The sequence below is a fragment of the Aythya ferina genome (assembly GCF_964211825.1).
Source record: "Aythya ferina genome assembly, chromosome: 1".
NCBI classification, from domain to species: domain Eukaryota; kingdom Metazoa; phylum Chordata; class Aves; order Anseriformes; family Anatidae; genus Aythya; species Aythya ferina.
Window position 1 is genome coordinate 168,691,978 of NC_140296.1, and position 567,713 is coordinate 169,259,690.

The 567,713-nt window shown below is 41.1% G+C and overlaps 6 protein-coding genes and 4 long non-coding RNA genes across 22 annotated transcripts; 4 read left to right on the plus strand and 6 right to left on the minus strand.

Annotated features, from left to right (window-relative positions):
- Window positions 1–813: 813 nt before the first annotated feature.
- On the minus strand, window positions 814–13,866 carry LOC311420818. Its single transcript, XR_014684558.1, has 6 exons — window positions 13,807–13,866; window positions 13,470–13,615; window positions 11,051–11,470; window positions 10,431–10,656; window positions 6,781–6,834; window positions 814–1,220 (listed from the first exon to the last, which is right to left on the minus strand). It is a non-coding gene; the product is annotated as an uncharacterized lncRNA (long non-coding RNA).
- Window positions 13,867–13,882: 16 nt separating this feature from the next.
- On the plus strand, window positions 13,883–30,051 carry TSPAN8 (tetraspanin 8). Its single transcript, XM_084492049.1, has 8 exons — window positions 13,883–14,282; window positions 18,134–18,196; window positions 20,869–20,997; window positions 21,628–21,702; window positions 21,788–21,895; window positions 25,059–25,208; window positions 27,095–27,178; window positions 29,761–30,051. Exons 1-8 carry the CDS (start codon window positions 14,223–14,225, stop codon window positions 29,812–29,814), a joined length of 723 nt encoding a protein of 240 aa, XP_084348175.1. The 5' UTR covers window positions 13,883–14,222; the 3' UTR covers window positions 29,815–30,051.
- A 29,947-nt stretch (window positions 30,052–59,998) lies between these two features.
- Window positions 59,999–61,394, minus strand: LOC311430304. The gene is made up of 3 exons (XR_014688684.1): window positions 61,342–61,394; window positions 60,226–60,316; window positions 59,999–60,092 (listed from the first exon to the last, which is right to left on the minus strand). It is a non-coding gene; the product is annotated as an uncharacterized lncRNA (long non-coding RNA).
- A 2,763-nt stretch (window positions 61,395–64,157) lies between these two features.
- LOC311436298 lies at window positions 64,158–69,867 on the plus strand. Of its 2 annotated transcripts, XR_014692730.1 has the most exons (5): window positions 64,158–64,292; window positions 64,843–65,600; window positions 65,697–66,074; window positions 66,529–66,635; window positions 68,693–69,867. It is a non-coding gene; the product is annotated as an uncharacterized lncRNA (long non-coding RNA). The 2 variants fall into 2 exon arrangements; XR_014692731.1 differs by lacking the exon at window positions 64,158–64,292 and having other exon boundaries at window positions 64,700–65,600.
- Window positions 69,868–108,746: 38,879 nt separating this feature from the next.
- On the plus strand, window positions 108,747–250,809 carry PTPRR (protein tyrosine phosphatase receptor type R; the record flags this gene model as incomplete). 3 transcript variants are annotated; one of them, XM_084491958.1, is made up of 14 exons in its annotated part: window positions 108,747–108,909; window positions 118,722–119,026; window positions 179,567–179,680; window positions 182,849–183,004; window positions 189,205–189,315; window positions 195,639–195,901; window positions 216,800–216,986; window positions 222,425–222,509; window positions 229,412–229,491; window positions 231,605–231,742; window positions 238,114–238,224; window positions 239,435–239,592; window positions 243,498–243,611; window positions 249,593–250,809. In XM_084491958.1, the coding sequence occupies 14 exons, from the start codon at window positions 108,747–108,749 to the stop codon at window positions 249,684–249,686; spliced, it is 2,079 nt and encodes a 692-aa protein (XP_084348084.1). In that variant the 3' UTR covers window positions 249,687–250,809. The 3 variants fall into 3 exon arrangements, with proteins under 3 accessions (XP_084348084.1, XP_084348085.1, XP_084348086.1); XM_084491959.1 differs by lacking the exons at window positions 108,747–108,909; window positions 118,722–119,026 and adding an exon at window positions 131,748–131,972; XM_084491960.1 differs by lacking the exons at window positions 108,747–108,909; window positions 118,722–119,026; window positions 179,567–179,680; window positions 182,849–183,004 and adding an exon at window positions 188,690–189,047.
- LOC311420815 lies at window positions 192,674–195,713 on the minus strand. The gene is made up of 3 exons (XR_014684557.1): window positions 195,591–195,713; window positions 193,560–193,697; window positions 192,674–193,463 (listed from the first exon to the last, which is right to left on the minus strand). It is a non-coding gene; the product is annotated as an uncharacterized lncRNA (long non-coding RNA).
- A 663-nt stretch (window positions 250,810–251,472) lies between the features above and the next one.
- PTPRB (protein tyrosine phosphatase receptor type B) lies at window positions 251,473–313,057 on the plus strand. 3 transcript variants are annotated; one of them, XM_084491924.1, is made up of 34 exons: window positions 251,473–251,586; window positions 252,897–253,289; window positions 261,735–261,973; window positions 266,794–267,070; window positions 275,225–275,503; window positions 275,881–276,138; window positions 277,658–277,921; window positions 279,658–279,927; window positions 281,660–281,920; window positions 283,981–284,247; window positions 285,526–285,789; window positions 286,817–287,080; window positions 287,590–287,853; window positions 288,589–288,852; window positions 289,747–290,016; window positions 290,662–290,925; window positions 291,791–292,054; window positions 292,530–292,811; window positions 294,047–294,325; window positions 296,260–296,409; window positions 297,324–297,567; window positions 298,729–298,835; window positions 299,380–299,479; window positions 300,391–300,474; window positions 300,588–300,605; window positions 300,708–300,789; window positions 301,278–301,368; window positions 302,213–302,289; window positions 303,103–303,237; window positions 305,703–305,825; window positions 306,054–306,217; window positions 306,697–306,832; window positions 308,395–308,515; window positions 309,315–313,057. In XM_084491924.1, exons 1-34 carry the CDS (start codon window positions 251,532–251,534, stop codon window positions 309,335–309,337), a joined length of 6,633 nt encoding a protein of 2,210 aa, XP_084348050.1. In that variant the 5' UTR covers window positions 251,473–251,531; the 3' UTR covers window positions 309,338–313,057. The 3 variants fall into 3 exon arrangements, with proteins under 3 accessions (XP_084348050.1, XP_084348049.1, XP_084348051.1); XM_084491923.1 differs by lacking the exon at window positions 309,315–313,057 and having other exon boundaries at window positions 308,395–308,556; XM_084491925.1 differs by lacking the exons at window positions 251,473–251,586; window positions 252,897–253,289; window positions 261,735–261,973; window positions 309,315–313,057 and adding an exon at window positions 266,418–266,668 and having other exon boundaries at window positions 308,395–308,556.
- Window positions 313,058–325,583: 12,526 nt separating this feature from the next.
- On the minus strand, window positions 325,584–337,249 carry KCNMB4 (potassium calcium-activated channel subfamily M regulatory beta subunit 4). Its single transcript, XM_084492060.1, has 3 exons — window positions 336,830–337,249; window positions 331,893–332,020; window positions 325,584–326,176 (listed from the first exon to the last, which is right to left on the minus strand). Exons 1-3 carry the CDS (start codon window positions 337,169–337,171, stop codon window positions 326,008–326,010), a joined length of 639 nt encoding a protein of 212 aa, XP_084348186.1. The 5' UTR covers window positions 337,172–337,249; the 3' UTR covers window positions 325,584–326,007.
- A 6,892-nt stretch (window positions 337,250–344,141) lies between these two features.
- On the minus strand, window positions 344,142–429,669 carry CNOT2 (CCR4-NOT transcription complex subunit 2). Of its 7 annotated transcripts, none has more exons than XM_084491987.1 (17): window positions 429,465–429,585; window positions 400,426–400,498; window positions 380,333–380,455; window positions 379,764–379,811; window positions 370,229–370,295; window positions 366,946–367,093; window positions 366,151–366,333; window positions 363,262–363,341; window positions 361,891–362,016; window positions 359,252–359,376; window positions 357,549–357,669; window positions 357,281–357,437; window positions 354,258–354,319; window positions 354,112–354,161; window positions 353,169–353,269; window positions 352,480–352,624; window positions 344,142–345,306 (listed from the first exon to the last, which is right to left on the minus strand). In XM_084491987.1, exons 3-17 carry the CDS (start codon window positions 380,441–380,443, stop codon window positions 345,220–345,222), a joined length of 1,611 nt encoding a protein of 536 aa, XP_084348113.1. In that variant the 5' UTR covers window positions 380,444–380,455; window positions 400,426–400,498; window positions 429,465–429,585; the 3' UTR covers window positions 344,142–345,219. The 7 variants fall into 7 exon arrangements, with proteins under 7 accessions (XP_084348113.1, XP_084348114.1, XP_084348119.1 ...); XM_084491988.1 differs by lacking the exons at window positions 400,426–400,498; window positions 429,465–429,585 and adding exons at window positions 391,808–391,973; window positions 392,217–392,506; XM_084491993.1 differs by lacking the exon at window positions 400,426–400,498 and having other exon boundaries at window positions 429,465–429,669.
- A 91,364-nt stretch (window positions 429,670–521,033) lies between these two features.
- MYRFL (myelin regulatory factor like) lies at window positions 521,034–565,065 on the minus strand. 2 transcript variants are annotated; one of them, XM_084526155.1, is made up of 25 exons: window positions 564,745–565,065; window positions 558,193–558,283; window positions 554,343–554,410; window positions 553,990–554,248; window positions 552,664–552,755; window positions 550,592–550,739; window positions 548,037–548,232; window positions 546,876–546,952; window positions 545,460–545,570; window positions 544,777–544,867; window positions 540,912–541,112; window positions 540,396–540,504; window positions 539,813–539,922; window positions 535,822–535,985; window positions 535,146–535,206; window positions 533,904–533,989; window positions 533,047–533,118; window positions 532,895–532,941; window positions 532,603–532,764; window positions 528,532–528,606; window positions 525,660–525,744; window positions 525,362–525,436; window positions 524,038–524,146; window positions 521,412–521,486; window positions 521,034–521,316 (listed from the first exon to the last, which is right to left on the minus strand). In XM_084526155.1, exons 1-25 carry the CDS (start codon window positions 564,788–564,790, stop codon window positions 521,230–521,232), a joined length of 2,697 nt encoding a protein of 898 aa, XP_084382281.1. In that variant the 5' UTR covers window positions 564,791–565,065; the 3' UTR covers window positions 521,034–521,229. The 2 variants fall into 2 exon arrangements, with proteins under 2 accessions (XP_084382281.1, XP_084382280.1); XM_084526154.1 differs by having other exon boundaries at window positions 535,146–535,209.
- Between the last annotated feature and the right edge of the window lie 2,648 nt (window positions 565,066–567,713).

Below are 567,713 nucleotides of genomic sequence, written 5' to 3' on the forward strand. Positions count from 1 at the left end.
GGGGAGCGGCTGACCGCAGTTTCAAAGGAGGGTTTCCACTGCTGAACCTTTGTTACATGACTCACAAGCTGAGGGGTCTAAATGTTTATCTAAGGGTGTGCTTTGTTGCCTCAGCTATGAGGTTGTTCAGAAGCGTTTTAATTCACCTTGCTCTGGTCTCTGTTACTGACAGTTTCCTCAGCAGAACTGCCCATGTTTAGCCCCTGTCCTCCTTGATCTCTCTTGCCTTAAGCAGCTCGCATTATTCTTCCTTCCCGTGGTGTCCCTGGTAGTTTCTTAGTCATCAATTCTCTGCCTTGTTTCTGTTTTCCTATTCTCTTCCCCACTCCGGACACTGGAGCAGAGCATCTGGCTTGGAGCGGTGTCAGGGCTGCAAACACCAGCGTGGAGCACTGCAGTGTTCCTGCAGCCAGGGTTGCTCTTGCTTGGCCATGCCCCAAAAGGCTTTCTATAACCCAAGCTGGTGCCAGAGTAGTTATGCCACTTTGGTGAAAGAAGAGGATTCCTCTGTGCACAGAGGACACCCTTTTTGCTATTTAGCTACTTTTAAGTTTTCTCCTGAATGCTGCAATAGTGCCCAAGCAAGCCTAATGTGGTTAAGTATTCAGCCCAATGATCTCACATCCTCCACAGCAGTTGAAGACTCATAAACACATTTTATGTCTGTATTGGTATGTTGTCATAATTTGGGAGACACATTGCCTGGGAACACAATTGTTGGATATGAAAGCCTAGTTAGATGCTGAGAGATCTCAGCCAGATGTAACATTCCAGTAATCAAAATTAAGTTATTGCAGGAACAAACAGAAAGTAGTGAAAGGTTAACTTTATATAGCTGTTGTTGTTTCTTTTTCTTAAAACCATAATTCATTTTTGTCTTCAAAAGCATGGACTAGGAGAAGACAATGATGTCTGTTGTGGCAGAAGAAGAAATCCAAGGAATTGTAGAGTCAGTAGAGCTAGCTGGGGAAGAAATTTCATACAAAGCATTACATTATAAAGCATATCTGATGAGAGCTGTACATGTTTAAAGCATGACCTTCCAGAGCTCCAAGAAAAGTGGATAACCAAATTGTAGAATCAATTGGTGGAGAAGTACACAGATGGATGTAGATGGTATGGTGGAGAGCAGGCTTCACAGAAAACTCAGAATTTGCAGATGCCTACTGCATAAGATGATTTCAAGGCTGTTCTAGATAAGTTGACCTAGGGAAGTATATCTATAAGAAAAAAAATAAAGGAACAGAGAGTCAACTGAAAGACATGAGGAATTAAGGGTTGAGTTTGTGCTGTGACATGAAAAACAGGAATGGAAAGAAGGTGGGAAAGAAGGAATTTGGTGAAGAATAGCCAGCTTCAAAAAAGACAGGAGGAAGAACAGGGTTGCAACCACTGACTGGGGAAGAAGAGAAAAAAATACACATGGAAAAAAAAGTAGTCAGGATAATATGGATATTAAAGAGTGAAGTTCAAAACCAGCATCTGGAAGTGACTAATCTATATATCCAGGACTTCTGTTTAAGAAGGTCTGTTGTTTTGAATGGCTCTATAGTAGTGAAATATTTGCTGTCTGACTGAAAAAAGGGTGTGAGTGGAGGACTCAGTGGGGTCAAATAATCTTGGCAGGCGTAAAGGAGATCCACCCACCTCTCTGAAGAGTAAGATCCTAGCTGGAACAAATTGAAAATCAGTTTGCTGGGCAAAGGTAAATACTTAATGGTGAAAACTCAGGGATCTTCTGTTTCTGTCACATATTCTACAACCAGTTTAAACCAACATGCATAAACACTTGGGGCAGTTGAGTCGGTAGTGTATTGTAGTGAGCAATCTAATACAGAGCTAGTCTTATTTTCCTAATAGCCATCTGGATCCTGCTTTCTTATCTCTTCAAGGGCCTAGCTTCAAGATGAATGGTTAATGTTTGCACACCCTACCTTCCTTCATACGTTCCCTGTCCACTGATGGTGGGGATTTTTCCATCCATTCAAGGCTGAGATGTGATTAGACAGTAGGTCTTCTACTTCTCAGAAAATTACTTTAGCTAATAGGTAGAAAATTACCATCATTGGCCTTGTCCTGAAAGAAGTGAAATATGCTTGATAAAACAACCACTTCTGTAGACTGTGGAAATGCAGTAGCTCTTCTCTATCATATCTCTGTAAAGCATGTAACAGGATGCCACATAGAGTGTTATCAGTTGAACCAGTGAAAATGGAGATCCATGAAAGTGGTCTATGTTGGGCAAGGAGCTGCTTTCAATAAAGATGTTATCAGGTAGTGGTGTAGAGGAGCAGAGCAGGAGCACCAAAGGAGCAGAATTGAGACATGTTTCACTTGTGGAAGGAAAAACTGGGGACAGCACTGGTGACACAAAGGTTTGAGAGATGATCAAGGTATGAATAATCAAGATACAGAGAAAGACTGAATGGCCTGGGACTAGAGGGATAGATTTCTGCAAAACAAAATGTCATGTATTTAACTTGGACAAGGACAACAAAAAGGCTTCTGTAATAAACCAGAAACCAATAACCTTCAATTAAAATCAACAGAGGATAGGAACTTGGGCATATTATTTACCAGGATAAGTACGTACTACCAGTGTGGTGTGATGCAGCCAAGAAAGAGAAATATGGGCAGGAGGGCAATTATCTGTAGAAAGAAGAGTGACTATTTTTCAAACACCATCTGGAACTCCATGTCCTACATGGGGCTCCAATATTCAAGAAGGGTGAATTCAAACAGGTGCGTAGAAACACTGTAGGTTCAGCAGGGCAAAGGCAAGCATCTTGTCTCGAGAAACTAGAAGAATATGGTGTCTTTTTAGCAAAGCAGTCCTTCATTTTGTAAAGATGTTACAGAAAGAAAATAACTATTTAAGCCAAAAGACAGGGTTGTTAGAAAAGACAGAAATAAACTGCATAAATGTAAACTGCCCATGTGCAAATTCAGACTGGAAGTTTGAAGAACTTTTCTAACCAGTATTGCAAGAGGAGCAGAGGAAGTAAAAACCCAAACTGCTAAAATGGAAGTTGATAAAAAAGGATATAATGTGATGTCTGCAATAACAAGAGACTAGTTCCTATGACTCAGGAGGACTTGTTGAACTCAAAGGCCAGTTTCTTAAATTAGATACATTTTTATAGTTCAGCATAATCAGCATATCTATGGCAGTGAATTACTATCTAAATGAGACTGGATTCATGTGTTCAGGTGAGGAAAGAGCATTCAGATCATCAGTTCTGAATTCTAATGCAATGCAGCCCATAGAAACCCACTCACTCATTTTTGCTTCAGGCCCAAGCTTCTCTTTGATCTCTACCACATCTTTTCGGAAAGGTATCCAGACTTAATTTAAAAGCTTGAAGTGAAGTAGAATCCACCACACTGAACTGCAACATCTATTGAAACTGCAGTGCAGATGGGGTTTGAGAGAATAGCTTTTGACCTCTGTGATTTTTTATTTTTTTTCCCCATTGTTGACAGGCTTTATGAGGAAATACATCAGACAGATCATTGTGGAAGATATTAAACTTCCTACATCTATTCTGATCTGATGAATTCCTTTTCAATAGCCTCAGGAGGGTTTAGTAGCCCATGGTATGTTTTTTCTGCTGTTGAGTCCAACTTTGAAATCAGTGAAGTGATTTCACTTTACACCAGGAGAGAATCTGATCCTTTATGCGTATGATTAACAGACTTTCTGGGATGAGCAAATATTTTCTAAGTAATCCAACAGGTTGGAAAACAGCTATATATCTAACCTCTGGGTAAAACCAGCAGACTTTATCTTATGGCATACTGCTAGGGTAGTATTTCCTTTAATATTAGCTTCCTAAATCTGGTTTATACTCTAAGCTAATGCTTTAAGTTCTGTCTGTGCTCAGAAAAGAGAGATAAAACCTTGCCAATGATAAGTCACCTCACCTGTTTTATATACTTGGGATGGATCTCCTTCCGGTTAGAAAAATAAATCAAATTACAGACCTATCTTTCAGGTGGCTGAAATTAAGTGAAAGGAATCCAATATATCAAGTCTGGAAAAGAAATATCCTCTTTATCCTCCTAAGAGGCTTTCATGGAATAAATTTGGAGTAGTGAACTAATAAGACAAGATAAAACAAAATTGCAGTACTTATGCAAACATGGATCTGATTTCTGTGTGATGGGGAACAAGGACAGGAGAGGAAACCATTCAGATCTGGGAATAAATTTAAGATTCCTTATAAAGAGCTATGAACCTTGAAAATCTAGTATGGACATGAACATAAGCATAACTAGATAGTTATTAGATTCATTCTTCTCTTGTAACATTTCTGTTTGGCTGCAGTATTTCATTGACATTCTTTCCAGAGACCACAGTCACCCTGAAGCACAGTCCCATGCAACCAGCAGTGTGCATCCAGGAGGATGCTCCCATTACGTATGACATCTTTTGACAAGGAGCTTACTGCTTGCAGCACTGTGGTTGTTTCTTATTTCCAGTACCCAGAGACTCTTTAAAGTGCAATGGTGCCAGACTTTGAACTAAATCTCTGACTAATTAAAATCCTTGTCCAAGGGACTCCTTTTATGCATAGACAGCAAACACCTTTTAAAAAGATAGCTTGAACATGTTTAATCTGTAGCGTGGCACATGAGAATAAAGACGGTGTGTCCAAACTCTGCTTGTAAGCTTCAGCAATCACCACAGCCATCTGGAGGTCAAGTATTTTTAGTGGTCTGACTTGGATTAGAGTATGAACCTCATGCGCATGAATCATCACAAGGATTAATGAAGTGTATAAAGTGTGTGTGCTTGCTAATCTCATCTATGGATACGACAAAGGAAGAAATATGTCATTTTGAGATGGCAAATGGTTTAACAAAGAAAAGACACAAAGCCTAACCATATGCTGATGAGGATCCTACAGCTTATGCCTTTTATTATCTTAACAATTAAGAACTACAGCAATTGTGCTCAAAGGAGGCATGGCATGAAAATGATCATGTTTCACTTTTATCTGTGAAGTTTTTGCTCTTCTTCCTTTTGGCATTCTGTTTTAATCAATTAGTCTGTTTTAATCAATTATATAGAGTCTATTTTAAATTAAAACTAGAGATTTATCATTTGCATTGATTTTAATTCACACTTCCTGTAAGTTCTTGTGGCTCATGCAATGGATATAAACATGGTTGCTCAAGACTTGGCTTTGGCTTGACCAAATACTTCCTCAGGAGCAAGTGTTTGTTATAGCAATTCTGATAACAAAATAAGAAGTTTCCTAACTTAAATTTGGCCTAAGTTGCTACATCATTTTTTTTTAACTAGAAGGTTAACAGGGACCTCTGCCATTCTAGTTATCCATGCAGGGCAGATACTCTGAGGCACAGTAGTTCTATAAATATTATCTTCCTTGGCCCAGCAGAGCAGATTTTCAGTTTCAGAGTCAGCTCTAAGAACAACTGTGTGCAGAGCTTTGGATTCCTTCATGGACAGAAGCAATCAGAGACTTCCTCAGAAGCTCATGCCTTCTGGTCTTGCACTGTTTGACACAGAATGAGCCAAGGGGATCAGTGAGCAAGTGAGAAAGCACATCAAGGTCTCAGAGAGGCTGGGGTGGTCTCTCAGATCTGCAGATACAAAAGTCCCTGGTTTGTTCCAGTATGTGTCTTCTTTCTTTCTGTCTCAGTAAAGGACTGTTTTGGACACTTCTTGTAGCATTAAATAAGAGAATAATCTTTTTGCAACAGCCAACAGTTATCTATTGCTGTGATATTGTAACTTCATGTGCTTGTCTGTTCGGAGGGAGATAATCCCAGCTGAAAAAAGGGAACTATTTTTACAGTAGTGGTTAACATTTGGAGTTTAGTGCTGGATGGTACCGAGATTCCTCTGAAAGCAGCTCAGCACTCTCAGCTCTGATTACAGTCTTGGGAGGCCAGCAGTCCCTCAGCATGGGCTTCTTGGCTTTTCTGAGGACTGGGCTCTTTACAGCATCTTTCTTCAATGGCTTCAGTAGGAAATTAGTTTTTGGTACAAATGTGAATTGCACATGTGCGAATTACAAATCTGGATTGTTGCCAGTAGGTAAAGTCACTAACTCTGCTATTTGGTAGTTACTATAGAGTTTTCAGTAATACTCTTCAGTTCTCTTCCTGTCCTTTCAGCTACAGAAAAAATAAAAATAAATAAAAAAATTGAAAGAAAAGAGCCTTTTATGTATATAGGGGATAAATGAAGAGCACTTGCAGGACAAAGATGAGTGGGAATGAAAATATGACGGTTTTCTTTGCAAATGTTTATAGTCTGCAAATGATGGATGGAATTTTCATATTCAAGCTTTGTAAAAAACAGCACTCAGGGGCAGAAATGAAAGGATTGTGTATGGGGGGATTAAACTAAAAAAGCAATGCAACAATCTGAATCAGAAGAGACTCCAGTGTCCACAGAGCACTGCAGACCAGCAGAGTTTAATGTCAGTAGGATTGTGAAGGTCAATGAGCAGATGAGGCTTGATGGAAATGCCTCTCCAGACTGTAAAGACTACACACATCTGGTAGAATAGTCCCAGAGGGTCTCTGAGTCTCAGTGGGATGTGAAGCCTGTAGCTCACTTGTTGTGTAGTGTTATTTTGATAGTATTACTCTGTCTACAGCAACCATAGAAAAATAAAGAAGCTCCCAGTCAACTTTCAGAGCATGGATGTTTTACCCAAAATGAGACTTAAGGAATTAATAATGTTGAAAGCTAACACTTGCTTACTTACGTTTGTTTTTTAATTTTTGTATGTGTTTACTTACTTTGCCAAACAGAGGTATGCCTCAGTGAAAGTGGGGATTGAGTGTCATATTATCCTGGAATAGAGGAAATACACTTGTCAAAATAAAATATCAAATCTGCATTTTTGGAGCAAAATTTCATGACAGATGTTATGTACTTCCTATGTACTAATTCTAAACATAACTGGTGACCACATGGTCTGCCTGCCCATATTATGTAGAGTCTTCATGTAAGACATTTAGAAACTTCAAAATGATTTTAAGCATATTTACAGTTGTAACACTTGCAGGACAAAGATGATTGTATAGTATTGTTGTAGCATTTATATGGTATCACTATATTTGCATAACTAATGTCTATAAGATAACAAGAGAATAAGGTAGTTTTTATTTTCTAACCTATCAGTATCTGGTTTTTGGATCACAAAACAGCTGTATACTTGTCTGGCCCTCATATCATTTGGGACTATGACTCTTCCTATCCACGGCAGCAGGGAAAATTCAGAGAGGCAGTGTCACATTTTTCTGGCAGGTTTATTCCTTTTCCCTTGTAAAGATCAGGGCAGGGGGAAAGGTTAGACATATAGTTTCTAATCTGCACTGACAGTGACTTGCCTTATAAACAACTTCTGATTTACATGAGCATAAACAAAATCAGAATCAAGTTCCTGGTGTTTAGACCTGAATATAAAATATGCATGTCCTTTTCCAGGAGAAACACTCAAGGATAAGCTCCCCGACCCTGCTAGAAAAATAAGGTGATACCCTAAAGATACATTGGAAGCCTTTTGATTCTTCTTTAGCAAAGGGTGTTCTCTCTATTTTTAAGGCATCTTTCTTCACAGTGTTCAGTACTTTATCGCACTGGTAGTTTCAAGATATACTAAAAATGCCAGTGGTCAAAAATACCACTTCTTGCGTTAGTGACAGCTGCCATATGTTGGGACCTGCCTATATAATACAAACATTCAAAAATCATATTCAGTATAGGTTCCTTAGCGAGGATTTCTTTAACAAATTAAGTTTGATAATACACTTGCAGGCTAGATAGTGAAACCCTTACTGACACTGATTAGCATGTTAATCCATGATGAACTCATTTTGAAGCCAAAAAAATATTTAAAACCCAGTGACATTTAGCTGAAATAAATTCTGACCAGGCCCTGGGAAATAGGAAATCTCTGGCATGAGCCTTACATAAAAGAGCAGCTTAGTTCATGAAGTATGTAAATGAGCAAAAAGGATGTAAAACAGACAAGAAGGCTAATGGTGAATGAAAAGGTCTGGGGAGGGGGTGAGGTGGAAAGAGAAATGTGTGGGTTAGATAAGTGAGGGGTTTTTTTTGTACTTGCAGTCTTCTCTTACTTTAATATGAGCCAAATATCAATGAAAGCTTAAAAATATGCATTTCAGAGAGTTTTCAGATGAAAGACTTAGGAGAAAACTGGCAGCATAAGGGAAGAGGAGGCTACATCCTTTGGGAGGAGAGCGGATCAGAGGCAGACCTGCTGCACAGGGTTTGTTTTCTGGTGGAAGAGCTGTTGCTTTAGGGGAAGTGAGAGTGTTCAAGATACTAGATCCTGCTAAAGCAGGAACATATGAGTGATGCTGGCACCAGGCCACAGAGCGCCTGCATAGGAGTCCAGCACTGGAGCTGGCTGGGGATTTTCTGATGAAACTGCTTTGTCAGAACAGAAACCTTTTTGTGGAGACATATCCCCATTTAAACTCCCTCTCCTCACCAAGGACATTTCCAATGCTAACATGAAAAGTCTGGTCAGAGGGAGGGAGTGATGCACCCTTGACCCCTTGGCCAACACACTCACATAGAGTCCTGGTCCAGAGAGCACCTTCTGGGGTGAGGGATATTTTATCTCCATGCCACCTTTCACCAGGCCACACGCGGAAGTGAGATCATCAGGTTAACCCAGCTACATGTTTTCTAGCCCAGAGCTGTGATCGGCATGGACCACAGCAGGATTTCTTTGCTCCTGAGTGTACAGACATGGGTTGGACATCCAGATTTGCTTTGATGGTCAGCCTATTGCTTCTTCTGAGCTGTACTGCTCAGCAACTCATGTTGGGATGTATCATTTATATAAACTCTTTACAGTGTTATTGTCTGGGGTGTGGAGGAACATAGTCATCATGAAAAAAGAGGTTATGCTGTTAGTGACTATGAGCACTAACCACTTAAAGGTGAAAGGCAGAGCTCTAACAGGTGAGAAACCATTTCCTACTGTGTCACTAACAGCAGCCCAGTTCACTCATATAGAGCCTTGGAAACCAAGGAGCTTCAGATCCTGCTCTGGGCAGCAACTTGTTTATTCCCACAGCAGCTCAGGGTGCAGTAGTAGGAGGAGAAGAGTGGGGAGAAGAAAGCAGCAGTGTTTGGTATTGAAGGATCACAGAGGACTGCTTTCCAGGTAGGCTGTAGCTCGCTCTAAACTGGAACTGGGGTAGTTGTGGGTATGTTCTGCTGAGCTGTTGTGGGTCTGGCCTGTTTTCATGCCCATTTTAGGATAATATAAATAATTCCCTAGCAGTTCCTAGTCATCTGCAGAAGCTGTGAAGACACCCTCAACAGCTGACTCAACCAGCTACATACACGCCTAACACCGGTTGAAAATATCCTCATATCTTTCCCTTTATCATGTGGTCAGCTGTAGGATCAGTTGTGGTCTCAACCATAGTTATCTAACACATCACAGACAAAAAAAAAAGTTGCAAAAAATGTATCTGCGTACAGTTTTGTCCATCACAAGTCAGTTACTGAAAATCATGAGAACAGTGTATTCATATAATCATATGAATTCTCATGAATCTCATGAGTATTCATATAATCATATTCTCATTCTCATGAGAATTCAAATTCATATGATTCATGAGAATTCATATGATTAAGCACAATACCATTGTCATGTTTCTTCTAATTTTTCTTCAGCCTTTGGACTTCCCAGGCATATTTCTGTTTGTCTTTCCACCCTTACCCTTCATCTCAAGGCTGTTTTAAAATGAGGGCCAGGATTTGTAATATTTTGACTCTGTGAGCTGAGTATATACTCACTGTCCAAGTCATCAGTACATATATTCCAACATAAAATAATTCTCCATAAATATGACATGTTAAGGCACTGTAGCATTTTGCTAAGAGTCAGACATAAGACTATACTTCAGTTTTATAACTGTGGTGTTACTGGCTGTTAAGGTATTGCAGTAAGATCTCTTATTTTCTACAGCCGAACTCAAGATGTGAGGCATAGAAGGCTGACTGCAACCTCAGTCAGACCCAGTGTTACAAATGCCTCCAAGGACAAAAGCAGAAGCTCCAATTTCCCATTGTTTTGAATGTGTTTGCCCTACAATTTGGACTGTAAAATTCTTCTTTAGGCAGTGTTCCCCAATTAGAAATGGTGTCAAGACTGATGACGTGCAGTGCTGTTTTACTTGGCGTGGGTGAGCAACGTATTGTGAAGGAACTTTGCATCTCAGGGCAGCAGGCAAGGCTGGAGAAGATAAGTTATCCCTTCTGCTGAAGGACAAGTGCTGCAACAGCCTGAGATCATACTCTGCACAGTCTCCATTGACTGTCCCTGCTGATTCAGGGGATCCAGATATCAGCTGATCTATTTCAGGCTACAAGCTCCACATTGCAACCAGTTCTCACCCACCTTTCCTGATCTCTTCTGTCACCATGATGAACAGGAATTCCAGCAGCAGACACACTTTTATCATTCACCGCCCACATCCCACTGTTCAAAGAGCTTGCTACTATCTCATATAAACTGTTTCTTCATCTGGACCTTACGGGATAACTGGCTGCATGCAGAATCACCTGATACAGGCTTTGGTCACCTCGCCTGATCATGGAGGGGCACCTCACAAGGGAAGTGAAGGCTGTAGAAAAAGAAGAAAAGGGCAGAGTTTTTTAGGTTGTAGAGAAGAAGGAAAGATACACGGCAGAATGAGATGTTCTCATCTGCATATGCTTTTGCCTATTATTTTTGAGAAGAAAACAGGCTTTCATGTGTAAACCCAGAGAGCTGTGAGGATGGTATTGCAGGAAAATAAATGTGCAGAAGAGAGCTTGGAAAGGTGTGTGAGGTCCTGGAAAGCTGTTTTGGGGGTTCTATGCCCAGGAAGAATGGCTCGAAGTGAGGAAGAGCTCAGAGAAGAAGGAGGATGAAAGCATTATAAAACAAGCCGTAGCTGCTTGGGAAGTCTCAAAGGGGAGGTGCCTTACTCAGCGTCTGTGACAGGTATACTGTCATTTTTTTCCGCCACAATATACCTGTCTCTGCCTGCTCCCTTGTGTGACGTAGGGGGCAAAGTCTGCACGTTGTCACAGCTCCCCCGTGGTGCCGAGGAGCTCCGGGCCCTGCGTCAGAGGCTCCCACCCGGTGCTGCACCCAGGCCGTGCACCGATAGTGCCGTGAGGAGGGGCAGAAGGGATGGGGGCTCGCAGCTGTTTCACCCGGCATATCTGATCTTCTGAACAGCAGAGAGGTAGCGGGGGCAGTTTTGCAGTCAAATAGTGGTAAAGATTTACAGACAACATTTCTCCTGCCTTGTCGTCATTCATCAGTCTCTGCAATCACCTGCACTACCTTGCAGGACAGGAAACTTGTCTTGTAGGCACAACTGCAAACATGAACCATGCCATAGTCTCCCTTCTTCCCTTCTTCTCCAAGATGTATAGAAAAGCACCGTGCTGCCAGGAAATAAGAAACAGTCACTTGTGGAGAACATTTAACTTGAAAACTTGTCACTTGATGGGAACTGGTTGTATGATTTTAATCTTAGATGACATTTTAACTTCAAATACTATTAAATATAGATATGAAACGTGTAGGAACTGTGGTAATTTCAGATACTGAATTTCTATTTGGCAGCCACACTGGGAACCCACTAGGATATTTAATTTTGATATTATTTCCTATTTCCCATCTTAGGAAAGGAGCAACTACCAGGTCCTAAGAAGGTCTAGTTTTGCTTTTTCCAAAGAGATCAGTAAATATGTAAAATGTAGATATTTTCTTCATAGTTTAGGAGGCACTGTGATCTTACCAAATCTTTCTTGTGATTAACGTTCAGTAAAAAGAATTTAAAAAAAGAAAAAAAAGAAAAAAAAAAAAAGAAAAAATATCCTAGCAGTTCTAGGAAATTACTTCAGCATCTACAGCCATATGTATAAATTGTAATGAAAACAGGTTTCAGACCTGAATCGTGCCTATCCTCCACTGTTCAAACTTCCTAGACTGAACCAGATTCTCTGCTGTGCTGGTCCTGCACCTCCTGATGGAGGCTGGGGAGAGGTGATGTGGAGACCCTGCCCCAGGCAGCCTGGGTCCTCCAGCACCCCACTGGGGGCCCCTCTGTGGAGGTGCTGGTGCTGGCCCCTGCCCTGCCCAAAATCCAGAAGTGCTGTGAAGTGATGCAGGGAGGCAGACAGCTAATGGGCCACTTGCAGACACCAAGTCTTTGAAGACTGGCATTTTATACAGGGCCAGTCTGTGGATGCTCGTGCTTGCCTCCTATAGCATTGCAACCCTCACACCATTTATCTCCAAAATCTCTCACTGAATGATTGGGTCAAGTATTTCATGCTGCAACTCAAGACTTCTTTAATGAGCACCTACCGTGCATGATGACTTAGAGCTGTGTAGTTTTGGGTACAAAATGTTGTTCCTGACTTCTGCCTACAAAAACCTTGGTTTACTACAACTGCATGGTCTGGCTGCAAACTTATCTGTTCAAGTCCTGTGTCATCTGTGATTCTCTTATTACCTTTCATGGCCCTTTGCATACAATTTTATATGGTCCTTTAAACTCGTGATTCATTTGTGGCTATGGCATCTCTCCATAAAGACACCCACGTTTCTCAACTTACTTATTTGTTGAGTGCTTTAGATCTAAACCATACCACACAGTTGTTTCTCCCAATCCTTACAAAATCTGTATTTCATGAGAGCAATTATTTTTAGGAACATTCTCAAATTCAGAGTGGATGTGGATATTGCGAAATAAACTAGTCAGACAGCCGATCTCCTAGGGTTAGAAAAAAAGATTACTCAAAAAGGAGCCCAAAAGTTGAAGGCAGGTATAAAGTCAGCTCTTAAAAGTGGGAAAGGTTGCATCTGTTTTAATAGAATTAGAGAAAGCAACTGGAGGGATTCCAACATCACACCTTCACTAAAAGTCGGGTTAGAGAGCAACCAAAGGAAACAGCTCTTAGTGTAGATTTTTTTTTTTTTTTTCCCCCTGTGGATCCTATAAAACCCAGGATCTAAGTGACATCTTTTTGTCACCATCTACAGGTGTGTTATATGCTAACGTTTTCCTTTATACTTTTTTCAAATACAGATTGCAGCATTGAAGAATGAGAACCAACAGTAAAAGGCTAAAAACTGGGCTTGAGCCAAGGGGTTTAATAAATCACATCCGTCCAGCAAGTCCTTAATCTCTCCTGTTTAAATCCTTTGTGCTCACCTGCAAAATAAAGCTCCTTTTTTATGATGAACCCAGGGGAACCTGTGTCTGACCCTCATCCCTCCAAGAACTAGTCTATCAGGCTTCTCCAGAAAACAGGCTGATAGAAAAGACAGAGCAATTATACCTTTATATTCCCCTCATGATTTCTAGTTTGAGGAGCAAAAAAGAAAACAAACAAGACATAAAGCAAAATTAATGAAACAGGTTTATTGCCTTGCCTTCTGGGACAAATGGAGCTCCCGTTGCCAGGAGGCATCCTGAATCTCACGCCAGAGCTGCGGTTGCTGTGCTGGGGCTCAAAGCACTTTAGGAAACTTGCATGGCAGCGTGTTTTGTGCACCACGGTGCTCAGGTTCCTGGAGTGCTGGTTTAGTGAGGAAGAGGTAAAGTAGACAGCAAGAGGGAGAAAATGGCTGCAGGTTCCTTACCCTTCTTCTGTGGGGATAAAACAAACTTATTCCTTTTTTTCAGTCCGAATGTCTGCAGTGGGACTGCAAACATCACCGAGTGAATTTTGGTAACGATCTGTGGACAATGAAAGAGTAAATCCTGTACCTTAAAAGCATTAAAAAAGGCATTCATTTCCATGTCATAAAGGAAGCACATCTGTAAAACTTCCCTCCCCCTTGAAACTATTGCTCTTTTTGCACCATCTATTTACTCACAGGGTGTAGGACGAGACTAACAGCACCATTAAAAAGCACACCTCACAACGACACAAGGAGAGTCTGGAGACTCAGTGATAATATCTGGTATTACTTCCCCAGTGCTCTGGTTAATATTTACCTGTGCTAAACTGTTTAAATAACTGTAGATGCTTGGGTCACAATTTTTGCTTTTAGTAGCAGAGCGCAGTGTATTTGATGCAGTCTGAGACATTTCCTGAAGAAACAGCAACAGTCACTCTATTGAGGTCAAACCCTTAAGAAAGGTTCTTCTGCAATTTTCATTTTTGTCTCAGCTTCTTGAAAATGGCGGGTGTAAGCAGCTGCATGAAGTACTCCATGTTCATCTTCAACTTCTTATTTTGGGTAAGTTGGTGTTTAAATTGTTATTAGTGACGCGTGAAATGTGTTCAACATTATCCAAATGCTGTAGTTGAAGAAATTGTAAATAAAATAGAGCATAAATAGAACCAGAGTATGGTTCTAAATCAGGGAGAGGAGAATGTTTAATTTTTGCCCTTCCTTTGTATTTTTCTTACAAAAAAGTCTTCCCTCCACATTGAAAAGTAGAACAGATGGGTCTCCATCTTCCTGCCTGCAATGTGCCCCTTATGTCAAAGGAAATCACTCATCTCAGTCAAAAGATAACAGACTCTACATTATCTTAATGGGAATTGTTCTTTTGTATTTTTTTTTGTATCCTGTTTGCATCCAAACTGCATAATCCTGAAAGTGTAATTGCAACAGAAGATAGGAAAATGCACTTGTATTTTTAGCCTTCTAATTGATAAATCATTTTCATATACTTCTTTGTGGTTCCTAGCTTTATGCTCAGTGTCATAATTAGTTTCTGATGGTTGACCATACATTTTTGGAAAATGGTATGGGCTGGCAGTGTTGTCAAGAGCTGTACTGAAATGATCAGCTTTCTTCAGCACACATAGGAAGGTGGTTCCTGCCCTATGCCCAGCACAGGACAGCAGGCAGCTTTCTGAGAGTAACTTGAACCCTATTTGTCTTTGTCATATCTCGGCTAGTTTGCAAGAGTTTCAGGTCCTGGAAGCTCTGAAAAGTTTTGAGTTAAAGATAATTTCTGCAATGGTTCAGCCTCAGTGTCAGCTTTCCTACCATAATTTTGCCAAGTTCACCAGAGGTTTGCTGAAACTGGATGCAAAACTACTGACCCCAGTATGTTTGTTGCCTCAAGGGACATATTCTGAGTGAAAAGGTGATAGAATTCAAATAGGATCACAAACAGTTGCCGTATAAATTTTGTTGCTAGCCAAAATGAGAAGAATCAGCAAAATTCTTTGATCTCTTGTGGACCTCACGAAGAAACTCCTAAGAGACCAGTAGCAGTCAGGACTGGCCCCCACTTTTCTTCCTCCACCTCTACCAAGGCAGATTGAAAATATATGGCAGCCTAAGCCTCCAGGAACTGCATGGGTTTCTGGAAAGAAGATCCAGGATGTGATCCTGGAGGAGTCCTGAAAGTTCAGGAAAAAAAGCAGCATGGAACAAACTTCCCAAGACCTTGTTTATGCCAAAGTCAGGAAAATCTGCACCCTGTTCTGGGGAAGAAAATGCTGAGAGCATTTGCTGTGCGTATGACAGCCTGGCTGAGACAGAGGAGGACACAAATGCAGTTATACTGACTTATTTTAAAGAAAGGGGCTTAGTACTATGGAGATAGGGAAGAGGTGTGGTGCAAGCAGCAATACACACAGGTGGAGCACAATGAATCTGAATTCTTTGAATAACACTCCCGTCTCTAATCCCTGGAAATCATTAAATTGCTGTGGTAAAGGACAGGGAGCAGTGATGTCTTCACAGCTGCTGCTTCCACTCCCTGGTGCACAGCGCAGTTGGGCAGGTAGAAAGTTAAACTGATAGTGGGGAATAAAGGTGACTTTCATCTCAACTAGATAACAGCAACGGCAGCGTGTTTATCTGGTATCCTTTTTTTTAACCCCTTTGCAATCTCTCTGGATTGCCCCCTTCTGAGGGCCTCAGGAACAGGCTTTTTAGTCTTCTTATGCCCTTTTCTTAGCAGCTCTTACAGCATATCCTTGAATGTCTAAATCCTGAAATAGGCTAAGCCAGATCTGCAAAGTCTCTTTTGCTTCTCTCTCCTTGGCCCCATGTGTTGTGTGCCCCCAGGAATTCACAGCCCTGGCATTGGGCTCTGGAGCACCCACAGAGCTTTGCATCTTCCAGTCTGGTGAAAGAAAGCTAAATTTTATTTTAAGGAAAACTAATAATTAGGATGGAGTACTGCAACAAGCATGCAGTGTTCTATTTTGACTCAGGGAACGGAACTTTTGATTTGTAATTTCAATTATTTTATTTGTGTTTTCTTGTTCACTTTGTATATGATGAAAATAAACAGAAACAAAACATTAAAATTTCACTGAAATTAAGTGTTTTTATGAGTCTAAAACAATTTTATTTTCTATATTTAAAATATATACACCATACTGGAAACTTCATTTTAAAATAATATTCTTTGGTTTTTTGAATGGAGGAAATAGATATTGTAGCATCCCCATCTGATTGGTAAGTTTCTGTACATTCAGATTTACTTACTTCTACTACTGTGCTATATTTTTGGGGGAGGTTCTCTATAACGAATAAGGCAGTGGGCCAAATTCTCTTTAGATTTGCAGCAATAGCTGCTTCAGTGGAACTTTTCACATTAGCAAGCCCACGTTGTCTGGTGTGTAGCCACATGGTTCGCACAGTGCTGCTGAACAAGACCCAAATACAGAGTCATATGATACCATCAGTTTCTAGGCAGATTCAGTGGGATTCAGATGATTTCAGTGGGGAGTTCTAGTTAAATTTGATAACATGATATAGCTGTCATCGATTGTACAACTTTCTTTTTCATGTGTAAAGCGTACTTATAGGAGCTTTACTTAGAACAGAAAAATGTGTGGTACTCATGTCTGAGGGCTGGCTGTGTTCCATATTAAATAATCTGCTAAAGTCGTTACGGTCTTTGATGATGAATATTATATGAAACCTTTTTGTAGGAAAGTATTTTTGAGGGAAAAAAAATCTTAAACATGTAAAAATAGCTCTTTTAATTTTAAAAGGTCCCAGTTTTCATGGGAAGATCATAACCACATTTTAGAGCCATTTCTGACCTGACCATTAAAGACATACAGGAAGATAATTCTGAATCTTACTAGACTTTGGTCCTCAGTGATTTCTCTTTCCTACCAGTCCTCTCAAGTGGCTCACATAATTACATATTTTTAGCCTCTAAAACTACCTGTCTCCCATACCTGGTAAAAAAGAGAAATTATGTGTGAGAATTTCACAATCACAATCATCACAAACAAAGTAAGGAACACAGTGGCTGGAGCATAGTGGAACCGTACCTCAAAGATCAATGAAACTGGAGAACAACTGGTGATTAAGGAATATGTCTGGATCTGGGATTCATCCACCCTGACTTCAACATCTCAAAGCAAATCATTCTGGGCTTCTTTTTAAGTTGGTAATATCAATGGGTCATTTAACTCATCTGAGAATATGTGTCCCTGACAGGTCAGAGGAGATAGACTTAGATGTTTATCTTTCATGTGCACAAGATGGACTAAAGTTGTCTTCTTTAAAAATATAATGGAAATAATAACTACCACAATGTGCTCTTTACAAGAAGAATATTCTAATAGCTCGAGATAGACAAATATTGTTGCAACAAAGAAAGCAGGAAGACTTTATTTAGAACTTTTCCTAATAGTTTTACCATAGAGAATATTTCTAAAGATATATGTCCTGAAAAACTCTAGAAATAACAGTTGTACCGACATCCCTTATCAAATCTTTCATTTCCATTATACAGGAAACATTGTTCTTTATAGTCATGTTATATACATACTATAGCAATTTATAGTTGTCTCTCATCTGACAGAATTTCTGTGTCCTTACAACCACATGTATAAATCATCAAGGAAATGATGATTCCTCTGGGATAGAAACATCAGGGCTTTGGTGCATAACTGAAGGTTTAACTACCCTTATGAAGTTTCCTGGATATGAATCAATATTCTGTGCTCTAGCAATTCATGTTGCTTTCATTTTGCCAAAGAAATTATTTCAGAATTTTGGCCAGCATCTGGTGCTATCTGGATGCTCAACTTTAATCTGAAATTGTTGATCTTTCTAAATATTCTTTTTTTTTTTTTTTTTTTTTTTTTTCCCCACAGGTGTGTGGTTCAGTTATTTTGGGCATCTCTGTATGGATACGTGTTAGCAAAGATGCTCAGAAGGTAAATGCATACAATAATATCAGTTCCATGTAAAATGCAGAAGCTATTATATAGATTTTACTTTCCCAACTTAATTTCTGCAAATGTGTTCTGCTTTCACTGGGGTGTTTTGTGTGGGTAAAAATGAATGTGTTTTATGATGTTTAAGATTAAAGAAGATGGTGTGGGTAGTCAGATAAAGTGATCAATGTATGCACAGATGTGTAATGACAAGTGTCTTCCAGTGTTACTAATCTAAGCTCTTGCAGATGCACAGTGATTTCTCTTTAAAATGTGGGTCTCTTTTTCCTCTAATGAAAACTAATGATGGTTTTCTTATTGATTTCAGTGCTAGAAAGAATAATGAGGAGCCATGAGCCTCTTAGTCTTTTCCGTCCTTCCCCATTAGAATAGTATAGTCATATATATTTATAGAGTTACTTCTATGTATTTTTAGGAAATATTTTTTACTTTTCTTACTGTCTTCAATAATATTATTTATTATTACTTATTTTCTCAGTAATTGTAACTTTGAAAGGGTGCAAGATTTTTTCTCTTCTATTTTCAATGGCTTCCTAATAATGTCTAACCCTTTTTCACTCATGGAATTATTTTTAAAGAACAACAGATCTTTACTCAGGATTTAAATGTAATGTAAATAGCCTTCATGGAGGGGAGAAGAAAAATCCCTGAGTTCCCCTCCTGGATTTTATCTGGGTTATTAAATTTCTTCAGATTTTATGACTTTCCTTTTCTGCAAAGTTACAGAAAATACAATCTTGATGAGCCCTTGATCTTGCATAAATGCACCAGCGGATTGTCCTGTTGGTGCAAAGGTTCTTTGGCCTTGTGGGCCTTGCCAGCATTTTGCCATCTGTGCTCCCAGTGGCACTGATATCTTAATTACAGCATGTTTTCCATTCACATAAAGAAGTGAAGTTGATTCTACCATTCCTCTGGAAGGTGCTGTGCAATCTTTGCATGTTGATGCTTTGTTATGCTAACAGGAAGAACAATCTGACTCTGAGGTTTAGGCAGTGCATTTCTTTGGCTGAATTTGAACCACATAAATGTAAATGAATTTGAAAATTTTATTTGTATACTTTAGTTTTCAAAATGGATTTCTGGCTGTAGAAGTGAAAAAACGATCAAGTGTTACTTTGAAGGATTTCTTTTCCAACTCTCACATTGAGCCTTTAGGTCAGATTAAGCTGCAAAACTTCTGATCGCTCCTCTGCTTCTCTACCAGAATCCATCAGTAAAGAAAAATACTTTTTAATTCAGTATATCCGGAACTAAAAGGATGTTGGAAATAAGAAGATGGCTTTATATATTTCTTCTATTTGGCTGATGATGTTGTTGTCCTTAGCCAGTCCCAGATGTCTCATATTTGGCAGTGGATGGATGTAAGAGAACTCAGATCACAGTGACGTTGTGATGTGGAGTAAATTAGGTCATTATGGAGAGTTTTGCAATGTCCTGCTGTGGAAGAAGAAGAATGATGTGTTTCACTCCTCAGTCAACATTTTACAGAAGCTAAAGTTGCCACGCTTGCTAGATGACCATCTCTAGTATCATGGCTCAGATAGTGCAATGGAGCTTGGAAAACCATAACCATTGTTATTCTTATTTTTGGAAAGCTTTCCTATTCAGAAAAGCACACTTAAGTGTGTCCCAAGCTGGCTTCCTGAAGTGACTCTTGTTACTCCACAAAAACTGTGAATTAAGAATTAGGACCAAAATTGAAAGTATTTTCTTACTATTTTTGCCTCTATGCAAAGATCCCATTCAAATCCAATATATGTTTTGCCTGATTAGTAATTGAAGAGACCAGAAAGATTTGTCTATAGATGAACAAAGCTTTCTAAGAATAAATAACAGGAGTTTCAGTCCTACTTCGAAGGGGAAAGAACAATACATTCTTAAAATTATACTTGTCTATATACCTTTGTAATTTCCATCAGAAGATAAATATGACAACTTCCAGACGTTTTTGCTAATCTTGGCACAAGCCACATTGGAAAATATTCTTTGAACATTTCTCTCTGTTTTGGCCCTTGGCCTTAGTCCTTCTGTGGGAACTGAATAATTTGATATTTAATAATAATGAGGTATATGAACTGTTTAGTTGAATGTCCAACACATCAAAATACAGTCCTCATCTGTGATGGCATTATTAGAAATCATACCCAAAAACAAAGAAAAAGAAAGCTGCTTTGGAAAATATATCTTTCTCCACTATATCCAGCATCACTCAGAAACATGTTCTCTTAGGAACAGCCACAGAGTACGTTCTTGGATTTCTAATGACAGACAGAGTTTTTGTTTCTTTAACATTTGGTTAATGTAAGAGAGATTTTGAAATAATTTTGCTACTTCCAACAAAAAGCAAATATTTGTCAACTGAAAATGAACTGAAAGCTATTTTAAAGATGAGATTTTTATTTACTATGTTAAGTTGACTTTCATCCTGTGCAGAAACAGAGATTGTGAAGAGACAGGTTCCACCAGGCCGTCCAACAAAAGGTTTAGGAAGGATGTTAGTGGTTTATTGATTCAAGGAATAGAATTTCTCTATGGTTGCACATCAGTATATTTATCAGTTATTAAATATTTTCTTGTTTGGGGAGATACATATATTTTTCAGGGGAGTTTCTTGCAGCTGAAAGATTTTTTTTTTCCTCTCTTTTCAGGAGTTGAGCGTAGACAGCAGCCTGTTTGCAGGGGTTGATCTGCTGATAGCTGTGGGCTCCATCATTATGGTCCTTGGGTTTCTGGGGTGCTGTGGTGCCATCAAGGAAAGTCGGTGCATGCTGCTCTTGGTAGGAAAAAAAAGAACATTTGTCTGCCTTTAACAGACTACAGATACAATTGATGTATAAAGTCACTGGTAGTACCAGATGACAATACTGTTTTTATTTCATCGAATGTTTACTTATGAGCATGTATTGTCATTGCCTACCCCACACTTGAGCCCTTCCTGAATTGAAGTGCAAAAGAAATGATGGGTGGTCTCATCAAAGAGAAAACAGGGCCAAGAGAGCCCTGACCATGTCACTAACTTTTCCCCCACACAACTAAAACTGACATTCACTCCACCAGTCACCCCCCTCTATGTATGTCATAAATGTTTTAATGTCATAAATTCCCAGTTGCTCCCTCTGCTAGTCTTCCCAGAATGTCCTCCTTGTCCTCCTACCCAACATCTCTCACCTACACACTGCACATCATGCCACCTCTCCAAAGTGTCTTGTTTTGGTGACTAGATGATACTAAGGCACACACTCTGTCTTGAGCATCCCTTTTCTCATCCCCAAAGAAGGAAAAACTGGAACTGACTGGAACTTCAGTTCATTCTATGAAGCACGTGAAAGATTAATATTCACTTTAAAGAGATGATAGCAACTTGGTAAAAAAAGATATAATTTTCTCTACCTTTTGTTTCTTCCTAGTTTTTTATTGGACTGCTGCTGATCTTGATCCTTCAGGTTACAGGAGGTATCTTAGGAGCAGTATACAGATCTCAGGTACAGTATTATTCTGTATTGTCATTCAAGTCTTCCCAAAGATTTGTTTCTCCACTGAAAACTAATAAAATATTTGCACTTGCAGATTGAAACATCCCTTAACACGACTTTAAAGAACAATGTTGATTTATTGCAAGGCACTACAGCAGAAGCAAAGCAATTTCAAGAGACCTTCCAGAAGTTTCAGACAGAGGTAATTAAGATGTAACAAAGGGTGGGGGTTGTTGCTATCTGTTCTATCTCTAGCATTTGTCTATGCTTCATTTTATGGCTACTCTGTCATAGATTTGAATTTCACACCCTGGGGATGGGAGAGGGTCTGACTTAAACACAAGTTAAAATGCTGCAAAGGGGTTTCTGCTCCCTTGATGCAGCTTGGGCTTTCCATAATGATTTCTTTGTGCAAAAGAGAAGATTCTCTTCCTGAGAGAAATGGAGCAAAGGCACACAACATGCAAGATGATCCACATTTAACTGTCTGAAAACGTCCCTTTCTCTATACAGAGGAAGACATTCTCAATGGCCCTAAATAGGATTTTGTGAAAGTTTCTTTCTAGAATAAATAGATTGGTAGCTGTCTAGATATGTAAGTCTTAAACTCCATAAGTTTGCATCAGTGATTACAAATTCTTCAGTGTGCTTGCAGAAATTAAAAATGTCTTATAAGAACCAACACAACCAAAACAAAGGTTCCCTCATTCTTTGATATGACTGCAAGAGATTATCAGTTCTTTCTTCGAGGCCATATGCTCATTACACTGGCAAGTAATACTGCAGAGCTCACAGGGTGTGCAGAGCATGCCTACAGGATTTAAAAGCCCTGTAATTGGTATTGGGCCTTTAAAAACTCTGCATGTCTTTGTATTTGCTCTTCATGGTTTTTATATGTGCTTATTTTGTCATTCTAGAAGACTGAGCAGACTAGAGACATTTGTGCATATGTCTGAGGAAGTATACTTCAAAGACTTGTAATTCTCTGTGGGGTGTGGTAGGATTTATGGATTCAAGTAGCTCTTAGGACCCAAGAAGTCAGGTTTGCATCTTGGTCATAAATCGATTGCCATGAGACTGTTGTTTGATGCTTGGGTTATCAGTCTTCCACAGCTTTGGTTATGCTAGTGCAAGTTATGCATTTTATAAAGTATATGTTTTGTTCTAGCCATGGTTACCTAAAAGGTGCAATTTGCCTCATCTATTTGGAGCAAGGTATTGTTGCCTGGGTAGGTTGGAGTGCTGGTTTTATTCCCCTATTCCAGACTCTTTTTGGACCCCCTCAGAGCTTCAGCCACATGAACTTATTTAAGAAGTATTTAAAGATTTAAAGGTTTCTGTCTCAAGTTGGGAATAAAATATAAAACAACGCTCTTTTTCTTGAAAGCAGTGAAAACTTTCTCAGTCTCCAAAGCCCAGATCATCTTCATTTACAGAAAGTGGCCTCTGCTTGAGTTTGGATTGGTGATGGCCAGTTCTTCTACTGCCTGAAATGCCTATCAGTATTTCATGACCTCCAGAAAATCTTCCTTCCTCACTCAAGCTACCATGTTTCTATTTCTTCTCAGTAGGATACAGAAGATGGAGTTACTTGTCACCTCCAGAAATTAGCCTTTTTTTTAAATAAATGAAATAGGGAATGCTTAGGTGTTGACACAATGCCAGACTTTTTTTACAAGACTTTTATTGAAGATATTACTAAACAAAGGGTGATATCAAAATCTGAAAACTCTGATAATCCCCACCATCCCTTTCTCTCCTCATCTGAGGTCATCCCTTCACAGGTCCTCACTGAATTATTATCTCAGAGCTGAATGGCTCCTGCTCCATAGGAGGGCCCTAGTCCCCTTCCAGGTCTTTGCATTTGGCTGGACACCTGGGGCCTAGGAGCCTGCCCCATCACTGTGGGGATGAAAAGGCCTGGCTTCCCTTTACAAATGTCCCCCAAAATTGAGATTGACTGTTACATAAATGCTTTGATGAGAAGGCTTCCTTCTCCTTCGTTGCAGCTTTCCCTTTTGAAGGGAAGGTGCTCCTTCAGTGTGTCCCAGCTGAGAATTGTCCAGTACCCTTTAGGCAAGAAGATTGGATAAGGAAAGCTTCAGTAGTTATTTCATTTAGAATATCATGTTAGTATGAAATCATTAAACGTGTATTTTCCTGTGTAAGAGTGGGGAAAGATGCGCAATAAAAAAGAGTTTTGTTTTCCCTGTACTTACATCTATTCTGATTTCTCCCACCTGCAAAGTGCCAGAAGGTAGACACTTAGTACTACCCTGATTCTGGACATCACACAGAGAACAAATTTCACCATTTCTGGTGTGTGTCCCTGCCATACTCCCAGTAGTACCTGTGCCTATACATTGGCACAGAGTGTCTGCTGCTGTTTTTAGGGTAGGCTTAAAGAATTCTTATATCTTTAAAGGCTGACAGTGTGAAAGGAAAGGAAGTGAGAAGCAATATTTAGGTAGCTTATATTACTTCCACTTTTACTTCTCCATTCTGCCTCCGGCTTTGTCCTGTGCTTCTGAGTCAACTTAACTCTCCTGATATAATAAGCAGCTCCCTGGAGGGATGATTGAAAGGTGAGCAAAATGAAAACAACAACAGCAACAACAACAAAAAAAAGCATAATTACTCTATTAATTTTTAAATAGACCAGGATTGTTTTATTATGTCCCACAGCCTTTGCTTTTATACAAAATAACATGAACACTTCCAGCTGCTTTTTAAAAGGGGGAAGATGTAAACCCAAGTCTGCACCCCTGAGCTTTAGTGGCTTGAACAAAGTGGAACCTGAAGTGAAACTGCACCTGGCTTAGGCTTCACAAACCCCAAATGGAGCCCTGGCCTCCTCAGTCCATTTCTAATTTAAAGGGCTAATCATCATTCAAGGTGGCTGTTTTTCTAGATTTCATAGTTTTTTGTGCCTGAATTTTACTTTTTCAGCCTGGCTTTTCAATATATGATTTGCTGTAGATGTTACTTACCACATGCAGGTGTAAGTCACAGAAAGAAGACTTGATTTTGAAAACACACAATACCCAGCATTGCTCCATGCTGTATTCTGGCACTGACAATCACTAGCTTTACAGTATATTAATGGTTTTTGAGTGCTGAATGTTGAAAATTGTCTCTTTTATTTATTTATTTTTATATTTATTTTTTTTTTACCTTGTGCACTCACGGTCTTATAACTTGTATTGAAATGTAAAGGGTATTTGAGACAGGTATCAATCTGGGAAAAATTCCACATTGGATAGGATGAAAGGAAATTGTTGTTCCTCTTGGCTTGCCCTCATTCACTCCCCTAACGGCAATTCATTGTTTTTTTCTTCATCTTCCTGTTTCCTCTTTTCTTGCAGAACAAGTGCTGTGGTTTGTTGAATGGGGCTGCAGATTGGGGAAACAATTTTAATACAGATATTGATGGCAGTCAAATCTGTGGATGTGACCCAAATGGCGAAGAAGCAAACCTCTGCGTCTCTTATAACAGGAGATATGTTTATAAAACGGTAAGAAAAATACAATGTCCTGCTCTTCTTTCCAAACACAGGTTTTAACATAGAGCTGTCTTTAGTTGCTGGCATAGTCAGCAGTTCTGTCTCTTTCCAAAAAGACAAAGTTTTGCCTTCTCTTCATTAGCCAGCTTTGCCTCCACACCAGCTGTGGTGAAATTGCTGTGCATACATAAAATATGTGTCTGCTTTCTCCTCCTGGGGATGTCTCTGTTGTATCTGTACACTCCATTATCTCCCAGTCTGCATGGTAACTACAGGTGAAAACTGCTGTTACGGCTTTGGGGTCAGAGTATGCCTCTGGGTCAGAGCAGCACGCCAGCTACTCTTTGGATCTCCTGTGGAAGATGAAGCTCCCGCCAGAGCTCATTTTGGTGGTAGACATGTTGACTCAGAGGCTAAGAGATAATGAAAAGCAATTTCATTAAATACAAGATCCTTGAGTTTTTATAGTCATTTACTAGAAGAAAAACACGCTCATTTTACAGAATCTACTGGTAAGGCACCTCATATGTGGTAGGCTTCCTAGAAGCATACTTAAAGTGTAATTTGCAACTCAGGCCTTTTGAAAAGCTTGTGGTAATTAATATAGTAGTAAGGCAAAAGTGCCTGGTGAATGGTTACAAAAAAGCATACTCAAAAAATGGTGGATGGGCAGCAGAAATCTCGTTTATTTCACAATTTATCTGTTTTCTTATACTGAAATTTAACTCCATACATACCAAGAAAAATATGGAAAAAGTAGTGGAAAACTCAGAGAAAACACCTACATTTTTAGAATGCTAGTAGTATGATGTTTCCAATCTGCATCTAGTACACAGCAGATTTTAGCAAATATCCCAAATTGATTGTATACTTTCCTAAATGCACAGCTTCTTAGCCAGGTCCTTTCTGAACACAAATTTCCTCCCTGCGTAGTCCCACAGAAGCAAATACAGTTTTAAAGCAAGGGAACAGTCTGGTTAAGTAGAGAATGCCAGAACCCAATCTGGAAATAAGATGTATGCAGAGGCTTTTTTGGCCACATTTTTATGTCTTTTTGGCCGCAGGCAAACCCTCAAAGGACATATGAGAAACCATCAGTGAAATTACTGCAGGTGCAAGATATCGCTCACATGAATGCACAGATTTCATGGTGGTGTTAGATGCTAGTAAAGACATTCGACTCTTGTGATCCAGGAAAAATGGTTTGAAATTTAGTGCAGTTCTGAGTCAGCTTAAATGAGAGGTTTTTAGAAGAACTGGAAGGAGAAGACGCATGTGTTTACTGTGAGAGAGGAAATATGGTGAAGGCATATAACTATGCATTATATTTGGGGGGAATGAAGTTGTAGTGTTGGAACAGTATTGTGGTTTTGATGGATTTAAGCTGTACTTGGCTTTCCCTACAGTTTGCAAAAGGAATATTGTCAATGCCTGGAGAAGATGTAGGCGTTATAAGAACAGATGTATGCACTTATTAAAAAGGAGAGTAGCTCTGCATAGAACTTCAGATGTGATCACTCACTTCCTCCCAGTCCCAGGCCAAGACCACCAATCATTTGTCAAAATTAATACTTAAGTTTGGTTTTATATCTAAATATTTTTAGTTGAGACTGATTCTAATAATAGGCTTTGAGGTCTCAAACCCAACGATCACATTAGTGGGAAAATGAAGTTAAATTCATCTTCATTTTTGTGAAGGCAAAGGCTAGATATCTGTCTCAGGGCCCAAGATACATATAAATGTGTTCTTTGTGTCTGTTAGCAACAAACCAGTGTAAATTCAAATAGCGTTTCTTTTACATGGAGAGCAAGAGAGAAAATATTTTAGAGGATGTGTTTCTAATAAACTTAGGTTAATCTTGCTTACCTATAATTATTCATTTTGTCTTGTTTTCCAGGTTTGTAGAGAAGTGATCATCAAATATGTTCAAGACCATATGCTCATAATTATGGGGATCGCATTTGGACTGGCAGTTATTGAGGTACCAGTATACACCATTAAAATATTTAGTGGCTGACAAGCCATGCCTTCTACTTAAAAATACACTGGGAGTGGAATTAAAACACCTGGCTTGCACAATTAATAGACAAGGGAGAACCACCTCTAACCTTAGCTGAAATCTCACTGTTATTTCCTATCAACGGCATACAGCTGCCAAGCTGAGGAATTCAGGTGGGACCAGACCACCCTGTTGCCTGTATAAGCATATCACATGGCACTTTTTCTGCAAAGATTTAACAGGTTTGGGGCCAGGCTGGGACTTGACAGTGAGCCCAGTGGATGGAAGGGTGTGCAGACTCCCAGACCCAGACAAATAAGAGGCAGAGTAGCTGTTCTTCTCTTCTTAGCTGGAGGAAAAAATCATATCATTAAACTTTGTAGTCCCTAAATTGCATATTCTTATTGTGGAGAAATTATGATTCAAAATCATTATTCAGAGGGAGTAATTTAACCATCAAGATGGTGTCTGAATGTGCCTGAGTGCACACCTGTGCTCCTCCATATACTCTGGTGTGTGAAAAAAGCAGAGCATGTGAGCTCTTCATTTTAATTGTTTCATCATACACTGAAGACTATCACACAAAATTTTCTCCAAAGAGAGGAGAAAAAACAGTGAGGTGATCCAGTCACCTACTTGATGAATGATAGGCTTTGATTAGGAGAAAATGACAAAGAAGCAGGGGATTTCATCATGTTGCTTTCTTTGGTCATTTTCATTCTTTTTACTATTCCTGTGCGGTTTTCCTCCTCCCCTGCCCCCCCCCAGATGAATGTTTGAGGGAAAAGCAGAATGACGAAGATTGCTGTGCAGAGTTCAGCCTGTTATTCCTAACGAAAACTTCTTAACATCCTTGGCAGAGGACTGTTCCTCGTGGTATAAGAGTGGGCTAGAGCCCCAGCTCAGAAGTACTCTTCCAGGAAAATAATTGTAAGCAGGGAACAGTTAGGCAGCTGCAGCACTGTGAGATGACAGGCCACTTCTTACTCGGCATAGGCTTCACATTACATAAGGTGCTATACATGGGAGGTCAGGTCTCTTGCCTATATGTAGAGTTCATGGGGAAAATCAATGAAATATATCAATAAATAAAGAAAGGCCTTTACAAATATAATGAAGTGTAAAATTTCATATCTATCCAGAAAGTAAGTTGTAAGTCACTTTGCTCTAGTTATTGTAGTTGTGTTCATTGTAGCCTTTAGTTCATTGGCCATCATTCTTACCTTTTCTCCAGCTGGCATTTTCTGTGGCGGTTGCCTCTCTCAATCATAAAAATATTTGAAAACAAAGTGAGTAAACAATATGAGGATAACAGCCTCAGCTGGTACAAATTGTCAGCTGGCAATTTACACTTGCTAAAGATTTAGCCTTTCCAAAGATATTAACATATTGTGACATCTCAAGTAACTGCAAATCAAAAGCCACATGCTTAACTCTCTCTCTCTCCTGGAAAACAGCAGATAAAAAGGCCGGGAAAAGGAAAAGTATTCTTTTGTAGCTGCCCCCCTCTGCCTGCTCCATCATGCCACTTGTGGGCTGTAAATGGTTTCAGCTCACTTTGTTAGTGGAAATGATACTGAGAAAAGAAGGGCCCAGTTTCACTTGGGCACAGGTGAAAATGTGGGCATGGTACATCAGGGAAGCCAAGTCAGCTTCTTCCAGCTGTGAGGCCATCCCCTTGCCTTACCTGTACCCACATGTTCTGTACACTCCACAACATCTCTTCCTTAAATAAATGAATTCATGGCTTCATAAATGTCCTTTGAATACTTTACACTTTTGGATAACACCTTCACAGACTGGTTAATTTTAAATCCAGAAGGAAGCTTACTGACCTTCTGATCTTGTCAGCTGTCTGTCACAGGTCATGGAATTTCACCCACTAATTCCTGCCACAGGAGGTGATCCTACCAAATTTTATATCTCAAACAACTTCTTTTGTGGACTCAGAGTTTCTATCTCAATCCTATTACTGACGAATGTAAAACTTTTATTGTATGATCATTTGCTCATCAAAAAGGCAGGATATGTACATGTGTGTAAATGTACATCTGTATACATATACACATACGAATATATGGATATATTTAAAGATGATAAAGTGGTAGTCAAGAAGAAGAGAGATATCAAAGAGAAACAACCCTTAGAATATGAAATAGATTCAGAAAGTTCCTCTAAATTTCTTAGAAAATAAAAGATTGAATTTTTGTCCGACTTTCTTGAACTTTTGCTTCACTTGCTGCTTCATTGCAGCTAAGAACTGCATTTTAAAATCCTAGAGTTACAGTGTTCCCGATCCACACAGGCAATTCATCTTTTAAACAAATGAAAGTTTTCCATCGTATTTGCAATCTTACCTGTGGTACATGCCGATTTCATTAAAATGGCAATATACTAAAGTCATGTTCTTTAAAGAATTACATTGGAAAAGATCTTCTGCATAACAGATTTAGCCTGCTTGTAAGTCCAAGACATTTGCAAACAAAATGTTCCCACTGTGTATCAGTTGTATCTTGGGATTTCCAGGACTGCCAAGTAATACCAGAAATGTTTTTGTTTTCCAGATTCTTGGTTTGGGGTTTTCTATGAGCCTCTACTGCCAGATCCAGAGAAAATGAAACTGTGGAAGTGTCAGAACAATGTCAACGGCCAAATCAAAACCTTTGTAGATAGATGGATATTTGGTTTGGCACCTTCAGATAAATATACGCATGTCCCAGGCAGCTGTTCTGATGAAAACAGCACCTCCTGTGCACACAGATACTTCACAATTTGCAAAAAGACCTCCTTATACTTTGTAGGATTTAATGATGTGAATGTGAATTTTATTTGCAATAAACGTCTTTGTTTGTGTTTCTGATGAGTTTATTTTGTCTGAAGATAACATTTAAGTAACATTTAAGCCATGCTGAGGTTTGAGCTCCCCCCACAGAGTGTCCACATGGCTGTCATGCCACTCGAAGCAGAGTCATCACAAACAGTCGCGTATGGTCTTGTGTGGGCTGGCTGCTCTGGGGAATCACACGCCTCAGGCAGTTTCGCTTGTGGGGCAGGGTTTTTTCATTACTAGTGGCACGGGTGAGTTTGACACTGGGTTTGATATATATGGTAAGGTCTCTGTTACTTGTGAAAGGCGTGGGGACTAGATTTCATCCAACTAGAAAACCCTGCTTGGGGGTTCCCTTTAGGAAGACTTATTCTGCCTGCTGAAATAGTTACTGATAGGTCCGAATGATGTTTAGATTGTATATAGGTGTTGGATTCAGTGGCATGTATTCTGCAAATATGCATCAAGGATGAATATCAGGTGTTCAAGGTCAGGTTGGATGAGGCCTTGGACAACCTGACCTAGTGGGTGGCATCCCTACCTATGGCAGGAGGGTTGGAATTAGGTGACATTTAAGGTCTCTTCCAACCCAAGCCATTCTATGATTTTATGAAATCCAAAGCCATGTGAGACAGGACTAGCACAGAAATCGTGCCCATGGGATTTACCCTGGGTGGCCAAGGCAAGCAGCAGGATGGCATCAGAAGGCATGGCTGGTCATGTTATGACAGAAATATAAAACATGCCTGCCTTTAGATTCACTGGTGCTTGTAAGCATCAGGGCTCTGAGGCACCCCCAGCCCAGGGCCCAAGACTCCATGTCACCCCTGGGGCTGTCAGACCCTGCCCCAGCAAGGCTGCAGCAGGGCCTGACTCCAGCTCTCCCCAGCGCAGCCCAGTCATTGGCACCATGAAGCTGGGCCTACCTATGGGTTTACATCCTATGTAAAGATGAGATTTTAAATGATTTCTTTGAGTGTAGACCTTTACCCCTGCCTGATACTGTCCAGAATGGGTTCAAATACAACTCACCTGCAGCATGTTTCTGTCCCATCACAACCAACTTTCCCTCTATCACTCAGGCTAAGATGTGAGTGCTGTTTTCAGACATTTATGCCCCCCCAGGAAGCCATCTATCTACCAGGCAGTTCTGGCACTTGCTGCTGAACCTCAGAAACTGTGCCAGAAGATTTCAAACTTTGTTGGATCAGAGAAAAAACATGACTCTATAACCCAGCCATACTCTTCTGGAAAGAAAAATTTTGGCTTCTGCTTCCTCCTTCTCCCCAGACTATTTTTTTTTCTGTGCATGTCTTACCCGTAATGTGAAATCCTGGGAACTGAGCCTGAATCATACAGATCATGGGATGGTAGCTTGGATTAGTACTACTGAAAAATTTTGGAGTAGATGGACAAAACAAAGAAAGAAATAATTAATCTTCCTTATCCCCCTCCTTCCTATGAGAAGGAATGCTCTCCTCTTTGAACACAAGACCATAATGCCTTCCACAGAGGGGGTCTCAGATCTGTGGATGCCTAATGGGTGGACATGAAGGGGAAATTACAGCTCACATTTGTTCCCAGAAGTAGCTAGTTTCATTCTGCTGTAAACTGAGTGCTACTGCTATGGGTTTGTGATAGGTATCACCACAAAGTTGGTACAACTGATTCAAGCCAGTGTGTACTGGCTTGAACAACAATCTTGTCCCATATGCTACTTTGGGGAAAACATGTATAAAAGTAAGGTATTAAGACATCTAAGTTTTTATTGTCTACAGCCCTTTTTGGATACAGTCCATTAAATATCCTCTTGCATCAAAATAGAGGTATGTTAGACTCTTTCTGGTTGAAACTATGGTGCCATTAAAATCAACAGCAAAAAAGTTAATTGCCTTCAGTCATGAAGTTTGACACAACAGTTTCACTTAGAGCTAAAGTGAATAGCTCTCAGCCTCTGTTTATTTAGGCAACTTACTGAGGCAATTGTCTTTATTTCCTAATGCTCCGAGGAATAAAACTGAAGTAAAATGATTATATGATACCATGACTGTTTAAATGGGATTGAATTGATGAAGTCATTCAGGATATTACCAACTTGTTGATAAAGTGAGTTTGCCTCTAAAATGTGCCAAGTGCCTTTGATGTTACAGAACTGCTTTTCTTGTAATGTTCTGTATTCTCCTGAAGTTTTCTCCAACTTTTTTTTTTCAATGGAAACAGCGAAATATAAGCATAAAACAAAGAGGAATCTGTCAGGATGGGATTCATCTGGTCCTATGCAGAACTATACAGAGCAGAAATTCATGTCTGAACTACCTGTTTGACTTCTCTTTAATCTTCTTTGATTACAATCAAAGAAGAAAAATAAACAAATCCAGGATTTGAGACATCTCATTCTCAAGTAGATGTTCAAAGAGGTTAGATGAGTCACTTGCATTGCAGATGTGTAACATTGGTGTGAATGAATCCCACCCAACAAGATTGAACTCATTAAAAATAATAGAAGCAGTCACTGGTCAGTCAGGAAAGTGTATTAATATAATATTCCATGAGGGTGTAATGACTATTCATTGATTCACTGACCTTTTTGCTCAGTCATAATCCAGCCTCTGGGAAATTAATCCTGTTTACTCTCTGGGCTGGTAGGATGAGATTCATCTTCTGTGCTGGAATGTCCTTCTCAGAGCCACAAGTCTATAGCAGAGATCCCAGCACCACTCCTTCATGGAGTCCTCTTGGTTTTCTTATCAGAGAACATATTGTGTTAGCAATTGACTCTAAGTAACAATGGGATGTTTTTCTAAACCCACAATCACTTTTTAATGATGTAGTCTGGAATCACTAAAATGGATTTTGACAATGAAACATGGAACAATAAAATCATTAGGGTTTTCATATTTTTGGGGATATAAGATGGGATATTCTTTTTCTTTTCCTTTTTCTTTTTCTTTTCCTTTTTCTTTTTCTTTTTCTTTTCCTTTTTCTTTTCCTTTTTCTTTTTCTTTTCCTTTTTCTTTTTCTTTTCCTTTTTCTTTTTCTTTTCCTTTTTCTTTTTCTTTTTCTTTTTCTTTTTCTTTTTCTTTTTCTTTTTCTTTTTCTTTTTCTTTTTCTTTTTCTTTTTCTTTTTCTTTTTCTTTTTCTTTTTCTTTTTCTTTTCCTTTTCCTTTTCCTTTTTCTCTTTCCTCTTTATCTTTTTCTTTCTGTCTTTTATCCAAGGTTATGTTCCTCTCAATGTTACTCAATAAAATCAGGCATACAGGGGAAAGACACATGGCCAAGACTTCAGCATTTTGGAATAGCAAGGGAAAAAAAACAAACAATATATTATAATCTTAAATAATATAAGAAAAGAATGGTAGGCAGAAAGACAATGCAACCCTTAACCTTTTTTTTTTTTTTTTTTTTAAGGAAGCTGGATCCCAAATGAGAATGTTTAACACAAAATGGGGATTCAACATGTGAAGGCCAAACAACTATTTAATGGCAAAGGATAAGACATCACACCTGGGTCAAACTATCTCCAAGTAATTATTTGTTACATAATTTAAGGGATTTTAGGGGAATGTGTTGTTCTCAGAAGGGATTGCAATTAGGGAAAAAATACAGCATGAATAGAAAAAAGAAGTTATAGTTCATGGTAAAATGTAAGTCATTAAAGCAATGTCAGGAATGCTCTAAACAATGAAGGGAGTGTTAGTGAGTCCATTTCTGGAAACATAAAATGGAGAAAAAGAGGCAGATTAACAAAATAAATCTGATTTTGAAAAAGGATAGAAGAAGGAAGCAAAAACAGGGAAGGTTCACTTGAAATAAAGAACAATAAAGATATTAAGTTTATCAAGATCCAACGGTTTGTTGCACTTAACTCAGTGTTGGGGGAATTTGGCCCTGATCCATCTCTGTATCCTGGCTGTCACATTGAAAGCCAATTCAACCTGTTCTTCATGCAACATGAAATATTCCCCAAATTTGTCTGGCTGCCATAGCCCCTAAGAAGCTGATGTCACCAGAGCATAACTGGTGGTCAAAGGGTGATGCAAGAAACAGCTGCATGACCCCCAGGGATAACTGGACAATTAGCCCAAGGAGCAGAAACCATGACATGATGGCACAGGAGATCTGGTCCAAGTAGGTTTAGAAACATAACTAAATGAGGCAGCAGTATTTTTTTTTCCCTTTTTTTTTTTTTTTTTCTTCTTAACTTAGATGGGGAATTATCAGTTTAAATTCTGAAATAAGATAGAAACCACAGAACTAAAAGCCAGTTCTTCAGCACTGCTCTAAGATCTATCCTAACTGCTTAGCCAAAGGTTTTTTGAGATGGGGGAAAATCCAGCCTATCTAGGCTCATTTAGACTGGATTCAGCCTTCCCCAGTTTATAAGATATTTGACTTTGAGCTGTTTAGCTGGCCAGTTATAAAACAAATCCTTAATCCTTCTTTGGGGCCAGAACCAAAACCTACCCCTGTAGGCATTCAGGCTGTGGAAGCCACCTGAACTCCACACCTCCAGAAGGGAACAGAGCTGTATGATCTGGGAAGTGTTACACTAGGACATTATTCAGGGACTAAACAGAGGCTTGGATATCTTCTGGCTTTAACCATGGCAATTTGATTATTCTTGATAATTATACATCAAGAGAACTGGCAGGTTTTCTCCCTGCCCCTGTCAATAGCAATACTCTCATCCTTTCACTGAAGGACTCTCTTTTTGTGCAGTGGTTTGGATTAAATTGCTTTTTGTTCTGTTCAAGTCTTTCTTTTTTGAACTGAAAGCTGACCCTTGGTGTATTTTGCAAAATGCTGAGCCTGCTCAGGTTTCTTGGGGAAGCAGAGGAGTGATGTCATTCACCACTTGATAGGATTGAATCCTGTATCTATCTGAACTTGGACACTGGGGAGGAATGGGAAAATCATGCCTATCCCTTTCTTTCTCAAATCCACTTACAAATTCTTTCTCCTTGTAGAGAATAACAAGTCTCCACAGCAATATCTCCTTACCACTAGATTTTATAAATTGTGCTGAAGCAGTCCAGAATTCTTTAGAAGACAGGAACAAGGAAAGTGGAAAAAGGATGAAAGAATAAAAAGCAAGAGAGCTCCTTGGGCAGTAAGAGAGGCGAGAGATACCTAATAATCTTCCATCTCGGTCTGTAAGGAGATCAAATTTAGCGAGTATAATTCATCAGAGTATATTCAGTTACTTCTTCTACATTAACCTGTGCAATTTTTGAAAAGACATTTAGGCCCATTTCTTTCATGAATATCAAACTAAGCTGTGGTAATGAATTTGCACACACAAGGCCATGGATTAAACTGGTGAGAAAAGCAAGCACCGAATACAGACAAACCAAAGTGCTCTCTCAGACAGCTTCATAAAGCAGTCTCAAGGCATTTTAGCATACCAGTTGCACACTGAAAAGTCTGTGATCTTGCTAATGTAAAGGGGTTAATTAGTAGAGTGGATTCCAGGGATTGTATTAAAAGGCCCAAAGTGTCAGTAGTTTCACATCTGGTATTAAATGAATGTAATGTGTTTCTAAGCTGTTTCAAACTGTGCTTTTGTGGTGCTTGGTATCTAAAAGATTTGTCAGATCAGCCAAACCGAAGTTGATATATGAATACTGACTATTTTGTTGCTATATTGCATTTCCTTGATAAAGTTTCCATTGAACATATTACTTAACCGTAATACAAATGTTTCCTAAACTCCATTTCATTATGTTCATGAATTAAAGCAGCAGCTGCATTCTGAACCATTAAATCTATCATTACTCAATGTGACATTAATTTCTTTATTATTACAGTTAATTCAGACCAGGAATGATCTTCTCTAGATTTGATTCTGCTTGGGATGAGAAAAGAATTAACTGCACTTACCATTGTCTCCATAAAAAATTAAATTAAATTAAAATAAAATAAAATCTTTTTGAATGTCTTGTTTTTAATTCAAAAATGTTTGTCAAGCTTATTTTTAACTAAGTCTTAGTATCTGTATCATTGATTAGTAGCATATTAAGGGTAACAAATACTAGGAAGTGGAGCCATGGAAATGACTGTTCATCAGGATGTTCATTACTTATTTCTGTTCCCTGATTGGACTAGTGTCTATTACTGTGAATACTGTTGAGATCCTCTGGCGTAGGATTAAAATAGACTCTTTAAGGAAAAATTAATCGCTAAGGAACATGATTAATGAAGAGAATGAATATAGTAATGATGTGAATGGGGATGGGAATTAATATACCAAATAAATATACTGGCATGACATTACAGCAAAGAAAGTGAATTACAACCACTTCTCCCATTGCAGTAGCAAAGAAATTGGGATATCACTACCTTGGTACCTAGGCTATTGCAGTTACATGTATATCTGAAGACAAGGAATCAGAGGGGGTGGCCAGTAAGGATCATGTGGTAACAAGGCTCAGAACATCAGAAAAGAGAATGAATGAGAATGACATACACAATTGCAACTGGGAGAGGAATTTAGGGAGACAGAAAATGAACTGCATGAATTGGTATGCAATCAGAGCAACAAGACTATGTTTACAACCCAGCTTGATGGGGAGCATGATGGACCACTGGAGCCTCTTGCAAACATCAAGACTGGACTGTTTGTCAGCACAAGTGAGAAATTACAGAATGCTGAACACAACAGAGTATGCTGTACAGAGGAGGAAACGGGGGCATGTTTTATAGTGGTTAGATTCCAAAAATGTCCTCTGCTCTAAGAGACATTCCAGATTCTGAAGGAGTTTGTCACATTAAGTACAGGAAATTGTCTGTCAGATACGGTTTTAGGTACTGTGATCGTGGTACAAAGGATCCAGATGTGCTATCTCTGACACACTTAATACCATGACATAAATGATTACGATGAATTACCTTCTCCCCGTGATTTAACGTTCTGCTCTCATTCTACACATGGACTCCTATGGTTACCTGGAGGACTTTTGGCTATCACCTCCTATTGTATTACTATCTTCCAGTCTTTCAGTCAGTGGAAAAAATGTTTTGAATTAACAGAATAAAGAAGCCATTCTGGAATACCTGGAATACAACACATTTAAGTTGTTTAGACATAATTTTTTAAATATATAGAGAAAGAAATATACAAACCTTTCTGAGAAAAAAAGAAGTGCTATGCATGCAGAAAATTGTGGACAAAGACTTCAAGAGCAGTTTTTCAGAGCTGAAATTGGTTCTTTTTCAAATATTCTCAAAAGACTATTTAAAAAAAAATATTTTTCTTTTTGTATGGCAACAGCCATAAGTTCATGTTAATAATGCCAGTTGATTTTAATAATGCCTAGCGGTAACTGCAAAACTGCAATAACCACAATAATGCTATGTAAAAGGAACAACTGCCATGGATTTCATGCTGGTGTGGAGAATTTTGTGAGCAGGTGGAGTAGGTTTTATATCTTCCAAGGGGGACACTTGATGTATTTCTCGTCATATGGCAGCCATTCCTAAAGTGTGCAGCTATAGGTGGAATAGGCGGTATAAACATTCTGTGCTCACAAACCCACGGTTCGAATTTATGCATACTGTCTGATGGCTGTCACTTTCAGTTTTACCAGAATAGAAATTTATTAGAGAGACTGGTACTATGCAGTCCTAAAAATAAGGACAAAGAGATGAAACCAGAAATGAATACTGACACTAATTCAAGAATTGCAACTGACCAGACTGAATAGAGAATATTTCACAGAGGAACACAGTTTATGTAAAACTACATATTGTGCACTGTTACATCACAGACATGCTTATGTATCCAAATACAGAAAATACAGAAGCTCCCTGGTCTGTTTTGGACTTCAGTATATTTATTTATCAAATTAAGATTGTATAAATTAGGTGGGATTCAGTCTCTTAATTTAGCATTTAGTGCTTTTTGGACTGATAAAGTATTCTGCTTGCGTTCCAGCAGCTGCATGATGAGGTTATGTGTCTTCCTGGGGTCCTCTGTGTGTCCTGCACAGATTTCTTCCTCACCTTAACTGAGCTGAAATAAGACAGCTTACTTTTAGGCATCTGATTCACTCCTTTGGTCCCTAGACCAAGAATTTGAGTTTGTCATCTTTTGACTACAGGTTACCTGGGTTATTGAAACAGACTTCTTGGAAAAAATAAAAGTTTAAAACAGTTTGTTTTGTGCTGACAGCACATTGATTATGTCAAAACTCTATTATGAGCTAGATATCCACATAATGTGCTGCTAGAAATGCTAATGGGGCTGTGCTGTCTTCATGCTATAATGGAAATAAGAGCCCAGTATATAGTCTATGGTCTGTAACCATTAACCCAGCTGTGAGACTGAGAAATAGACACAAATGCTCTTGTGGATCTTGTGGACACAGCAACTTCTTCAAATGAAGATGTGCAGGGATATCAGCAAAGCCATAGGTATTGTGCCTAAATTAATTTGTTAGGAAGCAGAGTGAGAGAAGGCTGCGAGGAAGGGAAAACTAAAATATTTTAAGGCTGTAAAAGTGCAGTTCAAGTACTTTTTCTATGTTGGGGCTTTGTCATACACCTGGGAGCAAAATTATGTTGGCATCGGAAATGACGGAGAATCTGAAACTCACATAATAGTATAAAGTAAGGCAGCACAGGATGCCTTATGGCTGAACCCATGTTGATGGGCTCATAGGTTGTCTTAAGCCTTGCCCAAATGCCCAGAAAAGTTCTCTCCAGACTTAGGACCTGTGGAAATTTGTAACCCCAGATTTTTACTTTTCATTGGCTCTCCAGGGTATGTGTCTTGCATATATGTCATATGTGGTATGTGTCTCATTACTCTAATCGGTGTGATGGTGTTGCTACACACTTTGCAGAGCTCAGGAGGTTACAGTGGCCTCCATGCCAGCAGCCTGCTGTCAAGCACAAGCTAAAGCACAGCACTTGAGGCATACTTCAACATTCAGCATCTGCCTGCAGCCAAATGTCCACCCCACTAGAGCATGGATTAACATGTAGATTTTGGTGAATCTTAGAGAGCAGAACTAAGAGTCAAGGACTTTTTTTTTTTTTTTTTTTTTTTTTTCCCTAATAAAATTCTTCAGGGAATAGTATTGTTAACTGTATTTGTTAACTGTATTTGTATTGTTAACTGTAACCACTTAAACTGCTAATACTGCAGGTGTTGGTTTCTTAGGAATGTATGTATTTTTCTAACAAAAAATGAAGTCTGGTGGCTAGACAACACTCAGGTAGGAGTCCATGCTCAAGCAGGTACAGTGAATTCATGCAAGCTCAGAGTATCAACAAATAGCGCCACATAACGGTCTTAGGAAATGGAAAATATTTTTGTCCTATTTACCCTGATTTAGATTAAGGAATCTTTGGAAATCAACAGTTAAAAAAAAAAAAAAAAAAAAAAAAAAAGTGCATCAGTGATGTGCCATTTGCGGAATAATAATGTTCTCTTTAGCACAGAAAATCTTACTTACCCAGGGGACAAAATGGGGCCAAATCCTCATCTGATGTCAATCAGCATGATTCCTTTGCCATTAGCACGGCTCCAGTGTGTTCAGTGGAGCAATACCAATTTACTTCTGCTGAGGGCTTTGGCCTTCTGTCTCAGCTCAAAGAAATTAAGCTGTCGTCCAAGTCTTCTGACTGAAGCTGTGTGCAGTTTAAATCTTGTTGCAAAAAGCCTGGTCAGATATGTTTTTCCTTTCTGTTTCACATGATTTTGCACATTCATCACAAGAGTTTAATGGAATATGTCTAATTTTCATCAAACCATGGAAAACCAAAAAATGTTCACAGGTTTACGCCAATATCCCATTTTGCTGAAAAAATGCTAATGAACTTAGGCTTAAATTTACTTTGCAGAAATGTTTTCTCTTTATTTTTATTTTTTAATTTGTAATGGAATGTAAAGAACTTTAATGTCTGAGCTATTTTACACCTTATTATTTACACCTCTGCTTTGAAGGTCTTTTCAAAATAACAATGAAAATTCAAGAAAATTACAACAATATTATTTTAGGTTAGAAAGACACATTTTTTTCCTCTTTTCTTTCTCCTTATGGAGGTCATACTTAAAGTGACGCATTATAACTCTAGAAAACCCTATAAATTCAGTTATAATTAAGATAAGATATTTAAGATATCTTTCTGTCCTTATTTTCTTTAACAGTTTCTGATATTACTTTATTCTAAGTCTATCTATCTGCTTCACATGATTTTGCACATTCATGAGTTCAATGGAATGCGTCTAATTTTCATCAAAATATGGAAACCATGGAAAGCTCACTTTCTCAGGTGACAGTGAGTCACATAGCCAATATATAACAAAACAGGTAAACTGTGATGCTCCTACAAAGCAATGCAGAAGAATTGTAGGAATTACCATTTCCCATATTACATAGTGAGAACATTCTACAAAGATATTATTAGTAGCTGAGATAAGGACTTTTATATGCTTCTTCCAAATGTGATTAGGTTTTGAGATTAATTTGCATACCTTTGCCATCACTAGCACTAACTTTTTTATTCAAGGAAGTAGTAGGTACGTTTATGCATTCAATGCATTTTATATTTGTTATGGCAGAACAAAAAAAATCTTGCAGTCTTTCACGTGTATGGGTCTCACTTGCAACTGTCTGCTCCCTACCTGGTGAATTTTAAGACTGAGTAGCAAGATCTTCAGGAACCTTATCAGAGACCCTGGGAGAAAGAAAGGATCTATGAGGGGCTGGACAGCACCTATGCTGGGGTGGACATGCCCAGGAAGAGGCTGAAGGTCCCTGCAATAAGATCCTTTGAGGGGGTTAAATCAGGTCCCTGCTGGTAATGCTGAACAGGGACTGTGCTTGGACACCAAAGATCTCCCAAAAAGAGAAGAAACAAGATATTGTGCCTGTAGTTTGGAGACACCAACAGCTCATGGAATAGTGTGCTGATTTATTTGAGAGAGGGGAACTTGAAGGAGGACCAAACATCTTTGAGATGGTCTACACAAATTTTCCTCTTACTTTCAAATTTCTCTACAACATCCTCTCCTCTCCTCTCCTCTCCTCTCCTCTCCTCTCCTCTCCTCTCCTCTCCTCTCCTCTCCTCTCCTCTCCTCTCCTCTCCTCTCCTCTCCTCTCCTCTCCTCTCCTCTCCTCTCCTCTCCTCTCCTCTCCTCTCCTCTCCTCTCCTCTCCTCTCCTCTCCTCTCCTCTCCTCTCCTCTCCTCTCCTCTCCTCTCCTCTCCTCTCCTCTCCTCTCCTCTCCTCTCCTCTCCTCTCCTCTCCTCTCCTCTCCTCTCCTCTCCTCTCTTTCCTACTTCCCACAGTCTGACACTGTCTATGGAACCATGGCCATGGAAGAAAACCTCCTTGTAACTTGGGTTCAGCATGGCCCTGTCATCAGAAGACATGTCCCTGTGTGCTCCATCATGTCACCAGTGACTGCCACCATGAATGTGAAGAGGGGAGAAGTCACGGTGGGTGAGGACATGGTGAACTGTGGCCTTGGCAGGTCTGGGAAGGACGTGACAGCATGTCTAGGGGAACAAGTCTCCATAAGGAGAAAAAGAGGCAGTGTTCCCCAGAGGAGGTACACAAGAGGTCCAAAGGAAGCTGTTTCCTAGCACATCCCAGCAATGCCAGGGCTTTGCTAGCCGGACTACGTCCATGGTCTGGAAACTCCTAATTGAATCAAGCGGCCAAACTTCAGTGCAGATCAAGCCTCTGAAACGGCCAGGACACTCTGATGCATTATTTCCAGTGCGGGTCCTGTTAGATTAGGACGTGTTTTCCATTTGAAGTTGAGCTACGCTAACCCAATTCCCACCAAACAAACAAACAAGCGAAGGAACAAGTGGAGCGCCCCGCGGGAGGGACGTGTGCTGTGGGGTGGGGACCGCCTGGCTCTGAGCGCCGGCGCTGGGGTTGTTCTACCCCGTGACTTTCATCCTGTTTGTCCCTGATGCAAGGGGTTTACAAACTCAAAGCAAACATCTGGTCTGGTTTAGTGCCAATGAGAAAGAAAACTGGATATTAATTTTGATATGACAGTAAAGCAGTTTGATAGCGCTCACCCGGACAGAGCTGCCACACCATTTACAATCTCTAAAACTAAATTGATTTTCATAAAAGCCTTGCAAGATCCTATTAGGGCTGACAATTAAGGTTATAATGCAGCCTAGCCTGCTAAGGAGCAGTAAATTTTGCTGGAATTTGGTCAGTTGGTTACGCTGATTTTATATTGTTAGAGAAAATTTTGGTCATGTGAAGGCAAAAGCAGTTTAAATCTGTTTCATACACTGCAGCATGGTCTCACTGATTAAAAATACCTGGGCCTCTTCCAAGCTTGTCGTCATATTGGCTACATGACTGTTACAAGCAAACCCCTGCAAACAGAAAGATCTGAAAGTTCAAAGCTTATTTAACTGGAGAGTGCTTGTAAAAGGGGAAAAATGCCATTTCTGCATGGAATAATGGCTTGTAACTTTTCCAGCATTATTTTTTCATTAATATCACCTGAATCTGATATGTATGTTTCACAGCAGACTCTAAATAAGAAATCTGGTACCTTTTGGCCTGTTATTCCTGTACCATCTGGCTAACAGGTACTGTACTGTTCTTGCAGTGTGACGCACCAAATAAAAAAGTCAGATCTTTTTAAAGCCACAATAAATTTCCCAAATGAGTTTGTGTGAAATGTTAAAAAGCAGAAGATAGAGGTTTTGGGTTACATTGCCTCTAATTTGAAAGAGGGATAAGTGGAGCCAGGTGGGCTACTTAGCCCATACCTGCCTGTTCCAGCTTTTTGAATCTGTGAACATTACACCCGGATACAGATGGAAATTGGAAACAATAAATGATTATTACAGAGACTTTATCATCCTGTAACTCGTGCACAAAAGATGAGCCACTCTCAAGGACACTTTGAAAGTGCACTGCTTATGTACATATCCAGACAGATGTACAAGAGTAGGAACATGCCATATATCAAGTGAGAGGAGTAAGATTTCTTAATTCCACTGTGACAAGCACAAGTATCTTCTTAAAAATGAATCTCCTCTTCTCACCATTATTACAGTCTCCTTCTGATGTCTCTGTTTTGGTCAAGATGAGCATCCACCCATTCCTAGCTATCTGCTAGTTCACAGCTGGAAATGGGGAATGGTCTAAGCAGACAGATAAGAAAAGGGGCTGGTGATATCTTATTTGAGTTACAAGTATGAGAAATAAAGGTAAGCTCAAACAGTTAAGGCCCTCTCTCCCACCTTCCACTTCTGACTCATAAGTCTATATTCTGATCACTGTACAAAAAGCAGGACAACAACTGCAAATAAAGCCAGAGCAGCAATTACTCAATGGCATGTTTCTTTATTGACTAGTCACAGTTAAAACTTTCCACATGAATGGCCTTGCTTTGCTGGGGGGTGGATGGTAAACAGGAAAGTTTCCATCACAAAATGTCTAGCTTTCTTCCAACTTGTCCAGCAGAGGCAAAGTACCCTGTGCTCTGGGGTCCCCCTTCCCCATTCCCTCCGATCTGTCAAGAACAGAGGCTGAAGGAAAACTGGGGCTCTGGGAGCCTTGGCAGCAGCTCGGTCAGGATCCATCTGATGGATGAGGAAGGGGAGCCAGGTTGCTGTGGGGTTCAGGACTTTCCTTAGGATGTGAGTTTTGAGTTGGTAACAAAGCAAAAGCTGAGACATGAAAAGCCTCATCAGAATGGGGTGAGCTTCTCTGCACAGCTCTATAGGCAACTCACAGCCTCTTCCTTTGGGATGGGAGACCATTGTGGCCAGCACAAGTCATGATGAAGCATGCAAGTACCTGCCAGGTCTTCATGTGTTTGCCTCTGAATCTCTGTTGTGTGAAGAGCCTTTCTATTTCCATTTGATTTAAGACAAGCATACCAAGGGAATTAGCATCATGATGCTCAGCACTGCCAAGCTAGGGGCTGAGGTGAAGAGGAATTCATAAACCTGAGATAGGGATGCAAGTTGGCTGTCCTCCAAGAGAAACAGGGGAGTCCTGAGGGCATGGATGGCCACAGTCGATCCACCTTGTCCTCCATGGAGCTCCTGCCTACATGGCTGGGATTCAAAGCATGCATTCTGTCTTCAGGAGCCTAAGTCAACCCAGCTGTTATAAGGGACAGATTTCAGTCTTTTACAGTACTGAAAAACTTTCTTAAGCAAAGTGCATACAGTTTGGGTTAGATAGGAAAGGGGAGAGGACTCACTGTGATGGACTTTGGTGATTAAATTTGTTCATGTCTTTTTTTCTGCCTCTCACATCTTAACACTTTGCCTCTCTTCTGTTGTCAGCCTCTTTTCCTTCACAGTGGTCAGCTCACTTTACTCCTTAAGTGTCACCCACCTTTGCAACACAATAATGAATTAAAAGGGCAGAAAATAGGAATTGGAATACTGCAACTCTTACCAATTTTCTAGTTGTTTTTCTTTTCTCTTAGGGAAAACAAACCGTGAGCTGGAACAGCAGGGCTGCATTTAAAACAAAAACAAAACCCTCTTCCAAAATACCTCCATGTATAAGAGTGGGAAACTATCCCTTGCAAATCAGGGTATTCTACAAGATGTGAGATGGCTCAGGGGGCACTGCTGGAACAAAGTGCAGTGGAAAGCTTAACACCTTCTCTATTTAAAAGGAAAATAAGAAACTTTATGGCTTTGATCTTCATTGTCTGAGAAATAAGATAATATTTTCAACATTTATATTCATTCTGAATTAATGGAAATACCACAATGATGATAATTTTTTGGCCTAGCGCAGAAAATGCCAGTTTCATAACAGCTGTACATGTTAACATACTTGTTGTCTTTGGGGTATTTGTATGTCTTACCAGCTTAAATAGCTCCTCTAGTTATAAACTAGTACACAAATGTCTAACAGATGTACAAGTTGACATGAGAAGGAAAAAAAATGCACAAACCCCATCACTCTTTCACAACTAATCTGCTTTAATGTAGGATACACAGCCCACTTGCACTTCCTTCCCTGCAAATGCTTTCTTATTGTGAGATCCCTGAATCCCAGCCTGCTCTTTGTTCTCTCATATTTGAAATATCTGCTGGCCTTTTATAAATGCTCCATCAGTCTTTTTTAATTGTCTCATGAGACCCAGTACTCCGAACAAGCATAAATAAATGCCTTCAGAAGGTCTGAGACTGGCTCACTGGGAGGAGTGAGGTGGGTACGTTCCTACTTATGTAAGAGCAGAGCTGCTGTGGCCATGAGCGGTCCATTCCTTCTCTTATCCACAACCTTGTAGCATTCACCTCTGAACCCTTTGGCTTTCATTTACTTAGCCCACCAATCTGCATCTATATAGTTTTGAGCTCCTGGTTCTTCTTGGTTCTGCCTCTCCTTTTGTGACTTTGGGCCAGAGCTGTGTGGAGTTGATGCTTCTTCTTTCTCTCAGCTCCTGTTTGCTGTGTCCTTTCTTCAAGGAAGGAACTGGTCTCACATGTGTGTTTAGGATATGTCTATGTCCCCCAGTGTGGTCCTGCACAGAGGTGGCCTGAGTAAGCTGTATGTGAACAATCACAGCTTGTAGTGACAGAGCACAGAGATCTTTATGAAATAAATCAGCTTGCAATTTTACGTGATGATAAATTTATCCTCAGAATTACAATGAAATAATCTCCCTTGTTAGACAACGGGGCTTTACTGCTTTACTGATCCCTCACTCAAGTGAGTTTCTCCCTCTAACTATTGCACAAAGCATATGCTCTTGTATGTTGTATAACACTGAAACAGCTCTTGCATTATTCAGCACGATGTATTTCCCGAAGGAAAATACTTCTGGACAAATTATTCGTCCATTCTTTCAGGAGGGTAAATGAGGAATATGCTCCTGTCACTTCAGGAGAGACCTCAATTCTCTGATGAGCACCCATTACGTAGACCATTGTCAACTTTAACTAGATGTCAGCTGAAAGATTGCAAATGCTGTAACCTTAACAGTGCCATGGATCTTCTTGGTTTACTGGCACCAGTGCGACCTACTTAGACTAGGATTTCCCCCCCACATTCTTTGCTGTAGATTCTATCTATGGCTTTTGGGTTAGCCTGTTCTCCTTCATCAAGAGAAGCAGTAAACAAGCTGGTAAATCTGTCCTCCGCATTGTTGAAGTGTAAAGTTACACCGCATCTGTACTTTCTTCTTCATTTTGTTTTTTAATAATCTATTGGGTTTGTTTGTTCAAGTTAATGAAAATAGTATGTTATTGTTATGTAGTTATGCCAAAACACTTCACCAGAAATTTCATAAATGTTTTCTGGTGCGTTGCCCGGTTTCATGTGGTTTCACTTTTTCCCTTCATATAGAAGAAAAGCACATGGAAGATAAAGATCTTAGGGTTAATACAACAAGAAAAAGCCCTGGGAAGATTCCCTTAAACAGCAAAAAAGGAGTTAATGAAAAATCAAGCACAAATGAATAACTGTCTGTCTGGCTAACAGTAAAGCTTTAAGGTCTCAATCACAGCTTTTATTTGCAATGGTAAGCATTTATTCTCAGCAAGAGTCCAGCCAAATTTTTTGGGGACCTTTTGTGTGAGAAAGTACAAATCACCACAGGGAAAGGTCCCACCACCTCACACTTGCAGCTTCACAAAGTGTCAGGATTGTCCTTAGCTCCTATTAGTATGCCTCTAAGGTTAAGGGGTTTCCATACAATTAAAAGGAGAGGGTCTCTACCTACAGGGAGATCACAGCTGAAGGTCAAAAAACCCATGGGGCATCAACAGAGGTTTTTTTGTGCAAATCAGCAGGATGCTACAAACAGCATAGCACTAACCTATCTTTTAGGATGCCTCTGACTTGTTCTGTTAGTACAAAGAGGCTGTTTTCCCAGAGTGCCTGAATGATCTGTGCAATAACAGTGCTTCTGGATGTGGCACCTGAGAAGTTCTGGAGCTATGAAAAAACAGATTATTAGAAGATAAACTATAGGAGACCATAATTTGCGCTTATACATAGCACAGAACTTGAGTAGAGGAGACTTGCAAGAAGGTATACGCGTGTAAGCGTAGAATTCATCCCTTTGATGGTAAATATGCCTGATAACTTAAATTTAAAGCCTGAATTCTGGTAAAGCAGCCTTATATCCCATCTCTGTGTCCTGGAGGTATATATCTCCTGAAGTTCAGGGCCATGGAACTTCCTGGATATTTTGAAGCAATAAAATACTCCTCATTTCTGATTTCTGTGCTGTTCATGTTAAAGTTACTGGAAAGCTCTCTTTGATTTTATTCAAGTGGGATTGAGTTTTCAAACATAATTTAAGGCTTCATCCATTTCCCATTGCAGCAACTATGTCCAAAAGCTAACAGTTAGTTGCACATACTGATTGCCAAATGGAAGGAAAACAGGCTGAAAGAAGCATAAATATAAGGTGTACTGAAAATAAATTTATTGCAAATGAATACTGAATCTGAACAAAAATCTGAACTACTTCCAAATCAGTTTCAAAGAACTGATACAGCAGAAAGAAAAGCCTTCTTGGCCAGCATTATGTCCCTTACCTTAGATAAACTAACCTGTCAATGATGTATAGTGGAGTCACATATTTTTCTATGATGCATCTGCCAAATATCTATATATGCAAGTGAATTCACAGAGTCTGGATTGCTTTCAAAGGCAGGGATGTGGACATCTAAGCTCTCAAGCCAGAGTAACGTGACTCTTCATAGCTGGATACTTTTTTTTTTCTCTCGTTGCATGTACACTAATGCATATGTCCCAAAGACCAGCTGCAGCTGCAAGGATTCATGAGATGATGCACGTCTGCTTTGCTTTGACAAGTCGCGTGGTAGGGGACACAGTGCCAGCCTCAGCACAGTTTCTGAATATAGGGACTAGGTTTCAGTATTGGGCCACAGCTTATCCCCTACTCCAGACCACCTTGGGTCTGATAATGTAATGTTTAATTACAAGAAAATTAAACACAGTAAAAGGAACAAAGAGCCTCATGTGATGAGTTCATGGGTAGGGGTGAATCGTGCCATGTAACCTCACAGTCCAGCAGACCCTGTACCCTTCTCACCCAGCTGTTGACCTTCCCAACCCTATTCTTCCCATACTTTTCCATCAGCAAATCTCCAAAATACTTCTTGCGCCAACCTCCTTCACACCTCCCCATCTCCAGATCCATACTGCCAGCCCTCCTTGTGCTCTGTTTCTCACTGCCCTTATGTGCTCCCCAGCTAAAGCTCAGCCTGTTTTCAGGATGCCACTGCCGACATCCCATCCTCCCCCCCAGGCTTGTTCCATCGCCACTACTGCACACATCCGTCACTGCCCTCATGCCCCAGCCATGCCAGCTCCCTGCCCTGGAGAAAAATCAAGGTTTTGAGAACTTGAGCAGAGGCTGCAACTGTGAAAGCTTTCCAGGGCTGCACTTTGAGGGGTCAAAGTGTGGGAAAGAGAGATAGCTTTGCCTGCGCTCACAGACTGGGAAGACACCATGGTGTTGTTCTTCCAGTATGCAAGGTACCAGTTTCACAGGGGAAGAACACAAGGTAGGAGCCAGTTGCAAGAGAGTTCAGTACTTGAGACTTGACCGACCCACTATCAGAAAGCAAGTAGTTTACCAAACTGACAATAAAAATAATAAGGTCTAGGACACTTGGTGTTGGGAGAACCAAATACGGAACTATAAGTCCTTCGGGAGGCTGCAGAATAAATCCAATTCTGTGAATTTCCTCTCACATGCAGAGACACATTATTTAAATGAACACGTGTCTGTCTTATCCTCTTCCTCCCACATTTTCCCCTTCTCCCTTCACCACTATAGGCGCAACAATAAAACAGATTTGTTTCTTTGCTTTCGGAAAGCTGGACTGCACATTAGTAACTTCCCTTTTGAAATCTAAACGGGAAAGTTATGTGCACAAGCAGGCCATATTGTGCTTTTATTCCTGAAGCCAAGCTCCCCTTGGGTACCTATATATCTCGAAACAGCAGCGACAGGATATACAGCTGGACAGAGTATTTCCAGTGAGCCACTTTCCACTGGACAGTGACATTTTGGTGGAATGTGTTGATTCTGTCAGAAATTGTGCTGGGAGCCAGTCTGGTAAGCAGGTGGGTGGCCAGAACCACAAAAAGCAATTTTTTACCAAAATTCCATTATAAATTTCTTTTGTCCTTCTGACTTTTCCTTCCAATTTGAAATAAAAAATAAATAAATCTGGAAACGGTAATTTTTCTGGGGAGCAGGAATTCCTACAGCCCTAACCAAAAAAGAAACTATTTGTTTGTTTTTCCATTTGGCTCTTTTTCTCTGTTTCTCTGGCTTCTTTCACTCAGCTACCCTTCCCACTCCCCCTTTCTGTTCCTTCTGCTCATTTTTCCCCTTTCACCTCTTCATTTCTCAGCTGAATTGTTTTCTCACTCCTGGCTTTGTAATCTATTTCACAGCTGATCCTTTGCCGAGCATGAACTCAATAACACTGGAGGTGAACTTTCACGCTCATGTTGATTCACAGGATTAGGATAGACAGGTTTGCCCCTCTCTCTGCAGTACGTAAGGTTAATGTATAAACTTCCTCTCCCTCTGCTTTATATTCTGCTCATTTTTATTATCTTAACTTACTGTTTTGTTTCAAAACCCTGATCCATATCTAAACATAACCTCATGTGAACTGCCTGGCCACCACCACCACCACCACTTCACCCAGCTTTCTCTTTGAGTAGTGGAGTTGACCATGACCATGTTCAAGACCATGAGCTGGAAATGACTGGTGTTCAGTGCACTGCCACCAGTAATGTAGTTCGGTAATGGACTTCCTGCTATATGCACCTTTTTTCTTTCAGCCTGAGAAAAGTTTTACCTCCCTTATTAGTTTCACTAGCAGTAGCACAGGTTGTTTTAATATTCTGTGCTGCCTGTAACATATTGCAGATGTACCTGTGTGAAATGGTCTCTCGTTATTGGAATGCAATAAAAAGAAAACAAGCTTCTCAAGAGGAAAGAGGGTAAAAGAAAAAAGTTAACCCAGTTTGGGCTTGAAATTCCCCAGATTTTTATACTAACATTAACATTTTATAATACAGCTATTAAATTACCCATAGCAGTGCATATAAAAGGGCTCTGGGCCAAATTCCATAATCTTTCCTTTGCTCAGGCCCTATATCAGTTTCTGAGGCAGTAATAGAGACTGCCTGGTTAAGTCTGAAGAATAACATTTACAAAAACACCAATGTGACTCTAGGACATCTTCCCTGAAATGTTGAAGCCTAAGGATAACACTTCAGTGAGAATGACGAAGGGGTACCTGATGTAGCAGGCACAATGCTATTACCAGCAGTGAGAGGAGTTGGTGCACCTTTCCCGTGCTGTACCCCAGCTCGGGGCAGAGCACATCAGCTCAGCTGCATCTTGCTGACCTGGCTGCAGTGCTGAGGTCTGCCCTGGTATTCACACACGTTTCTGAACTGTAGCTTGGGTGAGCTCGTTTTGTCATCTCTGCACCGCATTTCCTTGCATGATGTAGTTCTGCTGTGCATCATTTTTAAATGAGACTTAGGCTCCTCAGTTAACTGGAGACTTGCAAAATGTCCAAAGAAAACATGAGGGCCAAACGCTTTCCCCTGAAGGAATGTCCTCATCTGGTATAGATCTGACACACCATGCTTCTTCTCATTAAGCATGCAGTGTGTTAGGATACTTCAAATGGGGCAAGATATATCCATGTGTTGGCTGTCCCTAAAGGGAAAGGGCCAAGTTATCCAACAGAGCAGCATTCATGTCGTTCTGAAGTTGTTAGACACAGCACAGAACTGGTAACAAGATCAAATGATTCATCTGTGCACTTGTTCTGTGCATTCATTGCCATTTCTGAAAAGTTTTTGGTCCAACTGAACTGGCAGGTTAACTCATCCTCAAAATCTGAAGGCACCTCTAGATTGCTTGCATCCATGTGTAGGGGTGTCCAGCTTGTAACCTGAAGCCAGGAAAACCTTTTAATTTGTTTTAATCTTTCCCCTTTGTGAAACAAGACCAAGACAGATTGTCTCTCTCTCCCATAGAAGAGTACAGGACTGTGCCAGTGTATTTCTCATGTCACGCTGCATTATTTCACACTAATTTACTCCAAGTTCTGCAACAGTTTCTTGCAACCCCCCAACCATTTTTTTTTTCCTTTTTTTTTTTTTTTCATCAGGTTTCCAAGTGTGTACACTACACTTGAAAACACTATAGTGTATATAGCTCATCTCTTCCAGCTTGAGTGCTTTATTGCCCATTGACTGTGGAACTAGAAATAAGAATACTTCCTTAGCATAAGAATATAATCCATGATCTGAATGGATACAGAGTACAGGTTGAATGTGAAGGTTGCTGTAATGCTGGGGTTGAAAACAAATCGGTGGTTGTTGGCCCCACACCAAAACAGACTTCACTAAAAATGAAGTCCAGGTCAGCCCAGCCTGAGATTGTCTTGTGTTTGTGTAAATCCATAAGCCTGGTGATCTAAACATAGGCAAAAACAAAACAAAACAAACAAACAAACAACAACAACAAAAGCCTGCCTTTGGCCCTCTGCACCTTGAGAGAGGGAGCACAGTAAGAAAGAAACTAAGTTACAGTGGAAAGGAAAAAAAGCCATTGTGAAGCAGTTGTTTGTAATGGGCTAGATCATCAATTGTAATTTTGGTGCAATTTGGCAAAGCTCAGCTGCCTTCAGTGAAGCTGCCCCTGTTTATACCAGCTGAAGACCTGGCTTGCTGTAATTTATCATTACTGTCAGCAGTCCTTGTAATTTTAATCTTACAGCATCTATGAAGACCAGTACATTAGAGACAGCTTCTCTTCTGGGCCAGAGGGAATCATAAGCCTTCTGGTAATCTTGGATAATCCCTGAAGCTATGAGTCACTAGAAGCAGAGGCCCTTCATGCATCATTTGAACCCCTAATTATCCAACATGTGTGGGTGAAAAGTGAGAGGCAACAGCAGGGCCAGCAGCAGGCAGAAAACACTGGATGAGCGGTTTTGAAGGGATCTTTCTGTTAATGTAAACAGCTTCTTTCCTTCCTAATAATGCACCTGTTAGCAAATATGTTCCTGGAGAGCAACTCTCATGCATCTGCTTACGACTTTGCAGAGGAAGTAGCTAATTGACATAAGGGGACTTAGAAGTGTTTCCTGGCTATAAATGTGCAGTATTTAACACTGCTTTATAGAGCACAATGCTCAAAACATTGCCAAAAACTCCAGAGCTCTGCTAGAATTGTGGAAGAAGCAAAAGGCTTCCATGTCCAGAACAGTGACCCAGAATTTAATATATTTCTAGGTAGAATTAACAGCACTCTGGCATGCAGCCCAGTCTCTTCCACCACACAGTGTGTGTCCTGATGAGAGCTTTTTTCCTCTCTCGGGGACTAATCGCATCCCTTTGAAAAGAGATGTAGTTCCCTTGATCATCCTCTCTTCTGCAGGGTGGCAAAATCAGAGCTATTGAAGAGAAATCTGAGAAACTGCAGGAGCATTTTAGAGGCTGGGTACAGGCAGCAACAAGAGCAGAAGCAGCAGCAGTGGCAGATCTCCCTTTGTGCCAGGCTCAACACATGCTGTGCAGAAGGAAGGAGGCATTCAGCCCCTTGGTGGCCTTCTGATTTGAAATAGCTTGCTGTCTTTGCTACACAGGTGGGGTTCACGCTCTGAACTGTGGCCTAATGATAACTCAAATGAGCTTAGGGTGTCATTTGGACTGCAAGCTCTTCTTTGGGCATTATCGTTCTCAATGCAGCAAAAAGGAAACATTTTTAAACAAGTTTCTTGAAGGAACAAGGCTAATAAGCTTGCTCATTGAACATTGTTCCCTATCTGTTGAACTTTTTGGTTGATTCCAATGATAGTCAGATCCTACATATTCTGGAAAATTCACCAAAGAGAGCGACAGGGGTTTATGACTGCCCCAAGGATGTGAAATGTGGTTGTAGAACTCAAGCCTTCGTATATGGAGAAGTTGACTGGTCCAAAGGCACAATCAGAAGGAGACATTTAATTTTATACTGCTTTATGTCTTTTAATTTAAATACTACTTCTGCTGCATGTCCAGTCAGCCACATGACAGAACTGAGGGAATTTTTCATGGGACATGTGGGGCCTTTAAAGGTAGTGATGGCTAGGGCCTTTTTTGGTCAGTGGTGTTATTTCTAGTCATTGCTCAAGGCTAAACTGGGTGTTTATGTTTTGAGTATAGACTTTAAGAGGGGAACAGGCTGGTCAAAGTTCAGCCAGAAAGAAGGTGGAGAGCACTGAGACTCTGTACTCATATGTTATGAAATTGTTGCTGGTTTTAAGGAGTATCTAAATTGGGTTTGTCTATCTGGTGTCTCAGATTAGCTGGAACTATTTGGGCATTGCACTGTCAGAGTATGCTTCTGGGGGAAATGTGGGATACAAGAACTGCTCCACCTCTCAAAGGTATTTCCAGGTTTACCCCAATGGCTGCAGAGTGCATTTGGTTTGTGAAAATCCTGTGGATTTGGCTGCTGCCTTCTTACAGAAATTAATGCAGCAGAGCACTCCCAGAAAACAATCTGCTATATCTCCAGGAACACTTTTTCTCACTATAGATGGAGCTTTTGCTCTTTTTTGCTTTTAGCTTAGCCTGCATAATCGGTTCCCCTCTTTCTTTTTTCTTTTAGGGAACTCATTTGTGAGCAACTTCAAAAATGGAAAATATTTTAAAAACTATAAACAATTTCTTTTGTTTTCTTGTGGGGGTCCGTTAGCTGGCACTGGTCAAAAGAAGAAATCCCATTGCTCTTAGAGGCAACTTGTTTTGATTTTCCCCTTTGGTTTATTTTATAGTTACACAGGCAGGATGGGTGGAGATCAGATCAGTATCATTGTGATCCCTGTTATATCTGTCATCTCACAAGTTTGTTTGCTTTCCAGAAATGATTGGTGTTGATTTCAGCAGTTCTATCAGTTTGTAAATTGTGCTAGTCAGTGTTTCTCTCGCCAAAGCACACCTACTTTTTCCATATGCAGGAAGAAGGTTACTTATCCACAGCTTGTGTGTACATCCAGAAAGCTCTAGCATATCTGTGAATATTGTGAAATAGCCTCTCCTTTGCTGTGCATAAATTTTCCATTTACTAAACAGCTCTGACTTCTTTCTCACCTGCTGGTATGATTTTGTGCAGAAGCAGCCTCCAAAATTCTACTAATTTTTTAAAAAATCTTCCAAACCCCATTTTATTTTTTTTTCTTTTAAAGACATTGGAAGCAATCCTGGGCTGATGGAAATCAGCCTCAATGTTGACATATATTTCACAGGGTCTAAACTTTCTTTCAGTAATATTATACCAAAGTGTAGATCTTCAAAGAATTTCTCATTAGAGAATTTCTCAACTTCTACTTTCTTACACAGAGCCAGTCTGGGAACAGATGCTTCCCTGTTAATTTAAATGGTGCTTCTCTAGATGCCATATCCTTATTAAGACAATATTACTCTTTCAACTGGATGATTTTGCATATGTGTCCTCTTTGTAAAGCCCCAGAAGATGCAGACACTGGCACCATATGAAAAATAGGTAACAGAAGAAATTAAGATGTTTTATGTGTCTTGCAGCTGAGAAACCAGACCAGCTGCCTTGATCTCTGTCAAGTGGGAAAAGGCATTAATCAAAATGAAAGAGAAAGAAACCTCAGTCATCTTCATTTGACCATTCTACTACTCGGATCTTAAGCAGAGGTAGGTAAAACACTTCTGGGCATATTTAAACTGTTCTGGTTTTCCATGACTTAATTTATACCCAGATTTCTTGAGAGAGAACTTGAAGACATCAGCGATATGGAACAGGTCAGGACAGGGAGAAAAAAAATACGTGTAATGGGAATCTGCAGTAGGGCAAAGATGGTGCTCAAGACTAAGATAGCTGGTGGTCAGCCCACAGAAGAATCAGGGCCAAATTTAATGTTAATTTAAATAGTACATCAATTCCAGGCAGGTATGAATCAGAAATTCTGCAGAATAGGATACTGCAGGGAAAAAAAAAAAAAAAAAAAAAAAAAAAAGTATAGTTTTGGTCTTCAGGAACTGTGAATAAAAACAAACAAACAAACAACATCAACAAACCAGAAGAGAATAGCAGAAAGGGGGCTGTAGCAACAAGATGATAAAAAATAGCATTAGCAAGAAATATCACCAAAGATATCTATAGCATAGCAGGTACATCCCAGCACGTGCTGTGACACATCTGAGACTGGCATTTGAGAGCAAGACACGAGTCTTATAGAGGAGTAAGGCTGGAGTTTGAGTTCACTTGCCTATGAGTATGTCTTTGGCAGAAGCTGAATTCATCATGTACTGTATTCAGGACTGTTGGTTGCATCAAAGCTGTAGATATAAAAACAAAGTTGCTTTTCACCTAGCTGGTTGGTTTAGTATTTGACTAGAGGAAATAAAGTTGTTGATCTTCTGTTATTTTTCAGTGGCACTGCATTAAAGTGTGTTCAGAAGGCTCGATAAAGTATTTTTCATAGAACCATTATTGTGTGGCTGATTTATGTGACTACTTTGATGGTAAGGAAGTTTAATTAGTAATAGCTGCAGTTCTTGAGGAGAATTTTAACAAGGTGCCTCGCATATGAAAAGCACAGAAGTGCCTTTGTTCTGAACAACCTCTAACAGGGTGTAAAGGAGACTTTTGCCCACTCTGCTCATTCTGATAAATTAGCAGGTCTCTTTGAGCAAGTAAGCGGAACAAGATCACAAATACCACTGAGCATCAAGCCTTGGCCCACTGACGGAGCATTTGGACCATTGCTAAGTTGCTGCAGAAAATGTATCCAGTCACAACATCAGTGATGGGGTATCCTTTCTTCCTTCACAGACGTGGAATTTCCAACTCCTTTTCTAGCTGTCTCTAGCTAGGTGTCTAACATCTATGCTACATCTAAGCTGCCTAACATCTTAGCTATTCCCCTGTGAATGGAGAGAAATTGGTACAGCTACAGTGAGTCACCTCAGCCAAACACAGGGTTTTAGGATAAGCCAATTAAATTACTGTAATGAAATCAGCTGAAAACAACCTTTTATGCTTTCTGTTACGAGAAACATAGGTGGGGCTGGTGTTGCAAGGTCCCACTAATTCAGGCTGCATACCCATTTGGAGCACATAATGTATTCTCATCTTTCCGGCTATTAGGCTTTGGAAAGAAAATGGATAAACAAGTTGTTTGAAACCATAAATCTGATATAACTTTTAATAAATATTTTGCTGTTGTCTGAAAAGTGGTGCCCATGCCACTAACTAGAACAGTCCAAGGGCTCATTCTCCACGCTACGGGCCAGCTGACGTGGCACTGGTCCTGTCTGCAGCCCAGAACTCACTGCCCTCTCAACAAGGGGATGTCAGGCTGCCTGGTGGGAATGGTCTCTGGCAGGGGACGGGCTGCAAGAGCATGAATATGCACTAGCCAGGACTGGGCAAGAGCGCACTATGTGCTTCATAGTCACCTTTAACCAGATCATGATCTCTGCCCTGCCTGTTTCCTATTTACTGGCATAGACACAGGCAAGAGGCTTTATCCTGCAAAAACATTCTTACCACTGAAAACACTTTTTTTTTTTTTTTTTTTTCTTAAAGCAGCAAAAGACCAGAGACTCAAATGGGATAGTGTGTGCTCTGGCAGAACTAAGATGTGTTTGAGGCTGGGAGGGCTTCCCAGGTAGTTGGGTATAATTTCAAATGTTCTTTAAGAAAGACCTCCGAAGGGAAAGCTACATTTTCTGTATGGTCTCTAAGTGAATCCTGATCAAACTACTTTTGATTATTTCAACAACGGCAGATAGAGTACTTGGTAATGTCTCGAATCCTTTTCTAGGTGTAGAGACAGCAGGTCTCATACATTTTGGAAATACTTAGAGAGCTTACAATAGTCTGAAAAGAGAGCAGTGGAATGGAACAATCATTTATTTCTGGCATCTTAGATGTATGGCACATAAAAGAAAAAGAAGTAGGCTAAGCATTTATCAGACATGAGGATTTATAAGACTGGGAGAGGTCAAGAATACTGTCTTCAATTCTTTCTTTTTGATAAAGTGCTCTAAAATTTTAAGGTCTAAGGCAGGTCTGAAGTCCTCAGTTTAGAGGTAATAAGGAACTCGAGTGAAAAAGACCTCTTTCTGAAACATTGTTAATGAAGTACCTCTCCAGGTTTGGGAAACCTGAGGATAACTATACCAGGGAATTAATGCGGTCTCACAAGAATTGAAAAGGAGATGGATGGTCACAAGAGAGGCACTAAGACCAGAAACTGTAAATCACTTCCAGTATCTAGAGCTAAAGTGAATTTCCAAAAGCTAGTGGGATGGTTTAGAAGTTAGCTACAGTGAATAATGTCTCCCACTTGCCATAGAGATCCACTTTGAAGCTTGTGTGCATAGAATTGGGAAGTTATTTTGTAGTATTTAGTATTCATCTTAAATCTCCAGAACATGAAATCTCGTGACTCCATACAACTCTCACATCTGAATCAAAGAAACAAATTATTAATAATAAGGATGATTGTCAACAACGGGGAAAAATGGTTGAGTTCCTAGGTTTACTTACATTAGATACAGCCATAAACAACCAAATATGCAACAGCTGCAAATGGTTTCAGAAATTCATAAAAGGATTGATTGTGGAAGAAGACCCATTTCTAATTATGCAGACCTAATGGCTATAGAAGCACAAGCTTTAAGGAAAAGAGGTATGGATTTCTGTAAGCTCTGATGGGCTTACACTCTGGGAAAAAAAAAAAAATAATAGCATAGACTCAAGCAGAAGTTTTTGGTCTTGGGTATATAGATCTCACTGTGAAGGCTGTGGGATTCAGATGTTCCATTAAAACAAACAAACAAACAAATAAACAAACAAACAAAAATACCATGTATTTATTAGGTCAAATGAGGTAAATAGCTGTATACAGTCCCTTGTATTTGCTGAGTAAGGAAGCTTGCAGTGCCTCTTATTCCTTGGCCACAGTGTCACAATATCACTACAGATGCCCATGGTGATAAAGGTTTCTTATAACGCAACTGTTATCAGCACTTCCAGTAGGAAAAGCTGTGCCAGATTCCAGATTGTGCCAGATTGGCACCCTGTGGGCACTCTGTGCTAGACCAGCTCATGTGCTGTTACCTCTGCCATGGAGAAGGAGGTTTGCACATGGGGCCAAACTGGATCCATACTGGGGAGCTGCAAGCAGTTCTGTTCTACCTAAATTCATCAGAAAGCTGAAGAATGTCACCAGCAAAGAAGGAAGAATTAAAAATAAATAAGTGGAATACGTAGGATACTCTCCATTGCATGAGCTGGTTTGGAGGGACAGCACTTTGGCATGGGTCCGTAATACACGATCCGGACCTCTTGTGGTTGTCAAACCTCAGGATGTTCTTACTAGTCAGTTGGTGTGCATTTCATGAAAAATATCTGGCATACTACAGTTAGAATTGTATTTATAAGTTGAAAATTCTTTGCAGCTTGTTGGTCTTTCTCAAATATCTCTGTGTTTTTTTAAAATAGTCTCATGCACACACTTTTATTTACTTGATTTATAAACCCTGTAATTTGTGGCTTCCTGCAAATTTTTCCTTGAAAACGTAACAAATTAATCAGAGACATGAAAATCTATTAACTACAGGTCTTTGTAGTGCATTTCCTGTCATTCATACTGTGAAGGATCCCAGGGAAATCCGCTAATTGAGAGAAATCAAGAGCAATCAGAACAGATACAAGACAAACTGGGAAAATCAACAGTAATTATGTACTGAGAACAAATTAATGAATACATTAAACAGAATTCTTTTCTTTTGCAAGAAAGAGTAGACATAATTAAGAGTAGGAACCAATTAGCATCCTTCTGTGTGACAAGGAGAAATGTTAAGGTAAATGGCAGATGGAACAATTAAATTATGCAGGTGAATCAATCTGGGAGGCAGCAAAAGCAAATGATTAACTGGATGTCCTAATCTAACCTACAAGATGACTATAGCATGAGAATTAGACAGCAATATGTGCATAGTTTTATATATATATATTACAACCTACAGTTGTGCAAGGAGTCTTGCAAACTTGGCCTCATCTCAAACAACGGTTGCTTTGGGCCATAACAGCATGTTATCAGCAAGTATTCTGTTAGTTTATTTATTAAAGCTTCTCCAGTAAAGGCCTTCCATGGGCTCCCGCACTTCACATCTTGGTGATACCTTCAGAGCCTTCCCAGTGCATTCAGTCTGGACACTGCAGTTTGTACTGCGCATCCCACAGCAGACACAATACTCCAAAATGGCCCTTTTAGTGCTTTCCTTGCCTATTTGAAACTCCTGCCTATACTGTTTCCTAGCATTGCCCAGAAGCTAGACATTTCTCCTGAACAGCCTCCCCCAAGCACCTCCAGGGTCCTCCTAGACCTGTCAACCCCTATTATATTGCTACAGGTAGCTCTCCACTGTTCATTGCACACAGTTTTTCCTTAACGAGGCTCTGGTGTGAGGCTCTTTTGTGAGACAGGTGTACCTGGACAGTGTAATGAAGCACACCAGAGGCTGAGGTATTAAGTATTTTCCCTACCAGCAATCCTATGGGGTGCTCTTATTGCTAACTCCCCTGGGGATTGTTCAAGACTAAAACATTTTCCCTCAAAGTCTTTGGGGTGACAGGGGTGTGTGGGCACTACCCGATACCTCTAGAGCATGACATATTTTTTTTTTATATCTATTTTTTTTCTCTCTCTCTTTTTTTTTTTTTTTTCCTCTGAATGATACACTCTGGGAGGGAGTATACCACACTCCCACAGATTTGCATCTGCAGGCCTGGACACCCTGCCTTCTGCAGTTTTGAGCAATTACACCAAAACCAGATGTTCAACAAACTCACTGGAGCCCGAATTAGCACTTACAAGCTTTTTTTCTATAATGCTAATGACTTTTGGCAAAATTAAATACAACCATTTCATACAGTACAGGCCATCAAAGTACATCAAGAAAGTAAATTTTTAACTGGTGACTGGTAGATGAATTCTATATTTTCTGCTGCTGATATTTGGAGCTTTCTAGTGTCCCCAGGATGGTCTTCACTAAGGAATAGATAGTGACAGTCTTAACTAAGGTACAGATTGAAGACAGTGACAAAGACAGAAGTTTTAGGCATACAAAATTTGTTACATTTTGGGTCTTCTTTTCTTTTTTCTTTCACACTTACTGTTTTACCTGTTTTTCACCACTTTTGTCAAGGGTTATTCAGCTTTTGATTGCTGAGAACTCACAACTGGTTGGTTTTATGATAAGTAATCAACAGCTTCTGCAGGGGAAAATGAACATTTCTAAGTTATCTTTCTTTGATAAGAACATGACTCTCTTAGGATCAGATAGGGTCACCAAATTCTTAGACTACTGTTGATGATATTATTCCCGCTGCTCCAAATTTCATACTGACTTTCCCTTTATTTCAGTTTGCATACTGCATCCAGAACAATGAGAAAGTACTTAGATGGCTCATGTGTGTCCATTTTCTCTAACCTCAGGCAATGTGATCAAGTCTGACAATCCAAATCTGGGTTTAAATTACAATATAATACTGCTTTTAAAGGCAGGCATGTTTTTACATGTCCTGGAAAACAGTTGTACACATTCTTTGATATCTTCTTTCTGAGAGAAAACAATGGTGTCTGCAGCCCAGACATTACTTTTGAACAACCATAACAAAAAAGGAAAAATATATGCATGTGGAAGGAAAGGAAACTGCACAAAAGAAAATCCTTTACAGAGAAATGGTAGAGTCTGCATGATATTCAAGTTTTTCCTAATAAAGAGACTACAATAAGGTTAAGTTACATCTTCTAGGAAGATCATATCTGTAGGGTAAGGTAAGTACACTGCTCTTTTTGAGCTGAACTCAGAATATAAACTGCACTACTGCACTGGGTGATCTGCATGCCTGTAATTATTCTAACTCTCCACTGGATGTCAATACTGCTTAATACAAATGTTGGCTCAGAGTTCGCTGCTTACAGCAGAGCAAGCTCTGCTATTAGAGATGATGACTGTTTAGAGTGTAACTAGGTAAGGGATGTAACTAGGAGGGCAGGTGGAACCTTTTTGGAGGCAGGCAGAGGACAGCTGTTAATAGCAAAGGTACTTCTTCCTTCCTTCCCTAAGAAGTCAGGGTTGGAATTGAGTTTCTGTTATATAGCTGATGTTCTGTACCTCTGCAAAACCTCTGCCCTGAACAGGTTGGAAGAAATGGGAACCTGGTGTCTAAGATTTCCCCCAAAGATAGATGTGGTATCCTAGAATATAGACAGCCCAAAGCCATTGCAAGGCTACCTTCCATTTTATACAGCAAGGCGACTGTCTCACAGAGCTCAGGCACTTGACACCTGTTGCATAAAAGACACAGAGTAAGTTTTCATTAAAAAATTTGTTAAGACCACATGGCTATTATTACAGCCAAGATTACTGATTGTCTTGAACAAGCCTTGTTTAAGCTCTGAACTTCCAGGAACTCCCACCCCTTTTGCTCCTACCTCACACTGCTTGCCTGGTGCATATGATGCTCTTGCCACTCTGTGTTCCTCAGCAGAGCACAGGTGTGGTGGAGATGATGAAGGGAGAGCCAGTAGCACCAAGACTGCAGAAGCAGAAAAGTTGAAAGTAAGGAGAGAGGAAGAAGAAAATTTCGCTGTCCCACAGATACAGGGATTTGGAAGATACCCTGTGTTTCCTCTGAAATCCCAGTGAACTCTTCCTTGCAAGACTTCCATTAAATAATTCTGTGGTGGTCATGCAAAAGAATTTAGTGATTCTCTGTTATCCTCCTGTTGCTGTCAGCACAGGTGAGAATGTGTTGCCTTTTGAAGAGGAGAGGGAAATTGTGCAGATCAAAAATCTGCAGATCAGAAATTGTGCAGACAAAATCTGAGTTATCAGAGTCTAATTTTTAAATTAATATATATATAATATATATAAAAAATATATGTATATTTTTTTCAAGAGACTCCAAAAGACAACCAGCTTAGAAAGATACTTTTGGCAGAACAGGGTTTTTGTTTTTTTTTTTTTTTTTTTCATGTTTTCTTCTCCCCACTACCATATGTAGCAAATAAGATGAAATAAAATGAACAGAAATGGTGTTTCAGTGATTGAGCTCCCAAAGCTGAGCTGATGCCAGTGGCACCCCATGCTTCTGTGAGTTCGCCTAACGATGCCTGTGGTATTTAACTTTCATAAGGATTTAATATTTGACACTGTGACAAGATTTTTTTCCAGGCATGCATGGACTGTTTTTTATACTCTTATTTGGCATATTTATTCAAAATGTACTATATTTAAGATTGCTGTAATCACATACATACATTGGCTACTGGCCACAATGTTCTAGCTATTAATCATACCCCGGAATCCATGGCAGATGTAAAAATTAAGTTTTATTTATCAAACTTACTCATTGGAAATGGCAGCCCAAGAAATTTACTCCTTAGGATTTTGACTTTTCTTGCATACTTCTGGCAATGGGTTCAAGGCTTTAGAAAGGTGTAAATCATTTTTTTTTTTTTGCTCAGTCCAGACAGTGTTGGCACAAAACTAAAATTATTTTTCCAGAAATGCAAACCCTTTTGTTTGGATGGCCTTTATATTACTGCCAAATTATACCACCAGTGCTATTTCTTTAACCTAACACTATTTTCCATTATAATCCCATCTTTCAAGAAACAAACCAAAGTTTTCTACTCTTGCAGAAGTTTCAGACCCACAGATATGACTACCTTTCAGCTGAGTTGGGAAAGTAGTCTCCACTGACAGGCCTGGAGAATTGTGGTTGCTTTTTCCATAAATAAGTAGATGAAAAGGCAACAACCTGATACAGAAAAGCGGGTTCATAAGGAAGATTGTTTCTGTGCTATGACCCACAAAATATCCACCTTTGAGAACCTTGGTATATGGGTTTGCTTACTAAAAACATTGTCTCTGAAAATAACTTGCATGAATATTGTTTAAGTTGAAGGGTCCCCAGATGATTGTGATGCTGGTTCTATTTGCCAGTATAGGAAGAGCTCCTACAGCCCAAACTTGCTCAAGTTTTCTATTAAAAAGAACAAATTAGGTACAGTAGTGCAGAAAGAAAAGAAAAAGAAAAACTCAGCAAGGCTAGCATTATGGGACAAAAATACATCCACCATATGAGTGTTCTGAGTGCTGCAGATTTGTTCCTGGTTTAGTTTGTTGGTGTTTTTTTTTTGCTTGCAAATTGTTTTTGATTTACATGCATTCCTTTTGTATACATATATGGTATATTAAAGTATAAGAACTAAATTAATTCCAATTGTCTTATGCTTGGGCTAAATATATGTAAACCTTATAATGTCTGGGCTTTATTTTATTTGCATTCCAAATGTTGTCATAATACATCTTTCTGTTCTTTGAATGATTATAGAGCACTGCTGGTCTGTAGAGCATGTGATTGTTCAGAAATCAGTTGCTTTGCTAAGCAACTTGTAAACTAGCTCAAACGAAGAACCTATCTGAACAACAGGATGTAAGGGAGAACCCAGTGTGGACACCATGGGAGAGCATGTCACAGTGTAACAGAGACTCCTCCACTAAGATGCAGCATGGGAAGCGTTTGGGCTGTGCTCACCCAGTCCTGCCAGCTGCTTAGCTGGTGCTTCCCCATCATGCTGGTGTTTCCTCACAGACCATGGAGAGAGCAGGACTTGGGGACCAGGAGGGCTGACCTGGTGCCTGATACTAGAAGGGGTGAATGCTCTGCACCCAGGGAAGAGAAGACTGTCCCATGAACAGTAACTTGGAAAAGTTGCCCCAGTTTGCAGCAAATGTTGTTTAGAAAAATGTACTGGTTGTTTAATCCATGCAGTTCAGGCTGGTGCACCCAGTGCTTCCCAGGCAGGCAGATATTTCCATCACACAAAACTGGCTTTTCCCCCTTGCTGGTGAGATGTGGGCTTATAGGGAAGAGATGGGATGAGGAGGGGAGAAGTCAAGCAGGAGACTCAAGTCTGCATTGTATGTCCCATGGGATGGAGATGTCCTCCACCTGCCTGCCCAGGGCTGCCTTCAGTCAGGGCATGCTGGCCAGGTGGCTGCATTAAGGGACGGGTTGGTCCCAAGGGTGGTGTGGAAGCTGATAACACCCTGTGCTGTCACATCCTGTAGTCTAACTGCCTGACCATGTGTCTGTAGGAAAGGAGCCTCTGGCAGAGGATGGAACAGAAGCTGAATTTTTCTCTGTACCGCAGGGGGTCCCAATGTGTGCTGTGGTAGGTGGAAAGATGGAGGTTCATTTTTTTGTTGTTCATTTTATTTGCCTGTAAAAAAGAACTTTTCCAGTTTCTCACTTCGGTGAGAAAAGCAAGTACAAAGAAAATCTAAATTCAGTTAGCCTGAACCAAACTGGTGTATAATTTGGCCTCCCAGCTGAAATATCGACTATCTGCAAAGCCCTAAAGGAAACCATCGTGTTGATTTGAGGTAGGCTGGTATAAAGCCAACAGTTTCAGTTGACTCCTCCAGACACTAGTGTTAATATCTGTGCAGCTGTTATGAGGGGAAAGATGAGTAGTATCTACCAGGTTCTGTCCCTGACTTGAAAAGTGGTCATACAAATTAATTAGCCGTGGCACTGCTAAGCACACTCATTATTTATTTGTTCCTAAATAGTCCTCTCAGGTTTTGTTTTGTAAGTTTTCCTACATTCCTCCTGCTTCAATGTCATGTTTTTTTGCCAGCATCCTACTTGTGCTCAAAATGGCTAAGATTTGTTTTCCGAAATGTCAGCATTTCCAGGTGTCAATTTTCCTCCCTTTTCAGATGTAGAAGTGCCAGCGGAAGGTTGGCTCTCTTTTTCCGGCTCTGCTGTGAATTAAGTTCAACCTTTCCTTAAGAAGGTTTGTGTTTCAGAACAGCACATTAAGAAAAAACTTGACCCAAGCCCCCAAACAAGATAGTTGATGGAAGAAGAAAGCTGTCTGCTTAGGTCTGAAAGTTCTTCAAGAGGAGGAATGCAAAGGGACTGAAGAACTCAAGCAGTTCTCATCCGTGCCCTTTCTCCATGCCAACATATTTCTTTCTTCCAACTTCTGATCACAAATTAGTAGTTTAGTAACTGACCTTGTAGAGTTTTGGACTATTATTCTATTTGGGTCTGCTTTCACCTAAATAACAACCATCTGGTGGTGTCTCAAATCAGATACGTGTGATGGACTGTGTATAATAACCAGTTCAAGGATTGTCAGGGGAAGGGTTAACATTCTTGCCCTGAGCAGAAGGACCACAGCTGCATGCCGTAAACTTAGCACAGAGATTGTCAGGGTAGAAGGCCTGGGTCAGCTGTAAAGAATTAAGCAAATCCCCCTACTACAAGAAGAGGGAAGAAGAAGAGTGGAATTAAGAAGTCCCTTTCTGTCTTTGTGTTTGGTTCATGGTGAAACAGATATCTGAGAACGTTTGAGGCATACCTCAACCCTTAGCCTCTATACAATTTTTCCTCATGGAAGGTCTTGCACCTTGATCTCACAGAACCTGAGCAATCCATCTTCTGTTCCAGCAATGTGTGAAGTTTGCACAAGGTGTGTGGAAAAGATGTCATGTCAATCTTCAAATTCTCTTGCTATTTTTCTGGAAATCTCTATCCCCACTTTGAATCTAATGTTGTGTTCCTACAGGAAAGGTGGAAGTTTTACTCTATGTTGAAATGTTTCCAGTGCAAAACTTTCTTCAAGAGCAAGATTGAAGCATTTTCTCCTAGATGTTGTATGCTTCTTCAGAACAAATAATTTCTAAATGTAGAGTTCCGTGAAAGGTTTATCATAGGGATGTGAGGAAATGGCACATCTTCCTCTTACAAATCATGGGACAGCTGGAAACAAAAGTATGTGTCACAGGATATTAGTGATGGAAAAAAAGTATTAAGGGCTGGTTGACTTCGTATATCCAAAGTCTCTTTTGTGGAGAGTAGGAATGTGAAATACTGGAGCGTCTTGAAGAAAGGAGGCTTCCACAAAAAGACAAGGCTGAGGATGCTGTTACAGCCTGGGACCATGGTAAGCGTATAGTCTGGACTCCTTGTGATGGGTGGGGAAGGCCACATTCTGCTTTCTTGTTTCTGTCTGCTTTCTCAGGTTCTTTGAATTTATTGAGGTGCCAAGGGTTGTTTATTGAGCTTTGGGCTTTTTCTTTGTTCCTTTTTAGCTGAGGGTTGGAAAGCAATTTTTCTCTATGTATATGTGCTAATGCATGGTATGTGTGTATACATACAACAAATATGCATAGATATAAATATATGTATGTGTATACACACAAAAACTTTTTTAAGACTATAAATCTTTATATACTGAATTATGCTAAAGCAGACCCATATGCTTATCTTTGTAACCATAAAGAATCCCACTGAAATCAGTAAGATTTCTTCCAGCAATAGAGGATGCGTGGGGTTTTGACTCTGTTTTGACAGCTCAGAGTAAAGGCTGGCTTTTTTTGTTCTGAACCCAAATCCAGGCACTTGTTGTTTGTCAGAAGGCTGCTGCTCCTCTTGTGTCTTTGGAAGAACTGCCTGAGGGAGCAGCCACCTACCTGAACCTTTGCTCCTGCCTTTCCTGACTTGTGTGAGTCAACGCTTTATGAACTTACTTGTTTTCTCCATAACTGTTGCTGCACTGCATAGCTCTGAAGCTGCTGTCCATCTGTAAGATTTAAAGCGAGACTCTTGACTTTATCTGCTGTTGACAATGGAAAAAGCAGATTTGTTCTGGCTTTCTATTTTTTGTAGGGGTAGGACTATATTTGATATATGAAAACATTTTTCAAAATGATTAGATCAATCCCTCTGTAATTTGATTTGTTGGGTGGGAGGAGGGGAGATGGAGGGGAAAAAAAAGTATTGTAGAATGTTTCTCAATAAAACTGCAACAACTAAGACTCCAGACCAACAAACACTTACACATGTGCTTAGCTTCAAGTCTGAGTTAGACCCAAGGGGTCTATATTTGTATTTGATTAATGACAATTATTTGAAGAGAGATGGACTGGGTGGAATCAACTGGAAAAAATATGTAGCTATAAAAATGTATGCTTACTGTAACGTATTTTTATACTGTTTCAGTTCTGTTATATTCTTTTATCTTGCATATTTGGCACACAGCTGTAGAGTCCTGACTTAAGGAAAAAGTTGCACTGTCAAATTTTGTTCAGTTTTAATCAGAAGTGTGTAACTATGTCCCCGTTTGCTAACATGAACCCACGCAAAAACCCTGGTAACGCTAGGGAACCTGCAGGCAGGACTGGGACCTTAATTTGAATGAGCTTCAGGGGCTGATCTCCCTTCCTTCCTTCCTTCCTCTGGTAGCTCTGGTGAGTTCAGTAGCTCTGACTGTATGGTTAAAAGATTGACCTTAAAGCACGAGAGCAGGGTCGCTTAGTTAGAAATCCCCTTAACCCTTGTACGTGTTCCATCTTGTCTGCACACAAACCTGGCTGTTTGCAGCTAGGTGTTTGAGAGCAAAGGCAGGCAGACCCTGTACCTTGCAAATAAGAGCTTATGTGTATGTGGGAGGAACAGAGCACCTAGAAGTGGCATGAGACCTGCTCAGTCTGATTTGTGGCTTAGAAAAGACACTACTTTGAGCTCTAGATACTACTTTGAGAGCACAACTCAGGTGAAGAAAGCATGAACATGTCCACTCCTCAACTGTTGATGCTCCCTTTGTAACAAGTGGTGAGAAACAGCACGTGATTCATCTTGGCCCTTAAGGTAAGGGTAGGATTTGGGTCTAGACTGGAGGCTGAATCCAGGATTTAAGCCTGTTCTTTAAGTGTCTAGTGCGTCAGTGGAGATGGTCTTTGCAGTGAATGGTAGTTGTGCCTTGTAAAGTGAACTGAATCATTCTCTGGTGTCCAGTGACTGAGTTGAACAGATCTCCATGACTGTTCTGAGAGCTTGGACATATTGCTCTCTCCTAGGTGCTCTTTTCCAGTATGTTCTTCTCAAAACTCGGGTGTCTGAGCTGATCACGAGAATCAAGTCCTGGAAGTACCTATTTATTGCCAGTGTTTTTAAAGGATGGCTGCTAGGAGACACAAACCATCAGGCACCATTTCTGCTCTGGAAGGAGAAACAGCAGTGACAGCTCCCTGGGAAAGGTCCTGCTGAGGCTGAGGGTGCCAGATGTGTTTGGGTTAGGAGAAGAGCAGGCTTCGCTGGACTGTTCCTGGCTCAGGTTTATAGCTCCTTCTGGAAGTACTTTTTTAAGTGTATGGGGTTTTCTTATGCAAAATGGAAAGTCGAACTGGCTTAGTTCACTGTAAAATCCCTTCTAGAGTTAGATCCCTAACTCACCCAAGAACTCAGAGAGAAATGCAGATGGACTTGACTAGCCTAATCCAAAATTACAATTCTGCACGTGTTCAGAAGTGCCTAAGCTCTTAACATAGCCATTACCAGAGCCCAAGGTAATGCCTAACCCTGCTGTGTTACAAACTGCTGACTGATAAGTTTTCTTTGGCACCTTAGCTGCAGGAGATGGGTTAAGGCCACTGATACTGAATGAAGGTAGGCATTGCCCTCAGCACAGCATGCATGCTCTCTAATTTCCAGTGCACTGAACATCTGTTTTTGATAACACAGATTAGCAGAACTGAAGACATCTTTCTGTTTATTTTCTAGGTTAAACATTTGAAGTAGAAAGCCATTTTACCATGTGAAATCTGCTCCAAGGAGCCTACATCTCTCTCCTTAGTCATCTGTAAGGAGGTTGCTACCTGACTGTGTTTCAGAGCTAGGACACAGGTCAAGTGAGATGATAAATGTGCCAGCAGGTAAGATCCTTTGTGAAGCTGGCACTTGGCTATGTGTCTAGCTAAACACTCACAAGGGTTAATGCAGCTTGGGCTTGAGCTGCTGCTCCAACCTCAGCCTCAAAATGTCTTCTCCTGTGAACTGCTGGGTACCACTGTGTGCTGTTTGGACAGCTGCAGATCCCCGCTCCTGAGGGACCTGCAGGCTTGCACTGGGTGAAGTCTTGTATACACAACCACGGTTTTGTGTACTCCTTTGGAATCCATCTGCACAAAAGGCACTGTATAAACAGAAGATCACCAGGGCTGTACAACCAGGATTACATGTCTAAGCTCCGTTAACACTATGGTTGCAATAGATTTTACCTTTTTTGTAGTCCTGCATAAATGAAAACCACTGAGACCAAGATAAATATCTACACAAGGCTTGGCCCTTTAGACAGCCCTCCTCTGGCCAAAGGTTTGGATTCTGCCATATGTTCTGCTGAACTAAGAGAGTTGGTCAAACTTATATCGTGTTGGGTAAGGCCTACTGGCAAGCACCAGTTTACAGAAATGATGCTGTATCTCTCTCTAGAGCACGAGGTTGTTAGCCGCATAAGAAAATTGATCCACAACTCAATATTATAAATTCAGTGGATGTAACAACAGACACGGTAGAAATCATGCTTGCAGTATAACACCTTTGCAGGATACCCTTTGAGGCTTAGGCGAAGAATTTCTCAGCTTCTTCCTTCTGATCCCATTGAGGTATAATTCCTGCCACAAGAGTACAGGGCTACAGCTGGGATAGCTCAGTAGGAGAGTTTTGCCTTCCCAGACCCTGTTGTGCTGTGCCAAAATCGTACGCAAATGTCTTGTAGAGACTATTCGATGAACTGTCTGGGAGAGCACAGGAGCCATGGATAAATCATTTAGCAGAGATTGCTACGTTTGACTTGTCAGGGAGATTACTGAATTATAATGGAGGGGGAGAGAGGTTTCAGATTTTATTTTCTATCAAAATGTTTTTTGTATCTCAATAAAGACTCTACAGTAAACTAACTGAATGGTGTTAGAGTAGCCTAATGTAGTTGGTTTTATATCAATTATTTAGAAACATTCTTGTCTTTAACAACAAATTCCAGAGCCAGGCAGAGAAGCCTGTTCTAGCACTGTGGCATGCATATATAATGTTAATATATAAACTACTAATGCAGCACTAGCAAGTGTACTAAAAAACTGCATTCCACATATGTTATAAAGTGAGAGTAATTATTGGGCCCTATTGAGTGCAAACTTGTGTAGTTGCCTATGATGACAACCTATCAAAAATGAAAGGTTTGGCTTCCATTTCATCATTTTCCAGCTATTGGTCTTGTGAGTTTCTGTGCTTGGAGAGTGGAATCTGTGCTGGGGTAAGGATTTGAGCCCCAGACCTCCCTTGTTTTGGGTGCCATTTGAGGGCCTGTGTTTTTGGATATTTGGTGGTGGTCCACTGTCTGCAGTTTTGAGCAGAAATTCCATTCTCCAGCAGAGAACTCTTGCCCAATCGGTGTTTCACTGAAGCTGGCACACGCTATGAAAAGCTTTATTTTCAATGAGCCAGCATTTTCCAAACAAAATCCATTTTGTCTGGAAATTGCCTACTAGCCTTCACCCTGTGCTAGCTGCACATAATCCCTTGTAAAGCATGATCCCAGCCAACAAAGAGGTTCCAGCTGAGGTAGGTATGGGCTGGTAGGTGAGATAACCGACCCGCACTCCCTCCCATGGTTGCAATGGACTGAACACTTCTGGCTTTCCTTTGCTTTTACGGCCTGCTTCACGTGGGTGTGTGTGAGGAAGGAGGCCTCCACTAGTACCAATGCTTCATTAAAGGCATGGCCTCATGCTTCATGAGGGTGAAGCAGGGAAGAATCCTGCAGGACAAATTACACATGAACTTAATGTAAGATGCGTGCTGCTGTCAAAGCAGTAATTTCTATATGGTAATTAATTTCGTAAGTAAGATCAAGGTCTTACCAATCTTTAATGTATAGCCTCTGCTCCAGCATAGGGATTCAATTTTTAAGCTTTTATGCAAAAATAAATGTTTGGATGTACATATATATATATATATATATATATATATATATATCAATAAAAATGGAAACAAAACTGAATGCAAAGAATTTATTAAAAGAACAATTGTATGTGAACAACTGAGACAGGTTAATACACTTTAATATAAGCAGCTTGGGAAAATCATTTTTGAAAGGAAGAGGGAGGAAACATTTAAACAAGTGAATACTAAAGTAATGTTATCAGAAAGGAGTAACTGCTTAAGCAGCCTGGGAGCACAGGAATAAACAGGTGGAAGATCTGCAAGCTAGAGAAGGGAAAATTCCCATATGGAAATATCATTGGAAACAAATGGAACTGAACAACTTGCATCATACATGCATTAAACAGGCAAAATGAGATTAGACAAAATTCAAAAAGGGTAGTTTTTTGCTTATTTTGTTTCCTTTGAAGGTGATGACAAATCTCCTGGTGGTTTCAGTAGCTGGCTTGTGCTGACCCACAGCTGAGCTCTAAAGGTGGAAGGTCTCCTGGCATTGGTACTGAAGGAACAGGATGAGAGGAGATAGGGTTAATAGGCAAAGCCTGACTGGCAGAAACAGGGGCCACATCGTTGTCCCTGTTCCTCCTTTCCACTTCTTCCAAAAGGAGGATTTAACACCAAAACAGTGCTACAATCTTCTTAAAGGCTGTTTGTACACAACCTGAAGGCCGGGTTGCATTAAGCTGCAATCCAGAAGCTATCTCAGTCTTACTGTGAGTGGTATGAAACAAAAGGAGCAGGAGCTGGTATGTGCAACCTTATAACCTTATATTTTTCTGATCAAGAGCAGCCTGATAGCAATGCATGCATATTCATTTCTTCTAATCTCTCTTGAAGGCCATTTACATAACCAGCTAGCTGGGAAATGAAATGTCATCATGTTATCCTACTGCCTTCGTTCATAAGTATTTTGCCTTAATCGGGTTGGAAAGTTTGTAGCACTGCATGCAGCTGACACCACATTCCAGCAGTGGTGGATTCACACTTTTTCCTCATCACAGGAGGCCCCACACCTCAATGTTATCTTCACCTAAAGAGTCTGCAGTCTGGAAACACTGCAGGCAGAAGCTGCACTAAGCGATGCTCTGCATGGTGAGATTTTTGTCACCCCCAAGAAAAAAAACTCACTTTCCTTTCACAATGTGTATGGCTGCATATCAGACCAGCACCTGACATGGGCATCTAATGTTAAATAAGCCTTGGTCAGCATGTATCTGATGGGAGTTAAAACTATTTTAATGCCTCAGTTAAAATAATGGTGTTAGAGATGTCAGGTTGCACTTATAATGTTTGTGTACTTGGCACTATGTAGTGCTAATCACATCGGCATTCCTTATATGTGGCACTAGTTTCTCCAGTTTATGGGATACAAAAGCTTGTATCTTGAATATTGCATAGTTCTACTTAAATATATTTCCTAAGTCCAGTTTTGGATTGTACTGGGTCTGGCTGGAATGTTAACTTTCCCGGCAGCAGCCCATTCAGTGCCGTACTCTGTACTTGTAGCTGGAACAGCAGTGTTATCACACCAGTGTTGTGTCTACTGCTGAGCAGCAGTGGCACAGCATTGGGCCTTTCTCTAACCCTCCTAGGGGGTGGGCAAAAAGTGAGGAGAGAAACATCACTAGAGCAGCTGACCTAAACCAATCAAAGGGATATTCCATACCATGTGGTGTCACACTCAGCAATAAAAGGTGGAAACAGGAAGAAGAGGGGAGGGGTGGGCTCTCGTTGAGAAGACGTCGGTCCTCCTCTCGAACACCGGCTGCGTGCGTTGAGGCCTTGCTTCAAGGACGTGGTCAATCATCGCTCATTTGTGGGAAGTAGAGAGTAATTTCTTTCCTCTGCACTTCCATATAGCTTTCATTTATTTTGTTTGTTTGTTTTCCTCCCTTTTTCCCCTTTCCCTTTTATTTTCCCCTTAGTTAAATTGTTTAGTTCATGGTAGTCTTTATTTAATTATTATAATTATTTCCCTTTAATTAAATTATCCTTATCTCAACCCGTGAGTTGTTCTTTGCTTTACTTCTCCCCCTCCTTATCTAAAGGAGGGGGAGTGAGAGAGCGGTTGTGGGGTTTAGCTGCCCAGCACGGTAAAACCACCACATGGATAGAAAATACTTAAACCTTTTTTTTAAAAAAAAAAAAAAAAGAAAGAAAGAAAGAAAAGAAAAAAAAAGTTGATAAACTGGGTTTTGAGCTGGAAGTGAGAGAAACATTTATGTTGCAGATAAGTTTGAGTTTTCTTGGAATCTCATGGCAGGAATATTTCATTGGAATGCCTCTGCTCTGCATATTCAGGGAACATATAATGGGATATAAACGAGTGGAAAAAAGTCATCATGGCACTTTGAGAAGGAAATAATTGCATTTTATTACCCATTTGGGCATCATGAAGCAACTTTACTTCTAGTTTGACCCTTTAGTGTTGCTAACAAGTGTCATCTAGTTTAATAAAAATATCATTATCTTTTACTTAAACTGCAACTCTAAGTCTTTATTTGAGCTGGGCAGAAGAAGGAAATTCCATTTCATATAGTACTTGCCATTTCAAATTAGACTTTACTCTGGCTTGGAAATAAAAATAAAATAAATGTGCACATCCTCCAGGAGAAGGAATTGAGGGTTGGCCAGAACATTGTGGGACCCACCTGGTTGGAGGTTGAAGAGCCAAAGCAAAAGTGGTAGGAAGCCATGCAGCTTTTTCCCTGCAACCATTTTTATTTTGCAAACCTGTGTTTAGGTTTCTTTATGCATTTAAGTACCACCAACTTTCCAGGGATTAAATTCATATTTAAGTTTGAATGGGGATAAATCCAAGAGAGTTCATAAATCATCTCTTTTGAATGAGGAGGCTGATGGCTGGAAGCCATCACAGCTATACTGGTGGTGCTCCCCAGGTATGCATAAGGACATGCGAGGTCTGCCAACCAAGGAAAACACGGGCTCCTTCTACGTGAAAAGGGTTGACTGGAGTTTGGAAGCTACCTCATCAAGTACACTTCTACAAAATAGAACTGATGCAGGAATACCATATGCTAGGCAAGGAAGCTAATCGTAAACGCAGGAGGAGGTTTGCACACAGAGAATGAATCTTGTTTAGGATGGAGTCAATGTACTCTCTGTATTTTAAGATCTACAGGTCGCGTATGAAATTCTAATAAAAAAACAAAGAAAAAAAAAACACTAAATAGTATCTTAGTGTGACCATTATCCGTCTTTCATTAACACTGAGCAAGGTACCTCTTTAATCTGTTTAGTCTGTGCTGGCTGGAAGCCTGGGAACCAAAACCTTTACATGCTGGCAGCTCAACAGTCACTACTTCACTACCATCTTGGCTGAGTCAAATTCATTTTTATTAGCAATTAATTTATTGTGTAATATAGGCAGCAGGAGGACATTTCAAAAACAATAAAAGTCTTCAAAGATATATACCCTACTAAAGACATCAAAATATGTTTCATACCTAAGGTATGGATACAAAGAGATTAGAATTGCCTTGACACTGAAGCATAAAATAGTTGGTCGTTCATAACAGCTATTTCTTTATCTGAGTCTGCTAAGGTGACCAGGAAGAAACTGGGGTTTTATTTACATATTATTAAAATCAAACTCACAATATGCGTCATGTCATGAAAATTCTGTGATAATAGTGCTTACAGATATATATAGTCAAGAATTTCTTTTGATTTCATTGATTTCATGATTTCATGATACACTTTAAAACCTATTAAAAGAATGTTATTACATCAAGGTAAGGACAATGAAAGGCTGAATAAAATACTTTGAATGTGAAGAAAATTTTTTCTGTCTTTGTGCATATGCAATTTCCAAAGCCTTATGAACTAAAACACAGAAAAACATTTCCTACCCTTATTTATATAAAAAAAATAAAAGGTATTCAACAGACCAATTAAAAGTACAGTTTGAAGTTAATTAAATCTATTCACAGATTTCTACTGACAAATATTGCTACTTGAAACCACAGATAAAGAAAACAGAATATTTTTAAAAGATGGTATGCTTCATTTTCTACTTCTTGTACTAGATTTCTGTGTTGTTATTTTTATTACTGTTCATGTTTCAAAAAATTATTCCTGAAAATCTTGAAACATAATTTTTACTTCATTTCAGTGAGTAAACTAAGGGACCTCATTTACACAACAACTTGTAGGTTCAGTGCTTGGATTGTTTTACATAAAAAGCTGGACTTTTTGTTTAATGATATTCTTCCTGAACAGTGCGAGGGAAAAATGTGAACTTTTCCTTGATAAAGCATGTCCAAGTTGAGCAGTTTGTGGAGTGTTGATCAAAACCAGAACACTTCAGTTAAAATAAACTAAGACAGTGGATTAGGAAAGAAGTAGTGTGAATACCCCCTATTTCTCCTCCCCACAGCTGCCTTCCCCAGCTGAGCTATGTTCTTGCCTTGCACTGCAGCCAGGAGGATTTTCAAAACACAGCTCAACTGGGTGATGGTGGGACCATCCTCCTTCCTGGGAGCAACAGTCTCAGTCTCATGGTGGAGGTGAAATCACACAGCTGTTGGGATATTCTAGGGAAAACAAAAAACAAACAAACAAACAAAAGAATACAAGAAATGGGCTATCTTCTCACCAGCTAAAGAGGACCAACAATCTGGCATAATTATCTGCACTTCAACTGAGTAGTGTGTATTTACTATGTATTGTTCCTGTATCAGTGAAATGTTTGGAGCTTTTATTGCTTTTAGAAATAGACTTGTAAATTGGGAAATTAGATCAAATACAAAGGTCTTGCTACCATTTGCAACCCTCATGCACATTTTGATAGTATCGAATGTCATTGCTAAAAAATATGTACTTAACCAAAGATTAGAGACTGTCCATAAATTTTCAGAGCAGAACCTTATTTGTCTACCCTCTTTATTTAATCTGTTTCTCCCCCACCCCCCCAAAAAAATAATAATAAAAAAAATCTATACAGTTCTGTAAGGACCAGAATTATGCAAACCTAGTTTCCAATCGCTCTATTTTTATGATTGACTAACTTTTTTAATGAGTTTTATGAAGACACAAGCTTCCACTTTATTATACATCTGGGAATCCACACAGCAATCACAAGGATCTTTTCCCTATATCTGGCAGAGAATTCTCATGATTTTGTTTGAAAGCTTTACCTTAATATCAGATTAGGTCCAAACACTGAGAAAGGAAACAAAGATAACTGACTGAGAACAGGAGCCTTGTTTCCTTCCAAAATCAGTTTAAAATGGCTCCACATCCTTATCAAAGGAATAGGTGAATTAGATATGTAGATTAGAATGTTTTATAAAGCTTTTTTTGGTGGTTTAATTTAATTCTCATGTCCTCATAATTTATTTCACCTTGAGAAATATTCAACCGTCATCCCATTTTACTGGAACTTTTTGAAAGGAAGAAAAGGAGATACGCAATATTAAAATACCAAGTCTGCCTTTGTCAAAAGTGCCAGTGATTTGTAGTGCTGGGAAGTCTTGTGCGGCTGAGGTCTAGAGTGAATTAAACTCTGGAAGTTTGACTGTATTTTAGTGCTGAGCCATCAGGTGTGAATATTTGCCTGGCTGAAAGAGCCCTCATTTGTTACTACTGGCTAGACATGCCGACCATAAATCTGAAGTAAGGAAAGGCACCGGGCTGAACTGGCATCCCAAAATATTCAGGCTTGTAAAACCCCCAAGTATTCTGTTATGTGCACCCTGAAATGTTGACGCCTGTCTGACTGAAAACAATAACCATGAATGGCTGTTTTTTGACACAGGCAATAGTATGTGGAATAGGAGGCCAAACATCCAAGGGGCAGTTCATTCTGCACTCCCTAGCTATGGTTGCTTCAAAGTTTGAATTAGCTCTTTTCTTCCATGACAGCTATTTCGTTAAAACCAAAAACAAAACATACCAGTTTCTCTGAAAACATGATTAATGAGGTTCTCAGGTTCAGGAGTGTATCACAGAGAGAAAAGCATTTACCTAGAAGGATGGAAACCCAAATTCAACTCCACTCAACTGAGTGGTTCCCTGAGGGGAGCTGAGGTTAGCTCTCTTTTTGCCCAAGGTGAGTAACTAATCAGTAGGTTACAGATAATATTGCAGCTGATCTCCTGGAATAGGTTTGTTTTCTTGATCCACATATAACAGGAGATATTGGTTTTGTTCATGTTGGAACAGGCTCTGAAACCTCAGTATATTTCATGAGTTGGAATTACTGCCTTTCAGCCAGCCCTAATGTGACCCTTGCTTTTACTGTACCCAAGGGTAGTTATTGTGATACTGTGTGATGGGTTTCTCGTAAGTCCACATGAAGATCCAGTGGGGAGGAGATAAAAAGTAGCCACAGAGATAGTAATGCTTTCCTTGTTCTAATATCTTGCTCAGAGCTAGAAGATACAGACCTCAGTTATGATGCTTATTCTGACCATAGGATATATAGTTTGGTTAATACATAACCAAACTAAGAAAACCAAAAATATTTACTTACCTAATTAAAAAAAAACAAACAAACAAACAAAAAAAAAAACGTAGAGAGAGAGAGAGATAATAATATTTAGAAGTTTTTGTATGTCTGTGGGTGGTCATCAGGGCTGGCTGGTAAATCTTCAGTTCTGCTATATATGCCAAATAAATTGAAGAGGTCTAAAACAAAGGTGAAGAGTTCACTGAAGACATGACTGAACCAAGAGCTCAGCATCAACTTGCCAAACCCCAGTGACTTGGATACAACTGCTGTGTGCTCAGCTGCTTACGGAGAGACTCAAGGCAGTTGACATCTGTCTACAAAGTAGTTTTGCTTATACCACAGTTCTTTCTGCACTCTGTGGTCAGTGGCAGAGCCTGCCAAAAAAATATATAGGAGACTACTCACCACAAATAAGCATCCAAAACCCTAGCCATTTAAACTGACTGCATGGAATAATGTTTTACCCTGTTGCTTGTTCTGTTGAGTAACAGATGGTTTGTGATAGAGATGCCATTTCATGCCCTGTTTCCATCAACAAGCATTAATATGTCTGTTAAGTCACCCAGGCTACAAGCTGCCAGACAAAGCCTGGGTTTGCTCTGGGTTATGTTCACCTGTGGATCTTTATAGATCTCAATAGTTCCCTCTATATATATTATAGAGATCTATAAAATCTCTGGATCTCTCTTTATATATTTTAGGGATCTATAAAGAACTCTATTGTTCTCTCTCTATGTATTAGAGAGATCTGTGAAAACCTATAGACATCATATGTAGATGATCTAGAGTCAATCTATAGTTCATCTATAGATCTCATTTATAGTTCATTTCTACATTAAAGTAATACTCATCTGTATGAGCTACAGAAATTAATGCACATTTAACAGAAGAAATTTTTAAGAATTTCAAACTTTTTAAAGATGCTTGACCTAGGCATCTCCCTGTTACATGATAAAACATCTGGCATCAAAGGAAAGGAACAGAAAATGGGTCTTCAGCTGCGAAAGATACAACTTTTGTGGTCTTCCTCTTTGAAAAAGAATTATCAGTTAGACACTGTGCAGTGTGTCTAGGCTGCAACAGAGGTGCCACAGCTGTGTTGCTGTTGCTTGTTTTACCAGCATCTGTTTTTAAGCTATTGTAAATCTCTATTACTCTCTCTCATGCACTCTCTTTCTCTTTCTCTCTCTTTTCTCCTTGAATTCATGAACTGGTCCTGTTTTGTTTAAAATAAAAGGAGATATTTACATTATCTTTTCTAAATGAGACAAAGGCTGTAAATAGCAGTGTCAGTGTTCTGCCACGGGGCAGTGCAGATAAATAGGAAGGTAACTTGTCCATGAAAAAAAAAAAAAAAGCCATAGATTAACTTTTAGCTTAGTGACCCTTTTGAAAAATCTTCCCTAGTTGTATTAAATATTTTTTCATTAACTATATCATTCCCAGCTGAGTGACTAAAGCTACTTGAAAAACAATGGGTTCATCTTATTGGATCATTAAATGTTATTGTGCTAAACTGTGTTTTATTCTAGACATAACTGTGGATCTCAGCATGCACTGCTTATGTTTCTTCCCATACTGGATTCTTTTTGTTGTGAAGTCTATTCACACTGAGATGTAATTCCTTAAGAAATTTGTGCAGCTCCCTAAATAGTTACAGAAATGTTGTTTATGCCTTTGGTATTTTTCCTGCAAATGGAAAAAGTAGAAAATATGAATTAAGCCTTGAGGCATTTCTCTTTATTATCAACTCCCCTGTGATCTCTTTAAAGGGAGATTTCTGGAAAATTGAGGACTGAGCAGTATTTCAGTACAAGACTTCTTTCTGCTGATGCATTGTTAAAACGCTATAATTTTTTAATGATAGGATAACTAGGTTTTGTAACGTTTGTTGGATATACATTTATATATGTGGATTGGAAGTTACTATTCCTAACCTTCTGACTGTCATAATATCTTTCTGAATATATGATCAAAACCACCTAAATTTCTGAAATCTAAAATATAGACCTATAGCACAAATTGTTCATTTACTCTTGCACCATAGCTGATAAAAGGAGTGTATCTCCTGAGGGCAATTCATTTATCCTTATATTAGGATGAGATTAATTACACTTTGGAAATATCTCTCCACTGATCAAGGAAGGAGCCTGTGTGATGATCTTAGATTCAACACTCACATTTTCCAATATCTTAAATCTAGAGAGCTAAGTCTCACCGCAGACAACATGCTACTTGAATAACTGGGACTGGCTTTATTGCTTCAACCGTCCACATCTGATGTGGTCACTGTAGGCTGCCCAAGCTGAGGCACTGCTCCTTCATTCTGCAGCAGCCATATAAAACAAGTTAGAGGCTCTATCTAATTCCACACCTACCTAATGGTTTCTTGAATTGTTTGGGTGCATTTTATTTTTTACAATAAATTAAGTATTTTAGGTTCTTACAAAGTACAGAAACATATCAGATAAACTAAATCTTTGTTCATCTCCAAAACTTTTCACAGTAAGTAAAACACTGTGTGTGATCTTACTGAACAGGAACAAGGGCTTGAGGTGTGTTCATGGGTAATGAAAGCATTCAAAAGATGAGAGAGAGAGAGAAAAAATTTTTTAAGCAATAGAATGGCATTAAACCTTGAACTGCAGAGAAGGAGAGTAGCAATGACAGGGAAGACTGATTTGGATTACTGCAAGCAATGTTCTTATTATTTTTGGAGCATTACACATTAGCTGTCTAACAGAAATATCAGCATTGATTCTTCAAAGATCAATTCTCGATCAATTGAGTTTCAGTACATATAATTTCTGGAAAAAAAAAGGTGTTTTGTTTTGTTCTTGTTTTTAATTTGTGGGTTTAGCCTTTCTGTTATCTTTTGTTCCAACTCTTTTCCTGCACTGATGGCTTAAACTTTATTTTAGGGACTTGTGTTGCCAGCCACCATGTTATCTGAACACTTTCCAGGTAAGTTAGAGGGCAGCAGTGTACTTCCTGATAGACTGGCTCTTCTGGCTCTTCTCCTTTTTCAGTTCTAGAAAACTCTGTTTGCCATGGGATGTTCTTTGGGGAAAAGAATGAGAAATGTTCTGGTTATGATAAAATGTACTCTATCGAATAAAAAGGGCTGGCAAAGCTTCTGAACTGTGGTCAGGCCCTGGATTCATTTAATCTCCTCTGGAAGTTCATTCCATATTTTCTTTCTGCAGTTGCACATGAAGGACAAGATCCCCAGCTGGTTTAAGTCAATATGGCATCACTGACATCAGCTGTCTGTTACCCAGGATAATCTGGGTGTTACAGCTCTCTGGCCCACAGAAACCTAGGCAGTACGATGGCTTCCAGCCCTGAACTAGCTCACACAGAACCAATGTGAGCATCCCTGCACTGGGCCCCCCTGGTATCACCTCAGGTGCTGAACCATGTGAACATGAGACTTGAGAGCTGAAGCAGGCTGGTCACTGCTGTGCCTAAGTTACTGAAGTTTTCCAGCTAGAGAGAGCAGAGGCTGAGTAGCAACTGAGTGGAGTTCAGCAAGGCCAGACCTACGCTGGAGACATGAGGGGGGTGAGCTAGTTTTCCAGAGGTGTGGAGTCTCTAGGGGCGTTGGATCAGTGCTCAACACTCAGATGCATTCCTCAGCTGCCAAAACCACGTCAGGCACTAGATTGCTTCTGTGGAATCAGTTCAAAAGTATCCTTCTGTAAGGACACAGTATATCTATCCCAAAGCACATCTACCTGTCTAGCCTACATACATGACCTATTCATATATAATGGAGATACATCTGTTTGTTGGTTTGCAAGAGCTAGAAATCCTGTCCAAAGTCTTTGGATAAAGTTATATTCACCTTCTTCTCTGGTATTTGAATTAATGTCATTTTTCATTTCATAGGTATAAGTCGGCTATTTAACATCCTTGAAAAAATACTCTCCAAAGTCCTTACTGAAAGCTTCACAGAAGGGGGGAGAACAAACATTTAAAGGATCGGTTGCCTGAACACATCTCGTGCCAGAATCTCTGAGGACATCCTAGTTTAGTCTGCAGCTGAATATGGATCTTCTGTAGGTACTGAGTGCTGCAGGTGATTGTGCTACAGCAGTCCAGAAGGCACTATGGTTTTGTTGTTGTTTTGGTTTGGTTTTTGAGTCAATTGATTTAAGTGCTAAGACTGCTTTCTGAATCTGCATTTGAGTTGCTGGGCTAGATCTTATGCAAGCAGTGGTCAAAGAAGGCAGCCCACCAGAGAGTGTTGTGATTCCTTCATAGATCTGAGAACCACATCATGTTAGCTATGTCTTGAGAAGTCCAAGTGAAGGAAGAAGCTAATCTGCCAGACTTTGATTACTGAACAACATGGACAAACTGAAGAATTAGAACAAGGCTTATGTTGCCTCTTAAGCAGGATGTAGGGAAGAAACAACAGGCAATCTGTTCATGGAGCTAAGGGTAGATCTTGATTAGGGTGGCAGGAATAAAGAGAAATTCTTTGTCACAGAAGAAAACTTGAATTTTTTAATTTTTTTTTTCTCTGAAGCCTGCCTACTAGTGAGTCAAGGAAGGGACAAAGCTGAGTGTTTGTCCTCATCTTTCTAAAACATTGATATGCAAAGTCTCTTAGAAGAGAAATGGAAAGAGAGAAGAGATCTTTACCTGTCTCTTGCTGCAGTCCTGCAGACTGACCGTTTCTAGTGACAGTTGTAGGCAAAAAGGGGACAAAGATCTGATTTTTTAGGAAGAACTGAGTTGCACATGCCATCCTCATCTGGACCTACCAAAACTCTACTGCCTTACAGAAAGAAATATAAGAGTTTGTAGTGTTGAGTGTTAATCACTCATTAATTACATCTCTGGCCTTTTTTCTTCTTTTTTAGCTTCTTGAATTTTTCTAGAAAGCGTATTAATCTATCCTAGCATGCAATCCTTCAACTTTCTGGAAGTCTCCTTCTCATACTACTTTATAAACATAGCCACTATGCATCAAACACTTTGTGGCTCACTGCTTCATAGGTGGGACACAGCCTCTTATTACTCCCTTTTCAGAGACTCTAAAAGGGATTGTGTAGCTCCAAAAGGAGCTATAACTAACACTCAGAAAATGCAAATATTTATTGTCTTTCATTTGAGAGAAAATCATATTAGTTTCCAAGTTTAGACTATTTTTGACATGCTAGCAAGTACTTGAATAAATTTAGCACTTTACATATAAAAATTTCAAACCAAAGGGAGGCAGCAATAATTTAGCTCAGAAAATCCATAGAGCTGTCTATTTCCCATTGAGTTGGCAGAGAAGTCCTCCCATATCCTCAGAAGAAATGAAAACAGATGAAGTCCCGTACAGTCCTTTCTCTAGTAGGAAGCAGATCATATTTCTCACATCTGTTACCAACATGGCAGATCAGCTTTGTTCCCATCAGGATGGTCAGGATATCCATGATTTGAGGTTTTGCCTTTTTAGGAGATAAATTTCTCATCTTGTTATGGCTTTTGTTAATTTTGAAACAGTTTGATGTTGTGAAAGAGCTCCTCCTTTTCTGTCAATAATACAAGGTCACTCTATCACAGTAACATAATATGTCACCAGCTTTACATGCTTCAGGCATTTGAATAGATTAATTTTGTTCTGGTAAAATTTAGTAATGTATCTTCCTGCTTTTCTGTAGATAGTTAGACCAATGTTAATGTCAAAAGTAGCCTCATATTTTGGTGATATGTGAGGCTTAAAAAAAAAAAAAAAAAAAAAAAAAAAAGTAAAGATCCAAAAGTAAAATGTCATATTTTATTTCTAGGAAAGTTTGTTTTTTTTTTTTTTTTTTTTTTTTTTTTTTAATTTATGAACTATAAATAAGTTGAATGATGGAAACCACCTAAACTGTTTATCCATTTGCCAATTTTCCAATATGCAGCAAGGAGAGAAATAAACAGGTTGAAGGGTCTTCATGTACAAATGCCATAACGAAAGAAATTCAAGGCTGAAACCAAAGGACCACAGCTGACTGTAGCTCTACAAATAATAATAAACTGTAGAAACTGCAGTCTGAAGCACTTCAGAAATTAAAAAGTCTTTGTCAAATCCAAAGATCTATCCATTTCTATTGGATAGATCTTCTTTTGGAAGTATTAAGTATAGTAGGCGTTGCAGATTTCAGAGATAGAAATTGCCAGAATAAGCCCTCATGACCTATGTTCTTGTGAATATTGTATTCTAATAAAATCTATTGGCTTCTACTTCGACCAATGGTTTAGAGCACTGAATAATATTTAATCATAATGTGTAAGACAGTGACAAAAAAGACCCTGAAAGTCTTGTATTATAAATTAAGCAGTTAAGACTGATAGATTACTTCAGAAGAGAGAGATTGCATGAATTAGATGCAAGAAAACTGGGAGATCACTAAAAGGTAGCTACAACTGTAATTTTTGTTCTCTGTGTGTTACTTGCTACATGGGTGAAGACCCTAGAGAGTACCAATGGAGAAACATGGAGAAGTAATGAACAAGCTGGAATGCTAAGCATAAGCCAACAGTTAAGGAAAAACTGAAACAAGTAGAGTGCACATATTAAAACAAGAATACATGGTGGTGAAAAGTCAAGAATACACCTAATGGTTTTACATTCCCCTGAGAAATGCTGAACAATAAGATGGATCAAACTCACAAGAGCTTGAAGGGTGAAAGTCTGCCATTTTCTGCTCTACAGAAATACTTCCTAAATATTCCAGGATGAATTGAATTTGATGTAGTATATCTTGGAGACCAAAGACTGGAAAGTATGTTTCTGGTGAATCACCTGAAAAATTCAGTCTCTGAGAACAACAGAAAAACAGAAATAGGTGTCATAGAAATACACTTAGTATACAAAGAAATAGCAATTTAGGCAATTGGAAAGAAAACTTCACCTTATTTGTGGAAGCTACAGAACTGCCACTGCAACTGCCACTGTGCAATTAGTTTTGTGTAATTTATTAGGTTAATGTATAGGGCTTGTTTCTGTCTCCATTGGGGAAAAAAAAAAAAAAAAGTGTCCAGTTCAAGGTAAAGAATCATCAGGGTTTTTGGTTCTGAATCAGGACGTCACTTAAGGGATAAGACTCTTTATTCTTTCATGTGATTCAAAAAGGAAAAAAAAAAAAAAAAGAGATCCTTGCTTTGTATCTTAGCTTCTTAGCTTGTGGATGTCAAATGCATTTTTAATTATGATGTTCTTTCTACTATGATTAGCATTGTTAGCAGATGTTTTTGTTCAAGAATCAAGTCTATTGGAAACCAATATGTTTCTTAAACTAGCTATGTTTTTGCTCAAAGAGAATTCTGATCTAATTGGCATGTGTATTAAAGGGATTTCCTGTTCTAAATATACTGATTTCCTCAACTGTTGTGACTATATGTAACATATGTCTCCAAAAGCAGAGTATCCTCAATTACCAATGCTCCAGAGTTTATGCTGTGAAAGCTCAAAGATCTCATACAGTTTTTAAATTTCATTCTTAACTTCTGAGTTCAGTGGGATTTAAGGGCATTTATGACCTTTCATGACATGCTCGATATGTTGCAGGATCAGGCCCTTAACTATTGCCACAAGAAAGTATTCAGAATATCACTTTCTGGATTTTGTCATTCAGAATGTCATAGAATTGGCTCAACAATCGAAAGAAATTCCAAAACATCTGGAAAGCATCACGTTTCATTCTGATGGTACCTACTAGATTTAGGTAGAAAAGCTCCAGACAGTGTATTTATTTATTTATTAATTTATTTATTTGATGCTAGCCCTGTTGTAAAGATGTTGATACACACATAGCTAAGTTCTTAAAAATGTAGCAAATCCAACCAGATCTGAATACAGGTTTAACAGAAGGATTTAGAAGAGACTATTATGATAGCCTTGGGCATGTCATAAGTGGGTCAGATTGGATATAGCAGGGTAGATAGAAGGTGAAAGAACCAAGATTTGCAGGAAAACTGGAGTTTTAACAAGAAGTATTAAGGGGAATATGAAATATTACATCCATATGCTAGAGAAACCACATGTCGAACAGAAGGAATGGTAGACTATCAAAGCAGTGACTTAAAATTTGTTGGGTTTGGCAAAGCAAGTCATAATCAGTACAATAAACAGAACACTCGAATGCTTAAATAACCTTGAAGAAATGTTGTAACTGCAAACAATATTTTCCTCTTGATTAAAAAAAAAAAAAAAAAAAAAAAAAAAAAAAGTGGGACAAATTCTGTTAGGCAGTATTAGGGTTTAGGAGTTTGTTTTGTTTTTTTTTTTTTAAACTGAGGGTACCCAGCATCACTACATTTTGTTTATATAGAAAATACTATAGTCTTGTGAGAATACTACCACTTGTTAAATATTGCATTAAAAATATCTGAACTTTGTGGTCTACAAGTAAAAACAAGTACAACATATGCAGCAGCAAATAGTTGATGAATGGCAGTGCTATGTGTGTTACCTTACAGTATTATTTCATATGAAAATCTCATGCATTATTTACAGAATTGCCTCATTCTATGCAATGCTAGAAGTGTCATACACTCTTTTAGAACTTCCAGGGGCACCATATCACCTTCTAAAATTTTTTTTTTTCAGATATTACAGTAAGTGACACTAACCAATATGCTACCCTGAGTCATAATTTTTAACCGATTCTTTTGCTTTCATGTAAACTGAAGCAAACATCATTCATGGATTTCAGACAGATGTTACAAAAAAACAGAGGTTACTTAAATAGCTTCCACACTGTCTTGTCATTTACACTAACATTATATGACGCTGCAAATTATTACTTGTATTTACAAGCAGATATTACCTCTGAGCCATAGGAGGGTACTCCTGTAAGCTGCAGCATATAGGACGTATTACACATCTTTAAATCTAACAGCTTCTTGAGAAAACATCTACTGGAGATGCTCTTTGGCTCATGAGAAATCTAGTGCTCAGGCTGCAGCAATTTACAGCTGCTGAACTTTACAAGTGTTTTAGCTACCTGTCTGTGCGTTAAAATAACGAATCACATATGAGTCAGTCAACAAGAAGTCATCTATAAACAAATAATGTCCAGCAAACATATATATTTTTTCCCCAGTAAATCACAGTGACAATCTGAAAAAAAAAGATGTAGATGAAATTGCAACATTTCTTCTAGTTTCACAGGGATGAGACAGCACTGGGACTCAACTCCAAAGGTCCGCAGCATCTCCGTTGTACCACATCAGATGACAAGATGCCCAAACAGGAAGGTGTTGGTTGTGATCCAGTCTTCATTTTTGGCTGGAATGGAAAAAGACACACGTTGGGAATGATTTGATTTTGAAGTCTCAGGATACGGGAACTTTCTCACTCCCACTGAAGGGGTATGTCCCACATGCACTCTCTCCTGAAAGATCTTCCTGAGAAGTCTAATTAATCTATGAACCTTAAAGTTCACAGTAGCCTGAAAAGATGATGTGCCTGAAAGTGTGTTTTAGAAGGAACTTGGCCATGAAAAAGTATTGCTTCTGTTTATCAGACAATGTTTCAAGGCATCTTAATATGAAGTAGTCCTGTAACTCCACTTGCACCTCCTCCTGGCTTAACCAGTGACTGTCCATAACCCCAGTGTCTTTTGTGACAGTTGCCCCAGTCACCCATGCTGTGCAATCGAAGAATGACAGCTCACTCCTGCCTCCTGGTTCCTTGTGGAATGGCCCATTTCTGGGACCCAAAGGAGTAACTGGTTTATTTGAGCAACCTGCACTGGTGGGAGGTGTCCCTGCCCATGGCAGAGCGGTTGGAACTGAATGATCTTTAAGGTCTCTTCTAACCCAAACCACTCTGTGATTCTCTAATTCCACGGCATTTTAAAGCATTTTTCTCTATCTAGTTTAGCTAGATATGCAGTCCTTTCAACAGACTTAGATGTTTTAGTGTTCCCTTTTCTCTACTGAAACCACAGTGACGCCCTCTGTTAGGGCTTCATCTGTATTTCCAGCCCAGACAGATGCATGCCTCCCCCCAGGGCAGAGGGCCTCCTTGCTCACTCCCAAAGAAAATGCAGAAAAAGAGGGAGAGAAGAGCGGGCTGCATTAGGATTAGGGGAGTGAGAAGGAAGTCAAGACGCAGAAGAGTTTTCATCTCTAAGCCTAAAGCCTTTCAAATGAGATTAAGGTTTCAGTTCAATAACTGGAGCACAGATTTTTCTTCCCAAATTAAAATTGGCAAGTGTGTAATGAAAACTAATTGCATATTTTGCATATTAAAAATATTCTGTTTTATTTACACTGTATAATCAAGATTTTTGGAGGCAGATACTTAATGCTGATGCCTGCTTAATAAGGGTGATTTTTAATGGGTGCACCGTGCAAATCAGAGAAGGCAGAGACTTTTCCTCAGCCCTTTTGTTCATTGTCTTTCTTCTTTGCAACATGGAAATAATCTTGGTTTGCTCCAGACATTATTAATGGTAGTACCATTACTAGCAGAGGATGATTAACAACTCCTAAATCTTAAAAGAAAGAAAACTCCTGCAGTCCCATTACTTACTATAATTTACACTACCAGACACTTTAAGCTTGTAAAAGTACTTTAAAGTATATGAAGTTTGTCTGGGGGCTTTTGCATCCCAAAAGTTGGATGCTTTTTCAGCCAGACTGCCCTGGAAACCATATCTATTTCTTGATCCCTAGACCAAAGGCCAAATCACAGCACAACTTGGAGCAGGCTGTGAAGACACAAGCTTAATCCTGCCTCCTTCTTGCTTCATTGTGGAATGGCCCATTTCTTGAACCCAGAGAAATAACTGGTATAGATGGTATAGGTATAAACAAGTCAATGTTGTGGTATCTAGTTTCATGCCCACTCATGCTGGGAAATTGCCAGCTTTCCATCACCTTATCACTATCAATGCAAAGAAGACTGTATCCAAAGCCAGAATCAAGCTTGAAATGTCTGCCTAATTTTTTTCTGTGCTTTGAGTAAAGACCCACAAAATTCATCTGGAAATTCATCTTGAGCCAGTGAGTGAAGCCAGAGACGAAAGGAACATTCAGCATGGTGAATTGCTCAGGGTGTTCAAAGGGAAGCTCTTCTTCAGCTTATCCATGCTGGGGTCACTTGTGTTTTCTGTAGGGTTTTTAAATACTTGTCTGTTGCTGGCTTTTAGCCAGGCCTAACGCTGGCGCCAGGGAGACTCATCATTTTATCAGGCTTGCCTCTGTTACATGAACATTTAATTGTTTGTGGGATATTCTTAGAACACAGAAATGATAGATCTTTCTGGCATTCAAATGAATTCATTCATTTGATTTATTTGTTTTCCCTAATAGTACAAGAGATTTCAGCTGAATATTTATTTGGAAGAGCTTGGTATATAGAGAAATGTGAAGAAAAACAAATGTTTTTGTTCCATTCAGATTAGCTGGCTGGAGTGTGCATGGAGAATTCACAGCCCATGTAGATGCAGAAGAAAAGCCAGTATAAATGTTTGCTTTACAATATTCAATAAGAACTGCTAGGGGCATAACTTGTTCCTGGGGAAAACTGCCTGAGCTCTGTTTCATGTGTTTGCCACATAGCTTTCTGTTTTTCTAACTGGGTGTCTTCCTTCAACTTGAATATTCAGAGGCCCTGATTGATAGCAGAGTACCACTTGAATGCATGCAGAATATAGAGTAATTGTACTGATGGATGTTCAGTCCTAAGAAAGGAAAGGAGATCCATTTCAATTGATGACCCACCTGCCTGATTTATGGACTTCAGTACCACAGCATTTGTATTAAAGAGGGCAATGACTAACTCAAACTTTCTACCCTCCTGAGCGTCACATTTGGATCCTCGAGCAGGAGGAAGGAGAGATATGGGAAAGAAATACCACAGCAAAATAGTCTAGGCTCCTATAATTCCTGTAATTAATTCCTGTAATTCAGTCCACTCAGTTTAGTTTCTGGGATTTCTCTCCTTCAGGTACATAGGAAGCACTGGTTGACAGCCTTTGGGAGAAGGCAGTTTCAAACACGTGCTGCTGTTTTGAAAGTTGATGTCATCGTGGCATTGGTGACAATTAAAGGATGGCCTGTAATGATTGAGAGGCAGTGTAGCAAATTGCCCACTGTCAAGAAGTCAAGCCTGTGACCTGAGAGAAAATTGTCCTGTGACTTCCTAAACCTGGCTGTAGAGTTGTCACAAAGAGAAGCAACACAGATCTAAATGATGGGCATTGCACAGCCTATGGGCATGTGCTGTGATTTGAGAGACTGGGACACATTTCTCGTGTAAAAGATGGAGGCAGGGAAGAAAAGAGGATGACGTATCCATTTTCTCCATTGTATATCTGCACCTGACCATATGGTAATATTTCTCCCAGCATAATGTTGAAATGCAGCAATGGACCACATGAAGGCTCAACAGCAGTACAGATTTCTTCAGTATGTAGGAACCTCTTGGCTTAGCTCTTGATTTATGTTTTAAGGAGTTCAGATACAGAATATTGTCACACAAGCAAAAATGTCAGTTCAACTTTTAAAAATCAACATCTTAGTCTCAGAGAGGAAGATATTTACCAGTATGGCTCGCACCTGGAAAATATAGCACCATTACAGATAAATTATTTTTAATCACAGAAAGCCATTTCAACCTTATTGATATTGATTTCCATATTGATAAAGTTGTAAAAGTTCATTTGGACTTCATATTAATGGTATTTCATTATCAGAATGAAATATGTCTGTGCTTTCATACCTAATTCTTTTTTAGAAATTATGTTCCACAACATTTTTAACAATTTAATGGTTTTGCCTGTTGAAGACAGAAATTCCATTCTGTGACTAGCTCTTGTTGTTGAAGAAAGCCGGAAAAAAATGATCATGGAAGGCTCAAAAACCAGAAGACCAATAAAATGCAGTATTTCTTAATATTTGGATTTTATACCAGTGCCATGAATGTTGGTGGCCTAATGCTGTGGTTTGGCAGTCCTGCTTTCATTCAAATTCTAAATATTTTTCAGTTCAGTTGTGCTCTCAGCCATTTGTGCATACAAACAATTTGCATATGAGCAAGGCATCTGTGCACAGATGAGCCCATTTTTTCTTAGCCATAGTTATTCGTTATTATTTATTATTCAGTCACTTATGAGCATAACATTTCTGTTGCTGTTTAATCACAGGACTTGAAGAAAATCTGGTTACAGAAATGGGGAACTGAGACATGGAGAACTGAAGTGGCTCATTTAAGATGTTGCAGTAGGTTAGTGATGGACTCCTGTATTCTTTCCATTAGGCACTTCAGCCTTTCTTGACTTCTGAAGATGCTCTATTCTTGTGACAGTGTTAATGTACTGAAATGCTTTAATGACTTTTTTTTTTTTTTTTTTTTGATGAATTGTTCTGTGTGTGCTTGTCCAAAATGGGTAACTGTTGACTTATACTGCTGCACTCATATGGGATAGATTAATTTATACGCTGCAATTTTTCACAACCGGAACGTTCTTTGAGTAGTAGAGGAGTAGAAGTAGCTGTTAGTACAGTGCATATGCTAAGGAGAAAAGATGAATTTATCTAAGACTTTCTTGCAGTATATACAGAATTCTTCTGGCCTACTTACTGACATTTATTACTGTTTCCCTATTTTGACTCATGTAATTTCTGACTCCTTTTCTCTGTACTGTTCTGGTCAATGCTAACATTCAAGTGACACCAAACTTTACCAAACTCTAATCTAGAATTAGACATTGTCTCCCTATGGAGTAATCATAAAAGAAAAAAAAATCTTACTACCTATAGCCTACAATTATACATATATGTAATGAAGCTAGAAAATATATGCTCCATCTGTGACTTTTAATGTTTTCTCCATATACACTGCTAACTCCTAAGACATTACAGCCAAGACATACCAAATAATGTGTAAGGAACTGTTATAATAGGTTTTCAGAAATATTTGTTGTAAAAGCTTATATAATTTTTTAGGCAAGTGTTGGAATAAAGCAATGCAAAATTAAGTCTAAATTTTACTGACCTTAACCTGAATAAGAACTGAAATTACCCCTTCACATCAGACCTGCTACGTCAATGCACTTTTGATGAGATGACAGCTGAAAGAGATTTGAGAAGGGTTCTGCATGCTGTCACTTAGACATTAGGGCTAATCTTTTCAGACTATTGGCAAAATGAGTTGGCTGCAATCAGGCTGAGGTTTAAAATTTACATAATTCATTATACAGTTGTCTTATGGTTTGGATTTGGTTAAGAAGAGCAAGTAGGCACCATTGAAAAAAATGGATATTTTTCATTCCAGTCTGCCAGGAGACCCTTAAGATCAAAATCTGGCTTTTCAAGTGATAGAATTCATATGGAATCTGGTGAGGGTTTACAATTTTCACATCAGCAATAGTCAGTTTGTTTCCATCAGAGAGGTTAGAAGCTGTCATTTTAATTTTTTTTTCTGCCTGCTGGTATGCTACAGCATTCACACCTGCCAGAAAATGTCAGAATGTTTATTCCAAGAATAAAAATGTGGGCACATGTCCGCTTCCCAAAATAAATAGTACAGCAGATATATTTTGTAGCACCTCCAATACTCACAGGTTGGAGTTAGTCATTCTTCCTGTAAGAGGGTGGCCATCAATCACTGTCAAAAGGAGCCTTGAGTTTGGAGTCAAGAATGGGGGAACTTGGATCATTGGACAAGGAGCTGTAGGGAGGATATGCCTCTTCACATGTGTAAGTGGCAGCACTGTAAAGCCCCAAAAGCATCTGGGGTTGAGAAAAGAAAAATTGCAGTATGGAGAGTTTGTTGGTTTGCCAAACAAATTATCTGTCAGTCACAACCTTCTCTTCCCACAAGACCAAAGGGTGAATATTTTAATAATAAAAATAAATAAAAAAAAAATCATTATATTTTTGTTCCTGCCTGTGGAACATATTCAGAAATCGTCTGCATTGATTTACTGGAAAAATGGAAACTTTTGTTCTATTGTGCAGTGGTACCACAATTTTAAGATGGCAAATGCAAAAGAAACACCAAAAGTGATATTCAGGGACTAATTTAGTCTGTCAAACTTGCTCTTTTCAAATAAGTTCTAATAAACTGGCCTACTTTCAAAACCTTCTGTTTAAGTGATCTGAAAGTAACACAGAACAAGTCATGAAAGCTTTACAGGGAATGGTAATTCTACCTTGCATTTAGAGCACTGGAATAGGAATTGGCTGAATTTCTGGCTCTGTCACAAACTCCTTGGGTGACCCTGGCAAGTCATCTAATTTGTCTTTGCCTCAGTATTTACAGAGAAGAAAATACTGACTTTGAACTTGTTGCTTTACAAGGCCAGTATTTTGGGACAGGTATTGTGAATTGAATTCATCTGACTGAGAGAAGCCAACACAGCTTTGGGAGTGAGGAACATGCTGGTTTGGGGCTCGGTCTCTGCTCACAGCAGGTGAATAAGAATCTCCTTCAACAGTTAATGCTGTCTGGCTATGATCTGAAGGGCCCTTTCACGGTATCTCTTTTTATGCATTCACACCAGAAGAAACACAGGGTGACCACAGTCTTCATTTGGCATTTGATTTAGCTGCTTGGCTAAAAAGGGATTCCCCGCCCCCCCTCCCCCCCCCCACCCCTTATTCTGGTATCTACTGCAGAAGAGTTGTCAACTTTGTTTTTCTTTGTGTTTCATGGTTAAGCTCAGCTTCCCAAGAACCACTACAAGACAAAACTCCTCTCTTGCATGATCTCTTGTAAATACAAGACAATGATACCTTGCCTGTGGCCTTGGGATCCCCACGGTTGGTTATTGAGGAATGTCTAAAAACATCTGAGCACTTGATGAAATCAGGTAGACTGACTCTCCACGTCAGCTCTTCCCATGGCCTTGAAACTCCTTCATTGTCCTTTCAGGTAACTGAAATCAGAATGGAAACAACAGATTTTCCTCTACCAGCCATCTGAAGGCTTTTCCATGTGTATAATTGTTACAAATTCAGTGTTTTCATCTTTGTTTTCCTCTGAAATCTATTTTACAAGATGTTTGAAGTAATCCTTTGGTCAAAGTACTGTCATTATCAATCTCTCAACTTTCTGAAGTGGTGTTTTGTGCTTTCTTTTTTTTCACCTCAAGATGATGAGCTGAAAATAAACAGGAACCCTTTGGCTTCTAAACAGCTATTTATTAATGCAGCATCTAAGTACTCAGTTTTTCACCAAAAAAAAAAAAAAAAAAGTTTTGAAACAACAAGGCTTACAGAGAGCAGAGATATTGTGACCAAAGCATAATGATAATCCAATAACAGATGGAAAGCTGAGGAAGAAAATGTAATTGCAATATTCACACTATTTATATATTTTACATTGAATTAAAGAGAATGAAAAAAAAAAAAAAAAAAAACCAACAAAACAACCTACGTTTTTTCTCTGCTCATAAATGAAGGCTCAGGGCATCTGTTTTTCCTCTCCAGTCCATTGAACCTTGGTGAATCTTGACACAAATTTGCATTTCTATCAATTTCCTGTGCCTTCTACATCCCCTAGAAATCCCACAAATATGAGAAATTACCAAGTTCTTTAAGAACAAATAAAGGAAGGATGACAAAGTAGGAAAATTATTAAGTTCAAGAGATTGTCCATTTCCCTGCAATGTGAAACAAAGTCAGGCAAAATGTATTGTCTCCCATTCTTCCCCAGCCATAGGTTTATTGAGCATCTTCCATTTTATTAGGTATATTTTTATAAAGATACAATGATATCTGAGCAAGGAATGCAGAAATAGCTTGCCTAGAAAAGCAAACAAACAAACAAAAACACTATAGCATTTATTTGCTTTTTAGCTTTCTAAAGTGCAGGTGAGGATAAAAAACTGCATCACAAACCACAGAGTTTTGTAAGTTTCTGGCAAATGCTTTCTGGCCTTCAAAATCTCTGGATTTAACATTTATTTCTCAGCATGTATTGTAACCAAGGAGACACACATTCCCAGACAGATTATCTTAAAGTAGCATAGACTCCAAGACATGGATAGGAGAAGTGCAGATTTGCTTACTTTGCTTACCTATGAATTAATGTTATGGTGAATATATGTTCCTAGAAAATAAACATCCTGCAGAAAAAGACCAGAGGTGGTTGGCCAAGGCAACCATCAGTCCAAATGTGACAACAAATTCATTAAATATTTAAAGACAGTCTTCACCCTAAGAAAATTCTATGAAATCTTTGAATTTCTTTGAGAAATTCCACATGAAAGGAATTTCAATCCACATAAGACTTTTGATGCTATGGGCTAGTTAAAAGGTTTGATTTTTGTCTTTCTCCTAGTTGCTTCTAGCAAAATCAATCTCCCACAGCACTTGGCACTTTGTAATGCAAAATCCATGAAATGTTCTGATATGTTGTCAAGAATGATGTGAAGTTTCTGAACAAAATGAGAGCAGATGATGAGTTGAGATAAGTAGTAATGACTCCTGAGTTTGGCTGATACACACATGTGGCAGTCAAATGTTGGTTTGAAGTTTTTGCCTTTAATTTGTTTTTATTGTTGTTTACTTCAGTCATCTTACAGGGAAGCAGATTTATCCTTTAAATTAAATTAGACAAGCTGTTAATGAAGACTAATTGTTTTGCCTAACTTAAAATATGTAGAGAGAGCTCCCTTGATCTGTGCAATCTGTACTTGCTTTAGCATCAGAGTTGAAAAAAGATTTCTCCAAGTCATTCTCCATCCTCATAATCTGTAACCAAACTGAGAACCAAGATGCCCCTCAGAAAGTTGTAGCAACCCAGGAATATGCATCATTGCTCTTTTACTCTGCTCTGCTCTATATCTCAGCTGTGCCTTTATATTTTACTCACGAGGGAACGTGGCTGTCCTCTCCACCCAGTGCCAGGGCAGGCTTCTCTTTGCCCTGACAGCTACCCTTCTCCTGCTGTGCTGGAGAAAATCTTCTTACCTCATGGCAGCCAGGAGTCAGCCCCTTCCTTGTGAGTTTTACACTTCAATAGGTGTGTTTAGGGAACAGGGCCAGAGGCTGCAGGGAGGGGAGAGCTCACGTTGCCCTTCCTGGGCTACATTGGGCAGCTATGTAAACCCCTGGCAACATTAGCAAACTTCAGTCAGGGTGGCCCGGGTCTTGCCTTCCATCACCTTGGTGGTGCATTCCCATGTTCCCTACAAACTTTGAGTCTTTTCAGGGAGCTTATCCAAAATAGAAAATGAATGTTTGTTTTTGGTTTATTTTTCTCTTCCCTTCTGGGTTAGTTTTTGGCCAAACCTGCTCACCACCTACCAGACATGAGGGAGAAAGAGCAGGAATGTACAGCTGGAGGTGGAGGTGGGACTTGCCACACCACTGACTTAGATCAGCTTAAAATGCTGTTGAACTGCACACTTGAGGGTGATTCACAGCCTAGTTTCTCTATGTAAAAGTAAAGGAGTCACCAGAGAGCAGTAGATTCTGCACAAGGCGAGTCAGAGCACCTAAGCTGACTGCCTCAAGTCAGCAGCGTGACCCCCCATGTAGAAACATGCTGTTATGCACTAATGATGCTCTGGACACACTTGGGTGACGTGGGTTGGATTTTTTCCCCGATGTTTATTGATTTAGCAAATATGAGGAAAACAGTGCCAAATCTGGCAGTTATTAGTGAGTCCATGCTGTAGCCTGCTTGTGAACACTGGGAGTTCCAAAACATTATAAACATTCTCAAAAGAGCCCTTTTTTTTTTTTTTTTTTTTTTTTTTTTTTTTTTCTTTTTCTTTTTCTTTTTTTTTACAGCCTAGTTTAATTCAGTTATCCTCTTTACAGATGATTACCTCACTAGCAACATCTCTGCCTCTTCTTCCAGTCTGTCTTCTTACTAGTAGCATCCTTTCTGTATTGCAATGCCTGGATACAACCTGAGTCCAGTGTCTCTGGGAGTGCTCACACTTGTCAGTTTTAATCACGTAATTTTATGTGCTCAGGTAAGAAAAGTTCATCTCTTCCTGAGTGGCTGATGTACTCACTGGAAAAAAGAGAAGCTCTTCCAGCAGCACATCACTTGCGCTTCCAATCTGAGTCACTGAGGAAGACGCAGTTGCTCCCCAGTGATCATATAGTGACACTAAGGAAAATATTAATTTAGACATACAAAGTTAAATGCATAAAACTTGCATTTGGGCAAAAGCAGCATCAAAATATTTTCTTTATTTTCTTTATTTTTTTAATTTTCTTTATCTGCAGGGTGAACAACCATTGTGTACATACACAGCCAGGCAGCATAAAGCACTCCGTTGTTCATTTTGAGATCCCCCTGTCTCTAAAGCATGTATCTTAAGACAGTATAGACAGGTAAAAGATTGAAAAATGACTGTATTCCTCTCTGGCCATCAGCCAGAAGTGCTATTCAGTCTGAGTGAATTTACTCTTGGTTTACACTGAGCTAAATGAGAGGAAAATCAGACGGTGCAAGCAGAGTAGACATTTGGAGAAATGTTTTGCTGAACTACGAAAATTTTGTAGATGAGCTCCGTTTCTGAACGTACGAGTTGCTGCACGATTTTGTAAACGATGCACTAGATTCACAGCCACAAAACAGTGCTCACACATTTATTTCTGGAGAACAGTGACATCTAGTGAGCGTCCTGACCCGTACTGAGTATTTCCTGGGGTCCTCTTTGAGGCAGAGCCTGCTACTTGGGTGCAGTTTGGTTTTCTGCTATTGGTACTTTGCAGCTCCTTGAATCTCAGTTGCGTGTGCTGCTAGTCTCTGACAGGGTTTAATGAGTATTAATGGAAGCTACGTAAGGTAAGGAATGGTAAGGGAGTGGGATAACTCCGAAGCGAGGACTTAAGCATGGAGAGTAACATGTAAGGAAGTGCCCTGCACAGACTTGCTCCAGGACCTGTGCAATGGGTAACAGAGGAGCTCAGCCCTGGACTAAGAATGTGTTGACATATCTGTGTAAGAGAAAAGATGTTACGGCTTTAAAACTAAGTGTTTCTGGAACTGAAAATACTATTCAATTTATATTGGAGCTCTGTGGCCAAGTGGCAACTGGGACAAATCCTCCAAGGACCCTTGGGCAGGGGGTGGGAGAGTCAAAAACAACTGGAAATGTTTCTGTGAGGGAACAATTCTCAAAGACCACATCCTATAATTAACTTAGGGATTACAAATGATTCTGAGGTACACAGACAGCAAGGTGGAAGTCTTCAGCACCCCATCAGCATCCACAGCTGGACACCTCATTAGCACTTGGTCTTTAAAAAACCAGAGAGGTGATCTTTCAGCTGGGTCATAAATGGCCATTATATATAATCCCATCTGCCCAGGTTGCAATCATGTGTTTTATTATATAAAATACATATAGTTTATTGGTATTCTGAGAGGTATTGGACTGGATCCGGTAGTGTTTTTTAAAGAAATTTAAGTCTAAGGAAACAGTTTTTCTACATCTACACCAGTTAAAAAGATTATATAGATTATCTTGATTACCAGCTTTATCTGCCAGAATTTGAAGAAACTCAGCAACAATGATGAAAAACTCTGAACTGCTGGAAAACTAAATGTAATTAAATCTTTATATTATGCACTATGTAACTCTTAAAACTGGACGATGAGAAGTTTATTGCACATAAGTGCCTCAGCATAAGCTACTTGAATGGATGAAATCCCCACTGTATGTGAATTTTTGATTTTTTCTTGTGCTGTGGCATTTACGTTTTTTTTTTCTTTTCTCTTTTTCCTTTTCCTCACTGCAAATGCTGAAAATGTGCACACATTTGAGGAAAACTTGAGCAAATATCTCAAATGTCAGTACTGGAATGTGAAGACCACCCCACTGTATCAAGCCTCTTTGTGTTTTATCTCAGGGAAAAGTGTGGTGTGTGGTCATGGAAGCTGCACCTTAATGGGTAGGCACAACAGGAACAAAGTTTTCTGACAAACTTAATTTCGATGTTTCCCAGCTTTTGTGCATTTGATTTTGCTACTGCACCATTTCTGCAACTCCATGACAGTCAAACATGTCTTTAGAAAATTCTCTATTTTTTACAAGGCAGATACAATGAAATTTGTAGAAGATAGTTGTTGAGCCTGGGAATGAGCTGGACTTCGAAGAGCACTGCTCACTGTCCTAACCGTGCTGACACGAAAGCAGGCACTGTCCCTCAAGTAGTCTGACCCCTCTTGGCATTTCTGCAGAGATGTACTGACGAGTTGGCTGTAATGAGGGAAAGAGCTGCAATGTTTGAGAGGACATGTGGCACAAGAGACAGACTCCATGACAGTGAGGTTGTGGGGACCAGCCACAGCCAGTGATAGAAGGCGCTTGATATCAGGCGTGGGAAAAAAATGTGAGGTCTTTGAAAACATGAGTGCTTTAAGAATAAAGCTACAATAGTTAAGAAATGGTGTTAATAAGCATGTGTTTTGCTGTTTCCTTCCTTGCTCCTACTAGCTCCTTGGACACCATATTTTAGCTGAAGCAATGAACTGAACTTTTTTTAATGTTAATGTTAAATATCCAAGAGAGGGTTACAAAGTCAGATGAGAGGTCTGGCCTGGAATTGTATTGAAAACAGACAGAGCTAGAACAGTGAGGCTGTATTTCACCATTCTCAGCTGGTTTAAAAGTATGTAAGACTTAGCAATGGGCTATAAACAATGAGGTATTTGACTTGGCTGTGTAAGCATAAACATAATGTTTCAATTGAAACCTTCCATATCGGATTATTTTTCTCTTCAATTTGCATTTTATAAATAACTAGGAATAGCACGGATTCCCGGGAGTCATCAACAAGTTGAAATCTTTATGCTGACAATGTCCTCCGTGACCTGAGCCACTTCGAGCATTAGAGGCTATTTTCCCTCTCAGGGTATCAGCTGCTGGAGGATGAGTGATGCACTTTGCCTGTGGCTTAATAGCTGTATTCTGGTAGCAAAGTGCAGGGAAAAACAACAATATTGATTCAAAAATGGTTGTTAGTAAAATTCTAATGTTAAATCATTGCTATCTTGTCAGAGTTTTTCTCGGTTTGAAAACTTACCTGTGATTATTTTTATACCAATGATGGCTGGAAAGTGCAGAAAGTTGTATTTATGGGTTAAGTTTGGGGGCATTTATTTTCCACTAGGAAATGCTCTGGATAAATATAGAAATTCTTCATCCTTTCTTAGTTAAGGATCAGTTTCAAGTGTTAGAAGGTAAAATACATTAGCCACAAAGCATTAAACTTTTTTTTTAAAGACTCAAACTCCAAATTCACAGTTCTTCAGCTTTACATACTACTTGCCTTTATGCTACAAGGTGGGCAGTGTATAAAAATCTTTGTGCTTTCTATACAGTATTTTGTCATGAATCTTTTATTATGTTTTGGAAGCGCTTTACATACCATTAAAGCATAAAAGCAACTGTACAGTGAGAAAATAAGAGTTAAACCACAAATGCATGTCACTGGAAAGAGCAAGGTCTGTCTCAGAAGGCTCCTGTTAGGTAATGGCATGATCTTTATTTCAAGAAAATAAACCTTACACCACAGCTGAGTGTCAGAAAGACTAGACTTTAAAAGAAGATTATTCTCTCTAGAAACGAAAGAAAAGGTAGGGATATATTAAGAGAAAAGGTGGACCCAGCTCTGGTTTAGTGCCACATGATGGAAATATGTCAAGAGTGTACTAGGGTGTGGAGCCACATAGTGAGTCTGTAGACAGTAAGAAGCCAACAATTCTGGCCTGATAAATATACAAGTTCCTCCTTTTCTGAAGTTATTAAAAAATGAGATTAGAAAGCAAGTAGGAGAAGAAAGCTTTTGTTTCTGCTCTCAAGTTTATTGTAATTTTCATTGTTTGTCCATTGGCTTCTACAAATAAATAATAACTAGATACATGAAAAAAAAAAAAAAAAAACTGGCAAAGCAAAGAAGCTGCAACACTCCACTTGGGAATAGTGATTTTCTTCTCATTAATGTTTCTGTAATATGATGACAAGACCACATTTCCAAAGACAAAGTGTTAAAGCATTGCCAAGACATTTGATTGATACATCTATTTTGAAGATTCTACCAGGATATTGATTTACTATTTGAATTAAAATACTATGGGGAAAAGAGAACAGCAGAAAGACTATTTTATAAGACTACTGATACCCATTTATATGATTACTTTTGACAGCTCCCTAAATGACTTATTTTCACAGAACCACTTTCCAGATATTATAAGTTTTAACATTTCTCTCCACTGATCATCTATAATTCTACAAGTTAGGTTATCTGCAATACTTTACATAGGTCTGATCAGTCCTCAGATGGAATTGCTGATAGCTTTCTAGACTACTTTCATTACCTATGCTACATTGAGACTTGCTGCTACTTGGAAGAAGTAAATATTCTGGACTCCGTATGGTTGGACCACACTCAGTGATGTAGCCTTTGTTAAGGCCTTTCCACAAAAAAAAAAAAAAAAAAAAAAAAAAAAAAAAAAAGGATAAATAAATAGAATAGGAAGAATGAAAACTGAATAAACATTGATTTTGTTTGTGCTGTTTTTAATTTTTTTCTTTTCATTTTTTATCAATTAAAGAATCATGGTTAATAACCAGAATCATTTTCCTTGTCTTTAATCACTGTGTCCCCTAGGAGTTGGTGAGGGAGCCCATGTAACTAGAAAAGCCGGACTGGACTCCCTAAACTGACATTAAGAGAAGCAATTACTAAATGTTGGCCTCTAAATTTTTTATTTCTCCAGACTATAAATTGCAGAGATGATCTTTGTTTATTTTTTTGTTTGGATAAAATTACTCACTGCTCAGCAAATTGAAACATTTTTTTCAGACCACAAAGAATCTGGCATTCCTATCCAAATTATGATGTGTACTTTACTGACCACAGACCCTCATGCTTCTATTGCCATCTCCTCCTGTTTTCCTGACCACTGTTTGTCTCTTCTTGTGTGCTCCCCCATCCACTCCTGTAGTTCAATTTTTCCTTTTGTAAACAGACTATATCACCATATCACCTTGCTAATACCTTGCTCTCCACTCATACCTCTTTTGATATTTCCACTGGGGCTTCTCCCTTCCACTGCTAGCAGCAGGTATAGAAAGAAGTTCTGTGCTTTCCATTCTGCTGCTTGGGACTCCTCGCTGCTACAAGCAGTAGTTACAAGGGATTCCTGCTTACCTTTGCAGTGACACACATGCTGTTGCTGGATGCCTGCTAGAACTGAAGCATATTCAGGGCAGATGAGATTTTGAGAGAAAACTCCAGATGAAACCTCCAGCTGAAAACAAAGAGCAGTCAATACCTCCAAAAATCCTCAATAGAGTTCTTACAACTTTGATGAATTTGGGACAGCTTTTTGCAATAACAACAATATGTGTAGCCTGACAACAGAATGGCTCTATCAAAAATTTGGTGATATTAGATATAATGCCTTTCTAATGGCTACATCTTGGCATTAACAGGTAGACTGAAATTTGTTGCAATAAGATTAAGTAAAATCTCTTTTAAAAATAAATAAGTAAATACATAGATAAAAAATCATAGGCTCTAGAAGCAACTGAAATGGGAAATAACTTCTGCTATAGGATGCAAGGAAACCTTAATTAGAGAATTTAAAATTGCTGATGTTTTTAAATTTTTATTTAAACATTCTCTCTCTCCTAAAGAATAAATTGCATTTTAATTGTGAATCACAATAACACTTTAAAGTCTCAACAATAAAGGGTATAGTCTGGTCTTTCTATAAAATTATCAGAGCTGTCCTAATTTGTAACAATACTGCCAAGCCTGTAGACTAGAACTTGGCTAATGTTTATCTGTAAATAATTTATTTTTAAAATGTGCACACTGGACTTTTTTTATTTTTTGGTGATTCCTTTATCACCCTCTTTACAAGTAAGGTTCACATTAAATATTATTTAAACTTTAAATTTTATGTATTTTTTAATATATGTACTACATACAGTATTTAAATGGGATACACATTTATTATAGGCTGCTGCTTTACAGTTTATACTTGTAAAGAAGCAAACAAAACACCCAAGAAGTAATATTTCTAACAATAATATGACTAATAAAACGTGTGACTACTTTAATGCTTTAGGATTGTGCTGCAAGTTCCTCAAATTAACAGTGCATAGACCCAAACTGTTCAACTTATAACAATTTGTGTCTGTGAGATTGGTCTTCCTTTGAGAATTGCATTAAACAACATCTCTAGCATCTGCTAGATTTCCTTTATTCTTTTCCCCATCTTCTAACCCAGATAAAAACTGAGAGAAATTTTGGAGCAAATATTATGTGCATAATGCTGTGCTCTTATGCTAGACAAAGGAAGGCTAAAGAAATATGCCTTAGGCTTAGAATGAAAGTAAATGAGCTTTTGCCATGGTTCTATGGAATTCATTTCCATGGTCTTGGCCACTCACTGATAAACACTTGTTTAGGACACCCATGAACTTTAGAGGTATTGTCTGTGTGTGCAAGCAGCAGTGAGTAGAAATGTCTAGAGTGCCGGTTGTGAACAATTGTGAGCATCGGTGGGTGGGTGGGTGGTGAGCAGTTGCGTTGTGAATCACCTGCTTTGTTTATTCTTTTCGTTGTTATTCCCCCCTTTCTTATTAAATTGTCCTTGTCGCAGCCCACGAGTTCTTGCACTTCTCAATCTGCTCCCCCACCTGACTTATGGCGGGGGAGTGAGCAAACTGCAGTTGGTGTTTTAGCTGCTACACCACTACATCACCACAGAGGTACGTTGTTCACTCATGTTCATCTCGGTCTCCACTAGAACCTCCTAGCCCATTTCTGTAAAGCTGTCTCTTGCCCCACTAGCCCACGGCTTGTGCAAAGTAATTGCATGGCATTATTCCATCCGAGGTGCAGGACTTCACATTTTCCTTTTTTGAACTTCACAAGGTTTCCGTCAGCTCGTTTTCCAGTCTGTCAAGGTCCTGCTGAGTAGCAGACTTGACTTCCAGCCTACCAACTTCTCGTCCAGATTGTGTGACGTTAGACTTGCTGAGGGTGCAACCCATCCCATTTTTTGATAATGTAGACCTTAAACAGCGTCAACCCCAACACAGATTTTAGTAGCAGGTCACCAGCTTTGCCCTGAAGCATTGACCACCACCATTTGAGCCTGTTGGTTCATTCATTTTTCCACCCACCTTGCAGTTCACCTCTTCACCTCATACATCTCAAATTTAACTAAAATTACTTCAGAAGATGGAGTTAAAAGCCTTGATTTGTGCTGTAATGTTCCCAGGAACTGAAGTCTGACAATCAGCCTTTTCTCAACTAGGGCAATTACATTAAGATCTTTACATTTATGGTGCCTCACATGTCTAATCCAAACTTAATCAAATGATATCCTAAAGAAAAATGATTAACAAAAAAGTGCTTCTATCCAATGAATCTCTGAACAGTGTCTGCCTGAATATTAATTATACAAGATGTTTACTTGCTATTTGCTGAGGACAACTGCTGTGACTCCCTAATGTTTAACGAAAGTCAATTCAATATTGACAGAATACAGTTTCCTGTCCATGTGTGTGTTTTTTTTTTTTTTTAATCAAGGCTAAGGTGCTGCAGCTTTTGATGTACTGAAACCTCAACTCCCAGTTGCAAGTATTTTTTACAACATTGTTTGGAAAGCCAATGGGCAGCCATGTCAAGCATATTTTCATTAAATTCAGTCTTTGTGCACATACAAGAAAATAATGAATGTTAAACTGACCTGAGATGACTGGCAGTCTATTATTGTTTAACTGGGTTAGGAGAAGAAAGTTCACTTTATACAAAATTGTGTATTCAATAAAATTCTGAATGAATTCTCTCTTATTTTCTGTTTCAAGGAGCCATACTCTTCCTAAAAAATTTTTTATCTTTTGCTGTCTGTGTTGCTGTCTGTTTTTAAGAATATGGATGGTGCTGGTAGAAAATCAGAGGTATCTTTACTGCCCTCTGGTATGAATAACATAAAAGAGAGAAGAACTTAATATCAGAGGAAATACTGAAATGGTACCTGGGCTGTATGAAATCAGAGATGCCATTTGCTTTTTCAAATATTTGCTATGAATGGATCTGGACAGAGCCAGAAACACCTGCTAACAGGGAATTATTGATTATGTCCTTGTGGAGGGTTCAACATCTCCTTGTGAGGATTATCAGAAATCCAAAGGCATGGATATCTCCAATGGGAAATCCAGAAAAATGCCCAAGGTGAGCAACTTTGTAAGAATGTATAAAGTTTATCTGGGCAAATATTGTTACCTATATGGAAAGCAATTTTCTTTATCTGCCATTAGAGTCAGTGGAGAAAAATCAGCATTGTGGGTCACGATTCATCCCAAGGCAGATTTAAAAGCAGTTGGATGAAATATACTCTAGGACTTCTTATTTGTTTCTCTTTATGACAAATAGAGCTTGTCATGACTAGCTCAGAGGAAGATACCTACCTTGCAGATCTCTCAAATTCGATGAAGTGAATCCCACACCTATATTTGGAATATTTTGACCTCTGCATTCATGTCCCACTTTCAGGCAAAACAATGGAATGGCTAATGCAGCACAGCACAAAGCAAAGCTGACGTTTCTGGTACATTTGCACAATTAGGCTTCAGATGGAAACAGTGCTAAAAGACCTTGCCACAAGCAAGATGAATAGCCATCCTTATTCTTTCAAAACCACTTAAAAGTATTTTACCACTAAATACGAGATGCTGAGACAAGCAATCAGAAACCTGGTAGGAATAAGCAGCTCTCCATCACATTCACCCCTCTCCTCCTTCGTGTGGAAAAAAGGAGGACACCACAACCAGCATCTGAACCACCAACTTGATTTTCTCTCCCTATCTGCAACTCCTGAAGACACTGTAGAAAGACATAGCTTTTGGGCACTGCATTGGAAAGCAAGTTACCCAGAGCTATATGACTTCACATCAAAAGAAAATAATGAGAATTCACTAGCAATCTAAATGCATGAATGAAACATGCTGCCAGAAGGAAAGTAATCAGCATGGCTAAATGCATTTGCAAGTGCTCGTGCCTTGCCCACACTGCCAGCTGGGGCTGCCCCAGCCCCTTGCAGGTCTCATTCAACGCTTCAGCTGCTCACACTGGGGATTAACAGTTGTGTGCCTTGTAGCTTTAACAGGCAGCTTTTGCTCCCATACCCCTCAATTCATTTCATTCTTTCTAGACTGCCCCACCAAGCAGGAATGAATATATTTTTTTTCCAGTTAAGCTATAAGTAACTTCAATAGGAAAAAAATATATTAAAATGGTGTAAAATTTATAATATGGTCTTGCCAAAATCTGGGTAGAGGTTTTGAAGTTTTATATCTATTCACATAGCCACAAATGAGTTGGCTCAGACAGTAAAATACCCTTGCATCCTCTCTCTCTCTGTCAAATTTTCATGTCTATATGAGAGATTCTGCCAAAAATACACTGGAGAGTCTCAGACCACTTCAGAAGTGCTGTAGTCCTATAATGACAATACTCATTAAGGAATATGATGTATTTACATTGGTACAATGATGATGTTGCCCGCAGGCAATCTCTCAGGTCACCAGCTCGTCCCTGAGACTCTTCCTGCAGCAGTTACCTTCCTGCACTGTGTTAAAGCAACCCCTCTGCCCACCCTAACAATATCATCTTGTGCTAGGCCTAATCTTACATGCCATGAGCTTTCCTCCGCTGAAATCACAGTATACACACAGGTGCACACAGCAAAAAGTAGTTGTTTTTCTGATTTGCATTCATTTCTCCAAAGAATCCTTTGATCTATGCAGATAACCTCCTCTTCACCCTTCCTCCTCCCCCAACCTGCTTTCATTTATTACTACAGTGCTTTAATTTTCTGCTGAAGCTTGTCAAGTGACAACAGACATAAGCATCTGTATTATTTATCTCAGACAAAAATGTGATTCCTTCTTCTTCAGACACATTTCCTGCTTGCTAATCCATGTATCGCTGCCCTCTTAAACTAAAGATTATTTTAGAATTTGGCTTTTGTTGTTTTAGCTTCCTCTTAAAGCCATTTGTCAATGGAAGTTTAGGTGCAAAATGGATACCAACCAAGGAAGATGCTTTACCCAGCATGACAGGTGAGAAAAGCAGAGCTCTTAACACTTCAACCAGTCTCTCTTAATTGTAACCAACATGAAATACAACTTCTCAGCAGCATACTCTGTCACATCAGAAGAGAATAACATATTATAGAAAAAAAAAAATAGCAATATCCCATATCATTTACCTCTCTGATAAATACTGGTAAAGCTAGCATTCAGCTGAACACTTAATTCAGCTCTAGACTTAATATCCTCTCTCAACATACATACATTAGTTATCTCCGCTCTGCTAATATCATGTTCTATATTTGGAAAAGAAAATAATAATCCCTGAAGCTAGAGAATTCAAGCTAATGCAACATGTGTTAGTTCAACTTTCTGTGTAACAGCTTCCCACTCCACAGTCATGCTTCCATTTTGCATTGATGAGACTGCCTTTTAAAAATGACGCATTGATATAAAATCCAGCAAATGAGTCTTATCTTCCCAATGAACTCAGCTTAAGTATGAGTTGGATGCTTAAGTGTTTTCTTGGATGTCGGCTCAAAACCATATCTAAAGGCATTTCCCCAGTGGAAAACAATTTCCTTAACAGAGTGGTGGTGAGTCATCTGGTCTTCATGTCTTTGGGCTCTACAAGTGAGGTGAGCAGAGAGCGCTGCAGTGCTCAATCATACAAAACCACAGCTGCCTCATCTGCAACCACATGGGGATGAATCAATACCATTAGCTTCAGTGCAGCTATCCTGTTGACATATTTGACCCTAAATCATTGCCTAGAACACACAAGGGTGATGACTTGTGGAGAATAACAAAACAGCAGACGACTGTAAGTAAATTTTTCTTTTGTCTTTCCCTAGGAGCCAGCTAAATGTAACTTGCACTGCATAATTTACTCAGGGGAGTAAGTATAGCTGCCTACTTATTCCTCCCGTATTCTTCTCTGGGCACACGGGAACTATTGTTGTGGTGGCACATGTGGGGTGTGCTGCACAGATACACTACTATCTTTCACTTTTTTTAGCTGTCATTTCTACTAGTCAGGACTAGTAGGATTAAACTGGAAGAGGACGCGCTGCAGCTAGTCCATACCCACAGCAAAGCACCATCTCAGAACAAGAAGCAGCAGAGACCTTGGGACTTAGCAGGGCATCTGCAGCACAATACCCACAAAAGTTATCACTGAGATGGCAGGGCTCAAAAGCCACTTTGCATTCTAAACCCCCTCAATCCTTTTAGTTCCAGGTTTTGAGCAGAACTCAAGATTGAGTGCTGTTTTCCAGACCAAGCGGTTTTTTCACTGAGGCTGATGTCAAGCCAACGGCCCAGCAGCCCAGTGGCATGTGAACAGCTGTGCTGGGGATAGCAGAGGAAGTTCACTTGTATATGTGCAATCGCATCTAGAAACCAGGTCCTGTGCAGCCCTTTACAGCATGAGCTGGGGTTCAGCCTCTTCTCACAGGTAACTAGTGATAGGACCAGAGGGAATGGCCTCAAGTTGTGCCAGGGGAGGTTCAGGGTGGGAATGAGGAGACATTTCTGCTCAGGAAGAGCAGCCAGGCACAGGGACGGGCTGCCCAGGGAGGTGGTGGAGTCACCGTCCCTGGGGGTGCTCAAGGAGAGGTTGGACGTGGTGCTCGGGGACAGGGTTCAGTGGTTACAGTGGTATTAGGGTGATGGTTGGACCAGACGATCCTGGAGGGCTTTTCCACCCCTAATGAGTCTGTGATTCTATGACATGAAGAAAATGCCTGCACACAGGTCCGTCTGCAGACCCTAAAAGCAGCTATCAGCTCTGCTCATCCCCTGTTATCTCCTGCTTCGCCTCAGACGCGCCGTGTCCGTGCAGGACAGCCCGCCAGCCGCGTCCAGCCGCAGGCGTGGAGCTGGGCCACTTGCCGGGTGACACATCTGCCGCTTCCACTCAAGCTTAGCCTCCAGTGACTCTTTTATTCAATTAAACTCAACTTTATAAAACGGCCTCGCTACACGCCCGTTCAGTGTGCGCCCTCTTTATTTGTGTCCCCACAGTCCCCCCAACCCTTTAGGGGCGCCCCTTAAGGGTACCAGGAGGCGCACCACCACCGCTCCGCCGCGGCAGCGAGCCGGGCTGCGGCTCCTCCCGGACCCTGAGGGGGCCGCCTGCGGGCTGGGCTCTCTCCTCCCGGCCGCGGGGGTGCGGCGGTGCCCGGCGGTGCCCCCCTTGTCCCCCTCCATCCCTTCTCCCCCCGGGTCCCCTCAGCCCGCTCGCCAGAGCCAGCTGCAGGCGCCCCCCTCCCAACCGCCGCCCCACCGCCCTGCCGCCCGCGCGGCGCTGCGCATGCGCAGCGCGCTCCCAGGCATGCTCACTGACTGGGGGGGGGGGAGCGGGACGCGGTGTCGCGGCGCTGCCCGCCTCGGCTCGGCTGCGCTCGGCTCGGCTCGGCTCGGCTCGGGGGGCGCCATGCGGCGGGCGGCCGCGTGCCTCCGCGCGCTGTGCCTCCTGCTGCAGCTCCGCGCCGCAGGTGAGCTGGGGGGGGCGCCGGGGCGGGCCGGGCCGGGAGCACCTGTTGGGGCGGGAGGGAGGAGGGGGGGGGGAGCGGCGGGCGGGCGGGCGCCGTTCAGCACCACGGACAGCGACCGGCGGCCGAGCCCTTTCGAACCCCTCCGAACCCCTCCGAGCCCCTCCGAGCCCCTCCGAGCCCCTCCGAACCCTTCCGAGTGCGTCCGAGCCCCGCGGCCCGAGCCCCGCCGTGAGGGGGGCGGCGGTTGGGGGCGCCCCGTGCCGGTTACGGGCTGCCCGCGGCCGTTGGTGCTCCCTTGTCCGCTGGGATCGCGGCTCTGAGGGGGGTTTTCAGGCTGGGGGGCTCACCAGCTGCGAGTTAGACTTCACGAAGTGTAATTAGCCGAGGCAATTAAGCACGCCCCGAAGCACGGGAAGCGACTGAACTTGGTGCCCCCTCACCCCGGGGTGTTGGGGGGCTGCTGGTGGGAGCCGGCGTTATCTCCTGCCAGAGGTCTGCTCGCCTCGCCAAGTGCAACTTGTTCCCTTGAGGCACTGAGAAAGCCGGCGAAGCTTGACCTTTACCATGAAAAGGCCTCGAAAATGACAAGGAAATAAGAGGAAAATACCCCGCAGAAGTTCATACGGTGCTACGTTGTTCCCCGGGCAGCCTTGGAAAAGAAGTGCTTCAGAGGAAGCAGCAGAAAGGCTGGACGGGGGCTGAATGCAGCCCTCGCGTGTCGGGCACGGCTCCCATGGACTGCACGAAGCGGGCTTCCTCCAGGCAGGGCTGAGCACGGCTGGCTCCTGCTGGAAGTCACCGAGGATGTCATAACGATAACAGAACACGGCGAGCTTAAACTGCTGTGATTTCCCCCTTTCATCTGATGCGAGTAGAAAATTTGGGCTTTTCATGGAGTACCGTTACAGACATCTTTTATGTATAGCCCAAACTTATGAATTATTGATGGTGCTTTTGCAGCTTTGGTTCATGCGATATCATAAAATGCATTCCACTTGCCACTAGTGTTGGATCACAAATTATATCCCAAATGTCATTTTTTGGTGTGCTGTGATGCAAACTGCTTGGCTTTTCACGTTTCTTTTTGTTCTGAGGATGAATATACGCGAGGCATGCTTCTGCATAAGGGATGCCAAAGAAACCATCAGCAGACATTAAGAAAATCTCCTGTAATGTCAATTGGTGGTAGTAGATTTCAGAGAAAACATAGCCCTACATTTACCTGATGTGATACTATTGCAAAAAGAATTCATTTCTAATATGTTTAAATAGTGTTTTTTAATAGAAAGGCAATGTGTGTCATATTGAAAATCTGGTTTGCTATGGAAAGGCAATTCTATTACACTTGTGTCACAGTAGCCACATACGTGTCTGCAAAAAAAAAAAAGAAACAGCCTTGTCGTGATTGAGAATTTCCATGTCCTTAAAAAGGTATCATTTTACTAAGTTGGTTCAGACACCTATTCCAATAACACATGACAGCTGTGTATAAAGAAAATTAACTTTTATTGTGCTGTTGGTATACTGGTATATCTCTTGCTGAAATCAAAGACACTCGTGTGTGCATTTCAGGAAACAGAATTAGACCCTCATGTTGGGTGCAGCAGGTGAAGTAATCAACCTATGCAGAGCTTGCTGTTAAAGGAAGACCTAAATTTGTAGCTACTGATTACAGGTCAGCATGAATCTTTGACTTCTATTAGGCATTGCATGAGAGAGTGCAAGACAGGTTATACTCTTTTTTAGTTGCTATGATCTAATACGTGTTCTTGCAGTGAAAAATTTATGTCTCCCAAGATGACTAGAGAGCATTGTTTCCTTGTAAAAGAATGGCAGGTGGTAGCAAAACCACAAAGTGATGCATTAGACTAACATGCAATTAGAGCTATTTGCGTCATCGAGATTACTCAACTAATTAACTGTTTCACCTCACTTTCTTTTTTAGCAAATTGTATGAAAAGAGTTAAAACATACGATGGATTAAATATCTCCTCATAGGAAATAACCCAGGAAAATCATTTAGACTAGAAAAAAACTTAGTTAACAATGAGCATATTAACCCACCCCCTGCCTTTTGTTAAAATCTTAAGAAATCATTTTGTATGAAATTTGTATGAAGAGGAACAAATTCTGTTCCTGGAAAATCAAAGAGGTAGCAACTGGGTATTTGGTTGGGTCATCTAAGACATGGTTGATAGAGCCAAGGCCTTACGGTAGCTTGATCAGGGCTTCAAATACCTCCTTTTATTCTTCTCTTCATCAGTGAAGAGATGCGCTGACATTCTTTAGTCAGTATGGACCACTATTTCCCTACCAGCCTTTTCAGAGAGGAAGCCTGGAGGTCCTAGTCTCAACCTCTTGGTAGATCCATTCTCCAACCCTGCTGGTTGGATCAGGTGAAATTCAAGGTAGGAAATAGGGGCATTTTATTTTCTTGGGGCCATGCTTTGACCACAAACCAACACTTCTCTGGGCAAAACTCTCTAGGTAGAGAAACATCTTCTAAATATGCTAGGCCACTTCTCATTTAATTGCTACCAAAGCCCACAGGGTGATGTTACCATGTCCTGCTGAGCAGAAACTAGTCCTTCAGCTTTCCTGGTCAAACGTGCAGTGTGTTGCATTCTCATGGTTAGAAATGACTGGAGTAGACTGCAATTTCTAATCAGGTATTGGGGGTCCTATTTTCTAAAAACCACACAAGTTCTGTCACAAAAATAAGAAAATCTGGGGATTTTCCAGGCTATTTCTAGGGCTGAAATGTGATTTGCACAAAATCCATTTGCCATCAGATCCATATCAGTAGCCTCATGCTAGTGTGTGAATAATGCTAGTTTCTAAATACATTTAGAGTGAATGTGAAGGAGCTATTGATTTAAAAAAATGTATTGGAATTCTGCTTCATTACACTAACGTAATCTAAATGTAGCTGGGACTTATAATTGCCTTCAGTGGAAAACATATTGCTGGGCTTGTGTGGGTGTCTTTACTAGAATAGACATTTGTGCCTTTTATTAGTAGACTCGTGGATAATCAGAGGGTAGTCATCTGTCCCTTTAAAAGTTCAGCTGGGGAAAAATAGCTTTATAATTCAGTGTCTGGCTTCGTATTATTCTTGAAGAAAAAGAAAAGATTCTTATCGTGTGTTTACATGTAGAAATTCTTGCTATTCACAATTGTTGAAAGGCATCATCTTCTACGAGGGGGTTGTGTTCAGTACAGCCATTAGGAAATTAGTGAGGTTTGTGAGCTTGGAATCCCTGCACAATTTCATTTGGTGCATTATGAGAAGACTGAAACATCTTAGACAGCAAAGGCTGGTTCCAGCTTCTCCAGAGAGCGAAGCTGGAGACTTGCTTAAAAGCCACAAATTTGGCTCTTGGGGGAGTCTCTCTGTCTCGAGAGCAGCTAACCAGATACAGCAGGTGGCTGTGGAGGTGGCCCCCCTCTGCGGGCATGTTCTCAGGCCTGGTAGGGGGCTAGGAGAAGGGGTTAGACTCATTCTGTAAAGCATAGTTGTTGTCCTTTCTGATTTTCAGCATGGTTTTGGAATAAGTGCTTGGAGAAGCTTAATAAAATGTGCTCAGAAATCCTTGGTGTGATCTCCTAGAGCAGTATTAGTGAAAGAGAAAAGCAAAAAAAAAACCAACACCCACACCTGCTAAAACCTTAAGACTGAAGTTTGCTTCCCTTCATAACAGCTACTGATTTCCATGGAGATACTATATATTTACATCCACGTTATGCAGAACAGAATTTAGCCACAGCCTTCATTTGGAAAATGACGGTAATCACAAAATTAGCACATCGGTGCGGTACCTTCTCACATTTTCTGGGGAAAAAACAGTCTGATGAGAAACTATATGGCACATCGGTGCCAGGGCATGAGTGTGGCGGAATACTTAAGGGCCTTTGGGACCAATGGCTCATCCATTAACTCACATGAGTGGACCTCCTGAAATCAATGCTCTGTAGTATCCAGTTTCATTATTGACATATTAGGCAACAGGCCCATAAGATGAGATGCAAAGTGCCTTTTTGAAAAAGATACCACCGATGTGCTTAATTCTAACTCTCTGTAGCTGTGGATATTTTTGGCCAGAGCACTTTTTTTTTTTTACTTTTTTTTTTTTCCCTACTGAAAAGGACTAATTCAGCAAAAACTGAATTTACAGTCGTTTCTATTTTCAGCAGATTGCTTATCACAGAAGGAAAAGAATCCCTTGCAATTCTTTCTCGCACGCTTTCTCTCTCTCACATATGCATGTGCTTTCACTCACGTGTAGAGAACAGAAAATGAATATACACCTCCAACATGCCTGCATATTTTGTCCATATTGATCATCTGAACTTTTTGTTTTGGTCAGAAATTCTGAACATTTTGTTCAAGGGCAAATAAAATATTTTCCCAAAGTTTTCCAGTTGTCCTGTGTTTGCTCAGCTCTGGTGCAGGTCACTTGCTTTGAATTTTGACATACAAAGGGTGCTACTCCTTTAATATAAAACACTGTTTTAATTAAAAAACCACCCCTTTTGCATATCAGACCTTGCTAGGAAAGCACAGAGCCCTTCCATAAAGAATGGGGATAGAAATTACGAAGTATTCGTGTTACAATTTTCACTGCATTATTGCTATCACTGTGACATTTTATCTGTATAATCATTGTACCTGCGTTGTCATTCTTTGTTTTTCTATAACAATTATAGCTAGTCCTATGTTGCTTCTTGAATTAGACCTTTAAGTGTGTCCTTATGCTAACAATGAACTCTTGGCTTTAATTACATGTAGGAGGTGTGCTTCCTCTTTGCCCATAAGCAAGGCTTTGAACGTAATGGGACAGAGAAACTTCCTTTAGCTGGAGGAGGCTGTGAGAAGCCATGCAGGAGCATGCCTGATGAAAAGTCATTAGGTGTAACAGCCTACTTTGGGTAGGAATTAGCTTCATTTGTATTGCTTTAGCAGTTCTGTCTTAAGAGAGGGCTGTGGTTTGAAGGAAGGACCTGATCAGGATTTGTGTTTTGTTGTTGCGCTCTGCACCACAGAACAGTCCCACAGCCAGAAGTCCCTCCACGCCAAGGACTGCTGTATGTGGGAAAGGGTTTTACCAGGTGAATTCTTTTACCAGTTCAAACTTTCAATATGTGCTACCAAGCTAGCAAGTGGATTCATACTTCTTCCTTTTCAGGTTTGCCTGGTTGGCCTCACGGAAGCACTTTAGAAAGTCTGTTCTGTTTCTCTGACTGTTAGTGAAGTCTTATCACCGAATCACAGGACAGTAATAATTCTTGGCCTACCTTGCTAAACTTGAAGAGTAGTTTTTGATGGGCTAATGCTGTGCAGCCTATCCAAATGAGATTTAGGTTTGATTGATGTACTACTTTGCTGACGGTAAGACATGCTGTTAACTAGACAGTACAGATGCAAGGCATATTGCCTCCAGACAGCTTTTGTTTTCATTTGTGCTTTCAGCATCATTTAAAACATTTTTATTTCCCATCAGAGATGTTGACTACTCTTGAGATGTTGACTACTCTTGATATGTTAATTTTTTTTTTCAGTAAGGTGGATGAGGCAGGGATAAAGAAATACATTGTGAGCTTGCAAGGGAGTTTGGTAGGGATTTTTCCTGTTCTACTTTCCCGAAAAGATGATAAAGACAAAGATGACAACTGGTAGCAATGGTGGAAATACTGAAATTAACACAAGCAATGAAATAGAAAATATGCATTCTATGTTACCGTGGAGTTTCTTGTTGCACATTATTTGTTGATGAAAAGTTGTTGCTGATAGGTCTAGAAGCAAAGCTCCAAAGACAAGAAATGCAACTAAAGATAATCAGAGATTTTGAGGAAGAAGAGTGTTGAGTGGAAGTATCTAAACTAAAGGAGAGTGTTACAGTGGAGGAACATGGAAGCAAAGAGAAGACAGAAATAGAAAAGCCAGTAAGAGAACATGCAAAATTGTGAAAGAGGTGTTCTTGCTGGTAAGAAATAAAACAAAACAAACAAACAAAAAAGAACAACCACCAACAACTAAGGAAAAGAAGCAGCATGTGAGGAGTTGCAGGGAAGAAGTCAAAGTCAACTGATAGGAAAGACCTGAAGAAGAAGTAGCAATATTTATCAGGAATCTAATCCGGAATGCTGACCTATCAGAACAATATACAGGTAGAAGAACTAGGAAGACAGATTCAACAAATCAGACCAGTATAGTTAGTGCCGCATCTGTTACCAAAGAGAATTGGAATGGTTATTAAGTGAGAAGGAAGGGTAGGCTGTCTTCCAGGAGCAAAGGTAGATACAAACATGCTGCTGAGATAAGTTCTTGTACAAGTCTGGAAGTAACCACTGATTGTTGTTAATTTTGGAATAAAATAATGAAACCAAATTTTCCATTTCCCTAAAAATAACTATACTTAGCTGAGAAGTAGGCGAAGATTCAGCCTCTTTTTGATTACAGGAAATAGCATGAAATCACAATCTGAACATCTAGTCTGCTCTCCTCAGTGCCAAGGCAGAATAAATGATAACGCTTTGTAAATACACTTGAGGGAGGGAGGAATTTGAGGAGAAGGAATAAAATTATTTTAGTAAAGGGCGATATAAGCGCTGGATGAATGATTGCAAATCCGTCATGAATAATGATGCTCTGAAGTAGAGTTCAAACAGGGTAATGTGACTGGAATATAAAAATTCACTTTAGGATCAAGTTTGCTAAGCTTATGGAAGAGACACCTCTAGGAATTGTTGTTTTTTTTTGAGTCTTGTCCTAAGTCTCATTTTCTGAATCCCTGTGTTTCTTGATATAGCTGAAGATTAAAAGACACCTGAATCAGTTTTTGCTGTCATACTGTGCTGCTTCAGTTCTTCATAGTTTCTGGTGGTTTCCCCAGGGACCTCGGAGGAGAACTAGTTTTTTATGTGTGGGTACAAAAGTAGATATGGGAAGGAAAAGAGACTCCCTATCTTCTCCCTCTTAAGGGCTGGAGACTGGCAATATTTACAGGTATGCATAGCAGAAGTGCTGGTGTTTCTGCCTTAACCTCTCTGAGTGCCTCGTTGGTGCAAACTGTGCTCAGAGCTGAGGTTTGGGTGGCACGGACAAGAAAGAATATCCATCAGATTAAGAGGAAGCTTTAGGTTCTACCATAGGATCAGTGGTGGCCCACTATTAGGGTCACCTGAGGTACAGGTAGCAATCTGGGAGTCAGTCTTATCTTGTTTAGGGCCTCGTCCATGGTCTACTGAGATCAGTGAAGTTTTCGCACCGGGTACTATCAATGCATGGGACTTTCTGAAATTACTGGGGCTTCATGGACTGCTCAGAAAACTAAGTTCAGCCTGGTAATTTTCTTGGGTCATGTTTGAACTTCTGTGCTGTCAGCTGGTAAAAATACATCTGTTTGAGTGCAGAAGGTACATTGTGTAATTAGACTAGTTAATTTCTCATTTCTACACAATGGGTCATTACCAGACTGTATTGTGCTGTCCATCTTGAAAATCTGTGGTGATGGATCATGTATTGAATCTGCTGCAGTGAGCTGTGATACTGCCATGATTTTAGCATTGCAAAGGAAGAGAGTCTGTCAGGATCTAGTCAGAAACGGTGATACTGCTATTAAAAATGAGATTTGTGAGCAGGTGAGCTTTTTGGGGAATTCCTTAAACTCTTGGCTTATCAAAAATAAGACAACTGCTCATTTTTCATTTTTTTTTCTGGATTCAGACAGGATTAACTCTGAAGTTTTACTTGGAATTTACTTTAATATTATTCAGGGAAAAAAATGGACTAGTAATTACATTTTCTTCTTCTTTCAATAAAAATAAATGAAATAAAAGGGGAACTTGGAATATTGAAGTGAGGAGGAAATGCAATATAAAAAATTCCTGGGGAAACACAGTGGTTTTTATTCCCTCAGAAACAAAGAAGCAGGAGTGAAGGGAACAATGAGGAACCACAGACACGAAGTGTGTTTGTAGTTAATATGCTCAGCTTTGGAATACGAGTTGCTTGCGATGGAGACATGAAAAGAAAGCCAGTGAAGAGGTGACTATGAGAAGTGCTGATGTTCCCTTGTTTCTACTTTGCCCTTCACGCAACTCTACAAATTGCTAGGTTAAGACCAGCCCTCAGGATTTTATCAATGAAGCCAGCCCCCAGAAAGCTGAATGAGATCCCAGAAAGCTTAAAAAGCTCTGAAATTCAGCTATCTTTAAGGCCATACCCTGCAATTCCTCATTTTTTTCTTCTCTCAGTCATCTTCACATTTAAACTTGGCAGCAGCTGTACACATGCCCTCAGTGGTCATTTAGAAATTGACTGTTTTATTTCATTTTTATTTTTTGTTTTTACCATTTGAAAGAATAGCCTTGGGTTTAGCACTGTACTTCATATTGGGAGGATCTCTAAGCATACTACAGAATGCCTGGGTCTGTGTTCTGTCTTCCTATTGATTTTCTGCTCATGTATGATATGAATTGCCTCACCGCCTGCTGACATGGACCCACTCTTGGCAGTGAATGCAGATCCCAGTGATGCATAGCAATACTGTAGCCCAGATAAGATATTGGCGTTGATTTTCCTAACTGAAATTTCATAAGGAAATTAGGTCAACAGAATGTAATTACCTACACTGAAATCTCCTAAGGGCACCGGGTAGAGCTGTGCAAATGGCTGATTATTTTGATTTGCTTACAGAAGCAAAAAAATCACAGGCAAAAATCAGTCTGAATAGAACAAAATGATTTCTTGTTCAACCTGAATGGAAACATGTAGTTGGTTTGGAGCTGTTCTGCACAGCTCATTATGAGAATTAAAATAAAGTTGATTTTTTTTTTCTTTCTAACTGAAAACCAGTGCACAAATTCACCATTCCCATTAACTCCAGCAGCTTCTGAAGAAGAAATCCCAAGCTGAGCAGAGTGAGCTCTCAGGGTTCACTTCTCTTAGAACACAAAGTCCCTTTTGTACCACAGCGTGTTTCTTAGAGCACTCATCCAGGAGGTGACTAATTCAGCTTCAGTTACTTTTTATCTATAAAGGAGATGATCCGTGCCTATTTTTCTGCTCAGAGGGACAGCCTGTCTCCCAGACGAGCAGCTGAATTGGGCTGTGGTGGCTGTTTATTTCTGCTTCCTTTTAGAAAGTCGTCATTAGGAAGTACTTTGACTATCAAAAATAAACTTATTTTGCATATCATGGCAGCAGCAGGGAAGGTTTGGAGTGCGACAGCCCCCTTCTATTGCAAACACGGAGAGGTGATGGAGGTGTTGCCTAATGGTGAGGTGGTAAATTGTGGTTATGGAGTCAAGCATCTGAGTTTTACCTTTTCTCTCTTTCCTACATGTTTAAGTCTGATTTTTTGATCTGGTTCTTGGCCTTTTTTCCTCAATTCCCATATATAAAAGATGATCATTACAACTCTCATTTTTGTTATTACTAGGTGATTAAATACATCAGAAAGTGGGCTGCCTATGTTTTGATAAAGAAGTCAGTACCAGTACAGAAGTTGAACTTGGCTCAGCACATGCTCTGCTCTTGCATATCATTTCTGAAATGTAGCCCTGACTAGACGTAGAAAACACTTAAAAAAGCTCTGTAAAAATTTAAGAATTTAATACACTTAACATACTTAGTAGACTCACTGTGGTGTTGCTAAGCTATTGCTATAGAAATTGCATTCAAGGGAATTCTTGTATTCCACAAATAATCTTTCCAAATCTTGTAGAACCCAAAGTTCTCATCAAATTTCTAGAATCATCTATGGAATATCCAAGAGAGACATTCTAAACTTATTCTTTTCTTTCTGCAGGCTGCTTTTCTGGAGACAATGACCACTTTTTGGCAATTCATCAGCGAAAGAGTGGAAAACCTGTGTTTATTTATCACCATGTGCAGAGTGTGGAGAAAAGTCTGGATACAGACAGTTATAAGAATTCCAAACAAAATTTCCATTCCTCTTCCCACACCAAAATAAACAAGCTGCACCCTGCAATAATTGTTAAATCAACCTTCCCCAGACCTGCCTATGACCCGTCCCTCAATCTGTTAGCTATGGCTGGTCAAGATTTAGAAGTGGAAAATCTTCCCATTCCTGCAACAAATGTGATTGTTGTGGTAAGTGCCTTTTTCTGGTTTCTGGAGCTGTTTTTTGAATAAATATGCTTGCAGTTAAATATAGACACAGATTTTAAAGTGAGGTATCCAAAGTTCATATTCTTCTGCCTGGCTGATCATCTGAATCTAAATAATGACCACACATCTTGAAGCTCTTCACTTTAGTAGAACTTGCATTCGTATAGCCTTTCTGTGATCAACAAGCAACCTGATGAACCAGTGTAGAATATAGCTTCTCTGTAGGTAAAGAACTTACCTTTGCCTCAAATGCCTTTAATCCTCTTGTCTTGATTAATATTTGGTCTGCTTTTGCTGGGTGGGTATTAAACTGATTCTGGGCATAGAAAAATATATTTCGGTGAACAAGTCTACGGAGGCAGGGAGATTTTAAACGTCTGATGCAGACATTTCATTCACTTCTATTTCTGTAACTAATCCACCATTATGCTTACATAGTTGTCTGAAAGCAAGTCTGTTTCTTGAAAAAAAATGAGAATTATGTTTTTGTTGGTGTATGCCATGTGTATTACTCCTGGGAGATATGGTCCAGGACCTTCCTCATTTAGTAACCTGTTTGATCTTTCCCCTTCTCAGTGAGGTGATGGCAGCACTCCTTCCTGCAGTGGAGAGCACATCAGTCGAACCATACGATGATGCCACCCTGCTGCATCTTCACCCTTCATGCCAGGGGAGCAGGACAATGTCAGTAGAGTCGTCCTCTGTGGGGTGTGCAGCAGAGTCTGTGTATGTTCTGCACAGACCCTGCTCTGCCTCACCCCGGTGCATGGTTAGCCCTGCCTGATGATGCAGAATTGGGTTTATTCTTCTTTCTGGAGGGAAGAACAACCATTCGTAACGGCTCACTCACCCATTAGAGTTAACTAATAAAGATTAAATGGAAATAATGTGACTAATTACAATCAGCAGCTATTTGCCTAATTCTGTAAATTGCTTTGTACAAAAGATGCTAGATTAAAAAAGAATGGCCTTCGCAAACAAGGATAGAAGACAGAGTGTACAGCACTGGGAAATGTTAGCACTTGGAGTGTTTCACAATCAATAGTTTCTCTTACTGCTGGTGCCTCTGGAGATCTGCCCTTGCGAAGGCACTGAGTAGCTGTATGCATGCCACTGAGTTTAGTGGAGTGCAGGAAGGGCTCATTTTAATAGTTAAAAAGTAGAGATCTAGCCTCAAAAAGCAGTGTTCTGGGCATGTTTGCACTCCCTGTGAGCAAAGCCTCCTAATTTGAGATTTGATGGCTAATGTAATTAGCGGTCTAGGTTCAGTTGTATGCAGGCATGCTACTGCAGTCCATTTCAGAGCAAAATAAGGGACTGACAGCCTTGCTTCACAGGGACATATCAACTGTCCACACAGTCCTCATGCTGAATGGTACTGATCTGGAGGAGGAAATGTCAAACAAGCTGAATACATTTATGCCCCGGGCTTGCTGCAGCCATTAGGGCCAGCACGAAAGCTAAGGTGCCTGCTCTCTTCTCCCACAGCAAGCATTTCACCTCCTGTGAAGATGAAAGCTCTCTGCTAGTGCAGGGAGCTCAGAATATGCACAAGCTCTTATTTTTTTCATTAATGGTGGTGTTACCTGGGAACTATTATTTTAGCAGAGCCTTGCATGCATTTGGAGATCCACAGTGCTCAACTTTGAATGGAATGATCTTGCAAAATATTCTGGGGCGACTCCGATTGTAGCTGACCAGCTCTGTGACTGCATTAAAACTTAAGTGAGGCAGATTTTCAACAGGAGTCACATAAAAAAAGATCTATTAAATCTACATTAAGTTCTCATTAAGTGACCTCGGTCTGAAGCTTTGCTACTGCATTTGCAGGATGGAGCTGCTGCTCTGAAACCTTCTGTTCTGGCTGGGAACCATATGTGCTTTGAGGGGGGGCATCACAGCGTGAGCTAATCATGACATGAAAGCTGCTTGTTGCTTGGGATCTTCAGTTATCTCTCGGTGTGTTGAAGGACAGGGATTTTAGTTTGGTTTTAATGTCATCCTTTCAGAAAAAAACACCTTTTGGGAAGCATATATTTTAAAGTAGAAGCACAGAGAGACTTGGGCAACTCAGTGGAGTAATCCCACAATAAAAAAAAATTGAAGTTGTTTTCCTCTAAAGGGCATCTGTCCCACAGCAGGGTGCTTGCCGTCATCCAAGCACAGCCCTGCTCCTTCCAGGTCTCTGCACTTGGATGCTTGGTTTCTCCCTCATGAATTTCATGTTAAGTAGATTGCGATCTTAATGTCATTGCCAAGGGAGTCTGTTTTGTTTTGAATGCACGTATGTCATTCCCTCTTTGTTTTGAACTAGCACTTGCCGCTTGTTGCTGCTTTTTGGATTTTATTATATAGGGCAAGTGGCAACATTTGTTGTTTTGCCCTGGCTGACCCTTTTTGTTCCAGCCTGTAGCAATGTTGTTGGTTGCTCAACTTGAAAGGGCAATTGCTGGTGTTAATGCTTCCTGTAATCCAGTTACATGACTAGTGCACGCTGTGATTTAGAACGAAAGCCTGAAAGGGGGGTTGTTTTTTAAAATAAATCAACGCTGTTGCAGCTCTGCAGAGGGGAGGAAACTGAATTCAATCTAATTTCAGTGACTTGAGGTCCATTTTCTTCATGATGGAGGTGGAAAGGTGGGGCAAATAGATGCCTAATGTAGAACGATTACAAGGTTATATTCTGTGCTAAGGACTCTGCCATCTGACAAGCAAAACATTGCCAATGCACAGAAGAGTGCTGTGAAGCCAAGAATTCTGCAGGTATTGTGTCAAAAAATGGTGTTTTGTGGTTCTACCAATAAAAAATGCATGTTAAGAAGTAATATTACTGAACCTGAGGAAATTGTACTGCTTGTTTGCCAAAGGGAGGAAGACAAGGGTTTTATTTTCTGGGAGCATGTTTTCTGTACCTGAAGGCTTTCTTTCACATTACCTCCCTTCAGTGCTCAAATCTTGTTGAAGGAAGTAAGGACAATCCAGAGATCTTAGAAGCATTTTGACTGTTTTGTCAATGTTTTTGTGCTTAGCCATATGTTTTGTTCAGCTGTCATTCAAAAGGACATGAGACCACTCATCTAAAAACACTTGGTTAATCCATGGAATTACCTAATTTCTTGGTAACACTTAAGATTTTCTATTTGTTTGGGTTTGTTGGGAACCCAGAAACCATGCATGCATCAAACATATTAGATAGCAGGGAAATGAACAAATTCTCCAAACAGGTCTCTGTTTATTCTAGGTCTTCTCAATACTGAATACATGTATGAGCACCAGGAAGGTCAAGGCAGTACACAGAGAGCATAAGTAGTATGTGGATGAACACTTATTATTAAAAACGTTGCTGCCTAACATACTTTTTATTGAAAAAAACAAGCAAACAAAAAAACATACGTACAGATATATATGTAGTTAGGGCTGAACTTGAGAGAAAAGCAGAAGGACTCGTAGTAAAGGTTACAGCTCAGGCTGGGCCTGAAGTATCACCTCATGGAAGTGCTAAAGCATCAGCACTTGCAACCTGATATAGTTTGGTCTGTCCAAAGTCTCTCTCGGACACACAAGTGTGTCGTGCTAACATTGGGCCAAGCTTCTCAGATGCTTTTTTCACTCGTATACTATCAAGTGTTTCAGAAATGTAAAGCAAATCAACTTGCTCACTATATCATTTTTCCCTTTCACCTCCCACTACTACTATGCACCTTCTTATATAAATATGAAAATCTGTGTCTCTATTTCTGGTGCTTATGGAGTTGACAGCGCTGTACCGTAACCTAAAATTCAGTGCATCTCCTCAGTTTCATTTGGTTTGCATGTGTGATACTGCATTGAGCTGATTTAACTGGAGTTTCTCTCAGCTAATATCAGAGGGATGTAAGATGCACAGACAGCCCCACAGAGCTTCTCTGTGCATTGCCATGGCTTTTTGTGTGAGGCTGAATTCTTCAGAGCTGCAGCTCTGCCATACCATTACAACTGTTTTGTCACCAACGTTTGACCCTTCTACCTTCAAGCAAGCTGCAAACAAGGAAGCATTTCAGGTGGCAGTGCTCTGAGGTAGGATTCAGAGGAAGAGCAAGGCACGTGAATGTATGCAGCTATAAGTAGATACCCACGTGTGAGCTAGGTATTCAAGCTTCATTATATGCAGTGGAGATCTAGCCTGTTTGTAGCCTGATGAGCTGTCTAGCACTATTCTGAACAATTTCTGCATGATTAGGGAGTTAATATAGGTCTGGGTCCACATCCAATAGTCAAACTGGATGTGGTCATCGTGTTCTGGAGGTTAGTACTGATGTCAGCCATTTCCACATCACTTTTCTCACTGCCAGAGAACAGTGCCAGATGCATTTAAACTACCAATACGACATAGCCTTGATGTCTACTCCAGATGAGCCGAGTATCTTATCTCTCTGGGCCCAAATGGCTGTACTGACAAGATTTCTATTGGTGATAGTGGGTGCATAAACACATGCATAAACAGTTTTGATACCAAGATAATGTGGAAATCCTTTCTGAATTGAGGCACAGTTCGAGTAGGCAGGCTGCTTCATGGATTTTGGGAAGCTGAAAACCATGAGGCTGTGAAACCACAGCAGAGCTGCTTTTACATTCACCCCACTCCTGCCTAAGTTTCCTCATGATACATACTTAGAGAAGGTGCAGCTCTTGTTTGCTTACCGACATGGCCTTACACATATAAATTTATTCCTCCATTAGTTCCTCATTTCCTGATGCATCAGATTTAATTTTTTATGTCAAAGCCAAGGACCTCAGCTACCTTATTTGTTCCTACATTTTATTTCATTATTCCCACCACTTTTTCCTGATAGGAATGTCTCTTTTTCTAATCCTTTGTACTTTCTGACAAGCCATGGTTTCCACACAGAATGTCCCATCCAAGTTCCCCTAGTGAAAAACAGGATGTCCTTCTCTCTTGTCCTTCATACATCCATCCAAGACTTGCTTTTGATAAGGGGCTTGCTTCTTTCTTTTGAAGACTGGTCAAACAAAGGGGACCAGGCCACAAAGTGTACTTCACTGAAATTACCTCTACTGACTGGTTTGTTGGAATGCCACAAGAACTGTAGGAAGAGAACCTGGTAAAAAAAAAAAAAAAAAAAAAAAAGCAGGGTCCTTCAATCCTTCTGGTCATGTTCAGCCCCAAAGTATTTTCCTTATAGGTACATTTTTGTGGAGACATTTAATAGAGGGTTGTGTTTTTTTTTTTTTTCATCTTTGTACAAATGGAACAGTGTGGAATTTGCTTTTTGCTTTTCTTCAAACAGAAAATACATGTTTCTTCTCATTGAGATTTTGGTAATGTAAGGTCCCCTTTTTTTCAAGGCTGCGTCACAGAGTATTGGCTACTGGTTTCCATAGGTTTTACCATTTCACTGAGACCTGAGAATATGCTCTGATGATGTTTGTCCACTAATAGCTGTTCCACTTTTCCCCAACGTTCCACTCCACTGATTTAATGTTTCTCCATAGTCTCACTGATCTTTTCCCTGATATTGAATACCTTATTTTGATATAAGACCAAGTCTCTACTTTTTTTTTTTTTTTTTTTTTTTTTTTCGATTTTCTGTGTTAGGAACTCTTCTGGCTTTCAAATTCTGTGGCAGCCTCTGTTGGCACAGCATCTGTCCAGCTAATACAGACCTGGACAATCCGCGTCTCTGAGCTCAGTTGTTCCTGGAGCAGGTTCAGTAAGGCCATGGTAAACAGTCTGTAGTTACATTTAAATGTGTCTGACTGATGAAAATGCATGGAAGTCTGTGAGTAACTTTGACAGCTGAGTGGTCCATTAGACCAGAAATTTAGGACTGTTTTTAGGAGACCACAAACCAAAAGTAGTTCTTAAGTTGAGGGGCTTGGGACACAGGAGAGGATAGAAATGGATGATGGCTGGGGGATGTTCTTACTATGGAACAGAGTTTCTGAAAGCAAGTGTTGCTCATGAGCTGTCTGCCTCCCATCGTATGTTGTATGACACGTTATGTTGTGTGACCAGCTAACTACAGTTAGTTTGGAAGTTTTTCAAAGTGTGAATTTTATCTTCCTATTACATTCAGTCTGGTAATGTCCTTATTTTCAGTGGGATAGAGGTAGATGTGTACTCCTCTCCTTCAGTAAAAGTAGCCTAAGGGCACCCCCTCTGTAGGCCTTGTGAAGAGGTGGTTGAAACACTTTTGAAATTATAATACGCTACAAAATGGAGCAAGAATAAGGCATAAACGTGTTACCAGTCAGGAGAGCAAGTAGTCCATAAACTGGCAGGTCAACCAGTGCTGGGGCAAATAGCCAAGCTGACAGTCTATGAAATACAACAAAAAGTGAGATGTCACTTTTTGCCACTGAGCATCTGAGGCCTGTCACTGCCAACAAGAGGGATGGATTGGCATTGGGCCAGGCAGAGGAGACTTAATACAAGATTGTAGCTCTGTAGTAACTTCTCAAAAGAGCCTTCTGAGGAGTAGGATCTCCAAATCCAACAGGGTATCAAATGTTCCCTCACTGTTTCCAGGTCATGTGTTTGTCTGATGCTTGAATCAAGAGAGGACAAGTGCTGTGCTAATCGATGGTGAAGTTTTAAGATCTTAATATAATTACAGTACTGAATTGCTAACAAGTTCTAAATGTTAGTCACACATTACAACAGTGGGCACTGTCAGTCAGTACGCTTGTTGTGTCCCTTTACATTTTACATCATGACCAGATCTTTACAGCGTTCTGCTTCTAAACTCAAGTCCACCTTCTAATTAAAGACTGATGCTCATCGTTATCTTAGTCCTTTCTTAAGTAATTACTCTGCGTGCAACATATCTGCAGCAAGCCTTGCAAACAGACCTAGTCGCCTGCAGCTCTGTCATTCTGGATTTCGTTTGCACAAAGAAATCTAGAGAGTCTGCATTAGTTGGCCTCATTTGCTTTCTGCTTCCTTCTGTGCACTTCAGCAAGGATAATTGCATACTGAACCATTATCATGGTATTGTATTTGCTGTCAGTCTTTGTGGAAAACAGGAAAGATTGCATTAGGTTGTAACATGCACTCAGACTCCTTAAGGCACTTTTTTTGTTGTCTGACTAGCAAAAAGTTAATAGTATGTTAGTGGAATATTTAGTAACCCAGTGCTTTAATTGATTAGCTTAGTGCTGGCAACTTTGGAGTTATTTTCTATATCACGCAGTGGTGAACAAAAGCTAGTAATATCTTTCATAAATTGCCCAGTTCCTCTCTGATTACAGTTTTCCTTTTCCACCATTTTTCAGTGAAGAGAATATGTTTCTTGAAGTCATTTAGTGTTCATGAGCTGCACAGTTTAAATGAAAACTGGATTTCAGAAGCAGGCATGTCATTGCTTTCAAACTAAAGGTTAAATTTTCATTAGCAGTTAATGTTGTAAAGTTCATCTGTAAGAAAAAGATAAGGTGAGTATCAACTGTTCCCTGCTTCTTTCAGCTGCGTGTTCCTTTAATTGGCCAGTCCCAGCTATAAAGTAGATACTTGTGTGTAGGAGAAAGGAATGTTTTTCCTTTTTTCCATTTTTTTTTTTCTCCAGGAAAAACTTTTTTAATTGATAAAACACTTTTTGGCAAAACAGAGATTCCCCATGACACTGGATTGCATTCAGCAACAGTTGCCGCCAAATCAAAGATCTACATTTTTACTTAAGCATTTTCAAGATGTCTCAAAAATGCAGGGGAACTGAGATGTGACAGAAAGGCTGTATACCCAAGTGTGAGAGACCTGGCTCGAAGCCTTGCCCTAAAGGAGGCAGAAGAGAAAACTAAACTTGAGTCTTTCTCATTTCACATGATTTAGTCACTGAGCAAAGGGGTACTGATAGCCCATGTCTCATACTCACATTTGTTTGACCCAAAAGACTTTGTTCAGTCAACTGAAAATTCAAAGTAGTGTTAATCTTAGGCTGGTCCAATACAAATTTCTTGTATGTGTTTTGATTTGGTCCTTGCAATAGTGGAAAAAAAAAATAAAAACAAACAGCCCCCTGCTGCCTCCCTATTACATGGCCCCATTCATTTGGCCATGTTGTGCTTGTCTCCTTTGTGACAATGCACAAGCTACACTTTGGGTGTTGCAGCCTTTCAGCTTTTCAGCAGCTCTTGCTCCCCTTCCTGGCTGGAGCTGCAATGACCCCATTCCCTCTTAACAGTACACAGGGTTGCATTTCAGCAGTTCGATCCATGTTCTGTTTTCCTTTTATAATGAGCTGAACCCAGTTACTGTCTAAATGTGGCTGAGGAGAGGGAAGAGTTCACTGGCATGCACAGTTCCAGGTGCCATCACTGGAATCATGGGTGCTTGACATCCAAAATCATAAATGAGCAAAATTACCCACCATGAGACTCACCCATAAATAAATGTTTTGACAATTCCCCACAATAAATCTATGCATTGCATTGGTAGTGTTCAGGAATAAAGACTGAAGAAGCCTACTTTTTTTTTTTTTCTTCTTTTTTACTTCTTTTTTTTAATTTTATTTCTCCTAGAGCCCTCAGAGAACTATATTTGTGGAAAGCCAAGTTTCTCTACAATAACATTTAAAAGACAGATAAAGGGCACTCAGATAAAAAGACAGCAAGACAGCATGTGTTTCGTTATCAGTCAGTGTTTTGTTGGATCTGGCAGTTCAGCCTCTGGAATAATCTTTCCAGTTCTTCACTTCTGACATCATTGTTAGGGAAAGTGACAGCTTCTCAAAAGCTCCTCAATAGATGGTTCATAGTGTGTTTTTTGTGTGCAACCCCTTAAATGTTAAGCCTTTTAAAAACAGCTTTTGTAAAAGAAAAATAATGCATTTTTATATAACTACATGAATATATGATATTTTTAAAACATGATGACGTATTGAATCAGAGAAACAGTTAGGAAGCAGAAAGTGATCTTTGGACCACACTCTACAAAGCCTCATAGATCAAGTATTACTGCACTTCAGCATCTCTCTGACCAAAAATAAATATTGAATTCACAAATGAAGTGCACAGGTTGGGAGGGTATTGGAATTTGAAAATGATCGGCAAGCTGTCAACTGAACAATGTTTGTTCAGTCCGCTTGGTATTGAAACAGTTTGTGGAAAGGGGAAGAACCCAGGGAGGTAAGCAGAGAGGTACAGAGTCTTTGTTGTTGTTGCTAAAAGCATTCAAGTAATGTTTTGCTGTCCTTCCTTTGGAGGTCAGTCATGACTGACAATCTGGGATGGAGCTAATTCTTATTTGGCTCTGCACCACAGTAAACTGGTGGAAAATACTTCAAGGGGATGTAGTGCGAATGAGTCCAAAGGAGGGCCACAAAGGTGATCAAAGGGCTGGAGCACCTCTTCTTTAAAGACAGGCTGAAGGAGCTGGGGTTGTTCAGCCTGGAGGAGAGGAGAGAGGGCTCTGGGGAGACCTTACAGCAGCTTTCCTGTACCTAAAGGGGGCCTGCAGGAGAGCTGGGTGGGGACTTGTTGTTAGGGAGTGTAGTGACAGGACAAGGGGGAATGGCTTTAAAGTAAAAAAGGGTGGATTTAGATTAGATATAAGGAGGAAATTCTTCCTTCAGAGGATGGTGAGGCCCTGGCACAGGCTGCCCAGAGCAGCTGTGGCTGCCTCATCCCTGGAGGTGTTCAAGGCCAGGCTGGATGGGGCTTTGGGCAACCTGGGCTGGGGGGAGGTGTCCCTGCCCATGGCAGGGGGCTGGAGCTGGGTGGGCTTTGAGGGCCCTTCCAACCCAAACTATCTGTGATTCTCTGAATACGTGCTAGAAGCATTGCGAAAAGCATTGCGGGTATACATCAAAGCTGCTAATAAAATAGCGATGAATAGCGTAGGAAAGTGTTTGACAGCTTATGTTATTTCTATGTTTATTTAAACATGAATTGAAAGAGATTTACATTTCAGACTTCATTAGCTGTTGGAGAATAAAAGTGGAATGTCTGCTTTATACAGATTTGGCTGTGGATACGCATTCTCTTTGGGAATCGTCATTGTGTAATAAACTGTAACATAGAAATCAATGACAATATAGTCAGGATTTTTACGTTTATAATATGCTAAAGTCAATTTGGCTTGATTTACACAATGTCATTGATTGAGTTTTATTTGGCTTTTTTTGCCCCTTTTCTTGTTGGTGGCCTTAGAATATGAGGTTATATTTTTGCTGGTACTAATTATACTAGAAACATTGTTGGTGTTTTTTGAAAACACACTGAAAGAAATAAGGATCACTTGCATTATAATCCTGTGGTGGTCTGGCAACATTTATCTCTTTCTGCACTGTTTAGCCAAATTGTTGCTGATACTCTTTCTTCAGGCAACACATAATATATTGTCTAATTAAGAACAGAGCTCTTGAGGCTAATACTTACAAATAAATATGATATTTTAATTTCATAGTTTCATTTCAGGTACTGTACCATGCAGTTTTATAGAAGTACCTTATTCTGAGCTGACAGAATTAAACAAACGTTTTGGGCTAGGAAGATAAACACTGCTCTTTTCTTTTAAAGTCTTTGCATTTGTTGGGCAAAATAAAGCTAAAACACTATAGAAATGATATTCTTTGCCTAAATGTGATAAAAAAGAAGAAGAAAACAGAAATCCTCAAATCCCTTTCATAGGCTTTCTCTGGAAAGGTGTAGCACAATGCTCTGCCTTGTTAGCCACAATGGAAGTATATACAGGCAATAAAAATTTACCTGAAAATTAAATATACTCATTCAATTTCTTCCACTTTTTTGTGTTTATGCTATAACTACACTGGTTAAAGACCTCTCCCCTTTGTCCATTGCCTACTAAGACAGAAACTGAAGGATTTCTAGGTTGACCCTGGTAGGAATACTCTGTTAAAGGATGGCTCAGCAGGGGGAGGGAAGGTGGTTATTAGCTATGAGAATGCCTTTTTGACACACTTTATACATACTTTAGTGGTTGTAACAAGGGATTATTGACTGGAACTGGAATAACAAGGAAACATTATCTGTGAATTTAAAAGACCACACACACTGTGAAATAGCAAGAAAGGTATTGAATGTTGATCAGGAAAAAAAAAAAAGTCAACAACTGACCGCTCCAGAAATAGGTAATAGGACAATAATTAAATAGATACTTTGAAATCCATACACTAAATAAAAAATTCAATTGTAGCTTTAATTTTTAAATGTGCTTCCTAAGAAACTCCCTGAAAATGGATATAACCTTTAATGAAATAACTGTAATGTGAAGCTTTCAGTAATGAATGAATTAGAAAACCATATGGATACATTAAGTGGAATAATAAATGTACCATACACAAAAGTAGGACATTCATAAATCATTTATGATGTCCTTTCTAATCAGTTCTTGGTTCTTTGAGTCTTAATTGAAAGCCAGGGTAGCTGGATATTAGAAAAACTAAATTTGTTAGTCAGATAACAGACAACTTTCATTAAAGCATTAATTAATTTTAGAAGGCTAAGGGCCTGATACATTACAAATACTTGCAGAACAGTGCTATTTTATTATTTTTTAAATTATTTTCATTACTGTCTTCTTTTGTTCAATGAAAATTATTCATGTTCTACTTTAACTTGCTCAGCAAGTATGTTGAGATACTACTGTGCTTATGGAATAGTGCTGTCTTGCCCAATGAATTGCTTCAAACTGCTGCATGGTACAGTAACAGAAGTAAGATGGCTATTGCTACAGTAACTGTGAATGAGCTTCTTCCCTCTTTTCAGGCAGAGATTTAGAGGACCTGTGGCAGGCAGTTCACTCTGCACAGTCCTTCTTGCCATTAGAGAGAAGGGAACACTACAGAAAATATCTTCTTCCTTTTCACTTTTCTTGTTTTGTTTTTTTAAGCACACTAATTTAAACTCTCTTTTTATCACCTCTAGTAGTTTCCTTCCTGGAGTCTAATTTCATTAAGAAGGTGGCCAAAATAAACATTTTGCAGCACCCCATTATAAAATGAGGGCACAAAATACATGCTGAAATTAATGTGAGGCTTAAGCTACAAGTTTACTTTGCCAAAAATGTACAAGTCTATGCCAGAATTATCAGAGATGTTTCAATAAAGTACCTAAGGAAAAATTTTATTGCTGGTTTCTAAAAATAAAAAAAAGATTCAGTCTGAGAATAATATTGTTCAGTATGAATAGCACACCTTTGTGGTGGTGGTATATGTGCTAAAAAAAAAAACACGACTAGATAGGCAGCTTATTTTCAATGATCACATTTATTCCTGTGCAGGTGTTAAAGCGGGATGTTTTTATCATTAATTCTCTATTATTAAAAGTGAGGGACTAAGTGATGTTGTGAAGCCCTGATCGTGTAAAGTAATAATAAAATGACATAGAACAGTAAGACGTAGATGTACCAGACACAGTTAGCTCACATCTATTAGGTCTTGCTAGCTAGCATCAATGTACAGAGCTGGGCACCTCTAACCAAAAAGTCCCTTGGAGTCCCAGTGCCTGTCAATGCGTTGCAGAACATGAGGAGCATCAACATTAGCACTGTGTTAAGGGATTCTCCTGCATAAGGACAGCTTTGGTGTCTCCCCGTTTGTATGCAGTTAGACCGAGCACTGGCTGTATTTCTAGGCCAGACTCAGCTGTTCCAAACTGTCCTACCCACACTCAAACCCTTTCTCTCATTCTCATGCAATTTACCTTTCTCCTCCTTAAATGCTACTGGTTTGCTTGGCTGGCCAGCCAGGTGTGTTCAATGATTCAAATGCTCTCATTTGGCCCACTTTAAATTCACTTTGGCTTTCTCTTATCCTCTTTCAGAGGGCTAAAATACTGGCTTGTCTTACAGCTGTAGACTTCCCTAGGGGCTAGCCAAAATTTCCTTGTATGCCCTGTTTGACTCATCGGCTGCCTGTTGACCAGTCCTCATCTGTTATGAGTGTAACCCCATAAATTCTTTTCATTAAAGGTAAGAGACTTTAAATGAAGAATCCAGCGCTTTTGGCATTCTGTTTGTTAAGCTCTTTTGATCAATCACTGCAGAAATGAAATACTTCAGAAATACATATCTGCTGCTTGAAAGGACTGTTCAGTCACTGTGGTCTCATTAATGTCTTGTACGTTGCCGGTCCCAGTGATCCCTGCCTTTGCCAAAGAGGGCTGTATAAATTTGGCAAAGATTGCTAGCTTTCTTTTGTTGTCTGAATGTTGTCATAATTCTCTCCATCCATTCTTCTACTGCTATTGATCTTTGCTCTATTGGCAATGTTACTACTGTTATAGTTTCTTCAGTTGTAGTAGAAAGACACTGACTATAATCTTTGGCTCCAATGCATAGTAATTTGTTTTCTTGGCTCTTCTACTTTAGCATATAAGCTACATCTTTGCTTTCTGAAGTTTTATTCTGCCTGGAGGCTGGCTTATTCTGCCTTTCTTTTTCCTTCTCTTGTCTCTAATTGTTGAATTCTTTCAAAACTGCTTTGAGTCTGATGCAATACAAAAATACCTTCACTTTGATATCACATCAGCTGCCAACCAGCTCTCTAACAGCTTGTTAGTTATGGTGTGGATCACCCATTCCTTGCAGCAATTGAGCTGTACAGAAGGCTGATCAAGACCCACTGAAGCGAAGTCTTTGGAGTCAAAAATGCAAGATAGAAATAGTCTGAAAACAAAGTTCAGAGGTTTTCAAAAAAATTAACTGGGACAACATGGAGCTATTTAGATACTTTAATTGTGAGGTGAGAAGGAAATGAGAGTCTTGCATCACAAAATGGCCAAGAACCCAGAGCTCAAGGCATAGAGCTGCAATGGAATGTCAGGTTCAAGTGTTTCTTTTGCTACATCCTGGTTGGAGCCAAGATTCACAAGGAAGAAAGTAATTAAACCTCTCAAATCAGGTCATTTAGTGGATTTGTTTCAGTTTCTAAGTAGTCCTGAGACAAGACCTGGGAGGGGTGTTTTCATTGCACTTGAGATTGGTCTTGCCTTTGATATGGGAATTCTAGAAGGAAAAGTCTCTTCAATGTACTGAAATGCTTTGCTCTTTTTTGCAGATCAATTTTTATTTAATTATTTGTATTGAGTGGAGTTTGTGGTGTTGGTGGAAAAAAGATTCATCTGGAAGTCTAGTTGTTCAATTAATCATGTGGCATATGGAGATTAAAACATGAATTCTTTATTCTGAGGCATATACAGATCAGGGACTTGAGCAGAAATCTCCCATAGACAATAAAAAGCTCTAACCACAGATCTGTTGCTTTTTCAGAAGTAAGTAGATCTCCTTCAGGTCTTTATCAGGTTGGCCCTTAGTGAGATTATCATCAGTGTATTATTTCTCAGCAGTATAAATCTCACAATTTTGAGAAGTTCTGGGGACAGGAGCAGGAGAAAGAAGCTGTACTTACCTGGTCTTTTGCTAAAAGCCTCGATGAAATAAGAATGCAATTTGTTGGCTCAACGCAGATTATCTTGATAAGGGTATACTGAGCTCCTCACACAACCTAGATAGCAGGGAAATTCTGCATCCTTCCTAAGGGGGGAAGAAAAAAAAGTTGAAGAAAACACTGTAGGGTGAAAATACAAGCCACTACATCTGTACAGAGAGATAAGACCACATGCAGTCTGTGTGCTTTATCTGGTAAAGTAGGAGGCAGAAGTTGATTTTCAGAGACAATACCAGATGGGTTACACAAACAGAAAATAATGAATAAAACTGTAGTGTGGTCAGCCTAGCATGCTCTAATGTTCTGTGTTTGGAAGTATCACTTATTATCCAGGAAAGCTTTTTAGAAATTCTCCATGAATAATTGGAAGTCAGTTAGTTAAAATCAGAATGTCAACCAGATAATAGTTTAAGCCAAACTTGCACTAATTTACTTCTGCATTGTTCATTCTTTCTTGAATTATATTTTCTACAGGGACTAATGCTGTTATACTACTGATGTGAATTGATATGAAACTTATGAGAATAAGTGTCCTAAGAGCTTGATATGTTTTATGTTGTCTGGTATTTCTCTACATTTAATCAGGCATGTAACATATTCAGAATCATTGATTCAAAAGAACACTGCTGAAGCTTTTAAACATCCTTCCTTTTTTGTCCTTTTCTGTAATGGCTAGCCATTCAGTGCTTACCATGCAGTGCTCTCTTCCCTGTTTTTATCCTTCTCTTTCATTCCTGTAATGAATGTACTGAAGTTCTTACCCAAAAATACCTAGTTTATGCTGCTTAATACATTTGTGTCGCTATGCATTCAAACAGTCCCTGATGGTTTTGTTCTTTCATCTAGCCCCTGACTCTGCTTCATGTGAATCATATAAACCCTTTAATCATTTCCTTATCCACCTCTTTTCTCTTTTTTAACATGTGTTTGGGTTTCAGGCTATGCCAAGGCAAACATCTAATCTTACCCTAAATCTTTAGTAATAAATTCAAACTCAGAAAAGTACTTTAAATAGCACACTCATCTTCCTTGATCATGCCCCCATATAGCTTCTGGAAGTGAAATATTTTCTCCATGGAGTGCCACTTTGTTCTTCTGCACACTTATAGCTATGCATGCACCCTTTCTTCTTCCACATTCTCATTCTTTTCACACTCTGCTGTTCTACCCTCCTTTTTGCAAATCTTCACTGTTACTTTTTGTCCCAGACTACTATCAGGGTCTGCCTTGCCTTCATTGCCTTTCATCTTCTTTTTCTTTCCATTCCTCTTTGTCTTCTGCTCCTTCTTTTAGTCTTGTAGCCTCAAACCATATTACTGATCCCTTCTTCCTCCCCATTCTTATCTGTTTTTTAGCCCACGTTTCTCTTTACTTCCCTTTGTAGTCTTCCCTTCTGCTGTGCACACTCCCTTACTTGCCCTGGGCCCCGTTCTGTTACCAGATCTCTGACAACATTGTGGAAACAAAGACGTTGTCCTCAACAGTAATGTGCATCTTCTCACCGTATATTGTGGCATTATGGAAGGTGTTCTCAACTCAGTTTTTAGTCAGATGTTTTGGTCTGTTTTGTTTGAGTAGTTGTTTTTTCCCATTTTATTTCATTCATAGTATTTAACTGCTGTTGTTCATTGTGAGGATTTCTAAACATATTTGCTTGTGTTAGGCTAGGAAGAAAAACAACTAGAGAAGATCCTTCCTGTTGGTACAGGGTTGCCTTGCTTTAGCAATGCTCCGTGAACTTCTGGATTCCATGTGCTGTAAGGGTTATTGTGAAGTAGGTACACTCATGTACTTACAGACCCAGAATTACATACAAGATGTAGTTGATTTCCGAAAATCTCATTTAAACTTGGGACCAAAATATACTTCAAAGTCCCAGATAAAATTTTGCTATTGCTTCTGAAATGCTGTGGAAGAAAATATATTTTCACTTTTTAAAAGTTCACTTTTACCACATGAGTTCTGACTAAAAGAAACTAAATTAATGTCAGCTGAAAGATAATGAGAAGTTATCACAGTTGAGGTAGATATTCATTTAAAAATAATTTATTTGAAGATTTACATATCAAAAGTCATGAGATAATATAAAAATATGCAGTATTTCTTAGGTGCAGGCCATCGAGCAGATTAAATGTGTACGCTATGGAGTTTTGGAGGAAAATGTATGGAAAATACCTAGAAAAAATATCAAATAACTGTACTGTCCACCAGATGTCCCTGTACTCATAGGTGGTAATGAACAATATTCATTCAACTGTCTAATTGCTTTTATTAAAGGCAATTTACACACAGTGTATGTATTTCCCAAGTCTCTGTTAACCACTGCATAATAAGATCATGAATAAATGGCAATTACATTAACAATATTTGAGAGCTGTAGTTATGAAAATAAATTATAGGAATTCACTGGTAAGTTTCTACTTGTCATCTCAGTTTTGTGTGTGTTTCCTTCTCTTGGCAAATGGTCTATCATGCATTGAATGGTAGAAGTGATGAACATTAATCTCTTATATTTGCAATTTGTATAAATTTGTGTGTAAATATAATCTCATAAATATGAGTAAATATGCTTCATTTACCTATCTATAAAAGACTCCAGGTTACTGGAACTGGCAGAAGTAGTGAGTTAAAGGAATGAGGCTTTTAGGGATACTGCAACTTCGGTAGATGTTGGAGCAGATGTTGTCATGGTACCTGCATTCATGCCAAGTATATCATTTCTCTCAGCTGCCCACTTAGCTTGCCATGCAGCATGCTCCAGCAAAACGCTTGGCTATCAGCCCTATGTGCATGTCTAGGGACTACAGCAGGACTGCAAACTATCTCTTTGAGGGTGGGCATTCAAGCTACTACCCTCACATTTGTAGATCACCATATACCTGACCATACCCTCAGTGGGAGATGAGCAGGTCTGCCAACATCTGTCCTTAAGCATCATGGCCAGCTCCAGGACATCACACAGCTCTTCAGTGATGCCACCATACAGGGAGGACACCCTGCCTTCCTTTTCCCTGGGATGACTGAGCTGCCAGCTGCAGCAACCCAGACTGCCTTCAGTCTTAATTTCTTCAATGGGCTCATCCACAATGGTGAGCACCGGGTCCAGTAACACTTCTCCTCTGGTTGATTTGTCTAATACCCGAACCAGGGACTAATCCTTGACATGCTCCAAGAGTCTTCTGGGTTGCTTACAGCCCCCTCTGCTGCTTTCCCAGCAGACACCCAGGTGTTTGAAGTTCCCTATCAGGATGAGAGCTTGTGAGTGTGATGCTTCTTGAACCTGAAGCAAGAAGACCTCGGCTGCTGGCTCCCCTTGATCAGGCAGCCTGTAGTAGCCCCCATCCACAAAGCATCCTTTACTGGTCTGGTCCTTAATTTTCACCCACAAGCCCTCCACCTTTCTGTGGCTGTTTGTCAGTGGCAGCTCTTTCCAAACTGTCCATTCCTTAACATAGATGGCAACACCTCCACCCCTCCCTTCCTGCCACTCTCTTTTGAAAAGCTTGTAGCCCTCAGTTGCGGTGTTCCTGCTGTGTGACTTCCCATCACATTTCTGTGATAGCAATCAAGTCATACATGTAGTTTTCTAATAGCACTGTGGTTACCAGCTCCTCCTGCTTGTTTCCCATGCTGTATGCATTGGTGCAGAGGCACTTCAGCTGGACTATTGGCCCCATCACCTTTTCAGAGAAGCCCTCCCTAATCCTTTCGGGACAATTCACAGGTATTGCCCTGTTGCTTCCTACTGTCAGTGTTCACAGGTTCTATACTGTCACTCAGTGGTACAGCCTCTTCCCCTGTTTAATCTAGTTTAAAGCCCTTCTAATAAGGCCAGCCAGCTTGCTACCCAGAGACAGGTCAGGTGCACCCCATCCAGTGTCACCATGTCTGGTCTCTCTCGAAGGTGTCTCCGAGACTGTAGAATCCCAAACCCTGAGCCTTCATCCAGCTGGCCACTCTTGTGCCTGTGACACCCACCTCTGCCTTCAGGCCCTACAGGGACTTCCAGAATCTGCATCCCTTTGAGTGAGGGTCTGGGCAGCTCTTCTGGTCCTCAGGAGGTCTGTCTGGGTGTAGGCCTCTGTCCTGTGAGGTTTGTGGCTCCTCCATCTGGGTTTCAGCCTCAGCCTGGCAGTTGTGACGGGTGGACACCATTTTTGTTTCAGTAGAAGGCTGCTTCTCTTTGCTCCCGGAACAGAAGAAATACATACGTAGATTGATTCATCAGTAGGAATCCTGCCTTAATTACTGCCTTCTGGTGTCTAAGCACTGTGCGCTTGATTAAGTAAGGGGAAATCAGTGGGAGCCAAGGGAGGCAGGAAGGGAGATGGGAAGAACAAATTTCTTAACTAATTTGGAGAAAATAAGCCACTTTGAGAAAAGCAGACATCCTCATCCTGGTGGGTGTGCTAAGAGTTTCTGTTTCCTAAATTAAGATATCAACAAACACTTTATATTCATTACATGGAAATATATCTTGTATTTATGTATATTTGTCTGCACGTACTTCAAGATGGCATGTTGCATGGCAAGTTAAGTGTTTTCTTTTGATTTTCACCTGTGATGTTTTGTTTCCACAAGGAATTATTGTCTCTCAAGGACAGCAATCAAACAAAATAAAAATCAATAACTTCCATAGTCCAGTAAACAAGACATGAAAACTTATTTCAAGTGTTGAGTATTAGGAAATGCTATCCTGATTTTCAAATCCATAGATCAATACAAAACTAATTTCATTTTTAGATTTTTTTTGTCCTAAATATATATAAATATATTTAAGATTATCAATTCACGATATACCATGATATCAATGTAAAGAAGCTTCTTTCAGGAAGAAGGTTTAGTGGAAGTAAAAGCTTTTATATGTATTTTAACCTAACAGAGTGAACTAAATTTGTTTCAGTCCAGTGAGCTAACTATATAACTTAATCCTGTTATTTTATTTGCAGTTTCCTGGATTATCTCTAGCTCTTTAATCTCATAAAGTGCCATCTTTATTAAACTGCTTGCATGTGTTGAGGAAAGACACTAGATGGAAAAGTGATAGAAACAAGACAATTTCCTGCACAACTTTCTTAATTTGAATGTAGGAATGTGCACAACCTCCTCTAAAGCAAGAAATGAATTCAGATTACGTAAGTACTTGTAATTTTTAAGTAGATTTTATGCTTAACCCTAGAAGATACTGTGTAAGTATGTAAAGGTATAATAACCAACCTGCAGCTTAACTGTTTTAGCAGTATGCTGCTAAGGCTGAAATGAGAGAGAATATATTTTATAAATATGAGTTGGACAGATATCACAGCAAGAACTCTAGATTACTCTTTTCTGTAGTTACGTGAAAGTACTCAATACATCTTGTGCTTTTGATGAGCTGAATTTTAATTTACAGACCAATCTAAGTACAGATAACTCTACAACAATGATAGTTATGAAATATTACAATATCTGTGCTAATCTTCTATGAGGTGTATACAAACAAGGGCAAGTTTTGGTTAGCAGTGAGCTTTTTTTTTTTTTTTTTTTTTATAACATTATCTTCCATAACACTCCTTATAGAGGACTTAAAATCCTCTTACTGTAAACTGTTTGGATTTTCTTTACAGACATTGAGTGTAACACCTGGTTTTAGTTTGGTAGAGCTTTATGAGGAGGGTTGACAATGGATTTTTAAAGTGAGTGAAACATATAGGCAGTAGAGGAATTGTTTTAAGTAACTATTAACCATATACATTCAGTTAACAGTGGTTCATGTGCTATAGTATAGTCAAAATAAGGCTGGAAAAAATGCAGAAGAACTTAGCAACTCTGAGTATTATCTATATGATTCCATTATTATCCTATAGTGGAAGGAAAAGGTCTTGTATAATATATTTACAATTATTTCTAATGCTCTCATGCTTATTGTATCTCCATGCATATATTTCTACTATCTTGGTATGGATTATAACACATAGGCATATGAAAAACACCCATGCATACTATGACCATGCTTTGTAGGGGTTTCTGTCCTGAGATTTATCCACATCTAGCTTGTGTCTCTGGAGATCTGTTCAAACGCTGGGGCATCTCTTTGCCTGTGCCTTACTGAGGGAAGGGAGACAGAGATCCCATCTTGTGGACACTTGCTCAAACTGGATGTGCCTTGGATAGATATCTGCAGAGGAAATGGCACTGTGTGCATTTTTAGTGTGATGATAAAAGAAATGGCTGAAGTTCAGTGGCAGTTTCTCCCTCAACAGATCTTAGTACATGTGGAGATCAAAGATACTGGCCAACAGTGAGTTGCAACACAGCAGATGAATTACGAGCACAGAATGGACTGGACTGGATGAGTGCTGTCTGCTTATAAGTTGCATTTTGCATCTTATGAATATAACCATGAGTATGTAATCTCAAAGCTCTGATTTCAGTGAGCATGGACAGCTGCATGCAATTGTTTTGAATTGCTGTTGGGATTGTGTCGGTAGTGCCAGCTAACCTTTCTGTTAGCTCCAGTACTCGCTGTTGGTCAGCATGACACCGAGCTCTGCCTGAAAACTCCCTGACAGTCTTTGGACCACTAGAGCTGACCAGAAAGCAGATGCCTGTCCCTTCTTGTCTCGTCCTTACTTCCTATAAAGGCTAATAGCATTCATTATACCATTTTTTGAGGACAGAACTTGTCCTTCTTGAGGACAAAACCATTTTCAGTGAACTAATCTTTCTACGTTAGGCTTTGCTTCGTCAGCAGTAAACAATATTGAGTCTATCAAATAGCATCCCGGTAATTTAGAGCGTTTGCAACAAGTTTCGCAAAACAGTTCTTGAAGGGTGTTTATGCAAAGAAAAAGGCAACACTTCTAACTTAGTGTATTAGTTACTTCTCATAACATTTGGATCGAAATCCAGAATAGATGTAATATATTCACAAAGGCAAAGATCCAGGAAAAAAAAAAAAAACAACTTTCCTTCAGCAGAGCAGTTGAAATGAACAAAATGTTCCTGGTTCTTTAATTGCTTTTCTTTGTGTGACTTGCCATATCACATAATAACATGAAATAAAACAAAAGTGCATCTGTCTAATCTTGTAGCACTCATTCAAGCTGAACTCCCACATACTTCACTTTCAGCCTCTTCCTTTTGGCTGTGCTCCTCTCTGCTACAAAAATAGAGGTGAAAAACCTGTGACAGAAATGGCACCAGAGAGGTGGTAGGTGGGAGAGCAGTAGTTTACTTGCATAACCACAGCCATGTCAGACAGCTTGTTTGATTCAGTTTTTTGGGGAGGAGGTTGGGAGAAGAATGTTCTTGTGAAAGGTCCGGAGCTCTGCCCTGGAGCAGAGCACCTTCCTAATTTCTTCTGACTGCAACCATAAATCTGTTGTGACGCACTGATGTTTAAAAACTAGCACAATCTTAGACTTTTTAGACAAGCACATCCATGTTTCCAGCCTCTAAAAATACTATTCTCTTGTGTGTCTGCTTCCTGCTTTGAGCACTACCCCTGTTAAAAGCCAGGACATGTTTATGGTGCACGTTGCAAAGAGCTAGCTGTAAATGAGCCAGCCCAGGTATTGGGAACAGTGATGCCCTCGTAGCCATAGCCATCACAGAATTTCTAGGTTGGAAGAGACCTCAAGATCATCGAGTCCAACCTATGGTTAACTTGATCTTTTGTTTTTTCTACACTGTACCTCAAAATGCCATCACATGCACCAGGTGGAATCTGCAGACATTTAGAGCACAGAAGGGACCATGTGGCCATAAAACCACTTTTCTGTGGTTCTTCTCTGCACAAGGTTAAATGGTACCAGTGAACATCCTCTGAGATGCAAAATTACAGAATACTTAGGATGATAAAGCCTCTGTTTAGGAAGCATATAAATTTATTGCATGATGTGTATATGCTAAATAGTATATGTTTATTAGTAATCATGATTAAGAGGAAAATTCAGTTTTAATTCTCTGATATGTATTATACATTAAAAGACGGAATAAAATACTGTTCAGGAACTTGAGCATAAAGTGAAACTAAATACCCAGGGGAGATGCTACTTTATTACTTATACATTACAAATGAGTACTTTTTGCATGTGTTTAGTTACTATTTTCTAAGGAAGAATTGCTAATTGTTAATAAGTAAGTAAAAAAAAAAAAAAATAATAGTGGTATTACAAAACATTTACTGGATAAAAGCAGGGAGCAGAATTGAGGACTCGCCTCCTTCTGTGCCTAAAGTGGTCACTAAATTGCAGAGTCACAGTCACATTAATTCTTTATCTATTCCTTCCAAAATCTGGACTTCATATCAATGCACTGAACTGGCTTCAAAAGGATGGATGGAGAATGCTGAAAGTCCTAAAATAACCTCAGGCTTGCTACACTAATCTCATTCTTAGGAATTGTGGCTTGAAGTCTCCTTGTAAAAGGGAGAATATTGAACCCATGTTTTTTATTCTGGATGACATCCCTAATCTCTAAATTACTCAGAAGGAGTGAAGATACAATTCTTCTGTATTGCATTGGATGTAAAAGCAGGCTGAGCATAAGCAAGCAAGCAGAGTCCTCCCCTAGACCTCTGGGTATGAATTTCACTGATGTGAAATAGGATTTAAAACACAACTGTTCACCATGATCTTGGTTTGGTCACCAGCTCCAGCACAGATTTTATGCATGGTCTGTCTGCTTATGCCTCAGTTTCCTCTCTGTTCAGTCAGGGTGCTAGTGATTTTGCCACAAACAGAGCTAGCTGCACATACATGTTCATTAACAGTCTGTGAGTTTCTCAAATACAACAGTAATTAACTTTGAAAGTTTTTTTCCTTTCTACGTTTAAAACAGCATACATGTCTCAAAAGGTGCTTGCAAAGTGAATTTTCTTGCACTAACAGCAAGGAAAATCTGTGCTCCCCAACTTTTGTGGAGAAAAGATATTGATTGAATTGCCTAGCTTTCTGTGTTCTTATTGTTTCAGCGTACAGTGGGTTTATATGACTTGGTTGAGTTCAATAGCAAGGAACTTGGTCCAAGAAGAATGTGGTAGGTGCTTTCTAGCTCCGTATTATCTGAAATCAGGTAATTCTTAGGCCACAGCAAAAAAGCACAGGATGCTTTTCACTGCAGATTTTCAGAAATTAGTTCAGTGTGTTTAGACTTGAGCAACATCACACAAAGTTTGCCTTAAAATCAGAGTTTTGGGAAACTTTTTTTTTAATGCTAGCTCCTATAGGTGATCCAAAGGATAAACATTTTACATGCAGGATATGCCTCCAGAGCTGTAACACTTAAAATGGAAACCACTATTCCCACCGCAGGTAATGTATAGACCCAGTTACTGCACATAGTGTGAACTTTCCTTTTTACCACAGAGCAGTACTGGCTTGTTGGTATTTTATCGCGAGTAACTCTTTAAGTAGGATGGATCTGGCTTTATCTTAAAAAGATATATCATTTGTTACAAGCTCATATCTTGAAAAAAATAATAAAGTATTACTGTCACCATAAAAAAAAATCTGACATGATGAGATATGCCTCCAGTAGAAACAGATCAACATTTCCTTCCATGACAAGTTAAAGAAAGTATTTTAGTGAAACTACTGGTAAAACTGTAAATCAGTCTACAAATATATTTTATTTTGAGTGAAAGGCTTAATTTGCAGGAGAGGTGCTGCATGCAGATGTTGCAGGTAAGTCAAAGCAGGGCATGAAATTACAGGCTGCCATCTGCTTTTAACAAATTATTTTTTCTGTTCTGCCAGTCAAAAATTAAAATTCATGATTAATGCATGGTGCTCAGTTTGAAGCCACTGGAGTGACAGACTGAATTCTGCTACAGCTAATCAGGCAGGTCTGGGAGGTCAAAGCTTACTTCTTGCAGTCCTACACAGGCAAGAAAATTCTTCTCTTCCTCTTCAGTATCTCAATTTCAGCAGGCTTGCATCATCTCCAATATGTTTTCTTGAAAAGGAGAAGGCTGTGAGAAAGAGACGATTGGTGAGCCCCCACTCATGTTATTACATGTCTTTCAGTGAGTTTTAGAGGCTGATGGTAAACACTACGGATGATTGTCCTAAACCAGGGAAACTCTTTAAACAGTAGTGATTATAAATTGTAATTCTTTCATGAAGGTATTAATTGTAAAGGTAATAGGACAGACTTTTTTAAAGTCATCTGTATCTTTTTATTTTTAATTAGAGAAATCCTCTAGACTGTTTTTCGTGTACTTCTGTCAAACATTTTGTATATTTTGTAGAAAATTAAATATATTTTTTAAACTGAAATCCACTTTATCTTAGTTTCAAACCTCTCTCAACATTATCATTTATTCTCAATTTCCCTTTTGCTGTTATGTAATTTAGTAGAATTTAAGTGTACCTGTGTTTATTTCAGGGTTGGATTTTATTCATCATGTTGTGTTTTTCATTCTGAGATTCTTCAAAACTTGAAGCAATTTGGATAAGTTTTAAAAAAAAAAAAAAAAAAACAGTTACAAAAAGATGCAAAGCACAAAGAGAAAAATAGGAAAACTGGAAAGGAAACCAAAGTAAATCACAAAGCTGGAAATCATTTCTTCTATTCCAGTTGATGGCAAAGAACTTGGATTGAGGATAAGGAATCAGAGGGGGGAAAAAGATGTATCATACTCTTTGTTTTCCAAAATTAAATCAATGTAGGAATTCCAACTGGAATTTGCCAATTTTTTTTCCTTATAAATTTCATATTAAAAACATTGAAATGTTGCTTTCTTTAGTAAAAAAAAAAAAAATAAGACCAAGTTACTTTTTAATGGGGAAAAAAGTCAGAGAAAATATGTCATACAGCTCTTTTTGGGCTGACAGTTTTTTGCACTTGTGGATAACAATCATGGTTTGGAAAAGCTGAGGAGCTGTTCTGTTTGCAATGATCTGAGAAACATCCCCCAAGCTGCCAGGTATCAAGCTGCTGTTCTGAGGGGTTACAAGCACCAACAGCGCAGTCTGCTGTTCGGCAGCTCCATCAGCTAATTCAGATGGCACGGGGTATTCCTAGGTTTCATTTGAGCTGTTGCTCTGTCTCATATTTGACCTGATGATACTGTATGTAGGTGATGCAGTCAAGAAAGAAAAATAAAGTCTCCATTAGGAAGAAAATATGGCCATCTATATTAAACTTCCAAATGTTAGAACTGTAGACTCATAGACTTTTAGAATTATAGACTTGTTCAATGGTTTGGGTTGGAAGGGACCTTAAATGCCAACTAATTCCAAATCTCCTGCCATGGGCAAGGACACTTCCCACTAGACCAGGCTGCCCAAAAATCCAGCCTGGCCTTGAAAACCTCCAGGAATGGGGCATTCAAAGCTTCTCTGGGCAGCCTGTGCCAGTGCTGCAGGTCTTAGGCCTTGTATACTTTCTCAACAAAAGTAAGATAGGAAGCAACAAGAAAAATTACTTTAAATTATGGCTCATCTCGCAGAGTCTGTGGTGGATAAGCCATTAAAATTCTAGGTTTCCCAACTTTTCTAGGAGTATCCACCTTTCCCAAGAACTGCCAGTTTTATCTGCTGTGTTGTCAGCTCTACCTCCTTGCAGTGGCAATACCTGGAAAAAGAAGGTCAGTGTAAGCATGAGGTTTTGCACATGACTGGGCATTGTTCTGCAGTTGTAATCAAAGGCTGGTGTGTGGCCTCTAAGGAATGTGCTCCGGCAGATCGTGCACCTGGGGAGTCGCTCCACAGAGCAGATGCACATGAATGATTCAGGTCAATATCTCCTGAGTAAAAAGTTTGCAGTGGAAAGACATCTGTGATTTAACAAATAACAACAATAATAAAAAAAGCTCATTATTATTTTTTAACTAAATTTTTGTCAATGGCATTGTGATTCTGTTTCAAATTTTCAAACAGCACAGAAGAACTTAAATGAATATGATTAGAAAAAAAAAAATGTACCTTCCACAGAAAAAAATTCCCTTAGAAGTCATGTTATCTTGTTTAACTCCTGGATTTATTGTGGAAACTGGATATAAGGAATTTGAATCACAGATAGTCCTCACACTGCATTACCTTCTGTAGGGTTTCTCTAGCTTATAAATTATGCAAAGTGTTTTTAAGGCTTTCAAAGCATACAATTGCTTTCTAATGCCAACTGTACATATGTGTGAGTATCAGATGTAAGGTATAGTCACTTTATGATGGAATTGAGTAGTTAGAAAAGATTTGTAGGTTTGAAAAACAGGTATCTACCTGCGTGCTGGAAGTACAAAAGTACAATTTCCAGCATTCTGAGGAAAAGAGGTGAACACACAAAGCAATATTTTTAATATTGAATGTGTTCTGTCTTTTGTATACATGCAGATTTGCATGTGTATGGCATCATTCAATGCCAGCATGCATTTTAAAAACTGTTCTACAGAGCAGACTGATTTCCCAGCGTATTTTCCTCAAAGTGCTCCTTGAACAAAGCAGCACTTTATTGCTCTGTCATACCTAACTCCCCTATATACATACAAATTTTTGTATACATAGCTATATATAAACATATATTTTTGCACATTTGTTGGTATATATTAAGTATGTTTGTTATGGTACATCTGTAATATGCTTCATCAACCTAATTTTCACAAAACCCATCTGTCACAAATTAGACATTAAACAGCCCAGATAGGCGAGTCTTACAGCCACAATGCCCAGTAAATTGTCATGTGTGTTTTTTTGTTCATTTGTTTTTGTTTGGTTTTTTTTTGTTTTGTTTTTGTTTTTTAAATCTGTTTCTGTTTCCATGTTTCAAAGGTAAACTGCAGATTTGTGCTGAAGTTAAAACCTAAGTTGTTTCTAGGCTGCTCTTTGTTTATCATATTAAAAATCATGGTGTGTTCTTCCCTGGGTGCACAAATACAACTCCCATTAGCATTACAGTAACTATCACACAAGCACTGAGGAGATGAAACAGTCCCCCAAGGCCTTTATGTTATCCCCCGTGCATTAAATCATGTGGAGCGGAACAAAATAATCTGAAAATATGAAGGCTTTTGAACTAGGGCTATTGAACTGTATTATCCTCGCTGCACTGATTCCACAGAATTGGCAGCAGCAGCAGTGCTGATACAGACAGAGTCCCCCAAAAAGTGTGTACAGATATTTTTCTAGCCTTCTACAAGGCAGTGAGGGACAAAAGGCTGCTCTGCTCCTGTAGATACAACTGGTAAGTTATATTTGTGCATTATACCAGACAGAAAAAATTCAAATGATCAGTTATAAGGGAGAAATTTTGTAGAACTTTTTTTTAAAAAAGTGTTTTTTCATTTAATAGTTCCTTTTTATCTGTATGTACTCCGTATATATGTATTGATGACTAGGGTCTCTCAACAGGTCATTAAAGATAAATTTATAGCATGGCTCAGCCTTAAAGCTGTCAGAAACATGAAACATTCATTGTGAATGAAGCATTCCATCTTTATAGTACTGAAGAGTTTAGATAATTTGCAGAAAAAAAAATTACTGAGGTGATTTGTTTTACTGAAACAGCCTTTTATAATAATAACTTGCTCTGTCAGAGAGCTTTGACTGAGTTTTTAGTTTGCTTTTTGAGCAAAAATAGAAAATGTGTAGCCAAAGCTTTAGGCCAGTAGCTTTTTGCTGCTTTTGGTGTGCAGTTTCCATCCTCCATGATGTGTCAAACATCTTTTAAATGTGACTTTACTCAAAAACAACCATTGCTCTTTGTGGAAAGTTTAGAGAAAACTGAAAATTCTAATGAAAATGTTGTCTGTAATGCAATGTCTGTTTTTTAAAACATACTTTGTGTGTAAATTTTGTGCCTATCCTTATAGAAGATATCCTTAGAGTATTCCTAGCACATTCTGAATGAATGTGACAATCAGGTCGGTAATTTAGTTCTATTAATATATAATCTCCATTACCATGCCTTTATCTGTTTAAAGTTCATTTGTCCTCCTGGCTGTGATCATGAGCTCCTATGCGGTAACCATGGCTTGTAAATATTTGCTCACTTATTGCTGATTGTTGTCCTTCTTACCTGTAATAACGCTAAATAAACACCTACAGGCAACCTATGATTGTTTCGTTGGAAGGCTGCAAAATGGTGAATCAGAATGAATCATTATTTGGGAAATAAACCATTAAAGAGCAAAGAAAGCCACTCACCTTGTATCGTCTTAAAAAAATTATATATATATATATATATATATAGCCTAATATATATATATATATATATATGTATATATATATATAAAAGGATACTATTGCCTAGGAAGGCCAGGCTGCTCCAAATTAGTAGGATGTAACATTTATTTGTAATGTAAAGAGACAGAGTAAAAGGTTACAGAAAAAAATTTTTATTGTAAATCTACCACAAGATGTAGCTTTCCCCTGATAAGGAGCAAAGTGTTCTTTAAGAGAAGTGTCTTCACAAATCTCACTTTTATAGGGCTTGTTTCATTACCCACTGAATTCAGAGGAGAATACCCGATGGTTCTGGCGTACAGCTACTTCCCTGTGAGGTGTGCTCATCTCTTCCACCAACAGGCTTTTATTCAGAGGTAATCCCACTGCTGATGGTGGAGAAGGCTGGATGCTTGTTGGATTGCCTCAATCCTGGGACGTGAGGCTGGCGTGAGAGGTTCAGTATGAGGCCAGAGCTGGTGCTGGGGCTGCTGCAGGCAGGAGAGAAGCTGTTTGGCAGTGTTGGCTGGGACGCAACAGAAGGAAAAAAAAAAATATATATATATATATATATGCAAATACATATATATATATTTCCATATATATCAATTTGGGAACATGAGTTTTCTCATTTGGTATCTTTACTAAAGATCAGGTGGTACAAGTTTAGTTGTTTTTAAATTATTTATTAGTGACTAAAGATCACTTCTTTTAAGACCTTTTCAGTCATTTCCTTACCACGCTACATGTCATCTTATGTTTTTTATATTGCCTCATTTCTTATCTGTTGTACTTCTTTCATTCCCTAGAATGGGAATGGGGCAGGGGTAAGGGGAATAGTGGCCATCTGTAGTAGTATTTCTTCTGGCCATTAAATTTATTCATGTAACTCAACTGCATATTGCTTCCCTAATGATTAATACTAAATTTCTCCTTCCACTTGACCAGGCAGTAATGAACTATTGCTTTCACTGTGTAGAGCCCACAGACCTGACTGACCACTGACAGAGACCAGTAGATAAATGGAGATTTCCACTCCATCCACATCCTCCTTTTCCACAGGTTGTTAATTGTGTCCCTCCTGTCTTCTTTGCAGATGACCTTTTGTGGTGAAACTTACTGCTTTCTTTCTCTGACACCACAGGGAGCCTTGCTAGAGAAATCCAGTCTTAACAGTCTTCCCCATCTATCCCTGTGAAAAAGCTGCTTAACTGTAAAAATTCTGATCTGTATTTATACTCATTCTTTGTTGTAGATCTTCTTCAGGCCTTCCTCTGCCATGTTATACCAACAAGCACTCATTTTCCATTTTTGCCATACATTTTCGTAGAAAATCACCAGAAAAATTTTCAGTATCCTTCCAAATCATGTCATGATTGCACTGCCTGCCCATTCCATCATATCTTTTGGTAGCAATTTGGTAAGCATCTGTCAGGTGAATTGTTCCAGTGCTGCCATATAACTATGTGTTTATCCTAAAACTATGTGAAAGCAGACAATGAAGGAGGTCCTCATAAAGAATCATCCTGAAACAATTCCTGTGCTTTTTTTGATCACTCTCTCTCCTCTTCCTCCCACACAATTCTCTAGTGAGTTGGGGAAAATGTTTCTGCAAAATGGTTTAATTTTTTATGAAGCTATTGAAAAGTGCAAGAATTATATCACCTGCTGAGAAAAAGAAAGCCCAAGTGGCCACATAACATTATTATTTGATCCTGTCTGCTTTAGCAGGAAAACATGCATTGCATACATTTAAAAATTTGTCTTGGCCTCCCAGGGTGAACTGAGCTGTTCTCACTTGTTACTAAATTTAGCATGACTGCATCGAAACAGAAAGGAGGAAAAAAAAAAAGCAAATAAACCTCGAATCCTCGCTTCCATCAATAGTTAAATGTTAATTGCATAATGTCTTACTTATGAGATTATATTGAACATTCTTCTTCATTACAAGTGCTGTGATATTATTAGAGACAGGAAAAAAAAGATGGAAAAAATCTGCAAATAAATGTGGTCCTCAGAGAAATAAAACCTTCTGAGATTTTTCTTCCTCTAATAAAACACTTAAGCTGGCCATCAGACTCTAACAAGGAGTACATCTGGGAAAGTAAATCAATGGTAATGTTTCATAATATTTAAAAAAAAAAAAAAAAAAGGAGCTCAGATGCTCTTTAAAGGTTTTGTGGTTCTGTATTGGTTGTGTTAATGAAGTTCATTCTCAGTAGATGATATAACTGCACATGCTAATGCTTCCTGCATTAGTGAACGAATTCCCTTTTCTCTTATGGCAAAACAAATCTCTGGTGAGAAACTGAATTCATGACAAGATATAGGTCAATATCTCCCATCTGACTAGGCAGATCCTCCCACCAGCCTGGAGATAACGTGGGTAGTAATGAGAAGGGTGCAGGTATTAGTGGAGATTAAAATAAATGAAATGAGCTCTGCTTGTTAGAGAAAGTATCAGTTATTCTGGTCTTGCAGATGTGATGTTTAAATAGGGATTTCTGTGATCAGACAGGGTAGAATGGAAAGTGGAGAAGCAAAAAAGTTGTCATCCTTTCTGCTTCAGCACATAGCTCACACTATGCCTGAGACTGTTAGAAAGAAATAAACCTTTCAGTAAGGATAATCATTTCGTGACTTGTGTGTGGCCTTCTGGCTCTCCCAGAACTGACAGTTTCAAAAAAAAAAAAAACGAACAAACAAACAAAAAAAAAAACGAAGTGAATACAAATGAAGCAGTGTCCATAGGATGCTGGTTAGGCTGCTGTAATGGGAAAGGTGATCCATGCAGAAGGAAACATCAGGCACTCAACTGTAATTATATCATGCCTGAGATGATGGCAAGCAAAAAAAGATGTCAATGAAAAACAGAGGTTGTGATTACCCTTCACAGCACCTTCCAGCTCTCAGAGTGGGTTTAAACTGCCTCTCCTTCAAAAGTGATTTGATTTTTATTATAACTGTAGTTTCTAAACTTGATTCATACAGAGAATGTGATGGAAGGCTTTAAGCCTTTCCAAGAACTCTCTAAAATTATTGCATGAGTCAAGAGTTGTGAGAAAACATTTTTAAGGCAAGAAACTTTAATGGCTACCCATTCCTAGCAGTGGTAGGACTATTTGTACATGAACAGTTTAACTTATTTCCTAGCGATCTTATGTAAAGTAAATAGCGCGATGCGCTGATCATCAGACAGACTATGAGTAGAATGGCATTTTCATGGCTTTAGAAGATGATCTTGCAATGTAATGGATCAGAAACTCCTCTGTATTGTTAAGTGTTTTCATTTGCCATACAGAAATGCAGCTGACCCTGCTAAACTTAAAGCTGCTGCAACCTTTATTAATAATCTTTTCATTCTGGAGACAAAACTAGATTTTTCTGTATGGATAAATGCTCTAAGACACCTGTCCAATTGCCAGCAGAGAACAGTCACATCACCAAGCCCTGAAGAGCTACAGTGTGATGCTCACAGAGATAAGAATGCCTCTTTGCATGTTCAGTAACAGGTAATGCCCCCTGGATAGTCACCTCACATCCTCTGTAGTGCTGACAAGACTTGCAGCAACCAAACCTTCACTGTGTTTTCGCTCGGCTTGAGTCCCTTACCTGGAAAGGCCTGAAAAGCTAATTGGCACAGAGGTAATTTGGGCTCCCAAATGCAGGGAAAGATACAATTATGCTGCAGACTGGGGAGGAGGAATCCACATAGCAATGATGTTTCCCACTGTCATTAAAATGTATGGTAAATCTAGAAGAGTAGGGATCATCGTAGCTCAGGATGAGGAGAGGGAGTAGTTAAATTTCTCCCTGACAAGGATGGGGTTTTATGTTTCATAAGATCTCAAAAATAAAAATTACTGTGACTTAAGTAAAAGAGCAGTACTATGATACACCCAGGTATTTTGGAAACTGCTAATGCCGGTGAGCAACATATGTTTAAGGTCACATTTAGGAAAAAAATGATAGATTATCGTTCTTAAATACAGACTGTGTGAAACACGTCAGATGCACATAAGGCTTTTATTTCTGATGCTTGTAAATAACTAATTAGTAGGGATAATTGACTGATTTATGTTTTAAAAGGTTTAAAAAAAAATCCACCTTACTACTTTTGCCAGTGAAAAGTGAATGCTAGCTGAGTGTCTGTGCTCATTTTCCAGTTTTACATCTTGTTTTTAGGACTGTAGAGAGAATTACCTTTTCATGCACTGCCGCTACCATCTAGCGTTATGAAAAATGCTGAACAGGATTTTTATCACGTGAGTTGAATTAATATCCCAGGGTACTTCAGCACATTTGTTAAAACAGAGGACATAACCATTCAGTTACAGTTTTTGTTGTTGCAGATTTCTGGTTTTGTGACAGGAAAGAGGGAAATAACCAAAAATAGTTTCAGGGTGAATCTGGTTTGCAGCTATACCATATGCCCACCACGCACAATATGTCTGATTATTCCCAAAATTGAAGTGTAGATGGTAAAACATGATGAATGAAATACGTGGCTGGTATGGCACTACTACTTCAGAGAAATTACACTAGCAACAAATCTAGCCCAGTGACCTAACAGGTACATCTATTTTCGGGCAGCTACTTGGAGCTCTTTATCATTACAGTGTGGTCCAGTGTCATATCAGTGTAACAGAGAGGTTCTGTTCCAGTCCCAGAGAGCTTCCAAACTGGTTTTGAAACTAAATGAAAAATCATTCCTCTTTTTGTTTCCTCTTGGTTTATTAGGAAATTCATCCTGTCTGGTGTATGTCCCTTTAGTAAGAGCATCCTCAGTGGGATGCTAATCAAATCTGCATCCCAGCAAGATGCTCTGAGGTTCCGCTTACCCTCTTAGAAGTAAAAGAGTGCTTTTGTTCTCAGAGACACTTTTTACTAGATCACTGTTAAGGGTATTGAAGAAAATACTCTAGAAATAGTCCCATAACATTCCCCTAAAAAACTACCCATGCACTTTTTATGATATACATCAAACCACTGCATGCATTTCACCCCGTTAGGCTATGTGAGGACACGTAGCATAAAATCCCCCAGCAGAGGACATAGCTTACTCCATGGTTCATAAACCGAGAGACTTTAGCAGGCTTATGCAACCCTGATCCAAATTGCAACATTACAGCTGTCAATAAACCAATATCTCCCCCTAGAAGCAGCCGCAGAAGTGGCAGCTTGCCGCAGCAGCGTGCATCTGACAAAGGGCGTGATGTCTAGAGTTACTAGGAACAGACCAGGGAGGAGATGTGCTGTAAAGAGCTTTGACAGAGGTAAATGACACCCTGTGAATAGATTTTAGCTTTTTCTCTGACGGAGAGATATCAGTTTTCCTACTGTCACGTTTGCTTACTTAGTACAAGCCTGCCCCAAATCCATCACTGTAAAAGCAAAGATTCTGACTGAATTCAGGCAGCTTTTGTTCTGGATTTTTAACTGGCCTGTGCTGGTTGGTTTGGCTAATTCTCTTTTCTTTATTCCTGCTGGAGGAGCATCACAGCTCCTTTGTCTTCCTCTCATAAGCTGAATACTTGACCTTAGCAGAGTTTAGATAGAAAAAACGAAATCTAGTTGTCAGAAAGATTAGCATGACAACCAATTATCCAATGACACATACTTGAATTTACCATACTTGCCAATTCTTTCATCTATTCTTTTAGGGCTCTGCCTGATCTCTTACATATGCCTTTTCTGAAATCAGAATAGGGAATCGGAATCACGAATAGATTTGATTATTTGATTTCCAGAACAAAGAAAAACAAGTGCATTCACTCATGGTCCTAATGCTGGTTATTGGAATCTGGATGAAGCAGAAAAACAAGGTGGGACACTGAGATGGCCTGTGCTTTAAAAATGACCCAAGAACGATAAATATTCATGGAGTTTAAATCAACAAACCCTAATCAATGGATCTATGTCCCATGGCATGTGAGTCCCCTCCAGGAGTACTGTGTCCAGGTCTGGGGCCCCCAGCACAAGAAAGATGTGGACCTGTTAGAGTGAGTACAGAGGAGGGCCACGAAGATGCTCAGAGAGCTGGAGCACCTCTCCTACAGAGACAGGCTGAGGGAGTTGGGGTTGTTCAGCCTGGACAAGAGAAGGCTCCGGGGAGACTTCATTGCAACCTTTCAGTACTTAAAGGGGTCTTATAAAAAAGACGGAGAAGGGTTCTTTACATGGGTAGGTAATGATAGGACAAGAGGGAATGGTCTTAAACTAGAAGAGGATAGATTAAGACTAGACATTAGGAGGGAATTCTTCACTGTAAGGGTAGTGAGGCACTGTAACAGGCTGCCCAAAGAAGCTGTGGGTGCCCCGTCCCTGGAGGTGTTCAAGGCCAGGCTGGATGGAGCTCAAGGCAACCTGATCTAGTGGGTCACATCCCTGCCTATGGCAGAGGGGTTGGAGTTAGATAATCTTTAAGGTCCCTTCCAACCCGAGCCATTCTATGATTCAAGCCCACTTTCTCCCTGAGCAAAAAATCTGACCAAATAGTAGCAGGCTAAAGACATATTGGAGGAATGCATCTGCCCTCTATTTATTCTCTCTCTTTCTTCTCTCTGATCTTTCAAACTCAGTCGAGCCAAGGTTTCAGTCACAGTGTGGCCGGTCAGTGTCGAAGCTGGGTCCCACATTCCTGCATAACAGCAGCAAGCAGAGAACTCTGCAGCTGTTCCCTCAGATTTTGTAAGTTTCTTTTTTTTTGAATGAAGATGAAGTGATCATCACAGTTCCACCTCTGTTGTTTCTATCTGATGTTTCATTAGACAGGTCGTTCCCCTTTTTATACTGAGAAATTCAAGACAGAATTTTCTGGGATGCTGCAGGTCAACTAGGGAACAGAAAGAGTTCGGACATCTAAAAAGTATGTTGGGACATGGGCTTGTTGGCTTCAGTAGACCGGCAAGAAAAAATCTTTAGCAGTATTTAATGCTATCAGCACTGACTTGTTCATCCGGTTTCCTAGAGAGACACTTGTGGCTGTTCTTGCTTCCCAGTGAGTACAGCCTGTTTGCAAAGCTCAGGAAGACAGCTCTGCATGATACGAGGTTTATTCGTGTTGGAGGAGTGTTGTTCTTGACCTTGTAAGCCCAGAAGACATATTTTTAATAACGAAGTCATAAGTGATGGAATAATTGCATGAAGTGGTTTTAATGCACAAACAGCTAAGGAAATCTTGTTTTCTAGCAGAGTTATTGTTTTAAGAGACTCTTCCTTGACATCCCCAGAATTTCCCAGGCTAATAATTAAAGTGAGCCAGGCAATTAAAGATAAAAGATAAGAGTAGCGTGCAAATATAAAGGAACATTTCTTGCTGGGATAATAGTTGGAATAATTAACTGTGAAAGCCAAATAACAGTGCAGAACTCAAAATATTCCAGCTTCAGGTTTTATTCAGAGACTTTGATCCTCTGGTTTCACCTGCTGTGTATATAAGTTAGCAGCACTGTCTTGCACTGAAGTGGAAAGTTCATCAGAAAAGTCAATTTTAAAATGCATATCTTTCCCTTCTTGTGTGTGTGAAAGCTCAATCCTATTAATGAAAAATCAATTTGTGTGATAGAGTACTTAAGTGCCAGGTATTCTTGTTTATTTAAGGAATCACAGTCTTCTACCAGCAGGTTTCAGATAGGCTGCTCTGGCTGAGGAGGTGAGCAGCGGAGAAAAAAAATTCTGTGCACTCACAGTTTCTTCTGAACAATTCACCCCTCGTAGGAAAAAATGGTAATGAGAGGACAAATCCTTATCTGTATCAGAGTTGCTAAGGATAATACAGATGTCTGGGAATTCATTTTCTTTTGGATGGATTTGGTTTTAACCCACTTGAAAATGAGCCAGAAACAGTAAAGCTGACAGAAATATTTTTGGTAAGCAATCAATTTGTCACAAAAAAAAAAAAGTCATCCCAGAGAGAGTTCACATTCAGGTCTAATTCAGTAAGTAGCTTTGCGTGAAAAAAGGGACTGTTGAGAAGGGTGAAGAAGACACCAAAAAACCTTCTCACACGGCAGCTGAGTCTCTAGACACTTCCCCCAGGGTGTGAAGACCCCTCCTCATCTTCAAGGGATTTTAAACTTAGTTACTAGACAGTCTGCTTTTCTGCATTAGATGCTTTCATTTTCTTCTGTGGACATTTTTTTTTTTTTTTTTCCCAGTGTGAGCTGCTCAGAGAGGTATGAGAACAGCAGCCGTAGCATGCACAAGCTGTCTCCTGCAGCAGTGTCCTACCCGCCAGGCTCGACTGTCTTTCTCTGCCTTTTACTGATTGAATGTGCTTTATATAAAACGCAGCAGTACCTGGAAGTGAAATCAGGATTTCCTTCACCTCAGAGTAAGGCTTGGCACCAAGGGTGCTAGCTGACACTGTTGGACTCCTTTTGTCCTGGGGGCTGGGAGATGACAGTCGGGCTGCCCCTGCCCCACACGTGGCAGAGTGCTGGACCTTATGGCTTACATTTCCCTGGGGACACTGCTGACTGCTTTGCTCTTTCAGAGTGGGTGGAAACTCTGAGCCAAATCTAACATTTCATTTTCTTTATTTTTTTTTCTAGAAGTGCCCCAAAGTGAAATGCCAAATGGAAAATGTCAGTTAGGAGGAAACTGGTTTTTTTTAGTTCTCATTTCAGTGAAGTTTTGCCTCGTTTATGCAGTTGGTCAGGCAGGTGGAAGCGTTGAGGATTTCTGTAGCCTGGCGGTCTGCAAAGGCTGGGACAGAAACCCTGAGCTCCAAAATGCACACCTGTTCCACCTGAGCAGAAAGGAAAACTGCTCTCATGGTATCACTAACAGCAGTCATCCTTTATTCTAAGGCAGACAAGCAAGGTGGGGGGACGTGGCGAGCATTTTGCCATTTATTACACTTAACATTTCAGAGAGGAGGGCAGCTCTGCAGCCTGCTGAGCTACATCTTGCAGAACTTCAATTGCCTGTCTTTATTACAGGTCATTATTCACCGTGACAGTTGGAAAAAGAGGAAGATTCACTGAAAAACATACAGCATGGGCCTGTGGGGACAGGGTTGTTATAGCATATACTCTGCATTTCCTGCCTTCATTATTCGTTTCGCTTCTCCCAGCGATAACTGAATTTCTGTGCTAAGTAGCAGGATTTTGTATAATTAATACCATATATATTTTGTGAATCAGTTGGTAATGTACGTAGGCATCCTTTTAAGTGAAAAGTACCCACCATTATCTCTGTGAATCACAGGCTTCTGTCTTGTCAGGAGACACAGTAAGGCATAAACTTTTTGCCACAAATCACTTTCATCCCACGCCTTACAGTTTTACAAAAACAAGGCATCACAGGAGTTCCATGTTTCATTTTTAAATCATTAAACGAAACTTTTACCTCTCTTTCAATAATTTCCCTTCTACTTCTCTTCCTCAGCTTGCACCAGTCATTTTAATTTAATGGTGGATAATCTGTCCAACTGCTAAAAAAAAAAGAACATGTGAACTTCTTTCTCTATCCAATCCATATTTTATGATTCAATCAACTGCTCAAGGTATTAACTGTTAAAATGAAATAATGGTACCTATCAACGTGATATCCGGATCTTTAAAAATTCACTAGTAATTCAGATGTTCATTACATATAGTCAGCTACTCAAAAAATTGGTCATACACATCACACATCAGTAAACAACATGAATCTTCTGAAGTCTGCTTTGGGTGGGAGAAGTATTGAAACACATTAATTCTGTGTGATTTACAGTTTTTAGCAGATTTGCACTGTATTTGCATGTCAGTCTCAGGACTGGTCAAGAAGCACAACATGTCTCTAGATCTGCCCATTGCCTCCCTATTGTATAGGTTCTTTGCCACAAGCTGTGTGGTCATCCAAATCCACCAGGCATGTTCAGGTCTTGAACGTGCTCTCCAGATGTGCTATTTGGTCATGTGTCTATGGTTTATTCGCTAGGAATAAAGGTTCTTGAGTGGTGAAATTTGTCCCAGAGCACACTGTTCAGCTGGTGCTGGTATAGGTTAGGAGAGTGGTTACATTTTTAGAACTTACATTGCTGTTTAGTTTTATTGCCTGGATGAAGGCTTTCGAATATTGAATATTGCTCAAGTATTGCCCCAGACTGGGCAATTTATTGATTAAATGCTCTCAACAACAGTTTCCAAAGTCTCTCTGTAACCTTAATTTACTCCCACCAGGATATTGGCAGATGGAAAAACAAAACAAAACACATTTGTTATGAAGATTAATTTGTTAGTGTATGTAATGTGTACTTTGTATACAGAGACAGCTGAGCAGTAGGAGTTAAGCAACGAGTCCATGACAAAATACCTACTAACAGTGGAGAGCTGTTATTGTACACAAACAAAACATAGATTTTTATCATTTATTTATGTGGGTATAGAAAAAGTATGTTTTAGCCAGCTATGTTTGCAGAGATGATGGTATAGTTATGAATAATTTTCTTTGAGCTTAAAGCACAAGAGTGATTTCCCATAGTAATCAAAGCAACATTGCACTGATAAATTCCTGTTGCCAAGTCTCCATGTCTGTCCCCACATAGGTGAGGTACTCTACAGTACTCTACAAATTATTCTAAATATACAGAAATGTACTTTTGAAAGTTGTCTTTTTGTTATGCCATTAAAAACACTAGGACATGTGCTCTTCCTTGATTTAGGTGGAGTACCTGAGATTTGTCATGGGGCTTGTTTTCAGTGCCTGGGAGAGACATCTGAATTTTACTCAAAAGTTTCCTTTGTCTCAAATGTTAGTCACTGAAGACAAGTAAGTGTGGGAACAAAAAAAAAAAAAAAACATGTGGCTAAAATACTTCTCTTTTTCCAGGAGCCCCAGCCTTAAACATCCTGTTATGTGGCTGTATTTTAGGTTACCCAGTTATCACAGAGGCAGACAAAATCAGAATTTCCATCCTAAAGATCAGGCAGAGTCCACCTCTAATTTTTAAAATAAAAGCCAACTAAATAGCTAACAGCAACCAGGCTTTCTTGATGCCAACTTCTGCGATTTGTTGTATGCTTTCTATACTTTTTCTTTTTTTTTGGGTGTCTGAATTCTTTTAGGAAGGCAAATATTTAAATAAATAACAAAAAAAAAAAAAAAAAAAAAAAAAAGAACATTGAGATCAGAATATCTATTCCTTTGTGATCACAAATCCTAATAATCTTTTTTTTTTTTAGCAGGAGATTTCTTATAGGAATTTAACTTCTGTAGAAAAGGTGGATGGATGTCTAGCATTTGTTCAAATTGCCATGACCATATGTAGGTGTTGAAGTTTAGCTGTTCTTGACATGCTTATCTTGCCTTACATTTCTTTGTTTGATTCCTAAAAGACCACAGAGTGTTGCTTAGTACAAGTTCATTGCAGTAATTCCCATGGTCTGGGTTGGGTTTTCTCATGTGCTGAGGCTAATAGAGAGTGCAAGTGCTTCTGTTGCAAAAAGTAACTTCATATCGTGTATCTATTGGCTTGTCCATTGCTGGTTGACTGGAGACATCTCTCTGATTTATGTCACACTCTGCTCTAAACTATATACATTTTGCAGAGGATGTTGAGCAAAAGAGTTGGGCTACAAATAAGGTGAGAGCTTTGCCGTGCACAGAAGACCTCCTCGTTGTAGCTACGTAGGAAAATTACCTGCTTCTCCATTACCCATCTCATTACTTATGGTAATCAATGTGTTTAGAAGGGATCATGAAAGTTTAGGCAATCATTTGCCTAGAGTGGCTCATGCACATATATGGGGAGGAGGGGATATGTGTAGACCTTATTCCCCCAGAACCAAAAGAAGAGTAAGGTGGGGGGAAGACAAGTACACCTTGGCTGCCTGGCTGCTGCAAAGCCAAGAGTAGCAGCAGCTCTTCAGTGGCTGCAGGAGGCTGTGGAGGACACGGCAGGGAAAGGCAGGCAACAACACATGCTGCAGCTCTGTCATCCTCTCCTAGATGAGGTTTTCCACTCCACTGTGCCATTTCTCGATTTCTGCAATGGCTGCAAATAAAACTCTAGCAATGTGGTGTTTGACTTGATCGGCTGAATGACTAAAGTGAGTGTTTTTCTGGGTATCAGGTTGTCATGTTTGAATTGCTCTGTTCTTGACTTGGTTTGGGTTTCTTTTTGCATATGTGAAATGATCTGAATGCATTGCACGTACAGCAGAATAACAGCTGGTGAGGGGGTGAGGAAGAGTAAGCTGTAGCTACCAAAAAAAGGGATGGCTTTTATCGTATGCCATCACATAGAGAGTTCTTGTCTTTAAAAAGCATCCTATGTTACTCTTCATCCTTTGTCTAAAAGAGCTGTGTGCCTAAATGAATCCTTTTCAGAAGGAGAAAAAAAAAAATCTGTCCTCCCTTGCAATGATAGTAATTCTGCTGAAAGGAAGTAGAGTTAGCCCTGGTGTAAGGACCGGGTCAGAACAAGCACCAACTTAAATCAATTGCCATTGCCAACCTGGGTCTAGGTTCAGTCTCATGTTCCACGAACTGTAGAGAATTAGGACTGAGATCTAAAATGAACAGAAAATCTCTCTGAAACCATGTACTAGCATGTCCCCTCCCAGCTCCTGGTGCATCCCCAGCACCCTTGCTGGCAGGGCAGTGCAAGAAGCTGAAACGTCCTTGGCTCTGTGCAAGCCTTGCCCTGCAACAGCTACAACATCGGTGTGTTATCAGCACTATTCTCATCCTACATCCAAAACACAGCACCATGCTAGCTACTAGGCAGAAAATTAACTCCATCACAGAAAACAGGACACTTGTCAAACTTCAAATTATGTTTAGGCTTAGAAGCTTATCCCAATCTCTTTGATCTCTAGCAAGCTCTAAGGGAAGAAAAAAAAAAGGGTTTTTTTAATGTCAGTATCTAAGGAGGTAGCCTTCCTGCAGCTCCCATATGCTCTCCTGCTATGCTCCTAATAAATGAAGCGATATTTAGGTCTAAAACCTGTATTACTGAAGCTACTAGGGGCACTGCTGTTGAGTTCAGTAGTTGCAGACTCACGCTTACATAATTGATTTAACTATCACCACTTGCTGAAGAGAAAGAGGGAGTTTTAAGTGGTTTTCTTCAAGCTATTTAAAACCTCTCACACATTGTAAAATTTCTCTTCTGAGATAAATGCCAGAATTTTGCAACCGTTTATGCCAGTAATTAATTGACAAAATGATTTTATTGTTTAGAAATAATCCTAGAATTGAGCACATAAAAAAGAAAATATGAAACATTGTGATATTAGTTAATTGTATAAGTGTTTTCTTGAAACTACATGAAGAAAGCTGACTTGAAGCATATGAAACAGATGAACTCAGAGCATCTTCCGAGGTTTTTGGGGGGAGATCAGAGTTCTGTAGTGCTGTCACAGCACAGAGCAGCTCCGTAGCCTAAGCAGTGTGCTCTGTGCCCCCACACAGGATTAGTAGCAGGGAAGAGATTTCATATGTGTGCCCTGTTCTTGTGCTTCTTTTCACATCTTCTTCCAGCTGTGCATGAGCCATGGGACTGGGAGAGATGGACATGTGGGCAGAGGCAGGAGGGCTGTGCGCTCCTGTCGTGAAATGTAAGCGCTGGCACAGCATAAGTAACGCTTTAATGTTATTTCATGAGAGCTATTTTAAGATTTTATGCCAATTTATGCACAAATAAGCGTGAAATAGAACACATATTTTAGGCAATTTCATGCTGTGAAGCGATATTAAGGAGGAGCCTTCCTCCTCCAAGTGTTATGTGAATTGTGAGCAGCAGTGGGGGCTGTCCCTGGATACCAAGCGTTGTCCATGATCCTACTATAAGTGCTCTATAAAATGTGAGGGCTAATAAGCAGCACGGCAGCAAAATGCAGAAGCATAGTGCTGAATACATGAATAATTTTGTGGAAGTTAATAGGACCGCAAATATTCCTTGAATGATCATAACAGCTGCTCTGGAAAATGATTGCAAAATGCCACCCTTGTTCTTGGCAGTGCTGTGCCCTGTGTTTATTCATAAACACAGCTGTTTAATATTAGATACAAAAGTAAGTTTCTCATTGTTTTATTGTCGTCAGCCCTGTAGCTTTGGAAAAATGATCTGGATCAAGCACTTAAACAGTGAGCCAGAGAGTTTCTTTCTGACAGAAAGAAACATTTTTTAAACTCTTCTACTTTCTTTACTATTTTTACTTTTTCCTTTTGGGAAAAAAAAAAAAAAAAAAAAAAAAAAGGTCAGTAAAAGGTCAGTGTTATGTCTCCATATAGAATTACTTCCCAATTTTATTTCTAGGAGAGAAGTTGCTGTAAGTGTGCAGTACAGGTAAAGTGCACACAAAAAAGCCCACAGATTCTGGCTGATGACTAATGTCTGTGTATGTGTTTGATTTCTTATCTCAGAGTGCTTGCAGCTGGAGGGGCCTCTGGTGATGGTTGTGTCCAGCCTCCTGCCCAAAGCAGTGGTCTCTAGAGCAGGTTGCTCAGGACCTTCTCCACTTGGCTTTTGGGTATCTCCTAGGATGGAGACACCACAGCCTCTCTGGGCAACCTGTGCCAACAGGCACAACTCTGGGCAACCTCTGCCCAAGGCATGGACACTTCTCCCCCATCTCCATCGTACTTCAGGCTCAACAGAGATTTAGTGCACTGGCTTATTTGCAGCCTCTATAAGGTGTAAGACCAGCAGCTAACCTCAGGAGCTCAGTTTTCCTCATTTTGACGACATGGAAGGCAGTATAAGACTGTAGCCCTAGACCTGGCTTCTAAGCTTTCTGTTTTATATGACCATAGGACTGAAAGGAGAGCTTTTTCTGGCATAGATAGTGACTTCAATATTCAGGGTTATGCATTTATGGACTGCACCCACAAGCTCTGGATCAAGGACTGTGAAGCACCTATTAGTCACAGGCAAGCGAAACAGGATCCAAGGTTAAACAGAGGCATTAAAGCACTGAGCAGCCAGTGAACACCTTACCCTCTTCAATGTACCTCTGAGTAGCAAAACCTGTAAATGGTGCTCCCAAAACTTCTGTGTGCAAACTCTGCATCTTTGGGTTGTTCTGTTGGAAAATACGTACTGAGATTTACACAGAGTAGAATTTTTATGAGATTGTTATTTGTTTACCCTGAGCCTAGACAGAACTATAGGAATTATCATTAAATGTGAGGAACTGTTAAGCTTATTCAGCAGAGGCACAGCATAAAAATGTTATGCCTACATTTATTCTTTTTACTTTAAAATCATTTATCCTTGGCATGTAATTTAGAAAATAGGGTTTGATGACTGTTTGTAATTGCCTGTGTTTTCTGTGATCGGTGTGTGCAGTGTTCAAAATTGATGTTGCTAATTAAATAACAGAAACAGGAACCAAGAGTTAATTGCAGTCTGTGCAGGTTGCCCCTCAGGTGTTTTGTGTCACCTGGTAAGCCTCAGCTCATTAGCAGAAACCAAGTCAATAAGTGTTTACAGCACTGGGAGCAGCTGGAGAGTTACAAAATCCCCATGCCCCATGGAAGCTGCGTGCATGTGTGGTCATGGTCATAGTCATGCTCCTGACCATGAGCATCAGCAAGACTTTAATGAATTGAAAGGGGCAGAAAGTGGCCGGCTGCGTGCAGTTTTCTTTGTTGATTACCAGGATGCAATAACCAAATGCCACCACCTCTCTGACGTGGTTATACAGTTTCCAGCCAGTTCAGAGGTTGAGCAGGGATTGTTTGTATTCACTCTTCCATAGCCCGCATGTGCCCAGGGAATATATGTTTGTTTGGTGAGCAAATATGAACCTTGACTGACTTTCTGAGTCTTTCCTTCTAGTAATGTATTTCTTTGCAGTTGAACTACATACTCTCTTCCAAGAGAGTTGTGTTGTTTTGAGTTTGGCAATACTAAGCAAATGATGTGCAGGTGAGGTTAGCTGATCGAGGCATCAGAATCACCCAGGGCATTTGACCTACTTTATAGTTTATCACATGTTCTCTGCTTCAGAGTTATCCTCAAGCTTCTGCATGACTTTGTGTGTCTCAACAGACCTCTAATAAGGATGCTGACTGGCACAGAGCTAGGAGCAGTTTCCTGAAAAGGGTAATCTGTTCCAGCATATTTACAGGCTTACCTTTCTACTTTTCCCTTTCAGCATCCAATGTGATTACTTTTGGAATGTAATATACCCAGTATGCATCATATTAGTATCATCTTTTGAGTTCTCATCCCTCAAAAAATCCCTAGAAGTGAATTCTTCTTTCTTTTGTCTGTCATAAAAATTTTACCATTTCAGTGTGGTATCCCTGTGGATATTTAAACCGGAAAGCAAAATATCATGATTAAATTTACTTGTCCTAGATATCCTTGAATAGTTTTTCTTCCTTTAGCCATTGCCAGCATCTCATATAAAGTTGTTTTTGTTGTTGTTGTTATTTTTTTCATTGCAGTATTTACATGGTTATCTGAAAGGGTAAAAATTAGCTGCCTTCACAGAAACATAATGAAACAAAGGACTTGTCTTTTCACAAGCCTTGCAGTTTTCTTCATGAGGAAGCACTTTTGGATTTTCATAAACTGGGAATGTCTAGCTGTCAGCACTCTCTGGATTTGAAAGCAGTGCAGCAGGCGTTCCTAAAGGGCCAGAGCATGTTTGTACCTCACAAAGTGTTTCCCTCTCACTCCTAAAGGGGCTGTTTAATTGTGGCCACACTCAGTAGGAACATTTACAGGTTGGAGCTGTCATGGACAGACTATCTTTTCCACATCTGTAGGATATGAGATAAGTGCCTTAGGCTGGGGTAGCACTGCCATTCTCATGGTCACTGCAAAGTTTAGAGCAAACAGCAGCCAGTTTTGTGCTGCAGATGGACAGGCACTCCCAGCCTGAGCTTGTGTGCATTATTGGGCTCTTTAGGAAACACCGATTTACAACCTTTTTGTAGAGAGAGGATTCTTATCCAAAAAAAGACAAAATTAGTGTCACTACTGAAGTGCAGATCGCTATCTTCATATCACCAATGGTGTGAAATTACATAAACTTGATGGAGGGAATAATGAAATTTGCATGGTGGAAGAACAGAGGAGAGTAGGATTCCCACTGGGGAGGCAAACTGGATTGATAACAAGAAACCAGATCTCTCGATTCTCTTTCTACTTTTCCAAGTTTCTAAACCAGTTCGTTCCTGCTTCTTAGTACTGACTGTCCTTATCTACCATCTAACATCTATCTGTTCCAGCTCTGAAATAGGAACAGCACTCCTGCTTCTCTCTAAATCCAGGTGTAATACTTCTGTCTAAAGCAAAGAGCCGTGTGTTCTGCTACTAGGTAAAGCTTTCCATGTGCTTTGTTGTACATGAATTTTGAATACACAGGAATGCTTAAATATCTTAAGGATATGGCCTTTTAAAAGGCCATATCTTCTATCTCATCTATCCAAAGAGTAATCTTCCATAAGTACATAACAGCTCCACAACAGTTTAGTGAAAAACATCTTTTAATGAAAGATGTATCACCTTTCTTATCTGGATTTATATTCTTCTTTCTTTTATTAAGTCATCTCAAAATTATCAAAATTAAAAACTTTTGGGTCACTGAATTAAGACTGATTTTTGGTGAACATAAATTGCACAATGGTCGTTTAAGTAGAAGTTTGAGCTTATTTGGACTCCTACAAACTGGAAATAAATTGCTATTTATTTATTTATTGCATTTTGCAAAACATTTTTGCAAATGTATTTTTCTCATTTATGAGCCGTCCTATGATCTGTCTAATGTTTATATGAAGTATTAGTGGAAAAGACAACTAAAGGAAAAGAGGCAGAATACAGAATTACAGTGAAATTCAAGAACTTCAGAGTTGCAAGATTCCAGCTTAGAATCTCTAAGCGGTTTAACTGTAAAACTGATGAGTCATAAATATGTTTTCAAATTATATTAGGTTAAAAAAAAAAAACAGCATTCAAGCTGACGTGACAAAGTTTCCATCATTTACATTATGCAAATAATTTAAATGCTTGTCTCGTGTTTTGATATTAGTTACGTAACATATTGTGATGATGTCAATTAATTGCAATAATTGTTCTTAATGAAACAGAAGAGTCTCTAATTGTACATAGAACAGGCTTCAAACAGAAAAGAGCACACATGATGAAGTACATTAAAAAATCCTCAGATTCAGTCATCTTCATAAATGGTATATAGGAAGTCCTCCGTTTCTGTGTTTCGAAATCTGTGCAAATCATAGAAATGCTGACCTCTGTTAGAGTTATAGCACTACCATTTTTTTCAGTATAAATTACAACAGATAACCCCAAAACCTGAAAAATAAGATAGCAAGGTATGTGGACCAGAATTCTGGGTTGGTCTCCAAATCTTCACTTTCTGACATTTGGTCTTCTTTATGTTTGCAAGGCAACAACTTTGCCTTGATGCAGTTCTGTTTCTTCAGACCCCACTGTTAAATCCCTTGTTGTGCCCACATAGAAAGACCTTCAAATGTAAGCTGAGAATTATTTACTGATGAGGTATTCTTTCTCCTTACGTGCTTTCTCTCCCTGCCACCCAACATGACACAAACCCTCACCGCGTGTCTGAAATTGCTTAGGAAGAGTACAAGCAGCTCTGTAGTTATCAGACAAGGCACCACTCGGGACCATGGTATACCTGCCATACCCAGGAAACACAATATATGCAGTTGTAAGGGAAGAAATAAAATTACCATAAGCATGACAGAAAGATGTTAATACAAATAACAATAATGTGGTTAATGCAGTTGATTATTTGAGATCAGTGTTGCAGCTGCCTAAAATACCTCTCTGGAAGTGCCTACTAAATAATTCATCAGGAGCTGCTTTGATCTCCCAGAAGGCTCGTGAGATCCCGTTGAACCAGGTCCTGCTCTTTGCCACACTTGCACTATACAACCTAATGTTGCAGTGATGAGGAGCATCCCTTTGGTACACCCCTGTCCCAGCAGGACCCTGAGGACTCACAGCCCACCTGCAGCCTGCTCCAGGGGAGCGCACCTCGGGAGGGCTGGGGCTGGCTGAGCACTTGCAGAGATAACTAGCACCACGTGAACGGGATTTGCCTTCCTTTCAGCTGGTTATAAGCATGCCTGATTAAGGCCGATCACTGGCAGATGAAAATGAGATGCCTGAAGTCGTGCACGTGGATGCAAACTTAGCAGCAGTGGCTGCTCAGCTCCCAAAAAAGCAGGAGATACCAGAAGCTGACTGAGAGACAGGCATGGGTCTCTTTAATGTAGTGGGCTCTGCTGATGAGAGGATAACATGGCTAGTGTGTAGAAGATGGATTGTACTGAGTAGGTTTTGTCTAACACACCAAATATATAGCATGTATTTATGGAGCTGAACAGAGAACTCTCCCTCATATATTCTTGTATCCTACGACAAGAGGTACAAGAATTGAGGGCAAAAGGGTCTCAAGGTATGACATTCAGCCTCACTGAGTTTCTTTCTCTCGTTTGTTGCAGTACCGGTTTGTGGAAAAATCACAGCTGAAAATAAAATCACATATTGAAAATGTTTTTGCTACGATGACAGAGATATTTAAGAATTTTTAGCTTCCTCTTGCTGTTTGCTTTACTTAAAACACTCAGATTTCTTTAGAGAATGGTCATCTTGATAATTTTTTTTCCTCCTTCCTCTCCAGTCATTTAATTTCTGAGAGGTTTTCTGGCAGTGTTATGTTTAATGGGAAAAAGATCACAGAAATGAGAAACTGTAACAGCCATTTAGTTAATCTTATGTTTCTTTGTTCGTGCCAGCATGGGGTTGTTCCATTTTTTCATCTATTATTTTTGCTCAGCTTAGTCTCAGTTAGTCCAATGAGCTCTACTACCACAGACAAAATCTAATGATGAGGTTGGCACGGCAAGTTTGTCTTCAGCTCTAACTCGGAGAAAAAGCAGAGAAGCTGTTAGCCTACAGACTGTGGAAGAGCCCTGCCAGCCCTCATGACCTTGGTGATCATCTACCACTTGGCAGTCATCTACCACACTTGTCTTTGAGGTAACACATTGCCCTGATGCTTTGGTCAAGCTCTAGAGGTGGATTCTGGGCGTCCAGAAGTGCTGTGAGCTGGCTTCTGCACATCTGCAGAACAATCGTGTTGCATTTGCACGATAGATTCAGCTTGATCTGGAGAAGCTGAGGTTGCTGCTGTATGCAAAGCCACAATAGCCATGTTTTTCATCTGTAGAAATGGGGCTGAGCCCTTTGCTGTGCACCTCTGGTGCTCTGTCATGCCATCCTTTTGGGGCTTGTAGTGTTACTACACCCTCATGTTGAGTTGTATGGTGTGGGCTCTGCTGGGTAAGGCTGCCAAGAGAGTGGGTAAATAGATATCCTCTATATAATCACCGTCTTTAGAGGAGGGCCATGAGAGCAGTCCAAATGCATGATTTGCCAGCACTGCAGAAAGAGAAGGGAAAATACAGCAGGGGAATGGTAATTGAGGGCAGCATGAGGAATGAAGCTCTTGCAACCTGCAATCTTAGCAAGTATAGTGCATGTTTAGTCCGACACTGATGGGATCCACTGAATTTTGCTGCTGTGTCGTGGCCAGCAGTTTGGCAGGCCTGGCATGTCCGTGTGTAGCTACAGTGCTGGGGCAGAGGTGCCCCGGGGCAGCCTGCGTCTCCCACGCCATCAGACAGATTTCGGGGGGATAACATCAGTGCATTTTCTTCTGGGAAGCTTTTGCAGGTCAGGACCCTTTGGATTCCTGCCTTATCACAGATAAATGGGGCAACACCTTGTAAATGTTAGATCATTGAGATATTTTCTTAAAATAATTAAAAAAAAAAATAAAATAATGCTGCCATTAGCTCTTTTGTATATATAAAAGAAAAAAAAAAGACAGCAATAGCCAGTTTGCAGTGAAATTCTTGTCTCTCTGAATAATGCTATCAAAAAAAAAAAAAAAGAAGTATGACATATAAACATACAAATTTAAATCATTCCTCCACTCTTCTTGAGGCTTTGCAGCTTTTTGCTCGGTTTTACCCGTACACTTAGCTTCTGAACTTAAGTAGACACACCTCCGTTCCATAAATCGACACCCTACCTTTTAGCTGTATACCAGCTGAGATAGAAGGCATTAATCCTTTTATTAACATTTATCACCATGTCTCTCAACTGATCGCTGGCTTTCCCAGAAATAAGATAGATGCCTTGGGTTTTTAGGGAGTCTACAAGCCCTCTTGCCATCGTTTTTAAGACTTGGCCTGTTGTGCTGTGACACGTATAACACAGTGATGCTCTGAATCTGAGCCCCACGTCCAGTTTCTGAGGAGCTGAGTATTTCTTCCCAGGCTGCTCTTCCTGCTCACACAGAGCAGCAGCTGGAGAACCACCGAGGCTTTCATGGGTGTCCAGAGTGCAGGAAGGAGGAAGGAAACGTGGAAAAAGGTGCACTCACTGCCTCCTTACAGCAGGATCTCACAAACACAAATTGCACTGGTGGTGGTCACTTGGGGAAACCTTGAAGATTGCTTTTTGCATGCTTAAAGAATATTGTTAAAAAACAAGAAGAAAAAAAAAAGGAAAAGGAAACCTCACCCACCAAATTTACAATTGCTACTTCTTTCTGAAAGGATTATGAATTATTTTGCTGCTCAGCTACTTTCCTGAATGAAGGTAGAGTGGTCAGGGGACAATGTTTGGACTTGAGAAAGGGCTCTGAAGCACTCACAGTGACCAAAATCAGAAAAATACAAAGAAGAAAGAATAACAAAAAAAAAAAAAAAAAAAACAGAAAAAGAAAAAAAATAGACTTTAAATGCTGTAACATTGTTTTCTGATTATAAAAGGGTGGAAGAGATAAGGAAACCAAGACAGAAGAATAACTAGGATCACTTATATGTCTTGAGGGAGTTTCCATTCATTTTTATGTGATGGAACTCCTGGAATAACACAGGGCAAGCAAGAGATTAAAGGGCAAAGTGAGCAAAGTACAGAACAGGCAGTTAATTAGTTTGCAAAATGTCTTTAAAATTTCAACTGTATTCATTCACTTGGATTCTATATTTAATGACAATCTTGCCACTTTTTTAACAAGGAAATAATGGAAGTATTGTCTAGCATCCCTGAAATGACTGTAGCGAACAAATCCTACACTCTTCAAAATGCTAAATTCCTAATTCTTCTTGGATGGTAAAGAAGGTGTTGTAACGTAAGAGTGACTTACAGATGCCATTTATCCTAAAAAATCAGCTGATAGTGGGGATGCAAAGGAATGTTTTTCAATTTCACTTGCTTTTGTTTTGTATATGTGTAAGAATGAGAGAAATGCATGTCAACAGTTTTTACTATTTTTAAGGGTCGTGAGTAATGAATATAAAAGGAATAAAACTGCAATTTTCCCACTCTAAACTTCTTCTGATGTTGGCTTTTACAGTTGTGTTGCATGTCTAAAAAAATGAACACAGGCTGCTGATGCTAAACCGAATAGAAAGAAGCTGAAGATCCATGAATTGGTCTCTGCCTTCCAGTACTTTTAGAGTACTAATATTTGATAATACAAGGCATCACAGCTTCTTCTTACCTTTAACCTCACAAGTGAAGTCATCTCTAAAGAAAAGTTCCTCAAACTAAATCTTGTTCCCTAGTGCTTCAGTCAGAATACTTGTCTTATGTTAGGGCTTTTGGGACACAGTATAGCTTTCAGGTTTCTAAATCTATGAACCCAAATCTGGAACTGCTCATCAGAAATATTATATTGATATTAGCATTAGCAAGTATCGTTCAGGTAAATCTCTCCATAAACCTTTGAAGATTTGGAGTTGGTGTTTTCCCTTAATCCATACCTTCCCTTTTCAGTACTAGACATAACAGAAAAATTCTTTGTCCAGCTTCTCAGGAGAGAGGAAATTTATACCTCATCGCTTCTGGATACATTTGGTATTAGCAGCTTCAAGAGTTTAAAGATCCTGAGAGAGCTGCCAAGGTCACAAGACTGTCTTTTCATCTGCATCTGCATCTGAGTTTATAGGATTCACACACAATCATTAATGGTTTTGTCAAAACTAAGACAAAGATGTAGCCAGGCATATGAACCCATGGCGGGATACAACCCAAAGTGATGCAAGTTTTGTCCAAGAAAAAACACACGCCCCCAAAGGCTTTGCTTGATTTTGCCTCAAGTTCATAATTAAAGGAATGTAAGACAGAAGTCGCCTGGGTGCCTTGTACTGTCTGCACTCAGATTGTACTGTAGTAGGTAGAGAGTCAGTCATGTATATTTTATTCTAGTTACGTGTGATTAGGGTCATGATAATAGCTACATGTATAAACAAAATTCAGTGAGCTAAAAGGTTGAAAGCAGATAAACATAGTGGCAAATTCTGTCACGGTAAAGAGGCCTTGCTGCTGGACATTTGTTTCCAGAGAAACAGGATCCTGATTTCCCAAGAGCTGAGGCAAAAGAATTGCTTCATACTTGGAAAATCTTGGCTGTGGTAGACAAATAGTCTTGGGACACAGGCAGTCACACAGTCCAGAATACTACAAGAACAGTCGTCCGTGTAAGTATCTCAATTCCTGTTGAGCCAAATGCATTCTAAGAATATATATATATACACATATATATTCTGATGTATTTCAAATTTTCATCTTCATATGCTCAGGAACATCAGAGAACTATGATTATGTAAAAAAATAAATAAAAACTGGGGGAATGTGCTTCCCTTTTTCTGCAACATTCCCATTGTGCGTGTTCAGGCAGATACTGCTCATCTGAAACTATCAGTAAAGAATGCGTCTGAAATTAAAAGCCTGAGAAAGCTAAGATCTGAGCAATACTGAAGTCTGTCTTTGATTTTCAAAGCAAAGAGAAAGGTTACTAAGGGGAGTAAGTCAGTGGAAGTCTTCTGGCCACGTTGGCTCCTGTAAAAATTGGAAGTTGCTGTATTGCCTTAGGTTTCCAGTTTTGTTCTCCATTATTATGTAGTGTTAAATAATCAGCAAACTAAATTCTCAAGATAAAAAGAAGGATGATTTTGTCTTAGTTTTATTTTGCCTGATATTTTTCTGGAAGGGATTTCTATCTGTTGAGGACCATTTTACAAAGTTGTAGCAGGAATTTAAACTTCAGTAACTAAGAATTGTTTGAAACATAAAACCAGCTGAAATTAGGGCTTTACAAATGGAGTAAGGAGTCATTTCTGATTCTTGAGCATTTCAAGCTTTAGGCAGGCTCTACTTAGAGATGTAATAATTGGACAGAAAAAAAAAAATGTATTAAAAAGTACTGTGCTCAAAATTTCTGTTTGTTCTGAAGATTACAGCTGGCTTTGGGATGATGAAATAGGATGTGACTGGTACAATCATGCTGTGCATAAAAGTTGTACCGGATATAATAGCACTATGCATTTCTTTTGTAATGGAAGGATTTCTTTTTTTTTTTTTTTTTTGGTAATATTGAATAAGGACAGATATGACAACTTTGTGGAGCTCATTATGTATGCCTCTCAAAGAACAAAGAGGTTGAAATGGTGTTCAGCTAAGCTCTTCCAGCTCTCTTCATGCTTCCACCTCCTTGTGTATTGTCTTGTGCTCTTCCATCATCTTGGCCTTTTCAGCTGTCTAATGTAATCTCAGGGTAAATGAATGGAAGGGAGCTGGGAAGGGAGAAGTGGATGGAGGATGGAAAAAGCCAATAAAGCCATCAGTGCTTTGAAATGTGCTTCAGCTGTTACTTTAGGAACGCTGAAATAGTTTGTGATGAAGGGAATCCCAGTCCTTGAAGAAATGCAGCACACAATTAAACAGAGGCAGGAGTTAACTTTTGTGTGCAACATTAAAGGTGTCTGTGACAGAAGTTGAGAAGTTCCATCCTACGCATCTGTCCCACATCTTCTTTAGTATGTAAAATGCTTTGTTTCACAGGGCTCCTGTGAGACAGTCGAGTGCTATCATCCCCATTTTATAGACATAGAACTGAAGCAGATTAACTGAGGTAGCCTTGCTAAGGCTAGAGGCACAGCAAAATTTCAGCCTCTCATTCCTCCTAGTAATCAATTTAAGGTAATTTCAAATGCTCCAGATTAGGGCTCTCAGAATTAGATGTAGTATGTGACCATTTTTTTAACAAAGGAATGATATGTGGGAGGATACAGGCTCCTTTCATCACTAGGCACCCCGTGGTACTATGTACTGGGTTCTAGCACGTGGCAAAGCAGAAAGTTCCTCTTTCAAGGAAGCTCTAGAAAGCTCCATGGAGTCCAACAGCATCACTGCAGCCTCCTGCCCCTCTTCTTTCCCCTTCTGAAGGGTTCCCACAGGCAGAGAGGTTCTGGGACTGATACTGTTCAATGACACAGCTGCTTCAAACTTGTGTCCCACGGACCATAGCCTTTCCTTCCCTCCTCTTACACCCTTTCAGCAATGACAAGTATGCATCCCACTGAACGTTTTGGATACGGGATTCTGCAACCCCCTGACTCAGAAAAGTCTCAGAAAAAGTTAACCTTATCCACAGCTCATTGAAGTTATCATTCCACAGCCCCGTCTCAATAAGGGCTCTAAGATGGTCATCTCATACAACCAATAAGTACACTGGCTGCTCGTGAGACTCCATACGTAATCTGTCCTCCAAATATATATAATAAATGATTAATGCATTAGAGATGCCACAGGAAAGAGGTAAAAGAAAAGAAGAAATGAGTACAGTGAGCATTGAGAGGACAGCCTAACACACTCTCTCAGTTTGTCACCCCCTGACTATGTTAGGTCTGGTACAGGAATGACCCGCATGACTCAGAAACTGGAATGAAATAACCTGAGATTTCTGTCGGAAGAAAGATAGAGGACTGTGCTGTGTGTTCACATTAGACCTGATCAGTAAATCCACATTACCTTGTCACACTGGAATAGCTGACCCTTTTCACTGGCTAGGGGATAGCAAACTCAGAGATTAATGCATAACATAGGACTGAGAGAAATCAAAGTGTGCCTCTTGGAGAGAGGCATTAACAAACCTTATCCGTAATACGTTGAGGGATTCTCATTCATTTCAATCATCCGTGAAGGTCACAGACTCTTTCTGCAGCTGACTGACTCACTGCCCAAGTGCATGTAAAATCTCACCAGGGAAATCTTGGATGGAAGCCGGACATCACAGATGGAGGGCTCCTCGCTCTTGTTTTGGTACTTCCTATTGTTTTGGTGCTTCCTACAGGAGAGAGAAAATCTGTCAGCTAGCTGGGACAAACCAGTTTAGTCAAATCACCCACCTACCTCGAGTAGCTCTGCCAGTCCGAGCCGTGGATGCTGGTGGAGTGCCCTGGCCTCGTTTCAACACCCGGTGCAGCACCTCTGTTAATGCACTGGCCTCCAGGAGCATCCCTAACTGAGATCTGTGTGTGAATCAGAACAGGACTGGGGTGAAACCTGATGTCTAGTCCAGTATGGTGACCAGCACTCAGAGCTTTGAGAGCAGGCTGAGAAGCTTGTCTCTTCATTCAGTTAGGATCCGTCGTGGTTTCTGATAGTTAAAGGTGTGGCTTCAGCTGTATAACAAGGTTTGTAGTATCTCTGTTTTCCGTCCTATCAATGAGTTTCAACAGCCACCTAAACATCCTGTTCTTTTTCTGCATCTTGTTCAGCATTTGGCCTCAGCAAATTCCTGTGGTAACAAATTCTATGGATTAATTGCAGTGCATGAAACAAATAGATTTGGGTTTGCTCATATTTTACTGCACACACACTTGAAAATCAGTATGGGGGGAGACCATATATTTGTGTTAACTAGTGAGATTACCCCTACATTTCTAATAAGTATTATTTCTGTCTGTGATTTCTTTCAGGGAGCTCATACTATTTACATTTATTTACTTTCATGAAAAATTAATCAAGAGCCAAAACTGTTCTTTAAGGCTATATAAGAAATGCATAAATACAGGAAATATTATGCTTACTTTAAAGAAAGATTTCCCATAAAAGACATGTTTTTTATGTAGAAAAAAAAATGTGAGTGAAGCTGTACAATGTTACATCTTGAAAGGCTGCATCCAACTCTACAGAACTTCCTGGAGTAATCAGGACTGAAGCAATCAAAGTATCCCATTCCTACCACTTTTTCTTGCATTTATATGGAACCAATTTAGAGTTCTTTTTCTCATCACCCAAATGCTCTCTGGACAAGGCCACATAAATTTCTGCAGGCTGCATGTGAAATCTGGGACTTTTTGGCATATCAGCGTACTCTGCAGCCTCGCTGTCTCCTCATTAGAAAATGCGTGACTTACACAGCAGCGTGTTCCAGGTCAGGGCAGTTACGCTGGCAGAGCAAGAGAGAGAGATTTGTAGAGCATTTATCAATGCTTTTCACTGGTTCCTGTAAACTCAAACATATGCCTGTAATTTTTCTGCTCTTTCAGGTGATTTTCACTGTGCTTTTGTAGAATAGCCAAGACTCCCCCTCACAATTTTTCAGTAATTGATCTCTGACCCTGGAAATATTTTTGAGATTTTCAAACTTTCTCTAGATTTCTCTTTGCTGTGGTGGTGGGGTCAGGAGGAGTTTAGAGGGAAGTAACCAATGCATGGAAGGGAAAGGTGGTTTTGAGGCGCATTGCAGAAAGGCCATCACTGGTGAGAAGGAAAAGATAAGAAAGGGAGGAATCTCTGATTTTTTCTGGAGGAGCAGAACTTGACTTGGCGGTAGACAAAAATATTATTTCAGAGTCTGAAATAATGTTGGTCTGTTTCATGACTTTTTTTTTTTTCTTTAAAATGCAAATCTATATCAAAAAGCCCCTGTAGGATCTCAGACGTGAATGGTCTTTGGTGTTTTTCTGTGCTGAGTTTTCTTCTCTGGAACTCTCTCTCCAAGACAGAGTTATCTTTTCCACTACAAGCAGAAATCTCCTTCCCTTGAAACTACCTGTTTTGCTTAGGTCGGATAAACCTAGAAACTGTCGCTACAGTAGCAATATCCAGATCAGTAATTGCTCAGGGAAATGAGTCCTCCAGCACGCCCGCCTCTAGGCTCAGCAAGTCGCTATTGCCACCAGAGGCAGCAAATTCAAAAGTGTGACCTCTCTGGGGAGCGGGCTGCAATAGGTGGTAAACACTGCACATGAGCACGGGGTAAATGATTCGTGCTGCCTGACAGGGATGCTTCAGCCCCTTCTGTCCCGAAGCAAAAGGAGCAACTAGAGGACCATAGTAAGGCATACCTTGTGTATAGGTGCTAATGCTTTGGTTTACTTAACTCTGTGGATTGACTTTACAGAGGTTAATTTCATGTGTTATTGCAGATGGTAATGGGATATATATTGTTTCTGTCTTCCTTTCTAGGACTCTTTTTCTTAATGGAGGTTTGTATTGTTTGTCTGTTTTACAGGCATTGTTGCATTTGCAGTTCATCCGGTATCAATTTTCTATCCTAAACCCATCTTTAGGGACTTAAGTTTACATCGTACCTAGGCATGCCATCAGAATGGCACCATAATGTTAAAATAATGATATTTTAATAATTAAGTTTTAGAAAGTTTTTAATGATGAAAATAGTTAGGACTTTTTCCTTCTCTCTCTCTTTTTTTTTTTTTCCTTTTTCCTATTCTTTCTCTGACTAACTTTTTCGACAAAAATAATGTGTAAGAATTTGCAGAAAGACAATTCTGTACCAGACCCTCAGGTGATACTTAAACTCCACTGCAGTTCAGCACATGCCAGCATTGAGAATATAATGCCTCCAAGCGTTGCCTTCATCCCAGATCTCAATAGCCATGATCCCAGCCTGGGTTACTGTGTAATAATATTCATGTAACAGAGGAGCCCAGTTGACTTTCTGTGCTGAGCTGGTGTAAATTAGCCTGGATCTTGTCAGAACAAACTTGGAAATTAAAAAAAAAAAAAAAAAAAGAATATGTTCTTTTCTTGTTCATATATTTTTCCACAAGCATCCAGAGTTGGACACAGGATGTGGAACTTGATGCATCTCCAGCCTGGTCCACTCCCACTTGATGTTTTTAAGACTCCAGTACAAACAAGGGGGTAATAATAGAGAGCAAAGAGCACGTTCATGATATGCTGCTTGCTCTAAAGTAGGTGCTCATGGGGTCACATCTGGCTTTTCTAGAAGCTATCTTTCGCTGATCCAGTTAGAAATCCTGTTCCTAAAGTGACAGATTTTGGATTGCTAAATTTTCTCTTGATAGGAAGAGACAAATGCACTCTCTTGTGCTGCTTGATGTGGAAAAGGGCAGTCCTTGTTACTTTTACCTAGTTTGCATTGTAATTGGAAGGAACAAAGCTTCACACTAACATCAGCACTTAAGAAGCAAATTCCTTCTGTGGATAGGAAGGCAAGGTTCTTATTAAAAAAAAAAAAAAAGAGCTTTTTCTTCCCCAGATACTTCTTGGGTTGTTTGGTTCTATGTTTTTTGGATGAATGGTCACGATCTTTTTTTGCTGCATAGGAAGCACCCTGAGATGAGGCTTAAAGACAAATTCCTTCCCACCCTTGCAAGTAGCCCTGGATCTGGTGCCCAGCTGGCAGCCTGCCTGGGCAGTACCCAGGTATGTGCTGGGCTTCAGAGCACATCCCAAGGCTCGTACCTGCAGCGTGGGCAATCATCAGCTCTCTGTGCAACTTGCAGCAATCCCACCAGTGCGAAGTCACGGCGCGGCCAACCTCAGGAAAAAAAGATGTGCTGGGATGCATCCTGAAAGGGTTCTGAAATCTCCAGATGAGGCCAGATGAGCTTTCCAAGCAGGCTGAATCCAGAGTGACAGGGTGAGCACTGTGCTCCTCAGGCTTCCCTATAAAGTACCAAGGACAGGGGCTGTTACAGAGACACAAAGACTGTGCAGCCTTTTATGACTACTTGTTGTAGGGTGCAGTGGTCCAAATTCAGGTCTGGTGGAAGGAAATGTGACTGTCCTGAAGATACTGGAGTTTCACCACATTTTATTCTCCCTGAATATGGTGAACCACTGTGCTAGGCCTAGCCACCTAGTCCTGTTAGATCTATAAGAATTTATTAGGTAGACATTATAGCCTAATATATAATATAATCCTTATAGCCTCTTTAAACCTCTTCTATTTCATCCAAAGCTGGATTTTTTTCTGGATGTTTCATTTCTGTGTCTTTCTCAGTGAGCTCTTAACATGCTGTTTAACAACATCGGTGTTAATGTGATCTGATGCCTGGCTCAAGTATACTTAAGTGAATGCATTTTGATTTTACGCCTGTTAGCTTTGTTCAGTAACAACAGCTAGCATAATCCCCATAACTCGGGGTCATTGACTGAGACAAGCAGTTCCTTGCTCTTTATTCCATCCTGATGGATCTCAGGGGACCCTCACGACAGCCTTCCTGTTTCAGCAACAACTCCCTCTTCTCACTTACCAGGGATCCTCAGGCTAGGATGTTGGCTTTCAGTGTAGTGACAACTTCATAGCTCCACACCAGCTCTCCTCTGCTGTATCGCCCACATGTCCTGCGACCAGCCTGGGATGCAGAAGGAATGGTGCTCAGATCTGTGGGATGTCTCTGTCTCCCTTCTCAAGACATTCCTCTGTTTCAGTGACAAAGCTGGAGCAGTTTTGTAACCACTCAAGATGTCTAATTCTAGAAGAAGCAAAAAGAAGATTTTGCTTTTTGAAAATGCCAGGGTAGACAGGGTCATTGAAACTGAGGACTCCTATAATATTTGCAGCTGAATTAAAGCTCAGCTGTATGCTGAGAGCAGGTCTCAGTTGATGCACCAAGGTTTGACAATCCCATTAGTGAAAAAAAAAAATGAGATAAAAGGGGAAGAAAATGAAAAACATTCAGTACTGATGGAAACATCGCATTGACAGTGGAAGAGGAAAGCAAATATTTGATGGTTTTACATTGTAACTTATAAATTCTTAAAAATAAATAACGACAATCGGAATATATGTTGCTCATTTGCTTTGAGAAAAAAGTTACATTTCTTTCTAGACCACAGCCATGTTTGCAATGGGACGTCTGACCCATTGATATTTAATTCTGCCACTCCAGTTAGGTAGGAAGAATCCTGGCGTGGCTCCTCAGAGCAGCAGGCTGGCCTACAGCTTTAAATAGAAAGTTAAAAATAAAAAATCTTCTTCAGCTCAAGTCAACCGGCTCAGTCAGAACTTGCCTAGTTCCTAAGCCAGTGCCCTGCCAGAAATGTTGGAGGCCACCTGGTACCATCTGACATATTCCTCTTCCCTGCCTTCTCCACGATGAATTGACCACTGTGGGGATATGGAAGCAAAGAAAGGAGCCCCAGAGTGCCACAGGGAAGTACTGGTCACAACTCATCATCTGCACAGATACACCTGGGTCTTCTGGGAAGGTGAAGACTTGAATCTAAATTATTTCCTGGGCAAAACACCATCAGCTTCACAGGAGGGATTTGAACGTGAGGAAATCGCTAAATTTTGTTGTTATTCTGACATGGAGAAAGAAAATGCTTCAGTGCTATGATTGGTCTCTGCTGAGAATTAACAGCCTGCTCTGCCTGAAATAAGGAAGCTTTGGAAATTCAAGCATGTAAAATGTATCCTCAGTGTGGTGGTTGTTTTTTGTTTCAATCACAGAAACTGTTAATCAAAATAAAAAATCCATAATTTTACTATGACTGACACATTCTTCACTGCAGGGAGAAACTCTTAAGAAAAATAATCAAAGCAAATTTTCATTTTGTAAATCCAACATCTCATTCTGTAAAGGTGAATTGGTGTTCAGTGCTTGCCTTTCATTTCTAATGCAGTAATTGTGTTATCTTGAGCACTGTAACTTGTCTTAGGAATTTAGCCAAAAACTTCTGGAATCTATTTTGAATGTTTTTTGAGAAAAGGTGGTAACAAAGCAGCATTTAAAATGCTTACATTTTCCTTTGGATTTGTTCTTTATTGCAGTGCAAGTAGATTGCACTGATTATCATTCTGGGAAAAAAACAATTAGTGAGACTCTCAGAGATCAGACGTCGTGAGGACTGAATGTGTTGAGCAAGGAGTTCATTTGAACTGGTTTTTCTTTTACAGACACTGCAAATGGATGTAAACAAGCTGAATATCACATTGCTTCGGATATTTCGCCAGGGAGTGGCTGCAGCACTGGGACTGTTACCTCAGCAAGTTCATATCAACAGGCTCATTGTAAGTACCAAAAGGCTAGGTATAATAAAATTTACCTGGTTATTTAGAATGCTCTTAAATTTATCTTCCTTTCATTATGGAAAACTGCAATAAAATAGGACAGAAAAATACTTTGTTTTGATAGATTTTTTTCTGAACTGCACTACAGAAAAATAGATCTCCATTACAAAATGACTTACATTTTCTTTTGCAAGGAAGCCATTCATAGTTACAGTCTAGAGAAAAATTAAGTCAGATAAATCTCTTTTGTGTCTTATTCATATGCAGTTTTCTTATCCCTTGGTTTGCATTCCAGTGTAGTTCTTCATCACATTCATTAGAAGCTGCTTATTCCTTTTTTGTTTCTCAAAGGTTGAATCTTGCTCAAAAAATACATGTGATTCTACCTTTCAAAGACATCTTCACAATTAATTCTCAGACTTTCCATTAGTAAAATAAATGTTTTCTCACAGTATTAATATTTACAGCTTACTATTTAGCTATAACAACATATGCTTGGATGTGACCTTTTGGACTAAGGTATAATGTTTGCAAAAGATTATGAGAAATTTGTTTCCAGCAAAGACTTAAAAAACAATTTTCATCATTTTTATTTTCTGTGGATGGTAAAGAGCATACATTCTTAAAACTGGTCTCTTTTTTCTGACAGTTTTTTAATGAAACAAGAAAAAAACACAACAATATCATGTGTGTATTGCCAGCCTTCCATTCAAGTTGCACAGGAAAGCAGAGTTATATTATTTTATTCGACCTGCAGGTTGAATATTAGAGAAGAAAGTTGACAGGCTCAGCATAAAAGTATTTCCTGCCTTGATAGCTTGATAGGATTGTATACATCAAAAAGGATTATAAAACACCTTCAAATAATGTCTCTGTGAGAAAGGATCACACAAGATGCACAGTGGAAAAGATCAATAGGAATGCAATGCAGCTCTTTTCATGTTTGCAAGGGACGTCACTCATTCTTGACAAGTGACGCTGAATGTCTTTTGTCCCCTGTATTAACCTGAATGAAAGACATATTCAGAGAAAAACACAATTAAATGAGAAATGTTCCAGAGTTTGGGGTGTGTATTCAACACACCACGTCACTTGGTAGCCTTCTTACTAAGCTCTGTGGAAATCATCCAACTAAGCAGAAGAAAGATGCTGTTAATTTTCCTGCTGACTGATAGATTTTCACTTTCTTTTCTCATCTGTGATCCAAGGGAAGAGGTAGCAGCACTTTGCACCTGCATATACCTCAGAATACATGAAGTACTGTTAATTAATTAGTCTTCTCAACATCCATAAAGGGCTGCTATGACTTCTGTTTTTTAGCTATGTAGGTATAATACAAACTTTTGCCACATTTGCTCTTAAAATCACAGAGTCAAAATTCAGAAGAGAAAAATACAGTTTAGGAGGCATTATTCCCACCTTCCCATCCTTTTAACACGAACCAGTTCCTCTCATGGACACAAGCAAGCCAGGCATATCAAAATTCATCTCACCTCTCTTCAGCCCGGTCTTAGGTGCTCATGTAGGGTCTTTCTGAAGGCAATATAGAGAAGGGTAGTGAGAAGGAGAGGCATTGAGATCCCAGTTACTTTAGGGTGGATGCAATCATTCTCTGGAGATACCAGCCTCTGTCCACTGGCTTTGGAGGTAATTTAGATGATGGAAGAGAGGTAAGCTGATATGTAACAGCACACAGCATGCCACAAGATATTAACTGGGCATGTCCAGCATCTTCTCAGTCTTTCCAGGAAATCCTCCTCCCATAAAGTCCTGTTAAGGCAGAGGATCTCCTAACAGAGCAGGCACAAAACACTGGGAATGCTGCACCCTCACCAGGGTTTGCTTTGTGCCTGCCACTTACACTGGGAACCGGCCACTTAGCCACACCAGAGACCACGTAAGGCTGTGGCCTCAGAGCGGCTGCTTCAGCCTGACAAGAAATCCCTGACACTGCAGAGCTGTGGGGCTGTGTTCCCTCCTCATGGCCCCGCTGGGCTGAGCAGGCCTGCTGAGCAACGCCAGCCCCACCAGTCTTGTTGAGCAGATGGACCCATGGCACAAGTGAGAGCACACAGGGCAGGTTTAGGGTATGCGTGTGAAAATGTCCCTTTCTATGCAGCACTAATTCTGAACGTAATGCGAGGCTTTTTAAGAATAGCAAAAGATGTCTTTTCTATGGTTCAGTGAAGATAACGATGTGCATTGAAGGCGAGGGGGAGAGCAGGATTAACCCAGTCTGATTTCTCCCCTTGCATACCAAACCCCAAATAACCAGAGCAGTGAAGTTCTTGCCTGTGCAGGCAGCAGCTCCATGCCTGCCTTGTGCATGTGGCACTACCCAGGTCTGGACTCTATATCACAGCCTCAGCCAGGTTGTGCACAGCCCTGGGGCACCCCCTTATCGTGGTTCATGCACACCAGCACTGAGCTCAGGTGCTGCTCTGGTTGTTGATAACCGAGCAGAGGAACCCTCTGGCAATTTTTCCTTTCACTGTCCTGCTACAGAGCCAGCATCACTGACATCTCTAATACAGCACCACTTCATTGAGACCGGGTCAGGAATTAATGGCGGGGAGAATTAGGCATGCTCAGCCTACTCATTAAAAGTAAGCAAAACTTTCATTTCATTGTGCTGTCTTAAGGAGTTACGCTGCAGTCAGCTGAAAGGGCATTATACTTCACTGTAGTGTGTGTTTGCAACATGTTGACACCGGATTAGAAAGCAATGTCAAAATACCACGGCATTATACTAAGCATTCCTGTTTAAGGCCCAGCATCTAAAGCAGGACTGCACTTCAGCTCGGATCAGACCTGTCAGCTAAAAACCCCGCTGGCTCTTTGCCCTTATCCCATGCATGGCTCCTACCCTCCCCATGAGACACCGACCTGTCTTGTTCAGTGGTACTAGGCTCAGAAGAGGGGACCTTGTCAACAGTAAATGAGATAAAGCCCATCTACCCACATACGGTATTTTGCATTTTCTTGCACGGTCAGCTGGAATTTAAGGAGGCAGGGAAAATGTGCACTTTCCTCACAGAGCAGGTTGCAGCCTTTCTATTCCATGCATTCATTTCTGGACATATAGTTAAAATCTAGAGACAGAAGAGGTTATCTAATCTCAGAATTTTGTTATGATTTTGCCTTTTTTATTATTATTTATTTTCCTAGGGGAAGAAGAACTGTGTGGAACTGTTTATTTCCCCAGTGAACAGAAAGCCAGGAATTTCTGATGCGCTCCCATCTGAAGAAGTGCTGCGTTCACTGAATATCAACATTTTGCATCAGAGCTTATCCCAGTTTGGAATAACAGAGGTCTCCCCTGAGGTTGGTTATCACTTTTTTCACCTGTAGTTTGTTAGGCAGGTTTTACAGCCCTGGTAGTTCTCAGGCTGAAGTTCTCATGAATGAGACAAGGAAGTATAAACTAAGATGGCATTACTGCTGTAAGACAATTACACAGCTAGTTCTGTTAAATTACCTTAATGGTGTTTTGTAAGGCTGTTTAAGAATTAGGATCCAGGTCCTCCTGTAGAAAAAAAGAGAGGTTGTTTAAGAATCTTGAAGATGCTTTCAGTATGAAAAATAAAATATAAACACAGGGTCATTTTAGGGCAATTTTACATGCCCTACAGCAGCCTGACATTATCAAAATGAGATGATTCTCAGGTTTTAGCTGTTTTCATACAAAACAAAGCCAAGAGATGTTGTCCAAAAGTCAGATCAGGTCTTCATATTGCTCAATGGCAGCTTGGACTAAGCTCCCTTTAGATTACAATTTCCTTTGCTACAGAAGCATATGATTGTGACAGTGGTGATAGCTGCAATTATCTCTTCCAAGTATTTCAGGTACAAGTAACACTTCAGGTAGCTATGGGACAAGAACATACGTGAATAATAGATGAGTCAATAAATGTCATCAAGCTATGTACAGATGCTGGAGAAAAAACAATGCTGAACTCAAGATCTCATCTGTTAGATGGTAATCATGAGTGCTCAGGTATTTGAATTTTCTCTCTGAAAAAAGTGTACACCAACAGAGGGAATCTCATTGAAAAGGATTATTAGAATGAAAGTTGTGCAGCCTCTACTTCCTTCTAGTACTGTTGGAGAAACAAGAGGTTATTTTAATATTTCAGTTGCATGTAGATTATACTGCTAAGACCCCAATCCTGCAAAAATCTTGCAGCTTTACACTAATAGGTATTCCTTTTGGGTCTTGATAATTTGTTTACATGTGTAAGACTTCACAGAAAACAGCAGCTAAAAGACAACAATATATAATCTTTACTTGCTCAACTACTAACCAGTAATTTACTCTTCAATCAACTTCATCTAAGAACAAATCTTTCCAATCAAAATAACAGCAAAGAAAATCAAAACAAGCAAACTTTTGAGGGGGGATATAGATACAGTTACTTTAAGACATAGCTTTGACACATTATTTTACCCACTTTGTGTGTTTATTCCTGAGCTATCAGCCCTAATTAATTCATGAGCGAATAAACTGTAAGTCTTCCACTGATGTGAATCAGCGCTTCCCAACCAGTATCACACGTGCACTAGCAGTGTATCTGTGCAGAAAGGAAGCATTATCCTCATCTTCGTAGGTGGGTGGCTGACGCAGAGGTATTAGGGCTGGATTTTGTCTCCAATTTTAGCTTTTTCATTATTAGCTGCATAAGACTTGAAAGTCTACCATTTCTCTGCAGTAAACTGAAAGAAAAAGATACCTCCAGCAGGCAGTTCAGCCCATCTTTGATGTACCTCCTCTGAGCTTGCTTGGTTGGCTCTTTCCAGCAGGGCTTAGTGTAAACTAGACTCCCAGCTGGAAGGGGTTAATGGTAGGGGAGATTGTCATGTCCTAAGAAAATTTACCAAGGTAGTGTAGGAAAACCTGGGTAGAAAACTGAAGCACTTTCCTAAAGTCTCAGCCCATGTGACACCATGAACAGTAAAACTCTCAGTGGATGTAGGTGACTGGCACTGCATTTCCATTAATTCCAGTAATAATTTTCCAATTCACACTACTGATGCATTAATCACTGATGACTTTATTTTAAATTAATTACCTGTCTCAAAACTCATATCCTAGTTTTTTCTGTTGCTGGAAGAGACGATTTCCTATATATCTTAGCTGTAGGAACCACTAGAGTCCTTTCCTGCCTGGTCTAGAATGGGAAGGGTACCTGTGGGAACGTGAAAATTTAATTTAATGGAGTTGTTGCCATTTCAAAGATCCAGGGCAATAGATCTTTTCATTTGTCCTTCCTCTTCCAAAGGCCTATTGTGGCTGTAGCATTTGATCTTTTATTATGATCTAAAATTTGTGTCTGCAGTGGAATTTAGGACTGTATTCTTATCCATAGCATGTCGCAGGGTTGGGAGCAGACTTCCCTATAACAAGCAGCTACTGAACTGGTTTTTCTTGGTGGGACTAAATTCAATCACATACGCAGTCTCTGTGAGAATTCTAATGCCTTAAAATGGTGTTGAGGAAAAAAGAAAAAAAGAAAATACTATGCAGTTTCAGAGTTTAGTAGAGTAGAAAGGGACTTTGAAGTGGGTTTGGATAAAGAAGTAATTGAAATTACAGTAAGTAAAGCAGGGTTTACCATGCTTTGTGAGATAAACTAACTGCTAGCTGGAAGATGTGGCACTAAGGAGAAATCTGCATGGGAGAGTATATTCCAAAATTATGCAATCCCAAAATGTACAATTACAGCAGCCTCTATTAGGCTTCTATTGTTTGCCTTTGAAGTGTGTGATATTAACTGCTGCTAGAGAAGAAATCAAAGGAACCAGTCATGCACTTAAACCATACAGAAACCATAAGTCAGTGAGCTGGCTGGTGCATGAAGGGGAACCTCCAGGCTGTCAGCGTTTCCATGAGATCACATCACTTCATCGCACACACATGCAAGGAGTGAATACCGGTGTGGAGAGAATGGTCATGAAACTGAAAGGTGACCTTGGCAAAAGCAAAATGTTGCATAGTTAGTATCTTTGAGGAGGCTTTGTCATAGGGAATATTAAGTGGCAGTTATCTAGTGTTTGAGGAGACCACTGACGTTCCTGCATATTTTCACTGAAGGGGAAGTGATTTCTCATCAGACCTTCCTGCCCTGCCTTAGCTAACTTAGTTAAATAGCTGAAAAAAGCAAAGCAACCCAGTATGAACTTCGATGAACCCTGCTTGATCCTTAAGGTTCAATCCTTAGCTCCCTGGAAGCTTTCCTCTGAGCCCTGAACTGCAGCTTGCCTTGCTTCCATGATCATTTCAGCCTAAGGAACTAGGTGGGATTACCTGATGCAATTTAAGAATTCACCCTTTTTTTCCCATGAAGACTTAATTTTCCTAGCAGCTCCTGAAATCTTGGTGGGGTGTTTCAGTCCCAGACTGCTTCAGGTTGGTGTCTCTCTTGATATCATCAAGAGCTGGCTGCTCATTTTAATTGTTTGTAGAAATAATCCACTAGGTTTCCATAAAACCAGTATGAAAAGTAGATTCATAATGTCTGGGGTTTTAAGTCTATAACAAGTCATTGGTCTAAACACACTTGTTCCACTGTAGAGCAAAGCAGACCCTTCTGCAGGCACTCCTCAATGCGGCTAGCAATAGCAAGGGATTGTGTAGAATATACAATGTGATTCTTTCCCACCTTAAATGATGCCAAATTAAAACTGTTTAATGAACCTGGCTAATTCTGCCTAAATCACCTAACTGTGGGGACTTCTTAGGGAACGGAGACAGACACCAAGGATGATGGACATGATGATGGCCATCCTCCCTGTAGCCAGGCTTGCTTTGGGACCTGGCAGGGCCTGAGCTACTGAAACTCCCCAGCCAGCCCACCCGCTCCTGTATTCCCCCTGCCTTTACCAGCTGTGCCTTTTCGCTGACTTTATCTTCCTGTCCTCTGATGACTGTTGTATACTCCCACTCCTCAAAAACCGGCTGCAAGCTGTAGTGGATTTGCAGGCAGGGAAAAGCTGAGTGCGAGAAATGTGGAGCAACATCAGTCAACTGAGACAGAGCACATTGCTGTGTGGGAGGCTCTGGGCCCATCACCATGGACAGAAGCACTTGCTCTCCCTTTTTTTTTACTTTTTCCTCTGTGTTTGGCCATCCTGTGAGCTTGTTTCCTGGGTGTTAGCAATTTGCAGTGATCGTGGCAATTGCTGTCCCTCTTATCAGCTCTCTCTGAGATCCAGGAGCAAAGTTCTGACTTAGCAGCGCTAACATTTCAGAAAGCAATTTCTTATCAGGGAAACGAAATGACTCAGTTACTGGAGGTCACAGCCTCTTCTGTCATTAGGGAGCAGCTGAAGCAAGAATTCTGCTCTCCTCAATACTGCCCAAGTAGACCAGGGGAGAGATTTTTTTTGTTGGGTGAAGGTACTGCTTCAGTGTTTTAAAACAGTGCATTGGATGTGTTAAAGGCATAGCATAATTTTTCTTTTACTTTTTTTTTACAACATTTGTTAATATTCTTTGAACTTTAGATGAATCTGGAAAATATGTGTACCGAACACATGCACCATCAGACACAGAGATCACAGAGATTAATTTGCTTAGGCTCAGTTATTTATATTGTCAAATATAAAAATATTTAAAAGGTTTTGTGACACTAATAAATTTTTGGTTAATTAAATTCTTTTACCCATTGTGTCAAAAAAATCCTGTTAGCTCTTCATTTACTTTCCAGTGTATTTGCCCTTTCAGTGAAGAAGTACAAAAAAAAACCACCACAATCATTCACTTACAAAAGGTCGGCACACCCCGATCTCCTCCAGCACCTGCTTTTCTCCTAGATTTCCTCCTCATAGATCTGAAACACCAGCAAGGTGAGACACCCAGGGCCAGGCAGCCGGGCTATAGCCCACGGGGCAGTGCTGTGGCTGCTGTTTTTGCCCCAAGGAGCTCTCCGGGAGCAGCCGCAGCGCTGGGAGCACAGGGGAGCAACCTCTGTGCGCCGAGGCAGCAGGTCGCACCCATTGCTGCACCACCCTACAGCGGCTGTGTGGCATGGATGTCTAGGAACAGCTTTTGCATAAAGATTTGGCACGATTTCCAGCTCAGCTTTGCAAGCTGCGGTGTCTTAAGGTGTTGAACAGAAGCCTGACGCTTACAGCCCTTGTTAGCCCATGATACCTGTACTACTTACTGGCACAGCCTATGAAACACTGTGTAATTACACACACACAAATACTCGTATTAATTTTCCAAGCCTCTGTCTGTACTCTGGCAGAAGGGCATGAAGGGTTTCCATTCTGGTCCCAGTGCTGTAGCAGCACAGGTCCTACGAGCAGCCACTCATCTCTACACAAACTCTTTCCTCTGTGGGGGCACAGTGTCTGTCCCCTGAGAGGAAAGAAGGACACCTTGCAATGGGGAGGTAACTCACTCGTTAAACGGGAACTGTAATTGAGGGATAGGAATTGGCATAGGGAGCTTTGGTGAAGGAGAAACACCTAGACCTTGAACATGGAGAATGGAAACCAGGATTTTAAAATGTTGTTTTTTAACTCAAGTCTGAGAACTGTACCAAAAATACACAGTGAAAATAAAGAAAGGCAAATAGATGGAGAGGGGGAGAGCAATGTCTGCTGAACTTCTGTCGGGGAACCGCACAGCAGAAGGTTTCTGTTCTTGCAGGGACCCCTATTTTATTGTGAATAACGCATTGCTGTTAGGCTGAGGGTGCATGTGCCCTGTTTCTGCTACCAAACTTGTATTTGGAAACAGTGATATTTTGGTAATCTAATAGCCTAAGCAGGTCACCGCACTGCAACAAGGCCAAGAATAAATGCTTTTACAATTATTATTGTTTTGTAATCTGCAGGAGTTCCCCAGGAGTTCTGCAAATTTCAGTGTGCACAGCTGTTTCAGAAACACACTATCAGCAGGAACCCAAAGATAACGAGATTACTGGAAGCATAATCAGAATTACAGCTAGATGGATAACGAGATTACAGGAAACATAATCAGAGTATTTTTTATTTATGTACATATACGCGGGTAGATACTGTAAAGGTAGCAGCATCGGGGTGTCTTGGCTGGCGCAGGCGAGCCAGCGAGTCACCTGTTCTCACTTCTGTGTAAAGTGCAAGCAGGTCAGAGGCTGGTGTGTGGGTGGTGGGGCAGGAGATAAGCAGCATGGAGAAATGGGCAGCGTGAGCAGTTTCCTCAGCCCACGCCAGAGCGCTGCCCTTTTGCCTGATCAGCCAGGTAGTTTCCAAGAAGGAGCACGAGCCCTGTTTGCCTAAACCGCAAACCAGGGCACTGGCTGCGTGGGAAGAGCTTTAAAGCGGTCACAAGGAAGATCTCAGACCCCCGTGTCGCACACGGGCAGGGTACTTAGCTAGGGTAGGTACTCAGAGTAAGTGCCATCGACTTGGGAATGTGAGCCCTGCCTGCTGGGGACGGTGATTAATGCCTGACGAGAGCTATTTAATCTGCACGTGCTACTGTGTAACTTTTTTTTTTTTTCCTCTTCCTCTTTCTTTTTTACTGCTTAAAAAAGAAAAATGTTTTGCAAGACCAGCGGGAAGCAGACAAAATCTGGAGCAAAGAAGGATTTTATGCAGTTGTCATATTTCTCAGCATCTTTGTCATTCTAGTAACTTGTTTAATGGTAAGTTTGCTTTTTTACCTCTTTTTGCTGTTCTTTACTTTGTGCTTTTCTCAGTTTTGAAGGATAGAGTAACATTCTTTACATGAGAGGTGTTTCCTCAAAGCTGTTAAAAACTCAGCTTGAAGGTAACGAATGGTTGGTCACTCTCATCGTGCTGAAGCCAAAGTTTGAAGAAAAATGTTTCTTGAGATATTCTGAGTCCAACTGAAGAATGTCTTTGAAGAAAGCTGAAGAAATAAATTGTGGGCTCTTGAGTCTGCAAAGTAACGCTACAGTGATGTGAGTGATGACTTCTCAACATTCTTACTAGGTCCCAGGATCCCTGAAGTCATGTTAGGCTACTGCATTTCGGTTCTGTTGGATAATAAAACAATACCACATTGATACACTCTTGGCAATGTACATTTGTTAGAAAGAGAGAGAGCACGTGTCTGTGTTCAGGTACTGAATATACAAATTTTAAACTGAAATGATTACTGAGAACACGAAAGAGTGATCGTGTCTTTGAACAGCTCTGACAGTCACACTGTGTGAGTTCAGTGGCCACGTTTCTGGGCACTGGGTGTACTTACAATATGCTGAATGTGCGACGTGCAATGGTCACACAGAACACAAACAAGGCTCCAGCACCACTGACTTCACAGGCTGTTTCGCTTTTTTTTTTTTTTTATCTTCTGTGGTGCATAAACCTATGGATTTACTGAATTCTGTGACAGTTCTCAGCATTTATGAATTCATAGCATCTTGGAGTGTTTTATGCTATTTTGCTTTCAAACATACTTATTTTTCTGTAACCTAGATGGATTTCCCACTTAAAACCTTAAGATGGAAAAAATATTCAAACTAAAAATCTAAAAGAGCATAAAATATATAATATAACCTTTTTAAAGCTTAAGAACTCTCCAAAATATTTGAAAATTACTTTTTTGCTCTTACAAAAATTGTTCTTTTATATAACTTCCTTCTAGTCATTTTCATTTCTCCTTGCCATCTCCCTCAAAGATAGCAAAGTAAATTTTTACTCAAAAGAGAAGACCACAGGATATTTTGTCCATTACTGACTTTAACTGGAAGGCTGTAGAGCATAGTGTCTGTCCTGGTCATGGTACTACATAACATTTTCATTAATTATTTGGAAGATGTAGATAATATTGGGAACTGTAAACATTGTGGAGGATGCTATCAGAACTTAGAATATTCTTAGCAGAATGGGGAAAAGTTGTGAAGTAGCGAAAATGCTGTTGAAAAAGAACCCCATCATGTGCATAAATACAACGTAGGAACTACCTGGTGAAGCAACAGTTTTTAGGATAGGCTCCAGCAGTACAGCAGAGCCCATACTGAAGGGAATGAGTAACATCATGTTGTTGCAAAAATTGCAGTTCCTTCCCTGGGATGTACATGTATAAATTAGGTCACAATCTCTAAGATCTTCATGTTTGAGAATCGTGTTGAGAAAACTCAATATGAGAATGTGTTGAGTTTTCAAAGGCTGTGGTAAAGAAGAAGGTACTCCTCTGTCCACTAGGTATAGGACAAGAAGCAAATTTTTGAAAGAGTCACTCTGTCGCATCATTAGAAAGAACTTTGTAATCGTGTGGGTCACTAAGCCCTGGAGCACATTGCCTGGGGAAGCCTGGGAGTTTTCATCAATTGAGGTTTTAGGCAAACATCTGTCAGGATGACTTTGAGTATAGCTGATCTGGAGTTAGGGCAGGGGGAAAGACTAGTAGATGCCTTGAGCTCCCTTCCAACTGGGTTTACTGTGATGCTGTGGTCCTTTCTGCAGGCATTCGCTTTTCTGTCCCCTCCTGGCTCCAATCTGCATCTTTATGTGTGCTACTCTTCAGACCATGTAAATGGGCACTGACTCAGATTTTGCTGGGACCCACTGATAAAGGAAGCATGTGCGATCTATAAGGCTAACAAACAGTACACTTTGTTTTTCATCCCACTTCACATGTGTCAGAATGGCAGATTTGTGAGAAGCAGTCTCTTAGATCATTCAGCCCTAGTGTAAGGCGTTGGAGCTGGTTCTGTGTGGCTCTGGCTGTTGTCCTCATATGAGACCACCCAAATGAGGCCTCTTTTTTAAAGTTCCAGGGTGGGCACTGGATTGCATTTAGGTGGGTCTTTGTAGTTTAAAGGGTCCAAAAGCAGAAAGCTGGGTCTGTGTCTACAGGTGACTTGGAAGTGTCCTTTAAAGCATGGAGTAGGAAGTGAATTAAATGATGGTCAAGATGATCATTGAGGATGATCAACAGTGCTTAGTGTAAGGCAGCTCAGTTGTCTGTGTCAATGCTTTGTTTTATGAAATTACTACAGAAATATTAAACCTGCAGCCTTGTCTCTTAACCAGGTTGTACAAATCACGACACTTCCCTGCACTGCAAGAGCACTGCGCATTAACAGCCTTCAGGCTTCTTAATACTTGGCTGGAATTTAACAAATATCTGGCCTCTATTACATAAAAATTTACAGTGCAGAGTATCGCTAGAGGATGAGATACAGCAGCACGTAAGCTGAACTCAGACTTGCAGATTATACCTCTCTGGTATTTACTTGGCCGGTCCTCGCTGCCACAGGATGAGCCTCGGGCATCCCAGGAGGGATTCATCCTACCAGCAGGCCAACGCACAGCTCACTGCTGCCCTCAGCAGCAGGACAGACCAGGGGCTCACTTCGGCTGGGAACATCGTGTGTCTTTTATAAAGTATACCAAGCACAGGGCTAAGTTGGGATAACTCCTTTAAGTGCTCCTATGTGTGAAATAGGGCTCTACTTTTGCTTTACGTAGAGAAATAATTGAGCCATCTCTCAATGTAATAAATAACACAATATATGACAGTGGATTAAATTATTTGCTATTAATATTTCATACTAGTTTTGTAATTTTGCCTGTTGTGATAAATCAATATATTTTCATATCCTTTCTCTTTTTGAAAATATAACCTCTATATATAAAAAAACTCAAGTGGTCTGGAAGTATCATTTTCAGATTATGAAATATTTGTAGCTAGTTGAGATAAGAGAGGTTATAAATGTTGTTCTTTTTCCCACTTTAAAAAAAAATATCAAAAAGTAGGAATATTTTTTCATTTAAAATAATGAAAGGCATGGATTTTGTCTTGTCAACAAATTGTGAGAGTCTAAGTTTTATTACTGGCTCCAGTGCTTTATAAATTATGAACAGTTATTTGATGCTTTCGGGAGATAGTTACTTAAATTAGGAATATATTTCAGCTTCATGAATGTATTTTGGAAATAACAAGAAGAATATTGAGTAACAAAATATCAACATTTCAATATCCGATTTTTCACATGGCCTATCACTTGTTTCTAAATTTACAAGTTTCAGGATTCATAAAATGGTGCAGGGCTTCTGAGAGCAATTTGATTATAGGCTTTCTGCAGCTAACTAATATCAACCCACCAACTTCAGCTCTTTTTTTACCAGTTTAAAGATTTAAAGCAAAATTAAAGGTACACAGTTTAATCATACTGCAATAGTGTTTAAACAGTCTTGAAATTAACATTTTTGTGTATAAACTAGTCCCGGATTGTCTGAATTCTTTTATTCTCCTTCCATAAAGCCTTTTATAGTGCACTGAAATCAAGGTATCCAAGTGCCTCCCACTAATAGTTCATTAAACAATGTGACTAGCACATTGCTCTTTCATACCCTCCCCAGGGTTTGAGGGAAATTTTGCTAGTTGGTTTTCGTCTCATGTGTACGCACACACAGAGCAGCCCAGCTCAGGCAGAGGTATGCACACGGCCGCATACACTTGTTGATAAGCACTCATTAGAGAAAACACTTTTAATTGGAGTGAACCACCTTAATTTCCTTGGTTTCGGCGAGATTTCGCTATGCAGCCCTGGGTGCCCTAAGTATCTGTAGGCAGATGAGTTTTCCTATCGCTTCTCCGCGTAACGGTTGCCAAGATCTTCATCCCAGAGACCTAATTCTCTCTTTGGGATTGCTCATTCCTCTCTGAAGAGGAGTAAAAGGAGTTTCCACTGGTAGTTTGAGTGGGTAGCCAGGAGGTTCTGGCAATGCTAGCATGTCAGCTTTCTCTTGCAGACCACTGAGTAGAAATGGAGAGTGCGTATCGTGCTGTCAGTACGCTGTCATTCTTCCATGCAATCTGAGTCAAAGAGGACAGAGAAAAAGGAGTCATTTTGGTAAGAACTGAGGTTTCAAACCCCACGTCTAATGCATGAAAAATGAAGAGATGACCCACCTTGTATGTCCTGGAAAACAGCACTTAATGTTGCTCAGTTGCTCCATGCTTCTTGATAATTTGCATACTTAATCTTCTGAGGTATCTGAACAAATCATTTCTTTTAGTTCAGGGGCTTTGCATCTGTTTTCACCTGTACTGACAGACATGTTTAATGTGACTTGAAATATGAGCCCAACTAAGTGCACTTTTCAGAGCTTGGCAACTGGATTGACCACTGTCTTTTTGTCCATTTGGTTTTGTGACTTTTACCTGGAATTCATTACAAAAAAAAACAACAGGCCTAGACCACACTTTCTAAGGATCAAATGTGGTTCTTCACCTTTTTTTTTCAACTTCTGCCAGTGGGAGGCTGTCTTTTTTCTAGGTGCTAGTAATAGAGTATCAAAATGCATAGCAAATAATAGCAGTCCAGAGTTTCAGAGCCCATCCCCATAATTTCCAGGGGAAATAAAAAGAAAAAAAAAGAAGAAAAAAAAAAGTCAAAATACATCAGTGACAAGAAGGTATGGTTAATATTGTCATGACGGTGAATGTCTCAGCTATATATCTGAGAGATGAGACCAAAGTGATCACTGGGGCAAAAGAGGGTTAAAATATTTCAAATCCTCTTTTTATCTTTACTGATACCTGTGTCCTTGCTTCACAGCAGGGCTGTTTTTCTGCAAAATAGTGGCAAAGAGCAGCTTATCTTATCCGTGCAATTTAATTCTAAACTCTTCTGAATGAACAGATGGTTTATGTAGCTAAGTCTTGTTTAATGGGTGTATTGCTAATGACATTAGGTCAGTTCCCAGATAAACCTCTAATGCTAATCCTTGAAAAAACAAACCCATCAGATATATCCAATCTTCACTGGAAAGCTCTGGAGTGGTAGATCTCCATGCAGTGCTAGCAGGGAAACAGCTGTCAAAAAATGCAGCAGAAAATAATGCTTTGGTCTAGGCTTTGTTTCTGTGGCTTTGCAAAGCAGGATTCAATTAGAGTGCTTTATAGCAACAGATAAAGCAGAGTAGAAAGTCTATGGGTATAAGCAGGCACCATCAAAGAGCTGTGTAAGTGCCTTTCACCCACCTCCACACACAATACTTACAGTAGTACGACTGTCACAGAAGACACGATGGAAATTCTCTTAAGTTTCATGGTTTTTAGGCACATTTTTCAGGTTGCTCAACTACAGCTTGGAAATTATTTTTATGTTCCCCCTCAAGAGCGATGTGGTATGTTACACAAGTGTAACACAGGCTCCTTTGGAGTAACAGGACTGAGCACAATGTACTTGCCAGACCTTGCCAAGCCACCGCATGAGAACAACCTTGTGGAGCTCAGGGGAAGGGGATCAGTACAACTTTCTGAAAAGCTTTTGCTACACATTTAGTATGTTCAGCTATCAGTGTCTCACTAATTGTAAAACACACTTTTCTGAACTGACACAGATCCCTAAATAGCTTCACAGACCACGTGTTGGTTCGGCTTTATTGCAGAAGGGGTTATGTTTATTTGAGGATATTGAGGAACATCCTTGGGTTCCTGAGGAGTATTTCAGGGTGGTAGCAACCATTACAAAAGTGGCCTGGTAAAATTACCCTGTGCAACTATCAGTTCCATACAAAATGAGTAAAAGCTTTTAAGATCATCTGCTCTTAAACTGAAGTTGCTGTAGTTAGATCTGGATATATCATAAGTATTTATTTTATTTTGTGCCATTGTCACTCTTGTGTTAGAAGCCTTATAAAATGTTCTACAACCACTTTATTTATCAGTGTTTCCTTATTCACAGTGACTTTTGTGACTACTTTCCATTCTGTGTTCTTTGTCCCTTTAATAATACAACCACTGGTATTACAAATAATTACTGGCTCACAACGAGAACTGTTAAAAACCCTACCGCCCACGTGTACTCACGGTGATTTATGTAATGGAAATATTTATCCTGCTGTGAGAAATGCCATGCAACACAACTTGTGGCTTAACTTCTAGGAATGAAAGCCACATTTAACGATCTTACTGTATTTGTGGTTTCTTTCTTACCTTGTTTACCAGGGAATTGAGACCGGACTTTCTGCTCTGTTCCAATAGGTTCTGTACAGACTAAAGGAGAAGATCCAGTTGTCACTGAGACAAGAGAAGGAAAAGAAGCAGGAGATCCACCTCGCACCGCTTCCCCTGCAGACATCTCAGTCCGAGTATAAGACCACCAACAGCATGGTCCAGCCTGAACAGGCTCCAAAGGTTGTCAATGTGGTAGTGGACCCTCAAGGCCAATGTGTTCCTGAGCTCAAACCTCCCCCGTGTGCCAGTCCGTCTCCTTTCAGAATGAAACCTGTGGGGCTCCAGGAAAGGTAGGATGGTGCCCAGCACACTCAGAATTTATTCTGCTTTGTTATATTCATGTCGCTTGATTTCATATGGCACTTCTGTCAATTGACCGGAGAGGTCACTTTACAACATCTTAGAAGTGGGATTTTAGTGTTGTTAGTGTCTTACCTCATGAATTTCCTCCTTTCCTTTCCTTTTCATATGAGCAATGAGAGAGAAGTTCGAGCTGAGATAACTGCAGTATCAGAATTCTCTTTGTGAATTTGTTTCTTCCCCTTTCCAACAATTACCACAAATATAAATTTTTTTGTCATTTTCCCTTGATTTTTGTGTGTTCTGATCCTGGAAATCCTGGCAGAGGGCACAGTGGCTGCTTACATTTTGTCAGCAAAGGACATTGGTGGTGTCAGGGAATCCCTAACACTTGGGAAACTTAGAAAGGAGAAATAATTATATCAAATAAATGCACCAGTCTCATGCAGTGATTCCATTATCACCCTTAGATCATTTCTTCTTAAATACAGCTTTCCATGATGGTAGGGATACAGCCCAAGGTCTACAGACTTTACAAAAAAGAAAAATAAGTGATTACTAATGAACGCAACCCTCATGGTCAGCTCCTTAGAAATACTTGTGCACCAGACATTGTGCAAAAACTCATTTCACCTTTAAAAAACTGGGCCGGAGTTCTTTTTGTAAAACCAGTTCTTCTTCTCACAGGAGAATACACACTGACATCTGTCTCTCCTCTGTTAGAAACCTATATAATTCCTTGCCTGATGGCTGCAGGCCGCTTTCATAAAGCATCAGTGCTCTGAGTAACTAACATAGCATGCAGCTGTGCAACTGAACTCTTCTGCCCCGGCACAGAAGATAAATGAAAGAACAGACACCATGCAAATGTGACAGGGAAAGCAGAACGGAAAAGGAGACCAAAGAGAGAGATCTCTCTGAGGACTCTCAGAGCTGAGATGTAGCTCTAATTCAGCTGGAACAATGGGATTTTGGTGACAGATTTTATCAATGGGTTTATGAACTACGGACACTGCTACGGGAGGGGGATTGAGGCTTCCATAAGTAAAAGATGCTGAAAGGCAGAACTGTCATAAAATATGTAGTCGTATCACAAAATGAGGAATGGGGGAAGCGAGTAAATATTTTTTGGTAGTTGCTTTCATTCCACAAGATCCTAGAAATAAAGCATGCAGTACGGGATATGTGAGAGAAAACTACAGGGGATAGATTGTCTTCTCTTCCTCTGAAAAAGCATCTATTATCATATATATTTCTTCTATACTTACTGTATGCTGTACTGTGAACAAATTTACACACCTTGTGAAACACAGGAGCATTGGAGACAAAATATAATAATGCAGCAATACATTTTTCATCAGACATCATCTGACAACCAGGTATGAGGACAATTTTAAATCCCTTTCCACCTTCCTGCACACCAACAACCTTGCTTTAAGTAGCCTTGGGCCATCGTCATTACACCTGGCAGTAGTGGGCTTCCCAGTGGTCTGTGTCCTGCAAAAAGCACGCTGTGCAAAATGCTCTGCTCACAGCCCTTTTCTTATCGGTAAAGTGGGGTCAAGCCTGAAAGTCCCTTCCTGACCATAGCCATAGCTTGAGGGACCTCATTCAGTAGTGTTTCCTACCCTGGTTTTGTTTTCTGTCAGGGAAAGAAGCTCTTGATGGGCTTCTGTGGGTACAGGGATTCGTCAGCACTGAGACTCTTTTGGCCAGTTGACTGCTCCTGAGCAGTAGTTTTTAACTATTTGAACTGCCTCTTTTGATTTCTCGAGTGTGACCCATGGTTATAAAATGCCTTTTATGGTCCAGGCTGGGCAAGCTGTCTTTCTTCAAAGAGAAATCAACAGACCGTCGGCCAAACCAGGGCGTGAGCCAGCTGCTGTGCCCAGCCTTTGAGATGGGAAGTTTCTGTCCCTCTGCTGGAGCAGGCAAGCCAGATGATACTTATGAGACAAGTATTATCTGGCTCATCTCCCTGCCCTGCACACGAGGTTCTGCTTCAGTGGGCACAACTAAATGCAAACCTGTGGTGGATCTGGGTACTCACAGAGCACACCTGAACCTTTCAGTTTTTAATAAGAATTGCATTGCCTGGTACAGAGGCAGGCAAATTGTTAATTGAGAGCTGTCCATAGGCAGTTCTGGGAGCACGTCCAGCTTCTCAAAATGCATTTTGCTCCTGACCACTCGAGCCAAGTCCACGTACATTTTTTCGCCGCGTATCTCTTTGAAGGGGCTCTCACTCAGCTGTTTATGTAAGACGCGGTTTCCCCGGCAGGTTATGCAACATTTGCATTATCGAATGCACGAGGTGCCACGCGGGATTTTTATGCGACACGCGGGTTAATGCCGCTGTGCAGCAGGCTGGCTCCCCGCTGCTGCCCGGGCCGGGGCGAGCCCGGAGCCCCGGGGCCGGTCCCAGCCGGGGGTGGCTGCGGAGCGGCGCTGCCCTTGGCCGGGGGAACAGCGACACCTACAGCGGGCGGGCGGCACGGCAAGGGCATGGCGGTGCCGGCGGGACAGCGCTCGGCTGCCCCGCTGTGGGAGGCTGTGGGGTCTCTCGGGCAGCCCCCGGCTGGGGGAGGACCCACACGGGTCGCTGAGTCCAGCTCCTGGCCCCACACAGCAGCACCCAAACATCAGAGCCGGTGTCTGAGAGCCTTGTACAAATGATGCTTGGACTCCCTCAGGCTGTGACCACTGCCCTGGGGAGCTTTTCCCAGTGCCCGAGCACCCTCTGGGTGCAGACCCTTTCCCTAACCCCCAGCCTGACCCTCCCCTGTCCCAGCTCCATGCCGTCCCCTCGGGTCCTGTCGATGTCCCCAGAGAGCAGAGCTCAGCGCCTGCCCCTCCGCTCCCCTCGTGAGGGAGCTGCAGGCCGCCATGAGGCCTCCCCTCAGCCTGCTCTGCTCGGGGCTGAGCAAACCAGGGGACCTCAGCTGCTCCTCACACATTTTGTCCTCTAGACCCTTCTGCATCTTTGCAGCCCTCCTTTGGACACCCTCTAATAGTTTTATGTTCTTCTCATGTGTGGCACCCAAACCCTACACAGTGCTGGAGGTGAGGCCGCCCAGTGCAGAGCGGAGTGGGACAATCCCTTCCCTCACCCGGCTGGCAGTGCTGGGCCTGATGCACCCCAGGGTGCGGTTGGCCTCCTGGCTGCCAGGGCACGCTGCTGGCTCGTCTTCAGCTTGCTGCCAACCAGAACCCCCAGATCCATTTCTGTGTGGCTGCCCTCCAGCCTTTCACTCCCCCTCCAGTCTGTACATAAAGTCAGGGCTGCCCCTTCCCAGGTGCCCAACCTGGGTAAACTTCAGTAAACTCTGAAGACCTGATGGCAAATTGGCCAGCATTTTTTAGTTCAGCATTGGCTGAGAATGTGGCTGCATAGTCAGGACCACAACTGGGCCTGTGGCATCAGCAGATGAATTGCTGTCCTGAGCACTGCTCAAGGATGCTGGCCCGTGCTCGGCATGCAGTCAGGGAATTGATGAAGCAGTGGTGGCCAAAAGCGGATGATCAGGGAGAATTGAGAGGCTTGTTAGTGCAAAGAAGCACTGATTCCCTTTCTATCACTTAGAGACATAGGCCAAACGGGCAAAAGGCTTTCTTCCAAGTCTCGTTGCATCCCCTGAATTGTTTGGTACAGAATGCTTAAAAGTTGCTCTCTTCTAGTGTTTTCACAATTGCTGCTCCTTTGCAGCAAAAACCTTTTCCATTGGCAACCCCCACGATGTTGTTCCTTACCAAAGGAGAAGGAGAGCTAATGTTTTTCTCCTGTGGGTGTCATCTGTGACAAACTGTCATATATCTTAGTGCTGATGCCTGAATTTAGGTTGTAAATGATCCTTTTCTCTTCCATGAGCATAACCATAAATACTGCATCAGCACTTTTTTCTTCTTAGCCTTTCACATGTTTATATTAATTTTATATATATATGCATATATATATATATATATATATATATATATATTGTTTTTCCAGTAGAATAAGCCTTCATTTCATTCTGCTGGTTGGCCCAAAATTTATCTTGATGTGAATGGTTCCAGCCAAAATTAGAGTCTGGTGAAGTGGGATGTGATATTTAAAATTTCATTCTGACATGTCAGGCATTAAAAGTTCATAGTACAAGCAGTGAGTTGTTAAAACACAAGCACGGTGGGGATATAAATAAGTTATCACAACAGCATAGTGTTCACTTGTTTTACAAATAGATTTACGTTTTCCCCAGACAGTGCTGCTGGGTTTTAGTTACGGTATTATTTGCGACTAGGACAACTGTATTTCAGACAACTGGTGTACAACATTCTATTTTGTTCAGATAATTTAGTTACTGTCTAGCATGCAAAAATATATGGAAGGAAATAAAAGAAAATGTGGGAAATAGGTGCTCTGTTGTGTATATTAAAAAAAAACAAACAAACAAACAAACTGTGTTATGGAAAGTCTTCTCCAGCATTGGTATTCTATCCTAGCCACAAGGACCTAAAACCGTGTCTATTAAATCTAAATAATCAATGGGAAAAATCACAGCACTGTTTTCTCGGTCTGTTACACACTTATTAGATAATGATTCTGTCTAAAAGGGAGAGCTCCTCGTGCTCATGTATCAGGATGCTAGGGGCATGCAAGACTCTCATTCAGACCATGTAATGCTTTATACTCAGTTCTTTGGGTTTAGTTTGGGGTTTGGGTTTTTTGTTGTTGGGTTTTGGTGGTGGTGTGTGTTTTTTTTTCTGTGCAAATAAATACAAGAGAGTTGAGGAGGTAACAGAAGAAAGAAGTTTGCCAATTAGAACAAAACCCTGGCAGGTGCGTGAAATACTAACATATTTTTAAAATGTGAAATAAAAGAATTCTGTAGCTATGTGGGACCACTTCTGGGACACAGAAGAACTTAAGAGCCTCTGGGAAAGGGAAGGCAGGCAAAGCCAGCATGAGCAAAGCTCAGGGGCTTGAACTCTGATTGTGAGAGAACCACATGTGATGTTGCTTTTTCCCACAAAGAAGAGCAGTACTATAAAAATCTAAGCCACGGGTAATAGATTGCAAACAGTGAGGTCTCCATTACCATCCTGAAGAAGCCTGAAAGTTGATGGTTCTTCTCCAGTTTGAGCAAATGTTCTCTGGACATATAGTGAGAATAGGTAATCGTAACTATAATGAGAAAAAAAAAAGTTAAAATAATGTGTATTGCAAAACTGATAAATGCTTGCACCTGTCTGCTTCCTTGTATTATGAGAAAACGAAATATTCTGATGGAAAAGAAAAACAGTACATAGTTAAGTAACCTAAACAAAATTAAAAAAAAAAAAAAAAAAAAGTATTTGGAAACCCATACTAGTCTGTGAGACTAGTACACCAAAAGGTAAAGTTCCAATCAGGGGTGGTGTTTGGAAGAGGTACCTTTAAAATGAATTACTATATTAATGCTACTGTGTGCCAAATAAATACCCCGGTTCAGCTTAGTAAGAAATGTTGGAGAGAGGCTAAAAAACCTGATGTACTCTTCATTTCATTACTATAATGGCAGCTGCATCTCAGGCTACCACTGTTCAACCAAATCTCCTCTCTAGGAGATGAGAAAAATTTTCCAACAATTCTGTCTGGTTCTGTTCTGATTTTTAAATCACACAGCCCTGTTGGTGCTGCAAATATAATTATGGTGCTGCTGATCTGCTATCTTTATACAAAACCAGCTATTGTGAGCGACCACTGCAAGTACTACTCAGAGGGTAGCACCTTGCAGTCGGAGGCCTGTAAACATGCCAGTTTTTGTAGTTTATGACACAAGCATGGGAACTTAATATATTTACAGGAAGGGGCCTTGAATTTCCTGGCTAAAATATACTAGCTTTGCATAGATTTGGAGGATAAATTTACCCTATTGTGTGGAGCTGAATATGCTTTCTGCGTTCTTAATTTAAATCCTAGGGATTGTTTTCAGGAAAATGTCAGTGCAATTGTTCAAAGCACAGCAATGTGCCAGCACACAAGCAATAGCTGGAGAACAATTTTACACTGATATCCTATCAAAAGGAATTTGGAAAGCACCAGGGAGCAGTAAAGAGTTTGGAGGTGGGAGAAAGGAATTCTTGTGCTCCAGCCTGTCTCTGCCACCGACTCATTAGAGCACTTTGGACGTGCCACATAAACCTCCTCTGTCCAATGCATGGAGGCTGTCGGGCTGGCATGCCCATCTGAAGAGATGCAGCCCAGATGAGACCCTCAGCCTGAAGTACAGTAAAAGGACTACGTGCTACTATTTGCGCACACGGATTAAGAGGCGTGTGGAAAGAAACTCTCAGAAGTACCTAAAAATGCATTCTCTAATTTGGCAGACCCCTCAACTGTGTTGTGTCCAAGTGTGTTAGATGCAGTAATGAATTCAATGCACCAAGAAGTGTTTGCTAGCACCGAGGCCAACCAGCAGAGATTAGTCCGTGTCCATGCTGCCAAACTCCCTTTACCTCCAAACGAGCAGGGGCTGGATGCTGACTGCACGCTGAAAATGCCTTTTGTATGCACTAGCTCCCAAACTATGCCAGGGAATTAATTGTTTTGGAGAGCTCCTGTTGGCAGAGGCTAAAAACAAGCCGAGGGCACGGCTTGAAATTCAGCAATATTGATTACCGAGTGGCAGTGCCTGGGATTGTTTCCTGGCACGGCCTCATTGCTTCTGTAGATGTGACTTGCACACCAAGAAGTGCACAGCTGGTGTGGCAGCTCGCATGATGGGAGAAGTCCTGAGCATGTCCTCTGGTAGCCCACTTTCAGCATGGGGTGTCCCCGCAGCCCAGCACTGTGGCTTCTCTCCTCCTCGGGCACCACAGAGGCCACGGGACGACCGCCTGCACCTGCACGTTGGGTGACAGGGGAAGGGCAAGGGCTCTGTGCTACGGTGGTGGGAGAAATTGGTCTGAGTAACGGGGACATGAAATGGGGTTCAGCTGGGAGGGTCTCCTGCTCAGTGCTAACTAGGCACAGAATTGTGCTTTACCTCCAGCTTGCGTTTGTCTAACAATTCTCTTAGTGCAAAGTCTCTCTGAAAACTTTCTACAAACACCGGACCTCTGAATTGCACAAATGTCTGCTCAGCCCAGTCCATTGCGGACGTCTTTGCTTATCTGCACTTTAGGAAGAGGGCAGGAATGTGAATTGTCTTGTTTCTCTGAAGGGGAAGTGAACTCAGGCACCAGCCTAACAAAGACCCTTTAAATACCATATTTTTACTATTCGCCTACTCACTGTTTTAGGAGGTGTTTTGGTTGGTGTTAGGACTCCTTGTAGCAATACTCAAGGGGAGTTAATGATCTAAATAAACAGATGCACATAACTACGTGCCGTTGCCCAAACACACATCCACAGCCCATTTCCCTGTGTCTCTAGCACCTCTTGCAAATTACTTCACATTAGCGTGGGTAGAGGAGATGTTATGTTGCTTCTCCTAGCTCCATCTCCACTTTGTCACATCTAAATTGTCCCACATCCTTTTTTTTTTTTTTTCTTCCTCTTGCAAAGAGCTAAAAGCTCTTCAAAGCACGTGACGTTCATTTCTGGGAGTGGATAATTCAGGCAAATTAGCCCACCCTTGCTCAGAAGAAATCTTCTGGTGCAGCTTCATGTCCTCTCAGACGCAGGGAAGTGCTCAGTTTAGCATGCAGCCCCTGCCTACACTTGATTTTGCCTTTTCCATCCTGTGAGGTTTAGTCAGGAATTTTATAATAATTTTATTGTATTCCCAGGTCTCTTATCTTGCGTTTATTCTTGTTACTCTAGTTGCTACTGGTTTTAGCTTGTACACAGGAAACCGCAGTGCCAATCAGTGTTGTTCCCAAGGTGACAGGAAACCCTCTTTGGTCGGATGTTGATTGTGCTTGTCTTTACTGCTCCACCCATCACATTTTCTTCCTTTTTGGCTTAAGTTAAGACAAATTAATCAGTGGCCGCCATCTGGTAGACAGTTTTGGTGGCTTTGCAGTGATTCGTCCAGCTGATCTTTTGAAAAGTAACACACGGCTCAAGAAACCGAGGGGAAATATCAATGTGAATATTTAAATGCTTCTGGAGGCCTAGGATCACACAGGCCATTGTAGCCCGGGGCTCATGACTAGTTGGAGATGTGCAAGTAATCTTCTTGTCTTGTCCAGCAGCGGGTTTGGTGTTTTAAGCACTGTTAAACCAAAGGCTGCAGCTTTCCAGTGACTGACTTCAGTTCTTGGGCTCTGCTTTTTTTCGTTGTGAGGGTTGGGCTGCCCCTTTGGGCAGGGTGAGCTCCACTACATCTCGTGAGCCCTTGACTAGAGCCCACAGGTGCTGGTTTCAGGAGCAACCCATATAGAAGAGAGCATCCATACCAGATATATAGGGTTTTGATATTTACGAGTAATGTTGGTTGTTCAGTTTTGTGAGCTTTATAGAAGAGTCTCCTTCAATGTCTAAAAAATGATCATGCTTCAAATTAAGACAGAATTATTCACCTTTTATTTTGAACTGGACTTCTCATTGATCATGCCATTCCTTTTGCCCAGCTGCTCTGCAGGACTGCCTAAAGCTGACTTGAGCTCAATTTCCCTTAATTTAAAACGTTAGGAACAGACACAGGCACAGCAGTTAAAGAAAGAAAAGCAAAACATCAAAGTCCCTCCAAAACTGCAGTATAAAATGTGTAAGTCTGTCTCTGAATTGCAGGAAGCCACATACTGGACAATGCTTTCTGTGCATCCCGCTTGTATTGTAGCCATCAGTTAATATGCCAGGCCATGAATCTCTTCTTTGACTGCAATCATAATTCATTTTATTTCTGTGCCTTTTCAGAAGAACACTTGCAAATGATGACTGTTGAATCACACAGCTTCTTTTAGGGAGAAAAAAGAAAAAAAACAGTCATAGAAATTCAGCAGAGGTCTTTTACACAGTCAGAGCCAATATGTACAGAAAGCTTAACATCACTTGCTGGCAGAAATGTCACCTGTTTGCAAACACACCTTTCCTCAAAGAACACTGCCTGTAAATCTGTGGGTCAGGCTATTTCTATTTCTTGGCTCTTGTGGGAAAATCTCTTTGGCATTTATATTAATATAGTACCTGGGTGCCTCAGTCGCAGATCAGGATCCCTCTGTGCAAGGTTCTGTATACACACAAAGAAGGAAAGATCCTCTATCCAAAAAGCTTACAATCTAAACATAAGACAAGGTAGTAAATGTGTACAGACAACCAGGCAAGCCTCAGGAAGTGGAGAAGCAATATCACCACGGCAGGCATGAGGATGCCCAAAATATGCTGTGCGAGTGGCTCAGCCCAAGAAACATTGCCTGTAGGTAGTAAGCAGCTCACCCCATATGACACTGACATTTCAGTCCTGTACTTGCTAGAGCTGTTTGTCTCCTTTGGTACCATCACGTCCAAGCTGCTGCATCAGTATGGTTTGACTTTGAACCTTAGCTAAGTGTGGCCATAAGTGTGTTTCAGGAGCTCATTTTATTATTTTCATATGAAGGCAAGTGTGACATAATTGGTTAAGTAACCAAACCCAGGTGATATTGCAAATTAGTGCCCTATCTTCATAAAATACCTGGACTCTTGAACTCTTCATTCCATCCTCTGGCCGGTGGAATCTGTAAGAAGCTCCAGCAGTGATATTTCTTTCTGGGGACAGGGACTTCCCCTCTGTGGCCTGTGAAAGAAATGCTTTTGATGCTTAACAAACAGCGCACATTGTTGTTATTAATTTATGGTAGCTATAATTATCCCTGTTATGTTAATACTGCGATTTGATAACAGGAGCAAAACAGAGCACAGCAACTTCAAATGACTGCTGAAATATGTGATAGGCATCAGGAGGGGAAGTACTGTATATAATTCCCACACAGAAAAATGTCGTTATGCACAATGTTTCTCTAGGGAACTCCGTCCCGATGCTTCGGGATGGCCAACAGCTGCTGCCGCTGAGAGATGGAGCCAGCGCTGGGCAGGAGGTGGCAGAGCCTGCCCCTCCGTCAGGGCTGGTGCTTCCACTTCCCGCTGTCCCCTGGAAGCTGCTTCTCCCCTCCCTGAGCTGTCTCAAATCCATCCTGAGTCGTCGTAAATTCCCCTGGGGGATGTTCACATAGTCCAGAGGCTTTTGGTTCCTTTCCCTGGATTTGATGGTGGACATAACAGAGTAGCCTTACAACAAATAAAGGAAAACAATCAGGGCTGCAGCGAAGTACACAATAGCTAATAAATCCAATTTGCATGGTCTTGTTTCACTTTAGACTCCATTTAACTTGTTTTGCCTCAGTGGATTTGTAGGGGTATCTGCAAAGAGAATTCGGCCCTCAGAGTACCGTGCTAAATAGGTTTGTAAAAGAAGGCATTGTGGAAAGCAGAAAGCTGGTATTGTAATTAATCCCAAGGGTAATCCTCCAGCTACAGAGAATGCATTTGCAATTTGCTGATAAGATTAGAATGAAATAAATGTTTTCTGCTTTATCACAAGGATTTTCCCTAATGTAGATGGTCTAAATTCTGCTCCAGTCCTCGCGTCCAGTGTTGGCGATCGCCCAGCTCAAAGCCTCCAAGCTACGGAGCTCATTGTCCTGGGGTGCTGCATAGGTCATAAAGTAAGCAAAGAGCTGTCTGAAGGAAAAAATCGTGGAAGAGAAGGCACCAGACACAAAGATATGTGATCAGCCTTTGGCTCAGGATGTTCCAAAGCTACAGACTGCCAGAAACTGGGGGGCATACTGACAGGGAGCACCTCTGTTTATTAAGTAATTGGTAATTCCTGCTGACTTTGCTCTTGTGTTCTTTCCCCAAACCTCCTCTTGGTGGCCAGAGTTGAAAACAGGACACCAGTCAACCTGTGGTCTTAGGTAGCACACTGTATGGCTACATCACTCCGTCAGCGAACGTTAATGTGCCCCACGTCACATCGTTAGCTAGAGGGAGCTGTACGTGTTGAGAGGGTTTGGGGTGAGATAAACACAGGGCAGGTTGGGGCAAGGAGAGCAGTCCGGTCATCTTTCAGATATGACTTCTCCTTTCTCTTTATTTCATTATACAATGTGTATTTAGAGTAACCCTGCTTTTATCAGACTCCTCACATTTCCCTTCTCTATTCAAATTCACAGAAGTGAATTTATATCAAGTGATATGAGGTTTTTAAGGTCACAAATCCTTTGCTAACAAAGAGCTATGAATCTGAAGCGGTTTTAATTATTTCACTCTGAGATTTCCAGTCCGTGCTGATACATTGACAGAGTGCATGTTGGAAGAGCAGATGCAGGAAGCCTTTTCTCAGGCCCATGCCTTCATCTCTGGGCACAGGCTCAGCTGCATTTCCCTTCTCTAGAGCCCAGCCTGTGCACTCCCCTGTAGGAACATCTCTGATGAATGAGGGCAGTGACCATGGCCACAGCCTCCATACAGAAGCCATGGGACCTGCTGAGCTCTGTAGAAAAGAGCTCCAGACCACTTACCTGGATGTTGTTCATCAGCTGCTCAGCCCGAAATGGGACTGCACAGCTTGGCAATACCACTTCTAAAGCCCTACCTAATCTCTGGAGTGCGAGGTGAAGTAAACTCTGGTATGTGGAGACTTACAGCTGTCTTTTAAAAGCATTCAAGCATTGCTATATTTCAAATTGCAAGCCCAAGTGGATATCCTAAACCTCCTTTTCAAAGGGAATCCAGTCACTTTGTACCTTAATAGACTGTTTGAGCAAGCCTGCCCATAGAAAGCATGGCTGGAAACTACTGAAGAAAATTGAACTGAATCAAGAAGAAATGCTGGGAAGAGAGAAAGGTTTGCATACTTAGCTTAGGTGTGAGCTCTGAAAATTTCAGAAAACTTCTGCCAGCTCAGTGGCAGACCTGAGCGTACATTCCTGGCTCCTGGCTCTGACAGCCTGCATCCCATCAGCTCACAGTATAACTCAAGCATGTAAGTCACTCTGGAAATGGGATTGCGCCTTCCAAAGTGTCTAAGCTAGAAAGATTTTTGCTCCGTACAGCCAGCCTTTGTCCACTGTGTCACTGAACGGAGCAATTTCATCAGCTACAACCTTCAGAAACGAAGGGCACTGTCCATAGAGGGCGCAGCTTTGTTGAACAATGGTGTGGGTCTGGAGGTTTTACATGCTCCAGGAACTGCTGTTTTTCAGTAATTTCTTCAAAGTACACTAACAATTCATTTGTCTGCTTAGAAATCTTCTCTGTGACACTTGAAGTAGTTTAAAGATAATGAAGACCAAGTCAAATAAACAAGGAATGTGCTTTTATATTATCTTAAGGTTGACAGGGTGTAGTAAACGCCTCTTTTCCCAGATGTTCCTTCCTGTCTTTCCCAAATGGCAAATGCACCAGGAAAGAACTCATTGTACTGATTAGTCTTCAAGTAACAATAAAAAATATTTTTTTTTCTTGCTGATACTGTAAGAACACTCTCTGCTCATTTACATGAAGCATATTTCTAGCCATGCCTTTTTCCAGATTGACTGATTTTCTCAAAAAAGTACTGAAGTACATCAATTTGTTAATGGATTATATACCTGCTTGTTTGGATTTAATGGCTGTATATTTGTTCTTTAAATGAGCAGCAGGTGCAGGCTGGAGGTAGAGATTGTGCTTAAGAGGTTAATTAGTATGGAACAAACACATTATGCTAAAGAGACTTACTGAGATTACTTCTGCTATGAAGAAAAATAAGTTTTTTTTATCTAAAGTTGAAAAAACTTTTTTTTTTTTTTCTGTAGATCTGACCAACTAAATAGCAAAACATCTCAGTTAAGCAGTTGTTAAAGTATTTCCTAGAAGTTGCTTCTGTAGTGTTGCATCTCTCTGTTCCCATATATTAGGTCACTTCTCTTAGATAGGCGACGGATCTCTGATACTGCAGGAAGCACCCTCTGGGCATGCTATAGTGCTCAGCAAAGAACTGAGCTGGGCTTGTGCTGAGAAATGCAATCAGACTGTGCACCTAGCCAAGATATCTAGATGGGAAATGACAGTGCCTGGCTACTGCTCCTCTAAGGCATCATGGAGGCACTCATGGACTGAAACAGTAGAGGGGCGATTCATACAAGGTGGACAGAAAATGTTTTGATTTTTTTTTTTTTTTAATTTTCAAACAAAAAATGCAGCAGACATTATATATATATATATATTTTTAATGGTTCTTATTGGTTTACCTTTAGTAAATGCATTCTGTGAACTCAATAACCTGTGCCTTTGTTTAATCTGTGCAGCCTTAACAGCTAATTGCTATTCCTCCCCATCCTCTTTTTCCTTCCCCTATTCTTTTAATCCCTTTTGTTCATATTCATTATAGCTTGGTTTAAATTAGCGTGTGTATTAATCGGAGAGAGAACAGGTCATCCTGTATGCTTGTGCAATGAGGCCTCCAGTATGAAATAGAGCAATGCTGCAATGCGAGCAAGTAATAGTAGCAATAAACATGACTGCATTCAATTAAAGCTCTACCATCTAAAGCAAATTAACCATAAATTAGTAAACATTTATTCAGCACTTGGAAAAAACAGCTCAAATGAGCACAACAAATTAGCATCTTCATTTATTTTTATTTCTGAACACTTAACTCAGTTTTTATCTGTGCTAAAAACACATATATGTGAGAATGAGTCAGAAGCAGAGCTTTATGTTACCCTTCAAATTTTATTGGAGAGAGGTGCTTGCGTGACAAAATGCAATTTTAATGTAGAAATAATCTACAGGAAAAGATGGGAGGTTGTATAAGCTTTGCATTTTTGAACAGTCAGTTCCCGTAGCAGAGCAGCATAGCCTTATCGAGGGCAGAACAGGAGTGAATTGGCAGTACATTAGAAAGCATGATTAAAAGAGGGAAAGTTGAAACTACTCTCATGTCAGCTGTTTTCCTCTACAGGATATTGAGCCATTCCTGTCCTAACCAGATACTGATTGCTTAAAACTTAGTCCAGAAGTACTTGTCAAAACCGTTTCCTTAGTTCATTTTGACATGCTGAGCTTTGAGTAGATCCTGAGAATTGTTTGCAATTTAGTGCTAGAAGTATTGGCCTGCTCTCGCTCATGGCTGTGGGAACAAGATCAGACCCTCTGGAGAGAACATCAAGTGCCTTCGCTTTCCAGAAGAACTGTTTAAACATTATAGCTGAGGCTCCTGATCAGTGTCTGTGGACTCAGAGAGGGCTGGAGGATGCTGACAGAAGGTTTCTTGTGGCTAGGAGGCTGCAGGGGTGTGGAAGTCTTGTCTCCCAGTAGCTGTATATCCCTTCTTCTCCTTTTCAGTAGGCACACAGCCTGCTCTAGTTACCTCTGGACCTCTTCCCCAGAATGAGAGGTAGAAAGCATCAGTTGTTCAAGTGTCAAATAAATAGGAAAAAATAATAATGTAACACTAGAATACTATGAGAGCAGTGTGGGAGAGCAAACATGAGCAGAAGTAGCACATCTTCTTTCTGGAAGATAGCTAGGATCAGTGTACCTTGATCAATTGCCTCCCTTCTAGTCCTGAGCTTAAATGTCCAGGTGTCAGGCTGTATCAATTCGTTGTGATGCATGTTATCCTTTAATGCAACATTATTCTGTCATTTTATATTCATAGTTATAGGTTTTCTATCAAACTCAGTTTGTATTCCTGTGCTGTTGTTGTTTTTTAAGCAAATGATTGACATAAATGATACTGAATCTTAAAGTCAGTTGAAGAGCAATTTCCTTTAGGTAAGAATGTTTGTGACAAATGACTTCAATATGATTTAAAGTAATTTGAGAAATTTAGGGAACCTTGGGTTTTAGTTTTGCTTCTAATGCTAATTCTTCTTCCATCTTGTTAGTTAGCTCCTTGATTGCAACTTCTAAGTCTTGAGCACTTCAGTTTTTGTGTTACATGAGCTTGATTTGTTTAAAAGCGTTGAGAACCTCAGGTCTGAGTTGGTACTTAAAAGCTGCAATGGTGGTTCAAGCAAAAACCAAGTGGAACCCCAAAATGTCAGCCGGCAAATCTGAGATCATTTGGGAAATTGAGTTCTCATCATAGCCTTGCCAAGTGTAGAATATGTGTAGCAATGCCTCATAAAGCACCTAGGAGTTTAAAAAGTGCATTGTATGCACTAAATACTTTGTGCAGTATTTATTTATTGGGATGACATTCACATAGTTGTATCTTTTATTCACTATTTTCTCAAACTTATGCTGATGTTATTGATTGACCTTTGGTGAAAGTAGGAGTAAATAAGAGGATACTACATTTATGTGCTTTGTATATTATCATAACTTGTGGGTTTCTTTTTCTTTTCTTTTTTTTTTTGTTTTTTTGTCAGAATATTCTTTAATGTGTGTTGCAGCATAACAGAAAACTGAAACCCACAAGCTCTGCATTTCCAAGAAAAAAAATAGAGACCTAGGAAAAAATATTCTCTTTTCCGCTTTGGGTTGTTAATAATGGAGTTTTACCACATGCTTAGAAGCCTTGCTTGAAATAATATACTGATGGGCAGGAAAAAAATAGAGATTACCACACCCATTAACGTAACCATAGTCTCCTTCACCCTACTTTCCCTAGGCATCCAGTAATATTACCAGTACAATGTAATACATATTTCAGGCTATTGTGTACAGAGCAAGTGTCATATATAAGCACTTGTGGAAAATGCATAAACTATTCTTATGCTTATTAAAAGTAATTATTTAATGACATAGTGAATGTTACTTTAAAATTATCAAATTATATTTCACCTCAAATGAGAGTCATCTCTTGGTGTTATGAGGATTGACTGTAATGGACATTATAAATCTGGATTTGTAAGGAAATGTCTCATTCGTATATTAGAAGAGCTGTGTTACTCTTTGCCCAAGGCTAATAGAAAATAGCAGTATGTTCAGTCCCCTTTTTTAACCCTTTTTAACCCCTTTTTAACCCTTTTTTAACAAGGGTTGGTTTTTTGTTTTTTTTTTTAGCCTTTGTGTATTTCTTCTCTTCTGCTTTCTTTTTAACACAGAACCTGATTTTTCTTCATGAAGTCAATGGGAGCTGTGCAGCACCCTACTTTTATTTATTTTATCTCAAAATACAGCATTAATAACAAGAACAACATTGTGTCCTTGTCTGATTTGCTGTGCTTTTCACATCCCCACCCCACAGCAGTTTTATCTACCACATTTGTTCATCCTCATGAACATGTTTTCTCTTAGCTATTTTAAACTCCAGCAGGAAAGCTGGGTCCTATATTTTTTCCACTGCCTTTTTTTTTTTTTTTGTGAATTTAATTTTGTTTTTCTTTGAATTATTCTACTGAAACATGAAACTAGATAAGCACGAGAGTTGTAGCACTGGAAAAGGCATCAGTAAGGCAGTAAGTGGTGGAAATGGTGTGCCTAATTGTGCTCCTTCAGTGCAATTACAGCAGCGCAAAGCCCACCTGAATGCTCATAGTACAGCCCGGAAAGAGCATCAGGACTCACGTCTAGACCAGAGGAATACCAGTGAAATGAAACCCACGGGGAAATGGCAGTGCTTTTCCCTTTGTCCCTGCAGTAAAACCCGTGGAAAGAAGCCCTGTGGAGCATCCCAGCCTACAGGCAGGATCTCGGGACGCGAAGCAGCTCCCTCCCCAGCAGCCGCAGCCAGCCAGCTCTGCTCTTCCCGCTAATTAATGGCTTCCTTCCACCTGCAGGGCTGACACAGGCCTGCCTGTGGCCCTCGGAGGCGCAGCGATGGGGCGAGGAGCGCGGGTGCGAGAGGAAGCACCGCCCGGGCCTGCAATGGCAGGGTCGGAGGGCAATGGCTGCCGGTGGGCCCCAGGCCCCAGGCCCCAGGCAAAGCCCAGGACAGGGAATCTGGGCGTCACGTTTTTCAAGAGTGCTGAATAAACATGGGAAGGTGTATTTAAAGAAATTGCCCGGCTTAAATAAACAACTGGGAGAAACATGTTGGGTAGTTGGATTTTCATAATCACCGACTGCGGCTTAATTTTAGGGTCAGGGAAGACCTGGAAATGACCTTGCTAATGATTAATAGGCTTGGGTAACCTGTTGGCCCTCTGAGGTGGACAGGTGGAGCTTCCTTTTGAGAATTTTCAAACAAACACTGCATTTTTTCATCATGTCTCCAATAAAATCTGCTTCTATAAATGCACAATTAAAAATCCTCCAGTGGATTCTCATTAGCGGACGTGTTCTTATTGCCTTATTGAAAATAGGGCCATGAGTATGTAGTAGGCCCCCCTCTGAGGTACTAGACAATACACAGACACAAGTGGTTTCCTGATTGCACTTATTCGCATACCCAGTAATGAGGTGGCTGTCCCAGCTGGTGAAAAGTCGGAAGAGTTAGTCTCTTGCTGACTTTAATGTAATGTTGTCATGAATGTTTACAATTCCTCAGATTCCTCACACAATGCTCATCCCCACCAAGACAGAACCTCGAGGGGATTCCAGGACAGGGAACTCTACTTACAGAGGAGCAAATCAATCTTCTCTACTTTGGCTATTAACACGGGGAACAGAAGATAAAGTTATTTAGAGGATTGTAGCATAGAATTGTAAATATTCAGAAATAAGGGAAAAATCATGTGCATGGCTTCTTTGCTGTAATTGAAATGGAAGGATACCAGTGTGTTGTCAGGGTGTGCATGTATATACATGTATATATAGGGTGTGTATATGTATATGTATATGTATGTTTAGAGGGGTCCAAGAAAAATTAGTTATCTGAGTAGCAGATTCATTGGTCCCACTGATGTACTGTGCATTCTTTCCAATAACGTGGGTAAAGGATTGCTCACTACTTCACCTCTTTCTCAGGTGGTAACACCAGAAGAGAATTCCTGCTTTCTTTTTTTCTACAGAAAGTGAAGAATTTAACTATGAAAAATAGTTAAAATCCAAGAGTCCCGAGCAGGATCTGAGACTACAAGCATCTTACAGTACAGCATACAATAACATGATGGGTTCATGCCCTCCCTGATCTTTCAACAGCAGGCAAAATGCCCTGTTTTCAGCCCTTTCTCTCAGCATAGCCCTGAACGGAGTAAAGAGGTCTATATAATTAATGTTAATCTTGGCAATAGTTAACTAATATAAACATTGTTAAAATCTTTTTATTAGTATAAACATTCTTCTTAGAAGTGTTTAGATGCCTATTTTTATGGAGGAATTACCTTTAGAGCTATTATTCGTTCTATGTCTTTATAAAAAAGACTTCTATCCTTTATTTTCTGTCTTATGTTCAGTTTTTATTCACTGTGTAGATTTTAATGTGTTAAATATATAGTGAGAACTATTTTTTTTTCTTTCCAGAGTAAGTTATTTGATTCTCAACACTGGTATTCCTCAATAATCCCCATAAATGGTAAAAGCTGTAAACTCAAAGTTATAATTAGATCAGGTATATTTTCTGTTGTTGTTAAAAAGGAAATAGCCTTTTTGCCAAGACTGTCAGTTATAACAATATGAAAGCCAAAGAAAATATTAACATTTTCACTGTACTTTGTTACTAAACAATGAGAATACTTTTCCTCTATATTAGGAAATCTCAGTAGGCTCTTCCAGAAGTATGGCTGGGTCTCAGTTGCTACCCTTTCCTCAGCCAAAGGTAGTCAAAACAGTTTTGGAGATGTTCATTGCACACCTCTTCTGTGAATTTCTGGCTGGTTTTCAAAAGATCTGTTTTGTGATATCAGCCCTCAGAGCCACCTGTTTGAGGGACTGCCTTTTTCCGCGGAATAAATTGCTACTCATGGCCAGAAGAGGTGCTTAAGTGAGAGGGTTTTTATGAGAAAGCAGTCTAACAGGATGTTTTCCTCATGGAGTGGCATGGAGCTGAGGGACTGACTTCCCTGCAGACGAGAATGGTCCCTGGGGAGGTGGCTCGGGTACGTGAGCCAGAGCCCTCCATCAGAGGGCAGCCACCAGGCAGGACCTCTATGCTGTGGAGGTTGCACAGCAAGCCACAGAGCACTGCTGGTAGCCAATGCATGCAACATGCATGTAACAGCTGCTCGTCATTTCTGCTCAAGATGCTACTTCAGTTCTGCCTTCCTCCTAGCTGAATTAGCAGTGCCATACCCCTGTCTTCCCTCTGCCAGCAGAAATTGTCCCCGTTTACCCCAGGAGGCAGCCAGCTGCCTGCAGCCACCTCGGCTCCATCTTGCCTCTCCCACCTCAGCTCCTGCCACTGACTCATTGTTGCCATCTGTGTGCCTGGACAGCAAATCTGTTGCTGTCACCCACCCATCATTTAAGCTGAAATAGGCTCATGGACAGTATGGCACAATCTGAGATTCACAGATTCCATCAGGTGGTCTCTTTTCTTGGTGATTGTTGTTTTGTGTTTTGCTAAGTGGCAGGTGGGTGGCTGAAATCATTTCTATTCATGCTGAATGACACGATAGAAATAGTTTTTTAAAATAAAGTTACACGAAGGATCTGCTGACATGTATGAGAGGGAGGGAAGCTAGTTCAGAACAAAACAAAACCACCAGAGAAGAAAGTAATAAACCCTAAGAGCACTCATTCTGGTGGCAGGAAAAAAAAAAAAGAAAAAAAAAAAAAAAGTTTAAAAATAAAGCAGCAACACCAGCCTGAAGTAAAGAGTCACAATATCAGAAAAGACAAATAGTTTACTCAAATATGTGTGCATTCAAATATCTATGGGCCACTCATGGATAATGAGAGGAGAGTAAAAGACAAGCATTAACACAACTTTCGCTGCAGACTCAAGGAAAGCATTCCCCCAGTATTGATAGCAGATGCCTCACAGATACTGTCTGGTGAAGTTTGTGTGATATTTATAGTAATATGTGGTAATATGTATTACTGTTAAGGGGATGAAAGTAGTGTTGTCACATCTCTATATGCACAGTGCTGCTTGGTAAATGTTAGAGATGTGTTTACGCTGACAGGGCATCTGTAGCCCAATTCAGAGATAGGTGGCTAACTCACAGTCTTCACAGTAACAAATTCAGATTAGTAAATACAAAAGCTTTGATTAATGCCTATGGATGTGTGTTTAGTCATCACAATTCACAGAGTATGGATTTAGTGCCATTGACAAACCTCAAGTTAAGGGCTGAGTAGGTAACATTTGATCAATGGGTTGAAACTATGAAAAAAGTTTCCTAAAGTGTTGTTTGGAGAAAGCAACAAAAAGGTTAGCGCTCATACCAAACACATAGAAATGTGCTTTCTTGGTATTTGCACAGCTCAAAGGTGTGATTGAATCAAACATTGTTTTCTTGTGGAAATGTGGAAACATTGATGAATTTGATTGTCCTATGTGAGATGTTTGGCATTTCTGAATAACCGCTCTATGTCTGTGACCGTTCCTTCTCCTGGGATTTATTGTGGTTTTATGTTTCTCGCTTCTCACTTACCTCACCCAAAATGCTGTCCACTGACTTGGTATACACAATGTTGGCACTCCCTTTCCACTAATTTCTATTGATTTTATCACTTTTTCCCCTTCTATGTTTTATATTTGCGTAGATTCTTAAAAATGTAAACAACATGCTGTGAATTTATTTCCAGCTTTTTATATATATGTTAGAAATAAACTCCCTTTTCTTTCTGCAAAACATTTCTTCCTTACCAACATACCACTTGCACATTTAACATCATTAAGTAGCATACAGGGAGCTGTTTCTACTTTTAAGAATAATCCAAATAGTTCCTCCCTAGAAGAGCGTTCTTTCAAAACTAGTTGTTAGATTCAAGAGGTGGGGTGATCTGTAAAATCTTTGTTTCATGGCCACCCAGTGCTTCCAATGAAACCAATCTTTGCATATTCAAATATCCCAGTGATTACACAGAAAATCATGGTTCATAACTAACTCAGGATCAGCTGCATGAGTATGGGACTTACAATGAACACTGATGTGATGTAACTTTTAATTATTTTCTAATGCAGACGAGGATCCAATGTCTCTCTGACTTTGGATATGAGTAGTTTGGGAAGTGTTGAACCTTTCGTCTCTGTGCCGACTCCACGAGAAAAGGTGGCAATGGAATACCTGCAGTCAGCTGGCCGCGTCCTGACACGGCAGCAGCTCCGAGATGCAGTCGCATGTTCTCATTTACTTCAAACAGAATTCATGGTGAGTTTAACAAGAAGCTTTAAATGAGGATTTTTACATAATTGGCGCAACAGAAACTATGGAAAAAAAATTGGGCAGCATTTTATTATCAAGGTGCAAATAATTTCTGAATGGCTGATGAGATTGTTCCAAGGTGGTATTTTATGTTTAGAAATCTGAACTCACTGAGATAAATAGCTCATAAATAACTGTTCCTATAGCCGTAGATAACACAGATTCCTCCCAGTTTGAAGTTCCATTCTTAGATGGGATAAATGTTGTATTAGAGGTGCAGTACAAACAGCCAGGACTGTAATGCTGTGACAGTTTCAGAGGGATCATAAAGGATGTGATGACAGAAAACACAGTAATAATTGGAGGTTTTGTTTATCCCCATGTAAACATCATCTAGTAATGTTTATAATTTGAAGTCTACAATTTTAGGCGGTATAAATGACATTTCTGGAGCAGACAGGGACACCAAAAAAGAGAAGCAGCTCCTGAGTCAGTTGAACATTTCTTTAACAAACACTCCTTACTGTGGGCCTAGTATACTCAAGACCAAAAAAAAAGGAAAGTCTCCTACAACTCTATTTAATATTAAAAAGGGTAAGAAGGTAAAACCAAGACAGTGGCCAGGAAGAAACAAATCACAGGAGGAAAACTAACTCAGGGAAAACACACTATTAAATATTACTTCAGGAAGACCTGAAAGAGACTGGTATTGCAAAACAGCCAGATAAAAATGTCTATCAGAAAAAAGGAGACAGTCTTTACAAGGGAAATGGAATAAAGTGTAAACAGAAGCCAGTTGAATGTGGAAGCTGAATAAGGCAGGCCAAAAAAAAAGGTTTTGAACTTACAGAAAACCCTATAGCTTTATTTTTAAATAGATCAAAAGCACAAAACATAACAAAGAGTATGAGGATCAGTAGAAGAACAAAGGGTAGAAAATGTGAGGTGACAGGAGAAAAGTGTTTGTGTTATTTATATCCGTGGTCACCACAGATGAACATACAGAATTTCCTACCTGTGTGACAGAAGTAGATTAAAACAGATTGCTAAAGGGTCTGTCTGATATTGAAGTGTTAATGGAACAGAAAAAATCAATAAATTGTATAAAAAGTAAGCACTGGAATAAGCTGGGCCCAGGAGTCCTGAAGGACTTCATATTTATAGTTACTGATGTGTTAACAGGGCAGGGGTACACTAGCACTTGGGTGCCAGTATTTAGGAAATCAGAGGGCAGAGTTAACAAGAGTTTTCCAGAAGGGCTCCAGAAGAGATTCAGAGAACTACAGACCTGTAAGTCTGGTGTATGTATCAGAGAAATTGCAAAGAAACTAATAGTTATATGAGCAAATGCAGTACATCAGGGAAGAAGCAACACAGTGTTTGTAGCATAGGAGGGATTTGTAGCCTATATGGTTGCTTCTCAGACTGAAAGGAGGCTGTCCAGTGGCATCTATTTCAGATCTGGTACTGACCAAGATGCTCAAAAGCCATTTAGAAAAGGGAATAAATAGTAAGGACAAAGTATGATGATGATACTGAATTATGAAGAGTAGTAAAATTAGAAATGGACTTCAAAGAAGTTCCAGATGGATTATATGAGTGTAACAAGGTAGGTGAAATTCAGGATTGAAAAATAAAATGTTATGTGTCTGGGGGAAATAGTTTTATATACTTCATTTGGTTCTGAAATGGAGGGCTAAGAGTCATGGGAAAAGGAATAGAGAATAAAATAGAAAACATCTTTATAATGGTGGAAAAACCTATATGACAGTCAGAAGTGCAAGCTGCTTTGATCACTCCATTTTAAATCATGTATGGAAGTATGGTGAATATAATCACAGGCTAGAGTAGCTTCTGTATCCAATGATGCTAGATAGACTCAGGCAAGGACTCCTTTGACTAGGAAAGTCCTTTATAGGCTCTAATAGAAGCCTATAAAATCACGAGTAGCAAGAATGTGAACATGAGTGAATATTCATTATATTTCTTGCTAAAAGAATGCAATCAGGTGGCCAGGTTAAAAATAAATAAATAGATAGATAAATAGATAGATAGATAGATAGATAGATAGATAGATAGATAGATAGATAGATAAGTAAAATGAAAAGCTCATCTTGTTCCTATAGTTCCTTCAGGTGTCCTGCTACTTACTGCTATCAGAGGGTACCAGATCAGACAACCCTAACACACAAAGCTACCCAACCCAATATTAGCATACTGTTTTTAACTTTTACAACTCATTAGCAAACCAAACTAAACAAGCAAAACTTTTTAAGACTGGTTAATAGCTCAGATTTAATAAATAGAGATTCACAGAAACGTGTATCCCAATGGGACATATAAGAGCAGGAAGACCTATACAACACTGATCTTGACAAAAGCATACAGACAATTCAATTCTTTCTAAACATGCCTAAGCATGTGATTCCTTGGAGTTTTACTTCCTTTACAATTTGTGCATGTAAGTCAGTAAAACAGATGAGTGCCATCTTAGTCTGAGTAGTTTTTCATTATGAATAATAGCATTCCTATAAAACAGTCCTGTCTTTTTTTCACCTTTACAGAAACAGGGTTTAGAGTAAAAGTCATTCGCTCAGGAAAAATAAATCACTAGGTTGTTTTACCAACAAATGGTCAGACAGCGTACATGGAAAGAATTTTAAGCATCCAACATTCTTTTATCACCATTTGTGCCATCCATTTTCTGTCATTCTGCAGCTTAGACAGGAAAGTTGGAAGAAATAACATTTTCATGTTTAACGCCCCCATGTTAGAACTCAGTTTGTACAAACAACTTGGCATGTCCACAACATCTCATTTACCCAAATCTTCTCACACAGCATCCATTCATGGCTTTGGGTCAATGGATACTCACATTTTATTCTTCCTTCAGTGGGGCACAACATAACTCTGGTCATTCATTTTTTTCAAGGAATTCTATTGAAAAGATCATGTCTTTTCTGTTCTGGTTTTAAATCTTTCTTTTAAATATGTTTTAAGAAGAACCTGTTGAACAGTTTCTGTTTAATGTCTTCCTTGCTACAGATAAATAGCTTTATTACGAACTTAAAGCATGCAAAGTTTGCAATATATAACCGTTGCCCGCTCCATTCACTCAGCTTGTTTTAACTAGCTAAGAAAATATAGTAACGCAGTCTTCTTGAGACTAAAATGAATATTTCCCATGAAAATCTTCCAAGTGTGCAAAAAATTGAGAAATGTTCAAAGTTTTCAGTGGAAAACTAAAGCATAATCAGTTTCAGGTTAACTTTGGTTTAAAAAATTATTATTTTTTAATTAACAGTTTAGAGAACTAATAATTATACTTTTTATTTGTAAAAATTAGTCAGTATCAAAACATTTTTCCACAATATTTATTAAGAAAGAAAAAGAACTATTCTTTTTATTTTTTTTTTTCCTTGGCTGACAGAAAGTTTGAATAGTTTTACTTGGGGGAATTGGGGGAATGCACCTGATTTGGCAATGAGGAAGATATATAAATTTCCCAGCATATATTTCTTCAATAGCCTGAGCTACTGCTATTCAAAAAATACTTGGGAATTTGGTGACAAAACAGAAAAATTCATTTTCCTGAAACACTGGAATGTCAGAAAATACAATCGTGCATGGGAAATGCCAGCTAGATAAATCTATAAATTTTTTGTCTTGCCAAAATGGAGGGATGGGTATAAAAAACATTTGCCTGAATTTTCATAAATGTTGCCACATTATCTCTGCTCTCAGAGACCCAAATCATATTTCTTTGTTTATAAGCAGCTGAAGGTCCAGTGTGAGCCAGAGTATCACCCAAATAGGTGAAGTAGCCCATGAACAAAGGCATATATGCAGGACGTGTAGTTACACGCATGCAACTGTGCACCTTATAAATTATTTATAATTATTTAAATATATATATTATATATGTTTAGTAAAACAATTTGGTGTACTAAAACAATTAGATATATATTGTCTAGACATCTACAGATTTTGTGTGCTAATTTGCAAGTGTTTGTGCTGGGCTTATTTTCCACTGCTAGCAGGGATGTTTTCCCCATACTATCCTGAATTTTATTCTGGAATCACCTCTTGCATTTCATAGCCAGCCTCGCAATAAGTGACCCGTCTATGGCTGTGATCCACAGCCTATTGGCAGATTTCTGTCTGTGCCCTTGGCCCCACAAGTACTTGGGTCTGAAGGACAACAGCCGTGCTTCTGATTTTTGCCAAAGTCCGGGACAGGCTGTAGAGTTAAAAACCAGCTGATTTTGGAGGAAAATGCTTTAGTAAATTTTCCAGCGGCTCAAGTCAAAGGAGGTTTGCATTGAAAAGGGGAAGAGCAAATACCTTTTGTGCCTCCTCATGTGTCTGCAAGAGGCATTTATATAATATGCCACTGTCTCTTTGGATAAATGTCCCAGGCTAGTAAGGGAGTTCTGAAGTCTCTAGAAATTACTTTGCTCTTAAGTAGAAGTATTAATTTACCAAAGATCAAATTCCAGCTTACACGAAGATAATTTAAACAGTGGTGGCCAAAAAAAATCAGTGAAAAACGAAGATTTGAGTCAACTGAAGCATCTTGCATATCCTGTCTGGTAAAATGTTCCCCCAAATCATGGATAAAATAAATAAATAAAAATAAATGTATGTCTCATTTTACCATTTCCAGAAGTTTTTGTTGTTTTTTTTAAAAAGAGCAGTAGCAATTTTTCAGGACCTCAGAATCAATGTGATTCTTCCCTCCTTAGACCAAATGAAGCATTTTGTTCAACAAAAAATAGGAGGAATTTTGCTCTTCATTCTGACAAACAACTTGAAAAACAGTGATTTTAAACTGATCAAGAGCAGATTGTCACATTAGGCATTTGCACAACTGCAGATTTAAAGGTGACAATGTCTCTCAGAGGATAAAAAGTCAAAAGGAGAATGAAGAGAAGTGGGTTCATTTTTTAATTATACTTTAGAGTATTTAGACTGTATTAAAAGATTAATAGTGTCTTTAAAAAACAAATAAAATCTTTAAATGACATTGTTAAGGGCTTTGCACAAAATTAAAAAAAAAAAGAAAAAGGCAGGCATATATTAATATTTAATTGTTTTGATAGTTCCTGGTCCATTTATGTAAATTTTTGCTCTGTTCTGGTATGATACTGCACTTTTCAACTCCATTTTTCTAGTACTATTGTGTTTTCTAACCTATCTCCTAATCCTATAAAAACCTTGCTTTTAATAATTCATCAGAAGTGTTCCTTGGAAGTCACTCCTTCAATATGCAACTCCTGTGTTTATTAAAGGAAGGGTGTTGACAGGCTTGAGGTGGGAACCACTTTTTTTCTTAATAACTTTGATGTCAAAAGACAGTTGTGTAACAGCAGATGGCCTTCTGGTGATAATTTCCTGCATGGCTCCTTCGGAAACACCAATCTTATTTAATTTATTTCTTATAGGAAATACCAATGAATTTTGTGGATCCCAAAGAAATTGACATCCCAAGTCATGGAACTAAAAACCGCTATAAAACAATTTTGCCAAGTAAGTGAGTTATCCCATGGTTCCCTACTATGGAATTTAGTTCTTCTTTTACAATATATTGCTGTGAAAATCTATCTGTCTTTATCTTTGATCACTGTCTACCTACTCATAAGTGTATTTGTAGTCTATGTAGAAAGAAAAGCCCAGTGTTGGAGGACTGGCCAATGCAGGACTCTACATGGATGCCTTAGTCAGTAGGTACACTTTGGCTGCATCCCAACCACTTGCGGAAATGCAGCCGGGGTGCATGCTGGTTTTCTCTGGACATCAGCTCAAGCAAAGGGGTAGAAAGAGCGCTGTGCCTTGCAATATCTTCCCTAGTCTGGGGAATGAGAAGACCAAGGCTGTTGCCTGCATCACAGCCCACACCATCCTGCAGCGTGCACCCCATCACTGAATTCCCTCTGGTTGGGTCAAGCTACTCGGGATCCTGTCTAACTTTAAGTCGCCCAGACTAAAAGAGCAGTTGCATCCTATCCTTTCTCATAGTGGACTTCCTACTTTATAAGTCCTCTGTTATTTGGGTTTTATTGGTTTGTTGTTTTTATTTTTTTTCTTCTTCTCCATGCATTGCATGGCTTTGTGGGAATCTGTTTACACTAGTAAGAAAACCACTCTCACACAGTGCTGCCTCATCATTGCTGTGGAGTTATTACTGCTTTGCTATACTGCTTCTGTATTTTCATTGGCCCAAATAATTTATTTCTGACATAGTTACAATTGCTTTATTATAATTAGAGGTGATTGAAAACTTTTCAGTGGAATAGTTTTCCTTCAAAATGCACATTTCTCTGAAATTGAACTATTTTTATAACATTTCTTGGGGGATACTGAGACATTCCATTTCTCTTTCATTAATCATTTTGTTTTGTGTTCAGTTTCAAAATAGGTTGCAGAACTTTAAATATTGCACTAAATATAGATATGAGCAGTTGTGCTTTTATAATATTTTGACAGTATTGAAGTGGAAAACTTCTGTGACTCTAACTGTTGGGGGACACTCCCACAGAAAAATGTAAACACAACTTTTTGCTTGGGTTTGGAATGAAGAATACTTTCTAAATGATAGCATGTCCTATCAACTAGGAAGCTGTTTTCTAATTATCTCTGTAATGTCCTTGTAGAACTATGTTATACACTAATACGAGTGAGTATACGAACTCACACACTTCAAATTACAGGATTTTTCTCAGTGAGCCTGGATGCTCTGTAATTTGATCGCACCATCCGAAGACCTTGCAGTCAGATTAATGAAAAAGATGGCCTTCAGCTGCTAGATTGGTCTCAGAAACACGATACATGGCTGGGAAAGAAACCCCTTGTGTTGAGCCCTCGCTTCCCTTCAGCCACCAGCAGAATTCCCGCTGCCTCCAGGGCCAGTTCCTCTGTTGCAGCGAATAGCTGTGTGCGGCTGAGTGCACTGGTGGGATGTTGAAGGGAATTAAACAAATGAAAGCAATTGAATACAAGTTATCAGTTACCAAGTAATCAGAAAATTAAGCGGCCCCGACAGTTTGGCCCAGTGTCAACAGGATGTGCACAGAGGGCGAAATCCTGACCCCTTTGACGAAAGCAGGAGTTTGCCATCGGCTGTGGCGGAGCCAGGATATCACCCAAGCCTCCCTCTGCCTGACAGGCAGCATTTTTTAAGGAGATCCCCCTTCCTACAGCGCCTAGCATCAGGTTTGCCTTCAGGAACACCTTGCAAGTGCAAAGAGCCCTGCTTCGGTGCCGCATGTGTTTTGAATTGGGTCGCAGCAGCTGGGCCGCGGTTGATGCTGATGAGTTTTGAGAATCAGAATGCCTTTGTGTTTTCACTTCCAGCTAGCTGGGGCGTGCAGCTGACTCTGAGGCACATTTTCAGTCAAAACTTACTGCCGGTGTGCACCACAGCTACTCTCTGACAGGCGCTTTGTAACCCTCCTTGACAGAAATCAAAAGGTCTGTTGTGTGTTAGCACCGAGCTTTTTCAAAGGAGATATTTTGAGGAGTGAGGCACACGCTCATAATAAATACTCGCACACCCACGCCCAGTCCAAAAAGGTTTGGAAACGATTTGCATGATTAAATAGAGCAGCCTTCCTGCTTTCCTGCTCAGATGATATCAACCTACTGCTTAGTGCGCCCGTGTCAGCTTTTCCATTCCCAGCACTGGGCGCGTCTCTTGAATCGGGGCACCTGTGGTGACAAGTGACGTTGAGATTGATGGATTATCTCTAAAAATGCCCCCATCTACCCACTCCACCCTCTACGCTGGGGAGGATGTTCTCATTTTCTAAGAGATAACTCGAACACAGATAATTCTGTCACAGGGTGCATGGGGGCAGGTTAATGTTAGTAGATACTACCCAGACAGACTCAGGCTGGTGGAATAAAATGACTGTCTCGTGAAAATCACTTCTGTATGGAAAACTGTGATGTTCAGGAAATGTTACATTTCTGTGAAAGATGTTTCAGTTGCAGTATAGTATAGCCAACGCTCAAATACAAATGCGAGGGTGCCTCTGTAAGTTTTCTAAGTGCTATTTGTTTCATAGCAATATGCTAATACTCCAAACGAAGGGACAAGGCAAGTGGTTAGACTGTTCCTTGAGATCATTCTTTCTCCATCCCTCCTCCTGACCAAGATGCCACCTACCGGTCCTGTTAAACCCCTCTCCATATCTTCATTCAGCTGCATTCCCCCACCATCCGCTTACAGCATTTCTGGCTCCCTCTGAACGTGTTCCCAGTCCTACAGTCTCACCATGGTTACATCCCTGGGGCAGAACACCAGCCCTGGTACCCCCTCTTCATCCTCTCATTTCACACCTTCCCCTTTGCCTGCTGCCTCCTGCAGCCCCTACCACAGCAGGACCTCAGCTTCAAAGACCTGTATCTTTCCCCCTTCCTATTTCACTTCTCCACCTCAAACCAGGTAAAATTGCTGTGGTGCTTCAGAGCATGCGTGATCTCTTGCTCACAAAGGAGCCATTGGCTTAACACTATTCGGTGGGTATCTGTGTGTGTGCAACACATACAAGGTACCTGGACATCATTCCTTATTTCTTTTAAGAAGTACCCTCAGGGCAAAAGCCTGCATGAAAACAGTTGCTGCAGAGCAGCAGATTCACAGTGACAGGAAGGTGCAAAGCACTTGGTGGGTCAGACCCACAAATCTACAAACTGTTGTTGTTTGTACTAAAACTGGCTCTGACACTCTGTTTAAAGACAAGGTGAAACTTAAATCTGAATTGTATGAACAAAGCACTTTTGTACACAAGCTTATAGACAGATGCTGGGAAACCGTTCTCTTGCTGAGGATTTTTGAGCTCCCTTGTACTATAGTCCTGACTATGAACTCTATCCTGTTTGCTCCAGTCCTGCTCCCTAATGAAGGCAAAGGATCAACTCCAGATTTTTACAGACAAATTTAAAAAAAAAAAAAAAGAATCATATTTTCACAGCAGAATGTGAAAAAAATGTTTGATCTTGGGGGAATTCATCATGGATTCATCAAAAAACTTGTGTATTTCCATGTGATTTGACAAAACGTGTCCTAGTTGTAGTCACCAGTATCATAACTGTTATCATATACTAATTATAATAGCCACTATTGTAATTGATTATTTAATTCATGTTAGGCTGCATAGTTAAAAATACAAATAGATATTAGGCAAACCTTATTTCTGGAAGATACGAGAGATTCCCTTTGCATCAGTGAAGCTTTATTTTCTAGTGCTGAAGTATGTTTTAAGTGTAGTAACACTCACCATCAAAAATCTGTTAGGTTTTCCATTGGGAAATCCTGGTCTATAATGAAAGTACTGGGAAGTGACTCAGATGAGATTTAAAAATGGCATGTAGTTTACAGGTATTTCGTACATGAGGTGTTTTGAAGCTGTTGTATTATTTGCACGTCTAATACCCATTCCCTGCCCTATAGTGCTATTTTGTACCTGGCACAGATTAGGGATACAGTCTGGTATGATTCTTCCATGTTCAATGTTACAATATTTGTCAAAGAATATGAGAACCCATACTTGATTTATAGGCTGCAAGCAAAAGAAGGCAAAATAGGAGTGTGTGAATTTTAAAATGCTACAATATCTGAAAGCTGTATGACTCATTGGCTGTAAGTGTGGCAGCAGCCTGCCTCACAAAATGTTTGTTTTCCTTTCCTGGCCAGGAAAAAGAAATACCGTAAGGATAGCCCTTCTTACACAGTTTGAGTCCTACTGTCAGTAAGGTAACTGGGACTAGACTAAGAGTAACAAGTGATTTGCCTTGGAAATACTACAAGAACAGACATACCCATGCCCTAAAGAATTTAGTACATAGCAGCGGTCTAAATGGAAGAGGACAAAAACTAACAACCCACAGCAGAATAGTTTGAGAAATGGGATGAAGCTCTGAGCCTTCATGACAAAGTGGTGTTCATACAGTGGATAAAACTCCAGTATCAATGGCACTGGGAAGGCTGTCTGGCAACACCATCCCTACACAGGCTACTCTCATGGCTCCTCTGAAGCTACTTTAACTCCCTCTTATTCCTCCAGCCTGGTAAATTCATACCAGTATTAATTTGTTAAAGACGGAGCTAGAGGAAACCTCTTCCACTTTAATGGGCGAGCTATTCCAGACTTCCTAGATACATGGAAAAAACAGCAGTAATTTTGCCTCAGTCAAAATTGTAGGAGGCATTTTTTATTAGCAATTACAAGTGCTTAACAGCTCTGCTGCACTTCAAGATGTTTTACAAACATTGATGAATTCAGCCTTGCAGCCACCATCTGTGTCTTCCCACTGTAGCTTCAGACTCTCAGACTTTGCCATCCTTGAGGAGAAGATGATTACCTCCGAGGTATTTGTCATACAGAACTCAGCTAATTACTTCCATTTGTGTGCAGTGACTGCTTAGTGGCTCTAGATCTTGAGCAGTGCTCAGGTGTTCCTCATTTCTGAGCAATGTGTGCAGCAATTATCTATTTCAGAAACGATTAGGACTGTTAATTTATAAAAGATCTCTATTCCAAAGCAGTGATTGTTTAGTTGATTGGAATTGGAAGAAAGTCTCATAAATTCTGAAGCTGCGTTAGCCGCTCCTTAGTAACAGAGGAATTTATCCCAAGGTACGGTAAATAAGCTGGATGTTGAGTCTGCTTGGAAGAGGTTTTTTAAGGTAGGGGTCAAGCTACATCAGAATTGGAGGCATTGTGTGAGCTGGAGGAAGCGAGTGTTTTTTCAAGGCCACGTAGCCTGAGGCATTTGTGGAAATGGCTAATAATCACGCTGTGCTGAAAAGGAATGAGAGGTTTCCTGTCCTCATATTGTTAAGGGGGAAAAAAATGCTCTAAGTGAAAAAGTTGGGAGAGCTAGTACAAAGAGACTTGTAACACAAGCTAAGCAGGCTTCGTGTAGTGCTGTTAACACAGAGGACAAGACTTCCATGCACAGACTTTGAATTAAAAGACATTCATTCATTTGTCCATTTTAAGAAACATACTTCATAACACGGGTATGAGTCCTGTACTGGCTCCACTCCCTTCCCACGAAGCTCCTGTCACCTCTAGGGGGAAAAGGACATAGAGTATGTGTGGGATCGCCCTGTCTCTTCCTTTGATTTGCAAAGGTTTTATCTTTTCATAGGAACAGGATGAAAAGTCACAAAAGAAATTCAAAAGCAACTCTGAAAGTGCCAGTTTTTGCTGCAGCATACGTACATCAATAATATCTTTTGGTGTAAACGGCAGGGCCACCTAATAAATAGTGTTTTCTTACTACTCTCCAGTTCAGCATCCATGTAAAAATCTTTTAACACTTTGCCTCAATTGCACTCACACAGCAGCTATTCAGAGACCATTTCCAAACTAATAGGGGTCTGGACACTGTCAAAAAGCTGATGATTCTACTTAATTAATGAAGCAAACTCATGGACGAAATTATTATTTTTTTCCAGTACAGAAATTTTGCTATATCATTTTGTTAAAACTAGAATATTCTTTCAGAAAAGGTGCAAAGAAAACCAAAGTGTGCCCCTACAGAGCCACTACATAGGCATCTCATTTCCCTCCTCCTTTTCTCTCTCCGTTACAGTATGTAATTGAGAATTTACTGGCTTTAATTCCAAAAGGCTAGTACATGGGCAATCACATCATTACAAACAAACAAACGAACAAACAAAAACATCATTTGCAGGGGGAATTTTTTAACCCCCAGTTCTACAGTCAGCAGAACCATGCCCCATTCTATTCTAGGTCATCCAAGACAGTGAAGGGAAGAAGAGCATGAAGGAAAATGTTTCCATATTTTGGCATTTTTTCTACAGCTTGTTACACACCAGTGTTCACAAATTGTGTCAGATGAGAACAGGGGACTGAAAGAAAAGATAAGGATCACTTAGTCCAGACTCGTACAGTGAACATTGCATTGATATAGAAACACATAGCTGATTTCACCCCAGGCGGGGAGGACTTTTCTTAAATTAAATCCAACTGTAGTCATTGAAACAGCACAGCTTCATGCAGAGGTATCTAAGCTGAATCCAAAGGACTTGGTATATTTATCTAGCATCCTGCAAAGATATGACAAGCTGCAGAGACAGTCTAGACAGGTCAGCTGGATACTCAACACAGGCAGATTAGAACTTACTTGAACATTGCCCAGACATGATAGCATTGCTGTAATGTCCACAGCTTACTGAGATACTTCTACACAGCCCAGAGCTGTGCAGTGTAGGTATTCCTTAGTTTCATGTGATGAGTCTTTGCAGCAAAAAAAAAAAAAAAAATCATGCATAATGCTATAGTGCTTGACAACCCCGAATAACCATAGATTATTTTCTTCAACAAGTCTTTGATTCTCTATAGAAATCTTCTAATTATGGGTTTTCTTTTCAATTTCCGTCTTCCTTGTGCTCTTAGATCCTCTAAGCAGAGTGTATTTGAAACCAAAAAATCCATCTGACTCCTTGAGTACCTACATAAATGCTAACTACATTAGGGTAAGTAAATGTACACTCTTCCTGTGCTTTTGAGAATATTTGATTTTCCACCTGAATAGCTGTTTTTGCCAAGGTACCACTCATTTTATCCCTACCCATCTGCATTGATAAATCCTATAATCTTTTTGTCTACATTGCTGTGATGGAAGTAGTTTCATGATCTGTTTGTGCCATAGACCACATAGCCATCAATGTGCTAAAGTGGCTGCAGTAAGAAAAAGGTTATCAAATACATATAAAGCATTGAGAAACACGTTCATCACTGTTTCTATTTAATTCAGTATTTACTGGTTTATATTGTCTTGCTGCCTTATAGGAAGGAAAAAAAGGCTACCTTTCAACGGAGACAGAAATACTGGTATTTTGGTAAAAAAAAGATCAGAGTCAATAGCAATATAGGCTCTACAGTTGCTCATGGCAGTCATGTTACGTACCAACATCTTCAGTACTGATGTGTTTTTTTTCATACATCTCTCTGTGAATTGATAGTCCTGAAATCACCAGTTAAGTAACTAAATGGATATTGTAACAGCTTTTGCAAAGGAGCATAAACAGATGTATTAAATATACACATGGGCATCAGCATGCACATTTATTCACCTGTTTACTCCCTATATTATGTGGTTACATGGTGCAAGCACTTTACCAGTATGAACCCTGTTGGATAGTATTATTTCTAAGTGTCAGCTACATAGTAATCCTCAATGACACACATAGAGTCTTCTTAAAATCCTGGCACAATGTATGCTGCATAGAATACTAAGAAACTACTTCAATAGTGTTTTAGGAGTATAGTCCTTTCCTGCAAAATTAAATGTTTTGATTAGTTATATGCTGGATCCTCAGCTGGAATAAATGTATTTCTGCAACTGAAATTACAGCCCCTGAGCTCAATGATGATATTGCTTATTTAAGTAACAGTACATGAATATATACGGACACATCCCTCACACCTCTTATGCTGCCTCACGTTACATTCTGTACTGTCAGTGTTTTGAATGAAAGACATCATCATGTCACTGAGCAGAGCAGTTCTCTTTCGAGAGCAGCAGCACGACTCTTCCATCAGCCAGGCCACGCTTTGAGTCCTCTGGGATCTCCCTGCCTTCTGCCACCACCCCACATGCCAAAATACTGTGATTTCTCCTGCTGCTGCCACTGGTAGTGGTGTCAGTGATGAAATTAAATCATTAAGCTCACTGGGGTCCTGACACACTGATCTCTGACAGTACATTCAGGCAAATTGGTCAGCAGAGAGAGGACTGTTTGTACCAGCTGAGGATCTATCCTGTTAGTCCATACAATGGATAACAGAGCAGAAGAGCTCAGCCAGGGAGAAAGGCACCCAAAAGAAACTGCTGTGGTTAGGGACCCCCACACCACCTCCAACTGCTCTGCAGTCATTCCCATCCCACATTGCTAGGCTCTCCTGATCTGCACTGCTGTTGGGATCCCTGTCAGTGCACAAACTCCCAAGTTCTCTTTTTCACTTGAAAAATAAGAAGGCAGTCTCATGTTTTTCCCATTTCTTCCTGCCTTTCCCTCCCTTCTGATTCTTTACTGTTTACCCAACTTTTCTTTGCCTTGTGTCTCAGGACTCCCTGTACTGATGCTGTCCCTCATATAAGGTCTCTTAAAGTTGCTTCTCCGTTAGCAAAGATTCAGAGTCCTTGCCTTCACAAGCATTCATGTATTTTAAATCTTTTTTTTTTTTTTTTTCCTGTCATAAATCTTCATAGAAACAGTTTTATTGTTCTCATTTTTTTTTATCTGGCTTCTTGACCATAAACTACATTGTAAACAGGGTAAGCTAGAAGAAGCCAAGTAAGCAGAGAAATTTGAGAGGGACTGATGTATGCCCAGGATCATTTCAGTTCATTGAATCAGTAATTCTCAGAGGAAAAACTGTTCTACTGAAAAATTTCTGATCTGCTCTACTGTTACTCATAATTGTTTTCAATTCAAATAATTTTTTCTTCTTCTTCTTCTTCCTTTATTTTATTTTTTTTTTCAGTTCCAGATTCTTCATTTTGCTCTTTTAGGACATTCACCTGCAGTTTTGGTCAACCACATGAATTTAAAGTAAATGCTTTTGTGTCTGTTTCTAAACCAGGGATACGGAGGTAAAGAGAAGGCTTTCATCGCAACGCAGGGACCCATGATTAATACTGTGAATGATTTCTGGCAGATGGTTTGGCAAGAAGATAGCCCTGTCATTGTTATGATCACAAAGCTGAAAGAAAAAAACGAGGTATGACAACTAGCCAGACCAAGAAATTATTGCAATGGCTGCATTCTGCAGAAAGAAACTTAGCAGATATGGAAGTAAAACAGCAGATAACCAGCTCTTTAGTACTCTTGTAACTAGTAATGTGAAAAGTAATGTTAGGGTACCCAAACACACCAGTTCCAGTTGCGTAGCCATCAAAATAGACATGTTTAAAAAAAAAAAAAAAAAAAGACAAAAAGAAATTCCTTTTTCTAGATCTGTGCTGTTTGTTTCATTATTTATTAAGAAACACCTAATTTATCTGGTGGTCACCTCTGCAATTCTTGCTTGTTACTTTCTGTTATGTAAAAAATAGATGTGTAAATGGGTAGCGTTATGATTAGAGGTTTCCTGACATGGTTGAAGTTTGTACTTTGCTGTAATAGCAGTTTTTGAAACCCTTCCAGGTACAACAGATCATCTAGATCATCCCAGAGATAGAGCTGGGGCTCCCAAATGCCAATACTATGGAGAGACTTAGCCAGGATGGAAACACATAGCTCTTTTCCTTAGTACCAAGTTCAGGTGACAATAGCATTTTAATTGCTAATGGCCGTCTAGCTCCTGTTATGTATTCTGTGTAGTTGGATTGCTTCCCAACTACATCTTTAATAGCTTTATCTAGTATTTATATAAATTTTTACCTTGCTTTCCTTGATAGTGCCAGAGTCTGTGCTTTGCTGTCAGACATTAAGAACAAAAAACACTCTCCTGTGCAGCAGGCCAATAGAAAGCTCTGTTTTGGAAGCTTGAATGTTACAGAAGTGGTTTAAAGGGTTTTTGGACAAAAGAAAGACAGATTTAAAGGAGTTTGACTTCTTTCTTGTGTCCAAACTGATAGATGAAGGAGCTCTTCCCAACTCCAGGTAGGTGCCTCAACCACATCTCAGCACCTTGTCCGGTAAGCACCAAGGCCATGTTGCCCCTGCTCCACTCACCTCCCTGCACTTCAGAGTCAGTTGAATGTGGTGACAGAGAAACAGAATTTATTCAGGTAAATTTCCCAGTCTCAGTGGTCAGGGGACCAAGATCCTGGATGCATTTCCATGGTGCAAACTTACTGCCCCATTTAAAGGTGGACTTAGTCAACGCACTCTTCCTTCCTGCTGCACTTGACCAATGCTTGGCTCTTTGTCACCATGACTTTGGCCTTCTAGTATGAAGTGGCTTTAAAATCCAGTGGATTTTAAGAAAAGTGTATGCAAAATACAGGTCAGTGCTGGAAAATATCCCAAGACATATTTCCAAACCAGGTGCCATTTTGAACTAGACTGTTCAATCCAGCTTCCAGAAGCCTAGGTTAAAAGGATTAATCCTGAAATTGTAGGAAAGCTACTACAACCCAATTGTCCAAAAGAATAAATATTTCACTGAGGAAATACTGCCTGTTTAAACACTCACATCTGACACTGTACAAGAAGAATGACTTGAAAGAAGTGCCCAGTGGTTTCCAACGTGTCAGGAAGCCCTGTGTTTACCTGAGTTACGCAGTCCCTCAGCTCTGGTGTTTATCCGCATTGTTGTGGCCTGGCGGTGGTAATTTCCTCCTAATAGAAAGGGTGGAGAATCTCAAGTAGTTCCCAGGCTATATAGAGAGGCTGTGTCTGCACAAGCTGTCCTGCCCTGTCTAGAAACCTTAGGAACTCTCCCACCGTTAGCACATTTGTCCTGGAGCCTCGCTTGCTCTTGAAAAGAAAACAGCCTGGCTAACGGCTGTGCTCAAGAATATTAATTCAACTTTAAAGTATTTGAGGTGTATGAGGAAGGCAATAACAGAAGTTAATTAGCATAATAGTGCTTGATATTTTTTCTTCTCTGTGGTCTGCTGTATTTCTGTCATTTTCTGGGAGGTACGTTGGTAATATTCATGCATACAAATGCCTTCATATTTGAAAGCATGCTCATGTACTTATCCACGTGCACAAGCAAATTCCCATACCTGGTTCACGCGTATAGGTCTCTTTACTCAATTGGTGTAACATTCACCAACCTCCCTTTCAACTGTATTGTACTAGAATGTATGAAGTACTTTATGGGCAGGGAGCTCTGAAATAGCAGACACATGAAAAATAATAAGCTCAACAATAAATTAATTTAGCATGAGTAAAGTTATCTGGGACATCAATTCCCTAGTTAAATATACAGATGTCATGAATTTGCAAAAGGAAAGGAAATTGTGTGAAATGATTATACACACAGGTTTCTGTGGAGTTAGTTCCTTTCATGAGGTGAAAAACAGTTAAGACTCAATGTAGCAGGAATTTCTGTAAGATGGATGAAAATATAATGTGAAAGTAGAATGCTGCGTAAAATATTCATTTCAGCCATGTGAGAAAACATGGAACATGAACTTTTTGTTTAGATTCTTCTTCATTTTGATGTCTGATGAAAAAACTGAGATTGATTAGTGAGCAAGAATAATGCTAAAGAAATTATGTCTGCAGTGAGTATTTTAAACAGTCTGTAAAACTTTTACTGAAAACTGAACAGTGTCTGAACAGATTTGAAATCTACCTGGCCAAGGAGAGTGCACAGCAAAGGAACTTCTACCTGTTAATCAAGAAACATATTTTGGGAAGCATAAATAAAAACTACTGTGCACCATTCTGCAGGAAGAAAGAGCTAGCACTAAGAGATGCATGAAACAATGCATGTTTATTCTACTCAGATAATGGAAATCTTGTTGTCAGTCATTATCTAGGACAATCTTGTTAACTTGTTATTAAAACCTCATATCACTTTTTATGCAACATTTTTTCCCTCAGTCTATAGGCACTCTAATCATAGCAAAGTAGATCTTGGAAATCAGAAATATTACCTTAATAAGGCTCTTTGAAGATCACTCATTATTGCCACTGTAGAGATGTCTCAGGGTTATAAAACTTGAGAAGATCTGGTTGTAACTTTGAGGATTTTTGTATATAAATGCAAATCCTGCAAGCCCTCCTAAAGTATAACTCTCATGCTTGAGTTAGAAGTGGCAGTCAGTAGAGGGCAGGAGTAAAAAGGGATTCTGGAACTGAAGCTTTGCTTTAATTATTCATTAATGTTGTGTGTTTGGCTGGTTATTGGGTCAGTTAATGTATAAAGTTATTGGCATAGCTATAAGGAAAAATAAACAGGAAAAGAAATGAAGCTGAACACAAGTACCTTCACACATATTTGGGGATTGTTAAAACACCTTTGTTCAGAGGGTTCAAATCCGGAGAAAGTAAAGCATGTAAATAACCAGTCAGCTGAGAAATCCTTTCTCCATTCAGCAGAATTATCTGAGGAAACTAGACTGCAACAGAAGCACTTTCTGGCAAGTCACAAAACCGATGCTCATCTCACGGATGGTGGCAAATAGCAGGTGCCAGCCCTGGTCTGAGGCAGGGTCAGATCCCATCCAGTTACGGAGACCCACCTCCGGAGCTGCCACGTGAAAACCAGCACCCAACAGGGGTGGGATGCAAGGAGATAGGACATGGGACAGGGGGAACCTAAGCCTACAACCCTGTCACAGAGGGAAGGAAAAAGGACAAAATAAATTAAAAGTCATGTGAGATGCTGTTTGTTGTATGAACTTCCTGTTCAGGCCAGGAAATTATGTTTTTGTTTTTTGAAATAAAAAAACAAAAACAAAAACAGATCAGAAATACAAATCATTAGTTGAGGGCACCATCAGGGAGCTACTCCGTGCAAATGCATCCTGAGGAGGAATTTGAAAGATGGTTGGAAGATGAGATTTTCTACAAGTAAGAAGCCTCCCAGGCTTTCGACTGTCATGCAATGTGGCTGGGATTTTATTTTAATTTTTTTCTAGCTTAAGCATCTTTTAAAATATCCTGCTCATAGCTGTTACGTGTTTGCTGACTACATAGAGGATTCAACCCCAAGTTCACAAAATCTGTGACCTAGTTAGAAAGTGCTGTAGTAAATGAATGTGCTCAAAGGGAAACAAAGAGGCCTGAGAGAACAGCAAGGAAGAGGACGAACATGAAAAGTGGGGACTAGATCATGATAAGAACAAGTGAATTCTTCCTTTTCTCTAGTATATACAGTAGGTGATAAGCTGTTACTAATTACAGACACGAGGCTAGATAGCAACCTTCTTAACCACTGTGTTTGGCTTTTGAGCAGGTCTAAAATATACTGACCTGAGACCAGTGGAATTTCCTTTTAGGTTCAAGTAACAGCTTGAGGCCATTTAATCTTTTTGTTGGTGGTGGTACTGCTGGGATTTCTATATTATCTTCTGTACATCTGATATCTTTATCCCTCCCACCTTCACCTTTATCCCTTTATTACAATAAACTTTCAAAAACATTTTAATTTCCCCAAATATCTGTCTTCTTAGAAGTGCCTGAAAACAGCTGATCCCAGCTCTATTTTCAAGGCTGTCAAAGCAGTAACAAATAGAATATTTAAAAGACGCATGGAGACTGGGTTAAAAATAATCCATTGTATCTTACGAAATGTAGATGGGCTGTTTAATGAAAGTTATTTTAATGGACAGCCCCGTTTCATTGTCCACCCAGCACAAGCTGCCAATTACAGTTCTGGGAAAGAGTCAAGAAAAACACTTGTATGGACTGCCTGAAGGTTTTGTAGTATGCACAGCATACTTTCATTTATCAAGAAGTCTCAGGGGTTGACTGCACTATTGTTGATTGTCAGGGTACAATTGTGTATTTAGATTTTTTTCCCATATTAGCACTGAAAACTACACTCCCAGGGAGGGGCATGAATTGCAGATCTTGCAGATAATAATAGCTGTATGTGTCACATGGGTTGACTGTGGAACTGGTGAACACTTTTTTTTTCTTACAAATTTCTGAGTATTTTATTGCCATTCTTGGTGTCTTCGGGGAGACAGCGAATTTAAGATGCTCAAATAACTCTCCAAAAGACAGCATTTGAACAAAACCAGTCAGATTGGCCAGCATTATTTCAGAAAATGTGGCTTTCGTACACCTTTCACTCTGAAGGTAATGAGCATCTATTTTTAGAAGAGTATTTATAGAGCAGGGATGTTTGCATTCAGTTCAATCAGCCAGTGGGTTGAGTAGCAGCTTAAAGATCACGCCTGGAGGTAAAGCCTTGCATTTTACTGTGGCATTTAATTTGAACACTACTGATGGTGGTTTTTTTGCCTCATTTTTAGCAGGATTTTCTGGAAGCTATGTTTTACAGCAATTAATGATATTAAAGTGATTGTTTTGTTTTGCTGTGCATATTTGCTTTGTTTTGTTTTTATGTATATTTAGGCTACTGTCTAAATATATATGAGTTTCTTCAGCAAGTGTGTTTGAGGAAATGCAAACAAGTCCTTTTGGGGTTTCCTATTCTTGTGGTACTGTCTGTTCTCTCAGTGCATTTTTTTACCTTTGTGCTGCTTTCTTTAGATTACTATTTTTTTTTAATTCAATGAATGATTCAGATTGGCTAGCATTATTTCAGAAAATGTGGCTCACACACCTTATACTTTTGAGGTAATAAGCATCTATTTTAGAGAAGTACTTTTATAACAGGGATGTTTGCTTTCAGGTATAGAAATACTTTAATGGAAATGAACATGAAATTGCAGTTGATCCGAAAATAAAGAAACTTGCAGGGGAAAAAAATGACAGTTAAATCTATAACTACTATTTCTTCATCTCCTTTTCAGTAGACTCTCGTCAGATATGTCACCAAAATAGTGTAACACTACTGAGTCTTTAAGAATTCTGGATATAATTTAGTGTAACTGTAGCAAGATTGTTCATTGTATAATGTTAATATAATAGACAACTTAGGCCATGATTCTGCAAAACACTTTAATATGCACATTAAGTCCCATTGAATTCAGTAAGACCTAAGGGCACATTTGCATGGTTTGTTTTATTGTGGTTCAGGAGAGTAAACAGGACAAAAAGCCTTTTGAGGACAGGACAAGTTCTAAATCTCTTGCTTAGAAGGAAGTCCCATGTAGAAAGAGTACACCTTATAAGTCTTCAGGATTTAACTCTGTGAAATAATGTTCTAGAAAAAAAAAATCATCTGGAAGTTTTGAATCTGTAAAATAGTTCCTTTAATTTAACTTCACTGAGCCTTTAAAAATAAAAACAGTTGTTCAAAGATTTCAGTGGTAGAGATTCATATTTAGAAATTCAGATCCTGAAAATCAGGCCCAAGTCATTCAATAAGAAGCCTACAATATTTTATTAGGAATGCTTCTATCATCAATAACAATGCTTCTAACATCAATAACCTTGGCTGAATTCATCTGTACTTATGAGACAAAAAAAAAAAAAAAAAAAAAAGTGTAAAATTCAGATCTTAATGTGGCTTCAGAGTCCAGTTTCCTGATGAGATTGATGTTTGCTTTCTAGAAATGTGTGCTCTATTGGCCAGAAAAAAGAGGAATCTATGGGAAGGTCGAAGTCCTTGTTAACAGTGTGCAAGAATGTGAGAACTATACTGTCCGTCAACTTACAATAAAGGTAACAGTCTGCATCTGAGAAGCATTGTTCCTAATGTTTTATGTTTTCAATGTTAAATGAAGTTAAAATGTTTTTTAAAGGGCATAAATTTTTACAAGAGGAGTAACTGAGCTGTGAAGCTCACAGCTGAAAGGTATAATTGAGACCAAAGCTGTGGAACACATCATATTGCTGTTTTATATCATTCTGGCAATAAAAAAAAAAAAAAGGCTTCAAAAAGAATGCAAATTTCACTCTTTTGAATTATATTTGCTTGGAGGCCCTTTTAGCATTGCCAAGATGATGTAAAGGGATTTTATTTAATGAAAGAACTAGCACAGCATGATTCAGAAAAAAGATAAGCTGTCTGTGTTATGCGTTGAGTGCATTTATAGCCTATTTGAGAATGTAAAAATATAACGAGTGCATAAGGAAAATTTCATGCTTTCAAGGTTCTTGACTAAGCATTAACTGTCCGAAATGAGGCAGATGCTCCTCTTGTTAGTTACTCCCCACATTGGGCTTATATGCTATGGGACTCCAACATCTGCTCTTCCTGACAAAACTTTACGATAAACAACGGACTGGGAAACTTTGGTTGATTTGGGGTGATTTGGTTCAGAAGAGGCAGTGAGAAGTGGGTAGAAGCCATATTGTCCAGGTTAGAAGTGTGCAGATGACCACAGCCTATAATTACCCTCTTGCCTTGCTGAAATAAGTGGTAGCAGCTTCTGTTGGAGAGAACAGCTGCACAAACTGGGATATTTCATTAACATAGAAGTGCAGTTCTTTGGCACCTTTAACTTAAATACTCTTTTAATTTTAGTGTATAACCCTTATGATAATGTCCTTGAAAGGTAGCAGAAATATTTAATAATTTAGAGAGATTAAGGAGCCCAAATCCAGGTGCTCTCTTTTAACTCTACTGCTGACCTAACACAGACCTCTGACAATTACCTCCTGACAACACAGACAGCAAGTCCATAGTTAGATGGACAGAGCATGGCTTACATGGCTGGAAAAACAGGCAAGTTTCCAGGTGCAGAAATCCTTATTTCAAAAGTGTCCCTGGAAGCATGTCTGTTCCCCTCAAATGTATCCCCTCAGTCCAATAAAACCAAATTGTTAAATCTCTCTTAAAATGTTTACTGCCTTTTTACCATAACACCGAGAAAAATAAAAAGAATTGTTCACCACAAGTGTGCATATAAAACCTTGATGTTATGTCCAGCAAGGAAGTCAATCCCAGAGCGTGAAGCACTACTGGTACACGTCCTGGCCAGACCACAAAACCCCTGACAGCGCCCAGCCACTGCTGCAGCTGATGCTGGATGTAGAAGAGGACAGGCTGGAATCACCCGGCCGAGGGCCCGTCGTTGTGCACTGCAGGTAATTTGCAACCCTTTTCTTAAACAACTGTCACAGAAAATCACATCAAACAGTCCTCCCAAGCAAAGAGCATATTTGGGGAAGAGAAAAATTCCCTAGGTCTTCTTCATGCTAATTGCCTTTTTCAGCTCCTATCTGAGGATTTGATTTTTGCAGACAATTTCCTTGTTTCTAGCAAATCTTTTCCAAGACATTCTCCATTTCTGCTAATGAGCTCTCTGTTTGAAAGACCAGCTGGAAAGATGTTTTTGCTTCTGTTTCTTGTTCATGATTTGCTTTCTTTTTTATCTTGTTGCATTATTACATACCTAAGTCAGATGCAGTGCCCCGTGACTTATAGACTAAAATGTTGTAAGCAGCAGACATCAGGTACAAATTTGCAGACCAGAACACATCGCTACTAAAATTTGTGAACATTTTCACAAAGGCAGTTGGTTTGACACTCAAGAGCAGAGTGTTATTAACACAAATTAAAATGAACACAATTTGCAATGAATGTCCTTGTAATCACTCTAAGTACATCACACCCTTTTATTGTTTGATGTTGATTCATTGCCCCCTGTTGCAAATTAAGTTGTCGGAAGTTGGACTGAATTTATATATTGGTGAAAAAAAGTAGGTGAAGCAAAACAGAAAAAAAAAAAAAAAAAAAAAAGAAATTAATGTTCCTTTACTTCCTTTGTCTCATACATCTTTTACAATTGGTATAGTACTATTTTTATTTTTTTTCTAGAAGCACATCAAAACCAGATCTTTTCATCTGGAGCCACTTCTTTTTTAACTCCATATTTTGGAGTTAGAGGAATGGAAGCCATATCTGAATCACACATCATTTTGCAAAACTAGAATGTGATGAGTAGAAATTTTATACATTTTATGCAGCTGTTTTTGTCAGGAATTGTAGTTATCCTAAACAATCCACAAATCCATGGATGGCCATCGAGGTTCCCATTTTTCTAGTGAGGATCTTCAGTAATTAAGGTTTTCAGAGGAAGAAAGTGTCTTTCTGATGTGAGCAATGTGACAGCAAGGTCTATAATTATTCATGATTGAAGGCCTAGACCCAGGATTAAAATTACTAGTTCTTCTGCGACAACTCACCTATCTATACACTCACTACACAATGGTCTACAGCGTGGATTAACTCACTCATACTGCATTTTCTCATCACATAGTTTCTTCCCTTTTAATATGAGCTGCCAGTGATGTCATCCAGGTCTTACAGATCATGTGCACACTTTTAAAATCAGACCATGTACAAATGCACAATTCTCAGTTATTTCCAGAGAAGCATTACAGGGCATGCTCAAGCATGATCCTTAATCTGAAATAGAAGGGCTTTAATAATCTCTTAAGATTTGGAATTATAAGAAGTAAATATATATATATATATATAATTTTTTTATGTGTGTCTTCTCGTAGTCTATCAGCACAGGCTGCTGTCTTACACACTTTAGTGAGGAGTCCATTCAGGACTTAGGATATAAGGAGGACTTTACTCATTTCAGCAAAGCAGTTCCTGTTCTGCAAACACATGGAAAAATAATAAGCACTTGTTTTTGGTCCTTGAAATCAGCAGATCTGATTCTCCACATACCAAGGAAGTAGACTTTCAAAGGAAGAAAGTTTTAAGTCCTTAAGAGTCTTTATAGTGATATTCTCTGGAAAGGTGTATAAGCTTCCTCTCTCGCATTGCTCATTAAAGCATGTGGCAAAGATGGAAAATATCTCCTTAATCTGTCCTTTACATGTACATTTAATACCTCAGAATAAGTTTGGGTTTGATGGCAACTTAGTACTTTGGGACCAAATATGTGTTAATTGATAGATTTCAGACATAGAAGGATTTTTCTTCTTTAAATTGATTGAATAAAGGAGAATTAGACACACAGAATTATATTCCGCAAATGTAAAACTAATTTAGCCCCACTTAGTGAAACAAAGCTGACCAAGAATCTGGCCCACAATGCAATATTCTACTTCCCAGAAGACGCAGTAATTTTGGAGGACTTGTATGAGTTTCTTAAATGAGAAACTTCATCACTTAAATGAAAAAAAAAAAAAAAAAGTCATGCTCAGAAATTTGACACTGTTATTGCTGGAAAATTTTACTTTTCCTTCCTCACTAGCATAAACATGTTCTATAAAAAGCATACTGCCTACATCTCTTAATCCCAGAAACTCAGCAGTCTACACTCCCAATTAGCTGACCATTATGAATGAGCTACTACACCTTAAATCCTGAAAAAGAAGGGAAAAATAGAAATATATATTGTAGCATTACATGTTTGGGTGCCAGAAAACACTTCAAAGTAAGTAGATCTCCAGATTTCTGGATATCCCAGAAAAGAAATGTAAGGCAAGTGAAGAACTGTGTTGTTTTTATCTTGCACTGTCTGAAATAATGCTGTGTAATAAGATAGGACCTGCATGCTTGAGCTGAGGAAGAAAATACATTAGAAAATCCTAGCTTTTGTCTAATACATATTAAGGACTTGTCCAAGAACACTTAATCCACACACACACACAAAAAAAAAATGCAGGGGAAAAAATAACCCTTCATTATAGCCAAGTTTGGTTACATCTGAATTGTTTAAACTTCTTAGTCCCATTTTCAGGGATTTCAGGATATTTGAGGAAGAGAATGGGGGTATGCATCCAATGATAGATACTTGCAGATCCCTGTATAAACTCTTCCCTCTTTTTTTTTCCCTCCATCAATATCTATGGGATACATCTATCCAATAGATATTGATGTCCTGTGTGACACTGCCAAGCTATCAGCTCACACTCTTCAGTTTACTTGACCTTTTCTTACACTGCCAGTTTTACCTCTTATTATCCCCTCATGGTTGGCTCAGACATACTCGTATATTTAATACTGCTGAGTCCTCTTGGAAATACTCACTTTGGAAGGAGTGGGCTTGCTTTTTAATCCCAAAAGCACTCCTATCTTTCATTCTGTGGTGAGTAGGTTGTGATTTTTTTCAGCTGTAGCAACTGGACATACTCCTGGTAACGCTTTGCACTCATATCAAGCTCTCATGTGAGACACTCAACACATTCTTCCTGGCTTTAGTTTAAATAACTCTTGTAGTGCTTTTATGAAGCAGGTAGCACTCTTACCCATTGCAAAGGTGAAGAAAGCAAGGTCTAATGGCTAAGTATTTCTTCTAAAGTCAAGCCAAACAGAGACCTGGACCCCGACTCCATGTTTTAACTATTTTCCTCACATTTTCCTGGCATGTAACAAGACAAGGAAGAGCTGTACTGAATTCCACATTACTTAAGCAAGAAACAGAGTCAGGCAGAGATTGTCAAAAGTGCTGGAAGCTCAGGGAGTAAAGATAATGCCAAAATGGCTGTTTCCAAGCAGGAATCATGAAAAGCTGAAGTTACAGTATCAAATCCTTCTCCCTCCTGCAGAATCACAGGAAAGGGCATTAACTTCATCAGCACGATTCTTGGTCCTTTTACCTTTGTGGTTAGAGGCACAATTAACAAAACCCCTCTATCCTTCAAGGGCTTCAAACATAGAGCCCCATTGAGTTTTGCCTTTAGGTGGGCTTTTCCCTCAGCTAAGCACATATCTCCATCACTTGTTTGCTTTGTGCTAGGGAGTATTTGGACTTTGTGGTGCTAACAGAGATTGTTGTTTTATTAACCACACACTTTTGTGCAAACTGGAAACATGTAAGCCTCACAAATTGCTCACAACAGCTAGACTGCAGGAACTGCACCCTTTTATTTCTACCTACAAAAGAGAGCTGAGAAGTCACCCTTACTAGTCACAAACCTAGAAACTGTTGGTTCTAAAATCTCCTGTTTTGTATTTTTAGTGTTTTCGAATTAACTCCTTTGATCTGTGAGCTCCATTCACCTATTAAATTTTGCCTTCTTTTCAGTGCTGGTATAGGAAGAACTGGTTGTTTTATTGCCACAGCCATTGGTTGTCAGCAACTGAAGGAAGAAGGAGTTGTAGATGCATTGAGCATTGTCTGCCAGCTACGAGTGGACAGGTGAGTTCCAGAAGAACCAAAAATCAATCAGATAACATGAATTTCTTTAAAGTAACACCTGAAGTCTTCTACATCTTTGCAGAAAGTGTCTTGTAGCTGATACAGTATCTGAAATCTGTTACGAAATTATAAGAAATATGCAGGAGTCAAGGTCTTCAGAAAAGTCTGATAGGCACCAAAATTAAATATTCAGGTTGCTAAACATCTAACGTGCATACGAGATGACATAATAATTGCAAGTAACTGTGCTAGATTTTCTCGTGGCTCCAGCTGACCTGCTTCTCCTTCTGCTGATTGCAAAGGAAATTTTCCTACATGCACCATCAGCAGCTGAACTAGTCCAACACAGAAAGCGTTTGTGTAGGCTACTCTACGCTTTCTAGACATATGCAAAGAGTTATTTTTGTTTATACTTGAGGTCTTTCAGGACCCAAATTCCAGCTGCTGTTAACAGTACAAGGAGGTTACATCACTAACACCTAGAGCAGGGACCTGCCTTCTGTATGTAGGCCATGAGAAGGGACACAGGTAATGTAGACGTTAGTCCCCCCGTCATCTCTAGCAGGAGAAACACAGCATCTGCCTTTCCCATCCTGGCAGAAGAGTGGGGATTTTTTTTTTTTCCATATATTTTTTTAAGATATGTTTTTGTTCTACTTCATGATGATGCCTGTGTCTCAAAAGTGGTTTCAGAGCTGAAAGAAGCGTGCTGTGATTGGAGTCTCCCATGTGAACTGACTACCCTACATTGCTGTTGTTAACTGAAAGTGAGCCTGTAGCTGCTGTAACATCAAATTGTGGGTTACATCAGCATGGGGCATTCTCTGAAGCACAAAGAAGGGTACTTATGTCATCCAGATACCAGAGAATGGGGGAAAGAAACATAACCCATCTGCCCAGCATAGTCCATTTCCTAACAAGAAGAGGAGCCAGACTGAGACTGGTTTACTCTTCAGTAATGACTCTGAAAACCACTTCACAGCTGAATGCTGCTTTACATGGAGTGGCTGCCATTGCTTTTGCTGACTGGCATGACAGCATTAGCTGAGTAGTCAAAATTACTTTCATATTTAGATCCTGATTAAGGAATATTGTTTTCCGGGTGACTGGGTGACATTCTACTGAATGAAGCTCTCCTGAGATAACAATCCTGTGGTTGCTGGGCGTTTGGTGCTCCTCTTTTTCCCTCCTGGAGCTTTCTGCTGACTGCAGCATCCCGTTAGGTCAGAAGAGACACGGGGCAATCTGGAGGCAAGGATCGTCTTTGAGCCTGGATTGACAGGGACATCCAGGCTCACTCAGTGTGTAGTTCACAGCAGAGAGTACCAAGTCTGATGCTGCTGCTACTTCCTTAGCTGTGCTGGAGCTCCTTTTGAATCGGGTTGGCAGACCAGCCCAGCTTAAAAAAACAGCAAGGCATTTGCTGCAGAGTTTTCTTAAGTCAGATCAATTCCCTGATTGAATTCACAGCTTGGGAGCAGGGCTTGGAAGCAGGAACGCTGTAAGCCAACATTGTTGCAGAATGCTTTGTTTTGTAAAACCATGGCTGAAGAAAGATTTGTGTTGGAAAGGAGGATGTGGGTATTGTGTACAGTGTGAGCTGCTGGTTTGGTTGGACTTCTACTTCTTATTCTGCTTACAGAAACAGGATTTTGTATAAGGTAAACAAACAGGGTTGCACCAAGAACAGCAGAGTCTTGCTGTAGGTACCAGGTTATATAATCTCCTTCCAAGAATATTAACTGTTTCTGACACACTTTTCCTCTTTACATGGAAACGAGCCATAAGGGGTGCAAATGCTGAAAAAGAGATCAGGTCAAAGGGATAATACAGGATTTTTGTGTTTTGAAGCATTCTGAAAGGTACTGGAGCCACAAACTGCAAAAGGACCAGAATCCTTATCGCTTTCTGTGTTTATGCATCACCTCCCCTGCCCTTCCCCTCCCACACACCTTCATCAGAGTGGAGAATGTAACGTGATCCTTACAGGGCAGCATGAGCCACTTGGAGGGCAGAATTCTCCAAGGGGAGTTCCTGACCTGAAAATCACAGCAGCAGAAAAAGATGGAAGAGCTGAGGGAAAAAATGCTTACTCTGTTTTAAATTATCAACTCCACGTTTCCAGTGCTCCATCCTGATTATCTATTCATCTTGTTTTAAAAAGGCCTGTAGTGTTCTTCCCCATTTTAGTATTTCTATTAAAGTCAACCTTTTTTTCTCATTGCTCTTATGCTTAATTGTAGAGAAGTGAGGGCAAACTCTGTTCTCAGCTACATCAGTTTCTATTTCAAATATTTTATTATTATTTCAACCACAGGAAAAATGTTCCAGATTTTCAGCATTATTACTGACAACACAGTTTGGTTAAGTATATCTGGCTAATGAACTTTCTTATATGTAGTATGATCCTGGATTACCTTGGAAAAAGAATGGAAATCTGACCTAAATATAAACATTCAGCACACCGATGTCAGTGACACAAAGCTTGTTATAAAATCTAAGTCTTGTGGTTTGTGCATTTTGATATTTTTTCAAGTTTCAGATTATTTAAATAGACTCCAGAGATCTTGGTGAGGGCTCCTGAACTCTACATGTTCTCAGGCATTGCCTGAGACAAAAAGTACATTTGTGTTCTAATTTTTGAAGGCATTTTTCTGGGCAAAACTCAGTACACCAGATACTCTTTTTTCTTTCCTTTTTCCCGTTGGCCATATTGCAGGATGGCTTTTGCTCACCTGGCAGTTAGTTTCTAGCAAGGATTGCTAAAGCAGAGCTTAGCAGCCACTGCCAGCCCAGCCAGACTGCAGGTTCGTAAAGTGTCACTGTAACACACACAGAGCTCTACGAGATTAACTTCTCCTGGTGAGCCAGTCCTGACATGGGGATATCAGCTGGTGGTGTGTGAGATAAGGTCACTACAAGTGGCTTGAAGCCGGCATCCCACTAGACATGACTGCAAAAGCTGGCTGTGGCCATAGATGAGTTGCATTTCGGTTGCAAGTGTGGCCAACAGGAGCAGAGCAGGAACAGGGATGAGGCTTTCATCCTCAGGAGGCTGGCCAGCAGCAGGCTGCAAGTTATTCTTTGTACATCAGATTGCCCTCACAAAAAGAGAAAACGGAGTGTTCAGACTGCAATCTGTGAGAACCAAACAAGCATACAGATAAATTAGAGATAGTGGTAAAGAGCTGTGCTGAAAAATGGATTATTTAACTGCCTATGAAGACCCTCTGGAAACAGAGTTGGAAATAGAGCTCCAACAGGGAACGGTATGGGAGAGCACTGCTCCCAGTTGCAGTATGCTCAGGTGCTGGGTTCCTCTTAGCAGCTCAATATAAATTATGAGTTTGTTAAGGGGTGAAAGGATCTGGCAGCAGTCATCTGTGCTGAGCTAACATGAGGAAATGGACCATCCACTCAAAATCTTGACCCACGTTGAAGAAATAGCCGTGCTCTGTGTGGCTTCATAGAAAGACAGACCCTCAGATCTGCTCAACTTTATTTTTTTTTCCACTTCATTTTTTATGTTTTACAACAGAAACAGGAAACGATTGATGTGAGGCATCTTCAAGGTTTACTGTGATATCGAGAAACTTTGCACATTCTTAACCTTAAAGGCACATTCTTGGAATGACGTCCAATAACTTCGCTTTTGGCTCTCCAGACAGGATGAAAAGAGTTTCCAGTGTGCGTCAATTCATTGTTTAAGTGTTTTGACTAATTGCTTCAGGTTAGAAAAAAAAAAATTCCAAACGCCGCATCACATTCATTGTGGAGCGAACTGCATCCAGCTGCACGAGCAGCAAGCCAGAGGGCAGGGAACAAGCCCCTGCACCACGGCTGCGCAGGCAGACCTCGATATAGTCCCCAAACCCTCTGAGCACCGGGGTTTGTTCCTTTTGAAACCCCAAAGAAGCAGCGAGCCCAGCAGCTCGCAGAGGAGCCAGCGGCGGGGCCTGGCAGAGAACGAAGGCTGCAGGCCCGGAGGTGCCACAGCTGCGGGTCCATCCGTCCTGGGCACTGGGGACACGCGAGAGGAAACCTCCCTCCCTGAGCAGATTTCCTCCTGAAACACTCTTCCTAAAAGCGGTGTTTTAGGATCACAGACAATTCCTTGATGTTAGGTGTGGGCTCTACACAAGAGCAAAGGGGAGGATACCACGTGTGAGCACTGACAAGTTGTCCGAACCTCCAGGACCTGAGTGCCCCCTCAGCTGACAGGGATCTGCACTGCTCTGCCCACACGGGGTTTAGGAGCACCACAACACCTCATTTTTTGTTGGGGCAAATGCAGTAGTGCTGGGCTCGACCCCAGCCAGGCTTTTATGCGCTTTCTCAGGGATCTTGTGTTACTGCAGCTCAACAGAGGAAGGTGCGAGGGTCACCTCCACCAGCAGCCTAGTGCAGCCAGGCTGGTTTTAACCTTCCCATCCTGCCACGTGCTGCTCCCTGGACGCCTCTCCTCCTCCACCCCTCCTCACAGCGGATCGAAACCAGGGAACTGCTCCCCGAGAGCATGTCCTGGGGGACACGGAGCGAGAGCGGCTGGGAAGGGGCTGCGTGGGCCAGGCAGGACGCAGCAGGGAGCAGGAAGGAAGGAGGCCAGGCAGCACGGAGGACCAGAACAAAGCTCCCCCGGCACCTTTAGACGCTCACTGGATCTCCAAGCAAGAGACGAGTGCAGAGGAGAGCGGCTGCAGGCAGCCAGGGGTTATGAATGTGTGGATGTCTTTGTTGGCAAAGCGGAGAGGCAGTACTGGGGAAAGTAAAAGGGCCTTATGGTTGTCGGTGAACTTCTCTAATACTAAAGGACAGCATCTGTTGAGGCAGTGTTGCCGTTCTTCACACAGCTCTGTATTGGTAGACCATTTTGTTGCTGCTACCCCTGAAAGCGATCGCATGGGAGTCTGTCAGACCTGCTGTAAGCTGCCTGGCTTCTACATCGCTCTGGATCCAAATCCCCCTCTGAATTTCATTGCAGTAGTGAAGGTTTAGCTTATGCCAGACACAATACGCATCTTAATGTCATCCTTCCTTCTAAGTCCATTCATCCCCACAAAGATAAGTAGCTGCTCCAGGGTAAGCTGAGGATGAGCTTGTTGCTTTGACTACACTGGCAGGTGAGAGAAAGTGGAATTAAGTAAACCTAGGCCTTCATTCGATGAGAAGTGAGATCTGAAAGACATTAGTGCTGTCAGAATGAGGCTCTGTTCAATTTTAGAGCTGAATGGTAACACTCATAGTAAATATCATGCCTACCTCCTGTAGGACATCATCCCCTTCCTACCTCATTGCAGTTGGCACTGGACATGTGGGACTTGATCCTCACAGTTTGACCTGAAAAAGGGATTGTAATCGGTTGAATGTATTAAATGTAGGCATCTAACCCAGTCTGGCTGTTACTAGTCCTTTTTATGGTCAAGTTAAACTCTGCTGTATTGTTGGTGCTAAAATGAGTCACTGCTGTAAAATTTCTTAGGTGGCTGCTGTTCAGACAGGATGCATTGTAGGCGTTAGAAAGAGGACAGGAAGAGCTGTTCTCTGTACAGGCAATCTGAGGGTCAACGAAGGTTACATTTTTAGTAAAGGACAAAAGAGAAAGGCCAGATTCTGAATATTGCCTTGCTCCATCAATGGTAATGATGGTTCCTTGTACCTGGTCCTCCTTGCCCAAATGTCTGAATGAATCTCTCTATGAATGTGTTGAATTTGAAATGTAGGTTTTAACAATGCAAACCGTGCCAGGTGTTTCTTCTCTGTAGTTCTTACTCTGATGGTATCGGGACCGATAGTTCATGCTGTACATGTAAGGCATGAAGAATGTACTTCTGCTCAGGCAATTCTCCCACTTACTCAAGCAAACTCTAAGTCAAACATTGAGGAAAGTCCTTGCGTTATCAGGTGGAGATGGGACTGGCATGGACAGGAGGTTGTTGCATTTGTAAGAAATAAGATTTTACTCTGCTGTGTTTCCTTTTCAGGGGTGGAATGGTTCAGACCAGTGAACAGTACGAATTTGTGCACCATGCACTGAGTCTGTATGAAAGCAGACTTTCTGCAGAAGCTGTCCAGTGAAGACAAAGAGGGTAAAACTGAATGTCAGTCTCCTGAGGTAATTTATTTCATTACCTACCAGCAGCTTCTTCAAGAAGTTTACTGCAGTGGGAAGAATGGCTTTGAAGCCAACTTCTGAAGGATTGTGGACAGTTTGGCAAGAGTATAAAGATTGCTGGACCCTTAATGTATATGAATGTATTGTGAGCTTCCCAAAAATGATTTATAAAGAAGGTACCGTGCTGAAACTACACATGGATTTCACGTATATATCTAAAGGTGGGTTAATTCTGTAATACTGGTATCTGCCGTATGGAATGTATGTATGTGCTACTGCTGGAGTCAGCTGGACATTGGAACTTCTACAGAAGAAATGTTTCTCAAGTGTATAAATGCTTTAGCGTTTGCAAACTGTCTTGTGAATGGACTGTCAACTGTACTGTAAAGTGCTATTACTGATTATGTGGTGAGCTTGTTTCTTGGCCACATAATATTCTTGCTGCTAAAATTGCAAGTGTTCAATTATGGATTTAAAAAAAATTGAAAAAGAAGATGAGATAAAAGTCTTGTTTTTGAAAATATTCAAAAGCAGTCAATATTTTATATGGAAATATATGTTCTTCATACTATTAACTATTAAATGTGTATTTACTGTAGGTCTTACAGAGCAGTTGCAGAGCACAATGTCTGTTATTCAGTGTGTACGTATTTACCCTATACTGTTGATTGTCTTAGAACATGCTTCTGCTACAGACCCAAATCCAGTGTATTTGTAAATTGTGTAAGTCACTTTACTTTTGAAAGAAACTTTGTAGCATATATTAAATGGTAAGGATTTTAAATATTTGTCTGTCTTTTATTAATATGGGATTTTTTGCTTATCTTGTTTATCTGCTCTATCTCTTTCAATGTGAGATAGATGCCTTTAGTGGTATGGACTGTTCCACGACAGGTTATACAAAAAAGAAAATGCTGCTATGACTGTTTCCTTACTGCTCAGTAAGAATTTGCTTTTAAGAGAAATTCAAAGTTGGCATTATGACTTATAGCACTGGGAGGTCTGTTCACAGGGTATAATGAGTTTTTAATGCAGTGATTTTGACTTTGCTTCATACTGCTAATAAATTACACTTGATATAAAATACTTACTGAAGTCTCTATTTTTGCTTTGAGTAATGCGGCACACACTCTTGTACCCCCAAAGCAGACCAGTACAATTTGGTTAGATCCCCCAAGGCTTCAGACCGCTGGAGACTCAATCCAAATGACACAGGCAAGCTCCTACTGACACTGAGCGAGGCGGATCACCTGCTGAAGGCAACATCAGCATCACTGGGTCCTCAGGGGAGTTTGTATAAGACCCAGTACAGACCTCAGAGCTCTGCCTCCTCCTCTTCCCCTCCTCCTCCCCCTGTCTTCTTGGCTTTTAGGACTTATGGAGCTACAAATATCATTATCAGGAGTTTGTTGATTACATATCAAAAGAAATGTGTGTGCGTTCCCTGGATAATACAGTATATACCTATTCAATACCATCCAGGTCACCTGTGGACTCATAATTTCACAGGCAACACATTACACAAAAGTACAATCCCTTTTCTTTGGACTTTTAGTCTAAACAGATTCATTGCCATCTCTTCTAGTGCCCCACGTATTTGTATTTTTCCAAAATAAAGCAACTAGTAAATTCTGAAGAATCATATGAAACGACGAAGTGGTGCAAAACTCCCCAAAACAATTGAATAGAAGGAAGTGCTCGTCACTGACTTTTTCCCCCTGTGAAGGCACATTTCCTTCCTAGCCTTCGCTTCACTTATCTGAGGTGTTTTTTTTTTAAGAGAAGCGTGGGGAGTTGCTAGAGGGAAAATGGATTCTTTAATTCACGTCCTGGTTTTTACCTGTTTTGCCTTGATGTCCTCAGGTAAGTGTCTCTCCCCACCTCCCCTCCACTGCATTGGTCTTTCTGCCCCTCCGGGGCAGCCGGTGACTTACAAAATCCAGGTCACTTCTTCGGTTGAGTCCATACAAAAGGAACGGGGGGCAGGGCCAACGTAGCCTGTTCTGTTTAGATTTCTTTCCACAGGAAAATAAACTGTCTTTTTCTATGCTGGATATAACTCTTATTTTTTTTTTTTTTAAGAAGATCTCATGCTAGACAATCCAGGGGTTGAGCTTTGGGACAAGCTCTTTGAAAGGGAAACTCCTATTTTTTGTCCTACTTTGTGAAAATTCCAGAGGCAGGAGCTTTCTGTGATGCGTAGTTAGAAACTAGCTGTAACTGTTAAAACAGAGGGGTGAAAAATCCCAACCGAGGGAAATAGGAATTGGTTTTATCACCTTGTAACTAATGAGGCTGGAAATGTTTGAGCAACACATTATAAAAAGAGAAAAATGGGGCAGAGGGGCTGCCTTTGAAACATCCAGTTCTGCGCTCTGTGACACGTATGGGTTTTGTATCGGTAACCTCGGGGCTTTTTGATGAATGAGTTGTAGTTCTGCTCATTTAAGCATTTGTTGTATGTTTTTAAAGTATGGTGGCACAAAGAGCTGATCTGGAGTGAATCAGGGCGGTCACAGAACTAACAGCCAGGGACATTGGAGTAAATCCTGTAAGAGATGTACTTCCTATCAGTAAAGAGCCTCCATTCTTGTAAGGCACGGGCACTGAGGGACACAGATCTGGGAATGTCCTTTTATATGTTTTCTTCACTAACACTGAGTTTTAATAAACAATTCGCAGGCAGTACATTAGATTGTAAAAAGACTGTGCCATAAAACTGGAAAAAAAAAGGACTTGAGAGCTTTTGTAGATGTCTATATGCTTTCAAGCAGAGGAAGTGCAATATTTAGAACTGGTATTTAAAGTTAGAAGTTCTTGGATTTATTTTATATACAGGTTTTGGTGTTGTGGGTTTTTTTTTTTGTGTGTGTGTGTGTTGTTTTTTTTTCATTTTTACATATAATGAAGGTCAAGGTGAGCTTTGTCACAACAGTTTGCTTTTTGCATCCTCACTCTTTACATTACCATGAAACAGTGTTTGCATCATGCGGGTTGTATGTTTGGTGTTCTTTTAAAGAGGTTCAGCACAAGGAAAGTTCATGAAAAGTTCAACATGTAGAAAGTGGGAAGAGAGCTTTATTCGCTGACATATTTTAAATCATCAAGAGTTTGCTTTTTGTTAAATAACCATGTGTAATCTATTGTGTTTCTCTGGGATTTTCCTCTTCCAGAGGGCTTTCTGATTATCCATGTGCAGAAACAGCAGTGTCTTTCAGAAAAGAAAGGAGTCATTATGGAAAAGTGCAGTATGACCAGCCCCAACCAGCAGTGGCAGTGGATGGCCGACGACAGGCTCCTCCACGTGAAATCTGGCCAGTGCCTGAGCATCTCCACGCGCTCCGCGCTGTCGTCTCGCAGCATCATCGTTGATTGCTCCCAGGCAGTCAGGTGGACTTGCCACGAGGAGGACGGGCTCCTGAAGGTGGCCAACAGCTCACTCTTTCTCACAAAGCAAGGTCAGAAGGTAATGGCCAAGCAGAGTAAGAAATATCTTCATACATGGATGCAGCTTGAAGCCAGAGAGATGGGAAAACCTGTCTATGTAAACCTGTGCTCAAAGCAAGGTGAGCTATGCCTTCAAGGAAGTATCCTGGAAGTTTTGGTAGCAAAAATGTCTCTTTTATATTTAATCAAATGTTACAAACTATGTTGTTTTATTCATATGGAAAAGCATTTTTCATAGTCAAAAATGCTTTTAGAGAACAAAAGAAACAGCTGACAATTGGTGTGTTTTGTAAAGCCATTTTGCATTTTCAGGATGTCCCTCCTCTTCTCTACTCCCAATCTTTGGATCAAAGTGGCTTATGTGCAATCTCAGCTCACTATTTTATGTCATTTCCTTTTACATTTTTAGACAGAAATGTGGGTTATAATTCCTAATAGTTTTTTAAATATGGATGTGTACAAGTCCTTCTCCTCCCCATTCATTTTATCATTCAAATGCATATTCAATCTTTCAAGAGCAAGAAGACATCTGAAAATCAAATACAATTATTGCTTTGATTAACCCAAATCATGATTAGAAGAATCATTAATCCATGATTAGAAGAGCCATATGGCTTACACATTCATGCGTTTACACAGTGTCAATCTGCCTTTAAATGAAATATCTGTAAGAACAGTCAAAATCCTGAAAATAATGAACTAAATCAAAAATCTCAGAAATTCTTGCTATAACGCTTTGATACGAATGGGTCTGTGCACATCCTTCTGGACCTGTGAAGTTTTATGTTTACATATCCACATCAAAAGAAAAGGTAGAATGGTTTGAATATTACTTAATAATGTTTTCCTTGATGTCCTCTTGTCAATCCTTCATTCCGACAATTTCATCCTTTTGATATTCTACTTGCACACTTTTAAGCTGTTCTTCATGGTAAATAAGAGCAACCTGCACAGCTAAGTGTTTTACTGGGAAATGCACCGTTTATTCTTGTCTTTACAGGATTTCAAAAATGTTTCGTGATCCACTACTTTTGTACATGGCCAAGTTTTCAGAATGTTTGAAACAAATTGCTTGTTCTTTCTAACCTGAGAATCTTGAGGCATGACTGACAGCTGATCCTCCCATTCCTTGTAAGGCTGGATATCAATTTTTTCACCCAATTTGCACTAGTAGAAATCTGCTCACAACAGCAAGACTACTCACCCGAGTGGAGGTCCAAAAGGACAGCTTCCAGAATCAGGGGATGGAAAATTGGCCAAGATGCCATCCCAGCCCTCCCATACATTTTAGAGATTAAAAATGCAAAATCATTTGAAGTCCTGATTACAGGGTAAGAATGGCTTGCTTACTCAAAGACACCATGAAGACCCAGGCACTATTAATTTCTGTAGATAGCTGGCTAAAGCATAGCTAACATTTAAAACCTTGCATCCTGTTCTTACTCATCTTCAGAGGAGGAGCAATTTAAGACCAATTAGAACTGAGTTAGAAAATTGTCATGTAGTATCAAAACACCTTCTCATCTATTTACCATGCACAGTTCTTTAATGAATTTACCTTAATTTTCCTGAAATTCTCCCCGTAAGGAAGCCTGTTGTTCAACTTTCAGAGTCTCATTGCATCAGTTATCTCCTTTTGGACAGCTCTGGGAAGCTGAGAAATCAACAATACATTATGATCCACAGTACCTAACTAAGAACTCTAGGTATGTAAGAAGAAGCTCATATAGGACAGAAGTAGTGCAAAGAGCTGCATTTTTTAAAATAATAAGGATAAGTACTACAAGAAAAAAAAATGCCAACAGTGCTGGTCTCAATGGTCATATGAGTATCAAAAATTTCAATGTTGAATTCTTAAAATTAGCCTTCCAAACACATCTGTCTAATTTCAGTGAAAGCTGCTGTGGATCAGCCTAAAATAACATATTTGGTCTATATTTAGATAAGATAGTAAAAAACTGAGCTAAGTCTTTGGAGCTGAAATGGCTGTATGTTTTTCTATTCCTGAGTAACACCATATTTTATTATAATTTACCCTTGTTGTTTTCATAGTACTCATAAAAAAAGTAGAAATATTTTCACAAAGGAATAACTTACTGAATTACATCCCAAACACCTTATCAGCTCAGATTAAGTACAAGCTCCAAACCCAACATCTGCAACTACCTTTTTGTACTGGAGCTACTTCAATTGCAAAGCGTGAGTTTTCTGAGCTTGGGTAAAGTCTGGGCTTGGATTTGGATTTCAAAACAGACGTCTGAGATGTGTTTGGGTATATAGTTTTTGCTACAATCCTGACCTAAATGACTCTGTGGAAATCACGATCAGTTTACACGTGTATCCCAGCTCTGTTCAGCCAGAGATCACTTTAAGTCTAGCAGCAGACAGTCTGTCTCACACAAAGCCATGGCTGATTCTGGCAGCTGGCTGAAACAGCTGACACGACGAAGGCTCGCCAGGTAGCATCTCCCTTGATTGAGATGGTGAGACTTCGGTTCTCATCATGTTCATAAGGAGATTATGGGTGGAGAGACGCACAGTCCCAAAAGAGCTAGGGCCTTCTTTTCAGCAGCAGGAACCTGGGGTCAGAGCTCCCCTAAGTCCAGGATCCAGGAGAAGGAAGAGGAGTGTAAACAGGGAGGAGGAAAGCATGGAGGAGCTGGATGAAGGCAGGATGATGAGGGTGTGCTGGCACTTGGAGAAACAGAACACACCTAAGGAGCAGGGCAGAAAAAGAAAAGAGAGCTTCAACTCATTGGAAGCACAATGTGTCTGGGACAGAAGGAGACGTACATTATGAATGTTAATTATGATAATCAAAGAGTAGTTGGAAGTGTCCTCATAAGGATAGTGGAAAACTAGGCAAAGTATGGTTTTACACACAGAGAACTGGCAGACTCGAAGGACTCTCATGCTCCTATTTTGTATTTGGAAGTATTAAATATTTGCACAGGAACTTTGTGCACAGTAAATTATGTTATCATTACAAACTACAGGCTATGTTATTTGAGAGGGGCTGAGATCTTCACTTATGCCTGAGAAGAGCAAAAATTGTTGCATGCAAATAGCAGATAACCCAGGGCATCGCAAATAAAACACAACAATGCTGTTGTCACTTCTGAGAAGGGTGAGCAATTCTCACCAGTCTTTTTTGTTCTGGGAAGATTAGTTTCACTAAAATATGCAATTACAGATCAGAGGCAATGCCGTCTGGCACCTCAAATATTATCAACAAACTTCAAAACCACCGCAGACCAAAAATTTTTCAGTCAGTGGAGAATGATTTCAAAGAGGGAAAGGCGTATGCTGAAATTACTCACTGAGCTCCAGAGAGTGACATGCAGCCTGTGGAGCAGTGTGGACAGAGAAGGTGACATGAACTGATCTGTAATGTAATATTCTGTGCTGCATTTCCCTTCTGCTGTATCATAGACAGTCGGGACATCTCCTGAAGTAAGTGTAGCTGCAAAACCCTACAAGTGTGGTTACCGGGACTAAGCCCCGTTCAGAAGAGAAGCTGACTTTGTGGAGGAGCATGGCTTTGTTATTCACTGATATGTGCCAGGTACTTAAAAGCCGTAGTGGGATGTACAAAGACTACAAAGACATAAAACAAAATAGACAAGGAAGTCTGAGCATGAGCTTACTCAGCTCACATCCCATTGCTCACATCAGTGGGTGGGATGGAAGGAAAAGGAGACCAGAGCAGTGCGTGCTCAGAGCATGCTCCAAACAGCCGAGCAGCAGTATCACAGACTCACAGATAGTTTGGGTTGGAAGGGCCCTCAAAGCCCACCCAGTTCCAACCCCCTGCCATGTCAGGGACACCTCCCACCACACCAGGTTGCCCAAAGCCCCATCCAGCCTGGCCTTGAGCACCTCCAGGGATGGGGCATCCACAGCTGCTCTGGGCAGCCTGTGCCAGGGCCTCACCACCCTCTGAGTGAAGAATTTCTTCCAAATATCTAAGAGCAGCACCAAGGAAAGGTGGCAGACACATAGAAAAAGATGCAACTCCTAATATTTTTTGCGATCGTGTTAGTATCTCTCGGCCTTCATTTTTCCACACCTTCATTGTTGTCAATAACTACAACAATCCATCCATGGGTTCATAACAAGTTGGGCTTTTGTATGTGTACCCTTTACACTTTTCTCCAGAATGAAAAAGACCAGGAAGAGTGAGCATATTCATTCTACCTTTGAATTGACTCAAAACATTTTTCCTAAAAAACATTCAGTTAAACCTGTATTGATCTCCCTAAGGTGTTATTTTATAGGGTTTTGTAAGTAAAAGAGTTTGCTAACATCTATGTGAGCCCATGAAATACTAAAAAAAATACTTGAATCTTCTTTCTTCAGCCAAAGCAATGTATGGCTGACCATTTTTGCCCAGCTCCTTCTGGAAAAGGAAAGGCATCAGTGTCAGGTCTTTGGATATAATTACAAATCCTTGCACACAATCCCATACCATACTGAGAGAAGCTCAAAGATAAATGTATTTTTACAGTTTCTAAAAAGAAATGGAAAAACCTGCAGTGTAGTCCAGGCCTTTTGTTTTGGTTAATTTTCAAAGTCTCTCTTTATTTTGCATGGATCTCTGTGTATGGAGAGGGTTTCAGCTACTACATATCTAAATATGAGCATCTAAAGAAATGGATTATTTCAGTTGTCTTGATATAGTGCTTTTATGCCATCTGAGGTGCTCCATTCCTGACCTCTAATGGTGTACCCACAAAGACATCAGTCTCCCATCGGTCCTAAGAGAGCCCTGAGCAGCTCTCTCAGGTGCCCCAGGGCATTTCTCATCGTGCTGGGTGTCCACGTTTAGGCAACTGAACCAAGCCCTAGGTGTCTACCTAGTATCTACTTTTCTAAATTCTTTTCAGTAGAGACGTAATCCATGGAGTTTATGGGGTCTTGGTACCTCGCAGTGACCAAAATACCACTTCAGGGTGCGCTGGGGCTATTTGGAGAGTCAGAAATAGGGCTGATAGAGCTGTGGTGTTATCACCGTAGTTATCTGGGATGTTCCCCCAGTATGGTGCTGAAAGAGCCTCCAAGTGGCTGCTTCAGCATTTCAAAAACAAGCAAGTACAGGGGCAGCTCAGGATTACTGGAGTTTCGACCCCTCTGACGTGAGATGCAAGCATTTCTAATCTCTACAACCTTTCAGACATAGAAGACATTTTTCTAAAGTAACATACATTTTGCAGTTTTCAAAAGTATGGGGAAAGAAAGATCATTTTGTGTATTTTGGTCTTCTGTCACACTCCTACAATCAACAAAAAATCCAAAGTGCATTTATATATATATATAAATATATATGTATATATTAAAGAGAGCCTTTATTTTTTGCAGTCTATTTATGAGTTAGTAGACAGCTAGAAAGATAATCCATTTTCCTGCATGTACCGAGACCTTAGAACAACCCCTTCAAGTTTAAAATCTTGCTGTCAGCAAGTCAGATTCAGCCTTACGCAGCATTTTTTTTTTCTTATACAAGCAATATCTGAATCATTTGTGTTTCAGAAGCAATTCAGCCTCCATTTTCTGAAGCTGTGCTTTAAGGGGTGGGCAGACTGGTGGGATGCAAGCAGTTTCAGAAAGCTGCCCCACGCTGGCTCACCCGAGCCTGAAGGCACCACCCCAGGTTCTCAGTACCCGACAAGTAACCAGGGATGGACGCACGGCGCTCTTGCTCATCGTGCATCCATGGCGTATGGATTTCCTTGTCGTGTAAGCATCCTGCTGCTGTGCAGATGCTGCAGTACATCCCATGGACGAAATATGTGCTCAGTCGTCATGCCATAATTTCTGCTGGGTGTGCTACTGGTGATTACAGTGCAGTGATGATTACAGTTCACACGCTGTACATCATCCAGCCACTAGTGATCAGTGGCAGCTCTGCAGCCCTGCTCCCGTGAACGGTTTCATGAGTGATTTCCACAGAGACTGCCAGAACAACGTTAAACACTTGCAAGAAATCCCACTGTTGCAATTCCTGTGTACGTTGCTGATGTACAGATAGGAGGTGAGGTTTTTTCCTGGATAGAAATTTGTGCAGAAAAGTTGTGCAGAAATCTATGTGCTGCGATCTTGTAATACACAGTTTTCTTCCGTAAGTGCCTGCTGCTGAAGAAGGGACGTGAGGGCCCTTAGGCTAGGTCTGTAGTGGCTTTCCTTAGAAAGATAATAGAAAACCTCATTTGCTTGAAGTGAGGGCAGATTTGGACCCCATTAGTCCAGTGTAGCATGGATGAGAAGTGCTGGTATGTATACCTGAAGCTCCAGTGCTGTGTCCAAGTCGTTTCCATCTGCAGGTCGTAGGTTGTCAGCCTCTGCCTGGGGAGATCCTTTACCTTACAAAAAGGAGCCAGGTGGTGCAGTGACTGTTCATTCGTGGGACCTCCTCAGGCTGGTGGCACATTTCTGAGGGCCAAGCGTTTTGCTGCCAGTGGGGTTTTTGGGTCAGGCTCTCCCCTCGGCTCCTGCACCAGGAGTGCCACTTACCCACTGGATGCCAGCCCCATAGGTGCCTCTGGCAGCACCGTTGTCCCTTTTACAGAGCAGCAGCTTTCCTAAAACACAATTGGCACAGGAATGTAAGCGTCTTCCTGTTGGAATAGCTGCTATTTGTCTGTAAAGAAAGCCAAGATTTTTTTTTTTTCCAAATGTGCTTTTAAGTTGGGTGTGTAAATCTATATTTAGGAACCTTGCTGCACGGCCTTTTTTTCCTAAGCGGCTGCTGACCACTCAGATGTCCTTTTTGTTAAAGCTATCTTTCTATCAGCAGCCTACTCCCTGCTGAAGCTGGAGATATCTGAGAGGCACGGAGCCAGCAGGCCTAATTCTGTCCTAGTCCTTGGGGCTGTCATTTCTGGTTGCCTACTGCAGACTTTCAGAGACCCCCAGCTAACAGGAGATCCCCAGGAACAAAGACCTGAGACTTGTGTCAGCTGAAGGGCTTACTGCAGTAGCTGATGACAACTTGAGCCGACAGACTCTTCTCCATCCTTTTGATGTGGGACATGAAGGTGTTGTGGTGTGGGACCACAGCAGACTTCACACCATAGGCACCCTGCGGGGGATCCTGCACATGCAGCAGCAGCAGGAGGATGATCACACAGTGTTGGAGCAGACCTGAGGGTCTGACAAAACTCTTTGCACTGTAAAAGGTTACTTTCTTTGTAAAAGAGAGCAGAATTAGGTCTATAGTATTGTTTTCAGTGCCTTGATTTGGAAAAATATTTGATCAGCAATTTTTGTAATGAATTGGATACCTGGTCGTTTTTATTTCCAGAGAAACACAGTTAGATCGTAACTGTGGATGTGAACGAGAGTACTGTGAGTTTCAGTAAATAATCATGTTAACACGCATATTTGCACATATACGCAAAAAAATAATAAGGACTTCATATAAGTTTACCCACCGATCCTTTGGGTAAAGAGGTAATCACACATCGGCCTGCTAAGACATAATTGCCCACCAAGTAATTACATTTGTAAGCTTCTGCTTCAATTTAACATAGTCATTACTTTTTTCTTTTTTTTTTTTTTTCTTTTAGAGGACTTGTGAGCTAAAATTGGTGTAAATGGCAGCCAGCCCAGTGGCTCAGCAGCAAAACAAGGCTCTGTCATGCTGGAGACCCCAGTTCAAGGACAGACAAAGTGTCTTGGGCGCTGGGCCAACACACACGAGCGGTGCTGCAGCGATGGCAGGGCAGCTTTTTTGTGAGAAGGGGCCAGCGAGCGACTCCAATCGCTGAGCTGAAATGTGATGCTACCAGATGTAGAGGCCACCACGGATTGAACCCTGCCCTCCCAGCCACAAAGAAAGGATATTAAATGCATACCAATGGGGAGGAAGAGCCGTGAAAATGGGGAGGAAAAATGTGTAGTAAAATCTTTCCTGCGCTCTAATTGCAACTTTGGCGTTCTCCGAAGCATACGTGACTAAAAAAGCAAAGCCACGGTTATATTTGCAGGCACTTTAGTTCACCGATACCATTGTTAGCTGAACCTTGGGAAGGGAGCAGCCAGGGGTTAGCGTGGTGTCTGCATGGGGCAGACCTGAAATGCAAGAGAAATGTCCCATGCGGGTGCAAGACACATCGGTATCCCAAATAAAGCCATGATTTGAGCTTACACCAACAAGAGGCAGATGAGAATCTGTCCCGTGTCCGTAAACCCTGGACTTTTTATTGGCTATGTAAAGCTGAAATTGTGGGCTGTTTGGTAAAACTGATGTAAGTTAAAAAGCAATGAGTGAAAACACCATGCTGCTAATGACAAAACACAGCCTTTCTCTTTGCTTTGGACCCAGCGACGGACTGCTTTTAAAGTGAATGGTGTGAATGTTCGGGATGTTTGTTCTTCTGTACTTTTCTTTTGCACAAAAGCTGATGTTGACACAAAATAATATTTGTACTGAAAGTAAGAAACTCCAGAGCTGACAGGTGCACTTAAACTACTTAGAAGCCTTTTCAACCCCATTTATAGGCACGTAAAGAACTGGTTATAAAAATACAGAGCTGATTTTAATCACTTTCCTTCGTTTATCTTAGATCTCCAAGATGCAGACACTTCTGTGCGGAGTACTACAGCCACATCCTCCCCTTTAAGCACTGTCACCTCTAGGCCTGAAAATCCGCCGGAGAGTAGCACGGAGGTGTTCGTCAGCAATGTGACTGAACACGTCAGTAAGAAGTTAATTGAGAACCTCTACTTCGACCTCAAGTCTGCCGTAACAGAGAAACCCTGGATCCCAACAACTACTCCTCAAAACCCTAGCACAACAGAGGAGGTAAGGCAGAGGAGGTATTGATTGATTTTTATTAAGCCTGCTCCACTCTGTGGAGCCTGATAGCTATTACAGGTGGATGCTTCATAGACTTAAAAAAAGAAAAAAAAAAAAAAAAAAAAAAAAAAAAAAAAGGAAAGAAGGAAAAACAGCTGCAGGACTCAGCTTTGTTCTATATTCTGATGGGATTCTTTGTTCATGCTGATAGTCCCCTTTGCTAGAAGTCCAGCTGCAGAAAAAATCTTCCCCTTCCGTACAGCACAATCGTGGTGTGCACAATGCACTGGGAAAATCTCGGAGCTCCAGGGAAAATGCTCAGGATACGTGAGGAGCAGTGGGAAGCTCATGGGTGTAGCAGGAGACATGGGAGCTGAGGTATCTGTTCCCAGTGACAGCCTCTGCCACTGGTTTGTTGTGTGACACGAGGGCCTAGCTCTAAGTATGCTGTAAGAAACAGTCTGCTTTGTGAACTCCTTTAGGAGTTTTCTGTGGGCGAGTCACAATTAAGTAATTTGAGAACAAATCTGGTATCATCATTGGCAAAATGTCCACAGGCAGTTAGACCTAAAGCACTGAGGAGATCATTGGCCACTTTATTGATATTGACACTTGGGTGTTAGAGCTAAAAATCCCTAATTTCCCTGTAGCTTCTTGTCCAGGAGACCCCACAATGTACTGGGGTAGGCAAATGTGTCAGTGACTGCTTTGGGTGTCAGTGTTACCGTGGATGAGACAGAAATATGTTCTGTGTTTAGGAGGGCTGTGGGATGGAGTAGTCTTCAACAGGAGCTCATTCTTCAACGTGTCCTGATTATTCTAAGGAAATCCTGTACATTCTGGTTCAAACAACGGCACTAGAGACTCCTTCAGACAGGGGGAGAGAAGAAGTAGTGTTACCCAGGACTATGCTGGCCGAAATTACTAACTTGAACATTTACGGTCCCTGTCACAGCATGGATTTCTCCATGCCTTCTGCTCATACACAAACCCCCTGCACAGAATATCTGTCTCCTCCAAATGGACATACCCTGTAGAATATGTTATTACCCAAAGTGCCTCCAGCACTCCTACTGAAGCCCCAGTGCTGCTGGAGAAAAGGCGCTGTTTGCACTGAAGCTCCCACCTCCTGTGCTCCTACCCCAGCCCATCTCCTCATTCACACAATTTCCACTGAGCAGGTTGCTTAGGTCAAAGCTTCAAAACCAGATTCCTGATGATAAGCATGCTAGGCATCACCATTAAAAAAATAAATTAAAAAAATAAATCACAAGTATCTGTCCCTTGGAGCCTCCAGCCAGGTCTGGACATTTGAATCTAGGTACTCCATCAGATACTCTGACATACAAACTGAAATGTTTTTGGCCTCCGTCTTTCAGCTTCCTTGTCCTTAGAGTGGAATTAAAAACATCTTTGTCAAGCTAGCAGAGATGTTTAAAAGATTAATCAGAGTTAATGTGATACTTTGAAAACAGGTAGACTGATAAGGGCTGTTAGGAAGACAATCCTTCCCGTGAACTGCGTCTGCCCCAGGCCAGGTCCTCCTGTTTGTAGAACTAAAGCCTTGATGTTATTTGGCTGTGAGCATACAGGGGACAATGGTGACACTTCAATCACACAAAATGTTTGGTTTAGAGCAGCCTTGGATTTCAAGTAAAACTGCAGCTTGCACTTTCAAGCCGTGACAAAAGCTATGCAAAGCCCATTTCCTCTTGATTAGAGAGGCAGAGAGAGAAGTTGGTGTAAAAAAAAAAAAAAGTCAGGAAACCTTGGGAAAGTGTCTGAAAGAGACTTCGGAGCCTGCTATTAGAGACATGTCCGGCCACTCCCAAAGCTCACTTCCACTTCTTTTTTTTTCTTTTTCTTATTGCTTTTTTTTTTTTTATTTTTTAATTAGTTTCTTGGCTTGCCACACAGATCAGTAAGTGTTAAAGGCTGTGTGGCTGTTGATTTGCTAAAAGCCCATCTATTCAATACTATTCTGGAAATAATTGCTCGTATTATGTTGGCTATTCTATATACATACATTGCCACCAGTGAATGATGGATCCCTCCTGTTCTGTTCCAGTGCTGGCATGGACATCTGTGGCAGACATTACCCCCAGAGCAGTCTTGTAGTGTATAATGTAGAGAAGGAAGTCTCAAACCCCATAAAACTGAATTTTCCAACTATATAAGAGGGTAGTTTTAAAGATTTTATGATAGTAATAATAAGGGAAATAAAGTAGAAACTTCAAAATTACGGGCAATGCTGAGAAGCAGCAATATACCTTTTCTCCGCACATTATCTTATGTCAGCTGGAGAAGGCAGACAGACATTTCCAAGAATCTTGAAATTTCACTTTTGATAGGTTAAATTTATTTTCTCAATTCTATAACTGTAAACAGACTTGATTTTTTTTTTCTTTCATGTATCACATCTACCTAACTAATTTACACCTATATGTCTGAGTTATCTATTTCAGGTTATGCATATGCTATTTAAAAGTCCCTAAAATGCAAGCTCCAATTTTCCAAGAAAATGCAGCTTGCTCTGAATATTCTCATTTTCAGAGAGGAGTCTGAAGTGATCCAAACATCCTGATAAGCCTTCATATTTTCTATTCTCCAGTGCTGGGAAAGTGTTGATATAGTTTATGCCGTTAGGTCCCTAAAACACAATTGTCTAACGATGGTTTTATGCTGCAAAAATCTTTCACTTTAAGCTGATTACAAGACACTTTTATAGTTTTAGTACCAGTTTACATCCAATACACACACTTTGTGTTTTCTGTCAACAGATTTTTTACCACTGTAATAGCTCTTAGAGGTACTCCTTTTGTCTGAAGTATGTAAAACATTTCTTCCAGGAGAGATCTTGTTCTGCAATGGGCTTGACAATGACATAATAATCAATATATATTAATAACATCAAGTAAGATTATTGATCCTAAAGTTATCAGTCATCCTGAGCCTTTGCAGAGTAAAGCACAGTACTCTCTGTGCTGGGTCCCTAGGACGAGGCATGAAACTCCAGAGACCAATGAAGCTTTCCACAGGTCCAAGTCACCACTCGAGGGTGCCGAGACCTCTGGTTTCTGAATGAAAGAATAAGAGCTAAGCATTTTCAGATATTTATATCTTGTTTGACCGATTAAGGGCCCCCCAAATCCTACAGTAGCAGTTCCCTGAAAGGCAGAGTAGCCTTTTTAAGTGCTAGCACCTTTTCTCCCTAAATATCAAAATGGGGCAAAAGCGAAACAGGGATGGTACTGAATTTGCTTGAGATGCTGCTTTTAGAAGTTAAACTTCTGTGTGCATCTTGCAGGACAGAAAGATGCAGAAAAGTGCCACTCCCATGTGAAGAAAGTAAATGATGAAATCCTCCCCCTGTATGCAGCCACAAATTTACTCGGTAGTTGCTAAGTTATCGCTTATCTGAGTATCTGATGGTCTGAAAAAATCTTAGCTGTGTTTCTCCTCCATCACCCCACCCTGCATACACATGCATAAGAGCTTTATAAGGCTGAAAACTTAAATAAAAGGAAATGGGTGTGCATGACAGAAACGGAGAGCTGTGCCGCAGCTAGAGCCGAATTCGAAATTGCGCACAGCTTGTCGTGTGCTGTCTAAAAACAGAGGTTTCTTTGCCTTCGCTGGTGTGTAATTTTAGCTTGGGAGTTATTCTGGGGAATTGTTTCAAGGACAGAAGTTGATGCAGAGCAAAACAAAGAGCTTGGGCACTGATACACGACCTACTCGTCCGCTGTGCATAGGTGGTGGCGAGCGCTGCCAGGGTGCTCCTGGCCTCATGGCTGTGGTCATGGTGTCACAGGGAGCGGGCAGAGGCCTCGGTGGTCCAGTGCAAACCCCACACGCCCCTCGGGCTGCCGGGTTGTCCCACAAAAAGACGCTGAGAGGGGCTTTTGGGGCTGGCTGGGGTCAGAAGGAGGCAGGGCAGGCGTGAGGCGCTGGGCGTGAGGCGGGCGCGGGGCGAGGCGCGAAATGGCGGCCGCCCCGCCTGAAGGGGGCGAGGGGCGCGGAGCCCCCCGGGGGGCATCAGGAGAGGGAGGAAGCGGCGAGGAAGGAAGGGAGGGAGGGAGGTGGGAGAGGGGGGAAAGCCGGGGGGGCGCAGCGAGGCCCCGGGAGGAAGGAGGGACCGAGGGGCGGCCGCGGGGGTGGCGCCCCGGGCAGGAGGGCGACCCTCGCCCCGCGGGGACCCGGGGGTCGCGGCTCGTCCCCGCTCCGTGCCGCGGGGCGGCGCCGCCCCAGCCCCTCCATCCCCCCCTCTCCTCTCCCCATCTTCGGGCGGCGAGGAAATCGCCTTTTGATTGCGGAAGCCCGGCCGGAGGGCTCCGGCGGAGTCAGCCCGGGTCAGAATGGCAGCGTGGGAAGCGGCGGCCGCCTCCCCCGCCTCCTCCGCCCCCCTGCTCCTCCTCAGCCGCCGCCGGCCGGCCGCCGGGCAGCCCCCGCGCACCCCCCGGCCCCGGCCCCGGCCGCCGCCCCCCGGCGCAGGCGGGCAGGGAGGGAGCGAGGCAGGCGGCCGGGGCGTCCCGCGGCGCATGCAGCAGGCGGGCGGCCCGGCGGAGGGGGCGCCCCCGGGACCCCGCCGGGCGCGCTCGGCTTCTCGCCCCCCTCCCCGCGGGGAGCGGCTGAAGGCGGGCGGCGATGCTGAGCCATGGAGCGGGGCTCGCCCTGTGCGTGGCGCTGGCCCTGAGCGAGGTGAAGCGGGGTTGGGATGGGGGGGGGGGGTGCGTGGAGGGGGGCAGCGCTCGGCGGGGCGGCTTCGCGCAGCGCCTCCTCCTCCTCCTCCTCCTCACCGCGCTCCCCTTGCCTTCTCCCCGCAGGCAGCGCTGGGGGAGGCGGCGGGGTGCAGCGCCAACCTGACGGAGCGGCGGGTGGCCGGGCAGGGCGCCTGGCTGCGCTGGCGAGCCCGCAGCCCCGCCTGCAACTTCAGCCTGAGCGGGCGCTCCGAGGACGGGCTCCCCGCCGCCTGCCTGCCCGCCCGCGGCAGCGACGGCTCCTACGGCTGCAGCCTGCAGGGCTTGGAGGCCGGCACCTGGTACCACCTCCGCATCCAGCCGCTGGCCGGAGGGGAGCACACGGCCGTGTCCCTGCAGACAGGTAGGGCACGGGGGCGGGGGTGGCGCTGGGGGGGGGTGGGGGGGTCCCGGTGCCTCTGCCGGGGGATGGGGAGCGGGTGACTCGCTGCTCCGTGCTGTCCGGCACTGTTCTGCTCTAAAAGTAAGGCTGAAGCTTCTTGCATGAAGTTTCTGCCCTTGGCTTCGAGTGCAGCCGCTGAGGTGCGGTGATGGACAGCAGCGTAAATGCTGAGTTCGGATGCACCGCTTGTTGGCCGTACACGGACAGTAAATAAAGGATAAGTTCAGAAAAAGTCTAGCAGCAGATCTGCTGGTGTGACAGCTCTATGTTAAGCTCAAGTTATGTCACCAGATAAAAACAAGCAATAGTTTCTATCCGGTGATTTAAGTCCATGTTATGCATCACACCAATTGTTTTCTGTATTGATGACCTGTAATTTGAAAATTGGAGGAATAAATCAACCATTATCAGAGCGACAGGCATGAATCACCATCGTTCCTGGGCAATAGAGTTATAATAATGAACACTCAACACTAATGATGAGGTAGAGGAGAGTTATAATAATGAACACTTGAGATGAGGTAGAGGAGAAGAGACAACCTTAGACCACATTTTGAATTAATGTGTGGTCATTTAGACAGTAGTTTGATTATGCCATTTATGAATTATTGGTAGATAGATTTTTGCAAGACCGTAAGATGATAAAAGTGAATGAAGCAACTACTGATTGAAGTCATGTTACGTAGCTAACGTCAGTGAAAAGACTGATTAAAGTACAAGTTGACATACTGCAAATTAGTTGACAACACTTGAAGTGTGGTTTGCGTTTCGGTTCTGGATAGCAGAGATTAGTCAAAGCAAGAAATGAGAATAGAGGAGCTTTAGAGGTTTGCTTCAAAGACAGCTAGCCAGGTTGGCCTGTGGTTCCTCACTTTCCTTGATTCACATCTCTTGCATTGCTTGATGGTATTTAAAATACACAAGTAGCTCTAGAATATGACAGTTTTGGTTTTTTTTTTTTTGTTTGTTTGTTTCTAAAAAATATGTAGGGTTTGTTATGCCTCTCAGCAACCGATGTTGTGTTCTCGATTCCATGCATTTCAATGCTGAAGGTGGTCCAGTACCTTGTTCCCTTGTATGGTTCCACTAGGGGCAGCATTTTAAACCATTTTTTTGGGAACTCTTCACCTGTTCCTTTGTGACATAGCGTCAGTAGTTTTGCTTTACGATCTACAGAAACCGAGTGTCTGTAGGTGTATGTTCCTGGAAACTATCTGGTGAATACGGAAGTATGAACAATATTTTCAGATATATTGTAAACAGAATTTCCACTGATTGGATGGCAGCGGAACTGAGCTATCGTGAGCCATCTAAAAATACGATGTCTGACCTTGCTACTTGGTGAGGTTCCCTTCCTGAGCAGCATGTCTTAAGAAAGATGGGATAAGCTGGCCTTTGGAGGTGCCCAGCTCGTTCCACCGCCTGGGAAAGGAGCCTCGGTTAGACTAGGCACCTGAGGTTTTGGTGGTTGAAGTTAAGTGAGAGAGATCTTACCTCACATTTACTTTTCCAAAATGATCTTTTGATCATCTGTATTGCCTTGACACAATAAAGCTACACAAAGAATTTCATATATTCACATTTCATTGAGAAGCTTTAACATTTTCCTCATATTCAATCCCATTAAAACGTTCATGTGCTTATGTCTGTTGGAAGTTCAGTTTTTCGTCACATTTCTTATATAAAGTGCTGGGCATCTAAACCCATAAAATCTGAAATATTTTGTCAAGTTTTGAGTGTGATCTGTTCTGATCAAGGACTTCTGGTGAAAGTGATGGATAATGCATATGAACAAGCATACTGCATAGTTACTGTTACAATGTAAATATTTGGAGAGAGCCAAATCCTTAACTGAATTTGGCCTTTTGTGTCTTTATTTTGCATTGTTCTGCATTGTCATAACTACGATTTTTTCTGTGCTATGTACAAGTTTGATATTGTGATAGAGTGAGTGCGCAACTTGCCAGACTCCATAACTCTTACATAATACCTCAGTGAATCTTTGAGTAGAGAAGCGGCTTCTGTTGAATTTAGGGATACAGATAACTGAAAACTAATAATGTAGGAGTAGTGATGCAGTAAACCATGATGGTCCACCAAGATGGAGTCTGTTACATCTATTTACTCAAGAAATGTTGACCTACAAATTACCAATCTGAAATGTTGAATATTTAATCCTCTCAAGGAGACGTAAAATTGGTCCTCAGAAACGATGGCAAATGCAATCACATATGCATCGTATAAGCCAGGAATACACAGACACGCAAACACACATGCAGTGTTGGTTTTGCTATTTTGGTAGAATAGGAAATGAAGAAAAGGCTGATAATGCCATTTATCACCTCTGAGCTACAGTTAGATTTTCCACTGGAAACCTGAGATTACAGATGGTAGCGGGCACAAGTCTGGATATGAAGTTTATTTCAGGTTAATATTTGCCATTTGTTACGCTTTTAGTGTGCATATTTATATGTCTATATAAAATATCTCTAAATATCTATAAAATCATGTAACTAGTCAACGTGCTTGACATTCTAACATCAGAACAACACATGCACCTGCTGGTCCTTTCTTGTCTCCTTTTTTGATCTCAGTAAAATTTTCTGTGACTAAGAGCTACTACAGTATGACAAAAAAAAAAAAAAAAAGGTAGACTTGTGTCTTTCTTGATTTCAGAGAAAACTCTTTTAAGTCCTCAATTTTCCAAATGTTGGTGCATCACCATCACTATATTTCAGTAGTGTATTTTCAGTGAATGATTAGATTTTTTAAAGTAAATTTCCAGTTGAAAAAACAGTAGCACATGAACACAATCTAATTTACAGCTAAATTTATTAATTTCAATTCTGAATTGAAATTCAGAAGTAAAACTAGTCTTGAGAGCCATGGAAAAACAGCTTGAGAATTCCCCTGGTTTCAAATAAATCGTCTAAAATAGGCCTAAAAACATGATTTTCAACATTGTTTTCTAGGAAAGTGTTGCAATGATATGTTTTATTACTGCTTGATCCAACCTACCTGCACTGAGAGAACTGACAGATAAATAAAATTTTACCAGAAAAATTGCAAAGTATTTGAATGAAAAGAGGTTAATAATTTTATCATCTAAGACACAGACTGGCAGGGTATTTTTCCATTGCACCACGCAACTGTAAGTGCCAGAAGCATGGCTTGGCCATGTGTTTGCTCCTGTAACTTTCAAAGTGTTTGGGATAAATCTGATTTATTAGCCATCTGTAAGAACAACTACTGTGATGTGGCTCCAACTATAGTCTGTATAATCCTATGATCCATAATCATGTAATAATTATGATCATTGTCTCAAATGCAGAGTATAAAAAGTAAATAAATGACAATGTAGGTTGTTCTAAAGATTTTCTGTTGCATATCATCCCAAAGAAACGGGTATTTGTACTTAAAAATGGTGAAATCAAGCCCTTTGAATTAATTTTCATAAGAGTCCTTGTGAAGTAGGCCATATTTACTGTTTTACGAAAAGGAAAAATGAAGAAAAATGATTTGGTAGGAGCAGAGCTGAGGCTGAAGTCAGGAATTCACAGTCCTCAGACTGTATTTGGGGGGACTGTGTGAAATATATATACATTTCACAAGTATATATTGTTTCTGTAGAATACATTTATAGCACCTGTGCATACAAAACAGATTCTCCCAAAAGTCAAAATGAAGATGCAGTATAACTAAAGCAACATGAAGCCTTCTGGAAGAGAAGACCAGGAGACATTAATTCATACGGTATCAAATGGTATATAAATATCTTAGAAAATATTTTATTTCTGTGATATATCAGTGTTGTATTGTTGCCAGCAGAGACTTGTATAACAATGTAAATGGCTTTTTAAGTGTTTGTTTCCATCCAGGGCTCTTTCAGCCCAGGCACTTCCCAATCTCATTGTTCCTTTGTTCTAACGGATGTACAGAGCACTGAGTGTTTTGTTTTCTGGACCAGATAGATTAGATAAAGTCTGAATTTCTGAACTTCACCTTCCAGGCACGCAATACTTTCTTTGCTTAATGCACCTTGGAAGACAGATTGCCTAGGACAGTATAAGCACTTCCAAAGATGTAGGAGGTGTCTTCTTTTGTGGAATTTGACAAATAATGTGGATTACAAGGTTGATTACTTTTGCAGGACAAAAGAACAGTCAACCTGATTCTAACTTTGTCAGGGTTGAACTTGACAGTTATCATGACCGTTCGCTGGGTATTAGTCAAATTAAAAGTGTTTCAGCCGTCGGTGCATCTGACCATATATAGTGCTGAAATTCACTTCTGACTGACAAAGTTTGACCTTTTCTGGTTAGAACAATTGCCTTCAAGGCACAAGTTTATACCCCTGCTATTCACTTTTGCCAGCATAATAGCCTTTAGTGACTTTGTGCATGTTATAGGTGGAGCTGGTACTCAAGCCCATTGTTAAGATTTCCTGATGCTTTTCATTAAAACCTCCTGTTTCAATTGCTGTAACTGAGTGAAGTTTTAACTATCTGGCCTGAAGTTTGATGTCTTTGACTTCAGGTTTTTTTATTTATTTATTTATTTATTTTCCATTTTTAAGCAGAAGTAGCTTGGCCTTAAAGAAGGAGGTCAAGAAAAGAAGAGAGTTACTCTTCTTCATTAATCATATTAATTTATTTTTCATCCTTTTTTCTTTTTTTTTCTTTTTTTTTTTTTTTTTTTTGAACACCAGAGTCTTTTTGGTCCACACCAGGAATCTGGATTTAATCACGGAAGTAGGTTCAAGAGGGGTAGTATTTTACCCCTGAAATTCCTGCTATATCTTCTTGACAGAGTGTACCACCAAAACCTGGCACTAGTACATCTCAGCACAGTTTTGTAGGAAGGAATTAGACCTTTGGAAAAGAGTTTAAAAGGCTCCTAGCCCCATGATTCCCCTATCACTGTGTTCCTGGTTTCCTGGGGCTGACTGCGATCTCGTACTCTTTCATCTGCCTTGTTCAGGGAACAGTGCAGCAGTGATTGCATTGGAAAAACAGTCTTGCTGTTCTGTTTTTTAAGGCGCTGCTGACATGCAGACCTCACTTACCAGCCTGTTTCACAGGATCACAGAATAGCTGAGGGTGGAAGGGACCTCTGGAGGTCATCTGGTCCAACCCACACACTCAAGCAGGTCCACTTAAAGCGAGTAGCCCAGTTCTATGTCCAGGTGACTTTTGAAGATATCCAAGCAAGGAAACTCCACAGCTTCTGTAGGCAACGTGATCCAGTGCTCATTCACCCACACAGTATGGAGGTGCTTCCTGATCTTTAGACAGGACCTTCTGTGCTCCAGTTTTTGCCCATGCCTCTTGTCCTGGCACTGGGCACCACTGAAAAGAGCCTGGCTCCATCTTCTTTCAACACTCCCTTCAAGTATTTATAGACATTGATGAGATCCACCCTAAGCTTCCTCTTCTCCAGGCTGAAGAGGCCCAGCTCTCAGCCTCTCCTCATAGGAGAGGTGCTCCAGGCCATTGATCATCTTGGTGGCCCTGCGTTGGACTCTCTGCAGTATGTCCATGCCTCTGCTGTACTGTGTACTGGGGAGCCCAAAAGTGGACACAGTGCTCCAGGTGCAGCCTCACCAACAGTGGGAGGAACAGAAGGATCACCTCTCTTGAACCTGCTGGCACTAATCCACTAATTTTTGAGGATGCGCTCTACCCCATCATCCAGATGATTAATGTTAATCATCGGGAGATGTTAAACAGGGCTGGACCCTGGGGTACTGCGTTTATCACTGCTCTTCAACTAGACTTTGCACCACTCACCACTGCCCTCTGGGCCCAGCATTCACCTCACTGCTCATCCAGCCCATACTTCAGCAGCTTCTTGATAAGGATCTTATGGGGAACAGTGTCAAGGCCTTACTGAAGCCCAGGAAGACAATATCTGCTGCTCTCCCCTCATCCATCAGGCTGGTCGTGTCATCATAGGAGCTTATCAGGTTGGTCAGGAATGACTTCCCCTTAGTGAATTCATCCTGACTGCTTCTGATTTTCTTCTTTATGGGCCTGGAGATGGTTTCCAGGATTAGCTGCTCCATCTCTTTCCCAGGGACTGAGGTGAGGCTAACCAGCTTCCAGTTCCCCAAGTCCTCCGTCTTGCCCTTCTTGAAGATAGGAGTGACATTTGCTTTCCTCCAGTCTTCAAGCACTTCTCCCAGTTGCCATAATTGACATACTCTCTAAAAAGATTTTAGAGAGTAGACTCACAATCAGATCTGCAAAGTCTCTCAACACTTGTGGGTACATCCCATCAGGGCCCATGGACTTGTGAATTAATGTCCAGTTTGCTCAAGTATTCCCTGACCTGAGCCTCGTTCACCAGGGGGAAGTCTTCCTTGCTCCAGCCTTTCACCTAGTCTCTGGGACCTGGGATTCCTGGAGGCCAGTCTTGCTGGTAAGACTGAGGCAAAGAAGAAGGCATTCGGTACCTCGGCCTTTTCACTGTCCTGTGTAACCAGATCTCCTGTAGCAGGCCTGTATTTTCCCTACTCTTCCTTGTGTCACTGATGTGCTTGTAGAAACCCTTCTTGTTACCCTTGACATTCCTGGCCAGATTCAGTTCCACTGGGCTTTGGCTTTCCCAACTCCATCCCTGGATGCTCTGACAGCATCTCTGCATTCCTCACAGGAACCTCTGTAGGTTTCCGTTTTGTGTTTGAGTTTTTGTGTATGGCCAGGAGCTCTCTGTTCATGTTGGTCTCATGGCAATGTATCACTCTTAAGCTCGGAGCAGGTCATCCTTGAATATTAACCAGCTTTCCTGGGCCCCTCCTCCCTCCAGGGCCTTATCCCATGGGACTCTACCAAGCAGATCCTTGAAAAAGCCAACGTCTGCTCTCTTGAAGTCCAGGTTTTCAAGCTTGCCTTGCACCCTCCTCACTACCCTAAGGATCTTGATCTCCACCATTTCATGGTCACTGCAGCCAAGGCTGCCATTGGCCTTCTCATTGCCTGCAAGGCCCTCCTTGTTGGTCACATCGAGGCCCAGCACAGCACCTCTCCTCCTTGGCTTCTCTATCACCTGGAGAAGCAAGTTGTCTTCACTGAATTCCAGGAATATCCCAAATTGCCTATGCCCTGCTGTGCTGGCCTTCCAATAGATATCAGTGGCTGAAGTCCCTCAAAGGACCAGGACTTGTGAACACGAGGCTGCTCCTGTCTGTCTGTAGAGGGCTTCATCTGCTCAGTCTTCCTGGTCAGGGGGCCTGTGGCAGACCCCTAATATAATGGGAGTCTAACTATATAACCATATATATTTGCATGAAGTCTTGTGAGTGATGAAGTATACATGGAGAGTACAAACAGCCACAGTCTTTTCTTTTGGTCATCTTTTGTTTGCTATTTCTTTAGATTGTATGATATTTTGCAGGTCATTTTACTTGAGAGCTATTTACTAAAGACCGTAATGAACACAAAGAGTTTCTCAGATAAATAGCTCTAATTAAGTTATTAAATTGTTATTACATTCTTTCCTAAAAGCTTGCCCAGTGTACTGTTTGTTTGTATTTTTTAATTTAATGAACAATACTACACCAGAAGAGAAGCATGCTTAATCTGTTTGAAGTGGTTGAAGTTAATATGAAAAACAAAGATCTGTGGCACTTGAAATGGTGTAAATGCTCATGCCCATTAGTGATAAAGTGTTCGGTGTGAGTGCTAGGAAATGAAAGCCACTAGTACCATTGTATCTATAAAGCTATGTTTCACTGAGGCATTGAGTGTAATCTTTTTTTTTTCAATGTTTGATGTTTCTTATTAGTCGTCACTGTTTTACTATCATCAGATTTCCAAGGTCACGATTTACATCCACAACTGGAAGTGCTTTTCCAGAGGGGCATGTGTATGTATGTACACATACGCACAAGTAACATTGCTGAACTCCGCAGGAGTCTCGTGAAGGCAGATTTCACTGATACGATGTTTTAGAAATGGAAAAGACTTCTTGAAAAGCATTGACCGTATGATGATGAAAAGGGAGAGTTTTAGAAGTTTTTGTAATGCTATGTAAAGCTTCTTTCAGTCCCAATGTAAGAAATATCAGTTAGTTTTCTGTCTTATTTTGTATTTATTTATTTATTTTTAACTACAGATCCCTTACCACCATCTCATTTTGAAATTAATAAGGAGAAAACTACATTCACCAGCTTACAAGTTCAATGGGTCCGTTCCTCAGGAAAGGTGGACTTATACAACCTAGTATTATTTGATCACAATAATACAAAGATACAAGAAGTCTCTGTACCAGGAGGATCTTCAAAAACAGAAAGCACTTTCACCAGTCTAATCCCTGGGAGTACATACAATATTGTCCTCACTGCAGTTGCTGGAAATAAAAGTACCCCAGAACTTCACATAAGTGGATCTACTGGTAAGACTTCTTTGACTCATCAAATGACTTCTTTGTTCATTTAAGTAAAACCACTTAGAGAATTTTGCAGTTCTGCATTTTGAAACTAGCAAATATGTATTTCTTTTACCTTGAAATATATATATGTATATATATAAGTATCTATTGTCAGATAAAAAAACAGATATAAACAAAGCATGGCTGACTAACATGAAGAGTGATTTGCTAAGAACGGAGGAATGTTTTTATGACTTATTTGGCCATAAATATGAGGTTAGGTTTTCACTAACCCTAAAGAAACTCAACATAATTGAAAAGTAAATCCGTGCAAAGTTGCTGAAATTGTGGAGATAACCACTAGACCTTAAACATGTGTTTTGTTTTGTTTATTCCAACAGTGCCATCCCCTGTGAAGAATATTCAGGTCAATGTCAAGACAGACACTATTCAGGTTTCATGGTCTCCTGGCTCTGGGCATGTGGATCTATACAGGGTGGTGTTACTGGATAATCAAGTTCCAGTTCATGAGATTCAACAAGAAGATCCTCTGACTACTTACACTTTTTCTGGACTTACAGCAGGGCACGTGTATAACCTTTCTGTCATAACCCAGGCTGCAGGATTGGAGAGCACCAGTTTCCAAATAGTTAGGACAGGTATGATTTCAGAATTTGTCACAACAGAACAAGAAGTCAACGCTATAATCTAGCAATATTACAGGACATACTTAATGATAAATGGATCATGTTCCAAATGTATCTTCCCAGGTCAGTGTCTGACTTACCCTTGGCAGGTGTTTCTCTCGAAGGCTGTAGAGGGAGTTACAGACACTGTGACCTAACTTACCTACTGAAGTTATCATTAAAGCAAAGTTAGCCGCTCAATTAGCTTTTAAGGTGACTGCAGCTAACTTAGCTGCACTGCTTAGTGTAGGCAGCTCCATCAAGTGTTTCAACTGATTAACAATTTGAGCCCAACTCACTGGTATCACAAGTGCCCTATCTGTGACATAGTTTCATCTGATTGCTGTATCAACTTTGTTAGTGAATTGAGACAGTATGTAGTCTGGTTATTTCACGGTATTGAAGAGGGTTTAACTCCATGATTCTTACTTCTCTTGGTTGCAAAATAGCTGCACTTCTGAAGAAGAAGTGGAAAAAAAACATAGAGCAGGTTAAGGGACTTTAAAATTAAACACCTTTTTTTTTTTTTTCCCTCCACAGAGAAGTATTGATTCACAGAACTAGAGTTTTAGAGATCTTTTTTTTTTTTGTTTTCTAATAAGTTTTTCAGAATGGAGTTCTCTGGTCATAGGGTGAAAGATAGGACGATGCCCTACTAGAGCCCAAAAACATACATGTGTGCACAACCTGGGTCACGTCTCTGCTTTTTTGATTTCTGGGAAACTGTAGGCCCAGTTTATCTTTCAGAAATCTCACCATGTATCCATAATTTAATATTAAGTGAATGATATTACAATGTCTGGGACACAGAGATGTGTGCTGTTGTCATCTGGCACTAGTTGTTCTGGGGATTATACCCTTATTTCATTTTATTTCTTCAGAATCCTTGATTTCTTCCTCTTGTGGGGTGCAAAAATGTCTCACAAGTTTTTCCAATATAAAAGCATTCCATCTAGCTTCTGGCATGGTGCTCCATTTCAATACGTGGAGTACCCCTAGCCTGCAAATGAAGATGTTAAGAGGTGGCCATACTTTTCTTTTGATGAGGAGTTGGATTAAATGAGCCTTATTCCAATCCCACTGATGTAAATTAGGCAGAGCTTTGATGATGCTGTAGTGTTCAGTAAAGTCTGTGCAGACACCCCCCATTCTTAGTAGCATCTGCCATGTTTGGTTTATGGTCAAAACAACTAGTGCAACTACAGACATGGCTCACGGGTTTTCTATTCTGTGAAGTGAGAGTGGGCAGCATAACAGGTGCCACCTCTGGGGGAGATTACTTTAAGCGGGGCTGAGTTCAGTTGCACTGTGCTCAGGCTTTGCCCTTTTCGCCATTGATACGCAGTCATTCATACTCCATCTCATAACAAAAAGCAAATCTTACTGTTTAATTTATTTAAAAGCAAAACTCACTGTTGCAGTTTGGAAGCAGTAACTCTCATATGTTCTTTGATTGAAATATTCTATTCTCTTCCTTACTATCTTTTTTTAGCCCCAGCTGAAGTCTTAGATTTGACAGTGACTAACGATGACAGCTTGGATACATTAAAAGTTAAATGGAGAAGACCTCCAGGAAACCTCGATTTCTATAATATCACTCTGTCTCATCTTGGATCAGTTAAAGAAGTCAAAACTTTACAGCCAGCGGTCACAGACACTCATTTTGACAAGCTAACTCCAGGACGTCTTTATCAGGTTACTGCCCGCACAATCAGTGGTGAACTGTTTACTGATAAGATGGCAACTGGCAGGACATGTAAGTCTTCTGCTTCAGTAAGAACATTTTAACCAATGCTATTTTTGCCAACACTGGCCTTGTAGAAAATCATTGCAGGAGACAAAGTGATTTGGACTCCAGGCAAAATAAGCTAAAGAGCACAGTATTGTTCCGGGAGTACCCCTTCCTGACTCTCTGGCAACAGTTAATCTGGCAGTCAAAAGCAGTTACAGCGTAGTTTGGGAGCAGGAAGCAATAATGCATTTTGGGACCATATAGTTGGGTGAGTCTGTCACAAAAGTGTTCTATGCTATTCCACTTCTGACAAACTTTATCTTGAATTCAGCTCAGCATAGTATATAAAATGATTTACATTATGGGGAAGTCTGTATGTAATCAAATTGTTAATGGAGTTTTAAATAATTTTGCAACTTCTGATAATATTATCCCTCGCTCTAGACACAAATCTACAAATAAGAAAAAATTATGTCTCATCATTCTTTACTAAGGAAGGCATGTGGCAGTCTGGGTAAAGCTGGGTTATGTTTAATTTATCTTCTTTCTGAAGTATAATTTCCTCTCAGGCAACTCTTGTATGAATTCTCAACTTGAGAAACCCTGGCATAATTCTCCCACAGCATTACTGGCCACGGAGACATTTCATCTCCTCCACACCAGCTTAACCCAGGTAGAATTTAGATGGGAGAAATATAAAAGTAGTTGAAGAATACCCACATAAATTGTTAATAAACTCAGAGCCAACAAATACCAATTGTGTGTGTGTATGAGAGAGTATTTATTTTAGAGAATATTCATAATTTGCAACTTAACCCATGTGAAAGGCAGGAATATCCTTGGCATATCTAGCTGCTACCCTCAGTGCAATATCATGTGGCTGGAAGATGTGTGAAAAGCCATAAAGCCATTCAAGTCCAGTAAGTACAGAGCAAGACCTGTTTTATGTGTATTGGTTTTTGATTGCCTAGCTCTACCATTAAAGACCTTTGAGATTACCTTTTCCATTTGAAGGAACAGCTTCAGGTCCTCACTTTGACTCAGTGCCTTGTATGTGGAAGGGACTAGGACATAAAAGGCCTTTGTGGCAGAAGCTGTCAGGCTTTGCGTTTCTGTTGTTGAGATCACAATTTGGCCCACAGTGTCTGAAGTTTTGGCCTTAGCTTTGAAAAAATCATTGACAATTTCTAAGTGAACTTAATTGACTCCAGAAAACAGCTGGGGAGCTGACTGAAACATTCAGGACGCATTCTGGAGGTGCACGGGGGAGATTTTCCCAACCCTAAGGAGGGTTCTCTATTTCTGATGTCAGAAACCAACAGTCAAAAAGTGAGTGAGTGGTGTGTGGGGAAGAGCAAAATCAGAATCACAGAATCACAGAATTTGCTAGGTTGGAAGAGACCTCAAGGTCATCGAGTCCAACCTCCAACCTAACGCTAACAGCCCTCCACTAAACCATATCCCTAAGCTCTACATCTAAACATCTTTTGAAGACTTCCAGGGATGGTGACTCCACCACTTCCCTGGGCAGCCTGTTCCAGTGCCTCACAACCCTTTCAGTGAAGAAGTTCTTCCTCACATCTAGCCTAAAACTCCCCTGGCTAAACTTCAAACTGAACTACAAGACACCTGATGGTGCTGTAACTGATGCAAGTCCTTCTACAATAGCTGTGCTGTGAGGCAGGTTTTGCCAGTGTCCAGGTATGTCTTACCAGAAATACCCCGCTTCAAAATTACTCTCCCAATCTCTCTTATTTCAGATCCCCAGAAAGTTTCTGAGCTGAAAGCCGGTGGTGGTGGCTGGCTGAGGTCTCTGCGAGTGAGCTGGCTGCCCCCTGCGGGAGACTGGGAGAGGTACCGCCTGCTCCTCTGGAACCACTCTGCCCTGGTGCTCAACACCACGCTAGAAAAGGAGGCGACCGAGCACCTCATCCACGACGTGGGCCTCATTCCAGGCAGGCAGTACGAAGTGGAGGTCGTTGTGGAGAGTGGCGATCTGCAGAGCAAGGCTAGCTGCACGGGGAGAACAGGTGAGCAAGTGTGAAAATACAAAACCTGGCTCTGTGGACAATCAGAAAGAAACAGCACTTGGGAATCTACACATAAATTTCGTTTTATTATTACATTAAAAAAGAGCTCCCTTGTAAGCAACAGAAATAGTTATTTTAGCAGTTCTGTGAAAATTTTCAGGTGTTTTTTTCATGATAAATATCTTAATGAAAGTTTTGGGAATTACATCACCGTTCTGTCATGACTGAGGCATGACATTAGATGTACAAAATTTCACTGTTACATGTTGTAGCTGGTTGCAGGTATCCTATATAATTCTTTAAGCAGGGCAGTATAGAGCTTCCTGAGTTGTTGACCAGTATCTTCAGTGGCAAACTGGTTTCCTTGTCAGCCTGAGCAACATAGTAATATAATAACAGTATCAACAGCATTAACCAAAGCTGGCTGAGGTGCATGTTTGCATGACTCTTCCATAACATCACATTTCTTGTTGCTGAAAGAAAATGGGGTTAGTTCAGTTTAGCCTTTCCAGAGGAAATCCATATGCACTGCAGTGACATTAATGGATTTTTTTTTTTGGAACGTGTCAGTCAAAGCCACATCTGATTGCTTCAAACTTAAGAAATAGTTGCAATACAATTGTTAATTGTTCTGCTCTGTGAATGTAAAAAAGTGCAGTTGAGAGGACCAGAAGACTTGGAGGAGAAGAGTATTTGGCAAGGATCGAGGCAGAGCCTTATCTCACTGGAGAACGTGTGCTAAGATGGGACCACCCTACTTTATCCTCACCCTTCCTGGTGGCCACCTTTCCTGCTACACCCTTACCTGTCACTCCCCGAGGGTTTCATTTTGTTAGTCTTGCACGACAGAAGGGCCAGTAGAAGCTGAAGTTTTCTCTCGCTTCTAGCCAGCTTGATCAAAGCAGGGCAGATCCTCATCTCGCTTACTTCAATGTAAATTACAGATAACTTAAGCTCATGGTGATAGTTTTAATGGACACAGCTAAGAGATTGAACGTGGTCAAATAAATAATATATGGCAGTGGGTGTATCACTATTGTATTTGACCTCAGGCAGATACATAATGTGTGTGTTAGGAAGCATAGGGATTAGTCCCCTTTCTCACTTCATTTTCTTTTACATCAGCCCATAGGCTTGGAAAGTGAGTTGGATTTCAGCATAACAGAGACAAAATCAGATCAGGGAACTCAGGTGACAGAAGCCCTTTGTGTGTGCGTGCACACACACACATGCACTGATAAAAGTTTGAATTCTTCTTTTATAGCACTGTAAATCTGGAGTTTCTCCCAGCTTCACTGAGATACAAACCAGTGCAAAATCAATGTCACTCTGAGCCTGTAATTTACATCCTTGTTTGTCACAGCTAAATTGACCTAGATGTATTTTATGGTACAGATGTTTTATGGCCCTGTCTAGCACCCACAGTTCAAGAGAGGGCTTACTAATTTCACTGAATTTCTATTCACACTAAAATCAACTGGCATCAATTTAAACCTAAGCATTGCAGCCATAATGCATTACTGAAGTCTGCTGCTACAGCCCCTTACTTGAAAGAGCAGCAGAAATAATAGATTTGTAAGATTGGCTTCCTAGAGGAAGGTAAAGAATGTCCTCTTTGCTACAAATACTCTGTTGCTGTCACATTTCTAGCTTGATTCCTTACAGCAGCTTGAGATATGCATGTGTGTTCACTACAGAGTCATGTTCTTGTGATGTTTGTGTACTTTTACAGCTCCCGAGCCTGTTCTCCAGCTCCGTGTGAAGTATGCTAATGAATCCTCACTTAGTGTCATGTGGATGACCCCCGTTGCAGAATGGGACAGCTACGTGGTTTCACTGGGAGACAGGGATCTTACTGTCATAAAGAAAGGGCTTGCAAAAGAAGCTAAAGAATTTACTTTCACTGACTTGGTGCCTGGAAGGAAATACACAGCTACCATCACTACCATTAGTGGGATATTAAGCAACTGGACTTCAGTGGAAGGAAGAACAGGTACTATTTTGTCAATCTCTTTTGAACTTTATTTCTGTTAACTATCTACAACTTTGCTTTGTAGTGAAAAGAATGAGCATGGTGTCTAAATATCAAGAGCCTTGAATTTATGTTTGCTTCCTCAGTAGAAGAGTTACTTTTCTGAGTCTCTAATTCCTATCTCTCAGATATCTTGCAGTATTTATTTAAAGTTTTGGAAAAAAGTGGATATGTAATTCTCAGCAAGATTGCTTTCTGAAATATTATGTCATAACTGATCAATCTACATTAGCATAAGATTCTATATATGAACAATTTTTACTGCGTATCTTAGGGAAGGTCACTCCCTTGATTCAAAGCATGCATCATCTGGAAAAAAACACACAGGAAAATGTTGATTTAGGGCGAACATTCCAAGGTTGACAGACACAAAACATATGTGACCTTGCAAATGTATTTTGAATCTCTCTGCTCTTCTGATTCCAAAATCTGTATCTGTTACTTAGAATGATGACTGTGACACGAGGAAAGTCCCATTCCCACCCCCTACAGGGTGCTAATTTTGTGCACGTGTGCAAGTTTTAAACCATATGTATTTCTTTGCTCTGCTTGACTTATGCATTCTCCAGTGCATACGAAGTCTTGAAATACAGCTCTGATCTGGCACAGCCCACAAAAAAAAAGAAGTTTCTAGTGTATGAATCTAATCATGCCTGTGCCTTGACAGTGGTCCTTACTGAAGTGTTGCAACTCCTTCCAAGGCCTGAAAAGTTTGACTTAAACTTTCATTTCTCTGGTATGTGATTAAGTAGTTGGGATTTCACTTCCTGCTGCCTTACACCCCTTTAGGAGCCCTGTTTAGGCATAGAAGTTACAGTGGCCCACTTCACTAAGATGAATCAGGGCCTGAAAACACATCAGGCAGGGACAACATGCCAGCAGTGCATTCAAAGCGACAAAGAACATCGATACATCTGAATATAGGTCTCAATAAGCATTCCAGACCTCTGGATCTCCTTCCCGGTAGGACAACCTACTTGACTTTCAAAATAATGCTGTGAATATGGCAGAAATAGGTTTTACATGCACCCCAGATTGGTCAGCTTTCAGTGAAGCCTGAGGTATCAATAAAAGTGCCTTTAGCAGAGCCATCTGGCACTTCTGTGTTGGAAGACCATGATAAGGTGGACACATCATGTTGTGACGGTGTTATAAAACACGTGTGATTTTTGGTTTGCATTTATGTGAACATTGCCTTTTTTCATCTATGGGTCTAATTTTCTAGCTTTTGTTAACGATTGCTAATCCAGTAGTATGTATGCAAAAAGGTTGATATGGAACAAGAGGCTTGCAATCACATTTTCCAAAGTCTGAGGGTTCTTGATTTCAGTTTGTTCATATAAGAATTTTGAGTAAAATCTGTGGTAAATACTACTTTTTGTTTTTTCTTTTTCCTTTTGGTTGTGGCTAAGTTCACCAGCTTATGCTTAGATAAAAGTTATGTTTGTTTAATAGTTAATTCATCTTTTGATGCTAGAAAAGTTATTATTCTGCAGACCTTATGACACAAAAAGTAAAACCAAAAACCTCCATCTCAGTACATCCTGACATTAAAGAGTCTGATTTGGAGTTCTCCAAGGTATAGATGGCTCCGAGGTATTCATCAAACAAGTGTGCCATTTAATATGAATGACAGATGGAGAACAGGAGAGGAAAGGGAGAACAAAAGAACAGACTATTTGAAATTGTCATAACAAAAAGAGGTGATTTCCTATATTTTGTTCGATGGTATTTGTAAAATGCTGCCTCTTCCAGTTCTCTGATCTGGAGTCATTTTGGTCTGACCAAGGAAAGCTGTGCTGAAGCCTGAAAGACCTTTCTGTGCCATAGTTTCCCATAGACCACATCCCATCAGACAGGAAGCAGTCTACAGATTATTTTTAGTCCTGTTGAGTCTGGCTTCAAACTGGAATGTTCTTTTGATGTATTTCCTCAGTGTGACTAAACTTGGGTTATTTGGGGGGTGTTGCTTTGTTTTATTTTGTGTCTCCTCAGTAACACAGTGACAATTTGCTTTGCAGTGCCAGCCCAAGTGACGGGTCTGACTGTGGCAAGTCAGGGATCAACCAACAGCTTGTTCACCAACTGGACAAGAGCACTGGGAGATGTAGACTCATACCAAGTACTACTGATTCACGAGAACGTCGTCATTAAAAATGAGACTGTTCCCAGTGAGACCACCAGATACCACTTCTACCCCCTGAAGCCTGGAGGACTCTATTCAGTTGTAGTCACCACAGTCAGCGGGGGGATATCTTCAAGGCAAATGATCGCAGAGGGGAGGACAGGTAAAAAAGAAGTACTCCAGCGTGTCTTTTTTAAATTCCTAGAAGCTGAATTTATTAAAGAGAATGGTCTTGCAGTTAAGCCACGGGACTGGGACTTCAGAAATACATGGGTTTCAGCCATGTACTTCCTGCGTGTGACCTCAGACACATTATGGGTCGAGATTCAGGTTACGTTGCTTTATGGAGCCAGCTGCTCTGCCTACAGCAGGACAACTCTGTAGCAAAGATAAAAAGATGTCCTGAGGTTGATGTACAGCTGTGGTGGGTGAATTGCTCCTCGGAAGGTCCTTTCTTGTTGCCTTGACTAGATGGCAGTGTAGGGCAATTGCTCCTCCCTGAGGTGTGCAAATTAGCTGCCTAAAGGTGGTAGGATGAATTTGGGTTGCAGTCTCTCATGAACTATTCTTTTTCTCCAACATTAAATTATGTCAACCAATGATGCTTACTCCTTATGAGGCACTCCTGTACAGCATAGGATAGGTTTTACTATAGCATCAACTTCTCTAAGTTTAATGACCTATGAAATGTAATACTAATTCTTTGGATATTTAAAGAGAGGAGAAAAGTTGGCAACACAGTGCAATTTCACCTTTTATATGAAGTTGGCAAAAGCCAGGCATTCTGCAGTTTGCTCCAATGTTCTCTTTGAAAACAACCATTTTCAAGCAGAAAGAAAAATAAAAGCAATGGGAGAAGAATAACACTAAAAGACTTAAATCACGTGGACATATATTGTGAAATCTAATAATTTTGATTCTGAGAGCTGATGACCAGCTCCTCTACTGTGGTAAGTCAGTTCATTGTAGCAGAGTTCAGTGAAGATACATTCCTTATGATCAAGGTCTTCCACTGTAATAACTCAGGTAGTTTTGTACCTGAGGCTGATGGTGTTCTGGCTGTTTGGAGACTGTGAGCCTATCTTGCTGGATGGAGAAACAAAATGAATTCACGTTTTGGCCACTAGGCGTCAGAGAACTCATTGTAAATGAAACACGTTCTGTGGGCCTTAATTTCATAGAAGCATCGGTGGTTATTGCTGTTAGTGAGAAGTGGCACTTTGAGCAGATAACTCATCTTGTGGGATTTTAGGAGTGATGCGGTGATGCCACCACAGACAACTTCCCTCACTGTTCCAAAAGGCAGACTGCTGCTGAGTGGGAGTCAGTGCAGAGCTCCCTAGTCCTAGGTGGTTTATCTTGTAGCATTGAATTGCAGGCATTCTCAACAATAGGAACGAGCTAGTTACAGCTCTTCTTTTTTTTCCTTTCTGTTGCACAGTTCCTTCCAGTGTGACTGGAGTAACGGTAAATAACTCAGGTCGCAGTGACTACCTCAGTGTTTCTTGGCTGCCAGCTTCTGGAGATGTGGACAGTTATTTGGTAACACTCTCGCACAATGAACAGATTGTTCAGACTCTCACCATTTCCAAATCCCTCAGTGAATGCTCCTTTAGCAGCCTTACTCCTGGAACACTTTACAACGTGATGATAACCACAAAGAGTGGAAAGTATGAAAATTATTCCTTCAGCCAGGAACGCACAGGTAAATAGAGTCGTTGAAGAAATCCAATCACCATAACTACATTCGATAGCCATTATTAAAAACCTATGAATATCTGACCAAACTAAGATGGGTGAGTAGAAGTTGGAGGGTCAAACCACAAAATTACAGCTTTACAGACCTAATCTTATTCTTACGCCCCTACTACTGCTATAAGTCCTACAAAATGACCTTAGCATTAATAGAAGTTGAGTGTCAGTTCTTGTGAGTGAGCAGAAATCATGTATCAGCTGTGGCTCAAGTGTGTTTTATTGATCTTAACATCTCTACTTGGCTCTTGAAATACATCCTGCAGAGCACCCTCCAAATCAGTTATTCAGGCACTCAAAGAAGGGGATAGGAGCTAACTACTAAAATATTAGTAAGATGTCACATAAGTGAGCAACACCTGTGGCTATTGTTTATGCAGTGTTCAAGGAGATTATAACAGAATAAAGAAATTGCAGAGAAGGGTGGCAATAATGATGGAAAACTTTTCCGAACTTCCTCAAAGATTGAAAAGAGGGGGATTTTACACTTGGTAAACCAGTAAAATAAAAGGAAATATGGCAAGGGGTGTTAAAATGACAAAGAGTATTAAGCTAGCGCAATAAATGCAATTTTGGACTTCTCATGATATAAATGAAAATCCAGGGGACAGCCATATAAATGAGAAGAAGCTAATTCATGACCAGTGTCAATCTGTGGAACTCACTGCTGTAAGCAAAACTGACCAAGTTGTTCCAAAAGACTGAAAATGAGAAAGACAGACCATTGTCATATGATGTAAAGCATCCTGGAAACTCTACAGTTACTATTTTAGAGGGTAGGGTATTGCTTAAATCCATGTTGTGGTCTTTTTGCAAGTTCCTCAGAAATGCCTGGTAATTACCACAGATATAATCCCACTACAGCAACTCCCATTATTTCAGGAAGTTACTGCTTTCTGAATCTTTAATTATGTTTTTTTTTGTGTGTGTGTGTTTTTGTTTTTTGTTTGTTTGTTTGTTTGTTTGTTTTTTCCTTTCAGTCCCTTCAAGTGTTCAGGGACTTACTGTCAGCAATTCAGCCAGAAGTGACTACTTGAAGGTGTCCTGGCTACACGCCTCTGGATATTTCGATAATTATGAAGTGATCATTAAGAACAACAATGATTTCATCCAAACAAAAAGCATCCCAAAGGATGAAAATGAATGTGTGTTCACTAATCTGGTCCCGGGGAGGCAGTACAGCGTCACAGTCAGCACAAGGAGTGGGAAATATGAAACCAGCGAGAGGGTCTATGGCAGAACAAGTAAGTAAATACCCCAGAAACATCCTGAGACAATCCAGGATTATTATTTTTTTATTTACTGTATATTGCTCTTAGAAATACTGTATGATTTTAGCATAGGATGACTCTTGAGTGTGACTCTTCAAATGCATGTCATTCCAAAGATGAAAAGCAGTATTGAGTTTATGAGTGATGTTTAAGTTACAGACATACAGAAAGTTAAAAAAGGAGACTTGTGCTGTGACCTTGGAATGTTAAATCTTGAAACACGGAAAACTGAAAACGAGAGCTGTACAGATTTCCACATCAGCTTAGTATTTATACTTGAGCTAGGCCAGAATGTACAAGATGAGGATTTTTCTTGTCATGGAAATGTACAAGGACGTATAAGGAAGCTAAGTGCCATCTGCTTCTTTTAGTAAGGAACTGAATGAAAAGTTTTAGCTCAGTGATGTGGCCTCAGAGCTGTTATCTTTTTTGCTGTGATCTGGTAAGAAGTACTGAGAAGTTTTCTTTTCTCACCTCTTCAGTGCCAGAGTCAGTGAAGGAATTGACTCTTAGTAACAGAAGCACAGAAGATCTGCAGGTGACTTGGTCAAAGGCTGAGGGTGATGTGGATAAGTACGAGATTCAGCTCCTCTTCAATGATATGAAGATCTTCCCACCCATTTTTCTCGGAAACACTGTTGAGGAGTATTGGTTCACAGCTCTGACTCCAGGACGTCTATACAAAATTCTTGTCTTGACAATCAGTGGAGATGCACAACGTGCTACTTTCATAGAAGGCCTGACAAGTAAGAAATAACACGGTATTTAAAATGTTTTGGGGCTCTTCTAGGTGAAAAAACGAGGCACAGAAAATCAAGGCTGAATCATGATCTTATTTGAGTTCCTGTAACAGAGGCATGAACACAAATCTTATTGAAAACCACACTACATCAACTAACTTTATCTGCACTTAACAAATGTCATAGTTGTCAATATGTGATTGTTGGCAGATAATCTGATGTGCTGCATAGGAAGGGTGTTGAGATGTCAGTGCAAGGGTTGCTGTTATTCTCACACATGCCAGTTTTTTGCTTAGTATCTCTGGGTAAATCAGTTAAGTTATTTTACACCTCTGTTTACCTACCTGAAATGAGTGGGTGAGATGATAACTGCAAAATGGCTAACTAATTCAGTGTACATAAAGAGCTTTGATCTTCTGAGGTGTTTGTAAAGCATCACTTGAAAAAGAGGGAAGTAATCCTGATAAGGAACATTTTAACTTCTTTCTGTTTAACTTGCTTACATTTTCTTTGCTGTTGTTGCCATAAACACTTAGAATTGCTTTTCTAAAATAGCACAATCCAACACAAATGTCTGAAGCTTTACTTGTGTTTACCCATGAGTGAAATTGTTTGTACCTGTTAATGCTCTTTGTCCTTTGAATCATTTGCAATGGCCATAAAAATGTAGGAAACAAAAAGTCTGAATGAACCAGGAACTTTGTGAGCAGGTGTCTTTATGTTCCTTTTTTTTTTCTCCAGTTCCAAGTGCAGTGAGAAACATCCATGTTTCACCTAATGGCATGACAAACAGCCTGAAAGTGAGCTGGACACCTGGAGGTGGAGATGTTGATTCCTACACAGTGACTATATTTCAGCAAAACCATCAGCTTGATTCCCAGAGTGTCTCCAAACACGTCTCTGAGCACACGTTTCACAAGTTGGAAGCTGGGGAGCTGTACCGGGTGGTGGTGCAATCAAACAGCGGTGCCTTGCACAACAGCTTAGAAGCTTTTGGGAGAACAAGTACGTTTCTTTTGAGACAAGGAGCAAGTTTTATTGTGTCCACCCAGAAGCTGACTCGTATGAAATAAGTTACACACTGCCTGTTTATGCAACACACCATTGAGTGTGGGGAGACACGGACTCATGAGAAGTGTTTTTATTTCAAAGAGCTTGAGTCCTTGCTCTTGCAAACACTTAGGTGTGGCTCCATTAACAGCAGTGAGATCTGTCACATAAGTAGCTTTACCTGGGTAAATGTGTGTGGGATTCAGGCTCCCAGCCCAAAGTGTGCCTTTGTAGGAGGAATGAAATTTCATCCCTGCCCAGTCCTGTGCCTGAATCTTTCCAACACATGCACCTGTGGGACTCTGCAGTCAAATGCTGTGTGCTGGCAGTACCCATTGCGTGCGTGGTCAAGGCTTCTTAGATGATATAATGCCCCAATACACTACTTGTCAGGATGCAAAAGACAACTTGTTTTTAATCCGTCTTCTCTCTTTCGCACCTGTATGTTTGCTGTGGCCTTGACTTTTGTGCAGCAGCAGGTGGCTAACATTTTCCATTTTGTGCCACTATTTTGAAAAAATTTAACGCTTTTTTTAATTGGTTATTCTCCATACACCTTTCTAACCTGCTTCAGACAGTTCATCCAACTCTTCATCCCCCTTTTCATTGTAATTTAAGTATATCTTTGGCTTTTCCATGCCCATTTCAGAGATCCATGATGTTCTGTAACTTCGCCTGACTGTATTTATGTCTAGGGATTATTTACTTGTGCAAATACATGCACAGGCATCCATCGCTTTTCCCATGAATGAACATGCAAATGTATATTCTCTATTAATTACTCAAAATAGTGTACTGAATGGTCCGTATTTCACCTGGTAATGTCATGCCTTTAATTGTTGCTTCCAGTTCCAGCATCTGTCCAAGAATTATTAGCCCACCACGCTTACAGCAGTCATTCCTTGTTAGTAACCTGGCAGAAGGCTCCTGGTGTAGCTGAAAGATATGACATTCTGCTCTTGAATGAGCAAGGAGTCCTACTGAGCAACAAATCAGAACCAGCTACTGCCAAACAGCACAAATTTGAAGATTTATTAGCTGGCAAGAAGTATAAAATACAAGTTTTGACAGTCAGTGGTGGACTCTTCAGTAAACGAGCAGAAACTGCTGGCCGAACAGGTAATTAGAACATCTTGGTTTATTTATAGCTCCCGCAGTAAGATATCATTGAATACATGAATCATCTGTATGTCTTGATACTGGAAAGCTTCTGATAAGAACAGACTCCAGATACTCATGCATCATTTTTCCTGTTATGTGCTTGATATGTGACTTTGAAATTTGCTGGCATAATAAGGTGGCCAAGGTGGCCATAGTGCATATAAGAATACTAAAGCAGAGTTTAAGTGCCTCCCTCAGTCTATCCTCTATGGAATGATCTGAATTCCATATTGTTAAGAAGTTTTTAATTCACAGTCTTAAGGCTCTTAGCACAGGACTTCATGTAAATAAGAATCTCTAAACTTTGAGCCAAGTCTTGCAGTCTTCACTCTAGTAAAGCTTCTTGTAGAAGTTAATGGACAGTTCTGTGCTGAGCACAGGCCGGAGAGCCAGGCCTACTGGGAAATACAAACATTATATTGGAGAGACGCAGTGGCACCTCATAAATGCTTTTTCCTTGCTTATGAAAGTTGCTGTTGACATTACTTAGCTACTTGTGGCTTAATTGAAATATATTACAGCCATGACTTGTTACGTTATTTAAGGTTCAGCTTAGTGCGTAGTCACCCTGATACTTATTCTTGCATTTATCCTTCTTTTCAGTTCCAGCAGCTGTCACAAACCTGAAGGTCACCGAGAACACCACTGACCGCCTGTCCTTTAGCTGGACCACCTCACAAGGAGAGCTTGATTCATATGACATCTTCCTGTACAACCCAGACAAGTCCCTTCATGACAGGATTTCAGGAGAACAAAACCTTCAGCAGTGTTCATTCCTGAACCTGCGGCAAGGCAGGATGTATCGAATGGTGATCGTTACCCACAGTGGAGACCTCAGGAACGAGTCATCTATCTTTGGGAGAACAGGTAAGAACATGCAAGAAAAGCAAATGTCTCGAGTGTGGTACTTGTGAGAGACACCAGTGAGCTTGTCTGGGCGTGATGCCCATGCTAGATACAGGCAACTATTAGAAGTATGTCAGTTTTCTTATACATGAAAGCATTAGGCAAGTAAGAGGGAAAATTCTAAGTTATGTAGTTACAAGAAGAGAAATGTAGCAAAAAAGGTTTACTATCTGTGTTTTACAATAGTTCCCAGGTACTCAGGTTAGGAGAAGGGCATCCCAATTTATGCTGCATAAGCTTTAAAGGAAAACACTTGACTTCCTCCCAAAAACCCATACTGGTCTGTGAGTGGAAAAGACAAAAAGGCAAAGCAAGAAGGGTTAACGGAGTAGGCAGTCTTCCAGTGAAATAAAACTTGTTTCCCATGGGGAGCTCTGGAGGCATCTCCATATTTGCTCAGCCACATGTGGGAAGCAGTTTCCGAAGCAGCTCTAGCAAACCTGACCATCTGTGAAACCTTCCTTTATTCTCTGATCCTCAGCGTAGTGACACCTGTGGACCACTGCTTCTGCACAGTGATGCACTTTCTCCAGCTCCATCACAACTGGATGTTTCCAGACACTGGCTAGGAAAAAGCTGCTTAACATTTGCAAAACTATCTTTTATGAACATTTCGGCTCCTTTTGGGGACAATGGCTGTTCAGAATATGAAAGCAAAGTGCTGAGATGTACTTCCTGATGCTTCCTGCATTACTGGCCAGCTGCGGTGTCTGTCTACATTACTACATGGCTGTCATGATGTGAAACCCTTATATCTAAGTATAAGGTCTGTTTGTTGCTTCTCCTCACCCTAAGGAAGTTCAATATCCACTCCCTTTTTTTTCAGTACCAGCGCCAGTTGTTGGTCTCAAGGCATCCAACAGAAACATGACAGACAGTCTGTGGTTCACCTGGGGGCCAGCAGCAGGAGACGTCGACTTCTATGAGCTGAATCTTTACAACCCGAATGGGACACAGAAAGAAACGTGGCAAAGGAAAGACCTGAAAGAGTGGCATTTCCAGGGGCTTGTTCCTGGCAGAAAGTACACTCTGGTTGTGGTGACTCACAGTGGTGACCTGACCAACACAGCAAATGCTGAAGGAAGAACAGGTAAGACCCAAAAGGTTTGGGATTTTGTTTAGTCATCTCTGTCAGGATTCAGATCAGTTCACAACTATGCAACAGACTTTTTTTCTGATGATGAAGGATTTATTATTATAAGAATCATTTAAGCTCTAAAAGATAAAGGATATCCCTGAGGGTATTAAACCAATGGAGTGTGATTTTGTTCAGCACCATTTTTCACAGAAACAGAATGGTTTAAGTTGGAAAAGGCCCCTGGGGTTCATCTGGTCCAACTTCCCTGCTCAAGCAGGGCCACCTAGAGCAGATATTTCTTTCAAAGACTTAGGAATCCATAAAGGCTCTGGAAGTAAACACAGTCAGTGCAGATGCAGTGTATCCAGGATAATATCAACTACTTTGTGATGCATGAAGAAAATAATAGATGTTTCATCTTACTTGGTTTGTGTAAAAGTTTGGTAAGAATCCCTCTCTCTCTTTTTTTTTTTTCCTTTCTATGTAGCACCCAGCCCTCCTAACTCTGTCTCATTCACCGATGTTGCAAACACTTCTCTGTCAATCACATGGCTGGGTCCTCCAGACTGGACAGACTACGATGATTTTGAGTTGCAGTGGTTCCCGAAGGATCCCCTCACCGTATTCAATCCCTACAGCAGCAGCAAATCAAAAGTACGCATCATCTATGGCCTGCGACCAGGAAGGCTCTATGAGTTCAGCGTGAGAACGGTCAGCGGTGACAGCTGGAAGACATACAGTCAGGCTCAGTCTGCAAGTGTGAGAACCAGTAAGTAACGATCTCCATTGCCCCCTAACACGCAGCTAGAGAAGTTGCAAGGCTGTTGAATCTTACCAGTTCCTTTCACAGTTAGTAATTTCCATTAACAAGTTCGTGAATGACTGGCAATGAATTCAGCTGGACTCTAAAATAAGCCCTTCCCTTGCTGTGTACAAGGTCAGCTGGTCAAATATTTAAAATGGGCAGATACTTGCAAACATCACATCCAGAGTGGGGCTGTTTGGTTGCAGAGTCTGAACTGATCTGTTTCAGGGGTACAATAAGGCTGAATATCCAAACTTCTCTGACGTTAAGGACAGTAGGATATTGAAATTGTCAGAATATTTCTGAACGATCAGAGGAAGGCTGAATGAAACCCTGCTCTACTAGATTTGAAATTGGAAGTGTTTCATTGGTGTGCATTTCTGACAGTCAGTGAATGTCTGGGGGTTTTCATCACCTCTGCCTGTCTCTAGCAATCTTGGTAGCAGGCTGATTTGAAAAAGTGACGTAGAATTGTAAAAATAACTGAGCCTTGGCAAACTTTCCTGTCACATGGTGTGGGGTTAAGCTCCAAATTCACCCCAATGTTTAGTATGCTGAATAGCTCTTTAGACTACATTCAGTATATTCATTAAAAATGACAGCATAGCTACCTTCTTCACCTGTATTTAACTGCTTAAATGTAGGTAGGAGCCTGCCATCTGAAAGTGAAATCCTGTTCGTGCTACATGTCGTGTTATATACGATGCTCCAATTTTACATGGACAAAATATACTTACCTGATACGCTTTAGTAATATGGACACACCAAACACTATCCAGAAAATCCGATCAGTCATGAGATAACAATATCAGTCCTGATTGATACTGTTAATCAGATGGAAGCTCCAAATAAATTGTAACACTGCTAGAAATCCATTGCTTTCCAGTGTTGCTTTTCTTAACACTTTGGCAAGTAATTTTGTTTGTTTATTTTTTTTCACAATTAATTACTGAAGCTTAAACCTGATGAGGCCAATGGCACTAGCTCCAATTTCAGATGCCTGAAATGAGCTAGGCTGTCTTGCTTAATAATCAGGCAGCACAGGGTTGCAGGAGAGAAATTTTGGCTCCCAGCCTCCTGCTCTGATCAAAGAGCTGATGAAGAATCTAGGGCTGCAGCCTGAGCCATGGGGTTAGTAGAAGTGTATATGATGCTTGTCCCTTTTCTCACTGAACTTTAATTTCTTAACATCTCTCTAGAACCAGACAAGATACAAAGCCTTCACTGTCGGCCCCAGACCTCTACTGCCATCGCGTGTTCCTGGACTCCTCCTGACTCTGACTTTGATGGATATAGCGTTGAGTGCAAAAAGCTGGACACTCGGGAAGTGGAATTTTCTAAAAGGATAGAAAAGGACAAATCTCTGCTTAATATCATGACCCTCGTTCCCCACAAGCGCTACCTGGTGTCCATCAAGGTGCACTCTGCAGACATGACAAGTGAAGTAGTTGAGGACAGCACCATCACGATGATCGACCGTAAGTGGAATGCAGAATCACTGCGAAGGGTGGCAGTGAGCAGCTATAAGTAATTGCTGGTGTTAGCTAGACAGCAGAAGTTCTGAGCTCTGCAACTGCCAGTACGTGGCACTCTTAATTGGGTAGCCGAAGAAGAGAGAACCTGTCCTTTGGCCCCCGTGGTGACAGGCAACGTGGGTTTTTAACTATCCTGCCTCTCAGTACATCGCCAAACCTGCTTATTAGGCTCATTCACGAAATGTAGCTTGATAAACAAGAAGAATTACCCTGTCACTCTGATGGTCAGTCAGCACCGAAGATGTCCTCATTATTACACACTTTTAATTGCCCTCGCTGTTGCTGCTTGGCTTCTTGTGCCTGGCTGTTTCCCCTCACAGACAGCAGCCATCTTCAGCACAAAGATCCCTTAATAACAGCGCTGGGTTATGGCTCTGGGTCCTCTGTGGGCTCTCTCTGCTCTCTTCTGAGATGCTGCCTGACAAATCACCTGTAGGATTTAGACCTGAGGGAGGATCATAGATTTCCAAAGCTTGTGCTTTGAAACAGTTCCTGCAGTTTCTCCACCCCTAGGCTGCTGATACTCTTATTTCTCTTGTGCAGAGCGGAGGGCAGCACCTGCTGGTGCCTCTGTGCTGCCAGGCATCTCTGCGGTCAGCAGCACGCAATGGCTGGCCCTAAAGCTGCCCCAGTTCTAGCAGCACCTCTGAGTTCAGTTGCATGGTGTAACACAGAGGGCCTGAACAGCTCCAGGGCTGAACTTCTTAAAAATGACAGGATGGCCAAGAGGCCTATGCAGAGTTCTCTCTCTGGCTGCTTACTTAAAGCCACACGTGTGTGAAGCGCTAGATGGTAAAAGTTACGTTTGCTTTGGGAGAGTTCAGTTACAAACCCACCTTTTCCCCACCCCAAAGCAATTGCCTTTTAATTGTAACTGTGTCCATCTCCCTCCTGTACCACAAAGAATGGTACAAATTCAGATGTAATAACAACCCATGCAACAAGAAGTTGGGCTGAGTCCTGTTTGCAGGTTAGCTGTTCCGTGTTTGCTCTCGATTGTTTTGCACACTGCTGCTCTCCCAGTTTATCACTGGAGGCCCTTCCCTAAGGCAACACAGCTCTTCCCCCCCAAAAAATGAAGCTTGGTTTTATAGATTGAAGAGATTTAGCTAAACACCATAAAAATGTGATTTTTTTGGTTCTTTTTCCAGTCTGAAACCCTTTGAAGTTAAGCCACCTGCTTACGTATTTGACGTGTTTTCTGTACGTGCAATATAATTTCAGTAGTGCAGATTTTTAAACAGTTCTGCAGTGTAGATCCTTAAAATCCCTACTTCTGCTGCGCTAGTTCTCTGAAGGTTTTTCCCTACGTTCTTTGCTTTCCAGTTTAGTTCTGCAGTGTCACAATTCGAGGTATAGTTTTCTATCATACAAAGAACATTTCCTGTAGAAATCCTGCAATCAGCCTGGGAAATGGCACTTTGTAGTTGAATGCTGTGTCTGACTGGCACAGTGCTCTTCATTTGGAAAGGGAAGCAAACATTTAGATGCTTAAAATAGGCAACTTCCTGTCGTGAGTGTGCTAACTGGCCTCCACAAACCTGATTTACACTTGTATCGTGTTTAGCATCTACAAATTCTAATTTCCTAGATTTAGCAAGACTTTAATGCATTTCCATGTGGCCTTCTGGAGGAATTCCTGCTGAGGAGCTGCCACTGTTATTTTGGTTAACTCATTGCTGGCTTGTTTCATCCTTTGGCAGTTTTGCTGTGGGAGATGAGGACACTTTCTTGATTGCAAAGAGAATAGATTCAGAAACTTGGGTCCAGTCAGCTGAGCTTTATTAAAATTGCATTTCCTTTGCTAGGTGTAGCTCACAGCAAATACATAGACAATGCTTTTCATTTTTTCCCCCTTATTTTGTTTAATTTTTCAGGTCCTCCTCAGCCACCTCCGGACATACGAGTGAACAAAAAAGAGGTGCTGATTACCAAATCCTCCATCAACTTTACTTTTAACTGCAGCTGGTTTAGTGATACCAATGGAGCTGTGAAGTACTTCACTGTGGTTGTCAGAGAGGCTGATGGTAAGTGTCATGGTTTAATACCGTTCTCTCTGTGGCTTGTACAAGTTACGTGAGCTACACTCCCATCACTGCACAGCAGAGTGACTTCTCATATAGTTGCTGAGTTTCACAGAAGTTTTGGACTTCCTAGCCTGGAATCTTCAGCACTCAGTCTTCTCCTCAGAAGGTCAATAGCAACAGCAGAGCTCAGCCAGAAGCAGCCTTTTCTGCAGTTGGCCTATATGTGACAAAGCAGATGGATGTCTCAACAATTAATATGCTGTTTTTCAGAAGCGGCTTCATTTACTGGCATGCCAGGACCTATTTTATGATCCCTAATAAAATTTCTTAATCCCTCTGTCCATCAGCCTTTAAGTGAAAAAGCAGAGGTAGTATTTCCACTGTCTACTTTGTTGTGCTTGTGCAGACTACAAAACTCTGAGAAAGTCTTTTACATGTTACTGTGAGTTTCCTTTCAGCAGACTCCTGTCGTTTCCTATTGCAGTTTTTCTCTGTATACACTAGACCCTGCTAGTCCGTTTGTGGGATTTTTTTTACTTGCTTTTTGAAATAGCTGGTAGTAGGATCCAGGATTTCGGACCACAGATTGCCACCACCAGCACAGGAAAAAATGTCATAGCACTGAATTTAAGCTGTGCATACCTGTTACAGTTTTGTGACTGGAAATGTTACAGCCAGCTATTCTGAGGTCTTCTGAGGAAATCTATTTGAAGTTCCCCAGAAAAGTAGTACCAGCATTGATCCTAGAAACAAGGTACCCAAGATACTCACTGGACAGCCAGTGCAGCCCTCCAAGGAATGCTGGAAAGCTGGATAATAAAAATGTTGTCTGTCAACACTTTGAGCTTATACTGCTGCATCACATTAGTGGCTGTGATATGTACATCTTCTCTCTTTCTCCACATGTGATGTAGGTAGTGAAGGAGCAAAGCCTGATGAGCAGCACCCATTGCCTTCCTACCTGGAGTACAAACACAACGACTCTATACGCATCTACCAGACAAATTATTTTGCCAGTAGGTGTGCTGAAAACCCTGACAGCGACTATAAAAGCTTTGACATCAAGCTTGGAGGAGAAATGGAAAATCTGGGAGGAAAGTGTGATCCAGATCAGCAAAAATTCTGCGATGGACCCCTAAAGCCTCGGACTGCATATAGGTCAGATTTATGTTGGTAACTGTGCTCTGTCACGTTAGTAGGCATGGTGCTATCTGAATGCCTGATACACTTGAGCCTCTGCAGGTTGTGCATTACACAACTGTGTTGTGTAATGTTCTTTCTGTTTCACTTCACAGTTTATAAAACCTTTATCTATGCCCAATTCCATAGGTATAAACCATTCTTTCATTAGCATGGGAATGATACAGGTAATTATGCATAGTGAGTAGGTTTATTTATTTCCTTTTGATGTGAGCTTTCCTGTAGTTACTAAATCTTTCTTTAGAAAGACTTAAGACTGTCATCTAAGTCAGAAGAGTATTTAGGAGAAGAAGGCAGGGATGACACACTGAATTTGTGTGGCACTACTACCCATACCAGTCCTTTTGAGCAAGTTAAAAAAACCTAGAGGTTATTCTAACCCATGGCACAGTTCAGAGACTCCAGAGCAAGGCCTGAGTCAGCTGTAGGATGTAGAAGAGCACTGCTGCCGAGACCAGGCTCAGCAGTTAAACAGGCTGTGAGACCAAATGGGAGCTCCAGTGCAGCTCAGTCACACCTTTCATGCTGGCAAACACTTTGCAAAGAGGTCTGCAAGATGCTCACCAGACAGCCACACGGACAGAAGGCACATGCCAGGCAGTGGACATTGGGCCTGTCAGCTTCTTCATAGTCATTAAGACATTGCTGTGGAGACCGTACCACTCTCTGCTCTCATTAGGGCACATTTCCTAAAAATTCAGTTTGGGAAATACCAACGTTACCAGGAGAACCAAAAGGATTGTAACATTTCTCCATTAGCACGGCCCAGCCCCCACCACCTGAAGGGAAAACATCTCCCCACTGAGAAGCATTTCTGAGTCCTCTCACCACCACAGCTTCTGCTGACCCTTCGAACTCTGTCAGGCTGCATGTGCCAGCAGCAAGGGCCCCATCCATCACCTCAAAGGGTACCTCTGAGCCTTCCATCTGTGTTAGCGGGATTGGGATTCACCTCTCCCAGCTGCTGTACTTAAGCACTTGCATTAAGAGCTGTCTGTGGTCGATGGACAGGTTTTAGTGTTCCCTAAGAGGCAAGTTCTTATCCGAATCTTTTATTTTTCCACTGTTGGTTCTGAACATCCGATAAGCTTTAACTATTAACTGTACTGTTTTATTTAGGATCAGCATACGGGCTTTCACCCAGCTCTTCAGTGAAGACCCAAAGGAACTTCCCAAACCACTCTTTGCAGACACCTTCTTCTCTTTACCAATCACTACAGAAGCAGGTTAGTTTCAGGCTTGTTTTTCATTCACTGTAGCAAGTGATTATATATTGTGCCTCAAAACACTCTGGTATCCAGGACTATTTGCAAGGAGTGGAACAAAACCAGATTGTTGTGCAGTGTCCTTAAGGTTACTTTGAAATGAGTCTGAAGCCATGGCTTATACGTGGCCATTATTTGCCATGGATAAGCCATGAATTTGAAAATTGAGAGGACTGATTGACAGAGCTGCTGACAGTGAAAGAAAGGGTGAGTGCTCCCTGAAAAAAAAAAAAAAAAAAAAAAGCTTTGAAGTACAAGATAAACAAACTCCCATATGATGGGGCTATGTTTTCTTTTATTCTGGTTGGGAGTGCAAAGTTTTACCTAATGTTTAGGAAAAATAAGAACAGAGGCCAATCAAGGCCTGGTTCAGTTACATGTTTTGAATTTCCATGAGTTTAACCGTTTTCTGTAGACAGTAATAACATATCCCCTGAACACTGTTGATTCTTTGGTTCTTCATATCTTTTCTTCCAAATATTTAAATGTGCTGTTTCATTTCCAGAGCCTCTCTTTGGAGTTATCGAAGGTGTGAGTGCTGGCTTGTTTCTGATTGTGATGTTAGTGGCTGTTACTGCTTTGTTTGTCTGCAGACAAAAAGTTGGGTAAGTAGAGTCCTTTAATCAGCCTCTATTATGAGGCTAGGACAAATTAATTTGATAGAAGCAACACAATATATAAAGCATAACTGTAAAATCAGAGTAATGCACTGAACTATTCAACAGTTGAAGTATGTGTCCCCTAGCATCTATGCACTCTAAGTGTAGAACTAATGACTTAAATACTAATAGATGAATAAATTCTGGATAGGAGATTCAACCACCCACTGATGTTAGTAAGAATTGTCACACAGAGGATCCCTGCAACTTCTAGTTTTCAGTAAGAGTCTGAATATTTCTGAAAAACTGGTTTATCTTGCAAACTCAATGTCTTTTGTCAAAAATGAAATGTTTCAAATTATTTTCATTCCTGTTTTAGATGAGTTCTTGAAACTGTTCATTTAGACTTTATTATTTCAGTTCAAAAATTTTCAAGTGTAACATTACCTCGGTGTCCAAAACATTAGTTCAAACTTTACTTCCCCATTTTCTGTTGATGGTAATTTTATATGTCACATTATAGATGAATTTTAAATAGTGAATTTATATTTTTTTTAAAAAGCGAAATACTGTCTCAACTTTGAAAAAAGCTTTATCCATTGAAACCATTTTGCATGACTGAAAGAGATGCAACATTATTCATAGGAAATAGGACGCTCTCCTTAATGATAAGCTGGGAGGAATGAAGTCTTGTTGCCTGTTCACGTTCATGTGCCCAGCATCACTTTTAGCAAACTAAAATGCAAGAAAACTGCCACAGCTAAAAACAGTATCACATGATCAGAGCCATAAATCAAAGCAAACTTTTTAAAATTCTTTTTTTCCAGCTTGCTGCTGTAAGTCATGCTACTGGCAGCTCTGATTGGTGTCGGTCTGTTGTAGTAAAACAAGTGAAAATACCTTCTTTTTTGTTCCAGCAATGGCCACGAGAGACCTACAGCAAGGCTGAGCATTCGCAGGGACAGGCCACTGGCAGTCCATCTGAACTTGGGGCAAAAAGGGTAACATCAAAAGTTTTGTTTCTAAGAGTGCTATTTTAACATGGCATCATGGATGAGCAGCCCCGTTCAGCTTACTGATGAAGTGTTTCTTTTTCTTTTAATACCATTTCTAGGAACCGGAAAACTTGCAGGTAAAAAAATATAATAATACTTTAAAAAGCTTGATAAACCAACTGGATAAATTATGACTGTGATTCATCCTGTGATTTTCTTCCTCCTGTTGAATATTTCAGTCCAATCAAAGTCAGTCACTTTGAAGCACACTTCACCAAACTCCAGGCAGACTCCAACTACCTCCTGTCCAAGGAATATGAGGTGGGAACCAAATCTAGTCAAAACATCTTGCTTTAGGAACATGCGGGCTGCTTGAATCAATGTGTTAATGCATTTGATAGGCCTACATCTGTGTGTCTCACATAAACCAACATAAGTTTGAGAGTTTCACCTGAACTCCACTTGTGCTAATACAGAAACCAGCTCTTCCGTTGGCTTAGCATCTTCTGGTTGGTAGCCTCCGCCTGATGCCTACCTGGCTGAGGTCAGGGGCATTCATCTGTGTGCCACGTGTGTGTGACAAAGCATGGAAAGCATCTGCCAGCCGTGTGCTTGCCTTAAACCACTGTGGCTAGCTATTTAATTTCAGTTTTGTTTTTTTGTTTATTTATTTTTTGTTGTTGTTTGTTTGTTTTGTTTTAAATACACCTTTTCCCTGTTCACAGCCTTTGGGAGCTGAAAAGCACTGTGCTGTCAAATCACATCCTTTAATTATTTTCACCTCATATTTTATTTCTAATTTTTTGCAGGACTTAAAAGATGTGGGTCGAAACCAGACATGTGACATAGCACTTCTGCTAGAGAACAGAGGGAAAAATCGATACAATAATATATTGCCCTGTGAGTTTTACTTTTGGTTGTGTAATATTACATCACGCCAGCTATTTTTCACTTTCTCAGCAAGCCTAGTGGAAAAGAGAGTGCAGCCAGTCCTTTCCCTCCTTTCTGTCAGAGATGAAATACCTTTGCCAGCTCAGGTCCTGGTGCTTGGAGGCAGATGATGTATGGCCCTAAGCACGCAGACCAGTAATTTCATTTCACACTAGAGATGTAGCAACTGGTGTTCAGTCTGGAGAGAAAAAGCTCAAGCTATTATTGGCATTCATTCACTGCTGATAACAAGGATAGTAGAAATAACAGTAGAGTTGTTTACATACTGGTCTCATCCATTCAGTGCTGTCTGACATGGCTTTGTTGACTGTTTCTTTTTCAGAGGACAGAGCAAACCTGCTACACCCTGTAGAGCTAGTGTGGGTCTGCATGGTGGGACGTGTGTGAGGTTGGCTGTGTTCTCTTGGGGCAAAACCCCTCACTGAAAGCTGCCCCCTTTAATCACCTATCGGGCAGCTTTAAAGTTAACAGGTGCTGTGCAACTTCTGGCTTTTTTTTTTTTTTTCTGTGCAGTAAAATTCTGTGCAACAATTCTGTACAACTCGGCAGAGAAATTTTTGGTTATTCACTGCTCCCATCTCACCTGCCCACCTTGTAGCCTTTGGAACACTCCCCAGCCCTCCTGGATGAAAGAAGCAGTACAATCATAAACAGTTTTGCTTCTCTATTAGCCCTCTGTATAACATCCCTGTAATAATCTTGCTGGTCCTTTCACAAATGTACTTTTTTAAATGGGAGAGGGACTGGAAATCAAGACTTAGCCGTAAACCTCTTGTCATCCTTTTCTTCCTAGATGATACATCAAGAGTGAAGCTTTCCAACGTTGATGATGACCCTTGCTCAGACTACATCAATGCAAGCTACATACCAGTAAGTGACTCAAGGATGTTATTTTACAGTCCTCCCTCCAGTGGCAATTTGTCCTTTATCTGAAACTGAATACAAAGCTGGAGGCTTAAGGCTCTCCTCCCCCTTCATTTATGCATTTTAGCTAAAAGTCTGAGAACTCAGTTTGTGGGTGTGCTGAAAGGCTGTGTCTGACTGCCATTAAGTTAGCTGTGAGTGATTTAGCCAGCACTCAAGGACACTTTCTTGGATTGCTGTAGTTATGTAAGATCGCAGGTCTAATTGGCCAAGGACACATTTTCAAAGGTCACTGATTTTATGCACTGTCCACAGCAAGTGTAGCTATCACTGCAGGTGGCATCCATATTGTGAAGCTGTAGCTCATCCTGACAGTGTTGGCATCTTGCAGGATGGGGAAGCTGGCCGAGATTACAGTAATGCCCTTTGCCAGAGAGCTGTGATTGATAATAGCAGTGCCTTTAACAATATAAATTTCAAGCCAGCACTCAGCTAATTTATTAAAAACAGTAAAAGTAGAACAAAAGCTCGTAGTAGTTCCAAATTGCTTGAGACCGTGCTGTACACAATAGAACAATTAAAAACTTTGACAGTCACAAAAGGAAGAGTATTTAGATACACTGCTGCAGTCTCTTCCTCTCTGAGCTCCCACCAGCCTTCTGCTTCAAAGTCCAAGGGAACACTTCAGCTTTCAAAACCGTTGTCCCAGCAAGGGCACCATTGCTGCAGAGCCCTGGCTGTAACCCCGTGGCTTGTTCAGTTGTTAGAAGATCATTTTTCTGCCTTTATGGAAACTAATGGAGTTCTCTTTACTTGCAGGGCAACAGTTTCCGCAGAGAATACATTGCAACTCAGGGCCCTTTGCCTGGCACCAAAGATGAGTTCTGGAAGATGGCATGGGAACAAAATGTCCACAATATTGTCATGGTAACCCAGTGTGTTGAGAAGGGCCGGGTGAGCAGTGACTTTTCTTCATTATTAATGACTTTATTATTGTTTTATTGTTTTTTTTATAATGCCATTATTAATGTTTTAACATTTATTAAGTGTTCACGCTTATTATTCGCATCACACTCATGCCAAAGGCCCCACTCAAGGAGATGTATGGTCATACACAGTAAGAGATGAAAGCTGTAATCTAAAGACTGGAGACAGATTGTCTGTGAAGTGAAGGATGCAGTGACCATCCCAAGATCATGCAGCTTGTCAGAGTTAGAGCTAGGAACAGAGCTCAGGGCTTCAGGTCTCCATTCCAGCACTTTGTGCACTAGTACTAATATCATTCCCTTAAGTATTCAGGACAACCACTCACAAAAGAAAGCCAGATTATCACATCTACTAAGTCAAATATAAGCTCTAGAGAGCAAATGTTCATCATTAAATATATGGCATTCTTTTTGATGAATAAGCCCTGATGTAGTAAGCAAAGAGAGCACTCACACACTTAGCAGCATTTCTGAGCACCAGTTTAAGGAGGTTGTTTAGCTGCCTCAGCAATCCACCTCCCCATGGATGACCATATCCTGCACCTTCTGTAAGACAGGGACTAGGTCTGTAAAAAGGTTCGACTAACTTGAAGTAGTGTTCATCTAGTGGACATATGGGGATATTTCCTTTTAGATTATCATTTTTCCCTGCAATGGAGAAAGCAGATGCAAGCAGGCAGCAAGCCATCTCTTCCTGCACCTCACTGGCTCAGGGTGGGACCCCGCTGTCATGTCTCAGCAAGAGGCAGGGGAGCATACATCAGAGGCCTAGTTCTCATCTGTGCAGAGCTTTGAGAAGAGCGAGCACAGAAACATTGTGATATCAGTGAAATGCTTCCCATTCCACCCACCACAAACATCTATGATGAGAACTCTCACTTCCAGCCCCATCCAAGTCCCTTCCCATCCCAGCCCCTGTTTATTGAGCTGAAAGGGCAGGAGGTGGCATCTCTCCCTGAATTCAGCTGCTGTTAGTACTGCCTTTCTTGACCTTGTGAGGAACTTTGATTTCCCAGATGTCTGCAGGAAATACAATGCAGCAGAGAGGAAACAGTCTCGGAGATTCCTGGGGTGCCTGGAGGAAAACTTTCTGATGCAAGTGGTGAGGGAGCCAGGTGCCCCACTTGACCCGTTGTTTGCAAACAGGGAAGCACGTCTGGGTGATGCGATGGCTGGAGGCTGCCCGGGGCACAGAGATTATGAAATGATAGAGTTTTTGATCCTTGGTGAAGTAAGGAATGTGGTTAGTTGAACTGCTACCTTGGATTTCCAGAGGGCAGACTTTGGCCTATTGAGAGACCTGGTTGATAGAGCCCCCTGAGAGGTGGTGGTTTTGAACTGTAAAGCCTGCACCTTCTTCAAGAACAAAATCTTAAAAGGTGCTGCAGCAGGCGGTCCTAATGCACCAAAAGGCGAGCTGGCAGGGGAGATCAGCCTGGCTGAAACACGAGCTGAGTGAGTGAGTGCACCTCAGTAAGTTTGCAGATGGCACCAAGTTGGGCAGGAATGTCACTCTTCTTGAGGGTTAGAAGGATTTGCAGACAGATCTGGACAGACTGGGCCAATGGGACAGACCCAACTGTGTGGCATTCAGCAAGGGTAGGAGCTGGGTGCTGCACTTGCATCATAACAGCCCCACGCAGTGCTACAGGCTTGAGGAAAAGTGGCTGGAAAGTTGCCCATCAGAAAAGGACCTGGGGTGCTGGTCAGCAGGCAGCAGAACATGGTCCACCAGCGTGCCCATGTGGCCAAGAAGGCCAGCAGCATCCTGGTCTGCATCAGAAATAGTGTGGCCAGCAGGACTAGGGAAGTAACTGGTCCATCAAACACTGTGTTCAGTTTTGGGCTCCTCAGTACAAGAGGAACATTGAGTTACGTGAGCATGTGCAGGTGAGAACAGTGAAGCTGTTGAAGGGACTAGAAAACAAGAGTGATGAGGAGCAGGTGATGAAATTGGCTGATAAAGCTGTTCATTCTGGAGAATAGGAGGCTGAAGGGAGACCTCATCGCTGTATGCAACTACCTGAAAGACGGTTGCAGCAAAGACAATGTCAGTCTCTTTTTTCATTGAGTGATAGGATGCAAGGAAACTGTCTCACGTTGTGCCAGGGAGGTTTAGATTGGACATTAGGAAAAATTCTTCGTGGAGAGAGTAGTCAAGCATTGGAACGGGCTGCCCAGGAAGTGGTGGAGTCCCCACCCCTGGAGGTATTTAAGAGACGTGGATGTGGCACTGTGGAGCATGGTTTAGTGTTGGGACTCAGTAGGTCAGGACTTGATGATCTTGAAGGTGTTTTCCAACCTAGATGATTCTGTGATTCTTCCTTCATCCTTAGGCACAGGAGGGCTGAAGTCTGCTCCTGCTGGTTCTGCGTGGAGGCACGGTTTCCAGCTGTCACTGACATGAATCAATCTTCTTCTGTGTCCCTGCAGGTGAAGTGTGATCACTACTGGCCCCTCGACCAGGATTCCTTGTACTATGGAGACCTAATCGTTGAGATGCTGTCTGAATCAGTGCTCCCAGAATGGACAATACGAGAGTTTAAAATCTGCAGTGTAAGTTTGCATTCATCTTTTTTTGGGGGTGGGAAGGGGGAACAGCAGGAATAATTGGCTATTGGGTTAAAAATAACTGCAAGGCTAAATCAGGAAGGTTTATTTTTCTGTAGCAGAGTTGCATCATGCCCAGCTCGTCTTTGGTGGTAGCTGTAGGATTCTGAAGGTCCATGGTGTGTGTGTCCTCCTCTCTTGGCTGTTCTGACCCCCACTTTTGTACCCCAACAGGAAGAGCAGCTCGACTCGACGAGGCTCATTCGTCACTTCCACTACACTGTGTGGCCAGATCACGGTGTGCCAGAGACCACCCAGTCCCTGATCCAGTTTGTCAGAACTGTGAGGGATTATATCAACAGGACCCCAGACACAGGACCGACTATTGTGCACTGCAGGTATGCACAGCAGCCAGAAATCAGCAGCACAGAGCCTTTGTGCCTGCCATGGGGAAGATCCCAAGTATTCCTACCCGTTAGGATATGGGCAGCCACAGAGGGATGACCAATAGACTCAAGTCCCCAGATGCGTCAGAGCAGCATTCCCAAGGCACATGCACTCACAACTGTGCCCTGGAGATGTCCCAAAAATGATTCTCAGGGCACTACTGTGTCTTTGTGGGACCAATGGAGAGCACTTCAGAGTGTCAGCAGCTGCCATTGCTCAAATGTTTTTGTGTTCTTAAATTGCCTTTGTGCTGCTGGTTGTGGCCCAACATCTGGATCACAAAGGAACATTCCGAAAAGTAAATATATACCAAGGGATGAGTTTGGCTACATATGGATCTGACAGATCCATCGTTTACCCCCTTCTGACTGAGATCTCTCTCCTCCATCCCCATCTCCTTTGAAATCTCTGGGATTGTTTTCTTTTTCAGTGCTGGTGTTGGCAGGACTGGCACATTCATTGCACTGGACCGAATTCTGCAGCAACTGGACTCAAAGGACACTGTTGACATTTATGCAGCAGTGCACGATCTAAGGCTTCACCGGGTTCACATGGTTCAGACAGAGGTAAGTTTTGGGTAGCCTGCAATATACAGCAACACCAGCTGCAGTATATAATCAACAGTCTCTCATCTTCAAGCACAGCACAGTTACTCCACTGTGAAATACTAGTTAATTCCTACTGATACTAGTTAATTAATACTACTATAATTCTAAAACTCTAAGCACAGTGACCTTGTAGTGTTCAGGATTTCTTTCTGTGCTTTTAAAACTGCAGGAAAATCACTTTAAGTTAATAGCAGCTAAACACTTAGGAGCTGATGTAATGAAGGAGAGTTGTTGAGGCAGTCTGCATTTTGCCTGGGAACTGTTAATAGAGGACTCAGAATGTTTGATGGGTCTGCCTGTATTAGCTTGATGCTAATGGAGCTCTTTGTTGCAATTTGGAAACAAAAATATCCCTGGCTGAGCTTCTTAGCAGAAGTCACACGAGTATAAAGAAAGGTGCCATTGGGAATGTAAGAGAGATTTCCCAGAACTGTCTTAATTACAGGACGCCTCCTCTTTTAAGGGAGACAGGTTCTCAGCCTGATCAGGGCATCCTCAGAGAGGAATACATTTCACCTTCCACATGTTCCCACCATCCATAGTCAACAAAGGCAGGCAGCAGGCATCCTCCCTTTCCTACTGCCAGAGCACTGAGAAAAATGCACAGAGCAATAGCTGAATTTATTATGGAAAACAGATAGATAGAAAATGTGGGGGGAATAAACACATGCTTATTGAAGTAATTTTATCTTTGACATGAAGTAATATTAAAAAAATACATCTTGATATAAAAGATTCTCAGCCTAATTTGGGAGTACCCTGCTACACTAATCGCAAAGCAGTAACAACCCATTTAATAAACCCTGAAGGGTGGCAAAGCATGGGGATTTAACAATCTGTTCTGTAATGGTAGTTGATAGTCAGTAACAACATGCTGATCATCTCTGCATTGGTTGTGAATGTCATCTTAGCTCCCTTCTAGTGAAACACATTCTAGTGAAACACAGAAAAGATGATCTGTCATTCACTGCATATTCAAAAGCAGTCTTATAACTTGTATTGGACCAAAAAACACAGTTTTTGCCAACAAAATCTAGATCTTGAAAGTTCTAGGAAATGTTGACATATTTTGATAAAATTATGTGGAAAATACATCTTTTCAGAACAAAAAATCAGGAACTTGTCTCTTCCCTGTACATACCAGTTGCTAGTCACACAGGTTATCTAAGCATTCAGAAGTAGTAGCTGTGCAGCGTAGCCTCAAGTCAAATTATGCCTTACAGTTGGTAAAGCTTTCAGTCATGACATAAAAAAACATATTATGACAGTCAAAACATATTGACAGTCAAAACATGTTATGTTAGTTTGTGTTTTAATGGTACAGTTTCTAAAAACAGATGATCTCAAAGTTCACTACATTGCCACTGTGAAAAAGAGATTGATTCCAGAAGTACATTTTCACTTTTAGCACTGCTCTTGATTCTGTGGGAGTCAGCCTGTAGTGATTTTTCACAATAAAGCAAATGAAATCATGAAATTTTCCAGAGTGACTTAAAAAGAAAAAAAATAATCTTTTGCAGTGTCAATATGTGTATCTACATCAATGCGTGCGAGATGTGTTAAGAGCCAGAAAACTTCGCAGCGAACAAGAAAATCCCTTGTTTCCAATATACGAAAATGTGAATCCAGAGTATCACAGAGGTAAGTGGAAGTTTATCAAATTATAAAGTATTTCAGATGTAATAGATCACTGACAATGTAATTAAGGGGGCAAATTGCTCTATCCCTTGCCATTGATGTTTGTTCTCTTCTTGGACATTCAGTTCTTCACTGCTCTTTTCTTGTGACTCTTGCAATTTCATCTGCTTCGTAAGGGGCTTGCCAACCATGTTTCAGCAACTTCATTTCCTTCATTAGTAGTATTTATAGCATCTCTCCCTGCTCTTGCCTTATCTTCATGCTCTCCCTGTCTCACACTTCATGATACCTATGTCGTTGGATGAACTGAACCCCTTCCCTAGCCCGATACTGGCCTCCTCCTTTACCTCACAGCTCTTTACACCATCTACTTGTAAGCATACTGAGGCCACTGGCTGGGATCCCTGGTCTCTGTTGTCATCCATGGTGTTCATATTCTGTCCTGAATCACCCCCATTTTCTGTTCTAAGGTGGCCTTTCTGCCTGTCCTACCTGTACGTGTCCAAGGCTGGGCTCTTTCCTCCTCCCACAGCTCTCCATCTTTACAGGCTTTTTTCTTCCTAGCCTATATCCAGTTCCTTGGGCTATTCTTTGGGGAATTTAGAGAATTAGAGAACTCCTGTAGAGAACTGAGAGCTATACCCACTGAAAGCACTGAAAACCCTCAACCCATTTGGGTTCCTGGACTGCCTGTACTTGAGAAAGAGGTGCCAGGAAACTCAGTCTTACTTCAGGCAGAGATGAACATGAAGCCACCTGTGTTGTTTTATTTTTTCCTAATCCCAGTTTTCCTTCTTTTCAGATGCTGTTTATTCAAGGCACTAAGAATGTTACAGACACCTGCATTTGTGACCACATTTGTTAACTAGGGGCTTTGTTTGTTGTTGTTGTTTTTTTTAAATGTATGTATTTCATGCACTAGAAAGGTGCCAGACCTTTCTATTGAGACTGTATTATTTATTGGTCTGGTGTTTTTTTAAAAGATATATAATTTAAGTGTAATAGATGTTAATGTATATAATTGTATTTTGGCATTATGTAAATATGTATTTTTTCTATAATGTTTATATTAATATTAAGCTTCAGATAATACTATTTTTTCTTATCACAGTTTTTATGAACTGTTCTACGTAAACTATTTTAAATTGTATGGCTAACAGGACTGCTGCCTTTTGAGCAGGTTATGTATTGGCATTGAACACACAGGAAAAATCCTACAAGGAAAGCCTCATTTTTTATTTTTTTTAACTAGTTCAGTGTTTGTGAGATGAAATAAGCTACTATTAGGAAAGGGAACAGTAGTCCTGCATAAGAGTTACAATGCTACTTTTCACTTTAACCTTACTGCTTATGATCTGACCAAAATGGATGAAATCCATGCCACCATGACATATCTTTTACAGAACTCATTAACAGCCAAGTAAAACAGGGTCCACCTCACTAGAAGCAACTGTTTCAGTCTAATGTGACATAGTAGAAAAATATCAAACAACACATGCTGCCTTGAAGTCTAGCTGGCCTTTCCCCACACACGTGCTTTGAGGGGAACAGGTCCCATCCTGATTTCTTTACACTGGTTTAAGAGAGCAGAATCAGACCACAGCCTGTGTCTGTGCATTTTTACTTGCATACAATTACAGTAAGAAAAGTTTTCAAGAAAACACCTCATACGCTTATGTTAACAGACCCATGAGGATGTGAAAGCTGTCAGCTTCCATAGCTCATTAAAACAGTGATGTACCATGACAGCACAGGAAGTAGAGGGGTTAGAAACTTACTGAAATAAAGACACACAAAATACATATCCCACAGTTTGCACAACTGGCTTTGGCTTTGAGGTGCTTGCAGCATAGCTGCCTCAGCCCAAGTGCAGGTCTCCTTCGAATGCTGTTTGCTTTCACAGAAGGTAAGCATGGCCCCAGGATGTCCTCCCAGGACTCTTCCACTTAGATATTGCCTGATGTCACCGCTGCAAGGGCAGATGGAATAGAAGAAGGCTCATCATAACCCAGGGGATGTGCTCTCACGATAATTAGCTCCCTGTGCTAATCATCAGATGCTCTCAGAGCATCCTGTGATTAGCAAGAAGTGTAATCCAACAGCACCCACCAGGTATCCTGCCCAGCCAAGCAGTTTAGGAACATCCTCTTTCCTCTCCAAAAGAGGCTTTTCCTTCAAGGAACTGATTTGAACACTCTGCTCAGCTGTTCTTTGTCTTTGAAGAGCATTTTATAAATAAATAGAAAAGAGGCAGTGTGCAGTTCATCTCCTTCACATGTAGGAAGCGTTTGATAGTTCTTTTATCTATTCATTCCTTCTTTGCTTAGAAAACCCTTAGCCTGCTTCTGAAGACAAGTGCCTAGATTCCACTTCTATTTTGGAGAGAAATCAATATTTCTGAAGGCCTCCAGAGAACCAGCCAACGCATCCAAGTGCCTTAGTTAGAAACTGCAGTGACTCTGGGAGAAGATTACCGTGACTTCACCATGGAAGTGTGACTTCACCATTGGAGCCACACTCTCCCTGTGTGACGATGGGTGAAGAAGTCTGCAAGGTTTCTCTGTCAGAGTTTTCTTAAATCATTTTAAAACAGAACCAGAAGACTGTTCACATCCATGTCACTCTGGTTCTCCTGCAGAGAAAGAAACAGCCCGATAGTGCCTTTTCCTTATTCCAGCTGGAGTCTCATCCTTTCTTGTCCAAATGCCCTCAGCTGCCTCAGAAGCAACCTTTCATATCAGCTTTCACATCTGCTCAGAACACGTAGGCTCAGATAAGCTTGTAGGTATCTGTATGAAAATGCTGCTTCTTCCTCCTGTACGCCCCTATTGGCCCCCACACAAACCTGATTCACCGCCCTTAGTGGGATCTGAAGAAGGGACCAACATTGCAGCAGAAGCCACCTTCACAGAGGGAAGTGTTGGCAAAAGCACAAGGAGGGGCGCAAATTTTCTGCAGGCCTCTTCTCTGTTTCCTGTGCTGCAGAGACTCCAGGTTAGCAGGCAAGGACAAACAGGCATGGCAGCAGTAGATTGATCATTGGGTCTGCTAATAACAGCTGAACTTAGGGCATGATGGAAATTGCTTTTGTGCTACGTGTGCTGCATTTAGCCCTTTCTTTCTGCGGCAGTGGCTGCAGAATGAAGCTCATGTTCGTTACCAGCCGTACAACAGCACCGTGAGGTTGTACCACGTGTGCTCTGTAAATGAGCTCAGGCGATGTATTGCTGGGTCATTCTGTACGCTGAGGGAAATGGAACTCGCTCAATAACGCACGATTGGATGGCAGCAGTCTGATTGCATACTACTATATATGTACGTTGTTCGTGGTTTGCAGACGGGCACATCATTCAGCTCTTTATTTCAGTGTTGTTTCTCAGCTCCCTTCTCAGAGGGAACTCTGTAGGGAGCACCTACAGAGCTCACAAATCTACACCCAAAGTGACGGTGTCACAGCAAACACCTTTTCTCTCAGCTCATAATGGACACAGTGCGTAAGCCTCTTCCTCCTCATCACTTACTAACATGACAGATGACCTTAAGCACTCTGGCACAGTGCTCTTGAACAGCTTCACATCTCTGCCTAGTTAGGTCATGCAAGAAACTGTACATACACTGCATTGCTCTGGTTCTGCTTTCTGGCCAATTCTGGTCCTATGAAACCAGTGTAAATCCACTGAGAATAAGTATAAAGTATCTATGTAGCATTTTTTTTAATGTAAGACACTTACTTACCAGTTTAATTAATTATATTTACTGTGCCTCTAAGCTAAACAACAGGATCAAAGGGAAATTATTAATATAACAAGAATGGACTTGAAGAAGCCGGTGTGCTGAACAAAGATGGCTCTGAAGGAAGGAGACATCCTCTGCTGAAGAGGGTGCTTCTCTTGTGAATGTCCACGAATGATGTTCAGACTTCCCTTCTTGATGTTTCCAAATAATAATGTTATAAAGCAAGGCTAGTGTTATTGCTGATCCATAAGCTAAGATTTGCACACTTGGAGCCCAGTCCTGTGAATAACCACATTGTCCACAAAGCTACCTGAATACCTTACTGAAAGTCAACTGGAATGTTTGTCTGAGAAATACCATGCAACTTGTGAAGCACTTGCAGGGTTGGGCTTTTAGGTTAATTCAAATTTTTGTATTGAAAGTTATTTAATAATGAAAAAAATATAATTAATGTTTTTAATCCGTGCAATACAATTACAAGATCCACTACCGATCATAGAAAAGAAGTAGATTTTGCATAGCTGGAGTTGATAAATGATATTTTTTGTTACTAATGGAACACAAAAGTGGGTGAGAAATAGGCATACTGTGAAGATGTCATAAAAGTGCAACTTTATACATTTTTCTCTGCTGCTATAGTTATTTATACAGCTTATATACTTGCCTAAAATTGCCAGAAATATTATTTTATGCCATGATATACTATGAATTTTCTTTCAGTTGTAGAACAGAGAAAAGAATATGTGTGAGCTTTATGTTTATATTATGTATTGTATACGGTTATCCGTGCTTTAACTTAGAAAGCAGAAAGTCAAATACTGAACAGATCGGAGTACATGAGCACTTAGCTGTGCTCATCAGCCTGGGAGATAATATGTGGGCTAAAGGAATGAGCAAATAACCATCTAATCACTGTATTAGCATCTCCTCCCAGGGTCACAGATCAGAGAAACACGTCTGACATTCAGAGATGCAGCCTACAGCAGTTACAGCTTCGATACCAGGGAGCGGCATGTTGGGTGCTTAGGTTTATTCAGATTTCATACAGGTTTTTTTTTAAACAAAATACATTATGAAATGACAACCCCACCCCTCACGGTCCTGTCACAAATGTGTGGGCTCTGGAGGCTGCAACTTTGAATGAAAGGTGAGTGTGCACCACTGCATGTAGGCAGCTGGCTTTGGACCCTGTGCCCTTCACTGTCCCTCCCAAGCTGACAAAGTCAAACTCCTGACCTGTTGGTATGGCTAAAGCAAAGAGGTCTGTTACCAGTGACCCCACAGATCAATAGCAAGTTCAGACTGGGATATGTTTTGTAAGACTGGCAGGAAATACTGGAGACTAGGGTCTCGCTAAATTTAGCAAATACTGTGGAATTTGGGCACAGACAGTGTCAATGATGCTGGTAGATTGATATACATGACTTGGTTGTTTCTTGGTTTATTTGAAAGCTAAAGAAATACTATAAGTAATGTCAAGTAGCTAAATATATATTGCTCTCTACCAGGGCTGTATGTTATAGTGAAAAAAGCCATGATTTTGAAATACAGCTAGCCATAAATTCTTTGCCAGTGCCTGGAGTAAAGTGACTGAAAAATTCTTCAGCACATACTCCATTGTCATATGCTATATAATTACTTATATTTGTGTTCCAAACAAACACTGGGTGAACACAGAATTGTGCTACTCTTGTCAATTTAATTTATGCATTTGTTAAGTATATTTTTATATTTTTAGCTACAGTCAACAAATCAAATATATTTGAGTGTATTTTACACATTTTTATAAATAGTTCATGAATAAAATATTCATTTAAAAAATCACATCTTTCTTTGTCTTCTGTTTGACTGCCTTTGCATTATGGATTTTGTTGTCCTGCTGCTCACAGAAAAGGTCATAAGTGAGTTTGATTTCAAGTGAGATGATCTTCAGAGAACATTAAATTCATCAGAAGCCTCAGCCTATTGGGGAAAGGGGCTCTGTTGTTGCCTGTTGTCTGGATTAGTGCCCATGCAGAAAGATACAGTTGTTCCACCCCTCAAGTTCTCTGCCCTTATCCCCAGACAAATTGTCTGGATTATACAATGTGCATTTGAAACAATGGTGCAACTCAGGAGCTTGAGTGCCTGTTATTTTAGAGATGTTTTGCAAAGCAGTTGTGCCAATTAAGACTGCACTGGAGCTACATCGCTGTCTACCACCTGAAGATCTGAACCACTCTTTATAACAAATAGATTTTTTTCTGCTCCCCCTCTCCACAATGCTTAAAACCCATTAGCGTTCTCATGGGTTTGGGGAGCTCAGCAGTAGTATGTTTATTGCCAGTCCTGTGTGTGTCCATTAGTCCTTATTTGTCACCAAAAGTGTTTAGAACAAGGTGATTCAGTTTGTTTTAAAGGAAGAATGATGTATTGGGTTACGCATTGTACCGTGAGCTATTTGCTGAGAGGCTGTGTACTGAAGGCTGTGTTGTTAGATATGTCCTGAGGAAGGTGTTAGATTTTTTCTTGGTGCTGTAAAAGCTTACCTCTTCAGCATACTCCATCCTGAAGCCAATGCAGGCACAGAAAAGCAGCAATAAAGATAATGTATGGTTAGTATCTCCGTGCAGGAGAAACATGGCCAGCACTGCAGACAGGAATAAATACAGATGGTTTTACAAGGTGCAGCAAGGAAACCGAAACACAGAGGGTCTCCGACACTTTGGTTTACCAAGAAGACAGAATTTGGTTGGCAATACCAGTACATCAGCAAATGCCACAAGTGAAGATGCAAAGTGCTGCTAACCAAGCCTTTACACATGGCTCATTTAAAATACCAGCCCTGACCTATGCAGACACCCCCCAGCAACAACAAAAGACACATAAAAGAGAAAAACAGCATTCCAATTAGCGAAAATAATATCGTATTGCGGAGGAGTTGCAAAAGCCGGGCATGCTGTTCCTGTCCCAAGGGGGCTTGGTAGCTGTTCTTATCTGCATAAAGAGGCGTGTGGGCCTCCTTCTTGGGGTCTGCCACCTGCAGGTGCCTGACGTTACATCAAAGCGAGGTGCTAGCTGTCATTTGCGTCTTCCAAAAACCTCTCCACCACAGGCAGCTGTGCTTCCTGCTTGCGGCTCGGGGTGGCTCCCCAGGGCTGTAGGGCTGAGCAGCACTCTGTGGGCGTGCAGGCACCAAAAATCCAAGGAGAAGCTTTTTTGCAGACCTCAAAGTATTCAATTCTCCATGCCAAACATCAGCTCAGCACCTACAGCTTTGCTGTTGTGCAGGTCCCCGGGCCCCCAAAAAGGCTGAAGTGCCCCGAGTGCTGTCACTGACCAGACAGGGTCCCTACTCAGGAGGGTCCCAGCTGCAGGCTGCCCTCCCCACACACCCCCTTCTGACCCAAATTCCCAGCCACACAGGGTGGCAGGAGGGTGTCCAGCCCCTGGAGGTGCTCCCAGTGGTTGCACACAGCTTCAGGGGACGAAGAGAGGGAGCGAAGTGCCAGTAGGCCCAGCTGTGCCCAGGCTCAGCACCGCCTCACTTCCTCCCTCCACACAGAGGCCTCAGTCACTGAGCCTCAGGGCCTCGCACCCAGCGCTTGTGGGAACAGCAGCAGGGACAGGCGAAAAGCTGGGGCAAAAAGGGCAGAAACCACCGGTGTTGCTGCAGCCCTGCTTGCAAAGCAGCTCAGAGGAGGCTGAACACTGCCAGGAGCCCGGCCGGGGCTGTGAGAGCCGCAGCCTTGGGCAGCAGCCGAACGCCAGGCACTGAGCGTTGCTGGCAGACGCCGCGCTGGCGGGGACGGGCGCCTGTACATGGCCTTCCCCGCGCTCGTGCCAAAATCCCTGCCAAGTTTCACACCATGTCCTTGCTTGTCTTTGGTGTTCGAGCACCCAGTCCTGCTTATGCTCCAAATGAGGGGAGACCTGCAGCAGATACCTTTCACTGAGGGTAAAGGCGGAGTTTTCTTGCTCTCCCCACAGTGCTGAGGCCACAGCTGGTAGCTGGGTGCCACCCAATCTGAGCCCTCTCAATATAAGAAAGGGCCAGAAACCAGGTATTTCTGCTCCCACAAGCTACCCCATTGTCTGAGGAGAGGCACTGTCCTGCCTAAAAGATGGGGTACAGGCAGAAAGGGTGAGCTGGGTGAGCCCCTGCAGGAGGGAGGTGTTGCCCAGCTGCCCTGTTTCATGTGCTGGCTCTCATGGATGATTTTTCTACATGCGTGTCTTGGCCAGGCTGGTTTGCACCGGGCCTTAAAACTGGGCATGTTTTGCTGAGGGATGCTGTGGTGGCATCTCAGGTCCAAAGAAGTTTGCTCTGGAGACAGAACAAACACTAGGAGTGTTTGTTTGCATCTGCTCACACACAAACTTTTCTGGTACAGAGATGTCTGGGGCAGACTTCCCCTATGATCGCCCATCCCCAAATAACCAAAAGTCAGAAGAACCATACCCCAGTCCTCAAAGACACAGAAAGTGGTTGGGCTGACAAAGCAGATAGCAAGGCGGATAGCTACAGTGCCTATGTAGATATCCATGGGCTTAAGTAAACTGATTACTGTCCCTGTATCTTGGTCATGTTTGGGATGGATGAGGAGTTGAGCTACTTCACCCTGCCAAATGGCGGTGATGTGGGGCCACCTCAGGGCCTTCAGCCCCTCACAGCTTTGCTGCTCAGCGTTTTCTGAATGAAGCTCTGAATTCACAGCTGGTGAGAAAGGTGTGCAGCTACAGTCAAGTCACTGATCATCAGACTAGCAGAGCGCTGTGGAAAAATTACCAAGGGTTTCTTAAGGGATGAAAGCAAATCCATTGAGTGGCTCCACAGGACACTACCACTAGATGCAAACAAAAAGGGCTCTGTAAGAAATTACTTCCCTGTCCATGGCATAGCACACACACAAGTCATTGGGGTGGGGATATATTTCAAATCCATTTGTTTGAGTTGTCAGACACCTACTGGAAGGTGCAAAGATAAGAAAAAGTGTTTCCACTTTGCAAATTTATTACTAGCAATTTTAAAAGTGATCTGTTGCAGCTATAACCTGAGGTCTCTCCTGCTCCCATTGTATATGTGGGACAAACGTGTCTAGTTTTAGCCCAGACCAGGCTTGAGGCTCTAGTGCAGCCAGCACAGAAAGAAGACCCTTCAATTTTGTTTTCCATCCTACAGAGAGTAAGGAAACCTGAAGATGAAGAAGAGACCAGTGGTATTATGGATAAGAAAGCCCATACTTGCTGGAGATGGCACGTAGTAAAGCCACCAGAATAGAGTTGGTATGAACTGAGCCGCACTGTAAAAATACAGAGTAAAAATAATCAGATGCAGACAGTAAAGTGAAGGTGCTCTGAATGCTCTGCACAGCCTGGCTAGGGAGGAAAATGTTATGCAAATAAAGGACAGATACAGAAAGGTCCATGTGTTAATTGGGTGCACTTCTCTTGCCTGTCACTGACTAAAGCAACAGTAATGAAACCACTAGGAGAAAAATATGGGTACTTGCAAAGGCAATAAAGACTTGTATAATGTCCAAAGTACCAAACAGATCAGTAAAGATAGGCTCAAGACACCAAGCATGATAAATGCCAGCCTCCTGTTATCTTATCACTGGATCTAAAAGACACCTGGAGCCAAATTATTTGTGAGCCCAACTTGGAAAGCCCGAACTGGCAGACAACTGGAATTAATTAATGCCCTACAGATCTGTGCTAGAAAGATTGGGGATCACTAAAAATAGCTGAGGAGCCTGTTTCTTACACATCATAACAATTAGATCTGGTTGGGCTGTGACAAATTTTCTGTAAACATCCTGATGAACAAGCAACTCCCCCAAGCCCCCTCCAGGAGCTCCTGGGCAGCTCAAACCTTGCGTTAAAAATGCCCAGAATTTCAAACAGCAAAAATAGAGAGGGGAAAAAAAGCAAAAGGAAGCACTGGTGTCAAGTATGTTGTGGTTGATTAGCCAGGGTAGGTGGGAAGATTTCTGATGCTTGACTTAATGATGTTCTGGAGCACAGATTTCTGTTTGCTTTGGTGGGATTACACCTTAAACATCTGGTTGTACTGAGTCAATTAGAGGAAAAGAAGAAAAGTCAGAAAATACGGTGAGTGCACTTCTACTGCTCTCGTCTAGAGAGCATGTTACTCACCTCTGTTGGAAAAATTGCAGCTGGGTAGAAGGGTAAAGAGGGGTAGATGCCCTGGTCTGTTTCGGGAGAGATCTGTTGTGGCAGAGCCTGGCCTGCCCCTCACAACCCCACCAGGATGCCTCAGGTAAAGAGGCCCAAACCCAGCTCAGTCCCCAGCCTGACCTGCATCCACAAGGAACAGGGATGTTGGATTTGGAAAAAGGTGGGTCTAATGCTGGCCTTCTCATAGCTGCGAGTGTGCCTGATGGCTGGGAACACCCCTTGGGGAAGAGAGGAGCACAAAAAAGGAGAACAAATCTTTGGGCAGCAGGAGGATGCTGGGTTTGGGCCCATGCTCTGTGTTAGGCCAAGTGCATGAGACCCTGGTGTGGTGGGACTTTGCTGGCTGCTCACACCTCCTGTGTGGAGATGGGGAAGCTGAGGGGTTTGTTCATGTGGTCAGGTCTCCTTTGCTCCTGAAATGCCACTTTGCACCTTCAAACCAAAAGGGAAAATGGGGTGCAGAGCCTTCAGAAAGAGCTTTTCCCCTAGCTGCATCTCCTCATCTTCCCCTCTACTAGTACTTATCTTGATAATTAAATTATACAGCTGAGGAGAGTGATTTGGAAACAGATGGCATGCAAGATGCTGTAGAAAACAGTGGTGCATTTCAGTCTTTCACAGCAGTGTGCAGACAGATTTGGCTGGTATATCGGCCTTGAAGTAGTTGAACTTCAAAAACTGCTTGTGCAGTGGCCTTCAACCAGAAGAAATGAATAGCCCTTTAGCCTCCAACATGATACTCAATTAAATTTTAAAATCAAAAGTGGTTTTCCCTGAACAATGTGGCCAGTCTGGTTTGCCACGCCAGTCGGTGTGCCCTAAGTGAGGTTCCCACTAAGCTTCAATGACAGTGTCCAAGGTAGGAAATACAGGATTTGGGCAAGGTGGGATATTGAAACAAGCAGTTTAGACAAACCTAGTCCACAAAGTATGGGAGAATGGTCAAAAAAAAGAACAAATTGTTAAGTTGTGTGAGAGTAAAACATTAGACGTGCGTGAAGCATCTCCTCTTCACTGCAACATTTCCCTCCTTACTGTGACTGCACATCCCAAGCAGGCCCCATGCTCCAAGCCCATTCTCTTGCTGTCCTCCTTGTTTTAAGTCATGTAAGACCACTGCATAAACTCAATGGGGTGAGGGGCAGCTGTCCTCAGCCCTGCTGGCACAAAACCAGGCAGCAGGAGCCCACTGCTGCCTCCCAGCCATGGCACACACTGTGGGGAAGGAGACCGGGAGATCTTCCATCGATGTGAGCAATGAAAGGGGTGCACCCACTGCATCTGCTGCTGGATCACTGCTAAATGGGTCTTCACTCAAAACTTTGATGGCAAAAGAGATTGTGCTAGATGGGGCTGCTGCCTCCTTCCAGGAAAATAGCATGGTCCTCAGATCCCACCCTCTGACACGATGCTGGAAACTGCCTCGTCCTCGCTATCCTGGTAATGAAAACCATCACGAGAGGAGCCCTCCTGGCAGCTGTTTCCACCACTGAGTGTATTTCCACACAAAGCTGGAGGCAGTTCTCAGAGAGACTAATAAATTGGACATAAAGAGTTTAAACTGTCTGGATAAATAATGACAGATGCCTGGGGAAGGAATAGCAGGCAGAAGTATGAGTTTCGCAGTGCCCGCAGTTCAAAGAAAATTAGTTCAAAATGTGGGGGCATTGTTCAGTTGAACAGCAAGGGATAACGCAGCGAGGGGCAGGAGAAGCTGTCGCCTTCCCTGTCATAGTGATCCGCTGCTCCATGCCAGCACCATGCCAGCACCATGCATTGGGTGCAAGGGGATGGATGCAGACACTGTCATTTGTGGCGAAATGCTGAATCCACCAGCAGAGGTAGGGACCAAGGACGTAGTATCCCTACATTTTGTGTCCTTCTTGGCTGCTGTTTCGTGGTGTAACCCTGCACACAACGCTGAACTCCCGCATGCAGCAGTTCAGCTGCATGTAAAAGAAATTCTTGCTTCCTGGGGATCTGAGGAGACTTACACTCCAATTAAAATCCCTCTTTGAAAGAAGCTATTAAAAATAACCAAGCTGCCAGCCCTCTTTTTCCTCACCCAAGGACGGAGCAGATTTTAATACGGCACATTTGCCAGAAAAGGGAAAGCTCTCCTGAAAAGGGAAGCGAACTCCGCATTGTCAGAAAGGCTGCAGCACTTCTTACGGGTTGTGGCTTTTGTTTTTGTTTTTTTCTTTTCCTTCAGATTTCATATTTCATAATAGCTGCTATTTGAATGGAGAGGGCCAAATTATCAGAACTCTTTCAAGCTCCATAATGAGCGATCCTAACAGCAACATTTGACTTGGCAACATGGTCTTCAAGGTTATTTAGCGAAGCACAGAATGTACATCGAATTTAAAAAAAAAGAAAAAAAAAACAGTGAATTCTAATGTGCAAAATAAATATGAAACTAATCAATCCGTCACTTCTCTTTTTGTTTTGGCTATCAATAAAAGCAACCTTGAAAGTGTAACTGGAGTGTTAGAGAGCGATAGGGGAACAATGCTACGAGGAATGTGAGTTGGTATGGACTGTTTTAGATCATTATAAAGCTAATTGTTGAGAGAGACAGCTCAGTGTGCATGAATACAGAATAACGATGAGATTAGTAAACATCTACTGCACGGTGTGGTGCATTTGTGTGTCTGGAGAAGGGTGCTCAAGCAGGAAGGAGCAGGGTGAAACCAGAGCGTGTGTGCCATGCCAGGCACACACAGGCCTTGAATATCTCCAGAGAAGGAGACTCCACAACCTCCCCGGGCAGCCTGTCCCAGTGCTCCGCCACCCTCACTGTGAAGAAGTTCTTTCACGTGTTGGTGTGGAACTTCCTGGGCTCCATCTTGTGGCCATTGCCCCTTGTCCTGTCCCCACAAACCACTGAAAAGAGTTTGGCCAAATCCCTCTGTCTCCCACAACTCAGGTATTCACACACATTGATGAGATCCCCTCTCAGTTTTCTTTTCTCCAGGCTGAACAGGCCCAGGTCTCTCAGCCTTTCCTCACAGGGAAGATGCTCCAGGCCCCGTATCATCTTTGTGGCCCTCCACTGGACTCTTTCCAGGAGATTCCTGTCCTTTTTGTACCGGGGAGCCCAGAACTGGGCACAGTACTCCAAGTGAGGCCTGACCAGGGCAGAGTAGAGGGGGAGGATCACCTCCCTTGACCTGCTGGCCACGCTCCTTTTAATGCGTGCCATTTTGCTCGATTACAAAGCAAAACAGGCTAAAAAACAACACATCAGCCCTGTGTTTCCCCAAGAAGTCACTGAGTGGCAGCTGCTGAAGAGAAGGCCAGGGCATCAGGGCAGGCAGGTGCTCTCAGCGCTTCCTGCACCACGCTGCTGAGCGGCATCACCCCTGGCAGCTTTGTGGTCACATTTCTCCTTGCTAAGAAGCTTTCTCCCCCCAGTATTTGCTGTATTCCTCCCATCCTCATTTACTAGTTGGTATTTTTCAAAAACAGAAAAGACATTTTAATCTTCTGATAACGCTCTTAGCTGCTCATCTTTGCTTTTGCTTCCTCTGCCCATCAAACTGCTGCTCATAAACCTCCTGAGCTGACATATTTTAAAAATTCAATTAATTTGCCCTTTACCTTGCCATGTCATATCACGAGTAAAGCTGCTGAGACTCCTCACCCCACACCTGCGCTCAGCATCTCGCAGTTCATTATTGCTTTGTGTTGACACTTCTTCGGCCCATTTTCAGTCTCCCTGAGCTTGTTGCCAGCCTGATATAAATTAATTTCTTCAATAAGTTCCCGAGGCATTATTTAAAATGCTCCCTGTGGTGTATTGCTTCCCGTATGTCTCCATTAGTCTCCAGTTTGACTGTAAAGGAGCAGCAAAGTTCACAGGACACTGCCTGCTTTTAACGCAGCAGAATCGCTGGCTGCTGGGATCCACTCATCTGGATGCTTGTAGGTTCACAGCATACCCTCAGTGGCTTCAATGAGGAATGAATATTAATCCATCAAAAGCCAGACAAGCTAGCTAATTCCAGAATTTGTTTTTTTCCTTAGGTATCAGGCCAATTTTTCATGATTGTTCAGGAGAAAAAACACCCGGGCATGTGAAGTGCTTTGCCCAGAAACCACCACCAGCTGCTGGGGTCTGCTGAACAAGCAGTTACAGAAAAGAGCTGAACATTTGATTTTTTCCTGCTCCTTTTAGTGAATGACAGTTGGCATGCAAGTAGGAAAAGGGACAAACAGTTTGCCAGCCAAAATGTTACGGAAAATTTATAGGTTGCGGGTTCATGTTTGACACTGCATTAACTCATTAAATTAAATTACGGGCGGATTACTTTTTTTTTTTTTTTTTTTTAAGCAATACCAAAGGTGATTCAAAAGGTGATTCAAGTAACTTTTACTGCCTTTCTGGGAAAGTAATTTCAAACGGATTGCTGTCTGTGCTACATACATGTGTGCTACATGCTGTGTGTCAGGTTACCAACACCGTGCAGTCTCGCAGGCACCAGCTTGGGTCTGATTAGTCTGCTGGGGCCCTGACCTGACAAGGCAGCGTGGTGAATCACACACATCTTCCCTCTAAGGTTTCCTCAATCACGCTTTCTGCACTTTCTGCAGCAAAGATTAAGCTCCGCGTATCATCGCAGAAAACCCCTAAGAGGGCGGAAAGGGGAGGGCTTTGCTTCTGACTGGGATTTACTGGAGGAGCAGCAGCTGTTCCTTGCTGAGGAAGAGGTGGGTTTTGACTCCCAGAGATATTACACACGGAATTTGTTTCTAACTCCAGCTATAGGATTTTTGTCAGAGACCACAAGAAACTATTCACTGGCTACACTGAGCTTCATCATAAGGAATTCTGCTGTGCTTCATTTTGTCTGATTAATTAAATAAAAGCCATCACCTGAGTTTTGTTTTGTTTTGTCCTCACTTTTCTTATTCCAGGTGTCTTCTTCCATGCGGACATTCTTGTCTTTAAAATATTTATTTCTGCCCATTTAGGCGAAACTGAGCAGAAACACCATCTCAGTGTCCAGCTCCTGCATTCGCAGTGCTGAGCAAACAGGCTTGCGCAGCACATTTCTGCCATTAGCAGGCAATCTGGTGTTGTGTTAGACCCACTCAGATGTTGACTTTGCGATTTAAAGGAGTTTTGCATTTTCAAGCAGCCCCTAAAGTGAAAGTTTTTTTAAGCACCGGCCAAACTTTCCCCTTTCACATCTTCTACCTGCGCTCACAGGGGACAGCCAGTGCGGGTTGAGTGCCTTGGTCCCAGGGGTCTAGGGACACTGGTGGCAGCGGGAGCAGCTCTGCAGTCCCCGCAGGGACAAATTGCTCGACAGACAACGCTCCAGTGACTGCTTCTAAAACGAGCCTAAGATGTTAGCAGAGAAAGATGCTGTGTCAACAAAATGATTTAATTGCACCACATGAAAGAGAAAGCGGGGCGTGCTAAAGCTGAGCGACAGAGAGCATGACGGAACAAAATTCCTCAAAGCAAGAGCACAAAAATATTGAATAAAATGGAAAAGGCAACTCTGTGGATGGCTCTGAAGAAAGCAGACATGCTGGCTGTCGATACACTTCAGAGAATATGCCACAAAAACTGGAAATACACAAAGCCAAGGGGGAAATCAGTGTATAATCCTCTGCAAGGAAATCCCCAGCTTCCACCAAGTATGGGGATTAGAAAGACGTTTCTGAATCAACAAAGTGCAGGCTGTGACAGAAGAGTGAATTTTAGGATTTTTTTCTCAGCATCACACACCCGCTTGGCAGAGATGGGTACAGCCTGACTTCGTGTGCCAATTTAGATGTTTAACTTGTGATGTTAATCTCTCTGCAGAATGATTTAATATTGTCCCTGCAGCCATGACTGACTTCCAGAGGCCCTTGAAAACCGTGTTCCTACCACACTTAAAGACACAACTTACAGTTGGGTGAGCTGCATGAACTCAATGCACTTCTTGCCTTTTGCTTAGAGAACCAGTTCACGCACAAAAGCTTCTGGAGGAAAGACAGAGAGGATTTTGTTAATCTGGATTTGTAAACCCCAAGCTACTGGCTTGACAGTCTGGATGAATCTGTGTCACCACACTGCTCCTTCTCTTTTAGGAAGACACAGGACACACACATGCAGAAAGCCATGGCCATTCCCCTTACCTGTAAGAGGTTACCAATAGGGAACAGAGGAGGTGAACTTGGCACTGCTTACACACAACACAAAACTGCCCCTATTAAATGTTAGGGGCTTTAAATTTGGGGGCTTTTTTAAAAAATAAAAATAAAAATCCCCAAACCACACACATATAATGCATGTAATGTTTCAGAATCACAGAGGATGCAGGGAGGCCACGCTGAGAAGACGTGAGACGTCGGCACACTCGCACACGCCAGGCTGTGTGCCCTGTTTTCCCTGGCAATACATTTTCTGCCCGTCTTTTCTGCAGGCCGAGATGGCACCTCTAAGTAACAGGCATCCTGGTAGGGATGGGCACCAGACGATGCTCCAGAAATCACCTGCAGTGCCCCAAGGATGAGGTCAGGCAAATCTGGTTGTATGGGCAGGGGCAGGGAAAGCCCTGCAGGCAGTGAGCCCACAGATCCAGAGCTCCAGTGGGGCAGGGCTGGGGGCCCCGTCGTGCTGGTGTCCTTCCCTTGTCACCCACAGCCCGGTGGCATGGGTGACACCAAGGCTCGTGGCCCTCAGGAAGTGCTCGGGCACCCTGCTGTTTGGGAGAGTCGCTGGTGAAACACATTGAGGTAAAACCACGCCAACAAAATGTCTGCTCCTTAGGGCCAGAGAGCATTTGGGGGCAACCGAGAGGGGGTGAGAGAAGCTGTAGGGACTGAACACCACTGAAGCACTGAAATTAGATCCAGTATTTAATCACCTTATCCAGTAATTCAGGTGTGTTTTTTTTTCTTTGTTTGTTTGTTTGTTTTTCTGTTTGTTTTGTTTTGTTTTTGGGGGGGCGAATATTTCTGAGGGGTTTTTACGTTTCCTCACAATATGTGTGGGATGGTGAGGGATGTGAGGTGATGATGAGGGATTCTGTCTAGACAGAAGAAAAGTTTGAGTTTTAAAGTGATACTCTTCTACTCCATGAAAAATAACAAAATCAGCACAGTGATATTTTTGTCCCAAAACTTTTCTTAAAAAGAAAACAAAACACAAAACGAAGGTTAAAAAAAAATGACAACCAACCTTTATTACTTTGGAAATACAGTCTATCATAAAGGAAATATTTTAAATAGTTGATATTAAACAGTAGCAAAGATCACTTTGCAGAGATGAAATGAGCCACGTCGGGGGTTTTTAGAAACTGTCTCTCAGTACCGCTAGGAGCCGGGCAGCTGCTGGTGAGGACTAACAGAGCACAGCATATTGGTGCAGAGTAGGGTTTTTTTTGGTAGCATATACTTATTTACTGCCATAGCAGAAGAAGCAATTAGCTGGCGTTTTGTAGGGCGGTCTCCCAGGATTTATCCTCAGGCAAGAGCAGCTCCACCACCAGACGGGACGCTGGGGACGCGCGGTATGTTGGGCCTCCCTGTGTGAGACTTGCGGCCCAGCTTCTCCATTCCCCTCAGAGCCCTTCGGATTACGAGTGCTTCTTCTTCTTGATGGCCTCCGCCCTCGCGGCCAGGCTCCTGGCGCAGGCGGTCAGCAGCACGATGAGGACGCCCACCAGGAAGGTGACCAGCGGCCAGAGGAAGCAGTGCAGGAGGACGGTCTCGTCGTGGGTGCGCTTCAGCATGACATCGTCCGGCCTGCAACGGGAAGAGATGAAAACCCGCCTGATGTCACCACCAGGGGAAAGCACCTGCCACGAAAATAATTAAGGCGCCTTGTTTGCAGCAGCGCTGGGTGTGATTAAAAGCGGCCTGCTGGGCTCCGCTCACCGCCTCGGTTGGCCTGCCTCATCAGCACCCATGGCAGGCCGCGAGGATGTTGCCCTTGCAGTGCTTACAGACCAAAAAGTTCATTCAGACAGAAATAAATAAAAAAGCGCTGGTACTTTAGGTCTTTCTGGGGTCATGGTAATTGCAAAGAGATATAATATCACACTGCGGATTGAAAAAACACTCCATAAGACAGCAATTACACAAACCTACCTGAAACGGCCCCAGACACCACCCGATGAACTCAAAGTGCAATTAAAGCTTCCCTCCCAGCTGTGAGCCCTGGCGTGTCTGTGGGGCCACACGGAGGCTCCTGAGGGAGCCCTGGCTGTGCTCTGGGTCTGGGTGGAGAACCAGCCTGGGTGGAGAATCACTTTGGGACCCCCCTAAGGACCTGCCCCCACGCCTCTGCCAGGGGTGGCTAACACACAAACACATAAGTAAGTGATGTGCACATTCCCAAAGGGAAACAGAGGGAAGGGTGGAGGAGGAGAACAGCAAGGAGGAGGCATCTCAAGAGGTTTGACAATTCAGCCGGCCCAAATGTCGGAAAGACCAGCTGTCCACCTGCCTTCCCCCAGCTTGGGAAGCTGGTCTGGACGCCTGCAGGTGGGTTTTCCTCAGCTCTGGCTCTGTCTGCTTTCCCTGCAGTTTAACTGTGCTATTAGCCCCTTTTTGCCTCACCGAGAAATTAATTAAGGGAGGTGCCCGCAAATAGGCAGATGCTGGCACAGCACATCTCTGTTTGTGTAGGAACCAGCAGAGTAAGTCTCTGATCATGAGCAGCTCGTCTACATAAAAGTTGAGACTCAGCTACATACAAATTGATCAAAAGAAACCCAGGTGTATTCAACAGGGGAGCATGTGAAGTCTGCTCAGCCAAAATCCTCCAGACACATAATCAGGCACATGCGGAGACCGCAATTTGAATGAAATAATATTAGTGTGATGTGCACAAACTCACCAGTCTATACCAAACTAATGACAGCACCCAAAGAGGAAATCCTTTCCCAGGAGGCATAATACTGCTTCCCTCCTGTTTACTGTATCATCACCTGTGAATTACAGAGTGCTAATTGGCCAGGAGACCATAAATAGACAGCATTCAATCCTCTTGGCTCCAAACTTGTAAGAGACATTGAATTTTAAGTATTTTTTTTTAAAGTGGGTACTAATCAAAGAGTTTAAAAACAAAGGGCATGCAAACAAAATAGAAAATTGGATTTGATTAAAGAAAAGAAAGTGTGGTTAGGGAGACCTAGATATCCTTTTAATTGAATCTTCAGAGATTTTGGAAAGCATTTGATGTGACAGCAGTAATGGATTCCAACCTCTCCTTGCAGGTGGGATTGTGACTCTCGTGGCTTAGTCAGTTAAAAGGGTTTCCCTTTTGGAGAAGAGGTGTGTTAGTGAGGTCTCGGGATGAAGGCTGCCTTCAGATGTATGTTATGATTAGTGTTATTGCAGCAAGAGTCCCTGTTTAATTCATAGATTGTGGAAGGTAGGCAGCAGCTCCCTGTTAGCTGCTCACAGCACCTCTTCAGACATCGCATTGTCAAAGCAGCTGTCCTCAGGCACTGGAAGCACAAACAGAGAGCGTCTGCAAAAATCCCTGGGACAACTCATTCTGCAGCAGACACTGAAGATAAGGAACGAAGTCTGCCTGTAGCAAATACCCTGAGCTTGTTGGCAGAGCTCTGCACCAACCCTCCTCGTGGCCCAGCAAGAGCTAGGCCCATCCTTCTCTCCCGGTACAAAAACCTTCAGCTTTTGCTCCACAGCTTACACAGTGGGACGTGATTAATACAAGAGAGCTGCCTGCAAGTTTTTTGAATCAGAATAGTGCACCCAGAGGTAGCTGTCAGGAGAATATGCCTCTTGGTGTTTACCACCTGCCCATGACTCGGAGGCCCACAGCAGAACGAAAATGTTGCAGCCATCCAGAAATGGTGCATGTGGACCAAAGGAGCAGAAAAATGTAGCTGCAATCTCTGGATTCCACCTCTAAAGCAATAGCTCTTGGCAGTAGAAACAAGGAGAGCAGAGCAGAGGCTACCAAGTGGGAAGGGAAAACAAGAGGATGGTGGAAGGGTGAAGGGAAACAGAAAAGGGAAGGTGCCTCCATTCCTGGGGGAAGCCCTGACTGCACAAGGATGTGGCTTTGCTGGAAGTCCCCCCAGCATCACTCCCCCGGTCTGGAGGCAGTGATGATGAAGCCCCAGGAGGTGTGTTGTGCCTGGAAACATGTTTATTTTCCCAGTGAAAATCAGGGGATTTTAATTACTGAGTGAGGGGGAGCTCGTCCTTCCCCAGTGCACGCCACCAAGCCCTGGAGGTGCTGCAGACAGTGATGGATGCTACCCAACACCACCCAAACAACTGAACAACCCAAAACCACCACAACTAAAGTCTCTACATTAACTGAAAACATACCTCCCCTTTTCCTGCAGAGACAAGGACAGTATAAATCTGTTTTCATTGTTAAAAGGTGAAAGCAGCACTTATTTTTAGCGAGACTTCTTGCTCGGGGTTGCAGCCTCGCTGGCCCTGACCAGGTGCTGTACGATGAGATGTCCTTTCCCTCTCTGGCCTGAGAACAGCTCCGCAGGCCACACAGTGAAAGAAAGAATAGAAAAGAGCAATGCCGTCATCTGACTGCAGGGAATTAATTTAGAAAATTGTGTGGTGTACCAAGGCAAACTGAGATTTCTGTTCCACCCTGTATGGATGAGCAGCCCGATGGCCACAGCGCCCTCGGCTTCTGCAGATAATTATTCCCTCATAAATAGCCTGAAGGGTAGACCCGACACCATGCAGGTGGTCACTGCTCGCTAAATAGTGTTTGCTCTTCAGATCTGGCATGAATTTGTGTACAGCACCCTGCAGCAGACACTGAAAGGGATCAAGCTGTTCTGCAGCAAAGCAACCACAGTGCATTCTTGCTGTCACGCATGAGCCCAGAGCTGAAGAACAATGATGCCACATACATGAGCCACTAATAAATGAACTGACATATGTTGCTCTGTCTATCTCTGCATGGCATGAGATTGAGGGGTCTGAGCTGACAAAGATCCTTGTTTATTGCTTTTTAATTGATATCAATGTCACCTGTAACTTGAAGAAATTAATCACAGAACCACAGAATCATCTGGGTTGGAAGAGATCTTCAAGAACATCAACCTGACCTACTGAGCTCCATCAATACACCACACCACCTAGTGCCACATCCATGTGTCTCTTAAATACCTCCAGGGATGGGGACTCCACCACTTCCCTGTTCCAATGCTTGACCACCCTTTCCATGAAGAAATTCTTCCCAATGTCCAGTCTGAACTTCCCGTGATGCCAAGTGACAGGATCTGCTCCATCCTGCCCATTCCCTCAGACCTCCCACTCCAGGACATGCAGATGTGACCCTTGTTTGCACGTGGTCGGGACTGCAGACCCCTTGGGGCACTCAATGGGAGATTTGAGGTGCCAGAGCTCAGTGCTTTCTCAAACCTTTGCAGCAACCTGAGAGCTTTACCTGAATTTTCTGTTTCTTTTGTGCTCTGCAACACTGGGAGCTGGTTCTTGCTGGGCAGCTCTCCCCACACGCCGGAGCATCATCGTGCCAACAGATTGGCACCTTCATCAGAGAGCCAGAAAACCTAAGCCGTGCTTTGGTTGCCTTAGCTAAATGTCAGGCAGCAAGTTGTGCTGGGCCTTGCTATTTATATCAACAGAGAATGATTGAAACTGCCAAGCTTGCTTCTCACCCCTTTTGTCTAAATTTGAACCGTACTAATTGCATCACTTTCTTCCTCTCAAACAAGCCTGTTGAAATGTGCCCCACCAAGCTGAAGAGACGAGTCGCCCAACAGCGAGCTCCACACGCGGCAACAATCCTGACAGTGTTACTGAATTAAGTCTGATGAAGAGGAGACAATGTTAATTCATCACCTTCATACTTACCTAGAATTTTATTCTACTGTCTCAAGAGAACATTAATATTGTGCATACTACTCCATCTAAGGGACCTGCCACTATAATTGTATATGTTTTGGACAGACTGAGAAGGAGCAGTGAGCTCCACCACACAGTTACTAAAATGCTGACAGAAAACGTGCACATTTCTATTCTGAAGTGAACAGAATTTTCCCTCAGTTTGTTTTTGGCTTTGTTTTTGTTTCCTCTTTTCCTGCTTGGCAAGCTCCTTAGTTATCATAGCTCCAGCAGTACACCTAAGCAAACACCTTTCTAGTTAGCAAAACTTATCTTTCGAAGCTCGCTCCTGTCTCCAGAAGAAAATGGATGGTGTGCACATTTCAGCTTAGGCTATCTTCAAGTATCTCTGGCAGTTAGCCTCCCTTCTAGCATATATAAATTGTTGTACAATCAGCAAAAGGCAGCGCTTCAAGGCAGCCATAACATTTGGCAATAACATTGAACAATATAGGATGCGGCAAATATAAGGAAAAAAAAAAACTTGCCTGAGTGCTGCACAATTGGCATTTTACAAATGCTCACCACGACAGCGGCTGCCTGCCCAGTGGGGCCAAAGCCATCGCTTAGCTCCTGCTCAGCAGATCCGAGCACTGGCAGCTTGTTGACCAAAGGTGTCCCAGCAAGGGCGCTGCCAGGCATGATGCCACTGCCCCGGGTGCCCTAAGATTCAGTCTCTTTATGCTCTAGACAATGCTTCACCCCTCCCGTAAGAAGCATTTTTTTTTTTTGCTACAAAGCACTGGTAGTTCCCCTCTGCCAAGAGCTAGCCAGGGACACCAGTCTAAACCCCTCAAAACCCGGGCTGGTCTGAGGATCCTAAGTATCATCTTTCCACCTCCCTGTCTACATGGACCTGTGATCCCCTCCACAGCTGTCCTCCCACACTCCTCCCAGTGTGCCCGCACACCGTGGTAGCACTCAGTTCCAGCCACCACATCACCTTTTATTTCCCAGCACATCACTACCAGAAGAAGACAGGCAAGAGCACTCCTTCCTAATCCCATGTACTGAAGGGAGGAGACCAGCTATGACCCTGGTGCACGTGTAAGTCCCATCAGCACTGGGAGTAAAAGGAAGAATTGCAACAGAAGAGGTGATGCTTCCAGTTACAACTTTCTACTCTGCAAGCAGTATGAAAACTGACAGTTCTGTGAACATTTATTGAATGTATCCGATTAATTAATCCTCTCTGAACACAATTCCCAAGTTGGTTTGTACTATTTATTGTCTCCCTTTTTCTTCCAGCCCCTTCCTTTGAGGGAATGAACATTTACATGTATATCCAAGCCATAAAGTTGCCACCAGAGTGTTAAAAACCAACGTGTACTTTGCCATAAAATGCCATGTTTAAATGAAACTTTCCTTAGAGTTTTGCATTTTTACTTTAAGTGGTAAAAGCCCTTTTTCACTTTCCTTGTTGCTTTTCATCAACAGAGTTTGCAAAGCTCTGCGCCAAGCACTACGCACTAAACCACATCACTACACGTGTGTATGGGCATACATTTGTATATAGACACATTTTTTTCAGACAGAACCCATACACAGCTGTTAAACAGATGTGTAAGCACATCCGTCCATGCAGATGTGGATTACTTACCTCAAGTGCTGGTTAAAATAGCATGTGAAGGGTTGCGAGCCCACTTTCTCCTTCCAGTACTTCTGCTTGTACGTGACATTCTCTGAGTTCTCCTGATCGTCTCTGGCGCAGGGAGGGATGTACGAACACTGCCAACACATGTGGGAGAGCAGAGTTACTTCTGCGCTCAGTAACGATGCACCACTTTCTCTGCATTTTCCCCATAATTATTGAAATGGGCAAAGAATAATTAGTGCAAGCTCTAAAGAAACAAATCCGAAATTTTACTTGAATCACTGGTTACATCCTGCAGGTAGCGGAAAAGAATATGCCAGCGTTCACAAACCAAATAAAGGCTTTATCACATTTTGTTCTGTTATCAAAGCAACCTGCCACATAACATCTGCTGTGTTTGTTGGTTTTCCTTATTTTTGCACAATGAATGTAAGAGCAATCGTTTAATTTTGAAGTACTCCTACCAGCTGCCCGGACTGGGTTTGAAGCACTTCCCATTTGCAGTGGGACACACAATCACCAGTTCTGACTAACACCATGCTAATAAATATTCCAGCAAATCCCAGATGACAGGATATCTGATATCTAGTCGATATCTCTTGGCACAAGACACTCATTCAGCCACTGTTATGACACGGGTAACAAGCACAGACTGTTCAAAGCCCCAGTTCAGCAAAGGTTCAGCGTCTGCTTCTTCCATGGAGAAGCCAACAAAAGCTGAGCACACAGCGCGCTGGGTGCAGATCCCAGCCTCAGACATGTGCTGCAAAGCCCAAGGAGACCAAGGGCAGTCTCTCCCCTGCGAACAAGCTGAGTAACAGCTTAACCTACCCCCACATAACATGAAGCACGGGCAGCAAGACTACCACTTCTCTGCTGGCAAAACTTTAGCTGGATCCTTCAGAGACCTTCCACGTCCCCCAAATGTCGTGTGGATCCTCCACAAAGTTCATGACCTGGTGAACCACTGTATTCCCGTTCTGAACTTCAGGCTTAGGAACAGCTACAGGAACAACTATCTTCACGGGAAAAACACAAAGGAAACACACGGGGACTTGCCATAAATCATTGGGACCTCATTGCTTGAACCTGTCGAGGACTGGCCATCTCAAAGAAAGGAGCAGTCCCCACCTTACGCTACTTTGATGTTTTTTCTTAAAAAGTTACAAAGAAGTTGGAGAACAGCACCTAAGTTTATTCTGAATGTCTCAGCCTAACAGTGTGGAGACCTTTTCAGAGGATCTATTGGTACACGGTGCACCTCCTACACCATATCGCAACAACAATAACATTATTATGCAATTCAAATGCAGTCCCAAGTACACAGCTCAGAATCAGTACCAGGCTGATAATATTCTCTCTTCAGTCAAAGCCACTGTTTAGATAGATGACTCAGGGTTCAATTCAGCGTCAGAGAGCAGCTAATACACCTTCACACCAAGGTTTTTGTGAGCTTTGTATCTGGCATGTGTTTGCTGCTAGGTGCTCACCCTCCGGTGTCCCTGCAGATGCCTGAAGCGACTCTGGGTTACTCTGAGTGCTTCACTGGAGCCTCCCATGGAGGAGGGACAGAGGTATGAGCTCTGGTTTAGCTTCCAGTTTGCATTTCTTGCTTTTCAAAGACTAATTCTTGCCTAATTCAGTAACATTTTTAAGAAAAAGAAGGCAGACTCGGTAAGCTCTGAGGGGAGCTGTCTCAAGCCTGGAAGACGTCGACTACATGAAGAGGCCAAGAAAATCTCAAGTGCAAACAGACATCAGGGCCCAAAGTAGAAGCAAGTCAATGCCTCAGTGACTCCACCACTTCCCTGGGCAGCCTGTTCCAATGCTGCACAACCCTTTCCGTAAAGAAAGCAAACACAGGCATGAAGCAAACATGATGTCCTCCCACTTGAGCCCCTCTATAGCAGGGTGATAATTAGCTCCTAATTTATCTGCTTGTATAAAGACGCTCTAGATAAGTATTGTTGAGAAAGTGCAACACACCACTAGAACTAACACCACACAACTCCTCATCTCCAGGCAACGTATGAGCTCCTCCTGACTTGTGCAGGTATCTCCACAGGTTTCTGGGTTATCTTCATGGCCTGGGAGCAAGGAAGCGCTGCTGTGACCACCCTGCTGGTGAGGAGCAGCGCTGGGAGATGAGCAGGGGCTCATTCATAAGCACAAAAAAGTAAGTCCCCACAGCTCACGGTGCTGGCTTCACGCCTGGCTTTCACCTACCTCTGCCACCAGACAAACCCAGCAAGCAAACCCTGCTTGAGACCTGAAGAAGGAGCAGCACAGTGTACTGGATTGCAGACAAGTCTCTGCAGCCCTCGAGAAGAGCCACACAAAACGGCAGAGTTCAGGAAGACCCCTCTGGGCAAGACAGAGGCCATCTGGAGCCAGGAATCTCGCCGTGACCCTGACACCCTCAGCCTGAAAAGGCTGATCCTACAGACCTAGGTGTTGCAGTCTAAGCCGAAAAGTCTGAAGTCTGAGGAGCGAGAGAGCAGATCTTGGTGGCGGTGACGTGCTCCACCACAGCTTCACCCAGCTGACCCTCAGCCCGGTCCCCGCACGCCCTGTGTGTGCTGCCATCTCGCTCCACGGCCTTCGCAATTAATCCCCCCTAAGCCTTATCTCGGAAATGATTATTGCTATCAGCGCAGCTGAAGAAAGGTTACCGTGGCCCTGCTGAAATTTCTTCCTCTGAGACAAAAAAAAAAAAAAAAGAAATCCACAAATCGCTCAGACTGAACACAAATGTAATCGTGTGCAGTGCTTTTTATATACATTGCTGGATTAACTCTGACCCAGCTACATAATCTTTTAAGAGCTAAATGAATCCTGGGCTGTACAGCGATGTGATCGTCTTAGGACACAAGGGGAAAAAAAAAAAGTCTTTTCCTGCAGCCTGCCCTCACTGGAATAGACAGATTGATAACCACCATGTGTATGTTTATACACCAGCCCACTCTATTACGGAAAGTGGAATAATTTTAGTCTGATACACTGGGGATGTTTTTTTTGGTGGAGTGAAGCTAGCAGCTGATGCAGCACAGTTGGGTGTTGCGAGGGGCCTGAAATATGCACAAAGAGCCACCCCAGGAGGAGAAGCAGCTGAACAGAATGGAAAATCCTAAGACCCTCCAAAACAAAATTGTTCAAATATGTATTTTCTTCCTTCTGTCTGGGAGCTGATCAGCCCGCTGTATGTCTAATCACACTAACACGAGCCAGCGTGCTACAGGAAGGTGAGGGGAGCAGGCAGGGTTAAAAGGCTCCTCAAGCACTCGTTCATAAGCATGTATCAGACCCAGATCATTAAATCCATCAGATTCCTGGCTTGTTGCTATGACTGATCTATTTTAGCATAAAATCCCGAAAGCTCTTGAAGACGGCGAGACCTTGGGACAAAAATAAAAAGGAGACTCTCAGTGCCCGGCTAGACAGATGCTAAATCCAGGGAACGAAAGGAAACTAAAGCACCGGCTACACATACTTCACTTGGTTTAACAGGATATAAGTTCCTAATGAGACCTAAACAACCCTTGAACTGCTTGAAACCCCCTGCCGCACCCATGAGGGTTGCAGGAGATGCTCAGCCCGGGCACCCCACACCCATCCCTGCTGGATGCTGGGTTTTTTGTCCCTGCCCGTTGCTGACAGCCCCAGCCCCAGGGAAAGGCAAAGTTTGCAAAGCTCCCTCCCGGGCCAGCGCTTTGCTGCCGTCCAGCACTGCAGCCTCATCGCTCATCGCGTCTGAGCCGTGCCAACAGCTTAATCCAAATCCTGTCAGATTTACCGTCCTGCTTCCCGCTCTGCTGACTTCTGAACGTGGGGAAAAAAGCAACGCGCAGCCCCTGAGCTGACTTAATCCTTCTTCCAAGGGCCACGCAGGTGTGAGCGGGGCTGTGGAGGCTGTGAGGCTGGGTGTCCCAGCCTTGACACGTGAGCCCGCTCCCACCGTGGCCCCTACATGGGGGCCAGCCCGCTGCTCCGCGGCCACATCTCTTGTTGGAGAGCCAAAATCTGCTTCTCCGGTATCGCACCTGGGCTTGGGTGCTCCTGGGGACAGGGATTTTCTGTTTTTCTGGGAACTACTTAGCGAAATCTCCTCCGCCCGGGTGGAAGGCTGCCAAGAGAGACTTTACTCGGTGTTAAAAGGAGAGAGCAGGGTGAAGTTACTGCCTCTAAAGACAGAAAGAAGCAGCACGCATCGCCTTCACGCTGTCGGGGCGTGCTGGAAGCTGCAACTTCTTCCCGGCCCGTGTCCCTCTGCGCGATGCAGAAGTTTAAGAATGAAATGAGCAGGGAGGGAAGTCTGGCTTCAGCGCAGACCCCCTGGGTTTCGGGGCCATGGGTCAAGACGTGTGTGAGAGTGTGTGTGTATATATAATGTGCACACGTAGATGCTTATAGAGATAGATACGAACATATACGTGCACATACACACTTATAGAGATAGATGTGTATATATAGGCACATATACACGCTTATAGAGATAGATATGAACATATACGTGCACATACACCTTATAGAGATAGATGTTAACATATATATGTTCAAATACACACTTGCAGAGATAGATACGAATATATATGCGCACATAGATGCTTATATAGACAGATATGAACATGTATACCTGCACATACACACTTATAGGGATAGATATGAATACATGTACGTGCACATACAGGTTTATATAGATAGATATGAGCACATACACGTGTCCATACGCACTTCTATAGGTAGGTATGAACACATATCCGTGCACATACACACTGACAGGGATAGATACGAACACACAGACACGCACACACCCACTTTTTGCTGACTAACAGCTCCGGGACAGCCCCGAGAGCCCCCCCACGACCTCCCCTCCATCACCGGGCCCCTCGCCGCCGCCCCCAGCCCCGCGGCTCGGAGGGGGGTCCCGGCGGCTCGGGGCTCACCTTGGGGTTGGAGCGGAGCTGCCGCTCGTCCTCGTGGAGCAGCGCGGGGCTGGCGGAGCGGGAGGTGCGCACCAGCACCTGCAGGCAGGGGTAGCGGGCCGTGCCTCGGCAGGCGGCCCCGCAGGAGAAGGTGCAGGCGAAGCGCTCGCCCAGCTGCCGCACCGCCAGCACCGTGCAGTTGGCGGCGCCGCCGCCGCCCCGCTCCTGCAGCGCCGGGCGCAGCCAGCAGCAGCCCAGCCCCAGCAGCGACAGCAGCCCGGCGGCGATCAGCAGGAAGCCCAGCCGCATGCTCTTGTCCTCCGCCTCCGTGTACTCCGTGTGCGCCGCCCGGCTGCGAGCCATCCCCCCCCCCGCCTGCCGCCGGCGGCCATCGGGGGAGGCTCTGCACGGCCCCGAGCTGCGCCGGCACGGAGCGGGCACGGCCCCCGGCACGGCACGGCCCCCGGCACGCCTCCGCCCCGAGAGGGGAGTGGAGGGGTGGGGAGAAGGAGAGGGGGGTGAGGGAAGGGAGAGGAGCGAGTGGAAATGGTGAGGATGGAAAATGAGGGAGGAGAGAGGGGAAGAAAAGGAAAGAGGAAAGGAAGAGGGAAGAAAAAGGAGAAAAGAAAGGAGGAAAGAAGGAAGGGGGAAAGGGAAAAGAAAGGAGAAAAAGAATGAAAGGTAAATGAGGGAAGGAAGGAAAAAGAACAGAAAGAAAAGGAATAGGAAAGAGACAAATAGAGAACAAAAAGAAGAAAGGAGAAAAGAAAGGGGGGAAAGGAGAATAAAAGAAAGGAGAAAAGAAAGAAGATAAAGGAGAGAAAGATAAAAGAGACGAGAAAAAGGAGAAAGAGTACAGAAAGGAACGAGAAAAGAAATAGATAGGAGACAAAATAGAGAACAAAAGGAAGAAAGGAGAAAAGAAGGGAGAAAAGAAAGGAGGAAGGAAAGAGAAAAGAAAAGAAAGAAGACAAAAGAAAAAAGGAGGAAAGAAAGAGAAAAGAATGGAGAAAAAAAAAAAAAGAAAAAATAAGAGATGAAAGAGAAGAAAAGGGAGAAGAGAAAGAAAAAAGAGGAGAGGAGAGGAGAGGAGAGGAGAGGAGAGGAGAGGAGAGGAGAGGAGAGGAGAGGAGAGGAGAGGAGAGGAGAGGAGAGGAGAGGAGAGGAGAGGAGAGGAGAGGAGAGGAGAGGAGAGGAGAGGAGAGGAGAAGAGAAAAAAGTAATAGGAAGAAGAAAGAATTAACACAAAAATTAAAAAAATGGATAAAAAGTAGAAAGGAAAGAGGAAGTAGTAGAAAGAAGAAAGATAAAAAACAGATGAAATAAAAGTAAAAAAAGTAAAAAAAAAAAGTATAATCGCAATTTAAAAAATAAAAATACAATATTTAATTAGTAAACTAGAAAAAATATTATTAAAAATATATATATACCAACCCATCTGACCTAGTTTGAGTCCCTCCGGGGGTGGATGGGACAGCTTGCGATGGGATTATCTGCCCTGGGGAGATTTGCTGCAGGAGCGCTGCGGCAGGTTAGCGCCGAGCAGTGCACAAGGTGCGATGTCTAGAGGGGGGCTGGCGGGTGGGGGGCACGTTGCTGGCCCCCTGCCCGCCTGTCTCCTCTAAGGCAGTGTCCCCCCATAGCCTGCCCGAGACCCAAATCCAGCATCCGTACAACCTTGGGGTCATTCGTCAATACGTGAAGACAGGTAAAACCAACGTAGGCTGTCGAATGACTTTGGGCAGGAATTGCTTTTATCACGAAGGTATCGGCCTTCATAAGGCAGCCCTAAAAGTGCCCTCTTCACAGAAGGGCTGTAGAAAGGATCCAAGAAAATGCACTCACTTCACAAATAGGGTTTGGTTATTACCCAGCACCACCCACCATGGCAGCCCCTGCAGCACCTCAGTGCCACAAGCGCCTGCCACGTCTTTATTCCGCAGTCGTTATCGCAGGCAGTTCCACAGAACAAAGTGTGACAATTTCTGAGATGATAGCTGAGCCTGATGATACAGCAGGCAGGAAGGTACAGAAATAATAGAAAAATAAATAAGGCAAACAGCACTTTCCTCTGGCCGCACTTTTCAATCATTTTTCTGCTGTGGAGAGCAACGTCAAACTTTTAAAAATAAAGTTGATCCATAGGTTCTCCAGCTGGAATATTGAGCATCGGTTGGCAGGACGGCTATTAAGCATCCACACTGTGACAGGAATATAAATGGATGCAAATGTTGTCCTCGGCTGCACCAGCGTGCTGCTGCTCTGTCCTCAGGCTAGCCGCTCTACGGCAGCCATTCCTAATGCTAGAGGTTTCTCTGGAAAAGTTTGCTGACTCCAAGCATGGGATTTATTTTTTGAACCTGCAATGGGTTTTTCTAGCAGCAGGATGCTAGGTGCAGTCTCTAGTGGAGAAGCTTCCAGCGTGGAGTTCCTAAATGACAAAAAATATCCTTGTGATCAGGTAGGTTTGCTGCTCGCCACCTTCATGATCCTGAAGGCAAGCTCCAGCCCCGATTCCCAATCGTCCCACCTTTAATTCAGATGGGCCGTGACCTCTTGGATACCTTCCCCTTGGAGCAGCTGGTGCCCAGTCTCTGTGTGTTTGTCACTTGGTTCAGCTCTTGGCTGGGCCCTGCACACAAAGTGCCGTCAGCCAAAAATTAACACTCTGGGTGATGCTGTAACCTTGAGAGCTGGCCTTCTGCGTGCATCAAACCCTGCGTCTGAGACCTGAGGAGACAGCGGGGCTGTTTTACCTGTATTTTCACAGTCCTGCACTGATAACTAACTCAGGACAAGTCTTTTTGGGTCCGTTGGAGGAGCAGCGGACCATTAGCACCCGGTTTGGAGGAGCACAAGGCTGGGTACCCGCAGCTTGGGCTAGGAGCAGCCTGGTCTTAGAAATTCAGCAGGAAGGCTGACATCTGTGTGACGGTGCCCAACGTCAGGAAAAGGCCGGTTCTGCAGCAAACACTGAAGCACGCGGCACTTGGAAAAGGTGACTTTCAGGAGACTTCTGAGCTGAAGCCCAGCAACCTTGCTGAAGGACGTGAGCACCTCCACAGCCACCTTGAGGCAGGCCAGGCCGGTTGCTGCCTGCTCGCTGTCAGCCCGTCCTTGTCCTACGACCAGCGTGCCGGCTGACCTATCGCCGTTAGCAAAGGGCCCACACGCAACTACAGGCCAGCTTGTGTGGCACACGGCGGGGACGCCTCCATCTTGGGCACGTGTGGGACCTGAGGAGCTGTGTGAGCCTCCCTCGGCAGCAGAAGGCCCACCACCGACCTGCCCCAGTGGCAGCCCACGTTAACCAGCACCATCCATCCAGCACGAAGGAGAGATGGGGCAGGTTCTCCACACCCATCTTTGTCGGAGGTTCTCCTGATGTGTGAATACACGCCAACAAGGACAGTGGATGGGGAAGAGCTCTGTGAGGTGTGTCCGTGTGGAAGCCTGGTGGTGGTGGTGCCGGTGATGTCCGTCAGGGAGCTCTTGCAGTCCTCCTCCATCACAGTGCCAGTAGCAGGCTGCTTTTTTGAACAGCCACGATGTGTATAAACACAACAACAAAACGCCTTTTCGAAAGCACCACCGTGACACCCAGCAGGAAGTAAAGCGGACTTCAAAGGGAGGAAGATGACAGCTAGCTGGTAGAAACACATCCTGGGGCGGGGGAAAAAAACACCACCAAAACGAACCCTTTATCCGAAAAAAAGAGCTGTGGAGAAAAACTGAAGGGCTTCCAAAAATTTTCAGCAAGGTCTGCATCAGACAGAGCAGCTCCAGGATGCTTCCCTGTGCTCCTTATCAGGATCGTTTTGCAGGCGATGCAGGATGTTGCAGATAACTGTGAAAATCGGCCAGTTTATTGCTGTACAGAAGCGAGGTGCAGAGTCATCTGTTTATTTAAACCAGAGGTCGTCGAAAGAAGTCTTCTTGCAGAAAATTCTGACACAAACCTACACACAACACTGTCACGTTTATACTGGCAAGGCAGCATGAACTGCAAAAGATAAACCAGAGCCTAGGAAAATAAGATCCAAGAACAGTTAGCACTGCTAACCCTGAAGTGGCTTGAGTCTGTAATGTTCAAAACCACTGCTCAGTAGGTTTTAACACTGGTTTCAAAACATAAACTTCAACCCCAATAGCCTGGTTTGGAGAGGTAAGCGACCAAAGTCATTCAAACCACAGCTAGAAAACAATGCATCTACCTGCATTTCCTCTGGCCTTTCAAATGCACCAAAAGCACTCAGATCTGCAGAAATGAGAGCGTGCATGTTTACTGAGGGGGTGGAGGCATGTAAACAGCATGTTAACCCTGGTACTCTGTGAAAACGAAAGCATCAGCCAGCCAGCCACCCAGATGAGCTGCTCAACCCAACCGGCATGCTTCACCAACAGTCAAATTCCACTAGTGTAATTTTTAGGCAGCAGCAAGTTTTGAGAAACATGAAAGGGTATCATATCTGAAATGTAAGCACATTTAGACACCTTGGTTTAGTAGAAGCAATTGTTATAGTTAGCATCTTAAAACAAAAGCACTGCCCAGCTACCTCACATTCAGCATCCCAGCTGTGCCTTTGGAAGCTCTTCTGAGTGTGGCAAAGAGGAGCAAGCAAATTCTCTTCTTTATTTCAATCAACGTCCAGCCATGGAAATACTTTCAATCAGAAATTACGGGAGTTATTTATTTAATTATTTTCCTTCTAGATGATATATACCCATATCTTTAGAACGATGTTATTTAGAAACCGAATACCCTTCTTCAAGAGCTGTTGCCACCTATGCACTGTGCAGGATCGAGCTGGCTGCCACACAGCCGATCCAAAGGTGGCTTCTGGTTTCTTTATAGGTAACAGAAAGAGCCTGCCAGCACACTGCAAGCATTCTCAGAAACCAATTTCATGTCTGACCACAATACATGTGTATTTTGTGCAGTTTCTCAAACTTTTTTTTTTTCGCCCCACGGAAACTAAAATGGAAAAAAAAAGTACAAAAAATACTGGCTTAGGTAGAGAGGATTTACAAACTTTAAGTAACAGAGCTCATAGTCACACGCAAAATAGATCAACAACGTGAGCATCTACAGGATTCCCACTAGGGTATTCATTTAGACTAATAAAGCACCTGAAGGTATTTAAGTGTGCATGGCACCAGGCACTAAGGCCTGAGTGTTTTCTTGGTTCTTTTTGAACACTAAGGTGGCTTGTCCTTACCTCCTTCCTCCGGGATGCCCTGGCAATTAGGTGGACTCACAAGCAGGGTGGGTTGAGTAACAGCTGTGAAAATACAAGCTATCGGTGCTCTCTGCAATACTGGTGATACTCAAGTGGGTAAAAACCATTTTAGCCCTGGAAATTAAGGGGAGCGGACTTCTAAAAGAAAAGCAGCTGTTTAATGATTCAAGAAATACTTATAAACAACGTGCACTAAGAAGAGATGAAGCGAGTGTGTCTGTTCCACGGGCCAGTAGTGCTTCTAGTTGTCTTTTAGTTGTTTCCAAGAATGCTGATTTTATTACTCAGAACTTACCTTGCACAGCATTTTAATTATGGGGGGAAACACAAGTAAATGTATTTTTAAAGTAGAATTCTATTCTCTGCCATTATTCACAGCAATAGTGAAAAAGACGTAACAAAAGCCTCAGACGGTAGCTGTCAGTATTAAAAATCTCCGGTTCAGTTCAGACACCCATTTGCCATGTGTAAATGAGTTTTTTCTTCCTTTCAGAAAAAAAAAGGGGGGGGGGGGAGGGAGGCAGCATAGGGTTTTTCATTTTGATTCATTGATGTGGTATCAGGCTACCAAGTGCCTCTAATTTGATACCTTCTTTTATATCTAAAACTGTTATACCTGCTTCAGGTAACATGAAATTAGATCTGATTTTACAGTTTCTGTGTATTTAATGACACAAAATACAGGTGATGGATGGCTTGCGTTTCCCCTGGGAAGAGCAGATCACCAGTTCCTTGCTAACAGTTGAATCCCACATCTCACATGTCTGAAGTACGGGACAGTTGAATGTGACTATATCACTGCAGTAACCTGCTGAAAAACTTCTGTCTCAATTTCAGCTTGGTTTTGAAGTATCAAAGATATTTAGCTAATGAGATATTTTTAATGTAATTAAAAGGGGGCCTTGGCCCCCTTATCACATCTGGCATTAAATTCCACGAGACTAGCTCTGTGGAGAAAACAAACCAAAAATCATAAGAAAAAAAAAGTGATTTGAAGCAGTATACATTATTTCCAGAAGCTTTCAAAAATGCTAAGGTCACAGAAAACCTCTGGCAGTAAAAAATAATAAATTTAAAAAAAAGCGTTTATCATGGAGTGATGAGCAAGACACTTTTAAAGAATATCCTTTTTAAAATTTAGAACTGTATGCTTGAGTAGGCAAATACATGCATACATATTCGTATCCACTCCGAGAGATGAAAAAGCTGCTATGTTTTCAGCTGTGTTAAACATCATCTGGATTGTAAACATCCCTTATTTCAAGTTGAAGAAGCAGTTCAGCTAAATAAAAAGATGATCATTGGCATTTTTATGTCTATCATCTTGAATTACACATAGAAGTGTAGAATTTAAAATTGCTACACATCTGAACGGTCAATTTCAGATGTTCACAGTTCAATAAATTCCATGAAGCTATTTTTTATTTCGCACTACACAGAAAAATAGGTTAAAACCTAGAAAGAAAAATAATTAAAAAAATTAATGACTTTTTTTTTTCTTGTATGGTAACTTCAGGTATTTTGAAACGGTTTGCACTACCAGAGGCAACTTAAGGAGAAATATCAATCACATCAGGAGAAAGAAAACTATCCAAATGGTTCAGGTCTTTCTTCTTCCACTCTAAAGAATTGTGCTTTTTCCACAAACAGTGCATATTCACGTTTGTTCAAGTCTGGAAGTCCAAGATCATCTAATGAAATGTGTATCTAAAGTGGGAAAGTAGCAGATCAGAAGTAAGGCATGATCAGCTCTAAACCAAGCTTCTTTCAAGCTTTCCTTCTGTGATGAGTTCTTGAAGCATCTTTTTAATAATATGAAATGTCACCAACCCCCCCATTGTACAAATGACAAATGATGTGTTTTGCTTGTTTGTTTTCTGAGGATTTCAAACCAAGATGACCAAACGTTACAGCCTACTGCAGAAAAAAAAACGTAAATTTCTCTCATAAAATTACTTGTCAGCAGCAAAAAGACTCTTCAACAAGTGCCTTAACCACTGTACAGCTTGATAGTTTTAATACTTCAATTTTTTTTCCATTTTTCATTGTTGAAGAAATAATTTCACAATCTCAAATCAAAGTCAACACTGCAGTGAGGAGAGCTTTTCTACTTTATTACAAAGAGAAGAAGCCTTTATGTGGTCAGAAAATACAAGATTGATCTTTTTTTTTTTTTCTCTTCCTATGAAACGCTGCTGTTCAAACAGCCAGAGTGAATTGTCTCAGTTCACTTAAGTCCCATCACATTCACTTGGGTATGGATGTCCTTGGCTGCTGAAAATCTGGCCCTTTAGTGCACAGGGCGACAAAGTAGTCCCCTGACCAGCAGTTCCAGAATGTCCCGTTTTCATATATTGCATCCATGCACACCTCCTAAAAATGAGGTACAGCAGGGCAAACATTTTCCAAAATAGATGTCATATATATAATATATACACATTCGTACATACATACCTTTATTCATGTGATGTCCAAAAATTTAAAAAAAATGTACACATTTATTACAAAATCGTAACAAAGACTGGACAGTGTTTTGCTCATTCTGGAAAGATGAAGCTCAGTAATACACAACTCTGGAAACTAACCAGAGATTGTGGCAATATCTTTCTTCTAAACAGTCAGATATTCTTGCATTAAGCTTGGCGAAAACTGCCTTTCAAAAACAGAAGGGGAAGTAAAATGAAGGAAGCAAACCTTGCTCATCTTTCCAAATGAAATACGAGAAGGATCTTCACATAAAAATGCACAAACATTTTTATTACCAATAGTGCTACAATGAACAATGCAAATTTTGTTGTCTAATTTTTTGTCTTTTTTCTTTTTTTTTGTCTTTTTTCTTTTTTTTTTTTCCTCCTTTTTACATTTTGGAAAACTAAGTGGTAAACTTTTGTCAGTGTACTCGCTTGTCTTTACAGACCCAAGCTTGTCTGCTGGCAAAAAAATAAAACAAAAACAAAAATTCAGACCCTGCTCAAACTAAAGAAAAACAATTACAAATTTAGTTGTTGGGCAGCACATAATTAGTAAGGCAGGACCTCAAATGGTGACCCTTCGCATGAGCCAATTGCCAGATCCTCAAGGAATTAAAACCAGGATGCCTGAGCCACATCAGTTCTGCAGTTATGTTGAGTATTGTGCTGAGACAGCCATACCCCAAGAAAAGGGAAGTCTTTAGAAGGCTTGCTGAGCAGGGTTGTAGTTGAAGGTTGATGGCAGATGAGGCCTTTCTTCTAATTTGTCATATTCCAGATGGAACTCCTACAATTAAAAAGAAAAAAGAAAAAAAAAAAGACAAAGCCAAATAAAACAACACATCATTTAACTGTAAAAAGCTGTTTGCTACAAGCCATGCTTGAACAGCACAAATACAGAAGAGATCAAGTCTTCATCTACCTTAAGGCAAAAAACTCATGATTTCTCTATCTGGGATTCTACATTTTAATTAGAAAAACTTTAACGTCCTGAGCAATCACACCTGCAATGTATGGGCTCTTTCTCTCCTTTTAAAAATGAAACAATACGTTACTCTCGGAGCCTTTGGTATGATCACAAACAACTACACATATAGACATGTATACTCAAAAAACACATACATACAATCATTGCATGAGCTGAATTATGAATAAAAGTGTACGTCTGAAATGTTGAAAGACAGGAAGAGTCTTACTTTGGATAATCTGAAGTTTTGAGATATTTTGTGGAACGCTACCAGGCCCAAGCGTAAGTTAAACTAGCTAGATACAACGTTGGGAAACATGACCTAAAGCGCTAGGGACAAACTACTGAAACCTACTTAAGCCAGAGTTGAACAAAATATTCCACCACGTTTCGTACTTAAAATTAAGCCTCAGATTTAGCCAACCCTCCTGCACTTGCTGAGTTCCTCACTATTCTATCACAATTTCATGAGACATTCACCTGGTGTTTTATAAACAACCATATCAAATAGAAACCTTTTCCTATGTGTTCAGATGCCACACAAGCTACTGACGCATAAATAAGTAGCTTTAGTGTCTCACTGGCACAATCACCTGACTTTTGTCCGAGGGTGTCCGCATTGTGTAATTATAAAATCTCTCAGTGATCTAGCAGGAGTTTTTAATCAGACTACAGCAGTTACTACAAATCAGGCTGTAACCAGCCCTGGTATCTAAATGCCCCCTGATGACTACACTGAAAAAAAACAAAAACATTTTTTCCCCTCTGCGACCTTAATTTGTGCCCACAACCCTAATCAGTATGCTTTGACATGTGGTGCTCGTTACTTCATACATGCAAAAATGTACAAGGACTTACTGAAATCTTACATTTTCAGATCCTTTCAGCAGCTTAACTGTGTCTCCTCCCCATTTTATCTTCATTCAAGAAGCAGAGTAAGTGGAAGTTGCACAATTTTCTTTAAGGCTACTTCCTGTTAATTCAACAGCAGCTATACCTTGGGCACACACAGTCATTTATTCTAACTGTCTGGTGAACCTCAGCAGATCATCACCTGTATCTACAGAGAAAACTTATCCCACTCTTTTTATGCACCAGTACTAAGAGTACCGAACAGATTACTACACTATTTAATCACTTGAGGGAGTGTTCTAAAGTATTGTAGTTTTTGCAGGTAGACAAACTAAGGAAAAAGTCAGTGCAAGATCAGAATTAACAACTAGGAAATCCAGCTCCCAGATCTCTCTTGCAAAAACAAGGTCTATCTAGCACAGAAGGTACATTGACCATGGTAATGAAATAAATCAGGGAAAAATGCTACGAAATCACTGTCTGTACTCCCCAGAGAATACTGTACCTAAACCTGGAAAATCCTAGCAAAGCCTATGTGAGGTTACAGCCATCTGCACTGAAGCGTTGCATGTCTACCTTGTTCTTGCTTCTCTGCTGTCTGCTCCAGACGGGTTTTTCTTTCCTTATTTTTTGCACTATGCCCTTTAAGTTACAGATACAGGTCAATTGCTTTTGACATTCCTGATTAAGACCATGTATCTGCTGGTGTGTGTTCTCCTCTTGTGCAAATCCATACCCATGTGCTGGTGCTGAAGAAATGCCTGCTCTCTCCTTTTGTCAGAGGCAAGATCAAGGCGTACAAATCTATGCAGGTATGAAGCTGGTTTATGTTGGGTGAGTCTTTAGTAAATCTGATATAATTTTATAATCGAAAAATACCTCGCAAACTTCTCTCCCATTCCTGGCTTCAAAGCTTTCATTGTGCACATAACCATGGAAGGGTCTGCGGATTACTAGCAATCTACTGTCAGCTGTTGGGGAATTGCTTCTTTATCAGAATTGTAAACAAAAGAAAGGGTTAATGATAAAAGCTTACATCGGTTACCCGAACCTTCACAGGCTCTGAAACACCCTTGAAATTACACATGGAAAAGACAGTACCAATTACCTAAAAAAGGGGATTTCCAAACTTACTGGGGTTGCATGCCACTGTTGGCAGTAGCTGCTCTGCGTGAGGTGTGTGTCTGAAGGAAATGCTCGGTAGCTTGAGCAGTGCTTTGTGTGCCACAAACAGAAAACCCTTCATTTAGAAGAAGGAATAGGATTTCCTACTAAAGTTGCTTTAGAAGTATGAGTTGATACTTCAAACTGCCATTGATTTTTAAAGTAAAAGGCTTAAAAGAGCCTTTTTGATTTGTATCCCTGCATCAGCAGTGCTGAAGCCCAATATCCAGCAGTGTTTAAGAATACCTAAAGTTATATCTGAGAATACCAAAAAAAAGAACTCATTCACCAAAATTTGTTGAAAACTAAAAGGTAATTATTTATTACATATAGAAAAATACTTATATTACATGTATTTTATGCTTTACTTTTGATTCCAGGGGCCACTATAGTTTAGGATGTGAACAGCAGCACTGATATTTTTGAATATAAACAGATACAAATAAGGTGTAGAAATGCCACTTATCCATGGACAAACATTTGCTAAATTGTTTTATTTTCCATATGGAAGTAATTATTAAAAATTAAATACTTTTTATTAACCAAGAATAATGACTAGTAAGTGCGTGTGGAAACTTTGAGCACATGTGCAACACTAAATAAGAAATTGTTCTGCGCAATGAAATCAATCACTTCTCGTGTCACTCTGAGAACTTATTTTGATGGCAAAGTTACATCAGCCTGCAAATATACAAACAATAATAGAATACTAAAGATAAAAGAGAATTGGTTAAGGTGACCCATAGCATTAATAGAGTAAATCAAAACAAAGTTGGCTGAATAGGAAGTGTCCGAGCGTCCAGACAAAATATTCTGGACGGTGTAAATCCATCAAAGGAGATTGTTGACATTTCAGAATGGGACCAGAAAAGCAGCATTTCTACTGGATTAAGGGTGGATGCAAAGACCCGAGGTTAAATTAGGGACTGAATTAAAATGCTATGGCACATTTCTATTAGAAGAACAAATTTAACTTTCTAGCAATTATAAAAGTATGTAAATTAATATTGATCTTAAAATGATAGAAAGTAATTTAATACAGGCAGCAACCCTTACAAGCAAATAAACACTTGGAAATTTAATCTTCTCTCCCATAAAGAACTCCACGCGTTATAAATACAAAATGAAAGTAGAAGGTTTTAGATTTTTTTCCCTTTAACCAGGATTAATTCTCCTTACTTTTCAAAGGAGAACTTCCAGACAGTTCATACTGCAGACAATTTAAATCAGGATTTCAGTAAATGTGCAATTGTAGAAGGCATTTTTGGTCTCATATCCACTTCCCTTCCTCTCTCATTTGAGTGTCTTTCATGTCTCCTCAACAGCAGCAAACTACAAAGCCAAATCCTCAGTGAAAAATCAAAGTGTCTTTAACCATATTGTACTTTCCACATGCCCTAGGATGAAAAACCATATACAGAGACATATCTATAGTCAGCATTTTCCTGGGTTTTGTTTGGCATTTAAGGTGAATTTGAAGTTAATTGTCATTCACATTTACAACCACGTATCAACGTGGAATTAATTAAAACCTAACAGTTTAGGAACTGTCTCATTACTCAGCTATTTTGCTGCATTTCCTTCTTTTAGGAAGATCGAACAGAACTAGGAATAGAAAACAAAGCCTATTCTTTAATATAAAAAAAATGTTTTCTTGAAAGAAGTTATGCAGTCTACCTTATTGGGCTTTATTTTGACAATATCTAGATTGGTTTTCCCAATCTGCTAAACTATGTTTTTTTTGCATTTTACAAAATTAGCTGTAAGATTTAGTAATATTATCCAAAGTAAACAGTTACATGTCACTGTATCAATTATAATGCAGTATAACTTTAAAAATTAAATGTTATTAATTTGTAGATAAATACGTAGGCTAATAATTGCACAATGTAGCTTCTGCAAAGCATAAGACATTAAAATCTGTTGCCCTATATTTGAGCACATACATTAAACAGCAGATGAATTGATAAAGCACCTTGAAAAATAATTTAATTTGCACATATAAATAAGAGAGAGTAATTTACCAGAAATAATTCTTGACTGACTGCTTCAAAAGAGCACTAATTAAACCACTAAAAGAGCAGTCACTGTTATGGCCTTCTAAGGAACGGATATTCCCAGTACTCACTAATAATATAGCTGTTACAGTAAAAAACTGCAATTTATCAGAATTCTCTTTTTTCCCATCTTCTCATATTTTTAATTTCCTGAAACATTAATAACTCCTGTGTTTGTTAGAAAAAATTACTTGGCCATATTTCCCCTCGCTTTAAAGGTCATCAAATATTGCCGCTCTTCTTGTATTACTCCTCTTAGGAAATGTCAATTTGAGAAAATATTATCAGAGGTATCATCATTACCATAGAAAGCCAAGAACACACTTGACATACATTTATAGAAGTTCTTATTTCCTTATCATAGATGGCAGTCTCACAAAATTACTTCCAATAAGTGATTCTTTTTCCACGTAACAACATACCAATTTTTCCTCAAATCCTCTTCTAGCTTCCTACGATCAATACCCAACTCGTCTGGTGCACTTTGCACCAAACTAAAATCGAAAATACAAAATAACATTCCATTTCCAATTGTTATATTGAGAAATGTGCAAGCATAGAAGAAAAGATACTGGAATTGATATGGATATTGGAAAGAAATCACGTTTCCTGTTAGCTTACTGCAGCAGGTGAAAGACTAGAAAATTATATCCCTCCCCTTACTAGCTGTCAGTTGCTTTTTAATGTTAGGAAAACTATTTTCAGCATGGAAAATAAAGAGAAGAGAATCTGTATAGATCTCGGGCAAAATCATTTAGAGAATAACAGTGTTTTGTGTATCTGTGTCACCACTACCTCCATGAATGCCTACTATATGAAGCAAGCTTGACTTTTTAACAGAGGAAGGGATGTAGAGGGCCAAAGAACAACTCAAGCACTGGCTGCTGAATTTCAGGACAGCTCTTACAAATCCAAATACAGAAAATACCATCTTCAAAAGCAGCACTTAAGCATCAAGTAGCTGCTTGGTACGTTTGCTACAGGTAGAGAAAGAAGCAACGCTAAGGGGTTACTATCCTTATACAATGGGCACCACTTCCATCTAATAGAAGAAATTTTTTGTTTCCAGATATGGTAAAAATTCAATCTGATCCTCTGCGTAGGTACCTACATGAGGCTCTTATTGTTCTTTAATAAACAGAACGTATTAAGTTGACTCCAAAGAAGCAATCTGTTCTTTCAAAAAGTAACTACTTCCTCTCTGAATATCTAAAGTAATAACAAAATAGTTTTAAACAGTGCCTTAGGAAACCTAAGTTTTACTTAGGGTATACCAAACAACAAGTAAATAATTAAAAAAAAAATAAAATTTTGCTTTTGTTTGTGTTCTCCTTTGAGGTGAGCAATGTCTGCTTAAAGGTCTTGGAATCACCTTGCACATACCCCCAAAAAGTTAAATAGGCAAGGCTGGGGCTATTAAAACCTTCCATTTGGAAATCTTAGCTTTGTTATGACCACTGGAAAAGTAGCAGAGACAACAAATCACATGTGCAAATGGATTGAAGAGCTCCCCACATCGTTTGAGACAATTAAAATGTAAATTTCTCAAGGGGTTGTACAGACTAAGAGAATTTATTGGGTGAAAAGAGATCCTACCTAGTTAATCTCTAGATGATGGCAAACTTCAACATACTGGGTAGGAAGAAATTTAATGCACTTAATGGAACAGGAATACTCAAGTGTAACCCATTCAATTTAAAGTTGATGTTTGAAAACACATCAACCAACGCACAAACAATTCAATGGAATATTTCATCATCTCAAAGCATGTAGATGCGATTTTATCACAGGAACGAAATGCTTTATCAGAGAGCAATGCAGAAGAGAGGCTCCAGGTGAAAAGATTTCAATTTAAAAAAAAAAAGACCTGAACATGCAGAACCACAATGCATAGTTCCAACATGTAGGAATCCCATCTGATGATTTCAAGGCTTCAAGATTAATTTAGTCTGGTTAGTGAATGACAATACTCCTGATCACTCAAAAAATGTTCTGGCACGTATCCTCATTAGAAAAATATTTGCTTTTGTGGAGTAAAGAAATCACAGAAATCGTGATCCAGCAAGGAAAAGACACTGTACAAGATTGCTTTAAAAGTTTGAAGATATTAAAATACTGAAAAAGAATTATCTTTGGGGGAAGGTGGAGAAAATCAAGCACAATTCCATACAATGCAAGTAAAGGGTGAACATTATGGACAATATTTATGATCAGAAAGAAACAAATTATCACAAGTGGAAAAGGGAGAAGACTGTTGTTCTTTAGTGTTTTTTTAATGCCTCTTGGCCTAGAATACAGAAAACAATCATGAAAAATACACCTCCTCCCTAAAAGAAGTGATCTATTTCAAAATACTCTGACGTTCACACAACAGAGCACCAAAGTCCTATGTTATGCTCAAGGATAGACAATATCCGAAAAACAAATATACAAAAAAGCCTCCTCCCATACCAAGCACCTATTTTTTTTATTTTTTATTTTTTTACTTCCAAAGCGTGATATGGTAGCTTCCTATCCAATTTTCTAAAGAAAAATAATAAAGTATTTATTTGCATGCATAATTTCTAAAATGCCAAGTAATCCTTTATATTCTATAATTTTGTAGTTGGGAAAAAAAAAAAAAAGCTTTCAATCTCAACATATTTTACAATGAAAATGACAAGTTCTAGCTCCTTGTACTTCCCAAAGAAATCAGGACATGGAGAGAAGCTCATCCTTCTCTACAATCAAGCCATTTGTTTTAGGCAATCTTTGTTCTTGCACACATCAGAAATTAAGATGATGAACTTAAACGATAGGAGGATGATAGGAGGTTAAAAAAAAAAACAACCACAGACTTTTGGGAGGAGCTTGGGTTTCTGTCCTTCTAAAAATACATGGTTGAGAGACTTAAAATATCCTCACAAGGGAAAAGAGGTACCTTAGCTACTTTCCTCCAGTTAAGACAGTCAAAGAAGTAATATGTTCCCCTCTCGTATGTATTGGTTTTCATTGTTGGCTCCATGCCGGGTGCCCTGGTGATCCATACTCGTTCTTCTTTGTGGTATCTCCAATCTCGGTTAAATCTTTTATTTTCAATAGGAAGGAAAAAATATTATTTAGTATTAGTTCAATTCGACCTCATAAACTAATTTTTTTTTGTAAAGTTTAAATCAAAATTATACAATGCATTTAAAATCAAAACAATATTTCTAAGATATCACTATACCTGCTATCTCACACCTCTTCCATACAATTATTACACGTCAACCTAATCACATATGAAACTTCAAGAAGTTCAAGCAACAAACTCTTTTTATGCTAACTTATTGGTTTTCATTTTGCTAAAGATGGCTAATTTCAATGTTTAACAACTACTGGCATCTGCATACCACTTTTTAACGTTGTTTTATAAGAATACCAAATGTATGAGATAGACATTTGATTTCCACTATACGAATAAAAAAAGGTACAAAATGGAACCAATGTTGGAGGAGGTATTTTAAAAAAGAATTCCAGTTTTAGATTGTCTAAGCTTCTGTTTTCCATGTCTTCTGTTTTATTACACGTACTACTTCATTACTGCAATAGATTAAATCAAATAAGACTGACAAAATAGTTTGAACGTACAGCTCTACTGCTGCTAATAGCTGTAATACATCTCCTCCATTCATGTAATAGAGATAAAACAGGAGATCTTCTCCATATCGGCCAAGTTTTATTGCAGCCAGCTGCAAAAGATTGAAGAAAATGAGGATGAAAAATCACAATAGATAAAAGTTTAAAGACATTACTATCCCACTTAAATAACACAAGGATACATCCAGAATGTGCTTCCACCCTAAGTGTGTTGCAAACAATAATCTAACACAGCAAGAGTAGCAGTTATTAGAACAATCATTTCTTCTTCATTTTGTTAACCTTTCCAACTAACAGGATACAGTAGGAAAATAAATAGAAAGAATGAATCAGCAAGATAGAATTTTAGCCCTGTACCTGTGTCCATCATCTACTTTTTTATTCTTATTTTTTTAAACCATTTGAATGTATTTGTTCACTTTACACTGTATTAAGTAACAATACTACAATTTCTTACCATATTTCACAATAATCCCTCTTAAGGAACTACAGTACTTGAAAGAAAACATACCTAACAAAAATTCCTATTCAAATATACATGGGAAGCAACAGATAAACGTAAGAATATCTCAATTCACAATTCTGATCTTATCTCAAGAAGAAATGTCTCATTTTAATATGGCATCTGAATATTATTACAGTATATGGTTTATAACAAACTTGTTTTTTGCATGAAGGGAAGAGTTGTAAAAACATAATGCATTTGTTAACTAAGCATGCCCATTCTCAGTTTTATTTTCCCTTTCTTTTTCTACGGTGGAATGGGTACATGATACATATAATTAACTGGTTAACGCATCACTGATCTTAAAAAGATTGAGAACATCCATAAAATGCACTGATTTTGAAGAACATTACCTATCTGAAAGAAAATTCAGAAAATTACTGGTAATAAACAAACAAAAAATATGCACACACACACACACGTACTCACCTTATCCCTAATGTGAATGTTAGTTAAGTATTCAGATGGAACATGGAAGTCTAAAAGAGAATCGGAATTGATGCAACTATTAAGACATGTAAATGAATATAATTTGCAAATATTAATATTGAACTGAATAGTCATTTCTCTCTTACCTATGTCTTGAGGTCGACAAGGTGATGATGCCCAGGGTGATGCAAATTTGGGATAAAGATTTCTGAAGAAAAAGAAAAATAGGAATTTACTATTTTTTTTTTTTAATGTAATAAACATACCACACAACCAACATCACTACACCTGGGGTGAGAAGTAAGGAGAGGGGGAAATTTCCAGCCCATTTTCCTAGAATAGCAATGTTTATTCATTTTTTTTAATATGGTTTAATATGGTTAATATGGTATTTTTCAATAAAGGTTGCATTTAAACTTCCTTAGGAATCTACAGGGCCAAGATTTCCTTCCTAATCTATCATTCCTTGCTTATCATTCCAACTTCAGTGCCAGGGATCCCGGCCTTTTTTAGGGACCCATTTTTACCTGGTGTTTTAACTTGATCAGGAACAGTTAATTTATTTCTCCGACCACAAAAACGCACTGAACCCCATGTACAATATTAAAATAAATTTATGAAGACATAATATTTTGCTTTCAAATAGATTTTACTAACATGTCATTAAAGTCATTAGTTCAATAAAGAGAATATTATGAATCTTCTAACTCTGCTACAATGACTGATGTACCACGGAATGGAGTTTTCCAATTAACAGGTAAAGGACTGAAAAAAGGACCAAGTAAAATACACTTTTGGCGTGCAGCTGCAATGTACTTTCACTTATCCACAACAGCAGGCTATTATTGCATGTTGTGGAAATGAAACTTGTGTATGGTACTCTCTATTAAATCTTTGCTTCCTTCTTGTCAAAGGCTTAATAGTTGCTACAAAATAGCTGAAGCCTACAAAACTACCTGAGCAAAACCAACTCCCAGCTGAGTTACATGGGCCAAAAACTACACTGATAAAACTGTGTTAATCTTGTTCTAGGTTAACTAATCTTCGTGTTAGCAAAAGCTTGTGCTATAGAATTTGAAGGAGCGAAATTTGCAGATGTTGAAAATCACTAAAATATTCTGCAGGAAGCCTAGAGAGGCACTGCCCAAGAAGAGGAGTTTCCTGCAGCTCCATCACATCATGCATGCCCTAGAGATCTCATTTCCTAGGGTAAAGAATTCAGGATTGTTACAGACTCCAACTGCACTTAATACAATAAAAACTGCAGGGTCTGTGCACAGCGTTCCCTATGTGACATAAATAAAACTATACTAATTTAACATTTTTCAAGGAGGTATTGGACAGCATACAACCTATTTGATTAACATTTCAGAATGCTTCTGAAAATGAGTGAACTACTACATGATCTCTAAAGAATTAAATGAAGTACTGCCATTTGTATTTTCAGTTTTGCTCATGCAGAATATTAATTTGTCTTAAGGAACGAAAAGCATTTCTCTTCACAAAGAAATTAGGACTGCACAGGCAATACATAACCATTCTTTCAACAACTGAATTGAGTGTTAACCTACCTGTACAGAAAACATTTATAGAACTAGGAGTTACAGGGGTTAATTCAAATAAAAATATATACAGAATTCTAGAATTGTGTTTCTAAAAGCACATTTATAAGTGTTTAAGCGGTATAGGTGGCTTTAACATCAGAAGTACGTCATAAGGCAGAAAAAAAATCCAAAAAACATGTAAAGCTTTTAGTTTTTCAAATGACAATTTGTTAACCAAGCAAAGGATGTCTAACGTAAGAACATTTTCTAGAAATTATCATTGTTAAAAGTTATACCTCTAGAAAGAAATATGCAATTCAACGCCAATAATTTCAAGATAGCAAAGATCAGGAGCCATTTTTCCTGTGACTTCCCTCTCACCTTGATATCCCCATTCATGTCTTCCCTAAACTCACATATCCAGGGTGCAGCTGTGCATAAATTTATGAAACACAAACCGTGTATGTATGCTGTTAGGCCTTTGTTTATATATATATTATACAGAAACCCTAGGATGCACATACTACACTGCCAAAAAGCCTAATACAATGACAATCTCTGCTGAAATAAAACATCACAACTCTTTATCCAAGGCAACTAAGTATCTTGTTTTGTTTGTTTTTTTTTTTTCCTCCCACAATTTGTGCAATTGCACAAATATGATCTCAGTGAAAGCTTGTAGCTGCACTACCATGGAAGTAAGGTAAGTGACTGAGTTCTGCTTTTTATTTGCCAAAAAAATGAAAAAATCCATTTACATAATTTAACACAGTAGATCAGGATACGGAAAGATTTTAGCAAAGGATGTGGTAAACACTAGGTGTGCTTCCTACCACTTGTATCTTCATAGATTAAAATAAGTCAGCAGCCTATAGTCTCCCTCAGAGACTCCCTCAAAGAGCAAGGTAAAAAATTCTTCAAGACTCTAAAAGAGTCATGACAGCACAGTCTTAGCTGAAAGGGTACCAGAAATTCAATTTATCTCACACAACTGCAGTCCCCAAGACAGGCATTTTTCCCGAAACTGATCATCTAAGTTCCATATGTAACAGGTAGAGAAAAAGAAGCACTCTAGGCTGGTGATTCACCTTACTATCTTAAGAACTTCTCTTACCATCGTGCAGTCACCAATTGCTTTTCTCTCCACTGCCTCTAAAGGAAGCCTGGATGACTAAACTTAGGTGAACTGAATGACTGGAACTATAACACTACATTTTCATCTTTGGTGCAGAGTAAACACTGTAAATGTACTAATATTTACCCCAAAATTAATGACATCTAAATGCAGGTATCCTCAAGGAATAGTATTATTTGAAAAATAATGTATACATGAAATTTATTAACAATACACTGTTGTCAATTCCTTGAAGAAAGTCCTGAAGGAGTTAGGAGAATAAACAAAGCCACTAGGTTTATTGAAAGCTTGCAAAACAAGATCTCAGTATGCCTTGAAGCACAATTCTCTTGTTTATAAAAGTTTTATTTTACTGTCATTACATTTTCAAATTTCATTTGGCAAAATATCTTGTGGGTTTGATACTTATGTGAGCTAAGTGAGCCTATTATTATCAATGACAGCATAATAAAAACAAAACTGAAGAGAGTACTAAAAACCAGAAACTTACTCAGGAGAGTTGAGATTGAGACCTAGTGTTGTTAAATCACTTCCTAATGCAAGATGTACCATTCCTGGATCTGTCTCTGCTGCCCTGATGAATGTTAACAAGCCAATCATTCCAAACTGGTCCGTCACCATCCCTTGAGGAATGTTGGTAACCCGACCTGGGCAAGAAGAACAAATTAATTTTCTCCTTTCAAGAAGGGGAGAGATCAACATGATGTTCTAAAAGATTGCCAAAACCTCTGAAGAGGACAAAGTGGAACAATACGTACCGTCAGGTAACACCTGGATCCCTTTTTTCTGCTGGTTGTTGTTTTGCGTAGTTGAACTTTTATCTCCAGGAAACTTGGGCCCATCTGTGCTGGATGATGTTTTGCCTGATGTATTCAAATTCTATTAAAAATAATTGGTAGAGTTGGTATGATGGAAACAATCCAGAATGGAAAGACTGGTTAACTGTATCTTTTGGTCAGGAGCTCTGAACAGTAGAACATCAGGTCACTCTAACATATTAGGCACTAAAATGGAACAAAGCTGAAACTCCTGTGTTCTGCTGACAAACCTTATGAAATATTCAACACTTCCTAAAATATACCTCCCATTCAAAAAGGGCTATTAATGAGCCTATAGCTTGCAATATAAAAGGATAAGAAAATATTTTACACCTGTGTTTGAATACACAATGGATATCCCAAGTGCCTGTGGTTAGCAAGTATTTTGGACTCATCACATCATGTATTTTTCCGACAGTCTTGCTCCTGCAGTCCATTACACTCCACGATGTAGCAATAAACAGTAACTGAAGCCAATTTCAGGTGCAAACAACATACAGTTGGCACCTTTGCAACTATCAAGAAAGAGATGTAAACACTGTCTGGCAAGAAAACTCTCCCTGCTCTCCAGGAGCTCATATACTGACAAAAGGCATTTTCCATAACCCTGATTTCTTATTCTTTAATGTGCTTTAGAACAACTCTGCAGTAATACAGTATAATCACATCTACTCCCTTTTTCCTCACTGTATTCAACTCTAAGCATATCAGAATGTTTTCCATACCATAAAACTGGTGACAAAATTTGTGGACCAGGCTTCCCACCTGGTCCCCACCTTTTCTGAAGTCACATTTTTCAGTTTTCACAGGAGTTTGTAGTTGCACATAATATCTACTTATCAGTACTTTTGGCACCCCGATTAACACATTTTTGCAATTATAAACGATAAAACAATTGTAAACTAGAACATTTTGTTAAATTCTGTAGAACACTGTTCTCTGCCACCCAAATTTTAGTGTATTTACCTTTCATTTGTAAGAAAAAGAAATTATTCCCAATTTTTCAGAGTACATAGTGAAAAAAACACAGTAATTGCAGCAATATTTAATATATAATGTATCCAACTAGTCTACAACATACCCATGAATACAGTGGTCTCTATTAAGAGAGCTTGTTCCCTGTGCTTTCATTTTCCCATCAAGACTTTTACCTTGACTAGATATTGTAACACCTAATATTTAAAGGATTTGACAGCTTTGAAAAAAGATGTTATAATGTGTAAATTACTACTACTGATGAGAGGCCTCAACGGTGAAAAATGAGCTGGAATTGGTAGAAAAGGAAGTTATAAACTGCTCAACTTAAAAGAAGTTTATGTCAGTTATTGAAAACAAGTTTCTTGCAAGTTCCTCCCTGTTGAGCCCCGCTCCAAATACAAAAGGATACACAGAACTCTTATGAAGCTAAGACAGCAAGGTTACAGTGACTGTTGGAACAAAAGATCTTCCTGAGAAATACTATCTACATGGCCACAGATGAAAACCTGCTTATTTAAGATTTCTCGTTAATTTAGGGGAGCAAATTTGAAACTCTTATAAATTTCCACTGTGAATTCCACTAAGATTCCACTGTGCCTTTTGTAACTTAGCCATCACGAAAAGCACAAACACTTGAAATAAGAGTAGCTTCATGGTTTACTTACAGATTTATTGTCATCATTACTTGATGTTGGGTCTTTGTAGCTGGAGCCTGGTAATGCTGGAAAATCTTCATTGTGTATTGAAAAGTCCTGGGACTGCTCACTTGCTGGTTTTGTTACCATTCCAACTATCACCAAAATGAAAGCAGGAATAACGTTAAATGACTGCTAAGAAAAGAATTTTCTGCTGTTGATCTTGCTTACTGCGCATTTTCATTATGTGCACGTTGTACAGCAGCAACGACTTTCAAAGAAAACGGGTAAAACAAAACAAAGCATATTCGTTTACAACATCCACACAGATTAGACTAAAGCCTCTATTTAAGTGTGAGCTGAGAAACACTCTGGGTTAAATTCATAGACAAATTCACCGCTTTAAGAACGAAGCCCAAAACTTTTACCACAAAAAGCACCTATTTTGCACCTCTAAATAATTAAACAATCTTTACAGGCATTATTATAGTGGTGTTTAAGGAAATCTACTGATGGAGGAAGGATGTACAGCCTTTGTGATTGCACATTTTTCCTCTATCCCCTAATTGTATGTAGAATTTCCTAGCATAATCTCTTTAGAAGCAGGTATTCTTAAGACGATGCCCAGCTGACTTGCAACAGAACATATCACCAATGAAATACTTGCCTGTGACATAAGACCGACTCCTACTTTCAGTATGAAAACTGAAAGCATTTAGCCTGCAACTCTCAGTGCTCTGACCCTAATTTAAAAAAAGTAGGCCAGTCACATTGGAACATGGATTCTGACTACTGAAAAGCAACATTTTTTCTATGCCAGTTCAAAACCAAACCAACCAACCAAACAAAAAACCCACACCAGGCACCCAAGGGCAAATACTCATTGCTGAGATAAGTGATACAGTGACTTGTTTGCAAACTACACGACGAGTAAGCAATGGCAGAGGGAAGTCCAGGGCCTGTTTTTCAGTATCTCTTAATAGATGGGTAAGATCTAAAATGGTTCAGCAGCTGACAATATGTGTGACTTTGGCTAGTATTCTTAAGTTAAAGGTCCAAGCTCCTTTAAGAAAAAAGAGTTAATCTTGTTTCTGCTGTAACCCCTTTTAATCCAGAGTTACTACAATTTTCTCCAGTGGGTGAGTAGAATAATGAATTAACTCTATTGCATTTTTTCCTTCTACATAAAAAGCTTTTGAAGGCTTATTTTCTTGAATAAGATAAGCATGACGAAATTATGCCTCTGCTCAGAGTTTCAAACCTTTTTCTTCACCACAACCAAAAGCACTCTCCACTTTTTGTTGGTGGAGACAGCGTCCAGTGCATCTCATATCCCTGTGTCTTAATTTTTTCTACGACACCTATCCCCTGCACTTAGCAGATGCTGAAGGAAACTTTTCAGACAGACTTTTATTGCCTGGTTCACCACACAGTCACGCAAACAGGTATGGTAGCACCAAAATGGGGAAATGCTGTAAGCAGAGGAGCAAGTGGTTATTTTTTTTTATTATTATTTTTTTTAATGCAGCAATGCTGCTAAATGTTAAACCCGAGACCCACGCTCCAAGTACACTTGCGTGGACCTCTCTCCTACTTTCCATCACTTTTCTAAGTAGAGGCTTCTCTCGAGGAAAGAGAAAATTGTGTGTAAGCTACGAGCCATATTAGCTCTCCACTCTCAGTATGACTTTCCAGAGCCTTTATTTGGGGAGTGACTTTTGCCTGTGTTCAGGAGCACTTCAGTTTAACTTGTTTAGCTGTTTCTCACAGCTATCTTAAGCAGAGGGCCTTGGTTACACCCAATCCATGAGGCTACTTTCTCCTGATAACGCAGTATCTATTATTTCTCTCCAATTAAAATTGGAGCTATCTCCTAAAAACACTAGCTTTTTTTAGATGGAAAAGACTTAGGTATTTTTAGTTGGAAATTTGACAAGTGTCACGAAAATAAGTTATAAATGCAACTTTTCAGAGCAGCTGATGCAACATGCATGTCAAAGTCTACTAAAGCAGTAACAAAAAAAAAGTTTTGTCCTTCATGCTAAACTTACCTAAATTTTTTCCAGACCCAAATAGCAAGATTTGTATCCACCCTTAAGTTTTTCCTTTTATTATTTTTTAAGCTGTTCAGCAAGAGTTATATAAGACACAGATTTGGAATCTGACTGATAATAGTTGATGCTTACAGGCTATTTTTTTTTGAAATCTGATCGTCATCATAAGAGTGACAGTGAACAGTGCTAGAGCAAGTACTATCAATAAACAATGAAAGTAAATGGTATGCTTATAACTGCTACAAAAATATCTCTAATAATTATTATTTCTAAAACATACTATTCAGAATTCAACAGGTTTTGTATGCATGCAACTAGAAAACAACTTATTGCTCAAGACATTTCTTGAGGTTGAGCAGCTTTAGAGTTATCAAACAGACTGAAAACCCCAGCAGCCTCTATTGGTGGTGAATCTAAAACAAGTTAAGTCCTAATACTTACAAAAAACTGAGGGAAATCTCCAGTCATAGAGATATACTGATGGTTTATTTCCAAAAAAAATCAGACTTTGGAGATGGCATTTTAGAAAAGGCTACCCATTGTCTTAAAACCCACAAAAGATGAAACAAGCAAATACATATTTCATTCAAAGAGTTTTCAATTATATAACCTTACCATAGGGAGCCCTTCCAGCTAAAGGGTTTATTAATGGAGTTGGATTGCCACTTCCTTCCCTTCTGTTTCTGTCTGCTAGCGCTGGAAAATCTGAGAGGTCCAGTCCTGTCACATTTTCACTTCCATCTATAATAAAAGCAGACATTTTAAATTTCCATATTTATTTATTTTTTTACTCAAGGACTTCATTATATGCAATATAAATGTTAGATATAATTTATTCTTTCAAATTCAACTTTTTTCTTACTATAATTATCGCAAATAAATACAACTTCTGTGTTACGGGACTAGGTGAAAGAGCATCAAGTTTTTATTTAAACAATATCAAGTCTGTAGGATTTAGTAACAAGGTTTGCTCATTTTGAATTAAAAACTGAATGTGTAAAATCCAGGCAGACTAGCAAAACCACAGGACTCAGATAAGTAGCCCATTTAAAACGTAAGGAGCCGTCAAGGAAAGATTTCAGAGAAGATAATAACCCATATCAGCAACAGCATCAAGGAGCTCTTTTTTCCTTAGGAAAGGTAAGACACGATAAAGCTCAAGCAGGTGCAGTGCCAACGCAGGACAAGTAACATGGGAAACATTTTTGTAATGGCGAACACACGACATGGGCAAGGTGAGCAGGGCAGCTCCATGGAGATATCAGAAGGTGCCGGGGACACCAAACCCCTCGGCTGAGCCTTCCGTGCTGTGACATCAGCGGTGCCCCCGGGTGGGTGGCCACCAACAAACTGCAGCACCCATGAGCCTACAGCACCAGCGAGCAGGAGCATCTCCCTCTCTCGAATCATTAAAATCAGGTGAGAATGTAATTTCCTGGGAAAAATCACAACTGAAACAGCTGATTGAAAGGATCACTTCATAAAGCAGCTGCTCAAAAGGAGTTTGAGGTCTCTAAAAGCGCTGTCCTGCTGTGTTTATCCTCTGTAATGCTTTCATAGGAACGTGAATCTTTTCTTCTCTGATTTCCTTTCTGATTCCGTAGGTTATTTTGGATTTGTAACCAACCAGGTGTAACTTATAGTCATGTGAGGTACAGTGAGTATCTGCTCACAATCCATTGGCATGAAGTAGTGACACTGGGTGTCATAACACTGCTCTTATGTTGCGTTACGCCATGAGAAAAAACAAACCAACCATTAATACACTTGTATCTCCACTGAATCTTCAAACTAAAATAACAAAATACTTTTCCCACATTAACGTCAGGGTTACAGACTCTGCTGAAGATCACAGAGTTATTTTGTAAGGGCAGCGCTTCTGTGCAACAACTGCACTCCAAGTACTTCCAACCAGCCTTATGCAATAATAAATAAATAAATCTTTCTGCTGTACTTCAAAATCAGCATAAATGTGAGTAAACTCACCTGTTCCATTAAAAATGTTACTTGATAAGGAGTTATTCATTCCAAACGCCTGATTTCTGTTCATCCCAAATCCAGACATACTGTGAAAAAAAAAATCCAAGAAGTCAGAGAAAAAGGTATTGAGGCTTCCTAATTCCCAGCTGAAGGCATTATGGAAAAAAGCCTAAGACACTTAAATTATTTCAGCTAAAGCAACACCTACCAGCCTAAACTCATTTTTTAATTACTTTCCTTTATACTTTTGAAATTTCTGAGCAAGCACTGCTGAATCAATACAACCAGAATGACTTCAAAACTTGAATTTTTTAATAGCCACCGTATCTTAGATATCTGTCAACCAACAAACTATGACAAACGTGATCATTACTGAAAAATTTCACGCTGAAAAACGAAACAGCAGGAAATAAACTAGCAAAAAGTCAGACTAAAGTATTCGCTTGCAGGTGGTAAGCTGGATCACAGAAGCGATCAAGTTCATAAAGACTCAATTAAAAGCTGGAAGTTATTATGTGCAATCACCACAATGTACACACGGCAGTATCAGGAACACTGGTGTGGTTTCTGCCACACAAGGACACCGGTTAAAATGAAGTTTCATACAGTCAAGCAAAAATGTTTGAAGACATCTAAGAATTAGGTCTGACAAATGATCTGCTCTGTCCTATTCAAGCTGAAGATGTTGAGAAGGTAGCCCAGAACTGAGTGAAATTTGGAATTTCTGCCCTATGGGAAACCCTAACACTCACTTCTCCCTGTAACAGGACGTAAGTTGATATTTTAGAAGTTTCTGTGCATAAAAGTGCCAAATGTTTTCCTAGTGGAAATTTTATCCATATGAGTTTTTCACAATTCCAAATCTGCAGCATTTAATTTCAATTTGCAATAACCCTAAATGCTTCAATTTGGGCAGAGACATCAAAAAAGGGAACAGTTAGTCAGGAATGGTCCTATCCTGCTTTGCTCCAGCAAGATGGTGCATTTGAAGGACATCCAGATCTCTGACATTTCATGCACTGGAAGGAATACATTGCTGGTATCCTCTGTGAATCTTAGACCTAGTGAGAGCACCAACTGGACACAATTTGATCTTGAGGGTATATAATCTAGCTTGATAGCAGACCATGTTTCTCATACAAGGTTTGTTTGTTTTTAAGGCAATTAGAAATAACCAGGTCAAGAATTTAAAGGATAAGAAAGGGGTTAGGCCACAAGATGCGTACTTCCCTACAATTATTTGTAAACTGTTTGTTAACCCGCATCATCTCAGCTTCCAACATCTTTTACTGATAGGACTAAGAAAGGCGAAGTGAAGTATTTTATGTATTCAAAGTATTAAAAACATTCGTTGCTCCAACTAAGGCATTAATTCACAAAATACTTCATGGAAGTCACGTAACTCATGCACATCTCACTAGGGAACAAACTTTTTGTTCCCTCCAAGTATCATTTCACCATTTAATCAAATTAACCATTGGATATATACTATTTTGACACTTGCAGACTAATAAACTGTGGAATAAGAACTTGTCATTGTTCCAGTGATATGTCCTTCTCTACTTGTAAAAACTGTAGCAGCATTAACATGAACCATACAATGCAAACAGTGAAAGATGAGGATTTTAATTCAAACGCTCCTACACACTAGGATTTCATTATCTTTGTCCTACAGCTGGATGTTGTTTAAACAAGTACTTCCTCTATATACGTATCAATCCCCAAATTCATTATGCTCTTCATGTAGGGTTTTCCAATATATTACCATTTCAAACTTTTGTGATGCTCAAGTTTCAAAAATATCTTAAAATATAAAATTATCTTCTGAAATTATCATTTCCTTTGCTTGCTGCTACATCACAGGAAAGAAAAGGCAAAATGCAGTCTTCTCATGCTCCAAGAACACAAACTACTACCACCAAATCTCTATTACTTTGATTAAGAGAAGTTTTATTTAATGCCTATATCATAATGCAAAGCTCCAAAACTGAACAGATTGGCCAAGTTTCAGATAACTTTGACATTCATTTTTCTTCATCTGTTTTGTAAAATTCTAGATTGGGTAAGAGGTAGCATCTGACTGTAATGAGCACGTTTGTGCTCAGTGTAGCAGTCAGTCCCGCAGGTAGGACCTGAAGTGAGAAAAAGGAAGAAACTGAGAGCACAGGGATCACGAGGCTGGGGAACGAACCCTGGAAAATAGTCAGTTGTGCGAATCTGTGACTACGTGATATGTAATTAGAATCAACACACTTTTTACTACAACGTAATCAATATAAACTAAGCATAAGCATACCAACAAATCATAGTTTAAAGCCCAATGATTTCTGATGCCAGAATCTTGCCCAAAGATAGAAAAAAAGATTGAGAAATTTCTAGCAGCAAATGAACACCAAATCCTTAAATGAGTGGTAAACCACTGCTCTCCATGTTATTCCAGAATTCAAAGAAGTAAAATACAATGTCCCTATTGTGTCCAAGTCAGTTAACAATTCTTCCAGAATAACTATTATTGTTATTGTTAAGTAGTTATTCTGTATTATGTCTTGCCTTACTTCTTCCCAAACTCATAGATGAATAGTCTTAAAATGGAAGGATATACACAAAAATCAGGGTATGTTTCCAGAACAAACTCAGGAACCCAATAGAAACATCACAAATTTTGTATAGGTAGTAGTAGAAATTCAAAAGTCAGAAACAGAATTTAGCTGAAAGGCCTCAAAAAGTCCATATGAGTATTAAAAGCAGCTTCAAAGCTTACTACTGACTGGAACACACAAAGCAGCACTTTCAAGTTTTCTTCTAATGGATAAAAATCAGACTTTGAGAGGAGTACTAAAGAATGAGGATGTCCATCCATGGCTGTAGAGGGATGGTCTGACCAAACAGCCTTACCTGTTCACAGTAAAAGGTTGTCGAGAGGGTTGCTGCTTTGGCATACATATTATGCTTGGAGAGCTTCTGTTGGGGCTGCCTAACCCTGAACTGCTCATGCTGTTTGTCCTGCTGGGAATTCCAATGCCCTGACCAACCTGGGAGTGGTTCATCATATTCCTAGGATTCATAGGCAATATCCCCCTGAAAGAGAAAAACCATCCATAGAGATGAATCTATACAATACTATTTGGTTACTCATTTAAATTACTAACATAGGATGAACTTCGAGCTGTTGCAACTTAATTTATGCTTAGATCAACACAGCTTGTTTGGGTTACTCTCTATAATTAACGTAGTTTGGGATTTCTTCAGAAACACCAGATGACCCATTGTGTACTAATCAAGTCCTCAGTCAGGTTTAGATAAATACTTAAGTATTATGCATTCAAAAAGGTGTTACAGCTCTGTATTAAAGAGCGCTTCAGACCTACTACCTTAATATTTTCAGACTGTATGACATCCATTTAAAAACTTTAACCATTCAATTTCCAGAATAGCCAAAAAATCCGGTCTCTTACATTCTGAAGCAGGATTTGCCAGCAAACTGTCCTTTACATACCAAAATACTGTTTTACAGTAAGCCTTATCTTACTGTTTTACAGTATTACTTACCTAACACAGACAGCGGTCAATAAAAACTATATTTTTTTTTTATTTAATCAGACTAAAGTAGCTGAGGCACAATATGCAGAACATTTAATAAGTGCCCTGCAGAAAGACACAATTGCAGAAACATTGGCTATCAATAAATACCTGCTCGGAGATGGAGGCGTGTGAAGTGACATTGTTGGTACCCCTGTTGTTGGCGTTACGTGGCTCGGTAACTGAGTGCCTTGTGATAAGCTGCGATTTAACTGAGGGGTATTGTTGCTCATTCCCCTCATTGGAAGGCCTAGTGCACCTATTGAAAAAAAATTCAGAGGGGTGGAGATATATAGCAATCCGGAACAAAGTCTTAGCCATCAGGTAGGTGTGGGTGGAAACAATTTACGCTGACAACCTAAAAAAAGTGCAACGACTGAAGGAAAAGTGCAGTGTAAAAGCTAAGTCCTTCTTTGCATAGTAGAAGCCCCGTTATCACACAGATAGCCCCATTTTTGTGAAACTTGAGCAATTTCAGCCTCTGAGTCACTAACAGTATTTTGTTGCCTTTGGGATGTATACTGAAGAGAACAGGAAGAGTTTTGATTTGTTGATGAGGACATGGAGATCTATACATCATCTTTAAAAAAAAAAAAAGTACCATTTTGCAAATATATAATAAAAAATTAAATTTTGAATTTTAAGTAACACTGCTTTCAGGACAACAAAATCAACCTTTCGGGAAACTTCTTCGTAAACTTTAAGTTTCCTTTAGATAAGAGTTATGGTCAAGTTAGATTTGATTTTTTGAGGAACGAAAGCAAGCAGGAATTTAACTGCCCTCAATTAGCAATTATAAGCATACAGCAGGGTTTTTGTTATTTTTTTTTTTCTGCTCTTTGAACATTGTGATCAGGAGTATTTTCTACACAAGGATTTTGGTGCAATAAAGTTTGCACTTTATTAAATATATATACATATCCATATATCCATATGTAAATCACCTTAACTCAGAACAACAAAAAATAGCCAGTTGGCTGCTCTGTCTCAAAATACCAGAAAACTTCATGAAGTTTGTCATCATTCTCACATTGCTTTTCTGTATTCATGAAGTTTCAGAGTGATGTCCAAAGACAAAAGAAGCCATTTAGTGCAACATATCAACAGAAGTACACTTGCATATAAACCCTGAGAGCTATAAATAACAGCCCTATCACCTTAGCATAAAGCTGCTGAGGTAGACTCGGAATTCAAAACCTTATGTGGTAGACAAAAGGAAAGAAAAATTAGGAGGGATCAGCACTCTCTGATGATAGATCACCCCTTCAGAAGAGCTGAATATGCCAGCGTACGACATGATGAAGTACGAGGAATGCAAAGAACGGACAGAGCATACGCTCAGGTTATTGGTACAGACACGGTCTGAAGGAACCCCGCAGCTGTTCAGCTCCCATCCTTGCAGCACTGCCTGCCCAGTGTTTTACCCTACAATTTGCAGCCTAAAAAGTGTGCAATGAGGAATTTTGATACCACGAATTTCTCTCTCTCTACACCCAGACTAAGAGGTAGCGTGACTCACTGTAACAAGCCTTGCAAGACTTCAGTAATTGCTGATTGTATCAAGGTGCTTGCTGTAAATATTTTGGCAATTTGCTGCATCAGAATAATTTCAATGAGCGTGTTATAAATATTTCCACACTAATTAACAATTAGGTGGAATTTTAAAAATAAAATGGTAAAGAAAATACATTCTTCGAAACTAGAGACAATACACTGAAAAACATAATTACTGCATTTAGGTTAATTTTGTCAAGTACTCGCTCCAACAAAGCCAGTTTTTCACTAATAACGTTTTTTTTTTTTTGATGTTGGCTTTCTTTAGATCAGATTTATTTTATTTTATGGATAGTATTGTTAATATATTTTTACATCTGGCAAGTACGGGCAGTTGAAATATTCACCATTACAAAAAAAAATCTTCCTTATGCTTCCCTTTTTCGCAATTTTTAATCTGAGACAAGAGATCTACACGGGCTACATCACAGCCTGATCAACAAAGTGGCTTGTTTTGTGCTTAGAAAATAAGTTTAACATTGTGCTAAATGATTGACACCTACCAATTTAAAAGCATATGGACATGAGCTGCTTTGTTTTTCCCCAAAATATTTAATCAGAAGCATTTACTCCCCCTTCTTTCTCAGTACTTGGAAGAAAATGAGCCCTGACGATATTTACTTCCTAATTTTCAGCCATGCATGTCTCCACGTGAGATTAAGTCCTAGAAAGAACATACAACTGGCTGAACAGCCAAGTTTCATGAAAAAATAAATTTGCCAATAAAAATAATCAACAAATAACAGTGACAAACAGAATAAATCACTACTTCAGTATCTTTGAACAGCTGAGCCTGAAAGGTTCAGCAGTGCCACATTGAGGACCCAAGCCAAGATCCAAACCTGACTCTCAGACTGGCCAGAAACTGACTATAAGGTCTCAATAGCATAATCAAAAACCACTTGGTGTAATGTGGTCACCCATCAACAGCCTCTGAGAGGGTCAAAAATCACTATAAATTTTAAACTATTTGAAGAAAGCCTAAACAAAAACTTTTACCTCAGGTCATGTACCTAAGAGACAAAGCTTTTAGTTTGTCCCGATTAAAAAATCCACACTCTAAAATATCCTGAAGACACTTTTCCTTAGTATCTGAGTGGGAAGCACTTGGCTAGAAAGCTGCAAACATTCAAAAGCACAGTGATGAAAGGCGTTCACAAACCTGTTTTACTTGTGTAACTCTATCTAACTCAGGTGCTCTGACTCACTCTGCCTGTGCCCCTCTCGACTACAGGGAGGTTCAGTTCTTAACTCTGGCACTTAGGTCTGATCCAGCACTGCACACTGTGACTAATTCTCTGTATCTTCAGCAGCAACAGTATACACAAGACTGGCAGATATGGGAAAAAAAATCCTCAATAGATGGAAAGAAAACGGAACAGAAGGAAACAAATCTTACTGGCGTAATTCTTTGCCAAATGTGAGCTGCCAAACATATAGACAAGACTTAATTTGCTCCTGCAGAGCATCAAATATCAGTTATAATTTGTTTTCTTCTATTCCTTATGTGTTTTTCTGAAGCAGGCTCATTTTGGCCTAGCTCACCTTCCATCGTTTTTTTTTTCAGAGCCAGTTAAATCACAGACACTCTTAATAGGATTACTGTCCTTGGATATTTAACAGCTATATGGTGTCAATACATGACACTTTGCGTGCTAAACACTGCAAAAAATGGATAATGCAAAAGTTTATCTTGCAAAAATAAATAAATAACCAAAAACCACACACACTCAAGCAGACAGCCTTTACAATCAGCAAAAAAGCCCAAAGAGCTAAGAGTTCTCTCTCTAAAGTGCGTGAAACTAGAATATCTAATAAAATCAAGAAAAATAGTTCTTACTTTGTTGCCCGTATAAACTTGCCCCAAACTGAGACAGCTGACCTGATGTTGATGGTGATGCCAGCATCTAAAATTTAAAAGAAAGAATAAAAGGTTAAAGACACAAAGATATCATGTTACCTTGCTCTGAAAGTTTGCAATAGCACATTCTTTTGACAATCAAGCAAATGAAAACCCCCTCTTCTTCAATCATCAAGTTTTAGAAACTCCCTAAAATATCTGCACAATACAAACTGCAACAGCACATTACATGTCAATAAGAAAATCTATGACTTGGAATGTATAAAAACAGACTTTCTTTAACTTGCAACACTTAGCACAGAGGAGGAAGATAGAGAAATAATTTAGAAATAACGCGTATTACCAGGTATTTCCATTAAAACCTTTTTTTGCCCACTTCCAGGCACCACACATGAAATGTGATAAACTACAGACTCTCAAGAGTAAGTATCTGAAAGGTAAGATCTAAAAATACATGACCCATGAATAAAGACTGAGATTTGCACACTGCCAAAAAGAAGGCAACTAAGGTAGGGACACTGACACCAGTCACAACTGTGAGAGGAAAAGAAGGAACTCTCCATGCTGCTGCAGAAGTGGAATGCATTGATAATATATTTGAGGAACAGGAGATTCAGGAAAAAACAAAACAAAACAAACACTTTGCAATCTTAAGGATAGTTAAGCATTAGAACAGATTACACAGCTTCCTTCAGCAAGCCTCCATTCCAGGATACATATATATATATATATATATATATATATATATATATATAAAAAACAAAACAAAAAAAAAAAAAACAGGAATACCTGGATTCCTCCAGGTAATGGGATTTCAACCTTTCTCATCTTGAGAGAAAAAAATTCCAATCAAAATCCCTTTCACTGTGATGAACTGCAAAGTGTTTTGTTGACTTAAACTTGACAGATATAACGCTGGAACAAACCTTAGAAACTGGATTTGTTAGCTAGCTGTCTATACCTGAGTCAAATCTAGATGGCAGAAATGAGAAGTAAAACTTGCAGGGTAGACACTGAATATCAGGAGTGGTTTTGATGTTTATAAATTACACTAAGTATTTATGATTTTTTGAATACATACATAGGCATGAGAGGAAAAGTTATAGTAGAAAATTCCTATAAGCTGTCAGAAAATATATTGGAAATATTACCTCAAACTTCTACACAATCCCGTGTACTTTGAACACTGCGCACACATTTTGTAGGAATCAACCACAGCAATAAGCACACACGCTTGCACATATAAGAGGGCTGAACTACTAAGACAAAAACTTTCTGCAGAAAAACAATAACTGAAATACATGCCAGCGTGGATCTAAGCTCCTCCTTCTTAGTGAAAGACTGCCTGAAGGCCTAATATATATACTGTATACATTTCTAACTGGAGTTAGCCTTAATTAGAACACCTGATCCTGTGCACCAGTTGCCCATTAGTGAATGCAATATGACTGGTGCACCGCTGGAGCATCTCTTCCAGCTCACGTTGCTCCAAAGGAATCAGACGGATTCACACCACGGCTGCTCTGTGACATGAACCGAGGTGTGGTGAAGTGGGGACACGGGGGAGACAGGCTCCAAAAGCACGCTCCCCGCCCAAGCTACCAAACTCACGTATGTTAAACACCGATTAAACAAGCTCTTACGCCAGTTTTACTTCTGCTTTCCTTTCTTAAAACACTTAGAAAAACAAACACATTAACATTTGACAAGTTGGAAAGCCTGGAATGTGCTGCAAGGGATGGCAAACTCTAATTCCACGGAAAAATAAGTTTGACAGACCTCAAAAGACAGACTGACCAAAAAAAAAAACAAAAAACCACAACCTAACAGCCGATCAGGCACCAAGGCACAAGCAGCAGACCGAATTACTACCCGCTTTCAGAGAGAGAAGCAAAACAGTTAGACCAAAAAGAAAATCCCACAAGAATAGCTGCTTAGGTTAGTCCAAACTTGCAGTGATAGCATGTGATATAATAAGCAGAAGATGGTACAAATCTCAGCATAAAAATCTTGCAGTTATAACATCAGCTTGCATACATAAATAATCACAGACCTAGGAGGTACTAAAGTATTTGAAAGAGAGGAACATAAAATCCCCTCTCTTCTATACTGAGTACTAATTTTTTTTTAAAAAAACAGTTAAAAGAAAAGAAATGACGAATAACATTTAAGGAACAATGCTTATAACAAATTGGATTTCCTTTTGAAACACTGCAAAGTAGGTCACATGCGTTGCGCCATTTGCTGTTATAGGAAAAGTGAAATTCAAAAGGACTCGGAGAGCAACCCTCATGGAAGGCCAGAATAAAGGCCACGTATCAAATTCAGCACGTCAAGCAACTCGTTTTAAAGTCATGTTATCCTCCATATCCTAAATATGTTAATCCTCCAGAAGAAAGAAGAAATACAGCGGATCCCTAATGGGCTGATTAAAGTTCTCCAAGAGTGTACTAAAAGCAGTGGCTCTAAGTCACTCGTGAATTTCATTTGGTCTATAACAACCAAAAGGCACCACAACCTTACCAAAGCTGAAGCAGTCTAACCCTTAGGGTCACTAAAGATCTTACCAAGTGCAAGAGAGGCTTTTGAACTTTACTGAATTCTGTCCGTATTTTAGGAACAGTGCTCAAAATTATACCTGCAACGACCTTTGGGAAAACAAGGAATCCTACCCAAATTACTGAAATCACACCAATGAGCAGCATATCCCAGCAGTAGGCACCCAACAAGCTCCTGACACCGTCAGCTTTTGCTGCACACATACAGATAACCACCACTCCTCAAACTTTGGCATTATTGCTTCTCTTCCACCTTAGGATGATACAACTAACCAAGCTATTGCAACGGGCTTTCCCCTACATGTTGGGAAGCAGGGCAGGAGGAGGCTCAGCAGCACCAGCAGTGCTTATGGGGTTTCTTTCCACCTCCCTCCTGTGCCGCAGCATCCTGCCTCCTCCCCGTAGCCTGCCACCCCACCGCAGGGACAGCTGGCTGTCACCATACCTGCCGTGGCACAAAGAAACCTTCAGTAGAGCAACGCTCCTGCAAAGGGCACTGCGTTATGCAGTTACAGCCCGAAGCCACTTTAACACATAGCCGACCTCAACCTGACTCTAGAAATGCAGTTCCTAAAAGCAAAAACACGTTAGAAGAAGCAAAGAAGTGTGTGAGTAATATCTGGCTTGATAAATGATGGCTTTCTCACAGGTGCAAGCATCAGCATAATTTTGTATTTGCACTACTTTATTTCTGGTATCTGCCATCTGTGCTGCGCTGTTTAATAATAAAACAGCTGACCCACAGCCTCAAAAGGAGAAAGCGTTACAGTGATGCCCCAAAAAAAACCTACCCAACCCAACAAATAACCGATAAAAATGTGATTTTACATGCTCTTCCACTTTAATATTTAGAATTATCAGTCCTCCTCTATATTGGAAGCCGTTTTTTAATAGTGTTCACAAAATTCACACGTTGCAAAAAAATATTTATAAACCTGAAAATCAGAGAACAATGAGCAAACTTTGAGAGCCTGGTAACTGGAGGGAATTATTCATAAGTGAAAATTTTACTGATATCCATTACTTGTGAAATATAAAAACAAATACAATAGCAAAAAAAAAAATACATGAAATTGTATTCAGCCTTCCAGATTTCATCATTTAAGGTTGTGGCCTCCTGTCTCTGGCAGTGCTTGGGCAGCACACGGAGTGAGGAACGCGCGGTAAGCACCACCTTCTGCATTACGCTCAGCTGGAAGTTTTCTCTCGTTGGCAGCTGTATCTGAAGGTCTTAAAGGCAGGATATTGCCTTTGAGTGACAATGACATTATTAATTGTCATTAATTGTTAATGACAGAGGTTAACGCGGCTATGAAGGTAAAAGTTTTAAAACAAATTTTCTCTGTGTAAGACATTCAGTCCGATGTTGCAGTGCATTAATGAGCCAAGAGGTTACTAAAAACTTGTTGAAAGCTGCTACAAAAAATGTCGTAAGCCATTAAGAACTAGGACAACAAGCAAGTATTTTATTCTAATCAAATATCCAGTTGCATACTAAAAGCTAAAACCAACCACACAAAAAAAGAAAACCACCAGCACCACCCCCCACACACTGAGAATATCAAACACCAATAATTACAATGCAATCTGTTCCGTGAGATGAATCTTTGTGTAAGGGACCAGAACTTTTTCCTTTCAGAAGAGATGTGATTTTATGCATGGACGTAATCCGGTCCAAGGAACCACTTCAAATGCTGATGCTGACATGTGAAACCTATCTTATATCTTTGATTTAAGTGAAGATAAAATAAAATGTAACTTTTAGATAAAGCACAGAAACAATACTACCTACCACAGTGTAGTAAAGAATTAAATGCGAACTCAACAGTATAGAAGTAATGCTACAATCATCAACAGTGAAATTAATTTCTTTGTGACAATTTCAGATTGTAACGTAAGTGATGTGAAACAAACTAATTTGGATGTATGCTACTTGCAAACAGTCAGGATATGTAAATCTATTTTCTTAACTAAATTACCTTATCATATATTGTTTGGTTTGATAACCCCAACCAAATACTAACTTACAGGTGAAACGGAAAAAGGGGGTTTTGCACTTTGAACTTTTGATACTTCCTTCATAGGCCATAACTTAAGTTATGTCATATGAAGTTAAAACAAAAATGCAAGCTGTAAGCAGAATGATGATGGATTCTGAAAAGGTGCACTGCATTAAAACTAACAACAAGTTGAGGGAGTTTCTTCTATCTCATCCCATGGAAACCATCCCAACTGTTTTCAAGTTAAGGCATTGCACCTTTAATCTGTTCACAATGTGTTTTGTTAAAATACATTATGCACCCACTAAAAGATGCCAGGCATGTCAATCACTCTTCAGGAAGGTAAAATGCAAGCCCATTGCTTTGCATCTCACACTTCAAGGAATATATCTCACAAAGCAAGGCAAATGAACCCCCTATTCAGTCAAATCTACGAGTACATTTACATGCAATATAACGCATATAAAAATACTCATTTTCCATTTATAATAGAAGACATTACTTTATTTTCTCCTAAAACAAGCCTTTCTTTTTCTTTTGTCCACAAACGGATCAAAGCTATTCCAAATATGAAAGTTATCTTCACATAAACCAGCTCAATTAAACCCGTCAGCATTAGCTTCAGCGCTTCGACTGCTCCTTCTGATACAAGGGGATTGCATGGGAATTTTTAAACACAACAACTCCAAGTGCAGCATCTGAAGTTGAATTACGACTGACTAAGCTAACAAATTCTCATGCAATGACTAAGGCGAATGCCAAGCAAGATGCCTTTGGAAAAAAAAGACACCACAGGATTCCTCAAAATCCTCAAGAATTGCATGAAAAAGTCCAGAGTCAAGCTAGAACAACGTGTGGTGGTGCTCAGCAACCCTAAACCAAAGATGTCTCCTGAAGAGTGATAAACCCTTCCACATTTAGTTTCCCAAATCTAGCAAGATTCTGGATCTCAATCTCCATGGTAACCTTAATCTTGTTTCAGTGCTTTCACCTATGGTAAAAGTACCACATATTTCTAAGGCTGTGTTTCTGACAACACAGTAAGTTATGTAAAGGTTCTGCAAGTTACTTTAAAGTAAAGTTACTTTAAAGTAAAGTTTGCAGGAAATAGCTTTGACAAAAATCTTCTGACCACCCCTTTGTAATATTATCCTCTCCACTACAAAACAACAATACCAACACCTCCCTTCATGCCACTGGGTCTGCAATTGTCTCATGAGAGAGGAACACCTGAATTTAATCCATGGTGAATGTGCTTCTGCTATGCAAGGAGGACAGAACCCTCTGGAAAGCAGGTTCCCAGAATCAATAATCCATTTCACCTAGCTCAGGATCCAAATCAGAGGGCTTTCTACTTCAGGAAAATTCAGGAAAGTGGTGTCACGGAGCCATATTAATACTTGCCATGAGCCAAATCTAATCTGCAGGCTTGATGTTACTTGCTCCAGTTGTTAAAATATATTTGTTTTCACAAGAAGCCACATTTTGAAAGAACTGCGCTGCAAAAGAACATCAGGTCTCAACTGAGAAAGCCCCAAATCAGTTAAAATATTGATTTTTTATTTTTATTTTTTATTATTTTTTACACAAGGGAATGAGCTCTGCAAACTTTCCCATTGGAAGTGCAAATCAGAATTATTACTATACTGCTATGAGCCCTTTATCATCTGTTGAGCAACTAGGAGAAAAAATGAACAAGAAAGCACTGGGAGAAGAAACAAGGAAAAGCATTCGCTGCAAAAAATCTAACTTTTCTCACAGTTTGTGCAGACCTTCATTAAAAGGCAGGACTGTGCACAATCAGACTTGTACCTGCAATTAAGAACAAAAGAAGATACTTCTTGACATAAAGCATATTTTAGTTTCAGCACTCCCTACCCCAGGAAGAGGTGGTTGATAAAATTGCTTCAAATGCGAATGGTCGGATCAATGGAAGATAAGTCTACCACAGGTCTTTGCAGGTAAGCTGCCCCTTCTTTTTCACAAGTCCCTGAGCTGCCAGACTTTCCAGGGCAAAATGCTGCCCTCTTCTTATATTAGGCATCCTCAATGGATTGGACAGACTGGTCAAACCCTGCAGGGGCAATGCCTTGCATTCTCATGCATGAGAAATCAAAGAAATTCACATCGAATGGGTCCCAAGTTTGTTGTCATTTTTCCCTTTGTTTGAGGACATTAGTTCAAAAGTATATGAAATCTTTGAATGACCAATTTCTGTCATTCTCTCTCTATCCAAATAAAAATACACGGAACCCTGTCCTTAAAATGATCTTACTGAGTACAGAGCCAGCTCAATTAGCTTTGCGACACCAGCCACAAATAAGCTGGGTGATTATTTTGTGGGCACAGCATGCCCCTTCTTAGCAATTCAAGCTACAGTACCACGTTTGCTTCACTCCAAGTCTTAAACTGTTTTGTTTTATACAAGTCCAATAAAATATGCCATTTCTTGTATTTTTGACCCAGTTATCTCATACTAAGTGCAGCAGAATTCAAAGAATGAGCATTCAGGGCTACGCTGTGTTCCACTTGCCTACTTATCACAGCAAGGCTGCGATGACTCATGGCAAAGCCACCCATAAAAGTCGCTTTTTTAGTAAAGAGGAAGTGTTAGATAGCTTGAATAAAATCTAAGGAACTGCTCTTTTGTTCTCAAAACAATAGACCCTTGCAGCACCCATATGATTTTAGAAGCAATTGTGTAGATAAGCAACATGCAACTTTCCCATTTCAAATGGCATATAAATCCCGACTGTCTAGAACAGTATTCCCTAGTGAAAAAAAGGCAAATTAGGGGAAAGCTTTTCATTTTTTAGCTAGAATAAGGCTCTGAAGCAAAAATATCTGCTAAACTATTTGCTGCTACTTGTTGCCACTTGGCAGAAGCCTTCAAAATTTAAGATGAGTTTAGAAGCCTTTACTTAGTTCACTTTACCTTCAGGTAAAGAAAATTCTTTTAAAAATTGAACTAGCCAAAGCAACTAGTCACAAGAATACCAAATCAGTAAGTGCCATAAAAAGAGTTCATTAAAAGGCATAAAATGTTTTTTTTCACATCTTTTTCAGACAGTCTCCTAGTGTTTTTTCTATCCTAGCAAGTGAAGAACTATTTCCTAGCACAATTTGAAAAAAAAAAAAAATAAATAAAGATCTCTAACTAAAGGAGTTCTTTCAACCTTGTTTTAATACATAAAAAAACTCCCAACCCTGTAAAATTGTGTGCAAGGCATCACTGTACTCAACCTGAAGGCAATGCCACTTCACAAGAAAAAACTCTGACGTCAAAAGTAAAGTGAAAAATCAGCTCTGCTCTGGGCTGAGCAAACCAAGGGGCCTCAGCTGCTCCTCATACATCTTGTCCTCTAGACCCTTCTTCACCATCTTTGCAGCCCTCCTTTGGACAACCTCTAGTAGTTTTATGTCCATCTTATACCCTTCACCCAAAACTTCACACAATACTCAAGTCACAGAATCATTAAGGTTGGAAAAGACCTCCAAGATCATCTGGTCCAACCATCCTTATTCTACTCCAAATTTGAGGAAGGTTTCAGTATGTTCCTCTGCTTTGAATGCACACGTGTAACTCAGTAACAACCTCTTGGAAATTGGGAACTTTTACCGTGTCTGAATTCATCACCTCAATAAAGTCATACCAAGTTAAAAAGACCACCACCTACTCACTTTAGTGCACTGGCAAATTCCAACCAAGGTTTAGCCTTTCCCAAAGAGCAGTATTTAAGGAGGCCACATGCAGTGAGCTTCCCTCAGAGCTGCTCTTTCAGGTTGAAGAGCCCCACAGGATACATGAAGCATGTATTGATCAGGGATTTGTATGTATAAATGATACACTGGAGAAAAAAAAAAAACAAACTATTTCAAACCCATTTTCTACACACTTGTATCTAAAACCTGTAGTACATTATATAAAGCTTTACCTGCTCTGAGTAAAGACACGCAAGAAACTGAAGATTAAAAGACATGGACATGGAATAATTTAAATTGCATAAAACTGCATAATGTTTAGACAACTCTACTACAAAAAGACAATTTTTTCTATTACTGTTGCAAACAGATTGTGTGTGCTAAGTTTTAGTCATTTTATTGCCAGTTGCAGTTTCTGAATATAAAAAGTGATCATTGACTTATTTGCCCAAAATTTCCTCTAAGTTTTTTCCCCCCACATTTTAATATACTCTATTTCAATGTGTCAAATCAGAAAGACTGACAAATGTTTCAAGATCCAGAATGTTGGAAGGTTTTCCCACCAGGTGTTCATAACTCTGGATCTAGGTTCTGAACATGATCCTTTATTAGTTTACTCATTGAAAATTCTGAGAAAACTTATTTTTGTCTGTCAGTAGTAAGTGTTATCCAAATAACAACACAATCAATATGTTTATTGTGCCTTCATACACAGAACACCATCTTACATAAAACTCCAGGTGAAAAAGTATTTAAAAGGGTAATTAACTTTGGTTAGAAAAAGTTTTCAAAGCTGCAAAATTGGTGGGACAGTATCAAGAAAAGACAACCACCTTTGCAGATGTTCTCAACTGTTATGAGCCATATGAGACACCAAAACAAGTAATACATAAAATACATTTAAGCTGTACATAAGTGATCAAAGGTGTACCAGAGAGTCTCAATATCACCGCCACATATTTATTTTGATCAACTTTTTAAGAAGTTGTTACAATAGCATGTCATATTTTAAGATTTCATAAGCATAAACTCAAAGTTGTAATGATCAATAGTGAAGCTACACAGAAAAAAAAAAATCCCTTAACAATGATTTTGAAATGAAACTTTGAAAAGCTTTTACAAAAATCACTTTTCCATTTTCTTTTGGTACGCCATCACTCTTCTCTGCCAACTACAGCAGCTTCTATGCCCCATTTTGTCCACTTCTCCCACAAGCTTTCAGGATTTCTCTTTCCTGGTGACTGGAACACCCACCTTCCTTCTCTTGAAGTCCCATCCTAAGATCCACTTCTGCAACATTGCCTACAGAAAGAGTAGGCAACTAAAACACTCATTCACCATGTCAACAGCGTGCCAAGCATCAGCTTTCACCGTGTAGACTGTGCGGCATGGTGTCTCACTTTACCTTTCTTACCATATCTCAATGATTTCTCCCTAAATGTATTAAATCTAGAAGTGGGGATTTAATATCTGAGAATCACTTTGGAGCAATAGCATCTATGGTTTCTGAGAGTACTCGTTGCACCTTTAGGTAAAGGTGCAAATCTTTCCTATGTGTGTCAGTCATTTGCTAACTCACCTGAAGTTCCTCAAACTCATCAGAATAACTTGTGAAACAGAATTGGAAAGCTTCATTTAAGCATTTTTTGCACACCCAGTAACCTAAATATTTTCTATAGGTCGTTTATGAAATTTACACAGGTGAAGGTCTATCAGGATTATGATCAGTTTGCTATTAAACCATATGAATTTCTGGAGAGCCATTTCACGTGCTTTAAACTACCTCGCTGTTGAAAGGTGAAAAACAATCTTATTCGACTTACATCTTTTTCTGACCGATGTGGGAACATCGATGATTGGCTGTAGTACATGTTTTCATCATGGTAGTCACCATCAACCCCCTCTACAAACTTCTTCCTTGAAGCACCAAACATGCTGTTTGTCACCTAAAGAATAAGAAAAAAAAAAAAGATTCTATGTTACATATGGTTTGGTTTGCTATGTACTTGAATATTACACATTTTAACTGCCATGTCTCAACATCACAGCTTTGTAGAGGACAAAAAAAACAACAAAACCTTTCTATTTGACCCCGCCGTCAGATCTATGATGAAGTAAGAGCGAGTTGAGCTTAACCACACTTAACAGTGACATCAAGATTGGCAAAATTACTGCATCCATCCATAAAAAAATACACTAATGTTATTTTGCCCTTACTCCCAGAGGCACACACACACAGCTGCTAAGTCAGGAACTTGAAACTGAAGAAACAGCAAGCAGGCAGCTGTTCACAGAGCCATAATTCATGAGAAAATTTCATCCCACAGTAAGGTCATACAATGTCGCTACAGGATCTGCTACATAACAGTGCATATTTATGCACCTGACTTTTTATTTATGTAAAAACATGCACTGCTGTCAGATTGCTAATCTGCCTGGCTACAAAACACTAAGAGCACCGTGCAGATGTTCAAAACACCCAGACAACACATACTGGCCAGCACTGTGTGGCTGGCCCAGTTTCTTGTAGGGTACAGAAGACGGGAGGGAGTGCAACGAGCAGGAGGCAATCAAACACGGACTGCTGTGCACCTTCCTGCGGATCTTTAACATCTTGTGAGATAAGGAAGGCAAATTGCAGTTAGCTTACGAAATGCTCTGAGCCATAAGATTCACTACCACTACTGACAGCATCGGCTAAACTTCAAAAACACAAGACCTTAAAAGCCTCCTTTTGCACTACCTCGGGCTCATGCTTGACACTGACCGAATTTCAAAACATTTTTCTGGTCAGCTGCGCCAGGAGTTACTTTCAGCTCAAAATCCTCTTATCCCTACTGCCACAAATTTCCTCCGCCACTCCTCGCAGAGCGTGGCTTATTCAAATTTCACTGACTCAGATTTCTAGGCAGTGTTTGATAACACGAGTGCTCCTACACTATTAACAACTCGTCCCCGCGATTTCAGAGTCACTGCACTTCTGAGTAAGCGTGGAGCGAACACGTCGGATGCGTGCAATATGGCTGTGATCGCAGAAATCCTCCAAATTGCTCAGCTAAACAGCAGCCTACTCCACTATTCCTACACGAGATTTTCAGTTATTTAGACTACTGATGCCTGCAAAAATATATATAATCTATTAAAGACACGTAAAGGCAAGTAGAGGCACTGTGCATCTTCTCCAGATGCATCTTCTCCTTCTTGCACATTTTTGTCAACACCATAAAACACAAACGTGAAGTCCCAAACTGCCTGAATGTATCCAGCTGACTTTCACACTTATAGGGGAGCTTTCATTACACTATAAGCATATCCCACTATGCTAATCCCCTTACAATGCAATTATCACCTACCAGCTGGAATGGAGCATTTAACAGGCTAAGGGGATTATCTTGTCCTTTGCTCTGCCTGAGTAAAGTGCGGAGAGAAGAGTAGCTGGCTCTCACCACTGTGCAAACGATAATGAAATGTTTTGGTGAAGCTGTCCCCTAGCAATGATGAGAAGCCCAGCTTATCAGCCAACTACAGCTTTTGGAAAGGTAAAAATGCGGGTTCGCACAAGTCCCTGAGAATTTTTCAGTACTCTTTACAATACCTGGGATAAGAGAAGACTCTTTTTTTCCAAGTAGCCTTGTCTTGTAATACACCCTTTCATCATCATCATAAAAAAATTACTTATATTTTTGTGATAGTATTTTAAAACTTGTGACTGAAAGCAAGTCACTGAGGCATACACCCTAAGGTACACACACACTGTAAAGATTTCTAAGTCAGTGGGATAAGGTCAGAGAGCTTGGAGTCTCAAAACATGCTTAAAGCTGCTACGAGAAAGCTGGTAACGCCAGCAGATGAAGTCTACACATTGAAAAGCTGGGAGATACTGCAGCACTCTGCCCCAAATTAAAAATGTCTGAAAGATTATGCTCCATGCTGATAACTGTGTAAGAAAGTGGCCCAAAAACTAATCAAGATTCTGCCCAGAAGACTGATGGAACACACTGATATTAATATGGAGTCTTCCGCATGCACGGTTATTAAGAGAAGAAAGCTTTTAAAAGATAGATAGATTAAATACTGCTGGTTTTATTGGCAACCCCTGTTTCTACTAACCCCGGCACCCTGACAAATCGCAGAGAGCAGAGCAAAGTTATCAGGATGCATCTGAGGGGAGAGGGCCAGCCCGAAGGAACCGCGCTGCAGCCAGCTGCTCTTGAGTCCTTCACAAACCGGGTAAGACCCCTACGTTTTTTGGGGGTATCAACACATCTTCACTGTGGCCTTTTTGTAAGCGATCGTGTTGTTTGAGGCTGCCAGGTGCAGTGACTGTGCATGGGCCTTGAGCTGCCCCTACTGTTCCTGGGACGTGGCACCTCGCTTACCTGGGGCTTCCTCGTAGGCGAGGGCTAACAGCCCGTCCAGCTGCCCCCCAGCAGCAAACTGGGTTTGCACCTCTCCTTCCTTAATCCCTCATGCTCCGAGGGTGCCTGCAGATACTGAGAAAAGGCTCCTGCAGCACTGCTCCAGCCCAGCTGGAACTTGGCTGCTTCTTTTTGCTGACAAGAAGCCACCAGAAGCCTCGTGTACCAAGACCACCGCTTCTTTTTATTACGGATCAATAGATCAGCATCCAATCAGCTGCAGAATAAACACCAGCAAAGTTCACACAGCACCTTAAAACACGTTTTAGATCATTTTGAAAGTAACAGTGATGTCAGTGTTGGTACCTACCCAGGCTCCAGAAGGATGAGGTGAGAGGCAGCAGTCATTCCTCCACACACACACACACGTACACTCACACTTATGCCAACACCACCTTACCGAAGTGGTACTCCAGCTGCATGGCATTTTTATTAAGTAAAGAACTCCCGTCTACTCGGCTGAATTTCATGAACATCTCTCTTACAATCTTGCAACAAGACTACTATTCTACTCTGTGAACCAGTCCTCCATCGCACAGAACAGACAAGCAGAGCAACCACTCACTAGAAAGCAGTACACTGCCATCAGTTTGTCCTCCACTATATCATTCGTAGCTTCAAGTCAATGCTAACCAACCCAAACACAGACCCACACCCGACAAGACCTTTAAATACTCCTGTTGACCATTTCCTACCACTAACCATTAGGTGTGACCTAAAAGCATCTCATGAGAAGGCGGCTGCTGTCGTTGACCTTCACCCTTCAGATCAGCACCTAACACACGGGATGCTCGTGGCTGAGAATCAGTGTTCTGACAGTGTACAGAATTAAAAAAAATAAAAATAAAATCAGATTTCAAGAAACACTGTAGTGTAGCGTATTTCAGCACACACGAAAACTTGTTTGTTAGCAATAACTTCAACTACATCACTGGCACAGAATTTGTCTACGGAAAAATTACTAAGAACTTTTCCTTAAGCTGCAAAAAGATCTTCTTTACAATCATTTTTAAAACAGTGCTATGATTGCATATGGCATTACTTTAGCAGCTTGAAGCAAATGTATTATCATTCTGAAATACGAAAACTAATTACACTGCTGCTTCGCTGTGTTACTATAGGTAGTGCCCAAGGACAGCTCGCTCCCAACATTGACACAGGAAAGTCAGAACTAAGAGGATACTATAAAATCCCCCTGGAGAATGAATATTTTTAATTTTGCACAGAGCAGGAAAATTGATCATTGAGTTACAACTGATTAAACTCCTCATTATCTTTATAAGAACTGAGAACTTTAAGATAATACGGATTTTAAAAATAAACCATTTTAGGAGTTTGGGCAGCCTGTGCTGCTCCTCAAATGCCTAGGGAGAGCATTGTCAGCACGCACACTACCATCATGCCAGGGAGCAATTGCAAGTTACAGTCTCTGTGCGATGTTTGGCAGCTTCCACCACCCTCCAGCCTGGGGCTTCTGATATTGCCGTTTAGCTCTTCGGAAGCCAAGTCAGTAGTTTACTCAATTTTTGTTTCCTGTTAAATTCAGTGTTTTTATGTAAGGTAACGTACCTGCGTATCTGAAGTAGCTACAAAAGAAAGCCTCAATGAGCCTTTCAGTGAAATGCAGGTGTCAACTCACAAGTCACACACTGGTAACCACGAAACTGATCTGCAACTTAAGTCAAAACATGGAATTTGGAATTCCACCAGTTGGTATTTTTGCAAGACAGTATAAGTGTTATTTATAGGAAAAGCTGCTATCATTTATGAACCTACTTCTCAGTGTCAAAGATTATTCCAATCTGGCACAAAGTGGAACTGTACTACAATAGAATATGAACTGCCAGCTTGCCTCATGCAAGAGCAACCTCAAACCCCAACCCTTTAGTGGGATATGTTATAGCTATTAAAAAAAATGTACATGAGTACAAATTAAGAAAAAAAAAAACTTTTCATTTTCAGTATGGAAGAAAAACAAAACTTGAAGTTGAAACACTTCATTCCCTCATTTAATTTCACAATCCCGGCCACTCCAGTTCTCCAAGGTGACTTATAACCTCTACCAGAGCTTACTCAGTGCTTACACCATGGTTACCCTTCAGATAACAGCTCTGTACTATCAACTTGGCATAAACATGGAAAAAGAAACATTTCACTTTTTGTTTGTATTACTTTTATTTATTGTTTGTTTGCATTACTTTTTGGTGTTGCTGTTAATGTTTTTTTCCTTGATGAACTTAGTACTAGCACAGATTTGTGCTCACTGTAAGCATGCAATAGTAAGACATGGCTTTTGTCCATCTTCATCACAGCTTTTATCATCTTTTAACTTTCATTTACAGGCTGCCTTAAGTCTCCAAGTACTTCAAGATACAACCTGTCTCCTTCAAACACTGCATGGTTCTTCCTTTCAGAAAGGAAACCATATGCCAGATGGCATATACACAGTGACTTCTATGCAGCAACTCAAGAGCATGAGAGAGATAAAGGACATTTAGTTACGATTTCAAGCTATCCTCCACTTGCATTCCCAAGAACAGACATCTAAAAGCTAGTTTTCCAAGTGTTTAGGGAGAACAGTAAAGCTTTCAAAAGCTACATTAAAGCTGTGAATCTGTGCTGTATGCAAACTGTGTCAGTTAAGTGCAAAAGTCACTGACATCAAACAAGCCACAGCAAAGCCACAGACATTCCCCTGACAAAGACCTACAAGCTAACTGCTTCAAACCTTTAACCATGCTTAACTACTATGAAATTAACGTTTTCAAACTCTCCCGAAAAAAAAAACATTGCAGGAAAAACAACAGAAACCATCCCTCGTTAAAATGAAATCATCATCATCAAAATTACTAAAGCTAAACTTGAAAATTTAGATCATAGGAAGCCCCACTTGGTTTCCTAACAGCGTTGACACCGTGTCCGTTCTGGGAGCGGGTTCTGCTCCCTCTCATCACTGGCACAGGATTTGGAAGATGCAAGAAGCCAAAATGTGGCTGGGGCTATGACTGTTCCCTGAGCTGTGTGGATGCTTTTTATGGATCTGATCGATGAGGTGTACTCACAAAAAGAAGGCGCAGGCCAGGAAATACTCCTTGGACAAGCCATTCAACAGAATCCAAAGATAGAAGAGACATTTCAAAGATGTGAAAGATAGCCAGCAAAAGAAGAGCAAATGAACTAGCACTCCATCTGGATCAGCCACAGAGAGAAAGCCAGAAGCTGCCAAACTCATTCTACCTTATTTAGCAAAGTGACCCAAGCAGAAGCAGGAGCGTGTCCCTCTGTAGACATGGCAATGAAGTCACAAGTTGGCACTGGGACGGGCTGCCCAGGGAGGTAGTGGAGTCACCATCCCTGGGGGTGTTCGAGGAAAGGCTACACCTGGTGCTTAGGGACATGGTTTAGTGGCTGATGGTGGTACAGGGATGGTTGGACCACAAGATCCTGGAGGGCTTTTCCAACTTTAGTCATGATTCTAAGTTCTGACTAACTGGACATACACCCATGCACCGACACACACACTGCAGAATTTGCAGCTGGATCATCTGCTGAAGAAACATTTTAAGGATTTTGTCAATCAATGGGGGACAGTGGTTACTTGTCTGATATTATAAACCTGGTGTTACTCAGCCAGCAACAAGAAAAAACTAAACCAATATACCATCTTCAACAGACTGTATAAAATATGAGTATGTTTACCCACTTCCTCTCTTCCGATGCTTCCAGTCCTTTGGAGTATGTACAGTTCATTTAAGACTGAGATTGGCCCTAGGCTGGATTTAACGTAGCATTGTACAACATTAAGCCAGAAGTACTATACACTGGACTGCGAAATGCCCTTCAACTTAAATGCATTGCCATAAAAATGATAGTTTAGAAGGAAGTGACAATTGTGCCAGTAACTTAAGTATCCTATATGCTGGGGGATAGAAGTCAACTTCAGTATTATTTTAGGTATGCATGCAGAGGAAAAACAGCAAGAACCTTTTTTAAAAAATTTAAAAAATTACATACCAGCATACTGTTACCTACTTACATAACTCTCACAGAATTTTATTTATTTATAAATTGAGCTAATATTGTTGTGTTTTGTTTTGTTTTGTTTTCCCAACTTTTAAAGTGTGCTTTCAGTTGATGGCCCATCAAGAAAGCTATCAGCTTTTAAATATGCACTGTGTGTATCACATTTACTTTTTTTTTTCTGGGAATACCATATCATCTGAAATCAGATATACTAGGAAACCAAACTTAAGCAAAATTAACTTCAGAAAACAAACACGCTTCTGAAGTACCTATGTTGTCAAGGGAAAACAACCCCCCAAAAACAAAACACACAAAAAAAAAGGAACTGATACATAAATTTGAAGTTCTAGAAAACTATTACAGTAAATGTGTCCATGAAAAATGGTTATTTTTTAATATAGAATTGAGTCAGCCTTAAAAAGGAGAAATTCAGCTGCTGAATTTGCAAATAAAAATAATTTTAAAGATCTATACCTCAGTTTCAGTTTACAGGTCACCTGAGTCTTTCAGCCTAGCCAGACCAGGAACAATCACTTTTTTTTTGTAGGGACAATAAAAAACTGTGCTAATCAAAATGCCAAGAAAAATTACTGAGGTCATAAAACGGTGCAAAATCATAGCATCACCTGAGTTCTGGAAAGATAATCACATTTGCTTCAAATATTCTCATAATGACTGTACTTCTACAGAGGCACTTCTAGCCCCTAAAAGCTTGTTATGTGAGTTTCTTTCTACTGGTATTTAAACTCCAGCCATAAGAAAAGATCTCATTGGAAGACATTTCACCCTTTTTTGTGTTCAATAACCTTAAATTTGTCCCACTATGTAATTCAGAAATGCACTGATTAAGAACTGCTTGCAGCTTTGACTAAAAATTGATTTCACAATTAAACATTTCATTTTGTCACATGGACTGCATTAGTGCTTTACAGTATTTTGCTGTAGACGCAACTTTTGCTGTATTTCAGAAATTAGCTTTTCATAAGAGATTAAAGATATCCTCCAATTCAACAAGTTTATCTCTTTGAATTCTATCTCAAGTTTTCTGCCTGAGCTTGACTTTCTATTAAAAAAAAAAAAAAAAAAAAAGGCAGAAAAAGGTACTTCACCCATTTGGAAGTTCTAGATCCCCTCAGATGTACCCTAAAGAGTTCCTTAATAGGGCATACATAATAGTAACGCCCAACTTTAAAGGATTAAGAAATAAGCTACTGCAGTACATTCTTTAGAAATAACTAAATCCTATCCTTTCCTCCAGTCCTCAAATAAGCTGGAATACAGCATTTTCTGAAACATTACAATACTCAGAGCTAATAGATAAAAGTGCAGTTTCTGTATTCATAATTCTGATTAAAAAAAAAAAAAAAAAATAATAATAATAATAATAAAATCCACTAGTTTCTCTCTTACCAAGCTTTAAACCTTGAGGTGCTTCAAGCTAGTTCAGTTTCAGTCCTAAGATGCTCCCAGCTACACTTGCCATGGTAGCTGAAGCACCTTTACTTTAGAGCTTGTTCACATCCTCTCAGCTTGGAAAGGAGCAGAGTAGGCACAGATATTCATAAAATACCTGCAACACTGTATTCAGCCATGAGCATCCCATGGTGTCAAGGCAAGTATACTGTAACTCCTGCTCCCTAAGGAGGAGATGGGGGAAACACAACACTGAAGTAAAAAAATGTAGCCTTTATCTAAATGTGGGTAGTACTAGGCTACCTAAATGAGTGACAACCCTGTGACAGCCTCCCTGTGACCTCAGCCTTCCTGGCTGTGCACCATTCAGCCCACCAAGCTCCAAAGAACTCAGACAGGTGTGGGTAGCAGAGTCGCTGCTCTTAATGTGCAAACCTGGGATAATATTTACCTTCCTCAGATGACTCACAGTTCCTGTCTTTTTGGCTACTGCAGAGCAAGTTCTTGACTTAACCTTACTCATTTGTCAACTGCTAGAATACACTGAAGAAAAAAACCCAAAATGTTAGCTCTTGAGAGTCAACTATTTAACCTGCATCAGGAATCACACACCAGTTCATTCTGTCACTAAATGGACACAAGTTTGGCGTTGTTTATTTGGGGTGGGGGGAATTGCTTTTTGCATAAGGAAGATGACATTGAAAAGCATCCCGTCCCAGTGCCCGAGCACCCTCTGGGTGCAGACCCTTTCCCTAACCCCCAGCCTGACCCTCCCCTGTCCCAGCTCCATGTCGTCCCCTCGGGTCCTGTCGCTGTCCCCAGAGAGCAGAGCTCAGCGCCTGCCCCTCCGCTCCCCTCGTGAGGGAGCTGCAGGCCGCCATGAGGCCTCCCCTCAGCCTGCTCTGCTCGGGGCTGAGCAAACCAAGGGGCCTCAGCTGCTCCTCACACATCTTCCCCTCTAGACCCCACACCATCTTTGTTGCACTCCTTTGGACACTCTCTAATATTTTTATGCACTTCTTATACTGTGGAACCCAAACCGCACACGGTGCTGGAGGTGAGGCCGCCCAGTGCAGAGCAGAGCGGGACAATCCCTTCCCTCGCCCGGCTGGCAGTGCTGGGCCTGATGCACCCCAGGGTGCGGTTGGCCTCCCGGCTGCCAGGGCACGCTGCTGATTTATATTCATTTTGCTGTCAACCAAAAACAAAACATATAATCAAGAATTGAAAAATGCCAGCAGTAAGGTGTTAAAACAGGCCTTAAGTATTCTGAGCCTTAACTGCAGGATCTCAGCTTAATTTATCCATGGGACACCTGCAGCTAGATGAACAAAATAAAATTGTTAAATGTGTGGTCTTGCCCCACATATGTCCTTAAGCCCAATTCTAAGGAGACAAACAACCAGTAAGTTCTCAATAGTACTTCTCTCCTGTTAGGAATTGCAATATCCAAGTGCTGTACCCAGACACACTTTCACAGCATCGCTTCAGCAGCGTATTTCAGTCTACTCTTACACTTCAGTCTGGAATTTGTCTCTCCTTCCCTGTCTCAGAGCTTTCCTTCCAAAACATGCCATCTCAACCACTACCTGCCCTCAGTCTGCTCTCTTCTAATCACAACATGCTCCCATTCGTTTTGCTTAACAGCCAAGAACAGCAAACTTTTAGAAAATAACCATTTCTTACACAGAAAAGTGGAGCATACATAATTCAAATAATTGGAGAAATGAACCCCTTAAAAAAAATAATCACACCAAGCACATGCAAATTGCTCTTCTCAAAGGCCTGCTGGAACTGCGACAGATTCTATGCATTTCTCATGGAAACAATAAAAGGTTATTGTGACAAAAAAAAACTACGAATAGACAAGTTGAGTTGGAAGGGACCTTCAGAGATCATCCGGTCCAACCGTCTGACCGCACAGGGCCTAGCCAAAAGTTAAAGCGCATTACTGAAGCAAAGGGCACAACCTGAACCATAGGAGGTTCTGACTGGATATGAGGGGGCACTTCTTTACTGTGGGGGTGACAGAGCACTGGCACAGGTTGCTCTGGGAGGTTGTGGAGTCTTCTTCTCTGGACATATTCAAAACCCACCTGGATGCTGTTCTGCACAATGTGCTTTAGGTGCTCCCCTGGGTTGGGCCAGATGATCTGCACAGGTCCCTTCCAACCCGGACCACTCTGTGACTGAGGGCACTGTCCAAACGCCCCTTGAACACTGGCAGGCACAGGGCATCAACCACCCTGTTAGGAAGCCTGTTCCAGTGTTTGGCCACCCTCACATTAAAGAAATTTTCCTTATATGTTGTCTGAAGCCCCCCCGGTGCAGCTCTGGGCCATCCCCACGTGTCCCGGGGAGCAGAAGCCGGCACCTCACTCCCTGCTTGCCCTCCTCAGGGCTGCCAGTCCTGCTTTGTCATCCTCCTCTGGATGATTTCAAGCACCTTAACATCCTTTTTATATTCTGGAGCCCAGGAGGGCACACAGCATTCAAGGTAAGACCACATCAACGCTAAACACAGCAGAAGAGTCACCCCTTCTGACTAGCTCTGCTGTTGTTAAAGCATCCCAAGATGCAGTTTGGCCACCTGGCTGACATGGCACACTGCTTTCTCATGAAATGAAATTAGTGTTAGAACTACTTATACAATAATTTATGTAATATCAGCTGAAAACTCAAAGAGGGAGGTGGTGCAAGACAAGGAGGCAAAGGAGGTGTTGGGAACAAAGACATTTCAGCATGAAAAAAAATGAAATTTGCATAAGCAACTGAAAACAGGATATTTCAACAGGGAAACGCCAGCCCACTGCTGAAGTACCCATAGTAACAGTTCTCTTGTTACTGTATTCCTCCTCTGCCAGGATGCACTGCAACAGGACAAACACTTAACCAGTACGTGTTCCGTGGTCTGCATATGGGCATGAAGAAGAAAAAAAACTCAAGGGACAAAGGCACTCCTGTAACTAGAATTAAGCAGGTCAAGGAACAGCGAGATATGCAGCAAGCTAGGTCTGAATTCTAACATCTTAGGTTGGATGTCTGCTTCAACATAAAGAGACCCCACTAGGCTAAAATGTCTTCTCTAACAGTTACAGCTTCAGTACCAACACAAACACTTTACCATCTCTGAAGTTTAGTGTCACTCTAGCCAGCCAACACCGTTTTCTACAAACAGACAACTCAGATGACGCAGACATGGTCTAAGAGCTTAACCCAGAAAACGACCCAGGTGCTAACCCAGTCCAAGTTGGCCAATTGCTCTCACTAAGGTTCCACTTGGGAAGCACAGATAACTGCTCCCAGTACTACAGAAATGATATGAAGGTTTCATTGAAAGGTTTCTACGTTGCACCTTATTAGACTGAGTCTTCAAAAAGCTGCAATGAAAGCCTTGCAGGACTAATATGCAACACTAATTTTATACCGAAAGAAGATGCTAACCTTTTTCAGTATTATGCCCACTCTGAGCAGTATGTTACCAGCCGATACCCTTCACAAGAGTCCATCGATGTCCTGGAAGCCGGCCGTCTACAACTACAACTTACTGAGGGCAAGAAAAGCCATTTTTCCATGCAGAAGACAGATATCTACTTGATTTCCAGCTTCACTGCAAATAAGCAGTCCACTTTTCAGTGCTTCAAAACAGATAGCTGTGTGGTACTCCACAAATTAATGTCAGCTTCATTATACCTCCCTTTTAAACATATTTACATTTATTTACATACCAGCCAAGGGTGACATTATAACTAATTAAATATATATATATACACACACACACACAAACACACACTTAAGCCTCTAAAATAGTAAGACGGTTAAAATAAGATAACCTCAAGTAAAAGCTGCACACCTTACAAACAAGTTTGTGTACCGACAGCCTAACACCTTGCTAGTTCTGTGCAACTAAAAACTCTTTAATTCACATGTGAACTATAACCCACTGCTTCAAAAAAAACTTCTACATTTCTTCTATTTGCAAAATCAGAAACTTTCCCAAGAGAAAGTCGGTGGTGAGCAGAGAGAAAAACACCACTCAGAAGTGTTGGAGGCATCCAGGGGACAAACAGTGAAGGAGACCAGCAGCAACAGCACTGGCAGGGCAGAGGAGTGTGGAGAGGAGAGGGGACGAGGAGGAAACTCACGTCAGCTGTGGCTCACAGCCAAGGGAAGATGGTTGCTGATACCACAGCTGAGCTGAGAAGCGACTCAGAGGTTAGGAGGACAGCACTGATATGCTTGTCAGTAAGCACCCGCTCCGTGCCACTGGGAAAATGTTCTTCCCCTTTCTCTTAATATCCTGATGTGGTCTCTTGCATCACATCTGAGCCAAGCAGCTATCATCTCATCTGCCAGCTTTCTCTGTACAGTCACTACTGTAAAGTCATACGCTTCCAGCAGTATTTCTTAACAGTTTCTACATACCCTACTCAGCTGAAGCCAAAAACAAAGCTTTCTAAACCAGTATATTACAGCTTCTGTAATATATTAAGATTTATTAAGTTATGTATCTTACAATAACTATTATTAGGTAGTCTAACTGCTCACTGGCCACTATCTTTTGTTAGTTCATTTACTATTTAAAAACTTTTGCATTATATATCAAAGAGGTAAAGCTTACAAACAGAGGGAAAAAACAGACTTTAAAGTAATTCAAAATTGGGTCATATCCTTAAGATATATTATGTCACAGAAACATCGATATCTTCTACTGTGGGAGAAGAATAAAAGATTAATGAACAGGAACTTTTGACTTTTTATCTGCTTTCTAACTTAAAAAAAAAAGCAGTAACTGCCTACCTATTACTTCCTGGACACAGCCAAAGCTTTCAAGTTTAAGCATTGTATTTGACATAAGTCCTAGCTCCCTAAATATTTCCTACAGTTATAGTACTATATAGTAAGATGTAGATCATGGTTAGTGGAGTATCAGCAATAATGCTTTTTTTCTCCTTTTATTAGTTGGATGGAGTTTGTTGACATGCACTAATTCAGAACTAGGCCCATTATCACTCTAGCTTTTGCCAGGAAAAAAAAAGTTTCGTTGTCATAGTTCAGGGATCACAATATATACAAGACAACTGAAAGAGAGCACAGCTAATTTTTAAGGTATATCTAGCAGTACATTCACACATACAGCATTAAAGTAAGCTGCAGACCACCTGTTTGAAGCATTGTCAAGAAAGAGGTAATGCCACTGTTTTTATTTTATATTCAATTTTAGGAAAGTGTTTCTTTTGGTCTGGTCATCAGAGAAATAACTCGGAATATTCTGGCCAGAGAAAATCACTCTGCACACAGAACACATCAAACATCTTGTCTTACCTTAAAATACAACTGGAAAATTCAAAACACTAAGAATGTTTAATATATTGAATTTTTGAAGGAAAAATATTTACGAGCTGCCACAGCTTCCTGGCAGCATACTTGCTTCTCAGTGACTCTCCTTCTCCAGACACCGCACGCACAATAAAAGCGCACTCTGCAAAGGCAGGCACGTTTCCCAAGAGCACAGGCAGGTTAAAGTTAAATGCATGTATGCCTTTTTAGCACGTCCTCCTAAAATATACCTCAGGGAGTCTGTGACTTTTCAGGGGAAACCCAAAAATGCAAAGTTAACCAAAGGATAGGGGTATTTTATTTTATTTTTAAATGAAAGCATTAAGTTGCTTTAGGAAGCACGTTTCTTAAAATATTCCAGGGCCTGTTTCTTGTAACCTCCTGACTACAAAGCCAGGCTGTGTTGTGATTACAACTGTGCAGGGTTCAGCCATAAAGTAAAGTATCACAAAACAACTCCGATGTTTTTACACCGTATCTAAAGAACAAGGACACAAGCAGTCTTCAAAATTAAAAGAATTTCTGAATTTATTTTAAAGATAGTGAAAAAGTAGTAGACTTGTTTTACACTTTAACTTGCTGAACTGCAGTTGTGCACTGATTTTTTTTTATTTTTTTATTTTTTTAAAGCATTAAATGCTTTTCAGAAAGAATTTGCAGAGTTGGATACCATTCCACGATGGGAGAGAAGAATTACAGACTCAGTGAGATCCCTAACAAGGCAAACCAAATACAAGCACCAAGTAAAATTAAGAAAGTAGTTGAGTAGAAAGGCGTGATAGATGCATTTACTGATCTTCCACGTGTTTAATTTAAACCTATTCAATCACTCTGTTCACCATTAAGGCTGTCGAGAAATGAATTAATTAGCTGTTGCGCTCCCTCATTTAAGCAGGTGGACTTCAGTCAGACTGCCATCCTGTAAAACTTTGGCTCGGCGTGCACTGTGAAGCGTTCAAAATACCAAAACCCGAAATAACGTGTCATTTTTCATTCTCAAGCAATTCTCCTTTGGAGTGACAGACTTGATGCCACAACATTTTAAAACAGAGCTACCCCAAATTGGCAGCCTGAGCTCAGGCTGCCAATGCTGCTTAGACCTGGCCCAAGTCCCAGACATGGGATGTCCCCTGCATCTCGTACCTTCCTCCCAGCGTCTCTGCAAGCACTGCCGCACGTACTTCAAGCACTAGGACAAGATGGCAATGTTCAGTGCCTCAACAGCATGGTAAAAACAGCAGCAATAAAGCACTTTCTGCTATTCTGCTCTCATTAAAGGAAAAAAAAAATGCTTTCTTGAAAATAGGACTACTCGGCCTTCTACTCGGATGTATAGTCTTGCTCACAATGAAAGTTTTGTCTTCGGTGAACTGTTTGCAAAAGCAAGCCCTTGACTTTCAGTTTTTCTACATCTGGTTTCATAAAATTCAAACCTTATTCCTGGCCAGCAATATTACACTTTCATCTAGAGTTGCAATAGCAAAGCACTCAAATCATTTTTAGTCTCAACCCATTTTCCCAGTATTGCAGAAGGGGGAAAATGCAAGAATTTAAATTATGACACTAGAATCTGATGCCAAATTCTTTCAAGTCTTCTCAGGGTCAGCCAAATCCTGGAAGACATTTCTACTTCTTAAATGACCCAATCCTTCCCCCCCCCTGCACTGTTGAAGCAGGAATCTTAAAAGTTTTGCTTTTAAAAAGAGACACAGCTCCAGCATTAAATCTTGTTAAGGAAAGATAACTGGGTGGAGAACGAGTAATTTATTTGACACATCTCAGGCTGTAAAATAATTCCAGAGAACTCCATCCAATATACCCATGTATTAAATACAAAAAAGAAATTAAGATTTGCACTCAAAATCCAAATTAATACTTCAAAGGCAACAATATATCTCCTCCGAGCATCGGGCTAGTAAAAACACAAAAGGTGATATATTTCATCAGGAATCTATATGCTGGATAACTGGAGGCACTTACAAGTTACATGAATTGGTAACGTAACTATTTTTAAATTAAACAAAACATCACCCACATAATACAGCTCCTTTCAACAACAGGGAGTGTACAATAATTAGATCCCAAGATCTAGAGGCGGCAAAAAAGCATTCACAAATACGGGAGCATTCTGCTTTTCATCCCCTTTGCTGCTGTCATCATTTTTAAAACTTTGTTTCTGAATCTCTGTGGTGCCACACTTTGGTACTGTACAGTTAATGAAGTGTATTCTTTGCCACTTTTCTTAACCCTTCCCCCCTTTTTGAAAAGGAAGTCATCAAAACGCTCACTGCTACAACAGAAAATGTTCCTGGAGGCAGCATACATAAACAGCCTACTGAGAAGCACTGTGCAGGATTTACAACTGCCAAGACCTGATCATAAACAAAGTGGTTTTCTAGCTCTGTTCTTGCTGCGCAGAGTTTATCTTCAAAAAGCTAATTTAGAAACAACACTACTTTTAATGTATACGGGTAAAAATAAAATAGCTAAAAAAAAAAAATCCTTATATTGTCTGGATATACATGTTACATCAAAGCCTAAAGCTTATTAACAGGGGAAAAAAATAGCAAGATTGCTGGATCACCCACATTTAAGTGAAAGGCAGAAAAAAAAGTCACGAACAATTTCTTGGAAACTGAATTTATACAATTCTCAAGCAAATCCTGTTGCAGGCAAACTCTTTGTCTCCAAATTCGGCGATTCCTGGAAGGAACAACACTTCAGATCTCACTGCTTCTAATGCACCGGTCAGAATTTTGTTAAACAACTGCAAAGAAAAGTCCAGATGACTCACTCAACTGAATACCTGATGAAAGCTTTGAAAGCAGAAGGAGGAAGAACAGATTTGTTACTGATGGTTGGTCGAAAGCAGTAAACTTCAGAGTCAGAAGTGCTGTCTGAGGACAGGAATGTTGCTCAGGGTGTTCCAAAATCAGCCGTTAAGTGATAAGCAAGTCAGCTGGGCGGGTAACAAATGCATAACCGTGATCTGCTACAGTGAAATACTGATACACAAATCCACACAGGGTTTGCTACACGTCCTGTCCAACCTGTGGCTGGCACGAGGATCTCTGGGACAGGAGCAGGAGGGGAGCCGCTGGTGGCTCTCGCTTCAGCCACTGCTTTCACTCCACAGGGCACAAACTGCCCCGCAGCACCCTCACGTCTCCTTTTCCTTACCTGTCCAAGTGCCCCCGCATGGGAAAAGGGCAGCAACAGCCTATAGAGGATCCTAAAAGATCTTAGCTGTGAGCCTTCACGCTTCTCAATAAAGTACAAACCCTCAATCTAAAATTGCAACTGGAAGAACTCAAAATATTGACCAGTGCCAGCTAATTTGTGCTGCAGGTACTAAAATAAGCCTGCTAAGAGAAAATAGTCCTAAAGGAACAGAATCTGTCAGCAAGCCACGAAGAACATACAGAGAAGAAAGACACGGCTTGAAGGTCTGTGGCTTGTTTTTCTGTTTTTTAAGGAGATAAATTTGCTAAATTTTAGATTAAATGCTTTGATAGCTGGTTTGGACATAGGCCTAGTTAAGCAGAAAAAAACCTGAAGGACTGAACATTTTCTTTTAAGTTGAAAGCTTCTACTTCATGGGTTACTTTGGAACAAATTAATCCAACAGATTTTTAGTACGTTGTGGCTCTGAACTCTAAAAGAGCTCTCTGTATCCCCTAAGCATTCATTTTTCTGGACTTCTTGTGAAGTCTATAGTCAAATTAATTGACGAAAGATTGAAATGAAGCTGCTTAAGCTTTTTACTTTTGGGGTATGAAGTGCAGCCTTGGTCCCTTGTTTTCCTCCTTTTATTACTGTTTTCCAATTTAACAGCCTTCTTACCACAGTTCTGATGCCTTTAAATAATTGAGATTTGAAAAAACTTCTTAAATTGATCCAACAGATTTAAAGGGGAGAAAAGACAGGGTTTAACTTAAAAATTCAGAAAAGTAATGAGTTCCTTTAGGACGTTAGTGACTTCTAGCATTTCTTATCTGATCTATCGCTCTGTACTGATGATACTTGCTAATTTCTTCTGATCAAGAGATGAGCAGGTGTGCTGTTGTCTCTATGAGAACAGCTCCTCGTACAGCACTCCACGTTCTCCAGTGCCTTTCTTTAAAAAAACTACTAACTGTTATAATTGGTCTTGTCCCTTATGTGAAAGTTGAATTTTACAGTTTTTCTCCCTACCCCAGCATGTATTCATATGGACTACTACATCCTCTAAATCAGTGTCTCTGAATTGCAGCTACCTCATTCTTCAAAACGGTGTAGATTTGTTCTCAATGACTTAATTCAAACAAAAATCCACGTTTGAAAACATTCTCATAAAAAGCATCCCTCTGTTTTAAGTTCTGCTCTAAAATACCTACTTCTAAGGGAAACAAAACATACATTGTATACAGCCTTCTATGAGAGGATTCTGTAAAAGCCCTTGTCATCAATACATTAGGCTGGAAAAGAGAACAGAAAGAAAAGAGCACACAACCAAAGCAGGTTTCTTTTACAAGACGAAATCATGTTAACACTACGGAAAGACGAGAGCTGAAGATTACACGCCGTGAATTAATGACTTTCCATCTACGAATCCCGTATTTCAAAACAGGTCTGTCTGGTACTACTTCATAAAGCATCAGATCTAGCCCAAATTTAAATAAGTAGGGCTGAGCAGCCACTCCTGAATCACATGAGGAGGAGCGCACAAGCTCTACCAGTCCTTAATCCCCATGCCCTGTATCCATCTCAACAGCTTCTGACTAGAAGAAGTGACTCTATTGCTGGATTCAGAGCAAGTAAATTCATAAACAAGGCAAGCCACCTAACTGTCGTGATAAGGAAGACAAGTCAGGATGGGTCTCGTCTTCCTGATACCACGGGTACCTTGAACTACAATTTACCATGCTCCTGGTTACCAACCTGCATGCTCTGTTGTGCTTCAAATGTTGGCTCACAAAACGGAGCCCTCACCTGGACATGGAACTGTAATCCCACACCACAGCTGCTCCAGCCTCAGCTTTTTTCAAGCAAGTCGCAGAAACTACTTGTTAACAGGCATGCTCTCTGCTGGGGAGGCAAACTACACATCCCAGATCGGCTTTAGGAAAGGCAAAACAACCCAGAGAGTGCCTCGGAAGCACAAACAACACACTGATAAACTATTCCAAGGCACAAGAAACCAACCTGGGCCAAGCATAGTTTTTTCCCAACCCGTTTGTAATGCTGGGACAAAGGCTTGGAGCACGCAGGAGGGGAGCCCGTGGCCAAATTCAAATCCCCGAACTGAAGGCTAGCTGAGCATAACAAACAACCCACGGCAAATGGAAGGAGAAAAAAAAAAAAAAAAAACTCCTCAAAATGACTTCTGGGACTTTCCGCGGTACAGCATTAAATTCAAACACGCATGTGCCAAAATGTAAAACAAAGTAATCACAAAAACAAGCTGTTCTTGAGGTTTACTGACTCTTCTACGCTCATCTTATTATAATGAGTCTTAAACTTGTCATGACATGTCACTGGGAACGTGCCCGTGCTCCTTTCACTCGGTATTTGGCAAAACCCAGAAGCTAACTCATACGTTTTCAGCTTTGTATCTTTATACCATGTTCATTTTTTTTGTTTTTTTATTCCCAATAAACTGTAGGCTCTAATTAGCTTGCAATCTGCTGAAATTCTTTCCCAACCCAGAGCTACTCAACAAATTCTACTTTTTGCATGGCACAACACCTGCTTAGAAAAAGGTTGTTCTGCCTTCTCTGCTTTTTAGGGCATAAACATGAGAACTGGTCACACCTTACAGCATATCCTGATTCGTGACTTCCAATAACAAACTGAAAGCACTGACTTTTGAATTCAGTGATCTCAAGAGACAACAAAAAAAGTTGTGAGGCTGACCTTCCCATCTCCACAGACAGACGTACTGAATTCAATGTAATTCTATCCCAAAATAGCCTATGCTGTTAACATACATTTCGGGATAAACAACTAAAAGTTGGTTTATGGGATTTTTTTTTTTTTTTAGTCTTTTCCATTTCAACTGAAGGAACACTAGGGATTCCAAAAAACATCTATTTACAGAGCATACCATATTCATATGAAAACCTTACACAAGGAGCTTTTTTTTTTTTAAATAAATAAATAAAATCAAATTGGGATCCATATGCCAAAGTGGGGAACTCCCCTACCCACTGTACAGTGCTACCACTGCAAAGTTACAAACACGCCACCTTGGCTCATTTTTATTATGATTACAGAATACTACAAAAGAAGAGAATTTACTGAAGTGTTAACTGCTATTGCACTGAACTTTGATGCGTTAAATGTAGCAAGACACCGACAGCCACTAAAATAGAGATGTCCATGCCCAATCCCTTCTTACCTTTGTAAAGTCACATTCAAGTTTGGAAAAACTGTCAGAAAGAGCACTTTGTAAATCTAAAGAAAAGTATCTGTAGCATTTTTAAAAGCACATATGAAAAGTAAACACAGTTGTTTCAATTCCTCTCTCACACGCATACATCATTCCACTACTTAAATAAAATCTCATTATAAAGGTGTTACACTTTTTAATACACTTCCAAGTTACTTCCTTCAACACCTCCTCGTTCAATCCACCGCCTGAGTATTTTAAAGAGCAAAATGTTATGTTCCAATGGCTATCCCACTCCCTTTGAAAGGATTCTCCTTGAGGAGCCTTAAGTGCACTAAAAATAGCTACCTACCTACAGACTGCACTTTTGCCCATTAATTTTTTGTCTCTGCTGAGGTAAGCAAATTTTGACCGGTGAACGCTTCCTGTAAATGAAGTAGATTAATAAAACATTATTAGTAAAAATACATTGTTGCCTTCTAAACTTCATACAATTCTTATTGTTCCATATTCTGAAAAACTAATCCATTTTAAAACACTTAACACACTGAAAACAATTCAAGCTTAAAATAATAAGCTTAAAATAAAAGATTTCTAAATAGTTTTAAAGCAAAATGTAAATGCATTAAAAAGCAATAATCACACGTACTAAAGTGAGTCATTAACCACCAAAACTTCACTTTTAAAATGAATTTAATAGCATTAATACTATTAATTAATAGTATTAATATAATATAATACTATTAATTAATAGTATTAATAGTAGAGTCTTAAGGGAAAAATGAATCAGCAGTAAGCTTTTTTTTAAAAAAAAAAAAAAAAAAATCACGTTCACAGTATGAACTAAATGACTACAGAGACCTAACGTATCTACGTGTTCTTTGTCAAAGCAGAAAGGCTCAGATTCCTTGATCCCGTAAAGGCAAATGAATCTAAAAACACTACAGAAAACCACATAAGACATCACAAACACTCCCCAAATTATTTTTAACCATGCATATCTTTCTTTGTTAACCCCAGCTACACCTGAATGCTGGCTGACGCTTTCTGTTACACACCTTAAAGGCAATTTTGCCTCCCTATAAGAAATACAGAAATGATCCCAAGCCACCCTGAGACAGCACGGGAGCAAGTACAGATTCCTGCCTCTACGGTTTTCAGAGATAACCAGAAAACAAAACCCAAAACTGGAGACTTTGACCTTTTGGGATCTTCAGAACCAGCGCGCTCTGGCTGTAGCTGGTAGGGGAAATAAACAACGGCATCAGAGAAAAACCACATCACGGGAGTCCTCAGCGTGGAGTGCTATTCCAGGAGCTGAGGCTGGTGGGGGAGGCCCAGCACTGGAAGACATCAAGCTTTAAGTCTCCAAGACTATTAGAAGTTCAGTCGCAGCATAAACAGCTGCTTTTAGGGTGCAATCAGTGAACAGAGTACCAAATATCAACACGTTTCCCTTGAAGGAGAGAAGGGACTTGGGCTGCAAAGCCTCTCCAGGCAGCTCCAGAGGTAGCTGAGCTTCAGCTTCTCCCTCTGGTCTCTGAACAGCATCAGCCAAGGACACCAAAGCAGCTCCATGTCCAGCTCCAGTGTGAGGGAGATGCCTCATGCCACTGCAACACAGACTGAATAAAACAGCACTGATGAAATTTGGTGACGCTCCAGCCTTGCCCTGCCAGGGATGGCAATTAAGAAAGCCCATATTCAAGTACCAAAATACGTCTTCAGAGAGCTCCATTAAAAACAAAAGGAATACATTCTGAATGAGAAACTGCCCTCATTTTGTTACGTATGTATGTGATGTTATATTGAGACTGCATCTTGCTAACACAAATATTGGCCTGTTTGAGATACGCACAGGAATTCTGGTCAGAATCACTACTTCCACCCCATTTCAGGGCTTTTGTTCTCCACGTCTCGTGAGAAATGAGAAGCCTTGTGGCCCAAAGGCTGTGCAACAAGCTGTATTCGTCTTTCCCAAACTAGATGTTACCTCGGTAATGAGGAATTTGTGCAGGATGAGAAATTCTGCCCCTCAAAGACAGACCTGATACTCCAGAGGGGCTGGCAGCTGCTGTCTCCTGGAGATGACAACCAGCAGGTTTTGGTTCCTACCAAGCTTTGACTTCTGCAGCAGGTGGGAGCCGGCATCCACCGGGTAAAAACCAGCAGCTGCCAGTCCTACTAGAGACCTCACACGACCTCCCGGGGGAACCCATTCTGCTCTCACCACAGCTCCCCCCCGACCTTCTAAAACCCCTTTGTACAAACATCATGACGATCTTATCTCTTCCCTGAGGGCAGAGAGCAGCTTCTCCTCTCCCTTTCCCTTTTTACTCTGGAGGCACAGTCCCTCCTTTGTGCTCTCGCTCCCTGAGGAAAACAGCTTGAGTTCTTCTCTCATCTTCTGGGCCCTCTCTTCTAGACCCGTGTTCCTCTCCGGTGCTTTTAGTGGTTACTGTACTCCTGTAAGTACAATACTCCACGTGAGCTCCTCCCATCTTTTATCACAGCACTAGTATTTCACGATGCCTTGCAGACAGGCACTCAGACAGCCCGGAATGGCGTCTGCTTCCTCCTGCCCCTCACCAGCCCAGCGCGGAGCCGGACGGCTCGCTGCGCACCACACGCTCTGCTCGACTCAATAAAACAAACACGAAACCTTTACCGGGATGCAATCCCCAGGGTTTCACAATGAGGTATTTATACCATGGTTTTCACAGAATTGTGGAAGGGCTGAGGCTGGCAGGGCCCTCTGGAGCCCACCAGGCCCAACCCCTGCTCAAGCAGGGCCACCCCGAGCAGGCTGCCCAGGGCCACGTCCAGGTGGGTTTTGAAGATCCCCAAGGAGGAGACCCCGCAGCCTCTGTGAGCAGCCTGGGCCATGCTCAGGTACCTGCACAGCCAAATGCAACCCACAACACAGGGTTAGTTCTTCCACAGTCTTACCCATGTGCCTGACTCTCTTCTATTTCTTTCAGAAATACCATGCCCCATCTGTATCGACCCGGTCCCACTCTGACTTCCAGACAATGTAACTTGGAACATCTGCCTCTGTACCACCCAATCCTAGTTCAGCAACCCAAACAAAACAACAAAAACACACACAAAACAAGAAAACCCAAAGCCATCACCTGCCAGCAAAACAGGAAAATACTTCACGCATTCCTAAGCAAAGCCAGCACAAAGGTGCCTCTGATGTTAAGCCCTTGCATGCAGTAAGGACAAAATGAATTATTTAAATAATGAAACCCTGTCAATACTGAATATACAAATCCCAGTAAAAATGTCAAAACAGTGTTTATACTGAAATAACATGACCATATACACATCATTTTTGCGTAACGTTTCCTCTCTGCCACGCTGAGAACACAGAGCCTGCTTCCACTCGCGATCGGGCAGTGCAATATCTGCATTTTACATACTGGAGAAGGATGCCTGTGCTTTTCCCTGTAGGAGAATTACTCTGGAAGATATTTCCTTTGTAGTCGCATACTCATTAGTCACTGGCCTTGCACTCATTAGCCTGGACTGACTTACAGTTTCATTATTTTCAGCGTTGGTTTGCTGTTGCTACAGTCAGAAGATTAACCTATTTCAGCATCTTCCCTCACGTTCAGATAACCTGATGCTGCTCAGGCTTCGCATACTTGAGAAACCTTCAAGTGATCGGTGGTCGTAATCCCAGCCACTTCGGGTCCTTTTCAGGAACAAACCTCATACAAAGAAGCCTCTCTCCACCAGTCCGTACTAATGCAGGGAAAAAAGAAAAAGTTCCTCTAGGTAACAAGGCTCTTTGGTGCGCTCCGCTAAACCACACGGATCTGCATCATGGGGTCTTGGGCAGCAACGTGAGAGCTCACAAGCAGACAGCTGCGTGAAGGAGCCTGCTTTCAAAAGCCACACTGAAGTTCACTTTAGAGTCAGTCGAGGGAAGTATTGGGGAGGAATTGCTCTCTGGACTGACCTCTCCCCAGTGACTACAACGGAGCCCAAGCAGGTAGGTGAGCCAGACCTCCACCTTGCAGGTAATTAAACACAAGCAAGAGAGATCTAGTCACTGAGAGACTCCTCATCTCCTGTGATCTTACTGGCTGGAGCAAACTCAATATCCTACATTTGTTACCCCAGAATATGAATGGGTTACAGTAAAGAGAGCACCATCATTTTATTTGTTACACTGCAACGCAACACCATTTAAAATGAGTGATTAGCCACACATGACAAACTAAACCCGAGCTTGCCTCGCATTGTGTTTATCTGCAGCACATTTCCTTAGGCTCTCACACACTGTTTCAGCTGCATCTCCTCCTCCTCCAAGGCAGCTCCAGCTCGCTCTGAGTAACTCAGGACGCAGCCCTTGAAGCAGAGCAGACACCAACGAGCCACGCTTAAAACAATCAAAAATGATTTAGAAAGCGCTCAAACACACTGAACTTTGGCAGGGGCTCAAAACATCTCCACAAAAGGTAGTTAAGAGAAAACAAACATTAAACACAAAGGAGCTGTAATCTTGCCTCACCTCTCACCAGCCACCGCCACTGTGATGTTCAGCGGGAGGCAGCTGCCCAAGCACAGCCTCCACTGCCTCACGGGCAAATTCACCTGCGTGAGCCGTGTCATGCCTGGCGAGGACAGAAACAGATAAAATTCCAAAAAGAAGGCTTCTAAAATTTCCTATTGTGGAGGTAAAATGAAGTAGGAAAAAAAGAAATACTTGACATTTGTTCTACGAGCCGTTTCCTCTTTTTCATTCTTCAAGTGGTTAAAGACCTTTCCTTCCACATAGAAGTCCAAAACGCAGCAGTATTTTCCATGCAGAAAAAAAATAAAACCTAACTTTCATGAAGAAAAATAATGCAGGGAAGTTTTCATGAATAGCTTTAAGATATTACCGGGAAGGTTATCCTGAAGTATTCACCTTTCTGTCCAGTTGACCTGAAAGAAATAAGCCTCACTCTGGGGCACCTCACAGCCACAGCTGTGCTCACTCCCACCCAGCAGATGACACAACAGCCCTAGCAGAAGACCTTGGTAGGACCAAGGTTAAGGGGTGGGAGGTACAAGCACCCATATAGGACAGAAATTCTTGTGTTATCTCTACCAAAAGGCCTCCCTGTGGACCACAGATTCCAAAAGCTTTGAGCTGGCAGCACCCACAGCTTTCTACTTGTACTTTTTGAACTCTATAATATTAGGTTCCTGATTCTATCTCTCGCCCCCCAAAAGCTCACCAAGGAGTAAGGGCAGGGTACTCAAAGCCATCAGACCCCAAGCAGGTATTCAGTTTCTGGCTGACAGTACTCACAGCCAGCAACATTTTTCAAGTTGCTCAAATTTCTGCATTAGCCTGTGTGGTCTGACAGCTCCTTCTCATCTCCCTGCTAATCCCTGCTCATATTGCGCCTCAGATAATGTAACGTGTAGCTCCCCATCTATCTGTGCACAGACCCATGTCTTCCTCGGTACCCAGGGCGTGTATACACATTGAAGATTTCACCTGAGTGGTGAATATTGCACGGGAAGAACACTTACATCCAATGAAGATGACTAAAAATGGTAAAGCGCTCGGTTTCCAGACTGTCAAAGAACTTCCAAAAGGGTTTTAAAAGCTGAAGCAAATCTCACCGCAAACCCACACAAAATTGTGCTGTTCCAAAGACACCAACTCGGGTCCACGTTGAGCAGACATCCCAAAGGCTGCCTGGTGCAACCCACAGCAGGAACGAGCCAGAAGCCTCTCTGGACAATGTTCTGGTAAAAAAAACTTCACGAGGTGTGCAGGGAAAAGCGTGAAGAGTTCCACCTTCGCTGTCCTGTTGAAGATCCACGTCTCCCAGTTCTGCAGGCTGATCTTGGGGTGGCTGGGTTGGTGGGGGCATCCCAATTTCTTACCCAGCACTGCTTAGGGTCTCTTCTAATAGAATAAACACTAATAACCTCCTCGTCTCCGCTGATCATGCCCAGAGGGAAGCCTCTCTCTAGAGAAACTGTCAGAGAGCAGATTCCAAGGAATATTTTTCCAAAACATTTCATTCCAGAGGCTTAATTGCCATCGCTGTAAGACGCCATTAAAACCATACTGAGCATATTTCCAGTGCTAAAATAACCCCAAGCGAGAATCAACATGCATATAAAAGGAACTTCAGATGGCTACATGGTCAGACAGGTACATATATAAAAGGGAACTACCTGGTTTGGGCCAGTAAAGGTAAATATTTACAACGTCAACGGAAATACAGAATTTCCTGTTGTTACATGCTTGTATGGTCTCACAGATTTGGTCTGTTACCTAGAAGGTACAGGTACCCAAAACATTACAGCTGTTTTTCCAGTGGTTCTCCTAGTAAAAAGGAGATTTCAAAATACCCACTGTAGGCAATCACTATTCTAATCCCAAATTTTCATTCAAGAAACATTAAGTGAATATTATCTTAAACATCTGAAAACATTACTGCTGGTAACAGGGAACTATAAAGCATCTCCAGGTTCCCGAGAAGGTGCCGAGGCAGCTCTAAACAGTAGTGTGGGTAGCACTTTCTCACTGGCTTTAGGCAAATTTTGGCCTTGCAGCAGTGCTCTCTGAGGGGTTCAGATCCCAACGCACCACTGCAGCGCCAAAATCAATGGAATTGCCATTGCAAGAATTTTTCTCTGAATGGATAACAGAGCTGACAAAGGTCCATCTGTTGACATCCATCTCTAAAATGACAGTCTGAATTTCCCATTCAGACCCAAAACCATGAAACGACTCCGTCTTTTCCTACAGTTCTCAAAGCACACAGAAATCTACGGCTAAACCCAAACCTTGACACATTAATTTATCTGGCCCTGGTAAGGAGTGGGTGACTTCACAATATTGTCTTCTTTGATACTGATACACACCCCCACTACCACCCAAAGGCACTCTGATTTACTCAGAGGTTCCTGAAAACTGATGAGACATTTCTGCTTCCTCGGGAAAAGCAACTCCAAGCAGCAAGACCAGCGCACCCTATCTTAGATTAAATAAAATCAACTCAAATTGTAAGGAGCAACACATTACAAAGACAATCCTGAGGGATATCACAACGTAAAGACTTATCAAATATAGATAGGTTTAGGTATTTGCTAAATATCTTAATGCTGAGACTTAACAGTCCTAAACCCACCAAGGCAGAAGAGCCTTCACAGGTGATGTGTTCACAACAACCCCGGTCAGCTGCATCAACCTGATAGGATGTACATAAAATTTCTGGGTGCTTAGCATGCAGTTTGGTTCTCCAGTGAGACAAAAAGATGCTTCAAGTTAGTAAAACAGTTTTCTGAGTCCCTTAAAAGACCCCTGTTTCATTATTACGAAGAGAAAGGGGTAACACCAGCACGAGAGAGTTGACCAAGCAGATATTTACAGTTAGCAGATTTGCATCACTACAAAACACAGAGCACAGACACTTCCTCTGCCATGCTCACCGCCGTGTTTCCACCGTGGTGCCCTGCAGTGACAAATCCTTCCCCTCTGTAGTGCAACACAACTTCCCTAGCGCACAGGGAAAGTCCACGGGCAGACTCCTGAAGGGAAAGGCTGGGGCATGCCTGCTGAAACTCCTGGCTACTGTATCAGAAACAGGACAGAGGTCAGAAAATAAAATGTTACGAAGGAAAGTTACAAGTTTCCTTGTAGAAAGGGGAAACTGCAGGCAGAGGACGCAGCCCCTGAGCTGAAGCTGCTGGGACACCTGGAGTGATACCCAGGGAAAGCAGCTGGGCTGAAGGGTTAAGGCTGGCAGCATCTCTCGGCAGGTTTGAACAGAGGTGAAGGGAAAACCAAAGCTGAAGTCTTCAAGCTCTGTAAAAGATGTATTGGTTGGAAAAATGTACAAAGGGACAAGAAGTGACTGAACCATCAGGCTGAACCCCTGACAGAATGAAAGACCTGCACAGGCCAAGCTGCCCAGGTTTACTAAAAGGCTCTACAATACCTACAAGCATTTTACCCAAAGCAGATATATTTTTGCACATCCTGGGTGTTTTACAACAGCTACCCCTGACCTCAAGCTATTAAAACTTCTCTGTTTGTCTCAAGGAAGCTGTACAGGAAGGTAATACACAGAAATTCTTCCCCGGAGCTCCTTGGCCTTCCTTTGCACCGGCAGAGGAAGCAGAGGGCTGTGGCAAAGCAGAGCTGTGTCCACAAAGGCCACACCGGCAGGCAAGGCCACCTCGGCTACTGCAGAACATCCCTGGGGTTGTGGGATGCCTCCCTTCCTCCTTCCGTGTGAAACCCCAGGCCTGCAGCCAGCAGCTGTGGCCGGAGCCCTCTCTGAAGCAGACCTGGCAGAGGAGCTGTTGTACAAAAAGCTGCTCCGCTCCCAGAGGAGCTGGGGGTGACAGAGATCCACTGACGTAGTGCACAAACCTGCAGCCCGGAGTGTAAGCCCAGGAACATCAAGAAAACAGCAGATGAGATGAATGCCTGTTAAAGAAAAGGGCAAACAGAAGCTTTTGCCATCTTTTGGCCCTATGCACACAGCTTGAAGAGATGGCCAGGCCACTGAAACCAACGACAGGTAAGGAAGGGAGATTTAAAGGCCAGAAGCCCAGGGTAAAAAACCGCAGCTTGGGGAAACACAAAAATGGTAAAATGTCAGTAAACAGGGGATGGCACCAGGAATACTCCACCTGAACACCAATTTCAGAGGGAAAGGGCCGTCTGGTTCACGTCGCTGTGGGCACACAAGGACCTGTGTGAACAAATGTAATGATTTTTCTCTTTCCTTTGAGGCACGAGCCACATCTCTGAGACACCTGCAACAAACGCCCATTTTGGCAGTGCTGAAGGAGCATCCCGATCAATGCAACGTTTGCAGTTCACTTGTGATACATCTCTGTGTGTTCCAGCCTGCTGGATGCAGTGTTCCTGCCCAGCAATGGCCGTGTTGGGCCCCATGGCTGTGGGAACAACCCGGGACCCCCTCAAAACCGACAATTTGGCTGGAGCAGGCGGGGAGTGAGGAAGGGCCGAGCCCTGCCCACCAAACTGTGCACGCCCTGCAGCACACACGCAGCATCACGGCTCTCGTTTGAAGGTCTTGGGTACACATCACGGCAACCAAAGCAAGTTTTACATCGAAATTGGATTTCCTTCTGCTTCCTCTAAGAGATCAGGATTTCTCCAGGTTTCCTTCTCCTTAATTCCTCAAGCACCGCGTGCTGACGTGGAGCTGCAGACACTTAGCTGTGCTAGCCTGGTGTAGTCAAACGCTTGCGCCGTCATTTTGCTTCGTCTTCTCACACAACACAGCCCAGAAACTACCATCGCTAAGACAGAGCTGCACCTTTCCGCTCTTTTTTTCCAGCCTTTTCATTTAACCCAGCACCACAGTCCCATCTCCTGTGAATATTTCAAGCATTTTATCCATCACGAAGCTCACAGAATACAATAGATAGGAGATAATCCCCAGTTAAGACAGACCCAAGCACACGGCTTCAACAACCATACCTGCTGTGGGCTTGGTTAAAACCACCAAGCACTGACTCGGGCTCTCGTCAGCTCTGCCTGCGAGCACATGCCTCCTCACCAGCGAAAGTTACTGAAAATATTTTTACTATTTTTGTTTACCGGGTTTCAGAGCGCTCTGCAGGGACTGGTTTCGTTCTTAGTGGCGCTGCTGGGGCCGTACGGGACCGCTGTGAGCTGCTCAGCCTCTCTGCTCACAGCTCCAAACAAAGGGCAGAAACTCTGACCCCACAGAGCCAGAAGGCACCGAAGAGGGCGTATGGAGGAGAACAAACCAGCAAGGTACCTCTGCTGATGTGCAAAAGGGTTTTTGTAGCAAAGTGCTGATCAACAACAGAGATGCAAAGGGGCAAACGGACTCCAATAAATAAAAAGGCTTCATGGTAAAATATTTAAAATGTCTTATTAGAAAACACCAACTCAAAACAGTCAGCAATGCCCCTTCAAGCACTCTTTTCTTTTTATACAACCTACTCCTCAACTTGAAACACGACACGCACAGCTCGCCTCGCTGAAGTCCGACGACAAACTCGTGTGTCTTAAATCAAGCCCAGTTGGCACTGCCTTCGGTGCTGTGACACGGTAACACACTGATCCCACTGACACCACCACAGGCCAGTCTGTGCCAAAATTAAGGTCTGGAGGTTATGATGCTGGAGAGAGAAAGGGCTGTGGAAGAGCTCTTTTCTCTTTCCTCCTCTAAATAGAAAACAAGGAAGAAAAATCCAAGGGGAGAAAAGCCCCAAAACAACAACAAAAAGCAAGAAAGGCATCGTGGTCTACAACTCCCTGGTAATAACACACCCTTCGTACAGGACTTATAAGAAAAGCTGGTTTTCACATTAAATAAAAGAGCATAAATAACATAAACACCATAGTTTTTCCTAACGGAAAGCTCACCTCCACAGCTGGCTTGGGCCAGGTACACCAAAATTTGTGCTTCTTCACTTTCAACACTGAGAAACTGACGACAGCTTACTTAAATTCCTCACCAAACATTGCAGCCTTTGCAGAGCACCTCTAATTATCAAGCAAAATTACTAAAATCTAATTGCATTGAACATGTAAACGTACTGCAATTGTTTCTTGTAAGGCTCACCCAGATATTACAGCCCTTTATAGGAAGGAGCACACCAATTTGCACGCCTCTTCCAGCTGCTCATGTTCACGTTATTCTGCCATTGATCAGAAAACTCCATAATGGATAAAAAAACAAAGTAACTAGGAATCACAGAATCATTAAGGTTGGAAAAGCCCTCCAAGATCATCTGGTGCAACCATCCCCCTACCACCAACGTCACCCACTGAACCACGTCCCTAAGCGCCAGGTCCAACAAGAGGTTTATTTCTCTCCTCTCTGGTAAACATGCTTAGCTCTCAAATCAGAAAACCATTCAGCCTTTTGCTCTTTAAATTGTAAATGCCTAAATGGCAAACTTTGTTTTTAATGTGTTGCAGATAATGCAAGAGCTCTTGGTGTCAAATCATTGTTTCAGCAGTGCCGATGCCATTCCACGCACTTAATTTTGATGCTGGACCAGAATAGTATTCTGCTCATCAGTCTTTAAGAGGCACTAATAATATTTAATGACAGCTGAAGAAAGCAGCTCTCTTTCTAAGGGAAGCACGGATACATCTGAAAGCATGTGTCTCGTAATGAAAAATGTGTCATTACACAGGCACTTCCCCAAACAGACCCACACTGAGACTGATTAGTTGCTGTTATATTAAGACCAATTCTTTTAAGGGAGGGTACATCCGAGCACTTCGGGTTTCCCATCAAATTTCATTACTACAAATCTTACTACGCACGCTAAGCCCTTCTCCTGAAGTATTTTACTCAAAATTAATTACGAGCTGCTAGCAACTAGCACCCAGAGATCTTGACTGACAACACGTAACTACAATTCAAAGTTGCCTGCATAATAAAACAGCCAAAAAAATGATCCAAAGTTAATGTTGAGGATAATATGTTTACATAAAATATGCTACAGAAACACTATATATATTTCTAAAGTTTTCTCAATAGCATCATCCCTAGACTGCCTCGTATTCAAATTCCTCTTGCTAAATATTTGCTGGCATTTGTCCCTTACAAACAGCTCCTGTAGCAACATAGGAAGAAAAAAGAATGCATTTGAAAGCCTTCCATAACAAATCAATCAAAACATAATGACATTATCATCTCTGGTCTCATACAAATCTTGTTTCCTGAATATACTTTAAGTTAAAAAATCAATATGCAAAATGTTTTTTGCACAATGCAGTCTCATAACAACTTATTTGGAAACAAAGCATAATAAAGAAGATTTAGATACAAAATAAAGACATTTAGATACAAAAATGTCTAAACATCAGTTGTCTTTCAGAGCTTGTTTTGGGTTGCGTTGGACAAGCCCTATCCCCATTTTTTCACTCACTTCTGAAAGAAGCATAAAGATCAGCTGTGACCAGCAAAAAAAGCCACATATGCTAATATATACAGCTAATACTACCAAATGCCAGAAGAAACAGGTAAGGAAAAGGGAGCTGATGGTACTCCTAAAGACTGGCAACCAATCAAGTGGGTATGAGCTTTTCCCACCTCTCCTTCATATCATCAAGGAGTCTCTAAAGTTAAAATTTCGCTCTAAATACCTGTTAGTACGAGACGGCCCATAACCAGCTGAGCACAGTAACACCACGGAAGTTATCAAGAATTATTAGCACATTTTGTTACCATCCAAAAAGGCAAATCTCAGCCTTCTGCTCTTCACTGAAAGGCACAGCTCCCCTCCTTCACTGGCTCCCTATGGATACAACGTAAGGAATGCAGCCTCTGTTTCTCTGTCTGAAGTTTGAGAAGTGAGACAAATAAAGCTTAGCATAAAAACTGTTATTCCCAGAGACATAAATCCTGTAAACCTATTAGAATGGATACTCAGCCTCCAGCAGCCAACAGCCAGACTTACGACTTGCTAATGGGAAGGGGCACAGCCTGGCTCCTGCAAACAGACACGCTCCCAGAAGCTGAGCAAGTATCTGACTGCTAGGAAAACGTCTGACAGCTAATTTGGGGAAAGGCAGGTATAAGGATGAAAACAACAAAAGTGGACAAAAGAGACGAGTCTAGAGCAATGCAAGAGGACAGACTTTGTTTCTGCTCCCTACCTCATTTGGCAGATCGATCCCACCAGAACTTCATTATTTTGAGTTTGCAGCTTATCAAGTGACTTCTGAAAAAGTTCGTACTGCCATGGAAAACACCAGGCTCCTTCTGCCCATTTGCTTATGGCATCGCGCTCACCTTTACATCGGCACCAAAGGAGAACAAAAACGCAGAAGTTCTTCTGGAAATGTTGTGCAGAAGTATCCTTTCTGCAGATACAGAAAGGAGGCATCCTATACAAAAAGTCTTGGACTTCACCTCAACTCATGCAATTTCAGGCAGATCCTCAGTGAAGTATCAGTCACATCATAACCCAATGCACAACATCTTACTTCAGGGACACGTTTAAATTAGTTTGCGACCCAGGATCTTGCTCTGTCTCTGAAATATTCCATCTGTGACCTCCACAATCAAATTTTCTTGAGAAGGACCGGCAACAGCAATAGCCTCCTCCACGAGGTTATGCTGGTGAAGAGCCCAGCAAACTACCTGAAGGGTCTCTTTAGAAACTTGCTTCTGCTTTTCCCCGATGCAGCAGTCCTCTTTAATTCAACCGCCTTGCTGGAAATCAGAGATAATTGTTACAGCCTAAGGCAAGGTTTGCAAGCTTGTCGAGCAAGGAACAGCGAAAAAATGACTTTCCAGCTTTCCAGAGCAGGCTCTGCCAACCAACCTATCCCCTCGCTCTCCCAGTAACTGCGCAGCCAGCTCAGGGACTGGCAGGATCTCCTCATTTATGGGCTCGCTTCCCTGCCATACACATACCTGTGCTGGCAGGCCGCTGTTTGCCAGGAAGCTTTTATGAATGAAGGGAAAAAAAAGAGCAAAGTGCTTTACAGCAGCGAGGATCATAAATCATCTGTTCAAACGACTGCTTCAAAGCTGTTCCCTTGCAGGCTGGCACAGTGCTCGGGCGGCTGGCAGCAGAGGTGAGGTGCAGTAGGTTTGGGTCGCTCTTCCCAACGTCTTCCTTGGGGGAAGCTGGCACCTCGTGCCAACTGCTTCTGTCTTCTGCTTCAGAAGAGAGCATACTGCTTTCCTGAACAGCCTGTGTCATCTTAGACCTTCAGGTCTTTTTATATTCCCAAGTTGTTGTTGTTTCCCCAGATCTCCCTAACACCCTGTGCTTCCTATGCAGAACACCTTTCACAGGCATACTCGAGCAGTGCAGAGAGGGGCAAGAAAAAAAGACAAAAATTTATTTCTCTATGCCCATGGACTGGCGAGCTGCAAGAGCTGTCAGAAATCACTGAAATCATATAAACAAAGAACAGTTTAATGAGTTGTACTTTACAAATTCTTGAAGAGCATTTTGGGAGACACCCTCCTACTGTACTGATCCTTTAGTGGCATCTCCCAATGCACTTTATCTACAAGAGAGGAACAGCTGATCCTAGAATCCCTGACTTGGCAGCAGCAGGGGAGTCTCTGGACATGAAGGCAGGGGGCCAAGGAAGGTCCTTTGAAGGAACAGACAGAGCCCACCTCAGTGCCAGCTCAGGGGCTAACAAGGGCATCACTTGGGAAGCGCCTCGAGTAGTTTTAAGCCCCCCCAACAACAGTGTTTGCTTAACAAATGTGTATTTGGAACAGATAAAACACAGCACTGTCAGCCTCCTACCTGGCCACCAACTAGAGATCCGTTTAAGTGGATACAATGCTTTTAATTTCTGCATCTCCTGTACTCACCTCCCTGATCCTGAGGTCAGGATCAGAGCCCTCTGCGATAGCCAGCGGCAGCGCAGGCATTGCTCTGCACAGCATCAGGCTGCTGCGGTGTGATTTGGTATTTCTCAGAAAAACAAAAACTTCAACTCTGTAAAGAAGAGCCTGTAACAAAGTTCACTTGAGGACTATCTACTGAAGTCAACAAGAATGCAAAACACAGTAAGAGAACTTCAGTATAGCCACAATCTCGTGGTACATTATCCCTCAGAACAAGTCTGCATGTCAAACCATTGCCTGGTTTTGTAACATGTATCTGATGGCATCACAGCAGTTTTGGAGAGTGTCTTTACCATTACTCATGTTTGCAAATCAAGAAGAAAAGTGCAATTCTCACTGCAGAATTGAAAAATTGGAAGTACTCCAGAAGTCTCTAGACTTCTCTCTAACATGGGAAAGAAATAAAAAGCAAACATTAAAGGTGTCCTCCGCAATACTGAGAAACTACAGGTTTTAATACTGAACTGAAATCTAGGGAGGCTGATTCCTAACACAAGAAATTTTGCTTTTTAAGAGAACAGGCCCATCAAGAACCTTCAAAACCACATGAAACACGAAGTTGAAAGTTTTCAATAAAGCATGAAAGATCATCTTTTCTAATTGGCATGGTTACCGTTTAATGTCATTTACTATGGCTCCAGTGTAAAAAAAAAAACAAAACAAAACAAAGCTTTAAGTTTTCAATTAAATACTATTAAACTCCTTATACCTTTTTTTCAGAATAAAGTATTCCTAAATTATGACCAAACAGCCCAAGATAAAAGCGTAAACAAAAGGAATTGTTTCAGTAGTTTACTCCTTTGAAGTGCATCACGATTAACATGTGTCAGTAACACGATGTACATGGGACTAATATGCAGCTGCTGCATTAGGGGAGGCCCCCTTAACCACTTCCACATCTACCTCTCCTCAGAAAATTAGACCTCTACTATTAGATTTTGTATTGATCTGGAATTATTTAAAAAAAAAAAAGTTTTCATAGTAAAAGTTTATAGTGGTTTTATCAGTATCAAGCACGTTCCTACGGTTGTAGGATCTCAAAGCTCATTTAAGGCGCACGTGGACATCAGAAAGACAAAATTTAACACCATCACAGCTCTGTGATTGTTTAGTATGCTACAGAGGACTTGATATAGACAAATGAAACTTCAATTATAGATTTTTGAAAAAAAATGAGTTGTTTTTTTTTCGCTGTGTGGCAACATAGGCTGATTTAGCCCTTTGCTAAGACCCAGAAGAGCCACGAGAACTCTACCTCATATTTTAAGGCAATTTTTATAAGCAAGACCAGCACCTTAGGTTAACTTAACACCATCGGTATTCGGGCCCAGTAAGGGATTTTTCATGATAGATATAAAGATAAGTGCATTAGAGTACACTGAATCATTTACTGAACAGAAATTACACAGCTCACAAACTTTTTATCCTGCTTATTTTACACCTACGCCAATTTACACCGTTCTGATTCTCTATAAGTAAGCACAAAACTGTAACTTCTGAATATTTATAGTCCAAACTGGGAATGATTTATATACGCATCTGCAGGGGGGGGGGGGGAATACACGTTAAGTGTCTGCAAAATTAACAGAAGTATGCACTAACACTGCTCCGCATCGTTATAAAGTTAGACATTAAAATTTTATTGCACTTTTCAGCCTAAGGAATCTAAGTCAATGTTATAAACTAGAGACTATCGTTTTCCGAGACAAAGGAGGCTGAAGAGGAAAGATCCCCGAGGCGCTGCGCCTGAGGTAGGAGCAGCCAGTAAACAAACCCTAATTCGAGGCAGGCCCCTCGCTGCAGAGGACGACGACCACAACACAGGCCTGACAGAGTGAAAAGAAGAAAGTAAGAATCCAGAACTGATCCGTTACAGGAAAATATGCTAACCACAGGCTAATTTGTAATCTCAATAAACACTACTTGCACAGTCACACAGAGGCACTGCTCACAAATGCAGAATCCCACAAGATTTCTAGTGGCTATACATCGGGGGTTGTTGTTTTTTTCCCCTTTTGATTTGAAGGCTTCACAATTGTTAATAAATTATGCTCTAATTACTGTAGTGATGCAAGATGTATTCAGGCTGTTACGCCTTAGCACAAGGCTAGCACTGCTGCTGCCTATTTATAGGGTGAGATTTTAACCAAAGCCCTGGGTTATGGGCAGGACACGCGTCATAAGAAAACAATCCCTCTACCTGAAAGTTGAGGCGTAAGGGCGAAAAGTTTCTCTCCACCAACTCACAACATCACACTGAAAGTCCTAGCGAAGACTAGTGATTATTTGTTACCTGCAGCATATCTGCATGGCAGATTTCATCTTCATATCGCCATAAGAACAGTCTGGAGAGGAGACAAAGGGTTCAGCACCACTTACACTGGCATTACCCACGCAGTGACACCCATACTCTGATCAGTTATCTTATCCATCCCGAGAGCACACGCTCACTCCTGGTACACACATATCTTCAAGGATGCTCACGATGTTCTTCCCTTTCTTTCACTGGGCTTTCAGAGGCATAGATTTCTACCTTGTGGCCAGCTAAAGCCAGAGAGAGAAATTTCACCTCAAGCAACGCAATTAAGTGGAGGACAATACGTGGGAGAAATCTGGATCTTAAGCTGATACCAGATTTATAGTCAAGTCTGGACGTTAACTGCTTCGCTTATAAAACACGAAGAGAAATAGAAGATGAGTCACCTATTACTTGAGCATATATCTTCATTATTTTCATGATAGTTTTAGTGTAAGTGAACACACCCAATAAAAGCCAAACTTTCCTCTTACTGAGAACACTCACTCCTACTCTAACACACACTTTCTCTTTCAATTGCATCACCTTTCTTCCTCCTACGTAACCCTCTCTTACCCATACAACTCAAGTATCTTCACATGCAATGGAATCAGAAAAAAGCATCTATACAAAACAATCCGGTAATTCGATGTTTATCCAACACTTTGGGACTAGAGATTTTCTAGGAGTTTCCTACAGCCCTTCTTATATTCCGCACATATTTCATATTTGGAGAACTGCACAAAAACTTGAATGCACATGAAACACTTTATTCTGGACCATCTTTAAGTTGCCTTCAAATACACTGCTTTGGAAAAAGACACTGAAAACGTACAGATTTATCTGGTTTTACTACCTTTAAAAGCAATTGCACTGTTACAGACAGCACGGGCAGTAATACTCTGTTGGGCAGTCTTAGTCCTTGCTGGCAAGGCCCCACATTTGTTTGCTTTGCCTACAGAAAGCGAGGGCCTCAGATGTTCAAACTGGTCCTTTAGCCATCTCTGAGACTGAACTGATCAGATTTATTTTTATATGTGGTTAAGATATCCCGTTTAAAAACACTCAGAAGTGATGGGACTGACACTCCACGCTCTCCCTGCTTCCATTTTAAATGCTCCCTCTTTCATTTCTTTGCATTGGATTTCTGTGCCACGGCACAGAGGGCAGCCTGGCCACAGCTAAGGGCGCTTCATCCCAGGGCCGAGCTGGATTCATTCTCTTTAAAGCCTTTTGGATGCCATCAAGGGCACAGCTAGGACGCAGGCGAGGGGCAAACCAAAAGCGGAATTAGGAGTTCAGAACAGGAACAGAAAGAGAAACTGCAGAGAGCCAGAGGCAGGCGTGCGCGGTGCTATCAGCGGGCAGCCCCGAGGATGCAGCCACCGCAGCGCCAGCAGCCTCAGAGCCGTGCCCACCGCTCCTGGGCTTCCTCCTTCTCCTGGTGGACGGCCAGGGACCACTGTCAGGACGTGCCTCTCCCCTCCTGTAGTTACTGAGGACCACAGAGAGAAAACACGCCTGGCTAAGGTGTTTCAATGTCACACGTGTAAACTGATTTTATGCCCATCTCTTAAGACTCGGCCTTTTTTTTTTTTTTTTTTAATAACATTTGGAGAGCCACACACAGATGTCCCTAAGTGCTTTCTGCTCGAAACATTTCAAGAGGCTGTGCAGAAGCATTAACCTTTCACAACTGCAAATTAAGTGAAAGGTATTTCTGTTATGAAATATTAAGCAGCACCCACGGTAAGCTGATACCTCAGTTCCTCTATTTGTAACGCGGGGCTGTCACACCAGTGAAGGAACGTGAAAACACAACTTTTTCCAAAACCTATTATAAAGCACTTCTATGAAACCACAGTGAAAAAAAAAAAAAAAAAAAAAAAATCAGGAAGGAAATGCTAATCCTGAATTTACTTCTGATTTTGGATACCGTGACCTGAGTGAAGGAATTTTAAAAACTCAGTGTCTATGCAGCGAGCGCCATGCATCTTGTTCAACAAATGAGGCCAAAGTCCCTTGGGAAAAAGCAGCATTTGATCAAAAAACCTGTGTAATAATGATATGCAAATGGAACATGACTCAAGACGGGAAAGAAAACCTTCACTCGAGCATTTCTTAAGTTCAGAGAGCCTTGAGTCTGCAATTTTAACATTCATTTAGGTGGGGTTTTATGTACCAACCGAGGGAGAGAGTTGTTTGTGACAGAAGTTTAAATGCTTATATAAACGCTGACCTACATCCCTCCCAGTTCACGAGTTGAAACTGAGACGAGCTTACCACATGGCAATACAAAGACTAAGCATCAGGAAGAACAATGGGGATAATCCAAAACTTTGCTTTCTGATCTTAAATTACAGTTAAGGACAGTGGAAGCAAAGAAAGAGAGAAAAGAGATGAAAAGGCAAGAAATTTACAGGGATGGAAAAAACAAATATTAAAAAAAACAACCACACATAAGACTACAGAAGGTAGAAAAAGGATGCTTTCTGAGAACACAGGAGACAAAAAAAGGCTAGCCAAAGTCTTTCATGTTTATCCAAAACCCTGTCTTCAGACACAAATTAAGTTCACAGCCCCATATGCATATGCTAACACCTGGAATGCCCTCATCACGCTTGAAGGAGTGTAGCTCACGCTCTCAATTTATACAGCAACCCAATTTAGAGCTTCTTGCTCTAAGTGGGAAAAAAAATGCAAACCTTTAATAGCTAAAATTTCAAAGCATATTTGATATTACTTTAAAAAATGTAAAGGAAACATTACAAAGTGAATATGTAATGGCTACGAGCACTTCAGCAGCGTTACATAGGTTTTTACCTCTACCATGCCATACATCAACCCGGAATTCAAATCAGGGCCTCGTAACCCAGGTGTAATTACAAGGTATCACTACAAGTCTCAGTTTTACTCAAGGGTCACGTTTGCTCTAGCAATTCAGTCATTTGTAGCGCTGAGTTTTGCCAATTTTATTTTGCAGGTTTTGCAGTGGCCGCAGAGGTCAGAGTGCTAACACGAGGAGGAGCTGGGGAGGGCTGCAGCGAGTGACAGCGACTTGCCCGAGCCCACCTCAGCGCAGCCTGTGATTTTCTCCAGGACAGGGCTGGGCTGTCACTTACCAGAGAAAGACACCGAGTGGTTCTTCAGAGGAAGAAAAGAAAGTACTAATAATCAGAACCATAATAATGCGGGCAGAGCAGCAGTAGCTGCGTTCAGAGATGAAACACAACACTGAACGGATCTGTGCTTGGTTAAACAAGTCAGAGCTCGGTGTTTTCTGGGTTTGACACTACAAAGCACGAGGGCAACTGGTTAGGCAAGACCACCATTCACTTTTTTCTGTTTCAACATTCATGCTTAACATTAACATCTGCATTGTTTTTAAATGCTTGTAATGCGCACCCATTTCAGAGGCTGCCTTCCAAGCGAAAGCTGCCACTCTCACAGTTCCTCCTTCCCAGCACGAACGGTGATAGATACTTTAAGGTGTCACTACAGCTATTAGTGACAGAGTTTTCACAGAAAACACGTTCACCACCAAAATACCCATACCTCGTAAGGATCAAAACACAGCCACACAGTTTTATGGGCAGCATCAGATGGATGTGAGCTCATTTCAGCCCCGCGTTTTTCAGTGAGGAGCCAATTTGTCCATTCTGCACGTCGCAATTTTACATGGCAGCCACTGCAGTCACCTGACACAACATCTGATGGTTTTACTCCATCAGCAGGCTGTCACCTCCCCTCTCCCACCAAACAACCCGAGGACAAGGTAGAAGCCAGGCCTATCCATGCAGAAGTGGGCTGTGCCTACCCACCCCAATACATAAATACGGCGTTTGGCCTCACGAAGGACAAAGCTTGGCCGTAAGTCACCAGGGGCAACCCTCGTAGTGAAGCGTGGGCTACTGGTGTAATGACAAATCACACCACGCATGACAGATTTTTATTTTTTATTCTTGGTCTTTCCCGATGCCATCTGTGCTTCACAAGGAAGTCTGATGGCTGACGGCATTTCCCCAGCCCCCAAATTCTGGATCACTGATCTAGACGCTGCTAGGAAATCACCAAAATCATATACAATACCTCATTTATTCTTAAAACTGGGAGCTGCTGAAGAAACCGTGTGTGCTTAATTTACACGTGTGTATTCCTTCAGCCCTCAGATCCCCCTGAATCTGCCCCTCACCGAGCCACAGGATCCCTCAGGGAAGGAAAGGGACCTTATGAAATGAAGCGCCTGGGATGTCTGTAAACAACACCACAGAAAATTAATTTGTATAAGGACAATACCAGAACAAATAATAAACGCCTCCCTGTTTTGGCCTTGTGTTTTCAGTCTCACAACTTTTGATCCTCTACTCTGAAGCTTCAGCTGTGCCCTCAGCATAAAAATATAGCACCTACTTCAAGAAGCGGTGAAATATGAGGACCAAGTTACTCTGCTGAAGCTATAATTCTTGATAAATCCAATTCCCGTCCCTTAAATTATCCACGTATGACAAGTCTGTTCCGTACAGATGCCACCAGACCAGCAGGACGTAATGCACTCCGTCCCTTAATTTAACAAGGCGTTATTTGCAGCCTGAATTCAAGTTTAATTGCCAACAGGGCAGCAGTGCAAAAAGCAGGAGGAAAGGCACATTGAAGAGCTCAGACAATCGCTACGACTGTAGCAAGAGGCATAAAACAGCCGAGAGAAGGTATCACCTGATCGTCACCTAAAATACTGGAAAAGTGAGGATTATTTCGGAGCATATTTTTAAGTTTGCCATCAAAGCTGCATTAATATGATGAACATCTTTTCACACCTGCAGTATCCACATGTTTTCCTAACTATTAAACTTAGGCTGCAGACAGATGATGTGAGAAGTCTCCCAGAAAGTGTAACTTATGAAGAGCGTGCACCTGTGAGCAGGAAGGCTCTGTGCTTCTTCAAATGATAGAAACAAGTGTCTGAAGAACTATTACAGCTCTGTCAAACTGCTGGGTCTCCCAGATCTGCCAAAATAACGCCGTAAAATTGTGCGAATGGAGAGGAGTAGCTTACCTCACTGCGCAAAGAAGGTATTTGATAATCCTAAAACACAAGCAAAAACGCTGTTTGGCCACAGCCATCGACAGGGAAACCAGTTCAGCTGTCAATACCCACACTCAGACGCGAGGCAGGATGCAATTGTATCCCGCTCCACACCAGCGGGGATGGCACCTCTAGGTGCTAACAATGCAAGAGGCGTTACATAAGACCACGCGCTTATTTTTAGAAGCATATTACAAAATCAAGTACTGCACTCGAAGCTGGTGCCGAGCTGCGGACAGTCCCATCAGCGTGCACAAAGGACAACTGCTCGGCTCAGATCAGATTCAGATTAGAGCTCTCTCCCGCCAATCCCCCAAATAAATACCCAACAATCAGAGACTACGAAAGTCAATTCGGGTTCACTGCAAAAACACCACTCCTCATAAACACAAATGCGTTCTTTTCTAGGAGCCACAGAACTGACAACAACTGGTTTCCTACCGCTTTCTTCTTTTGTTGCCTAATACTTCTGCACGGTGATGACCCCAAACTTCCCTCTTTTCCACGGCTCTTCATGACTCTCTCTCCTGCCCCAGGGAAAGGAGAGCCGTGGCACAGACCCTGTGGAAGTCTGCATGTGCTGAGGGCTGCCTGGCAGCTGCCATCCCGCAGGACACACGCTCCAGCTCTGAGCATCTCTTCTCGGTGGGTGCAGTAATTTGGACACGCTTCCTCTACCTCGTCACGATTTTATGAGGCTTGGTGGACCATAATTTGAGATTTAATTCTTCCTTCCAATTTCTGTTTCCACATATATACTTTATATGTATAAAGTGCAAGTTAAATGCTTAACTTCTGAGCTAGAAGTTAACTATATGAACTTTCCGTATATGTTTGTACACACACAGACACGCTGGTGAGTGGGAGGGCCAGACAAACCAAATCATCTCATAAATCACATTTCCTGAGAAACTGAACCCAAGATTAAATGTTTGCCTTTTTTTGTTTTCGAGCTGCAGTGTGACCTGCAGTAGCACTGCAGAACGAACCCAGCGTGCACCTCCCCAGATGAAACTTTGCTCTTTCCTCACCATCTCTGATGATCAATTTTCCTCTCATTTTTACCCAATTAATAAATAAATTTCCACCTAACTTCACGGTCATGTATCACACTGTTCTTCAGACCAACCCTACCTGAACACTGCTTCCCCTAGTTCCTGCAGACAGACATGAAACAACCCATTAAGCGCATCCCACTACCAACAGATTTTACTACCACTGTTTCTTCCCTCGCAGCCTACGCTATTCCCCTCCAGGCTCTTTGCTAAGCACATTAATAGCACGGCCTGCAGACTACGTTTCGTCTACCCAGTTGGAAAAAACACCTCACAAAAAGGTTTTGTTTTCAAAACCAGACTCGGCAGACGCAGGTATGCCCCGGCCCCGAGAAGTCCAGCAGCGTGGCAGGCTGGAGGAGAGGCGTGCTGCTAGGAAGGCAGAGTTAAGGATGACTCCTCTCGGTGACTCACTCCTGTTTGCCAACGAGGCCCACACTGGGCATCCCAGTTTTCAAGACTTATCGAGCTGTTGATATCAAAACAAATTCGGTTTAGCAGCACGCTTGTTTAAAAAAGGGACGGCTGGAATTGAATCTATGCTTAGGACCCTAAAACAACTTCCAGATTCATAAAAAAAATGGCACTTAAACTAGCTGTATGTCTTTCGAAGAAAAAAAAATGAAGAGATTAGGATCGTGGCTAATACCAACATTTTGCAGATTCCTAATTGAACTGTTATGGAAAATACTACTGGCCATCAAGTGTATACTGCTGCTAGTCACAATATACACCTGCCTGAGACACAGAGAGCTCAGAACGCCAATCTCTTTAAAATTACATTTTATCCTTCCAAAAAATTCAGAATACTTCTTGCTTCCTCCCAGATGTCCCATGATATATATGTTTTTATAAACCAAGCTTCCTCAAACTGGGAGGTGGGGCAGAAATATTTATTGCCCAAAACACACCATTCTGAAAATGCCAGAAAGTTTCCTTAAAACAACACCAAAAACTCCATATCCCAACTGCACAGGATTGCTTCAACTTCCACCATGAAACAAAAAGAGATACTGACCTATTCTTGTGTATAATGCTGATCTTAATCAATTTGATCTCGAGGAACACTTACTAGAAACGTGTATCCACATAAGCCAACAAATTCAGACTGCAGTACAAGATGCCTTTCAACTTTATGATGAGACTTTGCTGTGTGCTGTACTTTTTCAACGTGTCAAAAGCATCAAGAACAGCACTGGCATTCCAAGAAATTAATCAAGTTACTTATTTATATATATGGCCTGTTGTTGTTTTTACTGCAAACAGCTTTACAGGTGGACACAATATTACAAGACCCTCCTAATGTTCAGAATTGCTCTTTTTCTATCTTTCGCGTATTGGTGCTGTGCTCAGTTTAGATTTCTTTCTGAAAACCTTACAGATTTCCAGTTCTCCACACTAAAAAGCACAGTACGTGCTCTCCAGATGAGAGAAGACCCTCTTCTACATACTTTTTTTAACCTACTTAGTCACTACATAAAATATGCTGTTTCACAGCTATTTTCCTCCTTTATGCATTTTTAATATATTTATATGCAACGAGTGCTTTCCCACAAATTGCAGCACTGATGAATGAAATTTCCCCAGTGTGAATGGTGAAAGACACCAAGCATGTACCCAAATCAGCCCCCTACACACCAGGGCATCAGAAGGAAGCCTGGTGTATCTTCTCCCCATCATTCTACTTCCCCGGCAGCACTTGCTTTGCAAAAATAGTTTTCACAATTAGAACATAGAAATGCACTAAAAATAAAGAGTAATCAGCGCCTCAAACAATGCAAGGTTTTAATAAGCTGAAAAGGGGAAAATGCTATTCTACTGTGACACAAAGAAAAAGGTCATAGTCCTACAGACTGTATGACAAGTGCACAGTCCACCACCAGCAGCGTTATTTTGAACTGTTTGGTATGAAGATTCCCATCTTCATGCAATCCTTAGAGAAGATAACGTATGCTGATATTATATTATCATTACCCGTGTTACAGGGACACAGACGGAAGAACTTTGCCGAGAAGTTGCCTACAAAACTAAACCTTAAGAGTTTATAATTTGAAACTGCTGTGGTTGTTTGCATGTAATTAGCCGTACCGCTGTATACATGTGTATACAGATTGTAATGAATGAGAAGGTGATGGACTTCAAATTCTGAAACGTGGAATGACGAGCAATACAACTGCCACCGACCGAATATGGTACAGAACCAGCTGGTTTCACAAACCCCAATAGATCCACTACATACTACTGGTGTCTACTTCCACAGAGTCCTAGAACCAAGCAAGCAGAACATGGGAAAGTATTATCCCAAGACTACAGACTGGAACGTGGCTATAAACTGGTTCAATGACTTACCAGTCACACACCACTTCAGTGGACCGAAGAGGAAGCATCCTCTGACTCTTATGCTCATGCTCAACCCTTGCAGTACTGTCTGCTCAGCGGGAGTAACACCAAGTAGGAGTTCCCGTTTTATCTCCCACAAATATACCTGTAATTTTACACTAGTTTCCATCTTTAATAAACTATCCATTTTCACAGGTAATGACCTCGTCTGTATACAGTCACCCATCACTGATTTCAAATGCACAAAGAATTTGAACGTAGAGCCTTGAAAGCACTTTAAAAGTTCATTAAACTGCTTGCTGCAACCAAAAAGAATCACGAGTGATGTGGGGCACAAGAAGATGCTTAAAAAAAAGACACACACACACCCATAAAGGAAACCAGGAGGAAATAATGGTTTACTTATTAATGAATTTCAGCCCTACAACTCTGGCACTGTAACTCACCAAGAGAAAGATGTCTCTGAAAATAATTATGATCACGTTTTAAACACATCAGAAGTGTAAAAAGAGCAGTCAGGTGACAGTGAAAGCAAGTCAAGAGGAAAAAATACCGCCCACTTTCCTGTAACCCTGCTGATAACCAGTGCTACCTCAAAACAAAACAGTGGCAGCAAAGGGGGAGCTCAGGAACCTCTTTGGGCGAGGGTCATTTCCATCTTGATTTGGGATCTGAACCAGACCAGCAGCTGAGCTAGTACAAACTATCACAACGCAAGTACTCAGTTTTCAGCACAGTAGTGTAAGTGAAAGATAGAAGAGAAATTAAAAGCAAGCTGAAAATTGCACAGTCTTTAATCTTGCTGATAATAAAAGCACACAAAGATTTTACCTCCTATGTAAAATCTCTTACTGGTTAGCTCAGAAATGTCTATGTTGTATACAAACATCTCTAAAAACAAAATAATTCCTTAAGGGCAACTTGAAACACGCTGCAGTGCAATAACGTCATTTGACACAACCCTTCCTGTGCTGTTCTGATGTTCAACACAAGCAGACTTGGTCTTAAAGCTCTTAATGCAAGAAGTTAACTGTCAACACGTGAGCGGTGCTTTTAAGTCAATGAGACTACCCACAAACTTTCAGTTGTTCATATGTTTTTACAGGAACCCGGGTCAGGAGAGCAAGACAACACACAAACACTGAATGTAGGTGCTAAAACACATGAAAAAAAGGAAAAAAAAAAAAAAAAAAAAGTCAGCCCTATTCCAGAAACACCAACTGCAGCAGGTTGTTTTGAATTACTCAGTACAGGCTGAGACATCAGGATAAGTTTCAAGAAAAAAAAAAAAAAAAAGCTTTCTGTTGCGTAGAAAAATGTTTACATACTTTTTCAAAAAAAAAAAAATATTTACTTGTAGCTCAAAAACCCAGATGAGGCAAAGTTAACCTGACTTGAATTTCTTGGCTTTTGTCAAGGACTACTGTAATTTGCGTATAAATTGCATTAATAACAATAAAAGAAAAACTATAATTTAGAGAGCAATCCCTTAAATTTGTGGCAAAAATATTGTTTTGATGTAATATGGTCCTGACCTTCTATATAAACTGGCACACAGCTCCTATCTAAGCTAACATTTAGAAATAGACAACAAATATGGCAAGCATTCTGCCACAAATTTGAGATTTTTATTTACTTTTTTTTGAAGTGGGCTTCAAACCTGTATTCAACCACGCTATAGCTTTACATGAAGAGATAATCCAAAAAAAAAAAAAAAAGAAAAGTTAAATAGCAGAATCTACTTACTTCAGAACAAAATGCTGCACTGGGAAGCTCAGCTGCACTTTCTATACTGCCTCAGAACAAAGCAAGCAAGTCAACATTTATTTTAAGTTTCCAGACCAAGCCAGAAAGTGAGGTGCAAGAAACGCCTCTTAACTAAACTGCTGGGATTTTAGGTTATATTCACTTCTGGAGTCTCTAGCAACAGGGAGATGCAAGCCACTTTTGAGTAAATAAAGTTATGGTAAGCGGCTGGTTTAAAACTACAGCGAGGCTACAAATCTTGCAGTGACTACAGAACAGACAAACAGATTTTTTTTTATACAAACAAAAAAAAAAAGCACACAACGAGTTCTAAAAATGCCATAAAGTTTCTAATTCCAGAGCTAAGTTCTGCCTCGACAGAAATACCTTTAGAAGTACAACCACTACAGCGGAAATCCTTGATGAGAGCTGCCACTCCACGACAGGCATGCACCATGCACAACTTTTTCATTGTGGGGACAAGGTAAAGACCAGGTGCAAACACCTAGTTATGGGACCAGTTTGTAGCATCAAACTTCAGGACATGTTTTTCTGTCCCATTTTTCACAGTGAATACCACTTCTCTTAGGTTAGAAAGAATTAGATTCTTTTAAAGATAATTCAATTCTTTTTTTTTTTTTTTTTTTAAATTGCAAGTGTTAACAGCGGAGTTGTTTCAGTTCTTAGGGCTTTTGCTTTCGTTTGCTGGCAGAACTGACACACAAATAGGCAACAGTGACTACTCTGACAACAGTATTACGTTGCTAAAAGAACTGTGTAGACAAGGTTTATCTCCTACTACACTCTTAGCTTTATCAACAGCTTCCTGAAAGTGAAACGGAAATACACTTGCAAGTCAAGTCAGTCAGCTCATGATATCAAGTATTCAAATCCCTTCCTAAGATCAGAAGCAGCTGACACCTTGAAGTTTTTTAAGCCAGCTGAATTCTCAACGTAAACAATAGCAGGGGGGGAGAAAAAAAGGCACTGAACACATCCCTAGTCTTCAGTATCACGCAACTGGCTCTTGCGAGTTATGTTGTATTAAAACGCCATTATAAGAGGACTCAAAGTACAACAACATTCACCTAACAAATCTTCTAGATCCAAGCAAAGACGCCTTTTTAATGCAAACCCAAACAATTAGTTGGCTTTTGCAGGTCTTCACAAGTTTCAACAGCCTGAAACAAATCCAAGTTTCCAGAACCGTAAGGATTTCTGCTAAGCGAGGTGACAGCAGGTTTGATCATCCTCAACTCCCTTCCCCCAGCTGAGGAGCGAGGGGAGCAGGCAGCCACCAGCACCAGATGTTACTGCCGTGCAGGCAGGCAGGAATGTTTCCTCCACACACTCGAGTCGCACACGCACGCGTACGTGCATGCAGATACACGAACGAGACATTAAAAAAAAAAAAAAAAGTTCGTGTCTTCCCCTGGGGATAAAACAGTGCAAAGTTGGAGATGAGTTCTTGTCTGATAAAGCAGACTTACGACAAGCAGGAGCTGCCAACGTGCATCTAACACGAGTGCGTTTCCTTTCGCTCGGATTACAAAACCTCCAAAACAAAGTTACCTGCAGCTGCACTGAGGGAAATTGGAGGGAAAAAAACAAAACAAGAAGGCAACAGCAACAACAACACTGACAACAGAGCCTGCGGTGTCTGCAGGGAAACCCTCGCTCCCGTCAGGGGCACAGCAGCTGCAGGGTGACCGCCACATCTCGGCCCAGCGTGGCGGTGCCCCCCTGTCCCCCCCTGTCCCCCCCTGGGCCACCCTCCCGTCCCTGCCCCAGGCCGGCTCCAAGTTTGCTCCACAGGCACGGGCTGGGGAACGCCGGGACCTGTTTACACAGCGCCTCAACCGCCGCCAGGAGGAGAGCGGACCAGGCGCTCGTCAAAAAAAAAATAAATAAAAATACGATAAAATAAAGAAATAAACCGGGTCGGTTGAGGAGCGGGGGGGGGAGGCAAGGCGCCGGCGCTATCCCCGGCTCACCCGGGGCCTGGCGGAGCAGGCCGCGAGGCCGCCCCGGCGCCGCCCGGGAGCGGGGCCCGGAGGCTGGGGGAGGCCGAGGGGGGACCGGGAGGGGACCGGGAGGAGGCCGGGGGCGGCGGGGGGCGGCGGGGGGCAGCGGGACGGGGCCGTCCCGGCCGGGCCGCGGCGGCGGAGCGGAGGCCGCGGGGCCCAGGCCTCGGCCCCGCAGCGGCGCCCGGCGGGGGGAGGGCGGCGGGGCCGGGCCGGGCCGGGCCGCGGCGGGACCGGGGCCGCGTCTCGGTGGCCGCGCGTCCCCCCCCCCTCCCTTCCTCCTCCTCCTCCTCCTCCTCCTTCCCCCGCTCCCCTCGGAGACAAAAGCAAACGGGAAGCCGCCGGGACGCGGCCCCGGGGCCCCGGGGGGGCTCCGCTGCGGGCAGCGCCGCCGCCCGGGCCTCCCTCAGCGCGGCTCGGGCGGGCGGCGGCGGGCGGCGGGGGCCGGGGCGGGGGCGGCCGGGTCCGGACTCACCGCATGAATTTTCTTGTCCCGCGGATCCAAGATGGCTGAGTATCCAGCACGGAGGATGCTGGGGGAGCAACCTTTACCCTCTGACCCGCCCGCCGCCGTGACCCGGCCGCCGCCGCCACCGCCACCGCTCGGCCTGGCAGCGGCGCTGAGGGGCGGGGAGAGGCGGCGACAGCGCTCGGATGGGCCCCGGGGGGACGGCGAGGAGGAGGAGGAGGAGGAGGAGGAAGAGGAGGAGGAGGAGGAGGAGGAGGAGGGGGAGGAAGCAGCGCCGCGATCCCGCCGCCCGCGGGGCGCCTAGGCCGCGGGGCCGCCGCCGCAGCGGGGCTCGGGCTGAGGGGGGCTGGGCTTGGGGCTGCCCTCCCGGGCACCGAAATTGTGGGAAACTGTGTGATTTTGGCACCAACACATATGTAGGCCTCGCTACCTGCTTTATGATTAAAATGGGCGAAGTGACACGACTGGACTTGTGTGTTTTTTTAATTCATCTCCATGAACGTGCGTGTGGTACAATGCCACAGCAGCTGCAGACGCACAAAACATGATGCAAACAAACCCCCTGAATTCAACAGGACGATAAAACGCTACAAAGGCTGGGCCTGCACGCCAGTGTGTACAGGACAGAGGCCAACGTTTGTGAACTGGCTTCGCTGCTCCATCAGGGAAAACACTCATGGTGATGCTTCTTCGGTTTTGTTATGAGATAGGTAGAGAAATTCAGACAAAAAATGAACATGCAATATTTTGCCAGGAACAGTCAAATTTCACATATGTTTCCTTATCAGTCAGGTCTGATTTTGGAGCTACAAACACAGCTTAAAAATAAGCATTCAGTAGATTATACAACACTAATATTTCACAGAAACATTAAGACCCACAGTAACATGCCTGATGACATTAACGTGTTTTGAAGATCAATGAACAGGCTTCCATGTACGCTGGAAGACCAGCTTCTTAATGCCACTGCTGAGCACAGCTACGTGCCAAGAATGGGTGTTAAATCACTTTAATAAACGTCTATATACTTTGTTCAGGAAAATACTGTATTATTCTAGTATCTTAGCCTTTGTGTCACAAATGTTCATGCATTTGCTGTAAACAAATAACTGTAGAACACTGTAAGTAGCATCCAGTTGTAGGGATGGTATCTGAAGTTCTGGACTACTTCTATCAGAAAAAAAGGATTTCTTTACACCTCGTGACCCGATACAAAGGCAGTTCTTTGAGACTGAATAACTTAATGAACCTTCCTCGTCTTCACTGTTGCTGAATAAACTTTTCTTTTGTCTTATGAACCCTTTTACATCCATTTTTAAGCATTTTACTACATTAGGTTAAATTTTACACTTTTATGGTGTCTTTTCCCAAAGCTATTTTTTTTTTGTATTTCCTCAAAGTCATTTAAGACTTAAGGTACCACAGAATATGTGGTAAGTAAACAAAGCATCTGATGCTGTCATTGCATCTCTGTGGACCGATCTCTGTGCCCATCACAAGATTGAAGTTTACACACAAATCAATTAGCATTTAGACAACAAGAAGCCTGTGGGGTTCGACAGAGCCAGGAAATAAATAAATAAATAAAATATTTTCATGTCCTAGGCTGGTTAGCTTAATATAATAGCCAATGTGCAATCACAGGGGGTGTAAATTGTGATTTAAATTTTGTTATTGAAACTAACCTGCCTTTCTGCCTAAAATTGTGTGTTTAGTTGTGGGATATTGGCAAGGTGACTGCAGTCAGCATGTATTTGACTTCCTTGTTTTCTTAAAATGAATGTTGTTAGCACTTCAACGCTTCAGAATAATCTCCAAAGCTGATAAAAGAAAATGTGTGTTGTGTTCATACATTTGCTACTTTCAGCGTGGCTCAATATACATTTTTATACAATGGTGAGGCCTATTTCTCATTGCTGCATCTGCTTAATTTAAGGTGTTCTGAGCTCATTTCATTAAGTGGCTGCTAATCACGTGTGAACACTCTGAATCCATTTTGAACCTCATATGGTACAATTTGACCTCTTTGTCTAAATCTTTGTCTACAAATATGCATTTGTTATTTTTAATCCCAGTTAATAAAAGGTCTCTTTTCTGTGCTTTTGGTTGGTTGGCTGGTTTTGTGTTTTTATTTATTTATTATTATTTTTTCTTGACCTGTTTCACAGACACCCACCTAGCCATTCAAATTTCCAGCTGGCTGTTGCTCCTGCTAAGACCCAGAGCTAAAAACATTCGGCATCTGTCTGGAGCACCTGAAAAATTTGGAAAGAGGACATCAAGAGAGACAGATGTACTCAGAACCTCAAGATGCTTTCTTACCCTGGCTCTTTAGCGTTCCCTGGCAAGCCTCTGTACTGTTACATCACCCCTGCTCCAGGAAGTTTTTAGATGCTCTTCGGCCCCATTCAGCATCACTGATAGAGGTGGACGATGCAGTCACAGATGTGGGAGGAAAAGGAATCACCCAAAGTATGCAGAGGATACCATTAGGGTGTTTTATTTGCTTTGCCAAAATGTAGAATTAATTAGCCATCGTAAGACCACCGTCCTCGGTTGTGAGCGGAGGCAGAACACGACGAATAGCCAGTTGTATAAGTCATTTTCAGACACAACCACAAAGTGCATTGGAGTGCACCAAAGGTCTTTCCTTCTCCAACCTACAGAAGTCCTCAGGAACAGCAAATACAGAGCAATTGCCAAGAGCAAGGGTGAGCAGTTTTTCAGTGATAGCAAAAAGGCTGTATTTATTTTATTTTATTTTATTTTATTTTATTTTATTTTATTTTATTTTATTTTATTTTATTTTATTTTATTTTATTTTATTTTATTTTATTTTATTTTATTTTATTTTATTTTTCATAAATAGGGTTTAAGCTCCTTGGTAGAAACAGCTGGAACCAGCAGGCAGTGCCCTTTGACTACGGGGTGTATTTGAAAAAAAAGCTAAAACAGTGAAATTCTGCTTCTGAAGAAGGCAGAGGTTTCTGGTTTCTGCTGAACTCAGAGCTGTGTAACGCTTGTGAATTGGGAGCAGCAGCTTCTCGCAGATGTCTTTCTTGCTGCATGATGTTCAAAAGTCTGTCAGTTTGCTTTCTTTGGAGCAAGGCTGGAGGGTTACTGCACAGCTACGCATTAATCTTTGCCCTAGAAGAACATGGCAGATTCTTTTTTTCATAAATACAGCTATTTGTTTTTTAAATATTTCTTTAACACAAGGGTAGAGGTGTGTCAAAGTGTATCTTACACCAAATCTGATAGTAGAGATCTCACCACCAAGGCACGTTAAAACATTTTTTCAAGAGTTAAAAACACAAAGAGCTCTCATTTTCTTACGGTATTCTCCTGATTCCTAAGTATTCCACTGAAATAGAGCACAAAATAGTCAGATTTAGGGGAATTTGGTTGGTTAGGTTGATTTCTGCGAGTTAGCCTCCAATTTCTAGTTTATTTAAGGAAGGGAAGGGGAAGGGAAGGGAAGGGAAGGGAAGGGAAGGGAAGGGAAGGGAAGGGAAGGGAAGGGAAGGGAAGGGAAGGGAAGGGAAGGGAAGGGAAGGGAAGGGAAGGGAAGGGAAGGGAAGGGAAGGGAAGGGAAGGGAAGGGAAGGGAAGGGAAGGGAAGGGAAGGGAAGGGAAGGGAAGGGAAGGGAAGGGAAGGGAAGGGAAGGGAAGGGAAGGGAAGGGAAGGGAAGGGAAGGGAAGGGAAGGGAAGGGTCAGCTGTTTCCATGACAATGTCCTTATCTATCCTTTCACACCTACAGGGATTTCCAGGGATGGCTGCTGGCAAGGGAAGCCCTAGAAGTGCAGCTCTGTTACTGTTTTAGTGTTAAAATGCATCACAAGTTATCCACACAGATGGCCTCTCATCTGCTGGATTTGTAGTTTCCAGGAGGGAATATTGGGAGCAGAGGTATCTTTATCTCAGTCTCTCATATTTTCACTGTCAGGAAACCCTAGCTCAGCCTTCTGCAGTGGTCGCTTCAGTGTTTGTTTCAGTGTTAATTACACTTGACCATCAGGACAAAATAAAATGCAAAGTTCAAAATGAAATCTGTCAGTTCTGTAAAATATTATGACCTCAATCAGGCGATGAAATGGAAGATTTTCCAAAAGTAAGATGCTTCATGCTGCTGTGTAGCAACTCAGAGGTCTGCCGAGTACTGGTAAATGAAAGGATAAATGAAGAATTAGAGATACCTGATTTTTTTGTTAAGGAGAAAAGAAACAAAAACAAAAACAAAAACAAAAACAAAAAAAAAAAAAAAAAAAAAACAAAAAAAAAAACAAAAAACAAAAAACAAAAAAAAACACTACAGATGGAAATATGTTTTCCAAAGGAAAGAAAGTATTAAAGAAACAGAAGTCTGTGCCCAAGAAGGTGCTGACTGACATCCCCAAGCACGATTATCTCTGGAGAGACGGGACGTGCTGCAGTGGTGACAGGGGAACCCTTCCTATTTCCGCTCTCAAGAGTGCAGCCAGCAGTGCTTTTGCTGGTGGTCCTTGGAGAGCTGCTTGGTCAGAAGGTCTGCTTCTCATTTGAAACTCTTAAACCATATTAGAAGACAGATGGTATTTTGTTTGGGGTGGGGGTTTTGTGTTTTGTTTTCTCTGTGTGTGGTGGGATTTTTTTGGCATGACTTTTCCATGTGATCCTCTTATTTAGTTAATATGAGCATGTGTGACATAGGACAGTCCCTCCGTTATGCTTCAGTCCTATTGATAGAGAACATGAACTTACGTACTGAAGGCTGTCATAATGAAAAGTGAATTTTAATCTTGGAAGTAAGAGCTATTACAATGGCTTTGCAAAAAAATGTTCAGTAAATATATAACCAGCAGCCCAGGGGCAGTAATTGCAATATCTAAGATAAAAGGAGAATTATTTTCACTCATGACAGGCCTCAGCTAGGCAAGGGAACAGAGCTTGGGGATCTGGAAAGTGCTGAATTCTCGTTCTTGTGTTTTGACAGTGGTTCATGTTTGACAGTTGGGCCTATTTCCAAAAAGGTGTTCTCCCCTAAATTAGTGTTAATGAGCACAAGTGAACCCTAGCTCCAGCAGATGACAATGTTATGGGACAAAGCTGTTTTCTTCTCCTTTTTGCCAGAGGTTGCCTCCTCCACAGCAGAACTGTCAGAAATGAGTATGTATGTGCTTGCACCTCAGCGGTTTGCATTCAGCTTGTCAGGATAAAATTGCACCAGAAAAAGTAGTGGTGTCTTGCTGCCCACATGGTGAGTCACTGAAAGCCAGCAGCAGGTAACTCAGAAGCTGACCAAATTCACGCAGCCCCTAGCTAGATTTCAGGACATTAAGTCCTGTTATGTATAAGGACTGGAAGCAAGCTGGCTGTGTATATACAGCCTGGCCCACTCAAGCTTGTGCTGGTTCTCACTTCTGCCTGTTTAGGTGTGGTTCTTGGGGTCCGTACACCTACTTCCTTTAGCCTGATTTTTCTTCCAATGTCATGCCACTCTCCTAGCGTGTTATAACATGTATCACCATAGTCTGCCATCCCATCAGCAACCAGAGGACTCCAATATCATATTATCATACAATCATTTAGGTTGGAGAAGGCCTCCACAAGATCATCAAGTCTAACCATGAACCTGATGTACCAAGTCCCATCAATAAACTATGTCTCTTGGTGCCACAACCACATGTTAAATACCTCCAGAGATGGGAACTCCACCACTTCCCTGGGCAGCCCATTTCAATGCTTGATCACCCTCTCTGTGAAGAAATTATTTGTCACAGTCCCAGTGGGCAGAGTGCAGGGAACATGGCCCAGTCCCTGTTCAAACAAGGTGCCAAGCATGCAGAACAGAAGATCCAGAGGAGCACAGCTGCCTGGGCAGCCAAGGTGGGGCCAGTTCATAGCACTTTGCAGAAGTTTGGTGATGCAGGCTGAATCCCCAGATCCTAAGTCCAAAGCTGCTGTTTACCTCCCGAGCCAACTCAAGCAGTGACATGTCACTAAGCTGATGAGAGAGGGAACTTAGTGCACCTAAACTAATCTGTATCTGCAGCCAGGACACTGAAATCAGTTTCTTTTCATTCTGTCTTGCATCCCTGGTGTGCCTGGGAAACTCCAACACCCATTGCCTTCACAGGGTCAAGGCTGTGTGATCTTAGCTGAGTCACAAAACCCACTGTATCATGGACTATAACGTCTCTGTAACAGAGCAACAGCGACTACTTTTGTGCCCTTTGCCTTCATGACACTGCTCAGCTGGAGATGTAACTACACGCACATGTCAGCTTGAACCATCCAGAGGTTTCCTGGGTCTCAGCTTTGCAACAGCTGATAGGATGCTGTTTTATCACAAAACTGCCCCCAACACCCTGGATACCACCCATGATTCCCTAATCCTGTCCTTTCACAGCCATAAATTCAAACTTTTGTTTACAGAGTGGCCAAGCTGTATATGAAAGCTTGTCGTGCACAAATTCAACTGTAAACATTGCATCCACAAACACTTAAATCTCTCCCCCACGAATCCTGCGCATCACTTCCCATGCTCTTTGTTAAGGAGCTATTTATCTCTGAGGGAAACAGAACTGTTCTGCATGGGGAGACCGATGGCCAGAGGCCACCTGCTTCTCCCCCAGGCAGACGTGCCTCTCAGCAGAAAGAAGATGAACTGCATGTATAGTGAGTGGCTGCTGCCATGTCCCTGCACCCCCAGCAGCACCCACGATTCCGGTTTCTGCCCTACTCCTCTTCAGGATCTGCTTTTTGCTTGGGCCAGCAGGTGGAGAAAATGGCAATAGCTTCAGAGAGGCAAAGTAAGGCTTCCTTCCTTCCTTCTTCCTTCCCTCCTTCCCTCTCCCTCCCTCTCTTCTCGCTGTCCTTTTTGAATCACGCACACAGTGACACATATTCTTGCAGTAAGCAGCTAAATTATTTTTGTACAACAGGCTGACCCCGCTCTTGCTGAGGCTCCTTCTCAAACAGACTGCCCTGCCTGTCGAGGAGCCCCATGGATTTTGGTAAGGGCCTGAAACACGCAGATCATATTCTGCAAAACTTGTAATTATGATTTCCACTTCCAAGATGTTTCCTATTTAATTACGGGCTGTGGCAGCCACAAATGGAAGTGTTGAAGCCCCTGTCCAGCAGCTCTTCCTCAGGCAGGTGTGAGCCTGGGCTAGGCACAGGGCCAGACTCGCAGAGACAGCTCCCAGCATTGCAGAGCCACTTTTTGCAGGTATGGTGCCAGCAAGCCCATGTTCACAGGAGGTCCATGGGATATGCATGTTTCCCTTATAACCAAGCAGTGGTGTAACACTGATTCCCACTGGTAACTGAAAGGATACACTGTCAGGAGCCTTGCCGATCTGATACTCAAATATATTATACTTTTTTTTTTCCTTTGATGTTAAGTCAGATAAGTTTGAAGTCCTATGGATAAAATCATTATCCCAGCTATCTAAACATTCAGCACCCACACTAACCCCTTCCTGTGGCTCTTCTGCAAGTCAGAGGAGACAACGAAATACTTATGGCCCAAGGTGGGAGTCTGGAGTCTGCAGGGAGCCCCGCAGGTGGGGTGTGAGGTGCTGGGATGGCCCATGCAAGCCAGGGGCACCTTGCCTTACACTGCCTGATCTCTTCATGGGTAGCCCATTGTATGTATTTGGGAGGTGCTTACTAGAAAGTAAGTTTGTGCACAATTATGAACATTTTCTTCTCAGGGTCTCTGGAAAAAATACAGGAAGGTCTCTATTTTGTGCACTGTATGATAGACCTGGTTATGAAATGTTATTTTGGCATTAGAGAAAGGGAAATATGCTCTCAATTGCAAGATTTAATCTAATAAGAAGATCCTAGACATGAAACCATGCAACCCTAATGTGTATTTCTAAAAATGATTCCAGAAGGACCCTGCATTGTTCAGTGCTGGACAAATCATCTGCACAAAACCAATTTTTAACACAAAATTGTTGTTAGTGATTAAAGTGCAAATAGTAGTTACAACATCCTCTGTCTTCATGCTGATTACATTATGTCTGTTTCGCTAGTAACGAGTCATGTTTATTTCCAATTCAGTGGCATGAAGAGCTGTTACGAGCTTCGGAGATCAAGGTTTCAAGAGACAGTCCTTTGTGCTCACTGCCATAACAGAGCAGACACAAATGGAGGAGAGGATGAGGAAGAGCTGATGTGACTTGCTAAAATCCATGGCAGCTGTGCCTCCCAAACCCCAGCACAGGGGTAAATCTGCTGCCCTGAACCATGGATGAAGTTGCGCTGTGTTGGGTGAGGATGAGCTGTGGAGACGCCTCATGTCTGACCAGGACGCATGGCACAGGCCTGTGCTGGCAGCAATGCCCATGGCAGGCCCTGTGGGCAGTATGGCACCAGGCCCATCAGCATTCGCACTGCTTCCCCGCTGACACGACTGGTCTTTGGGATGCATGGATGGCGTTCCCCTCTCCTCTGGTGTGGGTGAGGGTCTTGCCACCCCATCACCCATCTCGGCTGCCTGGAAGCAATTCCTGTGTCCACCGCTTCTGGTTGTTGAAGCGTTACAGCAATAAAAGAAAGCGCAGCATAGGGCAGTCAATGCCAAAACCATCCGGTTCTGAGCTGGAACAGAAACACTGCTTACCAAGAGTGAAACCCTGCTGGCTTAACTCTTCCACAGTGAGCTCATGCTTCACAAGTGGCTTTATGTACTCCCTGTTGATTCCCATAGGTGCCCATAAGCAGGATTTGGGGAGATGCATTTCAATGTTCCTATTGGTATTGTCATTATTGTCGATGCTAATTACTTGTAGAGCTATTGTGTGAGCCCCAACTTTTTGTTCCACCATCTGTTGCTGTTGTAAATAAAGAAATATATGTCGACCAAATTTTCATCAGTTATCAGGAAATAAATATCTTAATTCAAGTCTACTTTGAAGAGACCTCCATGCCTCGGCTGAGCGGTAGTTTCAGTAGAACATCTTCCTGGTGCTGTAGATGAAAATTGTGTTGGAGGGAAGGAAGTAACCCTAGTGCTAAAAACATATGTTACTAAGCTCACCATTGAGCGTTTTCATAAGTTTAATTATACCTAATGCATTAAAGAATTTATCATTTGTAACGTATAGTTAAAATCCCAGTGGCAGTCAAAAGCACAGTGCAGCAGTAACTTGAACAGATTCATCTGGAGAAGTGCAAGCAATAATTTTTGTTTTACAATATTATCAAATATTTTGTGTTTTATGGCAGTTTGGGGAGAAGAAAAGCTATTGAATTAGTTCAGAATAATTCCTCATTTGTATTCTCTAAACTGGGCAAACAGTCTTTCACTTCTCTTTTATAAGAGACATTTTATGAGCACTGGGGCTTCACCCACCCACAGCAAGGAAAATAACTAACAATTGTGTTTTAAGGGCTGTGTCACATGCATGTGTGTCGTGTGTGTGAATACTGTACTGTTACAGCTCTCCAGAGAGAAACAGAGCATTTGTGGATCCTGCTTTCTAAATCCATCTCCTGGAATGAAAATAAAAGATCGTCAGTCATCCCTGCCACTACATATCGCATGACTTTCTTTTTCACTGGGGTTTCATGAGAAAAAAAAAGATGCCCAGTTATAATTTTCATGCAAGCATCCCCTCTCTTAAATCCTCATATAAAAATAATAGTTAAAAACAAAATAGTTTTGCACATATTCTGATGTCTCTTGTCTGTAACCAACACTGGCACTCAGCTGCCAACTTAACTACTTCTCAAGTACTAATGCATTTATTTAGAGCGGGGACTTTTCCAGAGGGGATATACCCTGCTTATTGTATGTCAGTGGTGGAAGTATTGAAACACTATTGCTACACCAAACCAAAATTGCCAGAAGAATGAGATTTTCTTCACACATGAAAGGAACAAAAAATATCATAAAACAATACAAATATCACAGATTCACCTTCCTACCTCATTTCTATTGTAGTGATATTTCTACTTTGCTTATAACTTGTATAATAATTTTCCGTTTCCTTTTGCAGGAGTTATCTGCAGTGACATTCTCTTCACCTCTTTAAAAAGGAACGTCTTTGATCCATCAATACTTTATAAATCATATTAATGCAATCAGCATTAAATTATTTTAAATCTACCTTCTGAAAGGAAATTCTGATCTTGTATGAAATACCATGGGAGTATCATAACCTAAGTCAAATGTCCCTGCTGGACATTTACTGCATAGCTATATGCTGGAGGCCAGCATTGATCTACATGCTTGTGAGCCTCTTCTGGGCCAGGCAACCTGCAGCCTCTGCTGTTGGTACCTCCCACTCACTCCCTTTATCCACATACCAGTATAGATTGTATAGACCTATAGATACACAGTGTATATCATGATCCTCTACCTATATATGAGATGCTCCGGTACAGCTGTGGAGAACACCTCTGAAATAGTGATAACCACTGAAACCAACCTATTAGTTCATCTGGTGTTATCCAGAACCCAAATCCTACGGGAAACCTCATTCTGAAGTAAATTCCTTCTACTGAATTTTGTTTTAAGCTACCTAAGAAATCCAGCATATAAATCTCTGCTTGCTTTCCCTACCACATTCAGCATTCTTTGGGATTTAGGTCAGTAAGTTCCTATTGTTCATAAAACCCCTCCTCCTACCTCCTCACCCTTCCTTTGGTATTTCCTTCTTGGTTACTCTCTTCATCTCATCAGTGTCTATCTCTGCCTTTGTCTCTCCCCACTCTCTCTCTCTGACCTTTGAAGTACAATTTCTTCAATTCCATTTGATCCATCAGTGGAAAAGGGCATTTTTGCCCACAATACCTGCCTTTTAGCCTCTTCCCAGCTTTTGGCAAGCACTTTGATGTCCTGGATACTTGTTTGGGCCTTTTTGTTTGTTTCATGGTCCCTGGTTGTTACACATCTGCAGTCTACACTTGCCTCTATCCATCTCCCTGGGACAAAGAGGCTTTTTCCAGCTAATGCACACTCTTCAGCATCCCCACTCTCAGAGTGAAGTCGTTACTGACTTCTTTTTCTCCCCTTTCCTGTTTCTGTTTGCATGACAGGATGCTTACAAGCTATTTTGCTGCTCTTGTAGGGAAGGGATTGTACATGGGTATCTTCAGCTCCATTAAAGCACATTGCACCCAGAAACACCATCTGGGCTGGAACTGCCTCTTTCCAACCTCGGTGCATCACAGAGGGTCACCTCTGAGGCCAAGGATGTGGCAGCCACAGGGCATCTTCAGCTGGGGATGTGGCTGTGCCTTGCTGCTGCAGGCACTGTTATGTCCTGTACCTTTTATCTTGGAAAAAAGACAGAAAAGACTGAGTCCACTGCAGTAGGCTCTTTTACATGGATTTTCTACTGCATAGACCTTTCTCTGTCTGGAAGAACCTCAACAGAGGGGTCTGGTCTAAATAGCTGCAACCTAGCTCAATAACGTGACACCTCCTTTCCTGGCAATGAACTTTGTGCACCTCAGCTTCAAACTCTAATAACCCTCTTAGCCAGCTAGAAATACGGTGTTCATGTTTAAAAGGTAGATAAAAGGTTTGGCTTTTCTGAAATGTGCTTCTAATTATGAACAGGCTAGATGACTTTTTTTTTTTTTTTTTCCTTGAAAGATGCATTTCTCTAGATGTTTTGGTTTGAATGCATAAAATTGTTCAAGAAGCTGATGAAAATTCAGATAGCAGTCATGCAAGTCACCCTCTAGTATGAAGAATTCAAACAGATTTTCTAATCTGATGAGTCTGAAATGCAACCCCCCCTCTCAAAGACAAAACCAACAGCCTGAAAACTCCCCAGAAGACAACCCCCCAACCACCACCCAAACAGACAGAAGCGATGAAATTTTCAAATAATTGTTTCCTCTTCACCCATTCAAAAATTCAGTCCAATAAGCGTGGCCATTTAGTGTAGCCACTGAACTTATCTGAAGTTTCAGGATAATCTGTTTGTGGCTTGCAGTGACACTCACATACTCCTTTAACCACCTGGCACCACAGATGTAACCTCAGCTTGAAATGTTTAGCCCAGCTCATCGGCACCAAGAGCCACTGCCCCCTGTGCCTTGACTCCCTGGTGAAGGCAGCCAGTCCTTTTACAAAAGGGAAAGGGGGTTTTGAAGCTTTGCACTATATGAACAATCTGGAAAAGGCCATAAGGTCTTGACCACCAGCTTGCTTCCTGCAACTGCCCTGGTTCCCTCACATTTACCAGCCAGACTTTTTTTATCCTACAGACCCACCTCTGATGAAAGATAAAGAAATGTTAGTAAATACCTCTTTTCTAATTGAAAACAAGTTCCTTTCAATCCTAATATTTTTTAGCAAGACATACAAAATAAAGTTGTAAGAGAGTTGTGGTGGATGGTATGTAAGATGTATCTACATATATTTTTTCAGATGTACAGTAAAATTTTTTAAGACCATCCAGCTTTCCCAGATGTATTGTACACTGATGGACAACCAATATACATCTATGTTTGTCTTCTGAAAATGTCCTCTGTAGTTAACTCGGAAATATCTCACAATGTAGTTACAAAATTGAAAACATTAGATTGTGGTGTGATTGGCTCGGGAGCAGGATAATGGCCAACTTGTCAGATAATTTATTTGCAATGAATAATTTAGTCTTAATTATAATCAGCTGAAGTTTTAATCCCTTATATCTTTCACTAATCAACCTCACTTAGCATATGGAGAATCAAGATAAATTCACCCTTTTAATTAGAAAATCAGAAGCCTTTACATGCTTGTTGGTTGATGATAGGTCTCATAAACACACGTCACTGAACTGCTGATGTTTCAGAAATTCTGCCTCATACAATGCAGCTCCTTGATTGCAGGAGGTGTTTTTAATCATGAGGTTTGACTCTGCAAGGAAGCCCGATGTCAGAATAGCACTTCTGATCACGCTTTTTGACCCCAGCCTTCTTTTAGACACCATCAGTCTCTGCTCAGTGGCACCCAGGATGTGGCATGAAGTGACAAGGCAAAGGCCCCATGGCACCTTATGGCAGGATCTCATTTTTCTGGTGCCCTGAATGGACTTGGTGGCCTTTCAGATGACAAAGAGATTTAAGATGCTCAGGAGAATATGATCCACTTTTGATAAAAGATGCAAAAGAAAAAAGGTTTTAGAATACTTTATTACTAGTGTCAGCTTTTAGAGAAGTATCTTCTCCTTGACAGTGTATAATTTTCTTGTATTTTCTGAGTAGCCAGACTAAAGAAGGCAAGGTGATTATTACAAATATTAGCAAAGGCTAACAAATAAGAGTCCGGGCTCTCAGGTGATGAAAAAGCAAGTGATTTTTTTATTATTATTATTTTTCTTTTTATGGCGATGTATTGGTTCTGCTAACAGGTAAATTAATGGGATTATAAGTGGTGAGAGAGCCACTGATAGTCCCCCCTAACCTTATAGAGAATAGCTTCAACAGTAGGGAGGTAAGGAAGGAAACGGCTTTTGCAGATGGTTTCTTTCCCACTGGAAAGGCACTCTAATAGGAGTAAAAGTTCTTCTTCCCTTTTCCCCCAATTTCTCTTCCTCTTTTCCTATTCTAAATTAAGAGGAGTATGGCAAAGGTTGCACCATAGCCACACATCTCTCCCTCCCTAGGCTGCCCCGCAACCTCTGTTCCTTTTTCAGACTTATCCTGAAGACAGTGCTAATACAGAGCAACTCATCTGCTGTCCCGGACCCCCAGAGACAGAAATCTGCCCTTCATTAAAACTCAAAACCTTTATCCAAATCAGAGATACTTATTTAGGAAATGGAAACAAAATGAGGGATGTTTTACCGCATTAGATCTTCTCCAAAAGAGAGTTTTGTTTTGTTTTGTTTTGGGGGAGGGATGGGGGGACAGAAATGACACAGTTTCCTTTGATAGCCCAGGCTTCTTCATTTCCAGTTGTCTCTGTACGTGAACTCTTTCTTCCTTGCGGTAATATTTTTAATAGATTAAAAAGCAAGAAGAAAGAAAGGGACACATGATTTTCCAATTTTTCCCCAGCTGCGGATCACAGTTAGATACCCATAGTCTGAAGTAATGCAGTGTTCATAAACACAATTGATCTTTATCAGGATAATGGCACCAATGTAATGTAAATACTATCCTAGCTTTTCATTTCTTGAAAGCTGACACCGTACCTTAAGCAGCTGTCCATTCCTATCAAAACCAAAAATGACGAGTACAAAGGGCTTTAAAGGTCACACTGAGAGCAGTAGCTGAACCATCTCCACTGTTTTTTTTGCCTCCTAATGATGGCATCTGCTGCCTCCACCTTCCCAGGACCCACAAGTAGGATGAGGTGACTGTCAGCTCTCAGATGGGAGACCTAAATTACTAGACCAGAGGTGCTGGAGGTGGTGATGCTGGTGACTCATTTTGTGACACATTTCCTTCTGAGTCACGGCTGAATCAGGGTCCCGTCGGGATGCTGAGCAGCATCGGTAGAGGCTGTTTCTGTCTCCTGAAACCAAGAAAGCTGCCTGTAAACAGTGAGGTTCTTCAGCGATTTTTGTCTGACCTGGAGAGAAATCACAGTGATTTTTCATTTATTTATTTATTTATCCTCTCAGAACAGGCTGTGATTATTCTTCACACTATGCTTAGGTTCCTACTGGTCTCTGATCTCAGCAAATCACATCAGGGTCCTGTGTTTGCTACGTGAGCAGAAGTCCTGAGCTGGGATGCTGATCCTGTACAGTAATTTGTGATTAACATGTAGGCACCTTCCACACCTCGCCTGTGCTGAAGTTTATCCAAGAATATTTGCTGCTGAATCTTTGACAATAACTTATATTATGCCATAGATTTTTAGATCACACTACTTAAATAAAATATTTCGTAAAAGGAAGGACAATGAAATTCACTGGGGGCTATCAACTTAATTCTCAGAAACAAAAAGAATTTTCCCACTTAAAAAAAAATATAAAGTAATAAAACTCCACTACATGCTCCTTTGAGGATATAAGCAAGAAAATTAATATTTTATTGCTAGTGAAACAAAAATAATCAATAATGAGTAAAAAAAATCTATTTTAAATTAATACTTAGTGCAAGTGACGTTAAGTGACAAAAAATCAATGCTACAGCAAATACTTGTTATAGTATGTTTGTTATGTTTCAATTATGATGTGCCAAAATATAGGATGAACAACAGTTATAGAAAGAGGTAACGCTTTTACTACACCATCTCCAAAAATTGAAGAGGCTCCTGAACACACAGCATCTCTATTAGTTCTGACAAAGAAGCGTCAAAATCCCAAGGTTAGACACATTTATTTTTGATATAATTCTGTTAGACTGATGTAGGAATTGTTTGTCTGAAAGTGTGTTAATTTAATTCAACTACGTCAGCTGATTTAATAAAAAATATTATGCCTGCCAACAAATGTTATAGCGAGAAGTGAAATGTAAGCCATCACACATCTCATTGTTCACTTTATTTTATGGGCTGCAATATTAGATCACATTACTTATGCTGGTAAACTCAGTTTCTTTGACATTATTTAACTGCGTGCCATCTTCATAATAAAGCTAGATTTAGGAAAAAAAATTGACTGTTTTATATTTAAAATCAAAATGAGCACAAGCACCCCGTCTTCAAAATTAAGCAATGATTTGGTGATGCCTAACCAATGCTTTGTTTTGTAAGTGGGTAGCTAACAATGAGGAAAAAAAAAAAAGTTGAAAAGGTGAACTCCATATTTTAAAAGGAGCACATCAGGCCATACAGCCTGTTTATGTGAGACCTTTTAGCATTTAGAGGTATATCACTTCACATTATTTTGTGTTTGATCTCACAAACTCAGCAGATGAGAGCCCAGGAAGTATCACAGAAAAGCAGACACGCTATTGCAGTTGTAATAATTCACTGGGTGATGTTCTGTCGGAGCCACTGGGCTAATAACCATCATCGAAATTAAATGTTTGATATAAGGAAATCTTGTGACAAACTTATACTTTATCCAATATTTTGTTGAACTTGCAATGCTCCTTCAAAATTATTTTAATGAATCAATTTTCTAACAGAACCCAGTTCAGCAAAAATGATGACTAGATTTTCACATACTACTTTAAAAAAATAATGCAGAAATTAGTAATTTAAATGAAAGCAACAGCTTATCTTTTTACTCAGTAATCTAGCAACACAGATAAACTGTAATCTCAATCTGTGACATCTGTCTGTTATATTAACTTTGAAGTATTCAGTATATTGAGTATATTGTTACTTTTTTTTTTTTTTTCAGTAAGATGTGAGCCATAACAATTACAAAATTGGAAATCTCCCGCAGGTGGGAATTTGGAATTCATCCACTCCTTTTATAATTGCTTTAAACTTCAAAAAAAAAGTCAGTTTCATTGATGATTAATGTCCTGCATTTGCAAATAGGACTCGATGGTGCTGAGATGCACCGTTGAGTGAATGTGCTGATATATGGAGCCCATGAGAAGATATTTTGCAGATGTTGTTTCCTCATGGTAGTGGTAAATGAAGTAAGCGCTGTGGTAAATCACACACGTGCATGCTGTGGCGATGACTGAATCCCAACAGGAGGCCACCTGTGGGAGATGCTGTCTCCAGCCAGCAGTTTATGAGCCCTCTAGTGGCCCTCCCCGTGCCTCACTAGCCACTGGGGAAGCTGCACGTGTGCTTAGGTGGACTCTCCTCCGTACATTGGGCCAGGGGGACAAAATCTACATTTCCTTTCTGTTCCATGGTATGAGAACAAAGAGCGTGGACAGAACACACGTCCCTGCTGCTTCACATCACATCCATCCCAGCAGCCTGGGAGCATGCACAGTTGTATGGAAGTGGGATGCTGCCTGTCACAACCACCCCTCCTGCAGGTTTCCAGCCAATTCAGTAGCTCTGGGCATTTTCTCCTTCAAATTCATGCTGAGCCTCCATTCATGTCGCTTCCCCTCCAGGAGCATGTTGGTGAAAGCAGGAGGTGAGGTTGGGAGTATAAACTGAGACTGGTCGGCTTTAGGCTCTCCAGCTTGGTTCTGTCTCCGAGAGCACACAACCACTGCTTTATCTGCTAAATCACACCAACTGCCTCAAAATGACTCGTTTGTCTGTCCTTAATCATTAATGTCCAAATGATTAGTTCTTTTTCATGTTCCTTGAAAGTCTTGAATCCAGAAACAGCCTGAGTACTTCTCCCTGTACATGTAAAACAATTTCTGTGGCTCCCCACCAGCCAGCTATAAATAATCCCCGTCCCCTGCGATCACCACGTTATAGTGGGATGCGTTAGTGAGATAATTTCAGGCACACAGCCAGCTCTGAACAGCACTGTACATCTCTGTCCCATCACACACACCTCTTCTAGTATCTCCTTGTGAAAGTTACCACCAGAAAATAAATGCTTGCTCTTCTAATTCTGTGACAGTGCGTGTTACAGCACGGCAATGCCGAATATATGCACTCCGTCATGCAGCACATGGGATGAACACAGCTAAACTTGGCTGTTCCTGATGCGGCCTACAGGCACCAGAGCTTGGTGGCAAAACCTCGGTGCCATCACAAAAGACCTTTGACGAACCTGCGTCCAGGGCATCAGTGAAGGTTCAGCAAAGACGGAGCAGAGCTCAGAAGTATGAAAATGGAAAATGTCATCTGTCATGTTGGATTTAAGGGTCCATTTGCCAAGCAAGAACATGCCACACGGCTGACTGAGCGGCGGTGTGACAACCTGGGAGGACACGAGCTGAAAATCCCGGGTGCTGCCTTCCCCACGCGCAGCTTCCCAACCCCAACAGGACACAGCACACAGTGAGCAGAAGGGACTGTGCCACGTTCAATCCTGAGACAAAACATCCATCTGTTTTTGACCTGGGATGTCCTCCCTGATCCCAAAACAGAGGCTGACCCTCTACAGTTAGGCACCTGCATGACACAGACTAAGCTCCCCATCTCCCCTCTAGTTCTGCACATCAGCGTGGTGTTTGCTTTTTTCACCTGCTGGAATCTGTAAAAGCAAACTCCACAAGCACTTCGTGGCAGTACATACAGTATTTCCAGCAGAAAATAAATAGCTACACTCTTTGCCTTCCCACAGTCCTTGGCTTTTTCACTTTCCTCTGTCTTTTTCTATCTTTTTAAAAGGGAAAAACAAAGAAAATAGAAGTTTTTCTCCCTTCCTTTCCATTTTAATTCTTAATTTATTTCAATAAAAGTCCTGTCAATAAAATTTAATCAACATCCTCTTAATTTTTTTGAAGTTCTACACCAGAAAAGTAGTGATGCTGCTGCTGTCATATGGATTACATAAAGCAGTTCATCCCATAAACAAAACAATACAGTCACAAATGCTAATGCACTGTAACAGAAATGCCATGTAGTGACACGTTTTTCTGACAAATTAAAAGACCCTTGAAATACTCGATAACAAATCATAGGATATTGGTGAAAACTTCTCCCTCATATACACAGAAGCTTGTTAAAAGCAAAGAAAGAGGTAGACAAAAATATGCATAACTTCAAAACATGAGAATATTTTTCATTTATGTTGTTAGCATTTTGTAAACTGTGGAAATTATTTGACTAAGTCACATAAAACTTAAGCAAGTTTAAAAATCCAGAGCATCAGTCAAGGGATTTTATTTCATCATGCCTTGCTTAGCTTCAAAATGATTTTCTACTTCAGTGGACTTTGTGGAAGGAAGAGTTTTATGGTGCATATCTGTATCCTCATTTTGAATTTAACACTAAACTGCAATTATATACTGTGATATAAATATTCATAAACTGCTGTCTCCATGGGGAAAATATTCATTTAAAAGTAAACTTCAGTAAAAACTGACTTGATAAAACTCTTGTACATCTGAACTGGCTTTTGGGGTGTCTGAAGCAGTGTGTTATTGGGTGATGCTAATGAAATTATATTAAAACTAATACAAATTTTCTGGTGGATTTCATTGCAGAAGAAAGCAGCGGAGAAGTGACAGAGTTCAGATGAACAGAGAGACAGAGAGTATGGAACCCAACCAAACAACCTTTGAAATCCTAAAAGCAGCCATGAATCAGTGATTTTGTCTGCAAAAATCTGGGCAGACAATACACATTTATCGTAATTACTTTGACCTGCTGAATACATTATACAAGAAATTAAGTGTTAACATTTTATAGTTTATAGACCTCTTTCTGTGGAGAGCATAGATTTTAGCTGATTCATGAAGACTGATGAAAGTCTTTTAAAAAGTTTTGTAAGTGCTTGATTAGTATTGCTTTTGGAAAAAAAAATGCAAATGTTGTATCCTTACTTTAGATGTGTCTGGTTGTATAAACAAATATGATTTAATAAACTCTAGAAAGGAATGGAAGCAAATAACCCTTGTAAAAAAAAATAAAAAATAAAATAAATTATGCATTCAGATCACACCACAGTACATAGTGTTCTTGCATGTTTAATGAAAATAAAATTTTCAACAACTTCCAGATACCGCTGGTGAATAAAATATAAGTATTTTCAAACATCCATCTACTCTTTACATTCATGAATGCTATAGGCTGCATGTATAGAGCACCCGCAGCTATACTGTGGTTGAAACTCCAAGGTGCTGACAGCACAGACAGGCCTCTCTAACCCATTACAGGCAGTCCTCAATGAGTTATATTGAAAATGTTCATTCAAAAAAGGAAAATATTAGCCTAAGAGGTCTGACTGAAACACAACATTACTAAAGTGGCTTTCTGTACATGTGGTCAGCTGTGTACCAGCAGTGGAGGTATGGAGTTTTGCCGTAATGAAGACATCCTGATACCTCCACAAAGCTGTAAGGAGATGACAAGACAAAACATCTGCTGCTCACCCCAGACTTTTTTCCTTTTTTTTTTTTTTTTTTTTTTTTTTTTTTTTTTTTTTTTTTCTGCTGGAGAGGAACAGGCTCTGCCAGAGGGCAATTTGTCTTATCTAGTCGGGTCAGATAAATCAACCTCCATGAGTATTTACTTCACTGTACCAGCTAGAAAAAAAAAAAAAAAAAAAAAAAAAAAAAAAAAAAAAAAAAAAAAAAAAAAAGAGTCAACTGTCTTAGACCTAATTTTTAGGCCAATACAATTTTTAGCTCCCAGCCAGGTCCCACATTCAGTTATTCAAGGAAGGATTGATTCAGCCAGGTGGTTTCTAGCCCACCAAAAGCTGTCTTGAAGGTTACAATGGCTGTCCAGGGTTGCTCCACAGAGGAAAAGCAGATGCCCAGGAGGAGGAGGCCCTCTACAGCCCTCGGGGCTGAACCGCCCTCTAGGCCGAGTCCCAAGCTGCAAACATAGACTATTGCAAGTGTCTCTTCCTGAAAAGCTTAAGCAAGAGGAAATCTACCCATAGCTGCAGCTTTTAGAAAGTCTAAGACAAACATTAGGAAGTACCCAAGAGGTTTGCCAAGTGAGCCACTGTATTTGCCTGCTTGTGGCAAAGCCTGATGAGGGAGGTATCTGTATCTCCACGGTGCTTTTTGTCATAAAAGTGGTTCCCTCCAGATTTCATTGAACTCAAAATGCCTTTGTGTTTTGTTACCATGTTGTGCCCCCTGATCACCTAGAACTGACTCAAACCCCGTAAAGAAAAAAAAAAACAACCTCCAAATCTGGGCTTTGCATTCTGTATTGGCAACTTTCTCAGGTATTGCAGTGCAGAGCAGGCACTGTGGAGACCTTCATGAACAAACAAGAGGGTGTTTAATCCACATCTTTTTTATTCTCCTGCACTCACAAAATCTCACATAGTTTTCTTCTTTTATTAGCACAATTCTCTAATCTTCCCTGGCTACATTCTGAAATGCAATATAAAAAAGCATCTGAGTAACAGTAACAAAATGCACATTTTGAAACCATAAAGTTCTTCTTAATTCCACAGATGGAGCTGTATTGTTGTATACTAATCCCTTTTTATTCCAATAATTTCTCAGTACTTGGATGTTTCATATATTTATCCCAGAACTTCCCCCAACCGCCACCCCACCCTTCACCCCTCCCCCCCCCCAAAAAAAAAAGAAAGAAAAAAAGAAAAAGAGCAAAAGAAAGGAAGTAAAACCCAGCTTCCTAGAGATCTTCCACAAATTCTCGTTCCAAGATTATCGTATTAGCCTGGTAGATTAGCTTGATAAATGGAATATAATGCTCTCTCATTTTAGCTAATGCTGCTTTACTAAAGTGGCTAACAAACTTAATTCTATGCAGGGCAGGATTACCTGACAGAGTAACTGAGTGATTTTGTGTATTTACAGATGGGATGAAACAGATCAACTCATTTCTTTGCTCTATTTGTATTGCTTACTTGGAGATTATTTGTCCTTGGACGTGATCTGAAGGCCCTCATCGCCATTGGCAGCAGGCTGTGGTGATCTCTCACTGCCCAGAAGGTTTCACCACTGGGTCTGGCAGCTGGAGGTCCAGCCTTTGGGCATTTCAACCAAACCTCTGGCCACAGGCCCTTGCTGCCTATACTTACCTGTCCCTGAACAAAGCAGAACAGTCACTGGCAGGATGCCCTGCACGAGAAGTGCTCACCATCAGCTTGCCCAGATCATGGAGACCCAGAGACCTCAGCCTCCCAATTTTTGGGGTTATCCAGATGGCATCTGGATGCTTTTAGGTCTCACCTGCCTTCTTGAATCACCATTCAAACCCCTTGGGGAAGGGGCAAACCTGCCTCTCAGTTCGTGCAGACTCCAGTGTCCCTGGGCAGCTTCCCAGCTGGGACATCCCAGGGTTGCTCCGGGAAGCATCGCTCTGCCTGCATAATCTCACGTTTCCTCCACAGCAGAGAGCTGCAGGTTAGCAGGCCTGTGCCTAGGCTGTGCCAGGACACAAGAGACAGATCCCTCTGGGAAGCAATAACAGCACAGTCACTGGGTGAGCAGCAGGGCTATATTTGGCCCAACCTGTAGTAAAACAGAAGCCAGTGTGGGGGCAACTTCCTCTGGAAAGACAAACAAACTCCAGACCTTGTCATCTCTTTAATTATATGGTCGCTACCAACAGTTTAAACAAACAGTTCTTTTTTTATTTTATTTTATGCTCATCATTACTTTGACCATGCTGTGGAGCCTCATGTATTTCAAAAGCTTTCTCTGCTAGCAGAGTCTTGAGCAGCCACAGCAACGCTGCTTTGAAGAAGAAATGCCAGCAATGAAAAAGTTACGCAGCTTGCTTCTGGCTTCAGACAATCTCCACAGTGTTAAAAATCAAGGGGGGACATGAAAGAGGGAAGTTTCAGGCCACAAGAAGGGACTAATGGGAGATCAAATTACTTAGCCTAAAAAAGTTCGGGGAAGGGGGGGGGATGCTAAGGATAAGCAAAGAAAGGAATCTCATTCTCAGGGAGTTTAAATTATTAAAGTCCTAGTAAAGAATCCACTGCAAAATCTCTTCTACTCTCAAGTGTAGTCAAAACCAAGTCATATATGAGAAAGAGCTGAAGAACAAGCTAATGATGGCAGTCTACATGACAGCACAGCAGTCTCATTGGGAAGGAATAAAATTCTTTATTGAGAGCTAAGTCTTACACCACTTAAAACTTGCTGTGTTGTGCTTTTGTCCATGTATTTTAAATCAGTTTGCTAAAGAGCCCAAGTTCCCCTCTTTTACTAGGGAAGGAGCAGAGAGAAGACAAACCTTAGAAGTGTAATCACTAGTTTTATTCGCCCAGTTTGACATCTCTGCAGCCTGCTTCTTAAAAGGTGGAGGACACCACAGATTTCATCTGATTAATTTGTTTTGGAAGAATCTGAGCCTGACTGGCATGACCAAATTCACCCAAAGTAACAGGAGAAGAGCGTGAAATAACAAGTGTCTTTCACAGTTCATCTTGGCATCCCTCCCTAAGGAATATGTGCGAGACATTAGTTCTAGTCAAGCCATTAAAAAAAAAAAAAAAAAAAAAAAAAAAAAAAAAACAGGAGCTAACATATGCAATGGGAAAAATAAGAATCTGAACGTTGAAATCCAACTCTGTTAGTCTGTCTGTCTTAAAATAGCCTGCCCTACAATAACAACACTGCTGTGTTTATATAACTGACAGTGGGAACATCAGGCAGATTTGAAACACGACCATTTTTGAGACTATTAGGTGTTCTTATACTTTGGCCACTGTCCCTTTCCGAGCAGCCTCTCTTCTCTTTGGGAACTGGGATGTGCAACCTGAGCAAGCCAAACCCAGGCTGTAGCTGGACCAGGCAGTGAGGCTCCTGGTGCCAGACCCAAATCACACCAAGCACGAGCATGGGTCCTGTGTAACACACTGGTAGCTCGGCCTTCACGCTGCACCAGCAGTGCTGAGGTGCAGCCGTGTGTTGTCTCCCCACACCACTTGTAGTTCTTCTGTCAGGAACTGTGGCCTGGGGAGACCAGAGGTGTTCTCCTCCAGGCTTCAGCACTGATACAGCAGTAGTGAATGAGGAACTCCAGGCCCCCTGACTTCTGCAGGACAGCGTAAAGGACTAAGCCCCAGCGAAACAGCTGTGTCCAACCCTGAGAAGCCATCTCTGTCAGCCTTTGGTTTGAGTTAAAAACACACACTTCCTTTCCCAAATGACACTTCGATCTTGTGAAGGCTGTTGTACTGACAACCGGCTTTGATCAGCAATAAACCCAGAGTGAAGAGTGCAAAATATGCAGCCCTGGCAGCCTGCCTAAAGCCTGTTTTGCTGTAAGTTGCCTTGAAGAGGAGATATGCAAGTATCCATACCCCTCATGGTGAGCCTGCCATAGAGACAGGCCCAAGGACCATGAGACACACTCAGTAGGGTGGGCATGGGGTAGGGAGCCAGGGCATGGATGCTGGCAGTGGGCTCTGGGACCAGAGCTACAGGAGCAGCTGGAGGCTGGAAAAAGAGATACCAGCAGGTTGTTGCAGACTCCAAATGGATCAGGCAAGGTCTGGTGAGGGAGGCCTGTAGAGGTAGAAGGTGAGTGGATTGATCTGGAGCAGGTGGAGGCAGGGCTCATGCACGCTGACCTCTCTTTCTGCTGAAACTGTGAGAAACAAGAGGTTAATGCAAATTCCATTGAATGTAGCTTTCTAGACAGGCAACTCATTTCACTGATGAAAGGCTATATAATAAAACAACTGTCAAGTGATAAGCCATTATCAGATTGCTGATTTGCTCTCATTACCTGTTCACCATTCCAGACTCTCTGCAGATCATTCATATCAAACTGTTCTACTTCTTTATATCAACACTGTAAAATAGAAATAAACACATGCTTCACATTTCAGAGGTTTAATCTCTAGGTTGCTATCGTGTTTGGTGACTATGTTGATTTTTCCTATTGGAAGAAACTACCTCAGCTCCTCTGAGTCTGTCCTGACAAGTCTCCCTTTAAAAAAAAGGAGAGGAAGCTTGTGTACAGAACTATTTTTCAGCTCTAGGTATAGAGGCTTATTATTATCATTTCCTGGCACCTTTAATAAATGGAACAGTTTCTATGCTCTGATTCACGTGCATCAGTTTCTCCTCTTGGAGTCTTACTTCGTTGCAGGGAGTTCCCAGGATCAAAGTCCAGCCAGTATGAAGACGTTATCTGATTAACTCCACGCTGTTAGTGATTGAAATAGAAATTTAGTACTGCAGGAAAAGAATGTAGTAGTTCCTGCTATAAACCTATTTCATAATACCAGCCGACGTATCTGGCATTTTAAATACTGGTTAGCATACCATCTTATACTAGTTGGTTCCAGCTGCGGCAAGTAACCTGATACGTCATGGCCAGGAGCAGCTCCAAGAATAATGCAAATATTGCCAGATGCTGGTAGTCCATACTTGGAGAAGTGTTGCTCTGTCCTTCAGCATCAGCTGTTTTTATGCTTTTTCCTTCTAAGAGTACCTTTTTTTCTTATCCATTCATAAATCAGCCTGCTGTGGGTTTCTGATTCACTTGTCAGTGGGTATGTGCTGGTCTTCCAGTTGGGGGGAAGAAAGCAAGCCTCACTTTTAATTTTCCTAAACCAAAAATTTGTCACCTTCACGTATAAACATAGTTCCTATTGACATCAATAAATGCTAGGTCTGGGAGAATATTGGGCATTTCCACACAGCAGATGGTTGCATTATTACTCCTGAAGAGGTGCGTGCACCTGTGCCAATATGTAGATGGGGGTGTTTTTTTGCACATGTAACAGATCCCCATGTACTATCAATATGATCAGAGGGAAAGAGAACACTTTTGATTAAAAGTCAAAAACATGAGAGCAGTCCAGGGCAAAATCAATATTTAAATAGTTGATTTCAATTCTTTCTACCATCTCCAACATCTTATATTTTCCATTCTTTTCACTGACTAAAAGTAGATACAAATGGCAATACTTCTACATATTGCCGATGGAAAGAAAAGACAGGATTAGGTGTTTCATCTGTACATAAATATTTTATCCAACATTTTAAGGACTTTATTATCTGTTTGAAAACACCTTTCCAAATTATTTGGGATATGGATTTAAAACAAAACAAAACAAAACAAAACAAAAAACAAACAAAACAAAACAAAAAAACAAAAACGTATAGAGAGCCAACAATATAAAATTCAAAACACATATGAAGATTTTTCTCACAAGCAACTCGATGCTGCTAGGAGACTTTTCAAAAACATTAAAAGTTTTGGTGAATGCTCTGCATACCCACAGAAATGTCCTTCTTGCTTTAGTTTATTTTTAAAAATCAAATAATGGCTTTGTATGTTTAGCTTAGAGGAAACTCTGCCTTTCTTTTTGCAATCTGCCATCAATTTTGGGGATACCTGTTTTATTGGAGATGTTTTTACTGATTGTCGTAGTTGGAGTTTTTCACTTGCATAATATTGCTCTGTTGGGTTTTTTTTGGGGGGGTGGAGGAGGAGGATGTAGCTGACCTCTGCAAATGGCGCTATTAAATTTTATGAACTTGGCCTATTCTATAAGCATTAAATGAAAGAAATATTATGTGCAATACTCAGACAGGAACTTTTGAAGACTGCACAATGAAAGTCTGCCAGTCAGGAAATCCATAAAACAACTGGCTCAGGCATGAGAATCAACTTCACTCTAACCCCGAGACTGGTTGATTTAGAGGTATTAGAAGACTAGATCTGCTCACCTCTGGATTGCCAAACATAACCTGCCCCAGAGAGGAAATGGCAGAAGATTCTTGGAAAATGGTGACTACGAGTCATTAGTGGGGACTGCAATCCAGCTCTGCATTAAGACAAACCTGCATCACAAAACACAAACCTTACTATATATTAATTGACAAACACAAGCCTCACTATATATCAATTGACAACCTGTCAATCACAAGAGAGGACAAGGAGCAGAGACATCTCTGCCCAAGCTTGTGACTGACATTAAGAGATGAAAATGATGTGTGCCACCTCCCGGGCTGTATCCTGCCCAGCTCTCGTGTTGGGTGTGCAGACTTTTCTGGCTGTTAGGGCCACCAAGGCCATGCTTCTCCTTAAGATAGATTGTTTCCTCCTTGGACAAAGGGAATACGCCATATCCCAAAGCCTCATATTGTGGAAAGGACTTGGAGTCAGTGGGGTGCCTCAATACAATTGCTTGTGAAAGACTGACCTGACAGACAGGGATACACTGAGCAGAAGAGTACTTCATCGATGCATTGACCAAGCTTTATTTATCAAGTGAAGCATTATTTTTTTATTTTTCTGCCAGCAGTATCATCCTTTGCATGTTATTAACTCTTGGTGAAAGTTTCCAGCACAAGCTGAGTCTCTTTTATTCATGCAGGTTTTTCTCTTTCCCGTCTGTCAGGTTCTAGTGAAAAGTGCTGCTTCTAGATGCACCAAGTGATCACTGATGCAATGCTGACATCCTGCCTTGAAAGAGCACACTCAAGGTTTTCATACTACGACCTGGTTCCTGACTGTGCTCTCTGAGATAAAACTGCATGTGTTCTCCCCTCATCAGTAAAATAGGAATTCAAAATTCCCAAGTGATTATAACTTTTAATATAGATTTATAAGAAACAAGTAAAACAAAGAATGAAGAATATGTATACCAGTCTGTTACCAATGCCACCTGTGTGGGGAGCAACATGAGAAAAAACAAACCCCAACTTCGATCTATTATCTTTTTCACAAGAAAGACACTGAATTTTTAACTGTTGTATTGAGTACTCTCTGACTGGATTTGTGAACATATCAATATTCTGCAAGTGAACTGTTCAAAATAGTAAGGGCTGTGGTCCATCCTAAGGTATACATGTATAAGGACATCTGAGGTTGACAGCCCAGATTCATCTCACCTGTTTCAGGGTCTGATCATGCTGCACATGCTCTGTCATCAGTAAGGGACACAGGCATCTTCCAGTTGGCTAATTAGTCCACTGAAGTCTCTCTCTGTTGACTGGAAAGGAAATCAGGGTAAGTACATGCTTCACTTAATTAGATGTCTCATTTCAGCAAGATGCAGTAAGTGCCAGCTAGCTTGAAATTATAAACCCAAGAGCAGAGTTTGGCACTGCTTGTGCATGGTATTAAACCATAAGACAGGCATCCAAGTTCATTCAGCAGAAAACCTCACATTACTTAAAGTGTTAATTAAATTACATGTCGAAGTAACATATCTTTACCACTACAAAGGAAAGGTTTACATTTTTCTATGAATACTGGTTGGAATACTCATGCCTAAGAATTGATAGCCTTATATATGGGATCCATCAATAGCTGTAAGTAGCAAATGACACTAAAAGCAGTAACTTTTTGTTGCAGCTTTAAACTTAGTGAAGCTATCAAACTATTCACTGCATTGAAAGCTCATGTCTTAATGCAGCAGCAGTACATTTGGATACAGATCAAACAGCTCTGCAAGTAGCACAGTTAGAAGCTTTAATTTATAAGTCTTAACTCACAAGAAGTCATAATTACAACCAGTCCTTATCAACGATCTGTCCAGTCCTTGCTTAAAATTAAAATAATCTGTTGTGCACCTGATTAAGTTCTGAACTAAGAACTACAGATTACTGATCTCTTCACTGCTACATGCCTCTTTTCTTGTTCTAATCTCCTTATCCTTACTTTTTTTTTTTTTTTCTCTCATTGCTCTTGTGCAGAGACCCATAACAATTTGGGCTAAGGAGGTATTTGCATCAATATTATATCTGTGTGTTTTCAGTCACTTCCATCTTGTGTAGGCAACCAAGAGCACTACATAGTCCTTAAGGCCAAATGCTCATCTCTTTACTTGTGCTCTCCATCACTTTACCTCCTGATGTGCAACAAAGAAGCCAGTAGGATTGCCCCTGTGGGAAGGCTGTACTGATGGTTTGAAACCATACAAGAATCTGGCCTCCATGATTATATAAGATGTGTATATAAAGACAATTTTGAGGTAATGATGATTTGACAAATGTAGACTGCTGCTAATAGAGCTACTAATTACATTCTGCAACTGTACTATTAGATCAGATGGATACATGGCGGTCATGAAAATTCCTATTTGATAGCTATCATGCATTAATTTACTTAACTCTTCATACATCCCTGTGGTCAAGTGAAACAAGGAATTAGTGGCTCATCAAGGACATAAATAATGCCAGTGCTTAGGAGGCTCTTTCCCTCTAAGTTCCTGACATCTTTGCTTCTTCATATTATTTTTCTTTGGTATTTACATTTGTGGTTCAAGAGTAGAATTTCAAACCTTCAGCTGTGAAAACTAGTGCGGTGCTTATTGCAAGTAACGAGGTGGCAAGAACAAATATAGGCCCAGCACTTGAGCACACACCTACACTGAGAGCCCAAGTGATCTTCTCTGTCACCACTCCCAACTTGCAGGAACCATCTCCAAAAGGAACAGAATAATCTAGGCTACATGCCTATTTACTACACAGTCTTTCAAATGGGATTACCAGTAAGGATACAGTTTTTTACAATTTTCATGAGGTAGACACAAGTTCTTGTGGAATTATGATGTCAGGACCAGAGTCACTTGTTATCTTTTCAGGCTTTAGCCTGGAAAAGAGAAGACTGAGGGGAGACTTCATCAATGCATATACTTGTCTGAAGGGAGGGTATCAAGAGGTTGCAACCAGACTCTTTTCAGTGGTGCCCAGTGACAGGATGAGAGGCAACTGGCACAAACTGAAGCACGAGAAGTTCCATATGAATATGAGAGGGCATTTCGTTTCTGTGAGGGTGACAGAGCCCTGGCATGGGTTGCCCAGAGAGGTCGTGGCATCTCTTTCTCTGGAGATACTCAGAACCTACCTGGATGCTTTGGTCAACTGCCTGCAGAGAGCTGAAAGATTCTCTAAATACCAGAAGCCACCCAAGACATCTAGACTGAGGTAAATATTGTTTAAAAAATAATGAAAAGTTTCTGAATGATTAAGCTTATGGAACATATACTGCAACTTTCTTGCTGCTGCAGTTTCAGCACAAACTATCTTTAGTGATCTGTCTGGTTGAGACTCCAGGCTCTGACATTCTTTTGAGAAGACTCCTCATTTTTCTAAAGAACAGCTCCTAGTCCTCTAAAGGCAATTTTAGCAATAGCAGATGCTGCTGTTTCCATGATGAGAGTGTCTTTATAGGAGGCCAAGGCCTGATCCTCCTTTCCTCCAAGATCACCATATAGGCAGGGAGTAGTTTCACTGAAGTGAGAGGAAACCTGCAAGGGCAGAACTAATGCAAGTCAGGGGGGAAACCAAGGCTCTGCAGAGGAGTCATTTTTAGCATTAGCTGTGACAGATGTGAGTCTGAAAGTTGCCTCCCTGCCGCCATGCATCACCCAGCAGGCTGAGGCAGGGACCCTACCGAGGTGGAAGCAGATGTTTCGGTGACAGCTTCGCGGCTTCGCCGTCTCCTTAAAGACAACTGATCCTTAAGGAATGAATACTGAACTTCTCTAGAAATGATCTTTCTTGTTCCTTTGCCAGCTCTTCCATTTTCCCAGATCCCTCAAATGTGAAAGTTTTCTACCCAGGGAAATGCAGAGCTTCATAATACGGGACACCCTTAGGGAGAGTCATAGCTAGATGCGGAGACATGGACGTCCTTCAAGCTCTTTGGAAGTCATAAGGGGCACAAGAAAGGAGAATCCCTCCGTCCTCCACATGGTCCCAGGAGGCTGTTTGGCAGGGCTCCCACAGGACGGGGCCAGCTGGGCAGGCGCTCTGCGGCCAGTGTGCATGACGTGCTAGGGAAACAATTCATCTTCGTTCCAAATTATCTGCCATTAGTCACTGTGTACATGTACTCGGCAATTAATCCTCTCTCTTGCTGGAGGGCTGGTTTGCTGTGATATTACACAAATTTCTCCATCTGCCTTTGTCTGCTACCATCAGCAGCTTCGCTTGCGCTTTCTCCCTATCACACTCTTTCCTTCTCTCCTCCTGATGTGATGTGCAAGATCCGTAGTGGAAAGTCAGACACTAACCAAGACCGAATCTCTTGGATGAGGTCAATTTATAATCACCCAGTTGTGAAAATCTGTTGAAGATGACAATGCATCCTGTTTCTGTACCCCATGGTATAGTGATACTTTGGGCAAAAAGATCAATGATGCAGGCAGCTGTGGTTATAAGAGCAGCCATTAACAAACTCATGGAGTGAGAGGTCAAAGTACGTGACTTTCTGTCCATTTACCTTCAGATGAGTGATTCTGTTTTTGTGTTCAGGAACATGTGGTGACAGAAGGTGAGCTGGCATCAAACCCTCCTTCCAAACACCTCAAAGTAATTCAGACATAGGCTGATGCTGCTTGTATTTTGATTTGCAGGTAGTCATCAGCCCCCTGATGTGAGATGCAAGACAATTTCCAGAATGTTTGGGTTTCTTTGTGCGTATTTATTGCTATGTCGGATTGGAGATATGTTGCCTTGATATTATTTGTTTGGCTTTTTTTCATAAACTGATGTGGGAAACATGCTTTTGAATGACAATTTTTGAAAAACAAATGTATTTGTTGCACAGATGTATCTCATTTGTACTGTTTTTAAGTACAAAACTTTAAAAAAATGATTTTTTTCCACACATTTCAAAGGAAATATTTCTAGTTATTTAATTCAAAATTATTTTTTGCTTCAAAATTTGCGATTTTATTTTTGTTTTTGTTTTTATTTCCTTCTGATCTTTTAGAAAACTATTAGAACTAATGTATGTTTGGAGTAAAATAGTTACGTATGGACTAATTATTTATGTACTCATTACCTCAATTCAAACCCGGATTGTCAAAAATGTGGCAGTCTCTTTCAAAATTAGCACGAGTCAGTAATTTCTGTGTGCAGAACACAATTAGCACAGCCTAACTGCTACAGCCAAGAGTCTTGCAAGCATTACAGTTGGATGACTGGAGGAGAATATAGACGAGGAAGTCCACACAATTAGAGAGGCCAGATTTTCCTTTCAAAACCTCTGTAGCATTTGCATAATTAAGCAAAGTGGATGTAATATTAAGGAATGCCACCTGGGGAGGGATCTCTCTGAAATTACACTTTGTGCCACATGATGCTATTCTGCACGCAGCGGCTTGGATTCAGCCAGCCCCACGAACAGCGTTGTGTTGATGTCTGCCACTGTGGCCTGGTTAATTATAAAGCTAATACAGAGGAACGCAGACGTGACCATGGGGTCTGCAATGTCCCTGGGATGCATTTTTTTGCAATTCAGCTGTTAAGGGAATCTCACACTGCAGTTTTGCATTTCCTAGGCTTATTTCCCCAGCACATAAATTTTCTGAAAACTTCCATCTTCTTTTATCTCTAAATACTATCTCATACTCAGGCGAAATAATGATTCTAAATTAACTGTCATTAAGCTTTTCAGCCTAACCATTCTCTTTGTGTTATTATGCAAGCTTGAAACTGTGAGCCAATTTCATCTGTCCTCAAACATTTTTTTAAACATTTTCAGCTTTGCCGGAAAGGGAAAACAGTTTGAAACATCTTAAAAATGAACTTTTTTTTTTTTCTTTTTTTTTTTTCTCCCCTACATTTTTGGTTGATTTGCCAATAAACTGAAAAATCAACCTGTCACATAACATTTCCCGTACTTCACTAAGGAAGGAATATTTTTGGTATTTGTTAAACAAGCAACTTAGGGGAGGGAAAGCAAAATCTTTAAAACATTGAAAGAAAGTCAGTAAGCCTCATGTTTCTTCTGTTTCTCTGTAGTTCAGTCAAGTGGAGTTATTTGGAGTGATGCTGAAGATGCCCAAAAAGCTGTGTGTTTAGCTCATCTGGGATTTAGCAGGAACCTCCTCCGTACATCTTTCTCTGTCTGGGACATGCTCGTTGTAAACATCGGCAGAGTATGGGTAAAATATTGTTTAAACTGAGCTGCCTTTGTAGGGCAACACAAACAACTGCACAAAGCACGACAGAGAGGGAACAGCCAAGCGTAAGCCAGCTCCCGTGTCTGACGTCTGCAGATCATATGGTGCATGACCCAATTCACCACCCTTGATCTCAGATCTGTTCCCCTGGCACTAAAAAGACTTTGGCTATGTTACTATTGTTTTCTCCTGGCAGGACTGTGGGAGGAAAGCATTTTATTGAGAGATTAAATTGGCTCCAGATGGCTAAGCTGGCCTTTCAGACCAAACTCCTGTTTGGGCTCTCATCATCTCCGATCTTGGGCACTGCAGCGTGCTCCTCCTTGGCAAACCTCTTCTCCCCAGCACAGATGCTTCTCTTTGCTGGTGTAGCTCCTCAGTGCTCACTCCCCTTCCCTATTGCCACTTCCCCCATCACCTGGCAAACTTTGCTCTCCCCTTAGGTGTCAGCAGGGAACCTTCTCCATCCCCTTGACCCACACTGTTAACCTCTGTTGCTCACTTGATAATTTTGAAGCCAACTCCCAGCTAGCCAATTCTCTGAAAAAATACGCTCTGAGAAGGGCATTTCAGAATACGTCTGGTTTTAACCTGCATTTGCACCAAGATTTACTATGCACCCAGTGGCAATGGTTTCATTCAGAAAGAGGAGTATCCTGCCTAAACGTACCAGCAATCAGCTCATTCCCACTGTTTGGAAGGGAGAGCCAGGCCCCTTTCCTCCCTCTTCTGCTGTCACCCAGGCCACAAGGATGGGAGCACACAGGCACGCTATCTCTGTGTCACGTCAGCTCTCTCGAGCAGTCAAACATCTTTCCTGGACAGTAACTGCTTTTGAATAATGGATCACCACAGCGAGGCACGCTGATGATCTATTATTCAAATGACAGCATTACCCAAAAAAGAAAATGCCACAATTGGCTTCTGTGTAATCACAGGATAGCAATCAAACTCCAGGCACACGGGTGGCTGCATCCCTGGCACCACACGTCTGGTAGAAGAATGCCAGCCTTGCAACCTTTAATTAATACTTAATAAACTGAAAAGGTGCAATTTACACTTCTGATTTACCTTGAGGAGCAAGCTGTATTCCTCTTGCTGCTTCTGCCTTTGCAGACTTCAGTCCTTCCTGTTTTCCTTCTGCTCTAAGCAGCAGCCAGGAGAAAATACAATGGCATCTCTCAGCTGGGCAAGACAGTCCGTTTATTATGATTGCTAGCACTGTTCTTGCAGCAAGCTAGCAAAGCCAGTCACATGCCTTTTTACATATAACACCAAGCTGAACTGATTTAAAAGCAGTATTTCAGTGAAATGTGTAAGCAAAGGAAAGTTCTAGGATGGTGCAGAAAAAACCCTCCCACTGAAGTGAGTCTTCATTTAGCTGCGTTTAACCTGGTAAGAACATGGTCTTTGTACACTTCATGTGATTATTTCAGGTTGCTAAATCTATCCAGAGAAACACATCCCCATGTCTACGGGGAGGCAATGCTCCAGTTGTTAGGTGGAGACTGAGGACTTGGTGCTTTTAGGCTAAAGCTGGCTGTGTCAGTCCTTCCTTTTTGATAGTTTTAGCAGCTTTCACTACATACATATATATATCTTCTCCTTAAAATAGAAGTTAAACATACGAAAAGGAAGCTATGCATATGCAGGCATCTCTGCAGTCCCTTATGAACATCAGGAAGCTGGTTATTTCCATTCACTGAGCGAAGGCAGAGCACAGGGTGACAAATCACAGCTCGCAGCCCGTTGTACAATGGGGCACCAGTCACCGAGCAAGCGATGTTAAAAAACATACAGCTTCTGCCAGAGAGCAATAAGGCTTTCAACTGTTCCTGTATGTCCAGCAAAAGTATGAAGAATGTTGAGAGGGTTTATTATTCATGATACAAAAATGAGAGGTCATTAAATGCAATTGTGAGAAAATTAATGCAGAGAGCAGGTTCATAATATAAAGCATTTAAAAACACATAAATATTCTTTTTGTTCGAGAACAAAAATTTGCTGAAAAACTATTTCAAAATACACTTATTCTGGTACTGCAATAGTTCTACCTCTTCCAACAAATTAATCCACCTTCTTATATCTCTAAATACTGTTTTGTATTCAGTCTTAACAAGTGCTTTTGAATTAACTATCATTAAGCTCTTCAGCTTTGTCATTCTCCTTGTGTTACTGTGCAAGCATAAAACTGCCAGACCAATTCAGCTGACCTTAAGCAAATGAAGCAGTGTTGTGTATAAAGACCTAGAAAATCACAGCGACAGCCCTTGTTGAATTCAGCAGGGCCAAGGTTTCACCCAGATGTTCTTCTCTAAGACTGTGTGTTCCTGAAGCTATGAAGACACTGGATTATAAGTAATAAAATATAGGCTGATGACTTCCCACTACCAGCAATAGTTTTGCATTTCTTATTTGCCTTTTGGTCCATACATACCTGTGGATAACAAGACTGAAAACCTGGTGACTACCAAATGGGCACAGACCTGTATGTGAATGGCCAGCCCAGTGAGTGGCAGGAGCTGGTGCTGGGCAGCTGCAGAGCACAGTGGGGCAACCTGTGTACGCTGCAGGAGGTGCTCTAGAGCTACCTTTTCTACCAGTTTTATTTTACCATTTCCCAGTATGACATCTTCAGAAGTCACAATGTGATTTTAGGGTTTAAGTCCCTGTGGGTTTCCCTGCTGAAAGCCTTGAAGCTGTTCCAAGAACTGTGCAGAGCTTCTTCACCGTTAGTTGCAAGAATGTGGTGCATCCAAGAAATGTGGAAGTTGAGATTATTCACGTATTTAAAGGTGTCTGAGCTGATACAAACCTCTCACAGGTTGATGCTGATCCTTTTACAATGCCTCCTGGATCCGAGTGCTGGCTAATGCAGATAGGCTTATTTCCCCAGGAACACAGCCATCCCATCTGAACCTATAAAACATGAAAACATAGGTATTTATAAAAAGAAAAAAAAATAAAACAATTAAAAATAAATAAATAAAATTAAAAGTGCTAGGTTGTCTTTCAACAAGCTTTGCAGAGTTTTATGGTATCCAGGTACCATACTGTGAAGCATCCCCTGCAGATCCTGCTGTGCCCACAGAGGCATGTGAGTCAGCAGGGCTCCTGAGGCCCAATGCTTGCTGACGAGTTCAGTTTTTATGTACTGGGTCTACTACCGGGAGAGTCTCTCTGGTCTCCAATGACCAAATACTGAGATATAATGGCTGATGCAGCAGAGGAGATGGGTCTATGAAACACAACTGCTTGGTGATCACAGAAGAGAGTCCTTAATGTGGACTTGCATTTATTTCTGCTTTGAGCTTTGAAGGGAGAGAAAGAAAAATCCAGCCCTGAGCTTCCAAACACTAAACTTAGATAAAAGAAAGAGAGCTTCAGGGAAGCATTAATCAATTTGCAATATGTTTCATTATTTAAAAAATTAATTCTCCTTCAGCTAAATTAAGTTGAATCAGTAGCTCATTTTAATTCTCTGTCTACCGCAGTGAAATCCATCCTTATCTTCTGACCACTCTCCTGGCCTGCAGTGGGAACCACATTGTGAGGTGAATTTTTGGTCTAAAAATTAAGCAAACATGAATACTTTCGTTATGACCATTTCATTTAGAACACAGGAGGCTTCAGAAATGTCACACTAAGTCCAAATCCATGCCACATTGAAGAATAGGCTGATATGCTTACAGATGCTTACAGAGTTAATGGACAAAGTCTAACAAGACTTGTTAACCACTTCTTAGCCCATTAAGCTTTTAAACGTAACAAAGTATAAGGCTGTGGTATGAATTAAATAAACACCTGAGATATAATTTTCTGTGAGTGCCAAGATATTTATTCTAAAGAAATAACAATCCCAATTGATTTACATTTTTAATGTTTTCTGCTTCAGAAAATATTATTGCACTAGATCAGACAAGTAGTTGCTAGTTCAGAATGTGAAAGTAATCAGGAAAGCTAAACAAATCTTTTAATTTATGGAGAATAACAGAAAATGTTGGTTCTCCTAAGGCTGTTTTTGGAAAGTCAGTATTTCATTAAGTATTCCTAGTTTCGAACATTTAACTGCTTTTGACTGGCAAAATTATTTGTTCCCATATGGGATGTTTCATACAGTAGTTATCTAAGGATGTTGTGAGAAGCAGAACAGCTTTTGCCTAATTCTGTACAAGGCAAAGAGATTTCAGAAACAAATTAAAAAAATAAAATAAAATAAAATAAAATAAAATAAAATAAAATAAAATAAAATAAAATAAAATAAAATAAAATAAAATAAAATAAAATAAAATAAAATAAAAGAAACAAAAAGGTATATAGAGAGAAGGACTCAAGTGAGGAAATGGTTGCTGTTGTAGCTCTAAACCTGGCAAATCAGATGACGCTGTTAATACCCAGGGAAAATGGAGGATGGTGTTAGGAAGGGCCCTTCCCTTCCCTTCCCTTCCCTTCCCTTCCCTTCCCTTCCCTTCCCTTCCCTTCCCTTCCCTTCCCTTCCCTTCCCTTCCCTTCCCTTCCCTTCCCTTCCCTTCCCTTCCCTTCCCTTCCCTTCCCTTCCCTTCCCTTCCCTTCCCTTCCCTTCCCTTCCCTTCCCTTCCCTTCCCTTCCCTTCCCTTCCCTTCCCTTCCCTTCCCTTCCCTTCCCTTCCCTTCCCTTCCCTTCCCTTCCCTTCCCTTCCCTTCCCTTCCCTTCCCTTCCCTTCCCTTCCCTCAGTAGGTGAGTATTTTGGAGTCCTCACTTCACAGATCACAGAGCCACTCCGAGGGAGAGGATGCTAATGGCACAGGCACGACCCGTGCAGCCCCACAGGCCATGGTGGCAGTGTGTCACGAGGACATGCTAGTGCAGGAGAGCCCGAGGTTGATGTAGCTGAGGAACGTGTAGGAGGAATCCAGAGCTGGCTTGCCTGCATGCCAGCACGCACGAGGGAAAATACCTGCACGTCCCGGGCTGTGCTGTGGTGCTCCTAGCTGGGACTGACATAGCCTTGGCTTGGTTCATTGAGAGCCTAGTGCACGTCTGTGTGCAGCAGCCTACTGTGGTTTAATGAGGTATTTTACACACTTACCTCTGGTTCATGCAGATTAATTTCCTGAGGCTGTGCCTGTGCTTGAAGTTATTTCGGAAAGGCAGCCCCTGAGCGTTCCTGTGCATGCTAAGACACACTGTTAAAATGTAGAATCACTCTTGCTACTTGCACTTTTCTAAGCTCCCAAAGATGCCCCAAACCCCTACAGCAGGGCAGGATCTGCACCCAGCCCCAGGGTGCCTGTCCTGCTGTCACCCAAGGGCATGAGAGCCAGGGCATTGCTAGGTTGTGGGTTTACACCCCCCCAGCTCCGTTTGCCCTCCTGCCAGCACCCCATCAGGGCACAGACAGCCTGGCACACCCAAAAGACAAGTCCCTGGCCCTGGGACAACCTGGCCCACTGCAATTTGTAACGGAGCTTCCATGAGATTACTTAGTTGTAACCTTGTGAGAACCAAATGAATTCACCATAATTAGTGCATTCAGCATGAATCCCAGTGGAAGCAATAATGATTTCCAGTTTATTCAAAAAGGTTGCTATTTTCCCTGACAAAAATGATGACCTAAAAATAACTGATGTATTCCTCATTACTTTAGTGAGTGTAATGATATGTTTGGAAGAAACACCAATTTTCCTGTCTACTGCTTTTGACACAACAACAATTAGTCATAAGCAATGAAAAAAAAATACTTGCATTAGCTAAGAAGTGGTGAGAAATGTTTCTGTATTCATAGCTACTGCAATATTATTTGGCTACATTAGTCAGACTCATTTTGTAGGAGCAGGGATCAGAAAACATGCTCTGTAGAAATTAAAACCTGTTGATAGTAAAGATACCGAAAAAATGTATTTCACCAGGATAGTCTTCCCAGAGGAAAAAGATGTTTCTGTAGCATCCAGGTATCACATCATGTAATGGAAATAGCAACGCCATTGTCAGGAAGCTACAGCTAGCCTCAGGATAATAATGTTTGTCTCGTATGTTTGTCTCTTATGGTTGTAACATAATCACATCATGGTATCTCTGTGTCTTGTCACTGAGTTTTCTTGCTATATCTGTAGTTATAGAAGTAAATATACAGAAAAAAAAAATTAAAATGTTCTGCTTAATCATTTACTTTATTGGTCTTCATTGGCATGCCAGTTGGTCATTTCTCTTTTCCATCTGTTTGAACAACATAAAAACCTATGCTGAAAAGGGCCACTATTAATATTACAGAATTAAAAACAACTCCACTGCACATCTTTGCTTTCACCTTTCTTTACTTCTCCCAAGCCCTTTTCCCCCAGTCACTGCTCTTTCAGCTATTCCCTTCACACATGGCATCTTACACTTGGCATCTTGCTCTCAGTGCCTTACGCTCGTTTCCCAGTGTTGCAGCGTTTGCTGTGCACTTGTCTTCATAAATAATGCATGGAGAAAGACTCTGCAATTCCCCGACAATCCTTAACCAGAGGGCAGGCTCGTTCCCCAGCACCCACAGGTGTCATTGACATGCATTGCCCTTGTCATACAGACCAGTTCTCTTAGGGCGAGGCACATCTTTCTTCCAGCTTTTCCTAGCACCCTGTGCTCATTATGCTACTATGAATTTACTGTCTGCTAAACATAAATCAAGCATGGTTTCAAAGCCTACATTCCCTAGGCTGCCACCCTACTAACGAAGGGGAGGTGGTGGCTGAGGCCTGGTGGTCTGTGAAGGTCCAAGCCTGTTTTGCTCTTCTGTGTGTACTTGGGGCCTTCCTACTAAACAATGGGGCATGGGTTAGGCTAAACACACTGCCTCCTACTCTGGTAAGAGCAATCCCAAACCTGGTTGCTCCCAAGCAGAATATGAATCCAAGCATGAGCTACAGCAGCATAGGTGAAGGGCAGGTGGTATGGGCCCAGTGCACGGAGTGCTGATGAGGAGAAAGGTTTGGCTCCTGTAAAAGCCAAAGGAAAACATGCCTCTTGCACAATGCAAAACCAGGTTCTACCACAGCATGAGGCTATTTCTCCATTTCTTTCTTTTCCTTACGAAGTAAGGTAGGTTTCCTCCCCCACTTCTTCATTTCTCGCTGTTTCTGGTAGACCGAGGAATCTCCTTCTGGTAATTTTTTATATGTTGAACACTGAGGAAAATGCTTCTGTTTCATTACTGCTCACATGGTAGAATTTGGGTTTCCACTGTGTATTTTACCTTTCAGTTTCCAATTACACACCAAGACAAACTATTAAAATGCAGAATAGCTTGTACTCCTTGCACTTTTCTAAGCCCTGCTGTTTATAGGAGTGATTTAAGCAGCTCCTATTGCGTCAGCTAGACAATTCAGTCTTATCATTTTACACAGATAACAGGGATCATCTGTTATTAATGAAGCTTAACTCATTCACCTCATTCTCCATGTTCGGTTCAGTCAGCAGCTGAGCCCAAACAACAGGCAAATGAGGATGGAGACATTTTTTAAAGGACTCAGCATTAGCATGGCCTGAGCTCTCGTAGACAGAAGCTATGCAGACCCTGCCAGGGCAAAACCTCAAAGCCTCTCTGAGTTTTTTGTTTTTGTTTTTGTTTTCTGCAAAAACCCCTCTGAGAGTGTCTTGCCTCTGTTGTTTGAGGGGCTGGTGTTTCCCAGCAGAGCTGGTTCCAGCAATGCTGCAGCATCACTCACAGAAATGCTCCCGCAATGGGAACAGAGAGGGACCACTGGGTACTCCAGAGGCAAATAACACCAGAACAAGGAGAAACCACTCAAGAACTGTCTACAAATATTGTTGCGAGGGTGAAGAGCTGCATTTTTCCAAACTAATTTCATTTTATTCCCTTTTGGTGACCGAATGGCTAGGTTCTCATATGGAGCGGATAAGTCTGATTATGGATTGTGAAATGAGTGTATGTGAATATTTCCAGGCCTCCTGAGCCCCTCCCTAAGTTTATAAAGCCCTTTGAAGTTAAAACAAAAGCAAACCTCTAATTATCTTAAGAAAACCCTTGTGAACAAGGGGCCTTGCCATTGGAGAGGAAACTTCAGACATTATCTGTTCTGTCCTGGCTTTCCCATGCAAAATCTGTATCTGCATGCTTTTTAAGGGTCAATTCCATCTGGGTGACTTCTGAAAGTCTTAAAGTGAAACTTCAAAAGTACAGAGGGCCCAGGGGAAATTCTTTTTTCTCTTTGAGCTCCTTTTTTTTTTTTTTTTTTTTAAATAACTGTGGTCCCTATCACTGCCATGGTATTTTATAATAATATCACCAATCATTAAGTATTTGGTTTGAGAAATATAATGTGAAAATCTTACATATATTAAGTTCATCTACACTTCAGCCTATAAGGGAAGACGGCCTGGGTTTGAACAATAACGCCACACACTCATCCCCAAACCTAGCCTCTACACCAAGAGAGCCAGAAGCGTTTGGGAGAGAGCTCTTTGTCAGCACTGCCAGCACCAGGCCTGATGTAAACAGTGCCCATCAGCGATCAGGTGCTGAGTGCCAGGTGCTCAGGGATACCTCTGACCAAACAGAGGAGGGCAATTTCTGCATTTCTAGTGGGTGAACAAGTGATCTGAACTCCATGAGCTGCTGCTGCTGCATATATTAATGTTAATTTTCACTCATATGGAAAATCAGGTCAGCTGCTTAAATCCTTCACTACCAGCATATCCAAATTTGAAAATCGCAGACATAGGTAAGAAGGCATGCAGACTCCCTGGGCATCACCAGCCGTGCCTGAGTAAACCACTGGGCTAAACAAAGAGGGAATGGACAGGACAAAGAGCTGCCCTGTTCTCTTGTCTGTCCAGCAGTGCTGAGCCACTGCCACCTCAGAGAAACAGCCCAGATGCCAGTCCCCAGCCCAGGGGGAGGCACACAGGCAGATGCAGAAGCTGTGTGTCCCCTGGGGCTTTCCCAGCACTGGAGAAATCCTTAGAGATGCGGAGAAACCGTGTTAAGGGCTGATTTGCATGTCAGTCCTTAGTACCGCTACTTCAAAGCTAATGATCTGGTTCTTAGCATCTTTGAAAATATCCGCTGCTACCAAAAATAATAAAAGGAAATTGTATGTGTCCTGGGCAGCTAATGCCCGTAAAAAGATCACACAGCAGAAAAGGGATTGCCGAGGAAAAAGATGCACACGTTCGAAGCTCTCAGCAACAACTGAGCCCCAGACGGATTGGCGAAGTGATCTGCGCAATTAGCCCCAAAGGCAGCGGGGAGCAGTTCCATACATTGCATGTCACATGTCAAAACTTCATTGTCTGAAACTGAAATGGCTCATAAATTGTGAGGCTGTGCAAGAGCAAGCCATGCAGAGGACTATTAATTGCATACTGGAAGAAATAACATTTTTAACAAGCAAGTTTATGAGGGCTACTGTAACCTGGAAGAAAAAAAGAAATTCTTTGCCTTTCCTGTCCTTGGAGATATTTGCCTTTATACATACTGCCCTTAGAAACCTCTCTTTTTTCCCTCACAGTGTCAGCTCTAATTCCCCTTAGCCCCTGGAAGGCCAGTCTTTGGTTTGGTGATGCAGAAGGTTTGTCCCTGTGTAGAGTCCTTTGCTTTGCTGAATGAAGCACGAAGAGCTGCATCTGCATTTGGGCAAGGACCCCGGCATAAGCAGCCATATACTACATGAAGCATGTTTTATTTGCCAGGGCAACAGCATTTCTGCTGTTCTTCATGCCTGGTATTAACAGGTCTCAATATAACGGTGTCTGTGGGACTTGCCATACAAAGGACACGTTGAGGACTATGTCACACATGAGCCAAGTGCCTCCCTACAAAGATGTGGGTGACTTTGGAGTGGCAAAAAGGAACAGATTGAACATCGTGTGTGCATATACAGACATCTGTCAGTGTGTTGTGGTGTGATATCTGGGTTGTGCAGAGTGGGGTGTTGACTCTGTGAGTGCCTATGCAACATGCAGGAACCCACAAAGCCTCGATGGGACATGTGGCTTTGACCAAGCAGCACGCAGCCGTGGGGACGCAGCTGTCATCGCACATGGGACACCTGGATGGCACTCAATCCCCACCCGAGTTTCCCTTTCGTTGCCCAGTGGGGTGTTTCCAACACCATTTTTGTGTGCAGACCAGCCAGGGGCTCCAGGCCTTCATGCTGTGATGGGGAAGGCTGTGTTGTTGTACTAGGGGAAAAGAAACCTCTTTCTTCCAGCAGCCTTTAAAACTTCCCCCCGGTCATTAAGACCCAATAAAACTGTTAACACCTCCTCTTATATCCTATTTTCCCATACCCTCTTTCAGGTGCATTGTATGGGCTTCCCTGTTTAGCTTGTGCAGGATGTATTTTAAGAGCCTCAGCAATTATTTTGGGTAAAGCAAGAGGAAACAAACTCCTGGCTTCTGAGGAAGGTTAATGCAGCAGCAGCTCTGAAAATGGGTATCCTGGACCCCAGCCCGATCCTCCATCCTTCCTATCTCCTTCCCGTGTCCATACAAATTCCAGACAGGCAGCTGGGAGAGCTGCTCGGGGCTGGTTTCTCCCTGGACCATGCCAGATAAAAGGCTGGCAGTCTGGTAACACAGAGGAGAGCGCCTGACATCCCAACATTGCCCAGGACAAGGTAGCCAGCTCTCAGCACAAGCACACATTTTCTCCAGCAAGGACAAAGGATGCTGCAAGCTCTCTGGGCAGCTCTTACAGCAGGCAAGAGGCCGTCCTGCAGCTGTGAGCTCATTGACTTTGTCAGACTGCACGCCTGTATTCCTCTGGGCTCATTTCACTTTTCGCAGTTCTGGGTTTTGTTTTGAGCCTTATTGCTCCAAAGGGATGGAATTAGACAGCTAGCTTCTTACAAAACTTACCCCAGCATGGTCTGAACATGAGAAGTTTTTCCTTTCTTTCCTTGGCACTGCAAAGACCTGCATAAATTTAATTACATCTATTTGCTTTGCATTAGCATATCCCTTCTCCCCTGTCAAATCACCATGCATTGCTTCCTCCTTTTAGGATTTCTCACATTTCAGAAATTAACACAGAAATAATCATACCTTGCCAGGGAAAAAGGGCATTAGAGACACCTTAAAAAATGACTTTCTTGCACAAACACATTTTGCCGGTATTTTTCTCTTTTGAAAAATCTTCTGGCTTTTCAACTTGCAATGTTTTCATTAACAGGTATGGGTTTGGGTGGTTTTCTTAAAAAAGAAAAAAAGAAAAAAAAAAAAAAAAAGATTTTTTATTCCTTATTCCCTAAACCTGGTGGGGAGAAAAAAAAAAAAAAAAAAAAAGGCATAATAAGCTATCTAGGCACTTAGCTTACATCAGTCCCGATGGGAATAAGATATCTAAGAGGTAGACATCTAAATAGCCTAACTAATTGCCTCCTGACAGTGAGACTTTATGGAATAAGCCATTCAGCCCACACAATTGTCTTCCTTGCCTTCAAAGAATATCATTACAGCTGTCAAAGATCCCCTAGGCCTGGTAGAAGCTAAGGGTTAATTGAGGATAGAGGGGTTGCTGGATACCATGTTTTCTGTGCACGTACCTGGTGTGAATCTCTACTTTCCACAGGCCATGATGTACAGAAGCTAAGTGAAAGACAGACCACCAGCTGCCAGACAGGTTCTTTCCACAGGGCCAGCATAGCTCGAATAATGAGTAATTTCTCTTCTTTCCTCACCAATGGAATAATATCTGTGTAAATGTCAGAATAAACTCTCTAAAGACTCTCTAAACTCTCTAACTCTCCTTGTCTCAGCAGCTAACACAGGATGCCATCACTTAATCCAATGTTTATCTTTGGAGTCAACCTGGAATATTGAAGTGAGAGCAGGCACCATCTCCCTGTACAGTGCAGAAGTTCTCATTGAAGGAAGGTACCAGAGGAGGATAAGAGCAGGATCTGGGAAGACCACAAAGCTCCACTGCAAAATAAAGCCATCATTTCTAGGCCAGAGGGAGTGTAGGGCTCCAGGGGTTGTGGTATGGAGCTGCTGGTGATAGCCAGGGAGGCAACTACGTGGGCTGAGATGCCCTGGCTGCTGGGGAGGTCTTGTTTTCTGCAAGGTCGTCCCTGTCCTTAGAGCAAGGCTGGGCTCATGCCTGAGACGTGGCACAGTGTGTTACAGTGGGATAACCAAAGTCACTGCAAAACTGCACTGAGTGGGGGTACAGGGAAAGAACATGGTCAGAAGTTGGGCTACAGGATCAGAGAGTGCACCACATCAGAGGACAAGTCAAGAACAGGCTTGGACATTAGAGGTGGAGAAGACAAGGAGCCCAAAATGGACTGGGCACAGAGCAGAGCAAGGTCAGAAAGAGGAACCAGGGTAAAATAAGAGGAAACACGACTGCAAGTTTAGCCAAGGAGAGCTGCAGTGGTTGTCTAGGTAGGGACAAACCCAGGGCATCAGGTCAATATGGTGTTTATTGGACACTCAGATCCAGAGGGATAAAGGGTGGCCAGGCAGGCAGTCGTTGCAGGCAGGGGCTGAAAAGGAAAAATAAAAGGAGAACACCACCCCACTGAAGGCATATTTAGAAATATAATATGGCTCTGAAAACCACAGCTAAATAATGTGTTGTTTTAGCTAATTATATATTAAGAACCTTATTCCCAGAGACAAACAGAGCCTAGTTTAAATTAGCAGATTGCCTGATAATTAAGAAATTTGCTACAATAGCAACACAACTACCCAAAAACAACATTGAGAAAATAACATTGTGAGCATCTTTGACTGCTTGCTAAGACTGTTCATTTGAGGAGTTATATCACAAATATTCTGTTAAACCAATGATGATTTAATCTGATATGTAGCAACTGCTGATGAGCAAATGCAACCGAGACATTGTGTGAAAGCAGTGAATATTATATGCAGGCTATAAAGAAATCAACATATTAATCAGCATGCTGTGCATCCTTCAGCACCTCATCTACTTTCAGTGATCTTAAATTGATGTGTATATGATATAGCTGGAGCTGATACTGACTGTAATGGTTTCAGATGAGAGGCATCATACAGCTAAATTCGATGTGGAGATGGAGTGGAGGCATTCGCTTTCAGCAAGTCTGCAGCTATTACCATTTCCTTTCATTTCATTCACTTTGGCTTCCCACACTGGAATGTATTAACATTTTCTTTCCAACCTATGAAGCCATGGGCATGACAAGCCCCAGAGGCCATTCCAGGGTTGCTTTGCCTTCCTCTTTGACTGATTTCTGGACACCTTTTGGGGAGGGAGAAGGTCCCAACAGCCCTCTCTGAGAAAATGTTACCCATTCTGCGATGCACATTTGTTTATATCCAGCCCCACTTCCTCCTCAGATGACCGCTTCCAGCCCTGGCCACCACAAAATTGCTGTGGGAATAAGTACTTTTACTGCTTACAAATTTCTTGCCCTTTCATGTAAGCATCCTTCTGTTCCTCTATTATGAAACAGAGTCGGGAGAACAGATCGATCTGTCTGTGTTATACGTATCATAATCAATCAAGTTCTCACCACATCATTTTTTTCCTCAGGATAAACATTCCCTGGTTTTGCATTCTCCCCATTAAACTTGTCTCACCACATGTCTAACTTTGTTACTCTTTCTTGGATCTCTTCTTTCTTGAGATGAGAAACTATATTGAAGAAAGCCAGGACCTGGACTCAATGATCTCTGTGGGTCCCTTCCAACTGAGGATAATCTATGATTCTATAAAACTTTCCAGATGCATTATTTGCATTATTTATATATATATATTTATATACACATAATATAATATATATATGCATAAAAATATATACACATATATTTTGTTTGTACTACTCAGTTCAGTAGCTTCCATCTCTATTTAATAATTTTTAATGAGTATTTAATCAGAATTAATGCATGATGTTCACTGCTGCTGTACACTTCACTGATACCCAGAAACTCTTATGGTGTTTCCCACAGACCCAGACTAGAAATCAACAATATATAGGACATTACTTTTTTTCCGTACCTGTTATAACTAATCAAAACAAAACAAAACAAACAAACCCACTCTGAATTCACCTACCTAGCGATCCCAATATTTAAATCTATTTAAATTATTTAAACAAGTTTCTTATAATTTCCCTTAACTTTTACTAATCAAAATTACTTGGAATCAAAGTTTCTTGGTTCACATGTGGGTTTATTCATTAGAAAGGCATACATATACATATACAGGTGTGTGTATGTGCACTATTTGCATGTAAATGGGGTGTGTGCCTGTGTGTGTGTCAGGCTTCATTGAACTTAAAGAAGTTAGAGATTTTTAAAGACATTTTCAGAGATACACAAAGGTCTCACAGCTTAGGCTTAGTGCTGTTGAGCAAGAAGTTAAACAAAGCTTTCACTGAATAAAGTTATCCTGCCAGGTGTGTCATGGATTTGTCATCTTACTAGCACTTCAACCACAACCAGTACATCATTCATACGAATGAAGGGCTGAAATGATGGGTTACCTAATGTCCTTACCCGTACAAGGGGATTTGCACATGGTGAACACAGTGGGTGTTTTTGTAGAGTGCATGAAATGGGATGCAATGGTCCTGCATGGATTCTTGGTTCTGCTGCTACCTGCTATCCACACGTGGATTTCCAGGGACACCAGCAGTGTATGAGCCTTGTAGTTGCAGCAAAACTGCACATCTGCTCACCTTCTTGAAACTCGCCGTGCTCACTTTGCTCATTTTAACATCCAGAAGATCCTCTCTGCCAGCAGAAAGATGTTGTTTATGTTGTATAAGGTCTCATAACCCAAAACAAAGAATAACTGTCTGTATTTTTTTTGTTGTTTGTTGTTTGCTTTCCAGCATACATAATGCAAGAACAGTTCCACAAATTAAATTAGGTGAAGCCTTAATCCCAGTACTCTCCTGCCTGTCAAAGGCTAGAGGGCCTTCCAGGGAGATGTATTTCAGTGATAAGATTCTGGCCATGAGAGGCTCAGTTCTAGGGGATCCCAAATCCTGGGCATTAGCACAGGGCAGGAGCCTCAGCAGCACAGAGCAGAGGGAGCCCAAAGCTCGGGGCTGAGAGGATGGTGAGCAGCAGAGAGAGGCTTCTTGAGAGCTCTGTTGTACACGTGCGGGACGTCTCTCTGTCCACCCGTATTTCCAATCCTCTCACGCTGCTGTATGTCAGTGCTTTCTCAGTTATTCTGTCTGCTGGCATTTGGTGCTGCTGTGGCTACTGAGTGCTGCAGATTGTCCCCAGCAGACCTTTCTGTGGGGCTGTGACACCACAGAGTTACACCGACCCCAGCAAGGGGCAGCAGCTAGCTGGGCTAGGCTCTCAAGGTGAGGAGATGTGCCTGAGAAGCAAAACATAGCAGTTTGCAGGGAAAAGGAGCTGTCAGAGCTCTCTGTATGGGATAAAAGAGAGGAGTTGAGAAGCAGGAAAGAGGAGTGGGAAGAAAAGTGGGCAGAGGATTTTTCGGATGAGGGGTTTACTAACCCTGCTGGTGCGCTGTCCTCAGGACGTATGGTCACACAGGCGGTGGCCAGGATGGTTGAAATGCTCAGAGCACTCGGCCTTCATGCTTCTGCTCTCCTCAGCACGCTCTCAGGCTTCGTGCTGGGACTTCGTGCCCCACACATGAGTAATTGCTACAGCTGCAGACAGACCGGTGGGTGGCCGGTTATGGTGACAGGACAGAAAAGCCAAGAGAGATGCTCAGCACTTGGTGTGAGCCACCAGATTAGTTCCCTCTGTGCGTTCCTCAAGGTGACTTTGGATGCATACACTTGGTGATGGTACTTTCAGCCTGTACGCTAGGTTTTTGGGTAGACAGTCACTGAAAACTCACTGCAGCCACCCGAAACCTGCCCAACAGAGGCAGCAAATACTTGGGAAATCAGCAAAGCAAGGACTGAAGAGGGCAGGTGTCCTGAGGCCCTTGGGTCCTCTCAGGAGCTTCTCAGGGTGCCAGTGTAGGTCTCAGAGTCCACAGGTAGGGAGGCAAAGCTGCCTTCCCCTGTGACTACATGGGAGGTGTCTCTGATGCTGCCCCCATGGTCACTGCTGATGCTAGGTGATGTGAACACTCTCCCTCTTCATTAACATCCTGAAGAGACACCCACCTCCTTACAGGATAAAAAATATAAAAATATCCCCTCTCTCTCAGCTGTTTGAGCTGTGTCCCATTTTTTTTTTTTTTTTTGCTTTTCCTTTTTTCTCTTTGCTGTGACATTTATTTCACGTCTTTCAGATGTATCTTCTTTCAAGAGCATGGTCTTTGTGGCTTTTACGACACATTTGGGGTGTGCAATATAAGTTTTGAATACAAGCACCCAGAAGCTACCCCAGATGGTAACAATACTGGAAAATGAATTATTTGGACTGTGAGGAGTTGTGCATCCCAGGGGTCCTCACCAGGCTGGATGGAGCAGGGGGCTCATTGCAGTGCAGAGACAAAACCCAGGTCTTTCAGAGCAATTCCTACAGGCATGCCACTCAAAGACAGGTTTGCCAAGCCAACTTCCTTGTGTAAACACCAACTTCATCATATTAATTACACTGTAAAATTCATACGCACTTGCTCAATATTTGCAAACGAACTGCTTGCAGCAAAATTGTGCTGGTTTTTTTTTGAACTGCACACACACACACTCCATGGCCCATGAGGAAGTGTATGACAAAGAGAAGTTCAAACACTAGCTGATCCAAGCCTACACACATTTGGAGAAAGATGCAATTTACTCAGCTGAATTCACTTCCCAAAAGTATATTTACGGGTAGAAAGTAATTTCAAAGTCTAATGACTAATGAGGCCATTCTGCACACTGGAGAAACAAAAGGTGCCATCCCTGCTGCGGGTCCCAGTTTGGATCCATCATGCAGGTGTTTGAGGCTCAAGCCTGCAGCTGAGAGAGATTTCTACACACTCAGTTGTGTGCAAGTGTTTTGTTTGCACTGGTGTTTCAGGAGTTGAGTTATTTCTGCTGGCTTCTCCTGGCTTTTTCATGTATTCTGCTTAAAACCCCGCTGAACACAGTCTCCAGGACACATCCACAAGAAGTATTCTGCTTACTCCACTGAAAGTCCTTGCAGCAGGAGCAGGGGGGTGTGAGAAGACATGGATCAGTTGCTGGATGTTGCCTCTGGTCCTATCCTGCAGCCAGGACCATCCCCAAGTGATGCAGGGCTGACTGCTCAGCTTGGAAAGACCACATCACTTGATGCCCTCACCGCACTAAAGCCGTTTTCCCTTTTTCCTCAGGGGTACCAGCCGGCTTCTCATTGCCAAAACCTGGGCGCAGATCAGTTTAAAAGCTGAGCTCTGCTTTTTGTGTGCTTTTCCCTTGTGAGATTTTCTCTCCTTGCTTCTGATGAAAGCTGGGAGCAGAGCAAATGCTGAGACAAAAGGAAGGAGTTGTTTAATGTATTCTCTGGGAGAGCTGGAAGTGAACGTTTCGGGCAGCTCCAGCACAAACAATCCTCATTTTGCTAAGCTAAGCTGCAGGAGCTTTCAGAACCAAGGGCCAAAGAAAATCTCTTATCTTTGTGTACTTGTCAAGAATGGGAATTGAGTTTATAGCGAGTGGTTCCGTTTGGAGCTAGTAAAGAAAATAAAGCCAGCATTGAAACATCAGGGACAGCTGCCCTTCAGATCTGAAATGCAAAGAGCCCAACCCATGAATGGGTGTAGGACCCTGGTGCATGAAGGGGAAGGTGGCACCTGAACCCCAAACCCTGCTCTGCTCGGCTGAACTCCACAGCACCTTATCTGTGACCAGAAAATCTCCTTCTCCCACCGTTCATCCCACTGAAGCCATTTCCCCGACGTAAGAGAATTCAGGGTACCTGATGGCCAGCCCAGCTCTGAGGGTGTGGTGTGTGGAGGTGAAGGGCAGTGTCTGGCCCCGTTCCCTGCTGTTCTCAGCAGACGTCCTGGTCCTCTCCCATCTCATTCCAGATGCCCGGTCCTCATGTGGCACCTGCAGGGAGCTGGCAGGGAGACGTGGGCTCAGACCCTTTGGGCAGCACGGGCATCCATGTCATGGGCAGAGGTACCACCCCAGGAGGACATCCTCACATCCAAAGGGGGATCTGGACCTGCTTTGCTGGAAAATTTTGCCTTTAGCCCTTATTTTCTGGATGCCCCCCTGCACAACCCCAGCTCTGCCTTCCATGGGGTTTCTAAGAGCTAGGGGCTCGCACCTAGAGGAAGAAGGGCAGTGCTGAAGCTCTGCTACTGAGATTCACATTAAGGCATTGTAACGCTACAGTCTGGGGAGACCGTCTGATTATGCCATAAAAAATGTCATTATAATGTTGGATTTAAAAGAAAAACCCTTAGCCTTGGAAAAAAACTCATTAAAATGTCATTATTAGGTGGGACTGCCACAGCAGAAGGAGGTGGGTGTTTGTGTAATGGACCCTGCGTATGCACAGAAGGACCTCCTGGTGATGCCATTACGATGCGAGACGACAACGGCTAAACAATTTCAGTGCAAATCTACGGAGACCCCACTGAGTTACAGAAATGAAAGAAGACTCTGCTGTGCAGAAGCACCGCTACTGCTTACAGAAATAAGAAGAAAACACCTATCATCTTGGGCTTTTATTTTGCTCCAGAGACAGTCTGATCAGCAATGTTCCCGCCTCGCTCAGGGCTCCTCTGCAGCAGCAGGCAGAGGGTGCTGCGAAGCACGGCCAGACCACAGGGCAGGCAGCAGCAGAGCAGCCTGGGCAGGGGCAGGTTTCTGCCCCAAATGTCTCGATAAGGTGTGATACAGCAAAACTTACCTAGGTACTTCTAAAGCATCGCCAGCCAGCAGGTAGGTGCATAGCAAAGAAATGTGCAACATCGTATTTTGCTATGAAAAAAAAGGGCTATGCTCTACTCATTAAATCCAGAGTTGGATATAAATGTTCATAGGTGGGAAACAACTTTCCTGAGCATTTGGCCTGTCCTCGAGGGAAGACATACACACCTTGTGCACTGCTATGAGTCTCTTACGGCGCTTTGCTCAGCGCTCCCCACATTTTGTTATATTTTCCCCTCGTGTTTCATGGCAGCTCCCTGCCACCATGGCCCTGTTACCAAACATGATAACACTTGGTAGTTTTTAAATTTTTTTTAGCATATTGTTGCATGCAATGCCCATTTCTTTCCCTCTCTGAATGAGGGTGCCCTGCTTCTTACGGACACAGCAGCCCTTGCACAGCCGCGAGGAGCCCAGCCTTGCATGCTTTGTGCACCAGTTGCTGGGTTTGGGGCAGCATCTGCTTCCCGTTAGCCTGTAGCTGACTCTTTACATCTCTTTTACAGAAAACCAGTAACCACTGTGGTAGCTGGTAAATAATACCCACTTCGTGACAAACAAAACCCGGAGTTTCCTTTGTTTTCTGTCCTCCTCCAGCTGCAGCCATCAGCACAGAACTGCGCAAAAGCTTGAGCAGGTTTTACTGAGCAATTCAGAGCAGCTTCTGAAGTCACCCACCCGTCCCCAGTGCTGTTTCCCCACCCATTTCCAAACCCTGCTGACGTATTTACAGGAGAGGTCACATTAAACTTGGCTGCCCACTCACCTGGGTTGCAGCCAGCCCAAACCCTGCACGCCTGCACCAGCAACGATTTAGGGGAAAGGACTTCACCTCCTGTATGGGAGAGGGTGCCTCTGGGTTTCAGAGGTGTTTCTGGAGCCCACAAAAGCAAACATCAGCTGAGGTAGGAATGACCAAACGACGCAGGAAGTGCAGGCTGCTGTTCCAGCTTTAAATGTGTTTATAATCCTTGATGAATGGTGCAACTAAATGTATAATTAGAGCGGAGCCAAGTTTCTTGGAGCATAACTTCCCAATTTAGCTTTGAATATAGCCCGAAATGGCTAAATTTAGGCAAGGCATCATTTGAGGAGAAAACTTTTGTGGAGAAGGTTTGCCTGGGGAACTCCCCAGCCCAGGTGGCTGCAAGGCAGGGCTGGCCACTTGCCAGGGCTTGTCCTCGTCTCTGGATTCATTCCCAGAGCAACCTCAGGAAACTTCCTGGCCATTCTGCATTAAAAAAAAAAAAAAAAAAAAAAAAAAACACCTTTCCCTATAAAAGATTGAGTCTTAAAATACCCACTGGGGAACAGGCTTTGGAAGCAATCAGCACTACAGAACAGCATTCAGTGGCCCGGGGAGGAAAGGGACGGGATGGTGGTGAGAAATAAAACCTCCGTGTGCATTTCCTTGGGCCCCTTTCTTCCTGCGTACAATAAATGAACTATTAGTGCTAAGCTAAGACAGATCGCTTGGGCTTCCTCTGCAATATCCAGGTTATTTAGCAAGGTGGTGAGTAAAGGCACGAATTCAGCCAGGGCTATCCTTCACTTGGGCCAACTGGTGACTGACATCTACCCAGGCCAGCTGCACGGGGATCTGGCACATCTGAAATGTAAAGCTGGCTGCGTGGACCTGACTGCTGCGTTCAGGACAAAAGAGCTGATGACTTGAGGTTTTCACCCCAATTTGCTCAGGGAGCGGGAGAGCGCTGCTGTGGGAAGGCTCTCGCGATGTCTGCTGAGACCTGTGTGCATTTGTCAAATGGTTCCTCACCAAAGCATGTAATAGCTCAGCTAAATTATAGGTATACCCACAGCACCTAGAAACCTCAATTACAGCTTTAGAGCTCAACTGTAATCCTTAGCGGCATTAGCTTTTGTTGTTGTTGTTAACTGTTAAGAAAAAAGGAAATAAATGGGAATTACTGCCATGCCCGTAGGGGTGCAGGTGTGCAATGGACATGATTAGTACATGAAGGGGGCTCGAGATGCAAATACAAACCTGTTTTACTTACTGCTGCTGTGGAAGCCTATGTGCCATATGATACACTTAAACTGATCATTTTAAGGGTTCAGAAAATCACACTAGGTGTAAATATATCAGGGCACTGTCTTAAAAATTGTGACATTATCGATAAAACTATGTAATAGCATTTGAATTTGAAGGCTTTGTTTATCCTCAACATTATTTTTTTTTTAATAAATCTGGATAGGGCAATGTAAACATGGATCACAGAGCTGGAAAAGATGTCCAGGATCACATGGCACACCCTGCATCCCGACCACAGCACCTAAAGCACTTCTGGCAGCTGCTGGCTTGGCCTGTTGTTAGGCACATCCAGCTGCAGAGATTCCACAAATGCAGTTTATTCCCAAAATGTCTGCAAAGTGTCCTGTGATAGAAAGGCTAGGTCTGAGTGCAGAATGGAAGGGAAAGTCAACGGCTGAAAGGACCAGGAGAAACAGCAGAAGAATGGCAGGGGTTCATAGTACCTGACTGCTGTACCAGGGCTTTAAGACTTGAGTAGATAAATCTCCAGGCAGACTGATCCAAATGTAAGAGATGTTTTCTCATCTAGTAAGAGATATTTTCTAGACTTCTGCACATCTTTCTTCTAGACTCTGAGTGGTTTGCATCTTTGTTAAGAGTATAGCTCAAACCTGGTCACAGCATTCAATCCTTTTGGTATAAAATTGTAAAAAAGAATGACTTCAGATGCCTATGAGGCCATACCACTGCTTACACATTCTTTGCCTTTTCTCCTAACTGCACAGCATTTATGTCTGCCCACTTGTAGTCCATTACCAAAAGTCATCCCCTTCAGGGGATCAGCCACCTTAGCTGGCATCTCTCACCCGGTATTGATTCATGTGGTTATTCCCACCTTGCTCTCAGCCCCTTGATCCTGACCCGGTACCTGACCTCATGAGGCAAACTGGAAGTCCAAACCCTGATTAATGTTATCTGCGTATTTCATAAAGGTACATCTCCATCATACAATCATTAATAAAAACACAACCTGGCACCAGACCCAGAACAGACCCCTGAAGGGCAGAGAGAGGAGAAGAAACAGAAAATCTCACCACCAACCGATTTCTGAATAATATAAAATTCATACTAACAGCACGAAAGTTTGCCTCACTGCATGGGTCAAGAGCAAGTTGACACCCAAGTCTGCGGTCAGGGTGGTGGTCTGCAGAGAGCTGCTCCTGCAGACACCTTCCAGTTATCCAGGAGGAGAAAAACACCAGCTTGTGTGCTCAGCATCTCCCACCCAGCACCACCTGTACGTGCTTAGGGCAAGGTCTGAGACCTGTAAACAGTCTCCATCACAGCAGAGAATAGAAAGTACTTTTATGTGTATGCTAACAAGCAGATTCAGCATTTGAAGCCGCTCTGCTAAGTCCTCACAAGCAGGTGCCCATGACAGCAAGGTGCTTGCTGTGAAATAAAACTCGAGCAGCACAAAGCAGTTAAAGGAGTGGCAACTGGATCTCTGGCACATGCACAGCCTTCATCAGACACTACCATTAGACTATCCAGTCTAATCAGTGTTAATGAGCTATCGATGCAAGCACAACCTGAAGACAAATATTTCCTTTCTCCTGCTATTCCCGTGGTAAGATTCTCCATGTGGTGGGGAGGAATCCCTTGATTATACACACTCTGTCAGCCTGCGTGCAGGACCCCTTGCAGTGCTCCCAGCCTCCGTCCTTGCAAGGGCACCTTTTCCTGCACAGGGTAATTTTGCTGACCTGATGTTGCAGGTGGAGCTATGGTGCTATAAAATACCTTCTTTCCGTAGTGCCAGGCACTGATCCAGCTCCGGGTGCCAAAACCACAGCGATGGGCACTTCATTTTCTACTGCTGTGAGTAAATCTAGATGTTCACAAAAACGTTCCTAATTGCAGATTGGATTTGCTGCATTGGTGGGTTTTGTACCTCCACGGAAAATTAAAGTCCAGTCTCTCAGATACAGTCAACTCCACTGTCATCAATACCTGGCTTCGTGCCTGGAAGTTTACAAACAAACTGGGGTAATGACAGACTGGAGGATAATATCGTGGCAGCTTATTTACCATTACTGAGCTTTTACAGGCCACGAGTGCCCGTACTATTAGTGCAACAGCTTTATGCAGTTACACCGTCCTTTATGAGCTGCTAATCACTTGATTGTGCCGTGTTATTGTAGGTGATGATATTTTCCATACCGCTACCTGGCAGTTTGCAAAAATTGGCCGTGGGCTGCTTGGGCAGAGTGTGCTGCTGGGAGCTTGGCCCCGTACCTGGGCTCCCACCGCAGCACTGCCCAGGGTGTGGGGTCAGGAGAGAGGTTAAGGTGTGGCGTGGTGCTACCAGCACGCATGCCATGGCCCTTGTAGATGCAGGTAATGCAGACAGCACATCTGGTTTCTCAATAGCAGGCGTGTTGCTGGATCTGTGCAGAGGACACGTGCTGAGGCTATTTCTTGTGTTAGTGCTGATCACACAGCACTCAGTGTGCTGAATCCAGCATCACTGCCACCAGCTCAAACACCTTACCTCCAAGGTTTACCGACCAGCCCTTCAAATGTTATAAAAGCTGTATCAGAAGTTATGACCACTGGCTACTGTTTGTTCTAACCACTGGAGCTACAAGGAAAATGAGGGTTTGCATTGCTGTTACTACTGCTTTCTGGGAAGGGGAAGGCAGAGGTAAAAAATCTAGGCACTAAACTCAGGGCTGCTGGTGTGACCCAAGCAGGGCATAACACCAACAAGCTTTGTGCCACCAAGCAAGTTGTCATTTGGGGACCTGGTAGTCATCTTCTCAGGATGCTGAGAGGCTGCAGTGGGAAGCTTTCACCAGCAGCTGGCATTGGGATGAGCAGAGAGGATTAGGTTCCTCACTAAGGCTTTTCTTCCCTTCCCCGCCCTCTCAGCAGGACGAGCCATATGTTAAGAGTTTAATTTCTAGAACTGGCCACACAACCCTGGATTTCAAGCTCTGGGGAAAAAGGGGAATCCCACACAGCAATTGCCAGGAAGAGCGGAAAGCCCTTTTCTCGGCTGACAGTGGGATTTCACCTTCCATCTCTGCTTTTAAGCACTGACGTGGGTCACAGGACAGGCCACCTTTGTCAGAGGTCCCCACGTAGCTGCTGCTGCTAAGTTCCCACTCCCAGTTCCCATCAACAAGTAAAATTAACAGCATCTGAAGGTCTTCCAATGCAGAGCTTCTACAAAGGCCAAAGGCTTTTGGTTAAGATGATTACATAATTTATCCTGAGAGTTCGGTTTTTAACATCAGTGCATTTATTACAGAGCTCCACATGGATTTGCCTTGGATTTAATACTTAGGAAAAAGTTTTTAAAGTTTGGAAAAGGAGCTTAGAAAATCCAAGACTTCAACAACCAGACACGAGATGAGATGATTTGCAGTCTGTGCAGGATGTATCTATTGCTCTTGGCCTGGCTTTCATTTCAGAAATCGGCATTAGCCTGTGGAAAGGGCTCAGCATCACCTCCTTTTCTTTAAAGGGGAAACATTTCCGTTCCTGCTTTAAATTGCTCCTGCACATGCTTGGCCGTCACATCAGCTCTGCAGCCCTCAAACCAGATTCAGGTGCGTGGCTGGAGCAGCCCCTCCGGGGCGAGGGGCATTGCCTCAGCTCTCCAGCAGTGCTAATGAAATCCAAAGCTGCACGCTGGAGATTTTCCCTGCTCCAAGGAAGGGTAGAAATAGACAAGAAGAAGTTAAACTAAAGGGGGAAGATGTGATTTCTGAAATAGAAGTTAATTCTAGTAAGTGTTACTTTTACCTCTCAACAGGATTTTGATAGTTCTGGCACCTGGAGATCTCCCCCCGTGCAGCTCCTCACCAGGGCAAAGCTCTGACCTCGGGCAGGGCAGAGGAAGCTGGTCCTGCCCAGCACCAAGTCAGGACCTCCAGGGACCCCAACTGGACCTAGAGAGGAAAAGAAGGCTTTCCCCTGTGAGCTCTACCAGCTCCAGGGAGAGGCAGACCCTTCTGCAAGAGGCAAGGTGTCAAGGGCATCTTGAATTTTGAAGTTGAATTGTATGAGATGTGTTGCAGATGTGCCCAAAAAGAACTGATCCTCTCTGCGTGAGACCTCTGGTCTTCAAACTGACCGTAGATGGTTGCTAAACCCTAGGACGAGAAGAAGCATGAAGAAGCTCCATCATTTTGATGCCATTTTCTGGAGGCAGTTTGTCATTTCAGGACAGGCTCGTGATGTTTGCTTAGCACTGGACTTGCTGAGAGTTTGAAATGAGACACCAAAATACCATGGTCATATGCTGGCTGTTCTTGCCACACAATAGAGGACCACAAATGAAAAGCAGCAAATCACCAAACTGCCAGATGGGTGCTTGGCCCACCATATTCAAGCCTTTGTGCAACCTGCGGCTATTCAGGGACATCCTCAAAATAAGCAAGGGTCCCATCCATATCTCCTACATTAGTGGAATAACTTCCATGGGTTACACAATAGTAACTTAGACCTACACATCTTAAATCAAAGCGAGATGCACATTTCTTCTATAATTAATGCTTTCAAGTCTGCCAGCAAGACCCCAGCAGCGTTGGTTCCCATTGGAAAACTCCATATAAAATACCAACAAACAGCCCAGTAAAATTGTTCTGTTTGCTGTTTTCCATCTCCAGCTTGGACACATCAGAGTTTGTATGGGGCTGCAGTCAGGCAGCATGCTGTTACAACATGAAAAGCATAAAAACAGCACCAAATGTTTCACTCAAAGGCAGCCATTTGTACTATTCTCCTGGAGACAGACAGCTATTTTCTCATTATTTAAATAGGACCCAAACCCTGAAAGAGAAGCTGCAAGTAACAGTCTCCTTATGTCTACAAAGGAGGCTTCCCTCGTTGCTGGCTCTGAACCAGCTCTTATTTGACAGCCACGCTATAATTACATCTGGGTCAGGAGACACCAACTGACAAATTTTATTTGGGAACAATAATTGGGGAAAGAAGTAATAACCAGACAGAGCTAATAATTTGGGATCCATTTTGCACTCCTGCAAAAGCCTTTCACTGGTTCTTATTAACACAGGAATTAACATAAAACGCACACCCTGAACAGTATGCGAGAGAAAGAACGCTAAAAAATTAGGCAAAACCAGGAAAATATGCCATGAGCTCTGAAATCTCAGTTGAAGGCTCTGGAGTGGGGAGGTGAAGCAGTAGCTTGAAACTTGTTGTAACAGATGGGGGATTTGGCCAGGCTGCTGGGAAAGCCAATTTTCCCTTTTCTGCATCTCTGGGAGACGAGACACCAACCTGGTCATCCATTTTTTCTTCCTCTTGCTGCTTTCAGTGCTAGTTTCTGAAATCTTGCTAATTACATTGACTAAATGATTATGCCTTAAAGTAGCCTGTCGCAAATTGCATCAAGGTTCCTCACCACTGATTGTCTTGCCTTGGAACCACAAGATACTTGCCAAAGGCAATTTGTCTTCAATATTTTTGGAGCTTCTGGTAGTTCAGACAGATGCCTGAGTGAATGAGATCATTGGTGACTGAGCTGAAGCTGTGACATAAGTTTATGAAGGCAGTGCCAAGAGGCCAGCAAGGATCAGAAAAGATGGTTATAATGGCATTACCAACTGCTTGGCTCGCTTTTCTGTGCGAGAGATGCCAGCCTGTCATTTCAGTGTCCAGGCTATTTCTGGTGCTGGTGCTACAAGAAGTAAATTTGATCTAATAAGTCCAGATAGATGTGGAAACAAGACTTTCCAGGGAAGAGCTTCAGACTGTCAAGCTTCTTGCCCAACACCTCTGCTCCTCATCTCATATCTTTAGGTATTTGTTGCAGACTGAGTATTCCTGCAGGGTCCCCAGCACACCTACCTCGCCTTCACCTTCCAAGACCATGCAGGAGAAGGTGGTCAAATCAGATGTGTGATGTTGAGCAGTGTGATGCTTCCTGGGTGACCCTGTGGAAAAAATACACAACCCAAAAAAAGTAGGTCTGAAGATTGAGTCATCCTGACTGTCCCACAGACACCAAGTGCTTAGGGGGACCATATCAAACAGAAGCCATCCACCGGCAGAGCATAAACAGCTAAAAGGTTATGGCAAGCACAGTCCTGGCCCTGTCCCAGGAGCAAAGTGGAGAAGCCCTTCAAATCCTGAGATAAGAAGAGAACATCTACAACAGAAACATGAGCTCTGCTGTTTCTGACGCAGGTTAGCTTCAGATTGCACACTTGTCTAGGGATAGAGGAGAAGCCCAAAATGTATAAAATGTGGGAAGCCGTCCAAACAAAAGGAGAAAGTAGGAAAAGCCTGCACATAAGGTGGCCATGGGGAAGTGAGTCTGGGAAGATTTAAGAGCACAAAATAGGTTTTATTCCTAGCACAGTCAGTTAGGGAGAGATGCATTCTTCTTTTATGGATTTTAGGTTAAACAGTATATATCAAACATGTGTTGTGAGTACTGGCTAAGCTGAGCAAATGGCTGATACTCACCAAGAGTTTAACTTCTTTCTAGCATTCAATTTAATTGCCATGTTCTTCTTTCTGTTCAATTCCTCAGCTCTGTGCAAGGCTGGCAGAGCCGGAGGTGCTCACACACCAGCGTTTGCATGAGAGCATGACCATGAAGAGCAGCTGGGCTCTTCCAGAGGGGCAGTGCCCCCTGCAAAGATGTGCTGCATTTTCAGCTGCTGATGCTCTTTGGGTGCAATTGCCTACGAAATACCCATATGTGCATGCCCAACTGCTTATATCGTGCATATGAAGCCTCCTGCAAAAGCCTTCCCAGGGAGGACAAAGCTCCAAACCACTCATGATCATAAAAATAAATGGTTCACTTATTACCGATATAGTTGGGATTATAAAACAATTAACCAGATAAAATTATTTAGGACCAGTAACCTGGACCTGGCATACTTCTCCTATTTCTTACCCAGGTTCACAGAGCTCTGTGCTTACAGCAAACTTCTAAAGGAGGTAAAACACCCAACGCTCCTGAAGAGAGAAGGAAACTTTTTGCAGTCACCAACATCAGGCCAGATCCTGATACACTACCATCTCTTTCACAGTTCCCAATGCTCATTTCTAGTTCATTTCAGGAAACTACCGTGTTCCTAGAAAATACCAAAAGATCAACACAGGGTATCTGCAACAAACAATACTTTTGTTCCTGTACAGTTCTTCCCCCAAAGGCTGCAGATCGTTTAGTGGAAGGAATGGTTATTGCAAAATGAACTGTTCATTACAGTATTTTCATTGACAGTTCAGTGAAACTGTCAGCTCTTCTCTCTCTAATTGCTTTTGATCAACAAAAGAAGAACATGAACTCTTAAAGGAAAATTATTTTGACACAGCTGGACCTGTTCCCTGCTTAAAGAGGCTGACATGGAAAAAAGCAAGCAGACAACTATAAAGAGAAGAGAAAGAAAGAATGAAAAAAAGTCTAACACATTTGCTACAGTTATTACTTCAGTATTTCTGCAGAGAAATGCAGTTACTCTGGGGAGAATTTCAGGTGTCCTTCAGAACCTCTGCTGGAAGAAGAATTCACTTGGCTCTGCTCCTGCTAGCACTACAGAAAAAGCCAACTCTTGACTATTTAAGTCTGTCAAGTTACAGATATTAACTTGGATAGCCCAGTCAAACCTGCCATGGTGTACCAGGAATTGAATTTAGGCTCCAGCTCCAGCCATAATGTGACTAGCAGCCATGTAATCCTAAACCAGCAATCTGTCAGCACTTGTGTTTTAACAGATTTCTGTCAAACACCTTGCACGAAATAACCTTGATACGTAGTCGATAATTCATTAAGTATTAGTACATCACATGGAAAACCAGATAATAATATTCTCCTTTAAAACTTAAATAAAAATTCATGTTCATTTTTAGCCCTCTTGTTTTCCCCAAATTCTAAAATATGGAAGAGAAAAAAATGAATTCTGGTTATGTTTTGGGATCAGAGTAAAAGGAAGGGTTTGTATTTTCATAATAATCGTAATAATAATAGACAGAAAGCCCCCAAACACCAAAGAGCCACCAGCTCACACTTTCATTGCATCCTGGGGCAGGCCAGGCTCACGGGTCTCAGCATGGCTCAGGACAGGGATTCGGCACAGGGTCTCACCCATCCCGTGTGCCTCCTGCTCCTCTGCAGCATTTGTCTCCTGAATCTCAGCACCTCCTCCCTTCTCCTTAGACCCCACCACTCACACAAAACACGCTGCAAGAACCCGATGCCCACCACCAGCCCCATCCTCCCTGCTGGCTCAAGGCGCCAGCTCCCTTTTCCCAGGGCCGGGAGCATCGGCATCGCCTCCAGGAAAAGCCTCTGTGAGAGAGCTGGAGGATTGCCAAAACGGTGATGCTGGGAGGAAGGGGGAGAGGTGTGGTTACTGCTTGGTCCCCAGCCAGAGAAGCCAGATCTGATGGATGAGCTCAGGAAAAAGAAAGCAGCAATACCTACTGCTGAGCATATCTGGTTCATGCAACCGTGGCGTGCTCTTGGAAAGGACTCCAGCGGCCGGGTGACTGGGTTATGTGTTGCGCTCCTTTGCTCCCACAAGGGCCTTGATTTCTGAACGTTTCAGATTAGAATCGATTTTGTTTATTTAAAGAAAAAAAAATGTATATAGCATACAGGGCTTGCATTATTTGCTAGCCAAAACAGTCGCACTTGGGATTTCAGCAGAATATGCGAATGCTCAGCTCTTCCAGGCACCAAATCGCTTAGATTAAAATACATAAATATGGATTTAAAAGCTTAACTTCTCATGTGCTGGTTTGAAAAATGTGTCCATCCTTTCCCTTGTTCTGTGCAGCGCTGGGGATGAGGCAGCTGTGAAAATATAAAAATAACAGAGACTGTCCCTTAGCCTGTCTTGGCAGACAAAACAGCGTCTCCTGGGAGCAGATGGAGGATATCTGTGTTTAGCTGAGATGACGTGACCAGGCGTGAGACTGGGAGGATGGGAAGACACCTTGGTTTGTCATGTCAAATCCACGTGTCGTGTGAAATTCCCATCCAACTGTAACCCATTATTTCAAATAACTGGTACTCGGGCACGCAATAACCTTTGAAGTTGAACTGCAAACTCCAGAAGAGCAGAAGGAAAACAGGAACACCCAGCTGAGAGCCTTTCCCAGCCTCATCTAACTCATCCATTTCCCAGAGCATTTCAGATGGATAAAGAAGTGTTTTCCTCGTTCTGCAGAATGGGGGCAATTTAGAAAATCACATCAGGCTTCACGTGATCCCATTTTCTTCCTGGCCTTGAAGAACGAGGCTGCTCACGCAGATAACGACCCAAGGGTTATGCCAGACCTTTGCCATGCTGCCAGTGCTCAGCCTGTAAAAAATCAAGCGTAAGAGCTGGGGGAGCCCACAGAGCCCAAACACTGCATCTGAATCCTGCAGCGATAGCAGGCTTATTTTGCTTTGCGATGGTTTTATTTTTTCCTCCTTGCTCTATAACTCCCCTAGAAACCTCCCGGTCTGATTTCTTCTAATTCTGCCTTTTTTTTTCTATCTATCAGACATCGGTTATTTTTACTCCCCTGTTCCTAATGTAGCTTGAAATTAATGCAGCCTTTTTATTTATGTATCAGCCTCCTCAATGATGTATGCATAGTTTGAGGAGAGAAATAATTACAGGCTGCTGCGGAAGAGCACAACAGGCTGGTGTCATTATGTCCCAGGCAAACTCTGGCTTTGTTTGCAATTCACAGCATATGGGATTTTTTTTTTCTAAAGACGTTTGATCTGGATGTTGTTTCTCTAGACAACATAATAATTTAAATCAGATCAGGATGCGGGCAGTTTCATATTGTTCCTAAGCAATGTATACTGTGTCTTGTACAGAAATCACAAGAATAAAGGGCTGAGAGCAGGGCTGGGAGGGCATGTCCCTATGGCCTGCTGGACAGAGCAGTCCACATTGAGATATTTCTGAGCCTAAATAGGGAGCAGCAATGTTTTGACTACTGTTTTAATTAAAAGCACTCTGAACTTGCACATATAAAACCAAGCAATGTAGATACAAAGTACAGAATAAATTCTGTGTCCCCTATGAAATGACACCACTCTCAGATCTGTAATATATCACCCAACTGTGGATAACTTGCTTCTTGCCAGTAAAAATTAAAAATAAATAAATAAATAATAAATTTAAAAAAACCTGCTGAAGGTTGTACTGCTATTCCCAAGAATTAAAATCTGTGTTTTAAATAACACAGTGCCGGGGGGCTGTAGTGAAGCAGTACCAGCATTAGATTAGATACCAGCACTAGGGATTGCCTCCCTAGGCAATCTGGAGATCTCTGGTCTTTCCACCAAAAAAAAAAGAAAGCAGGTAGAAGCCAGTGCAGATATAAGAGGACAAGACAGAAAAGCAATAAAATAAAATAAAATAAAATAAAAGTTTCAAAAAATATAAAGTGTATATAAAAAATATAAAGTATACAAAATAGAGTCTGATCCAGAGATGTTATGTGTCTTTACAGGAAGGATTTTACAATTTGGATCCTAGCCAGGAAACAACTGCTTATGAAAATGAAATATTTTAATTGATTTTAAACAATATGGCATTTAGTATTATTCAAATAAGGCAGCACTTACTGTTTAACTCTGTTACAGGGGTTGGGCTTTTTCATTATGTAAATTTTGAGTTATAGTACAGGAGTATTCAGAGCATCCCCTATGTGCTCTCTGGTCAGTGGGATATTTCACAGCCTCCTGGTCCACACACTGCACTCCAAGTGGCTTTCCAGTTCCCAAGAGCCAGGTCACATCACTACTTTTAACTCACTGGGCTAATTTACGACATTAAAGTCACCACAATACCACCACCAGGTTTTAGCATATCACTATCAGCTGCATGAACAAACATATCAAAATGTGGGATAGAAATATTTTCATCTAAAAAATGGAAATGCTTCAGTTGGGTGCCCTAGCATGAACTTGGAAGTCACTGATGTGGTATCGTTCAATACCATCCTGGTTCACAAAGTTTTGAACCAGCCAGAGCAGGTCCTGGCCCTCATCCCCACATACGCAGAGAAGAAATAGCCCCTGCATTGGCCACAGACACAGAAGGGCTGTCTGCCAACCCTACAGCACTGCCTGAGCACATCAGCCATGCGCCCCATGACCCCCTTTGTTTCTGGAGACTTGAGTGTTGAATTTTGCCTGCATCTCAACGCAAAACACTCTGCTATGTTTTGTATCTTCTCACTTGTAAGGTAGAGCACTAGGTTCTGCAGAGCTCTCACTCCAAGTTCATTATCTGACAAGTGTACAGTAAAATATCTGAAAAGGAAATATTGAACATTAAGATCATTCTGAAAGTAAAATCACCCTACTCCTTATTGAAAAAAAAAAAAAAAGCATTCATAACAAAAATAACTGTATTTCAATGTGATATCTTTGAAATGGTAATATTGTGATGGCCATCTGACTACCAAAGGTTGTGTAATTGGGTGATTTAGGAGATGCATTGCTTTTGAAATACAGTGTTTTGTTCCATTCAGTAAGATTGCTAACATTTTATTTTAAGTCATTCATTTTACATTGATGCATTCGTTTTACAAAATCTCCTTTTATTCCAGTATTAGAAGAAAATTCAGTTGGGTCAATTTGCTTTCTCTCTCTGTTCTGTTTTTGTTGTTGTTGTCTGTTTGTTTGTTTGTTTGTTTTTTCATATTCCTCCCCCCCCCCCAACCCCCAATCCCTCTCCATACCTCTGCATTCATCTCTTCTCTAAATGAAAAAATCTATTTATTTTTTTCTGTTGTATTTCCTGGAGATCTTTTCCTATTATCATTAATTTTTATTGCCCAGTTCAGAGCACTCTCTGCTCTGCTAAGCAGCAGGCAAACAGAACAGGGAGCTGAGTTTCTGGTAAGGGGGACAACAAATTCCTGGAGAGGAAAAATAATCCCATATTGTTGTTTTTTTCTGCTCTGTCCCTTACACAATCTCGCACTTAGCCTGTTATTTTTAAACCACTAAGTACATCAGCTGGAGGTTCACTGTGATCTGTCAACAGCCACATCGAGCTTTTCCCCTCCATCCCTCCTGCAAATTAATCCTGAGTCCCCCGGGGCAAACTCATCGTTCAAATCATGCCTGTCAGCAGCTCATGGATGTCCTGGCTCACCAGGGTGAGCACCACTGCCAGCCGCCTCACCTCTGTGGGGACACAGCTGCTCAGTGCCACGCTGGTCCCCTCCCCAGCTAGGGCCAGGCCACCCCGAGGCATGAAGCTGCCCTGAATTTGGTCCAGCAGCAGGAGGCTGGCTTGGGGCTTGCTCTTTTCCATCATCCAGGAGGGGCAGAAGCACTTCTCTCTTCTGTGGCCTGCTGTAACCAAATGGCTTGTGCTCCCCCTTGTACACATGACAACATGAGGCTGTTAGCTAATTCCTCTTCCTAATCTGACTGCTCCGAGAGGAAATGGCTACTGCCAGTGAATAATAAAGCATACGTTTGCATATTTTCTTTTTTTCTTTCCTAACTTCAGCACAGTATTGGTAGCTGGTTGAGGGAAAGGGTTGTTCTGCTCTGCTCTGCACTGGTGTGCCCTCACCTCCAGCACTGCATGCAGTTTTGGGTGCCACAACATGAAAGGGACATAAAACTGTCAGAGAATGTCCAAAGGAGGGCTACAAAGATGCGGAAGGGTCTAGAGGGGAAGACATATGAGGAGCAGCTGAGGTCCCTTGGTTTGCTCAGCCCAGAGCAGAGCAGGTTGAGGGGAGGCCTCATGGAGGCCTGCAGCTCCCTCACAAGGGGAGCAGAGGGGCAGGCGCTGAGCTCTGCTCTCTGGGGACAGTGACAGGACAACACATAGACTTGGCTTCAAATGAATACAGTAGAATAATAAAAATGGTCTTTGCTGGGAATTTTACATTACAGGAGCTATTTCAGTGCTAGATTTTGCAACCCGTATAAGATTCTCCCATCCCACAAGAGAAAATTATTCTTCCTTGCAGGGCTTACATCTTACATTCTCTCTCAAAAAGCTTCTTAAAGGGTAGTGTCTAGGAGTAATTCGTTTTTGAGTTTAACTGCAGAGAGCTTGAGTACAAATAATTGTTTTACAGTGCTGAGAAAATCCAGAAAACAGTTCAATGTCAATTTTTCTATTGAAGGGATCTAACCTTGCAGATTAAAATGCCATTAAACATACAAAAGATGCATAACTCTTGGTAAACTCTGAAGCTGGTCAGATTGTAAGTGCAGTTTCTGTGATGATTGCTTTGTCATTGAGTCAAAACCACACCTGCCATTGTGTCTGAAGTAGGTGAAGTGCTGACCTGGCAGTGCTGGAAGCTGAACTTCTTCATTACGGGACAGCTCACAGAGCTGAAAGTGCAGCATCAGCTCCTGCAGACTGGCTCATCCCCATGTGCTCAAACTGATTCAGAAAGGCTGCCGCTTTAAGAGCGTGAAAAAATCCTTCCTTCACTCATCCATGGTCTCCTGCCAAAACAAGGGCACAGCAGAGCACTTTTGCTATATCAGATTTTGCAAGGGCTTTCCCTGACTGGTGACTGAATGACATGCAGAACACACACGACCAGCCTCCCCACCTCCTCCTCCCCCCCCCCCAATATTTTAATAGCTTTGGTTGAAAGCTTCCAGGTGCAGCAATCCTTACCTCTGCCCTGTCCACAGGAAAGTCCATTCATGCTGGATACCACACCTGCTCTGCTACCGTCCCATCTGCAGCAGGTCAGCCCCACATTTGACACATTCCTCACCGCCAAAGCACGTCCTCATCACAGCCCTGGGAGGGAAGCGGGGTGCCCTGGTGGGGTGTGCTCCCTTTGGGGCCCTGCCACACACCAGCACCCCAGGAAGCAGCCCCGGGCATGGCTGGTGGAGCTGCTCGTGCCCCTGGCCACTAGCCAGGGACAGACTTCACTGCACACAGTGGCAAAGCACTCCAGCGTCTTCATAGCTCATAGTCGCATGACGAATATAAATTTACTGCTTAATTACGTCTCAGTGAGAGAGCCTTTCTCTCCACAGAAAATATTATTGATATCCGACAGGGCTAGTGCTGGTAGGAGGGCATAGAGGGCAGCGGAAATCTACACTCTGAATATGAAGCTCTTGGAGAAGATTTCCCTTCTTCTATTTTAGGTAATCAATAGTTGTTTAATTATAATTCAGCAATTGCAATGAAAGTTTAAATACAATGCAACAATTGTAGATGAATTAAAAGCCACTTGATTAAAAACATTTGAAGGTTGGTATCTTTGCAACTAATTTTATGTTTTGTAATTCCTGTTCTCCAATTTTGTTTGCAAAAACCAATTGGCACTTAATTAACCTTATGCCATTGTCCCATTAAATCAAAACTAAAAGTACTTAGGACATTCAATTCAATCTGTTAACAACCCTATTAAGCAAAACAGCCAAAGCTCCAACTACATTTTCTTAATGAAATTTCTTGAAGACACATTCTGTTCCCAACTTCTTGTAAAATGGGAATGAGTTGGAAGAAGTCAGATTTATCATAAGGGAAAAAAAGGGAGGGCACAGCTCCAGTACAGTGTGAACAGTTGCTGCTCGTTTATGGTGGCCTTCATGTGGCTATGATCTCTACAGAGATGAGCAACACTCCCCCAACTGCTGCTGCAGAAAATTCATTCCTGATGGGCCATCTTACTCTCTAAAATGAGGAGCAAAACCAAACAACTCCAGCCACCAGACTTCATCTTTAAAACAGAAACAGAAACAGTAAAGAAAAAGGAAAAAGAAAAGGGGAAGAAGAAGAAGAAGAAGAAGAAGAAGAAGAAGAAGAAGAAGAAGAAGAAGAAGAAGAAGAAGAAGAAGAAAAAGAAAAAGAAAAAGAAAAAGAAAAAGAAAAAGAAAAAGAAAAAGAAAAAGAAAAAGAAAAAGAAAAAGAAAAAGAAAAAGAAAAAGAAAAAGAAAAAGAAAAAGAAAAAGAAAAAGAAAAGAAAAAGAAAAAGAAAAAGATGTAAGTCCCACTAGAGAGCAAGAATAAGAAGTCAACATCACAGCAAGGGTATGGCAGCCAAGACTGTTTCACTTACACGACACTGAAATGGCAATTAAACATATTTCTGAAAAACTGCAAAACAAAATACAAGCAGGCAAACATAATGCCAGCTAAGGATAATGAAAGATGCTGCACCTCAGGCATGATCCCAGCACGTGAAATCTGGCAGCCATCTGACCTCATGCTTACATTTGCCTGCTAAAGCAGCTGATGGAAAATTTGAGGTGGTCTGGGGCATTGTGACTGAGCTGCTGGGCTGGATGCAATCTGCATGGCACATTTCACACCTTTCACTCTCACTGTGGCCTGGGCTGCAGTCACACCATGCACATCTAAAGACAGAAGGTGGACCTTCTGCCCACCCAGCCAAAAACTCCTTCCTTCTGCCCACATTATCTGCCCATGAGCCATGGCCACTGAGGCTGGAGGACATCACCTCCACTCAGTGCTGGGGGAAGCAGCTACCTCTTCACTTCAGGCCAAGGCTGGCTTCCCCCTGTGGAGGATTTAGGGACAGATTTTGGCCTTGGGCCTCTCTCTCCCATCCCTCCCTGTTTCCTTTGACCTTTTGGTGGGATGAAGCCAGGTTCCACCAGGAGAAAGCTGCCAGTGCACCCATGCATGAAAGACACTGGGAGTACTGAGGACCACATACTAAGCAGTAACCCTAATAGAGGTGCATGGGACAATATCTTTAAAAATCACTATAGGACTGAAAGGCTTTCACAGCAAAGTGCTGGCCATCACCCTCAGTCTATTAACACTGTAAATGAAATCTGTTTATAAATACACCATATTTTTGCAGTTCAAAGAAAACTTAGGAATGCAAGAGGGTTCTCAGGACATCTTGCCTAAAATGCTGCCTGCAAAATGTTTTAATTTTCCTTAACACACTGGAGAAAAAAGATAAAAGTTTATTGGTATTGGGGCATCAGACATAAGGTCAAACGAAGTACAGAGGTAATGTATAGGGCTTATGGTAATTTCCCCCAGCTACATTGGCCAGTATCAAACATAGGATACTGACTTAGGTGTGGACCTGGGGTTATCCTGGAAGACAGCTCCTAAGTCCATAAAACAGTGATGACAACCTATCACCAAGAATCCCTCACAAATGTTTGTTAATTGTTTTCTGACACACAAAGCCAGGAGAGAACAAAGACCCAGGGAAGGCACTTCCCCGGCAGTGATTTATGGTGTGTTATAGAGCCCCACCCAACTACCTGCAGCCAGAGAGATGAGCACTTAGAGCTGATAACAACCACAACCTCCAGGCAATGAGTCTTCAGGGATAACCAGAGCTAGAGTGCAGCCAAACTTCCTCAACTTTCAAAGGTGCTAGAATTTGGGGTGTTCTTTATTGGTGCCCCCATGTTATCCAGGAGAAAAATGACACCTCACTCATTCTCAGAAATCCACTAAGTCTGATATGAAACATACAGAGGCATAAGCACTGCCAGGACCTCTGCTGAAGAATACTGAATTAAGATACTCAGTGGGACTAAAAAGGCAGCTGTAAATATGAAAATGAAAATCACTACACTGATCTGCCACTTAAATGAAAGATAACTCCAAGAAGGCACTTCATCCATGAAGATAATGAGCCTAGGGGATTGGTCCTGAGAGGTGAGCTTGGCAAAAAAAGACCATGCAACCAGCTTTAAGAGAAAGTAATTTTAAAAATGAATTGTTGTTTTGTTTTGTTTTGTTTCTATTTCATTCCTGGGTCTAGACAGTGAGATTTATCTCTAGAGGAAGTATTAAAAACTTCTACTACAATTTTCCTTTTGTCTACAAATTGAGCCACACAGGCTAAGGAAAGGCATTGCCACCAACTTCTGCCAATGCAGGACTTTGGTGAAAGGCACAAGGCTGTCCCTGGCTGCATGTTCCCAGTGCCTCTCCCGGGCCATGGCTAGGAGCCCTGCTGACCACGATGTGTCAGATCAGCTCCGACTAGACGTCAGTCTCTGTTTATGCATCTGCTCTACAGGGTTTCAACCTGGACCCAATGTATCACCCAGGGAGGAGATGGAGCATGAGGATGGGAAGGAAAAGCCCAGTCCTCCCAGATCTGCTCAAGCACATTAAACCAGGCACATGGGCTCGCTCCAGGTCAGGGAGCGGGGAGGCATTGGCATTTCTGAAGGACAGCTTGTGGCCAGGTGGAGGAGCCCATCTCACTGGCACGCTCTCTGTCTGAGCATGCCTAATTTTTGGAGAGAGGGATGAAGACAGACTCCCTTCCCAGGTCTTTAAGGGGTTTAAAATTGATATTGTCCAGGACTGATGTTGAACTCCCTGTGCAAAGCAATCCACAAAGCTGGATGTGTGAGGCGGTGCTCATCAGCAGCATTAAGAGAGATAATGAGACAGACTGGTACGGCCCTCGCCCCAGTTTTCCTGGTATTCCCCTTCCATCCTGACGACTCAGGAAATATTGGAGAAGACTTGGGATGTGAAGGAAAACCCTTCTTGTTCTCCACACTAAGTCAGGCAAGCAACTGAAGGCAACCCCGTTGCTTTTACAACGAAAAGTCAACGTTACACATGCTTGAAACACAAAAGAAATACCAGAGGAAGGTTCACTAAGGACAAGTACCACACAAGTGTGCTTGGCTGAGTTAGATGCGTTGGCTGCCAGCAGCTTCACCGTGTCTGTGTATACATATTTTCATGCTTTTGTGTATAAAGTATGTGAGGATACCTGGAGGCATTATTTTAAGTGGAGGGCACAAGGCATACTCAAAAGGCAGACCTGAAAATAGCATTTAATTGTATTTTTCAGCTCGTTTGATTATCTCAGCATCAGTGGCCAAGACAGGAATAGGTTTCAATTAACTGACCCAAACATTTTCTTCAGTCCAGTTCAGTATTTTAAGCATATATTAAATAAGAATCATCATTAGCCAAGGTTTAGGCAATACATACAGTCTAATTCTCATCAAGTCTAAGTATACCTTAAATAATAGTGACTAAGACATCCTTTCCAAGTTCTGTTTTCTCTCACCTCTAAAATTAGTATAAACACACATCTGTCTGTCCCTTAGGGAAGAAACACCTTAGTATTTCTCTTGCAATTTTACATTTTGGATGGTGTCTAAGTCACTATTTTTGTTATTCTTCTTCTTTATTACTTCAGACTTATTACGTTTTGCTTGGATGCATATTTGGTAGTCTCCTTTTACAAGGGTATAGATATGATTACAAGTTTATTTTCACAAAGTATATGGAGTGGTTATCTGTGCTAAATACCAAAACAGTATTCAATCAGGAGAATTAAGCCTGTGAAAGAGATGCTAAGCCAATGTCAAAGATCTTCCAGGAAGACAGAAATTGTATGCAATAACAACATGGTTGGATTAACTTTACAACAAAAGGAAATTAGACTGGATTTCTACAGAGTCGGTTTTGTTATTCTAGCTAACAATATGATTAACATTGAATGAATGGTGAAGGCCTCATTCATGCTTCACTTAGCCCAAATTAATGTGACTGATTACCCAGTCTTTCTACTCTGGCAGAAATTCCTGCATCTCCTAGGCCTCGTTTATCCAGAGTCTCACTTTTAAGGGGGCTGACCCCGGCCAGAAGGAAACAGTAGCTGAAGCTTTTGAAGCTTGTGCACTTCATTGCCCTTTAGCTCCAACTGCTGTATGGGGGTAAAAGTCTATGGCCCCAGATACTGTAGAAGATCCAGCTGGGCTCTCCCATGGGCACACAGGTGTTATTACAATAATTTCAGGAATTGTTCCTTCATCAGGTTTGTTCTTTCTTTTTGATTCTTCTTCTTTTTTCTTTTTTTTTTTTCTTAGATTATTCTCATGCTCCACATTGCCAATTATCAGACCTTTCAAGACGGAGGCTAGGGCTGTGCTTGGGATTAGCTGCTTGCCCTCCTGCAAGAGTTTGCCTGACTCCTCAAGGAGCTGTAAATCAAGCTGCCGATGAGTAACCACTTTCTGCCAAGCACCTGAGGAACCTGAGAAGACCATATGGGCTGTGAAAATGACAATATGCACATCAAATGCTGTTTGTGTTCGCTGTGAGAAAACAGGTCAGTGCGGGCTGACATCAAAGTCAGCGTGATGAAGGCTGCAGGAAAAATGCAAGCTGCACATTTCCCCTGAGAGGAAGGAGGCCAGGCAGGGGCAGGTAACTCCCCACCCCTCCACTCCCCACTGCATCAGTAGCACTCTCTCACTGGAGCAACCCACTGCCAAAACATAATCTACATGGAGAGCTTTGACTTTTCCTTCTCTTCATCCTTACCTAGGTGCAATACAGAAAAAAACTAGAGGCTGTGGAAGTAGTCCTCATGTACACATACACACAGATGCATGCAAATAACTTTCTGTGGTGCTCACACCTGGGGTAGGCGGCTGTCTTTCTGCAGAACCAGGACAAATATCTTGCCCCAGCTTGCAGCAACTGGTTGCAGGGCTACAAAGCCAGCCCTTTGCCACTGGTGCTCTTCACTGGAAGCTCGCACACTTCTTACATTATCTCTCAAAACACTTTCCACATTCAGCTGCAGGAAGAGCCCCCATTTCCCAAGAGCTCAGGAGGTATCCACAAGGCAGAGTGTGATTTGTGGTTTCAAGATGTGGTAATGCTTGAAACCAACACCCAGCCTCACCAAAATAAATCTTTAGCTAGATTTATGGAACCAGACTTCTTTGCAAACTGAATGTTTTACCCTTGAAGATACACCAGTTTCATTCTATGGCTGACCTGCAGGAACGGACGCAGGTAAGCTGCACTGCCAAGGTGCTCACAAGGATCTTGGCATGGACCAGTGGGGTCCATGGCCACACTTCAGGTTCAGTCTCTTCAGCCACCACAAAACTGATCATGCTCTCTGAAATGTCTTTAAAAATGTATATATATATATTAGTTTTATTGCTTTGTGGTAAATAAAGCTGCTGACATGCACAATAACTCTGTTAACATCTTGGTTTTAATATAACCTACTTGTATTCAATATTTATCACTTTATACAACTTACCTCAAAGTAGGCTTTTTTTAATTAGGATTCAAAACACTTGAAATTATTTTTTTACAGCTGCTTCAGATCTACCCAAGCATTGACAGCACCGAGTCTCCAGCTGGACCAAGTGCAAATTAGCCCCGGGCTCCACTCCTATGAGTTCTGTATAGTTTTGCAGTTAAATGAAAGTCAGTGCATAAATACTGGCAGGACCAGCAGTGCTGCACTAGGGGCAAAACAAGAGAGGTGGCTGACTCAGGCACAACCTGGAGGGTAGGAAATGGAAGCATATGGCCTGAGTCAAGTTAGCTGTATCTTACCCAGCTCCTGCTACTGCCCAGCAAGGTACTGGGATGGAAGCACTAGATACAGCTCTTGGGAGCCAAGGGAAGCCAGGAAGAAGTGGGAAGAGCAGGACTGAAGACGGCATTGGTGGTCTGTGGGTGGGAAATAAAAAGAGCAGGCCACTCCAGAGTGAACATCCAGAGTGAACTCTGAACACAGGTAACAAAGTACCAATATTGTCATGTTATTTCCACTTTTTAAAGGCACACGAAGAAGCTGAATGCCCTACATGGTACAAGGAGCTTTATCCAAGCTACAGAATAGGGTGTGAATCATATCAGTGGCAAAGGGAAAGCAGCATCTCTCTTTTCAGTGGACTTGCCCCAGAGGAGTGGCTGAAAGAAATGGTTCAGATTAGTCATTAAGCAAAACACTTCTAATATAATTCTTAACACTGTAAACTAGGTAAATCTTAACTGTTGTGTTACTTCTGGTGGACCATCCAGGAAAAAAGTATTGGACTGAAGTTAAATGCAAAGCCACTTACCACTGGCTGTGAAACACATACACATTTTGGAGGCCTTTGATCCCTTAGAATGGTCACAGAAGCTTCTCCTTGCAATATGCTTTATAATTTCTTAAATAATTTGTCTGTGGGGTCGTAACTCTGAACACCGGCACATCCGATGGACCATTTGACTCAAACAAACAAACAAAACTCTATTCCTTCGTACTGATCACTGGTTTAAGCAGTAGAAACCACCATTTCAGCCTGTTTTCACCTACTCATGTCAGAAGCACAAAAGGAATTAGTGAATGCCTTCTCTACGTCCCATGCAGTCTCTACCACCAGTAGCTCATGCATGAGACCGTGGGAGTGCCCCAAGGGACTTTCCGGCATCTGCAGTGTGTGTGTGTCTGTGGCAACCTGAACTAAACAAAATCCTGTGTCCCACGTCCTCCTCTCCCAACCTCCCTGAGTCTTCTAAGATCAACAAGAGAAGAATGGGAAAGCCTCCTAATGTTATTCTTGGCAAAAGTCTACCAAAGCTTAATTTTTATTACCATCGCGCAGACTATGTCTGCAAAAGAAAACAAGAAAGAAAGGAAAAAGAAAAGGTTTCTCCAAGGAAATGCACATAACTTTCATAGCTGAATAAGTCCTTGAGTCATGCAAAGGGCAAGCCTGAGATAATGCTAAAGCAGTATCAGCATGTTTTTCAGCCCAACAGACTCTAAAGGTTTCATATCTAACAATGCTTATGTGCATTTTAAAAGGTAAAAATATGAATTCTTATAGAAACAAACACTTGTAATTACATATACATATATAATATATTTAGCTCTTGGCTGGAAGAGACAGATTAAGCCACCTTAAATTGGAAAACCCTATAGCACAGAATACATGTACATTTCCAGAATGAAAATAAATAAATAAATAAATAAGAGCAGAAAACAAGACTTCACTCCATTAGGCTGCACTGTCATAGTTTGTCCTTAGTTTAAAAAGAACTCATGATTAATTTTAAAGATTTATCATTGGAACAAATAAATGTAGTAGTCTGAGCAAGAGACAGGAAATTTGATCAGAATCTGTTAGTTGCTCTATCATTGTTTTTTTGCTTTATGTTAGCAAATTCACTCTCAGTTAATTCACCTATAAACTTACCTACTAGTACAAAAGATTTTGTAGACCTTAACAAATTTAAGTCTTTTATAGCTATCCTTAAAAAAAAAATGTTAAAAGTACCATGAAATGGGCAGTGCTGTACATCATTGTTTTGATGATGATGCTGGAATTCAGTTAGATAGCTATACACCTTCCTGAAAAAAAAAAAAAAGAAAGAAAAAAAAAAAAAAGAAAAAAAAAAAAAGTTCCTTATTTTTATTAACATTTCTAGAAACAAAACAACCGCAGTAATATGGCGCTCAGACACTAAATGGATGGGTTTATAAGAATTTCAATTTTCTTACAGAACATTGATGAAGGATTTGGTGTTGGGGACTCAACACCTAACAAGAATCCAGGACAGGATGTATACAATATTGATTTCATAACGGGACAAGCCTCTATGATCACTGATGTCAATGAAATATTGCATATACACACATAGATATATGTAATATGTATGTACAGGGCATTCTATACTTTTCTCTTCTAAACCTAGTGGGTCTCCCTTCTCTGTCACACACATACACGGTTTTCCAGGCTGGCTGTTGCAAGGGCTGAAGCCGTTTAGCCAAAGTCACCCTCCCAGCAAAGCCTGGGGGGTGGATGAGAAGCTGAGCTCCCTGTGGCTCCTGCCCGGGGCCCCTCGGTGGCAGCCAGGCAGCCCCCCACCAGGCACAATTTGTGCCTCTGGTGCCTGGCCAAGGAGGTGTGTATTTCCCGGGAAGGCAAATCTTGTCCCGAGCTCCAAAGGAATGAAATGAGATGACTCCTGGCAGGATATGGAGCAGGGATTTTTCATGCTTGGTGGATCTAGGCATCAGCTTGCAGAGTCAGAGGCTGAACGGCTAATGAGATGAGCACAACTGGGAGGAGGAGGAGGAGCAGGAGGGCCAGATGGACCCTGAGAGATCTTGTAAGGGTAGCGGGGGGGATACAGATGAAATTCTCCCCCTTTGGGAGCCAAACATATTGCTTTTGGCAAAAACATGATTAAGATTTAATTACTAGGTAAGAACAATCTCAGAATCCCCACAGGGAAATCTTGTATTGTTCGCGGCAGGAATAAAACATCAGATTTATTTTTGTCAGCACATATATAATCCAGGCTGAGGCGGAACTAACATTTGACTTAAAATTCCTTGTAGAGCGAATCTTTGTCTTATCCGGACAGGGATCAAATATCCACAAGCACGCTCAGTTGTGGTATCACAAACCAATAGGATTTCTAGTGGAATAAACACATGGAATGGGTTTTGCAGAGCTCATTTCGCAACAAGACCACGCAGCAAACTTGGGAGGAATGGCAGTGGACCAAATTTTGCAGTTTCACTTAGAGATGCACAGGGGGACAATTTGAACTCCCGGCGGGAACATTTGGCTACCACAACCAACCAGCCCTTCTCCCTGCAGCCCCAGTTTCTCCCCCAAGGAAGATCCAGCATCCCATGTTTCTCGTGTTTTCGCAGGGGACAGAAACAGAGCGAGGCAAGTTTGCCAACTAAACATCTGCTTGGATAACGTTCCCCAACAATCACGGCACACTCAGTAAGCCCTGCGGTGAGCTCACTGAACTTGGGTCAAGTGCTACCACCAGCTGACTTCAAGCTCAGCACTGCTTGGATCTTGAGCACCGAGCTGAAGTGCTAGTCAGACATCTGTTGTAACATCCTTGGTTGATTTGCAAGCAGCACAGAGCTGAACAAATCAAACACAGTAGACTGAGTGGCAGGAAGAAAATCCCATCTTCCTTAAAACATGTGTTGTTTTTTTTTTTTCCTTGAGTTCCACTCTTCTAGTGCAAAACCAGAAAATATTGATAATTTACAGACTGATTTTGAGAAATGTAGATGCTTTCATACAAGACTCACCAACAGCCAAAAAATTAGTAAGGCTGGTGGAAACTTTCACTGCAGTTCAGTTAAAACATTGTTATGAACATCAGCCAGCGTGCTGTCAATGCTAGCATACTTTCTTGACATATGGAGTGGAGGGCTGGTTTTTAATGCCTTGCCCTTTCCTTCCCTTATCGAGAGAAGCTGAAGTCAGTGTAATGGCAGAATGCTCCTCACTTCAAAGAAACTAAGACCTGGTTACACCTTGGGAAGCTGAAGTACATTTCCATTACTGAGTTAGGGAAGAGGGTGCTTGGGACCACTGGAAGGGGCCTTATGACCAGGAACCTAGTTAAAATAGTCAAAATAATTCCTCTGAAAAAATGGTTTCTTTAGTAATAGCACAATAAGCTTTGGTGGTCTTCATGTTGGCAGCACGAAGTCTCATGCCATTGTTTTTAATTCATGAGCAAGCCCCTAGTTGTCCCCTGCTGGCAAATTTTAAGGGCAAGCCAGCTGGTAGGGAGAACCAAGGGCAATAAAGCATTCACTGGAAGTTCTGGAATTGGAGTTTCTTGTTGTACACTCCTCAGACCTCAGGAGGTGACCAGGAAGAAGGCTGTAGGCAGCAGCCTGAGATGTTCCTGCTGCAGGATGCAGAGATCTCAGTTCTTCATTACTGTGAAATCTGCATCAGGAGCTCACAGCATGTCCCTGACAAAACAACAGATAATAGAAATAGTAATAGAAAGAAGGATATGAAAGGCTTCCTCCACCAAGCTGCTGTCCCCAGTGGACTATAATACATCTGGTTCAAACCAAAAACCTCCATTGCTGTTAAAGGACTCCCTGATGCCCTGCATGGACCATACAAACTTAGACCAACAGGGACAAAACTGGCAGTGACTTGATATTTCAGTAGGATCAAACCCCATAAACCCTGCAGTTTCATGGGTCTCATCAGCCGAGCTACTCCTCAGCCTAAAATTACATGAGATGCTTTTTGCTGTGTCCACTCTGCAGAAGGGGCCACCTCCAGCACATCCCCACATCCCAGATGAAAGCACTGGTCTTTGGCCAAGCACATCGGTGTCACCCGGCTCCAACACACGTGCTGGAGGGTGCCAGAGATGGAGCAACACAGCTCAGATCTCCAGATGCACAAATCTAGGGCTGCCTGCCAAGATTGCAGTGTTAACCTCCAGGCGTGTTCGAATGCTTTGAATGTACTCAGCTTTTCTCCTTTTACTCCTTTCGCTATACCCAGTCATAGATACATGTCACAGACACGTTTTTTTCATTTCTAAGTAGCAAGGTGCTTTGAGCAGACAGCAAAGCTTCTTCATATTGTTTTGTAAGTAAAGAAATATAGATACAAAGTCCTGCAGAAGATCACACAAGTCAAGGGAAAGGCCAGAAATAGAAGATACGGCTCCTGACTCACCACCCAGAGCTCCATCCATCAAATCACGTCTCTCAGCAGGGACATTATGTATCTGCCACATGCTGATAAAGTCGTACCAATTCAGACAGAGGTGCCAAGTGTGCAGACTTCAGAACATACGGGATTTTCACCTAAGAAAATAGTCTCTTTTCTTGTAGTGGGGTTGCTTACACGGATAAAGTAAATACACTAGAAAGCCCTCATAGGCCATATTTTTTATAAATGCATTTTTGCATTTTGAATTATGCAAGAATGAAGATTTTTTCAAAAGGGGGTGGGGGTTAATTTTCACATTACCTCCTTCCTCTCTGCTCTGAAGCAAACGCATACTTGTGTCCAATGGCATGTTGGGCCATGTTGAGTGGGACAAACTGGCCTTACAGAGCCACTAAAATGCAAAGCAGCAGCGCAGGACTGGAAAGTAGCCAGCCCTGGAGGAATCTGATCCTCCAACTATATTGATGGTTCAAAAGTTTCATCCCAAGCTGAAGTTGGAAGAGGGAACTCCTTTCCTCCCTCGGCTCAAACTCATTAGATTTTAAGCAAGTCAAAACTTCCAAAACATCACTGAATCGCTTAAAGCCATTCACAAGCAGTTCTGCAGTTTTAATTTCACACAGCTGACTTGAACTGCATTTTACTAGTATGCTCTAGCACCATCTAGCTTGCATCTCAGGTAACTAAACTGCATTATTTTCTCAAGCAAGCAAATCCTTGATCATGGAATTTCTTTTAAGTATGACTGTCTGTACTTAGGTTATTTTATTTACTTTGAAAATATAATCCAAATAAAAGCAAAATTAGTGAGCGCAAAACTGTCTCAAGGGTTGGTTAAAGACACATCTTCTGCAGCCTGCAAATCCAGTCCCCATCTCAGAGCACACTTGTGCTGTGGTGCCTTTAAAAATTGCAAGAGGAGACACCAAGCAGAACCGTGCCTCATCTGGAAACCACCCAAGGCACCTGAAAGTAGACGGGGATCCTTCACTGAGCAATTCCTCAGTCTGCATCTGTGTCCTCCTGTGGGCTGCTCTCTTCCGTCTTTTCTGGGCTTGAATCTTGCCAGAGATACGTAAGTCTGTTAAATATTTCTAAAGTTTAAATTTCCAAATTTGCTTGCTTAAATAAGGTTTCTTAGAGGAATTCAGTATGAAAAACAACAAATAAGGGGACAAAGGAACCCAATACAAATTCTTGTTCCAAAGGAAAAAGCGACAAAAAATAAAATCAGAGCCGCTGCTCACAGGACAAGCAAGATTAATGGTCAGTACTGGGAATGGGTTTGCTTGTGGGATATTGAGGTGGCAGCCGGTGGCCTTTGTGCCCCACAGAAGCCACCCTGCTGCACCCCCTGCTCCTCCCTGTCTTGAGGCTGTGACCAGCAGCCACGGCTCAGACACATCCAGCAGAGCAGGAGTGGGAGCTGATGCTTCATCTTCATCACCCAGCAAGTTACACAGCACAAATCCATTCAATACTTCACCTGACATAAACTCACCCATCCAGATCCCTGAAAGAGAAATTCATAGGACAAATAGCTGTGGCTACACAAGCTGTGATAAGAATTACCATCATCCCGCAGCAGATGTCATGAGACATCTCCTGAGGAGTCAGGAAGGTTGTTCCTCCTTCCCTGTTCCTTGACACAAATGCCAAGTGAGTTTCTGCAAGCTTTTTTCACAAGTTTTTGCAAGTTGTGGGCATTCTCTATCCCGCCTCCGCAAGGCTCATCAGCCTGGACTCTGTGCTGCAATACATTTTGGGGGTTGGCTTCTATCTGGCTTGCCCATTTCCTCCTGAAAAGCACAACGTAGATGAACATGGCATTGACTTACTCTGCAGCATCAGGCAGTGGATGCAGCCAAGTTAACAAGTCAAATTCTTCTTCATGTTACTAATGGACACAGCCAAATGACAGCACCTCAGTCTCGGGGTGCCTACTGCAGAGCTCCAGGAACCACATCACTCAGTGCAATGGTTGGTGTGGTTCCGGGAGCTCTGCAGCAGACACTACATATTTCTCACCCATGAAAGACCACAGATTTCAGTTTGTGTAGCTTATTTAGGCCCAGTGAAAGAATTACAGAGGAAAGAAGAAAAGCAAGACCTCTAGGATAAAGCACAGATTATGTTTCTTTTGCAACACGTTGCACCAGCTCTGTTGCACAAATGGACATCTCCCTGCTCAGACATGCAGCACAATCCCTGCAAATGAAAACTGGGGAATGTTTGCCCCAGAGACATAAAAAGCTGAGTGTCACAGCCAGGAGCCACATCTGGACCAGAGCAGCTTAGCCTGATGCAGCATTCATTAAAGCAAATTCACACTGCTCCTGCTCCACAGTGGGTATCTTCCTGCATTTGCTACAAAAAGCACAGGCTTATCTTTTGAAGAGAAAGGATTAATATTGCTGAATACATTGAATGAGGAGTTTTGAAAAACAAAATCTGACACTGTTATGCTGAGGAAGAGTAATGCACTGACCCTGTGTTCTGGGAGCCTCCAGAGGCTGGGGAGGGAGCTCTGTTAGCACTCGTAGAGTAAATTTGGGAAATGTTCTTTTCAGCATATTTTTCAATGTAAAAATCTTCCCAGCGGTGAGGCAGTAACTGAAGACAGAACACAGAAGTCTCTGGAGGCACTATCAAAATCCATCTGGGCACATACCTGGAGAAGAAAATTGACACAACTCCAAATGACTTGTAGGAAGGGGAAACAAAGACAAGTGATATGGGAATTATAGAACTCCAAAATCCACACAAATGCTATAATCCAAGCTGAACTGCAAGGGAAGCAACCTTGGCTCTCTCTTCCCATTCACACTATCCTGTGTAGATCATGTGCCTTCAGATACACCACACAATAGTGGCCACCTTTCTTCCCTTCCCAGAAGATGAGCCAATGACTCCACTTGGCTGAGACAGAACATCTGCTGAGATAAGCACATTTCTTGCACCAGCCTTTCTGGAGAAACATAAACTCAGTTCCACAGTCAGTGAGATTTCATCCAACATGAAACCGTCTGTCACATCATCAGCATGACCTTGCCTGCCTTTCTGAGAAACTTTATCAGAATCCAAAACTTCTTGAGAGCCTATACAAGTTGTTGACTCTTTTGACACCTACTTAAAGACAGGCCAGCAGCAGAGCTCATGGAGAAGGATTAAGAGATGTCTGCAAAACAAGAAAGGTGAGCTGTTGGTTTGGGGGATGTTCTGCAGCTTAGAAGATGCAGATCCTCTTCCTTGCTCTGCTAAGGCCCTCCTAGGAAACCTCAGTTATATCAGTCTGTTTCTGCAGTCCCTAGATCCGCTTGGCAATGTATTGCCTTGTTCACACTTCATGGACATCTGAGCTGCTTGCCAGTCAAACTTCCATTAATGCCTTGGGATTTTAAGGTATACCACCATCAGTATGGTTTTCCCTAAGACATTATGCTGTTCTGGGCTGGGCCATTTTCACTTTCTAAGTATTTGCCTCTTACAAACACCATGAGTGAAAGCTTGTAATTGCCTCAAGAGCTAGAAATGACTGCAACTTTGGTTGGTCATGTCTTTCCCTTATGCAAACATCATGTATTTCTGTTTGATATCATGCATAGGTGATGCAGCTCATTTGTTTCAGATTTGATGTTTGGTTCAGCTAAGGCAAGAGCCTGGATACAAAAACTCAATTCTTGCTCTAATGCTCCTGTTTAAAAGCTCCCTGTAAGGTTTCACAAACTATCCTTGGCCTTCACAAAGCAATCAAGCCCAGCAAATGACTTCTGCAAATTGCCTACACTGGAAAATGTGCAAGCCAGTCTAGACAGAGTTGAGCTCATAAGCAGCAGTGACTGAGGAAAGCACCACTGTTCTCTAAGGATTTTTCTAAAACCCTAAACATTGCATTAATTATTGATGGTGAGAATACATCTCAGATGTTGCTTGAACTACGTTTGTAACCCAGCTCTTCACTAAAACTCATCAGGTCAGCACTGAGGCAATGACAACTCCAGAGCTTTAGGACATCAGAGCCAGGGCATTTGAGCTTTAGGTTTTCTTTGCCTCCTCTGCTGTTGCAGCGGGAACAGCACTAGCCCTTAAGGCAGAGGATGAGGCTTTCAGCTCTGTGACATGGCTCTGGGGTAGGTCACGTTGAACTGGTATTCATGTTATTTCCCTCCTGAACGTGAGCAGACAGGCCCTAAGGCCACAGGGCCTGCAGTGCTGGCTCCAGCAGCCCTGAGGAACTGTCTCAGCTCCCCCACCATAAAGGACTTGTTTTGCCATAAAGGACCTCAGGCAGACCTTGGTCTGGGGATTGTTTCCATTCGGGCTGTGCTGAAGATTTGGGAAAGAACGTGATGGGTTTGTCTTCCTGTCAGCAGCTTCGGTGTTAAATTAGCTGGTGAGCTACGAAGTGGTGATGCATAAAGCACAGCAGCACAGGGAGCCTGGTCAGCAGCAGGTGTTTCTAGACACCGAGCAAAGCCCATCCCCTGCCCTACATTTCTGTCTAAGCTGCAATATAGCTTTACTTGTTTATGGGAAAAGCCCTGTCAGCCAGGAGCTTTAAATACAATTTTCCAATCATGGTAAGTCTCCGAGACTAGCGTCTTTTTCATATGATGTGATGAAAAATACAGCAACCAGGCTCCACAGGGACAGTGCCCTTCACCGCAATTTAGACACCCCCCGGTTCAGCACTGCTCCAGGACAAACCATTTTCAAAACTGCCTTTTACACCCACAGGTTAGGAGACACTCGCAGCGGCAGAGAGCTCGACATTGGGCCTGATCTAAAGCCAGTCCCTCGTGCCCCATGCCCACACAACATGCCCACCCCAGGGTGTTTCTGCGTGCCCAGCCGCTGTGAGGGCTGCAGTCCTGCTGAGCGCTGCCAGCGAGAGCACGTGCACAATGACAGGCAGCTCATCTACCAGAGGCACTTGGCAGAGCTGAACGATTTCACAGAGGACACTCCATCTGTCACCGTATTCCGCAGCAGAACCTGACCTCGCTAACACTAAGGAAGCCCCTGCAGATTAACATTTAATGATGCTTTCACTTTCAGCCCTTGTAATTTTTCATCTTTCAGGAGGCAGACATAGAAGAAGAAGAAAGTCATATATTACGCACAGCATGTGGGTCTTCTTGCAACCGCCTCCTTTAATATGCTTGACTTAGACAGGGTAGGGTTTTTTCTTCTTTTTGCATTGAAAAGAAATTTTTCTACATATATTTTACTCCAGAAACAGAACCTGTCATAATCATCTGCTTCATGTGAATACAGTTTTTGTTTTGATTTGTGTAACCATGATATCTAATTCAATTTAAATAAGTCAAACAAGGGGTATGATTCTTGGTAGCTCTATGAAACTAAAGAAAAGAAAGTAAAAACTAAAAGAAAACTAAAGAAACTAAATACTCTTTCATCTGTAACACTCATTCCAAATTGAGTGAGATCCTTTGGGTCAGCCTTTTGCTGTTGTGGAAAATACCCTTAACCACAGAACCTAATGCAAAAAGACGCACTGAAGGGACATTAAAGAAACACAGATTTTTCAACCTTTTGGCAAAGCAGTTTTGTTGATTTTTATGTCTTCTGCTTGTGAAGTGTTTGGCTTGTGCCCTGTGCTGGGGAGCATGCATGGCCAGGCCCAGAGGCCTGCTCTCCCCAAGGCCTGGGTCCTTCAGCCACGCATGGGGAAAGACCACCAGCGAGCACTACATGGAGCACCAGCTGAAAGTAGTAAAACCCTCCCCAAGCACAGAAACCCACTGAAGAAACAATACTACAGTACGAAAGTTCATGAAACACTCGGTTAGAGGTTGAGCCTCTGAGGATCTGGACTGGAATTTGTGGGAAAGAGTGAACTCAAATCAGGATTTACATGAGGAAGCACAGGGACAAAAACAGCCTCCTGAAGGAGGGAGAAATACAAAACATTCAGCAATTTCAAGTTGCTGAATATTCCTGGAAAATAAGGGCAAGGGCCTTATTATAAGGGCAAATTCAAATTTTGAATTTGGCATATTGACTAAGAGACAAGGCATAAGATTGATCCTCAAAACAAGTAGATCACAAAGTGATAACTGGGAAAAGGATAATTAGAGCTGCTTTGGACATGATCCTGCAGGGAGAAGAAAGCTGGGAATTCAGGAAACTAAAGGGTAAGATGAATAACACTGTGAGTAAGTACTGTGGCCACAGCCTATCCACCATGTGCTCTACATTAAAGAAAATACCTGAAACAGCAAAAGTCTGATTAAACAAGAGCTGCATAGTCATGAGAAAAGCAAGTCAATTCAATAACTTTTTTTTTTTTTAAAGTAGTGCCCATGAACCTTCAGCATCCAGACAACCAGTGCTCACCAGCATCTTAACAGGAAGGAGAAGTTTACCACAGCAGACTGCTAATGTAACTGTCTATACCTGAAAAAAAAAATAGAGCTTCAAAAACTGTTATAAATGCATGGAAAACAGACAAGGGTAAAGGGGAAAGAAAGAAAGCCAGAACTGACTTTTTTGCACCCAAGACCCCCCAAAGTGTAAGAAAGGGAACACTGAAGATTAAAATTGCAAAATTGTAAGGCTGCAGCAGACTCCAAACCAACATAGAAAATAAGAAACATGGCAAAAGTATAGGTGTCATAACTATGGAATATAACGGGTTAACCACCCGTAGGTCCAAAGGTATCTAAATGCCTCAGCAAGAATATCTGTGCTCTACTTTATCCTCATGAGAAATGAGGAAAAGATAGATCATGGTTAGCTGCTGCCTCATTTTCTTAAAGAGAGATAATTGAAAAAACACATGCAAAAGTGATTGCTTAATCATCACATCAGATTAGTTAAAAAATAATCAATTCATCACGATCAAATAGTTGTTTACCAAAAAAAGAAAAGGAAAAAAAAAAAAAAAAAAGGCAGCAACATACAGAGCGCATTCATAACAAGGTATACTCAGGAACATCACTTTTTTGGGGTGAACCTCACTGAGTCTGGATAAACAGCCTTTGTGCAAGGAACTTCGCAGAGCAAGGAGGGCTGAGGCTGTGCCCCAGAAGCCTTTGGATGTATTTTGGCTGAGTGTCCTTCCTGCTGCTCCATCACCTTCCATTTGAGGAGATTTGCCATCCCTTCACTGTACATCCTGAGGAATGTCTGACACCTGGATCCGTGCTCCTCTCCCCAGCAACAGCCAGATCCCCTTCCACTCTCCCTCTGTCCTCAAGGTAAAGGGAGCAAGGGCCCACATGAGGAGCTCACATGGCTACTGAAAAGCAGGATTAGTCCTATTGACAAAAAAAGTCCTCAGCCAGACCTATCCCCTAATGACATTTTCTTAATCAAGGTTTTCACTGAGGACATGTGTCAGCCAAACACGTAATGAATTACTTGTAAGTAATTTAATCTGAAGAGCTTTGTTCCAAACTTGTCTAAGGCTCTGTGCATATAACAAAGCATTCAGGACACGACTTATTTTAGGAATCAGCAATATGCTTTAGGCAGAAATCTCGATTTGTAAATATTGCATTCTGCTCCAGCAGATTTCCTTTCTGATAGACCATGACCACTTCATAATTCTAGGACAGAACCATGAAGATTAATAAAAAGCAGAAAGAGGATTTTAATCAACACAGCCAGCTGGTCTGTGGTTTAGATTATGTTGTGGAAGGGAAAGTGTAACATTAAGATTGAATGAAAAATGCAAAACACTGATTACCCCGCAGAGTATCTCTGCAAGCTAAATTAACATTAAACTCAAATTTGAAAATCCTGTGTTTATATTACTGTGTGTAGGCAATCGCAATGTATTTAACATCAACTAGAAATCAAAACATCCGCCTTGAAAATAATGAGTTTTGTTTTAAATCCTATTCATAAAAGTCGGTTTTCCTTCCACCCCTTACTAAGAAGATGACCTAGTTTAAATCCCATCCTTCAGAAGTATCACCACAAGTTCCCTTTTCAGAGTAAAGCAGCTCGTGGGGTGTCTGGAAAGCAGCTAGTGAGGGAGGAGGAGAGGGAGCCGCGATGAAGAGCAGGAAGATGAAGGCTTTCCCAGCATAGGGGCATGTAGCCAAGGGACGGGAGCTGTGGCCTGCAGGGCACCAGCCCCAACTGACCAGGAGAAGCCCGGTGAAGGCGGCTCCTCAGAGAGGAGATGCCCTGGGAAGCCAGCTGGGGCTCCTCGCCTGCAGATGTAGGCTGCTGCCAGCTGTGGAGGGGTGGTGGAAGAAGTCCAGGGGGGAAACACGCTCGTTGGACCCCAGCCAAAGAGTAACAAAAGGCGAATGTACGCGCCATCGCCACTTCGCCCCGCCGCGCCGACTGCCCGGCCTGCGCCAGCGCCATAGCAACCGAGGTTAAAATTGGGTCAGGATTGCCAGTGTGAAAACGAGTATTTTGAACGTGGGGCTTGTACGTGTGCTGAAAATGTTCGCTCAAGTGCGATTTTGACAGAAAACATGCTATTTGGGGAGCTGCAGCAGGCAGAGGAGGCTGTATTCATGAGGCAGGAAGCCTGCCTGAAGCGCTGCGAGTGCAGTAATTTTTTTTTCTTTCTTTAACCTACACAAGACATGCTGGGGCTGACCAAAGTGCCTGAACACCTCTTGAACCTCACTGCCACTCTGTTTGGGCCCAAGCAAGCCCTGTGCCTGGCACTGCTCCAGGAACAGCTCGGGCCAGGCTACGCAGCTGCCCAAGACCACTGCCCTGAGCAGGAGGGTCTGCAGGCCCAAGGACTGGGACTGGGACATGCTTGTGCCTTGGCCTTTCCTTAGAAAGCACTCTCCTCTCAGCCAAGTGATTCTGAGAGCATGGGACATAGCCAGCAGCTGCCACTGCACGTATTATTTGGTGGCTTTCAAATGTTAATTGGAATTATTCGTTCCATAGTGAGCAAATGCACCCCTATCAGATTAGAAATATATATATATTTATATATATATATAAATATATACACTGTGCATGTGCAAGGGAGGGGGGGTGTTGAAACTTAACAGTAAACACTGTTTCTTCCAATCAAGAAAAAAAAAAAAAATATATATATATATATATATATGTTCACACTTTTGCAGAAGAAACATCTCTGTAGGAGACAGCTATGTACAAGCTGAACAATAATTTTGAGTTAATGTACCAAGACCGAAGCGTTCAAACTGAAAAGCTAAAGTTAGACATAACACAGCCCTCTCCAGGGCACCATGAAGGTGGGAGGAAGCCAACATTATGTGGCTGAAAGATCCGTGCAAGGCAGCAGAATGGCTGGGATTTTTGCAGTGCTACACTGTCAGGATACAGGACACAAAGCTGTAGGAAATTTAGTTTCTTTGTAGCACAGTTTAGCTCAGACATTAAGTGAATTGAACTCATTTTTATGGTACTCTAACACTCAGTTCAATGGAGAAAGCAAGAGTAAATGTGATATAAAGCCATTTTTAATTTTAGGTTGGATTGTCTCAGGTTCCATCAATGCAATCCATTTGTAAGCCAAGTGAATGATTCCTGAGTGAGCAACTTCTTACTCAGTGGGTAGAATTTAACCTGCTAACAGTTCTTAAGGCAAATATTTTTCTGATTCTAGAAAGCAAGTTATGATCCTAGAAAAATGTAGATAGGGAAGACTTTATGAAAAACTCCAGATCTTCCTTCAGACCTGTGCTGCGCAGGACTCCAAACTCAGTTTGTAGATTGCTCGCGTCTCACAATAGACTCACATCATCTGACCAAGGAAACAGGAGTACTCCTCTCCATTTACCAGGCCTCTCTCAAATGAAAGAGGGAGTTGTTTTATGGGAACTGAGCTGCGGGCAGAAAGCAAAATGCTCCTTTGCTCACAGCTGCACACAGCTTCAGCTTCGGTTGTGCTTGTACACAACACGGACTTATCCGCCTTCCCAGCTGTGGACTTTCACCCCAGAGTCACTCACTCTGCTCTTCTGCCTTGTACTTGGTTTCCACAGGGGGACCATCCAGTTTTATCCCTCTAGAGCCTCTTCTCTTAGTGCACTGGGCTTTCAAGAGATTTCAAGTGTTTTCTCAGCTCTTGATTAAAGTGCCACTGCTAGATAAACTGACCAACAGCCAGGCTATGTGGTGTGTGTTAAAATCAAGTAAAAATGTGAATTGTTATATCATGTTCTTGGTATGAACAGCATGGTTTGAAATCAAGCTCAGCTGGTACCAGATCACCCTATTCTAGGTCTGGCTTTGCCTCCTGCAGCTTACAGCTGGAAGTTTGCTTTGCCTCAGCTCCCTTTGAAGTTAGATGAAAACGTACTGTTGATGTCTGGGGGTCTCTACAACTCAGCCACACTGTGCTAAAAGAGATAAGGGAAGGGGGGTTTCTTGTTCCAGAGAGAACATACATAAAACTTTCATAACTTGTTATTCACAAAACCTGCTTCAGATTGCATTGTAATTACCACTATTAACATTTGTTGCAACTTTATCACTGAGAAAACAGAAATGGCATAAAAACAACTGAGACCCTTGAGTGTTTCAGAACCACGTTTTTCATTTGGAAAAATCAATCTCTACTTCCTTAAGTTGTTCAGGAAGGAAAATGCTGCTGGCCACGTTTTCCCCAGGGTATTCCATGGTAGCCCTAGCTCAGCGTTGTATAAGGAAGAAGGACTGCGTGCACGAGGGAGAGAATGTCACCGTCAGTGGTGTCCAGATGAACTCCACCTCCCCAGGCTCAGGGAAGTGAGGGCTCAGCAGATACAGGAGTGAGAGACATAAATATGGGGTTCCCATATTTACCTGCAGAAATGGACTGAACCTGGACATGCACATCTGTGTATCTGGGGGGCTGGCACATCGTGGGCTTGCCAAATCTGCTGCACATACACTGTGCAGCCAGCCAGCACTTGCCTGGGCAACTCAAAGTATTCTGAAAACGTTATCAAAGGGGAAGGAGAATTAGAAGTTTCTGGTATTTCCCAGGTGACCAACTGCCTGGGTGACTCTTACTCCAAGGAGCCGTAATGCAAGTACAGGACAAACCACACGCCTTGGGTGTCTTCTCTTGCACTTTGGGCCCGGAGTATATGCTAAACTGTACATGCACAGAGACCATCGACAGCTGCTGGTCATACAGAAATACCAAGCAAATAGCAAAGCTTTTCTAGATGGAAACTTCTAGATGGAAAAAATAGAACATGTTCAAGGGTACTTAAGGTTCTGTTACAGTTATTTCCTCCTGCCCCCCTCCAATCCATTAACTTATTCAGAGGTAACCCCACTACAATATAATTAATGTCACAAAGGGACAGAAGCCATCTGATCCCCATTCAAAATGATCAAAACACTACTGTCAATATGTCATGCCATTTAAAAAGTCTGTCAGCTCATTGTCACTCACAGATTTTCTCAGGAGCCTGAATACTATTAATCACAGTTTTTCAATGCCAAGTATTTCATCTGTGCCAGTTCCTCCCTAGCTCTTGCCAAGGTGGATTTTTGTTACCTCGGGTGTGTTGGAACATAGCCTTTGTGCAACAACTTGTCATCTGAAATCTGAATAAAATCTTCAAGAGTACCTTACCAAAAACATGTGACAGGAATAAAGAAGGAGCTGAAAATTTTTGAACTGGCAAAGTAATTTGTAATAAAATCTTTGCTCATTTTCTCACAAAGAAAATATTTGCTGCCCCACATGCATCTCACCCCAGACTGTAATCGCAGGAAGTATTTTGATGACAGGAAATACTGGGAGCTTATATTCTCCTGCATCAGTGCTCTGTGCCACTGAGAAGAGTATTTCAACCCAAAACAGTGTGATGAAGAACCAGTGGGTCTAGAAATGTAGTATTTTTGTTCAAAATGCACATGCATGATCATCTGGGACCCGGCAACACTTCTTAGGAATTACTTGCAAGTATGATGGACTATAAAAAACTAAAGGCACAAATTTATGATGCTTTGGGATGTGGAGTTAAAAGTACAGTTAGTCTCTGGGATCTTGCAGAACATGTCACCTACATTATAAATACTTACCAGGCTAAAAAAAAAAAAAAAAAAAAAAAAAAGTAAAAAAGTTTAAGGGTTAAGGTCAATGCAGTGAGTCATATAAGGAAAAAAAAAAAAAAAAGCCACAACCCAAAGCCAAGGACCAAGGACATTGCAGATAACCTCAACAAAAATACGTAAGTCTAAAAAAAACAGTAAGAAGGTTAAAGGAAATCTAGAATCAGTGACAAAAGAAATGCCAAATGAAGCCACAGAAACAAATTAAACTCTACCATTTCATTGTCAGGCAAGAAATGCACAATTAAGACACATGGGTGTTTACAAAGACTGTGGTCAGTTCATATTTAGAGATTAATTTTCCTTCCTAATGCTTTCCTTCCACCGCTAAATAAAGAATTTCATTCAGAGTAAGGTTGTTCACATGTTAACTTCTACATTATAAATCTTTGAAAGCCTACAGTCTCTCCATTATATTTACTTTCTCTTCTCTACACAAAATGAATGATTGTTCTAGAAATGCCTCATGATGCTATTTATACTGCACTTGGTTATTACATCTGTGCTCCTTTTGTCTGAGCAAGTAATTTCAAATTTCATTCAAATAGCTTTGCCTTAAAAATATATTTCCTCAATGTAAGCAGAAAGATTTCTCCTATGCAAGTGTGTATCCACATTCATCTTAGAAAGCTGTGCAGGCAAGACATTCTTCTTGTCAACTGTTTCTCTTCTTTCATCACATTAGCACAAATCACAACCACCAAGAAAGAAATAACTTGAAATTAGGAGTAAATACTTCATTCCTACTGTAGAGTTTAAAAAAAAAAAAAAAAAGTAGCTGAAACACATCTCACACAAACAGCAGCTGCATCATTAAGTTGCACAATCGTAATAGTAATGATGGTACTACTTTCTGAAATGGAAATACAAACACGGGAACTGAACTGCAGTTCCCCAGTTTACAGCACTTATTTTAGAGGGCACTTGCACAGTGCTTCACTTCTCTCTGGAAGTTTTGTTTGGTCTTGGTTTTGTTTGGAAAAGACGTGGATTTATATACAAACAAAGGGCAGCAGTTACTAAGAGAAAGTAAAGGTCTGCAGGTCTCCTGACTGCAAATATTTTATTATCTTACCATCTTCTGAAGACTAGAGTATATCCCAGCTCAGCAGAGCTCCTACCCCCTTCTTTTTTTTTTTTTCTTTTTTCTTTTTTTTTCTTGTCTGTTGTATATACAATATCATGCCACTTCACTAAGATCAATGAGATTACTTGTTTACACATCATGTGTTCAGTTGTCTCATGTCCTTTTAGAAACAGTTCCTGGAAATGCAGAACCATGCTTGTGGTTGAACAACATTTTATTTTTCTCCTTTTTTTTTTTAATTTAAAAGCAAAACAAACAAGAAAATGTCATACGTCTTGGTAAAAGCTTTACAAAATACAGGGCCATACATCAGTCTCTTTTTCATATCAAGAGCTTCATTGTTGTTTTTTTCCCTGAGAACAGAACTATTGGCAACATTTTAGTTGCACTGCCGATAAAAATAGAAGTAGTAATCAGTAAAAAACATTCCAGCAAAATAAGGATCTGTGGAGCAGCTTGCAAAACCCTGCAGAAGAAAAAATAAAGGAGATTCATGTAAGATCTTCTGTCAGCTCCAATGATACTTGTCTTTTGCCGTGTTCCCATCCGAAAAGGGCTTACCGGTGCGGCTACACGGAAGTAGTATGCACTGTCATACAGCCTAGCCACAGGCAGAGTCCAAATATGCTGACGTCCCTAGATGATAAATGAGAGAGAGAGATTAGATAACCTTATTTCACATTCAGTCGGAGAGAGGGATAGGCTGTGGAAACATTTCATTGATAAATGCGGTGCAAAGTAATTACGATAACAAGACTTGAAAGCTACAGTCGGAGCATTTAAAGACAAAGTGCTGACTTTAAACCTTGCAACTGGGGGTTTGCTCTGATCAGCCCTGCGGAGGAACTGACAGACATCTGGCTCCCAGCAGCTCGCAGCTGGCTCTGAATAACTCTCTCGCTCTCATTTTCCAAGCAAATGCCACTGCAAGTAGAGATTGTCCCTGATGTGCCAGGTGGCCCAAAAGCTTTGAGGTGTAACGGCAGCAAATTGCAATGCTGCTTTTTTTTTGAAACAGTGACATTAGCCGTCCTCAGTAGGCAGTGAAAGTTCCTCTGTATATTCTGAAGATATAAGCAGCATTTTTACTCCGTATTTCAAAAACAGCTGCAGGAAAGATTTCATTGTACTTTTGACTGCAGTGACCTGTCATGTACAAATGAAAATTTGTATCTGAAATTTTTATGCTATATTGAATAAAATTCAGTCCTCACCTCTTGTTGACCTAATGATCCATTTTGGTCTGCCCGTGATAACTTTTATTTCATCAGTTCCTAGTGCCTCCTTCATCTTTCCTTCCTCCCTCCACTTTCTGACACATTCTCTCTGTTGGAGATGGTATGCTCACATGATAAGACTTACATGAGAATTGCTCAGAGTCTAAATGATTGCCATCCTGCCCTTTGGTAAGGAATAAGCCTTCCAGTCCTTAGGAAAACCTTCTTGAAAAGAATTATCCAACCAGGCAGCATTTCTATTCCGAGTCATGTCAAACTTGAATGCTGACTGCTGCTGGAGGCTAGTGAGCTTTAGTCTTTTGATGTAGATTTCAGGTTGACACAGGAAATCTCTTTGACCACTTTTGGCAGTAAGCTTGAAGAATACTTCTGCATGAGAAAACTCCCTAGGTCTGACTTAATATTAAAAAGTGTTAGAATTACAGCAGACAGGTCAAAACTTGGACAACTTATTTACTGCATTCTGACAGCTTTGCAGCAGCTGCAGAGAAGCCTGTAACTTTTTGGAAAGACATTTGAAGAGTTTATCAGAAAGTCAACTTAAGGACAAAGGTGCCCCAACAGCTCTAATTTGTCAAAGCAGCAAAAAAAATAATTTAAAAGAATTAAGAACTTATCATGTGTGGTACCATAGATCAGAAATCTAAAGAAGACAGTGAAATGACTTCATCTTCACAGAGGTTTCTCCTACAATGTGTAGGGGAAATGCTACTGTCCTTGCTTCTGCCTTTCCCATTGTTTTAGCCAGAATAAACATTTCCAATCAATGTAGATAAATCCGAGGACCTGGTCACATGAAAGTGTCTTATATTTCCAGAGAATTTGAAAGGCGTTTAAGGTCTTCAACAATTTACTGGGAAAAGTTTGCAAGCTCAGCTTGCCTGGGAAAAGCTAACATGTTTTTACAGCTATTATTCCCATCTAGATGATCAAGAGAATGAAATGAAAATATCTCTTGCTTTTACACGGAAGAACTTTCCCTAGGGAGATTTATTTGTAAACTCCCGTTTGCACAGAAATAAAGGGGAAAACTAATATTGTTTTCAGGGAATTCAAGGCCTAAAAATTGTAATTCACTACCCTTAAGACAATAATGGAAAAGTACCATTAAATTTGGAGAAATCCTAAGGCCATGGGTGAAAAATACTCCTATTTCTTGACTCTCTCTGGAGTTATAGCATGTTATAGTGGTGAGTTAGGCTGGAATAGGCTCAAAACTATAATTGTAGAGAGTCACTAGACAGATTTTTATAAATTTCAGTAGAAAATCTACTTTTTCAGGAAGACTGCATCCTAGTAATCTCATTAGGGCCATGCCAAAACTAGCCAGGACTGGTAGACTCAATGCATTATTTCAATTTCTACTGCTTTAACCAAGATCAGAATTTTGCAGCCATTAATTTTATGAGTCAGGTTCTCATGGTGGACCCTAAATGTGCTATTGATAAGGCCAACTTGACTAGTTTTCATCAGCTATCCTCCTTTCCAGACATTGGACATTAAGATCTTCATGGTGTCTCTTTATCATCTCATTCATTCCTTACAATCAGTGGTGTGTAGGACTATCCAGTACAGCTAGATATTATGACAAGTCTTTTCCACCTTCCACATCTCCCTCTACTCCAGAACGCATCCACACAATGTTGCTTGAATCAAGGGATCATGACATTTTTAGCTAGGAGATTCTGAAGCTTTTATGAAAAACAAACAAATTTAATAGAAGGAAACAACATTCTGGAGGGCAAGGAGAGAGGTGAAAGTTAATCACAGATTATTTCAGCACTGTATGGCTTCAGCAGCCAAACCTGTCAGAAAACTGGACACTTTGTCCTATATGCTGTTTTCAAACAGCACAGTACCTTTCATGTAAGAGATGAAAAAACAGCCATGTGGCAGGCAGTATATAAAAATGATCCCCCCAAGCCAGAGTATTGCTGAAAATGTATTACCTGTGTGGTTCCTAAGAAATCTTTCCCATTGCTTTGTCTTGAAGAATAGTAGGAGCAATAATTTCCAAATGTAACTTTGCAGAGAAATACAATTAATGGTTCTGTGGTGCTTCAAGAAAAAAGAAAAACAAGGATCTATCCCATTGCTCTTAAATAGAAGAACCATAGATATAATACAATATAAACACAAAAAATAAATAAATAAATAAATAAAAATTCCAAAGACTTGAATTGTGGAGAAAAAAAAAAAAAAAGCAGAGGAACTTACTTCCCTAGTTAATATGAAGAAACCTGAGACACCAACCTCTAAACTTGTCCCACTCCCTCCCCTGAAAAGAGGAAGCTTTTTTATTTGGAAACCTGGGTGGTCTTTGCAGCTGTTAAGATAAATCTAGAAAATACAGTAAACTTCCTTAAACTTTAAGCACATTCATACTAGCATCTATCGTATTTGGCTTTTTGTACAAATGAATGGTCATGACATGCTTGAATTGCACGGCTTACATCATACATGGGCATATCGTGCCTATGCCAGAGGGTACGTGGGCATCTAAACACAACAGCAGACAACCTTATGAAAGATGAACCCACAATAAACCTTCAGACAGGTACCTATCTATATAAATAGCTCCCATTTGTCATTGCATTGTACACATGCAAATATGCCATTAAAAAGAAGTAGAAAAATCCCTTTGTCTGGGAACACATTGATAAATAGAATTTCATTCAGAATTCTTCAATTGCAAAGACCCTGTGGTCATACCTTCTCCAAACTATCCCTAGAGAGTGTCAAGCATTTCCTATCTTCCCAGATGGTTTTTCTGAGAAGAGTATAATACAGATTGAAAATCTCCCTCCCCCTAAACCACAAACCAATATTGCAACATAAATTCAGCAACTACTTCAGTGAAACTCTGAGTATGATGTATTAATCCCTATATGGGTGGGTTGTGTTATTAGTTTATAATGGCATACACTCAAAAGGCAAATTTTCAGTTGTTGTAGAAAATAAGCAGGCACTTCAGGAGCACTTTGTATTTCCTGTTATCCAAACAAGGAGGATGTTTACAAGGGTAATATGCAAAATGAAAAGACTGGACCTAAAGGCCATACATAACTTCACAGATCACTGTATTGAAGAGACAGGATTCATGAAGTGTCATCAAGCAGAGTCCTGGGCAGCTATTCTGGTTATCACTGTCTTTTATCAGAGATTAACCCCAAAAGAAAACAGCAAATAATTTGTATTTTAAAATAAATAAATAAATAAATAAAAAATGAGCCACTATCTTGGAAAATGTATATTATATTTAATTGTACTTACTTGATTTCCAGTGAGATTTCTACATCCACGGGTGTATACTTGTTAACAGGAATAAGATAGCTGTAATTTCCAGACCTGAAAAAGGTGATATTAATGCACATAGGATTTAAAGATAGATAGTTTATCTGTGAAAACATGGAAATTGCATTTAAATTTAAAAAGAAAAAAATATTTAGAGATAGGAAAAATGCATGCACGTGACAGGAAACAACTGTGAGAAGAGACAGCCAGGTAGCCATGCCACATTAATGGTATTCTATTCCAGTTTAATAAAGCATAATAAAAACAATTTACCTACCTGCACTGTGGGTTTTTACAATAGCGACTGTCAATGCGTTGCTGTGTTTCCAAAATCTGTATGGAACTGATAGTTGTATCAATCCCTAAAAATATAAAGAATAATGTTTTCTTCTTGTTTGTTTCAGAAATCTTAAATAAGAGCATAATAAAATTGCAGGTAATACAGTGGCAGCTACTCCCTTGCCTGCCACTACAGGAGTTGCTACAGGTTTAAATTGTCTCTCAGTAAAAAGCCTTTGGTTGATTGCCTTCATTCTGCAGTTACAGGAGAGATAAAATGCTTGTTGGATTCGTGAAGACAAATATGTGGGCAACTAATACTGTAATATTTTCTTCTGAGCAAACGTTGAAGGCTGTTTTGATGGCAGTCCAAGTAGCATACAAACATGGCAACATTCATTTTAATGTACTAGAAGCCACACGCATGCAAGCAACTATTAATCTCAAAATCAATATCTTTGCTGAGAGAAATAATATGGAATGGAGCTTGCTTCTTATTTTGTGTGCAGAAAAAACACCTAACCCTGATGAATATTATAGTTTCTTCATAAAATCTGCCATTAACTTCCAAGATTTTCAAGAACTTCTTAGAGTTCTGTAATATTCTACATATAAGAATAACATGAAATATGAATCAAAATAGGCTCATCTAACCAAAATATGTATGCACTTTGATCCTAAGTAAACTGTGGCAATAGGAAGGACTACAAACAGCACTAACAGGCTGATAACAGCACTACTGTACTGATAACTTCCTAAAGCTTACATCCTGAACCTGGAAGAACCTTGCTTCCTGTGATACCTTGTGCCAGCATCTCTGTGCCGTGCAGGTATTCTCTAAGGTGCCTAGTTATGGTGAGCAGAAGAGAATAGCCACAACGACACGGCTCTTCCCTGAGGCAGGTGAGCTCTGTGGAGAGCTAGGTGGCAAAAAACAGTGTGCAAGCAGAGCTGCACAGCTTCTGCTTTCACAGGTGTCCTAGGAGTCACTGCGCTACCCTGCATCCTGCAAAGCTTATTTCCTCTGGATACACCTACAGCATCTGATCAGTGTAGGTGCATAATTAGGCAACATCTCAGACCCCTGTGTTGGGTCTCTTCAGTCTGAATTGTGAAGGTCCAAAAACAGAAGGGGGTGAACTGGTTTAATCCTCTGAGTGGGCCTAGGCTTTAGCCAGACTCCAGCTTTTTCCTCAAGTATCAAGGTGCTGATACTTCAAATCTGGCAAAGTGGTGCAGAAAGCACATGGAGGACATGTTCAGCAGGCCTAAGCCTGCTGTCTACACTGGACTGGGAATGCTGTTTTTGTGGTTTTGTTCCTCTGTTCTACAAAAACAGTTCCCTGTTCTGCAGAGGAACTTGATTATCAGCTAACCTGAGCTCTGATTATAAACACCTGTGTGATAGTATGTACTCAGCTTTCACCATGCAAATCTCCACACGTACACTTCATTAACAGATGGAAATTGAGCATGTTCATCTCAAGGAACTAGCACAGAAGAACATTTCCCTGTGACACAGCATCTCATTAAAACATGCATCATAGCAATGCTGCAAAGGTCCCACTCTGAGGTGTGTATCCACTGTAAAATAATCAGAAGAGGAATGATTGTTCCAAGATCATCCCACTGGCGGCATACCCAGGCAACAAGCAGAACCTGTGTTCTGTTCCTCACATGACCCTAGGTAACAACACACTTTACGTGCATGGCTGTTTATGGATGTTTTATCATGTATTGCCTAATCTTTAATCAAACCTTTTTAAACAAACAGAAAAAAGACCAGGGCATCCGCAAAAATATTAAAGATTAGGTATAGTTCTGTTCATACAGAATGAATGCCAGAACATGCCCTGAGAAGATATGTAATCAGCAGCAACCCATCTTCACAGAAAAAAGGGAAAAAGGAAAAAGGAAAAGGAAAGAAGGAAAAAGGAAAAGGATAAAAGAAAAAAGAAAAAAGAAAAAAGAAAAAAGAAAAAAGAAAAAAGAAAAAAAGAGAAAAGAGAAAAAAGAAAAAAGAAAAAAGAAAAAAAGAAAAAAAAAAGAAAAAAGAAAAAAGAAAAAAAAGAAAAAAGAGAAAAAAGAAAAAAGAGAAAAAAGAAAAAAGAAAAAAAGAAGAAAAAGAAAAAAGAAAAAAGAAAAAAAAAGAAAAAGGAAAAATGAAAAAGGAAAAAAAAAAGAAAAAAAAAAGGAAAAAAAAAGGAAAAAAAATAAAAAATAAAAAAGGAAAAAGGAGAAAAAAAAAAAGAAAAAAAGAAAAAAAAAGTTTTTTCAGTTCATAATGGCAATGCACAGTCAACAAAAGGGGAGCCTGAAGTCAAAGTTGAGCCACATCTCAAAGAACCTTCTTTCATCTCCACTAACACAGGTAGTGTCAGGATCCTAAGGCAGAGATGTCCCCCTTCAGCAGCTGATGTTGACCTAGTAGACACTAGGTCAACTGGGCCAAACCCCAAGCACTTCCTTTACACTCTTAACATGCATCTCCTGCACACAAATGCCATGTTCATATGCTTAAGCATTTTACTGTATAAGAGCAGTATTGAGCACCTTGCATAGTTTTAGCTCATGAAGAAAAATGACATTTGTTGTTTTATTGCATCTGAAGCCACGTTTAAGAACTCATGAGAGAGGGCAGCCAGAATGTCTACAAAAATCTAACAAACATATAAGAATAAATTGGAATGACAAGAAAATTACAGTGAACCTCAGGTATTTAGTAGAGTCCTAAATTCTAATATCCTATAATGACCAGTTATAATTTAAACTTCTCTAAATTCCAGTAACAGAATTGCAAGTCTAAAGGCAGCCTTTCAAAGTTACACAATTATACATTTCAACAGTTAAAAAAATAATATGGGACTTACAGTCGTTTCCAAGATTAGGTCTTCCATCAGCTATTTTGTCTGGCTTTCTTCCAGGTAACTTGTTACTTTTGTTTCCTATGAGAGAAGGTATATCCAAAAGTCTCCAAGTTAGCCTTGCACAGTTGTAACAGCAAAATATGAATACAAGTCCATAAGATATGTTAATTATCTCTTGGATAAAGGTATGCATAACCAACAAGAGAAACATTTAAAATGCAAACCACCTCTATTCAGAAGACTACAGACAAATGATACCTGTAGATAACAAGAAACAAGATTCTGAAATTTTACAGGATATCTAAAACATTTCAAAAAAATAGCCTACTAGAAAAGATTTCATGCCCCACACAGAATATCACCTCTTGTTATAATAGAAAGGCGGGGTGAAAGTCAAGATCCAGCCAGGCACTTCAGCACAACTCTGGTCATAAAGCCACTCTGTCTTATTAGTCAGAAAATGAATAAGTAGGCATCTGCCATGCACACACAGGCCAGAGGAATAGCTTAGCTTTTTGAATTTGAGATGTAAGACACTGAGGACTGACCCAAGACACGGTGCTTCAGGCACAGAGGGATGAGTCACCAAACTAAAGAAACTAATGCAGAAATCTAACAACATAATCACCACATTCACTGTGCCATCTCTGTAATTTCTAACACGGAACTAGGCTGTCAAATATAAGTTGATGGATTTTTTACTCTATTAATTTTCTCAGCACTTGTCTAGAAAAGTGAACTTTAGAGTATCTTTTGAATAATCATCGCACAGTACAACCTGGGGAAAGCAAAAGGCCCTTCAAGCTCACAGGAGATGGTTTAAGGCTCATCTTGTGCTTTTATGTTAATTGACAGCCAAGAACCTGTCTAGAGGAATGTTACCAATAAACTAGCACCAAGAAATATTTATTTTGCCTAAACTAACTTGCTTCATCAAACACCATTTCATTTGGGAAAAAAATGGGACTGTGTATTTACAGAATACTGAAGAACTCCATTCCTGTGTTTTCCAAAGCAAACATTCTGATTTCAAACCAACTGTTTAGAACAGAATTCACTATTTCATTATATAAAAAAATATTTTCCAAAAGTAAGGATCAAAATGTATCATTCCACTGATACTGAAATAAGACAGCAAGGCTGACATTGAGCTTTAGAGATATTGGCTTTCCTTTTATTTCAGTATTGGGAAATAAGAAAATCCAGCCTTTTCTCATGCTAGTAGGTAACTTAGAGCATGGAACAACATTAATTAACAACTGGAATCTGAGTACCTAGAAGTGAAGTAATACAAAATTTAAAAAAATAATAATGAATAAATAAATGTAGATTTCCATCAGTTTTGAGTTTTGTTATAAATTAGTGATACTACTGCTGGTTATTCCTTACATCCATTTTACTTGCTCATCATACAGATCTTGCAGTCCTATCAACTTAGATGGTAACTGTTACATTTAGCAGCCAACTATTGTCCCATTTCTTCACACTGTGATCTGCAGTCACACACCCAGAAAAATGGCTTCTGGACACATGGCAGTTATACAGCAGGTCCTGGGACAGATCTCAGAATGGCTTATTCACTCCCTCATTCTTCCTTTTAATTTACAAAGTAGTTGTCACATCTTCCTTTCCGTCTCTTCCTTTTTCTTTTTTCTTTTTTTTCTTTTTCTTATAATAGTCTGGATGTGATAACAGTGCACTGACTGTTCCCTGACATTTTGCATTTTCATTAACAGAGAACCATTCTGTAGGAAAACCTATATCCAATTGTAAAGGCATAAGATTGTTCAGTGAAAGAATGGTGTTCTTCCTGTAGATGAAATGCTTCAGCTATGCAAGTGTTTGCAAGTATACTTACTACATATTTTAATTTACTAAACATTTAATACTATGATTCTTGGTTTAGCAGATGATGGAAGAACAGTGTTAAATGGGTATCAGAAATTTGTACAAAAACTAGAACAAAGACAGATTTACTTCACTAAGATTTCGTCTGTTTAAACTGAATCAGTAACCAGTATAGAAATTTATTTTTCCTTGTTTCTGTACTCTTCACAGTATTGCTATTTTCATTGTCCCATAAGCCAATGCAAGGCCCAGATGCTGAAAGATATTCACACTCTTCATTTCCACTGAAGTCAATAGGAGTTAAAAACTCTAAATCCTTCAGAAATTCCAGTTCTTATGACAAATAGAGCATGAAGAAAAACAGCTATATTAAGATAGACTACATAAAAATGTGCTGAATTTTTGCTTAATAAAATTTGTCCTCCTAATGAATGCTTTTGTTTCTTCTCGAACACTCCTGGTAGGGTGATGGTTGGACCACATTATCTTGAAGGTCTTTTCCAACCTTAATGATTCTATGATGACGGTCTTTTCCTCAACAAATTTGAGATGCAAAGGATCTACAACAGGTGCACTCAGTAGTGGTCTGCACCTGCACCAGTATGGCAGAACAATAGATGGTCTGTCAAAAATGCACTCATAAATTAGCATGTAATTCAAACAGTTTTAGCTTTCCATGAATCAGACTAATCAGCTGATCCTAAAATGCCCGCTTTTTATCTTGATTATTTCCCATACTTAGTATTCAGCTTTTTCTTTCAAAAACATTTTCCTTTTCATTTACCTTGGCTACAGCTACATTAAGCAGCTTGTTGGCTTTCCTTCTGTTTGGATTTTGTATTGACATTGTTACCTTCTGTCTGGGGACACACTCAGCTTCATTAAACTTGTGCAGATCTGAAATCTTTCAGTAGCTTGTGTACTGTGTTGATTTTTCACTCTTGGATCCACACTTAATGCTATTTGGAGCATAAGACCTTGGGAATGTAATGCTTTGTGTTTGTCCTTATCTTCTCTTTCCACCTAATATCAAAAGCAGCCAGCTGGGGATAGAATGTTTTCATATTTCATTTTCAGCTGTCTACAGTTCCCTCATTTGTAAATGAGATTAACGTCTTTTTAATTAATCAACACTCTTTCAGGTTTCAGACCAATACAAATCACTTAGATATATGACCTCCTGAAAGCACTGTACTGAGCTCTATCTGCCACGGGGCTTACTGCAGCATTAATCACACGAATCACAAGGACCACTCACATGCAGCCCATCCGCAGACAACAGCACTTTGCAGTATAAAGAACAGCCAGTGAGTGAACCCCACTGAACCAGTTCATGTGACAAGAGTTTCACAGCAATTGGCAATGCCTGCCCTTGTAGAAATTCGTACTTCAGAGGCTGAACTGTGTCCATCCCCAATTTCACCTTAATTTGTCAACTGTGGTTGATGCAAGAATTGTTCTCAAGGACAAGAAAGGAAGAGTATGAATGCTGGATTTAGTAACACTAGCACTTGCTTCTAGACATCAACAGTATTAAGGTCTTGGATTGAGGAATACTGACTGCAAAAACTTGTACGTACCTTCATGTAAACATATAAACTCTTTATATGTTATAAAAGTTGTAAACAATACACCTACTCATCTATTATACACACATCATATCACAGACAATGTCTGAAAGAATTTATTAAAGTAATTTATTTCACAGAGCTCTGCCTTTAAATGTTTCTCTACTCAAAAGCCCTGCCTGAATGAGCAGTTATAACTAAACTTTATGTCTTCCAGTAGCTGAATTTCTGTCTCTGCCCACAGAAAAGATGCAGTATCACCACAGTGTGACACTACTAAGTGTTTTGGTTTTTGTTTTAAATATGTTCATCCACCCTCTGCTATGCCCAATCAATTCCTAGCCAATTGAAACCAAAGGTTGATTAAAGGGATTAGTGACTTTCTGGTTCACATCAAATCATTTACCATAAATAGCTATCAAGAACAGTGACACCTAACAAAACATTTTAGGACCCAGAACTCCTGGAAGTAACCAGGCCAGATTTTTCAAAAACATACTGACAGGAGTGATGAGTAGTTATATCAACAGTTCTGAAATGCTGTGGACTAGGCATTATCTTACAAAGCTAACTACCTTTAAAGATGCTTGCTCCTTTCTCCACACTCTTCATAGAGTCTTTATTCAAATAACAAATAGAAATTCACATTTCAACTTACGTTTCTCTTCTGCATCAGTTTTCTCATAGATTAGGTGTTTGAAGTTTGGTTGATAAATTGGACAACAATAGACCTTGTCACAAGGCAAAATGTTACAGAAATTCACTTCAGGAATCCTGCTGATGGGTTGCGTGCTCTGAGAAATTGTGCTTTCCTGCAATGCTGAAATAAAAAAAAAAAAAAAAAAAAAAAAGACATAATTCTCACCAGTGCTGTGTATCTATTAGCATTTTATAATAGCATAGAAATTGAAAGCTTGCTACATGTATGCAAACTAGCAGAGATACAGTACCTGCTGTAGTGGTAGAGGGAAAGATTACAACAGAGCTTGTGGAAGCGCTGATGAAGAAAAGCAAAAACAACTTATTAAGAAACAGACTTCACAGCTGTAGACCAAAACAGATTGGTCCACAGTCTAATATTGATATTAACTCAAATACTTGCCTGAAAATAGGATGTTTTTCAAAATGTCTGTCATGAAGGCTAAGCACATAAAGGGTCGATATTGTCAAAGCACTGTAGAAAGAGAATTATTCTGTAGATTTACATCCATCTCTTAAGTTACATGGTACTAATGACACCCTGACAACACTTTGTCCAAATACAATAATGTAAATTTAATTATCTGATCACTCCCCCTTTAGTGGGAAAAATTCTGACTGAATTATTATTTAGATGAGGTACTTCCATACAGCTAAATTCAACTTAAAATATGATCAATTATTTCATTACAAATAGAATCACAATGCCAGTTCAAAGTATTCAGTTCTTGGAGAGACTGTGAGCCACAGGTTTGGGACTAGAAACGGAAAATGGCAATCTCAAAGTCCCAAGCGTAGTTTCCTTCCTATGAGTCTAATGCCACACATTCAACTTTTAGAGTGACATACTGCCCACCACACTGGGGAAAAGTTCAGTTTCTTTTCACAGAACAGAATCACTCTGTACTTCAGAAGTTGAACTTAGGCACAGAACAATTGTATAAAAAATCATGAGTCCAGCTTTACAGGTATAGTACGAGCTGCTGAGTGCACTTGAGCTACACCATAGATTTTGACATAGACAGGGGTTAGTTGTACATGTGCTACATGTATATCTCACTTTTCTAAAACTATTTCAACTTTGCAATATTACCAGGCATATTCACTATTCATTTTAATATATTTTGTCCTTTGAATAGGAAGTTTGAGAGGAAAAAAAAAGAAAAAAAAGAAAGAAAAAGAAAAAAAATCTCACTCATCTTTCTGATAATTTAAAAAGGGAAAGGAGAAACAAGGCAACTTTTGATAATTAGTTGTTACCATAGTGCCATAATAGCAACCAAAGCTATTATAGTCACCCGGAAAATATTCCTGGAACAAGACTTTTTCCTCTTTGACAAACAAACCTAGGAAAAAAAACCACAAACATTTGGTCAAATTAAGTGGCATATACCTAAGGTACGACTAGTAGATTAAGAAGTACTACACTAGTCGGACTTAAAGTTAATCTTTTTTCTTTCAGAGGAACCATACACATCATTTTTATACAGAGGTCAACTTCCAAAGAGAAAAACTTAAGTAATGGCAGGCTCCCTAAAATTGTAAGAGTGCTGCACATTGCTGATAGTCTGGTGACACAAATATTACACAGGAAGAAAGGATGGATAAAAATAACAGCTCCTCTCTTTCTTTTTTCATACTTTTCGAGTATTTTAAAATCGTATGAAGAGCTCTGTAAGCAATGGCCACATCTGAAAGATGAGCACCTTTCAGTATATGTTTAGACCATAATAAACCAAGTGTTGGTGTTCATACAGAAGAAAGGCACTTTTCAAACAAGCAGAATGATCTTAGATCATGGAGCATTTGATTGTCCTTATAGAACAAAGAACATTCAACCTGTTATTTTCTCTTGCTCTTTGCACTGGCAAAAGAAAGGTAGGCAAACATGCATTAAATCACCTTAAAGAACCCGGGAAGACTGTCCTGAAAAAGGCCAGCAGATATTCCTAACTCATTCAGTCCCTGTTAAAAGGGTTCTTTTCCTTCTATACAAGAATATGGGCAAGAGGTATTCATCCAGGAATAACAAGGACATCCTATTCATGTCTTAACCACCTAAAAGACAGTATTAACCAATACAAAAGGGAAGATGCAAACAGCAAACCACAGAGAAAGACTCCACCAAGAAACTAAGCTGAGGAAGAGTTACCACTGTGTGTATTTCTGAACTGAACTTCCAAACTTACATTTCTATGTAAGGCTGCACTTCACCACATGAGCAAAGTAACTGGCTCAACAATTCCTTCCTGATGGCCTCCGCGGCACACCATTACATGGTATGGATCTGCCCCATACACACAATGTATAGAGAGAAAGTAGAAGTGTCTCATACATATTTTCTATTTCAGTTCAGGGAGCTTTTAAGCTTCTAGCATTATACTAACTAATTCTACCTAAGGAATTTTTTTATATTTCTGGAAGCATGAAAACTTTCACCTATATTTCAGCACTTACAAAAACTCTCTCATAAGCATATTTCACATATTTAGTTTCACTCACCTTGCTGGATTTTAGCTGGGCTGATTTTCTCGATGGCAAAAGACTGGTGGCTCGACTACACCTGCTGTAAGAGAGAAGATCTCCCTGACATTCAAATGCTTCAGTAAGTAATAAATGAAAAAGAGATTTTTCAATAGGGTGTTAATGTAATTTGCTTTTGCAACTGTACCATTTAAAAAGAGAAAGACAAAAGAGTCATCAGATTCATTTTCAAGAACAAAGGCATCCAGTTAACTCATTCAGGTCAATGCTATTACATGCTACATTTCATTTCAAAGAAAGCTTGGGAAATGGTTTAGAAATAGGAAATGCCCATCACTTCCACTGAAGTACTAATGAAGATTCTTTATTGCCAAAGAAGCTCTGCAGTTTTCTCTTAGCATTAATTTCCAGGCTGCAGGGCTGTAACTGGACATAATCTAGACTTGATTTATGAAACTGAAGTAACTACAGAAATGACTGCAATTTAACAGCCGTTTCACATGTTACTGTTGTCAGTGACTTAAAAAAAAAAAAAAAAAAAAAAAAAAAAAAGCATTTTGCATTTTTTGCACAATTTTAATGCTGGAAATGAACTGAACTCAATTGTCAAGTAAAATCAGTTTTCATTTCTACCACAGACACCATTTCATTAATTTCTGTGACAACTATCAGAGAACGTTCCAGGCAGAGATACCTGACTGTGCTCCCTCCGCTGATTGTGGACTTTACACTGCTTATCCCTTTCAGCCTGGCCAGTTTTCTATTCCACTGTTCCAGTTCTTCTATTCTGACTTCAAGGTTGTTGGTTAGTTTGCAAAGCTGTTTTACCGCACCTACATTCTCCATAAAGATCTGATCCTGAGAAGGAAAACAATGACAGAAGCAGATACAGTACATTAATCAATCAGATGCAACAAGCAGTAATGCGTACAGAATTCACCTATGGAAGGACACGCTGAATATTTAAAATGCTAACACAAGTTAACTCGGTAAATGGGAGGTCACTTTGGCTATAAAATCCCTTGGCTAGATTGTAAAATTGCTTGTGTTCAATTTGCAGTAAATTGAAAATGAGGATTTGCAGAAAAAGAAATGAACAAGCTAAAGGGCTTTGTAGACCAAGAATTTAAACTGCATTTTGAACTTATACTGTGCTGAATTTTGAACATTAAAGATGTCACAGCAAGCATCTACTATTTGATTTGTAGTGTTGCAGTTGTTACGTTGATTTCAAAACCCCCTATCAAAATGTATCTCCAACTATTTACCTACAGGATAGACTAACCTGGCTGAAACAAGCCAGAATTGCTATCTATGTCCCACACATAACTTGAGCTATACAGGAACATCCTTGTTACATCCATCCAGGTAATAAGGATTTTACCCATTTCTGAGCCAAAAATAGTTACTGACCCACTGCAGGAACATGGTAACAGCATGCTTTCATTGCTGTGCTTGGAAGAACAGCTTTCTCATCATACTAACAAAAAACACACTTCAGCTATTGGATGCTACCTTGCATGAAGCTGTTACTGGCATTTAATGTTGCTGAACAGCCCAGCCTATTCAAATCATGGACAACTACAACAAAAGCAGCTTTGCCATTCTCCTTGTAAATACCACACATGCCTTTCTTTTAAAGGTGACTACCTTCCACAGAAACGGACAGCACTTTATATAAAGAGAACCAGACCACATGTACTGGTGGTAGGTTGCAAACTTCTCTACCGCCAGAAGATCAATGTCCTGTTTACTAAGGAGTGACTTCAAAATAACCACGTGTGCCTACAACCATGAAATCAATTATATGGTCACTCATCCTCATATCAGTGGTATGTAGCAGCCACCCTTTTCATTCTTGTCAAATCAGGTGCGAATCTCTTCTAGGTGACTTCAGGTAAATGAGAAAATGGCTCACCTGGAAAAATGAAGGAATACTTTCTTAGGGGAAAAAAAAAATGGACTGATTAGAGTTGTACTGCCTCATTGATGACAAAATACTCAGCACTGTGTGGCTGAGAAGAAAGATTCATGTCCCAAAATAGCAAATTTTCACCCAGGTAATAGAGTTCCCTAGAATATAGCAGAACTTGGTCCAAACTTCTAATGAAATCAATTAGTTTTACTGAGTTTAACAGCACCACACAGGTAACAGACAAAGAGACACAACCACACCAGCCAATATCATGCTTATCTTGAACTAAAGTTGGAATGCAAGATAAAATAGTTCAAGGCCTTATCACCTGCCTGACTGAAGGCAAAGATATAAAGCACTGTCATCCACATATCATTTTATTACTTTAGGGACTGAGCTATTCTGATGATGAGAGCTCAAGGTATTTGGAGCAGATATTCCACCTAAGATATCAGTTGTCCCAAAGCTCTGAATTCAATATACACCTTGACGTGTTAGACACAGATCTCTCTCCTGCCTCTGTCCCCCTCACTAATGTCACAGAATTGATATTCACGTGCTCTGTAACAGGTGTTAGGAACAAGAGCAGAAAGCAAGATAGCACTGCAGTAATTTACCTAACCTTATTAACCCAGGAGCAAAGTGTGAAGTGATCCCACCTAGCCAAGTAGACAAGGAAAAGCTACGTAGTAAATACGCCATCACTGTAACAACTCATTCCTGCTTGGGCCACATCCATAGCAGAATGACACCCTGCAGGGTGCAGGAGGCTTTCTCTGTTTCTATCAGTAGGCTAGGTCACATCACTGGGTCAAATTCTGGTAGGCACTGTCTAATGCCAAGCTACAGAGGAGAAAGGCAACATGACAGGCCCAAACGGCAGAGCTATGAGGCACTGTTACAAACAGTGTGTTGTGTGACACTTCAGAAAAAAAAAAAAAAAAAAAAAAAAAAAAAAAAAAAAAAAAAAAAAAAGAGAGAGAGAAAGATTTCTATCAGATACGTTTTGCAGCTTATTTTCCCATTAAATCAAAAGCTCAATTGTCCAACCTAAACGTTTTGTCAGGAAAACAAAAACAAACAACAACAACAAAACTGACTATCCCAAAGCAATTTTCTAGGACTCAAAAAATGCAAACAATGTTGCAGCTCTTACACAATGTAAAACGAAGGGCTAAAAGGCAAAATAAACCTAATGTTAGTATCTAACACCAGTGCTCTTCTATAACAATCTAAAAATCAGCTGGAACTCCGACCAAATAGAGCAAATTTTCTATGTCTCTTTTTCAACACTGTCTCCAGAAAGCCCCTATCCTCTGTTCAAGCAGACAAAGCCCATTTGTTCGTCTTGCAGGAGGTAAACCTTGTCATGCTTAGTCGGCATGAAAGTAGAATGTCCTTTAAGTAGCAGATGGAACTGAAGGATGAAAAACAGTCTGGACCCCTAAAGAGAGGAGAAAGAGTGGGCTAGGCAATGGTCTGACTTTTCTTGGCTGTTCTCCACGCCTCCCCTGACCCGTATTCACACACTGACTGACAACAAAAAGACCCTACTACCACTTCCAGCACACCCACAGGGAAGCAGTGAGAGCTATAAGCTACAACAAGCAGGATACAGAGTAAGTTTTCTGTCACTGTCATCAAACTACTATTTTCCTGAAAGCCATCTGAAAACTGAAATTATTCACATGGGTAACATGAATGCTGAGATGTTCATGAAAATGCTCTTTCCACAGCTTTATTTAAGGTGTTTAATTCATGAGACCTTTGTATGGAGTACATTTTGATAAATATGTTCTTGACGCTTGTAGGTGTAAACTTGTGTTTTCTACAGAATAATGAGAAAATGAATGATTATAATGAATAAAGAATCTTGTTCGTGACATCATCCAAGCAAGACAGGTCACCCATCTGGAAAACCTCCCTCTTTCCATTATCAGCTGTCAGTGGTATAAGGCTGGGAAGTGGGCCCTGACCTGCAGTGAACCAGCGCAAAACAGAGGGGCGACTCTGAGCAATGTTCTGGACAAGCTATGTCAGCGGTCAAGTGTGACTGGACTCTGACTGACAGCCCCTTACAGTCCTGTTTCTACAGGAAAAGTAGGGAAAGAGAGCACAGGACAATGGACTAAGGCACTGATTCCAACCTATTAGCATGGCAATTACTCTGTGCACCATAAACATGTTACAGTACTATAACTTTGAAGTTATAATAAATATTTCAGATAGCCAAAAAAAAAAAAAAATCCCACAGAGCACACACAATTAACATTTGCCTTTGGTGTGAAGTGATTACACAGAGGTTTAGAATAAGGACATTTTTATTTAACAAATGGAATGTTATAATTGCTTAACTCATTTCTGGTGCATTTAATTAACTTCAACACTGAAATTAAAAGAATGTTTTGGATGTTTGGGCATCACTTCTTGGCCCAGTGCTATGAAATCACTATCCAACTTTATTAAGCAAATTTGAAGTTTTTTGCCTTTTGTCTGTTGTTGTATGGTCATTTGACCAGACGATCTTGAAGGTCTTCTCCAACCATAATGATTGTAAAGATTTCAATGTAAATACTTTCTGTCTTTGAAAGATTCTGCCATTTACTAACACCTGATGGTTCAGTTTTCCTCAATGATTTGCCAAAGGCTACTTTTGTAAATACCACATGCAGGCCTACATCTTTGTATAAAGCACAGCATGTGTTTATAGCTCCACACACAAAAGGAAACATCTAAACACGCACCTCCACTTTCCCTCTCAAGGCCATACCTTGTCAACCATGAGGAAGTTTTCTATTTTTTCTCCATCATTACAAGCAACATCTCCAGCTTCTCTAACAGCCTCAGGTAAAAGCTCCTTCACTTCCTGGGCTATTATTCCTGTTCACAAGATAACAGAAACAAAAGTCAGGAAAGGTAGTGATGTACCATTGACCATTGTTGAGTTCTCAACCCTAAAAGGTGCAGGTAGGGCCAAATATGTTCTAGAATTTCTCTGTGATAGGAAAATCCAGGATTTCACTTTTTTTTTTCTACTCTACAGAAGACAAGCAGAAACCTTGAAAGTTTCCTTCCCATTTCTCTGCCATAAGAACAAAATTGTTTCTGATCATGTACTTCATTCTCATTAAACCTTGAAAAATCATCTTCTACTATTGATAATTGAAATAGAATTTGGAAATATACCAGAAATATCTTATTTTGGCACCTTCAACTAGCAAGACAAACACAGCAAAATAAGCAATTGAAGTATACTAGAAATGAAGATGAAATAGCAGGGTGTTAAAAGGCACTAGGGCACAATGAACAACAGCAAAAGTAAACAAAAAATGGGAACAGAACTGACTGAATACCTGTTTCATGGGTATTTTTTATTCCCATAACAGATGCAAATTCAGGCTTGTAGTCGTACTCCACCAGCCTCATTTGTGTTATTCTTTTCAACTGCTCATTCGTATCAACCTAGTTGGGCAAATACCAAGATTCACGTGTTGAGACGTTAAGAATGGTTGTGGCATCTAGGACTTCACTGACATAGCAACAAGCCTAATATGTCCATTTGGCTGATCTTTGCATCAAACAATACAAACAATCTTCCTACTCCCCACGAGCAGAGTGCTGTTTGTATTTGCATTGCCAGTGACCCTCCAGCCCAACAACTCCCATTTACATTTACCCTCAGCTTCTGTGGTCAGCCTCTTCCAAAGGCCACAGGCCATGGCTGTACAGAGCACTCTGGTATGCCACATTTTCTTAGGCCAGAATTTTAGCACACCCAAGATAAAGACACGGCTTCACATGTCAGAACAATGATCCATACGTGTGCCATGTTGCAAACATAAATGCCCTAAATACTCCATAGCCCTCACCTCCCGGATATTCTCTTTTGCTCGGCTGTCAGATGGATGCATGACTCTGCCCATAACTTTTGCATTTCCGCAGACAACCAGTGCTTCGTCTGGTGCATCTGTGTTAATTCCTACTCGACCGTGATAGACTACCGTCTCTGGAACGTGTCCTCGCTGCCACAGTACATCACTGTCATTCTCAAACTGCCCTGGGTTAGATGCCTGGGAGAAAAAATATATATATTTAAAGATAGCATAGCATAGATATACTATTGCTTTATTCCATTAGCAATTCAGGGAAAATGAGATAACAAATATTTAATATTTAAATTGTATTTGTGAGCTTTTTTTAAAACACTAACAAAAAAACAGAGTGGAGTCAATCCTAAGTAACTGTTTCTGCTCATAAAGCACCGGCCTCATTGGTCTTTCCCCTGGATTCTATTTTATTATCACAGTAAGATAAATTATCAATGTTCAAAGATTTTCAAAGTTTAACTTTGACTTTATGCCATATAGCCTTCCTCAATTTTTCAGCAACTTTGAGCTGAGGCTGGAAATTAGAAAAGAGAAAACTATCCAGAGATTAAGCACATGTGGTTCAAAAATATATATTTACATATTTATGTAATCTTACATGCTTTGGCCATACTTGTTTCATTCTTTTACATGCTGTTTCATAAACTTTTCCAACATGTACCGAAATCCTGTACTGAACAGATGAGAGGATCAGAGATGATCTTGTTTAAATTCACAGGTCCTGTTCTCATAAATAGATGCTCCAAACCATAAATGTCATGTATAGAAGGTTTCTAGAAATAACCCTTGAAAACAAGTAAGTGGAAAAAAGAAGCCCAACTACATTACCTAAACGGTAAATTGCCAATTTATTTGTAAACTATTTGTGGAAAGGGATCATTTTGTCTCTGTTTACACTGCATCTAGTACAGTGGAGCCTTGCTCCACAACAGATATATTAAAACTAGGAGCAGGAAGGGAGATAGGAAGAGGTAGTGAGACCACTGCCCCTACCCGTTGCCTTTTCACAAGCATCAAAACATTTGCTGGGAAGCCACAACCATGGAAGAATAGGGCTTTGTAGGGCTGAGATTTTCTTTTCAGGCCTGTTCTATCTACTGCAGTCATTTTGCAGCAATGCCACACAGACGATCACCTCAGCACTACTGAGGGAACGGAGAACTGTGGGACAGGGGCAGAAAGGAATCCAAAATCTGCCCAGGGTTACAGCCTGATGCACATTTCTTTTGGCAGCAGGACCAGTGTAGGCAGCCCACTCCCCATCATTCATCTCCACCTGCCAGCCCTCAGTTGATGCCCTGACATAGACCAGGATGGAGGAACCAGCCTGACTTAAAATCAGCCAAGCAAAAAAATTAGACTTGTTTTTAACACAAGTTAAAAACTTTTCAGTTTTTAACCTTTCCGGTTAATTGCAGGACCCCAGAAAAACGGTTCTACCAGCATGACTGAGGAGGAGTGTGGTAACAAGAGCAAGAAGTCTGATAGGAACAAACGTGAGTCAAACATGGTTTATTCTGTGCTGCCCCCAAATGAAATGTACCTCAAACCATAGCCCAGGAAATACTTACCTTGTTGTGAGCATTTTCACCATAAAACACACATGCAAAAATGAAGTCACTGAATCAAAAGTCTTTTGACATTCTAAACAATTTAAGTATTACTGATATGCCTCAAAACCAAAATTAAATAATTAAGGTTTTTTTCAATTATTTGTTGTTTTGAACTGGTAGAAAACAATGCATAATGAAATAGGCAGGAACAAATGCACCTTCTAACAGCAATTCCTGCAAGTTACAGTTACCAAATGAGTTTTGCTTTTGGCAACTGAGATACTACAGTATAAGATACATTCAAAACCTGTTTGCTAGATTCCAGAGATCTGCAAAGTCTATAAATAGCTGTTCCTGGAGAGGTCACCATCTGGACAAACAAATAATGATGACTCTCTGGTTTACCAAATGTCATTTTCATTGAGGGACCCCAGAATAAATCTATTCACAGTCTCTAAAATCCTCTATAATGTTTACAATTAATTCACATTAGAAATTCCATATCAGAAAACTAGAGTCTTTCAAAGAATACCAAAAAACAGAGGAGTGTATATAATTAGAAAAGGCATTTTTTTCAATAATTAATTTAGTCAATTTATTTACTTTTTTTTTAACTTTGAATTCAGACTTTCAAATTTCAGCCTGAGCAGAGTACAATTGTGACAAGAAGTTCATAGTCATTTGAAGGAGTCTTGGGTTTTCACAAGGCTTTGACATCTGTAGTGCATGATGTTGTGCTCTTATCACTCTTTGCCACAATTAGAGCATGATCTGACATGCCTGATAACTACTGGTCAGCTGGTAGTTTTGTTATGTTATACTTCAGTACGTAAAGAGCCAGCACAGGAGCTCCTTTCGCTTGCAGTGCATTTGCACAGCTTTGCCACTTTAAAGGAACCAGTGGCTGGCTCAGGTTACCCTGCCATCCACTAAAACCCTTTCAGACATCTGGAAAACTGCCTTTTTTTTTTTTTTCCTCCAGCTTTCCTGCTGACATTTTCACTACTTCAAATCATAGCCAGTGTTTTTCCTTCTGCTTTTCTTATTTTTCTTTGACTGGAATAATGGGCAGGTTTGCAAAGTCCCATTCATTGGATTCCTGTTCAAAAACCGTGCTCTCACATTGTTCAAATTATTATTTGAAATAAACATTATTCATTGAAATTTTAAAAGAATCTAACATTAAAAATTGAAGAAAAATGTAAATTTCTAAAATCTTTCTAACTCTTCTGGAGTTACCCAGATTCCCGTGTGTGATTCGCATGAAAAAGAGGCCAGAATAAAAATGTTTTGGCAGTCCTAACCTTCCCTGTGCAGGGCCTTCTCCAACCAGCTCACAGTGGAGCTCTGCACTTTCTCACTTTTCAGACCCTAACCCTTTCTCTAGATAGTGCCCAGGTACAACACAGACACCTTGTCTTTGGCTCACACAAAAGAAAGCCCACCTGTAAGCTCCGAGCAGCTCTCATGTTCAGCTGGAATCCCTTTCTAGCCCCACTGATGTTTCATCTTTCCACTTTACCTCTCCCTTTAAAACCCAACTGGAACCCTAACCCAAACTGTAGGGAGGAGCTATGTTCCTGCACGGCATTTAGCTTAAGCCCAAACAAAACTTTGCTGGGACTGAAGACTTTCTGCAGCACTCTCCTTCCTTGCCCGGCCCCTTCATAGCTCCCATTACATTACAGCACTGGGTTTTTTGTCTCTTCCAAGTCTAGCTCTAACTTTGGGTTAAGGCTGAATATTAAAAGGAGAGCTTTATTTTTCAAACCTCTTATCCACGTAAAGGTTATAAGGATGAGAGACAAATTCTTACATGTATTGTTTTGAAACATATATTACAACCACCAAGTTAAGAGCTCAGACACACTGGAAAGTGCCAGTCATAAGTCTTCATCTTCCCAGAGCTACTTCTTTGCTTGCACTTTTTTTTTTTTTTTTTTTAACTCTCATTGTCCCTTGAAAATGAAGCATTTAGCCAATGAAAGCATTTACCAAATTCCTAGCAAGTACAGGCAACTCTTTAACCTCAAAGGAAAAACAATCTGGAAAAATCAACGTATTCTGTATTCACAACAAGCTTTCTTTTTAAAGTCTTCTGTAGCCCACTTTTAATGTTTTAAAATCCTGTTAATTATAAGATAGCAATCTATTCATAACATATGCAATTGTTTGTGTTTTTTATCCATATTTCTTATTTAATGGTAATTCTTTTTACATTGGAGAATCACTCCTGATAGTCTCCTGTGGGTATTAAAACAGTAAACATGAAAGTAATATAAATTTCTACCTACCCTTACAATGATCTTTTCAGAGACATTTGCAGACAGCAAGTAGAATTGATCCTGAGAGACAGCATACAGTCCAACCACCAGCATGAAGTATCTAATTTGAAATTGATTTAATGAAGAAAAAAATGAAATGATGCCTTGTTACAGAAGAAAATAAGATGTTTTAAATACAACTGCTACTGCTGATACATAAAAAGATAGACAGACCATTTTAAAAAATATGTTTGTTACAAGATGAAAGAGAAAATGTTTGTACCACTCTCAAGTAATATGCTCTTTCAATCACCCGAATCACTGAAAATGAACCAAAAAACAAGTCACAACCAAAAAAAAAGTCACAAATTTAAGTAATGAAGACTGAAGGATGAATAATCCTCTTTCTCCAGAAGAAAATGACTGTTATTTGGGATGGGATCTTTTGACTTCCTCGGTATCTCAGCCAACAACACTCTGGCTATGATTTCTTGAAATGATCTTTAATGATGGAAATATCTTATTTTTTCATTTGTTTGTTCTCATATCATTTTGTTACTCTAGAAGATAGGCCTTTAAGCAGATATGAAGTATCACAGAATTTGAAACAAATAAATCACACTATTTGGCAACACTGAGATTTTTAACACACTTCAGCTCCACTCTAAAGTAGATGTTCTTTTTTCCACTTCCCACACACAGGCCAACAATACCTTTGGTCAGGATTAGGCTTCCCCTTTTTTCTCATGTTATTTGCTGTTGTTTCACTGAAATGCAACCTTCCCAATGTTACTTTAGTTATCTGGTCCCCTGGCAGATCAACTCTAAAACAGGAAAGGAAACAAGATCAAGGAAATAACTATTTAGAGATCTACCTGGATCTACCCAGATTTCCTCAAGATCATTAAAACAGTTTTAAAAAAAGATGAGAAATGAAAAAAAAAAATAACAGTGGTACCCCAGTAAAAATGCAGCAACACTGATTTATAAAAGTGCATAAAAATCACACTGATCTTGTCAATGAGATAAACATACACGATAAAAGACCAGGAATGAGAAGCTGCTCTTATTAGTAGGAATCTTTGCTTCTTGGTAAGTTTGTACACAGTTGTGAACATACTAAAACCATATGTGCAATATATGATGAGAATTTGTTGCTTGCCAAAGGCAACATTGCTTACTATTGGATTCGAACTTAACATATTAAAATTATAAAAAAAATTACTGCTTGATCTTTTTTCTTGATCTGCATTTAATTTGTCTGTCTGAAAGTATAAAACGTACATATGTGTCTCAAATACATAGTGGCACCACTCTCATAAGTAATAAATAATAAGATTAAACAGTTTGCATGGAGAAAACAACAGTCCACATACCACCTTCTTGTCTACCATAAATGAAAATTCCACCATCATCACACATGAAACAATTGACATGCACCCAGAATCTACTTTTCAGTATGTAAAAGGAATAATAATGCTACGATATAATTAATTAAGTGAAAATCTAGCTCTTTGTCCAAGCTCAAAGTTCATTTTTTTGTAGATTGTATATTGCAGCCTTTATCCAAACACTGTCCTGTCAAACTTGACAATGTCTTATCTTTTTCTGCTGTAAGGCTTATTCAATTATTTTTAGAGAACAGGCCAGCTCCAACAGGAAACACTTAGAAAAAAACAAATACTGGTTCTGCTGCTGACTAAGATGCAGAAGAATGGCAGACAGTTCCCAGGAAAAGTTGCATGTATATTTCTATTTGGGCCACTTCCCGTTAAAAGCACTGCACATATATCTGATGTCCCTGTAGTCTCATGAGAGCAGGAACACTACTTACAGTTCTTAAGATGGAAAATGCATCCACCACCCAGCCCCAGTACCATACAACAACACTGCTAGCTGAATGCAAATATATGGGATGGGCATTTGTAAAGCTGCTGAATTTTTTTCCTAAATGAAGGGAGACCAGGTATATATTACTACAGCAATTTTATGTACTCATTGGGAACAGAATTTGAGTAAAGATCAGAAGATGACTTAGAGATACTATGAGTTTCCAAGAAAGAACTACATCCAAGTTCAGCCCACTCTATTATCGAAATAAAATGGAATATATTTCTCAAAACTCTTACCTAACAGGATGGAAAGTTTTTTTGCTCCGATCTGTCTGAGACTGTTCGATAGCAATAGTTTGATTTGGAGACTCCACCTATTAAAAAAAAAAAATCAAAATGACAAGAATACTAAATTTTTACAGATATAAAACTTGCAATAGAAATGAACAGGTAAACTGTGCAATCTCTCTCATTCCTCATGTAATTTAGTAGAAAGTAACATGGGAATATACACCTACTCAACTGACACTTGATCAATGCTCTGTTCTAGCTAGTCTAAAGTCCCAAATCATTCTTGCAAATAATTTGAAAGAAACAGAAAATAGAAAAAATGATACAATAATTTGCAAAAGAACATTTAATTTCTGAGACTTGACTGTTATTGGCTTGTTCTATTTCAAATCATAAATGTCATTTTTTAACATGAGAACCAAGCCTACATAAGGCAGTAAGTTATTTTAATGTAAATTTTGGTACCTTTCTGGAATGGTACCAAGAAGCACTTTGGTGCACAGAGGAACACATGACAATAATACTCACTAATTTATTCTGCATTCATGTTTCAGAGAGTATTAAGCAAAGCAACTACAGGGATTTTTTAAATAACTAAATTTTGGTAGCAAGTAAAAAATGGTAAAATCTTTCAGAAATAAGAAAATCTCATATTACTTCTCTATATGCGAGATTGTGGACCCATATTGGCCAGAAAGAATTTGGTTCTTTAAATGAAAATTGAAAACCTGGCAAGAAGAAACTGGGGTATTGTGCTGGTTTTCTACATGTGAACTGTTCAAGAAAAACAGATTTGATTCTTTTTCTTTGCTTTGTGATTTTTTTTTCAACACATCTTCTTGGTCAATGGATGGCCAACTACACACCAGCTGGCTTCACTGCACTGCCCACAGAGGGAAGAAAACTTCAGCCAGCAAGAGGGAAGTCACCGAAACCATGCGTCAGACAAGCATTATAAATTTCAACATGTACCAAACACAAGCAACCATAAAACATCACTCCCCCAGAGTACCACACAGAAGTCATTAGTAGTTTTAAGAGTTGTCTTTTGCCAGTTCTTGGACAAAAATGATTATGAAGAGCGTCCACTTCAATTATTTACCTCATTATGTGGATAATCACATACTAACATTAAAAGTAATACACACAAAGAAGATAAATACTTGCCCTTATTCCAAAAACTTTCAAGTAAAACTTTTCTATTGGTTTCATCCCTAGCTGAGTTTTGACATATTTTGGATGTCCAGTGATTCTAATATGGACTGTGATTTGGAAATGATTCTTCTTCTGGCACACAAAAGCATCATCCACTGCTGAAAAATTAAATCCTTTGTCTGTGACAATGTGATATTCTACAGCAGGTCTACAAAGACAAGAAGAAAGAATAGCAACCATAAGTACAGATATATTTGTATCTCAAGTTCCTACTTTTTATGTGGACTAAAAATCCCTCAGATTTTTACTGACAAAATGAGAGTGGAAATACACCTTTACAATCACTGGTTCAACAGTTATTTTCTTCTTGGCCTCTTAGAGGTGTAAAAATGAAAATGCATGTAAAATGCAGTAATTCTCATCTGACACATTAAATGTTTGGAAACCAGAGGTGGGAAAGCTTACATAATCCTCACTTACAAATCTGGTATAAAGGAACTCTGTGCACCAAACCTTTTAGCACATTCAAGAATTCATTACAACATTGCTATAAACAACAGAGCTGAACTACTGCTGCAGACAGCAATGTGCTAACGAAACAGCAAGATTCCCTATTTTTTCTTCAGTTCCCACACCAAGATCTTCTGCAGAATCTGCTAGGGTTAAATAAGCCTTTACTCAAACTAAAAACAAAGCTGTAGATAACTATGGACAGACCTTTATAAAACTCTTCAGTAATATTTTCCATCCTACCCCAACTAACAAAACTCTCTTCCATTTATTTCAAAGGACCAATCTGTCACCCAAAGAGAAGGAATATTCTGTCCTTATAATTCACAGCAGACAAGGAAAGATATCAAAAGATCTTTCTAAAACAGCAAATAAACTCACCCAGCAATGTTCTCTGATTTAAGTGATGGGTAATTCTGAAATAATAGGACTACATGGCAAAGCTATCTTATATGGTCATTGGCCTGTCTTGCTAATGAAAGTTGGGTAATGATGATCTCTTGTCTGATGCTACTGCGAACCTCTCATTAATACAACTAGTGAAGATGGCTTTTCAGAGCTTATTTGCACATCACTGGTTGGAAGAATCAAAATGTATTTACAATTTACAAGAAATATATAGACTGTTATCTTTTTATAAATGATGAGTAAGATGTCCCTTTCAAACAATCACAAATTATCTGGTGCAGGGAATAGAGAGAAAACCACTTCAAAACTATGCAGTCAGATTGCCATTAATTCCTATTCCTACTCAGAACAAATCTGTGCACTGTGTCATAAACTACAGGGCATCTTGGAACAACAGCTCTGCCATTGACCTCACTTAAATCTAATACTGCAAGTAGTATCTTTGCACACTCATGGTAACAACACATGCATTTGGATGTTTCAATACTCAGCAACGCATTGTCTTATCTCTGTTGATACAAGCCACCAAGAAATGTAAGTGTGGAACTTCACTTTTAAGTATACGGGAGCATGTGGGGAAAGGAGTCTCCCACCATTAACCCACAGCTCAAATGAAATGAAGGCACAAGAAGAGTTGAAGACCACCTCCGTTTAGAGGTACACTTCATATCCCAAACATATCTGAGGTACTGTGAGGTTTCTTGGCCCATCCAGCTCCCAAGTAGTAGAAAGGTGCAAACACTGAGCTGTCTGCTCTCCCATCACGTCAGTCCCTTGGGAAAAGGGCTGTGATGTGTATTATCCCGATCATACAGTGCAATAACAGGGAGTGTCAGTGTCCAGCAATGAGACTGATAAACTCCAATCTGCCATGAGTACTTTAAACAGCTTTAGGTAGAAGAAACTTAAAATTTACTAAGTCCTGTGGAGAGAGTAACAAATTGTTTGCACCAATCCTGGGGCATAGAGCAGACACTGTAGAAGGGCTTTTGTTAAAAGGGATCATGCACTAAATACTAGAATGGAGAAAACCTAAGATGTAAAGTGAACTTGGAATAGCCTTTCCCAGATCATGAGGCAAAAAAAAAATGGTTTACAATTTTGATTTATACAGAAAAAATCTAAGTCTTTGACTAAAGAGTTGCACATTATACATATATGACTATAGTTATAACACATTGGTCATGTGAATCCAGAAGTAATACAGGTATCTTCTGTTTCCATTTCATTAATGTTTTAGGCCATTATATGCAATATGTTCAGTAAGTACTTCCACAAATGTGCTTGACAAAAGAAGCAAAAACTACAGGTATTTACATTAAATTATTTTTTCTTTTGCTCCTAAATCCCTGAAAGGAAATCAGAAAATCTAGCATGAATTTCAAGCAGTGTTTAAAGTTCTGCTTATCTGATATATCTGCAGATTCATAACCCACCACTGCTATACCTCCTTCCCCAGTCTTATAGTCAGAAAGAACAAGGAATGCCAAAAGTAGCATTTATTGCTGTAAAACCACAGGACCAGGAAAATAAATAATAAAATAAAATAAAATAAAATAAAATAAAATAAAATAAAATAAAATAAAATAAAATAAAATAAAATAAAATAAAATAATACACTTTTTCCAAGTGCAATCTTCAGTGCTTACAGTTTTTCATAATTAGAGTTAAATAAGCTGTTCCACTGAGAAGTTTGGTACAGTTGCCATGTTAGAGCTTGATAGCATTTCTCCAAAGCAGCATTCTGTCCATCACTGTCATATTCTTGCACCTCAACTGCACAGTCCTTAAGAGTTGCTGTAGAGAGACAGATACAATTCACTGATTGTTACTAGCAAAAAGTCCTGCATTAAAATTTTGATATATTTACATACATATAAAGCACCAAAAAAAAAAAAAAAAAAAAAAAAAAAAAAAAAAACACCACTAATGCACAAATATATTGCAAATATATTTAAATCTTATTTTCCTTTGCAGCTATTCCAAAAGATCCTGCTATATTCCCTTGTCACACAAATAATTTTTTACCTTTCCTAATTGGCGAAATACTGTACAAGTAGCACTTCCTATTATCTCCCAAAGGATATGTAGTTTCCCTTGGGAAATCATAATAATAATAACAATTAAAAAAAAAAAAAAAAAAAAAAGCCCACAAAGGAAAGCTAAACATTTTATTCTAAACCACAAGTTATCTGCAACATTGCAAGAAGCTGTGCAAAGAGCAAAGTGGGACAAAGACAAATAAGTGCAGTGAAAGAAGCAAAAGAATTACAGATGTTTCCCATTCTCTCTAGTACAGGTTTAAACTGAATATACCCCAGCTCATTACAGCAGGTACTTAGTCTGAAAGACAAAGATGCAGTTTTCCAATAGCAACCACATTCACCACTGCGTCTGGTTAACTGGTTAAGCTTACTGACTATGTATTATAGCATTTTGAGATAAATAGGGTCAACCATAATTCATTGAGATATTATACATTTCATGATGACAGAGGAGAATGTGGTAAGAGAAACAGATAAAGTGAGTGTGGTGAGGATGGGAGAAAATATGTCACTGAGCATATAAACTAAAATCTTTCCATGGCCTGTGGCAGCATTTTGACAGAGCCTACTGCTAAAGCAATAATTTCAGGCCCAAGCTTCATTTGCAAATTCTCATTTCTGAAATATAATCAGGGGCAAACATACTATTAAAGAAAATAATAAAAAGATTCAGACCTCATTCCTAAAAGATCCCCACCATGACATTTTTATTAATTATTGTGTTCTTCTTCCAATTACAAAGGAGTCAGTGAGATTTTCTCATCACAGACTCCCAAAGAAATCATATTTCAAAGTAGTATCTTTAAGTATTAAAAACAGCAATAACAATTTTAGCAAGAGAAGTGTCTGCTCTGGAACTACTTATCTTCTTTTTACAGGAGTGATAGACTCAGAGAACTAGTCACAATTAAATAGCAGGTACCAAAGGAAAACTAACCTAGTAAATCCACTTGTCATTCATTAAAAAATTAATTAATTAATTAATTAATTAATGCTTAAATAAAACTTACACTGAAGAAATGACATGAAACTTTCAGATTTTCCACTTATAGACAAGGCTGAAAATTCCTCAGATAAATTGTTTATTACAAACTGTTGATTCACAGACAGCCTCACAGTTCACAGAAGCTGATGCGCTTCTGTACATGGCTGATAAGATTTTTTATAGCAATTGGTATAAACTCAGCATATTTATCTTGATAAAACACTAAGTTAATTTGGAGAAGGGGTGGAGAGCACAGGTTTTACTAACTTGAACAATTTTCCACACTTTGTAGAAAAAATGCACAGTTGATAAATCATATCATAAAGGGAAAAATGCAATCTGTTCTCTCACCCACTACATTAATCCCCTGCTAAACTAAACCAGGTTTCTTTGCCCAGTCAATTTAGTGCCAAGCAAGTCAGCAGAGTATGGCTATCATCTGCAGGCATGGAGAAGGGCAGACTATTTTGTTTGGGGGTAGTCAGTAAGCAAAGACCTCTAATACTTCATCTCTCTTTCCCAAATATACATAGGTCCTTATAAAAAAAAAAAAAAAATTGTTCCAAACTTTGTAGTAGAGTACAGATTGTTAATACCACTACCTTTGCAAAGTCACTACGACATGTGCTCTTAAAACATTTACTTGTCTGTGGTATGAAACATTAATTTCCATCTTCACACATCTGCTTACCTTGACTGCAGCTGTTAGGCCAGACTGGAGGATCACTGTTATCTCCCAGTAATTGTGATAACTTTCTTTTTTTGCCTGATGCTGTAGAAATACTTTTTTAAAAATACGTCACATTACTAATTTCAGTTGGAATACAGATATTAGAGTCATTATAAGAGAATACCCAGGTATCTCATTCTAACTGTATTGTCACCCAAATTTTGATTTACCAGGAGGAAGAGATTGTTTTTAGTTTTTTTGATCTGAATTATGCAATTTTCTCTTCCAAAACATAAATTAGCATATTTTTAATTTCGTATGAATAGAGAACTTAATCTCTTCAAAAGCTTACAGAGTGCGTGTGAGAAAGGATTTTATTGCTTCCTGATATCTGCATTAAAATCACACCATTTTCTTAAATAATTTTACTTCCCTGAATGTGAACTCACTTTTCTTACACAGAAAACAAAAGACTGATAGCTATTAAACTAATGCATTAATGACAACATTTCGAGGGAAAACTGGTGGGAAACACTTTTCCCCTTTCCTAGAAACTGAAATTTCAAAATCTGCTCCTTTCTGCAAAGGGGAAAAATCTTATTCTAAATTTTTGATATTATAAAATATAATATGGAATATCCCAGGTCACAGACTGTCCTGAAGATACAGAAGAAAATAAAAAACCTAAACAGCTTCACCAAGAAATCTAGGCCCAGCTTCCGTTACCCACATCACCAATGTAATCTGTAATTGAGCTCCCTGCAGAGCAGGAGACAGAGAATTTGCAAGCCCAGGACTAACACTGATGAATTTGGATTATCTCCCAACAACCAGGGAGGTCCCCCTCTGGTATGCATTGGTCAATTCATTCTTACTAGATGTCATGGTTGGATGCTTGCACTACCCAATGTATTTTAATTAAGCATCTGGAACATGTTGGTGGATAAATATGGCAGATGGTATATGAATACCATTTCACTTGCTTACATTGATAAGACAATTTTTTTCTCTCATGTCAAAACACTTTCAAGACCAAATCCCTGTGGAAAGTATTGCAAAACACCTAAATATTTTTATAATCCAGTTACTAACTACTTGTTGATCCCTCTTTAGCCTTGTAACTTTCTTAAAATTGAAGTCCATTCCCACACATTGTAATGCTAATTTAAATCAAGATGTTTAAAGAACCCTCAAACATAAGCGTATCAAACATGTCTAAACACTGCCACCCCGTGGAAAATCCTGCACCCACAGGGATTTTACACCAGCCTTTAACCACGTCTTCTATCAGCTCCATTTTTTTTTCTGTATCTGTTTCATCCCTTGCATAAAGGTTTTATCATTTACCTGGAAATCTGAGGTACATTTGGTTGGAAGTATGAATAATTGAAACCCAAAGAGTTGGAGGATGTAGAATTATTCCATGGAGGCACGGTGTCATCTTTCTTCAGACAGGAGCCTTGGGGAATGCTGCCAGGATGCCCACTGGCGTTAGGGTCAGGAAAAGTCTCCAGGAACCTGCAGGGGAGCTTGCTGGGTGCCACAGCCGATGGACATGGGAGCGGAGGCTGCTGCCCACTTGGCCACGAAGCATCATTCCAGATGGCTGAAAGAGGCAGACAGACAAGAAAGGAAGTAGAAAGAAAAGGAGCTGAAGACCTTCCCGCTAGCTTAGGAGAGGCAGAATTCACGTCACCTACTCTTGAGCTGTGGTGGAGAGCATGCTTCCGACCCAGAGTCTGGTGGGGAGTCTGGCAACTGGCTTTGCCTGGGGATGAAAAATAAATGTTAATTTTTACTGGGAGAAAACATTCAGGATGACCACAAGAGAATGCTAAAAGCAGTTGGAGGGGGACCACCAAGCTACATGGAGCTCGCAACAGCTCCATTCTCTCTACACCACATTTCAAAGAGCTGTAGCATCTTCAGCTGCTAACTGCAGACAATTCTTAAGGGAACAGTTTGGCCACAGCACTCACAACCACTACCAGATCTTAGGCCATATCACAGCACCTCACACACCCAAGAGAGGAGGGAAGCAGGGGCTGCCCCGAAGGGTGGGAAAGGCATTTGTCTGATTTGAAACAAGAGCTTTGTACAAGCTCAGCCAAAAAGATCCAGAAGCTTAACATAGGGTTTTCATGGGTGACAATCTACTCTCCCTCTTCTCAACCCTACACAAATTTTCTAGTTCCATTTAAAAAACAATGAGGGGGGACACAACAGGGACGACAGAGTAATTAATATCTTTTATGTCTAAATCACAAAAGAAAAGGTCCATCCCAGCAGCCCACAGACAAGAAAGCTTAAAACATATATATAAATATACATATCCTCACTGAAGATGGGCTATTCAGGCATAAAAACAACAATGTGGAATGGTTGTTTATCACCTGGAAGACTACACAAAATAAATAAATAAATAAATAAATAAATAAATAAATAAATTTTAAAAGTGCACTGGAAAAAACAGGCAGGGTTTGGGTAGCAGGGGCTGCAGGCTGCACTGAGGGGAGGCAAGCACGAGCTGCCGGGTGCTGGTCCTGGCAAACTTCAGCCAGTTCTGTTTGACTTCAGCCAGTTGCAGCTGGTTGCAGCCAGTTTGAGACAGTCCCAGCCAGTTTCAGCTGGTTCCAACTGGCCATGGGCTGCCCCTCACCTGCTGGAGCCAGCACCTCAGCAGTCAGCAGCACCCGCGTCCCACAGCAGCACAGGTGGGTGAGCGGCCATGCAGCTGAGGCAGCGAGCACCCTGTGGGGCAAGGCTGTGACCCACTGGAGCAGGGATGTGCCAAGGGGATAGCAGGGTCATGAGTGACCCATGGCAGAGTCAGGAAAAACAGAAAAGGGTGAAGAGTGTCAAGGAGGAGCTATTACACCCCACTACCCCACCACAGGCCTCCCGTCACCTCACAGGAGACAAGGAGGGGACTGGAGAGCAAGAAGGAGGCAGAAGAGCTCAGCTGAAACTGAGCCTCAGGAAGTCTGTGTGGAGGAAGTATATTTAATTGCTTATGTTCTCTTTATCTCAGTAGCCGAGTCAGTGATCAAAAGTTTGTGCTAATTGGTAACAAATTTATGAAATGAGGCTCTTCTAACAAAGAGCGCTCACAAAACGTGGACCCGTGCAGCTCCACATGCAGCACCGCCACCCAGCAGCTTCCACGTCACCCGCCGTGAAAACGCCCGCTGAGTAACACTGTGCTGTGCCAAAGGCAGGCAGGGCTGGGCTGCTTTCCTCTGTGTACAGCTACACAAGCAAGAAGCTCATCTCCCAGTTCATGTTACACGAAGCAGGAAGCTGGGTCCTCTCAGGTTTTTATGCTGACAGCCAGCTCTGTTGCACAGAAGTAAGTCACTCAGCTCCCTGGTGTCAGGCAAGGTCTCTGCATGGCACAGCACCTTCAGACCCCCAGTGGGAGCACGGCAGGGAGCAGGTGCACAGACAAAATGAGGTGGAAAGGTAGTTATGTTCTGAAAATCAGTAGCAGAGCCAGGGCGCTGGAGGCATGACAGAAGAATCCTGGCTGGGAACCCAGAAATTACATGTGATCCACAGCCACCTCCTTGCCAAACCCCATAGCCAAGCAGGAAAGATTTCTCTTTTAACAGCCCTGCTGGGAGAGGTCATTATGAAAGCACAACAACATAAGTATGCTTTTGCCTATCTCCGATTTTTAAAGTGTTCCTTTTTTTTTTTCCTTTTTTTGTTGTTGTTGTTACTCAAAGACATAAATCTCTGTAAACAAGAACTGCTTTCTTTCTGAAAAACTTCAGTAACACTGATCTGTACAAGAACACATTTGTCTATGCTATTTTACTGTGTACCTTCCTCCTGATTTTCACATGGAAAGTGAACGCTTGCTTGTCTGCAGTTGATACTGGGAGCTTTGCTCTCAGTTTATGACTCAACTCATGTCCAACAGCTCAGCGCATCCCCATGTTTGGGGTTTGAAAAAAGTTTATTGATTATTTAGTCTTTAGTCCATATGCTTGATTATGTTCTAGTATATATTTATAGTATTTATTGCAGTATATACTCTGTTTTGCTTTTACACTTTTAGAATTTTTCCTATCAGACAATGTAAAGGAATACTGCCTTACAGAGAGGTGGAACTAGAGCATAATTTAAGCTAAGCTAAGTCCTTCATGAGTAGTTCACAGGAACAAGCAGGTGTTCCCACACTACATAGCAAAACCGCTTCATTGCATTGAAAATGGGAAGAGCATAAGTCACCAGCAGACTGCTACAGCAAGGCTGTGCTCCTGGTTTTAGTCAGCTGAGGGCACAGGGCTGTCACATCTCATAACTATTTTATTTCAAAATTTTCAGTTCTATATGATTGTGTTTTCAAAGTAGTTTAAATGAGAGAAAATCCTATGCCAACTCTCGGCCACTCAAAGGACATATAAGAGTTCCTCAGCTGCATTGGGGATGATCGAGGTTCAGAAATTGGCTCCTAACCCTTTCAAGCATTCCTATAAATTGTAGGCTCAAACACTGCTTTGAAGCACTTTTAAACAGATGATGTTATTGTGTTTTCTCATGCTTAGCACTGCAGCTATAATGTCCATGTAATGTACCTAAGCTACATGATACCAGATATGTACATATATATTAATGCTATATGTTTTTGTGTATGAAGGCAACAGTTGCACTTTAAAGTTGTCTTAAAGGAGTTTGATAATCTGTTTAATCTGATACATGTTTAGTCATGATAAGAACAAAGGTTATGAGTATTTATATACAGCAGCTTCTTCATTCTTCTGTTATGAGTGTGGCCAGCGAGAAAATCAAGTTAATATTCATGATTTAGAGCAGGTAGAAGCCTAGTTAGCCCACTGTAAGTAAATATGTGCAATGCCAAGTATGTACAGAGTGAAAGGTCCTGTGAGCCATTTAATTACTGTAAAAACATCCACTTTTGCTTTGCTCTTGGCAAGTGTCAGCCCATTAATCATATTTTACATTTAACAATCATATGACAGTTGTCTAGATGAAAGATTTGGGTTTGAAGTCTTGATAGACCTGCATTGCATAACTTCCCACCCTTAACCATGACCCTTCGCATTATGTAGCCTTTGTAACTCTGAAAACAAGTCTCAGAAAAGATTAATGGACAGCTTCTTTGTTCTGAGGGAATCATTAGGATGAAAAGAGTAGACTTGTTCCCCTCTGACATGGACATTTACATTAGTCTCTCAATTTATTATACATTAATCTCATTTACATCATTTATTCTGAACGTTAACACTAAAGCAGCACTTGGTTATATTAAAAAATAACAGCTTTGCATTTAAGGCCATAATTAGTATAACAGTTGTGAATTATCCCAGACATCATCATATCCATTCGGCTGAACTATAAAACCACCATATTCTATTACTATCTGCAATTTATATTTCCAGCGCTTACGCAGTTTCAACTAAAAACACCACACCACAGTCCTATGGAAATTAAGAGATTTCAGGTCTGACTGTTGCATTCAGATTTTATGAATGTGCTACTGAAAAAAAAATAATAATAATAATTTGCTGCTCTAATACTTACAAAGTTCCAAACTCTAAGTCACTACTGATGAATTCTTCCAGCATTCTTGTATCCACCATGGGGTTCTCCAAGGCTCTGTGGACATCTTGCCCTATAATTAAAGATGTCAAGACAGATTCTGAGAGTGAAATTTGTACAGTCATCAGTACTTTAGACTAAGTAATTCTGCCCACTGACCACACAAGGAAAACCAAATCAGTCCTGTCCTAGCAGAGGTGCACATCTCATGTGTGATATATGGGTTACCCTTTTGTTTAGAAATATAGTCACTCTGGGGAGAAAAGATGACAGGAAATGCAGAGCAAAAGAGAGCATACAGGTGAGGATGGAGATGATGGAGCAGCACCAGGAAAACACCAGTTTGTAGTTGTCATTAAGGCTTAACTGAATTATCACAGCAAGAGGATGAGGGGCTCCCATCTGCAACTGGGAAAAAAAATGGGTTCTGAAGATAACTTCATATGCTTTTATGTTGGGATCAAAACAGGTGATTGAGTCAAAGCTCAGATGTCTCACAGAGATCCACTTTCTGCATGGGTACTGCAGTGAGTTTCTAATAGTTTCAAACTATTCTAAAATAATTTAAAAATTCATTGTCCTCAACATAGATTAAGGAAGCAGAAATAAAGCTTTAGAAATGTTAAAGGAATTGATGGGTTTTTATTATTTACCTAGAAAAACAAACAAATAAACAAAACAAACAAAAAAAAACAACCCAATAACATGTTAAATGTGTTAATGAGCAGAAAGGTTCAGTACTTTGTCCTTTGCTGCTTAGTTACTGAAGGCTATAAACAGATTTTATGATTATAAAGTCTGTGGAATTCATGAGTTCTTTCCTAGCAAGTCAAGCAAGTCAGACGGAACTCCCCTTAAAGAAAAGAAAAACAAACAAAACTACTGCGCAGGCTCCCCAGCTTTCCAGCAAGCCTTCTATAAACACAGGTGTGTCCAGTCAGAAAGCAAGCAAGATAAGGGAGTTTAAGTTACTGCTTGCTCCAGTCAGCCACTGGAGCTGGATGGTCCTATCTCACTACTACACAGGATAAAGTGGAGTAGCCTGTAAATCGACAGCTGCATGTCTCAGCCCCAAGTGGCTGACACCAGCATCATAGAAGTCCTAAGGTTTCTTCTCTTTTTTCTGTTGTCTCTGCCTCATGTGGATCTTTCTTGATCCAGTGTTTAGACATTGCTTAACTGCAAGCAGCATCTGATACTCGCTTTGACCACCTTGCACAGGAATTCCCCTGTGTGTGTGTCTGTGTCTTACTACATAAATTCAAGTTGCTAACAAATGTTTCCAAAATAGCTTTGTGAGCACAGGGGAATCTAAGTTTGCTTATCGGTGCTACAGGCTGAATTCTAGCTGCCCTTCACCGTGAGATTGTAACTTGCAGGTGTGCTGGTAGGTTTTTGCATCCAAACCTACCATCATAGTATACAAAGCTGTTCTCCACACATCAGAGAGGAGCAGATTCAATAGGTGTAGCAGACTTACTTGCCTCAGCAACATTGTAATATGGTAAATCTTGAATAAATAGCAAACAAAGCACTTTGCAAAACCAGCTTGAAAGTACACAGGGGCCTGGCTTTCTTCAACAACCTCCCTAAAACTTGACCTCCTGTTCAAGTAGCCTGGCCCTCATGCATAATGAAACAGTCGTGTTACTAACATGTTTTTTCCTGTTCCACAAAACCAAGAATTGCTTTATTTTAACCAAGATCAGAAACAAACTCTTTTGAAGTGCAGCTCTGAAACAAAATCAGACAGGGTCTTTGATATGGGCATCCCACAGTCCAGAGATTAGCCCTCCTGCTCAGCGACAACAACAGCAATATGCACTATTCCCTCTTAACCTCTACCTTTTGCACTAACAGTTAAATGGGTAGGAGGAGAAGGAAGGAATAAGTAACTGTGCTGGGGGAGGAAGGAAGCACACCAGGAAGACAGCCCACCGCCAAGGAATTTCATGATGCTGATGTACAGAAGAGCCACACTACATTTGGCTGCACTGTAGAACTTAACCTTTTTTTTTTCTTTCTTTCTGCATGTACTTTCTTTTTCTGTGCCAGCCAGTGCTTGCACTGGCATGTTTCAGCAGAGGAGGAGCTGCTGGACCATATGCAAATGTATTTAAAACACTGGCATCCATTTAACAGGCTTTGAAACATGGTAGACACTTGAAAGATATGGGCGTGGGGAAGATAAAGCACACTGACACTTTGACTGGGAGTTTATTTACTGTTCTTGTTGCTCCCTGGTAGTGTGCAAGCCAGTTACCCAAAGCCACTACGAGGGCAGAGAGCTGTGTGTATACATGGATAAGCTCTGCTGAGAGGCCCCTGTGAACATTCAGCTTCCTGCACCAAACCGCATGCCTGGCTCAGTGCTGCCAGGGGACGTGCAGCATCAGCAGCCCTTATCAGCATGCACACAAGGATCTCTGCTCCCAGGCCACACTCCACAGCGCAGTCTGCCCAGCCATCCTCTGGGAAGCATCCACACTGGGTGACTCGTGTCATTGTGCAGAGGACTGCCAGCTCCTCCAGGAACCAGCAGAAATAAGCTGGAGCCAGTGAGGGGCAAGGGGAAATGCAAAGGCAAGGCAATATGGTCACCGGGGCTTCACACAGGGCTGCTCACAGAACAGACTGCAGTCATAGGCAGCATAGGACTGTATTTTGACCATTTCTCCATCAAATATCAGACAGATATTCTGTTGCTCTGTTCCTTTTGATCTGAAGTCCCAAACTTCTCTTCCAGCACTGCCTTCTGTTTCCCTGTCCATTCCCTGCTAGCCTGCCCCTATTTCCAGCCACTTGCACCCCAGAGTAGGCTGATCTCTGTCCTTCCTCGCTGTCTGACAGTGACTAGGTTCATACATCTCTTTTTGGCAGACACCTCCTTTCCTCCAGCCAGGAGGCTCCAGTCACAGTTTCCCCTGTACGCTCCTGAAGCCAACAGCTGCAGTCTCAATCCCTCAATCTCCTGCCTCGGTTAATTCTCTCAGCACTTCCTCGCAGAGCCTTACTGCATTTAAATCAGTTGCCTCCTTTTCACTAGTATCTAACGCAAAGTGAAGGATGGGGGCACAGAACCAGAAACTCCTTGCGGTTCTTTTTATGTCCTTCCTGGAGTCGCTGTTCCAGAGAAAGTCACACACAGGTCTGAATTTGGCACGAAGCATAGCCGCCGCTTTCCAGATGAATACTAAACTGATCATTACTTGACATTAAAAAAGATATGCCAGGAAGCTTCTAGCCAACTCCAGCTATTTGTTGTAAGATTTGTGTCAAAACCTCAGCTATTCCGTCAGGGGACAATCCTTAAATACAGCTGGAGATGTATAAGTGGCTCATAAAACACGATCAATGCTAAGTATTACTTGCCTTCTGAAGGACAAATTCATAAAGCTTGTTACAAAGCCTTGCACCTTGAAGGAAATGTTTTCTTGGAATTAATAACTAATATTCATCTGGAGATACTGTACCACTAAAACACTTTATGGGCCACTATAAAAGCTCAGTGAAAAGTCCAGCTGAGCTTCATTAAGTTAAGTCTTGCAATAAGGTAAGTCTTACTCAGGGGGCTGATAATTCCTTAACTTCCTTCATGCTAAAAGGATCCCAAGTATTGCTCACTATTTAAATTACTGAGGATCATCCTGTTCATTTTGACTGGAACAGACTGGAGTCATTGATAGAAGATGCTCAGCCATCAGGGCAAAGGACACGGACCTCGGGCACATGGCAGCAATGAGTAGAAAAGGGTTAAGGGCAAAACAGCTTCTTTCTGATGGCACTGCAACCCGTGGGGATATTCCACAGACCACAGTTATTCAATGGCAGGAAGATCTGCAACACTCCAACAGGTAACAAGTGAGCTTGTGTCATGTTAGGTGGCTTTTCCCCCAAATACCAACATTTTCCAGAGAAACAGAAATCTCGCAGTGAGTCCTTTTAAGTTGTCAAGTTATCTTTTATTCCTGTTTCAATCTTTCATCCTTAAAATTGTAGGAGAGGCCTTTGGTTTTTTAAGTGTTTCATGTTTAATGGCCGGTTTGTTCTGTGGCTTAATTCAGATAGATTCAGTGTTATCCATGCAGGAGCATGAGTACAAAGAGAGGTGGTGATTCCACTGTTAGGAGACTTCTTCACAGAGGGCACTGAGGCCAAACACACATCTCAGACACCTGAACGTAGCTTCTAACAGCAGCAAAACAGGAGAAGGCTGAATTTAACAGCGCAACTACTTTGGCCTTCATTCTGTGTCTCAACCTATTGGTAACATCAGCAAGAATAGATTGCTCGGCTACAGATGGACAGGCAAAAAAACTGGGGAGCTCTGGCCTCCCTTTGACAAATGGGAAGTTACTGATTCAAAACTCTAAATATTTTAATAATAAAACTATTTATTTCAAGAGAAATCAAAGATCAAGTGTCTAGTGTGAGAGGAATGAAACAAGACAGAAAACTTTCAGAACAGCCACACCACAAGAGAAAAGCCATTTTCTTGAATGAGAAAAAGCCAGGGTCAAATCCCAGCTAGAGTCACATCTAATCTAAGGTCTATTGATTATTGAAAATAGTGATTCACAGGAAAACAATCATTACATTATCTCATTTTCCTTGAAAACTTCTTCAGGCTGTCCTTCTCAATACTGCAAATGCAAGTTGATCTTATAATGAGTGTCAGAACATATATGCACTGTTAGGAACTAAAGCAACAGGGGAAGTGGGATTCTTTTTTGCTCATGAATTTCAAATAATCCTGCAAAACATTTTAAATGTGCTTAGTTGCCAGCTGATCCATTTGGAAGCCAAAGCTGAAGCACTGATGAATCAGAGACTTCCTTTAGCGGCAGCATTTGAAACTTGATATTGCAAGACTCAGCTGTTTTGTAGCCTTGAAAGACAATGTTCCAGCTGCTATGACTAATCTCAGAGGCCACTAAATCAGACTTAGCAGTTTATTGCTCTTGTCTCATTTGGAAGCATTCTAAAGCCAAACCACCAGCCGTACTGCTAAGTTGGAAAGAAGCAGTCAAAGCTGGCCTTACTGTCAGCAGAGTGAAAAAGAAAAGTCTTCAAGCCATTCTTTAAATAAGCCTGCTCCCTTTTCAAATTTACCTGCGGTTTAACAGCAAGAGGTGTCTAGCTACCTACATACTGAAAGCAAGAGTGATTAGCTTCTGTAGCCTTGCCATACATCTAGTGTCAGTGTCCAGACAGTGAAACAAATGTCATCCCCTCATGTTGCATCACCTTCGCAGACCTTTGTCATATTCTAGTTCTACACAGCAGAACCACACGATATTACTAAAGGAACATGACTTTCCAAAATGTTTCATTTTTTCCATGATTAAATTGAATTGACAGGGCTTCTCTCCCCCCCACCCGCCCGTACAGATGTTCTACCTAACTACCTTCTAAAGAGAGTTAAATTAGTCATTCTATAATCACAATTAGTACAATTACAATTAGTAATTGTAGCTAAAGAGCTCGCACAGCTAAAACCCCTGAAATACTTTCTACCATCATAGTATCATCACAGAAGTCAACCAAGCCCAGCCCACACTTCCCAGAAAGCCATTTCCCTAGGAACTTCTTAAAAAGTTTCTTCATTTCCTAGACTGAAATCGAAGTCAAAAGTTAGAAAGTTAGAGCTGCCACCTTTCACCTAGTGCTAGCCAAAAGAAAAAAATAAAATAAAATAAAATAAATTCTGGCAAAGAATGTTGACTCTTTTAGTCAAATAGAAAGGGTAGTTATAGTTAAGACCCGTAACAGATGATGAATACCTGTACAGGTACAGGTCATAGAAGGAAAAAAAAATATAGAAAGAGAAGCTTTGATTTGGAAACTTAATATTAAAAAAAAAAAAAAAAAGCAAAGTGAAAATTGAAGTAAAAAAAAAAAAGATTTAGATAGTGAAAAATACATAAGCCTTTTAACAGTAACGATATGACAGGACCTGCGATGCAGTTTTATTAAGGAATGTGATAGAAAGCAAATTTTGTGGTAAGAGAGGCAAGACTGATGGGTGCTGCCTGAATGTCAAATGACTTTGGGAAAAAGGCATAAGGATAGATCCCAGACAACCAAACAAAAATATTGGCTTTTAATTTCTCAGATCCAATTACAATCAAATAGCTTCAGAGGAATTTTGAGTGGAAAGAAAACCCTCTGCAACCTGACTTGATGAGGTAGAGTAGGGAGGGAGCTCCCCAGCTTCATGAAAATCACTAGGGCTGCAGAAGGGATAAGCTGCTTTTCTTCCTGGTTTTCTTCCTGACAGTTCCCAGCACTGCACCACAGGATCCACCTTTCCTTGCTATTCTCCCCAAAATACCAAGAAAAACACACTGCAGTGCATCTACACCACTTGTACTGTTTCTTTTTGGTGTTGCATTAAATGATACTTTTGTATAAATAGAGCTTCTGTTTCGGCGCTTTTGTTCTTCGTCTTGTCTTCAATCAATCCGAAACAGTTGCTGTATTTTTGCTGCCACAACAAATTGTTAAGACTCTCCCTTAAAACTACACTCTTACCTTCAAAGAACTGCTGCAGGGCTTCATTTTCTCCCACCACATCCATGACAAGCCAGGAGAAGCGTTTTGCTTTCCTGCTGCCCAAAGAGTCCGGCTGAGCAAAACGCGCTGTTTCTCTTCCAGGTGATCACGAATGCACGAAGGAGCACATCGTGCTTTTGTCAGAGGTTTCAGCTGACTTCATCCCAGCTACTCTCATTCCTTCCTAACTAGCATCTGGGATATGTTTAAACCCTGCTACATGTAAAGGAACATTTGGTAGGACTTTTGAGGCAAGGTGAAGGCAATGTGCTTTCCTCAGTTTAGTATGCTTAGTGTTCTCATATTAGGGACCTTTGGTCCCAATCCTAATCACAATCACACATGCGCAAAAAATGTGGCAATAAAAATTACTTGTCTTGTCTCTGTACTTTCACACAGGTGATGCAATTACAAGCATTGGTGAAAGACCAAGCGCTCCGATAGCTGTAAGTGCAGGGCCATCGGTGGTTTCACCATACGCACCATCCCATCTAAGCAGCTGAGCGCCAGGCTATCTAACTGCTCTAAAAAAAAACGTTGTCTGGCAGCACAGTTGCCTTATAGAGAAGCAGACCTTTTACATTATTAAATTACAGATGAAGTTGTTTGTCCCAGGTAGCTTTGAAAAGCCTATGGGAAGGCTACACATTCAACTAACGTATTTAAGGCCAGCAGCAAACTTTCACTTTCTCTCACTTGGCCTTTGCATACCGAAGATTGCCCCTGTTGTGTCATCCATAAGCAAAGAGGAAAAAAAAAAAAATTCAGGTATTTTGAGTAGGGATCTGTAAGAGACATTTGGTTATAAACAAAAGCTTCAATGAAGTCAAGAAACATGGAATAAGGCCATTTTCTAAAGTAGTTGCATTCACCAGGCAAGTAACTGTTGTGCAGTTGTTACAAACCCAGACACTCATAGTGGCATGGGTTTCTCATGATAGGCAGCTTATATTAAAGATATAGAAAATAATTTAGGGAACAAGATGTGAAAACAGAAGCAAACTAATTCAGTATTTACAATACATCAATGCAATCAAGCCAAACAACCATTACGACCTAAGCGGTACATCTTTGTAGTCCCTAGTACAAGAAAATAGCCTCTTGTATAATAAATTTTAGATACATTTTGTCTTGATGCTATCATGTATAGAAAAAAATCTTTGACTTGTTTGCTTAAATGAGCAACATTTGTAAAGGATTATTAAGTCAGAATAACAGCAGCTACAAACTATCATTTAACTACTATTAGATAATCCTGGAAACAGTTTGATATCTTTATGTAAACTAAGTATTAGCAATCATTTAGGAAGCATTTCTGAGTCAACAAATACAATTTGTTTTCTATGACTGAATAAAACCAGGTTCCTTAGCTTAACCAACCTAAGAAACAACCTGTTCCTAACAGCTGAGGCTAGAACTCTTCCATGTTTCTACAGCAGGAACCAGTAGTAGTATCTACCCAGTGACAGGAGATTGACAAAAAATATTTAAGACTGAAATTGCCTGAGCTGGACGTAGTCAATTACTAGTAAAAGATTTGGGCCCGGTTGTTTGTTTTAATCTTGATGTGGAAATGCCTGGTTGATGCTAACACTAGCAAAGCATTTTCAGGCACTTATCTGTGCACACAACACAAATATGGTATTAAATTTTGCTCTTCATTCTATTTATTTTTTTTTAAAGGGTGAAGACAACACATTCCAGTAAGAAAGTGATGAAAAAAAATGTTATTTTTGCTTGGCATCAAACAGAAGAAATCTGTAACCTTTAAGATGAGATGCTTCTTTTTAGAGAACTTCCATAAGCTTCCATTTTATGTTTTTGCCCCTTCAACGGCCACTGCTTTAACTGCATAAATGGTTATCATGATCAAGACCCAGTGTTTTTCCAAAAGGGCTTTTATATAACAAGTCTACCTGTTATGGGTTTACGTGGCAAGGTTTTTTGGCAGGCTGGAGGAGTGACCTCAGTGAGAAAAGTCCAGCAGCTGCCCCATGTTAGATAAGGGCCAGTTTCAGCCAGCTCCAAAGGGCCCTGCCTCTGCCCAGAGCCGAGCCACTGAGTGCCTCTTAAAGAAAGGAAAAACTTTTTCTTCAAGAAAAGTGTACAAGAGCAGCTGGAGTGAGAAGTAAGAAAAAGTGAAGCAGCCCTGCAGCCCCCTAAGGCCAGTGCAGCAGGAGGGCAGGAGGTGCTGCAGGCAGGCAGCAGCAGTTCCCCTGCGGGCTGTGCAGGGAGAGGCCCCTGGTGGAGCAGGCTGTCCCCCTGCAGCCCATGGGTCCCACACGGAGCAGATCTCCACGCTGCAGCCCCCCCATGGGTGGAGGAGCCCCCGGTGGAGCAGGTGGATGTGGCCTGGAGGAGGCTGCGGCCCATGGAGAGCCCCCGCAGGAGCAGGCCCCGGGCTGGAGCTGCAGCCCGTGGAGAGGAGCCCACGCAGGAGCAGGGGTCAGGAGGGAGCTGCTGCCCACCCGTGGGGGACCTGTGCTGGAGCAGTTTGCTCCTGGGGGATGGACCCCATGGTACGGAGCTGTGTGGGAGCAGGTCTTGGGGAGCTGCTGCCTGTGGGCAGCCCCCGCATGAGCATGACAACCAAGGAGCAGCAGACAAAGTGCTATGGACTGACCACAACTAATGTTTCGTGTAAATTACTATCAATATGCTAACAAAACTCATGGAATAGATGTTTTGCAGGTGTAAAGACAGCTATGGGAAACTGATGTATAAAACAGAGAAATTGGAAATTTCAAAAAAGTAGAAGAATCTTTTTTTTTGATTTCTTTAAAACTCTAATGAGAGCAAATTAGAGGGAAAGAAAAGTTTTTAGTAGTCAGATAGGAGTCGGGCCAGATTTCTAACTTGTCTAAATAAGAGCCAAAGAGGGACCAAGGAAACTTCACTGAAAAGCATCCTACTTTAGTGAGAGAGGACAGCCCAATTATTCTGCTGAC

Coding starts and splice junctions, on each gene's coding strand:
- TSPAN8 (XM_084492049.1), top strand. CDS start 14,223: ATGGCGGGTGTAAGCAGCTGCATGAAGTACTCCATGTTCATCTTCAAC. Junction 14,283..18,133: donor TCTTCAACTTCTTATTTTGG/GTAAGTTGGTGT, acceptor TTTTCCCCACAG/GTGTGTGGTTCAGTTATTTT. Junction 18,197..20,868: donor TTAGCAAAGATGCTCAGAAG/GTAAATGCATAC, acceptor CTCTCTTTTCAG/GAGTTGAGCGTAGACAGCAG.
- PTPRB (XM_084491923.1), top strand. CDS start 251,532: ATGGATTCTTTAATTCACGTCCTGGTTTTTACCTGTTTTGCCTTGATG. Junction 253,290..261,734: donor AAACCTGTGCTCAAAGCAAG/GTGAGCTATGCC, acceptor CGTTTATCTTAG/ATCTCCAAGATGCAGACACT. Junction 297,568..298,728: donor AAGCCTCGGACTGCATATAG/GTCAGATTTATG, acceptor TGTTTTATTTAG/GATCAGCATACGGGCTTTCA.
- KCNMB4 (XM_084492060.1), bottom strand. CDS start 337,171: ATGGCTCGCAGCCGGGCGGCGCACACGGAGTACACGGAGGCGGAGGAC. Junction 332,021..336,829: donor AGCTCCGCTCCAACCCCAAG/GTGAGCCCCGAG, acceptor ATGTGTTGGCAG/TGTTCGTACATCCCTCCCTG. Junction 326,177..331,892: donor TATTTTAACCAGCACTTGAG/GTAAGTAATCCA, acceptor TTCCCGTTGCAG/GCCGGACGATGTCATGCTGA.
- CNOT2 (XM_084491993.1), bottom strand. CDS start 380,443: ATGTTTGGTGCTTCAAGGAAGAAGTTTGTAGAGGGGGTTGATGGTGAC. Junction 367,094..370,228: donor AAGTTTATACGGGCAACAAA/GTAAGAACTATT, acceptor TTTTTTCAATAG/GTGCACTAGGCCTTCCAATG. Junction 366,334..366,945: donor ACGCCTCCATCTCCGAGCAG/GTATTTATTGAT, acceptor TTTCTCTTTCAG/GGGGATATTGCCTATGAATC.
- MYRFL (XM_084526154.1), bottom strand. CDS start 564,790: ATGGATGTGGTGGGAGAAAATGAAGCCCTGCAGCAGTTCTTTGAAG. Junction 528,607..532,602: donor AACTGATGCAGAAGAGAAAC/GTAAGTTGAAAT, acceptor CTTCTCTCATAG/GAAACAAAAGTAACAAGTTA. Junction 524,147..525,361: donor GAAATCTCACTGGAAATCAA/GTAAGTACAATT, acceptor TTTTTCTTGAAG/CACCACAGAACCATTAATTG.